The sequence below is a fragment of the Manacus candei genome, unplaced genomic scaffold, assembly GCF_025592945.1.
Source record: "Manacus candei isolate 608988 ecotype Guabito, Panama unplaced genomic scaffold, ASM2559294v1 h1tg000047l, whole genome shotgun sequence".
NCBI classification, from domain to species: Eukaryota; Metazoa; Chordata; class Aves; order Passeriformes; family Pipridae; genus Manacus; species Manacus candei.
In genome coordinates, this window is record NW_026138095.1 from 3,088,016 (window position 1) to 3,549,189 (window position 461,174).

General features: G+C 42.4%; 8 protein-coding genes and 1 long non-coding RNA gene across 20 annotated transcripts; 6 read left to right on the top strand and 3 right to left on the bottom strand.

The window, feature by feature from the left end:
• The first annotated feature begins 2,649 nt into the window (after nucleotides 1-2,649).
• Nucleotides 2,650-148,283, top strand: PRKCA (protein kinase C alpha). Of its 4 annotated transcripts, XR_007906269.1 has the most exons (19): nucleotides 2,650-2,907; nucleotides 6,214-6,245; nucleotides 59,472-59,554; nucleotides 91,987-92,098; nucleotides 92,798-92,926; nucleotides 102,907-103,063; nucleotides 103,158-103,292; nucleotides 104,077-104,173; nucleotides 113,423-113,452; nucleotides 123,715-123,858; nucleotides 124,600-124,773; nucleotides 125,698-125,789; nucleotides 127,391-127,453; nucleotides 127,685-127,823; nucleotides 133,743-133,823; nucleotides 135,158-135,265; nucleotides 137,671-137,811; nucleotides 141,714-143,771; nucleotides 146,871-148,283. XR_007906269.1 is itself a non-coding variant. In XM_051797667.1 (18 exons), exons 1-18 carry the CDS (start codon nucleotides 2,735-2,737, stop codon nucleotides 141,876-141,878), a joined length of 2,055 nt encoding a protein of 684 aa, XP_051653627.1. In that variant the 5' UTR covers nucleotides 2,650-2,734; the 3' UTR covers nucleotides 141,879-148,283. The 4 variants fall into 4 exon arrangements, 3 of the variants coding, with proteins under 3 accessions (XP_051653627.1, XP_051653628.1, XP_051653629.1); XM_051797667.1 differs by having other exon boundaries at nucleotides 141,714-148,283; XM_051797668.1 differs by lacking the exon at nucleotides 113,423-113,452 and adding an exon at nucleotides 120,344-120,367 and having other exon boundaries at nucleotides 141,714-148,283.
• Nucleotides 148,284-154,956: 6,673 nt separating this feature from the next.
• On the top strand, nucleotides 154,957-171,858 carry CACNG5 (calcium voltage-gated channel auxiliary subunit gamma 5). 2 transcript variants are annotated; one of them, XM_051797703.1, is made up of 7 exons: nucleotides 154,957-155,185; nucleotides 159,842-160,144; nucleotides 166,301-166,603; nucleotides 167,477-167,563; nucleotides 168,399-168,539; nucleotides 169,167-169,312; nucleotides 169,721-171,858. In XM_051797703.1, exons 3-7 carry the CDS (start codon nucleotides 166,396-166,398, stop codon nucleotides 169,976-169,978), a joined length of 840 nt encoding a protein of 279 aa, XP_051653663.1. In that variant the 5' UTR covers nucleotides 154,957-155,185; nucleotides 159,842-160,144; nucleotides 166,301-166,395; the 3' UTR covers nucleotides 169,979-171,858. The 2 variants fall into 2 exon arrangements, with proteins under 2 accessions (XP_051653663.1, XP_051653664.1); XM_051797704.1 differs by having other exon boundaries at nucleotides 159,847-160,144.
• A 30,451-nt stretch (nucleotides 171,859-202,309) lies between these two features.
• On the top strand, nucleotides 202,310-245,570 carry CACNG4 (calcium voltage-gated channel auxiliary subunit gamma 4). The gene is made up of 4 exons (XM_051797702.1): nucleotides 202,310-202,609; nucleotides 234,835-234,918; nucleotides 240,220-240,360; nucleotides 241,197-245,570. The coding sequence occupies exons 1-4, from the start codon at nucleotides 202,387-202,389 to the stop codon at nucleotides 241,733-241,735; spliced, it is 987 nt and encodes a 328-aa protein (XP_051653662.1). The 5' UTR covers nucleotides 202,310-202,386; the 3' UTR covers nucleotides 241,736-245,570.
• Nucleotides 241,715-249,479, bottom strand: LOC127475676 (uncharacterized). Of its 2 annotated transcripts, none has more exons than XR_007906276.1 (6): nucleotides 247,858-249,479; nucleotides 247,112-247,254; nucleotides 246,859-247,005; nucleotides 244,364-244,500; nucleotides 242,284-242,431; nucleotides 241,715-241,789 (listed from the first exon to the last, which is right to left on the bottom strand). It is a non-coding gene; the product is annotated as an uncharacterized LOC127475676 (long non-coding RNA). The 2 variants fall into 2 exon arrangements; XR_007906275.1 differs by having other exon boundaries at nucleotides 246,859-247,040.
• Nucleotides 249,480-249,859: 380 nt separating this feature from the next.
• On the top strand, nucleotides 249,860-259,897 carry CACNG1 (calcium voltage-gated channel auxiliary subunit gamma 1). Its single transcript, XM_051797705.1, has 4 exons — nucleotides 249,860-250,210; nucleotides 255,895-255,969; nucleotides 258,059-258,196; nucleotides 258,895-259,897. Exons 1-4 carry the CDS (start codon nucleotides 249,970-249,972, stop codon nucleotides 259,119-259,121), a joined length of 681 nt encoding a protein of 226 aa, XP_051653665.1. The 5' UTR covers nucleotides 249,860-249,969; the 3' UTR covers nucleotides 259,122-259,897.
• Nucleotides 259,898-266,841: 6,944 nt separating this feature from the next.
• Nucleotides 266,842-350,933, bottom strand: HELZ (helicase with zinc finger). 4 transcript variants are annotated; one of them, XM_051797634.1, is made up of 31 exons: nucleotides 350,791-350,933; nucleotides 334,355-334,582; nucleotides 332,520-332,556; nucleotides 329,187-329,311; nucleotides 326,945-327,001; nucleotides 326,008-326,056; nucleotides 325,530-325,605; nucleotides 322,385-322,583; nucleotides 321,303-321,410; nucleotides 320,712-321,009; nucleotides 317,229-317,496; nucleotides 312,178-312,511; nucleotides 308,154-308,284; nucleotides 305,625-305,804; nucleotides 305,034-305,135; nucleotides 298,769-298,947; nucleotides 296,974-297,092; nucleotides 295,396-295,541; nucleotides 292,806-292,953; nucleotides 290,317-290,500; nucleotides 289,174-289,402; nucleotides 285,898-286,102; nucleotides 281,892-281,943; nucleotides 280,844-281,037; nucleotides 278,310-278,517; nucleotides 277,725-277,801; nucleotides 276,962-277,535; nucleotides 276,339-276,579; nucleotides 274,674-275,187; nucleotides 271,631-271,883; nucleotides 266,842-268,423 (listed from the first exon to the last, which is right to left on the bottom strand). In XM_051797634.1, the coding sequence occupies exons 2-31, from the start codon at nucleotides 334,562-334,564 to the stop codon at nucleotides 268,095-268,097; spliced, it is 5,826 nt and encodes a 1,941-aa protein (XP_051653594.1). In that variant the 5' UTR covers nucleotides 334,565-334,582; nucleotides 350,791-350,933; the 3' UTR covers nucleotides 266,842-268,094. The 4 variants fall into 4 exon arrangements, with proteins under 4 accessions (XP_051653594.1, XP_051653591.1, XP_051653592.1 ...); XM_051797631.1 differs by having other exon boundaries at nucleotides 305,034-305,138; XM_051797632.1 differs by lacking the exon at nucleotides 350,791-350,933 and adding an exon at nucleotides 337,666-338,962 and having other exon boundaries at nucleotides 305,034-305,138.
• Nucleotides 350,934-357,710: 6,777 nt separating this feature from the next.
• PSMD12 (proteasome 26S subunit, non-ATPase 12) lies at nucleotides 357,711-365,402 on the bottom strand. Of its 2 annotated transcripts, XM_051797691.1 has the most exons (11): nucleotides 365,226-365,402; nucleotides 363,226-363,285; nucleotides 362,886-363,014; nucleotides 361,913-362,020; nucleotides 361,529-361,633; nucleotides 360,944-361,093; nucleotides 360,684-360,818; nucleotides 360,095-360,207; nucleotides 359,555-359,729; nucleotides 358,997-359,074; nucleotides 357,711-358,159 (listed from the first exon to the last, which is right to left on the bottom strand). In XM_051797691.1, the coding sequence occupies exons 1-11, from the start codon at nucleotides 365,331-365,333 to the stop codon at nucleotides 357,950-357,952; spliced, it is 1,371 nt and encodes a 456-aa protein (XP_051653651.1). In that variant the 5' UTR covers nucleotides 365,334-365,402; the 3' UTR covers nucleotides 357,711-357,949. The 2 variants fall into 2 exon arrangements, with proteins under 2 accessions (XP_051653651.1, XP_051653652.1); XM_051797692.1 differs by lacking the exon at nucleotides 357,711-358,159 and having other exon boundaries at nucleotides 359,005-359,129.
• A 3,561-nt stretch (nucleotides 365,403-368,963) lies between these two features.
• Nucleotides 368,964-446,180, top strand: PITPNC1 (phosphatidylinositol transfer protein cytoplasmic 1). 3 transcript variants are annotated; one of them, XM_051797708.1, is made up of 10 exons: nucleotides 368,964-370,089; nucleotides 404,708-404,860; nucleotides 408,668-408,752; nucleotides 409,212-409,219; nucleotides 418,284-418,355; nucleotides 427,354-427,449; nucleotides 435,623-435,778; nucleotides 436,511-436,574; nucleotides 439,695-439,813; nucleotides 442,652-446,180. In XM_051797708.1, exons 1-10 carry the CDS (start codon nucleotides 370,042-370,044, stop codon nucleotides 442,655-442,657), a joined length of 807 nt encoding a protein of 268 aa, XP_051653668.1. In that variant the 5' UTR covers nucleotides 368,964-370,041; the 3' UTR covers nucleotides 442,658-446,180. The 3 variants fall into 3 exon arrangements, with proteins under 3 accessions (XP_051653668.1, XP_051653667.1, XP_051653666.1); XM_051797707.1 differs by lacking the exons at nucleotides 368,964-370,089; nucleotides 404,708-404,860; nucleotides 408,668-408,752; nucleotides 439,695-439,813 and having other exon boundaries at nucleotides 409,116-409,219; XM_051797706.1 differs by lacking the exons at nucleotides 368,964-370,089; nucleotides 404,708-404,860; nucleotides 408,668-408,752; nucleotides 409,212-409,219; nucleotides 439,695-439,813 and adding an exon at nucleotides 410,510-410,557.
• A 1,698-nt stretch (nucleotides 446,181-447,878) lies between these two features.
• On the top strand, nucleotides 447,879-459,290 carry NOL11 (nucleolar protein 11). Its single transcript, XM_051797666.1, has 18 exons — nucleotides 447,879-448,043; nucleotides 449,327-449,440; nucleotides 450,165-450,221; nucleotides 450,764-450,909; nucleotides 451,144-451,201; nucleotides 451,679-451,817; nucleotides 452,177-452,374; nucleotides 452,659-452,735; nucleotides 453,453-453,576; nucleotides 454,242-454,345; nucleotides 454,584-454,661; nucleotides 455,445-455,629; nucleotides 455,886-456,011; nucleotides 456,173-456,394; nucleotides 457,136-457,214; nucleotides 458,190-458,282; nucleotides 458,577-458,684; nucleotides 458,988-459,290. The coding sequence occupies exons 1-18, from the start codon at nucleotides 447,909-447,911 to the stop codon at nucleotides 459,099-459,101; spliced, it is 2,157 nt and encodes a 718-aa protein (XP_051653626.1). The 5' UTR covers nucleotides 447,879-447,908; the 3' UTR covers nucleotides 459,102-459,290.
• The last annotated feature ends 1,884 nt before the right edge of the window (nucleotides 459,291-461,174 follow it).

Here is a 461,174-nt window from a genome sequence, read left to right on the forward strand (position 1 = left end):
TAAGGGAAGGCTGTGTTGTGAGGGTTTACCTGGCTGGCTGGGGATGGCTCTGCACACAGAATAGATTTTTCTTTGCCTGATGTATATAATCACAATGTACAAATAATTGCTGGGTTTGAGATGAAATAGTTCTCTGCAGAGAGATCCTAATGTGATCATGTAGTGTCATGACTGGTGTCATTTGGCTCTTCCCTGGGGCCTGACATGAGCAAAGAGCCTGGGGCACCCGCCAGTGTTTCAGTGAATCAGTCTGGTCCAGAGTCACTCACAGCAAGAAACTGGAATCCAAAATGATTCAGCAGCTTTGTGAGACTTTAAGGAGCAGTGAAATGCCCAGATTGCTCCAAACCTGATGTAATCCAAGTCGTGTCCAGTTCACTCTCTCCGTTGGTGGTAGCTCTGTTTGTGACACAGCACGAAAGGAACAGAAATAAACACGTTCCGTATTTCTTGATAGAACACTTAACGAGAGTACAGAATGTTTCTTGGTGCAACTCATGCTTTGGCATAAGTTGATTAAGGCAAGAAAAATCTATTCCTGAAGAAGAAGAAGAAGGGTTTTGAAACATGTGCAGAATAGGTGGAAACCAAATTAAAAATCTTTATTTTTTATTGAATTTCAGATCAAATTTGGGAGTAGTTGCTTGCAAAATAAAATCCATGAAGCAAGGGCATATGGAAACAGTTTCTAGGGCATCTGGTGTGATTCTCTAAGTTTAGAAAAAAGTCAGGCTATCCCTCTCATTAGTTATTTAGTGAAAGGCCCCAGGCATTCCAGTTCTACCAGGCTGCACCCAGAAACCAGGGTTTTTAAATTAAGAGTAAGATAGCATGTAACAAGTTCTTTCTGTTCTGTGGTAAATGTCCATGGGCACTTTCCCCATCAGCAAGTAAGACTTAATTTGAGTTAATTAGCTGGCTTTCATTCTTGTGAAATAAAATATGTTACACATGCTTACACAGACAGACTTATAAGTATGTAAGATATAATGGGGTAGAACTTTTAATATGCATCTATGTGCATTTTCATATGTGAAAGTTTGTAGCCACGGGAATAGCATTTATTAAAAACAATATGATTAGTACTTGGTTTCTTTATTTAACATATATATTGTGGTTTTATGTTAACACAGTCATGATTTATGTGGTGTCTTTCTGAATGTGTGGAGATACAGTATGAATTGCTATATGAGAGCATGGATGTATGGCATGGGCAGATGTTTCTGTGTCCAGGGACTTGTGAACATCTTGTGTGTAATGTGAGTAAATGAAGAAGAACAGGTCTATTATTTAATAGTATTATTTAATGCTATTGTTGTCGCACTGTAGAAAGCCATGGTAAAAGTCTGTTGTGTGTGTGTTGGATGCTCTGATTAGTGAAACAGACTTGGTGTGTGTTTTCTAGCTTTTTGTTGAGGATATTTGTATTGAAATACAAAATATGGAAGGATGTTTATATTGATCTATAAAGATACATGGCACAGTGCAGTGGGGCAAGACATCCTGTGGGTCCTGTGTGGTGCACAGCTGCTTGGGGTGGCCTCTGAGAGCATTCACATCTGCTCTGGGGTTTGTGAGTTGCAGGAAGGGGAAAGGAGTGTGGAGGAAAGTGTGTGGCTGCATCTTTTTTTTGTTGTGGTGGAGGAACGACGAGTCTCGGGGTAGGTGCAGGAAGCGCGTGTGGCAAAGTCGGCAGAGAGCAGCTGGGTGCAGGTTATCCACGCTCTGTCACGCTGATGGTGGTGCCCATGGCACGGTGTAGCAGCTATGCTGAGTACGGGTGAAGGGAGGCAGCGATGGAGGGTCACTGTCCCGGGGGTGCCAGGGCCTGGCAGGGAGGGAAGGTGTGGGTTTCCATGGCTGATACTGAGGAAACGCTGTGTGTGATCTGCCTTGTGCGTGAAGGGAGGCAGCTGCTGCGTGTGAGGGAGAGAGAAGGGGCTGACTGCCCTCTGTGTGTGCATGGAGGGAGCTGAGGGGGTGTGAGAGGAGCTGATCTGTGTGCTGGGGTGTGAGAGGAACCTCTGTGTGTGTGTGTGTGTTAGGGGAACCTGTGAGTGTGTGTGCAAGTGTGTGTGAGAAGGGAGATTCTGTGTGTGTGCGTGCGTGTGTGTGAGGGAAGCCTGTGTAGGTGGACGTGAGAGAGAGAGAGAGAGAGAGAGAGAGAGAACCGGTGTGGTTTGGAGGGATCTGGGGTGTGTGAGAGGGGCATGTGGGGAGAGCCGGTGCGTGTGTGTGTGTAAGGGAAGCCGGTGAGCGTGGGAACACCCGGGGGTGTGCGAGTAGGACCCGGCGTGTGAGAGAACACCCGGTGTGTGTGAGAGAAGACCCGGTGTGTGCGAGGAGGACCCGGTGTGAGTGAGGAGGACCCGGTGTGCGAGAGAACACCCCGTGCATGTGAGTAGGAGCCGGTTCGCGTGTGCGGGGCGCGCCGGCATCGCCGCACGGGGCGGGGGCTGCTGACGAGGGGCGGCAGGTGCTGACGCCTCTCCCGGTGCCCCCCCGGCGCTCCCCGGCGGGGGCGGCCCCGCGCCCGCCCCGCCCCGGCCGGGGGCTCGCTCAGCCGCGGGCGGAGCAGCCGGCGAGGGCTCGGGATCCTCCTCCGCTCCGACGTCAGGCGCGGAGCGGGAGGCAGCGCCCAGCGCCGCCGTTGCCAGAGACTCGGCGGCCGCCGGACGGGGCGGACGTCGGGGCGGCGACTCCCGGCGGCGGCGGGGGGTGGGGAGGAGGCGCTATGGCCGACGTGTTCCCGGGCTCCGAGCCCGGCGCGGACCCGGAGGCGGCGCGGCGCTTCGCTCGCAAGGGCGCCCTGAGGCAGAAGAACGTGCACGAGGTGAAGGAGCACAAATTCATCGCGCGGTTCTTCAAGCAGCCCACCTTCTGCAGCCACTGCACCGACTTCATCTGGTGAGAGACCCCGCGGGCGCCCGTGTGTCCCTCCCCCTCCCGGCGCTCGCTCCGCCCGGGCCCGTTCGGCTGTGGGGGATTCCCCGCCGCGGGCAGCCCCCGCGCCGTGCCCGGCTCCCGGTGAGCCGCCCTCTTTCCCTCCCGCTCGCCGCTTCTCCGGGGCACCGCCGCTGCCCCCGGGGCCGCGCAGGTGACCCCGCTGGGAGTGACCCCTCCGGGGATGACCCCTCCGTGTCCCCTCGCTGCCCCCGGCGCTGTCGCATCCCCTCCCGGCGGGCTCTCTGCGGCCAGCGGCGCTCGGGGGGCCCCGACCCGAGTCTGGGCGCTCTCGGGGCGGGGGGAGCCTCCAAACTTGACGGCGCTCGGTGGGGGGGTGGCAGAGACCAGCGGGGTCTGAAGAACCCACGCGGGGGCCGTCGCTTCCCAAATGGTCCAGATGTGTGTTTCCTTTCCCCTTGTCCCGGCTGGGCTGGGCTGGGCTCCCCGCGGAGCCCCTGCCCGAGGTGGGGGGCTCAGCCCGGCACAGCCGCCGCGGTGGGACGGGGAGGGGCTGTGACACACTGGGGAGTGTTGGGTGGCACAGTTTGGGTCTCCCAGCCTTAACTCTCGGTCGGTGCCTGCCCCGTGCCCTCCCGCAGCGGAGGCCGGGAAGGCACCGTGACACCGCCGCTCCGCTCCGCGGCGAAAAAAAGGGAGGGGTGGTTTCTGTGAGAGAAGCGTTCCTGCTAGAGAGGGCAGGAAAACTCCCTACCAACACCCTCACTGCTTGGCTGGTAGGGAAAAAAAACACACCTCTGTATTCCGGCCGGGGCAGGGCGGCAGCTCCGCGCAGGCCGGGCCGCCCCGGCGCTCCCCGGCCCCGGCAGGAGCGGAGGGAGCCCCGGGTGTGTTGGACCTGCAGAAAGGGCTCGGGATTCCCTTCCTGCGCCGCAGGTGGGGCTGAGCTCCCGCCCTGCTCCGCTGAGGAAGTTTGCGCTGCGGGTCTGGGAGCCGAAAGCGAGAGCTGCGATTTGTTTTGGCCGAAGTTGTAGAAGATCTAGAGGGGTCCGCGCCCGGCTGGCTCTGTGTCCACGGCGCGCTTCTTGCTCTTTTCATATGTATTTATGTTATATCTCGTATATTTTTATTCGCTTGGACACAGACCCTAGCCTTCTTTCATCAGTTTTGCTGTTCGCCTGCTGGAGCGAAGACTGATTGCTCCAGGACTGATTGAAATATAATTGCAGAGTAAGGCAGGAAAACTGAGATGTCAGGCTGCAAAAGAAACAAGTCAACTTTCTGAGTTTGCATTTTTTTTTAAATTCTTTTTTTTTTTTTTTCTAGTTGCAAAAAAGAAAATAAAATCGCAGAGTTCGGTATTGTAAAAGTGAGAGACCTTCAGAGACTGCTTCAAAGTTAATTTAAACAAGAGCGAATTGGGAGGTGTGAAAAACCGCTGCAGGGTTACTGTCGAACTGTGTCTGTGCACATAAGTAGAGCAATCATAAAACAAAGCAGAGTTCTGTCCTGGCTGGCAGGGTGGATTTGGAAGTGAAAGGGTATCCTGTGCCTGACAGGTGGCAAGGGTGGCTGTGCTCTTGTCTTGTCTTGCTTAGCGAGTCTGAGGAAGCTCTTAAGATTCATTAGAAGAGCGTCTGACAGCTCGAAAACTTCTTTCATTTCCTCATTTGAAGATGGGCCGCTCTTGAATAACCATCTCACACCATAGAAACGGCTTCACCTATTTCCAGAATTACTTGTGTCAATTAACATATGTTTTGAGGTATAAAGAATGAACTATGCAAATGGTTTTTTTCCTTAGATGAGATATTTACTGAAATAGTTTAGTGCCTCCTTATCCTCGGAAGCAATTTTCACCTCTCTACTTTGTTTCTGCATTCTTGATACTTTTTAGAAGTCCTTTTACTTAAAATACATAGTAACTGCTCCGGGATTGGAGCGGGCTGCAACTCTGCACGAATTCAGCTCAAACACTGAGGGGTGCCTGTGCTTCTGGAGTAGATAACGCAGGAATTTTCTTTACAAATAAGTCTGTTTAAAAGGATAAAAAAAAAAATAAATCTAAAGTCTGTTTCGTGTTCTTAGTCCTGCCATCAGCTTTCCTGCGATTGCATTTCCACGCTTCCAGTACAGGCTTTTTTTTGAGTTTTGTGAAGACGAGAGATAACAGCATCAGAGTGACAGTACAGGCACGTGTGCTGCCAAGTAAACAAATAATTTGAGATTTCTTCTGGTTTTCTTGGTTTGGGCTTGCTTGTAGCAACAGCAGTTAAAGACCTGTGCATAGAAATGTGCAGAGGAACGCTCTGAGCTGTGTAATTTCAGCTTCCACCTGAAGTAACGGTGCAGTAAATGTTTTGTCTCTTCGCTAAATAAATAAATAAATAGTGGAGAAATCGTGTCTATATTTTTTTTTTTTAAAAAAAGCCATTTCCATAAAGCTGATAATTAAACCCCATGCTGTTAATTGCACACAGCTTCTCCAGCTCCTGGCTTTTGTCTGTTTGTCTCTGAGTGTGAGCAGCTCCAGCTGAGAAACATTCTGCAAAGAGAGGGGGGGGGAAAGGCAGGGAAATGTTTATAAGGAAGATACTCAAAACAGTTATTTTTGTGGAGAGAGGATGTTGAATGCTTAAAGATCAACAAATAAATAAAGGCAGCAGCAGGGTGATTTGCCAGGGGTGTGATAAATGTTGGACCTCTGGACACCGTGGTCATTGGTGAAGTGTTACACGCACATTTGTGGGGTTTTATGGAAATGGAGCAAGAAAGCTGGACAAATAATCAGTATGAAAATCATGGGCCTGTCTCCTCATTTCCATTGGAGCAAGCAAAACCTTTAGCCTGCCTGCTTTCCATACAGCAAACGACTGGAGTCTGGCTGAGGCACATAACACCAGTATGTAATCCAAAATTTGGGATGAAAAACCAAGTGTGGTTTGTTTTATACGCCTTTGCTGGAACTTGGACAATTTTACCTTGCTGTTAAGTATACATGCGGCGTGAAAGGAGTTGAAATATTATGCAGTAATCACAGATGATGATAATTGTAGATCCAAAATAGCTTGTAAAATAATAATAATAAAAAAATTGTTGCCAGAAGCTGAAATTACATAGCTGGTGACAGCTATTGTTCTCTGCTTTGAAATGGGTGGGCTGGTCTGTGTTGTGTATTTGAAAATCTGTTGCTGTCGTAGCAAAACCTGAAGTAATTTAATATGAAGCCATTTTTATGTTTTTATAGATATTTGGGTAGAAATTATAACTAAACATACTAAGGTTTTTTTTTCTTTCTTCTTTATGCAGGGGATTTGGGAAACAAGGATTCCAGTGCCAAGGTAAGCCACAACTGCTTTGCTGGCACACACATGTTGTTGCAGCTCATTTTGAAGGTACCCAAAAATCGCCTGCAGCAAGAGGGAAAGAAGCCTGGAAAAAACTAAGCAAGCATCTTTGTGTAAATTCTAAAACAAGGCAATTTTTCAGTTAAATAATTATTGATATTTCTATCATAGACATTGAACAGTCAAGTAACTGTTCATACTGTAGTAACATAAAAAGTTGGTGGGTTTTTTTTTGAATCTCATCGTGGTAAATGTAGTGTAATCTGCATGATTCTAACTTTTCATGAGAATAGTCTGTGCAATTTAGCTTTTGCAGAGACCATTTTTCACATCAGAAGCTCTTGTCTGTGTGGGCGTTTGGGAAAATGGAATCACTTTTTAGTCATATGGCTTCTTTTCATAACCCAGAGTCCCTGGCTTTCATTTTCATACAGTGCATGTTTGGGAGGACCTTTGGCTTGAGCTACATGTTAGGACAAGCAGCATTTTTCTGTGTTATATAATACTCAATTACAAAAAAAAATATCCACCTGTGTAAAATCACTGATTTAATAAAATCTGCTAACCTTGAGAAATGGAAAGCTGCTGCAGTGTAAGATAACTGTGTATGCTGTGCTCTCACCTAGTCTGTATTTTTGCCAAATTCTTATTGTTATTTAGCATTTAATCATAAACTAACCACACCCAACTCTTGCAGGTTTTGTTCTTTGTCATATGTTTACTTAATTAGGATGAGGCTTTTTGTTGTCCTTCTCTTCCCCACCTTCCCTGTCATATCACCTGCACACTGTGTACTCATTATCCAGCCTTTCCCTTGTCTCTCCCATGGCATTTTTAATGGGTATTTGCTGTTGCCTTAGAGCACATTTGACTATCCTGAATGTTGCTTGTACTCAGTGAAATCATGGAGTCTGTGGTATTTTTGTGAAACTTGATGTTAGCTGATACTTCTTGAGATTAAACCTCTGAGAAAGTGGATGTGAAAGACGGGTGCCTTTTAAAGATGTTGCAATAAATAGTTTTCTTTCTGCAAGTAGAGACTTGCAAACACATGTAATGAAAGCTTTACCTGCCTGATTGAGGTAAGCACACATCCAGGATTTTGCCATGGATCTTGTATGCAGTTTGCTCTGTGCCTCATATGTTAATATTTAATTTTGTAGCTATACTCCAGTTTTTTGCCACCCATGACATCCACATAGTGCTCGGTCCCCAGTGGAATGGCATTTCCTCAGTCCCACTCAGGATAGCTCAGTGTTTCCTAGTTCAGGAATTATTTAGAGGTTCATTAGGGATTTCCATTGGTGTACAGAAAATAATTGGGGCTGCATTTAAATTGTACAGTTCTGTAGCTTGACTCCTGCAGCTTGCACAGTGCTGACTCTCTCCTGTCTCCCAGCTGAGAGCTCGTGGCTCAGGTTGAGTGATGAAACTCTTTTCCACCCCCTTATTCTTATGGGATCCCTACAAATTTGCAAAAGACAATAAATTAAATTTTGCCATGGTTTTAATGCCCTGAATGTGGCAGAGAGGCTCAGGGTGCAATTGCATTATTACCACACAAATGCTCAGCAAGAGACAGTCCCCGTCCAAAGTAGTTTGTCTTTCTTAATGTGTGTGTTTTATTTTAATGTGGCTGCTGTATAGACTACCAAAAACACACTCAGAATGGCTGCTCAGGTTTACAGTCAGGAGTTGTGAGGTGTTATTTCATGGACAGGAGGCAGAACTCTGTTGCATTACTGGAAAGAAGTGTTTTGGAGAGGGAGTTGGGGATGATAAATAGTGGGAAATGTCTGTCTTTGCTCATGTGTGAATTTGGAAATGAATTTGAAAGAGTTCAGGAGGATTAACTGTCTCCTAGGGATAGGATTCAGGAGGAATTTCCTGACTGAAAGGGTGGTCAGGCATTGGAAGGGGCTGCCCAGGGAAGGTGGTGGAGTCCCCATCCCTGGAGGTGTCCAAGGAATGTCAGGACATGGCACTCAGTGCTCTGGGCTGGGGACAAGGTGGGCATCAGGCACAGGTTGGACTCGATGGGCTGGGAGCTCTTTTCCAACCTTTGTCACATTTTTGTTGCCTCCTGTTATTAGGAAGCATTTTGCTGTTTGATATCTGTGGTTTTATTGTTGATTTACAGAAACATGAACTATTCCAAAATATTGTGCTTTTGAAACAGGAGTTCTCATTCTGTTGGTTTTTTCTTGCTGGTTGCTGTTGATTGTCTTTGTGGCAGTGCAAACATGATGGCAGGATTATTTCAGGGAGTTAGGGCTCTGATTTTCTTACATTGTCAAGCAGGCCAGCAAGCTGTCTGTAACTCTGGGAGCTTTGCTCTGATGTGCACCTGGAAATGCTGCAAGAGGAACGTGAAAAATAGAATAATTTAAACCTTTTTCAATCTGCCATGGTATGAAAGTTCCCCTAAGAAAGCAGACTTTAAATTAAGCAAGCAATTAAGTTAAATTTTGGCTTCATCAGCCTTTTGATACTGATTGTTGTACTCAGAGTGTAACCTATGCTTTTCTTTCTGTTTGATTTGTAAGAGATGTTTTCCTGATGAACAGACCACAACAAATAGAAACTCACTAAGATACGAAGAATGCATATTGTAGAACATGTATTTATGTATGTTTAGAGGTTGTTTTAAGTTTAGCACTGAAGGCTCAGCAAATTCCTTGGGGCAAGAATATTTTTAGTTACAGTAACATAAATGTGATCAACTCGTGTTCCTGATTAAGGGCCTGTTGTTAATTCTCTCCTAAATGGTTAAAATTTGTCATTATTAACAGCAAGTTTTCCCTCTTTTAGATGGTTCCCCAAAGTGCAATATTCTGCTGTAGTTCAGCTTTGAAATACATTTGGCTTAAGGATAATAAGGAGCTAAGGAAGAGTTTCTCATTAGTTTTCTAATTTACATGAATAAAAATCAGAGAAATCAATTAAAGCAGATCATTATGTTTCGCTAGTCTGTGCAACTCTTGCTCTTTCCACTGTTTTGTCCTGTCTTCCCTCCGTTTATTTCCAGGCAATTTTCCTCTGATTGTTGAATTCTAGCCCACATCCCTGTGCTAAGGTTTTGGAATAGCCTGGTCCATGCTGGGTGTGTTTCCCAACACGCTGCTGGGTCTGGGCTGGGCAGGCAATGACAGGGATTCCTTCAGTAAAAGTGGAAATGGGAGGATTTTATGAGTTTTTACTGTACAGATAATGTAACATTGTCACATCAAGCCAGAATTCATTTCCTCTGTATTGTTTGTTTTCACCCACTAGTTCTTGACCTCTCTGCTACAACAAAAAGACCAAAGAACCCACTGATGTCACCTCTTTTTTAAAACATGTATTTTCATTGAAAATGTTTTATTAAGAGTCTCTGTAGAGATGTGGTCAAGAAACTAATTTTCAGTGCTCTGTCTGTGGTCTGAAGATTTGAACAAATGAAAACTCAGAACACCTGTGACCTGGTTGACATGCAGTACATCCTCAGCAGTGATAGAACATATTTATAGGGGAAGCAGCACAGTTTATTCCTTTTTTCTGTATGAATCGAGACTTAGTTCTTAGTTTTCCATCCTGATGGTTGTGTTTCCCCTACCAGCAGTTTCTTGTCCATTTTACAATCTTCATTTTCCTTTTTAATGACAACAACAAAAAAAATTAAGAAAAAATCTATCACACTGCTGTGTTGCTTCTTATAAAAATGATTTCTGTCTTCCTTACTTGGAAATGTTTTTGCCAAAGTGTGGACAAGATACAAAGCAAGTTCCCCTCTCTCTTCCAGAACTGTTTCTCTTGTCTCATTATCGTTTTTGTGGTAAGATGGGATATTACAGACCACAGTTTGAACAATGTGGGTGTTTTCCTTTGTGCTCTTTATATTTATTAGTCATATACTACAGTTTACATTAACTAATGTCTCTGTAAGCCTGAGATGGAGAAATTAATTCCATGGAGGTCTGGGACTGTTTATGGTGACTATGCAGCTTAAAAGTCAGCATGAAATCTTCTGAAATGGGAACTTAGTAAAGATACATTAATGAGGCAGCTGCTTTAAGTATATTTTCCTGTGTATAACTTGGAGGTATCTGTTCAAAAGTGGAACCCCCAGAGCAAAACCCAAACAGATACACACACACCTCCCAAAAAAAACCCACAACCCAAACAAAATAAAAACCAGCCCCCGGGAGCATAAATTGTATCTGCACACAGACAGTTACCACAATTCCTCTCACCAGCTCTGTCCTTTCTGTTGGCCTTTTGCCCTCAGCCTGATCTGTGGACTGTATATCTCTGGACCACTTCTCAAAGGGCAGTAATTTTTGATGATCTGCAGATGATTTGGCACACAGAGACAGAGAAGATGCTCGCTGTGTATTTGTCTTGTCAGCCTTTATTTGTTTGTTCTTCTCCTTTGGCTGTCCTTATTTTTGCAACATCTGGCCCGTTTTATGAGGAAACATGGTCCTATTAATTGCTGATACCAGTGAAAGTTGAGATTCTGTTCCTATTTCCGCAGCTGAACTCTGAGAGATCTTTGAAAAATCCCCCATGCTCTGAGTTTTTACTGAGAGCACCAGTGACAGGTGAAACTCCTGAGGTTTAATAAGTGCAGATCCCTCAGTGTTGGTTCAGATCAGGAAAGCCCTTTGGAAATCTGTTATCCCAGTTATCCCTGCTCTCACCACGCATTGCTCGGTGTTGTTGGGTGGTCTTGGAGCAAGGAAAGTGGGTTTCCTTTGGGTGCTGCTGGACAGAGCTGTGTTACAGCAGCACATTTGATGACCTGCAGGTGCTGAGGGGTGGTTGGTTTGTGGATCAGCTGCAGCTCATCCCACATAAAACCCCTGAAATTGGGTGCCCAGTTTCCCTCTGCACTGTTTCCCTCTGCAAATCTGTTCCTGTTGGAGCATCACCTGGCAATGTGGGTGTGGAGGTTGTGCTTTCAGCCTCTGTCTCCTGTGCTGGGAAGGGGAGGTGTTGCCTCTGAGCACAGGGAGCACAAGAGGACATCTGTGTCAGAGGAGGGAAGAGCCACGTGTTGGTGTTGGTGAGGATTCTCTGGTTCTACAATTACCCAAAGGTTCCACATGTTGAATAGACAGGGATGAGTCCCCATCCCTGGAGGGGTTTCAGGAGGTGTAGATGTGGCACTTGGGGACGTGGTTTAGTGGTGGCCTTGGCAGCTTTAAGGGTTGGACTCAAGGATCACAAGGGTGTGTAGTGATAGGACAAGCCTTGAGCTGAAGGAGGGTGGGTTTAGATCAGATGGTAGAGAGAAATTCTTTACTAAAAGGGTGGTGAGGCCCTGGAACAGGTTTCCCAGAGAGGCTGTGGAGTCTCTAACCCTGGAAGTGTTCAAGGCCAGGCTGGATGAGGTGCTGAGCAACCTGATCTCATGGAAGGCGTCCCTCCCCATGGCAGGGGATTGGAACAAGGAGATCTTTAAGATCCTTTCCAATCCAAGCCATTCTATGACCCTGAAGGTCTTTTCCAGCTTCTGTAGTTCTCAGTGCTCAATACACAATTCACTAATTATACAATTCACTCAATACTGAACATGGCAGTAAAATAAAGAAATATGCCATTGTACTTCTGTTTTTCTAGAAAACTTCCTTGGTGATATCGTGCTCATCAAAACTGCAGCATAATTAAATCTTGTCTTGCAGCAAAAACTTTCTTATATTACATTTCAAGAGCAAAACCATCTTCACCCTTCCCACACTTCTAACATGCAAAGTTTTTGGGTTGTTTACTGGAATCAGATATCCCAGCAGCATGTTCCAGTTAAAAGAGACTGACTGTTCCAATGCCCTGGATGTAATTCTGTGGAGCTTCTAATTAAACATGTGGGAGTGATAGCTCATCCTGAGCTGACAGATAAACTACTTGGAGTCCTGGGCACGAGAAAGTTTGGCATATTCTTCATTTTTCCCTCTGCCTTGGTGTAATACTACACATCAAGTGCTGATATGCAGCCACATATGGTGTTAATTTTATACAAGATTTTTGTAGATTTAAGTGACTTATGCCATGAGCAGAATTTAATGAAATGTTGGAAAGAAAGCAGCAGAAAGATGAAGAAAACAGATTTCCCTGTTGGGATGCATCGATAATTATTTCTTTTATGTTTGCTTTGGTGGGTTGTTCCTCTTTAGGGTGAAAGGTAGAAATAATAAGTTATTTAATAAATACTTAAGGCTCAGTTCCTGAGCTTTTACATCTGCAGTAGAAAGCATGAAAGTCTAAGAGTGAAGGACTCTCTTGTGGATAATTAATAACAGGAACTACCCTTTAAGTGTTTTTAAATTTTTGTAGATGCTGAACATTTTAATTCTAACTGTTTCCAGCAGTGCCTGGTGAAGACTTGCAGAGGTTGGGAGAGCTTGGGAGCTGGTTATCAGCTGTTAATTTTTCAGTTGCAGCTATTTGTGAATAATGCCTTCCATAAATGTGATTCATAACCATCACTTGGAAGTCAGGCAGCAGAACACGTGTGGATCTCATTGTCACTTACTCTGATTTCTTAATTAGAATTGGATTTACATGAAGGGGTTTTTTTTGGGTTCCTTTCTGCAATTACATAACTTGGGCTCTAAGGTTCTGCAGGCACACAGGTCTTTTTTCAGGTTATCTTCTAGTGACTTCATGTAGATTTTGGAATCATGTTACTGTGTTAATTAAAATCTTTTCATCAAATGAGCTTTATTAGAAATCTGGGATGTGTCCTCATAAATGTAGAAGTTTACAGGCATTATTATTTTTGTCTCCTGTCGTTTACAAAATGTCCATTTTAATTAATTATTTATTTAGACTGATGCAGAAACACACTTCTTGAGCTAAAAAATTCAAGTTTGTCTGGAAACACAAAAATAAAAAAATATATTATTACTCTCTTAATTTGCTTCTTTTTAGTTTTTAAAATGATGCTGCAAAACTCTAATTAATACTTGTCTTTATAAGATGGCCAGTCAAGGTTTTGAAAACATTTGCCCTTCATTTACAGTCACATAGAGGGTTTTCCACTGTCAGAAGTGTCAATGAATGGACAATTATCAACACAAATTGCTTGGATGGCACATTCAAAGCTTTAATTACCTTCTGTAATAATTGTCAAGTTGTTTTCTTTTTAATTTTTGATAAGAAAATAGCCCATACTCAGGAAAAAGCATAATTTTTAACTGCAATTGCAGCTATTTCAAACAACCCTGTTGTTCTTTAGCTTCAATTAAAAGGATTGTATAAAGCTATCAATATTCTATACAGCTATTAGTGCTGTATACATTGCAAACATTTGCATACAGGTAAATGAAGCTTGTAATTGCATTTGGGAGCTGCAATTTGTTCTGGAGCAAAACTTTCTGAAGATCATATTTCTGAAAATTCAGTGTTTTTATTGCTCCAAATGATCCTTAAAGTGATGGCATCGTTGAGTGTTGGTGGCAAATTAATTAACCATTTTCAAATTTAAAATCTGCAAGAATCAGATGTTTAAAATTGGGTTCTCTGTGCTTGATGCACTGACATTTTGCATCAGGGTGTCCACTTAGTATGTGTTAAAAAAAGATTAGTTTCTCAAAAAAATGGATCAGATACTGCCCTTCCTTATTTTACTGTTAAATGTGGGAAAAGTACATATTGAAGTACAGACTGAAGATAGAAATTCTCATTTTGAAGAGTGGTGAAGGTTGTTCCCAATGTAACTCTCTTCCCAAAGCACAGAATCTTGGCTCTTCGTTTTCCTTTAAAATTAAGAACATTTTTAACTTCTCTGGAATTTGTGCTAAGTGTGGTATTTTAGCTCCTTAGTAAACAAACCATTATTCATGTACGAGAATGAATTGGAATAATAGTTTATCTTCTTCTTTTCAACTTCTAGTCTGTGTGGGTTTATTATTTTGGTTTTTACTCACCAGGATCTCAGCCAGAATCCACTTCAAAGTGTTCTTGCTCTCAAGAAATTGGCCTTTAATATTAAAAAAAAAGGTGAATCTTTCTGTTCTGGCAGAGAATGCAGAAATAAGCCTTATCTTATGGGAAATTGTTGTGTACATTAGTGTTTTATTGGATTGATTTTAAGTTTCTTGGTCCCTTAAGACGTTTCTGTCAGGAATCATGATCTGCATTTTTATTGCTTTTCCCTGCAGATAAGGTGAAACAAACTTTAGGAAAGTGCAAAACCATCCCCCTCCTAATTGTCTTTGCTTGCTGGAGTGTCTCTGCAGTGTCATTTTTCCTGCTCCTCCATCACCCTCCTGCGTTTCCTTGGCATCTCCTGATTCCCTGGCTGAGGTGTTACCTGCTGCCTGTTCTCTACACCCTCTCACCTGAACTAGTTTCCTCATTTCTTGCACGCAGGCTTTGATCCACAGAGAAGTTTCTGAGTGCTGAAGGTGACATCCTGCAAGGTGCTGACAGGTTCTGGGCAGGTCCGTTTCCTCCTGTTCCAGAATTTGTGTAAAATGAGTAGATTCCAACCTAACAATTCCCTGAAGGCATTTGTCTCATATAAAATGTTGAAAAATAACCCTGTTACAACAAACATAGAAACAGACTAAGCAACAGAGTTTATTATGAGGGTGAATATAAAGGTCTTTTTCATGTTTTTTCCACCGTGGCAGGTTAACTGATTGAATTTGTGATGTGCTGTAAAATTAGTCAGATTTTGGACTGCTCCCTACCTTGTTTGCTAACTTTTACTTGAAATGAATTAAATTTGAGAGCATTCCAAGTATGTCAGTTTTACATCTTCCTTTCTTGTCACCAGCTTTTAAAAAGTACATCTGTTGGATGTATTTTTATAAAATGGAACTTCTCTGTTAATACAAGTGATGTGGGTGCGGTAGAAAGCAAGAAGACTCCTCTGTGGGTATTTTTCAGTTCTCCCCTGTGTATGTGCCACTGAGACAAATGTAAGACTACAGAAAGAAGGGAGAAAAACCTAATTTTTTGAGTTTAATTTTGATGTTGCTCAGAATCCTCAAGTGTGAGCCTTTAAAACACAGTGAAGGCTCAATGTCTAGTTGTGCAGCTTAGTTAAACTATTTTTTGTGGTGTCTCTAATACAGTGTATGTCCAACACACACAACTGTTGCAGCTGCCTGAAGATCCTGGAGAATATTGTGTGTTTTGTTAAATATGAAAACTTACTAAAATTCCTCTCTTATCCCAGTGTATCAGTGGGAAGAACTGTGGGTTTTTTCACAATAATTTATTTCTTTTTGTTCATAGAACCATAGAATGACTTTGAGTGGGAAGGGACCCTAAAGCTCATCTCATTCCCCACCCCTGCCATGGGCAGGGACACCTCCCACTAGCCCAGGTTGCTCCAACCTGACCTTGGGCACTTCCAGGGATGGGGCAGCCACAGCTTCTCTGGGCAACCTGTGCCAGGGCCTCCCCACCCTCACAGGGAAGAATTCCTTCCCAATATCTAATCCAAGCCTACTCTGTTTCAGTGTGAAGCCATTCCCACTTGTCCTGGCACTCCAGGCTCTTTTAAACAGTCTCTCTCCACTTTCCTTTTTGGCTTCTTCAGTACTGGAAGGCCACAATTAGGTCACCCTGAAGCTTTCTCTCTTCCAGGCTGAACAATCCCAATTCTCTCAGCCTTTCTTCATAGCAGAGATGCTCCATCCCTCCAGTCATCTTGGACTGCTCCAGCAGGTCCCTGTCCTTCCTGTGCTGGGCACTCCAGTTATTTGCTTGGCTAAATCTGACCTGTATGTTGGTACAACCAGCATAGATTCTGTAGTGTCTGCAATGTGCTATTAGTGTCTGTAATGTGCAACATCCCCGCTTTGCCTGTGAAAAGGAACACTGAAAAGCTGTGTGGTCACTGAGGAGGGTTTTAAAGTGCAAGTGGTGGGTATGTTTTATATCCATTCTCCTCAGAAGCTGTGCTGTTTCCTAATGGGTCCTACAGTCTTTATGCCAACTGCACAGCGGGCTCTGCCTCACAGGATTTACATTCTGCAGCTCCCTGGGCTCTCCCCAGTTGTTCCACTGAGCAGCAATTCTGAGTGTTTTGGTCTGCCTTAGGAATCCAGGTGTGCCTGAGGAATCTGTGGAACTGCTGCCTGCCCTTGTTTTCATACGTGGACGAGGCAGCAAAGCTTATTTCTAAGATTTCTGCATAAACCCAACTCTTGTCAGCTCCCCGATGCTGTGTAAAGAGGAACAGCTTAGCTGTCAAGTTTGTATAAAGTTCTGATCATCTCATTAAGCTTGAGCTTCTTTGAACCCTTGGCAAAACCTGAAATATGTTGTATATTATTAAACCTGGTACAAGGCCAGACGTCACTTTCTTTTTTAGAGTATAAATGCATTGTTTTACAACTATATAAAAGCGTGCATTTTATTCAGTGCTGCATCATCATTTCGTGGCAGCAGATCTTCTGCATAATTTCTGTGGGTTTGGATACTTGACAACAAATGTGCTGAAGGCAAAGTCTGTTACAGGAGTTCTGAAAGTGCCTCAAACAGGATTTCCTTGGAAGCCTGGGACTGCTTTAGTACCTGGGACAGATAAAACGAAGTGGATAGACCTGACTTGGACATTTTCCTCAATATGCTCCTGGTTTCTTTATAAATAGAATAGCAAATGTAACAAGAACACTGTAAAATATTTGATAATTTGTATTTTGGGAAGAGGGAGGACAAACCTTTATCACCACTTTCCTGCTTTCTGTAGGTTTTTGACTTCAGATTCCTTTGTTTCTCACCTGTGCCTTGAGCTTCCCTGGCCCTGTGGTGGTGGAGTTGTGCATATTTACAATCACAGGCAGCAACTATAGCCCCAGCTTTCAAACAACCCCATCACCATAATGGGCCTATAAAGTCTCAAGGCTTTTTATTGCTCCTGTCATCTCAAGTGCTTTTGACTCCTGATTACAGAGCAATAAAACGTGGGTGGTTGGGTTGATGGGAGGGACAGCAACGGAATGTTGTGGGAGAAGGTCTGGAGTGAACAAATTCATTGATGCAGGGCCTTGAATTTGTGGACACAGCGTAACTTTGAAGTATTGATCGTTTAAGTAAATGTGTAGCTTAAGAGTGATGAAGGGAATAAAAGACTTCATAGATCATTAATGTATTTGGGAGGTCTGATTGGCTTTATGCAGGGTTTTGTAACAAGCTTTCTGCAAGGAGCATTGATAAATATGCTCAGTAAATTTTAATGAAGTCCTAAACACTATCCATGAAGCTTATTTTGTAATTTAAATCAATACATCAGAAAGAGTACTAATTGTAGAACTTACTGTAGAATTAAATTTTTAATAAATCTTTCTCTTTCTTGGCTTTTATTCATCTTATGCAAATATTGACCTTTGAATTCTTACTGTTGCTTGTGTTTTATTGAGCCTCACTTTGAAGGGGTGAGAGGATGTGTGTGTGTCATCTTTAAGCTTTTGTTGTAACAATTAAAAGGGCAGTGTCAGACATTGGATCGCTTGACATTTAACATGGCAAAGTGAGAAGGAAATCAGTGATAAAATCAGTAGGGTTAATTTTTAGAACCATCAAATTCTAAGTGCAGAGAGGAAAAACTAGGCTGGCCAGCAGGGAGCATAACTGATGTCTTCCCAGAAGTTCCAAAAGACAGCTTGTACTGGTTCTGCAGGCAGGAGTACTCTTTGTACGGGCTGTATTCATGTTGAGCTAATAAATGTTCTTAAGATTTTAAAGCCTGGGTCTTGCAAGCAGCTTTGTATGAATGGATCAGTATCACAGCCAGTCAAAGTTGATCTATTAAGTTGTTCTGCATGGACCAACTGTTGGGATCTGACCTTAATCTGTAGTTAATAGTAGAGGCTTTAATGCTTATTTTTATTTGCAGTGCAGAGATCCTCTGAATAACTGAAACCTCATATTAGGCAGAATTCTGCATTAATATTCAGTAAAGCGAGCAGCCCTTGATACAGAAGGTTCAGTAACCTGGAGAGACATGAGATGTGCTGATATGTGCAAGTGTTATCCTCTCACTTTCCAGATGTATTTTTTGAAGTGGAAATTATTTGCTTGAGCTCGGTGTTGAAATTTCAATGTGATAGGGTGATAATGTGTCCTGGAGCTTTACGTCAAAATATCCTGTGGCAAAAATAGTTGGTGTAATTTGAATTACGCTTGTTCTGGCTGTATGTAAGGGCAGAGCTAGAAACACCACCTGAAACATTCACTGGATGCAACATATACCTCATGAGGAGGAAGTGACCGACTTGGGGACTATGCAAAAAAGAATTTCTCCTTGCAAACATCTCTTGTAACAGTAATTAAAAAGCACCAGTGAGAAGATGCATCCCTTGCTTCTCAGGTAACTCAGAGAATGTTTTCATCCCCTGTGTGTGTATAATCCACAAATGTGGGAAATAATTGGTGTGATTTTACCATGATCCACAGTGCTGACCCTGAAGGAAAAGCCTCCAGTGCTCTTTCTCAGCAAACAGAGTTCTGCCAGCCTTAATGATGCAGAGATGATTTATTTTCATCCCCTCCCCTCTTATTTTAGAATGTAGTTATCAATGGAGCAGAAAATGATACACTTCAAACTTGTTCTCCTCCTGTAGGTCCTTTTCACTTAATATGCAACTTTTCTGCTGCATGTGCAGAAAGCTCAGGTCGTGGCTCTGGTGTGTGTGTGTTGTGGTAGGAGAAACTTGCTCCTTGAACTGAGTTCTGTCTGTAGTTCCTAGTGAGTTTTAGGGTGAATGAGATCTCCCACACAGGTTGTTTTGCTATACACAGTTAATGGAACTGATAGGATCACCAAAATCAAATGGGTGATGGGAAAGAGGATGATCTTGCTTGAGAAAAAAGTGATCAAGAGGTATTTTCCATTGTGTTATCTCTTATTGATAAGAAAGTGCTTAAGTTGGTTTTCAGATTGCGATTTTGGGGGTTTTTTCCTTCCCCTATTATGCTACATTTCGAAAAAATAGAACCCTTAATTCAAGCTCTTGTTGCATGAGCAAATTTTTTTATCCCCAGGTTGAGGCTTAAAACCAGAGCAATTTATTCTTCTGTGGTGTCTCCTTGTGCAGTGTGAGAAATTCATTCTGACCTGATGGTGAGATCAGGGTAACAGATGCAATCTTTGGATCAACCAGCTACAGCTTTTGTGTTAACCAGTCTTCAGGAAATTATCACTAAATTCCTGCAGCACAAAACGCATCTGTTGGAAATATGTTTAAATCTTTTGTGAAATAGGAGGGGAAAAACATGACTGGGCCGGGGAGTGGCTTTGGGAGCAGCTGTGCTGGAGGACGAAGCGTGGCCCATGTGAATGAGCTCTTTTCAGAAATCCGAGCAGACCCAGTCGGAACTGGGTTCGTGTGGCTTCTCTCCAACTGTTTTGTGTCTCTGACTGTTGCATAAATGAATCCTGGAGTCTGGGGTTTCTGTCAGTTGGCATCTGCCCCTGTGCAGGTTGGTGGGCAGCAACGTGTGTGTGGCTTTACAGCAGCTGAAACTTGCACTTTTTAGTCGCTTATAATTCCCGATTCAGTCTCGACTTCGCTTGGTATGTTGCACCCTTACTTTTGCAGGAATCCTGTCCTAATCCCTGCATTCCAAAGGGAAGTGTTCAGCTACGAATCCACCCTTTAACATTTGCTCAGCGCTCAACTTTGATATTTTATTCATTTGCTGTAATGGCACAATCCGTGTTGCCATGAGGATGCTTTTCAAGGCCCCGGCTCCGCTCTCAGAATTCGATGTCCTGCTGTGTTTTACACCATCATGTCCTAATTCTGGAGCTGCCTGTGGTGTGGCCCTGACTCAGAGCTCCAGCCTGTTCCCTCCTCACATCTCACACTGCACCAGCACCACAGGCCTCCCTTCCCTGTCCTTCCCAGAACTGTGGCAATTCCGGCACCGGGACTTGGCAAAGCCTTGCTGTGGCACTTGGAGTGGGAGCCCTGAAGGAAGATAATGAGTTCTGGATTACTCATTAACACAGGATAAAACATCAGTTTCCTTCAGCACTCTTGGTGTGGAAGCCTTCAAAAATTTCAGGCTGAAAATAGGAGAAAAAAAAAAATTCTTTCTGCTCATGCATATTTTGGACTTTGGTTTTAGGAGAGGTAGAACACTGGTTATTATTTAACAGGTGTAGTATCTGCATAATGGTTCTAAAATTAGTCGGTTTTAGAATGATTTTAAATGTGAATTGCTTTCAAGTAGAGTTGATGTGGAAACTTCTCTCTGTAGATCTTCCTTTTTTAAAGTATTTCGTGAGACCGGTTTCCACAAAAATCCTCTTGAACAATGTAAAATGTCAAAGCTTGCTGAGATTCAAAACAGCTGTTTCCAGAATGGATCCTGAGTTGATGGGAGGCTTCAGGCTTTCTCTAGAAAAATGCACTAACCCAATGTGTTAATAAAATTCTGTGTCCCCAGATTAATTTTATGAGAAGAGCCATCTTGATGAAGATGGTGTTCTATTTTAGGGTTAAAAAAAATCTGCAGGCTGTCTCTTGAGAAGCTACCAAGATCTCTGATAACACAACATTTTATTTATAGATTGCTGATATGTTTAAGAGGCAGAAATTTATCAGCAGTCCAGATGTTCTAGTTTTGCTAATTAACCTGTACCTGCATATTTTGGGCTGTCTCTTCACACATGGACTTGCAGATCATAACATGCTTGTGGTATTTGAGTGAAAAATGTGTCTGGTTTTCTAAATGTTGTTTTTAGACAGTAAAACTCTGCATTTCTGTCATTGATTTAAGGCTCTCCAAAACATTAAAAATTGAATTGCACTGAGTCTCATTTGTATGTTAGACTAATGTTGTCTCCACCTGTAAAACAGTGCTTTGCTTACAAAATTGTGACAGGATCAAGGAAATGAGATAAATATGTGAGGCAGGAGCTGTTTTGTTTTGGTTTTCGTCACTGTGGTACAAAGTCTTGTGCAAAGACATATTTATGCTTCACGAGATCCTGGTCCTAAGGAGTGTGAATATTAAAGGGATGAGTCAGAATAAGAACAGAACCCTGCAATTCCAAGCAGTGATACAATAATCTGTCTGTGCAGTGCTGCTTGAGCACAGCTTCTCCCATGTTTGCCCTTGCTCTTTGTTCTGCAAAATAAGGTGCAAGTTTTTTTTCCTGGTGGGAAGTTGTAGTTTTTCAAGCAGAGTATTTTAGAGGAGGTCATTACATAAAGGCAGATTCAGTTAATATTGGCTTTCACTGTGCAATTATTTTTATGACCTGTTACACCTAAAGAATGATTTATGTTTTGTTACTTTCCATTTGGTTTTCTGCTGGGGAAGTGTGCTCTCATCTAAACCTCTTCTGCCTTCTCTAGGATGCTCCTTAAGGGTTGTTTAAATGAGAACAAAGGTGCACTGGATGCCTTTCTCAATGGCTGCTTCCTCCCAAGTAATCTGTTCCTCAGATCATCCCTTCAGCTGGCACCGACTGAGTCTGTGTAAAGCACAATAACCCTGCCCATGCCAGACCCGAGCGTGTCCCTGCTCCAGCGTTGTCATTTTATCACTCACTTGACAGGTGTGAATTTAAGTTCTGATTTCACAGTTAAAAGATTTTATGTATTCAGGTTGGGAAGTCAGTTCGCTGCTTCATCTGCTTTAGTCCATTATGGGATTTAACTCTGGAAATCCATGCAAGTCTGAGATTTTTTGGAAATTATTAAGGGTGCTGATGGTGTCTGTTACCCTGGCTTTGTTAAATCCCTGTTTGCAGCTGACGGGGCGTGTGTTGGGCTAAAGTGGCAAACACATGTTGAGGCTGGAGTGTGATTTATACTATATTTCTGCAATTTCAAATCCTCCTTCTAAACCATGGCACTGTTTTTGGGCCATGATTAACACAGTAAAATTTTATCCAGTCATGCTAACAGAATCTTGTTATCATCGCTGAGTTCTGTTCCTAGAGAAGAAATGTTTTAAAAGCTCGTTGCAGATGGTGTTCCATCTTTCCAGATAATAAGATTAAAATGTGTGACGAGGCATCTTCAGAGAAAAACCCAGGATGGTGGTGGGATATTGTCACAACCTCTGTGGAAGTGACAACGATGCAGTAAATCGATGTCTTGGCCATTTTAATTCTGCTGGAAACTTGGTACAGCTGTGTCTTAAAAGGCCTGGGAAAACTATTTATGGGAACTAATTTCTGCAGATAGCAACAAATTCAGCATGCTCTCACCATCTTTGGGATGTTTCCTTATTTGAAGCTGGTGGAATGAAACAGAGATATATTAAAAATGCAGCGTGTAACAGAGCTATGAACCCTCTTAGAAGTATTTCCACTTCCTGATGTGGCTTCTTTCACCCAGGAACACCTTTTGACCTCGATTGGAGCCAGATTCTTTCTAGTTTAGCAGCTCTCGAGCTGGAGGGAGAGCACATAACTTATCTTGGAGATGGGAAATGCCTCCCTACCAGGCTGCTTTGAGCAGGGCAGAGAGTTCAGCCTGCACTGCCTTGGCTTGCCCTTCCCTGCCCCTGTGGCCCAGATAGTTCCAACTTTTGGGATGAAACTTGTGTGGGCTCATTCTCTTCTCTCCCACTCTGGGAAGGGATTTGTGCCGGGCAGGAACTCACCTGCCCCAAGTTTCCACCATCACGGGAGTTGTTGCTGGGAACACAGAGAAGGAAATGAGGAACAGGAAGCAGGGAAGAGGGAACAGGAGGAGCCTTGGCAGAGGGTGAGTGCCAGGAACAGGAGAGCTGGGAACCTACCTGGGCATCCTCCAGGATAGCAGGAGTGGTTCCCAGCGTGTGCCGACAGCTGGGTTTACACTTTCCGTGTCATCTGTGTTGTCAGAACACTTTGGATGTTACACTTGGAGAGGGGAATTCATTCCAAGAAACTGAAACTTCCACAGGATGTTGTTTGGCATGAATTTGAAAAAAATGCAGTTTTGTGTTTCAGCACTTTTTCGCCATTCAGATTTTATCTGAAATGAAGCCTTTCCCCTGGTTCTTGTTCAGTCTTCAGGAAGACTGATTTGTGGGTTCTTCTCAGTTACTCATATTTTCTTATTAGCAATAAGTGAAATGTAATTTATGCTACTTGATTTCATTAAAACCTTGTATGGTAGGATTTCCATCAAAAACGCAGCTAGTAGATGAGAGGATCTTTTGCCTTCTATTATTTTGCCTTGCCACCATTAGTCACTTCTGCATAAACAAAAAATTTATTCTGAAACAATTTTAAAATTCTCTAAATGTTAAGTGCAACCGTTTAATAGCGTAATTAGGAATAAATTTATAATAAAATTCTATACGACCTCCAACTTTTCCCCCTTACTTTCCTGTCAAATCCATTTTTGTTTATTACTCTCAAATCACACTGATCTGCAACAGTCAGCTGGTCTGGGCTAAAAATAACCCTTCCTTGTGTTATAATGACATTACAGCCTTTTATTTATGGATATATTATAAGGATATGGATATATTATGTAGGGAAAACTGACACAGTTCATGTGTGTGCTGAAATGTGGTTTAACGTGCCCAGGCAGGGCTGTGTGGGATGTTTATCCATGTCAGGGATCCTGGGAGCAGCAGGGGCAGTTTCCTCGTGGAATGTGCAGGATGGATCCAAAACACTTCATAGCAACAGGAGATTGATGGGACACCAACAACCCCCCGGATTTATGGATCCCTCCAGGCCTGATGCTGATGGAAGGCTGTGATATTATTTCCTGTTTGGCAGGGGAGAGCTGAGGGCAGGAGAGGCCCCGGTGTGCAAGCACCACGTTCCCTGTGGGAATTGCAGCTGGCACAGAGCCGGGGTGACCTGAGCAGGTCGTGCAAGTGTCGGTGTCAGCAGGGCTGTGGCACCACAAGCTGTAGAACCTGTCTGAGGAGCTGTGGGGTTACCCTGGACCTCACTCTGGGGATGGCTCTGCCAGGGGCACCTGAACATGCCTGGGCTCTGTCAGGCCTGGATTAGAAAATATCAATTTTTTAGACCTGTTTATTTATGGTGGTTTGAGCACTGTCGCCCCCAGCCCTCAGTCACTTTGCTTTTATTCCTTTAAGAGTGGGTAAAAATCTGAAAAATTAGCATTATACCTACAAGCTATTTTGTTTCTCATACGTACTTAAAACATCTGGGAACTGACACTTAAGACCATGTCATTTTTAGCTTTTAAGGAGAATTTCTCACGTTTCCCTGTAGACCACTTCTGCCAAGGGAAGAATCCTTCATGGTTTGTGGCAAGACTTGGAATATCTTGCATAGGAAGACGTGGTGCAATCCACTCCACCTCCCCCAGCAATTATTTATTGCTCTTTAGAAATAATTAACTGAGGCCTGTTGGTACTGCCAGCCTCATCTTGGTACCAGATAAGCTCTCCTTGGGATTGGAATGTTGTTTCTGAGCAGGTGGTTCTGAAGGAGCACTACCTGTGTGTGTCATCCTGTTTCCTCCTCGTTAGAGACTTCACAGGATTATTTGACAGGATTACATTTCCACTTCTGAAATCTTAACAGGAATTAAAAAGATGATTTAAAACACTTCTTTTTTTCCCCTTCCTGTTAAAACTCTGAGGTGTTGGAAATCATTAAATAGTTGGCTGAACCATAGGCTCTATGGTCGATTGTTTGTATACTCCTGCCTGTTTTTTTTCCCCGTGTAAATGTTTTCCTTTCTTTCCTTTTCGTCAATTTTCTGTAAATAGATTACTTCAAGAACATAAATATTTCTTTTCACGAGCTTAATGGTGGTGGTAACAACAGCTATACACACACTGAACCTTGCTTGGCATGACCATATATAGAATGTTTGGGGAAAATGATTTTACTTACCAAAACCCAGTCTCAAAAGAGTAATTTTTAAGAAATTGAAAGAAATGTGCTTACACAGTGGTGTGAATGAAGGAAATTGGGTTTTATTTCTCTGTCATTATCACTCTGTTTGTGGAAGAGTTCTAAGGGTTCGTTCCTGCTGTGAATTATTTTCTTCTTGTCTCAGTCATTCACATAAGCTCAGGTACAAGGTAGTTAAATGAAAAAGTATGTCTTGTTGAAACTCACTTCGTCCTCAGAACACTTCAGAAACTTCCTACAGTATTCTCATTTACGCTCAGTAATAATCTCTATTTAGGTTTATTAGGAATATTTAGAATATTCCACAGTTGAAATTTTTATTCTGTGCTCAAATCAATGGTACAAACTCACCCATTGTCTTTAAAGTTCAATTGGTTAAACTAAGTGCTGTCATCTCTTTTTTAAAAAAAAAAAAATTCAGAGCTTATTTATATTGAAATTATTGTGCAATTATAGCATTTAAGACTGAAATATGGCAGGGGATTGGAACTAGATGATCTTTAAGGTCTCTTCCAACCCAATCCATTCTACCATTGTATGATTAATTTGAAGGCCTGAAGTAATCAAACTTGAGCCACTTCTGAATTTTCCCCCAAAATATTGTAGATTCTTATCTTCTGAAGTGTGTACATTTATTTATTGATTCTTTGTTTTAATTTTAAACAACATCAAAGCCTTAAAATGTTTATGAGTGAAGAGTTCCTTCACATTTGATTTTGGTGGTGAGCGACTGTTTTTTTTTTTTTTTTGACAATGAAACACTGAAACATTAATTACAGTTATGTAATATTATAATATAGACACATCTATGTGGAAACTTATTTCTAACTGGAATTTCTCTTCCACAATTTAAAGGTAGCAAAATATTGAAATGAATGATGCCAAAAGCATTGCTCTCCTCCTTGACTGGCACGTGCCAGGGAGAGGAGGGCAGGTACAGCTCCACATGCCAACCAGCTGTATCGTGTTTGCTGTACTTTCTTTTCAACCTTTTCATTTTCCCCACAAAATTAATTAGTCTTTTAACTCCTATATAAGATAAAATTTTAACCTTCTCAAAATAGCTGCAGTGCTCATCCCCTTGCCTGCATTTTGTTGAGTATTAGGTATCTCTCCTGGATGTTCTGTGTGATGCTTATTTTTAGGGCCTCTATTAATAGCTTTAAATATATGATGTAAGAAGACTTGAGACAGTGTTAAATGGGAAAACTTAATTATTATCTCTGTAGTTTTCACTGTTAAATGTGAGTAGAAATCAGTACCAGTGTTTAATATAGGGAGTTTTAGACTGGGGAAGCTGAAGTATACGACACTCAAGTATGTGACAGCATTTTGGGTATTTAGAAAAGTCTGAATTCAACGAGGGGAGGTGTTGGTGTTTCCAACCACTTCCATTATGTCCATTATTTTGCATTATTTGGTAACTTATATAGGAACTTACATGGTCTAAGTAAGAGTTACTTCAGCCAGCAAATGTTGATTAACTAAAGATAACAAATGGTATCTCTAGAGCTCCCCGCATGTGCAGGATAAAGGTTCTGTAACTATGGATATTCTGAGCTGTGTCTCCTTGACAGTGTTGCAAAACCCCAGGTCTCTTGGATGATGTGCTCTAGATTTTTCCCCACACACACTCTGCCATCCTGAAAAGAAACAAAGAGGAAAAACTTGTTAATGGGGAGCTTATGAGCCTCTAACTATTTTACACAGGAGGTGTGAAAGTTTTGCTCTTTCTCAGCAGCAACAATTTGAGTGATAAATTCCCTTTCTGATGGAGGCCCCACTTTCTTTCCTCCTGCTCGTGTCCTGCTTTTGTTATTGCTGTGCTCGAACTGGAGGAACTGGTTGACAGATCCTGAAGGTGCATTTTCACTGAGAACCGAAGACAACTGTTGTACAATTAAAATCCTGTTATTTCAGCACTGACTTTGTGTCAGTGCTTTTTGTTTCTGTCGTGTTCTTTTTTTTTCCTTTTCGCTTCCAGAGCTGCCAGTGACATTTTTATCTCAGAAGTGCTTGTACGTGGTGACAGGGATCGTGTGTTAATTCGAGGACAAATAAGCATATACTTGTTGTTGAGAAGTTTAGGGTGAAACTTGCTCATCTACTGGAAGACAGTTGTCCAGGAATAGCTTTCTGAAGAGATTAGCACACCAAGAAACCAAGTGATTTCAGTATGACCTTCCAAAAAACATTGTTGTGGTTGCCAACAGGAGCAAGGAGCTGGATTTGATTACCCTTGGAGGTTCTTTTCAGTCCTCTGTTCCTAATTAAGCAGGATTTTGCTATATTCAGCTAATAAGTTTATACTGAGCTTGTAAGTGCTGATAACGTGAGATAGAAAAAATTAATTGAAATTAAAATCCTGCTATCATAATGTATAGAAGTTTCTATAGTAGTGGAAATATAAGAAGATGATGAAATGAAGGCTCAAGCATGAGTGAAAAAGCTCTAAGGTTTTGACCAGATTTTGTATATTTTACCTCCTTACAGGCTGTCACTGTGTCAAAATCTGTTTTGGAGTTGGGTTTTTTTTTTATATGATGCATTTCAGTAATCTCCTTGTAATCCCATGATAAACTGCTTAGTTTGATGGAGAATGTTAGACATTATTGGTGAAATAGTTGACCCCTGAAATCAGTTCCATTTTATGACATGCTTTCAAAGGATATACTCTTACCAGCTGGGTAGCTATCCTTGCATTAACCTGATCAACCCCTTTGAGAAAGGAGGAGGTATGTCCTGGATTAAATTCTTAAAATCAGGCCATGAGGAACAATACCAGACAATCTGCATGATTTCAGAATGTTTACTCTCTTTCTGTGTGTTCTGCTTCGTGATAAACCTTTCTTATTTATGTAATTCTACTTTTTCTTTCATTGCTGTCTTGCTGTATAGATTTTTTTTTTTTTTGCACTGGTTATTAAAAGAATTTAACAGTCTTGTAGGCAGGTAAAAGCTGCATATATTTGTCTCCTTACTGATTGCTTTCAGGGCTTCTAAGCAAGATAAGTACCTTCCTTAATTTGTAGGACAATTTTGGGCATAAATGTGTCATAAGCTTGTAAAAAACACGTACAGAAGGTGTTGAAAGTCCCTATTTGAAGTCATTTTATATTCATTAGAATACAGCATGCTCCTTAATTCAGCTTTGATGTTTTCTTCTGATTTTTTTCAGCCCTTTCATTTTCATGTGCCAAATAGACCTAAAATGAGCATATCCCTGAGGTATAAAGGAGTGCTCTCATTGCTAAATTATAGATGTGGGGGGGAGGGAGGAGAGTGGTTGTTTGAAGACTCTTATTTGTGCAAAAAACACAGATAGGATTTAAACAGTTTGTTGGAGCTTTTTTTCCCCCTAGTCTTATTTCCACTGTGACTTGTTCCAAGGAATAGATATTATTTTTTTTTAAGAACTCTGCATTTAGAGAAGTGCAGACACCCATCCACTGGATTCATTAGAGGTGCAATAATAAAACTCTGCTGATTTAAATTTTCAGATGAGGTGATATTTGAAAAAAAAAAAAAATTCCCTATATTTTCTCCAGCACTGAAAGGGAGCTCTCAGGAAATAAATGAACTACTTGAACACAGACTTTTTTTCCTGGGCTCATCTTATAAATTGCACACCTTATGTGGTTTTGCTTTGGGCAAGGGATTGTATTTTACCTCCCTGCACTAAAAGTGGCTGCTCTAGTGCAGGATTTGGCAGCAATTTGTAGAAGAGCTACAGATTCCCAGCTCAGGCTCTACCTTGTACAAGTGGGGTCGAGTGCTCACCGTGGACTTCAAGTATTTTGGAGAAACTCAACTTATACAGGGGTTTAACCCTAATTACAGCGTTAAGCCCTCGCTTTCAATAGCTGAAGTAGTTTGATTCCAAGGTTGACCTATTTTTAGGTTTATAAGCCCAATGAGTGAAGTCCTAGGGAATCTCGAGCTTTATGTAACCCTGATGTTTGGCTCTGTTTGTGACACTCCTGGGAATATGCCTGGTGCTTTTTATAAGCAGCTTGTCTCCATGTAATGGATAGCTGAGATAAATCTTGTTCCTAGAGCAAGCCTGATATCGATGATGACACAAGTGTATGAGCAGGAGTTCAACTAAAAATCCATTTTAATTTCAGGCACCATTAGTGATGCAGAGAGAAATCATTATCTGTTAAACAGAAAATAAGAACTGATATCTTTCTGAACCGTTCGTGTTTCAGACCCGAAAGTCACTGTAATAAAATACAAACATGTTGATTGATCTTTTCCTTTTTTTTTTTTTTTCCATTATTTCTTTGGCTGCCTGAAAAAACAAACTGGGATAAAAAAATTAGTAGACTGAGTTGAAAATAAGAAAATGTACTGCAGATAAACACTGTGACCCGAGATGGAGAGGTCAGGGAGTGGATTCTTTTTCTTTGTTTGAGCTACGCCTGTAGCTGCATCATCACAGTTGTGTTTGGAGCTTGAAATAATTACTAATCATCAACTAGTCCAGGAAGATGAAGTGACCAAAAACAGTTCTTAAAAGTTTTTAGTGTTCTGCAGTGATTTACTCCTTGCCTAATCAAAGTGGAATGCTCCAGTTGTCTAAGTTTGTGTTGCCTCTTTAAAATGAGCCTCGGTGGAGATTCCTCTTGTGCTGTTTGGCTTTTCTGAGAAAAACAACCCAAATCTTCGGGCTCAGCAGGGTTTTTTTAATTACTGCCATATACGTGTTTAATTTAAAAAGTATAACATTGGCTCTTCAAGCCATTGAGGTAAAATGAAAGCATTTTATCTGAAGTAACTGTTTTTTTCATTGCTTGGAAGAGATCTTAACTGAAAGGATCTAAAATACTTGAATCCAAGCAAAAAGCTCCAAATGGGAGCATCCTAATGACAGCAGGACATTGCAGGAAGGCAAGTTACCATTAAGGTGCATTGGATCATGCAGCTCATCCTCAGTTTTCCCTTATATCTCACTTTTTTTTCCTTTGAGAGAAATCTTTCAAGGGACACCACCCTCTCTCTCTGTAAATAAGCTCATTTCTCATTGACTTGCAGAACATCTGGTTTTGGTTAGATTCCCATTGCACAGCTTTTCATGGTCTGCTGAATTCCTGGTGCTGAACTTAAATCTTCAGGACACTGTGCCTGGGATGCAGCAAATGGATTTGGTGTGTGCCCAACAGCAGGCTTACAAAAAGTCCCATTCTTACACGGAATTCCCTGTTGGCTGACAATTAGGAACACATGGAAGTAATTGCATGCTGAGTTCCTTGAGCTTTGGGGATGTGCTGCAGTGACTGCAAACAGTGCAAGTGCCCAAGGTTTAATGCCACAAATAAAGTCCTGGTGAGACAGGGCTTGGCAGCCAAGTCTTTGTGCAGCCTCTGCAGAGGGTTTTACAACTTAAACCAAGTTCCCCTCCTCTGCAGAAACAAATATGCTGCTACCTGAGCTTGCTTCTTTGGAGGTGAATTTGGTATTGCTGCAGTCATTTCAATATGTCCTGAGGTGTATTTTGCTCAGGTTCCTCGGTAGCAGAGTTATCACAATCTCAGTCATGGTAGCATTTACACTACTCAGATAGATTCATTTTCCCTGATACATTTTTCTAGCATAATTAAGACCTTGCTTTGAAGAAAAGCAAGTCTGAAAAACTGGAAACAAGAGGATGCTCTCCCATGCACTGTTTTAATTGCAGGCAGGTTTTGCCCCTTTTTTTTTTAATAAAGAAAATAATTGCTTTGGTTTTTATGTAGTTCTGCTGTCAAGAATATGGTGTATGCCCTTATGGGTACATCAGTCTTACTGCCTTGTGAATGCTTTTGTAGGGTTTTTTTATGTTTGAATTACAGCTGTATATTTTTCATCTCCTAATGTCTCTTAAATGTAAATGTTATGGCGAGGGTAATGGGAACAGGGACAAAAGCAAACAAGACAATTATGTTGCTTGCAGCCTTTGAAAACTACATCAGGCCATACCATGCTTGGCTGGAATGTCAGTAATACAAAAAATAACATGTAATGACCCTTTTTATGTATGGAAGTCGTAAAGCACAGAAATCTGTGTGGAACAGGAATGATCCTTTTGCTGGCTGTTGCCACACGGTTGATGTTGCAGCATCATTGCCTTGGCCTTCTAATAGTTCTGTTTTTGTGAGTGTTCACAAAGAAATCACCTTTTTAGTTTACTGGAACAGAGTGATTTTGCTCTGAGGGTATTTTCCCTTTAAAGTTTTGGCAGTTCTTGCAAGTGCTGAGTGTGTGACTCTTTATAGCTGCTTATGGGTTTAGAGCAGTTTAAGCCCGTGGCTTATGGGCAACACGCTACCAAATTCTCACTGAGGACAGAAATTAAGAAGTTAAAACTGAGGCCAGTAACGAGGACAAAATGCAGCATTCCCGTGTTGGCTGAGAAGTGTTGCTGCCCAAAGCCAGGCAGCTCCCTGGGAGCTGGCTCTGACCTTGCTGCTCAGAGGTTTATCAGCTCCTGGCTTAGTCCAGATGCTGGCAGAGATAATTCACCACAGCATTTCTGTGACGGTGCACTAAAATCAGCTGCAGCACTCTGAGCTCTTCACTGTATCCAGTCACTAATTTTTTCTGGCATTTTAGACATTTTATGCACTAACACAGGCAGTGCTGATACACTCTGGGAAGGGAGAGGGTGAATGATCTAAGATTACAACTGAACTGTATTGTTGTGCTATTACTATCATCTCTAATTAACAGATAAGCAAGTAGTACAGGCAACAGTGTCAGCAGAAGCTCAAGATTAAGCTTTTATCTATCTCTTGGTGTTCTTTGTGAAAATCAGCCAATGGTGCAGTTCCAGTGGGCGGTGATGAAAGTAGAACATGACATTTCTTTCCCCATCTAATAGCCTGACCTTTTGCATCACTCTGCTTTAAAGCAGAAGAGTATTTTGAGAGTAAACTGTTTTCCCCCCACCCCCACCTTTCACTTTTCCCTGAAATGGTGATGTGGAACAGAAAACCAGAGTAATGGAGGTGGAAGGGACCTCTGGAAGTCGTTGAGTGTGGACCTTGCTCAAAGCAGGGCCAACCCTCAGCTTGGATCAGCTTTGAAGTTTTGTTGGTTTGCTTAAAACCGTGTCTGGCTGGAGTTGGAGTAACCCCAGGGACAGATTCCTCAGCACCCTGGGCAGCAGAGCATTGCCACTCCCGTGTTTGACCACCTGGGTCGGGAAAATATTTTTCCCTAGTATTTAATTGGAATTTCTCCCGTTTCATCTTGTTCACACCTCTGTGTGACTCACTTGGCTGCCAGACAGTGCCCCAGTCCAATCCTCCTGCTTGTCCTTCACTGAAACCAGCCTGGTGGTGCTGTGGGCTGAGGGAAGGGGTTGGTTCTGGAATTGCTGCAGGGCCTCTGTTTTGTGTGGAAAAGTTTCCCATATTTCAGTGCTTGTGTCCTTGGGTGGGTGTAACAACACAGGGCCCAGTGCTGAGGAAATCATTTGTGTGAGGATGTGTTCAGGGTGCACGGTTGGGATCTTTATTGCCTCTCCACACCCAGATATACGGTCAAGCAAGCAACCAATATTATTTCCTGGATGATGTGCCTGGGAAAAAAAAACAGTTGAGAAATATTTATTACTCCTAACCATGTTCCTTCATCCACATAAACAATTTAAAAGTTTCTTTACACTCCTCATGTCCTTTCTGTTTGCTTTACCTTATGTTTTCATTACTTTTTTTGCTTATAAAAGCATTATTTTTACTTCTTTATTCCTTCTTTGTTATGTTAAATGAGGAAAAAATTTTTGGTAGTTTTTTATTTTTTGTTATTTTCTAATTGCAGAAACCAAGAATGGTCATTTTGATGAAAGAGAGTTGTAATTTGTTTGCTTGTAAACTCTTGTGGCTTCTACCTGTGTCTTGTGTGTCCTGTGAGCTGTGACTTTCCTTATAGCTTAAACATGACACCATAATTTTGGGTTAGATGTTCCATGTGTCCACCCCACTGCCCCTCCTGCTTGTGTTGCATGATTAGGCTCAAGGAAAGTTCAGAATTTGTGGGTTTTTTCTTGTTGGCCCAGTGATTGAATTTTCCCAGGCTGTTGAGCCCATGATATCCTTTGCTCACTTGTTTCTAATCAAAATGAACCAGTGGGGTCTAACTAGAAATATATTATTTCATGTGAAAGAAAGAATTTTCTGGGAGATAATGTAAGCAAACTGCTAAAAAAATGACAGAGCTTTCATGAAGCCGTCAAATTTCTGGTTTATCCTGAGGATTTCATTATCTGAAAATTTTAGGCAGAAGATTTAATTAACCCATGGCCTTTCTGTACTAGATCCCTGAAGCAGCACGTTGGTGGTGTCTCTTTCTACATCATCACTTTCTGTGAAGTTGAACAGAAAACATCCTAACAGGGATTTTGAGCAAGGCTGGAGATTTAATGTTGCCTGTTTGATTAAAAATCCCACCCCAGCTGCTTTTGCAGCCACACCTGTGGAAACTGCTTTTCTCTGCAGCCTGCTACAGTGGGTTAGGAAAACATCCCCTCTTTGCTGTTCACTCTGAATTTCAGTCTGTGTTTCACAAGTCCTTGCTTTCAACATCCCAATTTCCCTCCCAGTGCCTGAGTTGGGAAGACAAAGGAGCTCCCTGCTCGTAACTTGGTGACTCAGCCTCAGTACGTGGGCTCAAAATACGAAGTAGAGACGCTGCCTTTGGATCCATTAAAATACAGGTTTATGGTTAAAACTTTAGCCAGTCATCTCCAAGAAATGGCAGAATTTGCAGGTGCAATTAGAGTGGAAGATGGGATTTTTTTTTTTGTCGTGGTTGTTTCTTGGAAGTGCATCAAGATTTCGATAAATTCACTTTTCTCCCCTCTCTCCCGTGTTTTTTCTGAAGGGTTTCATTGCTCCCACTCACCTCTGATTTCACAGTGCCCCAGTGTCAGTGGGGATTTTTGATGTCCTGAATAATCAATACAAACTGCATTTGCTAAATTATTTCTTTAATGAAATTGGATGCACATTCTTTCCATCCCCCAAACACGAGCCTGAAGCAACACATCAAAGCAGAAATGAGTAGAAATTACGAGTAATGAAACTGTTGTTCACATTTTCCAGGTAGGAGGTACTTAAGAGAATTTGTTTTCTTTTGTCTTGATGATTAAAAATCTGTTATTAAGAGTTCTTTTCTTTTTTTTAAACTAAGAATACCACAGAGTGTTTCCTTAAGAGAAAGAAATTACTCTCTCTGGTCCTTGTCAGATCTTTAATCTTACTTGGCAAGGAATGCATAGATGTTGCCCAAACTGCCCTGAAATATTAAGCTGACTTAAGATAGCACAAAATTGAACAGCCATTTTTAAAATTTATTGTAGCAGCAACTGTTTGCCTCCTTATATTGGGCAGGAGGAATTCCATTTTGTGTCCAGTAGGAGTTTGTGTAAGGAAATTTTGGCTTATTCAATATTCACAAGGATGTAATTACCCCTCTTTATTAATTTATTAATATTAATATTTATTTGAATTTCATAATAATTAAACTAGCAGTTTGGATTAGTTATCCTGCAATCAGTCTGCCAACACTTAAACTTTCTCCTGATTGATTTTTCTTTCAGCATGTTCCAACTAACTTTTAGGATTAATTGGTAGTGAAAAAATTGTTCTTCTGTAGCTCAGCAGATGACTTTACACATGTGTCGTGTCCTCCTGATTCCACCCTTTCCCTTTATTTTTACTTAGAAGCAATTCTAGATGTGAAGTTGTCTTTATCATTTTATTTTTTTTAAGATCACATGGTGCAGTGGTTTCTTTTTTCTGCAAGGATGACCTTTCAGTCCACCATCGGATTAGAAGCTCCTTTTGGTTTCATTTTTGAAAATATAAAGCAGAGACAAACAACATTTAAGAAGGAGAGTAGATTCTGTAATGATCTAACTTACAGAAGTAATGGCTGCTGAAAATTGAAGTTAGTATTGGAATGAGATGGATTAGAGGATAATATTCTTTGGCATCAGACACGTCAGTAGAATTTTGGCAAAGTTCTCTGTGTGTTTGTCAGCACGTTTTTGCTGCGTGTTGGTTGTGACCAAACTCCACTGAATAAACCCCAAAAAGGTTCTTTAATATTGAGAAGTATCTTTACTCCGGGATAAAGATAAGAATATTCAGAAACTGTATCCTCCTGGTTCTTATTACATCGAGCTAAAAGCCTTGGCACAACTATTTCTAGAAAGTTCCCATTCCTGGGTTTGGGCTGTGGCCGTGCCTGCTGCTCACTCCCAGCTCTCTTTAATGACAAACACTACTTGGAAATGGCTTAATTGGATTGTCTGCTTAATAGCATTAGGATTGTTGTGCTGGTTTAGCTGGGCTCTGATGGTCCTTTGCTGGTTAAGGGATCAGTAAAGCAGCAGAACGGGAGGAAAACCTTCAGATTTGAGAGAAGAGCCTTTGCTCCTCAAATTCCTGCTACCCCAGAAAGGAAAGGAAGGGGCTGTGGAAGGAAATGCTGAATATATTACCTGTATTGTTTGACTGAATTTAGTCAGAATGCTTTATTACTCCCTTTTACTGGTTCAACACCTGCACTTGTTTCAGTTCCTGGTCAGCCCTGAGGGTTGGCAGAGGTGATGCCAGCACAGGGAAGATTTTTGGTTCTGTTCACAGCCTTACAGCTTTAGAAAGGGGTCACTCAGACAGCCACAAACCCCTGGCAAGTGGGAAACTAAACTTCCTGGTGCTCTCTGACGCTTTCAATAAGTTATTTCTGAAATACAAGTTTTGCTTAAACCTTTCATGTCTTGAGAGAAGAATTGAAAGAGAAGTGTCAGAGTGGAGAGAAGGGTTAATGAATTTTGTAGGAGAATTTTGTAGGCCCTGGCTTGTGGACATTTTTTATTGAGCAAAAGACTATGAGTTGTTTGTGTTATTTAGTATTCCATCCTGGCTTTCAAGGAGCTGTTGCAAATTATTTGAGATGTCTGGTTCCCCATCAACTCTGTGACCAGAGAAAGCTTCATTGGTCCTGCACTTTAATGGGATTAGAGGAGGCTTCATGGGCTGATAAAATACCCTTTTGTTAGATGGATATAATACATATTTACCAAAATTCCAAGAAGCAGATGGCTAATTAGATAGTTTGGTGATGCTAAGCTGATCATATGTTCTAGCTCTAAATAAAAATTTAACAAAGCTTCATCTGAATATTTTAAACAGGCTTACATAATGTTTTCTAGTTAGTATTAAGTAAAGTGAGTACTGTTGTGATTGTCCATATTAATGGGAAAAGACATTAATATTCTGCTCCCTGTTGGATTGGTTTTATCTGGTGTTGACTGATTCTGTTTCTTGAGGCAACACAAATGGGAGTTTGTGGGTATCATTTCACTCTGTACATTTTTTCGTGACCACATCCAAACTGAAATTAGATAAATACTAAATATATGTGGAAAACTTAGTTATTTTTAATAACATTTCCATCTGATGAAATTCTAAGGCATTACATCATTAGAATGATTTATTTTTCTGGGGAATGTCAAGTAGTTTTCACAGTTAAGTTCAGGAAAAGAAAATACTGCAAGAAAACCATGAATAAAAATACTTAGAAAAATTATTAGGGGGGGGAGAAAAAGGAGATTACAAAACTGTTTGAAATTCCTCTTTGAAAGTAAAGTGAATATGAGATAGTTCACTATGGAAATTTAGGAAAGATAGTAATTTCCCAAAAGTGAGAGTGTTGTGGGAAAAATGAAGATAGAGTCTCCTTAGAGATGTGTGTAAAAGGGAAGAGAGAAAATCCACTTAGATAAATAGGGAAAAGGAATTGTAAAAGTAATGACAGGCAGCTTTGTAATTGGATCTGGGAATGGAGAAGACACTCAATTGCTCATAAACTTACTCTGAAGAACTTTGTTTCCAGAAGCTGCTCATATTATATTGTGCCATATATGACTGCTGGGATTAAATACTGTTGTATTTGTTAAACAAGTGGAACTGAGAACACTTCCTACACAGTGTCGTGGACCACAGGAGTAGTTCTTTATGGAGGCCAGAATTTAGAGAAGGTTTTCTCCTGTATCTGGTGTGAAGAAATCAGCAGATGTTCTCCTCTCTTTCCCCTTCCTCCTTACCACGATCGCGCCATTTCTTTTTGGTCTCGGCCTTGATCAGCAAAATGGAAGTGGTGATTTGCATTGTTTCCAGTCTGTGCAAAGGCCAAAAAAAAAAATATAAAATACTTGATACTATCTCTGTACTCTTGATACATGATTTTTAAAGGCTTTTTGCAAGACAGACGAACATTTCAGCTTCTAAAATGACCTCAGACCAAAACCGAACTACCGCGTTCCTGCAGCCCAGTTCCTTGCCTGCCTCTCTGCTGAAGATTTTCTAAGTTCTAGTCTCCAAAGGATGGAGCACTGTTGGCAGACAAATTAGTGCTGTGTTACCATTTTGGTTTTTGTGTAAAGTGCTCTGTCTGGGCAGGGGCAGGAGCACTGTTTGCAGTAACCTCTCAGCCTTGCTTTGGGGTGCTGGGTGACTGAAGGGGACTGGTGCCACCACGGGCAGTGTGGGGTGGTTTGGCTCTTCTGGGTGATCCAAGAGCAGGAGGAGATTTTTGCCTCTGTCTTTTAATTGATTTCCTCTCCCCTTCTCCACCAAGCTGTCAGATTTGAATGTTTGCCCCAGTTTTCTTTGTCATATGGGCAGATAGTGGGTTGGTTGTTCGAAGCTGGCAGGAACCAGCAGATATTCTGCCAGTAAGGAGATTTCAGATGTCTCAGAATATTGGGGGAAGCAGAGAGATTCAGGCACTGAGCTGCATTTCTGGGGCTGTCACCACTTGAACACTGAAGAATGTGTTTTCCCATATGGAACTCTCACAGTATTACTCTTTGTAAATGTTGAGCCATTGGTTCTGTAGCTCTTGTAGTTCTCTAATTCATTGAATTTGATTTTAGCTACCAGCTAGGAACGACTGAAAAAAAATTTCCCTTCTCTTTTGAAAACACTCCTGTATCCTAATTTTATATGAACTCAGTGCTGGTGTTTTTGCACAAAAGAACAGATTGGAGTTAGAGGAATAATGTGAGTCCACACAAAACAGACAAGGCAGGCTCAGCACTGATTCCTGTTTGCTCCTGCTACCTTGGAAACAAAGGATGGCATGACAACAAAAGCAATTCAGGAAGAAAGGTTAAACCTCACAAACATTTGAAATATATTCTTGTGGGGAAACCCCTTCTTAGTGCTTCAGGATAGATTTTCAAGTTTTAGTGTATATTGGTAAGAATTGTCTGTTTCTTTGAACTCATCTCTGAAATCAAGACTTCTAACTAAAAACTATAAAAAGATGATTTTAATGTATCAGCACTGAAAAATATTAAATTTTAAGAACAAAAGAAAAAGGGTCTGACGTCCATCTGAAGCTAAGAATAATTTTTAGTCTGAGGCAGTCAAGTTTATTTCAGAAATTTTTGGTCCAAAGCTTTCTAAAAACATACCAAGTGTTTCTTGTATGGATGGAATTGAAGTTAGGGACAAGAAAGAGTTGGGTTTGCATGTCCAGCAGTGCCTTTGGAAATTGTCTTAGTCCTTCTGGTCCTCCTTCCATGTCCTGGGTGTGAACTGAAGCTGGGGACAGCAACCCACACTGCCCTGGCCATGAGCAGCACTGTTAATGTTCTTCAAAGAGTTTGGGGTTGGTTTTTATTACTGTTTTCTTTTTTCACTTGTATTTCTCCCTGTTTGGTTGTTCAGATCTCTCTTCTGCAGTTGTCTGTCTTGATTTCCCCAATAACCCAATGTAGCCAGGGGAAGGATATTAAAGACAAATGTCAAAACATGTCAGAAATAGAACACTTGGGTTCTCTGTAGAAGAGTAACAGCAAAATAGCTTTTAAGAAAAAAGGAATTTTAAGCATTTCTTTTTATAAGAAGTCACCTTATATAGGTGTAACTTTCCAAACACATCAGTGCTGTGTTTTCCTGTTTAGTTCAGTCTTTCAAAGGCTGTGCCAGAAAAAGAAAGAAAGAGGTATTTATTTGTTGAATAAACATTTCTGGGGTAGTTTGAAGGTCTCTTTATTCAGGCTGAGGCAGCAGTGAGGTGAACAAATAGTGTTTACTTCCCTTTTCAGTTCATCTTCAAGAAGGGCTTTTCTTACTCTTTCAGTGCAGTCACCAAGCAACTTCCCAGGGCCTTTCACTCAGACATTAATCTCTAAATGCAGTTAGAAAACAAGGCTCCTCAGAAAAGCTAAACTGAAAAACTGCAAGTCTTGAAGTTTGCTGCTGCAACTCAGCAACAAACCATCAGAATTACACCAGAATTCTTAAATATACTTTTCCAATAAGGACCAAAAACTTTAAGTTGTTTTTTTTTTTTTTTAAACATTTGGAAATTACCACAGGACTAAACATAGTTTGGGAGCCATGCACATGTTACAGTGTTGAATCTCCCCATATGTCCACATTTCTGATGAATTAAGAAAATCTAATACCAAAATACATATTTAGACTTTCTAAATCCTTGCTAGGAAAAAAGTTTCCAGTGAGAATTTAAATATTTGTGCTGCCTTGTACGTTTTGGAAACACATGCATTAGTTTGATTCCAATTTTAACAATTACATCTTCATACTCCAACAAGCTTTTCTGCAGCTGTCAGAGAGAAATTGTCTTTTTATTGCTGCACAAGAGTGAAGTGCTGTAATTCAAAAGACAAAATGCATTACAAGTCAGTTTGGAAAATTGTATGAACAGCAAAGTAAGGGCACAGAATGTCAGAAGTTAAAGAGAAAATGCAGGAACTATTGTGGTACTTGAGGTCTATCTTGGAAATGGCTGCATTCCACCAATAGTTCATTTTAAAGTTTAGACATGATCATCACTTGGATGGTTTGGTCAATAGCTATTTAAAAAAAAACCAGTAAATTTGTCTGTCCTGTCCATATTTCAGAAACTTGAATGTTGCTTCTCTAAAGTATTACATATGCACAATAGAAAAGGGCATTTGTTATCTTTTTAGATAAATTTGAAACTCTGAAAACGAGTCAGAATTGTATTGAACTCCTCCAGTTTGCATCGAGGCGTTTCTGACATCAGGGGCTTCCAGTGCAGGAAGCTTTTATTTGTCTTCCGTGGTTGTACCTGTCACAGCAACTTGGCATTTGGCAGGGAGCTAATAATGGGAATGGCATTCCCCTGGGATCTGTCTGCTCTGCACAGCAGCAACATCCAGGGCTTCAAATCCATCCCTTCAAGTGCTGCTTTGTTGTTTTAAAATGCACCCCCCACGCTCTGCACTGATGTTAAACCGTGTGGGGTTCTTCCCTAAAAGCATCACAATTTGAAGAGATGAGGGAAAGTTCATCCTCTTACCTCACAAAGTTCACTTCCATTTTAGAAGTGCCTTATTGATTTCCTCTGTAAAGCAAGGACTTTGTGGCCAGAAGTAAGAAAAGGCTTGAAATGTCCCTCGGTAAAAGCTGTCCTGGGTGTCTGTTCCCTGCGTGAAAGGAGAGAGATCTCAGAGTTCTTTCAGCCTGTTCTCCCTGATACTGAACACATATAAAAATCCTGGAGTTATTTTGATCCCTTTGTAGGTCCTTCTTTTCTTACTGGACTTAAGAAACATTATGGTCAGTTATGAAACTTATCACATTTTTGATGGAACTTCTTCAGAGTGATATTTAGAACAAGTTTATTACTGGGAAGAATATGGTACCAGGCTTATAAAAAAATGTGCATTTCAATCTGTAGTGGATATTGAGGATTAATTAAAAAGGGGACAACATTAGTCATTCATATAATCATATTTTACAGGAAAAAACTTCATTTACAAAAAAATAATTTTGGCATGCACTTCTTCACCTGCTTCCCATTATAATTGTTCTGTTAAAATGCTGTAGGATAGAATTTTATTAGAACTAAACGAAAGATGCCTTGGAAAGTTTGAAGATTCAGTTTAGGAAGGGAGATGCTGTTCAGCAGACGAGCAAATCTCCCCCTAAAATAGAGATATAGAACCTCCTGTGGTCTAATCTTTCTGTATATACCCTACTATAAAAGGAGCTGTGATCAGCCACACCAAGGAGGGATCTGCTGCCTGAATGTATCCATTCTGGAGAACATGGTAAGGGAAAAATGAACACATTTTTGAGAACATGGTAAGGGAAAAATTACAAGCATGAAGAGGCAGAGGATTGTAGTAGTCATATTTTCCCAGGAAATTACTTAAATTTGTGTGAAAGAGTATTATTCATGATGGGACTCGGGTGAAGGAAAATACACAACTATATATTCTGCAGTAAAATTCTTTTTCAGGCTGTCAGAGGCCATGAATGAAACATTCATGCTTTGAATGAACATGTTGTTCCTGAAGACAGTCATGTTTTGAGCAGAATAAAAATAGTAGTTGAAAGAATGGAAAAGAGTATTAAGTGAATTAAGTAAAGGAACAAAAATTTCATTTTGCAAAGCGTAGTTTATTTCAAGTTTTTATTTCAATACAGCCTTGGGGTATAATTTGTTGCATTTTCTGCGTGTATGTGCTGGAAGAGGCCCTTAAAGTCCTAAAAATGCCATCACTGGATCAAAGAAAACTTGGGCAGCAAAGTCACGCTGCTCCCACAAAGAGGGAGGATGATTCCTGCTGGGAATCTCTGCCCCTTAGGCTGAGGTGAGCTGTCCCTCCATCCTGAGGGCACAGGGCACTTCTTCCCTCTGTTGCCCACATTTTGCTGTGGCAAAGTCCTCGGGCTTTATTTTAACCTGGAAACCTGGGGGAATTTTAAAAGCAGTTTTCAATTACTGTTTCTGTTGGGCTTTACAGGGAGAAGGGATTGGAATCAGAGGCTGACATCGTGAACTGAGGATTGCTTTTCGTTTAAAAGCCTGTTATTCAAACTGGAAATTCCACAGGGATAAAAAATATTCAGTAAGTGAGCCACAATAGACAGGGTACACTTCACCTCTATCATGGTCATGATAGGAATTATGCATTAATAGTTTAAATGATTAAAACAAAATTACATTAGCAGGAAGTAATCAGTGAAATGCATCCTTGCTTAAATCTGCTAAATCTACTAATACTTTTTTGGCCTTTAGAGCTCGCTGATGCAGCAGTGTAAATTTGATGCAGCATGCAGTTCAAAAGCCTCTTAGGCTCCTTTAATCTTAAAATCATGAAATGATGCATCTACCCAATGTGTTGCTTCATTTGAGGGACAGGTTCCTTGCTCTAAATCAAGACCTATCACACGAACACAGATTTCCACTTGGAAATTCAAATTCCCTCCCAGTTAATCCAAAAATTGCATTGCTAATCTGGGCAGTGGCTGACTGCACTCAGGTCTCTTGTGAGCCATACAAAGAGAAAATACATTAATTCCCCCCCTTCAAAAACAGTAATAGCAGAAGTTACACCACAACCTCTGGCTCTTGTTTTATTTTCATCTTGTCATTCCTGTGCAGAGCATGGTGAGACAGTGCTGGTGTGTGGGTTTGTAAATTTACAGGTGATTTGTGAAGCTGAACACGTCTGGAAATTGTTAAACTTTTCCATAATCTGAAATTATTGCATGTTGATAAAGAGGTACATGTAAATTGAGCTTCTTTTATTCGTAGTATATTGTATAAAAGGGTAATAAGATTCATAGGTAGCTTTGTCTAGTAGCCAAGAGCCCTAAAATCTGAAGTTCTGAAACATTTAGCTGGGCAAAGGCTTCCTGTGGCTCCTTTTAAACCTGTGATAAGTGTTGCACATAACTCAGTCTCAGAGAACATGGAGTATCACTGCTTTTCATTAAATCCAGTGATTTCAGTTAGAAAACTTAATGATAAAGCTTGCAGCCAGGGAAAGTATATTTTCCCCATCAGATAGAAAAGAGGCAATTAAGACATCATCTAGGTCAATGAATGAGTCTAGACACACTAATAGCCACCAGGGAATTTGCATCTATTCTTCCAGTGTGCATAATATGGCCAGAAACTGGTCCAAAAAGGGAAGGCATGAACTGAGAAGGATGAAAGTCAGTGTGATCTATTTATAGGGGACTTTGGTTTGCCTTCCTTACACACACAAAGCTTGGCCCTGAATGAGCCCTGCTGTGCTCTCTGTGCTCAGATCGAGACCTGAGAGCCCAAATGCCTGGGAAGGAGGGCAGCACTCAGAATAAAGAGCAAACAGGTTTGAACCTGAAACCCCTAGGAAAGAGATCTTCCATAAACGTCCTGCTAATGGCAAGCAGGAGGCACAAGGCAGTGCATTAGTTTTTGGTTGGTCACAGCAGCACAGGGAACTGTGCTCCACTGCAGGGAGCTCGGGAAAACGAGGCAGATCAGCAGCCTCAGCCAGGCAGCAGCAGCTGGCTCAGGGTGCAGTGCATACACAGATTATCCTATTAATTTAAACCTTGTTTTACCTTGTCCAACATATAGCATGAGATGAATCCCTTCCCATTTGAATGCCAACATTGTAAATGTTAAACTCGGAGATGTCTTGGATCCATTTGGAGCCTATGGAGAGAAATGGACTCTGCTCTGATGTGTTTAATCTCATCCTAAACTATTTCTTTTGAAAGATAGTATCTATCTTTTCTAACAGGGGACTTTTTCACATGATGCAAACAATTTACATTAGGATGTGGTGAAGCACTGGCTTTACAAGTCGTGCCTGCTTCCCTCCACTGCTCACAAAGCCGTGAGCTCAAACAAATCCCATCTCTGTCATTGTCTAAAGATGAGAGAAATCACCCTGGTGTTCGTTTATAAATCTGTAATGACTGTGAAACCCAAGGCAGCTCCCCCCTCCTGCTGGAACTTGATGAACCACTCAGGAAGGATAACAATTTTATTTACAGAGAAAAGCCAACTGTAAACAAGGAGAGAAACCAAGCCCTGTGTTGCTCAGCAAAAGTGAAAACCTGGCTCTCTGATTTAACAGAGTGTCCATTAGCTGGACAGGTAGGAGAGCCTGCTGACTTGGTGTTTGGAGGAGCTGGGAGGGCATTAACACAGATTTATTCACACAAGTGGAAGCACTGTGCACAGGAAGCCATCACGTGAACAGAAATGCTTTTTCCTCTTAAAGCAAAACAAGCTTTATTGTGAATTCCTCCCTAACAGAAGGATAGAAAGTGTCTGATGTTACTGGAAGTAGAATTTCAGTGCACAAATATGCCTGAGAGGGGTCATTCACTGAGAAGGCTTGAAAGCCTTTTGAGTATGCTGGGGCTTTAATAATTCTTGTGTCAAATTGAATAAGTACCCTGAAGTAGGAATAATTTTCCACATTAAAGAGATGGCATGGGGTTTCATTTTTGTCTTCTTTTACCATAGGCCATTTTTAAAACCCTTTAACAAAGCCTTACATGTAAGCTCCTGAAATGAAGAGGCCAACAGAAAGCATGACAGGCCAATTTGTATTGTACAAAAGCTCCTGCAAACAAGCTAAAATCTGCATCACTGGAAATCAGAACAGCGTGTGCCAGCTGCTGTCAAAACATTACAAGTATAATGGAAGTTTGACAGGTTTTGGTTGCATCTTACTCCAAAAAAAATGAGCTAGTTAATGCAGAACATAAACTGCTGCAAGGCTAAACTCTTACTTATGCTATTTGATTTTTTTATTTCTATTTGTTTTACAGCAAATGAGTAATTTACAAGTGTTATCAATGTAAAGAGCCAGTATTTTGATCCCCCTGGGTTTTTTTTGAACATGTAGGTCTGGCCCTTTGCCTGAAAAGTGTGATTTTCTTTTAGTGACCATTCTAGTGAACTCACAGTACCTTATTTGTCACTAATCCATATCAGCCTCCTTTTTTTTCCCCTCTCTGTGAGGTTTGGTGATTCACTGTCTCGTTGAAGGCAGCAGAACCCAGCAGGCAATGGCTTCTTGCAGGAGACTGTTCCTCTAATCGATATCCTTCCATATTCCTCATATCCAACATGGATTTATCACATCTGTTAACAGCATCACTAAATGAATTTTCTGATGCAGCTGTGTTTAACAGAAGAGTTGAAAGGTGATTCATCTTTCCTGGTAGGGTTTGGAGAATAGCAACTCTTTGATGCAGCATTTTAGTGTAGGGGGTGACTCTGAAGTGAACATCCTGCAGGGATGGTTCCCACCTGCACTGAAATCAAACAGTTGGGAGTGGACCATGTTTGGATTTAGATGGGACATGAGGAAGAAATTCTTTACTAAAAGGGTAGGGAGGCCCTGGCACAGGTTGCCCAGAGAAGCTGTGGCTGCCCCATCCCTGGAAGGGTCCAAGACCAGGTTGGAGCAACCTGGGCTAGTGGAAAGTGTCCCTGCCCATGGCAGGGGGTGGGATGAGAGGAGCTTTAAGGTGCCTCCCAACCCAAACCATTCCATGACTCTGTGTTCTGTGGGAAGCCTTTCCTTACTGTACTAAACATTTGGAATGTGTGTTGGGGTGAAGCTTTGTTTCCTGCAACCTGTACAAGAGCTTGACATTTGTTACAAACATCGTGCCAGTAAAATAGCTTATGTTTTTGTCTTATTCATGACAGCAAAAGTGGAATTATGGAAGAACTAAAGGAAAGATGAATAACAGATTCAGCCAGAATTTCTTAGTAATGTAATGTGTTCTTATTAGATTAAAGTATTTAAAAAAAAAAAAAGCTCAGAGATTTGCATATTCCTTTAATGGGTTATTTTGAGCTTCCATTGAAGCAGATACACTTTTAGCAGATTGACTTAAATGCCAGTTGGGTAATAGAGCAAGAAGGAAAACCATAATCTTTTTTCTTTAGAAGAGAGAGTAATTTAAAGCTGAAATATGACTAATTATCACAATTGAACTTGTGATCCCCCTTGCACTTGTTAATAGACTTACTGTGTTAATGTCTCTGTGAATGGATGTAAAACCCAAACAACAAAAAAATGCTCTTTATGTATTTTTAAGACATAAATACGATCTTTTGTTTTCCCTCAGGAACAAAAAAATGTGTGAAATACCAATTTACACCATACAGCAGTAGTTTAAAAGAGAAGTTTATATTTTTTGTGGCTTTGCTACAGAAGCTTAAAACAATCGAAAGGGTATTGTTCGAAAAACTCTCTTTTACAGGGACTTGAAAGTTCAGTGAGAAGAACGAAGTTCCATTATGCAGCAGGGAAATGAACCATGAATTCCTGATTACAGTAATACCTGCCATTACTATTATTAGTAGTTGTGTCAGCTGTTGCTTAGCACGAACATGTCCGAGGAGAAAATGTAAAAATCCCTTTTTGAATGGTGCAGTTGTGCTGGAAGGCAGGGCAGGGAAGGAGGCAAATCCAAAGGCAGTGGCAGAGAGGAGCTGGGCTCTCTCCTCAGCAGCCTCGGAGCACTGTCAACGCTGCACATTTAAGAAATAATAGAGCACATTTTTCCCATTTGATTTTTTTTTTTGTTACTCATCTTCAGTTTGTTCCAAATTCTGAGTCACTTTCATAAATCTGTTTATAATGAGTTTTATCCAGTCGGTGAGTTTGAGAACAAATGAAACTCCGCTGGGTTTTCAGCTGTAAGAATTCTCACCAATCACCTCTGCTCTGGCTCAGGCAGCCTGGAATTTAGCAATTAATATTTTAAACCTCAATCTTTGGCTTTAGAGGTATATAATGATAAAATAAAGGAGAAGTTATCTAAAGTTAAAATAAAGAATGGCTGGGGAAATGGGACAAAACCCAAGACAGGGATTTTCCTGTCTGATCTCTGTGGTGAAGATGCTGAGCCTTTGGGGAAGGCTGTGGTGCCCTTCCACAACCCAAGCTGGAAGGAGTCTGGTCTTGCCCTGGAGCTGCAGTTCCCTGGATGATTTCCTGCAAACCAATCCTTTCTTGGGCAGTAACTGGAAGGTTTTTTTTGCTGCATCACTGTGTAAGCACCAGCAATGAAAGCTTTTATAACTAAATGCCTTTGTGCCCACTCAAACCAGAGTGCCTGCAAAAAGCAGGATCTGGTCCAGGGCAGGAATAAGCACCTGGGGAGTGGGGCAGGTACCAGAAATGTTGCTTTCAGCAGCGATCTGGTTTGTGCCTGTGTGAGCAGATATGAAACTCCAACCTGAGGTTCCTTTCTTGAGCACAGTTTGACAGGTTGAGGTTGTTTTCAGCTTGTTTTCTGCCCGTCAAGCGCAGACAGCCCCTGTCACAGGAGAATTCTTGCTGCACTCAAACCGTAGGCTTCAGGTGTTACAGGTTTGCCCTCCGATTTGAAGGGATGTTTTTTACACACACCAGCAAAGAAACTGATTTTCCAAAGAAACTTTCTATGGAATGAGTCCAGCTGGAGCGTTTAGTGACCTCTTGCATCCTCTCCCTCTCTCCTGACCATTTGCCTGAGGCAATTTAGTCCCATTTTAACGTTCTCCACTGATTTTAGGACCGACATTTTTGCAAATTAATCATGACAGCTTTAAAGCAAAGTTCCAGCCACACTGAAAATCCACAGTGCATCCAGGTATTAATGGAAGTTTGATTTCTTGTGGAGTAGTTTGTTTATATGTGACACTATTCTGCATGTGGGATGCACTTGTTCAAACTCTGGAGTCTGAAATTGCTTCTACATTTTTTTTATACCACTTCAACATCATTCATGTAGCGTTCATCTGTTTGCATGCCAGTTGGAATCTAGTGGAATTTGTTATTTTCCATCCATATCTCTAACAGTTTCGCATTGTTTACAGAGAGAACATGCAGTTTTCTATAAACCACTTGCTCTCACACAGTTTTACTGTGTTACTTTACTCAGTTTGAGAAGGATTCAAGCACCCTGCAGTGTGCAGCATTACGAGGCATAAAACGGTTGAACATAAAAACTATTTTTGGCTGAAATAATGGAATATTCACAATCAGAAATATTAAACAGCATTTAAGTGTGGGTGAGGTGTAATGAATGAGTTGCATTGTATAAAAGGGTATTATTCAGGCTACTGATTATAAGGACTTAAATTCGAATCTTGGAGGGGAAAAAGTGGCTTTTTTTTTTTTTTTTTATCTTGCTCCAAACTAGCTGTGGAATAATATTTGTTGCTAAACTGAGGCCTGAGGAGAAATGTTGATCTTTTAGAACCTGGGCATCCAGTGGGTGACACTGAATGTCTGAATTATGCAACTTGGGAAGGAGGAGATGTGTAAACACAGGCAGGAGCTGAGGAAATGGCTTAAGTGAGGGGATTTGCTCCCTGGATCGTGTCCTCTCTCCAATAAACCTTGAGGTTTTGTCATGTTTTCATCTTTTCCCATCATTTCTCAGGCTTAACAGCACAACGAAGGAATCTTTAGTTTTGAAATAATATGACATCTCAGGTATCCATAAGTGGAGACTTTTTAAAGCTACAGTTTCTAATGATGCTAAATGCATACTATAAAGAAGTTGAATTGCTTTGTTGCACTGTGAGTAAGAAGGGCAACAGTTAGGGAGGGGAAATGGTTGTTATTTAGGTCAGAAAAGCTTTAAAGTTCAAAAGGAAGTGGTTTCTTTAAAAGAAATATTCATGAAGTCATTATTTTTTTTTAATTTGTATGAAAAATAGAGAAATTTCTTATTTTATCTGTTAGTAATTGGTGCTTTCAAAAACTGCCAACCTAAAGCTCAAATTTTCATTCTTGTTTTCCTTACCAAGTTGTAGATTTGATACTCAATTACAGACTGCTTTAATTTTTTCACTTTCCTTTATGCTCTGTCTTGTAAAAGGCCAATGTCATGTGGTGAAAACTCAAATAAAAATACTCTGAAGAGACAGTAATGACAGAAATTAATATGCCTCACTTTTGGACTGCAGACCCTTTATGCCTGTTCCGTAGAGAGTAGGAATGAGTTGAAATCTCTTCTTTTTTTGTTAATTTTTTGTTATTTTGGTTTGAATCATGGCTTACTGAATTCCAGGCCCTTAGTGCTGCTTGGAAATTCTTGGCCTACTGTAAGCAATCTCCTGGGATGAATGTCAGCTAATACATCACTGACAGTCACGCCTCGTTTTTTACCTGCACTAATATATTGCTTTTAGTAAATATATGGGATAGGAAATAGTGTTTACCTTTCCCTATCATGAGAATAATACTCATTCTGTCTGCCATAAACTAAGAAATGCTGTTTATATTGCTGCTCCAGTGAGCCAGGAAGGACTGCACAAATATGTCATGAGCAGGCAGTGGAAAATGCTTATATATGATTTTCATAGATTTTCATAGCGAGGCTTGTATGACTTAATAACAAGAACAGCCATGATTGTTTCTGAGTACTAAGAACTAAAACATAGGCTACATTTTGGGGAGCATTTTGAGATAAAGATCAGAGGAGTGTTTTCTGTGCTTTGAAGATGTTTTGCAATCTTTGTCAACCACCTGGACAAAGTGAAGAAATCTTCCCAGTTCTTTGACCTAATCATGCAAAATCATGCAAAAAGGATTGAGTTTCAACACTGATACAGGTTTTTACCACGTGGATGCTTTCTTTAGTACAAATCTTGGCTACTGTGGTGGTCCTGCAGTTGTAATTTTGTGCTTTCACTTGCTGTGCATTGAGCTAACTTGGGGAACTGCTCCAGCTAAAACCCAACCTTGCCAAAAAAAAAATGAACTGCAGAAATGTTAAGACATAGAACCAAGCAGGCAGGGCCTCTGGTTTTGACAGCAATGAGCCATATGTCAAGTTAAAGTGGTCACTTAAGCATGACTTAAGAAATCATCACTATGCCAGCTCTGCATGCTCGTGATGTGCTTCCCCAAGAGTGCAAACAGTTGAGCTGGCAGAGCTCAGGAGGGAAGGCTGGTGCTGGATCAGTGAGCTGATGGGTACAGTTAGTGCAGGTTTGCTGAATTCACGCTCAAAATGTACCTTTAGAAGTTACAGGAACCGTAGAGAGAATATTTGCAAGAGCTTGTAGTGCCAGGACAAGAGGGAATGGTTTCAAACTGGCAGAGGGGCAGGTTTAGATTGGATGTTAGGAAGGAATTGAGGCCCTGGCACAGGTTGCCCAGAGAAGCTGTGGCTGCCCCAACCCTGGAAGCATCCAAGGCCAGGTTGGATGGGGCTTGGAGCAGCCTGGGCTAATGGAAAGTGTCCCTGCCCACAGCAGAGGATGGGAATGGATGATCTTTAAGGTCCCTTCCCACCCAAACCATTGTGTGATTCTGTGATTCTACACAGGGACAAATTTCACTGACAGATGCCCTCCTGGTTTTCTTGTTGCAAATCTCCCCTCTCAGCTACTTCTTTTTTTTGAGTTTTTTAAAAAAATGTTCTACCACAAATGTAAATAATTCATTCATAATTAAATTACTTGTTTCCATGGTTTCATATTTTGCTATTTATGTACAGCCTACCTCTGAGCCCACAGGTATTTCCTATAAATACCACTTTTCCTATTTGGAATGAATTATGTAGCTTCTGTCTTTCAGTCAACCATGTAATTTTGATAACTACCAAACCTAAGAAATTAATCTGCTTGTTATGAGTAAATAATGTACCCATCAAACTGTAAAGAAGGAATCTTCCACCTATTGGCTGAGGGTGAATTTTCTCCATTCTGTAATTGGTTTCTCTATGTGTATTTTGTCTCCTGTGTTGTCTTACATTGGCAATAAATTTCTAACTGTAATTGGTTCTAATATGGAGTTTAATTTTTGTGTGTATGTTGTTTTTCTTCCTGAGAACTTGCAGATATTTTGGGATGAAACTTTATTTGCAGTGACTGATGAGAGTAGGAAAGTGATATTGAAGTTTCTAGCAGATGACCCTTTAATAAGATGTATGTAATTGGATAAGACTTGCAACAAATATTGGGCATCTGTTGAGGAACATGGAAATAGTGAAGAGAAGCAGGAACTGGAAAAAATCTTATATTAGCAAAACCTCTTCAATTTCTGTGATCTAATAGTATGACTGAAACCCAGCCTGAATCCTTTGAGAAAAATGTCCAAAGGAATTCCCAGTTGATTTTATTAGTAACCCTCATGTGCAACAGGAGCTGAACCTTCTCTTTTTCCTCTGTATCCTTTAAAAATGTCAGCCATATGTTTTGAACCTGTTCTAAAATGCTTTTTGCCATCCAAGCCACCCTTTTGATAGGTTGAGACAGGCAGAGAATAATTACTGACAAACCAAACCAAAATAAGCTGTGTTTTCTTGGAATGGAAGGTCTGGAGGCCTCAGGGGAGGAATGGCAAGTGGCTGCTGGCTCTTGGTGAGGTTGGAGTCATCCAAAAACCTGGAGAGAAGAGGAGGTGAGAGGCTCATTGCTGTAGAGCAACACGAGCTGCTGTTGTCTGAGACCTCCTTCTGACATAATCCCATCCCCTCCTTACACCCTTTGCATCTCCCAGTGGGTCACTGTGAAGGTGCAGATGAAGTAACCTGGTGATCATCTCAACTTGGGAGCCTTTCAACTCTCCTGACATAATTCCTCAGTCAGGATTGTGTCCAAACAGGTATTAAAGGAAGTTTATTTCTTTTAGTTTAGCACTTAGGACATGGCTCTGTTCATATTTCAAACAGCTTGTTCAGTGTCATCCTGGCCTCGCTCCTTCCCATCCTGAAGAAAAATAAACACCCTCTTTTGGCAATAATGGAATTAGTGTGTGGATTGTGTTTGCTGGCAAGTAAGGTTCATTAATTTTGTTAGCGTGTTATAAGGTTTCTCAAACACGACTGAAAGCCTGGACCTAAATTCAAAATATACCAAAATACTTAATGTTCAGCTCTTGGCACTCAGAGCTGGCATTTCACTCGCTGTATTTGTGTCCTCACAAATCATACTCCAAGTAAATGTTTTGGTTTGTGGCCACCAGTAGCTTGGTATCATTAAACTGCGAAATAAAGCGCTGAGAAAAACAAGCTGTAACATCAGTAATAAAATATTCTGTGTTGTTTCTAAAGAAATGGTAAAACCTTAGAGCTGTACTAGTGGGTGGTCTCTGTATTCCATCAGTTTTCCACTCTTGTAGCCACAAGTGGGTTCAGCCTTTGCTTTGAAGCTCAGCACAGGCTGCGTTAAATTGACCGTGTGGGTGATTTAACGTGAGGTGAAGGATTAGGAGAACACACGAGCCTTTCAGACGTTTGTCTGCAGTGTGTTGGGCGTCTCCTGACCCAACAATAAAGTTTTCAGCTTGGTTGGCAGTGAGGAGCTGGTCCTGAGCTGGGTGGATGGAGCTGAGCTGGAAGGAGTTGGTGTGTGGTGGTGACTTGGCTCGTAAGAGCAAAGCCAGTGCAATTTATCTTGGTGTAAAGGAGATTTACTCATTGAGGACCTCATCATTTTTCTGTGCTGCACGATGGGACTGTGGGAGACTGTGTCTCACCGTGATTTTCCAAGAGCTCTTTGCTTTCTGTTGGGGTCCAGAATTCCAGCTGTATTACAAACCAAAATACAGTCCAGCAGCTGCATTCTGGAGATGGGTTTCATTTCGTAGCCTGTCATTTCATACAACCTTAAAATATGAACAGCCTGTGCTGCTTCCTACTGCTCTCTTTCCCAGCCCTTTATTTTGTGCTGGGTGATACATCAAGCTGAAGGCAGCTGCTTTATTTAAGGCATCCCATTTCTGCAATTGGGGTCACTGCTGAATTAGTTGAAAAAATCTGAAGAACTGTTCACAAAAAAAAAAAAAAAAACAAACCAAGAAAACAACAGTGCTGGGCTTTCCTATTGTTCTTTAATTGTTAGAGCTGTGCTGTTCCTTGCTGATGTGCTTGTACACAGCTCCAGAGCAGATTAGAGCAGCCCCCAGAGGGGTTTTGTGGCTGGAGTACAACGTGTTAACAGCAGCAGGTTTTTAAAGTAAAGTGAATTCCACCTGCAGAACTGATATAAAAAGTCTGTGATTGTGGGTCACCTTTTTTGCTGGTACAAGCTCTCGAAATAGCCATTCCAGCACTGTTTTTGATAGATGACTTCTGGGTTATTATTCATTTATAAAGTGGGACACCTCAAAGGAGGGAGATTAATGGGTTTGTGGAATCGTAAAAATGACTTTACATAGAAATGGTGATCTGTCTTTTAAAAAGTATATAATTAACAAGTAGATTGAAACAGAGTTGAATACTTCATATTGCATTAAATACTTTAATACTTTGAAGTGCTTCCTCATTTTGGCAAACTCTGTGCTGCAGTTTTAGCAGAATAAACAGGATCATATACCTTCTTTTTGCTGTAATGGAAGGCAGAAATGACAAATCTGGTATAATACATATCTGAATATAGTATTCAGACAGATCTGAATATATTATGTGAGGTATTTTACTAAATCCAAACTCTTTTTGAAATGTTTTACATATATCTGCAGGTATATATTTATACTTTTATCCCACAGGTCTGCCAGAGTTGTTTGGGTAAATGTAAATGTATATTCCTTCCCTGCCAGGCACAGGCTGTATTTGCACACTGTTGTAGAGCTTGCAAAGCCAGCTTACCAACCACATCCATCTGTTTTCTACTTAGTGTAAAGGAGTTAATGACCTGAGTAGTTAAGACTGTCCAGACGATCTGTATAATCCTTTCCCACAAATAAGATAGTGTTGCACTTAACTATTACTTTATCTTAGATTTAAAAAAAAATATAAATAAATAAACAGAAAAGGTCTCATTTCTGTCCTGCACCTGACTTTTTTATTCTAAATGAACTCGACCAAATAGGAAAAAAAATCTGCGTCAAGGTCAGACGTATGAACTTGAGATTATGCAGACCAGTTATTCGTGAGTAGACTTGGAACTTAGAAGTAGAAATCAGCCCTAATTTATCAATATTGATTTGTTGTAGTCTCTAGAGCTTGGTTCCAGGGGAGGTTTGAGGAAGTAGTTTGAGTTTTGCAGGATCTGCAGTGAAAATAAAGGCAATCTCTGAGGTGAGCAACGTGCCCAGATTAGTGCTGGGGAGGTGCTGTGTGACCTGCTGTTACACAAGAGCTTTAGGAAGCTTAGTAACAGGTTAAGGTGATGGGGAGAGAGGGTTGTTTTCCTTCCTAAGGTTGTTTCCCTCCGAGCCTGGAACAGACTTGCTGGTTTAGCCAGGAAAGAGTTGTAAATGCCAAGTGGAAGGGCTGCATGGAGCAGTTGTGAGTGTCAGCCTGGCTGCTCCCCTGAGACAGCACTTTCTGCTGCAGGGGGTGAAACACTGGCAGAAAAACAAGCTGATGTGTTATAAATTATGCATGTTGAAAAAGTTACGGTAATGCAAGTTTTAAGAATTTAAAAATTCCCCCTGGATTCAGGATTGCAGTAACAGTCACTGCTTCTGACTTGTGTTTGGGTTGTAATCTACAGCCTTGTTTATATTTAATAGAAAAGGGGTTTTCATTATATTTGTACAAGTTATAATATGTTCAGAAAAGGAGAAAGGCAAGTATTGCTGCATCCTATAACTTAATTGTTACTCTTCTTGTTCTGGAAATATTCCCTGTTGCTGAGTTTAATCTATTTCTAGTAAATGTATTTAAATATACTGCTTCTTTAAATAACAAATGGAGTTGGCATTTCATCGATTAGTCTGTTTTGAGGAGGTAATACCCTATTTCTGTTTATTGTGATTGCTATATTTAACCTTAGCATGAACTAACACGTGCCATGTGACACATTCATTCATTGCTCAGTGGTGTGCAGGAAACACCAGCCAGGCAGTGATATGGGCCCCTTGGGGAAATTCTGTGGCCTCTCTGAAAATGCAAAGCATGTGAAACAGCAACACAACAATTACTCCCTGCTCTGAGCTCCCATGGAGGCCCTGGAAGTCCTCTGGTCCCCTCTGAGAGTAGCACAGAGAAGATTTTGTGCTTCCTTGGTGGCTCCTCAGTCCGGTTCCGAATCAATTCTTGTTTAAAACCCAAAAGCAGAAGCCCAACAACAAATATTGAGTGTACACCCGGTTGTTTCCCTGTTGCTGCCAATGAGGCCTCTCTGGCTGCTTCCTTTGGAAGGATCAATACTTGAAACCTGGAAACAAATTATGCAGCAAAATACGTGTACCTGTTGTGGTTGGGCAGCTGATAATGGCATGATAGTGGAGCTACAGCTTCACAGCTCACAGAATCGAGTAGGCTGGAAAAGACCTCTGAGATCATCAAGCCCACACAATTTTTACAGTGGTTAATACTTTATAAATTCATAATTTGAGTTGGGAGAATAGTCTTGAGCACCAGCACGTCACGATACGGTTTGGTGGGAACGGTGGTGTTTGTTCAAAGGTTGGACTTGATTCTCTTGGTGATCTTTTCCAACCTTAATAATTCTGTGATTGCAAAAATGAGTCAAAGGTGACTTGAGAAAAACCCTCACTTATTTCTCTGTATTGGTAACTGGCTGTTCAGTTTGACTCTGAGGAATGTATTCTCTCTACCCTTTGGGTTTGCACCTTAATTTGTCTTACTGAGCACATGAATACTGTGATTGAGTAGAGATATTCATGTCTATTGGAAAGGCTCATCTAACCTGTTGTTTTTCTTCCAAAGGGGGGAGTATACAAATGACTTTTAAAAAAAAAAAATCTGTTGACCATTTTTAATAATTCCCAAATGCATATAACTTTTGTCTTGATATTTTTCCTTGGAATGCTTGTGGTTATGGAGCTCTTCAGAGATATGGCTAAATGATGTGTGGGTAACTGGGGCTCAGCAATGCCTTTTCTTCTTTATGGATCATCTAATAGAGGAGATTGCTTCTATTTCTCTTATTTATCATTGTAATATCTCATTTCTGTCTCATCCCTCTGTGTCATACATGAAAGCAACTCAAAACAGTATTTCTGGGCAGATGACTCTAACCCAACAATATATCACAATAACCTTTGCACATCACATAATTTAGAAAACAGCTGGAAATTTACAGCAGCCTTGTAACTCTAAGTGATGACAACACATATATATTGTTAATAACAACCTGTTTTTCTCAGCATTGTACCTGGACAGAAGAGTGTTGAATAGTATGAATTGCCCTCCATTATGTACCATCAATCCTACAAGTCCTGTTGTGCATCTTCCACTTGTTTGCTTTGAGAATGCACTGAGTGCTCCTTCCCACATTCTTCCTTGTTTTCCTGCTGTCCATTTAGCATTTTGTGCTCTCTTAGCACTGCTGGGAGAGTGGAGGGCAGGGAGCAGCCTGGTGGATGCCACATGCCAGCAGAGAGCCAGCAGTTGGTCTGTTTTTGCAACACAAGGCCTGTTTTGTTCTCTCCATCCCTCCCTGGGCTGCAGGGAGAGGATTTGTCTCCAGCAAGCCCAAAGGACTGAAGCTCACATCCATATTATATACATATATATATGTATATACATTCACAGATTAAAGTCATGCTGTCAAAGCATGAACAGACCTCAATAATTTTCTTTTTAATTTTAGCTGTCAGCCTCGAGATGCCACTTTGCTCTCGAGCTGCTCTGCACAGCCTGTGCCAGCTCCCTTCGACTGGGATCATGTTAAAATGTAAAGCAACACATTTCCTGGCAGCCTCTGCAAAGCAGTGCAATATAACCTTCATTACATGAAGGTGGTGAACGTAATGTGACTTCTTAACAGCTGCAATAAAGTGATGTGAAGCTCTTTAACATCTTTTCAAAACAAGTAACTAGTGAGAGGTTATTTTTCATCTCTATTGCTAAAAAAAATGACGTGTTATTTTAAGCAGATGACATTTTGTTTGCACTTATCTGAACTAAGTAAATCTTTACATGAAACCTCCAGATCTGTGTTGCTTTGTGAAGTAAAGAAAACTTGAAAAACCACTGCTAAAATACACTCTAATGGTTGGATTTCAACATGAAAATTTGGATGTTAAATTTTATGTATGGAGATGACAGCTGCTAACAAGGGATTTCAGTTCACCCTTGTTCTTTTCCCTTTAGAGTTATGAGTCCATGAGAGCTGCCTATTCCATTGTTTATTTTTATGTCAAACTATTTGGTTCTCGTTTGAGTATTCTCTGAAGATCAGAGAGGGCTGATGCATTCAGATCACTTACTGAGGAACCAAGTTCTTTGGAGATAAATAAACCAATGGGAAATAAGAGGAAAAGAGTTTATACAGCCTGTGTTCAGGTGCCCACATTAGTCAGTCTGTTATTAGGCTGAACAGAAGTTCAACTTTAAGAGCTCAGTAGTGAACACTGATAATCAAAACCTAAGGAAGTGACTGGGTTTGAGGTGCAGCCCAAAGTCCGAAAGGACAAATCTCTCTGGTTTACTTATTTTGGCAGCTGAATTGTAATTTCACTGCAGTGTGATGAGCATCATTTCCAAGGAAGTTAACAGCTAAAGTTCAGAGCCACGGAATGAGGCCGTGGAAAACAGTGGCACTGTTCTTCCTTCGTATTTATCTTGATGCTTATATGGAATTTAAAACAAGGTCGACATTGTCTCTGGTTGAATGAGTTCCTTATCGTGCAGTGGGATGTTGCCAGCTCAGAGATAAGATGTGACTATGGTGTTTCATAAATCCTGCCCAAAAGAATTGTCCAAATATGCAGAGTATCCATAACATACATTGCTGAATAAAGGCAGAGTTGGAGTAGCCACTTTAAGGTCCTAATTTGAACAGCAAGCTCTATTCTACAAGTTTTCTGGATGTTCTCATAGTATTTCTCAGAACTTTTGCATAAATTATCACATTATATTTTGCAACTGTATGATCATTGCATACAAAAGTAATTAGTTCACTCCTTTGTTTTCTGAAGGATACACCAAGATTTTTTTTTTCCTGCACGTGATTTATTCCTGCGAACACAAATCAGTCTTTTGTCTTTGAGAGTGGAAGGTTTGGAACCAAAAATACCATTTGAAAGTAAAACATGTTTCAGCTGCAAGTAATATTAATGGTAATTGCCACTTAGTGATCTTCCAGTTGGTAGAAACAAACCATCAAAATGATAATTGTAGGATTCATTGGGATTTAGATTGATTAACAAACCAGACGACCGAGTGGGCAGCAGACACTGAGCCAGAACTCTGGCTCATGTCAAGTCGGCAGAGCTTATCTGGAATCAGTGGAGCAAAGCCCACTTCGTTCCCTTTGCCCAAAGAATAAACATATGCCATGTCAGAAATAGAACAGTTGGAAACAATTGCTGCATGGGATGCTGATGGAAAAGAGCTGGAGAGAGACAGAAGGGTGATTAGAGTTCTTTAAAGCTGGACGGGCGACTCGGGGATGTGAACGAGGAATTAGGGTGGAATTGTGGTTGGACACTGCAGTGACAGGCAGGACACTTGAAAGCAGCTTTCTCAGCTCTTCATTAGGTGAAATCAAGTCATAGACATTTTAAGTGGGATAGAGAACTGTTAAAGTTGCCTGGTGAAGTGAGCAATTGAGATGATTTATTATGATTTCCCCTGAATTTGAGGAAATTCCATGTTTGCAACTGTCAGTTAATTCAAATCTATTTTATTTTTTAGAAGTGTCCTTTGAAATAATGTATTTTTATGTGTTGGAAATGCAAAATTCAGAGTATACAGGGAATGGATTATCTGTAAAGAAACTGTGAATTACTTCTGCATCACTTCATTCTGCTCTCCTGACTCACTGCTTGATGCCACAGTGTTTAGTACCAGAGTTTCTCAGTCTCAAATCTCAATTGTTTTGTTTTGTTGAAATGTGGACCAGTTTTGAAATACCTGAACTAAGCTTAACATTAAGAAAGAGCCCATAATGAGGGTGAAAAGCTGAAATACTGACTTCTTAAAGTAAGCACACTCAAGCAAATTGTTCTTTTTATGTGGTTGGGGGTACCTGTCTGGGACAACCTATAGCCTCAGTCCCATGGCATAGTTAAATTAAAATAAGCTTTTCTTATCTCAGAAAGAAAAAGTTCTTTGAGATCATTCATAAATATTAAATGGCATTCATATTGCAATCAGGAACCCATTTTCTTTTCCCATTATCTCCTGCCATCCTGTGATATGAGAACACTCTGTTCTCTACAACAGGCTTCACTCAGAGCTTTGGTTCCTCACAGAAATAATTTACTAAAGACATTGGATAGAGACCTTCACCAAGGCATTCAGGTGAACAAATCCCACACCCAAGGATGGGTTTCATTCCAGCTTAACATTCCTGACTTCTGCCTCCTGCTCTTGCTGAGTGCACATTGACAGTCCCTGTGACAGGGATTTAGATTCAGGAAATGTGGCTTCACAGAATTGTCATCCCACACTATATTCAAACCCTGTGGGCTGCTTTAAACATTAAAAATGTATCATTGTGTAGAGTCTTTTGTTTTTTAAATGTGCATGCTTATCTCCTCTTTAATTATAGTGTTTACTTGGTGTCTTGTATCTTACTTAACACGAGGCTCTGCTTTCTTTCGTTGACTTACAGGTGAAATATTTGACTAGAAGTCTTATTTCTTCAGTAATTATATTTATTAGAAAAGATAAAAAAAAAAACCAAAACAACACTACCAAACCTGTACCATTCTAACTGTGGGTTTCCCCTTTTTTTTTCCTTTTCACCAGTTTGCTGTTTTGTGGTTCATAAGAGGTGCCATGAGTTCGTTACCTTCTCTTGTCCTGGGGCTGACAAGGGGCCCGACACTGATGTGAGTACACGCATTTAATACATTGTTTTACACAGTTTGATGTTGTTACACCCACGAGACTAAATGACAAACAGCATCAATATGTTCTTTATGGCAGGTAATTGAGTGGGTTTTTTACGGTTCTGAGGCAAATATTTGTGGAGATCTATTTTTGATAAGAAAAGTAAGAATGAAAAGTGCGACCAGGAATGGTGTCCTCGGAACGTGACAACCCCGAGGTGTTTACCCAGGCATGAAGTCAGCATTTGATTTTGTTTGCTTTCTGTGGGGTGTATTTGATGTTAACAATTCCCAGGAAAGGCTCTGAGGCATTTTCTGAGCTTTCTTTGTATCCATCTTATCTCAAGGTGTATCTCTGAGCTGTCTCTGGTCCTTGTCTCTCTGCACACAAGGATCTACAGCTCCAATTAAATGATAGTTTAATCTCGAGCCAGCTGGCTTATCTAAGTTTTTTTTAAGAATTATTGTCATGTTTGAGCCAGTCTGGTAGTCTGGATACACCCATTGCATCCTGCTCTGTCAGTACTTTTCTGTACATGTTGCATTTTTGGTCAACAACCAGTTCTTACTTTCAACACCTCTGCCTACATAGGGAGACACGTGTGCAGGACCTTGGTGTCACCTGCTGAAATAATGAACTCATCCTGTTTGTTCACAGAAAAATAACAATTTCTTTGGGTTTTATAAATCCCACTTTACAGTGAAGTAATTTAACATCTGCTTATGGGAACAATGCATTCCAAGTGTTCTTTGTCTGAAAGGCTCTGTTTTGTTTCTTATATTCATGCTCTAGATTGTAGGCTATTATCTGCTCTGATGAGATGCACCAGAAGACTTGTCTTGTTAGGTTTTAATGAGCTTCTCATGAATTGTTTCAATATTCCAGCCATGAGGGCAGCCAGCAATATATGGGCAGAAGCCACAAGGGGTTTTGGAAAATTTCAGATATTAAAAAGTTCTCTCATTTTTAAATTTAAATCCAGGGACATGTTGAAGGACTGAGAAGAATTTTTAGAAGTTGAATTTTAAAATATTTTACATTATTAAATTTGGGTGCATAAGAAAAGTGCTTAAGTTAGGAGTGTAGTTACCTTGCTCAGGTTGTCCTGTTCTAGTTTTAACTTAGTGCTCAGTCGTGATTTAAGTTGTTAATTAAAGTTGCTGTTGATGAACAGTTTTAGTGGTGACACTCATGGGTAGCTCTGCTGTGTCTCTAATGAATGATTTGTCTCTTGAAAGAGTTCCTGATGGTTTTTATTTTTTCAAGATGGGTTCTTTGGGGTTTTCACCCAAAGTTCAGAAATGAGAACACACATTTGTGTGTGAGACCATTTAATTTTATCGTGAATCTCTTCATGGTTATAGAATCTGTTCTGTGACAGGTTGTTAATAGTCTTTAACATTGCTGGTGCATTTCGTGATTTGGTTTTTGGCCTTGGTGATTAAATAAATCAGTCTAATGCCTTATTTTGGTATTTGGGTTACCAAATGATAATTTTCAATATTTACACAGAAGCAATATCGGAAAAACACTTTGAAGATTAAAAGCAATCAGAAAATAAATATGTTTTATTGAAATTGTGCTACATTAGTGGGTCCTATTACACAAAGAGGATTGGAGAATGTTATACTTTAATTTACTGAAATGTTTGACTATAATGTCAACCCTTTTAAAATTCAGAAACTTATTCCTACCCCAATCACTGCAAGCTTTGTTCTGAAATGTAGTGTGCTATAAAGCTTATCATAATATTTAGCAGAGTTTTAAATATTAAAACATCCTTTTCTAAATTACTTCATGCAGGTGCACAATTAATTTGTGTACTCAAATTCTCCACTGGCTTTGCATGATGTAACCTTTCCATTTATTGTGAGAGTAATAGTTTCATTAATAAAATTAATTTTCCAGGGTAATAATTATATAATAATATTTATCGTGTATTAAGATATTGTTACATTATTGTGCTCTGTATTTTTAATATAAATGAGGCAATCCTTACAAATACATCATTAGAATAATTGTCAGTTAAACTTATTTAATAAGAATAGAATCACAGAATGTTTTGGGTTGGGAGGGACCTTAAAGATCACCTAATTCCACCCCTGCCATGGGCAGGGACACCTCCCACTAGCCCAGGTTGCTCCAAGCCCTGTCCAACCTGGCCTTGGACACTTGCAGGGATGGGGCAGCCACAGCTTCTCTGGGCAACCTGTGCCAGGGCCTCCTCCCCCTCACAGGGAAGAATTCTTTCTCAATATCCAATCTAAACCTGCCCTCCTTCAGTTCAAACCCATTCCCCCTCGTCCTGGCACTCCATTTGTGACAAGGAGAACCTGCAGCCAGGCAGGGAGGTGGTGCCCCACCATGGGTGACAGTCAAGGTTAGAACACAAAATATTTCCATATACAAAACATTTCCCACTCAGAAGCAAAACTGCTTTCAGCCCTCAGGGGAGGCATTTCTTGCAGGTGAGTGTTCCCAGACATCCCTGCTGAGGCCTGAGGGATCTGGGACACGAGAGCAAGGATTCATCTCTGACTTTGTCTTGAACCAGGTGCCTCAGGGATGGGCAGAGGTTCATTAGTTGTCAGACTCCAAAGGGCAAAACCCCTGTAATTTTTAGGAACTCCCCTCTGATTTCCATGAAAGCTGAATGTGCTCGTGTGGATGAAGGGTGAGATCAAAGTATATATTTAAAATAAAGCTCTTCTGAAAGAGAGAATTGAACTGCTTAAAAAAATAAATCGTGTGCAGAGAGATTTCTATCGTGGAGTTGGTTTCAAAACTCTTGGTAACATTTTTGGGCTGCAGCAATCCCCTGCAGGAAGTGGAAGCTCCACTGATGGTTCTAGTAAATTTTTAAATATATTTAACAGTTGCAACAAAAATGATTTTTGAATTTCTGAATATTTAAATGCAGTCATTTAGGAAACAGGAGGGATTTCAGACTCTGCTATCCACAGACCTTGTCTTCCTTCCTAGCCCTTTTTACATGCCAAGCATTTCATACACTGACCCCTCAGCTGTATAAAAGCCCTGTGGTCTCTATCGTGCCAAAAATGGTGGTGTACAAATACTGTCCCCTTGTGTAATATTTTCACTTCCTGCAGCATTCTGTCGTTGTAAAAGAGGGAATAAATTATTTTTATTACCTGAAAATGGCATGCTTTAATAAAGGTGAGCGTAAAAGAGGGAAGCTTAAAATGAGCCTCTTTTTGCTTTCCTCAGACTCACCGAAATGTGAGGTTGAAAGGTCCATGTTTGTGCCAAAAGGAAAATAATACTTGTGAATAAAGTGGTCATCCTCGACTAGCACTGAAATGATGGTGTCTGGGGAACAATATCCTGTTTCAGTGAAATAGGAATTCACACAATCAAGAAATGTTACTTTTCCTTAATGCTTGGCAGGGCGTGAGCTCCGGTGTCTCAGCAAAACAGCGGCTCAGGAAGTTGTTTTCCTGCTGTCTAATGGCTCTCTGGGGTTTGAATAGAAATTATTCATCCCCTTTTTTGTGGTGATGCTGCTGAGGACAATTTAACAGCTCCTGCTGCTGGGGTCCTCCGAAGGCACAGGAAGCATCATCACCAGTTCAGATGCTTCCTTTTGGAAGACACTTGGTGTCCATAAAACTATTTTAAGTCATCGATGAAATACTTTAGAACTTGAGTAAATTAGTGAAAAAACGTAAGAGCAGCCTCAAAAGTTGACTGATGCTGTAAGAAGCTTTAAGACATGTTTAGTGTTAAGGAAAAACTAGGCAAGTTTCTTTCAAAAAGGATGTTTTAAAATGGAGAGTTAAATATTTGTCAATGGAATGCAGTGACCAGGAGGTGTCTTTGAATTGCTTGTAATATGTTAAAATGTTTCTAATTCCATGCTACATATAATTAAAAAACAAAACAGAAGAGCACCAGTAATTTAGAATAGTATTTGACGGTATTATACTTTTCAGTACAAGATTATAAGACTTGGAGTGCCCAAGAACTCACAGATCGTGGCCTCTGGATCAGCACTATTTGCCTTTCAGGTTTTAATAATAGAGAATCCAAAGGAGGTTTATGAGCAAAATACATAGAAATTAAAAAGTGAAAATATTCTTAATGAGAGCAAGCGAGTGTTCAGTCAAAGGATATGAACTCTGACTGTGCTTAGTGAGTTCTCAGTATTTTAAGGACCTGGGAGGGAATGAATTGGGAAGCTCCAGATGTGTGCTGACGCAAAATGAACCAGCAAAGCCCTCTCATCCCATTTGCAGGGTAAGTGACCTCATGGATGTCAGAGGTGACAGATATGGAAAAGATTTTCAAGTCTATAAGCCTCTTGATACTGAAATTATTTGGGAGCTTTATTATCTTAAGCACATTGGAAGGCTCAGTCTAAATTTGAACAACTGTGAGGTTCTGTGGGATGCTGCAGGAGTTGGGTGTTTTCATCAGTGGGTTGGATATTGGGATGATGCAGCTCTAGAGTACAATATTTCAGGGTTTTTTCATGTATTAAGCTACAATTTATTAGAACAAATTTAAAAAAAAATCACAATTCAGAGGGGAAGAAAACAAATGATGCGAACTGATGGTGAAGGCTCTGGTGCAGGAGAAACTGGAACAGGTCTTTTAGGGGGTCATAAACTCACTGCTGGCCAGCAGTGCCCCAAACATACAAAGATTAGGATTTTCCTGAAAGGATATGTTAGAAATTACTATTCCATTTTTCAGTGGGCTGTTTTATGCAGAATTCTGCAGCTCCTCATTCAGAATTTGGAAAAGAACTAAAATGTTAGAGGCCTTTAAAACATGACTTCGAATATTTTCCTTGTCTCTTAAGCTCTAACCAGGTCTTGAACAGGCAGCTTGTGGCAAGGGAGAATTAACTCCATGCCAGTGAAGATTTCTAGCTGTGTGATGGGGAGCTGCTGCAATGAGTTACCAAAGGAAGAAATTAGGATTTTTGTGTTGGGGTTTCTCCATGCAGTGCTGCAGATATTGCCTGTGCTCTCTGAGGGCTGGGGGGAGATGTGACACGAGCCCTGGGAGGCTCCACCTCGCTTTTCATTTGATGGTTTCTATGGTTTTAGGGCTGGGAGGAGAAAGACTGACCCTCCAAATTTCAGATGCTGGGGGACCAGTGGGAAATGTTTATTTGTAAATGATAACCTACATTGTGACAGCAGTGGGCTCGGGTTTGGCCTCAGGCTTGGAGCAGTGCTGATACCCACATTTAGTGCACTATTACACTGTCATTTATAGCTGTGGCTGGGAGACAAATGATTTGAAGGATCACCTCTGTGCTAAGCAGGAATAAATGAATATAATTAGACTGACCTGGAGGGTTTAGTTGCCTTGACCAGATTTCTTTCTCTGTTCAGTTCCAGGTAATGCTGAAATCTTTCTTTCTTTTTTTTTTTTTCTGATTTTTTTCCCCACTTGCCTTTAATCCTGCTCCCAGATTATGTTTACATGTAAGAGGCTGGTTTCAGAGTGGAAAAAAAGAGAGTTGCTTTACTGGTCTAGGGAATTAAAAAAGAAGAAAAAAAAAAAAAGGCAAACCCCAAACCAAATTCATGGAAAGAAAAGGCAGTAACTGGAAGCACAGTATTAAGACTTACTGTAGAACTAGTTAAAAAGGGATTTTAATCAGAAAGCTTTGCAGTCTTTTCCCAAGGATAATGAAATGCAGCAGCAGGGCTTGTCTGATTTGCTTTTAACCCTTTGGTTGTTTTTATCATGAAAAGCAACTCTTGTCAGTGTTGGATATCATGAGAGACAGAACAACAACAAACATAATTTAGTAAAATGTTACAGAATCGTTTGGGTTGGAAAATACTTTAAGGATCATCAATTCCAACCATATGCCAGTAAGGTTTAGGGGTTTTTTTAATTGCTAATCTGAATTTTGAATAATAGGCAATCTTTTCCCAGAAATCTTTTGTTTTTAATGAAAATAAAAACCTTCTCACTTCATCACAAAAGATACACAAAGGCAGGAAGATCTGGCAAGATACAGTTCACTGCTTGCCAGATTAACAGAAATGTTCTCTTGAAAAGAAGCTTCTATGAATTTTTGGAAGTGATTCTTAAACAGCTCTGATGCAATAAATTTTCGAGTTTTCACTGTACACCCCAAACAACAAAAATATAAAACCCCCTCTATTTACAAATTGAGATACCAACTCAATGTGTTTGTGTGCCTGAGTTTTCTAATTATGAAAATTATTAATCACGTTGACTGTGTTTGCAATAGGCATTATTAGATGGAGGCAGGAGGTAATATTCTTATTATAAAACATCTATAATGCAAACATGCTTTTGTCAAAATATGCTATTCCTTACTATATTACTACTCCCCTTTCCCCAAAAGTTAGTCCTAGGCTGCCAAAATCAACGAGATCACAGTCAGTGCAGCAAGTTTACAGAGAAATAAAGGTTTCATGCTCATGGTCACCATATGTCACCCTCTCCACCTTCTGTTCCTGCCCGGTTGCCAGGCACTGCCAGTGTTTGGGAATGAGCTCCTCACGAGCCATGGATGCTCAGTGCCCTTGCACAGGTTGTTTCCTGATCCCCCCATTCCTGCAGGGATGCTTGGATTGCTCCTCCCTGGCTGCACAGGGCTCTTCATGGCACTGCTCCCCCAAATGCCTTCTTTTAAGGAGCTGGAAGCAGCTTCACGGGTTACTTGAAAGCAGCTCTTGTACTGGAATGTGTTTGCATTTATCATCTCCTGGGAGAACATTTGTACCTTCTATTCCTAAATTAAAGCACAGACTCCTTTTTATTGCAGCTGAAATGGCTTTTAGCTACGGTGAATGAACCTCGGTAGAAACAGAATTAAATTACAGAGGAGCAGGTTCATGAACTTTTATAAGTACTTGTAATTCCCACCCTTTCCCTTTGCCCTGTAATGCAGTCTCCAAATGGACTCTCTGTCCATCTGCAGAAGGTGCATGGAAAAATTTTCACTGCAGTCTTGAAAGGAGCTGAGTGAATGCTCTCCTTGCACACCCACAGGTAGGAAATCCGTGGGGGGTGGCTGCCCACACACAGCCTGGGACTCTTGTTCAGCTCTTCCACTGCAACCTTTGAGCCTTTCAGTTCATGGGGTTGGTACCTGAGGCACCAGGAGTGGAGTTTAACTGGTTTTTTGTTGTAATCTCTGAGCTTTGAAAGTTCATAGCTTTTCAAATCTTTTTGTTATAAATAATCTATTTTTTTATTTTCCCAATCCAGAACGGTGCAAATGCAGAATAACATAAAAGTTAGACTTTATTTTTATTTTCTAGGCATTTGTTCTACAATATACATTGAAACATAGGTGATCCTGGTAAGAGTTAATCATTGAGCAGAGTTCTGCTGAGAGTTAGGAGATGTATATAAATGATGAACCTAAAAATATCCGTGATTTTCATAAGTTAGCACTGCAGAACAATTAGGCACTGGTACTATAAAAGGAGAACTCTCAGCAAAGTTATTCCCAGCAGTAAAAAGAAATCTTGTCCATAGGGATCCAGTTTTAGTGGCAGTAACTCCAGTGGCTGCAGCGACTGCTGGGTGCTGATTTCACCACCAAAACTCTTCCTGATTCCCCAAATTGAAGCTGACATTGTTCCAACAGCCTTTACTTTCCAATTGTTAAGAGTGTATTGACTTGGGCAGTTTAAGTTGAATTTAATTATTTCCTTGTCAGCTTATATTTACCCTTGGCAAAAATCCCTTGTGTCAATCTTTATAATCTGTATGTTAATGTGATGACATGATATTGAGGTTTGGGGGGGGGGGAGAATGCTTAAGAATTACTAATAATCTGTTCTATTACATGAGATACCACGTGCAAAATGTACCCTGGACACTTCTATCAGGCTCCACCCCCACAATCACGTGGCTTTTAAAATTAAAGAGTGATTATGGCACACTGAACTTATTAGCTGGAAGAGAGGCCAACAGTCACAGACCACTGAGAGAACCTTGCAGGATGCTGGTTGTTTTTAGCACTGTCTGTTTGTTGAGGTGGCGGTTCTGAGGCCAAAATTAGATGAGATCTTAATTTGGAATAAAAGGCGTGGGCTAATTTGAAAAGCTCTGTAGATCCTATATGCCACAAATAATTCTGGTGTGTCACCAGAGATGCACCTATCCCTGAATTCCTGGGGGCTCTGTCCTTGAGGTGCCGGGACAAGTTTTCCCATCGCTGCTGAGTTAAGCTGGTGTAGCCTCAGGTTTTTGATATAAATCCCACAACTCCAGTGAACACCTCAGGGGGTGGGGAGAAAAGAACAACTTGTACTTAGAGGAGAGAGCAAGTTTCTTTCATCCAGGGTTTTTTGACCCTGGAACAGAGTGATGAAAGAGAGAGAGGAAAAGCAAGGAGTGGAGGTGGAGACACATCCTGACTGGGAAGGGAGCAGCTGCCATCCTTGGCCATTTGAGCTCCATTTGTCTGGTCCTGGAAAAGCATGAACAAGAAGAGTTTAGTTTCATTCTTGGCTCTTGTTGTTTGTTAATTTTCACTGTCCGTTATTGGGGTTAAAGTCTGAAGAGATCCAAATAGTTCACAGATTTTTCTTCGGCCTTTGGAAAAGATAGGATTTGTCTTCAAGTAGCCAGTGGTCTCAGGGAACATGTATTAGGTGTTGTCCTTGGCACAAAATATTCTCTCGTTTTATAATTGCTTTTTATATCAGCCTAATGAAACTTGGTGCAAAGAGATTTTAAACCAGTGGTGAAAAACAAAATCCTGGTGCTTCTGTTGAAGTAACACTATGGCAATCATGTTTCCTTCCATAATTTGATTTTTTGCTGTTCCCTTGCAAATCAATTAACTGTAGCATGGCCTGGGTACTTAATGCAACTCAGTCCTTAAAGTATCAGTGATCATTGACTGAGCTTCTGAAGTAAAAGTAAAATCATATCATGTATTCTGGTAATGAGAACTTAATAGATAGAAGAGTTAGAGATTGATTTATTCCGTTTCCCCTTTGTCCCCCTGAGAAGGGTACCTGCTGAACTGAGGCAGGAAAGAAATGTCTGTGTTGGGGAAACCATTGTAATCTGTAACAAAGCACCTTCGGGTCTGTTCCTATGGCAACAGGAGCATCAGACCAGCAGAGAATGACCCGAAAGGAGATAAAAGCCTCTGTAGAAATAGTTAGAAGAAGTGTCTGCATAGCTTTGGCTACTTTTCTTTCTTTTTTTTTAGAAAGAAAAAGTCCAAAACTTGGAGTTTTTTGAAACCTGGTTATTACAGTAGCTATTTAGGTTAGACCTTGTTGGTGCTGAAGGACTCGTCATGAGTGAAATTTAGTTCTTGATTTTGAGATTTAGTGAAGGCAATGTTCTGGTTTATTATTATCAGCTGGAATAGGAGTTGAAATCCTCTGGTGTGAACTCTTGGCATCCTCTGCTGATCTGCCAGGAGCTCCCAAATGGCTCTGGCTCTGGCTCTGAAAGGGTGCAGGAGGAAGGAAAATGCTTTGGGAGAAGCAGAAGCATAAAATATAGAAGGACAGTAAAAAAAAAAAAAACAAAAAACAAAACACAAAACCAAAAAAAAACCAGAAGAAATGAAAGCAGTCCTGTAACTTTTAGGAGAAATGTATAATCCTTCAGAGTCTTGTTTAACATCTGCTACTTGTCTCTTTGTGTGCCAAGAGCATGATTGGACCATTCACGAAAATAAAAAGAACTCTGCAATCAACAGACTTTGTTCAATATTCCTGCACAAAGGGGATTTGCCATGGATAATATGAAAGACTTGGGTCAAACACAAATGAGTTTATATTTAACATGCCTTGTTTAGAAACTGCCACACAGAGGTAAAATTAAGAGAAATAGAAGCACACATCCTTGCTTTTCTTTTTTAAAGTTGCTGGAAGCACATTTAAATAGAGAATAGAGGGGTAGAAAATGTTCTATTCTCCCATTCCAGACTAATCCTTTGCTCTTCTGTGAGAAGGTACAGCTGTTTACTGGTCTTACAAGCTCAAATCAAATCAAAGTGTTTCCTAGTGCTTTGTATTTGGCAACAATAAAGCCCTGGGGTCAAATGAGGAGACTGAACATAGACCTGAACTACTCCAGGCACCTTCTCAAGGAGGTTCTATATCCAAATCAAGTCACTTTAGTGACATAATAGTCCAGAAATGGCTACTCTAATAAAAGTTAATTTTCAAGTAGTTCTAAAATAAATGAGGAAAACAGTGCCACTTGAATTTTTTTTCCACTTTTGCTGTCATTGCACTGCATTTTATTTTCCAGTCTCTCTGCTCTTGTCACAGAGTCCATTTGCTCAGGTTCATTACTGCTTGTTTTGCCAATACTGTTGGGATACACTCCAAGAATTTGGGTTATTAGTCACTGCAATAAAAGACCAATCCATCTTAATCAATGGAGAATTCCAAAAATTAAACATTTCCTGAAGGTGGGGTTCAAGAGGATCACATCTTAAAATCAAGTTCCTCCTCGTGAGCAGCAATTTTTTTTAGTCTTCTGTCACTGTCACCCATGAAGATGAGATTTATTTTTTTTAATTAAGGCCTTTTGGCAAAATTTGCCCTACTCTAAAGGGGGTATGGAATTCCTCATCCACACACCCAGAGACATGCACACACAGATATTGTTCATTTTCCATTTAGTGCTTGTGTTCCCCAGCAGAGTCAACAAGAGCTGCAAGTAGGCACTTGGTGCTTTTGAAAATTAGGTTAATAAATCACAAACACCTCATGTGGGAGTGTGGGAGGGTGTTTTGTGCTGTTTAAAATGTAAGATATGTGCTGTTTGCACAGAGGCTTTTTCTCATGGAGTTGCATGTCTATTTGTGCATAAACTTCTCCATATATCTAAATGTATTTATGGTACATATGTGTTTAAAAAGCATCACAGGTACACTAATACTTGGGTGGAAAAAAACCTCAGGACTGCAATTTATGTGGCTGAGCATCCCAGTTTTAAGAAATCACTTGTTTGTCAAGGGAAAGCTCAATATAAATGTGAGCTGCTCTGAACTGAACGGGCTGGAAGGTTTTTGTAAAATGGGCTGAATGCAAAGTATTGCCTTGGAAATCTGGACAGCAAAGAGAAATTCAGGAAAAGGTCTTGGAAACAGTGGGTTTCCAGGCATTTCCAACATTAGTACAAAATTTGCATCTAAGTCAGTGGGAGTCTTCAGTGCTTAATGAACTGTGCTTGATTTACAAATTTGGTATTTAAACTGTTTCTTTAACACAAGAATAAAGAGTATGTACGATTTACAACTGCAATAAAAACAAGAAAGATGCAAAATGCACTGTGCTGCCCCTATTCCGTGCAGAGCACTCAGGGAAATGTGGATTATACAGAAATGCTCAGGGCATCTCCTCCAAACTGCCAGGCAGAAAATGGCTTTGACTGTGGTGGTGATGGCACGAACTGCTGCAGAAATGCTGGTGAACGGTGCCTGTAAACTCAGATAAAAAATTTATAGTTCATTTAGTAGGAAATGGAATAGGAGATGATGCTGCAGTTTGGGGTGTGCTCCTGCAGTCCCTGGGATTTAGGAAGCTCAAATAGCCACGATAAGGAGAAATTTCTACTGCAGGTGATGCCTGTGGCAGAACTGTGGGTGACCACTGGGATCTCTGCTGCAGTTTGTGGCAGGAAATGTGCCCATAATCACCATCTATTTTGCCTGAAATGCAGAGTTACACAGTCACCCCATCTTTTTTTTATAAGCTTTGCAGCTTTTATATATATTTTATTCATTGTGATAAAGAGATGGAGGTGTAAATAAGGCCAGTATTTATGTTCCAAAAACTTACTGGAATACCAATATAAAAAAGAAGAGTAGGAAAAAAATGCTTGAAGTGGATTTCTCCAATATTCTCAACCTAGTGCAAAATCATCTGAGCATAGTCAGTTTTAAAAAGTCCGTTAATGCTGTTCTGACTTAAAAGATGATAATTTAAAGGTGAAGTCTGTCAATAAAGGGAGAAAACTAATAGGTAGTAGTCGAAAAACAAAGGAAAAAAATGAATTATGTCCTTGCTAATGATACTCCCTAATTAGATCTCCCTAATGGATGGGTAGAATAATCTATTTAATTGGAACTATAGTTTGTGATAGATTACTGTGCCTTATTGCATTATGTCTCTGTAATGAAAGAACCAGCATTACTTTCGTAATAAATAAATTTTTCTCAGAATGCATTTTTCAATTTTCCCAATTTACTTATCGTGCATATACCAACTTGTGAAGTTTTTCCTTATTCTTCCTGATGGGACTGATCTTTTGATCCTTTGGTGGAAAGAGATATTGCCCCAATTTCTCAGTTATGCAGCAAAGGTTTTGGCCTTGTGTATTTTCAAGTCTGTGCTTCTATTTAATGATTTCTCCTTGACTGGCATGCCTTATGTTGAGATGTTCTTTATCTACAGCCTAATTAAACTAAATCATATATCATCTGTGTCTAGTTCAATTAAACTGAATTGGACAGATTGACCTCCTTAGTACTCTTCAAAGCACGTTATTAGTCTGTACAGTCCCTTCAAGATATAGCTTGTTACCTCCTGAGACAGCACTTGCTGGCTGCTTGAAAAAAGTTAGGGAAAAAAATGCCAGCGTTTGTGGAAATGAAATAAAAATGTCCATCTTTCCATTTAAAATAAAATTTAAATCTGAAGAAAATGGTAGAACCCCTGGGAAGATCCCTCAGGTGGAAAAGAGCAACCTGACCGTGGTATGAGCAGTGGTGGACACACTTACACACTTCTTTAGTGAGCATTTCTACTCAGCTTTTACTCTTTTAGGTCTTTGCTTTGGGGTTTTCCTGGTTTGTTTGTTTGTTTTTTTTCCTAAGTAGTGTTAATGTTCTTGTTCCACAGCTGTGCTTTCCCTTCCTCCCTTTCCTCAGGGCTCCCCCAGAGTTTCTGCCCCGACCCTTCTCCCATCCCTGGGTGTCACTTTGGTGACACTTTGGTCAAATTGATTTACCCAATTTAAAGGTGATGGACATCATCATCTCTGCTGCTGCTGTTTTTCTGGTGCTCAGAAGTTTGTCCTCAGAGCTCTTTGGGCAGGTGGGGGGTCTCTTGTATCAGGTGTGAAAGGACCATCTGCCTGCAAACAATAAGCAAGGGTGCTCTCCCTCCAGACAGGATATTTTTTCTTGGCCAGCAGGTGTGTTGCAGATGTATCATGACTTGCAAATGCTCCATCCTTAATGCTTAAAATGATGTGAGAAATCTGGAAGTATTTAAGTATTTCCCAGGTAACTTTCCTAATGACAATTCACAGGGTTGAATTGTTCCATTACATCTGGGTTTTTAGTGGTGTCTTAAGTTTTAGACCTCTTGGAGACATTTCTGGGCATCTCTTCTTGATTAGACAGAAGAAGATAAAACCAGTAAAGCCTGGGGTCTGCTGACAGGTTTGGAAGTCATGACCTGCCTTCTCTGGCATTGACAGTGAGATGTAAGAGTTCTTTTCTTCTCTGTCTAAGTTGAACTAGGATTTTTGATTCTTCTGCTGTGATTAAAAGGATTTCCCTTGACTGGACATGGATATTTTCCTGAAGTCCACTTCAGTGTTTGTTTGCTCTCTTTAATTAGGTTTTTAACACAGTCATTTCACCTTACCCTCCTGAGCCCAATTCTCATCTCATCCTGAATGACAGATCAGGAACTCATTTTTAATACAAACCCACCATTTTTCCCTTCTCTGTGCCTGCAGATGGTGTTTCATTTCTTGCTGGAAGTGCTCTCTGCAGAAGATGCTGCCAAAGTGTCTTCATTAACTGGCTGGCAGAAGTTTTGAGCAGTTGACCACCTTTCCTTCAGATGATAAAATCATTTTGTCTGGCAAATCTTTTAGATTTTTCAGTGGCCTTCAGAGTCCCTTTTCATCTCTCCTTGGAAGAGTGAGAACTGCAACGTGCTACAGGTCTTGTCAACAGGAAAGAATTTCCTGAGATTCTGACAATAATATTCATAATTCATGCAGGAGAGCGAGGTAAAAGTAGAAAAGACAGTGAAATTTTATATTCTTCAGATGGATTTGTTGTAAATAACTGTCCATCAGATTGAAATAACTGTCATTCTGAAGCAAACATCTCTTTAAGAGCATGGTTGAGGCTTTGTGACCTGTCCTGCTTTCCTTTGGGTTTTCCTTTGGGATATTCACAGCCCTGACCTTGTATGAACTTGCTGGATCCAGAATATCCTCCGTGATTATATCCTGAGGTGCTGAGACTGTACAACAGTATTCCACAATTTTCTTTAAAACTTATTTTAATGACCTTTTAAAAGAAATTGAATTATTCTGCAGAAAAGAAAAATTCTTTTTGTTTGTGAAGGGAACAACAGAGAAGAAAATCAGTAATTTTTGTTTGGGTTATTTGGGTGATTCAGTGAAGGCTGAGGGAGCATCTGTTAAGCAACTTAAAATTTGAGACTTAGCTACAAAAAATTCTGCAATAAAGAGGAAAACTTAATTCCATTATAAATATATAAGATGAAAATTGGCTAAAGCTTGATGTTACTGTGCGTAAATTGAGTTTGAATTCATTAAGAACTTAGAAACAATCAAGTCAGTGATGAAACATTAGCAAATGCAAAAGCAGCCTTTTAATATTAGCCCGGGTTTTGTTGAGCTTGCACTCAAACGAGTCCTGCCTTGGCCTACAGTGACCTGGAGACAATTCCCAATCTCCTGACCTCAAATCCATCCTACAACCCCCCATTGCAGAGTTCTCTGTAGCTCTCTTTGCCCTCACAGAGCACTGTGAAAATAAAAGGTCTTTGCTTCTCATCTTCAGGAAATGGTTACGTGCATAACATTTTCCATTTGGAGATTGGGAGGGCAAGTTTTCTAATCAAGAAGAAACTCAATCCCTTCCTTTACAAGGGCTCCATTTGGGTTATTAAAGTGAGATTTTTCAGGCATTTATTTTAAGGCCGTGTGAGAAGATTGTAGCTCTGAAAGATATTGAATATTTAAAATGAGTGTTCTAAGAACTCCTGAATTCTCAAGGGACAGATTAATAGCTTCAAGCTAAAATATTTCAAAATAAAAAAAAAAAAAAAAGTTATATTCCAATGAGTTTCTTGCCTCCTTAAAATAACCCAGCTGTGAAACTGGAAGTATGTGGTACTAAGTGTTCTTTGTTCAGAGTTTAAAAATAATTCAAAACCCCAGGGATCTGGGAGCAGATGTCTGCTTCAGGAATCATAAAGTCCCAACAAAGGGAGGGTCTCATTGTCAGCACACTGATTCCAGATTGGTGTGGCACCCGTTTATTGACAGGAAAGTTCCTTCTTCCTCTGGTTAAAGCTCAGTTTTCAGGGATCAGGGGTTTGGTGGTGGTTTTCATACCGTGTTCACTCCTCCAACCTGATCCGGCCTTCTCAGACGGGTCACGGAACGGTTTGGGTTGGAAAGGACTGGCTTTGCTGGGTGGGAGTGGAGGTTCTCCCACGGGAGCAGAGGAGATGTGTCCTGCCTGGGGTGATGGATCCAGGGAACGTTGGTTTGCTGGCTGAGGATGTGTCAGATTTGCTGTTGGCTTGGTGGGCACTGAGGATGGTCGTTGCCTCATGTGATGTTGGTCTTTGGGAGCCTGATCCAAGCCCACATTCCCTGGATGTGCTGTCTATACCCTGTAGCACAATGTAAAGAGCTTAATAACCCTCCTGCTGTGCCCCTTGGTGCGACATCTCTGATTTTCTGCCTAATTTTCCTCTCTTACTTCTGTTCTTTGTTCCTCTGCCATATTTTCCCCCAAACAATCCCATCACATTCGGTGTCTCCAGGCAGATCTGCCCCTCTTTGAACTGAGGAGTTCCCTTTCCAATCAGTGCTGCCATTTGATCCTGCAGTTTCCAAAACAAATTACCATTTTCTTGGATTGACTCCTTATTCTAAACTCTCCATTTCATGATGCTCTGGGGATGGGGGGTGAACTGGTAATATTTGAACACAAATACATGGTTTATAAAGGTTTATAGAAAGCTTTAGGGTAAGGATTTCTGTTTCTTTTTCATTAGCACCAGACTAATTAATACTTCCCTGTAGTGTTTTTCATCCACAGCTTTTGTCATTGTTCATTTTTTAACCTGCACTTTATGTAAAGTCAGTTATAATTGTATACATTATTCCCTGGAGAGGAGGTTTTTCAACGTGTAATCTTAGTTTAGAAGCATTCAGCATTCAAATTTTGGGCATTATTTCAGTCTGTGCGTTCAACATTTCTTTATTTAACAGAGAAAACTTTGATTTAAAGAAGTATTTGCCTGATTCACAGTTTCTCTGATTAGACAGACGTGAGAATGTTATTCTATTGGGTTTAATATAGTCTCTTAGTACAGACTTGAGGCAGGCTGAAAATAAACTATTACTTAATTGTGTTAAATTAAAGATATATAATTTTTTGGGAGGGGAAAAAAACCCCCTGTTTTTTAAACTCTTCCTAATTTAGGCCTTCAGATGTGTTCCTGTTAAAAAAAGTCCCACAAGGTTCCATATTTTAGGAGACACTGGAGCACACCTGTGCTGCTGAGTGAGTGTTGGGGTTGAACCTCCTGCTCTCTGCCAGATTGAAAAAATATAAAATGTTCAGGTCAATAAGAAGGTTGAACTGCATCCAGAGCAGAAGTCATACCTTAATAGTATATATATTGACAGAGCAGCTGGTAGTTAAAGGAAAAATGATTGGCTAGAGTCCCATGTGCAGTTTTAAATCTGTGCTTTATTCACCTCTGTCCCCATCCATAGATCAGGAGCACAGACAGTGAGATCCAGCTGAAAACCTGCCTGGAGATGGAGTAACCACGTCAAATGTAATGTGAAAAAACAATGCACAGCTCTGGGACTTTAAGTTAATATTTCTCCATCAAAAGAACTGCTTGAATTTTACTTACGGAGCGTTTGGGAATTGTTCTTTTGGCAGGGATTGGTTGGATGAGATTTCAGGTATTTTTTTCTTGTATATAAGACAGTGTCCTACAAAAAGTAATAAGGAGAGAGGAGAAAATCTGACTCGTGATATCTGTATTTAGTCTGTGAAATAAGTGGCTCAGTGGTGGTAGTTGCACAGATAAATGTCACATTTAATCCAACCTGTTGTAATTCTTTTTCTCTTAGTCATAGACAGGTCCTGGTTCACTGATAGGGGACAGTTCCACAATGTAAAAATCTCTGGACAATAGTTCAGTGCCTTCCAAATGAAATTGTTTTGTTATGGATTAAAAAAAAAAAGAAGGTGGGAGACCTTTATTTTGAGCTTTTTTGATTTATTTTTGAGCTTCTAGAACAGTGATTAATTGCAAAATCTTCCAGAAAAACCCCTGGGTGTGCCAATGTAGGTTCTGCCCTGGGAATGTGACGTGGCCTGTCAAAAAGCAGGTTTGCTGTGACCTTTGAGACTGCCCAGATGACTCTGGGAAAGGTTTCCACTGTGTCTGGCACTGACTAATAAGTTAACTGGGTTGTGCTGAACTCCCTTGTGCTGCTTCCTGTAGGACAAATTATTTTGCTGCATGACAGGCTCAAAATCTACTCTTATTTCAAAAGAACTTTTGGATAAAAATGAAATTCCTGTGGTAATAAAACCTGTCTAAATGCTTTAATAGATTTTTTACCAACAGATCATATAAAACAGGGATGAGAATGTGCCCGTATAAGGAAAATGCTGCAGTGGTTTCAGGTGCTGCCACATTATAAATAATAACCATAAATAATAATGCTGTATTTATACTTCAGGTACTTAAACTTTTATTAATGTCTGATAGGAGCTTTCCCCTGAATGTTGCATTCCTGTTGCAGAGTAGCCTTATTTGTTTTGCCTGACATGAAATATGTAAGAAATGACAACGGTAGAACAAGACCATGCTCTGTCACACTTAAAGGGGCCGTGGGAGTTGAATGGAATGAGACTTGATAAATTAATGATGCAAAGTGCTGAAGGAAAATATAAAGAAGTGATGAATGTAAGTAGAGAGGTGCCAATCTCTGATCCTGTGATTGACGAGCCAGGCACACAGATAATGGCAGGAACTGTGGGCAAGTGAATGAATTTAAAACAAATGGGTGAATTTGGGGCCAAAAGTATCGGTGGCTCCCAGAGACACATTTGTTTTGACCACTTTTAAAAACACGTTTAGGAAAGATAATATTATTTTCTAAATATTTAGCACGTCATGTAAAAAACAAAAACATTTGTTTTTACATTGTAACCTCTGTGTTATATTTTACTGCAAGTTTAATTTGACTTTTCTAACTTATTGTGAAACTGAATTTTTGTTTGAACTCAGACTGATGTAGTTTCCGGGTTTCAGTTCATTGTTTCTTAAATAATGTATTTTTACAGATTTCTGTGCCAGGTTCAGTGAGTCACAGTCATCTCTGGGGTTTCCTGTGGTTTGGAATTCTGTCACCTTGCTCCCAGTAACCCAGGGTGGGTTGTTTAATGCTAAATGGGGCCCTGTTGCAATACTGTGTCCACTGGGGGAGAGTCTTAAGGCACAGCAATAAAGGAATGGGCAAAAGTGCAGGAAAAGCCTTCCTGGCTTGGGACTTGAATTGGATTTTGCTTTGATTGCCTGTCAGAATAAGCCCTTGTTACAGTGGATCAAAGCCTTTTGCCTCATCCCCAGGGCACAGGGGGGTTGGTGCTGCTCCCAGTGACAGCAGGAACGAGGAAAGGCACCCTGGGGGTTGTTGTTGGTATTCCTGGCACCAGATAAATTAGAAGGAACTTTTCCTTTCATGGACCTGATCTCCTCTGAGACTTGTGTTTCTATCATTTTCTTGTACCGAAGGGATGTTCCACATTCCCAGGTGACTCCTTTGAATCAGATCTCCAAAGTGTGGCCTCTCCTTCCCCAACAGCTGATTTGCAGGGAGTGGTTAAACAGTTCATCCTGAGCAGCTCCAGCACTGCAGTGCAGGCAGAGCAAGTGTCATTCATGAGGCAGGATCTGTGCATGCAAAACACTGATTTGTGCCTGAGGGCTGAACTGAGCTTTGCCCTTCCATAGGTTCTGTCCCACATTATTTATTTGTCTGGAATTAAACCGAAGGGTGGGAGGTGCAAAGTCAGCGACCAGTTTTGGCTTCAGAAATGGTCAAATTCCTGCAGCACTTGCAAGGGCTGAGTCTGCTGGAGCAGACAAGTGCTTTGTCATCGTCCCTGTGACTGTTTCAAGGCGTTAGAGCTGGTCATAAATCCCATAAAGGGCAAGGTAGGGAGTTCCAGCTAAAATCTAACTGGCATTAGCACTCAGGTGTGATCTTGACTGAACAGAAATGTGCAGACTATAGGAAAGAGGTTAAGATGTTCATTATAGCGAGGGGGGGAAACAGATATTTTATTTTTGTAATTTTTTTTATTTTTTTCTATTGTTACAACCCCTCCATGACTTTGATGGACGTGCCATGGATCTGATCAGGATTGTGGCAGTCACAGGGGGCTCAGTCCTACATCTTGGCATGTTCTGTCCCCTCCACTTCCTGAAGGAATGATTTACCACATGCCTGTCTTATCAAGAGATACTCAATGTTAGTCTTGGATCAGAGGGACTACAGGACATTTTGCACCATAACTGTAGCTCTGTTGTGCAAGGCATGCAATCCATGGGATAATAGGAAGAAAAACAATCTGCCTGCTTGATGCAGGACATGATTATTTTTTTTGAACAGATAAAGCCTTCAGTGCAAACCTGAAATTCATCCCTTAATGTATTTTTTATCAAAAGCCAAAGGCCCAGTGAGGAACAATGCGGGAAATGTATTTTTTCCTCAGTATGAAATTCTCAATATCAGCTGTAACAGAAGGATTTATGTGAGCATTAAGCCACGTCATGCTAATTGCATTATGTTGCCATCTAATAACTCAGATTATGTACATTGTAAAAGTATTATCTGGGACCGTTTGTTTTCTTTGAAATGTGAAAGTTCATCTGGAGGGCATGTGTTATTGTTTCCTCGGGTTTGTTTCATTTAATGGTGAGGAGACCTTTTCTGTGATGAAGTGAGTCTTCTTAAAGACTCTTGAAGACACAATGTAATTTCTGGCTGCCAATTCATAGATGTTTGCTCTGCATTTCAGTTTTTCCATGTTGTGCACATGGGGTAGTCAATTATGGAGGGATTTTTCTCCTGGGTTTTTATATTTAGATTTACCTTCAACTGAAGAAATACCTTGACTTTATTCCAGTTTCTTCCTGGTAGGCTGTGAATGTCCAAAATGTTGCCAGGGTGGCCACCACAGAAGGAAAGATGGACATCTGAGTGACAGCAGGAATGTTCATGTGACCCCATCACCAGTTCTAGCAAAACTGGTTTGCAAAGATTGGGGGTTTTTCCATCCTTTGCTCCTCATGTCAGTCTTCTACATGTTTGTCACGTCAGATTTTTTTTTTCAGCAAGATTAATGTTGTGCAACTCCATTTGTACCTGGGATTAATTTTAATAATTGTTTCTGATGCAGCCTTACAAAGGCTTAGCAGGCAGTGCTAGAAAAAGCCTCTGTTAATCTGTATATTGGGATTAGAGAGGAAGAGCAGTTTCTTTTCTTCTTCTTTTAAAAAATTACATCACTTGCAGATGAGGAAAAATGCACTTATTCTGCTGCTATACATGCAAGCAATTTTCCAGAATGCTGCTCTGTAATCCTGATGAACATTGCTCTGTAATACCTTTTAGGAATACAACAGAAGGTCTTTCCAGTTTTTTCTTTCCTCCATGGAAATATCAGCCTGCAGAGCTCCCAGCTAAAGACTGACTCTAAGAGGTGCATGATACAATGAGCAGACAAGTGCCCATCCTGACTTGCCTCGTGTTGGCAAATTAATTACAGCTGTAATTACAGATGTCATTGCAGGGACTCTCAGGACGTGTTTAGTGACTGAATCTTAAATAAAAAAAACCTCAAAAACCAGGATAGAACCAAAATGGCACAACTTTTCCCCTTTGTTAAGAAAATGTAAAAAAAAAAAAAAAAAAAAAAAAAGCTACTTATTTTTTACTCTTTTTATTAAATTTAAAGCTTTTTATTTCTTTTTTCACTCTTTTTTTGCCCGTTGCTCTTGCATATACATTTTCCATGTAAAATAGAACTGGTAGCACTCAGGAGGATGAACTTTGTCAGTGATGGATGGCATGCACAGCAGCATTTAGGACACCATTTATTTCCACTGGCTGGGACCTCTCATGCCAGAGAGGAGGAAAAGGAATGTGCCCTGAAGGGTCTTCCTTGACCTGTAAACTCAAGAACTGTTCCAATCAGAGTTGTTGGAAATTTTGGCCTTGGTTCATGTTCCCAATTCCAAGTATTTGTAGAGGTTCATGGTGCCCTGGTGTAGGTGTTCAGTGCTGAGGTTTGTTCTCACCCACAAGTGATTCTTGAGAAATAAAAAGTCAGAGTCTAAACTCGCCTTCCCTTTGTTGGAAGCACTCTGCCAGCAAAGGGCTTCTGTGCAGGCATCCTTCCAAAGCCACAGCCTTCAGTGGAATCTGGGAAGCTCCTCTGCCATCAACAGCCTCGAGAAAAACACTCTCATTAAAGAAGGAGATGGAAAAAGGCTTATTACTGGAACTTCTGTCTGTGGGTTGGTCTCGAGGCTGGAGGAGGATGTTGCACTGTCACTAAATGGTTCGCTGAAGCCTTTCTGTATTTCCTTTTTCCTCCTTTGAACAGTGCACAGTTAATTGCCAGACATTAAATATTCATCGATTTTATTATTCATTGCTAAATGCTGTGAGGACCTTTCCTGATGCTGTGAAGCAGCTGAGGCTCCTTCAGCCTCCGGAGCAACACAGCAAAGGCAGCCGTGAGGAAATCCTTCTTCCAGGGCTTCCAGCCCTGGTGTGATTACAACAGTCCTTATTGCGTTCACATTTTTGATCAGAAAACCTCAAAAGGGTCACATTCTGCCCAAGGGACAGCAGATTTGTGTCAGTTCTTATTTTTAATCTGAGTGTGCTCTCAGCTGTGGGAACAGCGAAACGCTTTTCTCCCTGATAGGAGCATCGGGCTTGGGGTTTAAAACACAAACAGAGCTGCCAAAAGCTGGCAAATCAGGAGGCTCTGCTAAAAGCCTGTCATCCTCTCAGAGGTTTACTGGGTGCTGTTAACTTTTTCTTCAAGTTTCAGTATTGTTTTCTGAGTTTTTAACCAGCTAATAAATAGCAACTGCTACAACGCCATGGAAAAATGTTATGGACTAGACAGCTTGTCTGGGATCTCTGCCATTGTAAGGTCAGGATTTGAGTACAAAACCTAATGTCAGAGCATCTTGCACATCCCCCCTTAGCTGCCTATTTATATTTTACTCAGAGGAATAGGGCTAGTGACTTTTTCCAGAGAGAAGATACTGAACTTGCTGTAGAAAAGATACCAAATGTCCTATAAATACTAACAAGTCTGATGCCTGTATTCCTTGGTCTGCAAAATCTAATGTGCTTGAGTTACTTTTCTGAAGAAGGGTTATTTAGACATATGGAAAAAACATCTGTTCAATGCAGAAATAAATAGTGTTTCAGTGGTTATACAATGTAAAAGATCATTCAAGGACTCTGTGCCTGAGTATCCTCCGTGGTGGGATCCTGGCTATGATTTATTGAGAGCAGCATTTTTCACACCGAGGTGTGGATTTGGAGATAAATATATTTGAAGGAAATCCTACAGTCATTTATATCATTCATATGTGCAATCATTCCATGGGATTTTTTGTCTCTGGAGAGCAAACTTCTGCCTGTTTTGTGACATATCTGCCTGGTTTATAGGTTGGAATGTTGGTACTTCTGAAATGACAGAACTGAGATGAAGAACAGAAATGAGACAGTCGGTTTAAATTATGCATATTTTACCCTCCTTCCTGCCTCTTTCTCGGTGCTTAACCAATGTATAAAATATCAGGCAATAATGAATTATTCAGTGAGTAACTTTAAAGGCAATTTGCTTGGGTGTTGCAAATTCTTGTCTGTCTCTAATAAAGTTTGTCAAATGGGGAGCAGCAGGACAGCCCACAGGTTCTTGTGCGAGGGAGCGGCTGAGCTGTGAAATTCTGACTGATTTTGAAGCAAAAATTCCTCAGAGTTTTCAAAAGTCGGTGATTTTCTGCTCAGTTCAGCACAGTTTTGCCATTATACCAGAATAAACAAATGAGTCATTTTGTAATGGACGGGAAAATTTTTAAATGCATTTGTTAGCTTGGATGTGATTTAAGGTATCAGTGCAAGATTCCAGTGAGTGTGTCCAAAAACACAAGGATGCACGTGCCAGTTTTTAACTTGAACTAAAGGTAAAGGAGAGAAGCACATCTCTGGGGGGTGTATCATAGGATATTCCACGATTCTGTGTAATTCTTTGGGACAGACCAACCTCTCCTTGGATTTCCTTTTTGCTGTGCAGGGAACACCCTCCCGCAGGGCTCGGCTTCCACAAACAAATCTGTACAGTAGTTAGTGGGGTTGGCTGCAGATTTTGAACCATATGCTGCTGTATATATGGATATTGCATGTTCCTGTTTGGTAGCAATACATCCAGACATAGAAGTGTCTTTCCTGGGAAGTGTGCTGGAGCGTGCAGCTGCTGCAGTGGGAGGTGGGGAGAAGAGAAGGTGCTGCCTAAATAGGTGCAGAAGGCTTTAGTGAGAACAAGTAAGGTGTGCCTTTATAAATTGGTGGGTTCCTCACCATTTTAGAGGGGAAAACGGAGGTGTGGGAAATGTAAACCAGTTATTATTCAGGGCCTTGCATATTGAATGAGCTCAGAGGAAGAGCAGCAGCTCAGCAAACTGCCTCCCTTCTCCGCGCTCGTAGCGCCGCCGCTCCTTCGCTCGGGGGTTTTTTTGGCAACTCAGCTCACGGTTCTGTGCTCAAATCTATCACTTCATACATTGTCAAGACCTTTGTTAAACCACCTTAGACAGAACTAACTGAGGGCAGGTTTGGCTCTACAAATAAGAGCTTGAGTTCGTTGGGTTTTGGCTTCTGTCAGCACTCAGCAAGTTTGGGGTCACAAAGGGGCTTTTTGAAGCCTTGAAGTGCCAAGAGTGAACTCGACTTTGGGCTGTAATTGCTTCTGAAAGGGTGTCTGGAGCCATTCCCGCTTCCCCCTTATTCTTGGATAAATATGTACCACTTCCCTGTGTGAGCAGTGCTCAAATGACAGCAGATGTTGGATTGCTTGACCTGATACCTCTGCCCTCGGGGTCGCTGCTCTTACAGGGAAATGGGGCATTTCAGGTGAAGTTGCTTTTCAGCCTTTCTCATTCCATTTTCCCTTTCAGTGACTGAAAGAAAGGATATTATGAGCTCCAGCTGAGGGTAATGGGGGAAAAAAATAAGTAGTATCATGTCTAGCATGAGCAAGTTGGCCAGTAATGAAATATTTTGAAATATTTAAGAACTGATGAGGAGGTATTGTACAGAAATATATTTAAATATTTAGGAACTGATGAGGAACTATTGTTATGTTAATGTAAAATAATTCTCTTGCAACCTGCTGTCACACAGTGACAACAGACAACATTACCTGTTGGTGTTAAATCCTTTATTACATTAACGATGCACTGCACCCACCCACACTGCAGCTCCTTTGGGAAGCACAGAAACTACAATGCAACTGGAATCCTGAACAATTCACCATATTGTACCTCTCAATATCAATACTTTCCTGTACAGCAGGAATTTGTTAAAATTACTTTTTCCAGCTGATCTGTTTAAACTATATATTTTAATAGGCATTCAAGGTGTAAAGGATGCTCTGTGTCAAAAAGTGCATCTTCAAGAAATTAATTAACAAATGACAAAATAATAAGACTAATAAATTAGGGTTTTTAAGCAAGCCATATGCAGCTGTGTCTCTCTAGTACTTCTTTTGAATCCAGATCCCTGGACTTTGTCTTTATTGAAATGATTTCCACATGGTAATGTGATGTTAAGTTGTGTCTGAAACAAAATCTTTCTCCATTTCTCCTGCTCGTGAATCATTTTCTAACAGGATCTTTTGTTTATGCACTTTGTGTAATTATCCTGCAGTTTCTTCATTAAAAAAGAATGAAGAAAAAACAGCCAGTAAACACCAAGTCCCTTCCGAATTTATCTGTCTTTCTAGTAATTAGGAAATTACAAATCCCTGGGAGTACAGTCATGCAGATCTTCTTTCTCCCTTTGCCAACTCAATCAGTTCTATTCTATACAAGAAGAACAGGAACAAAAGGCAACAATCAAAAGCAGTTTATTCAATGACCACCTGTTTCTTTTAATTAAAAATAATAATTTACTGTGAATTCCAGGAGGGGACTGAAAAATTGGCCTTTGAATCATTTTTGAACCGTGTTCAAGTTGTCCTCTTTCTATACAAGTGTAGAGAAGAAACAGTTGATTGAAATTTGTTAGTTTTAATTAAATACAATTTTTTTCTGTTTGTGAACCCTCTTAACTCTTTTCAGAGCAATAAGGAATAGAAGTGGTCTTAGTAACAGCAACAGGAAAAGAGATTTTTGTTGTTATTTTTAGCTGGGTTGTCACTTGTTATCATGAAAGGCTTTTCTTCTACAGCACTTCAGAGACAGTCTTCAATTCTGAATGTCATTACTACCCCTGAACCCGGGCAGGAATGGGCTGTATTTTGACCTTGCTGTAGTGCAGCTGCTTCCAGAGGTGCTGCTGCAGGTCTGCCAGGAGCACAGCAGTGTTTGCACAGGAGGCTGTGCAGGAGCTCGGGGCTCCTTCCCTCCCTTATCTCTGAAATCCGGCATGGATTAGAGCCCATCTCTTCTCTCCTCCCTTGCATCCTTGTTGTATAGCCTTAAAGACTAATGTACATAGGTTTTATTACCTGTATTTTTCCTTAGTCTTCATTTTCTTATCCCACCACTCCCTTACACTGCTGTTGTGGAGTTGAATAAACTCCACTTCTGCTCTGAACACCTACCACTGTGTTAGGGTTTCCCATCCTGCAGATGACAGTGCATTGAATGAATGAATGAATGAATTCTTTGTCCAAATTATTCCTTTGAGTCATTCCAAACAAAAACTGACACTCCAAATCCTGCCTGGAGGTAGGATTCCTGGAAAGAGTCCGTGTGTGATTTCACATCCTGGGCATGTCATTCCTCTCCTCCTCCACTGCAGGAAGGAGCTCTCAGGAGCCATATCTCAACCTGTAGGAGATGGTTTTTGGGTGCTTGGCAGGTAGATTTGGAGCTCCATGGAATCTTGCTGGGGAGGAGTAACCCCATGACCATCTGCAAAACCCAACTGCTCTGTAGTGGGCCCTGCTTTGAGCCAGGTTTGGGCTCGGGGGTCTCAGAGGTCCCGTCCACCCTCAGCCCCCCTGTGATATTTTTGATTCTTCAGCCAGTAGAAGTCTTATCTTTAATTCTACTTCCCTATGCTGTGGCTGTGAGAGGTGAAATATCAAACAAACTTTAAGCACTTGATAATTTGTTTTTAAAAAGTGATATTGTCCTAATCATTCCCAAGAGTCTCAGATTGCCTTTGCTTTCAGTCTCCTTCAGCCAGGGAAGAACAAAGCTGGTGACCAGTTCAACGAGGAGTTTTGACTGTTCTTGCTCCTGAGTTCTGATCACAGAAACCATATTTTAAGCCCTGGAAGTTATTTCCAGTAGAAGGATTTGGCCCCTTGGCTCTTGCAGCTCCTCGAGGTTGAAGCTGCTTTCTCAAATTAAGGTGCCAAGCAAATAAGTCACCAACCAATAGTTTTGTTATCTCAGTAGGAAAATAAACAGCAAACAGAAGAAAGTGTCTCAAACAGACACGGGTCTGAGTGGGGTCCTGGATATTGTGGTTGCTGCTTGGAAGGTGTTTAGAAAAGCTGGATTCTGGAGACTTTCATAACTGAAACAGAAATTTGCCCAAGGAGAGCGTGGGATGAATGTGGGATTTGGCTCTGTGGAGAGAAAACCACGCTTGGTTCTTCTTAAATATGTTTTATTAACTTGATATTTGCTTGGGGAAGTCAAACCTATTTCAAGTGAAATATGTGCGGTACAAATTGCAGCGGTTTCATTGATCTGCTGGAGCAGAGTTCCTTACAATCCATACTTTAAAGACATTTGGAGGGGGGACAGACAAAGATGTAGGATTCAGTGTTTCTGTCACAGTAGGAAATGTCTAAAGGCTGAGTATTAAAGGTAGGAAAACACCTGCAAGTTTCTGGGGCTGGTGAGGAGGAACAGTGAGCTCGTATCTCTTGTAACAATTTGGATTTTTTTGCATACATGGAATGTATGGTCACCCCTGTTTTCAACAGAAACACGAGTAGTACCACAGTTCATGCTACTGAGGCTTAGGAATTTTTTTTTCTTTTGACTAAGTGAAGTAATTTGGATATTTTAAGGGGTTTTTTCCCTGTACACCTTTTAACCTAAGAACTAAACAAAAGCTCATCCAGTTCCACTCCCTACCACGGGCAGGGACACCTTCCACTAGCCCAGGTTGTCCAAGGCTCATCCAACCTGGCTTTAGACACTTCCAGGGATGGAGCAGCCACAGCTTCTCTGGGCAACCTGTGCCAGGGCCTCCCCACCCTCACAGGGAAGGATTTCTTCCCAGTATCCCATCCAACCCTGCCCTCTGGCAGTGGGAAGCCGTTCCCTGTGTCCTGTCCCTCCATCCCTTGTCCAAAGTCCCTCTGCAGCTCTCTTGGAGCCTCTTTAGGCACTGAGAGGGCTCTCAGGTCTCCCTGGAGCCTTTTCTTTTCCAGGTGAGCCCCCCCAGCTCTCCCAGCCTGGCTCCAGAGCAGAGGGGCTCCAGCCCTCAGAGCATCTCCGTGGCCTCCTCTGGGCTTGTTCCAGCATCTCCACATCCTTCTGCTGTTGGACCCTAGAGCTGGAGGCAGCTCTGCAGGTGGGGTCTCTCCTGAGGGGGGCAGAATCCCCCCTTCCCTGGTGCCCACACTGTGGGATCAGCCCAGGACAAGGTGGATCCGTGTTCCTGGGGACACAGCTGGTGACACCATCAAGTTGTATATTATGAAAAGACAACAAGGAATGATATGATGTGCTTGGAATGTAAAATCTCCACTGGTGTAACAGCACCCAAAGTGGGGTTTTTTGCATATTTTATACTTAAAAGCAACGTGGTGATTTAATGGCTGCAAAATGATAGCAAGTTCAGTGTTGCTATCAAGGGGAATAAAATCCTAATCAAAAGGGAGCTCTTAGAATGAATTCCGAAATGCAGTGCTCATAAGCTGGTTTGTGATGTGTTAAAGCACAGTTTGACATGTGCTGCTGGTTAACCAGGAGCTTTCAATTATTGCACACCCCTCCTTTGAGCCACAAAAATGATGGAATGGCTCCTCGCAGGGGGGTGCTTTCCATGGCTCTCCAATAAAGGGAATGGATTCATTTGAGCTAAACAAAGGCAGGAGCAGGGATGGTGGCAGTGCTGCTGCAGTGGGCAGGACAGAGCTCGGTGGCAGTAGACAGAGGGACAAACGTGTGGTTTGGGGAGATGCCTCCGTGTTCTTCTGCTTCCCTCTGCTGGAGTGCAGCAGGATTCCTGCCTGGATTCCTGCCCGGCTCCAGGATCTCCTTAGAGCAGACCCCAAACTGGCTTGGCTGGGGGAGTCACTTCTGCAAACTCATGATTTATGTTTTTTAAAGGTTTCTGCTCCGTTTTTGGTGATAGTTCCACCTCGTGCAGCCCAGGTCTCCTGCTCACTGGGACTCTGGGCCTGCCCCTCTCTGTGCAATCTTGTCTCTGCTTTGAGACTAATGAATAATATTCTGATTTTTTCAGAGCTGTGTGGGCTGTAGATGCCCAGTTTCTGTTCGTCTTTAAAGGGATGCTGCACCTATATATGTCATTACAGGCTCTGAAACCCAGCCTGTTCTAAAGCAGTCGAATTGCAGAGCACTGGCCAGATTTTTGCCAGTTTAAGGGTTTTTCAAAGACAAATATTTAAACGTCACTACTATTGATTGCCCAGTTTCCTTTCCCATTTAATTATGCTGTATTGCATTCAGTTCTACTTACCAAAATGGGGGATTGTCTTAACATAGCCCAGAATTCACTTTTTAGCATGAAAATAACATGAATTTTAATAGAGCACATCATTCATCACTGCTTAACAAGTGCTTTCCCATTGCTTTCCCATTGCCACTTTCCCCCTCCATAACTTTGACGGGTTTTGGAAGCAGAAGTGGGTTTTCCCTTTAGAGTTTCACAATTAATCTATGCCAAGTTTAGTGCAAAGTTCAATTCTCTTGCAAATAGCAGCCATTATTTGGCAGTTCATCTGTCATATCCTGGCTTGGCTCCCTGTGTTTACTATGAAACGGGACTGCCAGCTCTGCTTTGGGAATTATTGAAAGTTTACATCGATGAAAAGGGCATATTTGAAGAAAATTTACAGGAGCTTTCCTTTAGCTCCATAGTTTTCCTTTAGCCAGAAAGTACTAAAGATGATGCTGTTTCCTCTATGATTCACATAAGTCCCTTAATGCATATTTAACACTGGGAAGTGTTAACAACTAATAAAATAATTGCTGTTAATGTAAGTAATTAGTACTGGCAATGTACTAATTATTATTAATATGATTGCTTGTAATTAAAATGCAAACTATAGATTCAAGGGTAGTTGTAAGTGCATGAAAAATCCCTGTTAATATAAGAATAAGATAAAAAGGTTTTATCATCTGTTTTGGGTAGAAGTGATCTCTTGGCTTTCTCTAGATGGTCTCAGACTTGGTGGCAAAATAAAGTTGTCCTCTATACTTCCATTTACAAAAAAAAAATCAAAAAACATAGGACTGAAACAGAAAATAGGATTAAATACTGATGAAGAGTGCACTCTCTTATTTGTAGGTTTTAAATGTTTTTTAGGTTCTTCTATGTAGATGTATTAAAGGGATTTTGAAAGGGATATTCTACAAAGTTTCCAGTTCAGGAGTAGTTTTGGTACTGTTTTCCACTGTCCTGTTTATATTATGCTCTGCCTGGAATGACTTCATGCATAGAGGATAATAACTAATAATAGTCAGAACTTACTTGCTACTCCTTAAAAAAATTAATTCATAATAAATTTTTCATTTGAAACATCCTACAGTAGAGACTCTCATATAGGGATAGAAAAGGGACATTCGTTATAGAAAGCAAATGATGATTCAAATTACATATAATGAATCATGCAGGGCCAACTCCAAAGTTTGATTCAACTCGATTTATTTATTCCTGTGACTGTTTTTATTTCATTTTGGGGTCACACTGAATTAGGCACAGGAGCACATGAGCTCATGTTGCTTTGTGGTGAGAGCAGCAGAGCTGTCCTTACATGTCACAACGTTTTTTAGCCACACACCCCCCTGCTTAACTTAATTACATGGATATCCTGTTGTTTGGAGTGAAATTATTTGGTAGTGTTATATCATTTCAGGAGAATATACAGGCTCAATGTATTTAATAGACATTCACTATAATAATTTCCCCTCTGTATCATTTACTTTATACTCATAAATACCACTTACATCAGAGGTTAAACACAACTTTAAAACTCTGTTTATTCAGTGTCATTCTTGGAAGCTTTTGTCCTTCTCAGCCACAGATGTGCTTACCAGAGTAATGTTTAAGTGGGTATATTTATAAGGCAACAAGTCCCCTCCTGTCTTCTAAACAAAACAATTTAAGGAAGAATTCGCTTCCCAACTGTGGTTTAAATTGTTTGGAATCATATAGTCAAAGAGCCATCAGAGAACCCTTTTGTAAAACAACGTTCCCATGACCCTGTGCCACGAGGCCCTTTGCTATATCTTTAATAAATAATGAAACAGATGTTCTGTGGAGCCCTGGATGTCACTCCATGTGGGTTAACTGTGTTTACTAAATAAATACGGTTGTTAGCAGCTTGTATTTCATATCTTGGGCTGTGTAACAGGCAGAGCTATTGAAATAGTCTCCATTTGAATTCCTAATGTAAAGCCTTTACTTGTTATCCTGGATGCTGTACAATTTCTTCCTGTGTAGTGAAAAAATAATGGTTATAGATTCATTGTAAAACTTGGAATCAGTATCAGAATGATTTCACATGCAGAATGCTCCCAAAACACAAAAAACCTTCACAAAGAGTAAGATGGCAAAATATTAAAATATGAAGGCAAGATTTTGCCTTCTCGTAGTCCTATTTTTATGATAATTAGTGTTAGAAGTTCTCAGGTTTCTTGAGAAAACTCTTTTACTGGAGGAATCTTTGCCTTTTGAAGACAGAGCCCCCAGGTTTTCCATCTTGGATTACATGCTGGGCTTTGCTTTTGAATGGCAGGTGAAGTTTAAAAATCAGTATATTTGTAAGACAGCTTAACAGTTCTTATCTAATATAAAGGCACATTAATACAAAATCTAATCAGAAGAAAAATATTTTCATGTCTCATTTTGCAGCTGTGTATTCGTCGAGGATGTTTTAGACCTGGCATTTCATGATTTCCATGATCTTTCTGAAAATAATGTTAGCAAGGATTCATTTCAAACCCCAGTGTGTTTTCTAATGAAGAATTGCTGCTCTTCCCAACTCCTGATCAAGATTGGGCAGTGGTAGTTGTGACTAAAACACATTTGGGGCTGGAAATGGCCATCAGGGATATCAGGATGGAGAGGATGTGCACAGGACAGGGCTGTTGCCCCCTTTGTTTGAGCTCTGCACATCTCCAGCCTGGTGTGTGTGGAATGGGTGAACATACTGAATTTGTGATTTATTCCTTTTATATAAGTGTTGGTTTTCCAGAGAGGATCTCTACCCCTGGAGGAACAGCAGAATTCTTTGGATTTTTGATTTGAGCGTATTCCCTTTCACTGGTTCTAAATTAGGAAACATTTCCAAGCTGCTGGTGGCTAAAATGTTCTTTTTATAAGTTTCTCTGTTCAATAATCAGATGGGAACAGCATTGTCTGTAAAACATTTACTGCATGTCAAGTTAGAAGTTGTTCCCTTCCATTTACAGTGTAGACTATAAAGTTGCAGCATTTCGATATGATCCCCTCTGTAAGATGCTGATTTTCCAGCCCTTTGTGGTTCAGAACAGCCCATTAACAGTTATTTCCCTGCTGTATTTTGTGTGGTGACAAGGACACACTGTAATCAGACAGACGGTCTGTGACACTTCAGCCACGGGCTGAACACTGTCATTAAACTTCATATACTTGTGCAGTCAGTAAGTGAAGTTTTAGTGCAGATAAATCATGGAACAAGGCTGTGTTCTCTGAGCTGACTCACTCTTACAACACCAAAGCAGAGGAAAATTAAGAACTGAAGCAGATGTGCCTGTGCCAATGCAGGTACCACTCTGAGGGTCGGGAACAAGCTACACAATCAAATGTATTTTCCTGCAGCATAAGCTGCAGAGCTGGAAAGGTTTTGGTATTTGAAGTGATATATTAAAGGTGTGCCACTGGTATTTTTTTATGACTTGAGGATGTCTGTCTGTTTTTTTCCCTCCAGGATCCCAGAAGCAAGCACAAATTTAAGATCCACACCTATGGGAGCCCCACCTTTTGTGACCACTGTGGGTCCCTCCTCTATGGGCTCCTGCACCAAGGGATGAAGTGTGACAGTAAGTGAAGGTTTTCTGTGTTACCAAAAGAGGGTTTTACTTTAGAAAGTAAGTGGAAACCCTGGGTAACGGCCTCTTACTTCATTTCTGTGGAAAACAGTGTTTCAAATGTCAGCTATTTATAGTCCTGTTATATTTCAAGTGGATATTTCAGTACTATAATGATCTACTAATGAAAATCACCTCTGCTGCTGAGAACGCAGCATGTTCAGCTTGATGTGGCTGAAGAGCCTTTCTGTGGCAGTTTTGAGAAAGCCTCTTGAATACACCCTTAAAGACTGAAAATTCAGTTCAGTTTGTAGCCAGGGTCCAGTATTTTCCTTGTATTTAATTTGTATTGGAAGTGTCCTGCTAGAAAAATCTAATAATCAATTTAAACTCATGTTCGTTGGGGATGCTGACGTGAATGCTCTGTTTTCTTAGTCATATTCCCAGCAAGTCTTTATTCCATCTTCACTTTTATTTTCCCTTGCACATCATTAATGGTTATGTTTAGGTTTCTGAAGTAGATTATTTTATTCTCTGCAGAATGTATTGTAAGATGTAGCCACGTCATTGGGTGGAAAACCACCCAGCTGTGATCTGAAAGTCTGGCCAACAATTAAGCATTTAGTCTTAACTTTCACTTTCCTCTGAGTTTGCAGTGTGATCATAATTATTGGCTCCTTGTGGGTGTCTGAACCATTTTTGTCTCCACAGCCTGTGACATGAACGTTCATAAGCAATGTGTGATAAACGTCCCCAGCCTCTGTGGCATGGACCACACAGAGAAAAGGGGAAGGATTTACCTGAAAGCTGAAGTCATTGGTGAAAAACTGGAAGTAACAGGTAAACAGCTCATTTTGGAACTTTTCAGGTTTTATAAGCATTTATGACCACTGTGGGTCTGTGTGCCTTGGTCAGATCTCGGTGTGTTAAAGCCACTGATGGAGGATTTCCCTTCAGAAGTGTGAGGGTTTCATACAAAGTGTCTTGGAATCAAGAACTGGGGTTCATGAAAATAAATAGAAAAATGAAAGCTGTGGTAATAGCCTTAAAAACTCTGGAATATTAATTAGAAAATCACTTTTATGTCATTTTTTTTTTCATGTAGAAAGCAGCTCAGTAGGATGGTTATCTGTTCAGGAAGTTCCTCATCATCTTCAGAACACGAGAGATGCACTGAACTTTCATCAGCTGGGGAGTTGTTTCCTGTATTTCAGAGTGTTGAATAAACAAAAGCAACTTGGATTCAGTCCCAAATATTGCTCCCAGTGAATTATAAAATAAAAAAAAAAAACATAATTCTCACATGCTTTGAGCTTGAGGTTACCAAGATGGGGAGGAGGCAGAGAAAGGAAGGAAAGAGAGGGTGGCAGTTCTTTTCCTTGGAAGTGTTTCTCCCAGAATTTATGAGTAATTTTTGGTTGTGCACACCCAGACTTGCACACCCCACCGACCCAGTCCGGGGCTGAAGCTGCAGAAAAAATTCTGTGTATCCAGAACAGGGTCCAGTGCTTTTATCATTGCCTGGTTGATGTTGTAAAATGGAATCAAATTCGAAGGCAAAGTTACACCAGGACAGAGTAGGAGGTTTCTTAGACCATCTCAACTTCTGCCTTTGGTTTTCCTGATGTTTCTTGACATTTCTTGCTTGTTGGCAACCTGTGGATGTTGAGTGTCATGTGTGGCTTCAGTGTGGCTCAGCTGACAGGATAGAGCCTGTTAGACACTAAAAGGATGTTTCTTCCACCTCTGTTCCTCTTTGTGGAATGAGTCCAGTAGAGACATCCCCTCGTGGTCAGCATAAAGGAAATGAGACCATCACCCTGAATTTTCCCTGCTGACTGAGCCAGCAAATATTCCTCCTGGCACTGTATTCTCTGTGGCTCTGTTCTCTCTGAATCCAGATGCCTCCATATTCTCCTGTCAGACCTTGTAAAATGCATTGAAAAGAAGAAGTTGGATAAAATTTCGTTAGAAAGGATCAGAACAGATCCCAAGTGGTGCTTAATTGTAGCTTAACTTTTCAAATCGCTTCCTGTCGACGTGGGAGGGGAAATTTGTCCAAGGTACTGTCATTAACAGAAGGTGGTTTCACAAAGTGGTGAGGCATTTCAGAGATGGTGATGCAGCTTCTAAAAGCAATTGTACCATGAGAGAGAATTAATTTGAAAATCATCCAAGTGACAAAATGTAATGTTTGCATTATTCTAGGCCGCTCTGCAGCAAGGTTCTTAAATATGGCTCAAACTTTCTGCTGTAATACACATAATTTGACAAATAACATGTGCTTATTTTCTGATGATTCAGTGGGTTTATAATCCTTTTAGGGACAAAAACATTTGTCACAAGTCTCTGTGGTACCAAGGCCCTGTAAAACGATTACACAAACAAGGATTCTTTTAGTTCACAGTTTTATTTGAAAAGGTCTTCTCTGAGATATGGATGTGGTCAAATTGTTGCAGACATTTCTTAGGTTTTCTTCATTGCTCTTTTTGGTGTCAGTGTACTTGGCAAATGCTGTTTCTGTTGTGTTTATAAATAAAACATTTCCATCCTACAATTAAGTAGGTTTCTGGACAACAAGAAAAATGTTTACTATAACCTCGTTATGTATAAAACAATTACAGGGCTGTTGTTGTGGTTGAGGCTTCTCAACATTTCCAAGCTTTCTGAAAACTTCTTTAAATGAAAGTGACAGTTGTTCTGAAAGTAAGCTGCTTTTTTGTTTCTTTAAATAAAAAAATGCCATACAGACTAAGCCCAAATGACATTTCAGGTGCCTTTTGTGCATGTTTAACTGAAAAGGAAATTAGCAGTTGTCAGGTAGTTCATGGACACACTGCTATGCAAAAATTTTCTCCTAGAATGTCATTGCTTCTAAAATATTTATTGAGAAAACCTTTGTTAGAATATGCAGTTCCCAGAGCTGCCAGGCACAATATCACTGCCTTTAGCTTTGGGAAAGGAGGTGAATTAAGTGTCCAGGAGGTTTAGGAACAGCAGGAAAAATAATCGACAATTGGCTGTTTGGTTTGAGCCCTTGCCTGAATCTTTTTCAAAGGAATTACTCTGTAGGTGTTGAACTGCTCCAGCTGAATTCCTCAATATCCCTGCCCTGCGTCCTGTTTTGGTTGTTAATTAGCTCCTGCTGGTTCCTTCCCAGCCAGCCTTGATCTCATGCAAAACATTTGTGCTGCTCGATGGAGACGTGCTCTGGGGTTGGCACCTTGCAAATCGCTGCCATGGGCATCTCAACCCTCCCAGTCCCAGCCAGGACATTTTCCTGATGGAATGTTGTAAATAGGACTGGTTTTTTTTCCCCCCAGTGAATTCTAGGAAGGAGGCAAGGCAGGGTTCTGCCAGGTGGGGCTGGCCAGTGGCTCAGTCAGATTATCTAAAATCTCCAAGTTGGCAGGTTTTGAATTGAACTAATGGTGGGAATGATTCAATCCTATGTATAAACAGACTTAATTCCAGTTAACTGGGTCAGATCTTCAATCCAGGTGCATAAACACGGACATGCAGCTTTTTCTGTGTGAACTGTAGAGATCCTGCAACACTTCTTCACAAATGAGTAGGAATTTTGGATTGCTACACTCTGCCAAAACTCACCATCTTGCCAGGGCTGTTCAATCTGCCCCACTCAGTGCTCATTTCGTTGAAGTTCTTAAACATCAGTGGTTTATTTTCAATGGTTGAGCTGCTTGCTTGAGAGTTGCATTGAATATTAATAATTTATTGCACTTGAAGTAAATCAGTGGGGTAGTTTTCTTTTTATAGAAACACTCCTGAATTGCTTATCTCTGAAATCACAGAGTTCGTGACCCTTTCATAGGTTGGACTGACGTGGGGGGTTTGCTCTTAGGCATAATAAAGCAGTTTTTGCTATTCTTAATCTCTGCTTTTTGCACTGAATTTTCTTCCTCCTGATGTGTGCTACAAGTTTTTTCACTCTTATGTTTCCCTCTTGACCCATCTTATAATTCAGGGCGAGTTTGTAGGTGGTTGAATCACAGTTGCGATTTTTTTTGTTTCAATTTTATATTTGGGATTATTTTTATAGCGAGTGAACAATAACCCGTGTGAGAAAAATAACCCCATTTGGTGCACTGATTTATAAAAAGCTGCCACGTTATTGGGACCCTAAACTGTGCCCTGAGACTGGCTGGGAGTTGGATGTGACAGCAGCTGACAGGGAAGAACCAATTTAGGGACAGGGTGGTAGTGACTTGCTGGCAGCCAATGCACCCCCCTGCTGCATAAACCTTGTTAAAACACACATAGACACAGCCCAGAATTTTCAGGGGGGGGGTTAAATCTATTTTTCTAAGCTTCAAGAATACAGAAAATCTGGTTTCATTCCTCGGTGATGCTCCTGTCATTTGGAAGGAGAGGAGGGCTGGCAGTGATCCCTGCAGAGGTTGGGAGCACAGAGCAGGCTCTCCAACAATAACCTCCCCGGGAGTTCTGTGCTCCCCTCTGTGCATTCTCCACATTATTTAGGAGTGTGTGAATGCTGAGCCACCTTCTGGCTCTGCATATTAATGGCCTGTCACGCTGCTTGCTGGGGACAACGGGGGCAGGAGCCTCTGCCCAGACAAGCTGGGGAGACAAACTCGGAGAATTTTGGCACGTTTGAGTCTCATAAAAATTGTTTCTATAAAAAGTCTTACCACACACACCACTCTAATAATTTTAGTTATGATTTTCTAGGTCAGTGTCTGTCTTTGTTAGCATTGACTTCCTAATATCTGCGACTGATTTTAAAAGGGAGCATACGGGAATATTCTCAATATTTGACCAGCTTTTAGTACCAAATGCCTATAAAGGGATCCCAAATAACTCCTTGCACGTGGGAGACATTATTAATGTCTCAAAAAACAGGGATCTCATGGTTTGCTTCACTAATATCTCTTTTGTGACATTCCCAGAATCTGCAGGGTTGCTGCAGTCATTACAGGAAAAGCTGTGCCTTTAGCAATGCCAGCCCTGATAACAACAGAAAGTTTCCTTCCCATTCCAGTCATTAAATTTACTTTACCATGAAGAAATAGGCAATGCATGGTATTTAAAAAGAACATTAATTTTTCATAAATGGCCATCTACATGCATACAGAAATATTATCTAAATCCTATATATTTAGGTAAGTGTATATGCAGATAAAATTAGAAATGTAATGGTCTGAATCCTTTTTCAGACGATTTGATCCATCTTGTGTTAAGATTTATGTTTCATTAAGCAGCTGTCCTACCCAGTGGTGCTTAATGATAACTTTTACAAAGATAATCTTATTTTAAAAATAAAATAGAATTGCTCCTGTGAGATTTCCAGTTCAAATTGAAAGCAGAGAACCTATTGCAGGCACAAGAACTTGGAAAGCAGCGTTAGGGATGATGTTACATTTTTTTGTTAGTAGGAGAGGATATCTTAATAAATAGAGAGAAATAAAGTGTCCTGTGAAATTGGTTCATTTTTTGTCTTGTTCTAGACAAGGAAATGAATCATCTGTACCTTGTACATCTCCTGGGCAGTGCAAGGGCTCGTTATATTGCCATTTTTCAGGGCTCTGGTAATGGGAGCACTGGGCTCAGGAGGGACATGAAAAGAAATGTTACCTGGGCAGGGGAGTAGGTATGGAATAGAGAAAAGTCTCATATCTGAAAACCCTTTTAGTGATGAGAACTGCATGGAAACTGGAAATTGTCTGAAAAGCAGGATTTGTTTTCGGAGCCACTTGTACATGTGAGTCACAACCAGCTCCAGAAAGGAAGCACTCAGTGAGTTTTATTAAAACCTCGTAATAAATCTTTAATGAAAGCTGAGCAGTTCTGGAGGCAGCTTTGGATTTTGCATACAGAGAGTACAAATCCACAAATTGGAAGAAAGACTATTTTCAGTAATGGGTAAATCTTTTGAACTGTGGTTAAGGGGAGTGCAGGGAGGAACTGGGAAGAAAGTTCCTTGGCTGAGAATACAAGATCCTCTGTCACTCACCTAAGTCATCTGAAAACTGGGCAAATCACTGGGATTTAGGCTAGAATGTTCTTCAGGAGGCAGTGAGAATTATGGAATAATTTACTAATGCTTTATTGTGTGAAGACAGAAACTTGGAGCTAACTCTTGGAGCTAACAACAGCCTCCCTTTTCCTTCATTTCTCTGGATATTGTGCCAGGCCAGACCATTGGAGACTGGAATTGTCTTCTAAAAGCAGCTATTAGCATGTGGTTGAGAGATTTCTGCTCATCTAAGTTGCCTGTGGGGGGTAAAAGATTGGCACAAAATGGTTGCTGTGATCACTAAACTGGTTTATTATCCACATTTGGGAATTCAGGAAAAAGGTAGCTGTGACTCACTTGAAAAGGAACTGAGTAAACTCATGCTGCTAATCATCCAGCTTTGTTCTAGGGACAGAAACATTTATTTATTCATTCCCATGACTAATTTTATCTGATGGTGCCACAGGCAGCTATAAATCCATAACTGCATATGGCTTGACCTATCCAATCTCATGGAAAAAGTTTCAGCTTCGTCATCCACTCTCTGAATTCCTCAGAATTCTGCCTGTATTTCTTCTCTTTGCATCAAATGTCAGTTGTTCTCTGCCAGCCCACTCTGTTTTATTTAGATTTTTATTTAAAGTATGAATACCTAAGAACAAGATCTGTGTTTTCTTATATCTTTATACTATTCCTGGGAAAGTGGGTGTTCCAGTTCCAGGCATGGCTCCTGGATGGATACTGCTGGTTTAGAAGGAGCACGTGATAGAAGAGCCACAGGACAGGCATCAAATAGTCTCCATTTTCTGCTGAATAGACATTTAGGATCTCTCCTTCATTAACAAGGAGGAAAATGGCACATTTTTTCCCTATTTCTGTTTTTAGAAGGAAAACCTGGGCAAGGTGGGATTTGTTAAAATTCAGTATATACTTCTCTTTGTTGTCTGTTCATCTGTGTGCTCTCTCAGTCCCCATTAAGAGTCCAATCTGGACAAAATGTTGGGAAATTTAACTTGTAGCAGCTGCTTTGCTCAGTACAGAGATTGTTATCATCCTTAATAGTTACAACAGAAAACCAACAAATTATATTTTAGGTTTGTACCCAAGTTATGCTCCGCTTCACCTCACTTCAACCACCTCTCATTTAGAGTAGCATCCCTAGCACAGCATTGAGTTTAATTAACTAATAATTATCAAGCAGCAAGAGGTTGCTGGCTGTCATTACAGTTATGGCACCACTCAGCCACAGCTAAGTTGATTTATTTTCAGGGAATTATTTTTCATTTCACTTTTTCACCCCCACACAAGAGATGGTGCCTTTTGTGGGGAGGGGAAATCTCTTCTTCATGTCAATCCTCTTAGAGAAACCTGACCCATCCTGTTAAAAATAGGGCACCCTTGGAGATGGACCACTTGGATGCTAATTCTCTATAAGCACCATTCAGCACAAGTATCATCACGCTGCTTCCTCAGGAAAAGAAGTGCTAAGTCAGTTGGAAAAGGATGTCTAAGGGTATTAATTATGCAGACAGAAGTACAAATGGGCCAGATATCTTTAAACAAGGAGGGAGATAATGACTTTGTCTGCAGCCTGTATTTAGTACATGTTGCATCTTTCCTTCCCAATTAATCTTTGAGCTTCTCTTTCTTATATTTAGAGGTGGGGGGTTTTTTTCCATTTTCTGTGTGTGCTGCAAAAGAAAGAAGCAATCTTACACATGCTGCCGTGGCCTCCTGCTGCCAGTGTTGTTTTCTAGGCTCAGCAGGTTTACCCAGGCTGGTCAGTGATGGCTTTCTCCAGGGAATTCTCCATGGCAGAGCTTCCAAGGATGTCTCTGCGTCCACCCAGCCTGTTGCTTAAAATTCTGCTTGTTACACTGAGCCTCTCCAGGTAAAACTGAAACCTAAAAGCTCAGTCTGAAGATACCATGTTCAAATTAAGCCATTTTGTTCAAGGGATTTTAGTGACAAACTTCCCAATGTGTATTTTTGGGAAGCTGTAGAACATGTGGAGAGTTCTGCTCCTCACTTATGTCAAACTACAGGATAGAAAAAAAGAATGAGAATGTGGATTTTGAAGTAACAGCTCATGTGCCAAACCTGGCAGTGCAGTCACAAGAACCCTGCACAAGAAGACTGAAAAAAAAACAAAACAAAAAAACCCAAAATAACCCCAAATATAGGATGAGAGAAAGAAGCTTGCACTGAAAGCTGTCACTTCATCCCGCAATCGCTTTGTGGTTCTCGGTCCCTTTGGGATTGTAAACACTTAGCTAAAATAAGTCCTTTAATCTCAGTGTTATTCCTCGGAAGTGTATTTGAAGATGGCTTTCAGCATGCTAAATTTTAATATTGGGTGGGTTGGGTTTTTTTCATGGGTTGAGAACAAATGGTTTTCCAGCTGACCACTGGGTGTGAAGACCCTCAAAGGGCAAACTGAGAGTAAACGAGAGTGGAAACAATTTTCCTGGCCTGAAAACTGTCATTTCCCCAGTTGCAAAGCCCTGTCAGCTTCATACAGGGATTGTGGGAAACTAAAAATGAAATGATTTGCAAGAAAGATGCATGTTTCTGTTCTGTTCTTTTAAAACACAGTGATTTTTTTTCTGATATAATTATTTGAGCAATAAACTTAGTGAACAGATTACCCTTTATTCTAAAATTTTAACCCATGAGCATTTTCTGTCTGTAGTTTTAAAACCACAAATTTAAGAAACTTAATCAGTATCAACTGTTGGGTCAAGTTCATGTGATTCATTTCCAGCCACGATCTAATTTCCTTGATTAATTTACCTCAGAGTATCTGTTCTGCATGAGAATTATCTTGACAAATAAAGTAGTGTCTTCCAAATCAGTAACTCACATCACTGGACACTGCCTTCTTCCCACAGCTATTTTGGATATAAGGTACCAGTTAGGTCTGGTGTTTCTTCCTTCCAACTTGTTCTACCACACCTAATAATCTCTCATTAAATAAACAGAGCAGGTCAAACTGTTTGAAATTATGGGGTTTTTTTCCTGTTGCACTGGTGGGTTTTCTCCCAAAAAGAAAATTTCCCTCTACATCCTGCATCAAATGCCACAGGGGCTCAGGAGTAGGTTTGCACTTGGCAGTTGTGACCTTTGGAAAAACACAATGAGCACTAAAACACTCTCTCCATCCCCTGCAAGGACAGTCAGCCTAGAGCTGCTTCCATCACCCTGATAGTACACCTGGTGTGTAGGGAATGGAGCAGAACATCCCATGGTTTATAAATCAGTGCTGTTTTACAACAGGGGTGTTGTCAACACCACCATCTTTCATTCCCCTGGCCTTTGGTAAAGCACAATAATAAAAACCTGCTGCCCAAAAACTGTCCTCTTCTTATTCTATATATAAAAAAAATATCTGTGTTCCTTGGATGCCTTTCAGCCTCCATGCTGGGAAACAACAGATTGAAATCCTGGGAAGGATTTTTTATTTATAATATGAAAATGCCATTTAAATCTGGGGGAAGAGGAGAAGAATGCCTTGAGCAAACAGTAACTAACCTGTTGCTGAAGATATAACAAGTCTTTTTCTTTTCTTTCTTTGCATTAGCTCTGACTCTAAAATTCAAATTTTTGCAGGAAATATTTTCCATCGAGAAATATTAAGCGGCTTAAAGGTTGATGTTTCCTAATTTTCCTTTTAGATTTCTGCAGTTAGGTAGATAAATTTGAAAAAGCCCTCCTGAATGAAAGCTGAGGACACTCAATCCAGGATAATCTCTCTGGTGACTTTCTTCATCCCCTGGGAACCGTGTCACCCTCAAAGCTTCTTGCAGTTGTCCTTCCAGAAACAATTCCAGTCTTAAACTATGGCTGTCACAAAGGAATTCCTGAATGAAAGCTGTTTTCTGTCCAGAACAAGCCCAGAGATTGCTGCTCCCAGCATGATTTGAGATGCCCAGTTGTGAGCTCCAAATTTCCCTCCCCAGCTTTATCCCAGCTGCTTTGGGTGGGATGGGGTTTCCCAACATGAGGAAAATTCACCTCTTCTTCCAAAGTGCAGCAGAATAAAACCTTCCATGATGTAGAAATGCTACTCATGTGGCTACAAGAGGGAGGGCAGTGCTGTCTTTGTTCTTCCATTGGATATTCCACTCCCCTGCACTTCTGACCTGTGGGTTCTGAGGGGTCTCTCACTCTTTGGGGATCAGGAGCAACATGAGATAACTCACTTTATTTCTTCTTTTGACGTTGTAAAAGTAGGAACCACATTAATATTTTTGCGAAGCTGAAGTTCAGCTTGTCTTCCCTGTGTTTTTCCTTTGGTTGCTGTCATGGCATAATGTTCACAAGGATTCCCTCTGACAGCTGATGAACTGTGAATCCAGGGGAAATTCAGTGTTCAAAACCTTCCAGAGGGGGATCATATCAGATAATGGACCCTCTGAAATCCATTGTGATCTGGCTGTTGCCCTTACAGCTTTTGGCTGATATTCCTGTCGTTGTATGACCTGAGACTGATGAGGAAATAAAAGAATTGGTACCTGCTTAGAAAAATTACAGTGATGGATTTGGGTATTTAATCGTTCCACTGCAGGAAAACGCTGCCTGGGAGCTGCGTGTCGGTTGTGAATCACTCCTCTCCTGTCATTGCTCTCCACAATTCTGACAAATATCACCCAGTACAACCTCACTTTACAGCAAGGAGTTTCTTCCATGCCAAGTCTGACAAGTGGCTTTCACGTCTTATTTATTTGTCAGCATCTTTCAATAACTCTGCTTTGACATGTTATTGCGTTTATGAGCGATGTCTAATCCTGTACAAACAAGCTGGGTTTTTTTTTTATATTGACAGTGAGAGAAGCAAAAAACCTCATTCCCATGGATCCAAATGGACTCTCAGATCCTTATGTTAAACTGAAGCTCATCCCAGACCCTAAGAACGAAAGCAAACAAAAAACAAAAACCATCCGTTCTACTCTGAATCCAGACTGGAATGAGTCCTTCACATTGTGAGTTTAACACCATTTCATGCAGGATCTTTGCCTGGTTTCAATTGTTTGTTCAGTGTTGCATTGGAAACTGCTCTATTTCTCTCCTTTTTAGTAAATTAAAGCCTTCAGACAAAGATCGCCGGTTGTCTGTCGAGGTCTGGGACTGGGATCGAACAACCAGGAATGATTTCATGGGATCTCTTTCATTCGGGGTGTCAGAGCTTATGAAAATGCCAGCCAGTGGATGGTAAGAGTTTCAGACAAGGGAGAAGGAGAGAATATATCACCAAAAGTTTTAAATCAGTCTTTTTCTTCAACACCATCTACCTTTTTTTTTTTTTTTTTGAGTTTTTCACTGAGTTTCAGGCTATAAATTCACTGAAAGTGCAACTAAACCTAGGAAATACAGGCTATATATATATATATATATAAGGAGGATAATGAAAGGATTGCTTTTCTTTTGTGGTGTTCATGAAACTTCCACTGGAGCCAGGAGCTGCTGCAAACTCAGCTCTGTGTACATAGTCTTGTGATAGGAATTTTATTTTTATCTCAAATACGATGTATTCATTACTAAGTGTATCATGTTATATATAGCCCTGCAAATTCAAAGTGCATGGAAACTGATTTCATAAAATGCCATCTCATTACCTACCAAGCAAGGGGTAGAACTCACCACATCTCCTGAAAAAGGACATTCCTTCAAAGACAGCTCTTTAGGGCTGTGGAAGCACTGGAGACAGAGGTTCTCCAGGGTTGATGTCTCCCATCATATCACAGGATGGGTGGGAAGAATCTCCTTGTCCATTAAACTGCCTTGCCACGTAATTTGGGATTAAAGGTTTGATTTCATGTTAAATATGTCCTATTTGTGAGTTTGCTTTAGGTCCTTGAGATCAGTTCTTTACCTGCCTGTGACACTGATACAAACCACACACACAAAACAAATCATATAATCACACTAAATCAGGCTTCAAATCTAACAGGAATAAAACTGGAAAGTCACTTTTTTTTTCTCAAATGTTCCACAGGTACAAGCTACTGAATCAAGAAGAAGGTGAATATTACAATGTTCCAATTCCAGATGCTGATGAAGATGGAAATGCAGAGCTCCGGCAGAAGTTTGAGGTGAGGGCTAAAAGCTGTATATTGCACTTATTTTTCACTTTATTACGAAATTTTTCACTTTATTCCAAAAAAGAAAGCCCGTTAAAACATACATATGGTTGAGTGCTACTGCTTCTGTTCCTGTGTCAGCACTGTGTGACTTTGGTTTCCTTGAAGATTGGACCAAATGGTTTAATTCAGCGGTGGCATCATTTTTCTGACAGTTCAGCTTCTGTGCTATGACACTTCTAAGTTGATATTTTAAAATATGTTTTGTCAAGCATGTGTAATAATTTCAATATCTTCTAATACCTGCTGCAAAATCTTCCAGCCATTATCACTGGTATCTGCGTTATTTGACAAATGAAATTCTCAGAAACCACATATTTAGAATATTTAACAGTGTAGGTTCTTGTGTTTTAACAAAAGGCTTGTAATTATTACTGATAATTTAAAGTCTCGTGATCTTTGCAGAAGTTTTTCATGTGAAATTCTGATCTCTGTAGCGTGGGTGAGGATGTTTTTAAGGACCAGAGGTATTGGTAGTTGTGTATAGAAAAAAGAATCCAGAGGAAAGCAATGCTTTCCACAGTGTCCTGCCTTCTGTGGTGGCAACTGGAGGGGTTGGTAGCCACAAGCACAGCCTCATTGTGCCATACAAAGGAGTAATTCCTTAATGATCACACTCAGCCAGCAACTCAGCCTCTTGTGACAACTACAGCTGAGACTTCAGCTAAGTATTTGCTGACCACAAACCCCAGGAACAGGGCAGGTACAGCCTGGGGAGGGAGGGGGTTTGCTGATGGCTGTGCTGGATTCAGCTCATCTCCCTTGGCTGCTCTTCCAGCTGCTCACACAGTAATGAATTTGAAATATCCCAACCTGCACTGTTGATTCCCTTTTCCTGGTTGGACATTTCCAGCCCCAGCCAGGCTGTTTATCCAGAACGTGATTAATGTACCTGCTGTGCATAAACAAACAAGCCTGCTCCTTTCAACCTGAAATGGCAATTTTTTATGTTCACCATCAGGCAGAATTCTCCATTGTTATTATAAAAGATGGGTTAACCTGAGAAAGTGAGGAAAAACAGCACATGTGCAACTTTCAAGGAAGAAAAAGAAAAGGTGCAGCAGTTTCTTGTGAATGCATTTGGATCAACTCCCATACTCCTGTCTGCAGCATGAACTATGATTTTTGTTATACATTTGAGAAGTATTTCAATCTCCATTCCATTTTCCTTTCTTTACAATTGTGATCTGACCCGGTGTGATTTTATTTTGCTGCACTAGGTCATTTGCTGTTCAAGATCATATTTATTTTTTATCCTCCCTATAAAGAATAGCTTCAAAAGTAATTCTGTCCACCCCTTCCATGCCCCTGTGCATTATACAGAGCCTGGAACTGGTGTTTAAATATTGGTGATACAGGTATAGAAATCTACTTGGTTTTTCTCAGGTCAGAGACAGCATGAAGACAAATCACTAAAATTGTCCACTTAAAAAGGTCAGGTACTATATGCAGTATGTTTGCATATTGAATTTACAACCTCTTAGGCTTTTTTCTTCATGCTACAGTAAATACATTGGTTGCAGGAGAAACAGTCAGGGTTTATCTGTGTCCTGCAATGAAGTGGAGGAGAAATCCTGAGAGGTTGCATCGGGTAAAGCTACTGGACCTGGTCCCAGAAACAGCAGCTTCACATAGGGGCAGCTCTGCCTCAGAAATAATTAGTCTGTCTCAAAGTCTAATTAGTTCAGCCTCAGCACTGTGTATTTGAGGCTCTCCCTGTTCTGGGAGTAGCCTGGTTGTTGCTGTTTGAGTGACTGAATTAATCAAGGGAAGGGAATAGGTCTTCAGTGAACATGGTGTCTCCAGGACTGTGATTTCCCCAGGTGCACAATGAACAGTTTTAAACCATAGTGATGATAAATGAGTGTGAACAAACCCTGTAATTATGAGGAGACCGAGGCTGGGATAATGCAGTGTTACATGGCAAAAGGATTCAGGTTCACCCATTTGCCCTCTTGTAAAATTTACCACCCTGAGAAGGGGCAGAGGGATGCAGGACCCTCCAAGTAAAATTCTTACTTGGTTTCAAGGGGCATCACTGTGATGGCTTCTAAAAATTAGCAGCACAGATGTCTGAATGGTGGTATTTAACTTATTAGCTATTCTGGTGTGGCACATAAGTGGTGCTGACTCTGATCATCTTTTATCTTACTTCTGTTATCATTTATATTCTGGCTTACATAGGCATTTTATTTTAGGTGCCCTGTACTAAGGAACAAGTAGATAGCACTGAGAAATATGCTGCTATTTGGGATTTAATGACATCATCTAAATAAATATTGCCACTGTTCTAAAATCAGCATTGAAACCTTGCAGGAAGAGGATCGCAGATCCTGGCTGCCATTTTGCTGGGGGAGTGAGTTTGTCAGGAACATTAAAATTATAGATAGATGTCTCAGTTTAATGAGACTGAAGTGTTTTGCTAAGGAGGATGAGTTATGAGGAAGACCAAACTCCTCCCTCTAAGCACCTGTAAATCTGAAACTAAGAGGCTTCAATCAAGGAAGTATGGCTAAAGAAAAAAAAAAACCAAACAGCCCTTTGTTAAAGGATATATGTGTATTGGCAGAACAACAAAAGAACACAAAAAAACCAACCAAACAATAATCCTGTACCTAAAAATCCCCCTCAAAAGGAAGTAATTTGGTGCTTTCTGCTTTTTGGCACATTTCTAACCACGGTGGGCAGGGGGTGTGTTGGGCTCTGGCAATCGCCATGTGAGGGCCCCGGTGCACAGGAGGAGCTGAAAAATGGAGATTCCCACACACACAATGAGAAGGGGAAAAAGAAAAGGGGAAAAAGGGGTTCTTCTCACGAGAACTCACGCTGGCTGTGACTGGCTGTGGCTGGGATTTTTCCCTTTGCATCGATGGGCACAAACCGCTGCCAAACACGGGAGCAGAGGAGGGAAAGGGCGACCTCGTCCCCAAACAGTTCCTCTGCAGATGGGTCAAGCCTCTCAGAGGAAATCCAAGCACATCCGGGCTGGGGCCAGAACAGGGCACAGGCAAGCCAGGGCCAGAAAACAGCCCAATGACCAGGCTGAGAACAAAACGACCTCGGAGCCTTTCCAACACACGCCTTGCCTGAGTTAAGGCAAAAGTGAAATAAATGCCACCGTTTCTGAGGAGAGAAGGAAAGAAAAACCTCATCACCCCCTCCCCACGTTCTTAGGAGGGCCATCAGGAGGTCCCAGGGACTTTTCAGCAAAACTGCAGGAAAGAAGACGTTCATCCATAGCGATCTCCCAACTGCAAGCAGGAGAGCAAGGCAGGTGAGCAGCTGGGAAAGATGGGGGGGAAAATATCCCAGGAACAGAAGCAAAGCTTGGATTCTTTGCGTCGCCTTATGCGAGAGCAAAACCGAGAAGTGTCCGGACGTAAATTAATCACACTTTTAGACTGGATTTTTTTAGACCTACCTGATTTTCCAAGAGATGGGACTTTCCAAATAGAAACTTGGCAACGAGTTGGTCGTATGCTCTGTGAGCTAGCTGGACTTGGGGACTCTGCAGCTTGCAAACACTTAACTACATGGGGTATGCTGATGGCTACTTTAAAAGCAGCTCAAAAAGAGACAGAAACTGTTGCAGCTCTGGACTCCAACCCCCCTGCTCCTCTGTGACAGAGGACAAAACTAAGAGTGCAGAGTAACCCTTTGAGGAAAAAAACAGCTGCAAGCTGCCCAAACTCCCACAAATGTGCCTTTCCACCCTCCTGAAAGAGGAATCTGACATTGACTCCGACGACTCTTCTGATCCGGGGTTAGACAAACCGGAACAAAAATTATCTCCTTTCATTAAAACCCAGAATGGGCACAGAAATATTTATGGAAACAAATGGGACGAATGCAGAGAAAAGGCTTTAGCAGCGGGTGATTTGGAATTTGTAACTGCCTGTCCTGTTATATATCGACAACAACCTCCTACGTATCATAACCTGTCTTATGAGATGATAAAGGATTTACAGTAGTTAGTAAGAGAAAGCAGTATCTCCTCACCCCGTGTGTACTCCTTTTTAGAAGTGTTAAGTACTTCTTATGTGTTGGTTCTTCGTGATTGGAAATGTCTCTTGAAAATGGTTTTAACAGCAACACACCCCGTTGGGAATCACTGTACGACCAAATGGGACGAGGTAACTGTAGCAAACCCAAAATCAAGCAGCCGAAGCACTGCAGATTCACCTGGTACCAGAATCAACTGTACAGAATGAACGATTTCCCAACCATGCTCCTTGAGCCACAAGAATTAGGGATCTTGGGAACTTTACAAGCTACAACATGTTTCTATCTTAATTTTTTCACAGGTCCTCGCGCGAATCAACCCGAGCTTCACATCTCTCCCATAGGGATTTATGCAAGTGCTTCTTTATGGTGTAACGAAACACTTAGCCAGGGTTTGTCCCTGGCAATAACCCAATAAGGTTACCTGATTTATTCTTGATTTGTGGGCAATGAGTATGGAAGAGCAACCCTGGAAAAGCGGTGGGGGGTCCCCGTGCTTTTGGGCAACTAACGCTATTTCACCCTAATGAGTTACTCTTGAACAGAACTCCACTCAGCAGAGGCAAAAGATCAATAAGCCAATTTTCCACAAATTGTGACTCAAATGTTTGATTCTGGAACCAACTGCAAAGATTCTTTTCTAGCCTTATAGCAGGAACATGCTTTAACCTCTCTAAATAAACTTGGCTACTGGCTTGCAAAGGAAGCTAATGCTACTAGCTTAGCAACAAGTGCCTTACTAACCCATGTAGATTCAGTGAGATGTGGAGGATCGTGGACCAGAGCAGAACTTAAAGGGTTACCGAAGCAGAGGACGTTGCCAGAACGGAAGAAAATGTGGCAGAAGGTGGGAGGAAGTGTCTACAATGTGCCTGGAGCCAAAGGTCGTGTGACCCAGAACAAGAGGATGACTGAAGAAAAGAAGAAAGCATGTGGGAAGCTGATAGGTGTAAAGATGGACGTTAGTTGTTGATGGGTAGAAATGTGCATACTGTAATTTTATAGGGCCGAGTATTGCTTGTTGATAGGTTGAAGGTGCTTTGCTTTGCTCACAGAGCAGAAATGAAACTAATTCCTCTATAAATAGAGGCTTGAAATAAATAATAAACAATTGTGACCAGCAAGGGTGTCCGTGCTTCAGTCGCTACAACCTCCCATTTAAATCAGAATTTTAAAAATATCTGCCTGCATCTAGATTTCAACAGACAGCCTTGAGACTGGGCCTCAAGCTCCCACTGGTTTCAAACTCTTTACACAATCCCATCACATCCTTCTTAACATATCACTGTAACCACCCAGACTTCTTATTTAAGTGTGGTTATTAGCCACACAAATCTCGTGGATATGCTGCTTCACTTGCTGGACCTTCTGGCACAGATTCTTTAAGTCATTTATTCAGTGTAAATCTACCATAAAATAGCCATGCAAGATTATAAATAAATAATAATAGATTCAAAAATTCTCTTCGCTTACATCTGTAAATGAACAGAAGAAACCTGTTTGTCGTGAGAAGTTTCCTCATGACCCATTCTGCCACCTCTGAACCAGCTGAAAAATTAACACCCAACTTCTGCCCTATCCAACAAATGGGACCAAATTTGGAAAAGAAAGAGTTGAAGAGGATGGTGCTTTTTTACCTTTTTGATTTTATTGCCAGGATTTTTCTTATTATGTACAATGTGTTATCTATATGAACTTGTGCATAATATAAAAAGTGAGGTGTGTTATGCAGGGGTGCAGTGCAGTGTTTTCTACACAACAAATTTTATTCAATCTACGTATTTTCTGGATCTCACCTCTCACTAGAACTTACAAATCCATTATCTGCTCATTTAGCAGTGTTATCAAATCTGTCCTCAGTGATTTATACATGATACATCATTATTAATATTTGGAGATAAAAATATACTCCTGTAGGAAGTGGAGGCAGGAGAAAATCTGTCACTATTTTTCGGTTGGTTTTAACCTTTGGTTGTGAATTTTCTCTCTGGAATGGGATTATTTGTGGCCATCTCAAAATGCAACTCCCTCAGAATAATTGTAGCTGCTCCATAATTGTCCGTGCTGAGGTTGCCATGGGAACTCCCAACAGTCCCAGGTGGCTCCATGGACCCAAACTAGCAAATCTTCTGACTGCAGCATCTACTCTTTGTTGGATACTTATTTTCTTCTTGCAGTATTTTACTAGGCAAAGAAAAAAGCAGAATATTGAAATAATGCAACCTTATGGTATTTTTTTCTACCAGGTTGTGGTTTGGGCAGTAAGATGCTTTTGCTATTTAGAGCATCATTCCTTGGGGTTTTTTTTTTGTATTAGAGGAAAAGAAATGTGTGAATTGTATAACTTCTATTGTAGAAAGTTATTTCAGTTTGGTCAAGCCTTTTTTTCCTTTTCCTGCTTAGTAAAGCACTTCTTGATAGAATAATAATAGAATAATAGTGGTTTAAAAGTAGGCTGGTGAGTTATTCTCTCTGTTCCCTTCTTTCCACATCACCAGCACGGGAAATGTTATTAAAAATAAAGCAGTTATGGTCCATTGAAATGATTTTTTTTTAAATTAAACAAAGGCCAGAGCAGCTGTAATCCTGACACGTGGACACATTTACTGAGCACAAGGTATCTTGAGTGATGGGAGCAGTGTGAGTCACTACACCCAGCTTTGGGAATTGGAGTGATCCAAGCACATTGTTGCCGCTCCTAAAATCTTCATTTTAAAGCCTCTGTGGGGAAGACATGCAATGGTCCTCCTGGTGCATAATCTTCACATATCAGACATCTTCTTTTGTTCTAATTACTTCCTCTAGTGTAGCTCTGGGTGGGTTTCAGAGGAACGAAATTGTTCCCTTGGTTTCTGAGAGAGGCTGCTGTTCCCACTGGGGGGATCCGTGTGGGACCATTCTGATGGTGCTTCCCTGGGGACACAAATCCACATCCACCTCCCAGGCCACCTCTGAGTGGTGTTTGTGCTCAAGATTTCAGCTGCCTTGACCCATGGAAATGCTGGTGGAGGCTGTACAGAAGCTGGACCTGTTGTGTCCTTTTCCAGCCTGCAACATAAGGGGAGGGAGCAGAGTCCAGAACAGGGTGGATTTTGTATCTGAGCACTGGAAGTGCTCAGTCAGTGGTGACATTTGGGTGACATCTCAGTGCTTCTAAACATAACTATTAGGATGATCCTAAAGCAAATGTCTTTTAAAGTGCCTTATCATTTGAAATATAAGAGCAGGGAGGATGTGGAGCTTGGTCATCGGGCTCGGTTATAAATACCCGGGACCTCTCCAGTGACTCAGGAGCTGCAGATATTTCTGCTGCTGAGCTCCTCCAGGATGCAGAGCAGTGCTTTGTTTGACTAAACTTGTGTGTTAATCCTTGTGCAGACGTGAATTTACAAAGCAGTGCCCTCTCCCAGTCTGGATTTGTGCATACAGAGCTCCCATGGATTTACACCACCAGGTCTCTCTTTGTGGCAGCACAGCTGGTGTTAAACAGAACCTGAAAATGTCCCCAGATTTCAAGGCACAATTAAAGCTTTCTGATGAGTTCTGTTGCTGTTATAGTCTAATGTTAAAGAAAAGCTCTTTCATTTATTTATCATTTCCTTTCTCAACACCAATACCTCATTTCAGTTGTTTCACTGCAGGTCCTGCATTTCTTAGATCTTCAACACTCCCTTTAGTTTTAGTTTTTAAAGCAGTTTCTGGCTGCTTTATTAGAAAGGAGAAGGCCCAGACTGTCTTGATTAATCTGACATTTTCCTGATATTCACAGCAACTTTAGGTCAAAGGGGCATTTTCTTTCTTTCCTTTAATCAGTGGCCAGAACATCCTAGAGCTGTCTTGATTCTAAGCTGGAGGCTGGGTGAAAATGTTGCAGTTGCACAGCCAGGGCCATAGCAGAAGACTCCAGGAACTGTTTCAGTAGCTTCTTAAAAACCCAATGAGTTTTCTAATTTAATTAATTAATTTTTCGCTCAAAAAAACCCCCAACAAAACAAAATAAAGCAAACTGTAGAGGAACTTATGATTTTGTTAATTTGTGGGTTAAGTTCTCCAGGTCTCTCTGTAAAGTATTATAAGGGCTGTGAAGGAAACATTTCTTTTGAGTTTTTGAAGGATGGCAATGTTTTTGCCCCAGAGCTCTTATACTACAGTTACTTTACTCTTTTTTTTTAATAAATGAAAGATATGATCTCTTCCAATCTGTATCTAACCAATATAACTCCCATTTTGAAGCAATAACTGTAACTTCAGGCAGGTCAGGGAAGGTGACATGAAGAAGGGAAATAATGTTGCTGACACTTCAAATTGTGAACTACAAGATTAAATTTACTTTTCGGGAAACAGACACTAAGCTACACTGAAATCATGACCAGCCAAAATATCACTGGCACATCAATCCACTCTCATTATGCATATAGAGATATAAAAAGAAGAGCTGCTTTTTTTGGCCATGGCACTCATTCCTATTTTTAAATTGTGCATATTTAATCATTAGAGAATAGTTTGCAGCATTATAGAGATGCTGTTAGATGACTCCATCTGTTCTGTGCTATAGTTTGGCATGGGGAATTCCCATATGCAGTTATCTGGAAGTTTCCCATCCACTCACCAGAGCTCAAACTAGAAAACTTGACATTTCTTAACTAGATGGCATAAATCTCTGCTCTCTGTTCGGATCAGCCTCTGATTTCCCTAAGGCTTTTCTCAGGCAGCGTGTTGTGATTTCAGGTGAAGAATATATGTAAAAAATCATATCGATGGGAGGGATTTCCTCATCCCTTTTTGTAAAGGTTAAATGTGTGTTGCAGAACAAGGCAAAAAAAAAAAATCAAGAAACCCTTTAGTGCTGTGGCCCTGTCAGAGCTCACCAGCTGGTGAAGCCCAGGCTCCCCACAGCTGGACACACCTGGAGCGTTTCCCCAAGGAATGTCCCGTGCATGAGGGGGGAGGATGTGCCCAAAGCTGAGGAGCAGCTGTGTGAGGACCTGTCCCTCGCTGTGCTTGTCCCTGCTCCTCCCTGGCAGGGTAATTAACACCAATTTATTTTTTTTGTGTGGTTTTTCCGTGCTTAACAGATGTGTCCATTTTGTATTCCCGCTGCTGTGTCTGTATTTGTTTATTCTGCTACTAATTGTGGTTGCTTTGCTGTGCCAGCCCTTACTAACCAGGCAGTGTTTCTCCCTTTCCTGTCTCTTCCAGGACTGTCATGTAAATATCCACTTCTTCAAGGTAGTTTTGGTGTTCTCCTGCACCCTTCTCTTCACACAACCCTCTTGACTGATGTTTGAAGTTTATTAAGTTCAGTTTCATCCTCAGCATGTTTTAAGGATGCACTTGTTTTTCTCCCAGCTAAAGGTTTTCTTTAAAAAAAAAATGGATTTGTCACAAAATACTCCCCAGATTAAGATTTTACTACCAAAAAGCAGTCATCCAACCTGAGCAGATGCAGTGTGCCTTTCTTTTTGAAGGAATGAGTTAAATGAATGCCACCTTCTCATGGAAAATGGAAAATGGTGCATCTTTAATTTGAAAGACATTCATGGAACTTTAAATGACTTTCACAGATCAAATAATGCTCGTGGTCACTGTATATTTAAGTAGATAAATTTGCATACTACAGCATGCATGGTTTATGGTATAACATACTACATCTATTGCTCTGTGTTATTTGGAGTATGCTATATCATAAGAGATTATTATATTATCATGTGCACAGATGCTCTGATACCTGAGATACCAATTCACCTGTTACCTTCCCATTTTGCTTTTTTCACTAATCACCACATCACTCAGTTGTTGCCATAAAAGTTACATCTCAGCATTGAGAACATACATGTGTGGACTTTATATTTGCATGTATCTCTGACAAATTATCTTGCTTTATTACAGCAAAGGTCACTGACACAAATCACACTTGAAGTTTTATACATTGGTTAAGTTACAATTTGAATTAAAATTTGAAGCTCCTGAGCTGTAACTGTTTTAGGAATCTAAGATTATTGAAGCCATTGTCATCTTCAAATAGTATTTTTACAGCTGAAGTTGACCTAGAGCAGTTTACATGTTACAGCTCGAAGCTTAAAATACTTAATTTAAAAAACAAATGTTATGTTTGAAGAGTTGTTTATATTAATAATGCATGATTTTAACAAATATTCTAATACTGAACCAGAAAAATCCAAAAATAAGACCATTTGTCACTGCCAAATATTTCCTAATGCAATAATCATTTGTCATGCAATCAGTAACACTTTTTCTTAACCTTGATTCTTTATCTGATATCTCCATCTCAGAAAGGCCTGTGCAGAAGAGGACTGTCCTTCCTCAATCCTTTACACCTTTTCTTATTTGAGAATAAAACTGCATGGGGGTTTCATTGGTGAAACTTGTTTCATGCTGGGAAGTTGGAATTTTCTCTGTTTAAGTGTGTTTTTAAAGGAGAAAATGCATCTGGGATAGATATGAAGTTTTGTCACTTCATCTGTAAAATCCAGGCCTTGAAGTGCACTGATATAACCTGACAGAAGTCCTTGTCCATTCATGTTTCCACCACAGGAAAGCACCCAAAAAAAAAGGGCTGAGGAGTTTCCTACAGCTGCTGCTTCCAAAAAATTCATGTTTAGTGCTGGTGAATTATAAACATGAATTCCAACAGAGCAAGCTGGCTCTCTGTTCTGATGGGGACGCTCAAGAATTCAGTTTTTTTCATGGAGGGGGTGGAGGAAAAAAAGCTTCCTTGTTTGTGATGTGTCTTTTCTCACTGAATCACTACGAGGAGAGGCTGAGGGAGCTGGGGCTGTTCAGCCTGGGGAAGAGTGAGGGGAGACCTCCTCACTCTCTACAACTCCCTGACAGGAGGTCATAGCCAGGTGGGGGTTGGTCTCTTTTCCCAGGCAACCATCAGCAAGACAAGAGGGCTCGGTCTCAAGTTGTGCCAGGGGAGGTTTAGGTTAGATATTAGAAAGAATTTCTTTACAGAGAGAGTAATCAGCCATTGGAATGGGCTGCCCAGGAAGTGGTGGATTCTCCATCCCTGGAGGTTTTTAATGAGAGACTGGATGTGGCATCAGTGCCATGGGCTGGGAACCACAGCGGGGTTGGATCAGGGGTTGGACTTGATGATCTCGGAGGTCCCTTCCAACCCAGCTGATTCTGTGATTCTATGATCATCCCAAATCCCCCCTCTCCTTGGGGCTGGCAGTGACTTGGCAGCACTGACCTCAGCTCAGAGGTGTCACTGCCTCCTGCGGGACCATCACACGGCTCTGGGAATGATTGGGAATGATGCTGGAGGTAATCACTTTATGTGGGGCTGCTGGGAGCTTGTGTGCCTGAGTGTGCAGGGTTGGCATTGAAAGGAAGCAGCAGGAGCAGCTGAAGGAGGAAGGCTGTGTTCCCCAGGATAACGCCACAGTTCTGAGCTAGAAACCTGTAAAACACTCAAAACTGATTTTATAACATCATAGCAGAGCTGGGGCTGCTGAGAGCGAGGTCAGGCAGCACGGAAAAACTTGATTATGGAATAATCAGATGCTGGGAAGGATCACACATTTATCCTGCTGTTGTTCCGCTGCAAAGTGTATATTTAAATAGATTATTTCTCAACATCGTGCAGAAAACACCTTCATCTTTTTGGGTGCGTGTGTTTGTGTGTGATAAATGGTTTCATAGTACCTTAAGATTTGGATACACAATTCCCAAGGCTTTAAAATCAGTCCTGGTCTGCAGCTTTGCATGCCTGGGGGGGTTTGATTGCAGGGATTTGCTCTAGGATTAGGTAGAAAGTCCTTAAAAATTATTTTAGAACAGAATTTTATTATTCTTTGCCCATATTGAGATGAGTTTTATGCTTAAAAGCAAATTCCACACTCAAGATTGAAAACTAGCAGTAATTTGCATAATTAAAAAATGAAGGAGCATATATAAAAGCAATTCCTTTTTTGACACTTTGGGATTTGCTGTTGTAGCATCCTATTTGCTGTTTGGGGTTTTTATTAGCACTACCACAGGATACTTCTGCAAGAATTCTTGAATATTATTCCTAGGCAGCCTCTTTAATTACATTTCTCCTCGTTAGGCACCGCTCTGTTGCAGGGCAGAGCGTGTTTGGCAATAAAGGCAGAAAACAAAATGGACTCAGGTGGCCACAGGATTATTAAACAGATTAAACATGTTGACAGTGCCAAATGGGGACTGGAAACTCTTCCCTCTCAAGATTTCACGGCTCACAGGCAGATCTATTCGTTGTCCAGGGCAATATCCCCTCAAATTCCTATCTTAGGATAGATATATCCTTTTTCCAGTGACTGTCTTTCATAGCCATTTGAATTAGTTGTCTACATTTTCTAAGGGATATGTTTACCTCAATTTTTTGCCTGGCAAATTCGGGAATTTTTTTGAAATCACCTATCCAAGTATTTCATATAGTTTTAACTTCTAGCCAGTGACACCAAAAAGTTAAAAAAAAATACTGAATCAATTGGAAAATTGATTATAAACCCCCCCAAACGAGGTCTGTTGGGGTGCTCGATGTTGTGTTAAACTGTTGTCTTGTCCTTTCAGACTCTCTTTTTGCCTTTATCCCAAGTAAACATCCAATTAGCAATGTGGAGCTGGAGAAAATAATTTCTCCTCAGAGCAAGAAACCACAAGAGGTCAGCAAAGAACAGAGAAAAGCTCCCAGAGCTGAACTGGCTCCAGCAAAAGGCCTGAAAGGAAGGAAATCATCCACGTTTTGTATGTGTATATTTAGAAATATATAAACTCAGTAAATTAAAAGCTGTTTTGATAACATTCATTTTTTCAGGCAAATAATTTCAATAAATTTACTGTTATTAACCAAAAGGGTAAATATGACACAAGTTTAAGGGAAACAGGAGAGGAAATGAGGGGAAAAGTAAATTAAAGACATAAAATAGTCCATATTTAACTCCCAGGCAGAGTTTTATCACCCACCCCATTTATATTTTTATGAAACATCCCTTTTGCCTTCATGCCTTTTTCCTAGCAGTGGGAATTATAGGAATTTTTTCCTAACTATTTTTTTCAGTAACTAGTTTAGCTAATGAAGCAAAAATGCATTTTCATTTTTATGGATTGCACTTTTTACTGATTAGGTCTTAACTCACCACAGTGACATGACCACCATGAAAAATCTAAGAGTGCAGATAAGCAGCTTTCTGCTTTTTTACATCTCCTCAGTGTTGTCCTTGCTGCAGAGAAGTCTTGCTGGAGTGTAAATCCACCAAGGAATCCGTGGCTGAAAACCTTGTGGATCCTCGATGGTGTCCCTGGTATCACCTCTCCTTGTGTACTGCCATGTCTTGTGTGGGCATCTCCAGCCTCCTGCTCCTTTTTATGTGGATAAATATGTGTATATACATTAATTTCTGTGATTTAGTTCATCAGTTCATTTGGTTGTGACAGGGGTGAGAGTGCACCGTGTGATGGGAAAAGCCGCCGCCCTCGCGAGCGTTTGTAACGCCAAGGGGAGAAACACAAGAGCCAGACACTGTGTCCATGTTCTGTTTTATGGAAAATTTAGTGCAAAAGCAGCTCTCAAGATTGCTCAGCACAGGTTTAGTAGGAAAAAATTGGCCAAGGAAGTTCCTTCCCTCTGTTGGCTTGAACAGTGAGGACACGAGCTCGGGTTGGACCAAGATAACGCTGGTTCCAGCCCCTCTCTGCTCAGAGCTGCTGGGCTGCTCCATCAGCTGGAATTTAGGCTCTAACTTTCTCTGTTCTGTGTTGTTTCCATGACTACAAAACTCCCTGCTAATGATTTATAAGCTGGCATTAGGTTATGGTATTAAGATTAAACCTCGGTCTGGTGAAGTATTAGGTCTTGGCTGGGGCTTAGAAATGGACTCTGCTCGTTTCAGATTCTCAGCATCCTGATAATAATTAAGTTGTATAAACTAGGAAATTGATAGTCCATCATAGCATCTATAATTACATGGAATTGGAAATGCAATAATGTAAGAAACAAGCTGCCACAATGACAGAGAGAATTTCCCTGAATGGGAGGGTTTTTCCTCCAGATTTTGACTTGAGATTTATTGGTTTTATTTACTTTATTAAAGGCTTGCTAATGCCTCAATCCACTGATCAAAATCTTCACTGACTGTACATGACTGGAAACCCGAATGGGTCCTCCCTTGGGACTTGGATAAATTGTTATTTCAGTTTTTCCATCCCTGGTATGAGCTTTGCTGGTTCTGTCAGTGACATCTTCTATGGTTTGTTTGAGTGCTGAGCTGCTCTGGTGCTTCTTATGTAGTGTCCAGGTAGTGACAGGCAGAACTGAGCATTAATTTCACACTTGCAACCTCCTGGGCTGGAATAGTGAAACTGGAACGTTCCTTCCCTGCTTCTCATTATTCACTTTTCCATTTCTACAAGTGATTTTCAGTGTCACCTGCTGCTCTGCAATGGCTTTGGGTTCATTTAAGAATTAAGAGCAGAAACCTTGGCTCAAGGGGAGTTAGAATGAGATGGCTGCTTCCATCACCCAGTGACAATTGAAGAGCATGTTGGGGTCTAGCAAAGAACTGATGAGAACTTGTTGCAGTGTGAGGAGCAGGGGTTTTGTTCAAATTTTGCAGAGGGATTAAATCACAGCAGGGGGACGTGGCTGCTCCATACATCTCAGTTCTTGGGACATAACACAGGTTGCCCAGAGAAGCTGTGGCTGCCCCACCCCTGGAAGTGTCCAAGGCCAGGTTGGACGGGGCTTGGAGCAACCTGGGCTAGTGGAAGGTGTCCCTGCCCATGGCAGGGGGTGGAATGAGATGAGCTTTAAAGTCCCTTCCAACCCAAATCATCTAAGATAAAGCCTGTGCAGTCAGTCCTTGGAATGCTGGCCCTCGAGCTGGGAGTTTTGGAACAGAGACTGAGCAGTTCTGTGCTCTGTTGCTCCATCATTCATTCACTATTCCCAGCTGAATGCAACTGCCGGGGCAGAGCAGTGGCTGGTGGGTGGAACCTGCTCTGAAGATGGGGAGGGGATGCTGCTCCATGTGGAGCACAGCTGGGAGTCTCCAGACGACTCTGCTGCTGGGGGAGCAAAGCTCTGGATTTCCCTCCTGGGCAGGTGTCAGTGGAGCAAATCCCAGAGGGACGGGCTGGGTGTGGCTGCACCTCTGCACAAGTGATGAGAATTCAGCACTGCTGTTAAATATCTTTTCATTTATCGCTTTCTCCTCTCGGAAATGTGGTCCCAGGCATGATCCTGTCGGCATCTGGGAACTCACTGAGAGTGAGTTGCCCTGACAACCGAGAAACACCTCCCCTAGTGAGCGGCACACAGAGCCTGCTCTTGGCTTGATTATCTCTTCCTGGGAGATGATATGGGTTTCTCCCTCCTGGAGCTGTGCTTGGGGGATGGCAGGGGGTGGCTGCAAGTTTGGGCAGGTTTGGCTCCTGGTGTTCGTTTTCCATGTGGGAACAAAGCCAATCTCACCGAGCTGAGTGTTGCAAACAGCAGCAGGGGAGAAGTGGTGGAGGTGGGTGATACAAGGTGTTAAAGCAGTAACATCATGTCAGGTAGCTCATTACACCACAGAGACCCAGGGTAGGAAAGTGAATTGTGTGTGTTCTTTTAAATTCTTCACAAGTTTTATTGTTTGTTGGTTAATGTGGAAAATTAACAATTCGGTCTCTTTTTGCTCGTAATTCGTAAGATTCTCTAATATAGATGTAACTGGAGGGCAGAAGAGCCAATGTTCAGATTTATTGTTTTGTCCTATTAGAGTTTCTTCACAGTGAGAAATCAGAAAGAAAGTTATGGAAAGAGTCAATGAGAATATATATTGTGATTAAAAATTCACTGCAATGATGAATTCCTATTCCCTAAATCACTTCTGTTTCTTCTTTGCATCACACTTCTCATTAAGTTTTGGAAAGATTTTTTTTTCATATTTAATTAAGTGTATAATTGTTACTCTTAGATTAAATATAAATTGAAAGCATTTTTACTGCAAAACCTGAGATATCTTTTCCAAAAAGCACATGCCAAATTCCAAGAGACTCTCCAATGTAACACACTGTAATATCTGTAATACTCCGTGGAGAAGTGAATTTGGGCTGAATATATAAGTTATTTCTCACCTGTGGTTTCAGGGTAAAAGAACTGGCCGAGATAAGGTGCGTCCAAACCAGAGGAAGTAAGATGATGTGCATGTCTTGTTTTCTTTTTAGATTAACTTTTCTGCTCCCAGTGCAGACTAATTTCTCTTTAACATTCTGTTTTCCTGGTTGGTTTGCTGCAAGCTGGCTTCATTGTAACAATATTGTGGTTTTGTCCAAGATAATAATAAGCCAAGCAGTTGGAATGTAACTTGAAAATTAATCCAGGGCCTGAGATGCCATCTTCAACTTCAGCAAGTTTTAATATCCATAAAAAATAAGGGGGGGGATTCAAGGGGGATTCAAGCAGGATTCTGCGATTTTCAATTTTAGTCATGATAGGAAAGGCAAAATATCATTGCTCTTTTCCAATAAGCTTTTATGAATCATTTGAGTTTATGTCCCTTCTGTAGCTGCAAAACTGGTTTTGCTCTGGCAATCTGGAAGAGTGTGTTGGCTGCATGGCATTTTCCCTCTGCAATAGTCAAGATGTTTCAGATACAAAGCTCATTGTGGAGCTCAGTGAAATGTGTGGAAATTCCCACTGTGTTTTCACTAGGACCTTAGGCCAAAAAACAGTAAAAGGAATTCATATTCTAAATGTGAAAAACTATTTTGCATGCTCATAAACAACTGGTCTGTGGCTGGGCTGAAGGGGAATAAGGACCTTTGATAAGGATGTGACCATTTAACAAGGTCAGTTAATTAGGCAGTCCCACTCTGGGGCGTGTGTTTTCGTTGAGTCAACCTGGTTGTTCTCCAGCATTTCATGGCATTCCATGTTCCCAGGCTTCCTTACACAAGGTTTGCAGCAGGATTCTCTCTTTACACCTACCAGTGCTTGTGCAGTGTGATAAACAGGATCATCTCCTTCCCTTGCCACAGGTCACTCACAGCTCAGCACAGTCCAGCAGCTCCTGCCTGTGCTGACCTTCTGCCTGGACCAGGCAGCACAGAGCCCCCCTGACCAAACAGCAGGAATCCCGAGTTCTCCTTAAAAATCCACCATATGGAAAAAGAAATTGTCAGATTGAGGGTGACATCTAATTTAAAAAAAGGATTAAAAGAAGTGAGAGGAGCATGTTGCTCGTTGAATCTTAAGTGTTGCCTTGCAAAGATACAGAGAGGCCTTGGTTGGGTTCTTGAATATTATTTTAAGATCCTGCCTTCAGATCCTGACAACTCCATCCCAAAAAAGTGAGTTCAGTGCCTCCAGCTCTGGGGCCAGCAGTAGGCACAGGAGCCTGCTGGTGAACCTGCCATGCTTTCCTTTGGGAAATGTGCTGGAAACACGTGGTGCCCGGGATTGAAGCGCTGCCGAGAGCGCTCCCTGCCTGCACGGCAGGTTTGTACCCCAGAAAACAAATGGCCTTGGAACAAAATGTGTTTTTTGTTGCTTCAAATTCTGTATTTTTTGAACAAGCTGCCAATGACCTGCCCAGTGGGTTTAAAGTACAAGACATAAAGCTGGTTGTTATCCATTCAAGGCCTGATTTGGATCTCCAGTACCCGGTGAAAAGGCGGATATTGAAATTGCTTTTTGTATCAAAAAGTAAGATCTTTATCTGAGATCCCACGTGCCAGAGCATCACAAAGACATGGCCAGCAAAGCTGCTGCTTTGAACCACGTCTTCATCTTGTACAAAGAAAGGATATTGGGATTTTTCTTTTTTTTTAAACTTGTTTGCTTATGGCTCAATCTTGTATTGTGGCCTCTGTCCTGCCAAAGTGCTCCATCACAGGCCCTGGATTTGTCCCAGCAGCTGGATCTGCCGTGGGATCATCCCTTGCAGACTCAGGGATTTAGGCTGACACCCAGAACTGGTTCTTCCTGAACATTTGCACAGCACATGATGCTCATCAGCATCTCCAAGTCCTGCTTTCATTCAAACAAATAATAACATTGGTGGGAAAAAAAAATCCACATTCTAAGCTGTAATACAATTTTTTTTAATAAAGAGATCTGAACTTCCAAAATTCCTATTCCTGTAGCAGGGTATAAGATTTTCTGTGCTCATAAAGTTGCAGGAAGAGTCATCCAAACTGAATATGGTTTTCCAGTGACATGTGGGTTTTTTGTCAGATGATCATTTGACATTACTGCCTGCAGGAGTAGAGAGCTGCAGTCCATGAATTGAGTCATCCCTTTCAATCTTATGGTTTTAAACTTGTCTGGGGAGGGCAAAGTTTGTAACTTCCACTTTCCAGTGAGGCTACCAAAGGTGTTTGCCAGGCCAGGCTTTTAGAGTGATATATTGTGTGGTTTTGAATAGACTTTAATTTCTGTAATTTTCTTTATCTGTAAACCAGTGATAATATACAAATACTGTCCTTTTGCAGCACAGTGAGAAAAGTAGTTACCCTGAAATATCAAACACACATCGATGGCACAGAGTAAATTAACCCTGTTAGAGGTTCTTAACCAGACCAACAACCAGACAGATGGGGAAAGCACTTATATCCCAAAGCATTATTAAACCTTCTTGGCTTTGCTTCTGCTGGTATATGGGATTATTTTGAGAAAAAAAAAAAGAGATATTATCTTTTAGCCTGCATTATCTTTTGGTGAGTCTTACTTTTTTCTCTTCTATTAACTTTGAGATTTGAAATGCAACTTGAGCAATTACATGATGTCTTATGTGAAATAATGAGACTGTTCAACCTTTTGTAAACCAGACTGTCTGAGCAAGGCAGAGCCCTTGGATGTAATATTCCCTTTCCTCCCTTTTCCAGATCAACCCTTGATTGAAAATCAAAGTTGATTGTATTGCTGGTTTGACAGTGGCCATGTTCATCTGCATTAATTCTCATGCATTGTGTTATTTTTAATGTAGGTTATTTTTCTTATTGCATGTCTAAATTGTCCTAACTCTTGCTATGCAGTGACTTGAAGAATTACATTTGAAAAGAGAATGTATTGAAGAGATTGTTTAAGTCCTAAAATACCCTGTGTAGATTATAGCATGGTATTTTTTGAAAGCTTCTTTTTTTATTTTATTTGTATTTCAAAACAAAAGCACCAGATAAGCTGCTTTTGGCATGAAAATAAATGATCTCTTTTCCCTTTGTTTTTGGGCTTTGCTTTGGTTTTGCTCTTTTAACCAGATAAGTACATCTGCTTTATCTGGTTATCCATGAACAGTTTCCTACTTTAACCCCCTCAAGAGTGCCAAAAGTGTTGTTGGGATGGGTCTTTGAAGATGTGTCTGTGCACATTTTGTTATGCAGCCTCTCTCCTGGGAATGCCACCTCAGCCATGGTCCGATTGTAACCTGCACCCAGCGATCCCTCCCGCCAGGAAAACTGGGCTGTTCTCCTTCTTACTTCCCTGTTTCTGTGTGTGTATGTGTGTGTATGTTCTTCAGAAAGCCAAACTTGGGCCAGCTGGTAACAAAGTCATTACTTCAACAGAAGACAAGAGCTCAAGTGTGCCATCCAACAATCTGGACAGGGTCAAGCTGACAGATTTCAACTTCCTCATGGTTCTTGGAAAGGGGAGCTTTGGGAAGGTAGGAATTCTTTATAATTATTCCACTCCCGTTCCTTTTTTTTTTTTTTTTTTTTACCTCGAGGAGGAATGAATGAATAATTCCCTGAGAAGCAAAAGCCAGAGTCAAAAGTTTGTGCATTTTTGAGGGAGGATCTCTTAACAGGGAGCATGGTGGTTCCCTAAGGACTAGAGGGCTTCAGTCCTGACTGGCAATTTTCTTGAAAAAGTAAAAATAAATTATAAAAGACTGTTGGGCAAGATGTGAGAAACAGTTGCTGACTTTTAGATCCTCACTTCTTGGCAGGTTCAAGGAAATCAAGTTTACTTTTCTGGCTTTACTACCCAGGTCACTGTGCCAGTTCTGGAAGTCACCAACATTGGTAAGGCTGGACATTGGGGAAAAACCAGGAATAGTGTGTATGGTATATATTTGAAATCCATTAGTTGAAGGAACAGGCTGCTATTTTTCTGTCTGTTTGAACATCACTTCTGTGATAAAGTGCCCTTTACTGAAGAAGCCCCCTGGGACTTAACATTTTATCAGCCCTTCAGCAACGTGCCTGTGATCACCCAGAGGGTTTTGGCACAGGTTGTGCCTGAAATGATGGTACAGCTCGTTGCAGCAGGTGAGTAATGACCATAATTTTGGAGTTTCGATCAGATTAGTCCATACCAATAAAAGGAAAAGCTGGATTGCCATCTCTACAAATCTTGGGGCTTGGCTTGGGCGATTCTGAGCCTGTTGTTTCTCTCGGTGCAGGTGATGCTGGCAGACAGGAAGGGGACAGAGGAGCTCTATGCAATCAAAATCCTGAAGAAAGATGTGGTGATCCAGGATGATGATGTTGAATGTACAATGGTTGAGAAACGAGTCCTGGCACTGCAGGATAAACCCCCGTTCCTGACACAGCTTCACTCCTGTTTCCAGACAGTTGTACGTGAGCTCTCTCCTCCCACCCTGTGTTTTCCAGACTAAATGATCGTGGATTTTAGCACTTCAGTGACATTTATTATCATCCAACCCATACAACATAGCATAGAAAACAGTGAAGAAATACCACATGTAATTACCCCTTGTATTTGAAATATAAAAACTAGGTTTAAAGATTTTTCCTCTGAGTCATTCCAGCCGACCAGGGTGATAATTCCTAAATTTCATCCTGTGTGGATTCTAAGTCAGAGCCTTAAGCCCACCTTCCCAAAGGTTCCTAAATACTTTTAAAGATTTGAGGTATTTCCCAACCTAAATGATTCTGGGATTCTGTGAAAAAAGCCAGATCCCCTCAGCTTTCACAGCACAATTGTCTGTGGTGTTAAAGGCACTTTCAAACTCTGCTTAATGTCTACAAATCCCTCAGCAGAAAATGGCCTGAATGCAACCAATTTGCAGACATAATCACAAGAAACCATCACCTTTTTAATAATAAAAAATCTATATTTTTTAATACCTCCCATCTTCCAAAGGAAAACTCATTAAGAAGGTTTAGAAATGGCCTCAGAGCAGGAATTTTCATCTACCTTTGATTTTGTTTGTTTGTTTTTTATTAGAGACTGATTTTTCAAACAGAGCTATGTTTGTATAATTCATGTGACCATTGTAGACAAATAATATGTAAAAGTGCACCACTAAAATTGACAAATCTTCTCAGATCTCCTCAGTCATTTACTCCTGCAGGTTTTACAAAACTTTCCACTTCCATTTATTGATCTATCGATTTTGCAGGAATGTACAACCAGTCCTAATAATCCTAAAAGCTTTATAATAACATACCAGTGACTTTTTTTTTTCTGCTGATCAATGAATATCTAATATATTTCCTCTAATGTATTTCTCTGTGTCTTTACTGCTTTGTCCCAGGACCGACTGTATTTTGTCATGGAGTATGTGAATGGTGGGGATCTCATGTATCACATCCAGCAAGTAGGAAAATTTAAGGAGCCACAAGCAGTGTGAGTGTTCATATTCATATATTTAAATCATGTCATTCTCATTATCTTATACTCTAAGAGGATTTGGTTTCTTCCTCCTCCCAGGCTCAGTAGGAAGTCTAAGCTGGCCTTCTTTGATTGTGCTTTTAAGGCCCAAAAGCTGAAGTTCATGTTAAAAATGTTTGCACACATAGGCCAAAGGTATCTGTGCCTTTATTCCAAAACAGAGCACAAACAAAAGCACACAGTGCCTATTTGAAAAGTGACAAGAATTTAACCAAGGCAGCAAGAAATTAAAGCTGTTACTTGGCATTCTGGTGTTGTTTTTAAAAGCAAATATTAATAAAAAGGTGAGTGGAACATTTCAGTCTGAATTAGTGTTATAAGGAAAGGCAGCACAAATAGACTCAGCACTGCAATATAAATAAGTTTATACAAGATAAATGCAATGTATAGCTTATAAGAATTTCTGTGATATATTTGCAAGGAGTTAATAAATTATTAGAAGTTGTTTATGTACATGATCCCTTTTAGGTAACTGTACATCTGGCACATCACTGAGCAGCTGATAATGATCTATAGCACATTCAAGTGTGAACAGATCCAGCAGTACCACGTTAGTCATGCTTATAACATCTCCTCATCACTTATTAGTGTTCCTTGAATCATTTACCAATGAAACTTTAAAAGCAAGGGTGACCAACTGTTTTAAGAATTCAGTTAAAATAACTTCTCATCTCGATTTAAGCAACCAGGGCTCATTTAAATGAGAGGCCTTCTAAATATAAGTATTTCAGAATCAGAAAAATATTTTAACAACTCCCTGAAGAAAAACTAGATGGTGTCAGATCATCTTTGACTCCCAGCTAATGTAACTTGCCAACACTTAACAAAATCTGTGGTGCTTTCTGACAGCTTCTGCCTGTGCAGCATCTTCAGCACACGTGTTCACCAACACCTCTGATCAAGTGTTGCAGAGCTCAGCCTTCCTCTCCCTTATGCTAAGCCTAAAAATTAATCTCATCTTTAAATAATCCTCTTGCATATAATTTCCACAGCAACCAGCTTCAAACAGCCATCAATATTATATATCTTTTGACTGCATTCGGCAATTATATTTTATATGGTAATCGTTTTAATTAGCTTCATGTAATTAATCCATTAACAGCCTGTGTAAAGGAATACTATTTCTGCAAATTATTTCATGCCATATGAATTGCAGTGTACATTGAGCTGCATCCTGAATTCATCAATATGTGATTAGAGATAAGGATCTTTGCAGCAGAGTCAGATCGGTCCAAAAAAAAAATGCTGTGCTCCAGCTACACCATTTTTTGTTGTCTAGGGAGACATTTTCAATATTATTTTTTTAAAATTCTGCATTATTTTATCATCAAACACTCAAAATGTGTCTGTTAAGGTCCAGTCAAAGTGAGATGTCTTTTATAGTATCTGCCCATAATACATATTTTTATACTCTTACATATATACACACTATAAATTATGTATTTCATATGCTATAATGCTATCATTATTTACCATGATGCACATCCAAATGATTTGGTCTGAAGGAAATCACGAGGCAGTAAGAAATCTGTTGTGGTTTGTTTTTTTCCACACAGGTTCTATGCAGCCGAGATCTCCATTGGGTTATTCTTTCTCCACAACAGAGGGATTATTTATAGGTGAGTATAATCTGACATAAGAAATTCTGAACTATTTTTAAAAACCTGAATGAATCAGTTTCTTTACAGTTTTGGTGTATTTTTAAAACATTGTATAAAAAGCCATCAGTGTGGGGCTCTTTTTGCTGTGTTGGTGCTGGTGAGGAGGAAACCAAAGCCCCGGTTTTACCTGAGCTTTCTGATACTTGTTGATCCTAAGCATTAACATTAAATTGCTGTGATTCTTCATAGAGATCTGAAATTAGATAATGTGATGTTGGATTCAGAAGGACACATTAAAATTGCTGATTTTGGAATGTGCAAAGAACATATGTTAGATGGAGTAACAACCAGGACCTTCTGTGGCACTCCAGACTACATTGCACCAGAGGTAAATATTGACCATTTCAAGAACCTTTTAGTCTCTCAAATGCAAATTGTCCCTACACAAATTTTACCATGGGTTTGGATAGCTGGAACTCTGGATTTTCTGTGGATGGTACCATTATCCTTCTGCAGGTATATTGAATATCTTTATGAATTGATGCAATATTGTCAATAAGACTTCGCTATTCTAAAAATCTAGTTGATTGAAAAACTTTTGATGAGATCAGTGCTTCAGCTTTGGTTCATACTAAAAAAAGACAGGCTCAGCACCTTATGATTTTAAATTTGTAGGCTGGAAATGTTATTAAACTAAACTTTGCAATTTGTAAAGTCATAGAAACTTCCTGGATGGTGCTGAGGTTGTTGCTGAGGTCAGCAAATACTTCACTGGGAGCAAATTTTGCTTCTTTAATGTATTTCTCCATAAATTCTCACAGCTGCCAAAATGCATTTATTTGAAGCACTGTTTGGCATTTTCAGGAAATCACAATCCACTCATTGAGTTTTGGGAAGGGACTCTTGAGGTCTTGAAGCTTCTCACTGACCTCTCTGTAAAACTCCTGTCATTGAAGGCCTGACCAAAGCTGTAAGATCAGGGCTTGAATGGAGTTGACATAATAAATCCATAATTTGCCTTGAGTTTTCCATGATTTGGGAATACCAGTTCAAGCCACTGAAAGCGACAGTCAAGCATGAACCAACTGCAGTGGGTCTAAAATGAAAATTTGATCCTGAGAAGCACAGTTGTGCTTTGAAGCCTGTGATAAATATGAGTTTAGAGTTGAGATTTTTAGTCTGGATATGATTTGTATTTCAGTGCTTTAGGTATAAAACATTAAAAACAAGCACATGTGGTGATTTGGATATAATTCAAATATATGAATATTAAAATCTGGTATTTGTGCATACTGAGCTTTCAGGAGTCTTGATTTGTTTGGCAGCAAATTTGATGCAAGAGGCTGGATCCTGATCCAAGATACTCAGTTGTTCAGTGAGTACTGAGCAAGAGGCAGCTCTGGCTGGAACATTTCTGGCTGTAATTGTGTTTGTTGGAATAGGGCAGATTTATACATGGACAAGTAAATTAGTGTCTAAGGTGAATTTTGTCATCTCTGTGAAATTGGAACGAAAAATAGTTTGTTTTTTTCCCAGTTGCTAATTCATGCTTTTCACAGTGAAATATTGGGTATTATAGAGCCTTGTTTTTTCACCATTTGCTGTTGCTTGCAGCAGGATATCAGAACAACCAGAATATTTCATTTTCTTCTGTCAAAATGAAAAGGAAGCCAATATACCAAATTAGAGTGTCCTTTCTGTGGCAATTGTCTTGTGCCAGTTGATACCAAAGAACGTTTTGTCAACACCAAAATGCCCAATATGAGTCAGTGCTGGAGTGAATTACTTTATTTTATTTGGAAATTCTATATAAAGAAATAAACCTTTCACCAAAACATCCAGTAATTGGGAGGAAATTAGTCTTTCTATCATCTTACAAACAGATTTGATTTTATTTTATTGAATTGACCGATTTTCTTTTGATTCTGAAGACATTATTGTGACTGGCAGATTGCTAACTAGGTCTGTGGTAAACTTCAAAGGAAGGTTCATGTTCTGCTTGCAGGGGTGTTTCAGCATGTTTCCATGGGCTAAAATTTATCAATTTATAATAGATTTTAATGAAGATGCATTTGCACGATCCCATTCCCTGCTGGGTGCAGATAAATGAGCTAAATCTAAATAAACTGTTGAGGGTGTCTGGAGGAGAGTCCTGTGAGTGGGTTGTACTCAAACACAGGGAATTAACTCTTTCCTTCAGCATTTGGGAAATAATGGTGTGACAATAACGGGGTCTGAAGGAGCCCCACACTCCCTCTACATGAGCTACCCACACACAGTTCAGGGATTACACAGCTGGAAGGACCCTACAGGGACGTCTCAGCTGGTGTCACACTGCCCATCTCTGGCTGGAAAACAAAGTGCTTCGTTCAGCAAAGAGACTTTGCACAGCTTGGGGTACTCTAAAATAACGTTTCCCTTTTTTATGATTGGGAAAGTTACCATTTGTTGTTACTTAGCTGGATAACCAACTGGAATTAATATTCATTTTCTTGTCCCATGCACATTAAGGAATGTGCAGAGGTTAAACTGGTGGGATCCCAGGCCTGACAGCTTCTGTCAGGCAGAAAGTGGTTATCTTGTACAGAATATTTCTTGATGTGCTGAACTCAAATATTTATGGTCAGAGTGGGGAAATAGCTGTGAAATCAATTAGTACTTTGTGTTGCCTTGACCAGTCAAGAGAGACAGGAGGAGATGGATGTCAAGAGGATTAGTGGGAAGGGATTCTGCCAGCACAGAACCCCACCATCAGCATCCCTGCAGCAGCCAGAGTGATGAGTTTTGAATTTCAGAAGAATTTAAATTAGAAACTCCATTTCCCTTCTCCTCCATCCAACAGCCTCAAAACCTTCAGCTGTAACCTTGAATTTGCCAGGATTGTGGGAGGTAAATATGTATTACAGAGGTTTGGAAAGCGTGTGTTTGACTGTTTCCCGTGCTAGTAATATTTATTTCTTTTAATAACTGAGTTTTAGCTTTTCCTGCAGACATCAGATGTGTTCACAAAAGATTTTTCTCTTGCCTCTGGGATATAATCTTTTCATCCCAACTGGCTACTAGCTGCAAGCTGCAATGATCTAAACATTCCTACAAATTGCTGGTATTAATCTCTGTGTCCTGCTCTTAACTGTGCCTTCCTCAGAGGCAAAATGGGGAAAAAAAAAAAAAAAGGAAGAAAAAAGCAACATTCTTCTGCCAATTTTACTTGATGAGAGAAATTCCTGAGCTCTTCCTGAGCGCTCAAATCCACAGAACCTGGAAAGGCAGAGCTCTTAAAATGCAGCAATAGATAGTTAAAATGGGACATTTGGAATGGAAAAGGAGATGAAAAAGGCAGTAACTTAAATTAATGATGGAGAAGGAGCTGGGGGGAAGGGTCCTACCAGCTTTCCACTCCTCCCTGGCCAGTGAAAAGCAGAGATCCTTGCTGGAGGAGGGGACAGCTCTTCATTTCTAGGCACAGGAACTCCCTCACTGCTCTGTGGGTCTGCCCTGCACACTGTGGTGAGACAGGAGGTCATGTTAGTATACCCCAATTTGCTCTACAAGATATCAAAGTTTGTCCATGCAGATAGAATTATTTTGGCAGCTGCTGCAAGGCAGGCAGGGATGGCTCTGAGTGCAGCAGCTGGTAGGTAATACAGGATGAATTCTGGATGAGGAGGAGGGAACTACTGAAAATACAACATTTAGAACTTGCTGACTTTGTACCAATGCATGTTTGACTGTACATTGAAAGCTCATCTGCTTCCTCCCACATGTCATTCCTTCCTTGAAGTGAGTGTTCTTTCCTCTCGTTTGCACTTCCAATTAATGCTGGGAATAGCTCCCAGTAGGATGAGGATAACCACAGGTTGGTGAATGAACGTGGCAGATTGCTTTGCTGTGCTTCCCTTGTGCCACAGCCTTACAAGGATTGAGCTGGTCATTCAAATTGGGTGTATTTAATTAGGATTAAAGGAAAAAAATCTTCCAGTGTCCAGCAGCAGATTTGACAGGGCCACCTTTTCTTACCTGGTGGTAGGTTCAGTGAAAGGAGTGTTCTTGTTGTAGTTGCAGTGGCACCTTTCCAGTGTTGGTGTCTGTATTTATGTCTCAGTTGCCCCTCTTCCATCACTGGTCCAGGTGAGGGAGGCATTGCCAGCTCTGGTTGTCAGATGTTGACAAGTGGCACCAAACAGCACAAAAATTGCAGTGATTCTGACCCTACCTTAGGTTTAATGGAGGAGCTTTTCTCATGTTAATTCTGCCTCTCTTGATAATTCTGCCAGCTCTTCTCTCCCAAAGGCAGATCTCATTGGGGCAGGTTGCTTTGCTGCTGGAAATTCTATTTAGGGAAGAGCCCAGCCTTGACTCACCTCTTGCTGCACAAACAACCAGCGTCACTGAGTCAGTGCTTCAGTTCATCTTTCATTGTATGACATTGCTTTGCTGTATTTAAACCATTTTCTCCCCTCAATAAACCCATCAAACTCCTCCACAATAGGAGGAGAAGTAGACTGTGGGCTCCTGGACAGACCTGGCTGCCAGGTACAGAATCTTGGCAGTGTAGCAGCATTTTCTTTCTCACTGCTGTGGATCCATTTTTTTTTTCTCATTTGCTAATTGAAATAAACTGTTCCTCCCAAAACCACTTACATGGAGCACGCTTGTTGTACAAAATGTTCTGCCCTTAGGAATTAATGACCTGAAAAATACCTCTTTTTTTTTTTTTGATAAAATACTCTTTGCCATAAGGCAAAGAGAGATTGTCAGAAAAGGATTGAACATGAAATAGTGTATCATTTGCTGTGTGTAAAAGGCCAGTGTTTTTCCTGGATAAAAGTTTGAAAGTGTTTGGTCTTTCAAGAGGCAACACTGATTCCAGTGGGCCTCTGGGACTTACTGGTGATGGAAATGAAAGGGAGAGTAACCAAGTGTGTCAACTAATACAGTATGAAATGAACGTCCCAAATATATATTTTTAAGTCCATATTACCACTAAGAGACAAGTAATATAGATTTGCCTTTATGTAGGACCTTCCAGATGAGAATCTTGTTATTATCTGTGATTGTCTAATACATTCCAAAGTACGATTGATTTTGAAACCTTTTGGTTAGAAACATTGCAGTAATTTTTAATTCATGTGCTGCTGTATCTCAGGGAAGAACATATATTCACACAGAGACTATAATTTTATTTAGTAGCCAGGCAGTGCTGCTTTATTGCACTGGTGACTCACTATTTTCCTGAGAAACTACAAAACTTGACAGTTCAACTTCTCTTTCAGACAAATAAAAAATTTAGGATATGTGATGTGTACTGGGCTTAGCAATTTGTCTCACAAAGAATAAAACCACATGCAAACAGGAAAATAAATGCAGGCCCCTCTGGAGCAGTGACTGCCTCAGTTCCCTGCTTATTCTGGTGGTGGAGGGTCGAAGGCTCCGCTGCTGCCTTCCTGGTAGGGATGGACAGTGGCTGGGACATCCTGCTTGCCTTTCCAATTCACAATATCCCTTCACAGTTACTTAGAAGGAGATTTGAGAGAACATCTGCACCCTCAAACTCCTCTATCCCATTCCCAAACCCAGCTCTTAAATAAATGAATGCTGACATCTGAAGAGGCCTCAATTAAAGATGATGATGCAGGAGGGGCCCTGGGTGCTGTTGGCACCCACAGTCTTTCCTTGTGTCAGAACTCAGTTTGTGCTTCTCCATGAGTCAAATATGAACAATACTTGACATTTCCATTAGTCTGAACAGCAGGAACCCTTTTCTTTTTGGGGTAGCTGGTACCTGGCTTCGTCCTGACAATCACAATCATGAGGCTTGGGAAAACGTCACTGAGCAAGGGGTTTGCTCTTTTCCTAAATTTTGACTCCTTTTACAGCAGAACAAAAATAGAAATACTGAAAAGAAGGGCTTAATTATTGATAGTACATAAATTAAGTGATTCTCATGATTTCAAGCTATGACAGACATGGATGGATAACATTTTTGCCTTGTCTAGTACATCGTGCTGCTGTACTTCCTCTTTTGCCCTCAAATGCACATCCCAAGGACTCCTGAGAGCCACATTTGCCAAGATATCAGGGTATCAAAGGTGAGGGTGGGTTTAGACTAATATTTTCAAAACAATCCAACTCCCACTGAAACCAGTGATTGGCTGGAGTGAGGATTACAGGATTGGCTTGCTGGCCTTTTTCAAGGAAATATGTTCTTCTCTGCATGTCACTATTTATCTAATATGCTACAGGACTGGGGGTTAGTTAACACAGGGGTTTTTCCTTTTTTTTTTTTTTTTTTTTTGTGATTATACAGATTATTGCTTACCAGCCCTATGGGAAGTCTGTGGATTGGTGGGCTTATGGTGTGCTGCTCTACGAGATGTTGGCTGGACAGGTAAGATCTCACTTCCCGTGCTCACTGTGACCTCCTCCTGCATCTCCAAGGCTGCTCTGTTCCAAGGCTCCCTAAAGGGTTAGACCATTAGAGGATAAGACTGAAGCCTTTCATCCTGCTATTATCTCCTTGTACTCTTGACTGACTCAACTGAGAATGTATTTAGGCTTTAAGCTCTTTATATTGTGCCCACATAATCAAGCTCTGCCTTTGAATACGGCTCCTTTGTACTGCAATAATGTTATAAATAGCCATCTTCAGGATTGAAAGGGAGACACTTGAGCAGGAAAACGCATGTCAAGTGGAAGAAATATCATTTAGTCGTTTGAAACCACGGGGAAGCATAATAAGAGTGTGTATATGCTCTGCATTGCAGTTAAATCCCAAGAATACAGTTTTTGTGTTGTATGTCCTGGGGGTAAGTGTGGGTTTGGCCTCTTGGAAATGTGCTCAGTTACAGAGCCCTCCTTCTGCACAGTTAATGAGAGGCTGCTCTCTGAGGCACTGGGGTAGGAAAGCAACACTGTGCTGCAGTAAATGGCAACTTCGAGGAATTCTATTAGTCTTGAGTTGGAAAAGATTTCTGCAATTGGCTTTCAGTGAGTGTTAAGCTAAAAGCAGGCGTTTCCTGAGCTTAAAACAGACATTTTTAACAAATGCCTTTAATAGTTTCTCTTCTAAATTCCAGTGACATTTTAAAAGTTTTAATGTGTGGCAATTGCAGGTGTTAATACTTTACAGGCTGCACTGCAAATAATGGGCATCTAAATGCTCTGGAGAAAATGAGATTTACCATTGGTTGGGTCTTGCACGGTGCCCATATCCTGGGGAGTCACCCATGGGCACTTCCTTATCACCTCTGTTTTAAAATATAATGCAGCCCTTTCTTGTGATAGTCCCAGAAGCAGAAGCAGAATCTACAGCCATAACATAAAACAAACTTGAGTTTGGAAGTAAGTGAGGAATGGATGTACCTTAGCACAGGGTAATTGAAAGTTCAATCTCCAAACTTCACCCTTTAAAGTATTTTGCCTGCCTGGTGCAGAGTAGCTTTAAAAACTGATTAAAGCTGATCATGAAGATAGTCCTGCATACATTTCATTAACCTGTGGGGGCAAAAATGAATGTTTTTCCTGGATTTCAACCTGAGACTGATGAAGATACCCAGGGTTCAGATGGCTGGGAGTTTGGTGTGTGCTCCTGGACAAGGACCACTGCTGTGTACTGATCTCTTTGGGCATAGTATTGTCATACCATTTCATAAAAAGTGGAGATTTTTTTTTTAAAAAAAGCAAATCCCAGTAAGGAACTCACCTGTGATTTGTTTTCAACAGCCTCCATTTGATGGGGAAGACGAAGATGAACTTTTCCAGTCCATAATGGAGCATAACGTGTCCTATCCCAAATCACTGTCCAAAGAAGCTGTCTCCATCTGCAAGGGGGTGAGATAAATGCTTCTTTACCATTGAGTTCCTTTTGGGCAATCCTTGTGAATAACTGGATCTGTCTGGCTTTGACATGGCACTGTAGTATTTTTGAGGGCAACTTCTGTCAGGCAGTGCTCAGCTCTGTTGTCACTTGGTGTCACTGATAAGGGTTTGGCTCTTCCCGCTGTTCCTGCTTGTTTTATGGCAAGAACAAATGTCAGAATCAGTAGCTGCCAAACCCAAAGCAGAATTTATTAACAGGATGATGGTGTGAAGCGTCTCCACCCACTTTGCCTCTCGACCCGCAGCAGCACAGCCCCAATTTTGCAGGGTGAGAAGATTTCTCAGCTTGGCTGGATCCCAGATCCTCCAGAGAGTCCTCAGCCCAGGATGCCTAATGACAGGAGCAGAGCAAAAGAGTTACTAACACTCATTTTTAAATGTAGGTAAAGATGAGCTCATGTGAAAATCTTTAGCATAAATGGGAGGAAACCATGGGGAAATCCTGACCCAGGGGTGACTTGTGCGGCCTAAAATTGGCCTTAGATTGTAAATTTTGAGGAAAAGAAGAGATTTGGCTTCAGGGGATTAGCTCAGGAACAAACAGTTTGTTTGACTTTCCTTTGACTCCACGTGATTCTCCAGAGAACCATCAGTCTGCAGCTTTTCCAACCCACTGTTTGTAATCATTATTTGAGGTCTGATTTACACTGATAAAACACCACTGCCTTTAGTATCACTTAATCAGTTAAATTGGTATATCCTTTGCAACCATTTAGGAGGTGTTATACATGAGCTGGATATCAATCCCTTAAGGAAAATCATCACAGAAAAGGAAAGATGTTTAGAGCAACAAGGTAAAAGGAAAGACCACGCTAATTTTGGAGCTTATCCCAGTGTAGACATGCTGGGTAGCAAAAAATAAACACCATATATTTTTGTGAAGTACATGCAGATTATTGCCTTGTCGTGACAATCACATTTTCAAACAGCAAAGCCTGAATTTGATGTAATGACCCTATTTTCAGCTCCCCTGCTTGCTGCTGTTCTGGGTGCTCACACCCAGAGAGGGCAGAAAGCTAAAACTGCCCCGTTGCCACGAGGTTTAAGGTCAAATCTCTGTGACACTGATGTGTTCATTGGCTGTATTCAACTGACAAATTAATCCCAGGTTTCAGTGAGCATTATTCCTGAGCTAAGTCAATATGAGAAAGCTTCTGAGCCTGGCAGTCAGTGGGAGCTCAGCAATCCCAGGACTGGGCACCAGTGGGCAAGACAAACATGCCCATTGTGCTCTTGGGATTGATTTGTCTGCCTGACATCCATTCCACTGATTTAGAGCTTGTTGGGCTTGGTAAATGCAGGAACTGTGGAAAGAATTAAAACCACCAGAATCAATATTCACGTTTTCTTTCATCCCTTACTGTTAAAGCAAGGGGTTTGGAAAAGGTAGCAAAAATGGGAAAGTTGCTGTTAGGCTTGAAGAAGGCTGTAATTCCAGCCCAGTGCACAGCCCCTTCCCAAATCTGCTTTGGAGTCACTTTTATTTTAGGTTTAAAATTGGAGTCAGATCAACTCAACATTTGGAAGGAGACTAAAGCAGTACAGCTGAGCTTTTAAAAAGATGTGTGGAGGTATCACTCCCAGCAGCACATTAATCATATATAATTTGTAGCACAGCTTTAAAACGTCCCCACAACACTGAAACTGAGAGTTGAAGGCTACATTGCACAATTCCTAAAGTACACACCAACTGAGGAGATGCTGAGGAGCTTGTTAATTAGGGAGCACATTACATTTTCTGAGCACGCCGTGCTGGTGGGTTTTGGGTTGTTTCTTTTCCCCAAGTCTGCTTAATCTCTGCAAGTGGGTATAGTATTGACCAGGATGTCATTAAGAATGCAAGGGAGGAAACACATATTTGATACTGGCAGCTGGGTGCCAAGGAATTGGAGGCCCTGTAATGAGATGTCTTAAACAAGCCCAGAGAAATGAAATGGGAGTGGGGAGGTTGTACTTCATACAGCTTTAGTGTGTTGGAATTTATTATGTTTAATTGATTGTTGAGATAAGGCAGAGGCTGTTCTGGAGATTTATAAGACTGAAAGACCAAAGGTGAAATTCAGGAGTTGTGAGCAGGGATGGCAGCATGTCCTGGGCATCACCTGCACCTCTGGTGGCAACCAGTGCCAAGTGGGGAAAAGTTTTCCAACGCAGCCCCTAATTTTGTTGCTGATGTGCTGTCTCCAGGGAACAAAAAGGAAAATTCCTCTTCAAAAACTGAATTTTACCTTTTCAAAACAATTCCATTAGCAATGTGTATCTTCGAGAGAGGAGTGAGAGCATCACAACCAGGGGAAAGTCTATCTCACTTCCATTCCAGCATTAAATTGAATCATTTGCTGTTTTCTTCCCGACAGCTGATGACAAAACATCCTGCAAAACGCCTTGGCTGTGGCCTTGAAGGTGAAAGAGACATCAGGGAACATGCTTTCTTCAGGAGGATTGACTGGGAAAAATTGGAAAACAGAGAGATTCAGCCACCTTTCAAACCTAAAGTGGTGAGTGAGATGCCAAGTCCTTCCCTCGCCTGCACTGAGGCTTCCCCGTGGGGTGACATTAATGCTGCCTGGCTGGTGCTGCAGATCTGGGACACTGCTCAAATAAGGCAATTTGATTATGGCAGGCCAGTCTGTAAGTCTGCTCGTGATTTGGCACCTTGTGGTGTAACCCAGCGTTATTTGTTCCTTTGCAAAAAAGTCTCTCAGTGGTTTGAGTCCTGCCTGGACGGCCACGCACTGCAGGAGGTGCCGAAAACGGGGAAAATTGGCATATTCACATCAGTGGCTGATGTGTGAGGCTGGTGATAAACATGGCTCATGACTGTCTCCTCTGAACAACGTCTGAAGCCAGTGATTCAAGGGATCTGAATTGCAGGGGTGAATTTCCTCCACAGGCTGCACAGCACAGGGGGGTTGTATCCCCACCCTGCAACGTCCGCTCAGTTTGCAAAGTAATCCCTGATTTACTTTTCATGTTTGTTACTGGTTTGCACACGTGTATCCATAGCAATATTTTAGAAATCCAAGCAAGTGGAAAGATGTCCTTACCCTCAGAGCTGTTTGCTTAATAGAATTGGGAGAGCTGGGCTTGTTGAGACAGAATTTCTTTCAGCATGTATTGGTTTATTGACAGGCAAAGAGCACACAAGAATACAAGCTTTAAGGAACAGCTGTAAATTGTTATGTCCTAACATTGGATCTTTCTTCTCTATCCCTTTTTTATTTCAGCTGAGAGGCCTGGCTGGCTCTGGCATTTCAGGTGTAGGGTCTGTACACTGATTTATTTGCTAATACAGGCACACTAGTGAGGTACCACAAATTAATGAACAGAGGGATGCCAATACCCAGTGGCAGAATTATTCTTCACTTCCTTCATACAAATGACTTTTTCATATCACCAGGAGGAGAGCTGCAGCTGAGAAGGGTGTTTTGTGCTAGGGAAAATACCCTTTTTTATATGGTGTGGATTTTGCATGCAGGGAAGGGTGTAAATAAGTAAAGAACAAAAGAACATGTGTGGTGCTGCCAGTCCTGCCCAGCTGGTCCCCAGAGCTGGCTGTGCAAAGGGAAGCTGCTCTTTAGAGGTATTTTATGGAGGATTTTGATTACATGCTTCTCAAGTCAGACTTAAAGCTGATCATAAAGCAAATCTACCTTCACAGCTCCAAGTTTTTATTAGCTCAGGAGCTGAGTGCTTAGACTCTCCTTGAAGTTAAAAGTATCACCAGCATGAAGGTACTAAAAGCTTGAAGGATGATCTGGTTCCATCACAGCACACTTTGTGGCAGATCCTGGCTCCTCTTTGGAGCAGCTGTGCTCCATCCCTGTGGTTATCCTGACCTGGTTTGTTCATACAGGCTGCTTTTAAAATGCACCAAGGCAGATTCACATGGAGCCTTTACTCTCCCAGATAAAAATAATTTAAGATCCAAGTCTGGTATTTACATACCCTATGTAAAACTCATTTATTGCAGTTACTTATTCTATTTGTATCAGTGTCATGGAATTATAGAATCGTTTGGGTTGGAAAAGACCTTTAAGATCATCAAATCCAACACTTCTCACTGCTGGAGTTGGCACTGCCAAGCCCACCACTAAACCATGTCCCTACACATTTCAATGCCTCCAGGAATGGATATTGATTTTAGAAAGCAAAAAACACACAACCCTTAATCTGTTTGAAGATAGGGATGTATTTATAGGCTTTGTTTGGCGTGGGTTTTTTTCAGAAAACCTTTGTAGGTGCATCTTTTCCAGGAATAATCCTGCTGCCTCCTCACCCAGGCATGGCTCTTACTTGAACGTGGAGCTGCAGATTTTGGGTCAGCAGTTGGTTGGTTTTAAATAATGTGTTCACTTCCAGACTGACATTTCACAGGCTGTAGGCACAGGCTGATTATTTGGCAAGAAGGACCAATTTTACTTGTATTTTTAAGGTTAGGAGTTTTAGAATTTCTGCAGTTCTGCTTTAATGCTGCATTAATGTTCACAACAGCAATGCTACTCTTTACTGTGAGGACAAAAATATAATTGAAGGTGCAAATTTATTGATAAATTACTATATTTGCCCCCCAGATATACCCATATTTCACATGATTTATTTCTTAGCCTCTACTAATACAAGCAATAGTGAGAGGCCTAATGGAGTCAGGAAGTTTGGTTTCAATATGCAAGTTGTTTGAATACTTTCAACTTGCTGAAAAAAGAAGAGAAAAAAAAATTAAAAAAAAAAGAAAAAAGAGCATCATTTTGTGGTAGGATGATGCTTATCTGCAGATCATCTTTTTAGCAAAAGCCTTCCCTGTATAAATAGCCCTTTTGTGGCTGCTCTGAGCTGAGTGTTGTGCCTCTGAATAAATTTAACTTAATTTGGGGATACATCAACTTTCATGCCAGTGATTCAGAGTTTTCCCCTTGTTAAAGTTCAGCTGTTTCCATTCTTGTTCTCCAGAGATTCTGTGCCAAAATGCACTGGCCTCAGTGGGCACCAGGGTACCCACCCCTATGTGGAAAAAGCCTTGAACCTGGGGCAGTGTTCCTGTGCTTGTGTTCTTGCAAGGCTGAGCCAGTGTCCTCTGTGAGCACTGATTTCCAGGACCTGGGCACGTGTTTGTTGTCCGAAATACAAACCACCTTGAGCCCCAGGCAGAAGTTCTGAGCTCGGCTCAGGTGGCAGGTCCAGGTCCAGCACCTGCCAGGTGCTCTGCAAGAAGGTTGGAAACTGTGACTGGGCAGTTTCCAAGACAGTCAAACATCTCACCCCTGAATCCAGGCCTCTTTCCAGTTGGCTTCTCCCTTAAATGCACAGATTAATCAATGTTGCATTCATTCAGAAAAAAAAAAATCAATGTTTAATGCTGGTCTATTGTACAAGCCCTATTCTGCCCTTTCTAATTTATCCTCTGAGTCTGAATATAATAATGTAGTGTTACCCTCTAAATCCACATGATTGTAGGGATATCATAGGAATGGATAGGGAGGGAAAGGTCAGTGACAACAGGAAGAAACGTTCGGTGCCTTCATCGTACAACCACACTTTGTTCGAAGATCTGTTACAGTAGTTTTGAGATGAGCAGATTTAGCAGTTTCCTTCAGACATCTCCACATTATTCAATGCCTGACTTTCCTCAAATATGCACCTTTTTCTTGCACACAAGCTAAATTTTTTTCTGGTACCACCTTCATCCTTTTTAACACGCCTCTACTCGTACTTCCCAGCCTATCGAGTGTTTTCTGCATTCCTCCAAACTGTCCTCTCTGCAAACCTAATTTCTTTTGGTTTCTGTTCTGAAGGAGTTGTGCTCAGCCTGGAGCTATATATAACCCCCCTTTTTGGCTGGGCTTTGCGAGACAACTGTCTCTTAAGACAAAAAAAAAAGGAAAAAAACCTGTGATAGCACATTTTGTAATGAGGACCCGTCCCAGGATGTGCTCCCTGCCCAGCTCCCTCCCACCATCCCCAGGACTGAGGCTGTGCTGTCCTTTATGGATTAACAAGAGTTTATAGGCTGTACAATGAAGAGTCAAAGCATATAAATAAATTGCATTAAGCTTTTTGCAGATCGTAAAGGAAACAGAGAATTATGTATCATAAAGGTCTTAAGAAGAATTAAATGACTTGACAGAGAAAGTATCCCTTTCTGCCCATAAAAATATTTTCTTTTTCTTTCTGTATCCCAGTAAGTCTGAATATTTAAACCTCTTTATCTCATCACCTCATGCTGATGGCTGGAAACCTTTCTTGGCTGCTTTTCATCAGAACTCACCCGTTAAAACTTCTCCGTTTGTGTGGATTTTTTTTGCTGAAATATCTGACGTGTCCTGACAAAACGCTGGGACTACCAATGTATTGCTGGGGGGTCTTTTTGAGCCTTTTTCCCTGTTCTTCTCTTTCCTTGCAGTGTGGCAAAGGGGCCGAAAACTTCGATAAGTTCTTCACGCGAGGACAGCCGGTGCTGACGCCCCCGGATCAGCTGGTCATTGCCAACATAGACCAAACGGATTTCGAAGGGTTCTCCTACGTCAACCCCCAGTTCGTGCACCCCCTGGTGGAAAATGTAGCATGAAACAGCAGAGCAGGAACAAATCCCGCCGTGGGGAACAGCCCGCAACCCTACAATTTTTAGGCTTTTGCCTTGTTGATTCCATTTGGGCCTGGAAATTGTAGGGTTCGAGAGTGTAGGGCGAGGGAAGGGCCACTTAGTCAGGATTTGGGCTTTGCAACGGCGTTGTTGTCTTAATGGGACATAAATTAGTGTACGGTGCCCTCTTACTCTTCTAGAAGTCACCACTGACTTGTCTAAACTTACCCATTTTTTGGTACGTTATATATTTTGTAACTTCCCACTGTCCTTTTGCTCCCTTTTCCACTCTGTTGTGTTAGGGAAGAAATCTAACACGTGGTCTGAATTTAAAAAAACCACCTGGAATGTTTAGTCCTTGGGTGCAGATGCTGGAGGTGGGACTGTTCCTCCTGCAGCTCCCGGGGACTTCGGGGACACGAGCAGCACGAGGGACCGAGCGACAGCACCGGGGAGGAGAGGCATTGCAAAAACAGTGCTGAAAGGGGTGGTTTGGAAAATATGGCAGAAAAAGAAAGCTGGGAACGGGTGGGTGGGTGGGTGGGAGGGGGGAATAAAATCAAATCAGGCCCTGAGGCTTCGTGAGCCGATCCCGTAAGATCACAAACAAAAGCGCTCCAGTGGTGGCCACATCTCTAGGGACTTGTGCTAAGTAGCATGTGATAAACTCAAGGGTGAAATTTTGTCTTTAATAATAATAATAATAATGATAATGATAATAGTAATAATTTTAATAATACTTTTGTGAATTTTAATCTCCATGAGATTATTCTGTGATCCAGGGTGCCATTGTTTGTTCAGTTGGTTTCATTTACACCGCTCCTCGAGTTTACTGTTAACTGGTTCTAATACCAATATTTTACTATGAACTTCATTAACCTGGAATGTAAAACAAAACTGTAATTCCTCCTAAATCTTATTTACATGTGTTTATTTATAGTCTGCAGTGTAGGGCAGTAAATTGAAAGGATTATGTGTACTAAATTAACAAAAAGTGCAGCCCCGAGTGACTTCCTGATTTCTTCAGAATAACTCATGAAAATCAAGTGAGAGTTAAGTCTTAAAATAATCAGTTTTAATTCAGAAAACTTTGGGCTGTAGAATAATCAAGCCTGAAAGAAGCAGCACCTAAAACTTGTTTTATTGATAGAATGGAATTTAATACCTTTTACATATGCTTCATGCAATGAATTTTGCATGTTTAGTAATAACTCTTAATAATAAGGGTTAATAATAAGCAGATCTATATTATTGACATAATCATATCAAGCATAAAGAGTATTATAAAACTTTTATAAAACAACTCGTGCTTTATTTGTGAAAGTTCTTGTTCTGAATGACACATTTAGATTTAGCTAAATGTTTTCTTGCTATTGTTTTGATTTTTACTTTAGGTTTTGGATATTGTTACTGGCTTAGGGTATAATCTCTTTTTTTAAAAGTAGATATACTTTTAAATGATAATTGCTACCTGCAGGTTTTATACGAGGTTCAATTAGGCTTTCATTTCACATCTGCTTATTACTTGCAGAGAAGGAAATAGACTTTATTTGCAATGATGAACACTGTAATTAATGCAATCTTCTCCTCTCCTATCACTTAGAGAAAAAATTTTGATATTTCCTCTTACAACTTTACCAGAAGATATTAATTCAAATATCAGTAAATACGTTTTGTGCATATTTTGGTTTTGTTACAGCATGTAAAATAGTATTTGGTGCATTCCCCTTATTTTTTTTTCCCTTCTGCCTTGTTCCCCTTAGCAGCCATAGGCACTTTTTGTCTGTCAGATGTGCATGATGATGCCAGAAGCATGATGTCTCTGTTGCTGCATGCAGACTGGTTACGATTTTTCCAGCATGTAAACATATTCAAAAAGTAAGATATTTGCCATAAAAGACTTAAATTTATACTAGAATATGTAACGGGGGAGGGTGGGAGGGGGAATCTACTTTCTAATCCATCTTTTGTGACAATAAAACATGGAACCTGTGCCAAAGATTCTGTCAGAAAGATCCAGTCCTGCCAAGTGGCACCAAGGGGGGGGGGGTTGGCCCTGCAGGGGTGACCTGTGGAGAGGGGGACAGTTGTGGAGGGAAACACAGTTGGATGTGAACGGCACCTGTGGGTTGTCTGGGCACCCCTGGGGCCTTCAGAAGCTGTTTCTGGTGCTGGGATGGGCGATTTCCAGCACTCCAGAAGTCCAGCTGCTGCCCAGTCGTAGTCCTTTTGCAGCCCCAGCTCTAACCAGGAGAATCTCGGAGCGATCAGGCTTTGGTGACATCCCAAGCTGTGGGAAAACACACGGCTCGTGAGGGGTGTTGGCCAACTGTCAGGAACTCAGATTGTTGCCTAAATAAACAGGACTCCAAATTTTTCACGCATTTCAGGAGCAAAGTTTTTAAGCCATTCTGTGTCAAACATGTTCTCACAGCCAAGACTGGGAGTTCATTTTCTTCTTTGTGTATTATATAGTTCAGAAAGGATGGTATTCACCACAAAGCATGTGGCCTAGTGCAGCATTCATGAGTTGTTTTTTTTTCTGAATATTATGAGCCTGATGTAGTTTTAGGAAAATCAGAGTATCATGCTGTAGATTATAATAGATTGAATTAAGATAACAGGTTACTGAGTGTCTCAGATTTGAACGAAGAAGGGGCTCTCAGCTAAGTCAGTCTGCCATGAGGCATCATTGTGAGTGTTTTAAGAATGTGGAAAAGACACTTTTGAAAAAGGAAAATACTGGGAGAAATGCCAGCACACAGGTTTGGGGTGTAAGAAAAGCAGAACAGGGGCAGAGCTGAACCAAGTCAGAAACCAGGCAGGAGATCCCATGGGCATATGTTCCCACAGGTCTGTTTTCCTGATGAGTTGTCCAGGGAAGTCCCACTGCGGGCGGTTGTTCCCGGTACAGCTGTGACAGTCAGTGCTGTTCACACCAGGACACGGAGCTGGTCCAACACTGGGACAGAGCTGCTCATTTTCTGGCTGCTTCCCATAACCAGTCTCTTCAGCACTTGGATTTTTTTCCCCAGTTTTTCTGATGTAGAAGCAGAAATTCCTCTTCAGCATCATTACCTCAAGCCCCCGGGTTTTCAACAACTCTCACCGTCTTCTGTAGGTGTCTGTAACACTTAGGAAAAGGTCCTGTGAACTCCTGGATCCTGCAGGAGCAAGGCAGGGTTGGATAAAGCAGGGACTGAGTGTTTGTTACCCCTCATTGCTCTGCCCTCACACGTGAGCGCTCGCGCTCGGACCGGCCCTGTCCCGAGAACTCCCAGTGGCTGCTCAGAATCCAGACATTTATAATGGCAAGGAAAACCTTAAGTATCCTGCAAGCCTTTTCATATCTTTTTAAAGACAGATGTTATTTATATAATATTTTTCACAAGATTTGGGTTTCTAGAGAACATGTATCAACAGAGGGAGAGGCATTAGAGCTGCTTTTCTTTCACTTGTGTTCGATAGCAACTGTAATCCCAACACCCACGTTGCCACAAAGATTCCTAAAAGGAAAATTGAGAATTATACTGCACTGAAGCTTGGGTAGAAGTTTTGGGAGCTGTGTTTCCATCCCACAGCTTGAGTCCCAAGGGGTTCTAGGGCAGCCCCATTCCTGCTGAGGGAGGCACAGGTCTGCCATGTAAAACTTCCAAGGGGTTTTCAGGGATCAAATGGGACTTAACTGGCTCCTAGGCAAATTTCTGCATTATTCAGGCATCTGGGTGGTTTTGTGCACCTTTGAGCCACTTGAGCAGGGTGGTGGGTTTCCAGGATAACCACTTCACCCACTGGCCAGTCTTGGTGTTCTCAGCAAGGATGGCACATCCATGAGAAGGAGAAAGCACACTCCATAATAAAATACTCCTTCTCAATGCAGTTTAGAGCAGAAATGCAATTTAGCTTTCTGATCCTTCATTCTTTCCAGAAGTACAATTGAATTTCCCTTTACAAACTGAAGAAAGTTCTTCTGGAGATCAGCTGTTAGTTTAACAGAAACCCATCATATCTGAACACTGTTGGCCTTTGAAGTCCATCCTGTCTTTGGAGGTGAATTCAATTGAATAGTGCTGGGCTTCTATTAAATTAATAACTCAAGTGAGAGAGGAACTTGTCTTCCAGCTGGAAAGGTGACATGTCCAAGGATTGAGTGGTACCACTTGCAAAGTCTTTCCTCAGCCGGTGCATCCGGATGCAATCCCAGTAAAATGCCATAGGAGACACATGCAGGGAGCAGAGGGGGAGGAGCCTCCTTATTGAGCAAAACACATCCTTGGAAATAATATTAATAATAACAATCCAATAATAAAGCTTTGAGATGCGTAGAAAGAGCATATTTACAGTATTGAGTTTACAGTGGGCTTTTGGACCTGCCAGGGAACTTCTGGAAATATTTAATATGATTTTCAGTTCTTGTAGTCGTTAGGATAAGTTATTGTACATAGGTTTTTGTCTCTTTGCAGACCTGAGTGTGGGCTCCAGGCTCTGTGTCCCCTCTGTGCTGCCTGTGGGGAGGCACTGAGCTGCCCAGTAGTCCATAACAGACAAGCTAAAAAGCACTTTTTCCCCTCAGCTCTGCACTCATCAATGGGATCTGAAATAGTTCAGTTGAAGATTAAATAAGACTCGACTCCATAAACGTGCATGATTTCCTCACTGTGCCAGTAACAATTGGTAATTAAACAGCCTTATCATGAATAATCACCGTGCACTACAGCCCTCCTGGTCCCAGGAAAACCTTGAGGGGGAGAGGCCACTCACAGACCTCTCTGCCTCAGTTACCTCAGCTGTAAAATGGGGGTAATAATACTTACTTACCTCACAGGGAGGTGTGAGGACTTCTTAGCCAATGTTTCTAATACACTTGTAACCTGAAAAGAGTTGTGTAAGTATTATTATCATTTTTACTATTAAAATCAGCTTCTTGGATTCACATGGTACTGCTGGCTATACCATGCTGTTTCTACTTTTTTATAGAACTTTAGTAACTCTGCTGAAGCCGTTTGGAGAAGAATAAAATCCGATCTGATAACGTTTCTTACCGAATCTGGAGTCCAGCTTTTGTACCTGGAGTCAGGGTGTGGAGGGGGAGTGATGCTGACTGTGTGGGTCGGCTGCACTCACCTCTCTTCCAGTCACTGAGATTTTTATGTGCAATTTAAAAATTCCGTGTCAATGGAAGTCTTACCAGAACTGATCATTGGAAGGTGAGATTCCCTGTGGATAAATAAGGTCAGCACAGCTGTTTTCTAGTAATGTTTATACGACTCCTGGTCCGTCCACCACAGGTTGATACTTTCTGTTGATATTTTAATGTATTTCTGTGTTGTATTTATGTCTTTGTGTTTTTCTTTTCCTTGTCTGTGACACAGTAGGTCAAATTTAAAAGAAAACTGCTCCAGAAGCTGGTTTTTTTTTTCTCCCACTGATGTCAGTTGACCTAAATAAATAAATTAAGAGTCTATTAATGATTCTAAACAGGATGAGTAGCAACAGCATTGATAATGCTCAGCCTGATGCCATTAGAGCTCATTTCTCACTCAGGACTCATTGGACAGTCCACAGCTGATGTTACATTAATTTTATAATCATTACTGACAGGAACATTTTAATAGAAAGGAAAATGATGTTTCTGATATTTATATAAGCTTTTTCCCTAAGAATTACTTGGATTTACTTTCCTTCTATTTGAACCCCATGAGGCAACACTGCCAAGGGCTCTGTCCTTCCAGAGCTTGGCTGGGGCCAAGAGCCCAAAATCACCAAAAATATGAATTATATTATATGTTTGTGTCCATTGCTGTTGGCCTTGGAGCAGAAAAAAGTTTTGTTGCAGTGGTAACAAATTTAATCAATGGCTCGTTCCCCACCAGGCCTTTCATTTATTCTCTCCCATGTTATCAAAATGAATGTAAAAAAATTAATTTCAACAAAATGAAGCTCGTTGGCTCTTTTTAAAATGTGCATTCCCCAACAGTCTTTGGTTTTGCACAATACAGAGAACACCTGAAACTTTTCAAATGACTGTATGCTACTTTAATGTTCCCTTTTTTTAAACAAGGAGTAATCCTGCCTTGAAATCATTCGTATTTTTAATATTATTTTAAGACCCTAATGTTGTACTTATACAGAGGAGAACATTATTTATTTTCATATCATTTATTTGCAAGATGCTACCAGAAAACTTGGAGAGGCCATTGATCTTTCAAAAGATTAAAAAAAAAATACCATAGGAAGTGTAGTGGGCAAGACTGATGTACAAATTACAGCATCTTTTTTTTTCTTTTCATAATTCGCAATATCTTCAATCTTTGTTTGCATGAAATGCTTTTGTTAAATATTAATTGTAGTTTCCAAACAAGTGTGTATGAATAAAAATACTGATCATTACTTTTGTGAGAGTTTGGTCTCCTTTGATGGAATTCCCTTTCAAAGTTGACTCCACGGAGGCTGCAGAGGGGAAGGGGGGTTGTTTCAGTGATTAATGATGCTCAGGGACCCACCTTTGTCCTGGAATACCTATTTGGGCACTCCTGGGGGAGAGGACACGACTTCCCAGTCCCACCAGCCACGTTCACCCCACACTCACTTCCCTTGTTTAGACTGACATCATTTTATTCTCAGACTTTGAAAGCCACGTACAAATATTGTGACAACTTGACAGGCAACTCCTTCTTCTGCCTGCTCTCACATGGGTTGAATCTCATGCCAATTCAGTAATTAGGTTAGTTTAATTTGCAGAAGTCTGGCTGGGTTTGCCCAAAGGAATGGTTGAAATTCCTGGGGTTTTTCCAGAGGCAGCAGGTCTGTGCTCCTCAGCTTCTGAGCCCCACGAACACGTCTCTCCTCAGGGGCTGGGATATTTCTGCACAGCAGAAGGGGGAGTTTGGGGTGACACACGGAGAGTCTGTGCCTCCAGGGCAAGAGGAAGGGGGTCCTGAGCTCTCCAAGCTGCCAGATCTGCATCCCTGTCACCTTGGCTGGTTGGGATTCATCCCAAGTTGTGGCTGGGCCTCCAGCAGGATTGGGATGGTGGCTTTTGGGTGAGAGCTCGTTAGGAGTGAATCTCTAAACACGCTCCAGACTTATCCTTGGGGAAAGCCAAGCCTGGCAGAGCGTGGGTGGGTGGAGATGGACCCACAGAGGTGGGAGAGCCCCTGGCCACCCCATGGCCATGGTGTGCACCCTCCCACGGTGGTGGTCCCATGGGAAGGGAGAGTCACCCAGCTCCCACCGGGATGAGTCAGCGGGAGCAGCGGGGCGGTGAGAGGCTGCGTGGGGACTTGGCTGCTCAAGTGTGAGGCTCAACACTCTGACTGGGTGGGGAGGAAGGGGACAGTGTGTACAACTGTGCATTTTTATTTCTAACTAGGCAAGATTAGGCTGGGGGTGCTTGGGAAAAAATTAAGAGTTAAAGGCTGCAGGAGAGGCTGAATCTCTCTGTGCCTGTCGCATCCCATACGTGAGAGTATCTCCACCAGGAATGTTTCCAGCATCCAGCACACAATAAATCACAGCAAGTACCTGTGGCTGCCTCCCCCAGCCCCAAATTCTCTTTAGAGCTTTGGGTATTTGACTGAGAAATCTCAGAATACTTTTACAGAGCCGGTGCGTGAGCTGCAAATAAAACCATCTCCTGTGAGAAATGCTCGGGTAGCTATAAAATGATGACTGCATTAATTACCACAAGGTAATTATAATCCCACCTGCTCCCTGGGGAGCCATGGTAAAGCAAAGGCAAATCAATCAGGGGCCCAAATCAGGGCAGCTGTTGCCAAGGGTGGATGGGTTGTCCTCAAAAGGATGTTTTCCCCAACTGCATCTGTCACTTGTCACCTTCCCAAAGTGATGCTACACCCAAAGACATGGGGATCTCTCTGGGAGAACAGTCAGTGGCAGGGCTGGACCCACAGAGTTACCTGCTAAAATTTATTTTCTGCTTTTTTTTTTCCCTGCTTTTCCTAAAGAAGGAGCATGGAATGAGGCAGATCTCATGGGAAATGAGTCAGTACTGTCTCCTTCTCAGGGGACTTGTCGCATTTGCTGCCAGGGTGACAGTGTCAGGCACCAGCTGCCACTTCTAGTGCTCATTACTGGTCCCTGAGTCAGTGCCTGACATCCTACCCCAGGAGATGTTGCACAGACTGATGAAGGAGAGGAAAAATTCCAAAACCAATTTAATGCACAATACCTGGGTGCGGAAAAAGCAACAACCCCACAGTGGAAAGTTTGCTTAGAAGTATTTTAGATCTTATTCTTGCCCATCAAGGCTGACAAATATCACCCATCTCTTCACATGCTGGGAATGAATTTCCTGTGTGTGTGAGTGTGAGAGAGTGTTTGCTCCACATCTGTGCTATCTTTCCTATTTTTCCTGTTTGAGGACCTGATCCATCACCTCTTACCTCGCTCCTCTGTTCAGAACACTTACTAAAACTCAATGCCTGTAACAGGGAGACTTCCTAATCCATATAAAACACTCTGCAACAATTTATATAAAACCTCATTAAAGCTTCAACATTTTCAGCGACACCTCCAGAAACACTCTTTTAACAGGATTCATTTGCTTCTCCTACAAGTGTAACCGTGTCTGGGACACTGATTAAGTGTGATTTTAGGAAAAAATCCATCAGAAGGAGTTATAAAAGCAACCAGCAAGGAGTACAAGGGCAGAAGGAGGGAAAGGCCAGCGGTGAGAGCATCCCAAAACTCCTCAGATCAGTTCCTGGTCATTTTGGGATAAGTCATTTAGCATTCTCATGCCTGATTGACACTAACATCATTAAAAGATTGGTAATGAATTTCAGGGCTATATAAATCACATTTAAAACTATTACCCTTAATAGAAGCCTTATGAGGCTTTAATAATTAATGCCATCTAAACTGCTTTCCCAAACATGATCTCTGAAATCAGATTGCTGTGGCCAGAGCCAGCCCTTATCCTGTAAGCACCTGCTTTCCAGCCAGCCTGGGAGGCTCCAGTGGGGCTTCTCTGGGGAACCTGGATGGGTCCAGTCCCACAGACCACGTCCAGTCCCAGAGAAAGCTGCCAGGGGGAGTGGTGGTGGAACCTTCACTCCTTTTGGAGATGACAGAAAACACCAGTTGTGAGAGCAAATGTGCTGCCAGCATCTCTTCCAGCTTGTCCTGTTGAAGGGCTGGGATGTGGGCACTTCATGCCCTCTCAGACCTCCTTCCCTCCAGAGTGGGAATGCTCAGATTCCCAGCCCGGCTGGGGATGTGGCGCCCACGGAACACCACAAGGACTCAAGGCTGCACCTGGACTGGCACATCCTCATCTTTTATTAGCTCAGTTTAGACCCACACGATTCCAGAGGGTATTTTCTCTTCACTAAAGTGGGTAACTTCCGTCCACACGTGTGCCTTTGTGGTTCTGTGAGTCAGAGCTGCTTGGGGAGGCTGCGAAAGGCTCCGCACTGGGTTTTTTAGGCTTTTCACAGCGTGCGGGTGCTGAGATAAAAATAATGTTGCACCTCTCCTTGCGCTTCCTCCCAAGCAGAGGCTCCAGGCAGAGGGATGTGCAGGGGAAACAGCAAATGGAGCTTCAGCTCCAACAGCCCACGGAGTTAATTCCTTTAATTTAGTCATGGTGCAAGCGGGATGTGAAAGCCCTTCCCGGAGAGTGGCTGGTGTTCTTTGGTGCCGCGAGTTTTCCCCTTTTTTTCTGATTTCACTGTTTGAAAACTAAGATAATAATGTTGCTGCTGGGATAAGGAGCAGAGGTTGTGCTGACTCCTGCCACAGCAGTCCATCCCAAGGTTGCATGCCACCTGAACAGGAGCCGTGGTTGCCACAGTTGTGGATCCCAAATCCAGGCTGCTGATGCCAGTTTTGCCATCCAGTGTGAAACACTCCACAAACACCCTCTCATGAAAAATTGAAATTTCAAAAGTCTCTCTGGCAAGTGGTTCCCAACCTCTGGAAGCTGCACAGTGGGGTTGTGCCGGGGCTGCTGCACATCCCTGTTGTGCTCCAGCGTCTCCCCAAGCCTCCCCCCGGCCGTGCTGCCCACGAAATGACAAAAAATAGCAAGTGCTGAGGCAGCTGGCAGGGAGCATCCGTCACCTCCCACACAAGTCACAGCAGCTCCAGCCCCCCCATCACCAGCTCCTTGCATTTACCTGCTCGCTCTCCTTCCTCAGGCAAACACAACAATTCCTGGTGCAGACCTTCCCTTCCTGTGCCCAAAATGCTTCTCACAGCCTGATGTACAGATAGAGTTGGTCCACAACCCTTGTCTGATGCCAGATTAGAGCCACACATGGGCTCAAGGGGTGGCTGCCCTCAGGTGGATTTGCTGTCTGAGTAATTCCATGTGGAGCAAGTTTGAGGGAGTGGGAGGGGAGGCAAACCTGAGGTTTCCTACCAGTTCATGGCCTGAGCTGACAGGACCAGGCCTTTTATTGTATAACAACCTGAATTCCTTCAAAGTGACTTCTGTTGGAAGGGAAAAGACCAGGGAAAAGATTCCCTGCAGATGTCACCTGCAGGAATCAAACACTTGTAGCTGAAAGGAGACAGGCCCACCACCCCTCACTGCACCACTGACAGCCCAGGGAGAGCTGCTGTAATAAATCACTTCTGGTCTGAGCCACTGATGAAGTTCAAATCCCTCCTCACTAATAAGATTGGACCTTGGGTGCAGCCTAAAAGCTGCTGCTCAGGTGTCCGTGGAGCTTCAGGCTGCCACACCGAGGGCTGGCAGAGCTGCTGTGGCTGGGTCAGGCTCCAGCCCTGCAGGGACCAGCACAGCTCTGTGACATCCTCAGATGGGCAAAATCCCACCTGGCTCCATTTGCCCACATGTGGCTGTGGAGGAGGATCCTCCCTCTCAGGGAGGAGAGAATTTAGCAGGAACAGTGAAAAGCAGGGAAGGCAAAGTGATGCTGTTCTGAGATGGTGTTATGTGAAACAATAAACCAAAACAGATGTTGCAGGGTTTGGCAAACTCCTAACCCAAGTTTTGGATGATGCTGAGAAGATGCAAAGTGCTAATTGCCCTGCCTAGGACAGCTATGCCAGGCTCCTGGCTGGGAGAAGAGGTTTGCCATCATCAGAGAGAGACATGTTACGGGGACAGAATTCTGGACAGCTGCTAATGAGGTAGGAGAGCTTAGCTGTGGTTTTGGGAGGCATCACCGGTGCTCTCTTCCCTCCTGGCCCCGGAATGCCTGTGGGAAATGCTCCTGGTGTGAGTGTTGGCATAGTGCACGTGCTTTGCCAGGGCAGAAGTTGCTGTTTGAGACGAGTAGCATTTGCATAGAAGCAAAGGGGAGGGGAAGAAACCCAAGCTGGAAATGTGTATTTCTAATTGATTATATGCATGGCTGCTGGGGGCCTCTCACACTGTAATGGTTAATTATGTCACTGGATGTGCTGCAGCTTTATTCATGTTGTAGTCAAACAATCCTGCCCAGAGCCCAGGCAGCAACACAGCACATTGTCTGTCTGGAGGAAAATGAAGCCCTGCTTTGGGTTGTTTGGTGGGAATTTTTTAACAATACAGAGTAAAGAAAAATGATGAACAGCCAATTACTCTGTTAAAGCAACGTACCCTGACAGTCCATGGTGAACATCAAGGTCTAACCTGCCTCCTGTAGCTTTGTGACTTTATTGGTAATTCCCTGCTCCTGAGCTCCATCCCAGGGCAGCCTCCTCCTCCCTGGGGCTGGGGGTCCTGGAGAGCATCATCCCTTTGACTTCCTTCTTTAGTGCAGAATCCATTCTGCTGACCAAATCCCTGCTTTGTCCTTGCTGTCAAAACCCTGATGGATTTGCTGCCTTCAGCTCTTCCTCAAATGTGAATGAGAGCCCAGGAAAACGTGCTGAATTCACTATAATTTAAATATCACTGTAACTTTGCATGAAAGAATACATGTGAGCTGCAGTCCCTCAAAGACAAATAACCAGTGTGCTCTGGCTGCCAGCTGGGGTCCTGCTGGGAGGCAGGTTTCTACCAGCCTGGATCCCGCTGGAACTTGCCTAAATTGGGCTACACCACGTTCCGACTGGAGAAATCAAAACTTACACACCTCTGTGGGCTTCTATAATTTCTGTGACTCAAAGGGAGCTCAAGAAGCCCGAGCACGGGGCTCCATTGATTCCAAACAAGCCACCCAACAACACCTCCTCCGCATCTCAGCTCGCACTTTATTTTGAGTTGTTCTATTTAGGGCAGTCGTGTTGTGCTACACTGGGGACGCCTCTGCAAAGATGCAGCACGTTTCATCCAGAACACTGGGAACTGGCGACCCCAGCATGTGTGCAAAGCCCCTGCATGGAATGAGCTCTCCTTGAAGAAACTCCCTTGCAATTCCAAGCTCCAGGTGCTGTGCTGGTGTCCGTGAGCTGCCCCTGGCCCCGCTGCCAGGGCTGGCAGCTCACGTAGCTGGAGTTACTGCATGGTGTGTGACCCTTCTCTTGTCCTTCTCTCTGTATCCAAAGAAGTGCTGGACACCTTGATGGAGCTGCATCCTTGTTCTTGGCTCTGCCACTCTTTTTCTATGTGTTTTGGCTGAATCACTCAGTCTGGCCGTGGTTTCCAGAGCCCACAGCACCTTTCCCTGTGTCCCTCTCTCCTTTAGCCCTGGCTCTGTCCCTGCTTTGGTCCCAGTCTTGCCAAGCTGGCTTTCTCCAGCACACTGGCTTGCTGCCCTCCAATCCTCCCCGTTGTGTGCTGTGTCCTTAGCTGTGGATTTGACACTGGAGCCAGTTTTCCCTACCCCAGCTCCCAAAGGAGGCACGTCCCGGGAAGTGCAGCCCATCCAGCGCTGGAGCCGCGTTTTCCAGGTGCGGGGTGCAGGGGGGTGGGAGCTGCACGGAAGGCAGGATGCACGGAGGGGCAGGAGCAAAGCTGGTTCCCACCCCTGCCCCGGTGGTGAAGTGGAGCCACCAGCCTGAGGGACTGGGGTCAGATGGATGGAAAGGAGAGGACCAGAGGAAAAGAAGGGGCAATAGAGGGGGAAGGAGGGGGAATAAACGGAAAGGGTGAAAAAGGAGGGAGGAAAAGGGAAAGGATTAATAGAGTGGGGAGGGGGGGAGAGGAAGGAGAGGTGGATAGAGAAAGAGGGAGGGAGGGAAGGGGGAGGGAAGAAGCAGGATGGAGAAAGGGAAGGAGGGATGAAAGGAGGGAGGGAACGGGGGCAGACGGGAGGGAGAGGTGGGCTGGCCCCGCCGGCGCCATGTGATGCCCTCTCCTCCCCGGGCTCTCCCGGCGCGGCGCGGAGCGAGCGGAGCATCCCCGGGGCCGCCGGGCGCGTCCCGCGGGGCCGGTGAGTGCCAGGCTGGGATGGGGAGGGGAAGGCTCGGGCTCCTTCCCATGTCCGGGCCAGGCTGCCCCTGGAACGGGGGCAAATAGTCCTGGGGTCAGCTTGGGGGGGGTGGGTTCCGAATTGGATGTAAAACCCTGAAAGTTTAAAACCGAGGGAAGGGGGGATCTGGGAGGCGCCGCCAGGGTGCGGAGCCGCAGGGCTCAGGGCAGGTGTTGCCTGTGTTTTCCATATTCCCCTTGGAGTGGGAACCGGCCGGGAGAGGCGGCGGGGGCACCGCCCCGGGCAGCATCCGCCGCAGCCCCGGCGCGCCCCGGGTACCGGGAGCGCTGCGAGCCCCGGCAGGGAGGGACGGACAGACCCCGGTGAGGTACCCGTGTGCCCTGCCCGGGCACCGGCACCGCTCGGGCGGAGGGGTTTGGCTTCGCCGGATTCCCGACGGAAGGACCTGAGCACGAGGAAGCCGGAAAATCCTGGCTCTTCATCCCGGGGCTTTTCCCCATCGGGCTGCTCCAACAGGGGCCATCTCTTGGGCACTGTGAGCATCCCTCTCCTCGGCGGCGAGTTTGGAACGTTTTGCTGAGGAACACCGGTATATTTTTCACAGGGAATGTAAAATCCGCTGGAAGTCAGCCTATGAATGTTTTTCCAGTGTAGCTAAACCCCTTGGAGAGGGGAGTGGGAATTTGAACGAGGCTATCTGAGAAAAACCTGACCTGGTTGTTAAGTGAAGTAAAGTAGAGGGATTAAAAAAAAAAATTAAAAAAAAAAAAGCTGGATCATGTGTTACCATATGAACAGGGAATGGGGACATGGAGCCTGTCCTCACTTCTGCATGTGCCACTTATTCATACCCTGTGGAAGGTGGTGAAATGTGAAATGTGGTGTCTCAGCCACGGCAGCAGCGAGAAGGGAGGCTCTGACACGTCCTTTGGATGTTGATTAATTGCTTGGCATTCCATAAAACTCCATCAGCCCCTGATGCACGATGCTTTTTGCAGCTTTTAGGGTTGGTCTCCCAGGCAGGAACAGCGGGAGGCTCCTCGGGGTGTCCAGGGAGTGGGTCTGACCTGTGGCACCGCTGTCCCCACCGTGTCCCTCGAATCCCCCAAAGCCTCTGTGGGGGAGAGGAGGCCTCCTCAGAGCTTTTAGCTGCCTGCAAGGTACAGGTGAGCCTGTGGAAAAGGCAGCAAGGGTGTTGCACTCACTGAAGGCAGCACTTCTTCAGCAAGAGCACTGCAAAGGAGCGGATCAGCTAAACAGGAGCGTTCCTGCCGAGTTTCGTGCAGCAGCAGCAGGTGCTGGTGGTGTGACCCAGCCTGGCAGCTTTGCTGGAGGAGCATTCCCGTGTTCCCATCACTTGCTGCCCTTTGGTTTCACAAGTGCCTTGTGTTTCTCCTCCCTTCAGAGGTTAATCTCCTGAGTTTTAGGGGCACCATTTCAGTCTGCCAAGTAAAAAGCCAAAGGGCAGGAGACTGGCTCCCAGCAGCCCTTCCCTCTGCCATCCCACCTTCCCCTCAGGCTGCCCCATGTGGCATCCAGGGCACAGAAATGCTTCTGTGTGTGACTTTCTCTGATCCCTTGCTGTATCTTGTAGCTGTTGAATATATTCATTGAGCTGAATGAATTCCCACCTGGCAGCATCCATACCGCAGCATTTGCAGCTTCAGCTTTATTTATGGAGAGGGGAGGGAATATAAAATACAGAAGGGGAAATAATGCACAAGCCTGCAGAGGCTTCAATGGTATCAGTGAGCTGTGAACTGCACAAGGCTGGAGCAAACACTGGGAGCTTTTCCTAAGTCAGCTGGGAAGATTTAAACCCCTGGTTTGAAGGTGGCATTTTTAAAAAAACTAGATGATGGAGTCTATGTCAAAAGTTATCTGGGAGTCTAAATCTCACTGAAATTAAAGGGGTTTTTTTTTTCTGAGTGTGTTCTAGAAAGATGGTTTAGAGTCAGTCACACTGATATTGTTGTAGAGTATCTGACATTTATAGTAAAATATTTACTGGGAATTTGTCAAAGGACAACACATATACCATCATTAGGCTCAGAAAATGGGCTGCTACAGATGAATGGAGTTTATCTTTGGTCCCTGTGGAAGACAGGACTTGCAGCTTTTCCTCTATTATGAGGGAGGTGTCATTGCTCTTCAGTGAAAATCCTCATTAGAGTGGTGCTCTGGGCTGCACTGGGGGGGGGTTATTGGAGCAGCACAGCAGACAACATCCCCTGACCCAGAACAATGTGGAGATAATTCGTTTTCCCACTCAGTGCCCATCCAGTGCTGTTTGGTGACATCCCCATCCACAGAGAGCATCCTCAGGTCTGCCAGGACAGGACCTGGCTCGCCCTCGAAGTCCTACAGGTGGGCAGCCCTGGCTCCTTCCCAGGAGATGTGAAATGCTTGGTTGCAGCAGATGTTCCTTTTCTCTGCAGCAGCTCTGGCTGGGAATTTCAGGTTGTATGTAGGTGGCAGGAGAGGTGCTGCTGGGTGTGTGCCACAGGAACCACAACCTGGTGGTACAAAGGGACAGTGGGAATGGGAGAGGAGTGTGGGTAAACACTGGGTACACACAGCCAGGGCAAGTTTCACCTGGTAATAGGTGCTGGCGTGGGGGAAGGATGGAGAAGAGTGAGAGCAAGTCCATTCCCTGCCTGTTCCTGCAGACTTTCCCAGGATGTGGCTGGACTTGCCTGTGCTGAGGAGGCCCTGAGCGGGTCATGATGCCTGTGCCTGTTCTCAGGCTGCTCCATGTCATGCATGGTTTTTCCTACCCTGTCTGCTGGGGCATTTACCATTAAGTCCTGGAATGGTAACAAATCCTGCTAAAATCTGGGTGGTAGAAAGTTTAATAGTCCAATGATGTATAAATACTTGCTATGCACATGAATATTCCTCACCTAACAAGCTGCACAAAGCAAAGACCTTTCCTATGTGAAGATGGGACCAAACTTCAGTGGCTGCTCAGTGTCAGACCTGGAGAGCTGTGCACACAGACATCACTGACAGCTTCCAGGGAGCTGTGTCCCAGACTGGATGGAGCAGCTGCTGTGTTTGGTGACTGGATTTAATGGCAGCCACGAGTGGCACTTGGGTTCTGAAGTTGTTTGCCTGAGGTGTGGATGACACGGCCCTTCTCCTCTTTCTTTACACCCTCGTTTCCGTGCTCAGAGGCTCTGTGGTAAAGCTGGTTTCCAAGCAAGGAAGAGGAATGCAATCTCCTGGCTAACAAGGCACTGCTCGGTGCTATCAATCATCTTTAATCACACTGAGGGGACGCAGGTCTCAGCAGCCATGGTCAGCATGAGCAGCTTGGCCAACGTGCCACTTGTCTGCTGCCCTCAGCATTCAGAGAGTCCAGCTTTGCTTTGGGGATTTCTCACTTTCTCTCATTCATCACGCTGAAAATGTTCATAAAACCCCTCCAGCTGCCAGTACTGGCAAGGAGAGCTGCAGCAGGGGAAGAGCTGCTGCTGCCTCCCCTCCCTGGCTCAGGTACCCCTGACACGGGGGATTGGAAGAGTTTTAATTAGCTCCTGCTGCTATTTTTATCTCCCAGCTTGCTTAATTTAGCTCGAGCTGTCATGCACTGATCGTTAAGGGGAAAAGAAGGAACTGGGGGTGTTGGCCCCTCTCTGCTGAGCAGCCACAGCTCCTGCACCTGGGCTGTACCTGGGGCTTTTCTTAGACCTTCTGCAGCTGTAAAAGTTTACAGTCCGGAGACCTTTCATGTGCTGGTGTTTGTAATACACGACTCCTGCAAGGCTTACACTGAATGAGTGTGTTCTGCTCACACCCACTTCAGTTTAAAACAACATCAATACCTTACAGATCTCTTGCCTGGGATCTTCAATCATGCCATTACCTGCCTTGCTGCTGGAAGGACACAGAGACCTTGAAAAAGCTGCCATGTGCAAGGAAGAGGCTCATTCTCCCCTTTTTAATCTACAAGATTATTGTAGGACTTTGTGCCATCATAAATGACACTTGGAAGTGAACAAAAACCAACTGTTAAAGCTTTAACATCCCACCAGAGCAGCCCAACCTTGGTGCTGGTGTGAGGGGGATGTCCACAGCTGGGCCAGCTGCTGTCCCTTGTCCCTGCTCCTGGGTGTGCTCAGGCTGCACCAGCCGAGGGAAGCACTACCCTGCAGCCAGATGAGGGTCACTGGATCGTTGGGTTACTGGAGTTCATGTATTCAGGATCTAAATCAAAGCCATAATGTACCACAGGCAGAGGTTAATGGGCAGGCCCTGCTCCCACAGCACACAGCAGAGAGGTTTCTGCAGCACAGCCCCCAGCTGCTTTGCTTTGCAGCACTAGATATTTCCCCCTTTTATTCTGCTTTTGTAGCTCTTTGTAGGGTATTGAAACCAGCAGTTTGAGTCGGGTCCCTGACTGTGAGCACTCTGACACACTGTGAGTAGGAGAATACTGTGTCAGATTTGATAGGGAGAGAGGACATTGGGAAGGGCTCTGCAAAGGACAGGGCTCAGCTATTGTTAGGGATGGAAACCTTGAACAGATATATATAGTTCAGACCTGGAGAACTGGGCCTGGGTGCGTGGGCAATACTGCAAGCTCAGGGTTTTAGCTCCTATTTCCCTCTTGAGAAATGTACTTTGTGTAACATTTTTTCTGCAAAACCCCAGGGTAGGAGCTGCAGTGGTGCAGAGACCTGCCTGCCACCTGCCTGTCCCTGTGTGCCAGCACCCTGCAGCCCTCGTGGGAGTCAGTCAGAGGTGGAGAGCTGAGGCTGTGCCCTCTCTTGAGGTCCAGGATTTCTCCTCTGCTTGTTTCCAAAGCCACCCCACTCCCAGCAGAAGCCTCCATCAAGGACCCTCCTTGCTGTGACGTTTCCTTGCAGTCGATCTGCCAGAACTGAACTTCCCACCTTCAGCCTCATCCCAGGTTTTCCACTCACCAAAGCCTTGCTTCAGCTGGGGTTAAAAGAGGTAAGAGCCTAAAACACCAAGGAGAAAGGAGACATGTGGGTGGGATGGGCTGTATAAGAGGTTTGGAGGGGGGATATTTGTGGATTCAGAGAGGCCATGTGAATGAGACCAGCTGTACACACATGGACAGTGCCAGCAGCCTGTGAGCCAGGACCATCAGGGCTGTTGGGTCGATGATTTTATTTGTTGAAAGTTTCTGGCATCATCCAAAGCCATTAGTGTGAAAGAGCTGGAGCAGAGCCAGGAGTGCAGCAGCATGGCAGAGGTGGCCCATTCAGGAAAGGGTCTGGTTTGAAGGCTAGGGTGGGAAATAAATCTCTCTTGCTGTTCCTTTGCCCTTGGGAATATCATTTGATCTCCTTATATTTGGTGCTGGAGCTGAGATGGGCTCAGTTATCAGTAACAACTATCTCTGCAAACCTGACCCAGGCAAAAGGGCAGGTTTTGAGCAGTCCACAGCAAAAAGGTTGGGATAAAGAAAGAGAGGGAAGAGCAGCCTTGGGTTGGCCTTCAGGGTTCACTAAGCAAGATGTGGGTTCAGCAGAAAATGACAGTACTTTCTATTCAGTAGATAGTAGATACAGTACATATTCCCTTCACTCTTGCACTGCCATGGAAGGATTTTTTGGCCAAACTGTAAAATATAAGCAAGAAATGAAGCACAGGAAGCGCTAAAGAAAAGAGAAATGCTCAGAAAAATTATGGAAGCCAAGTTTAAGAGGAAAAATCCCAAATAATCTCATTAATAAAATCAGTTAGTGGTGAGCATTGGGGTGCGTGGGGTCACACATGGCTCCCTCTGATTGCTGCTCAGGTGTTCCTTGTGTGCGTGATGACAAGCACAAAATTAATGGGTTTGTGATTGCTGTGGCTCAATCTACATTCAAATAACTCATCACCAGCCTTCTTTTTATTCATTTATTTGCTCTCAAACCCTCTCTGGAGAGCCCGGAGTGCCCATCGATCCCGCGCTCTCCGCGGGCAGTGGCAGTGCCGCGTGCGGAGCCGTCGCTGGAGCTGCTGCTCTCAGCTCAGGGGAGGCTTTCAAGCCCACTATTGATCCTTCTGAAGTTTATGGCTGCTCGTGGTTACAAGTTACCAGCCCTCGTTCAAACTGCCACGAGGTGGGCTGCTTCATTTCTGAGCATCAGGCTAAACCTCCTCCACGTGGAAAAGATTTATTTCTGCACTTAATTTTTCCGATACATAATTTCTCTCTCAGAAATGGAGCTGACGTTTTTATAGGACACTAATGCAGGTCTGTAAAGCTGTCCCGTGTGTTTCTGTTTTCCCCTGTGCCAGTGGAGGTGCTGGGTGCCAGCAGCTCAGGACAGGGATCCTGGGAACCCTATGGACCAGCTCCAACCACATCCCCTTTGGCCATTTGCCTCTCAGTGTATCAGTGCAGGAGACACTGCTTTTCCCTGCAGCCATCCCTGCTCTCCTTCAGCTGTTATGTGGAACCAGAGCAGTCCTGTGCTTCCCTCCTGCCTGCAGTACACCTCTTCCAAGCTTCAGGAGGGACTGTCACTTCCCAAGCTATAATTCCAAAACCAAAACTATCTTTCCCAGTCATGCAATTTTTGCAGGTCTGGTTTGTAGAGCTGTTTCTCCTGCATCCCCAGCTGGAGCAGTGGGCGCTGCCCTCACCATCTCCTCCTCTTCCTCTCCTCAGCTGTGGCTAAAGCCAACTCACCATGTGCTCCTCACACAGGTCCAACACTCTGCCAACCAACAGAGCATCAGCTCACCTGGCCTCGGGCTGCACACACTGTTTTGGGACCGAAACATTTGCACCCTTTAGGTGCTCCCTGAGGTCAGTGGGATCATTCTATTCCACCTAATGACCAAATCAGGCTTTTCTGAATTTGCCCATGAGGTGGCCAGGGTGAAGTTGAGGAAGCTGTGCTGTCTGAAGGAGGATGACAGTGCAGTGGTGGCCTCAGCACGGTCCTGCCTGAGCACTGCCAACTCTGAACAAAGTTTTGTTCTGAAAGAGCCACTCTCCTTGACCTATTTTTTTTTTTTGCCCACATCCATGGCCTGTGTCGTGTCCTGAGGAAGGGATCACACTGCTTGAAGGCACTTTATTTTTAGCCAGCCCAATTTTCCTGTTGCAGCTTAGTGGGAGCTGGTCCTTTCAGTTCAGCCCCATCCCAGCTCACGCTCTCCTGCGTTTGATGGCTCTTACCCAGGTCCCTGGCGTTCTTTGTACATCCACTGCTCACTCAGTGGGTTTCCTACTCCACTTTCACAAGCTTCCTTCCTTCTCCTTTATGTTCTGCTCAGCCTCTCCCACTACTCCAGGTCCATGGCTTAACCTCTGATTTCCCTCAGCCCTGGGTTTGCAGCATGGACCAGGCACAGAGGCAGGTTGCCAGGCTTGTCCTGGATCCCAGCACCCTCCACAAACAAAACCTTCCCTCCCGCCTGCTCCAATAACCTTGGCAGTGCCTCCCCTCGTCACAAATGTCAGGAAATTGGAAATGATGCTCTAACCACATAAAAATCAATAGCTGCCTCCTTGGCCTGGCTTGGCCCTGCTCTTTCTGCCTTTACCCAGAGCAGGAGAGAGCTGCAGTTTTCCACTGAACTCGGAGCAGTGATTTATTGATACGTCCCATCTTGTCCAGGCAGTTGACCAGTGATATATTTATTTTTCTCAGCCCATCCACATAGCCCAGAGCAGTGCTCAGTGTCAGGTCACGGAGCTGTGGGCTCAGAAACCTGCCCAGGATATTTTCTTTCTGTCACTGTGGAGAAATAGGTAAGGACTAAGTCCTAGATCTGGGTGAACTGTGTCAGGAACAATGCCAATATTCATTTCATTTCCCAAAGGGTTCAGTCCCAGCAAGGGCCATGTGTAGTTTCCATCAGAAGCTGTGGCTCCAAGACAAGAAGAAATTCATTACAAGGACTGCAGATTACACTGCAGACTGCCTTTATTGTTCCCTGGACTACTACCAGAGGGCACAGCGTGATCGAAGGAGCAGGAACAGTCCTAAAGTCCCATTTCTTGGAAATCTTTGGGGCTCTATTCATGTAATTTAAAATACAGCTACTGCTGGAAATCAAACAGCATCACCTTTTCAGCCGTAGGAAGCATAACACAATTGATAAAGGTCACTGGGAACTAAATCCTTGCTGAAAATCAAGCCAGTTCTTGTTCGTGTCCTTGAAAAATCTTTCCCCTGGGAGCCCTGCTAATTCTCCAGGTGCTGGACACGGGGGGAGGCTTGTTTTGAGCAGATGCTCTGCACCATCCCTGCCCCCTGTCCCCCATCACACTGGGTTCCATCCTCTGTGCCAGCAGGGCAGGAACAGAGATCAGTCTCTAATGCTTCCCTGATTACATGGAAATTGGAGTGTGAGGGAGAAAAGGAATGAGGCAATTGAGAGGCGCGACTGACGCCCGACCCCTCTCCCTGCTGCTCACATCACCCCAAAGACCAGTAAATGATACCAAACAGGTCTATTTTCCAGTGTCTGATGTTGATGGACAACAAATCGCAGGAAATACTCAGTTATTTCCCTCTGAGTGGCTTTATCTGGACCTTCACATACTCCCTACTATGATTTTTGGCTCGTTATTAACGAGAAATGTGCAGGGAGGATGGTTGTTGATGATACACGAGCCAAGAATAGATTCCAGTTCCTTTTACCATTTTGGCACCAAAATGCCAAGAGGGATGAGACACCCTGTAGTAAATGCTGTTCATTTTGAGGCAGCAACTAGAAAATATGGCTCTGGCTGAGTTAGGGAGATGAATGGATGAGCCAGAGGATCTGAGTTTTGGATAGTTGATTGCAGGACCAAATGGGAATCTATAGAGATGGGAAATGGCATATTCCCTGGGAAATGGCAGAGCTGATGTGCTGCTCTGCCTGACAGCCACCACTTTCCTCTTTAGCTGCTGCCTCCTAATTCTTCAGAGAAAAGAAAGTCTGATCATCTCCTCTGTACTTTGCTCCTCATTCCCTTAGCAGGGAGATGTTCCTCCTGGGAACACATCCTGCTTTTTTTGAGCTGAGGGAAACATTAAAGAGGAACATTAAAAATGAGGCTGGTTAGCAAAGCCAAAGGTGGAAGGAAAGCTTGCAGGAGTGTGAACTGGGCTGTCTGGAGACAGCAATCCCCTTCCTGTAGGTTGGAACCTTCTGGGGAGAGGCACAGTGTGAACGTAGGAAGAGCCAAATCCATAATTTCATATGGAAGAGAATTGTCAGGGCTGTTGCAGCGCTTGAGGGTGTAAGTACATCTGCTTCCTACCAAGATGTACTTGTCTGCTTTGGATTTGAGGTCAGATGCAATAATTAAAGTCTTTCTCTCCCTTTCTCTGTTTCACTCAAGGATTTTATATTCTTCCAGCAGCTTTTCTCTCTTATTGCTGCCCAGTGAGCTGGAGGGGCAGACAGGCCTTGGATATTGCATCTGCTCAGTAAATGCCATTCTTTGGGCTCCACAGTAACTAAAAGTTTCCTTCATGTTGATCTTCTATGAGATTTGCTGCAAGCCCTGCCCAGGACAGGGTGTTGTGGGTCTCGGTGCTCTGGTTTTGTGAGACAGATGTGCTGGGGAAGGGCACTGCAAGAGGATAAGATATTGAATATTGGATGTTCCCTGAGAGCACCCAAGCAGCAAGAAACCACTCTCAGCATCGTCTGCTTGTATTAACCATGAGGGAGCTGTGGCAGAACATTACCTTGGAAGGCTTTGGGTGTAAAAGTACAAGCTGTGAGGACTTTTGGCATCTCTGAGAGTCACTATAAGCAAGTATTAATATGTTTACATCAGAGGCAGTAGGAAAAACCACCCTCCTCCAGCCTGCTCACCCGGCCGTGTCGGAACAGCGAGTTGTCATCTCCCAGTCCAGGCAGGATTTTTGTCTCCTGATTTAATCCCTAAACCCACCACCTTCACCACAGCGATAACAGGAACAGGATTTCTCTCCAAAGAGCCCATTCACTGCCGTGCACCGTGATGGCAAACACGGGCTTGATGGAGCCAAAGCAAGGCTGGTGCAGTTTTAAAGGCAGTCCAAGGAATATGCTTCCTGCTGCTAAATCCGGTAGCTTTTGTTGTCTAGCTGGGTTTATATGTTTCTTTCCTTATTGTTTGCTGTGCTGAACAACAGCAAAATGTGCCTTGGAAAATATACATGACACGGCACTTACGTGTGATTCATCCTGCCTTTCTAAAAGCAGTCAATAGCACTATCTGCCTCCTTCCCACTCCCCAGAAGACCATCTCTGGCGTGTATCTTTTTCCTTCTCGCTCTTATTCCTTTAATCTTTCATTGTTGTGGCTTTTGCCCCCCATATTAATTGCACTTTTTCCTCCACTGCACGAAGAACTCTGATTTCTGGTGATATTTTATCAGTCTGCAGGGCACCATGAGAACTAATAAATTCCCTGACTTGGCAAGAATGCAATAAAATTAAAAAAAAAAAAGGAAAAAAAAAGATTCAATACATAAGCAACATGGGGATGAGGAAAGTTTTTCCTTTAATGTTCACCCAGGGCCTGGCTGCAGCTTTCTGCTTCCTTTCCCTGCCTCTCCCAGCTCTGATCCAGCAAGAACAATAAACAGCAAAGAAAGACAAGTTATTGTGTCATGGCACTCTGCTTCAAGGTGTTTGATGATGTCATTCAGCGTAGCATAGTCGTTGCAAAATCAGCATCCTGATTCCCTGATGGATAAATGTGCCCTGGAAGAGGAAAAGTGGCATTACTGGGGGGAGTGTGATGGTGGTAGGAGCTGCTCAGGAGGGGAGGTTGGTCCAGCAGCTGTAAGCACCTTTGTTGATCCATTATCTCCGTGTCCATGACCCTCAGCAGGCTCCTATGCCCAGGAGATACAGCTCGTGCTGCCTCCCCTCGTGGGAGCACTTGATAAGGCTCTGCGGGTAGATGAGATACTGGGGTTGAGCCACATCCTTGGGGAGATGAGTGCCAGGTTGGGCTGGAGAAGCAGGAATTCACCTGCAGCAAATCAAACAGGAGCCAAGGAGCTGCTCCCACCCAGCCCATCCCGAGCCTCTCCCACCCTGGCGCTCAGCACCCCCCGAGCCCTGGGCCGGCGCGGGGCAGCGGTCGGGTGGCATCTGGTTCAAACTCTGCCATCTGTCCGTGATTGTTTTAATGGCTCGTTTCAGCTCATCCTCCCCAGGGCAATCCAGGGCAAAGCTTTGACACCTTCATCCCCGGCTCGTGCTGCCGGACCCGCCCGCTCTCCCCGCCCCAGCCCCCGATGCTGTTGGGCATGAGCGCCTGCAGCAGGAGGGCGCTGACCCTGCTCAGCAGCGTGTTCGCCGTCTGCGGCCTCGGCCTCCTGGGCATCTCTGTCAGCACGGACTACTGGCTCTACCTGGAGGAGGGCATCGTCCAGCCCCAGAACCAGACGGCCGAGATCAAGCTGTCGCTGCACTCGGGGCTCTGGAGGGTCTGCTTTCTGGCAGGTACGTTCTTACCCCCCAAAAAAACCCATGCCCTGATATTTATATGTTTTATATTTAGATGTTTTATATTTCTATGTTTTATATTTCTATGTTTTATATTTATATGTTTTATATTTATATGTTTTATATTTATATGTCTTATAACATATAAACAGATATATAAATATATATGTTATGTCTATTTATACATATATAAATCGATAAATATTAATGTAGTTATAGTGTTTGTTGTCCGTGTCATCCCATGGGAAACGGCCAGGAAACATGGGATTTTTAGAAGCTCTGTCCATCTTTTCTTCCAAACTCAGGCCCATGCCCAACTTTTAACAGTCTGATGGATAAATGTGCCTTTCAACACAGGTTTTGGGTGGGTTTGATGCTGCCATGCCAGCCCCCCCCCCCCCCCCCAGTGCTGTGGCCTTGGGCAGCAGCTCAAAACTTTCCATTTGGTCCCTGCAGAATTTAGATTCAGGTCAGCTGGACCATTCCCTCTGTCCCTGCCAAGTGTGATGGAGCAGCTTGGCTGCAGGAGCAGAGTTGAATAACACCTGAGGGAATGGGAATCTCAAAGTGACCAGCCTGAAATGTCACAAAGTTTCAACTGCTGCTTGGAAAAAGTCAAGGGAGGCCTGAGGAGCTGTGATACCACCCCTGGAGTGCCTTTAAAGCCTTTGGCTGAGGGGTTCACGTTTGTGCATACAAGGAAATGGTCTTTTTTCCACCCCAACCACAGACACTCAAGATGGAGCAGCACTAAAAAGCAAATTTGTTTTTATGCATGCACGGAAATTCAATTTAAAGCTGCTCTCCCCCCAAAAAAAACCCAGACAGACAAGCACAATGCAGGAGTGACTTGGTCTGTGTCTGCTGCAGGTGAGGAGCGTGGCCGGTGCTTCACCATCGAATACGTCATGCCCATGAACATCCAGCTGACGTCTGAGTCCACAGTCAACGTCCTGAGTAAGTGGTTCTGTGGGGTCTCACCCTGCAAAGCTCCAAGGGGTCACTTGTGACTCCCCCAAGAAATCCCCTTTGTGTCTTTGCCAAAGAAACTCCGAATTGTAGATGCAACTACATTTTGTGACTGTGTGAATCACCCAGTGTGCTCCTAAGCTTCTGGGGACATCCCTTTCAAATGGCAGGGTTCTCACAGAGGCTCTAAGCTGTATAATTTCCTGTCACTGGCTATTCAGCACTAATGTTTATCGAAGTGTTTGGCTTTTTAGTCTCCTCTCCATAATTTGCAGCTGTATTTATTCCCTAGCAGTCAATTTTACACATTATATAGTGGGATGAATTAAGGATGGAGTGTCACAGCTCTCACGATGAATTCTGCAGTCATTTTGGATTTAATAAATAGGATTGTTCTGCAAACACTTATGGGGTGAAGCTAGAGAAAAATGCAGGTTCTGATGGTTTTTTCCCATGCAACACTTCACAAAGAAACCCTCAGAAACACAAATATTGGCAGAGTCACCACAATGGTGGTGAGGACCTGGCACAGGTTGCCCAGAGAAGCTGTGGCTGCCCCATCCCTGGGAGTGTTCAAGGCCAGGCTGGATGGGGCTTGGAGCAACCTGGGATAGTGGAAGGTGTCCTGACCTTGGCAGGAAACGTAAGATCGCTTCCAACCCAAATTGTTCTATGATTCCGTAATTCTATGTTTTTACTCAGTGCATTAGCAAAGAGGGAAACTCCAGAGCAGCAGGGCTGGAGCCATCTCACCCAGCCCATTTCTCATACTATATGGGGAGGATTAACCTGTTCTCCCTTCCCTCTGCTCCTCTCCTGACAGAGATGATCCGCTCTGCCACCCCCTTCCCTCTGGTCAGCCTGTTCTTCATGTTCATTGGCTTCATCCTGAGCAACATCGGCCACATTCGGCCCCACAGGACCATCCTCGCCTTTGTCTCGGGGATTTTCTTCATCCTGTCAGGTGAGTTTTGCTACCAGGTTTTCTCCTGACAACTCTTGAGGACGGAGCACGTTTGCTTTGGTAGCTGCTGGTGCTCTCCTGACCCGCTGTGGTGGCTCCTTGATGGAGTCATCACCCACAGGGGCTCCCCTGCAGCTCAGCCCTGCAGCCTGATCTGCTTTTGTGGGATGAAAAACCATCCACTGCAAAACTCATTTGTGGAAGTGTGGGGGAAAGTCTCCACCACGTGCAGGAGCAGGTGCTGGGGGAGAGGATGCTTCTCGTGGCACATCAGTCACAGGAGAGATCAGAAACTTCAAACTGCTCAGTTGGGATGTTTCTACATGAGAAAAGGGAATGTTTTATTCATGGTGCTGTGTGAGTGTTAAACAAATAGCTGTGACAGCTGAGCTTTGAAGTCAGCTCCTACCAGAGCCAGCTGCCTCCTCCCCAGTGCACACAGACTTGCCAGAGCAGGTAATGCTTTGACTGAAACGAGAGGAGTGCCCTGGGTTAGTGCAGCAGGAGGGAGGGCAGCTCCTTTCCCCAGTTATTCCAAGCACAGTTTTTTACTTTCCCCCACAAGTCAGGTCTTAGGGAAGGTGCTTCTTCAGCACTTCATCCCTCTTTCCCACTGTCCTTCTGCAGGTCTGTCGCTGGTGGTGGGGCTGGTCCTCTACATCTCCAGCATTAATGACGAGATGCTCAACAGGACCAAGGACTCGGAGACGTTCTTCAACTACAAATACGGGTGGTCCTTTGCCTTCTCTGCCATCTCATTCCTTCTCACAGAGGTACCCACAGCTCTCACATCCCTGTAACGAGTGTGTCCCGTTCTCAGGGGTGGGCACACTGAGGCTGTTGGAAAAAAGAGGACCTGGGTGGGGTTTAAGGCGGGGCTGTGAGGGCAGAGGGGTAAAATATACTGTGAAGGGAGACAGGGTGGGGACAGACCCAAGCCTGGCGCGCTGATGGGGCACTTGGTGATGATTTGATGCCAAGCAGGAAATGCAGAGCAGGAGACGTGGTTGTGCTGCATTATTTAGTGCATGGATCCCAGGCAGAGGGCAGTGAAGTGACAGCCCTCAGGTGCCTTTGTGCATCAGCAGCAGAGCGGAAAAAAGGCAATTTATATTTGGGGGATGTTGGAGGAGGCAGCCACGAGCAGGGTGGGCGTCAGGCCGTGTCTCTCTCTGCTGCAGAGCGCCGGGGTGATGTCCGTGTACCTGTTCATGAAGCGCTACACGGCCGAGGACATCTACCGACCCCACCCCGGCTTCTACCGGCCCCGCCTGAGCAACTGCTCCGACTACTCGGGGCAGTTCCTGCACCCGGACGCGTGGGCGCGGGGCCGGAGCCCCTCGGACATCTCCAGCGAGGCGTCCCTGCAGATGAACAGTAACTACCCAGCCCTGCTCAAGTGCCCCGACTACGACCAGATGTCCTCGTCCCCGTGCTGAGCCCCGACGTCCCCGATGGTCGCCGCGCCCCGACTCCTGTCTGTCGTTTTTTTAGGCCACTCTTCGAGGCCACTTCTCTATTTATAGGAGCGTAAATATAACCAGGGAGATCGGTTATATAACCAATAGTGTAACCTAGAGAATTGGGATGTTTTCCTTTCTTTGGTTTTTTTTTTGGGGTTGTTTTATTCCTCCCCACGTAACTAAAGATCCCTCCAAAGTCCTCTTCTCTCAGCTCGTCCCGCTGAGCAAACAGCAGTTCTGCCTGGGGGGATAAATCCAGGGCTGGACTCCAGAGCAGGAAAAAGAAAATAGAGTAGAACTAAGAAAAAAAAAAAAAAAGGTGTATTTTTTTGGTGTAGGTAAGTAGGCCGCAAAAGTTTGTGCATTTGACTGTATCATTTAATTATATATTTACTGGCCTAAGTGCCAGCAGGCATAAAAGATTGGTGTAACTTTCCAAGAAATAACCAGCATTCGAAAAATAGAAATTTTGTCTTGATTGAATATTTACTGATTGATATCTCTCAGTGCTGGATATCACTTCCAACCAGGCTGTAATGGGAAATAGCCATCCTTCTGGACAATACCTCAGCAAGCTTGGACACAAGCAGGTTGTTCCTCTATGGCCACTTGTAAACTGTTGCTTAAATATCCCCTATTAGACTGGAGGCACCCTGGTGAGGTGGCTCTAGCACCCAAATTTCCTCTGCCATCCCATAGGCAGGAGATCTGAAGAGCAAATGGGAGAATTTCAGTGCAGCATCGAGTGGAAAACAACCTAAACCCTTCCCACAGGAAACATTAGATGTAGGATTTAGGGGGAATTATGGCCAGAAGTTGTTGCAGTGAAAGGCAAGATCCCAAACCAGTGTAAAGTGATGCAGCTGAAACTTATGGCACAAGTCCACTGCAGCAAAGTAGTTGGCTTATATTTCATTTTGGCAAGAAAATGGTATTTTAGCTGCTTTTTGTGTGTGTGTGTATGAAACTTATTTTGAGATTTTTAAGTTTTGAAACTTCGTCTCATGCTTTGGCATTTTGGCCTCAGCCACCTGCCAGGGGAGAGCATCACCCTGATGGAAAGCAGGGCAGGGAAGGAGCTGGCTGTGCTCCCTCGTGCTCTCCTGTGTGAGTCCCATCCTGTCTCCGTGCAAGAGAAAGAGCTTTGTCCAAACTTTATTTCTGTTCTTGTTATTTTCAACCTCTGGGGAAAATTTCATTTCTGCAAAACGAAACCGTCCGAGGACTCTTGGTATATTCGAGCTTGTTTTTTGTCGTACTGTAATTAAAAGAAATAGAATATACACACTTTTAATCTCATTTCTAGCACACTGGGGAGTGAATGTTGCACTTTGTTATTATTATTTAATGTTAATATTTATTATTTGCTTTTTAATAGTTATTATTTATAAACTCCTCCAAAGTAGGGGCCAAGTCCTGCTGCAGCACCACTATTTGTATGGATTCCAATGCCCATTCCACAGGACTTCATTGCAGCTGTATTTCCAGACAGCTCTTGAACAAGATTATTTCTCTCCAGTTCCTTCAGATAAGTAACATATATCTAGTGTATATATAATGTCTCTGACTCCTAATTTGCTAAGTTTTAAAACCAGGGTATCATTTTGTAGACACAGTTCTATTTACCCTCAGTTTTTGCATTACCCTCAAGCATCTGTGTTCTCACTGAAACACCAGTTTGGAAGTGCTACATGACAGGTTTTGCTGCTGGTTCAAGCATTAAAGTACAATCCAGCCCCATCATCCAGCAGCAAAGCTTGCTGGTCCTCAGCCAGATAACCCACCAGTTTTCCATCAGGATCTCCATGTTCCGTGTGAATTTGGCTCCAAGAAAGCACTGGAGTTCAGAAGCAATGATTTTGCACTTCCTACAGCCTGATCTAGTTTGCTGGGCTTGACACCAGTGTTTTCTGGTGGCTCAAAGGCAGTTGCCTTTGCATCTCACCCTTGATGGATCTTATATTCTCAGTCCTTCTTGGAAGGGAGATCTTCAGGATCCCCAAAGTCGCTGATGCTCAGAGGCACAAGGGCTGTCCCATTTTCCCCCACACTATGGAGTCATTTTGTGGGTTAATCCTGTGCAGCATCAGGAGATGTGCCTGTCCCCGAGTGGAATTTTCTTTGGTACTGATTAAATAGAGAATTATTCATTTTATAAATGAAAATGATTGCCTACATAAGCAGAAGAAATTAAAAAAAAAAAACTTCATGCCTTCCCCGAGGCCCCAGAAGGTTTAGCAGAGTCTAGGGGCGAATTAGAAAAGTAATTATTTTCATTCATTGGAGAGATTGTCATCATGTGGCTGCATTTGTGAGCCTGGGAGTTCACACATTCACCCAGTGAGCACAAAAAGGACAGGACTGCCAAAAGCAATCTGTCAAAGTGTTTGCTGTTGGTCCAGTAAATGCTGGGTTTTGGTAGGATAAGGTGGTGTTTAGTAAAGCACGGGCAGCAATGGTTGTGCCTCCAGGTGCTGTTCTATCCCTCCAAACGTTTGGCAGCAGCTCTCACTACGGCTCTGAGCCTTTTTTAATGTTACCACACTTTCATGGACTGTGGAGAAACTTCTCCAGAGCCTCTGGTGCAGTGGTGTGGGCGAGGCAGCGGGGTGAGCTGTGAGCCCAGTGACACCAGTAAATAATGTAGCACCCCCTTAGGACACCTACTCAGCATTTAATTACCTCTTCCAGTCACCTGGCATGGTCTCACCCCACATTAATCTCTGTTACCCCACATCCTTTCTCCCTGAGGGACACTGCTCAGTCCCCTCCTTCAGTCTCTCTCCCACCCATTTCAGCGACGGCCTCTCGCTGTGTTCCCTCTGTGTCTGGTGCTTTGATTGCAATAAATAAAAAGCAGAGTTTGAGGATAAGCAACCAATTAAATTAGAAGTTTTACCCTTAAGACTGAAGTCCTTAAATTCACCCGGTGGGATGAACCAAGCTGCTCCCATACCCGTGGGAAGGTGACTGCTTGTCTGACACTGCACAGAGAATGCTTTGCACTTAGAGGCAAAAAAAAGTTATTTTGCATGAATGACTAACTAGTGTCAGACTCTTTGTGCATGTGGCTGTGTCTCCTTGTACTAGAGCATTAGAATGAGTTACTGGGATTAAGGGTTAAAGCCTGATCCAGGAGCAGTTCCCTGCTCCAGATGCTGCTCAGGGCTGAAGCTTTTTCTGTCCCTGCCATCAGCCTCCCACACACACATCCACCCTGCAGCCTGAGTGCTGTGTGGAGTTCATGGCACGGGGAGGGGTGAATGGGAACTGCAGGAGTGGCACATGGGAGGTGAGAGAACCCCTGGCCCAGGGAAGGCTGGTTGGGAAGATGGGTGCTCTGAGATTTTCTCAGGGAACTCCCAGGAGCCACGCTTCCCCTCTGTGGGGTTTTTAAAACAAATCCCCTTTCTGTAAGCCCAGAGAGGCATTTTGTGGTCTGTGTATCTTCCTCTCTGCCAGCATCCCTCTCCCACCCCGTGACTGTGCCTGTTCACTCTCACACGGTGCCACTCCCATGGTGTGATGGGGCCCTGGTGGGAACAAGCTCCATTTGCCCCTCAGTAGTGTCCTGAAAACCCTTAATGAATCATGAGCTATGGATGCAGGAGGTTCATTAGAGACCAATCACAAGCAGTAATTAAGTAGCCAGGAGTAACAAGGCTGTGCTGGGTCTTGCTCTCCCTCAGCTGCTGCTGGAACAGCTTGAGGCTCCGGAGCCCTTTCTTGCCCAGCAGAAAAAATATGATTTTTATATAAATTTATATACAGATATCGATGAACTGTCCTCCAGTGCTGCTCCCCTTGCAGCTGTGTTGGCAGTGGGCACAAGGAGTCTCTGCAAAGGTTCAGGTGAGGCACAAGACCCCGTGTGGCAGTAACCCCTCTGAGCAGAGGTGCAGACCGAGAGCCCTGCTGAGCTGTTCTGGCTGCTGGTGAAGCTTCTGCTGAGGTGAGATGAGGTTTGGGCAGGTGTTTTGGGGCAACCTGGTCCTGCTCTGGCCCAGGAGGGTGGCATGGAGCTGTTGGTCAGGTAGGCAGGGGGAGACCAAATCCTTATACCTGGGGAAGTCCCAGATGAGCCTCAGTGTTGCATCATCTGGACACGGGGTTGAAGACCCATGCTCTTAGCTTCAAGCAGACAGGACCCAAAGGTATTTTATTAGGGCTCCAGAGTTTATTAATGTTTCAGCCACATGCCAGTATGGCAGGGTAAGGAGCTGACTCGGGCATGGTGTCTGCAGCTCACGGTGCTCTGCTCTCGAGTCCTTGTGTTGCATTATTAATACTATTTGTCAAGGCTGTGTATTCATTTTCCCAAATGTGAGCTGGCCCCATGGGCTATTCAAGGTGTGCTAAGAAATTAAATAGTCTTATTTCTCCCTGCTGATACCTTGTTAGCTGTGCAGAGCTGGTGTGTCTGTGCTGGGGATGCTGTGTGAACAGGCAAAATATTCACCTGAGTAAATATTCCTCCACTAATGAGAAGTAGCTGAGAGATATTTATTTTCTTCTTCTTCCTTATGAGATTTATTTGTTCCCTTCCTAATTTTTTCCCCAAATTTACAGTCAAACCTAACTAGAAAAAGCAGCATTTTTCTCATCCACTTTTGGGGCTCCTGGTGGGATGTCCTTCACCCCACTGCAGCACCCCTTGTTCCACCAGCTCTCTCCAAGAACCACATCAGCTCTTTAACTTTTCTTTCTGCAGACTGGCTGCACCCCAGCTGTCCTGGACACAGGAAAGCTGTGATTCCTGGGTAGGGAGCAGGGTGTCCCCAGCACCCTGGCTGCTCCATGGGTGCCACCTCACATGCCCCACCATGGCCAGGGTGCTCCACTGACCTTTCCTCCCTGCACCGCAGGGTTTCTGTCTATAGTGATTGTGTGGATGTCAAATCCCACCCTGTTCCCATGGATACAGTGGAATGTAGAGAGGGAAGAGCTGCCTCTTTGCTTTATCTTCATGTGGGGTTTTATATACCTCGGATTTTGGGTTGCAGTGTCCTCGGTGGGCAGTGGTTATAACAGGCAGGAAATGGCTGCAGTGATCACCCCATGAGTCTTTAATTGCAAGCCAGTTCCCCAGATTTAACCCTTCTTCTTTTCACACCACTTTATCTTTGACCCTCTGGTCAAATCAATCTTCTAGTCAACTTTGTAGAAGAAAGATTCTACTTTTATTATTATTATTATTATTATTATTATTATTATCACAATTTGCAACCCAGGAAAGCACCATTTCAACCAGAAAAATTAGCCCCACTCAACTGTGTTGCCAGATTCTACCCCAAGGGTTGGATTTGAGGAATACATTGCCTCTAACTGGATGTTTTCAAGTCTTGAGCAGTTTGTACCATGTGTTCTGCAGGCTTTGTCCAGCATTTTTAATCAAACCACTGCAGAACTCCCTAAGCCTCACCCCTCTCTCCATTTCCAGTGAAAGGAGAAGTATTCACACACAAATAGTGATTAATATGCCTTGAAAATACACAGCACCAGCAGCCAAGGTTATTCCCCAGTAACCCATCGTTTTTGTCATGGGCTCTGGATAAATCTGGCTGTGCTGACATGCAGCTGCTTTTAATCTTCAGTGTTAGGGCAGTGTGAATTCATTTCTCTTAGAGGCAAGCCAGGTGTGACAGGGGTGCAGAGAAGATGTTCAGTGGCTTGGGCTCGTTCAGGTTTGCAGTTCCTTCAACTGAGGCTGATGCAGCTCCATCTGCCCAAAGGGCTGCGACAGCCGGCACGGTGGGTACTGCCTGAACAGCTCATTTTGGAACAAAGTCACTATTACCCCAGCTCATCCCAACTAGCACCTCTAAATCTGCATGTGGACAAATCCCCAGGCCCGAGATTCAGCTTTGCTGCTAATCAACAAAGTATGCAGGCACGTGCCAAAATCCCTTGGACTCTCGGAAGCAAAATTAAGCCCGAGCGAAGCTCTGCTGAACAAGAGCTGTCTTTGTTTAATAACACCTGGGAGTGGGTTTTAGTGATAGGGGAGGTGGAAGGCACAAAAGAGGAGATAGTACAGAGACGTGACCGTAAATTTATTATTTTCCTCTAGTGATAACATCTTTAATGAGGTGTGTGTTCACAGAAACATAACCCTGAGGTTCTCGCATCTGTCTGGCATCCTGACATGTGCCAGCATCCCGCTGCAACCGCAGGGGAAGAGCTGCCAAGGAAGCTGAAAGGTGTTATTTAATTAATAACAGCTAATTTGAATAAATACCAAAGTGTCACTCAGCTGCTCGGGGGGGGGGGGGGGGGGGAGGGGTGATTTCACCTCTGTGGGAAAGGGGACACGGTCGGTGTCACACACAAGTGCAAGGAGCAGCCGTGTCTGTCATGTCGGTGCAGGTCAGATCCTGCTCATTTCTTTATATTTAATAAGTAAATCTCTGGTATTCAGGTTCAGCATAATTGGGTGCTCTGTAGGCCTTAATGCTGGTTTAATCTGCCTCCAGCTCAGCTCATCAAAGGCTGCTGAAGTGAAGGGATAAGAAAAGAATCCGTGGCCCTTGCAGAGGCTGCGTAGTGCCCAGCCAACATCTGACACTGAAATTATATGGCTTGTAAAGCTGTCTTGTTTCAATGCTAAATAAGCTCAAACATCCGAGTGAAAGCTCTTGTTTATCCTTGAAAAGCAAACTGTGCTTTATTTTAGCAGAAATTACAGGGTCTGTTTCTTGACAGAGCATCCCCAGTTCCTGCTGGGCTTAACAAACTTCAGAATGACCCCTGTTTTTCCAGGACAATAGGATTATATATTATTTAGTATTATTGCTCATAATTTAGATAAACAGATGCCTCTCCAGCAGTGCAGAACACATATATCTGAAATCCCCATCAAATTATTTATTTCCATATAAATTATGTACTGTCAAAACTGCTCTACTGATCTGAAGGTTAAAGGCTTCATCACAGAAATGCAGCAGCTCCCCTTCATCTCAATCAGAATGGGATTATTTACAGAAAAAAGCATCCTGGTGGCTGTGGATTTCCTATTGATCTGCTTCAGCAGCTCTGTCTGACTGGGAACAGCTGAAATACATGAAATAAAAACACAAACCTACAGTTGTTTTATCTTCCCATAAAAAGTAGGTCATATTCCCAACTGAGCTGTATTTTATTCATGTAAATACATTTTTACAATTAAAAATGCAACAAAAACTATGTTCATGTCAACAGAGCTGAGCCTGGTGAAACTGGGTTAGGGCTGATGCCTGGGCTTCCTCAGGCAAAGCCTTGCTGATGATGGGGCAGGTCCCTCCTGCCTCTGCCATGGGGTGGGACCCCAAAACACCTGTTTTGGAGCAGGAAAGTGAAGCAGGAGAGGAGTGAAAGCGCTTAAAGCTCTCCAGATTGAGCTCCATATAGGAATAATTATGGCTGCTATTTTAAGAAGCTGTTTAATAACGTTAAACCGATGACAGGCTGAGATTATAACACTTGCCACCTCCGCGCTCCTGGGGGCTTTTTCTTCCCCACTCCCACCCCCCTCCCAGTCAGTTCTGGTATATTTGCATTTTTTCCAAGCCAATTATCGTGCTCCAAAGGCTCTTGAGCAAGCTGGGAATGGCTTCGCACGAGAGGAGAGTACAAGGCATTGAAGTACAACAGCAAAGTCATTAGCTCCTCTCCTGGTGGGCACCTGGAGCGTGTTCAGCTGCAACATCCACGTTGTCACCTGGTCCTGGAAAATATCTGGGGGCAAATCAGAGCTTCTTCTGGGGCTGAGAGGTCGCCCCACAGGTACCACCCTGTGCTGTGACCCGTGGCATGTCTGGGCCTGCACCCTCTGGGTAAACACGTCTCTGTCCCAGTATTCCTATTTATAAAACAGAAACTGTATTCTTAATTGGCATATTGGTACTTTGGGACCTTTGCATACCCTTAGTATGCACACAGATAATTAATGATGGTCTTTTGGAGGTTTAATGTCGCGTTTGTGTGCGTGGTGATGAGCAATGAGCTCCTTTTTGCTCCCTCCCCAGTGCAGGGCTGTGTGTTACCCTGCAACAGAAATTGGAGCTGCTTAAAGAAACTGCCCTAAGAGGGTTGTCAGGGCTGTCTTAGGGACCTGCACCGCCAGAAAATTAAAGCCTGAAACAGAGGCAGAAGGAAAAAAAGAGCTAGAAAGGATGGGGTTTTCTACCCTATTTTCCTATTTGTTCTGGTGCTTCATTTTTAATAAGAGCCAAAAAAAAAAACAACAGGACTTGGGTCCAGCTGGCTGTTGTTTGAGAAGGAAGGTGGGAAGGTGGTGTCCTGGAGGTCCCAAAGAGGGGTGTGTGGGCTCAGGTCAGCACCTCCTCTACAGCCATCACTGGGCCATTAATGGTGTAAAGAAACTTTACTCCAGGCAGGTTCTGTGCAAGGAGCTGCAGTGAAAGCTGGGATAAAACCTGCTTGTCCTGCAGATTCAGGACACAGGGTCTCCTGCCTGCCCAGCTGGGCTCCATGGAGGAAACAGGATCTCAGCATGACCCCAGTGCTCCCTCCCAGTTTTCAGCACTGAAAATCCATTACATTTGTTTTTTCACTTGCAAAACAACAACAAGAGCAATGATAATTATAATAAATAGGAATAATTTGAATAGTATTAAATACTTTGAATAACATCAAATAATAGCCACTGGAGAATCTCCCCCCCCCATTCTTCCTTCATGAAAGACACAAGTTCATCATTAATCCTAGAGACAGAAAAGCTGGAAACCAGAGGATTTAAAATGTGGATTTGTGAACATTTTCTTGTTCTTTTCCTTTTTCTTTTTCCTTTTTTTCTTTTTTTTTTTTAACTTACAAATCTTGCAGCAGGAGGAGCGTGTGGAGCAGTTTCCACCCTGAACTGCTCATCATTGGGATGCTGAAACGCTGAGCTCCAGAGGGACTTTTTAATATTTAATTTTTTTTTTTTCCTCCACTTAAGAGAAAATGGCTTTTTAGGGGCTGGAGGGGTCTGGAGCCGGGGGGACACTGGGGCTGGGGGGGTCTGGGGGACACAGAGGGGATCCCGCTCCCCGCCGCCGCGCCGCAGCCCCCGCCGCTGGTTTCGCAGCACCCTCTCCTGCTCCTACAGCGAAACAGCAGCCGGGAAGGCTGGGAGTCTCCCAAAAATTGCACTTTTTTCCATCTCCAGTGATCCTATAAAAGCTTCTCAATGACCCTGAGCCCCACTGTTCATTTTTGGGAACACAGTCTGCTGGAAACGCAGCTGAAATTCTTCCCGGAGAGGCAACGAGGCGGGGGCTGCCCTCTGGAAATGATGCTGCTCCTGTGGAAAGTTTGGGGTTTGGTTTTTATTTCAAAAAGTAAAAGCAGAGCTCAGAGTCTTCACTCAGGTGTAACTCCCATAGGCTGTCCGGATTTTTACAGAGAAAAAATATTAAAAAAAAAAAATCAAACAAAAAAACCTCCCAACAACAACAACAAAAAATGAGAAAACAAACACTGGGGTAGGCTTAGATTTAAAACAGGTATATTTTAATATATATTACATATATACATACATATGTATTTTAAAAAATACTGTTTAAGGGAAAAAAGGAATAATTAATATGGGCAAAGGAGTGTAAAGTCACTCAGCTGGTGACTGATGGACCTGGTTTCTGATGGACCTGTGGGTGGATTCTCTGATGAGCCCCTGAGTGTACTCTTTGATATCTGGTGGAGTTGCATTCCTGCATCCTCCTCCTCCAGGAAGGGCATTAGCAGCTTCATCCTCTTTCATTCATCTGTTTGCAGTGACTTTGTGGCAGTCTTGTGTTGTTCCAGCTTGGATCCTCCATCAAACTGAAACAGCTCAGAAGTTCAAAAGGTGCAGAGGGAGAGACTGACAGGTCTCTGTGCCAGGACTGACCAGTCATGGAATGTTACGGGCATGGAGCATTGCAGACGGATTTCACAGAACAGGTTTTCTTAGAAAGGAATGGTACAAAAAGAAAAAGAAAGCTGAAAGCTTTGTGAATTCTTAGCACCCAGGGAAAATGCTGTGAAAGGGAGCACAACATGAGAGGGCAGAATGAAGGACCTCTGAAGTGCCACTTTAGTGCTGTGATGGAAGATGCAGCACCTTCGAGCAGACAAAGCCAACCAAGAGTGTGGGCTTGGAAAAAGGAAGCAGAAAGCACAGAAGCAAAGGAACCACTTAAGCCAGCCTGGAGCAGAGGAGGGAAGAAGGGCAGCACCCAGTCCTGCTCTGGTGGTGGCACAAAAAAGGAATCAGGAACTTTCTGCAGAACCACGTCAAAGCCATAGCAGCAAATATCCAGGTAAGAACTTTCCTGCTAGCCTAGGAACCCACTGGTGGGGGTCTCACCCACTCTGGCATGGCTTCCCCTCCCTCCTGCCCCCACGGGGAGCATCTTGGAGCTGGATAATTGGTTTTGTTCTGCATTTTCAGCTCACTGGGGGCTCTGGGTACCAGGTGTGGCAGGAAAGCCTGGCTGCCACACAGACTGCAGGTGTCAGGACCCGGTTGCCAGATGTTGTCACGTGGGATTGCTGAAGATTTCAGTGTACCCAGACTTTCTACTCCGTGGAAATGCTGCATTTATGACATTCAAAGAAAGGTATCACACTCCTGCCTTCGCTTAGATGTTGAGGATGCTCAGTGTTTGCACTGTTGGATACAGCAAAGCAGAATGGAAACAGATGCTCCAAAGGAGAAAGAGCCTTCCATGGGGAATATCCTGCCCTTCTCTAGGTCCATAGCTCCAGGACAAGAACTTTATCATATAATAATGGAACAGTTTTTATTCTAGCAAAAAGTTGTGTCAATAAACACCTCTTTGGTGTGATTTCTGGCAGCTGAGCTTTGATTTGCATGGCCTCTGCAGCTACCTCGGGGACACCGCTCCACATAGCACATGGATTTTTGCTGATAAGAATTGAATGCCTCAGTATGGACACAATTGACCCCTTGGTAAATGCTGCTCTAATAAGAGCTGCCTTGCATCAGCCAGGCTGCAGCTCTGCAGATAAAGGTGGGTTGTTCCTGTTAACCATGAACAGCCCAGAGAGGGGGATGAAGAAATGACCTGGCCAAGTTACCTGTCAAAGGCTGGAGGAGGGGAGATGGGTCAGAAAATGTCCATCATGTATAACAGCAGATCCTCCTGCATCCCACAGCAGCTCACTGAGGACCAGAGGGTGGCAGGAGGAGAGAGCTCAAAAAATTCCTTATAAACTAAGGATGTGCAGAGACCAAGGATCCCCCTGGGTTTATCTGTTATTATTTTGAAAAGAAAAAAAATGAAAGTGGTTTTATTATTAAAAGAGCCCATCTGAGGAAGCCAGAGACCTCCTCAATATCTGCTTGCATTATTAAAGGGAATGAATCATTAAATGCACCTCGAGATGCAATCATGGGTATCAGGATAAATCAATCCCCCAGAAGAAGAAGCATCAGCTGAGGATCTTATTTGCAACTGCTCTTCAGAGCAATTTCGAGGTGTGCAGGTCAGTGCTGCAGGAGGGCACCTGGTTCCCTGAACATCAATAACCCCCTGCAGCACTTGGAAGCACACAGATCTCAGGCCATGGGGAAAGCTGCTGTTCTCTGTGCATCCATGGAGGAGCCTGGAGCTGCCTTTGGGAGAAACAGCATCCTCTCTTTGTAATGGTGCTAAAGGAAAGAAAAAAAACACCACAAGCCTCAACTCTCAGCAATAAGAGAATTAGCATGACAGATGGCTTGAAGAAAAAGAAAGACTATCTCGGGTTCTGGGATTTGTGCTGACGGAGCCGCAGAAAGGAACTATTGCAATTAGCATTTGTGCACAGTAATTGAGGAGCATTGAGACTTCCAACCCAATTTGCCACAATTGTCGAGCATTCATTGTTCTTGATTTAATTTTTTTTTTTTTTTTCAATTTTCCCTTCAGTCACAAGTCTGGGGACAGACAAAAATGCCACTTTGGGTTTTGCCTTCCTGCATCTTCCCGGGAAGGCACGTGGAGCTGTGCCGAGCTGCTCTCTGGGCTGCATCCCATCGGCAAAGGTAGCACAGCTTCCCTGGCTACCCGGGGTTATTCCTGCCTGGTCAAGCAAGTCCATCACTAAGTAAACACTGTGATTCATCAATATGGCCAAAGGCAGCCGAGTCTGGAGCCGTATGGCCTCGTGCAGCTGTCACTGTGCATCGCTGTAATGCAGAGCCAGCCCGGGCTTTCTCGGGAAGGGAATTCCAATCACCGTCCGATGTACCTGGAGGAGATGCCTCTCAGCACACGTGCTGGAAGCCATGGCCCTGGCACCCATCATTTATCTGTCTCCTTCTGTTTGGAAATCAGCCTTGAAATGCCAGTGCTTTTCCTGCTAACAAAGTTTCCAGGCTGTGGCTGCGCCCGGGGCTCCGGCACAGGGATGTGGGAGTGGAGATGGGCCCCGAACTGCAAAAACTCCTCTCACCGCTCCCCACCTGCCAGACCTGCCCACGGAAAAATGGGAATATGCTCTCCCATGAAAGTTATACCCTTTCAGGGACAGAAGGTGGCAGACGAGCTTGCTCGGAGCGCCTGGAGAAGTGGCTGCGATATCACTCAGAAGTTTAAGAGCATTTAATTCCTGGGTGCCCGGTGTGAGGGTGGCACACGCACCCCGTGCCCAGGGCAGCAGCCTCATGGTGAGCAGTGAGCTCTTGGGGTTACAGGTGCCTGGCACAGGGTCTGTTATGGCACTGCTGGAAAAGCAGCACCTCACCCACAGCTGTGCTAACCTGGGAAACAGGGCTGGGTTTGATAAAACCTGTGAACTTCACTGAATTGTTGGGGTTGGAAGATCACCCAGTCCAACCTCCCTGCCCAGGCAGGGTCACCTGAGTGACACAGGAATGCATCCAGGTGGGTTTGGAATGTCTCCAGGGAGAGAGGTTCCCTGACCTCCCTGGGCAGCTGTTCCAGGACTCTGCCACCCCCAATGGAAAGTTCTTCCTCATGCTGGAGTGGAGCTTCTTGTGTTTTAGTTCATGGCTTTTGCTCCTCATCCTGTCCCTGGGCACCGCTGAAAACAGCCTGGCACCATCCTCTTGGCAGCCAACAAGAATTACTGTTGAAAAACCATATATTGGTTATTTGTTGGCTTTTAGTGTTTAAGCTACAGGCGTAGCAAAGAACAGGGCAAGCAGGGACTTAATAAAACCTTTCAAGTTATGACATTTTTCTCAGTGTTTAGGGGCTTTTTTATGAGGTGTAGCCAGCACCTAATAGACACCTGAGAACAGAGCAGTGGAACTAATTCTGACATGATCCATGCAAGGAACAACACAGGCAGAAGGAAACTGCTGATTTGGTTTGGTTTTGCAATGCACCTGCACAGCAGGTTTACTCTCAGGCTCCAGCAGGTTTTGGCCCCTTTAATTTGTGCTAAAGAGGTGGGAAGTGTGGGGCTATAAAAGCCCTGCAGTGAGCACTGAGGCACCTGTGGAGGGTGTCCTGCCTTGCTGGGTGGAGGAGGGCAACAGCTCAGGAAAGATCCTCCTCTCTGCTCTGGCCTTGCTGCTTTCCAGCTGAAATTTATTTCATTCTGAAACCTGATTGTCTCAGGAGCCTCTGCAGGCATCAGCAGAGGTCCCCTGCTATGCCCAGCAGTGCTGAAGAACCTGCTGGGGCTGCAGTTTGAGCCTCAGGAGAGGCTTCTTGCCTGGGAAAATGAAAGGACTTGAACTAAGGTAGAAGTCCCTGTAAGGTCCAGGTTGTCCTGGAGGGTGTCATGGGCCTGATGGGAGGGGAGAGGGTTTCTTGGTGTTAAGCATGTTGGCTTTGAAAGTCATATTTTTATGTTCCTGTCCTTTTTTTTTCTTTTTTTTTAAAGCTCTCCTGAGATGTGTGTATGAGTGTGTGTATATATATATATATGTGCATCTATATCAGGATCATGTATGGATAAAGATGATGAGATGTTGCACCCTAAGCAGGAGAAGTGTGGGGAGATAGGCCAGAGAAGATAATTATGGTCCTGGTGAGGAATACTTGGATTAAAAAAAAGCACAAATATTAATGAGTTCTTCCAGCTCTCAATCAGAGAATCCTCTAGTCAGGTGTAAACTCCTGAATTGATAAACCACCCTGCTAATTCCCAGATCCATCTTCCCCTGCAGCAAAGCTTGTGTTACAGTTGGGATTTCCAGTTTTCACCTAATCATCAGGCTGCAGCTTGAAGCTCATCACCCATTAATAGTGGCTTTAACAAGAACAGATAGTAAAAGAATTGATGTCCCAAGAAACTATTCCCCAGCTTCCAAAAGTCTCTTCAGACTTTACATGTGGAGGGAGCTGCTGCTTCACCTCTGCTCTTGGACAGGATTGAACTGTTGGTCACTCACTGAAAAATCATATTGGAGTAAATGCAATTTTCAGGAGGGTTTGGCTCAGCTGCCACTTCCCAGAACAGGGAATTTCATGCTTCCAGGTGATGATGGAAAACTCTGGTTGTGCTTTCTCTCCATACCAGGATACTTTTGTTTGTTTATCTAAGTCTTTGTCCGAATTCAGATGAAAGCCTTGAGCCTCAGGTAGAGCTGGATCCTGTCTGTGGTGGAGGTTTTTGACCAAAACCATAATTTCTTGAAGGCTTGATCACCGATAACACTCACTGACATTATGAACAAATCAAGTTAAATAGCAAGCTTCCCCTACCCAAATCAGACTAAGTATTGGTAGTTCCAAACTGTCAAATGAAAGATAAAGTCTTATATTGTAACTTTTTATAAAATTAGTAGGCCATGCTCCAGCTAGAGACAAACAGAACAGCAGTAGGGGTGTATCTTCTACTCTGTTCCCTGCTAATATCCAATTTACAAGGAACACCTTCAGTTGGGAATTGTTCTGAAATGAGATGCATGGGCAAAAAGAGCTGTATTGCATTACTGTTCTCTCACAGATTCAAAACTGTTATGCAACAAAAAATTACCAATTCATGCCACTTCTTTAATGGACTTTCTAACGTATACTTTAAAAAATAATAAAAAATATGGATGGCAGAGTTTTCTTGCCAAGCTGTCAAGGCTTGCTATCAGGAGCAGCTTCAAAGCCTTTTTTTTTTTTTTTTCATATGCTTGTCTGGTGTGTCTAACTGAGCATGATTACTTTTTCCTAAATGAATAGATAATTTTGCCTTATTTATAAGTAGAACACCAGGATTTTTTTTATCTGTGACGCTCTTGGGCTGAATCTCAGGATGGGTTAGTGTAATGCATGTTCATTATTTAATGAAATTTGTTTTGTGGGGTTTTTTTCCTTCTACCTGAATTCGTTTCCATGTAATATATTTTTGCCATAGAGCATTCAAACACACTTGAAATATTAATGAGGCAAGTAATGGCCCATTTCAATTGAAGTTTGCCATAATATGCAAGTAATCCTTCACAGGTCTCTGTTTAATAATGAGGGTGATGAGAATGTCTCATTTTCTCCCCAGCCACGTTGTTCTGGTTGGGTTTTGGTGTGTGACAGTCTTTGGCTGTGCAGGGGCTGAACTCATTACAGCTGCAGGGAAAAGGGCTCTTGCTGGTGTGTGACTTATTGATGCAAAATGACTTTTCAGGCCACACACACACACATACAAAATTTTGGCCAAATTTCCAATGCCCTCAATAAATAGGTTACCTGCCAGAAAAACCCAGACTGACTCTTAAGATGGTGAAATGCTTTCATGGCCATAATGACTTCTAGTCTAAAGTTTGAGGGTTTTCCACTCCAGCTTGGGAGCTTTTCCCAGGGCCAGCAGGGAGTGGGGTTTGGATGGAAGGTGAAACTTTGACTTGACATGCCAAGCTCCCCATCCCACTGTACATTGCCCAGTCCAGCTGCTGTCAGTAGAAGGCCCCTGAGATGATGTTGCCTTTGAAGAACGTGCCCAAAGGGTCAATATGGAAAAAAGGGATCACAAAAGCTGCCTGTGGAGCTCAGCATCACTGGTGGGATGGCTCCTTGCTGCAGTGGCCAGCTCAGAAATGAGGACAAGTGCCTCAAAGGAGGATGAAAGCGCTACAAAAGAGCTCAATCTCCTGGTTTTACAAGTAGTTGTGGCAGAACCTTTGCTAATGTCACGACTTCCCTGGAGTCTCAAACCTCTCAAAGCTGCCTTCCAGGAAATGCAGCCTCCTTTGTGACCCCAGAGGAGAAAAGAGGTTTTGAAGATGTTAAGAGGCTCAGCAGCTTCAGAGTGAATCTGTGAGAGCTTTGCATCACCTACAAACCCATTTTCCTTAGATTGCTGACTGGTTTGTGCTTCAGCTGTATTCAGACCTTGCAATGAGAAATCCCTGTGTCTGGGCATGTTGCTGTGAAGGTAGAGCAAAAGCTGTTTTGGGTGGGCTGGAAATGTGTACTCAAGTACTTTTCTACTGCCCTGCCCGTGGCTTTGGTCTGGAAGGGGCTCCTGTGAGGGGTGTCCCAGCCAGCACCAGGTTATCCACTGGCACTACGGATTGAGAAATAAATAATGTTGACTTTAGGCTGCAGAATAAGATGTCAAAAGCATGAGCTGTTTGGGGCAATTGATTGAATATTATTGACATAATTTAATGTGTTGAATTATATATCAAACCAGAGTCCTTCTGCCTTTTGTGCCAGTTTTGTGAAGGCAGCAACCTCTCCAGGATCAAGGTGTGTGGCAGGGAGAGCACCACTCTTCTCCCTTCCCTGCTCTCTGTGTGGAGATGCAAAGCAAAAGGGGAGAAAAGCAAGATGTGGATATTCCTGCTCCATCAGGGAAATTGGCTCTGAAAGTAAACAGCTACCCCAGGGAGGCAGGATTACGTCCAAATCCTGGGAACATAAATCACTCTGCTGCGAGTGCTTATCTGTAAGCCCTGATGGGGAGAGCCAGGCACCTCTTCCAACTCCCAGCTCCACTGCTGATTTGCAATGAAAACTTCAGCCTTGAAGGTACTTGGAGAGGCACATTTATGGGAAAAGCCCCAGCGCTGAGGGATCTGCAGGAGGAAAACCTACAGACCCCCTGGAACTCTTGGAAACCTCCTATTCTTGCACCAGAGATCAGCAGCCACCCTTTCCTCTTCCCAGAGCCACCAGCCCTGGGTCCAAGGGAGCTGCCATATTTTCTGCTTCTCCTCTCATTTTTATTTTCCATTTGTCACTGCTGGCTGTCTGTTATGGAAATTATCATGGCCCTGTTACATGGTACATGCATCACTGCCTTTGCAGAATTACTACAGGGATGAGCTGGCGAGTCACTAGTGTGTTTGAGCTGGTAGTTTGGCTCCAAAATTGTTATTTCTTAAGCTGCCATATAAGAGGGGGTCTACATGTACTCATGGCAGAGATGCAAATGCTCCATCTTTCCCAGAATCCCCTACACATGGACCTGGTTAAGGGATGTTTCTATATTCTCCTGTATAAAGCCAGCTTTGTCTTTGTCATGCTGGTGGGCATGAGTCTGATTCTGGTCCCATTTACACTGCTGTCAATTGGAAGTAACCCCTCTGAAGCCAGAATATAAAGCAAAGCTCCTTGCCACGTTTACATATTCTACTCCTTACAGCATAATTTGTCCTAGTTTTTTAAGTACTGAATGCCTTCCCAGGAATTTCATTACAGAGCACAAGTTTTGTCGAGAGCATTCTGCTAGTTTTGCTGGAGGTTGCTAAGCATAGTCTGGTTTTTTTCTGAATCCTTTGTACTGGTAATTATATTTGCTCATGACACACAGAAATTAAAATACAGCATGTAAGAAAGTACAGCTTTCCATTGTGTTCCTGGAAAAAAAAGGTTGTTCTGGTATAGGAAAAACTTTCTGTACCAGGAAAACTATCTCCAGTGACTCTTAGGGATGAAAATGTGGACAATCTGAGGGTGATTTGGAGGATCTCAGCCTTCTTACCCAATGGCACAGCAGTCAGTGCTGATAATTGATTTCAGCCCATCTGCAAGATGAACACCTGCTGTGCAATATGGCTCTGTAGGATTAGTCTCCCTGCATAGCAGGAGTAAAATCTCCTTTGTTGACCACAAGACTGGGTGCATATTTGCTAAAATCTGAACCACGTCCTACTGTGAAGCTAAGGGTTCTGTTGCAATATGTTTTAAATACGTTGCCTTGACAGTTCTGCGTTTCAGTGGATTTTAATGGGCTTCTTTCTTTCTGAGGAAATTTAATTCCATTACTAAATAATGCATTTGGCCTCCAACCTGACTTGTGCTAATTACTCGCGTGCTGAACGGGCTTTAAATCTTGTTTGGAAACACTATAGGGTTTATTGTCTTATTAAAAGCACCTAATGTGAGCCGTTCTTTTTGAGATTGCAATTGGTCTCTAATGAAACCAAACAGATAATGCAATAATTTTTCACTAAACTAATTATCGGAGCGGAAGATGCTTAATGTGCTCCGCCAACTGTGGCTCGTGTCTCCTCGGTGAGCACACAGCCTGGTCACGGCTGTTCAGCAAGACTTTGCATCTCTGCAAGCAGAAAAAGGAGGCTGAATGAAGCTCACCCTGTGCTCTTTTGCAGCCATCTGAATGTGCTCAAGCTGTACCCCCCCTGCCTGCCCTTGGTGTTAATCAAATGGGCTTTCTTCCACGGGTGACTTGCAGGGGTTTCACTTACGTGGATTCCTGGGGGAGTTGGATTTCTGCTTGCGAAGGTCCCAAGTACCCAATCCTCAAAAATTACATTTCTTCGGTTGCGGTGGAAATTGAGGTACCCAAAGTCAATGGCCACCTGAAAATACTCGTGCAATGTTCTTTCAAAAATTGAAATAGGTCTCTGTGCACAAATGTGGGATCCTGACCACATGTGTGTGCGGGGGCTGACATGTTTTACTGGGAATTACTTCTCATTTTCAGCTAACTGCACTGTGCAACAAGGGTGGGCTTAAAAAGTGACTGAACCAATTAAGAGGCAGCTGAAAACCTGGCCCTGGATGTGGAAAGCCTGCAGAAAGCCCTGAGTGCTGAGCAAAATGTCCTTTTCTTGGAAGAAGAAAAAAAATTGAGAGCAAAAGAAGTGAAGTTTCACCTTGAGCAAATGCCACGTGTGCTTCTCTAGCTCTCCTACAGGCTACACTGAAAACACAATTGCAGCTTTGGTAAGAACTGGGATTTGCCTGTCTGATTGCTGTTACTCCTCAAAACAAATAAACAAAACACAATTATCTTTGAATGTTATCCAGGCTAATGTGTAGAAATGGCACTGGGGAGTAAGGAGAGTAGAGGACACCAGGCTAAAGTCATTAATTGGTAATGGAGTGTGTATATTTGTCAACAAGATGCTCAGCTTGGAGAGCTGAACAGAAAGAAAACAAGCTGCAGAAAAACAAATGCATACCAAGCCTTGTCACTGATATTTATTTAACAGCCTGTCACAAGCAGAAAATGTGGATCAAAGGTAGGAAAGGCAAAGAAGGAGCAGTTTGAGTCCAAGGCATCTGTTCTGCATTGCATCAGGGTTCACTTCTGGATCAGGGTGCGTTCTGCCACATCATGTTACATCAAGCGAGTTGTGTGAAATGATGGAGCCTAATGCAGAGTGAGTGTTGGGAATGGGAAGAAAAACAACAACCCGTTGTTTTCTTATTCATTACTCGCCATGGGTTTGGGGGTTATCCAGGAACAGAGATGCTGTTTTAAGTGAGGCGGAGAGTTAAGATTGCCAGGCTGTGCTCGGTAAGACAGCACTGCAAATTGCTTGTGGGATTTGATGTTGTCCTATCCTGCCTCCAGAACAAATCATGCTGGTAGGGGGTTTGGGTTTTCCTTTTTTAATCGTTGGAAAAACCTTAACAGAAGAGGCCTTCACTCTAAGTTAAAAAACAAACAAAAAAGAAGTAATTGTCTTCTTTCTTTCTAAGTTCTTTTTCTTCTTAGTCTCAGATCCTTTTGCTGAGCTGCACCTTCCCCTTACCCTGCTACTGAGGTTGGTCCTGCCCCTCAGTGAAAGCACAGGGTAAGGTTCACTGATTTTGTTTGGTGATGAGGGTTGTGGCACAGCACTGCTCCGCTGGGAATGCTGCTGGAGAGATGCACATTTCCCCTCTGGCCACCTAAGCAGAGGTGACTGCTGGCCCCAAAGGACCAGCAGAGGTAACTGCCCTTGGATGTGTTTTTGGCCAGGCAATGTGAACATGAAGCTTAGCTGGATAAGGGATGGTGTTGGGAACAACTGAGTGTGCAGAGAGAAAATGCCAGTTGAAAAATAAGCATTGTTCAGCTGTTGATACAGAATGAACTTGAAATTCAACTCATATTTTTCATGTCTTCACATAAGAAAATTATTTGGGAAGGGAATTGCTTTAAAATATTAGAGTTTCTTTTAAAAGCTTTAATGGCAAATGCTCCTCTTCCTTCCTAACCAGCCCCAGTGCTAAGGAGAGGAATGATCAGTGAGAGAAATTGCTGCAAATAATGGAAGCAACTGGTTTATGCTCTTTCTTATTGCATTCTGTCAAACAAAAACACTGTGTACTGAGCAGGTTCTGAGTGTTGCTCCTTAGGTTAAGCCCGTGTGCCTGCGCTGAGGATGACTGTGCAGGTCTGTGTCTGGCAGCAGAGAGCTGCCTTGGTGACTTTCCACTTCCCTGTGCGGTGCTGATGGAAGCAGCGGCCACCTCGGCGGCGGGAGCCAGGGTTATTAATCACGTCCCCAGCTGCACAACGGGCACCTCCCGGCCCTGCTCGTGTGCAGGAAGTGTCGCCTCCAGGATTAATGGGTATTGATGAACTTGCTTAGCAACCACATCCCAACTGGCAGCGATCCCTGGGGATGCACAGCCTCCCTGGGGTTGCACAGCCTCGCCGTGCTCGGACAGAAAGACCGACCCTGTGGCTGAGCAGTGCTGGGGTGCAGGAGGTAAATGAGGATGGGCTTGTGCCAGTGCTGTGTTTTAAGTTTAGGCTCAGACTGGTGGCTCCAATATCCAGCTGTTGGCTGATCAGAGCCAACATCTTTGGTGTCAGGAGTGTTCCTCCTGTTTCATTAAACTGATGGCTTTGCATTGGAGTTGCAGCAGTAGCATGATCCACGTGCTGAGAGTGCCCCTGGAGACTCAGGCTGGGGATAATCACATCCTTTTTATACTGCTAATAATTAACTATTAAAACAATTTACTAATGGATGTAGTGGCTTCCTTAAATGATGAATTGATATGATTTAACACAGCTATGAGATATGGGCTTGATGCAAGTATTACTGAGTGCAAATCCAGCTTGCGTTATAGCCTGTTGAGGTCAGAATCTATTAACCATAATTCCTATTAGCCTAAGTTCCCTTCATCTATGGAATAAGTTTTTCCTACAGAAATTATTCTAAAACCTTCAAACCCAGAGCTGAATGTCCTCTATCATATATATGGCAATGTATGGTGTCATTCACTGTGTGGAGGAGAAGGGTGTTTATATAAACTCCAGCCAAAACTATAGTAGTATTATCAGACACAGTAAGTTTATTGGATTTTTTTTTCTTTAAATTGTGTGAACCTTGTGTGCCTGAATAGATGAAATTACATTTTCTGGCGTGAACTGAATGGGTCCAATCAGAGTAATGGCTGTTGAACGGGTGTAACATCTATTAATTGAATATGGAAGCTGGTTTTACCTGATTCTTTACTTTGAGAGGTTTCCAGTATTTACACAACATAACTGTCACAGAAAGTTTAATTAGATATCTGAGATCTCCCAGATCTTGTCAAATTAATTTCTGAACTCTTGACATTTCTGTGACAATACTGTCCTAATTCTTCTTGTAGCATTTTCTTAAGACGACTCTAATAACTAACAGTCGTGTCTGACAAAATAAAGATAAGCTGTTATTTCTCTGGAAGAGATGACAGTTCCATTTTTCAAAAGCAGAGGAAAGGTTGCTCGCAGTTTTACTTCCTGCAGCAGCAAAATTTTCAGGTGTGGGACTGGCAAAACAAAGAGTTACTTTGCTGTAGGTAAAGGGTTTTTCTTTGCATCTCACCATTGCGCTTGGATGGAAAGGTCAGGTGTGTCAGAGATGGTTAAGGCTTTGAAGAAGACAGATGTGTGTATGCAGAAAGAACATAAAGGGGATTGGAATAGCTTAAAGGAATAAGCAGAATTGGAAAGATCTGGGCTTTAAACTTCATTCTGCTATTGAAGTCATTGTTAGTGCTCTCCCCTACTGAGGAAAAAATGTCTCGAGGGGTAAAAAAAAAAAAAGGCGGAAAAAAATGAAATATTAAATATATTTTTCTGGCTATCTCAACTGCTGGAATTACAACAGTGCAAATTACTCCAAGCTTTTAGCAACAGAGTAGAATCCACTTGACCTTTATTTCCTCTCCAACTTTGTTTTGTCTTCAGCCCTGGGTCGGGATTATGGGGACAAGTGCTGGCTGTGCTACAGAAGAGAGGGGAGAAAAAAGGTACCCTGCAGGCTCCAAGCCCAGAGAAGGCAGGAGAGAGTGTGTGTGCAGCCTGGACCTGGCTGTTCTCTTATTCTCAACTGGGCAGATTTCTACACAATAATTGAGATAGTTTTGCTCGGATTTTAGCAATCAAAACCTCCTGCCCATCTAAAGGGAGAGGGAACCCCTGCAGTCCCCACACTCTGTGACAACTGCTGTCCCACCCAGCACTGGGATGGCCCTGCAGGGTGGCAGAAGCCTGTGCATCCCCAACCCTCTGTGTGAGGGGTTTTCATCTTTAAAATATCACCTTTACAATCTCACCTGGAGGGGATGGTGTTAGAGCACTTGCTCTGCCCATTCCCAAACCCCCAAGGTCTGTGTGGTATTTACTCCATTCCAGCCCTTCTGATAAGATGAGCATTGCCCAGTGTTTTCCAGTGTTTTCCAGCCTCTCACGGGCACCGTGGCTGCGATGCAGGGAACCCGCTCCACCTCCACGAGCCTGCAAAGAACTGTAAATAAAACATCAGGCTTTGTCTAAACAAGAAGAAAATCCCCAACACATAATTAGTTTATTGCAAATGGGGAATGGCTTCTGGCACTTTCCTTGGCTGCAGGCTGGGGTGTCTGTGGGTGTCTCGCATCAGCCAATACTCATTAAATAATCCTGCCCGCCCATGCTGCCCCCGTTGGTTTGTCTGCCTCCCTGATGTTCCATCAGGGACTGATTTTGGAGATTGAAAAGCTTCTGCATCTTCTCATTACCCCTGCAATGTCCCCTCTGAGAGGGGATTTGAATTCCTGGTCTCTCACATGTAATCTTCCCCGTGCCATATTTGCCACTTCTATTTATTTTCTGTTTTAACGCTTGTGAGACTGGAATGGTCCTTTTTATAGAGGCATTACAGTTATGGGGAAAAAGTCAACATCTGCCAGCTCTTGCAGTAGAGATGCTGTGGGGTTGTTTTGTTGGGTTTTTTTTCCTTGCTACCTAGAAACCATTTTGTTAATAGAGATCTTGCTGGAATGCTTTCCTGTAAAAAATGTGAAAAATCCAGTAAAAAGGTAAAAATGTTTTTTTTTTTTCTAGGATCGTTCTCCTAAATAATGCAAAAAAAAAGGGACCTGAGTGGCAATAGGGTGGGGAATATTGGGAATAAATGGGACGTGAGGGAGGATGGGGAGGAAGGATCAGATGTTCATATTTTGAATTTCCAAGTTCCATGTAAGAACATGTACAAATTTCAAGAAAAGCAGGCATTTTTGGCCAAAAAAACCCCCAAATCTCAGTGGAAGGCATGATTTTCTTTTACAAAAAAAACAGAGTTAAACAGGATAGTTTTAATGAGTTTAATCATGAAGTCTGACAGTAGATGTTGACCTTGTAATGGGTGTCTGCAATGAGAAAAGGAGTTATTTACAACCAGAATCGCTGCTCTTATTTCTCATTCTACTAAGTAAATTGTAGTAGAATTACTCACATGATGCCATTGTTGTGTGGAGCTCCGTGGAAAACTAATTCCTTTCAGCTCTTTGAAACCTCATCCTCATTCTTTAACAGTTTTCTCATAAATTTAAAAAAAAGAAAAAAATCTGGCTGCGTCAACATACGTGTGATGAACCTAAAAGACTTTCTGGGGATTTATCTACTGACTTTCCCACGCATGTGTTTAATGGATACACCACAAAATAGCACATTACTTATTTGTTAATTGAATTGAATAATTATTCAATTGAGTCTTGTATGAGAGGAAAAAAATTTTTTTTCTCCATTAGCAGAGCTAAAAGCACATGGGAAAGCTGTAGGTGTGTTCCAGCCCTTCTTTGCATAGATCACTCACAAAATAGTGTCTTTTTAATAGCAGTGGCAGTAACCATCTAATAACCTGAATTAGGAAGGCTCCAGCAATTGGCAAGCATTCTCTATATCCCCGTGTTAAATATTTTGTCAAGGCTTTTCACAGCTCTGGCTGCTGCAATTTCTTGTCTTTCTCCAAAAGCCATTTTTCTTTTGAACCTTTTTTTTTTCCCCTTTTCTCCTTGACGAGGCTTCTGCTCTTGGGCAAAAAAAAAAAAACAAAAACCTGTTTTGTGAGTGCTCCTTGACAGCTCTCAAGAACAGCGTTGTACTCAGTGCCATCAGCTCTGGAGGGCACAGCCTGGCATTGCCCTTTCCATGCCCAGGATGGGGAAACCAAAGCAGGAGCTCAGGGGCTGGAAACACGTGGGTTTGGCCACCCCACCATGGGGATGTGGCTCTGCTGCTCCTCAGATGATCAGAGCTCTTGCATTTCCAGCTGATGATAACTTGCCAGCCCCTGGGATAAGGGAAGCATCAGGCTGGGCTCCTCCCAGCCTTGGCACCCCCCATCCGTCAGAGCAGGAATGCTGGTGGCACCAGTGCTGCCACCTCTGAAGGGCTGTGAAGGGCTGTGAAGTCCCACCAGACTATCCAGAGCCTGCTAACCTCTTCCATGTTCTTCTAATTACTCTTCTAAGAAGGGTTTCTTGGTGGGGGACAGAGAAGGTTGTGTTGGTTTGTGATCTTACTCCTTTGAGGTGTTCCTGAATTGTTTTCTTTTCAACAATTTTAAGTACAAGAGGTTCGAGGTTTTTCTTTGGTGCTGCTTTTGATTTGGTTCATTTATCAGCAATAGATTAGTTGCTGAAACAAAAGCCCTCAGAGTATTTTCTGCATTTACAGTTTATTGCTAAATGTCTATTGTAGAGCTCTTTCCCTCCCCCCAAAAAAATCCACCCCTCTACGGGAGAAGAATTTAAACACAATCTGCAGTTGTTACCAGCTTAAACTGTACTAAATTTAAACCATTTTATACATGGCAGTGATGGAATGTAAAGAGTTACTGGTCCTACAGCTTTTCCTCCAGAGGTCTGTGTTACATCAGGGTCACCACTGGGTCTCTTTGGAAAAAGAAGGGGAGGAGAGGAAACCCTTGGGACTTTATGCTGATTAAAGACACTGTCTTTGTCCCAGAGAGTTTATGGCTCAGCCATGGAGTGGGTGTTTGCTGAAGGAGTAAGTGTGCTGTGACCTGGCACTGTGTGAGCAGACAGGCAGCATTTGAGGTGTGAAGAGAGATAAAAATCAATAAATACACCATTTACCATTTACTCAGCCCAAACAAAATATTTCATGGAGACATTGGTGTAGCTTTAAGAAGTGAGAGCACAAATTACGGTTCCAGTGCAGCGTGGACGGCAAAGCTTCATGGAATTCTGCTGGATGCATTTACAGCTCATTAAAACACTGTGCCAGGGTGTTTTGTTATAATTGCTACAGCTTCTCTTCTTCTCTCTGCTACTGTCACATAATAGTCTGTGGAAAGGGGTTTTTGCCTCTCCATGTACAGTTGCTAAATGAGGAAGAGGTGAATGGACTCTTCCAGCATTTATTTTGCCTCAATTAGCTTGTGAATTGGGACTGGGTTTAAAGTTCTGCTCTTCTTCTTGGCAAAACTCCCTCTTTGATTTCCCTGTTTCTCACCTACCATCTCCTCTCACTTGCTAATTTCTCTGTCCAGAAAAATAATTGCATTGAAAGTGGAGAAGAGCAATGGAATGAGAAATCCTTGTCAGGGACAGGCTTAAATCCTTTCTGTTTAGATCATCTCGGTCCAGTTAGGAGTCTCCCAGTAAAGCTCTGATTACCTGGTTCAACATCCATCTCCCAAGTGTTATTCTGTGGAGAAACAGCTCTCCAGACACGTAAGTGTTACAAACATCTGATCAAGCCTGTGTTTTTGATAACTTGTGCTCAGCACCAGAGACTGCAGTTCCAGCTGATCCAAGAGGATTTCCTGGTCTCTTGTGGAGAAATAAAAGAACCAGAGCACAGGGCAGATCAGATAAACCTAGTTTTGGCTGCTTGTTCCATCCCTCATAGAACTCATACTCAGAAGTAATGACTAGCTATGATTTCACCTTCTAATTCCATTTTTTAGTAGACTGAATGTTTATAAAACTTTTTCAAGGGAGCTGCTGGGGTGTGCTCCTGAAAGACCATCTCTCTGGTGAATAATCAGCTGAAATTCTAATGAGAAAATCCTTTCACTGGGCAACAGCCTTCCCACTCCAGTGCTGCATTATCAGCTCCAAATTATTCAAACAGATCTGAGGAATTTACTTTAGGCAGCTTAGGAGATAAATTCAGTGCAGCAAGTTATCGTGATTGATTTAAGTATTTAAGACTTATCCTAAAAACCTCTTTCACTCAATCCACCTCCCATTGGAGCCCTTTTTTTCCAGTTAAAATGCAGCCAGAGATTTCCCTCTCACTGGCCAGGGGTAATTCTCCTGCACCCTCTGGGTGTGTGGGTGTGCAGTGGTTCAGAGGCAAGAAGCACCCGACAGATTGCCTCATTTTACATCTCATGTGACTCCTGCTACGGCATCTTCCCCCTTAGGTCTGCGGAGGAACATTTGTTTGCAGGAGGATTTATATGTTTATTTTTAAAAGGACGTTAAAGAGACTGATGTTGCTTTGTTTGTGGAGTCCTGGCAGGGATCAGCAGGATGTGCACACACACGTGTGGCCTCGGGGAGAGCCCTTGGAAACACAATCCATCTCCGTGACATCCCGCTCCCTCTTCCATCTCTCAGTCTGCCTGAAGTTCACGCTCATTTGTGTGGAGCAGCTCTCTGTGTGTTGGCACAGCACAAACAGCCTGTTGCTGGGCTTTCACAGGTGCAGAGTTATTTCTTAGAACTGACTGATAATGGATTGAGAAAAATCTCACAAGCAGTTTTTTTCCCCTTTCCCCACCCCCCTCCTCATGGTGCTGTATTCCCCAGGAGGATTTGTATTTCCCTCTGGATGCTGCCCTGAGAACGAGCACAGCTCGTTCCAGCAGTGCCTTGTCTGGATGAACCCTCACTCAGCACATCTGTTTCTCCAGTGTCAAAAAAGATAATGAGTTTTTTCACTGCATTTCTAGCAGGTTCCTTGTGCTAGAAACTTCCATAGTGTCTCATCAGGACACTGCCTCTCTAAATCCTTTGAAATACGATGCAAAATCAAGGCTCCTATTAACCCCTTGTTCTTTCTCCCCTTCCCTTTTTAACAGTTTAAAATCAGGAGCAACCCCTGCTCGTGGATTGAACTCATATTCCAGGTAATCATGAATGTGACATTTGCCACTGCAATGAACTTCCCAGCTCTTAAGACGTGGAGAAGAAGCAGGACTTGAGAGATGGAATGGCATGGCAGGTAACAGTGAACTTTAGATCTGTGAGATGTGTGTAATATTAGTTCATTCTATAGCTGGATGTGAATGCTATTGATATTTAATATCTTACCAGGAGGGCTGAGTGTTTGAAGGACAAGCATTCGTAATTTGCTTTGACATTTGACATGATCAAGCAAGTGAAGGAATAATATTCCGTTTCTCCATTGTCAAAAAGATAATGAGTTTCATAACTATTGGTATTATGGGAAAAATGCAGCCTGTGTAGTGTAAAATATGCGAGAGCTGCTATATATTCTTCTATAAATTGTGTGTATCGTGTTCCTTTGTTGGCCCTATTCAAACACAGCATGCCCATCCTTTTTAATTTTCTGGTTTGCTGTGCAGGTCTCTCACAAAAAATACTCTTCTTTTTTTTTTAATGAAAAAAGTTTTCTTCGAATTATTTATAGAAAGAGCAGTGCTGTCATCGAGTCTGTCTCATCACATCATTCTTGGGTATCAATCCCTGGGCTCAGATGACAAACCATAGCAGCTACTTTTCCAATAGCAGCATCTGGCTTCCTGGCAAACGCGAAATGCAGTTATCTGGAAAGCTTCAGAGTTGCTTCTGAGCACATTTTATTTATTAGAAAGCAGTTGTGTTGCTTTGCTTCCCATGACTAAGCCAAAGAATATTTAATATATTAAAAGGAATAATAGAATCGGGGCCAAGCTGTTGTCCCTCAAGTGGCAAAGGAACGACAATATTTTTCCTTTAGGGTGACCGTGTGTTCAGCTCTGAAGGACGACCCAAAGCTCTTCACCCTCCCTCCAGATGGTCTTTTAAAGGACTAAAAAAGAAATTCAGCCTTATAACACCTCAAACAAGATTCTTTCCTAGACTCAGCGCTCTGAAATGTGGTGGTGACTTCTCTGCCAGACTTGCTGGAGAAAGGAGACCCTCCACACAGAGTGGGCTGCTCAGAGGTGAAAGGCACGATGTCCTTGCAATATATGATGAATGATAATAGAAAAGAATAGGTGGGTCTGAGAGTCAGGTGCTGTACCAGCCCACAGAAAAAAGAGAATTCAGCTTTGTTTTGCCACCGAATTTATGAGCTTGGCAAGTAATTTGGATCCAGCTCTGCAAAGGTCTCCTAAGGTAGTTCAGTGGGTATCATGATAATCTACAAAATCTGTAGAAAGTACATGAAAATGTAGTTCCAGGAACAATTTTAGTAGTACTCCTTCTAAAACATACCTGTGACATAACTGATACCTTCTGCCACGCTCGGAATTCTTGAAAGGTACTTTGCTTAGGCTGGAGATGTGAAGCTCTGCTGCTAATCTAGTGAGTAGAATTGAATCCCACCACTGAACTGTGGACAAAAGGAGGTTATCCAACACTGTACAAAATGCATGAAACATTTCTCCAGTTCTCCATACGTAGCATAATCTGAAGGAAGTCATTAAGGATTTTTTTCCTCAATATCAGCATCAAATTTGATAGGAAAGACACCAAGACCTATAGGAGATGACAATCACCACTTATAGTTTTAGGACATTCCTAGATGCTGAAATTCATTCTCACATGCATACAGCTAAAAGCTGAGGAAGAACAAGGGAGGATGTAATATCTGTTCTGGGCTTTGATGATGGTTAGACTGTATCTACATCAAAAGCTCTATTTAAATGAAGCGATTATTTTCATTCTGAAAAAGAACTCTCTCGAGTTCTTCTTGAGCAATTGCCAAAAGTTTCTTTTAGTGAAATTCTAGTGTTATTTTTCTAGATGATAGATATAAAAAAAAAAAAATTAAAAAACCTAATCTGTTCAAGTCAATGTGTTTGACACTTAGCAGCAGTAATGCTCAATGGTAACATCTTGCAGTTTTCTTCTGATACCAGTGATGTCTCTGGGGCAAGATTTTATTAGTGACAGCTCTCACTGAATTCAGCGAAAGCCAAAGTTTCGTCTCCAAAGTAACTGTTTTTCAGTTCAGAAATAAAATGATCAGGCACAAGATTTCATTTTAAGCTTCGAACATCAACGTCAAGGAATCAAAACAATTCTGTTTCAAGTTTTCTGTTTCTCCAGGGTAAGAATTATTTCTGGGTTTGGACTCTTGTCCTTGCACAGCGTCATGCCAAATTACAGGGGGGGTGCTGTGGGGCTTTCTCTTCTCGTTGTCCTGAGCTTCTGTCTCTGGTCTGAGCTTGGAACAATTGGGTCTTAATTCTGATTGAGGATGGAGGAGGCTACTGCAGTGCAAAACACCCTGCCAAGGCTGCTCTGCTGCTACATTCAATAGCAGTATTATGAGGCTGTATCAGAAGCAAAGTCTGCAAATCAAAGGTTACATGGTGGGCAACCTTTACTACATACAGAGGGTCAGACAGATTTTGTGTTTAAGAAAAGACTACATGCTTTTCTGCTGTTGAAGAGTGTAAGCACTTTTGCCTTCCTTCCTCCACGAATGGAGATTATTCAATGGTTGGATTTAATGAATTCAAAATCCTTAGAAAATCACTAGAGCCAGACATCAATGTAAAATACTCCACCAGCTTTCAGTAGTGGAATATAATATTAGCTCTCCCACAATCTACTTCATGCATTTCAAAAGAATAGAGAACATTTTTAAACTAAAGAAGATAGCTTGGGCAGAAAATGATTGCCTGCCTCGGATGCTGCTCTGTAACCCTTCAGGAGCCTGAGTTATTTCTCTCGGGGCAGTAGAAACAGAAACAGATGTCTTCTTTGCAAAAATGGGTGGGGAAGGAAGAGGACATTTTATTAATAAATTCTGTTAATGTGCTGTTACCTCGCACAATCAATAGGAGAGTTGCTGCAGGGCTGGTGGCTCTGAGCCCATGGAAACCCTGGTGTTGTGTGCCCCCTTTCTGCTGGTGGAGGCTGCTAGGAAGCCACCAGACCAACACCATTTATCCTGTCTCTGTGGTGTATGTAGACTGGGAGCACTTGAGGAGGACATTTCTGTGCCACGTGGGATCCCTGCCCTGGTTAAAGCCCACCCAGCCCTTCCCCTCCCTCTGCTCCTCTCTGTGGAGAGACAGCCATAAGCACCTCTCCCAGGCAATACAGTAATACAAATAAATAATATTAATTAAGGCTCGATAGGTTTAAAAAGCTATGGAAATAGCTTCTCTCCTGCTGTTTCAGTATCTCATTTTCCCACTCTGTCCAAACCCCTGAAGCCCAGAGGTACAAACATATATTTTAAATGAGAAGTTTGTTGAACCTCATTAAACTTAAATGCTCAATCCAGGTTTTTTGAACGAGGCTTCATTCTGCTTTTGAGTTTACCTGATTTCATTCTTCCATCCCTAATGGAGACATTCATTTAGAAGGTGATTTTTGCAAAGGCACCGATAGACCTAAAACTGAAAAGAAAAGCATAATTTACATGCTTAACCCAAGCATCTAACTTGGGAGCTCTTCTGTGTTTATAGGCTTCGTGTCTGAGCAGTTTGCCGAGGCCTCTGCGAAACAAAAGACCAGCTTTTAATTTGTATTTGCTTTTTGCCTTCCCAGTTCTTCTGAAAAAGGACGAGCAGCTGAAAAGCTTCCCTGCGTTGGTATGCTGAGCAGTGGAGTCACACAAGCACCTGCAGCCATCCACGCACTGCTCCAAGAGCGCTGTATTTCTCGAGGTTTGTAGCTCTTGTCCTCCCACTCCCTAATTCATATACATAAAACTGGTGTGCTGCCACGTTCCCTCCACACAAATGCATTAGCTGATCAGGAAGCCTTCCCATTCATCTGGCTTGTCACTTGGATGAGGTGGAGGCAGGACCGACTTGTCAACTCGCAGTGATGAGAGTGAGGGGTGGAAGACAGGATAACGCGACAAAAATGGTGTCGATATTTCTCCCCTTGGTTTTCCAAAGGAAAATATTTTCAGGTGCTGGATTCTCTCCATCCCCTTCCGAAAAGGAGAAAACCAGCAACCCAAATACTTGCCTACAACCTCCTTGCGTAACTAATCGCAGAGCGAGGCTGCAGGAGGAAATCATGGCTAACCCCCCTCGCTGGCTCTGCTGTAGCTCCCCAACGATGTGGGCATCTTCTTGGAATTGCGACACCTCATGCCCACCGTGCTGGGCACCATTTCCACGGTGATTTCCAGGGCAGCCCATGCAGCAGAAGTGGTGTGGAGCCCACCCGAGAGCGAGAAGTGAAGGTGTAGAGCTTTGCACCCCTTGAGTGGGCAACACATTCCTGCCCTGCAGACAGACCCTGGCTGGGCTCTGGAGTGTTGCAGGTTGAGAGCCGAACTCACCCAACACTCACACCTTCATCCCCTCTGAATTTCATAGAATTACAGAGTGCTTTGGGTTGGAAGGGACCTTAAAGACCATCTCATTCCAACCCCCTGCCATGGGCAGGGACACCTTCCACTAGCCCAGGTTGCTCCAAGCCCCGTCCAACCTGGGATGGGACGCTTCAGACGTGTCGCGGCGCTCCGAGCCCGCCCAGCCCAAAGGACCAGAGCGATGCTCGGGTTGCGGACCGGGCGCTGCGGGTCGGGGCCGGGTGCCGGGCTATCCCCAGCATCACGTCGGGGGTGTCGGGAGGGTCCGTCCCCGCGGCCGGGCCGCCCCTCCCTCTCTCGCCGCCTCTCCCCGCGGCCGGGGCGGTGCGCGGGGGCGCGGCTGGCGGCGGAGCCCGGCCCCGCGGCGGCGAGAGCGGCTCCCCCCGCCCGCCCGTCCCCCCGCCGCGCCCCCGCCGCCGCCTCCGCCCCCCGCCCCGTGACTCGGAGCCTCCCGCGGGCGGCGGCGGCTGCCGGGCGGTGTCGTGCGGCCCCCCGCGCCCGTGCGGGGACTATGAAGCACCATGGTGTGGTGTGACCGTGGCGTCCAGATGCTGCTGACCACGGTGGGCGCCTTCGCCGCCTTCAGCCTCATGGCCATCGCCATCGGCACCGACTACTGGCTCTACTCCAGCGCCCACATCTGCAACGGCACCAACATCACGACGGACGAGGCGCAGGGGCCGCCGCGGAAGGCGCGGGGCGATCTCACGCACTCGGGGCTCTGGAGGATCTGCTGCCTCGAAGGTACCGCGGCCGCGCCGGGGAGGGGGGAGCAACTTCCCGGGGGGACCCGGCTGCGCTCCTGGAGCCGCAGGGCAGAGCCCAGCCAGAGCCAGAGCCCGAGCCGGAGCCGCCGGGCTGAGCCCGAGCCGGAGCCGGGGCCGGAGCCGCGCCGGTGCCTCGGACACGGCCGAGGAGGAGGATGGCGTTACCGTGGCAACCGGCATCTCCGACATTGCCATGGGAACCGGCGGCGGGATGCGGAGCGCTGCCCAGGGGAGCGCTGCCCAGGGGGGCGACCTCGCTCCGCGGCCATCCCCGGGGCTTCAGGGCTTTGGGGGGCTCCTGGCGGGGTCGCGGCTTTTGGGTGCTTTGGGGCGCATCTGAGCCCTGCAGGCTTCGGAGCTGGCGCCCCCCCGGGACTTTGGCTTCAAGGGTTTTGGGGCTCAGCCACAGCTTTCGGGCAGGACAGCGGGAACTCCAGTTCCTCCCAGTGTAGCCTCAGACACACACACCGGGAGCCCGGCTGAAGGTGGTGTTGCCGCCGCTCAGGTGCTTCGCTGTGGACTCGGGGTTACTTAATACAGCCCAAGGGTCAGGCTGAATGATATTAACAATAAAAAGATGAGTGTTCTAGCGGCTGAGCAGGGCAGCAGGGACACCCCGCTCCCCGCAGAGGCCGAACATGTGGCTCCCGCTCTGAAAAATGGAGTTGAAGAAGGGGCGGCGGTAACTGCCGGGACAAAGGAGCACATGGGTGTTCGGAGGATTTGGCGTAGCAGATCGGGAAGCCCAGGTGGGAAACCACGTCTGTCAGGCGAGAGCGGGGAGCTCTGACCGTGGGAAACCAGCACATCCCCAGGAAAGGGGCCGTGGCCCCGGGGGCTCTGAAGCCCCTCACCTGCTGGGTCCATTCCCTCTGCGAGCAGCCTCCGTGATGCCGGAGGAAAGGGAGAGTGTGGAGGAGAGTGTGGAGAAAAGGGAGAGCGTGGAGGAATGGGAGAGTGTGGAGGAAAGCTGTTCACTTCTGCTGAGCTGCTTTGCGGCTCCCGGGGGTGGGGGGTATCCCGGAGTCTTTTTCCCCTCGGTGATGCACTTGGTGGACAGGGTGCTGTGCACCCATTTCCATCAGCCCAGCTCAGCACACGTGAACTTTGCCAGCCTGGGTTTGTGGTTTATTCCAGCTGACAGACGGTGCAGCCCAGACGAGCCCAGCTCTGGGTCAGAGTCTCAGCTGTGTTCAGAATGGTTTTTCTCCCCAGAAAAGGCTGTGGCGTGGTAGGAGCACCTCATCCTCACGTCTCTTCCCATCTTCTCCTTTTGCTAACAATTTAAGGCTACAGTGTAACATTTTTCCCCTAAAATGTTGGATTTGCTACCTGGTAATAGTATGCATACATAGAATAGCTGTAGGACAAGGAAATATTTTTAGATGATCAAGAGAGAAAGAATTACTGAAATGTGAAGGTTTAAGGGTAATAACAATGCTTGGTTTTATGACTCCTAAAGGGAATCTAACTCTCGGCATGGGTTTTTATGGCACCTGGAAAACGAGGGCTTGCATCTGAGAGCTCTGGAGTTTGCTTTGAGAGATGCTGAGCTTCCTCCACTTGAAATGAATCCTGTGATCTTCACTGAGCTTGTCCTAGTGTCTTTTCCATGGAAAACAAGTTTGTTGCATGTAGCAGGAGTTGCTGAGCTTTGCTCAGCTAGAATGGGCCTGTCATCTCCGTGAAAAATCCCTGAGTTTCCCGATGTCAGGATTTCTGTATGATCTCCCAGTGATATCATACATAGAAACGAAATGCAGCTTTGACTGGTGGAATTTTTTGCCTTGATTTTCAACTGGGCTTAAGTCAGAAGTTTATTTAAAAGAGGAGAAGTCAGGGGAGCTGTGAGAAATGGGCAGCGCTGAAACAGTGCCCAGTAACGCGGCTCATCTCCAGTCTCGTCGCATCACTGGGCAGCGTTGGTGCCTCCCTGAGCACGTTGCATCTGCCAGGGCATTTGCTGAAAAATGGCACCCAGGAGTTGTGGGTGCAAGGGAAGCTTAAATCCCTGTCAATTCGGGGGATAAAAAGGCTTTTCGTGGGACCCATCCACCCAACAGCAGTCGAGCTGCTCTGCTCAAAATTCAAATGCTCATAATCAAATTATAAAGTTACAAATCTTAAAGTTGTCAAATATGTGCTAAGAATGGACAATTTGAGAAAGCTGTCATCTGTTCACAGAGATGAGGAGCAGAGACTACATTCTCTCCTACTTTTTCAGTATGTTCTGTTTTGTAAGATTAAATCTATAGATGCATTAAAATATTCATGTTTTAAACCATACCATGGGACTTTGGTTTCAACATGGAAACACTCCTTTGTTTCATGTAATAGTAAAGCCATTTCTAGAAACTGATTTAAAACAACACTCCCTTGATCATTTCAGAGCCTCGCTCAGTTGGAGTGGATGGGTCTTTTAGTAATATCAGGATAATATTGCAACTCCAAGGACATACATAGCAAGAAAATAATTCAGTTGCAGATGTTTATATGGGATTAAATGGTCTGGCTTCAACTCTATTTTTGGAACTCTTCTTGTGTTTTGGAGTAATAATTATAAAAACCTACTTAATTTATTTTAATGGTCTTAATTGCCATTTGACTCATGTCAAAAAGACAAATCTAAGACACAAATGTGCAGAAGCTGAAAATGCCTTAAGCAGCCTCTGAAATTGCTTTTGACACACATAAAACATTTTGCTGAGCAAATTTCAGGTCAGTTGAAATTTCCCATTCAAATGTTCCTCAACTATATCCATAAAACAACCTGTGTGCTGGATTTTGAACAATCACCTGTTCGGTATCCCCGATTCCAAGATTCCAAACAAAACTGTTGAATCAGGACAGAAAAGAATAGCCTTCTAATTAAATTATTAGGTGTTCCTCAGTGTTTTCCTGTTTTACTTTGAAACAGCATTTTACAAGAGATTTGCGTTTTAACAGTGATTGGGGGGATGCAGCTTGAGGATCCAGAGGATCCATCATATTATCTTTGTTTGGAGCTGCAGTTGTCTTGGGGATGAAATCATGTTTCAGTACTAGTAGTCAATACTACTATGGAGCTTAGTCACTCAAGAAGCAGCGTTAATGATACATCAGTCAAACTCCTTTCTGTATAATCCCAATTTTGTTCTCTTAGTGTGTTTGCCAGAGGTGGAGGTAGGAGGTTCATTGAGTGGATTTTAAATAATAGCACTATTTCTGCGTGGATTTTTCAAAGTTATAGCCAAGGTAATTGCCTTAGGTGGGAAACTGTTTAAAACAGTTCCTGGTGTGGATGTGCACAGAGCAGAAGTGGATGTTCCTTGGCTGAGCCTCTGCAGTGAGGTGGCCCAGGAGCTCCCTGGCAAAGCTGGATTTTGGTTTTCTGGGTCCAAGACATCTACAATAACCACAGTTTTAGCAACTGAAGTTAAAATGTCAGCACAGTAAGGAGTTTCTGGTAGAGCCCCAATGCAGCCATCCACACCTGAAAGCTGCACCCCAACCCACAAATGAAAAATAGGAGCAAATCAGCCCCGTTTCAGGTGGCTGCTGTTCTGTCCCGTGTCCACACGTGAGCTGTGGTTGTTGTCACAGGCTGTGGGTCCCTGTGAAGATGGTGCAGAGCAGGGTCATGCACACACAGCAAATGAAAAATCATTTCATGGTCAGCCTAACCTGAGACAGAGAGATTAAACCACCCTAATTTCCCAGCAGCCCCTATTTCTGTGGTAAACGTGCAGCACAGCTTTGCAAGCCTCTCACAATCTTATTCACAAGGAGGATCTGCTGTTATAATATTTGGCTAGGAAAAAAAAATACGTTAAAAACACCACTTTATCCACTGAAACTGCTTATCTTGGTGCACAATCGTGCTGAAGTTAATAGGACAGCTCACAACAGAGCGCTCTGCAGGCTCTGTGGCATCAAGATAGGAAAGCAAGTAATGTACTTGTAATTTAAATTTATTCAAAGAGTATTTTATTAAACACTTCAGCATATGAATCTCTTTGAACCCATTGTGTCTACTGCTTTTAGTATTCCCTGTTCGCCATTTACTTTTCAAGTGGTGCAATTGGCTATTTAATTCCCGTGGAACCACGTGTCCTTCCTGACTGGGTGGCTGGAGCATTTGTAACTGGGAGGAAGGATCGAGTAAATCATTTATGACTTGAAAACTTGCACGGATGCACATTTGCACAATTGTTTGCAGGTCTTCCAGCTCGGATGAAAGCACACGCACACGGGAGCCGCGGCGCCCGCATGCGCTGCTTCCATGGATACCCTTGAAAACAAAATAAAAATGCTTATACAAATGTTTGAGGCAAGTAAATAAAGGCAGGCTGCTCTCCATCAATACTGCAAATTCATGGCTCATCCAAAGAGAATGAATATTCTTTAGTATTCTCCCAGCACAGCTATGAAGTCCCAGCAGCACGGCTGTTGGTAATAAACTAAATACAATGCGGGCTTTATATTCAAATGCAATGGCCAAAGTTTTATTTGGTGTAGAGCAAATGTTAAATCACTCTAATATCAGACACGACCTGCCTTGGAGGTTATGTCCACAGGCACATTAAGAAGTGGTTGGTCTTCTCAACCTTTCCAGGCGTGTGAGCCTGTGCTCACACCATGAAAGAAGCTGCAAATGGAGAATACACAAATGGGTGTCTCTGCCATGAAAAGCTTGTTCTATGATGCATAGCCTATTTCTAGGACAATATATATGCATTTTGTGCACTGCTGAAGAGTGAACTTTCATCCATGAATCTTTCAAAACAAATACAAACCCATTAGAGACGGACCTTGCTGAGATTCAGCCAATGTCTTCATTCTTTCTTTCCGCACATCCTGCTCGTGCCATCTCCGTTTCCTTGGTAAAACATGTGCTGTTGGGAAAGTGCATGTGCTTTACTCATTGTTTTTAAAAGCAATTCTTAGCACTCCACTGTCAGCATTGCAACAGTGGCTGAAGCAGCACAGTTTTGCCAGCAATTGATGGAGTGGTGGTTTTTTTTAACAGCCTTTTTAGGTTAATTTTTTTTCAAGAGCATTCCATTTGTTAGAGAGGGTTTCTGCATTCAGAGCTGCCTTCATGGATGCAGAGTTCAATCCCTTTGAAATATTGTCCGTAGTATAAAAATATTTTAAAATACTGAGAAAGGTCGTGGTGGAGGAACTGTCAGCAGAAGATGGGTTAAGGTGTTATCTGTTCTCAAATACAAAAAAAAAAAAAAAAAAGCACAGATCTCCTAAATGCACCTCTTTGAACATTTTTAACAGAGGCTCTCAAATGACCGTATTGATGTCACAAAACATCCATTCTTCCCGAGACACTCTATGGAACAGGGATCTGAAGCCAGTTGACTGAATATATGTCACTTTAATGAATTAATTTGCTTTCTTGAACTCGATCTACTATATAGCCAGTAGGGAGCTATCAGGCTACACGGAGGTTTCAGTTCTTTCTCGTGGCTCTCAGCATGTCAGATATCCCAGTGCAAAACTTAGAACCCAAAGACTTTGTGTGCATTAGCGATGCTCCCCGAAGGCTGGAAACCAAGGAAAGCACATTTGTAATCCAGCTGTAAAGCTTCTTCATCTGTGCAAGGTGCAATGTGGAGAATATTAATCTTACCTGGGTTTCAGCATTGTTCTGTGAAGGTTTCAGAAGTGTTTTGTGAGGAGCCAAGGAGACGCTGGGCTGTACAAATAGGACACCTGTGGCTGTTTTGTGCTGTGGTTGCTTTTCTGTTTTGTGTAAAATTACTCTGTGTATTCTAAGGATTTGACAGATGGCATTTGTGGTAGTGTCTGTCAGAGCCATAGTAAGTCATTTTGGGGTTGGTGAGGACCTTTGCAATGATGTAATGTAGTCTTTGGGCTTCTTCCAGGAGCCATTACCTTTAACTGACCTTCTGCCGTGGGTTTTCATGACTCTTTTTAGGTACTGGCAGGAGCTCGTTGCTGTTGCACCTCGTCAAGTCTTGGCAGTTCTGCTGACCCCCACCAGTATAAACTGGTAAAACAGGAGAATACAACAATGTATTTTTTTGTTCCTGTAAGATTTCAACACAGCGATTGTTCCTCCAGCAGGTTCTGTCCCATTCTCTGGGTCACGGACTGCTCAGGTCGTGCTGTCCAACCTGTAGCTTTGGTCAGTCTTCCCAGGTGCAAAACACCTGAACCTCATAAAAAACTGGGGAAGAAGGGGAATATATCTGATAACTTTATTCTGTAACCTTGTGTATCTTTGCAGAAACACAGGAAAGAAAGAAAAAATATAGGAAGGAAAGGTACTGCTTTCATCTCATCTCATCTCATCTCTAATTCCTTTGAGGAGGTAGGAGTGCTTAGGTACTGAGTGTAATTTGAAGTCTTTATTAACACCTCTCAGCTCCCAGCTATTTAGTTGGTGTCTCTGTGGTCTGTGTGGCAAAGAGCAGCAATTTCTGTATAATTCCTGTATCCCCAAACTGAAAATGGAGAGGGGGGAGGAGGAGGATGGATGGGCTTGTGAGTCTGGGCTTCAGTAGGTTTTCTGCTTGATCTGGGGCCAGTTACTTTATTTTTCTGCCCCTGACTAGAAGGGATAACTGTGCTTTCTTCCCACCCACTTTCCTCTCATTCTAATAATAAAATGGAAAAGAAGATGTGGAAAAACTAGGACACAGTGATAGGGCTGCCCAGCTCAGAGAAGATGCATGAACACTACTTTAACTGGGTTTGAAGCATTTTGCTTGCAACTTATGTTTTATACATGCAATATTTGGTGTTTAAACATGTCTTCCTTGAGGGACAGGATTAAGTCTGATTCTCCACCTACATGAATTTAACTGCTTTCTAGGAAGGCAGTGGAATTATGCCAATATGAAGCCAATATAAGAGAAGGGATTGTAGATCTGTCCCTTCAATTGGACCTTTTCCTGCTGGTCCTTCTTTTCTGAGCCAAGACTCATCTCGGGAAATAAATCAAACTATCAAACTGAAAAACTGGTCCTGCTTCCAAACATTACTTGGTGCTTATCTTCATTTTAGATTTCTGTTTACTGGTATTTATTATGTCGCAGACTTACGGTTCAGCATCCAAATTCCTACCAACAGATGGCAAGGCAGGATGCACAGGAGTAGTAAAATAAACAGGATAAATGCACAACTGCCCATATGTCTGAGAGGCTGATACACATTTATGACTTTCAGAACAAAAGGATGTTTCCAGTAGACAGCTCCAGCGCCGTGCAGGGCTTCGTGCTATTTTCTGCCTTGTTCTAAAGCCTCCCACATTTTCAGCATATTTTGATGTGTTAAATCACAATATATTTTGTCCCCCCTCTCCTACTCCCAGATAGCTGTTTCCTTTAGTTATTTGTCTCCACTCCCCAAAGTACATTGGCTCGTTTTATCTTCAGCATTTTAGCATGGAAGGTGGCTCTTTCTTGGCCTTCAGCTCGTGTTTTTTTCTTTCAGAGTGGTTGTTTCAACTCTTTTGAGGGGCACACAGAGGTGCTGGGGACCTCAGCAACAGTCCAGGCTTCCTCTGGATTGAGATTTATCATAGTATTAATGACAAGTGGCCTCTCTGCTATCTCAAAATAGTAAGGCTCTGGGCTAGCTGCCTGCAGGATGGATAGCCCAGCCTAGACAGACTTTATCTAGATTTCCCTTCAAATCTGGGGGCATTTTTGCCAGTTGTTGCATGCTGTGAGTCAAATGCAGTGGAAGTGTTGAAGCAGTTCTTGATTTAGCCTGGCAGATAGTCCAGCCCCTCTTTCTCCTCCTTCCTGTGGCATCCTGTCATCTTAATATCTTTGTTCTCTTTCTCTTTTCGCCTCTCCTTGCTGAAATGTTGTAACTTTCCTTCTGCTAAAAAGATACCTCAGAAATTAACTTTTCAGTGACAGTGCAATAATCTTTCTTTAGAAAACCGATAGATACTGCCCGAGGTAGAAATTTAGGATTTTTAGTTTATCTTCTTAACTCTTGAGCATCTTGAGCACCTTGACTCTGTGCCATCCTGATGATACAATGAAAAATGTATAATAATACACTTGTCCAAAGGTATGAGTTTGGGTTTTCTTTTCTTACTACCTGTTTGACCTGTTTCCCAGGATTTATCCAGCCTCCTGCTCACTTTACAAATAGCCCTGTAAGTTCTTCTTCAACAGAATTGAGTCATTTCTTGTCAAATCTTATATGTGAAGGAATGATACATTATAAACATGCTGTCACCATACGAAGAGACGGATGAAGGGAGAGCACGTTATGGAATTACAGTATTTCCTGTGCTGGTTGCCAAACCCTGATACAAATTAACCTCTTTTATTGTTATTTTTCAAGCATTCCGCCTTTTAATTGCTGTTTTGGAATTGTGCCACTTAGTTCTGCCCTTTGAATGTTTCTCACTTAGCAAGTCCCGTTAGCTTGATAATGCCAAATGTTTCAGAGATGTTCAGCATCCCCTGTTGGAGTGGGAGAGGGACCCAGTTCAGGGAGGAATTACCACCCTTGTTGAGCTGCCAGGGTTTTTTTTCAGATTAGGTTAATAACTGGTTTTAAGTCATTGCCAATTCTCCGCCAGGGGTTTCAGATCAGTTTTCTCCCATTTATACTTTTTAAATAATGCAATCTCGTGTAGAATATGGATGACCAAATATTTTCTCCTGTCCAAATATATAGCATTCAATAACGTTGGGATTGTTATTGTCTTCCTTGCATCCCAGAGGCACAGTTTATCTATTGCTGCTGCAAGGCATTAAAAAGGAACCATGACATGTTGCAATTATGACTTGAAATAGGACCTCACCAGAGGAACATTGCCTAAATGTAATCAAATCTAAAACATAAGTTATTTCTTATACCTATCTCAGAGCTGTGCATACCTATCTCATGGCTCACCGACTATCAGTGATAGCAAGATGATTTTCTTGTAAGAATTGCCACACTCTTGGGGTTTTTAAAAGTTCAGCCCCCAGCCATTCAGCTGCCTGCAAGCAAATGAAATAACAGACTCTTAACCTTGTGACTATTTAGGCTGAGCTTTCAAAGGTATCCAGATATGAAAGCCAGCAATACTCCTTCGTGTATGACTCACTAATGGCAACAGTGGGCTTTAATCATCTTTGTCCAGCGGATGTTCTAAATTCAAGTACGCCACAGCAATGCTCCTTTACATACTTGCATATATTTTAATCCAAAATTAGCTACACTTGGTTTCTTTGTGTGGCAGTCTGGTTTTAGCCAGCTGATAGAACAGCAAGTTGCATTGTGTCGCAGCACATTTTTATCCACAGGGATCGTGAACGGGGTTGCAGCCCTCGAATTCACTGAACAGAGCCCTGTGACTTGAGCCAGTGAAGTCAATAGCCCAAAATGGATGTTAATCTCCCTCTGCTGAGGGTGGGAAGGCGATTTTTGGGCAATTGTGAACTACCAAAACTTCAGGAGCTTGATTTCCAGTGCAAAGAAAGAGCCCCAGACTCTGCTTCCTCCCAGATTTAACATCTCCTAGTCCTGCTCTGCCACCTGCCATCCACCCGACTGACAGCAGTTTATTCTGTCCAATTAGAGCTCAGGAGCATTATTAATGATTTCAGCTGGGTTTTATTAGGGGAACTGTCGGAAAGTGTCAGTATCAAGCAGAGCTCTCCTAGGCACGATAAAATATCAATTAATAAATCTGGGAGCTCAGTAACAGTTTGGAAATGGTTTCTTAAACCTGAGTTGCTAACCCTGACCAGTTGGGTCTGTGTCCTCACCCTCCTGCTGTCCAGCAGCAGGATGTCAGTTATTTCCATTACAGCAATTTTGGGTTCACCAGTGTGCTCCTTGCAGACAGACCAACCTCTTCCAGATGGACCAGTAGGACACAAAGAGCTCAGGTCCAAAAGCCCCTCTACGTTTATGCTCGAGCTGAACCCAAGCCAACGAACGTAGCAAGAGGCTGAGCTTCTTGGCTCAAGCTCGGAGCTGCTTGGATGTGCCCACCCTATGTTTGGATCAGAGCTGGTCCACGTCCCCCCAGCTCTGCCCACTGTGAAAACACATTTTTGTCTGTCAACAAAAGCTTCTCCACGACAACGAGTCGTCTTTCCAAAGGCTGTGGCTTATGACCTCTGTCTGAGCTTACGTTGCATCGAGAGTCAACCGAATTTCGCTTTTTAAGTTACTTAAGTGTTTCCAAAAATATTTATCCAAAACTACGCCGCTATCTGCTAATTTTGAGATTAAACATCCCGTGGTTCTCCTCAGCAGACTGAATGTTGGCTCCAGAGGGTGGGAAGTGTCTCTCCTTCGCCCTGCACGTTTTGCTGTGCTCTTGTCCTTGCCTTTAGCGCTGACAAATGCAGACGGTTCCGAGGTGCTCTGGGATCCTTAAAGATGCAAGACCTGAAATAAAGCATGTAGCGTTTAGGGATGGTTCTGGGGCTGTGTTCACAGCACCACTGCGAATTATAGCTGCTCCAACTATTCATTTGCAGTGTCCCACTATGGTGGTGCTTATTAAAATAGAATCCTCTTTATGGTTTGGTAGCAAATTAAGAGGGGGGAAACATAGCTATCCTATTCCATCCCATGTCTTTTAAAGAGATTTACCCTCATCACTTGCTTTCAAGGGATATTTCCCTTGTTTTCACTTGTACTCCAGGTCTGATTTTTAATGACTTACTTAGTTTCTCTTGGTAGCCAATTCCCAGTGACCTTTTCCCTCATTTTATTTTAATTTCTGTATATAAAGGGCAAACAAGAGCTGGAGACAGTCTTTGGGCACAGCAGCAAAACCCCTTAGAGAGGGAAAAACAGGCCAGAAATTTTCCACCTGAATTCTAAGCCTTACCCAGGGCTTTGGCCACACAAAGAGCCAACATGCTCAGCTCTGCAGGATCGGAGGAGCTGGACCAAGGGCAAGTGGTTCAGGACCAGGGCCAGACCTGGGCAGCCAGGACCTCGCCGTCAGCATTCCAGGCTCCAGTGCTGGATGCAGCTACTCCCACAGGTTATCCCATTTTCTGGCATGGCTGCTGTGCCCCGGGGAGGGCTGAGAAAGTGCTTGCAGCTGGCCAGAATATGGGTACACAGCTCGTAATGCTGATTTTATAGCATTAATGTGCACCTGGTTTGGTGGCCAACTGGCACCGTGTTCAGCCTAAAATGTCTGTGTAAGCCCTGTATTAAAAGAGGCATAAGAATTAGCGTGTATCAAACATGTCATTAGACACGTGCCTGGTAGACATAATGTAGGATAATGAACACGATCACAAGAATAAATTAATAACTGAAAATATTTTTTATACGTGGGCACACTTAAAACAGGGTAAGAACTAAGTGACACTTGTGTCACCAGTTTATAATTAAAATGCAGTGCTTGAATGAAAATGTAAGCTTCAATTAGCCAGCACGACCCTGCTTCCGGCTTTACTTCCCACTGAAAAGCAACGATAACAAGCTCACATTTATTATCAGAGTTTTTCCTGGAGCTGTGCACTGAAACATGCTCACATCTGAGCCCTTTCACTGAAGACATTTTTTCGCTTCAGCAGTTTGGCATGCCATACAAAGGCTCTCTGATTTTTAGTGATGTTCACCTCCTCTTACATAAAAATGTTTTCTGTGCATATTATTTGGTTTTAGTTAAAGTCCAGGTGCACGGGTTACTGAAGAACCAAAGGGATGGCTCATCACAGAGCACAATGGGTAATTATTGCTGAGCTTCACTGTATTGCACAGACAAATCCTTTCTTGGAGCTCAGCATTGTGGCTGTGAGAGACAGAAAATATCTACAATCCAGCCCAAAGTCCTCCAAGGGTAAGAACAGATCCCCTGGTAGATGCTTTGCCCATTTCATTTTTTAACTATCTCAAGGGACAGAGCTCCACAATTTTGTTTAGAGACACTATTTTGCATTTTAATTTCACCAGTGGGAAGTTAATACATATATAAATTATGAGGTCTCATGTGTTCCCATTTTCATCCCAAGAGGGTGTTAGGCTTTTTGTAAAACGCTTAAATAATTCTCTGGGTTTGCTTCTCCCCCCCCCCCCCACCCCAGTCCTCCATTTAAGCCAAGATTTATCTTGATTTTTGCACAATCCGAATTTCGGTGCTGCTTTGCCTGAGGATGGAGGTTGATTTCTGGAAGATAGGGCAGGTCCTTGGGCAGAAAGAAAACCCAGGTGCCTTGAAAGAGCAGTTCTGGAGGTGTGAGTGAAGGGAGGGCACATGCTGTGGGTACCTTGTGGAGCGTTTTTGGACCCTTCAAGCTGATCCACGTGCAGAGCAGGGTACAGGAGTCCGAGTCCCAGATAACAAGGACAGGGAATGGCCATCTCAGGCAGGAGAGCTGGTGACAGGCATAGAAACCCTGACAGCCCCAAAATGTCAAGATGGAGCAGTTGAGCCTCAGACAGTGAATTTAAGGAACACATCCTCTCTGAGGGAGATGGGACCGAATGTCCACACGAATATCTTTTGCAATGCCCCCTCCAATATTTTAAGCCATTTCTACGGGCAGAATTCTTGTGCTGTAGGAGGGGATGTCATGCCAGGGTATCTCAACTCAGAATAGATGTGTGCTCTTAGCTTTGGGTCAGGCAGTGACGTGTGGTGGCGTTAGAGCCTCCAGGAGCTTCTTCAGGTTGTAAAAACTACAAACCTCCTGGTTTGTCACTGGTGTTATTCACATGGGACAGAGTGACCTCTCCAGAAAGCCCTTCCAAGAGCAGCAGCAATCTCTCTCAATAGCGTTTAATAACTACCCACGGAGAAAATGACACTCTATTTAAAAGGCCAGAAAAATCATCTTCACTTTAACTCTGCTGACTTTGGTAGAATCACACCAGAAATGAGTTTTGTCTGATATCCTTTCCCATACTAATGCTCAGTAGCTGGGCATAAAAAGCCTTTCCAAGGCAGATTAAACAAGTCCAAATGGTGAAATATTCGTTTAATTTTCTTTCACACACGTTATTTTAGGTGTAGCTTGGAACTCTGCCCTTACGAGAGGCATCCCTTTAAATATTTATACAGCATCAATATGTAGCCACCTTCATACGTTTTTAATGATATGTTCCTTTCTAAATTAACCATTAGGCAACCCTGTTCTGTAGCGTTCTGGATTTTGCACTGCATTTACGCTGCCCTTGAATTATTTTTTTTTTATCTTATTTTTTTTTTTTGATTTCACCCTGGAACAATGAAGATGTCAAGGCAAGGCCCAGGGGCGCCGTGGAAATGGAATTCTTGGAGCGCCACCGCTGTTGCCATGTGGACACGCGCTCAATAGCACAGTGTGCTGCTCTGCAAGCCAAGGGGATTGAATCCCAGCCCCGCTGCTGGGCCATGGCAGTTCATCACCAGTACAATGGCAGCTCTTCGTTCCTGTCAGTGTAATTCCCGGGATCAGGGGGAAAAAACATTGAAGCAAACACGAGCAGAGGAGGGACGGGAAGAGATGTCTCCGTTCTGAGGTTCCTCCCTGTGAACCACGGTTGTGTGTGGCAGGTTTCTGGGTTTTCTAGAGGCTTGTCCCCTTTTTTCCTTCTCACTTTGTGTTAGTAAGATGCTATGGGATGCCAAGGTGAATAGGACAAAGCCCAACACTGTCAACTGAGTCAAAGATCTTTACTGTTTGCTCAGCCCTGATTCTGCCTGAAAACCCACAGATGAGTTAAAAGTGTTGTTACAAGCCATAGGTTTTTATAACTCTGGGATTTATGAGTCCCATTTAATTATACCACATTATCTTAGCAAAAGGGTTTCTGCAGAAGCTGCTCTTGGCTTGTTTCCATTCTGGTTTCCCTCTCTCCTAAGAGGACCATAGGACATGGATGCACCATGAGATTTGGCTGCGTAACCAAAACCTTAGCAAAGCCTCAGCAGGTAAGACAGACCTCACACACCTGCCAGGTTTGATAGGGAGATTATTCCTCTCACAAAAAAGAAGGACATCAGAGCTGGTCCTATACCCTACAATCCTGAAAGCGAGAGAAAAATATTCCCACCAAATATTCTTCACAAAGAAGGGTTTCACCCCTTGGAGCTGAAATCCTTCTTTGAAGGGGCTTTACCCTGTACTTGTTTTGTAAGTAAGAGCTTCAGTCAAGTCAGCAGAGATTTTGTCTGGGGATAATGGGCTCAAGGAAGTACTGAAATGCAATTTCCCTGAGTTGCAGTGTACTGAAGACAGAGATTGAGTCACCAGCAATGCCCTTCCAGCGCCGGAGACGGTTCCCGCTGTCCGGGATCAGCCCCAGTAAGGATGTCACTGTCTCTTACTCTGGCAGATAAGGTACTCTGTAAAAAGCACAGGGGTGTTTTTCTCTCTTCCCTCCAGTGAACCAAATCTGGTAGGATTTGTCTCCAGCAGCGACTTGGCTTCTGGGTTTTTAAATGTGCTGGTAAAGGGACATTGTCTGCTCCCAACAAAAGCCGCCTGGGCTTGGCATTCCTGACGGGTGCCTCTGGAAAAGAAGCCAGGCAGCAGCTGAAATCCAGCTAACTGTTCTCTGGGAGAGAAGCAAGGTATGGCCAAGCTTAACTTGTGCTGTTATTCAAGGCTTTTCTTTGGGTTGCAAAGGCAATTATTTTTTTTTTTTGGTGTTTGCTGCAAATATGTTTAAATTCTCTCTGTTTTGGAGGCAAGTAGTCAATGCATCTGAAGTGCATACTTGACATATGCTTCTTTTCACATGCTGTCCTCCATTCATTTCATGCAGCAGATGCTCAGTTTACCACTTTAAATGTATTCTTATTTACTAGAAATTATTTTACAAAATAGCTGTTTGGAACTAAACATTCCCAGCCCTTCTTTTGGGTGCAGGGAGCTCCTTTTTGCAGCTGTCCTGGGTGGCTGCATGCAGATGTTGACAGGTTAATTTGCATTTGAAGAGCTGGATGCAGTGAGCTAAGCAAGGGTTTTTCTTCCCTGCCTCTGAAGGCAGTCACTTCACCACTCCTTGCCAAAATTAGCCCCTTTGCTACTCTTCTTAATTAACTAGAGCAACATCCAAGCTGAGTTTGGCCCACTGTTAGCTGGCCATTTATTACAGGATTGAATTAAACCCTTTGGCCAGGTAAAAGGCTCTTATTCTGAAAATTGATTGTACAACAGTGAAATGCAAGGACAGTGCTAATTCACAGAGCTGGTAGGTACAAGCTGGTTTATCTGATTTCCACCATCCTGTTGCCAGAAACTGCAAGTCCAACCTTCCAGCTGAGGTTTCTGATTTACCTGACTGCTGCATCCTCCTGGGGTCAGAAATGGTTTAGTAAAAAGGTAATCCTGATATTAAGAAGAATTAAGTGCAGCTTGCACTGCTCAATCCCCCTTTCCAGAGAGGACTCTTTTTTTTGTTGTTGTCGTGGGGCTTTTTCCCCCCCTTAAAATAAGATTGTATAAAGACTTTCAGCACAAAGACCCAAATTTAGACTTCGGTCCCTCCCATTGGCAAGAAAAAGGCAGAAGTCCTGATCCACAACCATGCTGTCAGCCTCTAGAAGCTGTGGCTCCTGGTCTTTCATGTGCCTGATCCATCCACATCAGCTCAAAGCTCGGTTTAGCAAAGACCTTTCATGCTGCAGCAGGGAGAAGAGCTGACATTCAAAGAGCTGTAGCCTTGTCACCACCAGGGCCTGCACATTTTGCTTCCTCTTCACTTTCTTTTCTCCTTTTAGATGTTAGAAAACTGTCAGGGAAAGTGGGTATTAGAGCACTGAGTTGAACCTGCAGAAACATGGGAAAGCATTATTAATTTCTTTTTTCACCTTCTTTTCACTACACTTCTGTGCTTCCTTGCCACAACCCTTCCATGGTCTGCTGTGGGCAGATGCTGGTCTCACTCCTCTCCCCAATAATCTGGATTTCAGCTCAGTTTGCTGTGCATCCCTCTGGTCAAGGCTGCCATGGGGACAAAGTTACCAATCTGAATTTATCAATTTTGATGTCTGTTTGTAGGTGTTATAACAATCACTGGTGATATGTTGGACCCAGTCTGTGTTTTGGAGGATTCTTGGCAAAATTCTTGCTGGTCACACTCAAGTAGAAGCTAATTCCTCCCCCCAGTTGTGCATGAATGTGGTACTGGCACAGTGTGCCTTCTTAAAGGAGAGTGTTTGCTCCAGTTCATCATTTGCATCCTGCATTTAACTCTTCTTGTAGATATATTTGGATTTTCTATGTAAGAACTTAAGTGGAGGGGATTGGAGTGGAGGATGTTGCTGTTAGACAGGCATGATTCAAGTACCCATGGAGACATGAGATCATTCCACATTGTCACCAACAAAAGAAGATTACCTTATACAAGAATAACTAAGAATAGAATTTTTTGACCTTCAAGATTTCCTTATCTGTAAACATTAGAGCTGTGTAGCGATGCAGCTCTGCTTGTCAACAACAAGAAATAAAAGAAAAAAACCCCTAATTCAAAACCCACAGTGGCAGTGGAATAAATTCATACATTTATCATCTCAGAGGTTCCCATTGCTCCTGCCTCTTTTCCTGCAAGATTTAAATTATTACATTTTTTTTAATGTTATGTTTACTCTCCTAAGAATAGAACACAATTTACAGAAGCTCATATGGATGAAAAAGCATTTTCCTTTTGCGCTGTTGCTCACAGTCAACACACGCAGACCTGCACCTTCCAGCTTCCCCAAACCTTGGTTCATTTCATCAAACAAATTAATGAAGTATTTACAAGTTTATTTTTAAGTCCTTAGAAGCTGAATGTTTGTTACTTGAACTTTCACTGTAAGAAATGGATCTCTGTGTTTGGTGCAAGGCCTTACCTGGTCCAGCTAAAGGAGCAGATTCTTCACAACACTAGAATTGGACATATTTGCATGAGAAAAGATCCTTAAAGTGAAGAAATGCAGGGTGAGGTTCTAAGCTTAGCAGAACAGCTGGAAAGAACCTGCTAAAATGAAATTCAGTATCTGCTGCTGTAGATCTCTCAGGTTTTAAGCTTCTGAGGCAGAGGGTCATTTTTAAGCCGAGTTTTAACTTGCATGTCCATGAATTATTTCTAGTGCCTTGCTCAAAAATAGCGATTTGAGTCGATGCCCTGTGCTCACACGGGGCTGGAGCGGGGCTGGGAGCCCGCCCAGGCCTGGGGACACCAAACTTTCTGCCCACACTTGCACCATGTGCCCCTCCTTGGGTCTGGCACACGCTGGGGGCACCCTGTCCATGTCCCTTGTCCCTCCCCTGGCACGGATCAGCAGGGAATGGCCAGAGTTTGGGGTCCAGATATCCCACTGAGCTCTGAGCCAGCGAGGGGGAGCCGTAGTTTGGTGCCAAGTTTGGTGCCAAGTGCTGTCCCCTGAGAGCAGGGGCACGTCGTGCTGAGTGACTCAGAGGCACAGCTGAGTCACAGCCTCCCGTGGCTCCTCCTGTGCCGGGAGCGGGTCAGACACCGTGTTGGAGACTGTGCTTGAATTCATGATCCAAGTCATTGTGTTCGGGCTCCTCCTTTGCTTCACGAGGAGGGAGTGTGTGCTGAGGGAAAACCAGCTCCCAGTTCTTGTTGGTGAGGGCACTGTTAGGAAAAAAAATCCAAGGAAAAGCACCTCTAAAGCAGAAGGGGATGATATTTTCTCTGCTGGAGCCCCTCAGAAGTCCATGGAGGTACAGCTGGTGCATCCAGCATTTCCAGGGTAGCAGGACTCGTCAGCTGAAATTGCCTGAGGTGTGTGGAGCTGCTGCAGCTCATGAGGGTACAGCCCTTCTACTCCAGAGCCTGCAGGAGCAGGTCTGTAGAGGGTTTTAGGTGTTGCCGTGCCTAAAAATTCCAAACTCATCCCACAAACCCCAGCACCCTGGACAATAAATGACACCGAAGAGCAGAGCTCTGGAGTTGGACCCTGATGGTGATCGGGCTGACATCAGACCTCAACTTTGCAACCAACAGGGCTGATGTTTGGGTCTGTGCTCCTCCTGAGGGGTGGACACCTCATTTATGGGTGCTCCGGGTGGAGGCACAGCAGCACAGATATCCATCAGCACATCCTGAGCTTCCCTGGCGGCACCCCTGGAGTTAAACGACGCGGCAGATCCTCGCTCTCCAGCAGGTATTTGCTGGCCATAACCCTGTGAATCCAGGCCGTAGAGCAGAAGTAATCCATAGTCACTGGGCAAACTTTCCCAAGAGCTTATTCAGGAGAGAAGGCCGTGCTGCATCGGCGGCGCTGTGAGCAGGGGAGCTGCTGGAGCCGGCTGATATTCCAGCACGACGGAGTATTTTTAGAGCCATCCTATGGTGCAGGATTTTTAACTTCCATTTCACAGCCCTCGAAGCCTGGCAAACTTTCATTAACATTTGATGCCTTGAAGTCATGCGAGGTCTGGGGGGGAAAGGGAGGGGAAGGAGGAAAAAGAAATACACCTTTTTGGAGAGTGTAGTTTGCGAAGTTGCTGGGAAGCTTAGAAGAAACCTCCAATCCCTCCTTTCTGTGGTTTTAAAGTACCCAAACTATTCAGAAAACATAGCAGGAATCCCAAACCATGGCTGGGTGGAAGAGTCTTATTTAATTAACTTAACAGGTGAAATACCTGGGGTCTCTTTGACCCTTGGCAAGATTGAAGCACTTTTTAAACAGAAAGCTCACCACCTTACAAGGATTATACCTCCCTTCTTGGCCCATTATTAGACAACTTTGCTAATATAGGCCTCTTTGACCCATAAATCCCCAAATTATTTATAAGCCATCCTAGAGAGGAGAACGTGGGCCATGGAGAAGTTAAAGGATTTGCTCCCAGTTCCCACTGCACTCGCTGCCATTTCTGCTCAGCACAAAGTAAGGCTTCTCTGCCCAAATTTTTAACTGGTGAAAACAGTGCTTCCCTGGCTACAAGGCAGACTCTCAACTGGAAAATAAATTAACAGAAACTCTATTTTTCCCCCCTCTGAATATGCACACATACACACACACACACACAGAGCGTCTCTTCGCACACAACCGAGATTTTTCATAGGCTGAGGGAGTAGGAAGAAGAGACGTATTTTTGTCTCCTTGGCAAAAATACACTGGCAGCACACCACTGAGTTGTAAAGATTGAGTAAGTACCAGAGCATGGCCCCGTTAAGCAGGTTTTGGAGATCTGCCCTTGGGCTGCCTGTGCCCATCTGCCAGGAATGCTGCCCTGGGGGGGCATCATCATAGGGGACCCCAAACAGCCCCTACAGGCTCCTGAGGAGGAAGAGGAGGTTGCAATACCTGGAAATGAGGAGCTGTCAGCTCTGCATCGTGCCAGGTGAAGTGTCTGAAGGGGAGAGGAGCTGTAAACCTCCCCCTGTGCATGGCAGTGTTCCCGGGCGGTCGGAGCTGCTGCCTGTCTGCTCAGCTGGGCACCTCTCAGGAGGTCTGGCCAAGGTGGTGACAAACTGGTCCCCTCCTGCTCTCAAAACTCAGGAGGAAATATAATCCCCAAGATGTTGTTATACAAGGGCAGGGAGAAAGACAAAGGGCTGAGGGGTAGCAGGATGTGAGGGAGGCAGTGGCAACTGGGCACGGGGTACCTGCCTTATGTCCAGCCTTCCCAGCAGAAGGAAAATGCCTTGGTTTTCTCTTCCCAGACACTTCCATGTCATCCTAGGACAGCAAAAAGCAATAAGCATTTCTGGTTACAATGGCAGATGTGCCTGATTCTGGTAAGGGCTGGGACTCTCATATACATTATTTAGATCAAATTCCAAGATCCCAGATTGGATTGCTCAGAGCTCCCACCACCATTATCCTTCCCCAGTGCAGGTAGAGACATTTCATAGTAAAATGCAATTCTGAAATACTGAAAGTAAACTCAGAAATCTCGACAATAAAATATTTATGCACCTGTGCTTTAGTGCATTGTAATTTTGCGTGATACGTTTTGCTTTTCAGGACTGACTAGATTAAGACACTTCTGATTCATTAAAAACATCTTCCCAAATGCTGTTTCTACAGATATTGTTGGGCCACTCTGCTTAGTTGTATTTATTAGCTGGTGTAACAAGGAAGTTACGTCTTCCATAAACCTGAGAGGAACCCTCTTAAATGTGTTGCTCTGAATCTCAGTAGAGAAGAAAACAGTTCTCATGAATAATTAAAGCTTAAAGAGGTCATGCTGGTTTTGCAGCCTCATTTTTATTTGTCACTGCTTAGTTTGCATTAGGAAATGGGAAGTTTCAGGTGCAGGAGCCAAATGGAATCTCTTCTGCATGTGTTCATTTAAACAGGTCTATTTGGGAGCCGTCTCCATTTTTATGTATGAGGCCATTTGTTAACTGTAATAATTTAAATCAATCTTGGAAATTAGAAGTTTAAGGCTTTTAATTTTCACCAGGCAGTGGCTGTGCATCCCCTCACCTTCTGTCAGCAATGTGAGCACCGACTCTTAGGCCAGGCAGGCTGGATACAGGCAGGGCTGGGATGCAGGCAGGGCTGGGATGCAGGCAGGGCTGGGATGCAGGCAGAGCTGGGATGCAGGCAGAGCAGGGATGCAGGCAGGGCTGAGATGCAGGCAGAGCTGCTCAGAGAGGACCCAGATCACCAGCTGGTCCCCATCTCCACAGGCACCACCAGTCTTGCCAAGCTCCTGCTCTCCTCCCAGGCCCCCTCCTCACCTCTGCCCACCCACTGCCCACTCTTCCCATCTCCTCTTTGGCTCTCTTTCCCTTCCCACTTTTTTCTGAGCCTCTTTTCCTCCTCCCCTGTGAACCACCTCCTGCCCCTTCCCACTCTGACCCAAAGTGCTCCTTTTCCTCCTCTTTTTTTATGTTGCTCTCTCCTTCCTCCACAAGGGTACAGCACCTTTCAGTTCTGCTGGAAATCGAGAATAACCAAGTCAGTAATAACTCTAATTCAAGATAAAATCCTACATATTGCCTTCCTATTTTCTTCCAGGATATATTACAATTGCAAAATATTTTTGTTCCTTTTTTTTTTCCCCACTGGAACATATTCTGTCTATCCAGCAACTCTGTTATTTGTTCCCAAGGTTAGACATTAGCCCTGAATATTCAACTAGGCAACACGAACAACACTGATCTCTCCTAGTGGAGTGTCTTTTCCACTAACACATCATGCAGATGATTACTGAAACCTTTGCCTTGCATTTCCCAAATCCAGCCATCAGCAGGGTTTTGGCAGTTACACCCCTTTTTCCTAACCTTTAGATTCCCTGTTGTCATCTGCCTTCTTTCTGTCCCGCATCACTGATTGTGCATGATCAATCTCTAGAGGTTTTGCTTCTATGTATAACTCAACAAGCTGGCAGAGAAACGAGGAAGACTCATTTCTGTGCTCCGAAATGGATGTAGAACCAACTCAAGGTCACTGCATTATGAAGACAGACATATTGCAAGCATTCCCTTCAATTAAGGTGATTTATGGAGTGAAATTTCCCTATTGCTTCTTCAGTGTCCAACTATTTTCCTGAATCTCGTCATCTTATGATGAGTCTCCATGGATTGAAGAGACATGGAATCATTACAAGATTCCAGGAGTGTCCAAATATCCTGCATATTCCTAATCAGTCCACTAACAAGGTCCTACATCACTACTTTCCAGTGTAACCTTCACTTTTTTATCAAAAGAATACCTTTTTAGTGCATGAATGAGCCAAAAGAAAGCTTGCAAGGAAAGAGTTCAGCTCTAGATGTCAGGTTAGAGATGTTCCCTGCTATTAGAACAGACAATAACTCATTTAATGCAGAGAGGTAATTACAGTGTCTCTGCTACACCAAGAGACCTTGCAAGCAGCATCAATAATATGAACCATTTTTCTACTGACTAGATCTGGAGGGTTTTTTCATTACAGAAGTCACCAGGTGCATCCTGTGCATGTTACCCCAAAGAACCCCAAGGATTACCCTCATTCTGGAGAGCTGTTTCTTAAATTTCAGACTGCTGTAAGCCAACTGCAAACCTTGCCTGTTGTGAAATGAAAATGTTCCAGAAAATGGAAAAAAATTGCAGTTTAAAAGGGCCCAAAAATAGAAATTAAGAATGAGAAGGCAGTAACTCAAGGCTGCACATGTATGAAAGCTGAAGTGGCAGAAGATCACACATTGCATTGGGTGTGTTCATCCAGTTCAGGAAACACCCCAGAGATGACCATGACAGTGTCTCAAATTATAAACTTTGGGAACTCTGAAGAGACATGAATGTCCCATTTCCTCACATTTCCTCCCCCAGGTAGTGACAAGCCTTGGTACAGACTGTACAGATATTCTGTGATGGTAAAAGGTGAAACCATCAGGCCCTGGTTGATCACCAAGTTAATGAGGCAGAACTGACGACTTACTGAAGGAAGGGAAACCATATGGGTAAAAACCAATGTTTCCCTTAAGGGAAACTTGATTCCAATTGTGGCAATGCAGGGGGAAAAAAGCACAGTTTGACAATGTAAAAATAAACATTTGTCATTTTGCAGCACATGAACACACTTCACCAGGCAAAGCAATGGTCTGTTCGCAGAACTGCATCCAGTACAGCCCTCTCATAATGACTGATGGACTGGCAGCAATCCCCCGGGATGATCAAGTCTTTGTACTGGTCAATCTGTGTCAAGGTCAAGAATACTGGGGGCAAAAAAGGGGTTTTGGTCCAAATCAAGATATACCTGAATCCTGGTTGGCATTCAGGCCACCACAATTTATTTCCCACACTGAGGTGTTGGACGACGATGCCCACTGTGTAGTTACACTTCTGAATAACAAGTCAGTCTCTGACATACTGTGCCAAAAGCACTACCAGTTACTGAAGTACCTCTTTAAATTAAGGTATTTTGGGCCAGAATGTAAGACCTCATTGGAAAATGACTTTCTGTTCAAAGCTCTGATGGATGAACACACTCACCTAAGAAGCCAACACCAGCTCCTCAAATGTCACACTAATTTTAGCCAAGGTGGAAAAGCCAGCTACAGAACTCTAATGAAGGTTTCTATCCAAGCTCCAAATTCATTTTAAAAGGATGAGGAGGATTATATCAGCCACCCAGAAACAGCCTTGGCAAAGTGGCAGCAGAGCAAAGTATGGAAATGAGTGGTGAGACAAACTTCTGGGCTGCCGGGATAAAGGACTGTGGCATGAGATGCAGGACGAGATGAGGTGTGAAGGCAGAACACAGCGAGTGTGGGCCGTGGTGGTAGATAGAAAAGCAGACACAGGGAAGTGAGTTAACAACCCCACGACAACCAGAAATGTTGACAGTTCCTTGGGACTGAGCCAGCCGTGGGAACGCTCGCCGTGGCAGGGCTGACTTAGCTCTGACTTGAAAATGCTCCTCCTGCAGCATCACCAATGTTGCCCCAAAACAACCACGTCATACCGAGGCTGAGGAATTGCCCCTGTTATCCCATGCAGGTGATTTACAAAACGCAAACTGAACATCGAGGCTGGGAGTACGTCAGTCTTTCTCCCTAGAAAGAGTCGTTCCCTCAACAGGCTCCTTGAAAAGGAGCAACAAAAAAGACTAAAATAAGCCACAGAACCCCCGAAGTTTCCCCCACTTTGCCATCCAAGCAGCTGGATGGTTAATAAGAGAAAATTGCAGATGGTTGTAGGAAGATCATCAGCAATGCATGGAGGGGCTGCAGGGGATCCCTGAGCAATGGTCATGCAGCACACTGCACTGTTTGGCCCAGGAAAGGCAGCTGGAAGGGACTGGAGCATTGCTGAATAACCTCAGCCCTGAATTCTGTGGCCAAAATGCTGGTTTGTGGGACAAACATTCGAAGGAGCTGGCACAAAACAACACGTAACATAAAACTCTCACCTCCCTTGCCTCCGTCCTGCATTTCCCCCATACCATTGGTATTCACTGTGGCAGCACAAGGGCACTTAGTACTTTTGGCAGCAGTTTTGTAATGACTGAAGAGAATTCAAAGGACAGCAGCCAGACACTGTGATGTGCTTTATTAGCTCCCAGATGTGCAGGTGAGGTGAATCTTTGGGAAATGAGTTTTGCCGCCACAGATTTTCTAGCATCACTCAAGGTCTCAAAATCTTATAATGGAACAAAAGGCTGTCACAGAATTTGAAAGTTGTCTTTGGCGAAGCGTTATTTCTGCATCTGTTCATTTCTTACCCAGAAACACGAGTGCACAACATCTTTGATGATATTTGCCCAGCTGAAAACAGGAGGTCAGCTGCTGAGGCTGGATATTTCCACATGAATTATGACTGACTGAGCCTCTGTAGGCGTTTCCCAGGATGTCTTCTGGTGTAGGTGATCCAGAATCTGGAGATGCTTTACCAGGCTGTGTAAAATAGTGTTTGGGTGTTATGTGCTGGATTGCACCATGTCAAAATAATATTGCTCAAAGAGGAAAAATTGTTCTTGCAAGAATTAGAAGTCCCACCCCAACAGCAGAGGTGCCTCATCCCTGGAAGTGTCCAAGACCAGGTTGGACAGGGCTTGGAGCAACCTGGTCTGGTAGAAGGTGTCCCTGCCCATGGCAGGGGGGTTGGAAGGAGGTGAGCTTTAAGACCTCTTCCAACCCAAACCATTCTGTGATTCTACAAGTAGTGGAATTCTTGACCACCTAAGCAAGGTACATCTTCTGCTATGTGGCATATTTTGGGAAACAATGAGCATCCACTGGAGGAGATCAGCTAAGGCATCACATTTGGGCCACAAGAAATTCAAGAATGTTAGAAAAGGGGTGGTTGTGACACAAAGGTCAAACTGCCCAAGTGGGAACCTCTTGGGCCAGTCGCTATTTATGGCTGTGAAACTCAGGGCAGTGGAGTTGGGTCTTGGGCAGTGAGGAGCGTGAGTTCCACTACAGTTTGAGACCCCTGTGAAAAAAAGCCAATGCAAGGAATAGAGTAGCACAGCCTTGGTTCTGTGGGAATGTGGTGAAAGAAGGAGCTGTGAGCAGCTTCCAACAGAGAGGGCTTTGCAGAGGAGCACCAAGGAGAGGCTGCGGACAGCGAAAGGCCATCGGATCAAACACGGCCACAGTGCAGGCAAGTTGGGGAGAGCAGGTTATAATATTCCAAATACTGCAGAATGGTGGCATAAGACTGTCCCTTCTCTCATAGGAAGTCTAGGATAAACACAGGAGGGAGCATTAAGTGCTACACGAAGGTGAGAGAAGCAGAGTGAGGGCAATGGTGGCACCGAGCACGTCAAACGACAGGATAAACCGAGACCTGTTCCTAGAGAAAACGTGCTCCTGCCAGACTGGAGGGGAACGGTGAGCACTAAGAATCAGGGCCGGGTGAGAGCAGCACATGATCCCCTGCCAGCACCAGCTCATTTGCAAATGTGTGGGCAGCAGCAGCTGCTCCGGCGCGTCTCCTCCAGCACCGCCACCGGAGCCCTCCTCAGGTGTTGGGCACACCAGGAAGGTGTTCTGAGCTTAAAAATGTCAAAGAGGAGCAAAATGGAGCAGGCAGCAAGAGCCACTGGTCGTTCTTGACCTGACACCGAGGGGGCTGCTGGGAAGCTGTGAGCAGCAGAGGGGGAGGGCTGGAAAAAGGAGAAATTCATTGTCACAGCAGAAGATAAGAAAATAAGAGACTTGAGGAGGAGTTTTGCTTTGCCCACCAGACAATTGAAAATAGATCAAAAGAAGAACCCAAAGGGTTTGTTAGAGATGACAGCTCCTAAGGAAGAAAGTGGGGCAAATTTCATACATTTCAACATTTTAAAATCATTTTCTTCTTGCCCAGGAAGTAGAGGGGGAGCAAACAAAGGGAGAAGACCAGATTCTGATATCACTGTTACTGGGTGAGGCAGATTTGAATCCACTGCAGTGAAATCAGAATCTGGCCCATAAGTAGGCAGTTCAGCTCCCTGTGATGAGAAACAAGTGAGTTCTGAGTTCAGGGATGAAAGAGAAAGAAGGAAAGGACTTCTATAAGGATAATAAAAGATTCTTTTTTTCACTGGCTCAGCACCTGTAGAGAAACATGGTCAAGACTTAGGATAAATTCCTTTTAAAGACTCAGCTGAGCTGAATCTGCTTTGGTCTGACCATGATGGGCAGCTCATGCTGGCCAGCTGGTTAATGGCACTATGGGAGCCCACAGTTATGGGAATGGACTTCTAATCTCTTTAGATCCTGAGCATTTTCTGAAAACATTTTCTTTTGCCATACCCTGGCAAAAGTATGACAATAACCCCAGGTGCAAGCAGTGCTCTTCATCAAATTCATCTTCAGGATGAAACAAAAATACAAACTGTCATATGGACAAATTTCCTGGACTGGCAGGACTCCGAGGGTGTCAGACAGAATCTGTCTCAAAAACAGCCTATGCTTTGAAGTTTCCAACTCTCACAACAGCCAAACTTTTTTCAAAGGCAGACACCCAATAAATGTGTACTTAACCTCCTGAGGCTTCCTCCTCTGCTGGCTCCATCCTCCACGGTGCTGAAGGCGGCTCACAGCAGCAACGTGGTGTAGCAAATTCACATGAGGTGTGTTTTGCACATGACCTGCATCAATAGTTCATGATTTCTTTTATAATGACAGCATTAAACATCCTCAGGCAGAGGCTCATGGGATCTGTGCTCGTTCGAGTAACTTAAGGACAAGCTGGTGAAACTCTCAGCAAACAGCAGGAGACAAATAATCAAACTCGGGGCATTTTAACAGAGGAAGTGCCGAGTTACAGGAGAACATCCAGTGCTGTTCCTTGTCTGAGTGGAGAGGTCAGGACTGGAATAGTCCCTGTTTGACCATCAGCAACACAAAGCAGGTTTTGAAAGTAAAAGGAGGTGCATCACCCGTTCCTCTTCTCAAGGGTTTTTCTACAACAAGAGGAATGAAAAGAAAGTGAACTCGGCAGCTGTGAGTGCTGTGGTGTCAGTCCAGTGAGACAGGGGAGTTGTGCTGGTGGAAAATCAAAGAAATGAACACAGTGCACAGATAGATATTTTTGTGGAGAGGAACATTTTTTGGCATGTCTGATCTCCTTTGCTCACTGTTGCTCGAATCAGGAGGCAAAGGGCTTCAGAGCTTGTCAGCAAAGAAATCTTTCTAAGGAAAAAATACACAACTGTTTCTCCTCTCCCCTGGCAGAGTCCAGCACTGAGACACTCTCACTCACTATAAATAGAGGTTCTGATGTCGAAGGGAAGTGTTAAGCCATGCCATTAAGGAAACCCAGTCCCACACGGACGGACACTGTGTTCAGGCAACTTCTGTTACAACAGCCCCACCCTGCACGTCACACTTCGCTCGTGGTCTGTGATGTTATCTGTCAGTCAGCCATCTCTGTGCTGATACACTCAGAAAACTTGTCATTTAAACATCCAGATATTCATGTGCTGCAGTAAATCAGGCTGACAGTCAGCTCTGGAACTGAGGCACAGCGTTTAATCACAGAATAGTTGCAACAAGCAGAACCATTCGTCCAAATTTCCCATGGTACCTTACTAATTGCCTTATTTTTAATATACAGTCAGCCCCTTGCAACTTGCCTTCTCTGTATCCTCAAGCACTTGCTGTCAAATGATCTCAAAAATAACTTCATTCCATGTCTTCAAACCATCCCCAGAAGACCCACGTTTGCCAGAAAGAAATCAGGTGGTTAGTGGGATTTTAGGTGGGTGTGGGGTGTATTTACCTGCCTGCAGGTAACTGCTGGAGCTGTGTGACCACTGGTGCAGCTGACACTCACTGCCCTCATTCCCTCAGTAACTCCCTCAGTGTAACTCCCTCAGGAGAACACCCTGATTAACTCTATTAATAGTGTGCATGTGTGTGCACCAAGTATCTGTAGCTGCTCAAGAGCTACAGGAATGTGGCAGGGCAGGGTTTGATCCAAGGAGGTCGCAAATGTTTGGTGCCCCGGGAGAAGACGAGGCTTCTCCACAGGTCCCAAACCTGCTCTTTTACTGACTGATCTCACCAAGAAGGGCAGGTGGGAGGGCTGGAAGCTGAAATGGTTAACGGAGCAGAGGCTGTGGATGCACAAGGAGGCAGCAGGTCGGCCCATCTCTCCTCGTGTGTCTGCCACTGCTATCAGATATCCCCTCCCGTGAGCGCGTGCTCAGAGCAGGGAGACAAAAATTGCTATTGACAGCAGTACCCCGCAGACAAGGTCCTCTGCTGCAGAGCTGCCCGAGCCCTGCGTGGTGGAAAGCAATTTTAAATGACAACAGAGCAGAAATGTTGTGGAGGAACCTTGTTGTGTGGAGATCTCAGGAATAGGGCAGGGAGAAAACAGAAAGTCCAGCCTGCCCTGACAAATATTGTCAGACATCGCTCTGTCTTCCAGTTCTGATTTGTGCAAACACTTCCAGGGCATCAGGGAATGTTGTCATTGATAAACACTGACCACAGGAAATGGCTGTTTCAAAGACATGCTGATGGTATGGACGACAACAACGGGATCATGGAATACATGGCCACAAAGTTAAAAAGCATTTGCATCCAACAGCATTAACCTTCACTCTCAATCATCAAAAAATAAAAAACCAGCAAACAATCTGCAGTGGTAGAGGCAGGATTATTAAAGGATTGTTTGAGAAAGAGCAAGGAGAAGGTTGTATGTCATCAGAATTTGGGATCACTACTTTGATTTGCTGTTGACAGCTCTATGTATTTTGAGATCTCAAACCCCAAAACAAAGCTTAATCTTCACTTAGGCACTACAGTTCCCTCCCTTATCACATTATCTGAGTACATCACACTCTAATTATAGTTGTCTGAACAACACTTAGTGAGATTGGGAAGTACTAACCTTGTTGGAGAAGCCCTTGAACACAGAGTAGAACCAAGTCAGAAACACTCTTTAGTTTTTAAATGCCAGCTAAGTGTGCTGCTACCAGTGGAAAAAAAATGTTCTTACTCCACCAACAGCACTTCAGAAAATTTACCTCTTCATTATCATTAGCCCAGACCTTCAAGTCTTGGCTCAAAATTCAGAACAAAGTTGTTATTAGTATGAGGTAAAAAACTGCATTATAATATTTGTATTTCTAAAAGCATCATTTAAAATATATCAGTAATCATTCAGAGAAAGGAGTAATACTTACAGCATCTCAGTGGGATATTATATCTAACTCTCAAGAGGTATCCAGAAGTACTTCTCAATATTTTAGTATCTGTTAGGCAGTGATTGCAGTTTATTTATCTCTCTCTAGTGGGTACAGCAGTAGGAGTTAAATATTCCATCTTCCTCTCCGAAGGATGTAAGGGACTGTGTCCCCATACTCAAGAAAAGAAATAAAATCTCCTTCCCACATCACATCCTGGGGTGGGCAATGGCTTCATGTGCCTTAATGATTGGGGACCAATGGCCACGTTTGTTGGCACATTTCTTCAAGGCAGCTGCTGTGAAGCCTTTGAGAAGATCTTCAAGGAGCTCAGCCCTTGTGCAGATGCTGCAGAATGGTTGTTACTGACTTTAATTGAGGCATTTCCTTTTTTGCCACCTCTGCTATTTCATTACTTTTTTTTTTTTTTTGCATTGCTTTACATGCCAGGGCATGGAGATGGGTATTCCAGCAAATCCCAGGTTTGCTTTGGGTTTATTTTTCATGTTTAAGTACAAGTCAGACTCTGCTGTTGAGCTTTTAGAGCTGACCACTGCTTTAGTAGCTTCTCCAGCCAATTTTAACTTTTCCCAAATCTGAGTTTCAAAGTCTATCATTATGAAAAAAAGGAATTGTTATTTTTCCTAGCAAGCCTTTTTTACTTTGTGGATTGAAAGAGCTCTCAATACCCTGTACATCACCAGAGTTCTTGGTAGCAACTTCAAGCCTCACTGAGAGTTTAATAAGCTGCTGCTGAGTTATGTGGCAACTGTTAAATTTTTATGGGAAAAAGTTATCCATTCTGCTGCTGTTATTAGCTATCAAACACCACAGTCACTAGAGAGGACCCTGAACCAGGATCTATGCTCTGAACTACATCAAAAATATTGGGAAGAATATTTTGCATTCCTAAGCTTTGATACAGGTCCAAATTTCACAGGCACTTGCTGTTTCTATAAAAATTTGGCCAGAATGACCAATCCCAGTATTCCCAAAAGCTGGAAATAAAAAGGAACTCTCAAGCCCATCCAGAATTTTGTTTGGGGATAATTATCCTTTTTCACCTGTGCTAGTCTTGCTAATACTCTTTCATGTGAAAGGCTCCAAATACAATCACCAGGAAATGAAGGGCTCGTCACTCCTGTCCTGCTGGGCTGTTCCAGCCCTGCAGTGGAAGGAGCTGCTCGTGGCTCTCCCTCTTTGCACCAAAGCTGTGGGACCTCAGTGACCTGTGATACCTCTGCTTTTATATCAGCTCTGGATAAATTCAACCAACTACCTTAAAAGGTATTGGAGAACCATGGAATGGTTTGGGTTGGAAGGGATCTTAAGGATCATCTCGTTCCACCCCCTGCCATGGGCAGGGACACCTTCCACTAGCCCAGGTTGCTCCAAGCTCCATCCAGCCTGGCCCTGGACAGTTCCAGGGATGGAGCAGCCACAGATTCTCTGGGCAACCTGTGCCAGGGCCTCACCACCCTCACAGGGAAGAATTTCCTCCTAATATCCCATCTAACCCTGCCCTCTGGCAGTTTAGGAAGTACACAGAGTACAGTACCTACAGATAGTGAAGTACATACAGAGAGAAGGCCCCACCTGTACACACACAAGCACAGTCATTGAAAAGCCTATTTCCACAGGAAAATAGAATAGAAAGATTATTTAGATTTTTTTCCTTAATGAATAGAAAGGATCAAAAGTCATACTCTGAATGTATCTCCTGTAAATTTTCTAACCAGAGTGGAGAGACTCAATGCAATGACCATCCAGCCTCAGAGGCCCTTGTAATGCTGGGAGTGATTTAGTTTCGTCACTTGAACTGCCATAAAAATGAGCACTGGGATCTCTAAAATCTGAAGTTTGGATTGCCTTGCCAGAGAGCCATCAGGAGCAGCAGACCCTCTGATGGCAAGCAGAGGGATGCACGGGGCAAACACGCTCCGCAGGAGCAGTCCCAGCTGAAGTGCTCCCTCCACCTGGCAGCCAGGACAGGTGTGTCACTTCCAGATGTGACATGAGCCACTTACATCTTGTTCCCAGCCTTTGAAGTGCTGTGCAGAGAAAGCCTGAGCTGTTCCTGCAATTAGAGTAGAGACATCATTTACTGGAAGAATTAAATGCGCTGGAGTAGCAAACCTGCAGTTGACACTCACAGGGTGCAATTTAAATCCTCCGGATTAGTAATTCTTTTGAGATCTTTGTAATCATTGGTAATAGGTAGTGAAATAAATCCACATTTATATCCTACAGACTGCAGCTGTGCTTCTGTTAAAGTAGTATTAACTGATGGGTTTTAAATCCTTCTGCCAGCTTGAGCTGTAAGCACCGAAGCTCCTGTGCAGGGATAACTCATCCTGTGTGATGTGTGTTCCCGAGCACGAAAGCACTGGTTAATGAATAATGAAAGCACCAAGGCAGAATCACAGCTCAGGGCTCACTCCTGCAGGAAGCTCTCTGGGGAGAGGTCCTTGTGTGGCTCCCGGTGCCACAGCGACCCAACTGCAGCTCAGGCTATGGATAACTGTGACAGGAAAGAACACAAACTGCTCATGTAAGGCTTTACCTGGGTGGACAAAGTGCTGACTTGTTCAGCAGAGTGAGGAGTTCATCTGGTCAGCTCTGGCATTGTTCCTCCAGGTATCAGGAGCACATACTGTGCCCTGACTTGCTGCACAGGCTCCCAGTTAACTAAGTTAGTTAACTAAACAAGTATGCCATTAAAAGCTGAGGCAACCTTGAGGGGGACATATGGCTTTAAATTGCAGCAGGAAGAGATTTATGGACTTGTTTTCCCAGCCTAGAGAGTACCTGAAGAGGCCTCAGGCAGTTCAGCACTTACCAATCTGATAAGGGAAGTCAGCACTTCACTGGGATGAGATGGGAGGGATGGTGGATGTGGGATTGGCACTTGGCTTTGCCATGGAGCCCCAGCCATGGAGCAGGAAGTGACAGTCACCCTGGGACCCAGAGTGACTGTCACCCTGGGAACAGAAAGAAGCTTTGCAAACTCGGTGTGCTTGTTAGATAAGCTGATAAAGTAAAGCATTAGAGATTAAAAACAGTCAAGAGAACGATATTAGTGGCTGAAGAACAGAGCCCAGGAATCCTGGCTCTCCCTTCCTTCAGTTGTGCTTCACCCCAAGCTTCCCAAAATTCATGGCTTTAGAGGTGGTTTCTTGACAGCTTAAAAAAAAAGCACATTTACCAGGTTCTGTTCCTTATGGGGTTTGTTTGCTTTGTTTTCCTTTAGGAATCTACAAAGGACATTGTTTCCGAATCAACCACTTCCCTGAAGACAATGACTATGACCACGACAGCTCAGAGTACCTTCTCCGTAAGTGAACACTGACACCCAATGTGTGGCCACAGGGACTTCCCTGGGCTTCTCTTTCCTAAAGAGCAACCCAGGTCTTACTCATTGCAAGAGACTGGCCCAATCTGGGTGGCACAGAGCATGTGCAGCTCATGCTGCACTTGGCACAACCATCACCCTTGGGGAGCCCCATTTCATAGAGTCATTGAGTCATAGAATCATGGAATGGTTTAGGTTGGAAGGGACCTTGAAGAACATCTCATTTCAACCCTCCTGCCATGGGGTTTCAAGGGTTTTATCCAAGGGTTTTCTTCAGCCAGGGGGATGCTCATGATTTTGGTGCCCATTGTCTAAATATCACATGGCAAATTTTCAAGTGAAAACTACAGCTACCGTTCCCAGATTGGAGAGGATCTTTTACAGAGGGACTATTTATCTGGTTAGGGTATCAAAACAGGTTTGAGGAGGGGGTTCCAGCCCACTAGGAAGCTTTTCCCAACCCTTATGCAAGCCTCATCCTTTGCAACTGCTGAGCCACCTCCCCCTGCAGTGAAATTACTGCATTGTAGGAAGGAAGCTGAAATTTCTGCAGCTAACAGCAAAATCCCAGCGTGAACATGGGCTGTGACTTCCCTGCCTGGCCAGCCAGCCACTGCTGCTCTGTGCTGGCATGGAATCCTCCCCCCAGCAGCAATTTTCATCCACCAACCTGGTGCTTGAAATGAGGGCAATGGTTTTGTCTCCTCCGGTTGACCATTCCCTCGGCTGATGGGAAGCCTTGGAACCCGAGTGTGAAACCTCATGAATCCTGCAAAGTTGGAGTTGGATTCCCCCTCCCCAGAGGACTCCTTGCCTTGTTGTTCCTTCTGAGCAAAAGAGCTGAGCAGCCAAGCTGAAAGCAGTGCCCTTTGCCAGGGAGAGGAACTGCAGCTCACAAGGTGTTGGGAAACCAGGGAGCTGTGAACAACGCTGCTGGCAAGGCAAAAAACACCTCAATTACACTACTAATTACCTGAAACACCACTTAGAGAACCGCTCTGCCCTTCTGCTCACTTCTGGGCAACAACTTCTAGTTGCTAAGACAAGGAGAAAGAAAAAAAAATCTCTGAAAAGTTCGCTTCCCCAGAAAACCCAGAGGTTTTTTCCTCTTTGCTCTTGTCGATTCAGATCAGTCATAGCACCCGGGTGACACGATTTCAGAGCTCAGGCTGAGGCAGAGGGTGAGCACAGCTGCATTTATCTTTCATACAAAGCCTTGGAACTAATGTTAAATTGATGCCAAGTCAGCTTTAGGAAACAAACATCATTAGTAAAAGGACTGTAAAAGAAAGGGGAATTAAGTAGCATCTTGATAAAAGTGCATTATGCCTCCTTTATATGGAGAGAAGTGCAAACTGGGAAAAACATCTCCATGGGAAGACATGAGATCGGTAAATTGCTGTAAGTGTGCTTGTGATGGGTGTTTCTAAAAGCTGTTTTCCAAAGTGACTAAGTACAGATCTTAAAAACAAGTTGGTCCAGCCCTTTTATATCTTCTGCAAAATCGGTCTCCAGTGGCTCCCCCGCAGAGCTCCCCCTCTCCTGCACGGAGACAAGGCTTTAACTTTCCTGAGAACTGCAGCTTCCCATGCATACAGTTGATTTAGAAAGGTTCCATGTCTAAATCCAGAGGAGATGAGCTCATACCTATATGTAATGGGGACCAAATCATTGTCTAAGACAGGAGGATATTTGCATCCTGTTTCAAAGGAGACACGAGAGCTTCCGTCCCGTTTCTGCCCTCTGCAACACCCTTGCAGTCTGCTGGCTCCATCTCATTCTCCACTCTTTCCAGCCATTTCTTGGCACAAGTTTCTCAGAGGGACATGTTGGGGATAATCCTTATTTTTCCTGCTTGGCTCAGACACCAACACGGTGTGCATCTCGTGCTCCTGAAAGAGCAGCATGAGGGGTCTCAGCCTGCTCCACAGTCTCCAATTTAATACAGGCTTCAGTGAAAATCAAGCATTCCAATGCCAGCAGGATCAAGCCCTGATTCAAACCCCTATGGAAATCAGTGAAAAAGGTGGCTGATTTTAGGAGACCTTGGTCCAGGACGTGGGTAGGAGCAGTCTGGATTTTGCCCTTCAGTGTTCAAGCTGCTCCCTGCAAAACCAAGCAAAGGACAGCACAGCGACGACTGACACGTGCAAAGGAGCTCGAACAAGACCCTTCCTATGGAACCTTCCCTGTGGCAACACACTCCAATCTGTGTGTTTAAAAAAATTCCCCTTCTCCTGGCTGTGCAGAGCCCCAGTGAGTGGCAGATGTACCACAGAGTGCAGTCCCCGGGCTGCCGCCGCATCGCCCAGCAGCACATGTGTGCTCCGGCTTCCCCCCCTCTCCTGCCTCCCTCCTCTCCTGCTTCCCTCCTCTCCCACATTTTTTTGGGCACACAGAAACCAAGCTGCTCCCATCCAGCAGCACAGAAAGCACATGCACCTCTCCCCTTGCAGGAGGGAGGTTTCAGCCATTCTCATCCCGGGGGATGCCAGGGCTCTCCTGCTGCGAGGAGGGGCACTGGGCACCCCATTCCAGGGACGTATCTATACTTTCATGCCCTTCTTCCCTGAGTGCCACAGCATCCCCTTTTCCAAGCCTCTCAGAGGAGATGAAAAGCCCGAGCAGAGGCCGGGGCTCGCAGCCCGTGGGGAGGAGCAGCGGCTCCACCGAAGGAGGTGTCACCACACATAGCCGTGCACAGCGGCCAATGCAAACAGACAGGACGGTAAACAAGGGGGGGAAAAAAGCAAGGGAGAAAGCAAAAACCAGATTGCCTTAATGTTTTTTGATGTGCTGTCATTTTATTACCAGTATCAGGAGACATATGTAAATTCTACATGGTACCTATGAGCTTCCTTTGAAATTTCCTAGCTGAAAGTACACATTGTAGGAAAAAATATACTGGAGAGTTTTACAGGAAGAGAACACTGTGTGTTTTGTTTCTCTTCAGATTAATTACCTACTATGGAAGAATTATCTCTGGAGATTATTGCTACAAGTAGAACAACCCAGCCTTTATATCTGGCATGTCTGGCAAGTTCCTTCCAATGATATCAGTGAAGAATTTTAGGAGAGCTCTTTGATGTAATTGAATTCATTATAAACAGCATGGCCATCAAATATAGGAAATAACATCCAGAAAGAATGGGCCACGGATTTTGAGCCAGTGCTGCCTTCAGCCAGGGCACTAAGAGGTAGTGATTTGGGGTGCCTTAATGTTCAGCAGCAGAGACTGACTGTGAATCTTTTTCTAATTATTGATTCTAAAAACTGACCCAGAAGCCAAAAGTGCTGTTGCTTTGTACCAGCTGCGTGGGGATGCAGGCAGGACAGGAGAAGGGGTTCTCACCTCTCGACAGGCTTTGACCAGAGACCTTACAGCCACGTCACTTGGATGTGCCAGTCCTTGCGAGACGCTGCCTGAATAGCAATGCCCCCGCCTGAATGGGGTTCAGATCCCGTCAGAAAATGCCCCCTCTGTGAGGGACATGTGCGGCAACGCTGCCACGCTGGAGAGGGAGGGACTTTTCTCGCTGTTGCAGATCGATACAGGCAGGATCTTCCCAAGCAGGATCTTCCCAGGCAGGGCCTGTCTTCTTGGGTTTGTGTTCTCACTGTCCTCGGGAGGGCTGGGCTGTAGTGGGGGCTCCAGGACTGGACAGAGCACAGGGAGCAAACACCAGCCCTGCCCCTCTGCCGTCAGTGGGAGCTGTGCCACCAGTTACCAGGGGAATCGTCAGGGAGTGTTCAGTGAGTCAGGAATGCCATGGCCATCCACAGTAAAATGAGAAGGCATCAGCTGTAACATCTGGCCATTTCTCCTGGAGAAATGGGCGCCGCTCTCCGTGCGTGTCAGCCAGGGATGGCACCCGGAGAGGCTGCGGCGCTCACGGCACCGCGGCAGAGGAGATGTCCAGATGGCGTTTTCTCCTCTCCCAGCACTCAGCCTTGGGGTGCCCGTGTCCTCCCAATCTGCTCTGGGGTTTCCATGCCCCTGTGACAGCAAACTTTGACTCCCCCTCGCCTTGGGCATCCCCACACCCTGGCACCCCTCGCCTTGCCAGGACTCCCCTCCATTCATTCACCTTTCCACAGTTCCAGCTTTTGGGCGATCCTGTTTTCCACAGCACCTTATCTCCCCTTCTTCAAAAAAAAAAAATAATCCTTTCTCTACAGCAATAATACAACTCAGTTCCTCACTCTGCCTTTCAGGAACCCCTGCCAGCTTCTACCCCTTTGGTTTTTACAATACAGACATCCCTCTTCTCATGCTTGTTTATTTTTTCTCAGCCCTTTTGTTCCCTCCCTGCCGCTTCCCTGTCGATTGCTGCTCAGTCTGGTTGTGACCCGACTTTGAAAGCTGGCTTGAAGTGGTGTTCTAATATTTTTGTGGGGGATTTTATAGCCCATGCTGGTGAATGGACTGAAGCATACAGAATTTTAAATGACTCTACTTTGCTGTCAGAAAACTAAACACGAACATCTAAGACACACTTGTTAGAATTTCTTCCTTAGAAAGCTGAAAGGTTGCAATGTCCTTAATATCCAACAAAAGAAAAAGGGGTTATTAGCTGTGCTTGCTGGCAACATGGATGCTGCTGGCTTCAAAAGCTGTGATTTGCTCACCTTGCACATGTAGCAAGGAACAGATCCGTCTGCTCCAGCCGTCCCAAACCTCGTAGGGTTCATAGCCAGCTCATGAATTTTTCACAGCTGCTCCCTGCATGATGCTGGGTCTTACTGTCACTTACCTCATGCTTTGCCAGAAATATTCTGCACATGATGGCATCAGATAATGTTGATAAGGCTGGACTTCCTAGGAGAAAGCTCAAAAGATTGAAGCTACTCAGTTGAGAGCCTGGCCACCTACCCAAGGTCTTGGCTCCCAAAAACATACTCAGAAATGCAGAATCAGTAACAATTCCAGAAAAAGAAAATTAGATATTAGGGAAAATTTCTTCACTGAAAGGATTGTGAAGCATTGGAACAGCTCCCAGGGAAGTGATGGAGTCACCATCCCTGGAAGTGTTCAAAAAATGTGTGGATGTGGCACCTGAGGACGTGGTTTAGCGGTGAACACGGTGGAGGTCTGGGTTGACGGTTGGATTTGATGACCTTAAAGGCCTTTTTGAACCTGAACAGTTCTGTGATTCTATATCATTCTTCTTAATGATTCTCTGAAAAGCCAGGGACTTTGAGACTCTAATCTCCACACTTGCACCCTAGGAGGCTCCTGAAATGATTACTGTCTGTCTTGCTTTTCTACCCGTCTCCCTCCAGGCATCGTCCGCGCCTCCAGCGTGTTCCCCATCCTAAGCACAATTTTGCTGTTGCTGGGAGGACTCTGTGTCGGAGCAGGAAGGATTTACAACAGCAAAAACAACATTATTCTCAGCGCTGGGATTCTCTTTGTTGCAGCAGGTATGTTCTCCTTAAACTGAGTCCTTAAGAAGCGCCGCCTTTTGCAACTGAAAAAGACTGGAAAAGCTCATTGGCAATTCTTTCCCTGGCACCCCTTTCCTGGATTGAGGGCATTAACAACATCACACCAGGCAAATTTCTTCAGACACAATTATCTTCTTGAAGCCCTAAAATAAGTATATTCTAGAAAAGCCTTTAGTTTTCCTGAAAAAAGGAAGTGAAAATCAGTAACAAGCATGTTTTACACTATTTAAAATGTATTAAACATTAGATGAATCAGACACCTCTTCCACCTAAGGCCTTTTCCTTATTTTTAATATGGTGGCAGAAAACATTCACCTCTGATAGGTGAGTCTGTTTTTCACCCTAGAAACATCTGAGAGAGTCAGCCCCATTGTTAATAGCTTTTCCCTGAAGCCTGGATTAAACATGCTGCATTTAGATGAAAATTCAGCAAGGTGGAAGAGAACTTATCTTGATCAAGGTGAACAGCCGTAGCCCTGAGCTCAAAATGTATTTTTATCATTATTCTGAATGTTAGAATCCCACTAACAATATTAGTGAGCTCCCATATGCTGCTTCTTTCCCGCTGTGGAAATGAAGAGGTGGGGGAAAAAAATCCGGCTGAATATTTTGGCATCCGTGCGAATGTACCAGACGTGGATCCATTGTTTGTTTTTCAAGAATAAATGGAACCTTGAGACAAATTAAAGAGTCAATAAATGTAATAAATTTCCCAGTCGCAATCTTTGAACCACTCAGGTGCAGAAAGTAACACGGCTTGAATTTCAGCTTCCCAGCCACATAACCACTGATTTATGTTTTTCTTTCTCTAGGGCTAAGTAATATCATAGGGATCATTGTCTACATATCAAGCAACGCAGGTGACCCAAGTGACAAGCGAGATGAGGACAAAAAGAACCATTACAACTATGGTTGGTCTTTTTATTTTGGAGCCTTGTCTTTTATTGTGGCCGAAACCATAGGTGTTCTGGCTGTGAACATTTATATCGAGAAGAACAAAGAGCTGAGGTTTAAGACCAAGAGGGAATTCCTTAAGACTTCCTCCAGTTCTCCTTATGCCAGGATGCCAAGCTACAGGTACAGGAGGAGGAGGTCCAGATCCAGCTCTCGATCTACGGAGCCTTCTCCATCCAGAGACATTTCCCCGGTTGGCATGAAGATAGCGAGCACCATCCCCATGAACGAGATTTCCATGTACACCCTCTCCAGAGAGCCTTTGAAGGTCACGACGGCTGCCAGCTACAACGCAGACCAGGAAGCCAGCTTTCTGCAGGTCCACAACTTCCTTCAGAAGGAGTTTAAGGAAGGACTCCACGTCAACATGGTCAACAGGAGGACGACGCCTGTTTGAAGCACCTTCCTCCCTCGCGCTTTTTTTTTGAAGAAATATCAGAACAGAAGGGATCTGTCATGAGAGAAGGAGCGATGTTAAAATACCCTCTCACCTCTTTAATTGTGGCATGTGTTGAGGTAGCAAGTGGAGATCCTCTGGACCAGCATAAAGATGTTACACGCTCGTAGCTTTTTTTGAAGCTATTTGGAGTTTGTTTCTTTCCGTTCTTGGTGTCACGAGATGAAGGCAGTTCATGTCCCTGCACTTTTGTAGTGTGTACACAGTCTTGGAGAAACTGCAAAGGACTGGCCACCAGTGTGTTTTAAAGGATTACAGAAAAATTGTTGTACGACTTTTTTTTTTTTTTCTAATATTGAGATCCCTTAATACAAACTTGCAAATATAATTTATAATCAAGCCCAAGGATGAATATGAACTACTCATCAAGCGAGCCACTTTCCTTTGACACAGCGTAAACTTTGCCTCTTTCAAAAAAAAAAAAAAAACAAAACAAAAACAAAAACAGAAAAAAAATATTTTTGAAGGCAACACTTTCTAAAACTGACCTGTGCCACTGAAACCGTAGAGCACCCACGTACTGAGCAGCGTGGACTCCCTGATGGGGTGGTGAGGGAGTCCCCCGTTTCTGGGTGTGAGGCATCCCTTGGGGCGATGCAGGTCGAGGAGAAGAGGGTTGGGTGCGTCTTGAGACACCTGGACAAGGGAAAAGATTAAAGCAGGTGGGACTTGAGCATATTTGCCAATATCATTTCTTGCCTAACGTTCAGAAAACTTGAATTCCTCATCTCGACGAGCCCTAGTGCCTGATCCGGCGAGGTGCTGAGTGCTGCCTGTCAGGAGCCCCCAGAGACACTCCCAGCGAGGGCGAGGAGCAGAGCTGAGCCGGGGTGGCCGGTTCCCTGCGACTGCATTCCTGATTTCCTTACTGCTTTCACAAGTGCAACACTAACGCTTACTGGGAACTGAGATCTCTAAGCAACGTCGGGAAAAAAAAAACCGAGGAGCTAAACTAGCAAACCTTCCTGCAGCGACGGGAGCGGAGCGTCGGCAGAGCAGATGGCAACTTTGTATTTTTTAAAAAAAAAAAACCAGAACAAAAAAAAAAAAATAGTCGCCGTTTATGAGATATTTATTAAACTCTTTTTATTATGAATAAGTGCCGCATGGTGCAAGGTATAGTTGCTTTTAGATGGAAATGGTGGTTCGACCTGATTTAATTTATTTTGTAATGATGCATCTACTTACGTGCAGAGAGCCCACTGCAAACTCTATGCATCACGTAAGGAGGGAACTAATTTGTACCCTTTGCTTCTGTATGTTTCTAAAAGAGTCTGAAATATTTTTTTTTCTTCTTCTTCTTCTTCTTATAAATTCCTGCTTTCGTTTTTTACACTTAGGCTTGGATCTCAAAGCTCGAGGGCCTGACTCAAAGGTAATTTAATTTAATAGTACTCATGCTGATTTTAGTGACCACTCGACCAAGCCATATGAGAATGAGGTGCCCGATTCCCCTCAGATGAATTAGATGCAGTGAGAGAGGAGCATCTAATTCCCAGAGATTCCTTTGAATATGCCCACCATCTTTACCCAGAAGACTAGAGAAGTGGTGACAAGGGAAAAAAAAAATCATGATTTGGAAAGCTTGGCTCACTGATGGTGGGAGATCTCAGCCAAACTGTTAAAGCCTCTTTAGTCTTAATTTATCCCGCAATGGCCGTGACTCGGTGGTGGTTTGGATTCAAGGCTTTCAGCTAGTGGAACCAAGTCCTCCAGGGAAATCCCGGAGAAGCTGCCTTAACATCCCAAAAAGCAAGTTAAACCCCCTCTCCCCCCTCCCCAGATAAACCCTGCTTAAGCCTCTCTCCTTGCAGGAACCAAGACACAATTCTCAATTCTGAGCTAAAGTCTTCCCCTAGTCGCTGTTGAGCTCTGCTGGGCCCTCAGCCTGGCAGAGCCACATCGTTATTTTGGCAGAGGTGGGTTGGAGCCTTCATCCCTGCTCATTAAGAGTTTCCATTCAGGTTAAAACTCTGCTGGGATCCTTTTATCGAACCTCTGAACTCTGAGAGCTAAAGCGAACGGAGCGATGGGAACGATTTAAAAGTAGAAAATGTTGTGCTACTTTCTGTATCAACACACTATGGAGAAAGATGTTACACAAGCTTTTTAAAAAAAAAAAAAATTCAAACAGAGGCAGACAAGAAAACTTTTTTACCTACTTTTCGGCTAGGACAACATAAAAGAGTTCTAAAATTATTAAAGTTCTTGATGAAAGGTTTTTTTTACAAGAATCTTTATGCTTTCAGACAATAAATTATTTCCTACTTTTTGAGACTTCGTAATATTAAAATACTTTGATTAGCTATGATAGAAGTAGAAGTTTGCAATGAAAAAAAAACCAACCTTCTGTCTCATTAGTGTGTCATACTAAGTGCTAATTAATTTACATCTAATTATAGTCGATGTATTTTTCAAGTGCAATTTCCCAGAACTATTTGTTTCCCACTGTGTTAATAAACTAATAGTTAGAACTAAGTCCTCATCCGTGTTTACTGTAATTAAGAATAAAACCATTCCCTTTAAAACCAGGAGTTAGATATAGGCTGTTTCTCTAAACTCATGTACCTTGAACTGGAAGTTGACAGTGTGAGGTTTGCTCCGCGCGTTGGTTTTGTTCTTTTAGTCATCCTTCTCCAGTGAATGTGCTTCAAACCATCTGATTCCAGCCAAAGTCCAAGGTTTTCCTTCAGCCCAGGTCAGACCTGCAGAGGCACGTGAAGTATTTTTACACCACGTTGGCAAAAATAAAAAGTCTTGCTGAGGGTTTTTGGGGTGTTGCTCTTTGGCAGAGCCTCCTCCCCCTGGGCAGGGCTGCTCTCAGCAGCTCCCCGAGTGTGATGGCCTGTCTTGGTCCGAGCCAGAGCATCTGCTCCTTCTCCAGTAGGCACCTTGGAAAAATGGAGCTGGAGTGGGGATCATGGGATGCTCATGGGATACGGGGTCTGGACAGGGAACAAGGGCACAGAAGTGGAGGTAACAGGGACCAGAGCTTTTGTCCTGCGGGAGGACGGGGGCTGCCATTGAAAACTCACACAGTTGCAGTGCAGTAAATTGTTCAACCAAAGCAAAAAAAAAAAAATCTTTTCACTTGACATTCCCAGTAAAAAAAAAAAAAAATCCTCAAATAATCAGTCCTTCCCTGTGGAAAACTTTGATTCCGACAAAACTGAAAAATCTGCAGCATTCCTGCCCATGAACAATCTCGCTCCATGGCTGATCTGTCTGAACAGTTAGATTGTGCTCAGACTTTGAAACCACTCAGTGATAGTTTAAAAAAACCCCATCTGTTCTTCCACATCTCTCTGGTTTCCCTGGACAGCATCAGAAAAATGAGCCCCATTTCTCAGCAAGGCCTGTAGATATCACAGAACCATATCATTAACGATAATCAGTTTTCTGGTATATAACATACTGTAACAGCAGAACCAAAAAAAAAATAAAAAATGCTATTGGATCAGATTTGATTTTCCAGGAAACAAAGTTTCAGGTGTATCATCAGCTCTCTCTCTTCCTCGTTTCTCATCCACAGTAGGAGTAAAAAGAGAAATCACTTCAGCTGCCCAGACATCTAACAATAAACTATTTTTCTATTTCCTTTTCTCTCTGTATGGATCACATATCCACAAGGGCTAATATATCACGTCCCTTGAGGCTACATTTCTGTCTGCAGTTCTAAAGTGTTATTTCCACTGTGCTTCAGTTCTACTGGTATAATCACAACCATGTATAATGTACTTAATCCTTACTTTTTAAATAAACCATTTTAAATGTATCTGGGTTTGTGTGGAGAAAGGTATATAGATTTTTAATTTCCAGATTCTCTGAGCTGAGATTTCTGTGTTTATGTTTTCACGTTTCTCCCTGTTTGATTGCAGGTGCTCATGTTACTGGAAGCCAACATATGGGAGGAGATAGAACTATTCTTGTGGTCCCACAGAATCTCCAAGATAAGCTATCCTCACAGTATTTCCAGTTAGTTGGGTTGGGAACTAAGAAAGACCTTCTAGTTTCCAGCTTCAGTTCCCTTTTTGAGCCTGGTGTGGTGGCCAGAAGCCACTGCAAACCACCATTGAGAAAAACAACCCGGTGTCTTCTGAGGTGCTCACCCTGAGCCTGTGCTTTCTTTCAGCTTTTGAGGTTTCATATGAACTCACCTCCAAGCATCCTCCTTTCCCCTGACCTTGCCCATTTTGCCTGAAGGAAGCCTGACCCCACATGCTGAAGCTCCCACAGCCTTGCTCTGATCACCACCCCAAAATCCCGGCGGGACGAGTGGTGCAGAACACAGGGCAGCAGTTCAGCAGCCTCTCCCTGCTCCCAGACATCCCGAGCCATCCCTGTATATACAGGCAATATTTCTTCTTCAAATCCTTCTTTTAACTTTACCTCCCAGCTCCTCAGCCTCCAGACTGTCTCTAAAGATGAAGACTGCCCGTGTGTCTCCATCCGCCTCTCCCGGCCGTGTGATGAATTGGCACGTCTGGAGGGAGGCAGGGGATTCATCTTTTCAAATGCCTCTGACACACGGCAGAGAAACCCTTTAAAGCTCGAGCCCAAAGCTGGTTCCCCTGGACTGAAACAAATAAAGGCTTTTCCCACATTGTTGAGCAAGTCCATGGGTAAGTGGTGACCCCAGGAGCTGAGGCTGCCCTGCTGTGAACGGGGCTGTATCAAAAAGTGGTGTTTGGGGTGGGGGGAAGTAAAGGCAGAGTCCTTAAAGCTTTGGAAAAAGAGTCCAGCGAGGAGGATGTGGCATTACCTTGGAATGAGAAAAGTAACAGACATGGGCGGTGCTGAAAATAAAAGGGAATGGAGAGGCTCTGCACCTGTCTGCAGCCGGGCTCAGCTTACAGCCCTGCTGCCGCCCTTCCCCAGAGCCAGGGGATCGCTTCCCAGAACGGCACACCCGGCACGGCGGCGGTATTTTGGGAGAAGGGAGCTTGGATCAGTCACACGGGTTGACCAGCCCTGCCTGTGCCCCGTAGGGAAGAGACTGGGCTGCGTACGGCAGGGTGGGGGTCTGTTAAAAAATAAAATACCCAACCAAAACACGCACTCACACATTTTGCTGTTGCCTTCAGAGCTGGCAGGATTTCAGCCCCAGAATTAGGGAGCTTTTAGAGGGTGCTGTTGGTGCCGTTGCCGAGTATTGGCCACGCAGAGCCCATGATGATCCCGGTGGTCTCACCCCACTGGGGCAATGCAGGCTGAGGAGCCCAAATATTTTCCTATTGGAAAAAAGCTGTTTGCTGAACTCGCATTTGAGCTGGGAGCAGACCAGCTGCTGGCTCCCCCTCTCTGGGTTATTCTCACCTGGGAAGGGTCTTCTGCAGAACATCACTCTGCCAGCAGGGAACCACAGAATGGGGGCAGTCTGGTTGTGGTAAATACTGAGGCTGGTCTGGAAGAAATACAGAAGACTGCAAGTGCTGGGGAGCAGAGCCAAGCCACCACCTCTGCCAGGGAAAACACAACACATAGTCGGGCTTCAGGCACCTCCTTTGGCATTTTCTCCAGCAGAGAAACAGAATCATGTCCCTCACTCACCGCTGCTAAAGTGCAACTAATTACAACCCTTCTACTTCCCAGCAGGTCCTCATTAATAGTCTGTTTATATTTCATGTGATATTGATTTTTAAATGTGAATACTTACCACCTGACAGAGGGAGACTGTGTCCTTTTCTCCTCCAGAAATCCTTTTGCTGCTGCATTTGTCAGGTGCCCACCTGCCCCATGGAGCCCCCAAAGCCCCAGGGAAGGCAACTTCACCTCCACACTAGGGCAGAAGTTCCCAGGTTGGGGACAGAGGCTCAGCCCAAGGGCAGAGGAGTCTTTTGGCTCTCACCAAGGTGCTGATCACCAAACACCAGCCAGAAGCCCCCAGAAATACATGGAGCCTGTGCTGGGAGGAGGCAACAGCAGCGTTCTCACAATGGGGCTGCATCAGCTCATGTAGCTAACCCACAGAGCCCATGGGGAGCAATAACCCACAAAACACTTTTTTTCCCATGGACTGTCAGCTCTAGGTTGTTTTTTGAGGGATGGGGACAATATCTGACCTCAGCTGCAGCAGTGTGAGCTTTCAGTCCCCAGGGAAGCCACTGCTCCTCATGTTGGGGCTCATCAAAGTTCATTCACACTCCCAGCTCCACTCATCAGGAAGGAAGGATGAATTTTTCCCTTCTGATTTCACTTTAGTTGTTTCCTGGAAATTAGGAAACTCAAAACAAAACCAAAACTGTAGAACTTATCCAGATTGAAAGACCTAAATGAGAACAAAAAGCATGATTCTTGCCAACACTGGAAGAGACACAGAGACCAACACCAGTGAAGAAATTAATGAGTTCCCACCCTGCAGTCCTTGTAGGTTGTAATTAGTCTAAAGCAGGATCATTAGCACTTGCTTCCTCAGCAACCAGAACCTCACTTTGTGCCCACATTTGCAAACACACATTCACTTCCCTCTGTTCCACCTGTGGAGTTTGGAGAATCAAGGAGGCGAAGTGGGGATGCAGCTCCCGAGACCGACTGATGTCTAGTGAAATTTAACAAGAGCCTTCTTCAAAGGAAAAAGCATCACATCTTTAATGCATTCCTTTGCTGGTTTAAAGCCTGCTCCCTTTAGGTTTCTCTGTTTCATGAGAACTCTTGGTTCTGGTTTAAATGTAATCCTCTCATATCTCTGCCAGCCCCAGCATGGATGTGCCTGTGGTCTCTGGTCCCTGCCTTGCTCCATGTCCCCTCTGTCCTCCCTGGTCCCTGTCCCCTTCCCCTCCAATTTTGCACCACACACCTTCAATCCTCCCCCTGGTTCCCACATTCCCATCAGGAATGGGTCACCAGGTGCCATCCCGGGTTCAGACATGTCCCCTGCTCCCCAGGGGTGTCTGAGTCAGCCCTGTCACACATCAAGCAGAGTAACATTAGCCCCTTTTAAGCCATATTTCAATTACAGTTATTTTGGATCAACATTTTTTGGCTTACTCTTTATTTTCCTTCCTTTCCCATGCTCTCCTCACACCTCAACTCCTTGCTCCACATTGTCCTCATCAATTTGAGCTGACACCTCTGCACCTTTATTTTGACATCAAACTGGGGTGTTAATAAAGCAGGACTGGAGTAGCTCTGACATTATCTTGACACAATGATATTTGCAGCTTTCCACTGGCATTTTTTTACCCGTTCTTTAACATTCAGGTACTGTCACCCTCCTCAGTTTGACATCACAATTGTAATGTCGCCTCCACAGTGGCCTCTGCATTGACATTATCATCAAATTAGCTTTACAATCAGTTGGAGTATCAAAGGGAAGGAGAGAAGCTGGTCCCAGGAATCTGGGCTCAGGGAAGTCACTTCTGGAAGAAGGAAAGGGCATGTTAGGTGGCTGCTGGAGTTACAGTAGGCATCGAGAGGAAGCTGGCTGGTGAGAAAGCAAAGAGTACTCAAGGTTTTGCATTAGAAAAAATAGGAAAGAAAAAAAGACACCAACCCCCCCTCCAAAAAAAACACACACAAAAAAAAAAAGGCAAAAAAAGCCCAAGGAAAGACCACAAAAAACCGTCCCCAGCTACTCAGAATAGTTCAGGTTAATTAAAAACATTATTACAAAAAATAAACCAGAAATAATTATAACAAAAATCAATGCTAAAATAAACAAGTTGCCTTATTTTGCCATTTTCTGCCGCAGTTCTGGGCTCTGGAGGGACATCCAGCTCCGAGCTCCGTGCAGGGGCCACTGCGAGCCACAGGCGTGGGCGTGCAGCGCGAGGGCTCCGGGGCTATTAAACTGTTTAGGATCAGCCTGAGCTCAGGCCCGGCACTATTATAAACACAGATATTTTTATAACCTCGCTGAAAAGTTAATGGTCCCATTAATGCCTATTTCTGGGCATGCTGCAAGTCAAGACATCGCAGCCCCTGAGCGGCGGCCGCTGTGCCAAGCGCCCGGCCGTGGGAATCCGAATCCCAAACAATCCGGGCGGGATGGGGCCGAAAGCTGAGCTGTGCGTGAGGAGCCTCCCGGGCACCGGCTGACACAGCCCAGCAGCTGCCTGCGGCCGCCCCGCTCTCCCCGGAGCTGACATTTCCAAACACGCTCAGATGTGCCAGGATTTCGGGAGACCTCTCGAACCGCCCGCCGCGCTCCGCCGGGAGCGCCGCTCCGGAGCGGGATGGACGACAGCAAACCCCTGAAGGTGCGGCTGACGTTCTCCGTCATCCTGGTGGGCATCTCGCTGCTCTTCGCAGCCGTCGTGTCGGACCACTGGGCCGTGCTCAGCCCCAAGGTGGAGGAGTTCAACGCCACCTGCGAGGCCGCTCATTTCGGGCTATGGCGGCTCTGCACAAAGCGGATTTACGTGCAGGAGCAAGGCCCCAAGGAGAAGGGCTGCGGGCCCATCAGCCTGCCAGGAGGTAAGTGAGCACCCACCCGTGCATGGGAGAAAGCACCAGGCACTCAGGCCAGGCTTTGCTTAGGGCATGACAGAAGGAAAACAGGCTCCGTGTCCTGTGGCACTTCGTTCGGGATGGGGCTCGGCCCTTAGTTTGGGATGAGGCTGTTTTGGTGCTGCTCTGCAAACACAGCCCATTGCCATCCCTCCTGCTGTGAGTGTGTGCTGGCTTGCCTTGCACATCTGTTTGTGACCATATTTGAGTCTCCTGACAGCGGCGGGGAGAAGGGGAGGAGGATCAGGCACGGTGGAAATCACAAAAGGGAAATGGGGATGGAGGGAATTTGGTTGAACCCCAGCCAAGGGCCCTGCAGCACCCAGGCACGCTGACAGCAGCGGGCAAGAGAGAGGATTTATGGGCCCACCAAACACAGCTGGATCTGTAGGATTTCCAGATCCACATAATCATGGAGGAACTGCCTGTTCACAGCGGGCATTGAGTTCTCTCTGAGCTATTCCAACAACGGCTGTTCCTCAGGGCAGGGAGGAACAGGGACCTGCAGCCTGGTTTGCCAACTTCCAGAAAACAAAAAAAAAAGTCATCAACTGAGTTTGAATCAATTTCTCAAGGACTTATGGAGCCTCGTCACCTCTCACTGGAGGCACCTGCTCCCACACACGTCTCCAGCACGGGCACCTCCAGCCCAATCGATGGGGAGGGCAGCGGGCACGGCGGCTTTCCGGGAAGGCTGTTCCATTCCCATGGTTAAAGGAGCTCATTATGTTTTTGCTGATTGCCAAGTCAGCAACATTCGCGCCGTTTGCACTAATACCCTCCCTCCGTGACTGAGCCACGCTGCTTTTTCAGGAGGCTTATAGGGGACTGGATGCTTTCCAGCACAGAAATATAACAGGATTGCCTTCGTGTTAGACTCGCTGCTTGAAATGAAATATATGTTAACACATATTTGAAAATTTCCTGTGAAAAATCTTCCTGCCTGGGCTGACTGTATATTCCCTGTATTACTGCAATTCTTTATCTCTTTGGTCCAAATTACGTGTTGGGAAGAGAGGAGCTCAGCCCCAGCGTGTGGATCTGCCTCTAACCAAACTTGGGAGTGTGTCATCCATATGCTTAATGTCTCTCACGAAGGTACTTACGTGCCTAAGAAACACATCCCTCGCTGAGCGCCTTCCCTCGCGCACGGAGAGCTCCCACCAAAGGAGAAACAATAGGAATTGGTGCATAAACAGCCAAATTGCACAACCGTGGGGCAAATATAAAGCTCATAAATATCCAGCTGTCTGCACAAAGCAGATTCGCAGGCAGGGCACAGGAAAGCAGCCACTATCTTTGACAGACATCGGCATGTGCTCGCACGGACGTTGAATCACATCCCAGCGCCGCGTTCCGCCAGGCACAGAATAACTGGGAACGGTGGAGGGGCTGAGCTGCCCACCCCACACCGGGGCTGGCTCTCCAGCTTTTAAAGATATTTGGGAATTGGGGTGGCATTCCGCGCCGCAGTCACGTTTCAAAGGGTGAAATTCGCACCTCAATTATCCCATAAATATCTCTCTCCCTGTTTTCCTCGGGCGAGGAGCGGAGCAGGGGAGGGGGGGCTCGGGCTGCTGAGCGATGCTGCGGCCACACGGCCCGTGTTAGATTGATTTCACACTTCTGGGAAGGGATGTCAGCAGGGAAACACCAGGGTTGGGAAACCTGCAGCAGCGGAGAAAATGTGAATGAACAAACGTGCAGTGAAAGAGCAGATGTGGGCACTCCTTTTCCTGAAAATCATGAGACATAACCAGACATTACTGCCAGGACTGGGAAAGAAGCATCAGAATTTATCACTGAATTAATAACCATTTACCAGTCGCTCCCTGTGGAGGAAATGGATGGCATGATTAACGTTATTTATTAGGCTTTGAGCTCAGCACAGCGCAGAGTGGGGAGGGTGACTTGGCTCACAGTCCACAAAGCCAGGCTGTGATTTAGGCAGAGCTTTAAAATTTTACAGCGCCTTTCCGAGGGTGTTGACAAATTGAAAAGGGTTCAGCATCCTGCTGTAACAAATAAAAAGATCAGGCTGTTAAAACCGGGCAAATTCAGATTAATACGGAGACATTTTTAACTGAGGTCGGTGGGCACGGGGGCATTTTATTACCAGCTGTAAACGGAGTTCAGTGTCACTGCCCGTAACTCCAGGTCTGTGCTGTCCTGCAAAGTGGGCTCCTGTGCTCTGGGCAGCAGCAGGGGCTGCTCAACAGCTTAAACAGGTCCTTGTAAATATGGGAACCTGAGTGCAGGCAAAGTGCTCAGCAAATGAGTTCTCGGCAGGGCTGTCTCGTTCCCGTGTCCGTACAAGAGGCTCACTCTGCAAGACAGGTATGAAATTAAGCTACTTGGAAATACCATCTCCAAAACTCTGTCTGTGTCAAAGGTCTTGTTGGCCAGGTCAGAGCCCAAGGCCTGACCCTCCCCACCCCTCTAAAACCTCCTCTAGCTGCTGCAGCAGGTCCTGCCTCCCAAACTTAACACAAGTGGAAACCTCACACTAAAATCCAGGATTTTCTAACCATCCCTCCTGCCACAAACCCACACATGCTGTGTCCATTTTAGGTACAAGGGCAAAGTGGGCTCCAGCCCCCTCCCAGCCTGTCATTCCAATGCTCACAGGGCACAGCTGCCACCTGAAACTCTGCGTGGCCCAAACATCTCATTGTCTTTCCACCCTTTCTTCCCCCAAGGTTCAACCACAGTTCAATGGGATTGCACTTCTCCTACATCCATGAGTGCATCCAGGAGAGGCTGGAGTTGAAAGAGAGATTGGTCCATTTGTCCCTGCACTCATCCAGGAGTGATGGATCTGAAGGGAAGGGAGCAGGAAGGCTGTGAGGGTGGGTGACCTGGAAGGGGCAGGACACTGTGATAAACCACATGTTACAACCCTCAGAGCCCCTGGACTGTCCCCATCAGCAGTGGGGTGACCTCGTGGCAGAGATAATGCATTTGGGGTGCAGAGAAACAAAGTTTTCTTCCATTATCAAACCCAGTGTAAGTCCTGTCCATTATGCAAATGTGGTGTGACACAAATGGGTTTTTCTCTTATTCATGATGGCACCAGAGAGGCATTGCAGTGCCTCAGTTCTCCTGAATAACAGGAAGCCTTGTTGAAATGGATATTCCCAGCTCCACAGAGCATGGAAGCATCTTAAAACTGGAAACAATACATGTCACCAAAAACAATCTAGTCATACTTTCCCACAATAAACTAATCTTCCAAAAACACCTTCCCTAGAGATAAACCTCTCCTGTGATAACCCCTTTTATCATATCTTGGCAGAGCTTTGCTACAAGCCCCAAGAAGATGCAGCTTCATTTCCTGCAGACAAGTCCATCTCCAAAAGATGATTTATGAGGATGGAGGGTGGACTGGGCTGGTTTGGTTCACCAGCAATGGACACAGAGCTGTGCTGTGCTCCCCACCACACCATGTCTGGATGGCTTCACTTTGGGCTTTATACTGCCTGGGGGCTTCTCAGAGTTCAGGCTTTTCAGAGGACTAATTAAAAGCCAAAACCAAACAATCCCAAAATAAAGTGCCCCAGTTTCATCCCATCTCCTTTCCATTTAGCACAGGAGCCAAATGCTCCCCAGACTGGGATCACCAGGCACAATGCTCAGACTTGGCCACCACTGAGGCACCGGCAGAGGCACAAAACCACTGCTTTGGGGCTCAAAGTTTGCCATTTCAGTCACAGAGGGCTCAGTTCAAATATATTTCCTCCAGTCGTTTGCAAGGATAATAAAGAACAGGTCAGGAGATGCCAGAGCTAAACATTAACCTCGCCAGCAAGGAGGATGTGCAGATGAAATAAAAGGCAGCTTACAAAATTAAGTAGATAAGAGTGTCTCGAAGGAATCTTCCATAACAGGCCCAAAAACACTGCTTTGCAATTGCCTTTCTCCTGGGAGAAGGAAAATGAATCCTCCTTGAGTCAGTAACTGCAGCATCTGCCATTTACATGACAGAAAAAAACCCACAAGAACCAACAGGTAAAATACAGTGCACTGGGATCTTCTGCTGGGGAAATTCATGCTGTAAATGAACACAGGCAGAAACCCAGAGGACTCCCTGTGGGGTCCAGCACCCAACTTGGCTCAGGCTTTCCCCACAGCCTGTGCTGGAGGAAAGGACCACAACATCCCCGCAGACTTTCTCCCAGCTTGTCCTGGGAGCTGGTGCTAACTCTTGATAACCATTATTTAATGGATGAGATGCTGGCATTAACCAAGGCCCCTTGCTTGCCTGTGTTTCATGCAGCCTGGGGTGCCAGGGGGGTGCTGGGTGGGTGCTGAGCGTGTCCTCCCCAGCAGTCAGAGCTGGCGCCGCTCAGCGCGTCCCCACGGTTGTGCCCTCCCAGCCAAATTCCTGGCAAGCAACTGCTCTCCCAGCTCCACAGCCCTCCAAACCTTCAATTAAACCAGTTATAAATAACCAGAACACCCTCCACCCCAACCCTGCTGCTGCCAAAGCTCCGAGTCAGCAGGTCCTCAGCAGACCCTTCCCATCCCGCTGAGGCTGAAGGTCTCCTGTGTATCCACTGGCAGCAGTGCCACTGCCCCACTGCTGACCCTCACTGGGCTGGGGAGGAACAAGAACTGTGGCCATGGAGAGACTCAGCCACCAACCTCCCTCCTCCCATATCCCCCTGTCCCACAATCTTCACCCCTGTTCACTTCATAGCCCTCCTGTAACACCCCTGGATTTGGCAGAGTGCTCGTGGGAATTCCAGAGAAAGGAACTTCATGAAGTCCCCTCTATCCACCTCTGCTCACCATCCAAACTCACTTAATAGACTGCCCTGATGGGATCAAACTTCAGTGAAGCCTGATTGAACAAGAGCCTCTTTGCCCTTGGTTCATGCAGCCTTCCCTTCCCTGGACAACTGTTTGGGCTTCAGATAGCTTTGGCCTTTTTTTACTGTGCTCTTTTTTTACTGACAGCCAAAAGAAAAAAAAAAAGGCCCTCAGCATCCCTATTTTAGTAAAACACCACGTGCTTTGCTGCATTGCAGCAGCCTCACCTCTGGACCCCAAATGGTGGTGACATCCCACCCCATGCAGCAACACCCCCCCAGTGGCCCACAGGGGTCTGTGAGCTGGGGGAGGGAAGAGCCAGGAGGGAGAAGGTGTCTGAGGACACTTCATCCTCCCTTTTTGCACTCCAAGCTCACCACGGGAGGGTGATGCCACTGTGGATGGGCTGGCAGTGGTGAGGGGAGGGGAGCTGAGCTGCCAGCTCAGCTGTGGGCACGGCAGGTCTCATCCCCAGGAAACACAGCAACACAGGGAGGTAGAAATGTGTGCTGTCCAAAGACAGAATGGGAAAAATTATCTGTAATTCATATTTTAAACAGATGAGCAATCAGTGTGCAAAGCTCAGGGAGGGAGCAGCCCACAAAAGGTATCAGAGGGGCTTCAGCCTGGCCCGTGCTGGAGTTGGTGTCTTGGCATGCCCGTGTCCTCATCTGCTCCCAAGGAAAATCAGATCCAACTCCAGCTTCTCAGCATCTCCAAGGGTAGCAAGGCTCAAAAACATTGCAAGTTTGATGCATCAATAAAAAACTAATTCAGTTTTACTACATTTTATCAGAGGCTTCCAAGTGCACAAAATTGAATTTCCTTTTCCCTTTCAGACCACAACTGCTCCTACTTCAAGCACTTCACTCCAGGAGAGACCTCAGAGATATTTGAAGTAACCACCCAGAAAGGTAAGAATAATTCCAAAAAAGTATTTTCCTAGTGTTGTATGAAGTGGAGGCCATAGAATATGAAAGAGAAAGGGGTCCCCAAATCGAAGGTTCAGCCCTGGTTTCACTGAAAGCAGCAGAGGAATTTCTATGGGACACCATCAGCTGGGAAAAATGTGGAAAATGCCCTGCACAAGGTCAAATTCCAGCTTCCTGGAAAGAATTATTTCTATATATGATCACACCCATAAACATGATTTTACATAAGTTGTCCCACAAATATATAACAACATCAATATGCAGGGAAACTGCAAAGAGTCTTTTCAGCACAAAAATGACTTTACAACGTTGGCACTACCCGTGACACTCAGCCTTTGCCATGGAGGGGGAAGATATTAATAAACCCTAAATGAATAAATCATACCCCAAGCAGAGTGTTGACCCTGAAAAGAAGTGCAGAGGCTCTCTGAAGACCATTAGGAATTTTATGCTTCATATTGATTTTATATGAGAGTCATGTAAAAAAAGGAGCGATCGATGGACAGAAGGAACAGGGATCCTGCAAAGACACACACAGTGTTCACAGAAAAGTAGTCCTTCACAGACAAATTTCACATTTTTTAGTAAGCCCCTGATATAGCCAAATATTTTGAGGGCTCATCTAACACGCTCCTCTCTCTTTCTCACCCTCTCATTGAGGACAAACCCCTTTCTAGTTTGCCACACAACACATATACTGTGGAAAATATGAGCCCGTGGTTACATTACATGTATTAAACAATCTGCTCGGCTTCCAGTGGAAATTGTAATGGTGGGAAACCCTGGAAAAAGGTTTTTCTAAAAAAGGAGTTTCCTAAGACAGGAAAGATTGGGAAATTTAAGTGGATAGATGAGCATATAACAGAGCAGCCTGCTTTTGCTCACCTGTACTATCAGATCCAGCCACCTGATCTTAAAAATGCACCCAATGCCTTCACAGCATTGCAGAAAAAAATATCAGGAGAACTTCTTTTTCAGAAAAAAAAAAAAAAAACAAAAAAAAACCAAATATCAGGAAGAACATGTTTTCTTTGGGGCAAAAGGAAAAGCTTAAGATTTTACATCGAAACAAACTCTTTCAGGCAGTTCCAGCACAGAGAAACGTTAAGGAAATGATAATAAAACAGTGGGATGAAAAACAGTGAGAACAAAGAGTGATTTGCTGTTCCCCTTCACAGAAACAGCTCGTTTGGATGGGAGCTAATTAGGAACAGGCAAAAAAACTCTTCATGATTTTGCCTGGGAGATTATTTTTTTTAAATGCCTTGAAAGGCAAATATCATCAGGCACTGTGATGTTCACACATGGCTACATGTGTTAAATATTAAACTAATCTGAAAACGAATACAATATGCAAATGAAGGCCCAAATTATTCAATTAGCAATTCTCCCCCTCCATTTGGGCACTGAAGGTTTCTGGAGCTGGGGGAAGTGTCCAGAGCATGGCTTTGCTGGCTTAGCAAAAACCAGGACTTTTTGGGAGGGTTTAATCCCATGCCCTGAAGAAACTGGGTTTTCACAGAGCTGGAAATCGTTTTCTTAAAGGGGAAAAAGAGTGAAAATGTGCTGTTCAAACACTTCCCCCCTTTGGATGCCCACGGAGCACTGTCTGTCTGTGCATCAGTTCACGGGGCCTCACCAGGGCTCTGCAGGGGAATAGAAATAGCAGAGAGCTGCCTATTTACTGTGAGAGCAGAGTGTGGGGTGCTGGAAGGAGCCACAGAGCCCAGTGAGGCTTTAACAATAACACCCACGTGGCAGAGCCCAAACAGCTCCAGCCCAGCGCTCCATCGTCCCCATCCAGGTGGGCTGATGAGCAAAAATGCCCTGTGCTCTCTCAGCAAGCATTCAGAAAGTGTTTCCCCCTCCTGCTCTGATTTTATACCCTTCACATTCAAAAGATACCTGGCCAGTACTTGCCTCTGTTTTTACTTGAGGGGAATAATCCACCAGAGCCACCTCACCACCTTGTGTTGCTCAGAGTGACCTACCACAATGTCAGCACAGCTGATGGCTCAAAATGTGCACACTGTGTCATTTTTGGTGGGTTGTTTTTTTTCCCCTTTGGCAGAATACAGCATTTCAGCTGCAGCCATTGCCATCTTCAGCGTTGGCTTCGCGATCATCGGGACGATCTGCGTCCTCCTGTCCTTCAGGAAGAAGAGGGACTATCTGCTGAAACCAGCATCCATGTTCTACACCTTTGCAGGTACAGGGTGGGCGCTCCCATTCTTGCACTTGGGTCATGGGACAACATAGGGAAACTTAAGGTGGACCCTGGGGGGATGGAGACACTTCTAAAAATGCCCCGAAAATGGCACTTCCTTCCCGATCCCTGTGTGGCATGAGAACATCCTGCTCAGCGAGCATTGCCCAGTCTGTGTTTTCTCCAACTCTCTTTAAAAGGGATATTTCTACCACAATCACTGCCAACCCCAGTCTGAACCAGAGATATACAATATTGAATCTCATTTGTTAAGCCTCAAACCAAAGAAATGGCTGATCCAGGCCCAAAACACACAGCTGTGCCCTGAACACATGAAGACTTGTGTTTTCACATGAGCCAGGAACACCTTGACATGCCACAATGAGGGAAAGACAGAGGTGCAAATTGTCACCTCAATAAAACTCTTACTCAACCTCTGGAAAAGCTCCCCAGGGAACGCAATTATTCCTCCTCCACTTTGAGTTTCCCATCCAAGATCACACTCACCAAGCCACCAGCTGACCTGGGTTAGAGCAGAGCTCTCAGCAGCTCTGAGCACTGGTTCCTCCCAGCACTGGAGTCAGTGACTCACCTGTGACTCTCACTGCAGCTCCTGCATGGGAACGACACACGAGGTGGTTAATTAGGGATGAAAAATTTGACAGCTGGTTACTCAACCCACTGCTCCTCTCTCCCTTCAGGTCTCTGCATCATCATCTCCGTGGAGGTGATGAGGCAGTCGGTGAAGAGGATGATCGACAGCAAGGAGACCGTGTGGATCGAGTACAGCTACTCCTGGTCCTTCGCCTGCGCCTGCGCCGCCTTCGTCCTGCTCTTCGTCTGCGGCATCGCCCTCCTGCTCATCGCCCTGCCCCGCTTCCCCCAGAACCCCTGGGAGACCTGCATGGATGCAGAGCCCGAGCACTGATGCTCCCAGCACGGGGGAAAAAAAAAATCCAGAAAGTGTTCTGAAAAGATTTGTATTTTTTAAAATGTCTGGGTCCCACTCTGCAATGTGCTCTCCATCAAGTGAGTCATTACTGAACCAAGGCATGTTCAATTGTAATTATTGCTTTCCTTTTCTTTTCCTCTCATCTTTTTCCCCCCCTCCTTTTTTCTCTCTCTTTTTTTTTCTTTTTTCTTTCTTCCTTTTTTTTTTATTTTTTTGAAGAAAGCAGAAAGAGCACTCAGCACCACCCCGGGTGTGGGTGAATGGCACTGCTCTGTGCCAGTTTGGGGTGCCCTGTGCTGATGTAGCTGAGACAGCTCAGGCCACAGAGAACACAGCTTTGCTAGGGAGATATTTGGTGTGGTTGGGTGCAGATTTGTGAGGGATATCAGGCTTTTATACATTACTTGGTCAGAGAGAGACACTGAGAAACTCTGGCTCCATGAGGAGTCCATGTCCCCATTTGTGCCATGCTCCTCTCCCTCCCTAAGAAGGGTTAGTTCATCACTCTGGAGTAAGCTCTTCTATTAAACTGTTAAAATTTGAAATGAAATCAAAACAGAATTTTGAGTAGCATTAGGATAAAAATTTCCCCTCCAAATTTACACCCTGCAGTTCCATTCTTTCGAATCAAGCATAAAATCTCACAAGATAAAGAGTTTTTTTTGTTCTGCTTAAACTTCAGCGGCAAAGCCAAGAAGTATTAAACATTAAGAGTGATATTTTCCTTTAATAAAAAGCATAATCTTCCAGTAGCATGATTTTCTGGAAAATTATTTTGATGGATGAATCACTTGGCCCATCAAATTCTGCCAGGTCCAGAACAACACTGTAATTCTGGGTGGTGTTTGCACGGGGCTCTCATTAGTTCCCCCTGAATGGGCTTTTTAACAATACCCTGCTTTGCTCACTGTATCTGAAAGTACATTTCAGGAAAAATCCTTCAAAGCAGCTGCCAAGATGGAAAGGACTTTGCCTGGAACACCCAGGAGAGTCAGCCCTGGAAGCACCTCACTGGTGCATCGAGTTGATGCTGCTTGAAGCAGCGCAGACCCGAGGCAGTGCTGGGGGATGCTGAGGGGGCTGATTTGCTGCTGAGCCCCTGCAGGGCTCTGCCACAGCTGCCTGAAGGACTGGGAGAACTGGGGGGGCCCCCAGCCTGGCCACCTGCAGCACTGGGGGTCCCCCAGCCCCACACACTCACCCAGCCCCTCCAGCCAAGCCCTTTTCACCATCACGGTCCCTCAACACCAGTCGTCTTTCTTTTTTTTTTTTCCTTTTTTTCTTCTTTTACACTTCAATTTTCAGAATCTGCTCAGCATTTTCTCCCCCAAGTCGGAAGAAGTATGAGGTTTACAGTGGACATTTTTCACCCTGTAATTTAAAAATCAGGAGAAAAGGGAACTAAATGTCCTTCCCTCCACGTTCAGCTGTCCCCAATCCTAAAGAAAAACAGAATTCATAACAGAAAATCTCTGATCAAGTTGAAGAGATCTGAAATCATGACATGTTCAAGCATTTGGAGAAATTCCCCAGCAATTAAGTGCTGGCCTGAGGGGCCCCACCATCAGCCAGACCCTGTTGGGGTGCACTGAGCCCAAGCAGCCCCAGCCAGACTCAGGCTTGTCTCCATCTCCCCATCAGCAGCATGGCAGCGAGAACAGAAGCCTTTTGTGAAGTTGCATTAATGTTTTTCAAGCTCTTTGAAGTTGAAAAGCACTACAAATAACACATATATTATGAAGTTTTGGGATGAAGCATTCACTGGTGCTCAGATGTGAGTGTGAGCTGAGGAGCTCTGCCTGTCTCTCATTATGAGAGACAACTGCAAGTCTTCAAGTTGTCACAGAGCCACTCTGAAATGCTAAATGGTTTTGAAATCTTATTTTTGGGTACAGAGCTGACATTCTTCATTTGCATTTTCATTGTTCAGGAAAACAGAGGCTAGTTTCTAGGGAGATCCTTTACGTGCAACAACAGAAAGGAAAGTAGTTGGTGTGACCCTGCAGTGGCTGACCCCGGGTTGGGACATCCCAACCTACACAAGGCAGGTTAATCCAAGCAGAGCAGCTGGCAGGCACAGCAGCAGTCCCAGCTCAGCCATCATCACCATCTCAGACATGCCAGGGCTTGAGATAAGCAAAGTTTGGGGACATGGGGCTAAGTTCATCACGCCACACGGAGCAGTGGCATGTCCTGCGTTCCTGGGAAGCACCGTTCCCAAAGTGCCATCCCTCTCCTGCAATGCTTCTTCTGGGAAAAATTATTTATAGGTAGGTTCTTGATGGGCCAACTTTTTGCCCAGCCAGGCTGCTGCTTGGTCCTCCTCATGATATTCAAGAGCAAGACATGAACGTTTGAGATAAACACACCCTGGAAGGTCTCCCCCATCTCGTGCACACTCCCACTTGCACCAGGGCTGACCCACTTCATCCAAGTCCCAGTGAGGGCAATGGAAAGGTTCCCAGTAAGTGCTGGGGTTTGGCCTGGACCCAAGGTTTTACAGCCTCTCTGGGCTCACTTTACTCATGAGGCAGAGAAAACACACAGCTCCAGGCAGCAAGATCCTCCACCCACAGCCAGAGCTCAGGCAGCTCAGCAAGATGCCTCCTAAAGCCTTTAAACTCACCGAGCTTTATTCTCCTCCTGCTCCAAGCTGAGGCATTGTGATCATTCCCTAACTCCATATGGTCCCTGCCAGACTGAGAAGCACATGGATGGCTTCATTTTCTTCTTCCTGATATTAAGAACTGCTGAAGAGGGACCTGTCCATTAAATTGGTCATTGGTATTCACAGTGGGAAAGGCACTGCTCCTGCAGCAGCTTCGTTCTGCCACATCGAAACCTCTCTCCCAGAGAGCTGATAATGTGTTTTGAAACTTAATAAAAGTAATTGGTCTTCATAAAGGAAAAAGAATATAATGTTGGAGGGGGGAGCTGTAACCGGCTTCAGTTTTCATTCTCTCAGCTGAACAAATAGCAGGGAATGGCCACCAGAACTTCTGGAATGTACCAGGAAACGTGAAAGAAACTTTCTTACTGGCAGGGAGTCATCAGAGCCAAACAGGGATGGGGACCTGGCTGCTGCACATCCTACAGGAGCACACGTGGGCTTGGGACATGGCCAAAGAACTGAGTGGGAACCGCAGCAGAGAGAGGGAGAGGTGAACTGATTTGCAGAACAAGTAACAACCACCAGCCACCAAGAAACCCTGAGCGTTGCTCCTGCCACCACCAGACCCACAGACCCCTTTGGTCGTGGGTTCCTTGGGCACGTCCATTTGCCACTCCATAAACCAACATCCCTGCCCAGCCCTTCCCTCAGGGCACCCACACTGAGGTGCCCCAGGGAGAAGAGGCACAGGGCTGTGATCCTGGTGGCTGAACTCTGCCCACCACCCTGCAAAGCCCGAGTGTTAAATCACAGCCGACGCAGCAGCAGACGCCAAGTTTTCTGTTTATGTAAGGTTTGCTCTGAGGCGTGGAGAGAATCTGCTTCCCTCGTCTTTAAACGCCGTGTTGTGTGAATTTAATGTGCAGAAAAGGTGTCAGACAAACAACCCTGAAGAAGAAAACTGCCTGTTTAGCAAGCAGTGAGCTGAGCTCTCCACCACCCTTCATCTGCAACGAGGTACCGCAGGAACAGCCCAGCACCGGCAGCGTGGGGAACCAAGAGCTCACCAGGGAGCTCAGATGGGGGTGTGCAGAGAGGATTTCACCCACAAGTCCTGGTACAAACCCCTATTTCTTCCTTAGTCCATGCCTGAAGAGAGCCAGCATATGCAGGATGCTCAGGGGTTTGACCATGCAGTTTACAATGGCACAGGTGGACTCACCTATTTGTTTTTTCACTGATCCCTTTCCATTCTGTCGCTTCCTTGTGGCCATCACCTCTTTCTCCTCACTCTGACAGTTGTGGAAGTGATTCCCAGAAAGTCCCAAAGATCTGGGAACTCTCCCCCCTGCAATGAGACCCTTGGCATTGCTGCAGAGGGGCCCTTTCTCTCCTGGGCCTGACAGCTCTTGAGGAACATACCTGATACACGAGGTCATCAACACCAGGAGATGCTGTTTGCCAGCCCCAGGGAGGGCCCTGGGGATTAACCCCAAGCCCCTGGGCTCCATCCAGCACTGCAGTTGGACAGTCACATGCCAGGAACCTGACCATGGACAGAAATTTGCAGAATAAACCTCAGTCAACTTCATTTAAAACAAGCTTCCACTTTGCAGGGTGGGACAGTGCCCCTTGGAACTTCTATCACTTTACAACTTAACTCCAGGAGCATTGGGCTGCTCTGCACCATAACCCACCCACAGCAGTGGGACCTGCTCTAAAAGCATCCCTTCCAATTATCTCCCCTTTCCACTGTCACCAAGGGGCAGGAAAAGAGCACCATGACTTTGTTTTGATTGAAGAAGAGGATGAGATTTTTCTTGCTTTGTCATCCCTGATGGATGTTCTGGCTCTGGCAAAGCTATTGAACATAAATCCAAGACATACAGACATCACACATGCACACCCTGCATCCAGACACCGAGCTGCTTTGCTGCTCTCTAGGGAAATGCAGAGAAGGGAATAAACTGGGATTTCTGGGCTACTTTCTATGTAATAGGAAGGGCTGCACCCCAGGTTCTGGTTCAGCCTTGTGCCCAGTATCACCAGCTCTCACTGGGAGCACCATCACAGCTTTACAGCTGGTCCTGTGGAGGTATTTACCCTCCAGGAGGGAGCCAAGTCTTAAGGAAAAGGGATTGACAACATCTTCTAACCAGTCTTGGGTAATTCAGATCACAGAGCATGTTCTGTAATTTGTCAGCAGCATCTATTAATCCTTAATGAGGTAAAAACTCCTCAACATCTCTCAACTGAAGTTGCCAAAGGAAAAAAAAAAAACCCACACCGAACTGACATTTCCACACTTCTGTTGTAAATTCTTTACTTCTCCTGAATGGAAGAAAAAAAACAAATTTAGAAGGATTCAATCCTTGCTCCCTGACACAGCTAACAAAGAGAGACTGGCTCAAGTATTGCTACACCAACAGAAATAGCCCATATTTCATGTCAGGGAATACGATGTGCGAATTTTTACAGGCACCATAGATCATCGCCATCTGTCTTGACAAGTTAATTGTCTGCAGTTTTTCTAGGAAAACCAGAAACTTTTAAAACTAACAAAACAAATGAGTTGAACAATGATATGGGCAGAGCATTGTGGGCTCACTGCCCTGGAAATGTGAGGGTTCTGATACGCCCGAGTTCGGTCTGAAAAGGAAATTTGGAGTGGGCAAACAGTGCTCCTGGTGCCACTTATAGCACTGAGGTACCACACACACAGCAAAAGAACTGCTTAGAGAGCATGATCTCTGCAGAAAAACCAGCTGAACTCCATAAATCTGGGAACAAAACAATAATTAATCAAAGTAGGGAATGGTACTCACAGGGTTTGTAGAGTCAGTGGCAGGATTCACATCCTGCAAAGGGCCACGCAATTAAAAAACCAGGACAAACTGTATTAGATGACAACCTCCCAGCTGCATTCCCTAAGTGGATTTTTAAAGGATGGAGGCTCTATTTGAAATGTGAAAAAAAAAAAAAAAGTTTCATTTTTTTAGAGCCAAATAATTTCTTTTTAAAATCTTTCTCTCCATTCTTTATTAGTTCTTACCACCACACTGACAACCTCCCATGAGGCATCCAGATTTTTCTCACGATAAACTGGAATTAAAGAAAATAAACCCAGAAATTATTCTTGGTGTTAAATACCAACTTTCCAAATTTAGATCCGCATGATCCTGTCATTTAAATATTCCACAGACAACAATGGGGAGTTTATTCTCAAAGGAAAATGGGATTTGGCACTAACTGTACTATTAAGTGTAAAAAAAGTCAAGGAGCCAAATACCCTTTTGGTGTAGATGCCCAAACCCCCATTATTTTCCTCCAAACTGAGACATTTTATACAAACCAGACTCATAATTTTGAATTCTCCTTGTAACTGCAACAGCTCCATATTTACAATGCAGCCTGAGCAGTGCCCACTGGAGCCATCTGTAAGTCTTAATTTCATTTTAATAAGAGTGTGATTAAAGCCCTAGGAGAGTTTATAATACACTTTGGGGGTTTTCTAAACATGACTTCAATAAACATTGGATAATTTGCTCTAAAACTCAAAGATCCCACTCAGGACTATACATGTGACATACAATGGCCAGACAAGACATCTCCAAAGAAATAATCTTTTGGAAAAAAAAACCCTCACTCTAAGAAATTCAGTGATTCATGTCAAAGCTGAGAGTCACAAGCTCTCTGCCATTCCATCCTCAAACTCCTGGGTGAGAGCACTTAGGAAAAGACAGCACCAAAACCAGCAGGGATTTTCATAAAGAAACTGTAACTCAAGAGAGAAAATGCTCCTTTCTTCATAATATTTTCAGTGTAGATCAAATGCTGGTGTAAAACAGAATAAAAGAGGTGAGACGTGACCATCTCCCTTTAACTGATGGACAGAGAGCAGTAAATGAACAAGTGACGTTTATTGGTTTAAAATTCAAATGTGGTGAACAGAATCAAAGGGCTGCTCCATAGAAAGGAGTGATTTTGGAAACCCCTGAAATTCCAAAGCATTTGAGGGGCATTTGAACCCTACCTGTCCTCTGCCACAGCCTGCACAGCCCACCAGGGACTCTCCACACCGTCCAGGTACACGGATCCGTCTCTCCAAGCGGTGCCAGGTGCTCTGTGGAGGAGAACTGGCACAGTTCTGCCAAAATAAGGACTCTGAGGCAACTCCCACTGGCCCCTGTTGATGGATTTCCCATTTCTGCAGCCGTCAGCTTGGCAAAAACCCACTGAACGGGAGTTTTGTTTGATTCAAGGTTGCAGAATTTGGCCTCTATACTCATTTTTGGGTCCTCTGGATTAGATGGTGCTGAAGGGATGAAAGCACAACTTGGCAGGGGCTGTCCCCTCCCCCTTGTTTGGTACAGACATCAGGAAATAAATTAACGAGTTATGAGTGATCTGCTTCGCAGCAAAAAAGAAGGAAAAAGGTTTTCAGATAAGTTTCTGAACCATAAGCCAGCAAAGATTTATAATAAAAAATTCATATGCAAGCCTCTGCGGTGCAGTGAGTTTAAATCAACCCCAGTTCATAAAGACCCTTGTCTTCAAACATGAAGCCAAATGTAAAAGAATAAACCTGATTGTAACCAGAGCAAAAATCTGATTGAACCAGGAGCAGCCACTGCTCCCCAGGGAGGTGTCCCACGGACAGCTGAAATCACCCCCACACAGCTCTAAAATTTCCATTCCCACAGGTAATAAGTGGAGGAATCCTGCAACTACACCCAGCTCATCCCTGTAAAACAGTTCCCAGATTTAAAGTTATTTCAACTGTAAAAGGAGAAAAAAAAAAAACAAAAACAGGAGAATCTCTCCAACCCCTCTGGAGCTCCCCAGCCACAAAGCAGGGACAGTGTGCAAGGCCAGAAATCTTTCTCCACAAAGTTTTTATCTTCTGAGGTTTCGTTCACACTTGGTTTCTTTAATTATTTTTTTTTTAATATCCCATCATTAATTTTTTTCAGATTGTAACTCCTGAAGGGTCAGGTTCTTGGAGAACTTCACAGAGCTCACATAGATAAATAACCTGGTAACCACTCTGATCCCCAGAAGGTCTCGATTAAATTTGGATACAGCTTTGACAAACATTAAATCTCTTCTTTAATGATGTTCCTCAAACAAAACAGTTAGCAAAATATCTGAATTTCCTTGTATAATGTCACATTTTAATGTAAACATCAAATAATGTACCAAAAGTTTTACCGGAAAAAAAAAAAAACAAAACCCAAAAAAAAAAACCAAAACCCAAAAAAAAAAAAATTAAAGCGGCACAATTCTTTTATACCACTGGAGAAAGGGGAGGAAAAAGCCAGATTACAAACATTTACACATGCATAGTGGAAAAAAAAAATTAAACAAACAAACAAAAAAAGTCTTTTACTAAATTCACGCATTTTTTTTTTTTAAAATAGTTATTAAATCTACTAAGCACCAACATACCTAAAAATTTATTTTCAGCTTCATGATTCATTTAAAAAACCTATCAAATTAACTTTTCAAACAAGCTTATATTACTAGCTTGTCCAAAAATAAAATGTAGAGTTTTTTTGGGCTTTTTTTGTTAATTTTTTTCCTTTTTTCTTTTTTTTTTTTTTATTATTTTTTTTAAAGTATATCAATACTTTTATCTGAATGTTTCCAAACAATGGCATAGGTGTCTGCAAAGAATGCCTTTACTTTACCCTACAGTGGATGGAAAATACAATACCACATCATACAGAATCTAAAACTATAAAAGTCTGAGAATGCAGCATCCCTTCACAAAAAAGCTGATAAAACTGAAATTATTTAGAAGATGCTGCACCTTTATTTAAAAAAAAAAAAAATTAAATGAATTTAAGCAGAAATAACATACATTTTTACATTAACTGGCCATTTCTGGTACAGAAACCCAGCATAGTATGCTAATGTTATTGAATAAATGTAAATGCTACTTACAATCTTCTTAAATACAATTTAGACAAACTTTTTTTTTTTCCTTTTTTAGTTTTTCCTTTTTTTTTTCCTTTTTTTCAAGTTGTACAGGTAATCTCTCAGCTGCTAGTTTAATGCAACATATCATTAACATTACACAAATTAAAAAATAACACGTGTGTGTTTTCCTACAGAAAAGCTTCCAAAAACCCGACCCACATCAAAAAATGCAAAATAATGGAATATAATTAAAAAAAAAAAAAAATTAGTTGCAAGTCTAGCAGCAAAGCAATTAAGTGAGGATATATTTACTAATATAAACAAAGGGAATATTTGCAACTACAGGTGAAGCCCCAACTACCTTAGATCTACGGACACAAATAAAAATTAAATTCTCTCTAAAAAAAATAATCTGATTATTTAAAATAGGAGTAAAAGCCATTGCTACCTGATGAACTACCTAGGCTAAGTTCCTGAAACAAGGACAAAGGGTCGCTGTTCTTTTTTGTCTGCTCAGGAGGGGGTTTGGGCTTTGGGGGGGCCCGCAGGGCGCTCGCGTAGGACATGACGGGCTTGCTCCCGGCGGGCTGGGGGCTGCTGCTGTTGGACTCCACCAGCTGCTTGTTGGGCATGAGAGGTGGGAACTGGCCCAGATGCTGGAGCACGTTGTAGTTGAAGGAGTTGGAGAGCTGGATGTTCTCGGCCTTCAGGTGTTCCTCGGGGGGCTTCGCTGTCTTGGGTGGAGCTGCGGGAGGAGGAAGCAGAGCGTGGGTAAGCGAAAGGCTCTGACGTAGCAAATCTACCTGAGGTAACCCCAAAATGAGTACTGGGGGTACTGACACTCGAAATCACCTCCCACACCACCAATTTTCTGTGTTTAGTCACTCTGTGTCCTTGAACATTATTATTAAGTTCACAGACTCAGATAAGCAGGGGATGGTTTGGCTTGGAAGGAACCTTAAAGCTCATCTCATTCCACCCCCCCTGCCATGGGCAGGGACACCTTCCACTAGCCCAGGTTGCTCCAAGCTGGTCTTGGAGTTCCCCAGTTTCATTCCCACTGTTGGATTGTGCCCTATCCTTGCCACCAACACCCCAGGAATGCCAGTGTTAAACACCCTCTCCGTGGGTGCCCACAGCCCGGAACACCGAACCCGCAATTCCGCACAGCGGATTTACCCGGAGCATGGAAGGTAAGCTGCTTCCCTGTGGGATCTACTCTAATTTAAGCACTTTATCCACTGAGACAGCACAAAGAGTATTTCATTCCTCTTGCTTTATAGCTTAATAGGCTAAAATTAAAATTTACAGCACCATATATAATTCATTCTCCAACAGCAATTCAGAGTCCTGAATGCCAAGCAACTAATTATTGGTATTTTAGGCTGAATGCATTCCTGCTAATTGATATGTTCTTGCTCCACATTTAACAACTTCTGTAACTATCAGAAAAAATGGTGCTTTAAACCAGAGGTATAAAACTGCTTTCAAGTGAATTTCCTGAATCCTAATGAGGTACCTTACTTTGTCTGAGAATTCTGCTGTCTCACACAACTAGAGAAACTCTACACTGATGAAACAGGTAAATGTTCTATCTGTAATAGTCTAAGAGCTGGACAGCACATCTATTCTGTAATTATTCCAATCTTTAACCCTATAACATTATTTTTAAAGTGTACATATAAAAATGTACCACCAAATGAGTGCAAAAGTAGGAAAACAAAGTATATAGTTAATTTTCTCGCTGGAAGGGTCGCACACAGCCTTCTGATTTTTACAAAGCAAAAAAACCCCATAATCAACTCACAGAAGAATGACTATGGAAAGAACATAAGCAAAGCAGTTTTGCTAGGGTTGCTATGATTCAACAAAAACCAAACAACCCAGACCACGAGCAGAAAAACCTCCCAAAAATAACCACAGCACTCAAGAGAAGACAAGTAATGACAAGCGGGGCCAGAGGTGAAAGCTGTGTGTGGTTGAGGCGTCCAACAGAAGAAAAAATATGAAATAAACATCTTGAGTAAGAACTTAAATCATTTTCTTTCTATCAACAGAAAAAGCAATGCATATCAAACTCTCCAACTGCAATTTTGGGAAGTGCCTGCATGGAACGACCCTGAGGAATTCACAGCAGCTCCCCTTGCCCTCCATAAATCCATCCTGATCCAATCCAAGAGTGGTGCCTCAGCCATTCCTGATGTACAGGAGAGATCAGCCCCTGGACAGTCTGGATCAGGGTCCCTCTCCAGCAAAAAATGCAGGCACAGGATTATTTCCCAGCCTCACATTCTCACGGGGTTTTATTTCATGGATAAAAATCAATGGTAACGACAAACAGTGCAGTTACTGGTCATTAACCCTCAGCTCCATAAAACACATTTGGGCTGTAAATATGATCATCACAGGCACTGAGCTGTGAATGTGGGAAAGCACAGCAGCCAGAAAATGGAGATGTGTTTGCATGAACCACTAGATATGGGCACTATTCAGGTACACTTATTTACAAAACAGAAACCACTCTTAACTCCAGCAAAAAGTATTTTCATAGCAAAAGCAGTTACTAGTCAGAACTTGACCTTTTCGTTTAGAATTTACTATTTGACAGCAAATGTAGGGATATGGTACTTTTTACACACACATCTGTCCTCTGCAGACTTTACTCACAAACACTTTACATTAAAGCAAGGAAATGTGGCACTGGCTGATCCCAAAGTAACCTTGCCAGGGTTCCTGAGCTCCTATTAGATAACCACTATTAGATAACCACCAGTCTAGGGAGCAACTCCAGTGATGAATGTCATATAACACTGCATTCAGCTCCTTGATTTTCAGTAAAAACAGAAATAGATTGAAGGAGGTGCCCTGAGCTTGAAGTTTTGAACAAAAGATGCTGCCATGCACATGGGTTTGCAAAATAACATTTTCACATTTTGGAAATTAAAAGGCACATTAGGAACTTAACTCTCAAGTGCTGTTGCTAATATAAACAGCTTTTTTCATTCACTCTACGCTGCTTGTTTCTACTTCACAATCACTGTAACATTATGTTTTAGGTTTATAAAGTTTCATCAAAAGCAATTAAATCTTTTAAGGTCAAAAAGAACCATCCTATAAATAATTCTGCATTATTAAGTGGTTTTAATATCCACACCGGGATATTGTTCATATTTTTACTAATCTTGTTTTTAAATTACCACTGGAGATTCTTAAAGCAAAGTCAAGGAGAAGAAACTGTACTATCCTGGTTATTTTGTTTTTCACAACCACTGAAAGTATGGAGAACAGAAGAATAGCTGCACTGCTCCAACTCTCTGCTCGCAGCTTTTTTTTCACCTCTGAAAAGTTAATTTAGTTTCTGTCTGCTCAATCAATCAGCACTGCTCCTACCACCAGGGAAGCCACGTTCCACTGAGATTGTTCCACGGTGAGAGAGAATTTAAACTCGTCACTGCTTTGATGAAGTACCAGAATTTACTGGGAGAAACGCTGAGAGTACTAATTCAGTTTATGTGCTGCTCCCCCAGACTGTAATATCAACACCAAATATCACTGAATCTGGGAACAAATAATCTATCTTGCAAATAAATCCCACCAGTCACCTTAGCTCCTCTCAGCAAAAACTCAGCTGCACTTGAAACCACTGTAAGAGACTATTTGGGTTTACTGGAGCTTTTGGAGAGGACTAAGGAGCAGCACTGATTTAGGACATGGAGAACACTGACAGTATTCTTTAGGCAGCAGCAGGATGGTAACAAGATGGCAAACAAAACTAGGATTATTCCAAACCTTTAACTGCTGAAACAACAAATACTTCAACACCGGGTTTGGGAATTCAAGAAATGGCAGAAAACATGTTGTGGGATAAAAAACCCACAACCAACTCTTTCACTTAGACTTGGTCACTGCAGCTTAAAGTGTCTCCTTCCAGCAGAGATCCCAGGGTACCCACCTAACAACTCCCGGGGTGGAACTGCTCTGCTGGCTCCGTTGCATGGAATGTTTGGGTACGGGGCAGAGGAGGAGGAGTTCACCCACAACTCAGGTGAGGAGTAGTTGAACGATGACTGGTTACTGTGGTCCTGAAGCTCTTTACACTGACCAAGACTGTCTTGAGGAGTGTTTAATTCTTCAGAACAAGCCTGGACTGAACTAGAGGAGATTCTTCTTTGGTACAACGGCCTGCCTGGTCCTCTTGGTTCATACTGTGAACAAAAAAAACACAAAACAAAAAATGGCCTTTTGCTCTTATTTATGTATCAAATACCATTTCCCCACTCAATTTTTTTCCCCTGCAATGTCTTACCAAAAAAAAATGTCCTTTGCATTTAGAAAAAAAATCTCATGCATTTCAAGTTATATGTTGGATATTGCAGTCACTGATAAAGTTGTTTTGATCACACAAAATAGAGAATTTTAAAGCAACTGCAAAGAACATCAAGTGAGATTCCTTAATTCTCATCAGCCTTTACATCTCACAGTCCTACGTGGGCGATGGATCACACAGTGAGGAGGAAGATACCCAGCATTTACAGATGAAGCAAAGAAAGCACAGAAGCACATAGGAGCAAGAGAAAAATGTTCTTACAGTGTAGCCAGGAAAAAAAATGGCTTTTCCTTTTCCAAAGGATAAATTAGTGACTTGTATAGCAGGATCTGGGGGAGCAGGATACATTTGTACACTGGATGTTGTGAATGTACACAAACAAATACTCTGGAGGAGCCTCTGCCCTCGGGAGAAATGATGCAGAGAATTTTATCTGAAACCACAGAAATGACCTGTAAACCCTGCAGATCACGGAGATGAAAATGGCAGGAGCTCCATTAATTAACCTGTGGACTTCAAAAGTTCAGATTTAAGGGCTCCCTAAACTTTCTCAAGATTTAAACTAAGTCTGCTATATTACAGTTTATTTTTAAAAATGAACATACAGTATTTTCTCCCTTCTGCACTGACTAATGAGCATCAATAACAGAAAAGTCATACAGATAAATCTATACTTGGTAAAAGGAAAAAAGAAAACATCCTAATGAAATGCCATAAGAAATTAGCTAAATAAACATCAAATAACTTGTTTGCCGTGCCCCAATGTTGTTACTGTGTCGTCCACAAAAAACAGACAGGGGAAAAAAGTGCATGAAAGAAAACTGTTGTATCTTATTTTAGTCACCATAATCAAGGGATCAACACTTGCATATCCTGACACTCTACTCTCCTGAGGGTTTTCTTCAACAACAACAAAAAAAACCAAATTCATAAGCTACTGCCCAAATCATACCCAGAAAATATACATTTATTGAGTTTAATGGGCAATTTTGGTAAGCAGGCAGGAATTTATCAAAATTCTGGACACTTGCAAGTACAGAACCAGACAGAATAACTTCAGTATTCCCTTTGATGTGCAGTTCAGAACTGGTTTGACTAAACACAAGCAAAAGCTTTCAAGTATCAAGTCAATTAACAGTTTTATAAATAGTGATGGAGAAAAGAGTTTAGTGAGGATACCAAAAGTCAAGAAAACTGCCCTGACAACTGCCTTGTATGAGGGAGGTCTGTTAAAAATACACCTAAAACCACACTTTGATTTCCTTGTGCATTCTCTGGTCCCACCCACCAGCTGGACCAGCAGTTTTGGGAAGTTTACAGGCAAGTCTCTGTCTTGGAATACTTTTACTGCATTTGGCATTTCTGTCACATATTTTGAAAGGAAGAAAAAATAACAACTAAACCGAATTTGCACTAATTACATAAAGGTTCACTCTATTTGTCTTCAGATAGCAGGAGCTGTCACAAGCTCTATAGGAATATTTATTGGTTTATTACTGCTGAAAAGACATTGTTCCTACATCCTGCTGTACTGACAGCAGTAAGTCTTGTCACAAAGTATTAGATTTTATACAAGGTGGGATGACTTAATGGACTGAGACATCAAATTTCTAAATGTCTATAAATCCAAACCTTACTACAGCTCTAGCTGGGCCTGAGGACCTCTCTGGATCCATATAAGACAGAAATTTGTAAAATGCACTGGAATTCAATTTTAGTTATTTTGCTCAGGCTCATAAACTAAATATTTTCTATTTTCAGAAGCCGAAAGACAATTAAATTAAATATGTATTATGTGAGATAGTGATGAGGAAGGCTCCCCCCACGACTTCTGTAAAAACTTTAACAGAAATACATCACTTAGGTACAAATACTGGATTACATGCAGTCAGTGTGAATATTAATTCTGGCATTCCTGGAATGCAACCAGGGTTGTAGACATTCCACGTCTACATATCATACACTTCTCAGCACTCTGTATTCCAACAGGGATTAAAAACTCCTGTTCAAAATGTGACCTGTCCTAGTTGTATGTGCTGGCATAGTCTGCATCCCATAATACACCTCCTTGGAGTCCAGGACAAGAGAACATGGGGAGGGACAGAGCCAGCTGTGGCTGGTGCTGGACCCAGATTCAAGCAGCACAGCTGGGTACCTCTGCACTGATTTCCAGCACTCTGAGCCCCCCAAACACACAAGATGGCTTGATATCAGATTAGTTCAGGCAGGGTGGGATTTATTAAATCAGGGTGAAACACCTGTCCAGCTCTGGTCTCAAGTTTGTAGCTCAACCACACTCAGAGTTCCACACTGAGCGAACTGTCCGGTTCCTTCGCGCTGCCTGTCCGGAGTCACCTCGTGAGCTGTCACCTGGGCTGGGTTAAATCTCACCCCAGATAAACAACAGGCAGAGACCCAGCAAGAAAACTCAGAGTAACACTCAAAAAGCCAAGACTTCCCACTTTGCAGAGAAAATGTTACACCTGCAGTGCCCAGAACCAGGAACCTGCCCAGGGTGAAGAGCAAAGAACGGCTCCGCCTCCCAGGAACTCCCAGTGGGAGCTTTTAATGGTGAGGTGCTGGGCATCCCTGACCACTCCACAGTGCAATGTGAGAGTGAAACAACGTGACAACTGCACAGCAGACAAGAGCAAACCCCTCCACCTACCTCTTCTAAGCTGTGGAGCGAAGAGGCAGATACTGCTCGAGACGCGAGGGGGTGAAATGGCTCCTGACCGACCGCGTGCTGATGGTTCTGGATTTGTATAAAAGGGTTTTGCTGTGACCTGTGGGGCAGTGGAGGTATCCCATAGTGAAAGCCCTGCCCCATAAGGTGGTTCTGCTGTAGGTTAGCATAAGTCCAGGATCCATCAGGTTGCAGGTATTTCAAGGGAGATGGGGTTATATGTTCGGATGGCATGGAGAAAGGGGGGTTGTATATTTGGGGTAAATGCTGCTGAAATGCTGGGTTACTGGGCAGTTCAATGTCTCTGTTGTTTTCAGTGAAGGTGGGGAAGTGAGCACTGTGGTTGGAGTTGCAGGAAGGAGAAGGGAGTGCTGGTGGGCTCCGGGGCTGCACTTGTCTGTATTGCAACAGTCTCGACTGAGGGGGGGGCATTTCGGCCAAGTCCCGACTTTCACCTGGATCACGGTGGGACAGTTCTCGGAGCAAATCCTGGAATCTGCATTGACACAATAAATGCATCAAGGAAAAAAAAGAAAAAAAAAAGTTTTGCTGAAATCCCACTCTTTTCTGAGGCGGAAAAAACTCAAGAGCACAAACCACTGTACTTAAATATTCTCATCTTTGGGCTTACTGACCCCTAACTTCAAAGGATGGGACTGAGCAATCAGAAATCAGGCACGAGAGGATTAATTGGATGAAATACCCACCTGAATCATCTCAAAGTTTTAATAACTCTTGAGATTTCCTTTTCGACCAGAAGAATCAATTTTTTGTTATCCCTTAAGAGACAACTAAGGGAAGGATTTCCTGCTTTACTACACAGGGTAAAAAGTTCACATAGTTAAGGAAAATTTTAACCCCTTACAAGCCAAAAGACAGAACAATCAGGGATTCCCCTCACTTGCACAATATACCTTCAAACTTCTTCAAAAGGTCAAGAATATTCAATTCAGCACTTCAAAGAGTCAGATAAGAGGGCATTTAGATGCTTTACCATGGCTCTAACAACCCAGATGGAAAGGAAAGCATAGTGGGAGATGACAGTAAACAGAGGCAATTTAAAAATCCAGCCTTTACAAAATACATGATCAAACTTGATGACCACTGGAACCATTTTTCTGTTGACATTCAACCGCTTCCTTTCCTGCCCCCTAATGCTCCATCTCAAATACAAGCATTTTTTTGCTTTTAAAAGCAAAGGGTTTTTGAAAAGAAAAATTTAGGTTTCACTGGGGAGCAATGTTTGGGGAAGGGCTGGTTTGTTTGGTTTCGAGCACATAAATCTGAGACTTGCGACTTCAAATTGAAGAATTTACAACTTAAATAGGCCTTAACTACACTCAGACACCTCTTTTATAAAAACACGAGGTTGTTGCTCTCTACCCATTCCTTACTCCATAAACACAACACCGAAAAGCTCCACGAAAATATTTTTCCACTACAGCTTTACTACCCAATATACTAACAGAACAAAGCATAACACATAATAAAAGCACAGTTGTAAGTCAGCCTGCCAACTATTTTAACCTTCATAATAACAGCAGCAAAAAGCAATACCTTTAAGTGCCTTGCACTTGATCACAGTGTTACAGATAGGTGCCCACTGCTCAATTTTACACAAGCTCTGATGACTCAGTAAACAAATACCTTGAATATGTTGCCTCTGTTTCATCTTCTGTATTACTGGCAAGTTTCCAGTTTGCCCTAACTTGCTGCTGTTGATGTAATCCAATTGGTTGCTGAGGAAGATGTGGTAGATGAGGATGGTGATGGTGTTGATATGGAATAGTGCCTTGACTGAGATAGGCATTATGTTCATTCCATTGCTGTAACCTGGCTTGTTGTTGCTGCCTTATTGTTTCCAAAGCTACATTTCCATGCATACGATCTACAAAAATAGTTTTAAAAAAAAATTTTATCTAATGCCCTTTTTTAAAGATCTTTATGTCAGAAAAAGAAAAAAAAAAAAAAAGAATACTTTTTAAACAGTATATTCCAGGGCCTATTATATACTAACTGCATTGCAGTGTATAACCTGGTTATTTAAATCATATGGAAAATCATATAAACATGAATCTTCTAATAAAGTGCTGAATATTCAAACATGCCTGAAGCAGCAAATTATGCTCAATGACATTACTTATGGAAACTAACCCAACAATGACCCAATTCAGAGCAATATGCCTGAAAAAGGTAAATACCTCCTTCATTTTCACTTCAATGTAGTTATAATTGCACACTCTGAATTTAAATAAAGAAAAGTCACCTACCTAAAGTGTCCCCTAAGGGCATTCCTGACGGATTCTCTTCAATGAAGTTGTTCAAGTGGGTTGGCAGAACGGGGTTGTGCTGTGCAAGAGGCCTCAAAGGATTACTGACTTCTTGTAACAGAGGTGGGGGGTGTTGTTCTGAAATCACAGCATCTACAGCAGGAGAATGTGGTCGGTGGGGAATTGGATTATTAAAAAAAGACTGGCTGGGGCCTGCCTGGTAAGCAGGGGAAAGCTGTGAAGGTTGTGGAGGCTGCTGATTCAAATGGTTATGCTGCTGAACTACCTGGCTCTGCTGGGGTGGCATTTGGTTTGCTTGGTCAGGCAAGTGATTTTGCTGCTGACTTAAAAGGTTTTGCTGCTGCTGCTGCTGCAGAGGATACGGCTGCCTTGGGAGCTGGGAGAGGTGCTGGAAGTGGCGGGTGGGAACTGCAAACTGGGAGTGGGGCGGGGTGAGGTGGAGGTTCAGCTGCCTGGGGTTGGGATTCTCTTTGCGGTGGAATTTAGCGTTGGGAAAACCAACACCGGAACGGGACTCGGGGCTCCTCTGCTGAGAACTGGCTTCTAAATCAACCTGCAGAAAAGAGAAGGAAAACTTTTGGAAATCCACATTAAAAACAAACAAACAAACAAACAAAACCATTTCAGTGATGACTAAGCTCATTAAAAGAGAGAATATTAAAAAACAAACACACAAAATCAAATGAACAAAGAAACAAACAAACCCAAAGCCAAACCACAAACCCAGACAAGAGAAACCCACCTGCTTGGATTCCAGAGGTTTCTTCTCAGGTGTTCGAATTTTACTGATTTCAGGTCCAGCAGCATTTTCACTTTTACCTAAAAACATTTACAAAATCATTTAGTTTCAATAGAAAAATTATTATTTTGGGATTTTTTTTTTTTTGCCAGACACAGGAAAATTTAGACTTATTAGTATAGCATTTACAGCACCACAGACACTTAATATCATTTACCTAAATAACACTTTTCCTGTAATCTCTGCACTTTGTTCATTAATCATCACTAAGTAGTTCTTCCAACTTAATTGCAAATAACATCAGCAGTTGTACTGCAGAACAGAGATGGAACAATTATACCCTCAACACCCTCCCCAGCTTCCATTACTTCCTCCTCTGAATCTCACAGTATCTGAGTTATTCTATTTGTAATGGCAAATCTCACATTCTTTACCCAACTCTGCAGATCCCTCCATCAGGTAGGAAAGGGCGAAGGAAGGAAATAAAAATACCCTATTTAAAGGATATTGTAAAGTACAATCATAAAGTAATTTAAAGCACAAAACTCTCAAAACCAGACCAATTTCCACTGCCATTTCAACACTGACCATTTCGATTTTGCTCATGCTGCTCCTTTTCCTGATGCTGGAGCTGCTGCTGTCCCATGTTAACTGGAGAGTGATGCCCCAGGCCATAAGGGATAGGAGACCCCCGCCCATGTGCCTGTAACAGGTTCATATTATATGCCATAGCTGCTTGATGAGTAATGAGTCGAGGGTCGACTGCAAACCTACCCTGATACCCCGTCCATGGTACCTACACAGTAAAAAAAATTAAAAAAAAAAATAAAAAAAGAGAGAGATGCAACCTGTTAGGGTACATTAAAGGCAGAGAAATAACAAGTACACTGATATTAGGTCAAACAACAGTTTTCTGTGCATCAGATGACCTGACACACTCACACACAACTACAGCTGGTGCTGGAAAGGGACAGCTGTAAGGGCAGCAAAGATTTCGAAGGACAATCCTGGGCAAAAAATTTTCTATCAAAACCCATGGTTTTTTCAGTGGTTTCGAAATTCTGAGAGAAAAGACTGATGGATAAATTTTAGTTCAACAAACTATAGATTAATCTCTTCTCTAATTAAACAGATGTGGATGAAGGTCAAGAAAATAAAAATCCATTTCTCCTGTAGTTAACAGACACTGGGTTGTGGCTTGGGGGGAAGAACAGAGGGAGAAGCCTCTGACCTGAAGAACAGACCTTGGTGTGATTTTGTACCACTGAAGGAGCACCCAGGACACACTTAGTGAAGGTACCAGGACTATTGGGAAGTTAACAGGACTACTGGGACAATCCAAGACCCTCCATAAGTGAGGAATGACAGGGCTGCTCCAAAGTGCCTGTGCTGCATCTGAATTGCTCATTTGAAGTAAAATCCACCTCCTGAAAGCAGGTAATAAAAGCCTGGATTTTTTTACAACGGTTTCAGTTTTATTCCTGAAAGGAATGCAAAGGAAGACAGCTCTGGATCAAATTAGTTCAATCTCTCCCTGTAGGGAATTTATTAAAAGGAGGAAAATACATGAATCAGAGGCGAGTGCAGGGAGAGTAATCACCACTCAGGCTGCCAGAGCATCCCTTAGTGATGACAGCACACAACCTCCTCCTGCTTTTACCTTGGCTATGGGAACTGCATTAAACAAAGACATCATTTCATCTTACATGAACATAAACACGTTTTACTTCAGTCCCTACTTGTTTCAAGTGTAACAACTTTCACGCTCCTCTTTTTTTAAATTACTATTTGCCCTTGAAATGTGCACTTTGAACTTTAGCTTTAGGCTGCTCTTGCATCTGTACAACCTCAAATCATCTCTGAGCCTCTTTTCAAATGTAGCTGTCTCATTAGTACCTCAGCCTTCTCACTTAATTATTTAAAAATCCATCCTCAGGGAAGGTGAGCTCAAAATACTTATTTTTAATACATTTCTTTTGATTGGAAATACATAAAAAATATATTAACCTTGGAACAATAAGGCAGAGCTTTTTAAATTACCTTGGTTTGATATTAATATAATGTGAGTAAGCATGACAAAGATACAGCTGCTGGCCTTCTCATTGCATTTAAATTTACTCATCAAATGCAGATTTCTAGTAAGCTTGGAAAAAGGAAAATTCCTTGGCCTAGCAAAGAAAACCAATTTACAGCTGCCAGCTGATCTAAGACATGCAACTGAAACTACAGCAAGTTCCCTATTCAGCACCCATAACCCAAATTACAACAGAGAATTATTGAAAAAACCCAAGTTAACTGTGTTCCAACATTTAGCATTATGAAAGGAATTAAATACATGTGCATGTGTTTAATTCCATGCCCTTCCCACAGTTTTCAGGAGTTGTGCACAACACAGACACGTTACAAGCTTTTGCAGCCTTTGTTCTTTCCTTGCATTTTCCTCCATGAATATGTGACTGTGAAGGGTAGCAACAAAGCAGAGGTTGCTTCTTTAATTTGTGGCAATTTTGGAGGGACAGTCTGATCTGTAATCCAAAATTCCATGCATAAATGTAGCCTAAAAGACCTGATTAGAGATCTTCATTCTGTTCCCAAATGTCATTAAGGAAAGGGATTGGAGAGGAAACTGGTTCACTACGAGGTTCTGGAAGGGAAAAACATCCCATTATGCTTATTTTTCTTATCACTTCACTTCAGACACCTTGCACTGCAGAATTCCAAAACTGGTAATTTAGACTGTGTGAAGCCAATAAAGAGAAACAAACTGGGGGTGAATCACTGATGTCTCTCTGATGATTAAGAACTGAACTGGGCCAATAATTCAGAGGCAGGTGTCTCGAGTCACGGCACACAGATTCCACTGGTGTGCCTAAAACACACCAAATTACATGAACATGGAATTGCTTTTAGGCTGCCTGCAGTTATTTTGTGTGAGCAAAGCTTTAAAGTCCTTTTTTTCTGGTGGTCCTCTGCACTGCCACTCCTAAAGCCAGCAAAGCCCATATATTTGAACTAAAGTGCTGAATAAACCTGCAATAAATTCACTGTCTGATTTTCCCATATATTTTGTGCTACAATAATTGAGGAGAGGGTTGGGGGGAAAACACAAAATTAATTCTTACAGGCAAAGGCACAGACATGACCATATTTCCTCCATAGACAGCAGGTACATAGAGAATACTTGTCCCAGTGTGTGGATCTATCCTTTGAACAGGACTTGGAGATTTCCCCAGGTTGGGGTGAGGTCCCAGAGGAGGAGGGGGAGGAGTAAATGCTCGGATAGGATTTCCAATGAGAACAGAAGGATTGGGCTGAACTGAAAAGAAAGACCAAAAAAAAAAAAGATATATATACACAAAAAAGTAAAATATATACACAAAAAGAACATGAAGCCACTGTTTCTTTCTTTTTTCTTTTCTTTTTTCTTTTCTTCTTTTTTTTTTTTATCCTGATAGCATCTATCTTTATAAAGCCTGTGTGAAACTCTCTAAGAGCACAGGTCTGATACACCAAGAGAAAGCATTAATCAAATCAAAAATTTGAAGAGGCAGAAAATATGAGTTGAGATACAGAGAAACAGGTATCTGGTAAGTGCATTAATGAGAGAACATCCCAAACCAATCAAATATGCTGACAGTCAGAGTAGCTGTTAAGCACTGCATCAAAAACTAAAATCACCCTCTTTTCTTTAGCAGGGAAGACAAGCTTTAAATTAATGCTTTTTCAAATTAATAACAAAATTATTCAGTTGTGGTATGCTACCTTGCAAAGGTATCATTGGTAATATCTGGATATATGACAGCACAATTTAAGTTCAAAGTACCCCATAAAAAAGTGTCTGCAATATAATGTCCAAACCCTTTTAGTGCAAATACACTGGGACAGGGTTTTACAGTATGTATTTCAAATACAGCCATTTTTAAGAGGCCAACAATTATGTTGTGTTAAGGCTCCAAAGTCAGTGCACACAACACCTATAAAGGGAAAGCCTCAGAAATACCAAATGTCCATTTAACAGCCTATAATCTGTTTCCCAGATGCACACAAGAAGTAAATTACTTTCAAATAAAGAAGGGACCAGATATCCCATTTATATCAAACTAGTATCAATGTCACTGTAGCCATATCAGTGTGAGCTCAGGAATTCCTCCAGGAGCAGCAGATACTTACCCATTCCATCAGGTGGGAAATGGTCATTCTGGTTGTGATGGTGGACCTTGCCCTTTAAAGGAAAAAAACAGTAATTACAATGTTTTGCATTATTATATAAACCAAAGCTGTTTATTCAGGTGAACATTATAATTAAACACAAAACGGAGCTTGAAAGAAGTCAACAGTTTATTCTTACACATTCACCTGTCCAGTTCCACCACCTGACACCATGAATTCACAAAGCTGGACATTAAATACCACTAATCCAATTAATCAGTGGGTCATTACAAGTCCCTCTGGGAAAACTCTCCCAAGGCCTGTTTCCAGATGCAAAGAGGGCTCCAGCAAATATTTTGAGTTTCTTTCCTCACCATTTCATTCTCCACTGTCTCACTTTTTTCAGGAGCAGCATCCAGTACTAACATAATCCTCAGGATTCCTCTGCCATGGCAGCTCTTAGGGGGAAGCATGATCCATTTTCCCCTCCAGGTTCCAGCTCAAGAACATTGGAGACAAAGCATCTTCTCCCAGTTTTACCCAGTTGTTCACCCAACCTCATCAGACATTGTCTCCCTGCCCCATCCCTTCTATTGGCCTCTGGACTTTTGTTCCTCTGTGACTGCTCCCCAGAAATACAATTATAGGAGAGCCAAGAACCACAGTGCTCTGGGGAAACTGTTTTTCCTTGGTGAATTGTACATTAGAAAAGGATTTTAACAGAACTGAGTTATCCCTCCTGCACGCTCATGAGTTTCCAGCATCAACTAATTAGTTAATATTCATAAACTGTGAGCACATATTCAAGTGCCAGTATGCTCTTAAGTCCTTTGCAGGAGAGGAATACTTTACTTAATCTGGACCTAAGTATGTTCACAAGTTTAAAATAAATCTAAAAAGGCTTTGATGCTGCAAAACTTTCCCTGCCCAGGAGATAAGTCTAGGCAGTTTTCCAGCAGTCTGAGCAAATTAGTCAGGGTACAAAGACAGGTTGTTTGACAATGTTGACTCATGCATAAACCAGATTAAAGAACTGGTCTCCGAATTTTCCTCTCATTTTAAAAATGAATTATTGAAAAATAAAATAATAATTGCTTTTCACTGCAGCACTTAAAGAAAAGAAGCCTGTTTATTCACCAAACAGAGGAAGGTTCAATGGTTACATGCCTCAATCACTCATGGTCAGCACGAGGCATTTCTGTATCTGTTATACTGCCACAGTGAAGCTCCAAGTGCAGAAATCTGAAAAACCTCTGTTCTAACCTATCAGACTTGTATTTTATAGGTGTCATATTTTTAAAACTCAAATAGCAAATAGTTACATAAGTTTGTAAGAAGAGCTGTCCTGTTGAACGGGACATGTCACAGTATGAACATATCCCAGGATCAGAATGGTAAATAGAAGTCAACTGGGGCCACCTGTAAGCTGGGGAAGGGAGGTGCTGCCTTTCTTTTATCTTTTTCTTTTCATAATTGTGATGGCTTAATGACTTTATAATAGTCTGTTATTAACTTAATCGTTGCCATTTCTCAAAGATTTTCACCTCAAGGTTCATGTCCCCACCCAAAAAGCCCTAAACCTACACTAGAACTGATGCTGACTGACAACACAGGAGCACAGACACACTCAGTTTGCTCTAAAAACCTGCTCCACCTTTGGAGTATCAAAATCCACGTTACATAAAGGTGCTCAGAGGAAGCTCAGACCAAGCTTTGGGTGACTGCAGCAGTTAAGAGTTCATCACTCCTTGGATCCCCCTTTAGTGTTCTCCAGAGATAGAACCAGAGCTGTGGCCCTCACTGACTGCAGGAGATGTGGAGGACGATGATGCTCCCTGACCTCAGTGCCTGAATCCAGACCAAAAGCTGGAGCAGAGGCAGCAGGAGGGAGGGAGGCAAAGCTGTGAAGTCAGAGCCTAATTTACTGTACGGGAACTACCCCGAGGGAAGCTCCGAGTTCTGGAAACTTTCCCTTTCCACATCATCACCTTCAATAAAGGCTGTCCCTGTCCAACTCTGCTGTTCCCTCCTCACCTCCATGCCCAGCCAAGCCACAGGAACACGGGGGAAGGCAGATGCCCCCAGACAGCCCGTTCCGTGTCGGCTGCTTTGCCTCTCACAGAGGCAAGACTCAAACATTTTTCCTTCTTTAAAATCTAAACAGCAAGGAGGTTTTCAATGCCCTTACATAAATCCAGGAGCAATTCTGCTGAATAAGAAGGTGCTGTTTGTTCAAAATCACTTTTCACAGCATGTGAAAGACGAGCCCTGCCCTGCACAGATGTCCATAAACTCCCCACAAAACACGGTGTCAGAGGCTCTTCTCACTTTTTCGCTGCAAAATACACCAGCACTAGGTTTTTAATCTTTCATTTCCAGTGTTAAATATTGTACTTAGGAGGTCTAAAATTAGCAAAGCTAACCATCTGCTTTGAAAACTCGAGCAAAGGGAAATGTATCCCTGCTCACAGCCATATTCTGTGTGTGCCTGGGTGTTACCTGCTCGCTGCACTGCTGGTACTGCACACACTGCCTGGCAATTGTATCCAGGGGGAAGAGATTTTATTTAGAATTATGACACAGGGGGTTTAGACACCTCGGATCTGAAGCTGAAAATACAGTGCTGGCAGTTTGAAAGTGTCTCTTGGCATTCCTGCATCACAAGGGCTCAGTTTACCAACAAACCGAGGGAAAATAAACAGAGCCATCTACTCACAAGATTCTCACTTCCCCCAGCACCCACCCCCCTTTTTTCCCTAAATGTACTATACCTGCATTTTCAAATACCTTCTTTTTATTTCATTTAGGAAACTAAAAGTATTAATAATGATGTTCTGTTAAAGAAAATGCATTCAAGGCTGAGGCACTCAAGAAAAATGGAGAGTGCAGCAGTGGATTTTAAAGATAATTTTGTAATTTCTGGTTTTCCGTAGGCCCAGTGTTTTGACACATGACTAGATGCTTTAGAAATCTGGTGTTTGTTTCAGAAAGTAATGCATCTTGATGAAGAAACCAAATGTTCTCACTTACAAACCTTCTTTGGGGAAGGACTGCCAAAGGGAAGGCTTTCCTTTTTGTATTGTTAAAAAACCTGTCGTAAAAATTTCGTTTCAATGATAAAGCCTGCAACACAAATGCAAAGCTAGGGGAAATTCACACATTTCTTCCTTCTTGTGCAACTGAGTTCATCACAAAGCTGACAACCTGCATTTCAGCTGCACCTCTAAACACATTTTAATTAAATTATAACTCAAACGAACTACATTTTTACAACTATAACTCAAATAAACTACAAAGAAGCATTAAAACAGAATTAATTACTAATATATCACCCTCCAAGAAAGCTCTAAAATTTAGTGTTGTTCCTTATCATCCTAAGGAAGCCACATATTTTCATCACTTCTTCACCTGCTTTTATAAAGCAGCTGATGAAATTACCACTCAGAGGTAATTTCATATCTCTGCCCTCTTGATGCTGCTGAAATCTGGTCTTGTGAAGGACATTATCACGGAGCTAATCTGTGCAAGATACTGCTTTACAATATATTTCTAATTACATCAAAAAATTACCTGACGTAATACAAGTCCCCGAATTTTAAATGTGATTTTTAAATCAAACCAAATCCCTTTTGCCCATTGTTTTGTTGTTTCCTTATACTCCTTCTGCCTGTTGTTTCTTTGGGGTACAGGCAAAGCACGAGGTGCCTGTGACAGGGATCGGCTCTCGGTCAGAGGGTTTAATTTGGTTTATCTAAACCCTGAGGTTGAAGTTTACCACTGAACAAACCAGAGTGACCCAAGGTGTATGTTTTAGTAAGGAAGCAGGACTTGGACAACCTTAAATGCTGTATTATAATACAAGTCTGGAGTTTTCACCTGAAAACGCCGCGGATCGCTCCAGAATTCGCACTCGTTTCTGACTGCATTGATGCAATTTTAAAACAAACAGCCTGTTCCATAAACCTTTTCTGTCACTTCTCTGCATTCACTTCCCCTTCTGGCAATTCCATGGCTGGGAATGCTTTACCTTTGGAGGGGACTGCTGCTGCTTGGTGGGATTGGCCGAGTGCTGATGCCGCAGAGCTCGGGGGATGAACTCGGGAGCCAGAGGGTTCAACACGTAGGTTTTCTTCAACTCCAAAGCCTCCAACTGAGCTTTGATCTGCTCAAACGTGATCCCGTGAAGACTTTCATTCTCATGGCACAGGGCAATGAACCTTTCCCAGAATTTCCTATGGAAACAATTCAGAAACAGTGGGTAAGACTCGATGGCTGTAGCAAAAATTAAAACAGACTTAACAGAACTGTGGCATTTTTATTCTTTGTAGATGCTCATTTTATACCCCAAGGCACCCACCCTGCAACCCCACAGCACAACGAGAAGCTCTCCAGTTATTTAAAATGCACACACAGGTCTGTCCATGGTGTCAGAGCAAAGCACTGGGTGTGTATCACTTCCAATATTAATGCCATGGACAGGTCCAACGGGGGATTTTTTCCTATAAAACCAACAATGCTTAAAATTTTGAAAAGCATATGATTTAAGGAACTTGTTAAGACTGAAATAGTCATGGGGATTATACAGATTCTCAGTCCCAGATGATGTCAAATATATTCTCTGAATTTAGGCAGATCATTCAGTGTAACAAACACCAAAGGTGAGATATTCCCTCAAAACTGCTCTTGTCAAACACTTCAGAGGCACGTGAAGATTAATATTTGGGAGTATCTAGAGATCCTTTGAGATCCTCTGGTGGAAAACAAATAAAACCATAAATTTTATTGTGTGTCAGATTTTTCTATAACATATAGAAGTAATTTTGAGCCAGAAAGACAACCAGCAGATGACACACGTCTCCTCTATGAAAATTCTGCTTCCAGCTTTTTGGAGGGGTTATTTAAACCATGTAATAAAAGAACATTCTTTCCTGTCTTCTCCTTTCTCATGACATGTCTTTCTACTGCTTATAAAGTCTTTATATTGTTAACATCCACAGCAGGATCTCTACAAACTCTTTACACTTATTTTATTTTTTCTTTAACCTCAAAGAACTTCTTGGGTGAAGTCATTGAAGCTTAAAAGATATTTAAATAAGGTCTGAAGATGTCACTTTAAAAAAAAAACCAAACCCGACTGAGTTGTCTCTTTCAAAAAAATCAAGAATAATGAAAGTTAGTGAAAAAGAGTATTAAAAGACAATGATCTTAAAAGTGTGCTTGATTATAACTCATTCTTGTTCACCCTTCAGTAATAAGGCCTGGCCTGTAAGCAAACACTGTTATTTCCCCAAATCCTGTAAAATGGGAGATTGCTGCACACTGATTTTAACAGCAGTGTCATATTTTGCTGAGTAGCTGACTTTGTGGAAAAGAACAAATGTCTGTCTTGCAGGAATTCTGTAATGCTGCTGATATATTTAAGAATTCCAAATAGTTCACCCCAAAAGCCCATCTTCTGTTGTGATTTTACAGAGGCAAGAAATGCTCTTTTAAAATTCATGATGCAAGATGGCCCTTTTTGTGCATTTTGCTCTAAGGCAAACAGATCTTGCAAGGTTTTAAGTGAGGATTAAAACCCAAAATTAAATACTTCAGTGGGATGCTTTAATGATGGAATTCCCTCTGATTAATCAACTCAGTCACCAAACCAAGCACCACAAATCCACTGAGACTCATCCACTTTTGCTCAGGATGCCCCAAGCAGTGTCTGCACACATGGAACACTTTGGGCTGTACATGGAACACTTGTACTGGGGTGTAAGAACAGAGAATAAAACGCTGCTGCCTCTCGGTGTGCTCGGCAGTTTAAAGGGAGCTTCTGCCAAAACAGCCCTGTCTGGTCCGGTTGGAGCACAGAGGAACAGAATGATCACCCTGGGCACACTTCACAAAGCTCTCCCCAACCATCATTACAGTCCTGACTCATTTTGACAGGTATTAGAATATTTATAAAATTCGAGTACACTCTCAACTTTTTTGAGGTCTGTTTTTCCTAACGAAATGTCACTTCTTTCAGACTTCTATAGTCCTGTTGTACTAAAAAAGAACCCTCTTCCCAGCATTCTGCCTGAGCCCCTCCAGCACTATTTTCAAAGAGTGAATGTTCAATTATTCAGTGAAACAAGACAATGGTGTATTACAGAGAAAGCTCGAGCTACATCTTAATAAAGTTTCAGTGCCCCTTGTTTCCTAATTATCTTTTTGTTTTATAATTTGGAACAGCTATACATATATAAACAGTTGCTGGTCTTCAAAATGCAAACTCAATGCTTAACTGCCCAGCCTGTAATTCATTTACCTGCTGACAGCCTGTATTTTTATTTTATTAAGTTTTTGCATGCTCCATTTCAGGTATTTTGAAGGAGCACTCGGGAGGCACAGGGGCTCTTTCTCATCAGTTTATTACATAAACCAGTTCATGGCTAAAAAACCCAACCAGGTAAAGGGAAAAGTGAACTAAACCCACAACCATTACTTCTCTGTCAGTAATATGTTCTGGGCCATTTAGAGCAGATCTCTGTGTTCAGGTACAGATCCCCCTGACGTGGCCCCAGCAGGTAAGTGGTTAAATTCAGATTCTGTGTCATAAATGCAGTAAACTCAGATTTGGGTTCCATTTGGCTTCTTCACTTCTAATCCTTGAAAACCACATTCCTTTTCAAGACAGTAGAATACTGCTCAGGAAAGTAGAACACAACAGAGATGTAACAACTGACTAACATGTATTTTTAGCTTTATTTTAATAATGTAGTTAGTGCAGTGTTTCCTCTCTTCGAGAAATCAGCTGCAGGGTTTATCTCTGATCATCTCAAAATCTCAGCTCCTCCACTGGAAAAAAAAAAACCTTTGAAGAACAAGAACCTGGTCTCCTTAACATCAGTGTTTACACATCTCAGCATTTTCCACATTTATTCATTTAGGCCTATAAAAAGTCAATTCACTCAAACCTTAACGAGTTTTTTCCAGTTGTCATGAAGACATATCAAAACATAAATAAGGTTTTTAAAGTCTTCTACCACCCTACAACTGGCATAATATACAACTTAAAAATACCATGTCACATCACGATTTTTAAACTCCAAATTATCTATTACTTTTATTTATGTATAAAATTTTAACAGGTGTACAAAAGAACCTCTACTGGAAAGTAAAACGAAGCATCTTCAGTTGTTACTGTCAAGTGAAAATCCAAGCAACTATAAATACACGAAAAGCCAGTTTATCATTTTACTAAATCCATCCCAGATAAACACATTTTCTAGTACCCTTAGCCCTGATTAACCAAGGAACATCCATAAAGTACCTGCATCTTCCAATGGAACACAAAGCAATAGGGTCTCCCACCACAGCTACCAAGGATTGTGCTCTTGTAATGGCAGTGTTGAGAAGTTTGTAATTGGACAGAAAACCATAATCCAAGTCTTCTGTTGAATCCTCCAGTAACTGCTCTTTCCTTTTAATTGGTGTTTGCTTATGTTTGCACGTGTGCCGTGTTCGTACTGTGCTGAGAAACAAAACTCTGAACTGTTTTCCTAAAAGGAGACAAAAAACAAACGTCTGAGATAATTGTTGCTGTTTCTGCTCTTACCACAACCAGAACACCGCACTTGCCAGCCAAGTTTCACACCTAGATATTCTGAACTGAGAGCTACCCTTCCCATGAAGAGCTTTATGCAAGAATAATAAGATTTAAAAATTTTAAAAGATGCACTATAAATAGCACATTCCATTACAAGAATATTTCCTCTTTAAAAAACTTATTTTTCACCTCGATATTAATCACTCCAGAACTTTCTGAAATGTTCATTATCTTCACAACATTGCCAGGCAGCCAATAACAAACCTTGAACTTATTTATTCTACCTTAAGTAAAAGTTCTGGACATTCTTGATTCGTATTTTAAAATTTCTCAACTATACCAATATCAGCCATGAAAAAACAGAGCCCACACCACTCACTGTCACTCAGTTACTTTATTATTATCTGCCTTTGTTTATCACTGACTAAAAGTGCAACCTAGCAACAGGCTATGCCTACACAAAATTCTTATTATCAATGTGATTCCAGGAAGAAATACCTAAATTTCTCCTCAGGTTTTTTACAGTTTATTCCACAGATGCAAAAAAAAAAAAAAAAAAAAAAATCAGTAAAACATTTTGAGGCTAAAGCCTCGTTACATTTTCACTTGGAACCCTGGCTGTCCCCTTATGTTAAAAATCGATCAGTTCTCACATTTTTCACTTGATTTATTTTTTTAAGCGAGCCTGAACTTCATTTTGAGAACACACAATCTCACACACCCGAGTTTATTGCTCTGTGACACCACCTGTGTCCCAGCTCGCCCGTTCCCATCGATTGACGGTAATTTCATTAAGTCTTATTTAACTTCACCCCTCCCATTCTTCACTTCCTCAGCCCGTTTTTGGGGCACAGAGCTGTTGCTCACCCTGAACATTGAGCACTCTCTCCACACTGACATCTGAGAGCCTTTTTTTCCTCAGTTCAGCCCGAATCCTGAACACCTGATCGGCGTAAGGCGTCACCACCCCGATGCTGCCGTCGTCCAACTTGCCCCAGGCAACAGGCCACTTCCTTCTTAATTCTTCAACACGCTCCACTACTTCAAACACCTGAAAAGAAAAGGCAGAATTCATAAAAGGATGATCCATTCTTTGATATGGAAAGAGAACTCGAATTTTAAAGCTCTAAAGCTTATTTTTTGTAATACGTGACACGGTATTACAAAAGCAATGATGTTATTGCATTCTAGGGTGATACTCTAAAATACCATGAATTAAACCAGTGTATTTACTATACACTATCTTTTTGTTATCTTAAAATGTCATCTTTAAAGTAAAAACTTGGATATTATAATCCGAATTTTCATTCCTATGAAAATGTAGAGTAGGACCTGTCTTGCCACACTTGATCCAATTTCCATAAGTAAATGTATTGCCTAAATAGAGATTATTTGATTTTTATTCTGGATTTTATATATGTCATCCTAGAGTTTGGTAACTCTGGAAAGAGAGTCCATATACCAGAACACAATCACTTCCCATTCCAAAGGGTATCACTGGGAATTCCAGATTATTCAACAACTGCCAGTTCATCTTGATAAAAGACTATGAAATGTGCTACTGAGAAGACTAAGGAGTAATGAAACCTGAGAACCTCCTCCTGTGAGGAGACAGGCTCAAAGTAACCTCCTGCTACAGCAGCTCATTTCAACACACCAAACAGAGGTACTGCACTCCAGGAGCTGCTTTTCTTTTGTTTTTTGTTTTAAATTTACATTCAGTGTGTCATTCAATAAATATTTCTCCTATTTAAAGCACGAGAATTGATGATGCAGTTTTCCTACAGCATCACAAAAGCAAGCTCAGCCTCTTAAAGCAAAAAAAAAAAAAAAAAATTCTCTTCATCCTTAAAAAGTCACAAATAGTTTATTTTGGGTAATTTTAGAAGGCAGTGAAAATGTGGCTGTCTCAGAGCAAGACCTGAATATAACTTTTGGCAACATAAATTGTATTTAAAAGCCAGTTCTACTGACAAAGGACATTAGAATAAACTTTGATATCTATAAAAACCACAGCACAATGATCTTTTGTAGTAATGATCTTTTGTAGGTATTCTGGCAAGCTTCTCTGAAAGCATAAAGCTTCTGGGTATGTATTTAGAATTAACACCACACAGGGAAATTTCAGAACTACGACCAAAAAGGGAAAGTGCATTTTCCAGATTAATTCTTAATATAGGCACCAATGAACCATGAGATGCCCCAATGCAAACAGCCATTAAGGGTCAAACAGAAAAAATCTCCCTCATCATCTAATTTCAGTTTTTCCTGTTGGTGTTTCAGCAGCCCTTGTCCTTCATTTCTGCCCGTGGCTGTTAATGACTCACAGTTTTCAGACTGTTACTTGGTCACTGAAGATATTTTTAGGTCTTTTACAACTTTTTTAAATGGCAAAGTAATCCAAGTAAGATTAATGAAAGTGGTCAGGTGCCTTCAGGTTTTTTTTCAGTGCTGTGTCCAGAAGTCACTGAAGTTTTTTATTTCAGTAGATATTTTAATACATCAAAGAATGCCTAAAAAGTGCTTCATAACAACAACAAACAGGTTTAAAATTGTGCATCAGATGAACCACACCATGACCAACAAGGGGAAAACACAGCTCAGCAGTCCTTCATAACAAGCACTGCTGCTCAACTGCAGCCCAACAAGTTAAAACTCCTCCTAGGCTTAAGAAAATTCATGATATTTCTATGATTTTCTCTCCCTCCCCTAACTAGAGGTGACTGGAAAAGGGCATCTTCCACTACAAAAAAGGTATTAACAAGTCAGGGGTGGGAGGTGGGTGCTGCTCATGTGTTTGTTGGTTGGTTGATTTTGTGGGTTTGGGTTGGGTTTTTTTTAAATGCAAAGGAAGACATGAGATGAAAAGTAATTTTTGAAGACCACAAATAAATCTATATGAAACAAACATATTGAGAAGAAGTTCTCACCTAAAGAAGTCTCATCTACCCATGATCAGTGAGACACACTGATCCTAAACATATTAAAGCAAATATGAAATGTTACTCCAGAGGAGTCTTATCTGAGTGGGAACATTTCTACAACAGTCAAAGAAATCTGAGTTTTACTTCAAACTGCAGTTACTCTCAGTTGCTAAGATACATCCATCAGAATGCCACACAAATTATGTGGAAAGACATGCTGAAGAATGAGCCTGAGAGAACGTTATGCAGCTTACAATTTGCAAAGAAAAAAAGAAGAGAAATTAGTGGAAATGTTTACTACCACTGCAATTTTCACTACATCATGTTTAGCAAACTCCACAGTTTATGTCTTCTACCTACACTGAGCACAAACCAGTAAATTTGGGGGGAGCTTTAAGAGAACAATCAAGAATAAAGCCAAAGGAGAGTTACCTCTGCGTTGTTGTAAAAAGCTGTACTATTTTTCTCTTGCACATCCTCTCCACGTGCTGTGAAGAAAGTCAGAGGGTAGAAGTCTTTGTGTGCTGGCTGTTTTCCACTTGCCATCAATTTGCCTTCATAGAAAAGTTCAGATGTGTAACTGTAACAAGGCAAAACAGGATAAAATGTGGAGTCTACATATGAGCTCACTGACAAAAATATGCAAATCTCACTGATAAAATATGCAACCACAAAATACTTCATAAGGAAAACAGAACCACTAATTACTATTCAGCATCTTCAAGTGATTTCTCTGATCTGATATTTCCATACTACAGACAGAGCAGAAGGCACTAAAAATATGCTTTTCCAACACTTTTTCTACAAAGGCCGTTCTTCCTTCTAATCGAAAGCTTGACAAAGTTATGAACATTCTCACTCATGTTTCACTCAGAAGTTCTGGTGGCTGGAAACTGGGCAGAGAGAACACTTAGTGTCTGGCACTGGTTATTCCCCAGGCTGGTTGGATGATGAGCCTGCTCACATCAGTTAAGAGTTATTAAACTTGGAAGATAAATTTACTACAGATTTCATGTGCGCTGAGCACGACACAAGCCAAGTGTTGAGCTTTCAAGCAACCTTTTCCTCTGTGACTTCTACTCCAGGCCAATCTATGTTGCCAGACATCAGAAACACAACCAGAACAGGGTTCCTCTGCTGGCAGCAGCCATTCCAGAGCTGGTTGATTGAAAAAGAAACGAGGCAAGAACCACTTTCATGGTGCCTTCACCAGGAGGGAAGAAGGCAAACTGAATGCAATGAGATGAAAAAGAAGCAAGAAGAGACTGCAGTTTGCTATAAATCCTCTAAACTGCAGGCACAGTTGGGCTAAACTAATGTACTGTCTTCCAGTAATCAGTGAATTTAGGTCTAATCTAACTTTTCAATGCTCAGCATCCAACCTCAGTGTTCTCTGGACATCACTCAGTGGATGCAGGAACCTGAACACAGCCTGACACGAAGACAACCAAAGCAGGACCCCGTGCAGTTGGTGGGTCCACTGAGCTCTTCCAGGATTCCAGCTGTTGTAGCTTAAGATGGAAGTAGCTGGTCATGGAAAAGCTAAAGAAACTTGTCTGCTACCAAAGCACCATCAAACAACTGCAGCCCACCCCTGACCTGGCTTACCCTGGACAACCCTGGATGGAGCTGCAGTCAGTCCACTGCTGCCTATCAGCAAAATTAACAATTTCTTCTGCAAATTAGCTCTTGGTAATGAGATCTCATTAAAGAACAAAACTATTTCTACACAGACTGTTTTTTCCAATTACAGCTCCAAAGTCAGGCTGAACTAATGGCTTGTTCTTCCCTTAATTTCTCATGGTGTCTCTATTTCAGTGAGGTTGGGATGATTAATGAGCCCTCCATGAACCATCTTCCCACACTTACTTCTGTCTTAAGTGCCATGGTCCCATTTGTCAGGAGAAATTTCACTTTTTACAAAAAAGTGGACCTGAGACATCTAAAAGGACCACCCTGAGAGAGTTCAGCTGCTTTCACTTCCCACAGCAATCCTTCCTGGTGGGACTGGGCACACTGGACTCTTCCCAGCCCAGCCCTGGTGGTGTTCCTGCAGTCCTTACCTTGTTGTTCAGCACATGGATCCTTCTAGGAACTCACTGTCTGAACTCCAAGTGCTGAAGTGAATTTTCATGATCTTTCTGAGGCAAATTTCATGGAAGTGATCTCTAAACAAAAGCTGAAACAATCCCTTCCTTTTCAAATGCTCTCTCATTTCAAACTCCCAGTTCCAAGAAGTGTGTAAGAAATTAAGCATTACTGAGTCTATAATTACAAAGTCCATAAAGTGAAGACAGATCAAGCTGTGCAAGGAAATATTTTACATTCTCACTTTTGATTCCCCAGAGCACTTAAATATTTCTGCTTTTGCTTTGAACACAGTGATAACCTAATTAGTATGACTGGATACCAACACAATATTCCTCAGTACATATTTGAGCCAGGATTTAAACTTTAGCATTTTTCCCCATGACTGCACTTATTCTTTCTAGCACAGTTCATGGATGAGCTCATTACACTAGCAGCCATTAGTTTATCATAGCATAAAAATGCAAACCCACTGATTAATGTGTCTTGAAAGAAGTAATATAAGATGTCAACAGTAAAGAGACACGCTCAAAATGTGACCTATTTTTTTCTGTTCACAGTTGCATATCCATATGTTCCTTACACTGCCCACAGCCTACAATTCCAAGATAATCCACCCCAGTACATCTAAAATTCTGAAATGGCTCAAAGAAACACAGACCCTGCATAATATGCTGCATAATGTTTAAAAAGGGCAAGTTAGCTCTGCTTTGGCTTAGTGGGCAAGTCTTGCAGCCAAAGCATGCCCACCTGAACGAGGGGTCTGTCCCACCACCAAGTGGCACAGACCACTGGCAGCCGTTCTAGGAGAGCAAATTTCACCCCACAATGAAGATATTTCATTAGAGAGACACTTCAGCTGTGCTTGGCTGTTCCTTGGTTCACTCACAGCAGTCAGAGAAGCACGTGATACAGTGAAAAAGTTCACACCTACTTGATGATTGCTTCATGGGAGCGATAGTTCTCACACAGCAGGATCCGGCACGGGAATTCCGCGGGGTAGTGCTCGTAGAGCCGGTCCAGCAAGGAGACATGAAGGTTCCTTTCCCTGGCAAATTCACTGTAGACAAAAGGACTGAGCTGTAATAGACACACACACACAAAGAAAATGTAACTAAGGATGTGGACTCGGAATTTCATGCTCCCAACATAAGAATTTTGCATCAAACAAAAAAAAAAAATGAAACTTTGTTTTTACTGTACATTCAGAGTTGGAAGACACAGATCAAGGCTATTCCAGAAAAATGTCCATTCCTACTACAAAAATGACAAAAGACCAGCATGGTCTTAAAAGAACAATAAAACATTCAATAACTAAGCAAAGAGAAGAGCCCTTATATCTACTCTTAACACTCCAAACTGTGTTTTGAATGACATTACACCACTGTTCTGATAACCTCTTTACAATTAAGTTACTACCACAAATAGCACAGATCAGAAAATAAAGAAATTTTAACACAATTTAAAAAGTTAAATAGAATGTTTTTGAAAAAAAACCCAAAACCCCAAGTGACCCAGTTACTGTTACACTAAACTACTTCTGGGCTTGTTTAACAATAAAACCATCATCTATCAGAGCAGGAGAAACAGAACCAAAGATGATGAACATGAGGTTTTTAAAATAAAATTTCAAAATGTAGAAATGAAGCCAATCTGTTTTGACATTCTGAATACATGTGATTCAGACTCTGACCTTGAGTTTCACTTGAGCTAAATATTAAGTTTTTGAGATTTAAATACTGGATACCTGAGCTGAGTATCTTCTGTAAGAAGATATAGAGACAAACAGGCCAAAACTTCATCCACCCAGCTGGGCTTAGGAGACTGAGCCTGAAGTTGTAAGATTTTCAACACCTTGGAAAGCACTTTTGAGATCTCTATTTAAAAAGCACTACCCCAGTCCTTGGGATTACCAATATCATGACTTGAAATGATCCAGCAGGATTAAATCACAGGTGGCAACACCACTCTGAGGTTGTTACTGTACCAAAGCAAAACTCCACTGCTACTGTGAAATGTCAAAGAGAATTGAAGCCAAATCTATGAAACCAAATAAATCTGGCCTAAAAATCAATAAAGCAAGGAAAGCTGACTTTTCCAAGCATGCTTTCTCATGCCTACAGGCTGCAAAATGACAGCCATAATCAGTGTTTTAAACTCTGTAAACCAAGCAGCTCCCACATAAAGGCACTGGTTACTTTCACTTTCCTATTTCCTTCCTGTTCAAATCCTCACCAGACTATGATGCTTCTAATAAAAATTTAAAAGAAGTTGTCTAAATCATAATAAAGACACTCCATATTCTTGAATTCCTTCAAAAATCAACAGGGAACAGCAGTCATAAACCCCTGACTGGAATAATCACCCCTGTATCTTATCCAAGTAACATCCTTTGAATTCTCCTTGGATTCCCCATCTATTATAGGATTTGGAGCAGATAAATAACTTAAATATATAAATATGAATACAATATATATATGCACTTCATACTCAAAAATTCCACAGCTCTTACCTGCATATGGTCTCCAGCCAAGACAATCCTTGTGTTTTTATTAGCTAATGCTAGAGGCATAATAGTTTCACACTCCATAGCTTGAGCAGCTTCATCTAACAGAATGTGTGTAAAAAACCCTGTAAAACAGAGATATCAGCAAATAAATGAATCTGAAATATGATAAAATAAACACTGATAACCAAAACATGAAATTGAACTTAACCTTCTGTATTCTGATAGTACCCAAAAAAAATAACAAAACAAAACAAAACAAAACAAAAAAAAAAAAAAAAAAAGAAATTGAACTGAATGTTCTGTATTCTGACAGTATCTAAAACTCAGGGGAAAAAAAATGGCTTACACAGATTAATTTCTAGTAACTACAAGAAACCACACAAACAATTTTCAAACCCATCCAATGACCAACAGTGGTCACCTGATTGGCAGTGACATTGGCAGGAGCCCCCAGATCTGCCTCTTTCTTCTGACAGACATGAAATTAAACACGTTTTATCTGAGCCCTCCTTACACCAAGAGGAAATGTCTCTTGGCAAACCTCCCTCAGGAGTTTTCTCAAATCTGAAAGTCTTTTCACCACCATGAGACTTGAAGAGCTTTGGACAATGACAATGACAAGGACTTCCTCGTGTACTTGAGTCCTATTAACTATATTTTATATACTAAATTTCCCATTAAAATTGCACACATACCTGAGCACTTTGCTGGTTATGGGCTTAAAGGAATGTTGGGGGGGAAAAAAGGAACAGAAGTTGAAGGAAAATTTAAATTCAATCTTATGACAACACTGGACCAAAGGTTTTGGTGGGTGGGTGGGATTCTATGCACTGGAGAACATGCACTTGAAAAAAAAAACTGGCCACTGTAGATTTATATTGCATGAAATGTAAATTCAGGACAGGTATAGAAGAGAAGTGGTTTTATACATTGATATCTGTGATATATTAAGGTTTAAAGCAAAGTATTAGAGGACTTAGTGCACCATCCAATTAAGATTACATACATAAAAATGGAGCAATTTTCTTTGGAAAATATGAATTTCATACAGCTGCACACACATTACTGTGGCATGACTGTACACAGCTCAGTGCCAAACAAAGCAGCTATTTCTGTCTAGAGACCTGAAAATATTTACCATAAATTCCATATCAGTTTTCTCTGTTGCAACAAATGCTTAAACGTCGCCATAAAAATCTAATCCTAACAACCACTGTGAAGAAATCCCATGTTCTCCAAAAAGCAGATGGATTTCATTGGGAGAGCAAGAAAACAATAAACCCTAAGCAGCCTCTGCCCCCAAAATTATCAATCTAATGTATTTCAGTTTAGAAAACAACCCTAAATGTATCATGTTACCAAAGCACAGGGCTTGTATTTGTGGGAGTTGTTTGCAAAGCTGAACAATTCACAGAACAAGGGGAAAAGCTGTGTATTTATGCTTACATGCTCCACTGAGTAATGACCTTAATGAGCATAATATTCAAAGTCAGAATCTCAAACAGAATTTTCCCTCTTGGATGTCAGAAACACCAGATCATACATAGTATTGCTTCTTTATTTAGTGGGGTTTTTTTTTAAATAAGGAAAAGAAAGAACAAGCAAAAGGTTAATTTGAATGCCAGCATTTTACAGCTTTGTAATAAACATTTATTCATTAAAAAAATCCAAAAGAGCATTTTAAGATTATCATTGTTTACTTTATTTTGTAACAGTTCCAAGTGCTGGGTAAGGAACAAACTCTGGTAAGAGGAATTTTTCTCGAGCATGAACACTTCTTGTTTAGAAACTACTTTACCTGGTTCAAGATCCAGTTGACACAGATACTGTGATGTATTTAACGTAACAACCACTACTCTTTGCTTTAGAATGTCTTCTTTCTGTGGCATCTGAAAGGTGGAATGTGTGCTTGAAATCAAACAGTACTGATGCACAACTGGGTGAACAGTCTTTACCCAGCGATTTCTGAAATATACCCTAGAAAAGAAAAAGGGGCTTATTTTCTATATGGTTTGAACACAGCAACAGCATAATATCTCAAATATTGATATTCAGTTTTCTGGTACATAAACATGATCGTCAAGAAGCAAAAACATCACGACTCTGCAGAATTACGTGCTCAAATATCTCAGCTTTACTTTCCATTATTTGCTGCAGTGCAATTTTACACACCCAAACAGCTACCAAGGACTAATTCACATATGGAAATCTGTAAATTCTTCACGTATTTAAGTTCTGTGACCCTCACATCAATGTCTATTTAATTTTAAACTAACAATAAACTCATTTTAAAGACGTATTTCCTCAGCTGAACTATAACTTAAAGTCCACAGTATGGAACTTGCAGAGCTGCAGTCTGCACATCCCATCCACTGCAGGGAATATATGAATATATTGAAATCCTGCTCTTCCTTTTACACACACTATATATTGTCTGAGCCTTTAAACTACAGGTAACTACTGTACAGATATCAATATTTAGAATTTAGCTTATTTTGGTTCATTTCCAAAGCAAATTAAGATGAAGCTATTTAAATTAATTTCAGTTCTGAAGATGGGATTTAAAGCTGTTTGGTTTATCCATTCTTCACTTAATTTCTCCTGTGCCCATCTTACAAATCCCAAATCATTAATCAAGTGTTTGGAGAAGTGTAATTCTGCACTGAATTGCAGAACATGATGGCACTGGAGGGACTTTGGGTACCACATGTCCACCCATCTTTGAAAATCACCACAGAACGGGAGAGGAAGGAGGATCAGGATTATAAGAAATGTGGGTTGGGAAGACACAATGTCCATTTTTGGATAAAATGAAATGCAAAGGCACTTCAGGACTCTGAATGGCTTTTTAATTTGACACCACAACCAACTCCAAAATGACATTGGGTGACAAAGGTAACTCCAGGCTGAGACTGAGTGCCCAGCAGCACCCACCACACTCCTGAGCTGTTCTCAGAACAAGAACCTTCTAATGTGACCTCAATACATTTTTGTATGATTCACTTTCTCAGCCCTAACTGAGGCTAATTCTCACCTACCACCTCACAGGAGAACTGCAAGGATTACTGAGTTTATTGTGAGTTTATGTTTGTAAAGCACTTTGAGATTCTTGGATGAAAGGTGCTATTGAAATGCAAAATATTATGGTTATTAGACATTATTATACCATGCACTGTCTTTTATTACAAAAATTCAACTGTGGGTGACTCACAGATTGGCTGACAGCATTTCAAACTGCATTGCTGCTTACCCATTAATTTCTTTTATTTTGATGTGAGATCAAAAAGGTATCCCAGAGCTATTATTCACCACTGGCATAAAAACACCTGACAGATGTGACTACTTGGAAAATGTCGTGATAGAAGCAAACCTCACTGAACAAGGGCTTTCTTTCTCAGGGGCAACTTGGGCTAATAAAATCTCCTGTAATTTCATTATTAGGGTTTTTTTTTCTTAAAGTTGGAAGAAAAAAAATTACAAAAATGGGGTTTAACAGCTTAACACAAATCATAACATTTCACCCGGGGACATGCCCTTAAATTCTGATTAAACAAAAGACTCAACTTCTCATGGTAATACCTGCATAGCCAAGTACTAATCAAAATACTCATTAGTACCTACAATACCTTCTATTAGTGCAGCTCTGGGTACAAAAGTGGGCAAAAGCTCCAGCTACAGAAAATAAAATTCCTCACAGCTCACCTGAGAGCGGATTTTTCTCACATCATGTGCCTCAGACCAAGACTTTAATTCTGGAGAAATTAAAACCTTGCAGGCTAAGGTTCACCCAAACCACAGGCAGTGAATTTACCAGCAAATACACAGAGAATCACCTCAAAATGGAAATCCCAGAAGATTATGGATTAGGGCCTCCATCTTCTGCAAAAGCACTGAACATATCCACTGTGCTTAGTGCTTGGTTAACATGCACTGAATCTGCATTTTGTGTGGAAATTTGTGTGGAATAAAGGAAAAACCTTTTTTTTCCCTAGATGTGGCATCTGGATATCTACAACAGAAGCCTTAATTTCTGTGGATCTTTAGCCAATGAGCCAAAAATGTAACAAGCTGACAGCTGACCTGCCTATATCCCACCACCTTCCCAGCCATTACATCAAAAAAGAAATCTGCCCAAATATTTCAATTAAATGTTAGTCAAATTACATCATTCCAGGCTGGGATTGCTCCTAATTACTTAAAATATACTTGTAAAATTTAATAAAGGGGGAGCCTGGAGTCAGAACCCCTTAGGGAGGCTAAAAAGAATTTCATTTGCACAAATGTCCTACAAAAGCAACTCCTTGTGACTTGTTACAGCAGAGAGAATGGGGACTAAACTTCAGTTATTCACTTTTCCCTGTTCTGAACTGGAAAACACTAATTCCTCCCAGCTCTTGATAAAAACCGTTCAGGCTGTACTCCAAAGAACTCTCCTTGGACAAACTCCAATCCCAGATTTTGTGCAGTTATTTCTCACCTGAAATCCCTCAAGTAAAAAAAAGCACAGAAACTTAAGAGGGAAAGGAATCTAACAGTCTAATTTCATGCCTCTGTTAAGACATCATTAGAAAAAAATAAATCTAAGTAGTCCCAAGAAGCCTAAAGAAAACTTTAAAAGCACCTGATTTCCCTCTTCCATTTCTTTTGATCCATCTCCAAAGAGAGGCTCATTCTCACAGACAACAATGTTCCTTGGGATGCAGAAAACATGTGAAGAACCTGTCTCACAACTTGAAAGTTAACTTTTTTAATCCATCTTACTTTGAGGATGCAGTAAGATAGAAGCTAGAGTTTCAAGAAAAAAAAAAAGTAACTGGCAGAGGAGTAATTTATTTTCCAGACTAACATTTGATAAGATAAATTAATTCCATTTTCAGTACAAGAACTTTAACACAGGCAATTTGGAAAAAAGGGCAACGTTCTTTTAAAACCTGCTGGGGTTTTGGTTTGGCTTGTTGTTTGTTTTCTTTTTTAATTCAGACTCTGGTTTGCTCCTATTGATTAATTTTTATAGCCTGAGTATCTCCTGAAGCAGCCACATACTGAAGGTACCTGGTTCCAGGATACCTGCAGTACTTACACATCTATGTTATGATCACAGGATTTAAAAATGCTGAGATATTTTTATCAGAATCAACTCATTTTCTGACATTGCTGAACTGACAGTCAGCAACAACATGCTTAGGAAGAAATAAAAACATTAAATAAATAGATAGAGGCAGTATCAACCTCTTTCCTCTTCCATAAAAAAACAGTGTATGGAAACGACTACATTTGAAATACGTGAGTAAAATAATAGTAATAACTACTGTATGAGCAGAGACATACAGAGGAATTGCTGCTGTTTCTTAGGTCTTGCCTGGATTTTTTAGGAGAGAGTGATAATCTGAATTAGTCAGCTACAGTGCTACCTGAGCAGCCACCTCCAGAAGGCTCCAGCAGCTGATGGAGACGAGCACATCCACCCAGAGAAGGAGTGGATCAATTAGGAGCCAATTACTCCCTCTCACAGCTCTGACTCACCATCTAAAGGTGCCTGGCTGCCCCTGCACTAAAAATCAAGTTGTTACCATGAGCAGATGCACTTCACTGAAGGCTCTTTGCTCCCAACTGCAGCTCAGGTTTGGGTTTCCTTCCTTCAGAAACATTTCTGTACCATTTAAATAAGTCTGTGAAATGGTTTCAGTGTCAAGTTTCTCCAGTAAAAGTCATGTTTTGGAGTGTGCCCCTAATACAGTTGACTCATCTACTAATCAAACCCAGGGGCGTGTTTTTTCTCTGGGTAAATATTTGTTTATGGACATCAGGACTACGAGAATTTGGCCTTCAGGCTTCACTGGTATTTCATTTAGGTGCAGAACTGAGATTTAACATAAATTCTCAGTGTTCATTCTGACTTTGTATTTTCCAAAGGGCATGGAAAGCAATTTTGCTAGGAAAAGATACAAATTTATAATATGATATTTAAACAAAAAAACCCATAAAACTCTACATTTCCAGCTTTTATGTCGCATTATGGACAGGATAATTTATTTAGTGTACATCTTACCCACAGAAATAGCTACATGGTTCTCAGCACTCAATGCTAAATAATAATTCAGCTTTTCTTCTTTAAGAACAATAAAAAAATATTATGTTGCTCCCCACTAAGCTATGGAAACATTTTTAGCAAGGATACTGAACAGCCAACTCATCCCTCGTAGAGTAAATAAGGAGTAAAATCTAAAGCAAATTTGTTCAGTTATTTAGAAACACAACAAACTCTGCAAGCAGCACATCCATCTTGGATAATTAACTGCTTCCCCTCCACTTGATGCTTCCTTGAAAATATTGCAAGAGGCTCAGATCACCCTGTAATGATTTTAATTCAACAGTCATGATTTTAATTTGAAAATATATCTTGACAACAGTCAAAATAAGGGAAGTACATCCATAATTAATTTGAGCTGGGAGTCTCACACAGTTCTGGCCTTCAATTCAGATAAACTGACCTTCCACTCTTGCCCCAGCAGGTTGAGATGTACTTAGTGCTCAAACAACAATTATATGTTACATTCTTTATTTGAAAACATCCATATTTGTGGGTTCACTTATATATATATATATATATAAACATAAACCTCTAGAGGTGCCTCCATTTTGGAAAACTTTAACTTTTTATAGAGGTATCTGGACTATTTGAACAATATCAGATAAGCTCCAGCAGCACTTTTTGAAGGCTTTGTAGCCAGTACTAAGACAATTAGACTTCAATTCTAACATTTCAGTGACTTTTTAATTAGTGCTGTAATTTTCTCAGCAAATAAGTACATATATATTAACCAGAAATAAATACCACTTTTGTTTATGTATTTTCTCATCATATTTCTGAGACTGCACTACGTAGTTGAAAAAAAGAGCATAAAAGAAGGTAACAAAAGCCTGGCAATCACAATAAAACTGTATTTAACTTTAACTCCTCGCTCTGTTAAATCACACCCCAATATTCCCAAAAGTGTGCATTACACACTTTTTTTTCCCCCACCAGAAAATTAAGACACCCATCATGCTTTTCATCACAAAGTGCTTTACAAATCACCTTAAGACAATCTGTGTTAAAATACAAGCAGATCAAAGGTATCTTTGCAGACAGACACTGCCTCCTTCTCCTTGGCCAGATCCTCAGTGTCTGTAAAATGTCACATGGCAACCAAAGCCAACAAACCTAAGAGAATTTACACCTGTTGTAAATCTAACCCTTCCACATAACTTCACTGCCTTTACTGACACTGCATAAAATATAAGTCCAGGATGGCTTTTAATAGCCAGCAAGTAAACACGGAGTCATTTTCTTAGTAATATCATAAACTCACACACTGGCATCCAGAAAATGATGCCCATAATTTAAAATGTATATATACACCAAGCTGGCAGCATAAAGTATACATTGTGATCACTGTGCAAAATATTCCCAGGAGCAGATTTATGCCCATAAATAAACCCTCCTTAACTATTTCCATGCAAGTTTACCCTCATTGCTCTTCAGCTTCCACTTCTCCATTTTTTTCCTCAGCTAATTTCCCCAAAACACCAATTGTAAAGTACATTTCAACACAATTGTATTCAATACAATGACTTCAAACTGATTTATCAGAAGAGGCCAAACTACTTGCACAAGATTCTCTAAATATGCAGCTCCTATGACACCAAAGTTTTTCTCCAAGAAGGAAGGTGGGTAACCCCAGTTTCCAAATTAGCATTTTAAGCATGAGCCAAAATTTTCTGGAATTAAAATACCATTAAAGTTCATTTCATTTTATCGTAGTAGCTTTTAGAGGAGCATACCAAAAGCTTGCTCATTAGGAAAGACACATTTATCAACAGAATAATAAAAGCTTAAAAAAGGATGTCTTTATTTTTATTTAACAAATGACTCAAAATAACATTGACATTGTTTCACGTTCCTTTTAGGCTGGTAAGGCCAATATGCTTTTATGTTTCAAAAGTTCTTTTAACCTTTTTTTACAGACACCTTTTCTTAAGAACAGTAATTTATAGAGACATAATAAGCCTTAAAAAAATACCTGAGAGGTCTTGCCTGGGGATTGCCTGCTTCTACATAGGGATGTAAATAATCCTTTATGTAGAGGTCAGCAGCACTATTAGAATGGGTGCAAATGAGAATCCTGCTGGAATAAATGGATGCAAATAAAAAAGCAATGAAGAAACAGAAAACAATTCAAAGCAGTAGAATACAAAAAAAAGAAAACAGTGGCCATCTTCCTGCACATTTTTCTTCATGAAACTAGGCACTAACTTACTGTATGATTCAGCCCCCAACTCAAACCCTTCACTTATGAGAAGATTTAAAGCTCAAACAGATTTTCCATAATTATTTCGTAATTATTAATCCCGACTCGATATTAAGGAACAGCTTTTATTATCTAGCACACTGCAAAACTTGCCACAGCCATTAGATCACAGTCATTCCACATATGGTTCATTTTAATTAGCTTTGTTCTAAAACACAGGCTAAGATTATAGAATTACTTTTTTGTTCAAAACACGACGGAAGACTCGGGTTTGTTTCCTCTATTTCTACGTTTTCCTTGAATTTAAGTAAAAAAAACTGCCCCTTTTTTCTGCCAATCCAGTTATTCAGTGGCCCCTCTCACCTGGTATCCTGCTGTTGGAGTATGTGCTTGACTGCCTGAGCCAGAGTGAAGGTTTTTCCTGTCCCATAGGGACCGATGATAAGAACAGGAGGCAGTTGTATGGACAGGGGGGTCGTGATCGCCAGAACAGCCTCTTTCTGCTTCGCGTTGAGCCGAGGGTCCAACTGCTCATCCCATTGTCTGGGCAAAAAAAAGAGGCACCAGGGGTTACAAACACAAGCTCTGCCAACCCACTGTCAGGCAGGAGGGAAGATTTCCAAAGATTTCCAAAGCTTTGGAGAAATCAGGGAGCCTTTACGGAGCTGCTGTATTGACTGGGGCACCGAGGCACACGAAACAAATCAACACATCACATGTTTTAACTATAAAAATTTGATATTGGCAATAAATCAGTTGTGTTTTTCTCACAAGGAACCCAACTATTCTCAATTTACAACGATAATTAACCTGCATATCACATATGTTAGAAAAAGTACACGCTGCACCATCCCCTGATAACAAAACCAAGTAAACATATAATGATTTTCTACTATTATCATGCAAAATAACAGTTATATTAGTTATGTTTCTTCCCTGCAGTATTTATATTGTCAACTTTCAAAGTCAACAGTTACACAGCTCCAGGGCTTGGGAGAGTTATCTACAATCAAATTAAAAAGTAATTAAAAAACTAATTGCTACAAATTAACTACAAACTTCTCTTTACTTTTTCTTTTTTTTTTTTTTTAAGATCATCAAGGCACATACCTCTAATGGCAAAGCAGGCTAAAAAAAGGATCTGTGCTGTAACCAGCCAGTGATACCAGCACTAAGAGGAAGATGCTTTCAGAAAATTCCAATGAGCATAAGAGGTTAAAGATTTCTAGACAGAGTTTTTAATATTCCCAACTGACAGATTTAAAAGTAGACATGCATAGTAAAAAACACCTGTCACTGCTGCACATATGGCCATACTTTAGTAATGTGATCTGCTTTGGTACAAGCACCACACTTCTTACAGACTGGGAAAGTTTCTGTTCAGCAAGAGTCAGCAACAGGGAGTAAAATCAAGAGGGAATTCACTGAACTTTCAAGATGGTTATGAACAACAAGCTGGCAGGAGATTCTAAGAAATATCGGAAAGTAACAGGGACATAAAACAAAAATAGAAGAAAAACAGAGGGAAGAAACAGTTTGGAGTTAGGCTGATTCTTAAGGCAGGGCAAACCAAGACAGCAGGCAGAAAAAAACCATACTTATTACACTGACTTAAACTGAACTCCAACTCTTGCATCATTTATGTACAGAAAAAATATAAAACATTATACAAATAAATTATCTCAACTACAACCAACCTGTGCACAAGATAAAGTTCCATCTACTTGACTTACCTTTTTATTGAAATCACTGCTTGCTTCCAAGCTATTCTTACACACTATTTCCTTGCAGGATTCACTCAAGACTTAATTAAGTCAGTGAGCAGGTTGTCACTGACCTCCAGTAGCTCTGTAGTGTAACTCTATACAAAACCTATTCCTTCCCTCTCCCGGGGCTGTCATCCTGCAATCCCCCAGCAATCATCCTCCTCCCGCCCTCCTATCGATCTGTTCTCCCTACAGTTCCAAAGGCAAACTAGAATTTTTCCAGTAGTTTTTTGTCTTCCATTATCTCAGGGTCTCAGGTTTCTGCCAGATCACTTTCCTTCTAATCCCTGAGCCATCTCCTGATTTGTCCTGCACCACAATCCCACTCCTCACTCTCACCTTCGAGACCCCACACGACTCCTCGCAGGCTGGGCACGGGATCAGTTCCACATTCCTCTCATTTCCCTGCTCTCCAAGTGCAGAAACCTCATGCCTCTGCTACCCTTCCCTATGCAGCAGGAATACTGAGCATATTCCCTGATCCTCACATTTCTCTTCCCGAAGCTTCCTCTTCGAGACCAACTATTTTCACTGCATCACTGCATCAGACTTAAGTTTCTTGAGAGGTATTTCTGTGACACAGGGGTTTATAATTTCATAAAGGAAACTGTGAGATATGTGTACAAAGAACCTCAGAGCTGCTTGCAACAGTCATTCCCACACCTTCCACATCCACACCCTCGGGGATATGTCCAAATTTGGGCTTGTTGCATCAAGCTCAAGAAGCACTAATGGATCCTTGCAAACAGGGCTCTGCACACTTGGGATCCTGCACAGCAAACTCCTTGGAAATGGTATTTACATTCCTATAAAGTATCATATTTTCAGAGAAGAGAGGCAGCACAGTAATTAACTGCAGCAGATTTGTTTTCTGCAGCCACAGTGGAACTGTGATGCCTCTAAACTCCCAGCTCAGGGACAACCAATCAACAGGTTCTGGCCCTCAAGAGGATCACTTTTCTTGTTTTATTTAGCACAGTTTCACTCCCTTCTCTGAACCCCCTCACCACTAATGAAGAGCAAGGCTTGTTTCTCGTTCTAGGGCACATTCCAGCCATCTGTTATGAGAAATTCAGGGCTGCATTACCACCCAGTCTCTGATATTAAAGTGCTGGTGTTCGTGTACCTGTTGGGACTCCAGGGGATGGTGGGAGTCATGCTGACATCTGGAAACAAAATACTGTTGTCCTTAATCCTGTCCAAGGCATAATGCATTTCACAGAGGGGTAAGCGGTTCAGCTGGAACTGGAGTTCAACCTGCAGCACAAAACCAAGGAATAAATGAAGAGGTGAATAAAAAGGATTCATTTGGAAAATGCTCATTAGACTTTGCTGTACGTGACACATTTTTATCTTCCTGCAGAGGCTCTCAGAAGAAAACAGCAAACAGCATTCAGTCCAAAGATCTGTGATAAAATTAACCTGCTAATTTTTGTTGTTTCGAATCAAAGATAAATACAGCATTTTTTTCTAACGTGATTTCGTTGTTTGACTTCTAAGATAAGATTCCACTGTACTTTCAGAAAAATAATTAAAGGGAAATCATTCTTGGAAATTTTTTATTTAATACAAAAAACACTCCTGGAAAATACTATTGTCCTAAAACATTGTTCTTACAAATATAAGCTTTCACTCCTTTTTGTAAGAACAACCTCAACAAAAATGACAGGTCAGAAATTTTTACAGATCAGGAGATGACCTAATTCAGATGTGTGACCAGCAAAGATAAACCCCAAACATTATTTCTAGTCAAACCTTCTGGAGTAATATTAACTTGTCATTTAGGTTCAACTATTAGAACTCCCAAAAGTTAATTTCTAACAATCAGCTGCTTATTAATACACTCTTGGCTTTGTTCTCTCAATTACATGTGTTTTAATGCTAGTAAATAAAAGATATTGCCAACAAAAATTCTGGTACAGAGCCAGAAACAACACGCAGAGCACGTTAACATTCCTGATTCAATTCAGAACTGAACAATGGAGAGTGAAATTAGTTGATACATAAATATACTAAAAGAGCAAAGAGAAAAATACATTCTAAATTTGAGCTCAGGATAAAAGCAGCTCCTGGGGAAACAAAACCAGTTCACTCAGATTATCATTTACACATATTTAAATTTGCAATTATTAATCTCTCCAAAAACAAAAGAATCTGATCAGTGTTACCCCAGAGAACTCCATGTTCACAACAAACACAGAAGCCTTTAGACAAAATTTGACACAGATTTGCACTAACATAAACAGCAAAAAAACCCCCCAAGAGCTGCTGAAGAACTTCAAGTGACTGACACACATTTTTAGGGGTTTTTTCCAAAGCATTGCTGTCACTACATATTTATGTAATTACTGTGCTACAACTCTAATGAGCATTTGTGATTAAATAGGAGTAAATAAGTCTCTTTCTGAGATTCACAATGACTGTGAGCATGTTACAAACAGCAGCCAAATTACTGCAACCTGTCTGGAAAAGTACCCCTCATCTCCCTGGAAATATCTGTTGTATTTACAGTTTCTATGGCCATCTTTATTAAGAGCTTTCACCACCACCTTACAGGAGCTGGTTCTGTCCTACCAATTAAGAGATGAGAAGAACAGGAGCAGAGCAAAGATGAGCTGGAGCTGGTCCATCAGCACCCCCACAACAAGGAAGGTTGAACACTTCATGTCATCCCAGAGAAAAGCCATGGAGGTGACAGTCACTCCCATGTCCAAAGCAACAATCTGGCCTCACATCTATTAATTTTCTCCTCTACCACTCCATTATTAATCTCATGATAATTATTACTACCAATCAGAAGCAATAATAGAATATATTTTTGCAATTATCTTTTTTCGACAACTCATATAAAGACTTTAAATTGTCAGCTAAACTGAGTTTTCCTTACATACTACAAACAAAATCCAATTTGTTATATTAAAGATCACCATGGTTATCAAAATAAGACATTGAACTTGGGGGGGGGAAAGAGAGTTAGAAAAGCAGATGATCACTTCTCTAAACACAACAGGCCTCACTCAAAGCCACATAAACTTTTCTCATGAACCTTCCCCTATGGAGGAGAATTCCTGCTATGAAGGAATAATTTATACTTCTAGATTTAACTACTTGTTGTATCTAACACTCTTTTATCTGCCCATAAAGTCCCTTCCTACCACAGGGATCACACCTTTAAAAACACTCTCGTGCCCCAGTAATGTTGACTTCTCACCTTCAAAAGGATTTGGGAATTAGCATTTGCCTTTTTTCTGCCCTATTTCAATATTACACTGTTCATATCATTATGTAGCAAGTAAAATCAACACCAGCTCTGCTGTAAATAAACAAGATTTGCTTGTATCCCTGCAGATCGTAGCCATTAACTTTCAGTCTCTGGCAGATATAAAAACATTAAATATTCATCTTGACGATCACATTTTACAGCAGGATGTACAATCAGAAGTCTGAAGACAAGGGCAGTAACAAATCTAACAACATTAAGCATGGAGCTCACTGATGTGGATGTGACTGCCTGGAAAACTTTTTTTAAACAGGACACACGAATGTTGGAGAATTCTTTTTCCCCACTGCTCTTCCCAGCAGGTGGTTCAAGATTTGTCAAGAATGACAGCACAGCTCATCCAGCCTGAGGGGCACCTCAAGCTCCTTCCAGAGCTCTGTCCTTCCCATCCCTACCAGTGCTGGTTTTGTCCCCCTAACCACATCCTGCAGGTGTTTGGAAAAAGCTGCCACTCAAATGGCAAATGGTCCCAAACTCATGGTTGGTCTGCACAGGGAAAATATCTTTGCTCAGACAGACCCAAGGCTGACAACAGACCACACAGTGTAATGATGGTAATTTAAATGCAGAAAAATTGTGCTGCTCCTCTGGGTGACACTTTAACAGCCCCTTCTGGGAGTCCAAGCAAGATGCCTGGCATTAAATACCTCATATTATCCACCTGCATCCACCTCCTTCTTTAACAGCTTGTGATTTGTTTTGGTTTTAATGCTGCTTGGATGGAATCAAATAGTCCTATTTGCTGTTGCAGAGCACTGAATGAGGCCATCTGTGAAGGAGATGCCTGTAACCTGCTTTAATATACATTCCACAACAAGAAAACAGTGGGAAAGGAAGTTAATCCAGTGCCAGGTTCACAGGAGAGGACACAGAACAGAGGAACCACTCCAAAAATAAAACAGTGGCGGCAGCCACAGGGGTTTAAAGCACCAGTTCACTCCATCCCACCTTCATCAATGGTACATTTGATAACAGCAGAATGTGTATTTATTATAGTTCAGCCAGAACAGCAGGTAAACAAGGGATCAGGAAGTTTCCAAGGTGAATTATTAGAAGCAGAAACAAAGGAAACCACCTAACTTATCCAAACCCCACAGAAATCAAAGCAGTTTTGTCAATGTTTAAGAATCACAAGGAATACCAACTATACTGAAGAGAACAGCAAAATCTCCAGCATCTTTAACAAAAACTCCAGACATCCAAATTACAGTCTCCTCAGTTCTAACCTGAGGATCCCTTTCCAAATTTTCTGTTAATACTGAAATCAGAAAAAAAATCTCCTCACAATTGAAATTCATTCAAATATAGGTAACACTTTAAGAATTTGACCACCAGTTCATTGACACATGTAGGAAGTACGAAATGATTTTACAAACAACTTTAGGACCCAATTTTTAATGCAGAATAGATTTGCTGCCTCAGGCTAAGATTTATAAGACACTCAAGGAAAAAATCAGTCAGTTCCTGAAGCCCCAGCTGATTTTGCATTCCAGTGGAGTTTCCAATAGAATCAATTAGGAAGTTTAATTATTGTTTTAAGAAAACAAACACAAAAGCAAGAGCCCAGAACAACGTAAGTCTTCCCAGCCCAATTATCCATGTTAAATTGAGACATTAGGATTCTCGCATATGTTTCCCCAAAACAAAATAAAAGGGAGGAGAGAGAATCCTTCGGTGGAAATGTGTTCATTCCAGGCAACTCCAGTGACCTGAAGCTGAGGTTCTTTCTGTTTGGTTACAAGACCAACCAAACCAAACACGAGGCAAAGAGTTCTCAGAGCAAACCCACCTGCATCTCACAATCCCTCAGACCCACCTGCATCTCACAATCCCTCAGACCCACCTGCATCTCACACTCCCTCAGACCCACCTGCATCTCACAATCCGCCCGAAGGTTCAGCTCCTCGCAGCATTCCCTGGATACCCTCAAGAAGATATAATCCTTTGTCTTCTCCTCGATAGCTGCTTCATAAACCTTCTCTTTGGTTCCTTGGGTCTGGGCTGACTTCTCTTTAGTGACAGGCAATAAATAAACAGCATTGACTTTGGTCATCACCAGCCGTCCAGCCAAAGTGTCTTCCGAGAGCGTTTCCGTGAGCTTAAAGCGCCCAAAAAGTTGTCCATTTTGGGCATATTTTGCACCTCCAGAAACACCAGTGAGCATGAAGCTTGCTACAATCTGCAATTGCACTTTTATGTTGAACCTAAGCAAGAAAGCATCGAGTCAGTGCACAAAAACCCTCTCAGACTGGGAAATTTCAGGTATTCGCACTCAAGATTCACTTCATATATATCTATATATATGTTTAATTTTTAAATATAAACAAGTATGGTTAAACTGGCCCTTCATACACAGCTGTCAAATATTCACACATTTTCCTTCTGATTACAGCCTGTAAAGCACATATTTAAAAGAATCAACATCTATGAAGTTTAAAAAAAGAACCCACAAAAGAAACATATACTAGATTTTCTGACACCAAAATAAGTTTAGAGTAAATGAGAGTTGCTATGCACGTGTCAAAGCAGTAAAAATTTCTATTTAAATAGTTTGTAGGCTATAATATATTTTTATATATGTACGTATACATATATAAACATATATATATATATAAATAGTTTCTTAACTATGCAAGGAGAGATAGGCAGGCAAAAAGCAGAGTAAATTCCTATTTATCCCATGTCTCTCTTCCAGGTTGCATACCAAAGAGGGCTATCTCCATCTTAAAAGGTAAATGGTGTTATACTTATAATTCAGAGGGATTGATTAAAATGCTTTGAAAAAATCAGATAGTAGGCATTAAAATGATTCCCTCATTTGAGATGAGGGAATAGCATCAGAGCTCAGCCCTATAAACCATCTATCCACAGAATTCCTATTGGCAGCAGGTTCTCCTGTAATCAGAGATGTAAGAAATTCATCCTTTGCAGTTGCCATTTTCTAGAAATAACATGCACAACACATTAAACTGACTTATTAGAACACTTTCTTGACCTCTCACCAACACACAGAAACCTCTTCCTAGGGTGTTGGATTTTTTAAAACAGATTGTTTCAACCTGGTTTTAAAAAGAACAAAAGGGGGGAAAAAAGTCTGACACAGTAACAATATTCTGTTGTTTTCTCACCAGCAGCTTTTTCCTAAATTTACAACAAATTACAGACAAAAAGTTAAACCCAGAGGTTTTCACAAATTAAATAAGCCTCTTGGAAAAATACCTCGTTCTTTATGGTACTTTTCATACTCATACTTGTTTTATTTCATCTGTTCTTCTTATAATTTCTATTTTAACCTAATAAGCTGGTAATTCATCACCTAAGCCCTGTAGTATCAATAAACATAAGCCTGTAACCATAAAATCCAACATTTTAGCTTGCTAGGTAATTAAACATCTACCAAACCAATCAAATATATTTTTTTCCATATCTGGCACATTGTGAATCCTGCACAAAAGCTGCAAGTTTGCCCCCATGTGGTAACAGCTGCTCCTTTACATAACATGGGCATTAAGTCAGATCCACGTTTCCCAGTCCTCCACTCCCCAAAAACAAGAGATGTTTTCTTACCTAACAGGGATTTGTTTGGTTCATCAGTGAGCACAAATGTTACTGCACAAGTGACAGTGAAAGCAATCACTCAAAGGCATGTACTTCAGGGAGCACACAAGAATTAAGTGTAATCTTTCCAATTTCCACATGTACCAATAAAAAAAACCCAAACAAAAAACAAGCTTTCTTCTACACAAGTGCTGCACTATTCCAAAGGAGTTATCAGCAAGTTAGCAACCTCTGCAACAGCTCATATCACATTCAGATGACTGTTAAAATACCATATAAAACATTTAACCGAGCAACAAGAGCTGAGAATTCCTACCGAGATACAATCATTTGCTATTGTGAATTTATTTTGTTAAAACTTCCCCCAAGTTCATCCCTGGGCTGCTGAATATGCATGAGCTCAAATTCAGATTGATAACGACGTGCTGGAAAACAGCATTACTGCATTTCTGAGTCGAGGCACAGGTTAGTGTTTTCATAAATGACTGAACAGAGCCTGCTGTGCTAAAGGGAATCTAAAGTTTAGAGATAATCAAGCAATTTCCATTGAGGAAGCTGACACCTTCTGGTAAACTGCTAAACTGCAAAACTCTCTAAGGATTTGATTTTAAAAAAAATCAGAAGTTGTTTCTTTCATCCATTTCTCACCCTTGCTTTGCAGGTTTAGGCAAAATAAGGTTTTCAGTCAGGCTGATACAAATTGAACAAACAGAAACTTCCATTTCCTCCTAAGCACTGCAAATCCCAGCCTACCTGCAGTGCTAATGAAACCAGCTACAAGAACGCCTGTTGTTCATATTTAAACCCACAGAAATTAAAGAAAGACTTCATAAATCATTAATCATCCAGTACCAATGCAAACAATAAATTTCCCAAAGGCAAATAAACCCGTTCTGAGCGAAGTCCCAGGTAGCACTTTGTTAAAAGCACATTCAGCACATTTGCTGGGAGTTCAGACAGGGTGTGCAGAGGGGAACCTGCTATGGAGTGATCAATGGAAGACACAGTAATGACAAAAGCAAATTTATTTTCCATCAGAGCTGGTAATTTTATGTTTCACTGCCTTGAGGATAAAGCTGCTCTGCAGTTCTGGTAGCACAGGAGGAGTCGTGTGTCACCTCACACACTCTTTAATGTTCATTTAAGGAAATGCACAGTAAGTTCTAGTCACTCCAACCATTACATATGGCTTTTCTTTTTCAATGAGCAAGAGAGAAAGGAAGAGTTTTAAAACCATCAACAGGTGTACGTAGGGCAACACTTTCCAAAATCAAACTACTCTCAAGGTCAGAACATTGCTGTGCTTTTCCTCATCTAGTGTGTTTGCACTTGAAATTAAATAGCAGCGACTCCCTCACTGTCCTATTTTGTGATGTGCTCATGTGGAGTAACTTTTATAAAAGCCTCTTGAAATATTACAATAAACATGATTTAAAAGTGAAGCTCTCTGAGTCTACACAGAGTGAACTCCCTCGTAACTGAGTTCAAGATATTTCAGAGCCACTGACACCTTCATGCAACACTCCCCAGTAGTTCCACTGAGGTGATTCCACATATAGCTGAAAAAGTGCTTTCCTAGAAAGTGAGAAACCATCAACAGTCTCAAAACCCAAGGACACACTCCATGAACTGCAGACACTCGTGTTACTCCAGTGTTGTCTTAAGAGACCATGTTGACAACTCTGCTACTTTGCCAGTTCACAAACCATTAGAGTGCAACAGCTCATCAATGCTGTCACTCACAGCACCACTCCAGAGGTACTAAAACCCACTTGCACTTGTATTTCTCAGCCCATTTCTAGGCTTGCAACCCTGACACTTCACTGGAGAATACCCAGCGTGTGATCTCAGCCACAGAGGAGTGGAAATGTGTGCTGGTTTGAGCCTTGCTGCAATAAAGTGGGTCAGCTACAAGATCAAAAGAATGTTTCTGACATCAACACTATCAAAACAGAAGATTTCAAGAACATTATTAACACTTACTTATAACTTATCAAGCAATAACTTACTGCTGCACCAAACAGTCCAAAGAGGAAGCATTACATACAGGATACACTTATTTTTCTTTCATGTCTCCAGGCTTGATGCTCTTTGGTTTCCTACGAGGCAGGAGAGTGGAACTCTCCATGTGAAAAGTCACTCAGCCAAAATACTGTTTATGTTTTGATCATGTTTCATAATATTTACTTTAAATCCAATTTTTTTTTTCCAAAAAAGCCTTAGGAAAGTCAACCTGTTTATAAATATGTATGATGGAGAGGATTTCTGCATGCTGAAGTGTTCGAGCCTGACTCCTCCACGTGTTAGACTCCAGCTCAAGAGCAGAGGGCAGCAGTGATAAAAGATATGAAGAAAACCAGTTCAAATACTGCCCTTCAGCTGAGATTAAAAAAAGAAATTGCATCAATTTTCTGCTTTAAAAGCAACAGAAATACAACTACTCATAGTATTTTCTTTCTAAGTTCTACAGGGGTGATTCAGCTCTGTAGCTCCAGGAGTGGTTCTTCATCTTAAAAAAAGACATTCCTGATTTGGAACTTTCTGTAGTTGACAGAACTAAATTTGCTATAAAATTAGGCTAAAGGGGAGTTACATCTTTTTAACTTTCCATTCTGAGTAGTGCAACTACCACATGAATGCAGGCAAAATTTTTAACCTATTAAACTACATTTAAACAAAAGGCCCCACTGGGGGGGAATACATGGGAATTTCACATCTTTTTCTTGCACCTACTCCAGTTGAGTAATTTGTACATAACACCTCAAGACAGAACAAACCAAACAATGTGTACTATATGTCTTTTGTTAGAAACTTTTATTCAGAAGCTGGGTTTCAGCCTATTTAGAGAATAAATATAATGAAATCAGCTGCCACATCATTGCAGATCAGAGTTTGATCCACCCACAATTCAACCCTTTAAAAAAAGATTTTATATATTCCTTTGCTATAACCTACTTTCACACAGGAACAAAAATATAACTATTCTTCATATATTTTATTCCTTTGCTATAACCTACTTTCACACAGGAACAAAAATATCACTATTATTACTGTATTTTTGTATAGACAAAAAACCAAAAATAATTATTATCCAGACACCAACAAAACCAAGTAAAACAGCTGCTTAGTGCTTCAACTGTAAGCACATACTTATATTTAGTGTTTGTTTTTAATGAATTAGCAGCAAGTTATATTTGTTAAGTGCTAGTGACACTTTTACCAAACATTACTATTCCCGGGCTCGTTCAGATTCATTTCAAAAGAAACAGGAAGACTTAGTATCTTAAAGAAGCATGTAGGTTTAATGAAAAAAAGCTGCCATCTTCATTTTAGTAGGAATGTTTTTATAAAGGAATCACTTACTTGCTGACTTCCTTATACTGTGCTATCTCCTCAATATAAAGGAGGTCGTGCAGCCGTGACTGATAGTTGGTCTTGGTCAGTGATTTGTCCAGGACAGATTGTGTAAAGAGCTGGTCAGCAGACAGAGGGATTTGGTATCTGGTCAGAAGGCTCTTCTCCAATTCAGTAGTTTCATTGGGCTCAAACTCTACAATAGTCTTGGACGTGGAATCCCAACGCTTGGCTGTGGTGAGGAGCTGTTGCCGTGCGTGCATCAGGTATTCAAGATCTGGGGGTAGATACAGAACAGGGAAGGGAAGTAAATACAAACCCCAGGTGGTTTGGTTTTATTTCAAAAAAAAACCAAACAAAACCAACCCAACAAAACCCACTAAACCAAATCCCATTAGAGATAATGAACTAAACACAGGTAAGAGTCCCCTCTGCCCACAACAGCTTGAGCAAGTTCACTGCCAGTACTTACCAGCCCTACTTTTCAGGTGAGCACAGAGAGCAACCAGGCTCTCAAACAGTACCAAGAAATAAAGTATTCTATAGACAGCAAATAAAATTAATAAAGACAAGCAAGGAAAGCACTTTTATTTTAATAACCACAAGCAACTTTGAAGGACTTGGCATCGCAATGCACTTTCAAAGCCTGACTGCAACATCATTTCAAAAGCATACAGCAGTGAGGAATCCTACAATACATATTATAAAATTTAGAAGGTCATAAAAACAAGCTGATAAACCAGCTGGTAAGAAATTTGCAACATTGAAAGTTTTGTTAAAAATTCTACAGTCCCCCAATATGTTCATTGTGCAGACAGTTGCACTACACAGCTAAGGTTATTTTGCTAGGCAAAACTTGGGGAATATGACCTAAAATGATATAAAATTAGAAAATCAAAGGGAAGTTAATTTTTCAGTATACCCTCATTTCAGAGACCACATATCATAAATGAGAAAGAAAAGACCAAGCACTCGTCTACAGCCACCCAAAATATATCCATTAACACCACAAAACCACTATGACAACAGTGAATCACTTAACAGAACTGCAGTTAAAATTGCAGAGCTGAAAATATTTGGCATTTATAGTCAAGCTATGGTATCTTAATGTATTATCTGTGAGTAAGATTTAAGATAGGTATCCAGGATATCACACCAACGCCGAAAAATGCGCAAAAAACACATTCTCAAATTCAAATTAAATACTTAACATCATCTTGACTGTCTTTATTCTAAATAAGAAAAAAACCCCAGCATTTTAGCAAAAGGAATCTCAGTTCAGCTTGCCTGACTACAGGAACATGGCTTATCTCACTAGTTAATCTCATGTGTTCACTAAGAAGTCACATTTAAATATATCCCTCAAGCCTGAACCGTATCAGGAGCTACAGTTGTAGGGCAAGAAAAAGCCTGTGTTTGAAATCACAGCACCATAAATGAAGCTTTCTCTGGTACAAACCACACCTCAGATCCCAAAAGCTCAGTAACTATGCTGGGATTTAGTCCTTGTTTCCTGGAAAGCCAGCCATTGAATTCCCAGCACTGGACATATAAACTGTCCCTGGCACGGACTGTGCACACAGTGACCCTCTCCTGAAGAGCAGATTGTACACACTCAATGCAAAACTTCCTTCAGTTCCCTTTTTTCCCATCGTAAATAAAGATTTCAAAACACAGAATGGAGACTCCTCCATTAAAATATTTTAATGCTGACCTTTCATTCCTGCCCAGACATCCAGGCAGGGCCCTGAATTACATGCAAATGTAGAGACCTCGGGCATCTTTGTGTTAGGAAAGCATTTCCACCAGATCTTAATTCATGTATGGCAAAAGGAAAAGAAACTATGGAATTGGACACACATCCAAAACAGTTATCCCTTTGCTTTGCCTATTACACACTCCTTAGATGACAGAGCAAAAGGCCCAGGATTCTGTCCTTAAACACCTTAACACTTGTCATTTGAAATAAATATTAGCAACGACCTGCTTGCAGCCTTCAGCATCCCTCTGCTCACAGACAAGCAGTCTGGGAAAGGAAATATCAGTAACTGATGCTGGAGACACTTCATCCATCACCCTCCCATGGAATTCAATTGGCTGTTCCTGGGGTCACTGTGGTCAGGAGTTGGTTTAAAACAACAAGGCCCCAGATCACAGATTGGTTTGACAGTAACTCTGACTTTGCAAATAAGTCATGGCTTGTTCCCCTTGATCTTGAACAGCTTTACAATGAAAGGACTCCACCAGCCCAGTGTCCTGGGAAGCCTGTCAGCTGGAATTACCCACATGCTACGTGGAGATCGTGGAACAGCTCCGAAAACACCACGGCCTTGCTGCTCCTGAGCTGCTTCTCCTTGGCAGAGCAACATTCTCTGCTTCAAGAGACATCACAACGTGCCCAGTCTGTTGCTCCTGGCTGCAAGGACCTGGGTCATCTGCAAAGATCCCTTCCTGCTCTTTGGCATTTGCTATTTACAGTTTCCTTCTGTTAATGCTGCAAATGTTAATCTGCTATATGAAAATAAAGGCCAGGAATAGAAAACTGCTGTCTTCTCAGCTTCATCTTTTTCCCTTCTTCCTCCCTTCTCCTCTTCTTTCTGCTTAAATCCCAGTGCTACAATTCTGCTTCTTTGGTGTTTGTATTTCTCAAATTTTCACTAGAAATCACCACCCTGTATCCCACCCCCTGGCCTGCTGCCAAGTGACACAGTGACCTATATTTAGCTCTCTTAAACCATAAATCAAAGTGCTGCCTTCTTTTTTGCATCTCTTCACACATCTTTCAATTTTCTGACATTTTTCTCAAACTGGAGTTATTTCAGGTTGGAACTGAGAGACACAGATCACTTTAATAAACAGAATACAACCCTAACAGTAACATGTAGCTTTTTTTCTTTTACTTGAAAACACAAATATAGCTACACTTCCTTTACATCTTTCAAAATTCGTGTCAACAGCAAATTATTGAGTTGCAAGCCTACACTTGGCCTCTTGCCTTTGACAATCCTTGTCAGACATTGCAAGGGAAGAAAAAAATACAAATCAACTTCTCAGATAGTCAGTTTTATTCACTGGATTAAGTACCAGGTGTATTCTTAAACAGAAACATTTCATTTCTCTACTGACCTTTTCCTACCTGTTTAATGTTTTCATCAATTGAAGAATGATTATAAAAACATAAACATGTTTTATAGAGGCAGAACTGCCAGTGCTGTCTTTGGACAAACACCAAATCAGAAATTCCCAGCATTTTGATAATATTTATCACATCCTGACACAGAGTAAGTCATATTCCAATTATCTGCCTTATTTAGACCCTCTGAAGCTTTTGTCCACTCTTTATATTCATATATACGATGAACATAACACACAGTACGAGACATTCATGAGCTGTTAACACAGATGCTGCTCTGCCCAGAAATGTGGAAAGGAAAGAGATGGCATGAAACATTTCCACTATTGAAAAAAAGCCAAAAAGCTTTGCTACCTTACCTTCAGTTGAAGCAGCATCAATCATCACTCGTTGCATGAGGACCGGTTCTAACCCAAAGTCAAACACCACAGTTTGGCGAAAAGTTCCAAAGATTTCTGTGTTGAAGGCTATACTGACTTTGTATATGTAATGATCTATTCCATTCTGGACCATCTTTCCTCCTATCCATTCCTGACAGTTTTCTGGAACTTCTTGTGACACCTGGGTCGTGCTGTCTCCAGCAGATATTGCAACGATACTGAAGTGTGGCCGATGGGCATCATAAAGCAAGGCCACTCGATAGAGCATTCTTGCAGGCTAGAAAAGAAATGCAGGGGTTGAAAGGCTGAAATTGTTTCAGGAATATCTTCCTTTGCAATCAAATAAAGAGAGCTTATAAGAACTTTCAACTTCTCAGGGCAGCTACAGGTCCTGCCTGATTTCCAGAAATACATAATCACCAGAGCTGCTGGGAAAAGACAGAGAGAGAGGGGATGGTGCTGGGAAGTTGCTCTATTTTAAGAATGATGCAATTGAAATCTTAATTGCAAAAGGTTGTGAGTTGCATTCTAGTCATTACTGACTTAATTTCAGAAGATAAGTAGTCCTACCTTACATGTGAGAGCAAATGTCCATGTCTGATGAGACTTTTTGGTGGTGACAGTTACCGACAGCTCGGGGTTATGCTCTACTCTCACTCCTTCTACACATTCACTAAGCTAGATTAAAAGAAAAAGAAGATAACATTAAAGTTCTACAGGCAGCATCAAAATACAAACATTCAGGAAAAGGTAGTGTCTTTTCACAGAAAGTAGAAAGAATTAGATTGTGCAGGATTGCTGCAAATCCTGTGCAGGAATTAATGCAAATATGTGCTAATTCAGAGACAAGCAAGTCAAATTTACTACATCATACTGTGTCAGTGAAGAATGTAGCCATTTAAGGACAATTAACTGCAAGATTTCATTTTCAATACCCAACTTAATTGTAAATGTTTAAAGTAGAACGAGACTTCATTTGGAAAGAAGGAACTGTGATGCAATGAGGCCCAGAAGAACCCAGATCTCACTGACATCACTGAGCCACCAGGAAGTAGAATCAGGCTTTCTACTCATCAATGCATTTTGCAGGAAATCCACTTTTCCCAGATTCTGATTAACAATAGATGGACTGAAAACTCCTTGGGATTAGTGGTAAGCAGAGCTGGTCAAATGCCATAAAAAACATCCTTTGGAATTCCAAAGAGCTGCTAAGTTTGATCATATCCATATCCCACACTCCTTGGTATTCAAAGTCTTTTGAACATTTGGGGGATTGGCTGGTCTGCATCCAAGTGCCTGCAGCTGCAGGCAAAGAAAAGGAGCCGTGCACAAGCAAGAACATTCTCCTCTGAGTCGTGAAAGCTTCATCATTCCCTGTTCTCCAGTTTAAAAAGTCCTGCCACATCATCAAGGAACAGGAACAATACCTGGGACTTGGCTGGAATAGTGAATATGCAAAATGAACCCACAAATCAGTCTAAGTCTCTGGGATCTCTGCAAGAAGACACAGGGCAGGATGGAAAGGGCAGCAAATCCCTCAGACAATTCCTCGGTGAGGAGCGATCCGAGCAGCTCTGATCACAAGGGCCAAAGCCAGGCTCAGCTGCCAGCTTTAAACACGAGCACAGAGGGAAGGGGGGGGTTTTCCTCACCACTTTCTCGGGAGATAACGAATTCATCCATTTCTCAATCAAGGTTTCCATGTAACTGCCCGAGCACTGTTTGTTTTCCTTCTGCTGCTTTAACCTGATCAAGCGGGAGGCGTAGCGCTTCTGCCACTCCGTCAGCTCTTCCTGGGAATGTGCTGAAGTACACTGGGCACCATACCTGCAGATCCCTTGCTCTAAAAATCTACAGAGAACAGGAAAAAAAAAACGTTATGCCTTGAAGTTTTTCGGTCCCCAATTGAAAAAAAAAAAGAAATTTATCCAAATTTATCGAAATCTGACTTGTAAAGTCAGAAGGATATTCTTTAAGTCTCCCTCATAGAACTAAAGGCAGTTTAGTCCATATGAACTAAAATATACGTAGAATTTTGTAAGAGAGGCAGCAGCTTCTCTTACTGTAAAGCCCAGAAAAGTGTATCAAATTTCTTAGAAATGTAAGGGGACAGAAGTCTTAAGAAATTTCCAGCCTTAAAGGAAAAAGAATCAAGTGTTTGTACAGCAATTAGCAAAAGGAGATCACAGACCCCCCCCCGAAATGATTTGGCACTGTATTAATATGCATAAACCCCCAGTTAATCAGGGGCAAAGGAAAATGTAGCTTAATTTCTTCCAGAGCTTACATTATGAGCTGATAAAAACTCATTCAGCAGCTTTTCCTGGAGCAACAGTGACATCACATGGTCCATTCTAATAAATACACCTACACAGAAATCATCTCTCCAGGAAAAGGTTTCTTCTCTGGAAAGGGTGTATCAGTCTAAAAGGATTTTTAACCTTGCAGAATTTGTTAAAGAAACACGTTTTTCATTTAGTGGCATGTGCTGATGCATGAAATTAATGATATTCCAAATGCCTTTATACAATTTAAGCATTCTTGTTCTCAGAACTTATTGCAGCTCTGGACAAATGACTGTATAACTTTGGGGACTATTTTTGTAATTTAATTTTGTATTAAAATTATAAACCACAAGACAGCAGCTGCAACTTTATCATTCTTCAAAACTGAAGCACTTTAAAAACCAGTGGCAAAATGAAATAGGGGTGGAGGGTTTAGGTTCTGAAGGTACTAAGAAATACAGAATAAAATCAGGCCAGGAGGCTGTTCTGTTTTGTTTTGCCAAAGGAAACTACAAAAAGTTAATGCAAGCATCACATTTGTTATAAATAAAGCCAGGCAGGATGATTTCTGTGGGGGTATTAAGCTAATAGAAACTCTGTAAACATAACTATATTTGAATTTCATGTGTATATCTATGAATATAGTTATATTAAGAACCTCTCCCTACAGTGATGAGTTACTGTAAAAAAGAAAGGATGCACCAAGAGTACATTAATAGAGCAAGTCAGGGCCCCACATCACTGGTGAAGTCAAAAGGGGACCTGTGACTGAACAACCTTTCCACAGCACATGGGTTATGCAGTGTAACATGAATTAAAATGTGAACTTTGAGCTAAAAACCAAATAACTCCTGACTGTGACACGAAAACCTTGCAGCACAAGTACCTGGATATCCAGGCCACACTTGTATCATTGGTTATAATTTGATTTAGCATTCATTTTTTCTTTATGAGATCTATTTAAAGGTTTGCATGCCCAAACTGTAAATAAAATAAGCGTGATATATAACACCATGTTACTAAATGCCTTCTCAGGCTATGTTTCTTAATATATTTTAAATTCAAATATTTTTCTTGGCAGTCCAAGAAATACTTTTACTGTAAATTTTCCAATTCACCATCACATTAGAATGCTACAGTACAATTATGATTTTCATGGCTCAAATAGAATGCAAGCATAAAAAACTGCTGCCCTATTCCTATTAGTTACATAGTAGATTTAAAATCAATTGGGTTTCCTTTTCTTTATTTAATAGGAAAGCATATTACTTTAAAATTTGTCATCATTATACAAGTTTTCCAAGTTCTCATTGTTCATATTTTTAACAGACATCTTTTTTTCTCTCATTTTTACTGTCTTATTTAATATCTCCTGCAATTCCACAGCTTCATTATCTGGAATAAATATGCTGCACTCCTACTGCTTTATGGCACACAGGGGAAAAATAAACCAGAGCTTCAAAAATTCATATTCAGCACCTGGAACTGCCTCCTCAGAAGGAACTAAAATCTTTAGTCCATGATCAGAATGATCCTGTTCATAGGGATTTGCTGAGTAAGGCACATCCTGCTCACTGTAAGGGTTAATTAACAGTGTGCAGAAAGCTCATTACAGCTTTAGTGCAAAAAGGTTTCAGAGCAATGGCTGGAAACATGGTGAAGATGTTACTCAACAGAAGATCACCACAAAAATCGCAAATATCTGCTTTTTTAAAATTTGCTGAATGAGCACTGGACATGATAAGAGTCAACAAGAGTTGCCAAGATTTAGCATCTCTAGAAAATCCTGCCAAAAGCAGCTCCAATTCAGCAATTCAGTCTTGTCATCTAAAAAGCAGGTCAGTCCTACTCGTGTTTGGAAAATAATTTATTTGCATTAGTTACATAAATGGCAGAATCAAGTGCATAATGATGGTTCTTCTCCATATATATTAATACAGTTTTATGTAAGCAGTGACAATTAACAACACAAACTACAGGCAATATTGACCAGAGAGGACAAGGAGAAACTCCAATATAAGCCAATCAATCTTCTCTGTGTATTTGAGTTTATGCAAAAGGGAAATAATGAGATGAGGAAAATTCTCTCTTTTTTTTTTTTAATGTGAAGCAAAGGGCCATTTATCAACAAAGCCCATTTATCTGAAGGCAGCAGCCTGTCCACTGCCAAAGCACATCTCACTCCAGTCTGCTTACACTGCTGTCTGGGGAACTTCTCACACCTCAGAGATCATCCAAATTAGAAAAGGGAAGAAAGACAGCTGCTGACCTGTCACTAGAAAAAAGGTCCTCAAACCACTGTATTATGAAAACTGAATAAACTGAAGTGCTTCTGGACAAACTGAAGTGCTTTGGGATGAACTGACCCTTCCAAAAATCTGTGAACGGATCGACTCCAGTTCTAACAAGTACCTTCATTTGCCTGACCTCTTAATCATTCTGTCAGCAGCTAAATAAAAGAGGAAGCATTATGATTGCCCTGGAGAATGTTAGTATAAAGCCAAGACTTTACCTTTTACACAGGGTATATTCCTCACTGCTGGTGACGCCCCGGGGAGGAGGGCGGAACTGCCAACCATCCCGGGACCCTGTGGGAGGAGAACGGGGTTACTCCTCTCATTCCCAAGTATTTCTCAGTCAGAGAACAACAGGGAACTGTACCTCTAAACACCAACCCCAAGTGCATCTGAACACAAGCAAAATTACCCCAATGCAAATAAATTTATAATCCCCAACGAACTCAACTAGAGCAGGTTTCAAACAGCACAGAACGGAGCAGGCTCTGCTACAGCACTGATCAATAAATAAACTTCTGCCCTCCAAATTCAGTGCTGACATAATTCCACTGAGATAATTCCACTTCAGCCCCTGGGGCTCATCACAGTTGTCAATCCCTTTTTTTTTGCTTTTTGCCTGCCACGCAGCACTGAGCATTCAGCAGGATCCAAGTCTTCCCACCCCAAAATGAAGGAGCTGTAAAGGTGAGTTACCTTCTTCTAAATCTTCTACATGATATCCTGATGGGACTTTACCAGCTGCCTACAGTTATAGGAAAAAAAAGCCCACAGTTATAAAGGAACACAAAAAACAATTTCATCGACAAGAACTGCTGTCAAAATGGGGTTTAGAGCAACCAATAGAGAAATATCAATCAATCAGAAATCTGAAATCACTTCCAGTCTCAAACCAGAGTTCACATTAACCCAACAGCTGATTGCAGCCCCTGGTGACAGGGGCTGATGATAACAGGAATTCTGAGGATAACAGGAATTCTGAGGATAACAGGAATTCTCACAGGAACGCCAAGTCCACTCATTGTTAGAGGAAAATTTTAGAGATTTTTACAAGACCAAATTCCACCCTGTGATCAGTTTAATGGGGACTGCAGGGAGTTTTTAAAAGGCCAAAAGTCTGAACTGCATTGATAGGTCTTTCAGACTTGAATCTACCTTAAAAATAATGCCCAAATCAATGACAAAGCATAAGTAAAAAAAAAAAAAGGGGGGGGGCAATTTCATCAATAGACATGACAATTTGACCTCTTGTAAAAAAAAAAAAAAAAAGAAAAGGTATTTATGTGGTTAAACCATTTCTTAAGTCATGTTTATTACTTCACAACAATTTCTGACAGAGAAAAATAGAATAAATAAATAAATAATGCAGATCTAAATGCTTTAAATTCTTGCTACTTCGAGAGACTCAACAACCTATTAGCATCATTCTCTATTTTCTCACACATCCTGCAAGACTGTGATGAAAAAAGCTCCTGAAGAGATGGGTGGGAAAGGACTGACAGAGCAGTGGAAACAAGACTGTTTGAACCAGTGTGTTCCCAGTGAGCCCAGATCTCCTGGGACACGTGGGAACCAGCCTTCCAGCTGGCTCAGGTACTGCTCATTATCCCCCCAGTAATATGCTCATTATTACCTCTGTTTCAGCAAGAAGTGTTTTCAGTCGTGTCAGATCTTTAGTTACCATCCCGTTCTGGGGGGAGAAAGAGCATTAATTCATTAATTAATTCATAATTTATAACGTATTCCATAAAACCTTCACGTGCATTAAACCACAGAAGCCAAGTTCACTTTTCCCCACAACACCAGGAGAAGGGGAAGGAGGAAAACTGAGTTTGACTTACAATGCCAATTTTAAAAGACATATTACATAGCACTGAGCAAACATTATGGTGAAAAAGGGAATTCTAAGTGGCCAAAACCAGCACTAGACCTACAGCAAGTATCAATACAGGACAATGCAGGAAAGCACCATATTTAGAACAACTTTTGGGAAAAAACAAATACTATCATTACTAAAATACTTCAGGATCTAAAGAATTAATATGACAATCCTTCACTGCTGTTGCAGTGATGGATTCATATCTTAAGGATTGATGTCTTCAGATCTCAAGGATTTACTTCACAGATTACTGATTTCTACAGTTCCATAACTCTTCCTGCTCTGATGTAGACTGTAATTTTTGGAGTTTTCACTAAAAAGCAAAGATTAGCCATTAACTAACTGCATAGTCAAGTACATCTGAAGTAAAAATCTTTCAGAATTGAATTTATCTGAAATACACAGCTGAGTGTAACAATTTCACACTCATGGAACTCAAAACTTTGATTAAAGGAACCCAGACCTGTGGGGTTTATTTCAATAATCTCTTGCAGAAATTTAATTAAGTGCTACTACATTTATTAGACTTCTCCAAGTTTTGACTGTGCTACTGAGCAGTAGAAATGACTCTTTGCTGAAAACTTCCACACTTAACAATTCTCACACTCAGGCTTTTTTTCAAAATGATTTTTCACTTCTCTAGCAGAAAGCTGAAAATTGAACCTGTTGAGCTTAGATGTATTAGAGCATAAAAATGTTACCAAGAATCATTCTCTTAAGTCACTGGAGAGGGCACTGGATGGATTCCAACTCTTCAATAAATTGATTCCAAAACTGAGTTTCATTTCTTCTCTCAGACAATGGCACAACTCAGTAAATCAGCTGCTGACTTTAATATTCCTACCAAAAACAACTGTGTCTAACAACCTAAAGCTTGTAAAAACCTCTCAAACTCTGCTTTGGGATGACACTCTGGAATTCTATACAAAGCTACCTTTATTTGCACAACAACAGCTCCAAACAAGGGCACTGTACATTCCCTGCAATAAGGCTATTTTACTAATTTTTCCTGAAGGCAAGTTTCCTTCAACTTCACCAGGAATTTTTCAATGAAGCGTTTTTTTCATTGGAAAACACCAGCTAAACAAAGAAAAAACCCTTTTCTTTATGTAAAAATAGCCAGTGGCCAGAGGGGGAGGGAATTCAGGATATACACCAGACAGACAAACAGAACTCCAAAAAACAACCTACTAATTCAGTTAAGCACCAAGGGACTGCAGACATGATCCAGCTTAAGGTAATAGGTTCTCCTACAACAGTTTCTAATGTCACTCCCACCTTCCTCTGGGTCTGACCAGAGCTGCTCCTGCCTCTGCTCTCACCACGTTTCTGGGTTTAGCGTGACCAGCAGTTCATGGGGATGAACTGCCTATTTAATCCAGATCCCAGAAATAAAAAGAACTCTATTCTTTAGAGACTTACATGTGTCCCTAATTTTCCCCATATGAGTCAGAACAGTTACTTACATGGATGGGGTTAAAAGCATCTCTACAAGTTTTAACAGTTCAAGGGTAAAGCAGAAGCTTTGAACTCAAACTTTTATCTTTGCCTTGAAATGCAAAGCTTTTTTTCTTCCTGAAAAGCTTTTAACATCTCACAACTTATCATGGGCCAGTTATTTAAGAGTCCAATCAGCATTTTTCCTGCTTTAATGGCTAAAATTCCTGAAGTCCTACAAAATGGGATCAGGTGCAACTCAGAAAAAGTCCATTGCACAAATATGCAACTTATTTTGCATTCCCTGAGGATTCAGGGCCAACAATGAAAAAACTTTTCAAAACCCTACCAACTCTGAAACCCAGGTAATGCAACAACCTGGCATCCTGCTGGCATATGTGTGCCCATATATTTGTCTTTTTTTCCTACAAATCATTTTTTGTTGCAGCCTGCCAATCAACCGCGCGTTCGGAAGTTCGTTATTAAACATGTCTTTTAAAGAAGGGAATACAAAACTGGTTTTTTAAATTGTGTAGAGCACAGAAAAAAACCCACTTACCAGTGATTCCCCCATCAGTGATTTGGAAAGAACATTAGACACAATTTGCAGCTTCCCTTTGAGGTGCATGCAGCAGAGCACTGCACGGAAAGGTCCATCGCCCTTGGCCAGCCCCTCTCCCAGCACTGCAACACAAATCAGTGACCATCAGCTTCATCACACCATAAAGTCAAATATATAGTTTTCCTTCACCTTTAACAGGAAAATAAAGTCTGAAGCTTGGGTTGAATCCATGGAAAGACAACTGCTGGATGTAAATTAAGTATTACTTGCTCTTGTCTAATGGTAACTTGAAACTTGTCTCCCACCGTCTAAGAAAAGTTGTACACGAGCTCAAAAAAGGTTGTCATGTTTACATGCTAAAATAGACATACATTAAATATGGGAAGGGTAAATTCAAATATCTGACACAGACACAAAGGACCTCCTCTTACAGAGAGGGTGAAAAAGAAATAGCGACCAACAACCTCTAAATAACACAAACATGTTCAGGAAGATCCATTCATGCTCACAAAAAACATGCCCTGGCGTTTCCAAAAATAGCCAACCTCCTCGTGGGCAATTCCTGCTCCTTTAAAAGGGCTTTTATTCACTTGTGCTGTGAAATGCAGGATATAGGAAGGATTCTGTGAGACCAGAAATCTACAGGCTCCACGTAACAGAAAACTTTCTTAATGCTTCCTAGCACTGGGTCACACACAGACACTCTCCTTGACACTTCCAAGAGGGACAGGATTTATTTCACAGCACAGACGTGCTTCAGACAAGCAGGAACAACACTTAATCACATATATTACCTGTCCAGAAAATGAAATGCCAGGGTGCTAAAAAGCTGGCAAGCTAAGCATGTGAATTGAAAAGAAAGCTGGACAGTTGTTTAAAATTAGGGAGTTATAAAATAACTCTTATTGCAGGCAACATCAACATCTGTGTTTATGCTGCTACTCATGCAGATGCAAACAGCCCCTCTTAGTGCTAAGAGGAATTTTACATTCACCACAACTTCAGGATTACATCTTAGAATAATAAATCAGAACTCCTCACTCCACAGACGTTCACATCAGTAACAGAAATTGCAGGAAAGACTCAGAAAAAACCAATCCCACGGAACATTTACATAAAAACAACTTGACATCTCTTCAAACTGCAATGGTAACTAAACCCTGCTTCTAAAGTGCCTCCAAGATTAGTCTGAATTCACCACTCTGACAGTACTGACCACATTTCCAAAAATAGAACTGAACTTCCCAAATCAGAAGCAGCAGAGCCAGAAATAGCTCCAACGTGGCTGACAGTTTGCTATTTTCATCTCAAAGATTAGATCTCCAATTATGAGATTTCATATCATTAACTGCATAACACCACCCAGCTAAAACATACAGTTGCACATGAAAAGTTGCAACCCGTTAACCAGGGTCTTTTGGTGAAGATTTGTGGAATAATTTAAGAGATTGTAAGTTATCCTCATTCTCAGCACACTACAAAGAACATGTATTTCTCCAGCTATTCCAAATGTACTGATCATTCAGGTTCAAATAAAACTGTCATAGCTGTGCAACATATCAAGTCTTGTAATAAGACTGAAAAGCAGCTTAAATAAAGCTTTGCCTATTATAAAAAAACCTGTGCATATCAGGCAGTCCATGCTAAGGTTGTTTCTTCCCAGGGATATTTCAAACATAAAATCAAAACTAAGACCTTTTGGGATCATAAATGCAAGTAGTCTAAATGTCAGATGCTGGGCTACAATTGATCATGAAGAATCACAACTAAATCATTCATTCATATATTCATAAAAACATGGTGTGAACATGTATATATATGTGTGTATATATATATATAAACACATACACAGCATTTTTATATACATACACAAATATGGCATTAATAAGATGAAAATTGTCCCCAGTTTTAGATCTGGAAAAAAATACCTACAGAAGATGCTGGTGTGATTAAACTGGGTGCTATTTCTTTGTCATTAACATACATTTAAAAGCTGTTTTTTCCACTTAATTTAAAAAAAAAAAAAAAAGTAGAGATCAGTGGTCCTGTTCCACCCACTTCTCTGCCCGTCCAGTGAGAGATGACAGCAGTTACCATGACAGTTCCTCTGAGATCCTGACAACTGCCACACATGCCAAGAAAAAGTCCCACAGCTGAATGTCACCCCTGTGACAAACCCATCAGAGCTCATCAATGAGAACACTATTCATTAAACAGCATTTCCCTCCTACCTCCTTCAACCATCATTCAGCTTTCCATATGTCTTTTATTTGCCACCATGAAAGACAACATTGAGGTTAGTCAGAATATTAAACCCTTATATATTGACACTTGAAGCTTTAAGAAAAAATCTCAGGCTATTTTAAGAATGGTACTGATTAAGTGATGTTCAGCCCTTTTTAATCTGTTAAACTTTAATTTTATACCTACAAGTTTATTTTTCTCAGTTGAGTTTTATGGACCTTCACGAGCAGGCTGCAGAGCCCCACAAATTCCCAGAACTATGACTTGACTATCAATGAAGACAAACACATTAAAAAAAAACCCAAAACAATATGAAAACCACAAAGCCAGAAAGGAACAATTTAAAGATTATCATTGCTAGCACATGAATGTCAGAACAGTGGATCACAGTCTCTGTAACCGAACTGTGGTCTGAAAAAATTTCCTTTAATGTTCAAGAGTAGTTAAAGAACTAAAAACTAAAAGGTGGGATCTACCCACCTTTTCTTTCCAAATCTAACTGACAAACTCTGTTCCAGTGCTTTCCAAACTCAGCAAGGAGTTCTCAGTGAATTCTGAATCACTTGCATTACACATGAACAACACAGATTAGGAAGGAGGGTTAATTCCTTTAAAAATACCCCAACTGAACAAGGCAGTGAAATAGGAAAGGCTTGACTTCAATGTGACATGTGCACATTTGGAAGCTTTAACAAATAGGAATAAATGTAAGTACATCATCTTGATTTTCTCTGAATCAAATCCCAAATGCAAACCAAGATATCCACCCTGTCCCTTGGAAGAAAGGCAGAACAATCAGCTGCTTTTATCCTGACACTATCAGCTCATCCTACATTTGGGTACTAAAACATCTATTAGCCCAAACAGCACCAAAAACATGTATTTGAGTTCTGGGACTTGGGGGAAGAGTTACAAAATAGTGAGATCTCTCTTTAAGGGGAAAAAAAAATTAATAAAGCAGATACATAACTTTAACTAGGAAAAAAACCACTGTTAGTAAACTAACAAATCTGGGCATCAGTTTTAAAAATTCAGACAACTGACTGCAATTCAAACACTAGGTAATAAAAAAGGAAATAAGCATACCATGCCTACAGTCTTCATCTGCTTGCCCATACTTTTTCTGAAAGGTAAAACATGAAAAGTTTAAAAATAGCATTATTCCAGTTAGCATAAACATCTACATGTTTGAATTACAAGTTTCTTCAAACTTTCTAGAAACCATTATCTCGTCTTTTCCTGGGTGGAACATGTAAAGAACACAAGTCACATGTCAATTATAATATAATTCATTCTTAGAATGTGTTTTATATGTTTGCAGGTGGCTTCACAACACTTAGGAAAAAACACAAAACTTGACTTTCTAGCCACTGTTTGTTTTTTTAAAACTTGTACTAATATAGTTCTGTTTAATTTTTTTAAGGTATGTATGTTATTTTGCTCTGTCTTATCAGTGGTGATTTTAAAGATTATTTCATTTAGTAAAACAAGAAGGAAAATTTGGATTGTTTTCCTCTTTTTCTTTTAAGCCTTTACATATCTATATAATTCATGCCTTCAGTAGGAAGGTTTTGATTACAAGTATTTTTCCAAAGTCCCTGCAATAATATCATTATGATGAACATCCAGATAGGAGCTTCACAGGATTTTCAAAGAGTGATATCAGAAATGCATTGAATACTCTAAAGCACCAACCTGTATACTGGCTTATGTGAATAATTTTGAGAAGTCAACTCTGTAGTAACACAACTTCCATTAGGAAAACCAACTTCAGTTATTTCTGAATCTCTTCCCTGAGGAGCCATAAAAAAGGTGGCCTCTTAATTTAAGGGGTTCCCCAAATCTTGTTTTGCACACTCAACAGTCCAATTCAGCTATTTATTTAAAGAATGATTAAAAACACTCCCTCATCACACGGGCAAGATTCATCTTAAAGCTGCCCAGGAAGATTTTAGGACTTGGCCAAACTTCTTCCACCTGGGTTGAAACTGCTCCCACTCAATATGTGAAGATTTGGGGTGGACAAGGCCCCTGTAAATCTGTAATAACACTTCCAGACAGGTAAGAAAAAGTAGGTTGTAGGTTTATTCTTAAGCACTGTAAAGTCCTTTCCTTTAAGAAATTGTAGCTCTGATGCTTTAAAGGAAGGACATGAATTTGGCAAGGGGAAAACCTGTAATTCAGGGTTATACCTCTTCTTGCCTTGCATTTACAAATCTTTACAACACCCCAGTTTTCACATTTCCACTAAAAATCAGCCAGAATCTAAAAGTTCCATGTTTCACCAGCTATGCTCTAGCCTAGCACTGCAAAGCAAGTAGAGGATCAAGAATTAAAAGACTAATGTTAGACCTATGCAAACGTTGCTAAATTGGGTATGAAGCATCAGTTATACCTGGATTTTGGCGTTTCTTAGCTTCGTTTTTTAAGTGTTTATACTTGCAGAAAGTTTAATTTCATGCTCTTTAAAGATCAGGTAATTTGGTATGTAATTCAGCACAGCATACAAACATAATACCCTAAACCCCAGATATTTTTTAAAAAATGTTTGAAGTCTTTTTTTCATTTGTGATTGAGACCCGAACTGATATTTTTCTTCACTTGTTTAGAGAACTGTGATTGAGACCCAAACTAAGCGGTTTAAAGTCTTTTTTTTCATTTGTGATTAAGACCCAAACTGGTATTTTTCTTCACTTGTTTAGAGAACTGTGACTGGAACCAAACTAAGTGGTTCCAATCCTGAAAAATAAACAGATCAGGGGAAACTACAAGAGAGAAGCCTCATATGTGCTTTAGCAAGAGGGATTCTGTGGCAAACTACCACGCCAATTACAGGAAAACTTGGAATTTTATTCAAATCTCAACGATGTGTTTGATTGTTCTTCCCAGTTCACTAGATACTATGAAAGAGTCACACTCACAAGTTGTAAAAAGGAAGCAATTCTATACAGCAGAGTCTCGATTTTGATGCGGTCGATTTGTGCCTGGCAGGGCTCCGGGAGGTGAGCTGGGGGGAACTGGCTGAGGGCAAGGAGAGCCTCTGTGCAATGCTTCACTGCCACTTCATAATCCTGCTGCTTAAGGGATTCACATGCTTGTTCACATGACTTCTCTGGTCTTCTGTCTGCCATGACTCAGGGACAGAACTCCTAGAGCGGGGCAGAGGGGATGATAAAACGTTGGTTAGCTGGGTGATGGCACTGCCGACTTGCCAACCAACTGCCACTCCCGCCTCCAGGTGCCATGGATCACATCCCCCTCGTGCTGTGCCACTCACATCTCCTATCCCAAGCTCCTCACTAACTCATCTCTTCCCAGCCTTTCCTCCTTTGCTCCCAGCTCTCGGTGTTGATTCTAATTCCAGGAGGTATTTAAGCCCACGGCTGATTTTAAGGATGTAAGTAATGGTTTCAAATGTTCGAGTCAGCCTGGATTTAAGCACTCAGAGGCTTTTGGGTCTTGAATGGCAACATGAGCTTTGCTTTGGAAGGAACACAACTCATCCCCCCACCTGCTCTGTCTCCAAGCCATGTACTCCACAACACTTTTCCAAACTTCTGCACTCAGAAGAAGGAGCCACTTTCCCTGGGTGAAGCACAATGGAGATGGACAAGGAGGAATGAGAAGGACCAAGAGATCAACAGCAAAGCAACCACTTGTCTCTTCCTTTGGTTGGTTTATTTACATCTTAGGAAATCTAGATACCCCTGCACACCAACACAACTGCTTAAATCATTTTAAAGTAAATATTTGGGGGGCATTGAGACAGTTATAATAAAAATCTGTATACGGACAGATATATCTGCCAATAAACTGAGACAAATGGTTATCCACATCTGAACCACCAGGAGACAAGCAAAGCACTTCTATAATCTCTATCCACATTCTCCCTTCATTAACATAATATTTAAATACAGGACACACATCCCTAGAGACACTGTACTTTAAAGCTGACTTCATAAAAATGTGTTAACTGAAAGAAGAAAAAAGGTAAGAGTTTTCACTTTTGCTTTAGTAAGCAGCATACTGTCAATATTTGTGATTACAGATCTACTACTACAACTGGCTCATATAACTATTTCAGTCCACTTCAAAAATTCACTTCTAAAAGCTTCCTTTACACCTGATATTTTCAGATTTGCAACCAAAGGTGAAGCAACTTCAAGAATTTAATCTGGAAGTCAAATAAATGCACTTTCCTCATATGAAAAATAATCCACTATCCCACTTTTCCCATTAACACAGGCCAACACACAGGAGAAACATAAACAAGATTTTTCATATACTATACAATATACTGTTTTATGTGTTGCCTTTCAGCCTTAAAATTTCATTCAGTATCAAAATAATAACATAAAGGAATATTGATTTTTCAAGACAATTTTGACTTCAACTACCTTCCCTTTTACAACACTAATATAAAAATTTATGTACAACAATATCTTCCCAAAAATGAAGAAACACAAGCAGGAATATTTTGCAGTTACCCCAGTACAAAGCTGTGCCATGTGCTTCTTTCTTAATAACAGCCTTGCAAAATATTACCTCATTCATCCACAAATTTCTTTTTCTGCTAAAAATAAGTCCCCACTTTCAACCAAAATAGGAATAGGCAAGTAGGTTTTGCATTTCCATACATGTGAGTAAATCCATTCATTAGGTAATTCTGTTACAGATTCAGCTGCATCACTTGAGCATGTATTTTCAATTATATAAATGTTAGGTATTCTTAAGCTGTGTATGCAAGGATCCTTTGTACATACAACTAAAAATTACACTGGCTTCCACTTCACTAACATTTTAGGCCACAGTATATTTTACAAATCTGGGATTTGCTTCCACAGTAATACAACAGTTAATTGATGTTTTTCTCATGTACATTCTGTTTTCCTCCTGAGGGACTGAAAACAGAGGACTCCATGAACTCTGCTGTAATTTTGATTTCCTCACTTCCTGGCTGACATATAACCAAAATTCCTTTGACCAAAAGCCTGAGCAGAGCTTCTGTGTGTTTATTCCCAAAGAACTGATTAAACCCAGATCCCATCCTGACTGACCTGGCCAGCCCCACTGACAGGCACTGAAAGCCCTTCTTCTCCAACACATCAAAGATGTGACTTCCCAACTGCCTTATCCTGGTAAAAACTGAGCTCATCTGTTTGAGAAGAAGCTCATTTTACAGTGGCCACACAATTTCTCTGGGCAATTTGAAGACTTCAGAGGACACAACCAACCCTAATTAAAAACCTGGGGATGAGGATGAGCAGCAGGACCAGGCTGTTTGGACAACTGGCCAATCTGAGTCACCCTAATGGTGTTTCAGAGTGGCAAAAACCCACCCAAGTCACAGTGCACGGGGCACAGTGAAAGTTTAGGAGCCACTGAAGTGTAATTTGTTTTTAAAAAAAATCAAATCATAACAAAGAAACCCAGTATGTGGACAACAGAATGAAAATGATACGTTCAGGCTCTCAGATTTAATTTCAATCCCATTTAGAGCCACACATGCAGACTCAAACATGAACATTTAAGGGGATATTTGTGCCATCTCCCTCAGACTCCAATACAGGTGCTCAGGTGTTCAAAAAACAGTACATGTGGCACTTCACAATATGATTTAGTTGGCAGGGTGGTATCAAGCCAAAGGTTGGGCTCAATGATCTTGGAGGTCTTTCCCAAACTTCCAAGTATTCATAGAATCATTAACAGCCAAGGGATGGAGGCACTTTTTCAAAAAAAATTTGCTTTCAGTTCTGTATTTTCAAAAATTTCAGATGTAATACTGGAATTTCTAAATTCACTCTCAGAGTAGAATTTATTACAGATTAGAATTGAAAGCTGAAGTATCACAAGGTCTGCACTATATTCCCAACTCTCTTTGCAAAACTGACCAAATTATTTCTGCATTTCACTTCTGCTTGTAAAATTGAAATTAAAATAATAAACATGTAACAGAATAGATGTCAGGAGTATTCATTTTCTCAATGTGGTCCAGAGAACCACATTCCAGAAGAGTTCTAAATTTAAATTTGAGAAACAATTTATTCTAATGGCAAACTTTAATACATCTGCAAAATACTGAAGAAACAGTAAACAGACATATTCCCACTATCTAAAGTTGCACAACTAAAATAGGTGGACAAATCTAAGAAAACATATATCTAAATACATCATCTGGCATCATACTTTATACCTCCAAAAAACTCCTGCCATTAAGTAGAAGAAAACTTACTGATCTTGCATTTCTTTGAAGGCCAAGTTGTGCTCAGCTTCTCTTCCCCAAAACATCATTTCAAATATCTGGTTCGTTCCAACTGCTGTAACTTAAACCTCAGTAGTTTTTTCAACTGTGAGAGATTTATTTTTTTTCCCCTACAATTAATGATTTTCAGGCTCAATATTCCTAACGAGCGTTTCACCTTCTTGCCAAGGGGATTTTGTAAGCAAACATGAAAAGAGCAACTAAAATCTGATCTCCAAATAAAACTGCACATTTCCCCTCTAGAGCTGGGAAAGGCAGAAGAGGCAGCTTGAGGAGGAAGAGTGATAAACAACGTGATCTACAGTCATTTATTCCCAAGTAAACACTCCCCCTGCTTGGTGCACAGGAGGCTTTGAAGAACTACTCCAGTCTGATGAGTCCAACTTCAAATTAAAAATCAATGTAGGAGGAGAGAACATCATGAACTAAAATTCTAGTGTTTCATGGCAGTTTAACTCATGACTGTGCACTTCCAAGCCTCCCAGCTTACTGATGTGTCTGATGGAATCAAAGGGTCCATACACCAAGAGAATGATAAGTCGAAGCATGTGACGGTTCCCAAAAAAATTTCAAGCAGATGCTTTTTCAAATCACTGTAAAGCATCAAGCCAGATAACTCTCGCTGTACTTCATAAACAAACAGATTAGAGGGCACAATGCTGTTCCTATTAATGTTACTGGCAAAATTCCCAATGTCTGCCAAGACAGAAGGATCAGATCCAAGGTCTCGCATGCCAAGCTGACAAACAGTAGACAAGTCGGTAAATATTTGCATATTTTAACCAAACATTAACATCTCTTGTAAAGATTTATGCTAAAGCAATGATGTTCAACTTGCAGCCCTACAGTGAGACCGGGAGGAATTTACTGTCAATTGAATTGGCTTCAAGAGCCACATCCTGGGAATCGCAAAGGGAGGCAAATGAATGAGCCCCATTGCCATGGGGAACACGCAGGGGAAGAGCATCTCCAGCTGCCTCCCATTACAACCCACAACCCTTCCAACAGCTCTGCTGGGAGAGAGAAGTACCAAATATCCCCTGCCAAAGCCACTCAGCCGTGTCCTCCTGTTCCCAGGCTGCTGTCCTGCGGGAGAGGAGAGGAGGCGATGGGTTTGCCCTTCCACTGCCCATCGGGGTCAGGCTGGCACGGGCTCAGAGAGAGCAGGACAGGAATTCCACTCAGCCCGCCCCTCTCGACCCAAATGCATCCACTGTGTTTCCCAAGCCTCCGGGATTTTTCAGCCCTGCTCTGGAAAGGTCGGCCACCGAACCGGGCAGGCGTTTTAAACATGTAATAAATTCAGGCAATCCTCAAGAACAGACAGCTGGTTTATCAGAACTGCCCAGCAATTCCTTTTAAGAGCAAGAAGAGACCCACTAGATTTATTTATGAGGCTGGTTGCTCTGTCCTCCCTCAGTAACTTCTGAACTTCAAGTCAATTGGAACTGAATTTCCCAGAAGTCTGAAGGGTCTCAAAGATGCTTCAGGTTTCATGAAAAATGTGTAACAAGACAGATAACAGACCCAGGGAAAGGTTAAGTTATAATTCAGCCTCTTATGGATACCCAGACATCAGTTAGCCCATCAATTACTGCCATGTGCTGCCATTTACCTTTGCTGGAGCAAAGGATCACCAGGGAAAGAAAAAGCCTTATTTATTTTTCTTGCCATAAACTGCATCCATCACCTTCACTGCTCAAGGATCCATCCAGGTTTCCCTAAAGCAGAGTTTCCAAACTTTTTAGACTACAGACATGAGCAATACACAACACATTGCTTTCTGGAAGTCGCTACTGGTAAACTGAGATTTAAACAATTCACACCTGAAGGCCTCAAAATTCTGTTATTTCTGTAACCTAGAAATATAACATTTGGGAAATCACAAAGTTGGTATGGCTACAATCCCTGTGACTGAAGAGTTCCCCTCTCAAAATTATCAGGAAAAGACTGACAAGATACTTTAGTTTACACAGGCATGGGAAGATCTGGGTTTGTTTAATAACCTGAATTAATATATTAAGTATACTATACAATCAAAACACTGGTTACTGTGAATATGCCAATGTTATAGTTAATAATGATGGGTCACTGGGAATTCAACTATCAAGACTCTGCAAACAAACTGCATTTGTCAGTCCACACTAAAATAGGGAATAATATATCTGTCCACTCTTAAATCATATTATAGAGTTGCTCTGGCAACTCTTGTGATCCCATCTTAAGGCAGGCTTGCATCTCTACATGTTAATTGTTTTTGTACTACTACAAAATACCACTCAAGCACCTTTAGATGACTAAAATAAAATTAAATACCTATTTATTTTCCTTACCTATTGTGATAAAATAAACCAAACCTTGCCTTAAGATAAAAAATAATACCAGAACCCAAACCCATTTCATTCGAGCCTCCAGGAAGGAATAAAATAGAGCTGCACAAAATACAGAAGCGACTTACAGACACACAGAGGAAAAAAAAATGCACTTTCCTGGTGTCATGACATATAGATCATAAATAATCCCACTCTCAGAAATCATTTAATGAGAGTAGGTAATGACAGTGCACTATAGCAGTGTGAATGATGTAACAGAGAGAAAGGATGGTGCATCTCCCATGCACAGGGTGAAGAAAAGGAGTGTAGGAAAGGTGCTTTTGCCTGTTTTTTTTTAAGAAAAATGTAAGAGCAGAGAACTTGTGCACTCCTTTATTGCAATTATGGCTGAAATCTGTAATAGCAGTTAGACAGAGTTCTCAGAAATGCACTGCACACCTTGCAGAACAAATACAAAAGCCTCCACCCTTGAGAAAGGACAATCTAATCAGTTTTCTGAAATAACTGAATTACTTTAGCTAATGTTGTACAACTCCAGGCAAAATGACCCTACTTTAAATTCCAAAAATGATGTTAAATCTGAACTGGAGCATACAGAATGAGGAAAGCGTATTTCAAGGTTTTATTCCACAGCAAGAACTTCTGCTACATGGCCTCTAAGGAACATGATATGCTTGATTCTGGGGAGGGAAAAAAGGGAATGAAGAGGTTCATGATGCCCCTGACTGTTAAGATTATCCTTCCACGTTGAAAAATCAATGAGAGCACCATAAATTAGGAGGACAAGAGATCTCTGGCCACATAAACAGAGCCTTGAGTCTAATCCTGTAAACTTAAGGTATGGAATAAACAAATCCACATTTACTGTAAGAAGAACAAGTGCCTGTGGGTGGTTTATCATCCACATAAGGACAGTAACAAAAATACAGAGGCAGTCAAGATTAAGAGCAAATGCCTTCTGCATCTGGATCCTCTGTGGGCTTCAAATCTCTTTACATACATCACAAACAGTAACAAGGTTTTTGCATGCTAGTTATGATTTCAGTACAGACTACTAAGGGATTATTAACACTTTAGTACCTTTACTAATCTCTTCTATTTTCCTCTTGGAAATAGCAGCAGAAAGGACAGTCTCTGCAGCCAGCAGCAGCAGCATTTAGACATGGACAAACTGCCTATCTTTGGCTCAAAAATATGGGAATGGCCTCAGAACTCGCAACCACCATATAAGTATCCCTAATATCTTCATCTCCTGCCTTTAAACTGATCCTTTTTCTCACAGCTGCATGAAAACATTACCTGCCCTGATGAAACTAAGCAAAATACCTGGCAAGTCAAAGCACAACATCTACGTGGCATGTCCTGGCGTTGTCTGAAAGCCAACCCATAACCCCCAGGGTACCTGGTCACACAAAGCAAATATATATATATATATATATATATATATATATATATATATATATATATATACATATTGCATTCATTAACAGAACAAACACCAGGTTGTAAAGTTCGATACTCTGAGGTTGTGTGAGGACAAAACAAATCTGTCCAAGCTCAGGGTGGCCTCCTGTGTGTCTGCATTATGATATTGCCTGTAACTCTGTTAGTCACAGAGAACATTTTCCAAGGGCTACCTGGTGGAATGAACAGGCAGAACTGAGGCTGCTGCTTAATGGACATGCAGTGAAATACTTCAGCACGGGGCCTGAGGCCTTATTTACTGCATGCTGCTCATATCTGGTTCTAAAGACTGCATTTTAATTATTTCATTAACTTTTCAATAATGCCTCCAGTACTGCGACCCAGCACCTCACAAGCATTACGGAAACATCTTTATCATTCTGACAATATTCTCATTTTACAAAGAATTAAGACACTAAAACACAAGGCAAAAGTTTCTATAAACTTCTCATATTCAGAGAAGTGATTTTTCCCCACCATGCTCTGCCCTGTACTGTACAGCCCTTTCCATGATCCACGCAGGACACGCGGTGTCTGCAGAGGGACTTGGGAGTATCCAGCATTTCTCTGCATCACAACATGGCAGAACCATTAAAAACAGAGAAAATGAAGTGTAGCAAAGATGGGGCTTAAGTAAGATTTGCCTTCCTGTTTTTTGCTATTCCCTCCTCCATTTCAGAAACGCTCTCTCATTTATGCAGATGGCGAAACTGTATTCCAACAAACAACTGGATTAGCATTGTAAAATAAATCATATGTACCCACACCACACAGCCTCCCTTCTCTTTCTTGCTAACACTAATATTTTTCAACCTCATTCTCCTCATTCAGCCACCCCCATCTCCACATTTATTGCACATATTCTACGAAAATTTGCACCTTCTGTTTAAATCCAGCCGCTGCTTCCCCTCTGCTGCAGGAAGGCAGAGCTGGGAGGGGAGAGGAACTGGGTATCAGGAGTGCACAAAGGGAATTTTCTGTGCTCTTATTTTTGTCCAAAATCATGCCAGGGAGGAATGCAGGAGCCCTAGCCGTCAAATTATAGAGAAATCCCATTTAGTATCCCAAGTATATTCACTGCAGGGATTATCTTTTACATTTGTCCTTAATGCTAATTTGACCAGTGCTGAGCAGATTTTCACAGGGTCAATAACAAGCACATCCTTGGCAGAAACATCATATCATAACACATCTCAACTTTCCACAAAGCAGCACTATAGGTCATTAGATGTTTTTCTTTTCTATTTTATTATGAACATAAGAAAATATTTTTTGCCCAATTTTTAGAAAAGACCAAGCCATGTTGGCAGAACCTTTCTCTCCTCACAGTACCCAAAAACTCAGCTTACAACAGACACCTACCATGGGAAATTTCAACCCAAATAATTAAAATCTGGCAGGCAGCAACCAAGTGAAATGAGGACTATGTCATAGTAAGCATCAGGTAACATAATAATAGGTGGTGCTTCTGCCCCACCTAAAGTTCTTTTGGCTCCTTCATAGAAAATCCTCATGTAAACACTCTTTCATAATAACTGCTTAACACAGCAGCAGTTTGTAGTCCATGTACTTCTATGTTCACACTGCTTTTTGAGTAGAGTTTCTCACACTTGGCCAAGATGAGGACATTTTAATTGAAATATTGTCCCATGGTTACCATTTTATCCCCATAACAACATCACCGATTACTTACTTTAAAAAAATGCATTAGAAAAGTAATTTAATCTTTGCTTCTCTTAATGAAATTTGCCAGAGAAAAACAAAGGGAAGGATTAGCACTGCCCGACCAGCTCTCCATGGAGCAGCACCCACCTACAAGCCTCAGACTCAACCACACCTTGCAGAACAGTATATCCATATTCTAAAAGCTGGTTAAAACATCATCATTCACAACCTTCCAAACTACACCTCACCTGTGGCAAAACCACTCTTTGAACACTTCAATAACAGAACAGGGCCTTGTTCCTGTCTCGGCACATTTCACATCACAGCGTTTTGTAACACTTCTGACCAAAAGGAGGGAACACCACTAATCTGAAGGACTTACACAGTCATGCAATTCCCAGTATTATTCTGCTCTGAGTCATAAGATGGTGCCAGAAGTCCTTCCTGAGAAATGCCTGCTGTATGATACAGAGGTACATCTGTGTCGATGTGACTAAACATGTGTCACCTCCTTTTCAAAACGCCAGGCAAGTGCCAAAACTGTGTTCCCAAGGAATGCAAAGGGGAGTCAGGGAAGATTCCCAAGCATCATTTCAACACAGAACACATACCAGGATGTTTACAAACGCGTTTCAGAAGTTAAAATGCACAAACATGTCACGGTTTTCCACAACTCTCGCCGAACCTGCCACTCGTGCAGCACTGCCTGCAGAGAGCACCTGACCACAGCTCATTTGCCAAACTCACCACTTCAATCAGTCTCAGAGACAGAACCAAAATTAGCAGTTCCTAACTCTCAGTCTCGTGTTCAATTCACAGCTTTATCTAATACAGCTGTATTTGGATTTCAGCAATAAAAGTGGTTTTAAATTAGGGAATTATTTATCACGGCACATCCCCGTTTGGGAAACCCCATGCAAACTCTTCCCCACCCCCAGCAGCTCCAAAGCTTAGTGATCCAATCCATGTTTTCTCTGAGTAACAGGGATCTTGCAGCAATGCTGAAAGTCTTCCCTCCAGTGTCAAACTTTCATTTTCACACGAGAACTTTCTCCACTCCTGACACGTCCTGATATTGTAAAGCAGCACCTCCCTGTGACCAGATGCACCTGAAGAGCACAGGTACAGATATTTTCCCCAGGGCAAATACAGATGCTACAGGTATCTATGAGAGGTTTACAGCTGGATGGATGGGGAAGAAAAAAAAAAAAGCCCTAAATTCACTTTCTGTTTGAGATGCAAAATGTGAATCACTCTTTCAATCCATTCAAAAAGCAAAATGTTGTAAAAATCTTCATACTGAGTATCAGTTCCATTGCACTGGTCACAAACCAAGCCCAGAAATCAGCCAGAATGTTGGGATACTGAACAGGAAAATTTTCTTTCAATAGACCTCAGTCTTCACTGCAGCTTCATAATGAACTTTAATTTATTATAGTAGTGAACAATCCTGTGACTGAGTTTCTTGTTATGCATTTATAGAGTGCTGAGCACAAAAGGGTCCTCCCGTAACAGATTTAATAACACAATCACGCCACCCACAGATCCTCCAAACACATCTCTCCCCAAACCACACCTATTATGTAACTGTGCATGATATTTTTGTGTGCCTTTTTGAAAGTTCAAAGCAATAACTAACCTCCACCTCTAAAAATTGCTATCTTTATTGGAAATAACCTTTGAAATTCATTTTTACATGACCCTGCTTCAAGTAGTTTGGCATAATACAGCTAAGTCTGGTTTGGAGAGTTGTCTTCTAACTCTGTATTTTAATTTTATTAACCTTTCTGCATATGGATAATGCTTTTATAATGTCCCTTGTTTCCTCTCCTCAAATGCATGACCAACCAACAGGTTCAGCTTTTGGACTCCTCCAAGAACAGAATATGGATTCCCAAGTTCTCCTCTCACAGCAACACCACAACGTGCATCCCAAACACGTCTCCCACTGGAACTCACCCTCATTCCTTTTGAAAGGAACATTAACGATTCAGTCACGTATCTGAAACCCCACTCAAAGAACTGCATCAGCAGGAATGAGTAACGATCCTGCTGTGGTTAACGGCGTAATCCTGACAAAACTTGGGAAGCAGGGGAGCGCTGTCTAGCCCGGCCAAACAAACATAAACAGAGCCACAGCCAAGGAATATCAGTCAGTTCAAACGACAAAACAAACGTCCTGCACCATTCCAAACGTGTGAGTGTCTCCAGATAGGGCCAGAGCAGAGTCACCTCGAACCCACCAGCACAAACAGCCCTAATCAAAACCAGCGCTGCCAGAGAAGACCTGCAGCGCTGGGTCGGTGCAGATTCCAAAGTATGCTAAAAAACATTCCCCTCAATGACCTCCCTGTGTTAGATAATGAGAGAAGTCCAACAAATTCTGGCTCCCAAGATAGCAGAGGAACAGATACGAGGCAGCTCTCGTGGCTGGTCAACAGCATTCGGGAATCTCAGCTGATGGGGAATTTGATTGAGAGCAGTGAAGGAACATCACCTGGGAACAGAAGCCAACTGCCCGTCCCTGTCCCCCCAAAATTACCCCAGGATAAAATGAAATGTTCCCTTAAAAAAAATACAGATTACCTTACATGGAGTGAAAAGATATACATGGAAGAGGCTTTATTTTACCTGCTGCCAAACCCACTGTGCTCTTCATTTGTGGCATTTCCCGCTCGTGATTTGTTACCTTCTTGGTTTGCTGAACCACTAAACGTTTTCCAGCCAATTAAACACTTGTGCCACATTACTAACAACCAAGATACTCCAAAACAGCTCATGTTACATATTTCCCTCTTGCCATGGGGTCTGAAGGGCTATGAAAGACCTTTTAAGCATATTTAAGCAGTGTAATTTTTAGTGTTTTGATGAATACAGTATTTTTGCTATATATAACTATGGGGGGAAAAAACCCAGACTGGGAAATTCGCAGACTGAAAGATCATTTCTAAGTCACACTTACCCCAACTACCATAAAACCAGCTCAGTCCAATGCACACAGTGCTCACATTTCTATCCTTCACTTCCTGCCGCTCCAACATTCAAAATTTCATTCCAAACACAAACCCACTGTTCTTTTTCTTCCAATATTTCAGCATTACAGCTCGGAGAATCATGAGCCTTTCCTGCCTCTTACAAACAGGACAGAGCATGAAATTTATTTCCCCAGACCACATTTAAGCCAAAGACTCAAAACATCCACCTCAGACACATCATCCTTCATGCAAGTGGGACCAACAGCAACAAAAGGCACAACAGTTCACAGTCACATCTCCAGAACATCTCTCTACATAACACCACTCACAAAAATTCTTGCTACCAACTCAGCAGCCCTGTGTACCTACTGCTCTGTGGAAAACCTGGGCAGTCCAGCGCTGCTAATTCTAAATTATGAGCCATCCAACATCTGACAAGGACTCCACAGCGCTCAGAGGATCTGGCAGTTTGTCCTCGTTCAGCACCAGGATGGGGCCACAGGCACCACTCAAACTTTTCAGTCATGAAATGGAACCTCTCAGTGCAGTAAAATCACATTTAAAAATGAAAAAAGATGGAAATCGATAATTTCTTATCTGCTTTTCCTCTATTAAGTCTGTAATTTGGCATTATGGAGGACTCTGAGAAAAGGCTGGGTAAATAACCAGTGCATTTCTAATTTATAACAACAAATTTGCATATAAAATTAGAGAAATATTTGGATATTACGTCATGGCCTCATTAAGTATCCTTTAACTTCAACTGGCAGTGCAACAGAAATGCAACAGAAAAACACATTCTCGCCCATGGGTAATTACAATCTCCCTGCTTAAATTCCTAAGCACTTCTTTTCCTACAGTAATATTCACTTTTCTGTGTTTCTCAGACATGAGTGATTGCTTCTGGTTGAAGCCTCATGTTGTAAACATTTGTGTGCAGAGAGGATGAAAGCTCAGTAAGCAAGACTGGTTTGGAATAAGGAACTGGAGTTACATATCAATGGCACCAGAATAAAAACCCCCAGAAGCTGGCCTGCCCCTGTGGAGCAGTCTGAGCTTGCAGCCTCCAAATTTCCCTATCTATAAAGTTTAGTTATTTTCTCCCACCCCAAAATACTGAGGGAAAACAAGTGTTTACTTCCCCAGTCAAAATCTCCAGAAGACAAAGCATTCCTCTGGGTTGTTGGTTTTTTTTTTTTTTTAATTCCATACCAATGTTGTGCAAACTTTTTTTCAAAACCAGCCTCTCTTCTTCCTTGCTGAGAAAGAATGGCAATTGCAGAAGTTTACACTGAGGGCAGTTAAAAAAATCAAACATATAAAGCGCCATGTCTTTAAATATATGTCATTGATACACATAAACACAAGTGCTGCCAAAGGCCACGGAAGAAATAGCAAGACAAACAAGAACAAAAAAGGAAGGTCTTGTTTGTTCTGATTATCTAACCCACAGTCCTTCCATTTCAAGGCAAAAAATACACGGACCACGCAGTGAAAATGGGCTTTTGCCTTAACAAAGGAAGTGAGACATGATTAAAGAGCTGTAACACGAGCAGGAGGGAAGGTCAGGATTACAAAATTTGGTATTTTAGCCCCCCCTGATGACACAGTGGCAACCTTGAACAGGGAGGAACACTGGGGATCTGCTTCCTTCCAGGAAGAAGGCTTTGGCAATGCCAGGAGAGACGTCAGGGCAGGCCTGGAGCCTACCAGGATTCTTGGCCTACTGATCCCCAGGGCAGGGGAATTCCAGCTGTCCAACCACCCTATCCCTAAGCTAGAGCACAGTGACACCATCCTTCCTCCTCATTCCCCAAGCCAGGGCTTTCCTGACTTACTCAGGCTGTACACAGGGGACAGGATTTAAATCTTTTCTAATTTAGATTTCACTCCTGCTACCTGTGAGGTACCAGTGACCTCAGGAGGGGCTGCCACTGGGGTGAGACATTCAAGGGCTTGGAACTAATAATCTGAATTGCCCCAGCAATTGCTTCTGCCATTTACAGACATGAAAACACCTTGAATAACCTGCAGTAGCAAATGTAAGATGGTAGCAAATAACAAATAAAATAAATCAACACACTTAAAGTCAGGAAGAATATCCAGCTATAATTGCAAAGGGGATTTTACTAACAAAAATAATCACCAGTGATGGATAAATATTTCATCCAGAGTTGGAAAACATTAGTAATAAGATTGCCCAGATCTTACATGGGCTCTTTCATCCACTGGTGTCAGAACTCCTCACAAATGGGTCACATTCACTACTCCTATTTTAAATTCCTTCAAAAGGAAGCATGAACAGGTGGAGTGATGTGCAGCAGGCTGTCCACATCTCTCTAGGACTAAGCCTGCACCTGTCCACTTGGGAATATCACCTCTTCAAGCCTTCCAGACACTCTTACTCATATTTTCTGAGATGAGAATTTCTCCATGAATCCAATCTTTCTCTCCAAAGTACAGCCCTTCTCCTGCAACCAGATCAACTGACACTGATCCCAAAGCCCAGAAGGAACTGCCCTGAAACCAGTGAGATTTCACAAAGGAAAAGGATCCTCCATGACAGATTGAGAAGCAGAACTGGGACAAATTACAGAATAAGATGCTGCTTCCACATCTCCCTTTAAGTTTTACTCTGATGGGAAGAGATAAAAACAACCCCCCAAACAAACCAACAAAAAAAAAAATCCCAAAATAAACCAACAAAACCCAGCAGAACCAGGTATTTCAAGTCCTCAAGCCATCACTTTAATAAGGCTCTTCCACAGGAAAATTCATCTGGCTCACCTAAAAAGGCACAGTGTCTGTATGAATTAAAAGAGGGAAAATACACACTGCATGTTTCAGAAGTCCAAAAAATCCATGGAGGTGAAGAGTGATAATAGAAACGTGATTTCAGGCAGGAAAAATAAAGAAGTAATTTCTGCTCTCAGAACAAATTACAAAGAGAACTCAATTTATCAGTAATAACACATAAAATGTTCCTTCACTTACCAATAAAGAAAAACTGTTCTGCTAATTAAAGTCCAACAAAAAAAAGCTTAACTCAGCTTCTACCACTCACAATTTCTGTGCTGTGAAAGCCAAACCTACCACAGTCTGATTGCCTTGGTTTGCATCCCAAGGAGGGGGAGGGAATGTGGGGGTCCTTTGTACACTTTCCCCTCTTCTAAGTTTCAACTGAATGTCTAAAATCAGCTCCTCACTATGGAACAAGAAGCTGCCCAGCACCCCCAGACTGTCCCTGTCCAACAAGCTTTGCCATTTAAGAAAAAAAAAAACCAAAATCAAAAAAGAGTGTTTTCATTCACAATCTGTTATGGCTCAAAAGTACTAAAACAACTGAAATTAAAACACATCATTTTAAAACCTCCCTGTTCTACCAATCAGTCTCAGAAAATAATACAAACTTGCCAAGTATCACTTGCTTATTTTTTTTTTATTTTTATAAAGGAATGTGTCTTATATAAATAATGGCGAGGGGGTGTATTTTATCCTTTGCCTTGATTCAATTATACTACTTATTAAGAACAACATCAGAAGCCCTCAACAATCAAACCATCCCAAGCCATGGTAATACACTCAATCTGTCAGTGATGATATTCTTTTTTAGGGTATTTTTCTGTCTTACAACTGAATTGGGGTTTTTTTCTTCAACAAAAAACTAAATATGCTATTTTAAAACTTCATCTCAAGCTCACTGTACCTCTGATAATGCAAAAATCCTATTACCTGGTTAACTCTTACTCATTTTGTCATTAATTGGGAACCAGCCTTGCAACTGTTTCCCTGCAGTTATTTCTTAATTTCCATCGATGATACGTTTAAATCACATTACTATAATCAAACAATACTTTGCCTAACAGTGCACTGAGGCCAAAGCAACTGCACCCAATTTGGAAATTAATGAAAGGACATGGCCCACCCCAGGAGGGGCAACATATATCCTCTTCCTGCTTGGGGATTCGCCCTAAAAATATATATGCAGTGTCTTGGAAGGGCTGTGCAGTGTAAAGTCTCCTGTTTTCAGTCTCAGGGCCGTTCCAGGGTGTAAATGGTGCTCCCGGGACCTGTGTTAAACCTCCCAACTCCACTCCACTCTCCCTGCCAAAGCCTCCTGCAGAAAACAAAAACACAGGCTCATCTGCCCACCCTCCAACTGCTGCGAGGGGGCAATTTTACAACAGCCGTTAAACCCTCCCGATTTATTTTCCCACCCCTCCGCAAACCCCTGTTTTCCAGGGTTGTTATTCCCCGGCCGTGCCCCTCCCGCCCCGCCCGGTACAAAAACAAAGCTGCCTCCCACCCCCCCCTGCATCCCCCCCGGAGCACCCCGGGGGTTGTGCGAGGCATCCCCGGCTCTGCGGGCCGGTCGCTGGGCCCAGCGGGGCCCGGGGCGGCTCCTCCCGCCCGCGGGGCGCGGGGGCCGCGGCGGCTCCGGGGTCCGGCCGCCAACACCCCCCGAGCGGCGGCCGCCGCAGGCCCTCGGCGGGCACAGGGCCCGCTCCCGCCGGCCCCGCGCGGCCCCGCGGCCCCGCAGCGCCCGCCCCGCGGCCCGCGGCGCTCCGCGGGGGTCCCGGGCGAGCGGCGGGGCCGGCGCGGGCCGGGCCGGGCCGCGCTCGGTGCCCGCGGGGGCGGACGGGGAAGTCCCGACTTACCTGTCATTACTTTCTACGCCATCTTGGATCCACTTGTCAACGTCCCACAAAGCATTGTGGGAAAGGCCGGCCCTCCCCGCCCGCCGCCGGCTCGGGAGGCGGGGGACACCGTGAGGGGACGGGACGGGAGCGGAGCGGGATGGGAACGGGAACGGGGAACCGGGATGGGAGCGGGGAACCGGGATGGGAGCGGGGAACCGGGACGGGGAACCGGGACGGGAACGGGAACGGGGAGAGGGATGGGGAGAGGGAACGGGAGGGGATGGGAACGGGAATGGGGAACCAGGAACGAGATGGGATGGGAACGGGAACAGGGAAACCGGGACGGGATGGAGATGGGGAGAGGGAATGGGGACGGGAACAGGGAACCGGGAACGGGATGGGATGGGATGGGACGGGATGGGATGGGAACGGGGACCAGGATAGGGAGCAGGAACCAGGAACGGGACTTGGACCGGGATCGGGACGGGAACGGGATGGGGAGTGGAAACTAGGAACCGGGAATGGGATGGGGAGGGGAACGGGATGGGAACCAGGGACCGGGACGGGGACCCGGCCCGGGGTCCCCTCACGGATCGGATCCGGGGGCACCGCCCGCGCTGGAAACAGGCAACCTCCTTGTTTTCTTCATTTTTAATTTTTCCCTTTTTTTTCGCCCCATCCCCTTTCCTGGGGCTCGGGGGCGCAGCTGCGGAGCCCGAGAGGCGCTGGCGGGCAGGACAGGGATCCCACCCCTGAAAAAAAGCATGGAAGTGGCTTTTTCTCATGGTAATTCTACTGTGCGAGTCGGATTATTTGTGTCGGATTGTTTGTTTTTTTTTTTTTAGTCCTTATTCTGTATGGTTTTTTTAAAGTTCCTTCCCTCAAAGACATGTCCCGAGGCTGGGTCCGGGGACTGCAGCAGGGATGGAGCAGCTCCCGCTGTACATCGTGTTTTCCCAACCCATCCACCCGTGCCCGGGGACTGTTGGGAACAAGGTCCCGGCCGCGCGTGAATCCCAGAAACTGCTTTGCAGAACAGTTTTATTTTCACGGAGTAATCTTCCCTGTTAGCTGCTGTTTTCAAAATGTTTGGCAATCGGTCCTTAATACCTACGCTGTTTTGCAAACTGGCTTTTTCAAGGCGTTGCTGGCCCAGCTGCCGGGGGGGTGTGCCCTGTGCTCTGTGATTTAGGGCAAAGTGGACAAAAAATTGGGGAAAGAACAGCTTACTTCAGGATCTTTGTCACCAAGACAGGGTTCCAGTGTTTTTGGAAAAGTTCTCCTTCCACTTTAATTAAAATAATTCCAAGATCCAGATCATTTTAGTATTGGATTTTCCTAAATACATTTGTATTAAAATTTACGTTTAATGCCTCCTAAGTCTTTGAAGAATAACCACCAGCCAAGCCTCTGATGCACTGCCACTGCAAGAAGATACTTGTGCCCAAGAAGGTTTTCAATATTCATCAGTGATGCATTTATAAAGAGAGAGCTCCTTGCAAAAATGTAAATACAGGAGGAAATAAACCTAAATAAATCCTTTGCATTTGCAGCCCCAGACTTAAATCAGTCCACTTTTTAACTTTAGAAATAGGGTTGGGAGTACAGTTACCTGGGTCAGTGTCATGCCAGAGGGGAGTGTGCATGGTCCCAGCCTAACCAGGAGACAGGATTTCAGGAGGTGACAAACACTCCCTAGAACCTGCCCTAGGCCATCTCTGCTGCCCCTGCCTCAGACACCTCCCCAGAGCTGTGACTTGTGTTTTCCATGGGCACTGTGCAAGGAATGGGGATCAGATGAAGCTGAAACCATGTTTAGGATCTAACTTTGTGCCTCATTCAGTCCAGGTTGTTGAAGTGGAATTAGTCCCTTTTGGAGGTTGGTTGTGATTGTTCCTAGTGAGCTTTATATTACTGATAAATTTTTCTGTTATAAAATGCAAAGGTTTTCTTTAAAATAAATGATATTTTTTTTTAAAAGCAGTGGAAAATAGGATTTGTATTCTCTGCATATTTTTAGATATAAACACACATACATCCTCTGGAGTTCAGATTGGAGAAGACAGAAATTTGATGGGTTTATTTTTCCCATTTGTTCTGAGTGTATTTCTTTATGATGTGCCAGGAAAAAAACTGTGTGGCAGTGACTGAGTTATAGGAAGAAGGATCTGTTCAATGACAGACCCCGTTTTTATTGCTCTTTGTCTCTGGTGATTTAAAGTTCCAGGTTGAAAGTACCAAGTGGAAAAAAGGCTGCTGTAAAAAGGTGGCAACTCTGCCCTGGAGGAGCAGCTCAGAAGGGAGCTGGGAAGGACTCTGGGAACAGGGAATCCTCACCTCAGGAAAAGTGCTGTAACACATAACGTGGAGCCTCTGCCCTTGCACCCACTGCTTTTTATGATCTTGGTACTTAAATTAACCCTCTCAGCCCCCTGATGAAGGAGGTTTTACCCTATTTTGTGGACTGGTTAATAATATTGAATAAACTCTCAGTGGACATGCCAGAGGCTGGACAGGGAGCCAGCAGCTCCTAGAGGGTGGCTGCCAAGCACTGCTCTGTCCAAGCCCTGCAAGGTTGGAATAACTCTCCTGTTTCCATGTGGTGCCCCCTCCAAGCTCTTTCAAAGTCTTTGTTACCAGATAGAAAGATGAGGACTGTTAGTCCAAAACAAATTGGGGCTCCAAGTGCTCGTTAACCTTGGAAATGCTGCTCGAAGTGAGAATCCTACAGCAACTGGCTCGAGGGATGAGATCCCAAATCCAAAAGGCCTTAATAAACTAAATTTGGTTTCAGAGCCACTTCTCTGCCTCCTGTGCTGCTGTAACAGGATGTCCCAGGAACTGGTTACACACCTACATGGGAAGAAAGAGACTTTGTGTGGCTTTCAGTGATATGTTTCAATACAGTATTAAAGGATAATTTAAGGAACTGAGTTGACAAGCCAGGTTCCCTCAGCACCGGGCGAGGCACAGAACCAGATGTGTTGGGTGCTGAGTGCTGCCTTGCATTTCCAGAATTGTCCAGACTTCCCAAGTTCCCAGAATCCCCGTGTGCTCTGCTCACCCATGGGATTTCAGAACAAGAGGAGAGCTCACAGTTCTAGACCTCTGCCCAAGGAGACCAGGAGCAGCTGGGCACAGAGTCTGGGAGCAGAACAGAAGCAAGAGCGGATGTTGGAAATGTAAGGAATGCCAAAGGCACAATGGGGAAGCAGGAGATAGGAACAAAACCAAGGAATTCCCACTCAGCATCATGAGACTTGACAGGAGTCAGATCCTCAAAAGCCTAACAGTGATATTTCTAGGGACTTGTCATAACGGTAAAATTAAAAAACAAAAACCCCCAACAATATCAAACTCAGTTCCACTTTACACTTCTTAAGGTTTCAAAATCTTTCCGATCTGAAAATTGCACTTCCCTGCTGGAAGTTTAGAAAGCCCACCCTGCCAGGGGCCAGATCTGCAAGGAATGCCTGTGCAGAAGCACTAACAGATCCTGTGTCCCTGACTCTTTAGTCAGGATTCCATAAATTATGCTGGTTCACAGGGCCTCTCCCTGTTCTGCAGAGCAAGGAGCCATGCCCAGGTCCTTGGAGAATTTAGGATCCTGGCCAAAAAGCAGGAGTTTGAAAAGCTGGGGCCACTCAGAACTGCCCAGCTCCCTGCCACGAGGCCAAGATCTGAGCAGGGCTCTGAAAGGTGTGGCACAGATTCTGGAAGAGTTGGGAACTCAAAGCCTCACTTGCCCCAGGGCTAATGGAGAGCTGGGAGCCAGAAAGCCCTGGAGTCTTGGCTCACCCGTGAGCTGCACGCTTGGAATCACAGCTACAGCTTGGTTTCTACATTTTCAAAACAAAACTGTTTTAATTGAAACTTACACTGCTGCTTTTTTTCCTTCTCCTCAGACTTCTGTTTTCACAGGAAATTCAGAAAAATCAATTTCCATTCCCGTTTCTGGTAACTGGCATTTCTTGAATACAGAAAACTTGATTTTTCAATCAGCCCCACTCATGATGTCTAATACAGGAAACCCCATTACAATTAACATGTAAAAGTAATAAGCACAGAAGAGGATACATTCAGCAGGGAATTGCCTCCCTGACCCTGCAGCCCAACATCCCACCAGGCTTCTTGAACGGATCGTTCACCCCTGAGAACAAAACAACAGGGGGCCCTTCTCAGTGAAGTGCCAGACTGATTGCAACAAGAGGAGCAATGTTTTTATTGTCTTAGCACACTGGACCTCTATAAATTTTTGAACTCCCTCAGAAGCACCAGTCATGGGAAACGAACAGAAGTTAAGTGGTTTACCCTCTGCCACAAAGGAGGCAGTGGTAGACCTGAGGTTAGATAGCAACAGTAATTCTTAGCCTTACTAAACAATAAAGCAGACTGTTTCTAGGCTGCCATTAATGGCTGGTTATTAGGCTGAAGAGTAGCAAGTTTTGATTTTCCAGCAGGAAAATTCCCCTGGAATTCCTCCAGAGTCCTCTAATGAACAGATGATCTCAACTTTAATCTTACTTCATAATTATCCAAGGGTAATATTTCAACGTGAACTCCTTAAACACATACAATTTCTAGAGCAAGTAATACTCAAACTAATGCATTTCTCCTTTGATCCACAAAATGAGAGTGTTGAGAAGCAACCAGCAATCAGGGGATGTTGAGGGTACACTGAGGAGAGAGAAACTACAAAGGTCAGAGTAATGTGATGGTTTGATCCCACACTATCAAGATCAAAGATCTTCGGTCCCTGTACATTTTTTTTTAAGAAGCCAGGATGTCTTTATGCTGACCTTTAAATTGCCCATGGAGGAGCTCTAGCTGACATGTATCTGCCTTCCTGGCACCAAAAGTTCACAGCTTTTTTCTTAGGAATCTGAATATGGCAACCTTGTCCAGAGAGACTCAAGATACTCATTTCATTTTCATCCACAGTAGTCTGCAAACAAACAAAAACCCCCTGAAATAATAAAACCAAACTTCAGGCTAAATAGATTGTTTTCCACTCAGTTTGGACTTACCCTACAGCCTATAATTCTACAATCTTGTTTTAAAACTTCTAACTGTGATGTGTGGGGAGGGAAACCTGAGGGATTCTTGCTTCTGGCACCAAGCACTCAGCACACAGCAGGAATGTCTCACTCAGGACAGAGGTAGGGAGGGAGCCTGCCTTGGGCAGTATGTTCCAAAACAAGACCAAGGTGATTTAAGTGAGAACAAAACTCTGTTTTGGATCAAAAGGCAGAAAGCCTGATCACTGTGGATCTTTGGCATGAATACAGAGCATGAAAGTGAACCTTCATAGTCCCTCTGAATCGAGTTTTAGAGAGATACCTGGACTGCCCAAAGGTAAGTTCTTTGCAGTGCTGACAGCAAATAGTTGTGAGGGGGGAGAAACCACCTCCTTTCTCCCAACAAACTGATGCTCTAAATACAAGCAAAGGCAGCACAGAGGGACAGAGCAAGGCCAGAGAGGGAGTTCTTGCAAGGAGAATCTGCAAGATCCTCAGAAAGCAGGGCCAGGAACACTGAACTATTCCACTCCAGGATAAAAAGGACAAGAGGGCTGGCTGGGGAAACAGGCCCAACATATCTCATCTGGCAGAAGCATCAGAGTGGATAAGCTTTAAAGCTTGGGGCTGAAGATTCCAGACCAGATTGCAAATGGAAGGAAAATGTTTATGATAAGAACAGGGAGAGGCAAGTTCCACTTCCCCTGATGACCCATTGTTCTCCTTTCTGATGGCTACTGCCTGTTTCCAGCACATTGGCTGGGTTTTAAGTTCCTCTGTCCCTTATCCTGGCAGGAGCCAGGTCTGGTTATGTTACTGAGGCCTCACAACGACCAGAACATCCCACGCTCAGGTAGGGCTGTGACAAGGTTTTACACAACTTGTTCCACTGAGTTCTAATACAAGTTAGGAAGTGAGATGCTGAGCATTCTGTGCATTCTGAACAGCTGCTCCTCTCTCTCCCTTCCCTCACTGATAGTTCAGCTGCTTTTTTGTTGCTCAAGTGCGAGCTGGATTGGTGGGGCTTTTAAAGTTACAAGCCTCCAAAATGACATTCCCAAATCTCCCATAAGTATGTCCAAAGTCTGCATTTCCAGTGCAAACCTGCTCACAGGCTTCCATCTTTTCCTGTCCCTTCACAGACCTCCCTCACTCGAAATCCCTGCTTGGTTTCCAAACTTCCTGGGTATTCACATGACAAGAGTGTTGGTCTGAATGAAGTTCAGTGTCCTTGTGAAGAGATGGGATTTATACACATCTCAATACATCATTTACAATTGGAGGCTCTACCTAATTAATTATGAGCAGAGTGGTTATGGCTAGAATTAAAAAGCATTCAAAACCAGACCAAATTCATGCAAAGTTCCACTGATTCTTACTATGCTATCTGTGCTATTTTACCTCCTTAAAAAAACCAGATCAGGGACATGGGGAAAAGTCCACAGCTTCCCTCCATTACACGGGGTAAAAGCAAACAATAAATAGGGCATTTTCTTCTCTGAATGTATCACTTTTATGATGAGAAGCAGAAGCTTCAAAGTAACTGATTAATTGCTATTGTAGCCATTAAAAAGTATAACAACAAAACAGGGAAAATTAGTGACTTGCACCAAACAGACAAGATTTAGGTACTTACTCATTAATTGATTGCTCTGTCAGTTCAGAATTAATTAATAAAGTCTAACTATAGCACCAAATCACAAGAAATAGCATTATTCTTAAGCATAAACATCCAGAATTTTGTTCAAACAGTATCTTAACTTTACAATAAGTTACCTCACTGTAAACCCCTAGGATTTTATTATTTACAGTAAATCCTCTCAATCACAGCCTCAAAACCAGTCCTGTAATGAAATAACCACAGAATTATGTGTTAGACAGGTAAAGGTACACGTGGAAAAAAAAGAAATCACAAGACTATTGTTATACAGGCAATACAGTTTTATTATGTTCTTTCACCAATTGTAGCAAAAACATTTAACAACTGAATGAATAATCAAGGGAACTTAATTGTCAACGGGAATTTCAGAATTATGTTCTAAATTTTAGACCAGGAAGGCTTGACAGGGAGAAAACAAACCATATACACACTTGTAATAATAGTCTCTATTATGAAGATTTAATGCCTTCTTTAAAAGCACTGAGATTATTGAGGCACCTTACTGCAGGTTATGGATCATCTCTTCTTTGGCAATGAGATGTGTGGTTTTGTTAACTAGGGCCATGAGGGAGTTGAGCTTGTGAGACCAGTCATTGAGAATATTGTTGGGGTCCTTAGGCCTCTGGAAATTGATAATTCCTGCCAGCCTGTCTACTTTAGCAAAGATGGTCTTATTAACTACTAGGTTAGACAGGAACTCCTCCGATTCCTGGAAAGACAAACAGCACTGAGTCAAATTAATAGCATTTTTAGCTACAAAACATCAGAATTCCTCCCAGACAGCACGAAAGCACCAGAAACAAGATTTCTGTTATACCTAACAGAAATATAGTTGTAACAATATTGCACTTTAAAAACCTTTTTTTTTTCCATTTGACCTATATCTGATTATCTCCCATGAAATTAAAAATTAAAAATTTAATACAGACTTCTACACTTTGGAGTACTTGGCTACACAGATATGAAAGCGAGCCACGTGACAAGCAAGGAAGAGGAAAGACTCTGTGAACTACTGACCACTGGAAAAAAAAGGGTTATTATGAGTTTGTGGAAAAGCAGACTTAATGAAAAGGCAGCAGGGCAAAGCTTTTTATTTGCAGTCAAAATACCAAAATGTGTCATTCTCTTTAAAAAGCTCTTGCAAGCACAAAGGGGGATGGCAGGGAGACCACTCCACCCTGTGTTCCCAAAGTACCTCCACCTCTGACCAGGGACATTTAAAGGTGAGGAACCTTTCTGTGTCTTCAGTTGGTTTTAATCACCAATTGACAAGAACTTTTTAACACTGAAACACAAGAAACTCCAGCATTTAAACAAGACCTTGAATATAAACGAGTTTTTAAGAGCAGCTTTTGCCTTATGGGCACTGGCATCACGAAACTGAGCTCTGCCTGGAGTGAAGAACACTTTTCTACCTCCCATAAAGGCATGAAATCAAATCAACAAAAATATTCCTCTGCTGAATACTCACATTTTTGCCACAAACACAGCCACACACACACTTCTACACCCCTTAGGAAAGAAGGAGAAGCGAAGCAACACTTACATCAACGGACAGATCCAAGAGCTGTGCCATTCTCTTCATTGTAATTCTGGTATAATATTTAGCCATTATTCTAATATTCTGGAATAAAAGTGTTCAGAGTAGAGGGTTATGTGCAAAAAATAATTGAAGCAGGCTGCAAAATATAAAAGTCCACGTTAAAAGCAGATTAGGAACTGTAGTGCTCTAACTGCAGTCCAGCATGGGGTGTGTGAGGGAGTTGTGAACAAACAGCTCTTTTGTAATAAAAGGTCTGAAAATCCCTATGTGGCAAATTCTTAAGAAAAGAAATCAACCAATTATGAATTTAACACAAAGCAAGACTTTAAAGTTTCTGTTCTATTGAAATGTGAATGCTATTTGAGTGCAATATGCTCTTTTTTCTGGCAACTGTGCCAGAAAGATATACAAGCAAATAAAGTGTTGAACCCTAACACAAAGAAAAGGCACCTTATCTGCTGCTTCACTCCCTACTTTTTTGATTTTCTTTGTTATTAAAATACAGGAAGCAAAAAGCAGTTTTAGCCAAGGCACTGAGTACACAGCTACAGTCAGACTTACATGTTCCACAACTCTGTTCTTTAAATCTTTCCATCTCTTTTCACCTTCCTCTGTACACCCAAAAACATCTGTTGCAGGACTGTCAAGGGATCCTTCTCTCAACTCTTTCCCATATTCTTCAACTAGGGCACTCCACCGCATCAGCTCCATGGTGGTAAACAGTTTTAGGAGGTCTCTAAAGGGTTTAGTAAAGTTGGATTACAATCCTGTATTAATAAGGCTTAGTTCATCCTTATAACAGATCAAAAGCATGATTTGAAATGTTTTATATTTATTAACATTAATATTCATTGTTCTTGAATATACTTTGATACTTCATGCTGTCAGGAGACAGCTCAAATCAGACTGTATTTCTAATGAAAAAAAAATCTTTCTCTTATAAAGAGATATCTATGTTCATGTACAAGTTGCACAATCATGACATTTTTACAGTATTTTTCAGGCACCCTTAAATTCTGAGTTGCTTAAAGAGATTTCACTTGCACTGTTGGAGAGAGACATTTTTCTTTAATCTAAGAATTGTTTATTAGAAACACTTACTTATACTTGGGGATTTCTTCTAGCTTTTTGTCACTACTAATTCTGTGCACCAGATCAGATTGTTCATTGTCATAAGGTGAAAGAATAACATAAAGAACAACACTCTTCAGTGCCTGTTTAAGAGAAAAAAGTGGGTTTTGCCCATTAAGTTAAGAGGAAAGTGATGCCATCTGCAGAAACAAACTCTCACTCACAGTGATGCATTTTAATTGATACAGGTCAACTAAAATACTAGTATTTAATATATGAAAAAAACTCCTTTTCAAACATGTGATATCTGTACTGCACACACAACTGTACCATTCAGACCACACTAGCACAGCTATATATAATCTCTGCACTTATATAAAACACACAAGACATTCTGGAGATTTCAAAGACAATATAATGAAGATGCTGGTCATAAATATTCTTTTGAAATCAACTTTATCATATCTATTTTCAACTAGCCAATTTGTTAGTACAGCCATTAAAGAAAACCAAACTCAGAACAGACTGGGGAGCTATTTCATCTGCTGCACATTGATCTGGTAAGAAATGAGGATTTGCCACATGGAAATACAGATATTTGGTATGTGAAGTTTTTTACCTGTTGCCACTTTTCACTTTCAGCCTGGATACAGGGAGTGTCATAAATGGCTCTGTAGTGCTTGCAGATGGAGAGGTAGGAGCCTTCATGTTGATCCAGCTGGATCATTAGGTTGTAGTATTTCAACTTTAGTTTCTGAAACAGTATCAAAGAGTCAAATTAATACACGTAAAGGAAATGCAACTGGATCCCAGAAATACATTTGGTCCTGAAGAGAGGTAAGTCAGATAAAAATTGGAGTTGGGGAGGGAGTGACTTACTTCTGTGTTTTCTTCTTGGAAAAACTTTGTATTAATTTTTTTGCTGATAATTTGAGTCCGAATATAGTCTTTTACAGCTAGACAGAGTCTCATCTGCTCCAAGATAAACTCTACACGTTCTTTCTTTTCCATTGAACCATAGGTTTCCACCTGAAATGAAAATGTAACTATTTAACATTCAAAGTCAAATCAAGTCTTAGCTGTGCCAGAAGGGTGGGAGTTGTTTGGAGGGGGGATACACCAAAAGAAAACAACACAAAAAAGCTATTACAGAGCAGGTGAAAATGGAGTAAATGTTATTCCATTTTAATTATGGGCCCCATTTATACCAAAGAATCCACTAAGGCTAAACTCAATGCACTAGCTAGAGAACTGAACTCTACTTTCCAAGTAGAAAATACTCTATGGAACCCAACCCATGAGAGTAACAAAAGCAGTTAAAGCTGAATTACATCTTCACCAATAACAGTTCATCTCATTCCAGGCACTTCTACAGACGTACCTGATGCAGTTTCTAAACACTAATCTCAGAACAGTCAGAATTAATTGCTGCTGCTGATGCAATTTTGAGTTCCAAGGTGTTACCTGCAGTTCTTGCAGAATGGAGGCAGCTTCCTTCACTTCCCCGTTCTGCTCCTTTATTGTTGCCAGAGTCTTTGTCAGGCGAGCGCGTTCAATCTCCACGTAGATCTGACATCATAAATAAAGTTTAAACTTTACTGGAATCCTCTAAAGCAGAGTGCAAACTCTAAGCCTGCAGCCCCACCAAGAAATGTATTTGATGTGTCACACAACCAACTAATTTGTTGTGTATCCATACTCCACACTGGCACTATCCACAATACACACTGGAAAAATACTATGGACAGTTGATATTTGGACCAAATACTGTTAAGGAGCTACACCTTTAAAGAAGGTGAACATTTTTATTCTACCTTTCAGACATTCAGCCTTAAAACAAACTCTTACTTTTCCTTCTGTCACCATTCGCAACGTGTCGATTAAGCGCAGTTTGACCGGCAAGTCTGTGATTTCTTCGACGTAAGTGCAGCACTGCTGGACCATTTTAGCAACTGCCTGGTATGAAAAGAGAAAGGAAAAACACACTGTGGTTTTAGATTTCCCAAACAGAGTCAAACTGTAACACTCAGGTAAGTAATAATGTCATTTCAAACTGAGGAGACTCATTTCAACAAAAAGCACCCAAGATCCATCTCCTGCCTTCGGTTCATAAAGAGCTGTTAAATGACACCAGTGACTGATGCTACAGGTCAAATGTGATGCTGTTCTGTCATCTCCTTCATCTCAGTTTTTCCAATGATATTCAAAATAATCCACTGCATTCAGTTCTCTCCTGAAAAGCAGTTCCTCCTCCTCTGCCAAATCCACACAACTCTCACATGCACTGGCAGAACTTCTCTGTTTGCCCTAAGACCTGCGTGGCTGAGGAGAGATGTATCTTCTCTTAACTGTGTACACTCCCCCTTCTCCTTAGGGCACCTGCACATTCCTCAGGAAGGGAAGGAAGAGAGGGGTGATTATTTCTCACTGATGCTTTTATATACACTCCTAATGTTTCTGCACATTCCTAAAACAATGTCATTAAAATTGCCTGTTGCTGACTTCTAATTAAGCCACTCTAAACACACTTTTCTAAATGCAAGTGCTTTCAGCCATCCTGACAGCTGATTTCTCACACAGGACTGAATGCCAAAGTATGACAGTTACAAAAGGAAGCATGTGAAGCACACACCTTATCTGATCACAACAAACTGCAGTAATTCTGTTTAATGTACATCTGAACATTAAAAAATATGAATGTAGAAGAGTATAAAGATGAATCATCATCTTTACCCACAAAGTCCCTACACACAGGGGGAATCAGATACATAATACAGCTCCAAACGGAGTTTTAGTCTTTGTTTCAAAGGATTAAACTCACCTGTTTTAACTGACTTCTCCTCTTTGATAGAAGAATAATATTTTCATTAAGAGCATCCCAGTCTTTTGCTTCATAACACATTTTCACTATGGCAACCAGGATGCGGGATGTGGAGACCATGTCAGACGCCTGGAACAAAGCAAGAGCACGTCAGAGGTGGGGTGGACCTGCAGCCCCTCCAGCACCTGCACCTCTGCTACACATAGGCAATAATTACTGTGTCTGGCCTCAGTGATTTGCTTTCTAAAGAAATGCAAGACTGAGACTCCAGGTCCCCTCCTGACTTTAACACAGGAACAAGGGCTGTGTGGACATCCCAGAGTCACCACGTCCTACTCACCGTCCGTGTTTGCTTTTCCAAGGAGAGAAGGTTTTCAATGACTTCTTGCAATCTTCCTTCCTAATAAGACAGGCAAAGAGTCAACTCCATGAATGAAGAACATAATTCAGTTTAAACTGAGAGCAGCTCTAATTCTCATCTAAGTAAAAACAACAGACCAGCCTGTACATTCATTTTTCATTTATCAGGAAACACACATAGCGCCAACTTTAAATCCAGGGTTCTACACAAAGAATAAACTGGAAAGGTAGAGTTTCATTTTTGCACAACACATGCTCTAAGTTGCCTGCCTTGAGAGAGAAACCTGGCAGGTTCCAGACAGGTTTGGTGAGCTCACATTCACTGTGCTGCGTGGAAGACTCATTTCTTCCCTGGCCAAAACAGAGCTTTAAGTGAGAACAGAAATGCAATTAAACATCTCAACCAAAAAAATTGTTCTACTATTACTTTCATCCACATCCATCATATCTTAATTACAGAGTATTACACAAAGCATAAACTACATGGAATTACAGTAGTCCTGCCTTTTTGGCATGGGGTTGAGAACTATATATGCCTTTGCTTAGGGGAGTTAAAGATATCAGAGTCCTAAATTGTAATTCCTAGAGAACATCTCGCAAAAATTTTAGTATGCCTCACTTTGTATCAGCCCATGGCAATGGTGGGGCTGCAAAAAACTCAAAAAGTTTAGAAGTAGAAAATGAGTAAAAAACCACAGAATATTAGATTTGTTTCTAAAATGTAGCTATCCTACTGAAATCTTTTTACACACAATGTTTGTGAGGGATGTGCTCTTACTGCCACGGAATTTACCTGTTGTGCAGGATGAAACATGGCCATGGTGTCCATTCCTACACAGAGCTGTGCCCGTGGCATAAAACCCCTGTGCCTGCTCTCCACACAATGGTCTCAGGACAGTCTAAGCCTTAAGATAAGTACAACTGCTGCACAGGACAGCAGCTTTCACAAGATGCAGGGATGGAGTGGAGCATTTGCAGCACATAAAGAGTCAGATCCATCCTACTGGGACAACAAACCAGAGAAGCTGTGGCTGCCCCATCCCTGGAAGTGTCCAAGGCCAGGCTGGATTGAGCTCTGAGCAACCTGGTCTAGTGGAAGGTGTCCCTGCTCTCGGCAGGGGGTGGAACGGATGGTCTTGAAGGTCCCTTCTAACCCAATCCATTCTGATTCTGTGACTCCGTCTGTTCTGAGGTCTGAGATGCACAGGAATCTCCAAGCTACAGAACAAGTCCTTTATAAAAAAGCCCTTAAGACACACCGTGTGCACGATCACCGCTAGGACCCCACCGGGAACACACCCTGCGGTCACAGGCGGGGGCACAGACACGGCTGCTGAGCCGAGCGAGGCACCCCAGAGCCTGCCCTGGCCCTGCCCCTGCATTCCAGCCTTTCAGGGCTCGCACATCCCCAAGTTTAGGGATGCCAAGCGCTGCCTGGCCAGCCTGACCCGGGACCAGTCACAGGAAGGCAGCGGTGGCGCAGGATGAGCAACCAAGCCCGCGTGTGCCCGGGCAGGGGCAGAGGGAAGGGCTGCACCCCTTGTGAGGGACTCAGGCCCTCCCCTCACCCGACAGCTCCTCCCGCCTGAGAATCACAGAATATCCCGAGTTGGAAGGGACCCAAAGGACCATCGAAGTCCAACTTCTGGCCGTGCACAGGTCACCCCAACAAGCCCACTCTGTGCCTCACAGCGTTGTCCAAACATTCCCTGAGCCCTGGCAGCCTTGGGGCCGTGACCACTGCCCTGGGGAGCCTGTTCAGTGCCCCACCACCCTCTGCTCGGGCATCAACTTCCCACAGAGCCCTGAAACAGCGGAGCCGTCCCTCTCCTCCCCTTCCCCAGCCCGGCACGGAGGTCCCTCTCTGGGCCCCCTCAGCACCGCTCCGCGGGGGCAGGACGCGGCCGCAGCTCTGCCCCGCGCGGCCTAGCGCGCCATGACTCAGCCCGTCCGCCGCGCCGGGCTCGCCTCCCGCCTCACCTGCGCCAGCCGCTCGCACTCGGGCAGGCGCTGGTCCACGGTGGCGCTGTAATCCACCTCCATCTTGACGATGCGGCCGTCGGCCCGCTCCGCGCCGCCCTCCGCCATGGCCGCGCTCCGCCGCCTCAGCGCCCACCGGAACCGGCCGGGCCCGCGCGCAGGCGCGCCGGGGGCAGCCCCAACAAGGGCCCCGCGCCGCGCCAGGCAGGCGCTGCCGAGGACACCCCCGGGCGCGCCAGGACCCGCGGAGGGGGAGGAGCCACAGCTGAGGGGGAGGAGCCACAGCTGAGGGAACCGCCCCTCACGAGCCTGGGGGGGATCGGAGACCCCCTGAGGGGACCTGAGAACCCCTGAGGGAATCCGAGACCTCCCGAGCCCCTGAGGGGATCGGAGACCCCCCAACCCTCTGAGGGGACACGGACCGCCACCCACCTCTGAGGGGATCTGAGATCCACCCGAGCCGATCTAAAACCCCTTACCGTCTGAGGGAATCTGCCCCTATAAGCACTCGCCTCTGAGGGGATCTGAAATCCCCCGCACCCGTCTGTGCGATGTTGAAGCCATGCCTGTGCAGGTAGGTTGCCATCAGCTCCCAACGCACTGCCACACACTACAGAAGTTTCATTCCCTGAAGAAATTCAGAAAAACTCCCTCTTGTTTGCAAGCAAACAACTCAGAAAGAAACACTGAGCAGTGAATGCCCTGAATCAGAATCACAGAATGGTTTGGGTTGGAAGGGACCTTAAAATCATCTTGTTCCGACCCCCTACCATGGGAGTCTTTGGATATTATTTAAGATTCCCAGAAAGAATACGTTACCACAAAATTACATTTTGCATTGTGCTACTTTGAGACTATACTGCACATGGACCAATAAAATGTGCCAAAGGGGTGTTTGACATAACTGTTTTAAATCTTTAGTTGACAGAATTAAGACTGAGTTCCTACATCTGCTGAACTGTTGTAAATTCAGAGTAATTCAATTAAATGGATTCAGAGCTCTAATATTGTATTTTGCAACTGTGTCTGATGCATGCCTTCCAATTAGCACAGCACAGACCGTGGGCCGTGAATCACTTTCTGTTTGAACTCAAAGTTGATTTTAAAAGTCCCCTAACACAATTTATCCATTATCTTTAATCATTGTTAGCTGATTTTAATTGACCTAAGTACTGAAAATACATGCACGTGTCACTCGGAGTGTATCAGTTGTTCTTTCTTAACTGGCCATTTACAGATTTTTACAGAGCTTTTGATTTTTAAAATCTCATTCCTTTAGCTCACTGTAATATTAGTATAATTTTACAGCTCATGGATTGTGAGCGATGGCTTCCAGGGAAGTTGAAAGTCATACACTAATCTAATTGAGCATAGTCCCATGCACTGTAATTTGGTTCAGACAGCCAGTGAAAGAGGAAGAGAATGAATCCATACTGCAACTGTCGTTTTCCTTTACCTATATGGGTTTGCTGGGGGACAAGGAGGCAGCTTTTGCCTCCAATGCAGACTTCCTGGATGGCTAAAAAATCCTCTAAATTTTTATTCAAAAGTCCTTAGCAAAACACGCAAAAAAACCAGCTCGGCTTTTGCTGTCTCTTATTCTGAAGCAACACTTTGCTGACACAAGTCCATCTGGAGTTCATACTCAGCATGATTTAACATATGGGCTTTTTCCCCTCAGGGCAGAAATGAAAGATGAGTGAAAAATGTCTCATTTTCACAACTGAGCGTAGAGAGGGTGTTGCAGAGGTAAGAGTAGTAATTTCTGCCAGTTCGTGGAAATCAAAGACCCAAAATTGAGGCAGGCACTGCCTGGCCAGTGGGAGCTGGAAGTTTTCTGTCTTAGCATATCTCCTGCAAAATGGTGCATGTAGAGAGGCTGGGGACAGTCATCCCAGTGGGGAGTGGTAAGGGACATCCTGAGGTCACTGCTTTTATCCAGTGTGCATGTGCAGCCAGCACAAGACTGAGCTGTGCCTCTGGCAGTAAGTTTGGGGTGACTGCAGGTATAGGAAGTAGGGTTTTTTCCATTTTAAGCAGCTTCTGGATTTGACACACTGCTTTCCACAGATCTGCAGACTTTGTTATTGTACACAGAGCTATAAAGTTTGGTTTACGTTGAAAGCACGTAATAGGTGATAAACTGATTTAAGTCTTTCTCAAGGTCTTATTGAAATCAGTGTCCTTGCCTGTAACTGGGTAGCATCAAGGCCCCATGTAAAGAAGTTCAGGTTTTTATGCTGCTTTTCAGCAGAAACACAGAAATATTGTTCCCAATGTACGAAGCCACCAGCAAACCACTTAAAACTGAAGTGGATGTTTTAGATCTGAATTTGGATTAACTCTCCTCTCTGGGTAATATCACAGAATCACACAATCGTTAAGGTTGTAAAAGACCTTTGAGATCATCAAGTTCCAACTGTCAACCCAGCAGCACCACAATGTCCTCAAGTGCCACATCCACACACTTTTTTAACGCTTCCAGGGATGGTGACTCCCCCACTTCCCTGCACAGCTTGTTCCACTGCTGTGAAGAGATTTTTCCCAGTATCCAATCTAAACCTCCCCTGGTAGCCTGAGGCCATTTCCTCTCATCCTGGCCCTTGTTCCCTGGGAGCAGAGCCTGACCCCCACCTGGCCACAGCCTCCTGTCAGGGAGGTGTAGAGAGTGAGAAGGTTCCCCCTGAGCCTCCTTTTCTCCAGGCTGAACCCTGCCAGCTCCTCACAAGACTTGTGCTCCAGACCTTTTCCCAGCTCCATTCCTTTCTCTGGACTCACTCCAGCAGCTCGACATCCTTCTCGCAGTGAGAATCACAAGGTATTGCCTTGTCTTGGCTATTTTGCCTGGAATTCCAGGAACATACAGTACCAACATTATCAATTATAGCCACAGTTTCCATATTTATAAATGGCTGTGTCACATTTGAGACACAAGTCTCATTAAACACATTGTTCATACCTCAGTTGAAAATGCAGACTGTTAATAGAGCTCCCAGATTTTTTATTTCTTTGTGTAGGTGTTTGCACTTCCCTGGGAAAGCAGGGATGTGAAATATTGTGCCATTATTGCAAGGGGCTGGCAAAGCGACACAGTTGGCTCCAGGAGATGGCACTGTGTCCTCTGGGCTAAGAATTATACCCACAGCTCCGAAATGTACATCCAGAACCAGTAAAATTCTGAGGGGTTTTTGCTCTTTCTTGTTATGAAACACACATTTCACTGTAGACATAAATTCATCTTCAGCTGTCCCAAATACGGCATTTCATCACTTTTTTTTTTTTTTTGCAAATAATTGATACATAAATGCAGATGGATATTTTACCACTATCTGTGCAGTGCCTTGTATTTTCCTCTTACTGTCACAGCACTTCTCTGCAATCCAGAGAGTGGCTTTAGAGCCACTGGGAGCACAGGAGAAACAGCAGGATGAGCATTTTAAGCATAAAATGCTGAGGTTGTGTAACAGTTCAGGGTTCTCAGCTAGTTTCAGAATTAGGTTCCAGTGCATTTCAAGTGTAACTTAATGACAGGTAAATGTCTCTGAAAAACACACCCCCCAAGCATATTAAAAGCCGATTTCAATAACAAATTGCAACTAAGGGAGGGGGGGAGCCCTCCTGAAACGGCTCTGGCTTTATTGTTCAACTGGGAAGGAGGCGCTTTCTCACTGAACTTTCTGCGTGGCATCTAAAAGTAAAAAACCCGATACCAAAAAAAAAAAAAAGGGCGGTTTTATTTGTGCTGCAAAATGTGCTGGCTGATAACGAAAGGGCTGACCAGAAGGGAAATGGGTGAGGCCTCCACATCCTGTGCTGTGTCCGCACCGAGCGCACGCTTGTCCTTTCCTTTGTACCGGGGGCGGCTGCGAGCCTGGGGCTCACGGGGTGCGAACGCTTCGCAAGGTGCCTGGTCACACGCAGGGCAATAAACTTCCAAAACCCGGCAGCTCCTCGCGGAAGAATAAACCAAAATCGCGGTTTCTCCGTGCTCGGCGCTGCCCGTTCCCCCTCCCGGGAGGCTCCGGCGGGCGCAGCGCGGAGCCCCCGCGGCCCGGCCCCGCTGAGCCCGCCCGGTCCCCCCCCTCCTTCGCTCCCTCCCTCTCTCCCTCCGTCCTTCCTGCCGCCCCGCTGATGTCAGCCCAGCCCCGCCGGGGCCGCCGCCGATACCGCCCGCCCGTGACCACCGCCCGCCCGCGGCTGCGCGGGGACCCGCGGCCGCCCGTCCGCCGCTGCCCCCCCGTGCCCCCGCCCCGAGCGCAGCGGGAGCCGCGGCGGCCGCAGCCGCGTTGCGGCGGGGAGGTGGGAGCCGCGCTTGGCAGCCGGGAGAGGGAACGTTATAAAAAGCCTTTGTCTCGGGACTCGGCATCGCATCTCTCTCCTGCCGCCCGACGTGCTGCCGGCGGGGGCGAGAGCCACATTTTCGGCTCGTTTGTTCTTTTCGCCGCCCCAGGCATGTCTTGACACAGCCGCGAGAGAGCCCGGCGTTTCCGTGCACTTCCGACGGATGTCTTCGGCTGGGGCGAGAGCGGTGGGGGTTTGAGACTTGGTAGCGTATCTCGGTGCGAGCGTCCGTGAGATTCCCATGATCGCGGTGTGAAGGAGGAAGGACGGGAAGAAAGAAGCGGTTGTGTTGGTTTCTCTTCTTGCTGGGTCAGCCTTCCTGGATGGTTGCACTACTGTCTTGTGGACACACTGTCAAGCGCGCACAGAGAAAGAGGCTTGATTATTTCCCCCCGTGTTTGGTTTTCGTCGTGATCTCTGTGCAGAAATCCGCACTTTTCTCCCAGTTCGCCGGTCCGCACTGAGCAGCAGGAATATGCTCATGAAGGAGTACCGGATCTGCATGCCTCTGACAGTTGAAGAGGTAAGATCCGCGCTCGTACCGGAGACGCTGTTCCTTACCCAGGGTTTTCTCTTGCCAGGCGACTTGAGGTTGTATTTGTTTTACTGAATATTTCTTCTTCGTGTAATGAACTTAGTCGGAGATGATTGGTTAGAGAGGAATGTTTTTATTGGAAAATAAAGGAATCCTGCAGGAACGAAGGTAACTTAAGTGTATCAAAAGCACTGTGTCGTCAAAATATTGGTTATAAAGGTTTTCCAACTAGACTTTTCAGAGGAATCTCATGCCTGTTTGCAAGGGAATGCTTTTGTGCTGAAATTTCTATCTGATAAAGCGTTTGTCCAAAACCCAGTTTCTAAATGTATTTCACCTTTGCTTAAAATACCCTCGTAGCTGAACATGGCCTGACACTCCCTCCAGAACAGGTAGGGAAAAGAGGCGATCATTTATTAGTAAAACTTTGTTGTCATTTAAAGAAACGACTGAAAGTCAAACTGTTCTTTGTCGGGTGCTCTCAACTCCGTGTTAGGAACACTGGTTTTATTTGTGTGCGGACAGTTTTCAGTAGGACCGTGACACCCCAACGGAGCACACGTGCTCTGGAGTTACTTGTGAAGTGTTTACGGGTGTAGTAATTACCTAAAGGCCTGATGGAATACGAAACAGAGACGCTGGTTTATGGTTCGGTGCCCTGCAAGTGTGAAAAGACCCTGTTTTATGGAGCCACTTGTGGCGCGGCCGGGGCTGAGCCCGCGCTGGGCGCGGATCTTGCGCTTGAGCTGCGCCCAAAGTTCCGCCTGTGCCCCCGCGGCGCCGCCAGGGGGCGCCCTGGCCCAGGGTCCCTCAGGAGGGGCTTAATTCGCTAATTAATGGATAATTAACTCGCTAATTGAGTTACACGTTCGTTCTTTGAGTCCGTCCAGGACGGTGTTGTGCTGCACAGTTTTATTTTCTGCGATATATGCGTGGAGGAGTCTTCAGGAGTACGGCGGGGTGGTCATTTCAATGGTCTTTTTGTCCGTATCTTCACTTCTGGGAAATTAAACAGTTTTCTGAAACTGAGGATTGGAACTGCCAAATATTTACTTCGGGCTGCTCAGGAAATTCCTTCTGCAGGGAGCAGGACCCAAAGCCACCACATACATGTAGTTAAACAGGTATAGGTTTAATTCTAGCCCTTTTCCATCCAACTTATATCGTATCCTGTGATATTGGATGGCATTATTCTTTTAATACATAATTTTCTTTGTTTATTGCATTACCCTACTGTAGACAACATTTTATCCAAGCCAGTTCCTGATGCCCTCAGACTACTACACTTAGTTAATGACAGTTCACTACATCATCAGAAGGGAGCAGATCTAATTTATTTTGAAACATTGTTATTAAACAAGACTTCCAGACGCAGAAAAGTTCAAAAATCTCCCAAAACAGGAACGGTCAATTCATGATGAGGCAGAAGAAAATGTTGGATGTAATTTTTTTTCTCTAGAATGTTATCAGAATTAGTACAGATACACTATCTTGTAGTTTCTCTTATGTTGAATCATCCATTATTTAATCCAAGTGCTGCAGCTGAGATGCCTTAATGAGGAACCTAGAACATGTCTGATATTTAGCATCAATTTAATTACTAATTATAAAATGAACTAGGACAAAATTGTAAAATTAGCAGATATCTTATTTTGGTTACAGTATTTACATGCTAAAAAAGTCCCACACTGTGTTTCTCGTAGTGGTTCATCCTTGTGACATTCCCTACAGTCTTATGAAGTGGTGTTATCCTACTTTTATACCCTCAGTTGCACATTAACTGCCAACAACGAGTGATGGTTTTTGCCACAAGGTGATGGGGTGGTTCAGTCATCAGAACATCCTGGGGAGATGCTCACCCTTCAAATATCAGGAGCACTTTGGTTCTGAGAGGCCCAAACTGCCTCCTGCAAGGTGCAAAGTCACTCTGAACCTCGGTGGGCTTTGAGGGAAAGGCAGTTTCCAAAGGATATCCAGTTTCCCATGGGGCTGGGATGTTGGGCCCTGGTCTGCAGTGGCACTTGGGATCCTGACTCACATGGACACTGCTGGCACTTAAGCATCCAAGAAGGGTTTTTGAGGTTCTGTGTTTCAACAGGTATGGGAAAAATGCAGTTCTTATGCAACAGCCTGGCTCCCCCTTTTGTGCTGTTTTTCTTCCTTAGGCTTTACAACGCTGCTTTTCCATGGTTGATGCTCTGGCTTTTGGCCTGTGCACTTTAGACATAAATCCAAAAGTATTTCCTTGAGCAGTTTTCCTTTTTTAGCACTGCCCTGCCAGTTACCCATCCACAGAAGTCTCACAGCGTGAATGAGAAAGAGCTGTGTCTTTAGGCTGTGGTGGTGTGTTGTCACCAACACCACAGTGGTTCCCATGTCATTCCTGGGAGGATAATCTGGCACAGGGAGCAAAATGGAGTGTTAAGTCTGCCAGCCAAGCACCTGTACCCGATCTTCTGGAGTCGGGTTTTGTGTGTAATGTGAAAAAATGTGCTGTAAAATGTTGTGTAATGTCCAGGCAAGTCATTACCTTGTGTGTAAATTCCTATGCACGCAGCAGGGAGCAGTTAGTGCTGCTCTGGATGACTATTATGACCTAAATTTATCTCTAGAGAAAAGAACTGATACATCAGTGTAACAGCAGCGCTGTCTCCAGGTTGGAAGAGTTTCTGGCATTGTTGTGGGTAGGAAAGCCTCCATTAGCTACTGTGGATCCTGTTCCTGAGTCGTGCTTTCCTTGATGCCCTTATTAGATAAGATACCCAAATATTTATGGGAGTTTTGTTTACCTACCTGTCAGTTTGAAGGCCAAATGCTTTCTTGCAAAGAAAACATTTCCTGAGAAACGCTGTTTGCTCCAAACTGAGCTGCTCTGGTGTATTTTGAGCTAGGATAGAGGAGCTGGACATGCATCTTTGTGCCTTGGCCATAAACACCAGGAAAGACAGGTTGTTCCAAGAGTCCTTGCTGGGATGCTGTGGCACCACACTACAGTTCTTATTTAAAGCTGAGGCTAAGTCAATAAACTGAATTTTTATTGGCAGCTGTTTAGGTCTGTTACATATGTATGGTCAGAAGCTGCCTGATCAGCTTTAAAATAATTTAGGAAAGGAAATACCACGTTAATTTCTAAGCAAAGTAATAACAACTGCTGTAAGAACTTTGTAAACTAGGTCAGAATAGAGCTGTTGGTTGACAAAGCCAATATGATTGCCAATTAGAAGTCATTCTTTACCTCATTCGTGGTACTTTTGGGAGGGACCCATGCAAATTCAATCCTTTTGTTAACACCAAGATCTTAAAAATTAGGAAAAAAAGCCATTTCTTTGCATTAATATATAAAGCAAGTAAAATCTGTTCCAGTAATTGCATAAAATGTTACCAATCCTCATCCCAACTGCAATTAATAAAAGAGCCTGCCTCAGTTATTTTTCCCCTTGCATTTTCATGTGTTAGTTCATTCTTACAAATAGCTCGTTACATCATATGGGAGAATATTATAATAGGCTGCATTGTGGGTTTTTAAATATCATCAGTTTAAAAAGCACATTCCTAAGCAAGTGAAAAGAGCACCAAGCAATGGAAAAGAGCAGAGATGCTAAAAAATTCTCAGACTTGGGTCTCATTGCAAATCACAATTCCACAATTTTTCACAGGAAAGATTACATGGCTTTGTGCTTTTGAGATGCCTTTATCTGAAAATGTAAACCAAATGTGACAGGTTAGCATGGTACTGAACTCTTCTGGGAGAGGCAAAGTCCAGGGAAGTTCTTGATTTGTGTGGAAAGCGATTCCTCTTTAAGGGAAGAGGCCAAAAGACATTTTTGCTGGATCCTGTTGAAAATGGAGTTGTTGCTGCTGTAAAATGCTGTGAAAGATGTGAAGCTGGGCTGTGTATATTTGAAAGCTAAACATCAAATAAACTGCAGGAATCACAGGGTTTTTTCCTCGGAAACAGGGATGCCCATTAACATTTCTGTTAGTTCTGAACTCTACGAGCACGGCCAATCCCTGAATTCCTAACAGGTTTTCCTTTGCTTTGTTTCTTTATTTCAACCAAGATTATCTCTGCTGAGCCTGGTGGAATTGCTCCCACCCTGTGCTTTAAATAAAAGCCAGGTTGGATCTGTGGGGAGCTCTGCCTGCATGAGGTGTGGAGGAACAGCTGTATTGTCATGAATACAAACAAGCAGAGACCTGCAAAATGTCCATAAATGGAGATCGTGGTTTTTCAACAAAAAGTCCTCTCAGCATTCCCAAATTCTGGGTTTAGAAGTGTTATCCTTGCCCCTTTATAAAAATACCCATCGTTTAGCTCTTGTTTCAAACATTATGAATTCTCCCAGTGTGGATTATTTACGTAAAATTATTTCAACAACATCTGTGTAAACAGTGTTTGTATTCTCTGAATCTTGGGTACATTTCTTCTTTAAAAGGTTTCATAGTCTTCTGTTTTGTGCACAGAGGGTACTTGTTATAACATGTTTTATTCAGACAGATTTCAAGCTCATTGAAAGCATTTGAGAAGGTGGTGTTATGCCCTGAGAGTCAGCAGGTGTTATGATATTTAGACATAACTATGTGTCTGTAGTACAACAAAGCCTTTAGTAGGGTATGAAGTGTAAAAAAATTTTTTTTCATAAGTACAGTGATCTACTGCAGGACAAACTACACCAACTTGTCCTGCAGTTAATACAGATAGAATAAATGATGATCAACTGTGTGTGCTGCTTTCATTTCCCAGCTGTAGCCACAGAACATGTTTTCAGAAGTACCTTAATGTATGAAACATTTGTAAAAGCAGTATGTTGGTTGTAAGCAAGAGGACTAGAAGCAAACAGGAGGTGAAGTCAAGTTTTCAAATGTAATTCAGTTTATTACTTGTAAATGAAATAATAGTTGCACCCGGTAATGATGAAAAAGTTTCTCTGGCAGTTTGGAGCTGAGGTTGTCCAGCAAAAATGGAGTCTTGCTGTGCAATTTTAATTGAAACTATCAACAGCTATAATGCATCTTGCACCAATTCCTTTACAAGGCACTAAACTGCTGTGAGACAAAAAGGACCTTTTGCAGTAGTTAATCATTGTGTCTGGATGGGCCTTAGAGAACAGCAGCCATACCTGCCTTCTGCATTCAGCACCCCAGGGGCACTGCCACGTTTGTCTGAGGGGTATTCAGAGTTAATTATTGATCTAGGAAGCCTCTTTACACCATTATGAACATCTTTTTACCCTTCAAAAGAAATCCTTGTGTAAGTCTCTTGTTAGCAAAGGGATCTGGCCTTTGGTGGGCGGTCATGTCTGCTCACATCACAGGGCCTTGGCTCACACAGCGTGACCTCACATTGACCTGAGAGCTCCTGGCCTGGGGAGAGTCACTGTGACAGGGAAAACAGGTGAGGGAAAGCACCACAAGTTAACTATTATACCCAAAAATCACCTATTACGTTTTCTTTTGATGCACTGTCTAGCTGTGAGAATGAGTGGATAAAAAGTGAGAGCTGTGTTTTACCCTGGGGAAAAATAAACCCCTTTTTTAGCTTGGCCTTCCCGTGTTAGGTGTGGTCAGCTCCAAAGCACAGCAATGCAGAGCACATGTCAAATCTTTACTGAGCCCCACTGCAAAGAGAAGACCAAAAATACCCAATTTTCTCCCTTACTCCTGTTTGCACTTTTCAATAAAACCCTGTGAAGGGAACAAGACAACCTTTGCTCTCCAAGTTTCAGTGTAAATCATTAAAAAAATCTGGCAGTGGAAAGGATTAGATATTACCCAAGGAACACCAGGCTATGGCATACATCTCTCTTTATCTCCCTTGCTCTGTCTCTCCCTGTCAACACTTGTTTTCCCCAAGGTATATATATATATATATATATATATATATATATATAGCAAATAATACCACACAGTTGATTTGAGGACTTTTTTAGCAAAATGCAGGGCCCAGTTTTGCATTTCCCATAAAAGAAAATGCAGCTTGTCAATGTTTTAGGACATTTTTGAGCTAAGGCACTCTACAGAGCTTTGATGCCATCAAGGACTCCTTGAGCTTTCTTTGTCTTTGAAGCATAATGCAGGCTTGGAAAGAAAAGAACTGGGAAAGAAACACACGGAATGTCAATACTGGCTTTTAAAACTCAGCGCTTTAATTATTTCTTTGGTATTTTGGGATGAACTTTGACTTGCTGAGAACATGAGGTTCTCCTAAGAGTTGATGTGGAAGCTGAGTGATCAGCTCTTTAGAAATTGAGACCACTTCTGTTTATGTACCTAATAATGAATGTAGATGTCTGTATTGGCAGCTTGAAGTTTGATAGCTCTGATATGTCAAATACATTTTCCCTTAGTCCAGTCTGTTTAATTTCTTCATCTGTCTTCTTTTAAGGTTAGAAATAATATAGTTATATCTATTTTTATGTGATTTTTGCCTGACTGCCAAAAAAATTTAGGTGATTTATGGCCCTTAAAGTCTATAAAGCCCTTTAGATTAGAGGAAGAGAAAGATTTTTGTAATAACTAGGAAAGATTACAAATTATATTTTCCTTTATGAGTATTCATTTTATTCTGATAGACATTTGTATTGTTAAAATCTATTAGAGATCCTGTTCTTGGGTACAAAAGGCTGCCTAGTCAGATAATGGAAAACCCATAGTATATAACAATGATTCATTCACTGTATCCTTCTTTGTGAGTGGTGAGCTGACAAATATGTTCCCCAGGCTGTCCTTACAGAGCTGAGGCAGTTGTGGATGCTAAAATCCATACAGGCTTTCCATCTTACTGTCCAGCCTACCACAGAGGCAACCATTAGACACTCTAAGGATGGAGATGGATGGTACACACATGAAACCCCTTGAAATAGTCATTGTGGGTGAGGAGTAACCCTTTGTGTCCTTACTCATGGAAAACTTGCTTGTAATTTAAATAGATATTTCTTTCAAATAGTTATAATTTTCCTTATATTCTGTTCTTTACCTTCTTTGGTTCCTAGAGCATCTCTCGTGACCAGCAGTATATTTTGTAGGATTTTCTACCAAAATAAAGCCAATAGTGACATTTCATGCAGATTTGCTCTGAGAGCCCTCCAGTGCAGCCTGAAGAGCTCTGTGTGGGCATATTGTGCACATATTCAAGTGTAATTATCGATGTCTGCAGGCATCTAGAAAGCAAGGAAAGGTGCTCCCCAGGATTATTGACTGTGTTTAAAAAGGAGCTAAGAAAAGGTAATATAGATTTCAAGTTGTGTTAACAGATGGGTTTGCAGTCTGTAGGTGGTGGAAACCAGACTTGAACTTCACCTGTGTTTATATATAATGCTTTTAGTCTAGTCTTAATCTTGTTTATCTCCTTCTCAGTCCACCATTTCTTCCCAATTTTGGCTGTAAGTGATCAGCCAATTTTGAATGCTTGGATATGTATCAAAATACCGTTTTTATAAAGCATAACGCAGGGTGCTAAATTGCAGGAATGACATTTTAATGGCTCTTCTTGGCAAAAAAAAAATATGCATCTTCCATCTTTTTTCTTTGTTTGTGGTCAGAAAACGCTGAGGCGGTTTTGGGCTCCGTTAGTTTTGTACTTTTGCAGTTCCAAAGCTGGTTTTGCACACTCTGAGCTCTGGCACATCCTGAGCTTGGGCACGTCCTTAATTTAAAGCACGAGGAGTCATGTGAGTCACACACATGAACGTTTGGGGATGAACCAGTCTCTTCCTGGATTTAGGAAAAGACTGGTTCATCTGCTCTCCAGAAAAACCATGGTCTTTATTTAGGAGTTTTTACGTGTCTGTTCTAAGATTAGTCTTGCCCAAGTGATTTAGGAATACTTAAGCTCTGTGGGAATTGTTTTCTGTGGGCATGCTGAGTATGCCTTATTTTCCATTTCATCACACTAAATGTCATCTTGGGTTTAATGTGTTCACCAATTAATGACTATGTTCAGGGTTTCTTTCAGTAAAAATATTATTACAATGCATGACAAAGTAATTGTGTGATAATGACACTCCAGTGTGACACACACTGTTGCTCGATTGCTTGATTAACAATCAGTCACTGATGACAAACACAACTAATTGTTGAATATATTTTCAGCTTTTTGCTCTCATTTTCTATAAAAGCCATTAAAAGTATAAAAATAACCATTCGTGCCTGTGTCACCACGTTACTTGAAAAGTTCCCTAAATACAGAAGTCCACTGTGAACCAAAAAATTGTGTTTACCAGAAGGATAAAGACAGTGATAATTCTATTGAGAAACATTAAGTTCTTACACACTTGTATTAGTCCTGGTCATACAGAGATGGTTGGGTTTTTTGTGTTTTGGGGGTTTTTTTGGCTGGTTTTTCTTTGAAAGTGCAGATTAGCTGACCTTTAAATAATATTTCCATTTAATAAAGTAATTGTACAATGACTGCAATAAGCCAAATGAAACACCTGAACTTTACACATAATTACACTCTTAAGTAGCCTGCCTGCTTCTGTTATTACATAGGCTTGATATAAAATTGATGTAAGTCTTCTTTCAGTGGATCAGTTTTTGTTTTGCTTCGCTCTGTGTGAAAGGAAAATCATTCAGTGAAATTTCCACCGTAGTGATACCAATGAGTTCTGTCACTGGTGCTAAAGAGGCCAAGATTTCACCAAATATGTGTCATAAAACACAGCATATTTATAGAACAGAAATGTTGGGAATTTAAATTCCAATCCAGTTGCATGGTGCAAATCTGAAATAATTCCCCTGCCCTCAGGAGATCCATTGCAGATTTCTCTCAGTCTGAACAAAAGTTGACTTTAACCAATGGCCATAAACTAAAAGAAAATATACATTTCTGGAATCTGTCGTTCCACGTGGAATGAAGTTATTGCTGTCCTCATCCCCCAAACTTGTCAGTCACCTCTCTGCTGTCAGTTTTCAGTCCTGCCTTTATAGGGGCTTTGATTCCCTTTCCCTTCTCCCACGGTGGAGTCCTTGGTCATGCTCCCCAGGAAGGAGCCTCTCCTAGCCCAGCAGGCATGTGGCCAGCTGGCAAAAAGCTGCTGCTCTTGCTGGGCCTGGGGCTTGCAGGGAATAAGGAACTGCACAGCAGAGCAGAACAATTGATAATTCAGCTCCCTCTTGAGTGCTCAGCTCGGGCTTGAATCCCTGTATTCCCTCAGTTACCATGGATCTTTCTCCCAGGCTGAAGCTGAAGAGAGCACCGAGTTCTGAAATCTCTCCAGTGTCTTCCAAGGTTGCTGAGTTTATTTGCATTTCCAAACTGTTTGCTACTCAGTGAAGCCCAGGTTTTTTTGCTTTCTTTTTTTTCTTTTTTTGCTTTTTTTCTTTTCCCCCCTCCTCTCAGGGATGATTCAGTATAAAAACATGTTTGTGTATATTGAGGGGACCCTGTTATACATTTAGGATATGTTGGTGTGTTTTTTTCCATATTAACTTCAGTGGAAACAGAATAAAGCCTACAATGGGGACTTTTTTTTTGTTCATTTGTTCTCTGGTGTTTTGCTATACTTATTTTCTCCACTGTCTCTGCTTTCTTTCATGTCTGAACTTGAACTCTCCTAGAGTCAAGTGATGGTGAACTTCTAAATGTGTTCTGAGGGGGTTTGAGATGAGGCAAACAGCCTTTGAGTGGAAATGTTATGTCATAGTAACAAATGCCTATGGATTAGTTAGTTTATTTCCAGGACTTCATGGGCTATACATTGCTATTTATAATTTAACTTTCTCAAGCAGCCACGACTGTGTTTATGTTGCCATGGTGTTCCTTGCCATACTTGAGGGTGGATAGTAAATGCTATAATTGAAAATAGATACTCCCACTGAATTAAGGGTAACAGGTGGTTATGTTTTTATTTAATCATGCTGAAAGCATATTACAAGTTAAATGTGGATACCTCTACCCCTGCCTCTCTGCCAAGACATTTTCAGACATGCCAGTTTGTCTTCAGTGGCCAGGACTGGAGTAAACAACGTGAGTGATTTGCCTTGTGACAGGCCAAGGAATGTCAGTGGCAATCAAGGAGCATCCTCCACTTCAGGCTTCAGGAAGCAAATGTTCTCATCCAGGAGAAAAGGAGCTGCTCTGATGTGTGTGGGGAGCTCTGTATCCTTCTGGGGACCACAGTCTGGGCAAAGCCCTAATTCCTTATGAGCATCTGAGCAACAGCAATTACTGTTTCCTTGTGTTTCTTCATGTTAGCCCTCTAACCTCATCTCACCTCTTCATTTCCTTCAGTTTTCCACTGAAGTTTTCCAGTTTTTCCATGTGGGCACATCCTCCTAGCAAAACTATTCAAAGCATCCCCCTCTCACAACCATAAGAAATAGCTTTTGATTAAGTTTTGTCAACTCCCATAACATCAGTTAAATATTATCTCTATAAAACATGAATCATATAATACATAAATATATTTTTTTTCCATTTTTCAGAGTAGAAGGACAGAAACATATGGATATTATCCTAGATTCTCATTAATATTTAGGTGGTGGTAGGGAAAGTGTTGTAGATTTTTTCTCTCAAAGATATTCTAAAATGTGAAAATGAAATAACTCAAAAATAGCAGGATTGTCTCGCACTCTCTATATACTGCAAAAAGTAAAGATGCCCAGGAGGATTAAGTAACCAGGTGCAAACACTTCAGCCAGGGTGGTGTGGTTACTGTCAGAGGCATTTGTAAAATCCATGTTCATAGAACCAGAGCAAAGGTACCTCCTTGGTGCAGTTGTGTGAGCAGTGAAGGGCAGAGAGGAGCCCATTGCCTGAGTTCTGCACAGCAGTCTCCTGGGGAGGATTTCTGGACCTTTTTTAGAAGCAGCTGTCAGACTTTGGTCTTTATTAAGCTTGTATCAACCAAAGCCTAATATTGGGTCCTCCAATTTTTCCTATAGCTATGGGATGTCAGATGAATTCTCAGCAGCAGGAGATGTTGTGTGCACACACAGAGTTTTCTCTTGAACTCCGTTCGAGGTTGTTCCTCAGTCTTCCTTTCACATTTTGCCATTTTGTAAAGCAAAGCCAAACTAAACAGTGGTTTATAGATGGTAGGATTTGTCATATTTTAGTTTTAAGCTGGTTTACATTGGCTGGAAAGGTTCATGTTATTGAAACCAATATCACTTCCTTTGTACACAAGACCAAGAGAGCCGGAGTTTGCATCTTAAAGCTTTGCAAGGAGGTCCTTAAGGCCTTTTCCAAGCTTCTGGCAATTGCATTCCTTTCCACAGGTTGTTCTGTTTAATATCTTTGTTTGCAGGCCTTTTCCACAATTTTGGAAGTTAGACTTGCAAATTAAGTGAGCTGCTTTGGCTCTCTAGGCTTATGTTTTAGGTAGCACTTGATTGAGTTTATTGTTACAGAAAGGCTGAGGACATTCCCTGGGGCCACTACCAAACTTCCATGTCAGAGTAAGTGTGCAGGAAAGCATTAGGCTTTGAAGTATTCATGCATATTTAATGGTGAGGGAAGAACTCAGCATTGCAGCCAATCTGAACCTTTGACAAGGACAATGAGTTATGGAAAAAAAATTGAGTTTGCAAGACGGTTTTGATCAACTGAATTAAAAAATGCATTGCTGAAGGTGATTGATGTAGATTAATACATCCCATGTCATAAATTCACCCATCCAATGGAAATTCCCTCTCCAACTTGGGGTTTGGATGGCCTTGCTGAGATATCCCTGCTCAGCCTGGGCTTTTTGGAGGGGTAGGATCTCTGCTTCATTTCAGTGCTGTTCCAAGTCTGAAAGTCCCAGAGCCCTTGTGTGAACCTGTGGTGTCCTAGAGCTGCCTAAATCTCCTCTAAAGTAGACCATTGACCTGGGAAATAACTAACTGGCCTTTCAAACCAGTGCAGCCCATGTGGGTACAAGAGTGAGAGTCTTGAGTTGGGCTGCTGGTCTAGCAAAGTCTTCATCAATCCCAAACCAGTCTTGCTGTTTGGGAGAGATTTGCCATTGTGCTCTCCCAGGCTTCGTTTTGTTGAGTTTATATCGGGTTATTCCACACTTCTCTTAAACAGTTCTCTATGAATATTCATCCTTAACAGTCACGATTCTCTGTGTGAAATTGTAGCGTGAATTTTTCTCTGAGTGTTGATAGGTGGTTCCTGATACTCCCCCCTCCTGCCCCGAGTATTCATTTCTCTGGTGTCTTGTTTCATAACTCCAGGTTACACTGCAGTGCAAATGCTCCTTGATTCCTGGTCTAAAATAGGATTTTTACCCATTTTGTCAGTTAAAGGTGACAATAAGGGAAAAATAAGGGAAGAAGGAACTGTACAGAAGGCATTTTTCAGGGAAAGAATTTAATAAGTAATAAGGTTGTACAGCAATAGAGAGAATTCACTTGCTCAGCCAGGTGACATTTAAAAGCATTTTCCATTTTTTAGCAACTGGAAATATAAGAAAGCCATGTAGGAAAAGAAATAGACTTGCTGATTAATGAAAGCTTTGTCATTCTTTAAATATGTTGTTGTGTAATCACTGACATAAAAATAATGACAGAGCTGTTGGGGTACATTTTTGCCTTTCTTATCTTGCAAACCCTGATTTTTCTTTTGCACTTTTGACCCTTTCCGGTCAAGAGTTTGAAAGAGAAAGGATTTTTCACTCCATCAACAGTTCAACACCCCACTGATTTATGTGTGCAAATTGTTTGTGTATGTCAGATTGAAACATATACTGTTTTGGAGGCGCAGTAAACTTTGCAAGTTGACATATAAAGTTCACCTCAGTAAATCCTACTGAAGATTTGTTCCCTTGTGTCCTTTTTGTAGTAAATTAATGCATTGCATCTGCTTATGATATTCAAGACAGCATGGAAAGAAAAACTATATGATCAAACTTTAAAATATGTGGAGCATCAATAGTTTTTTTTTTACCATTTCCCATACCTGCACATTGATACCAACTTAAAACTATTTTCCTTATATCAAACATTTCTTCCTATTTTGCATTTATGCTGATGAGGTAAAGAGTTGCTGGCTTTGCTCCTGTTAAATCTTTAGCATCTTTTATAAGCTCAAAAAATATACAAGCTCTCCTGTGAAGCATTTCTTGACAGAAAGCAGCGTCTCAGCGTGTCTGTCTAATGAAATGCTGAGCAGGTTCCCACTGGGGAGTCACTGTTGTGAAAATGCAAAGACCTGTGGGTGACAGAAAAGGTGACATCCTGAGCACACTCCCAACAACTTTACAAACTGACCATTCCCTGGAGGTGGGATGCACTGGGATGTGCACTGTGTTTTCATAAGGATGAGAAATAACTTGTCCAGGACGGAAGGCTCGTGTCCTGCATTCCCGAGGGACCGTGCCCTGCTCTCAGGGGAGCTCTGGTTCCTCTCCATGCCCCTCTGAGGTGTTCTCTGCACTGTCACACTGCTCAGCCCTGTGTCCCCACTGTCCCTGTGTTCCTCAGTGGCAGCAGGACCAGCAGCTCTGTGGTCCAGCCTGACTAGCAGGAACCTGGGGCTGCTCCGTTCCTCCGGGTGGTGAAGCCTCAGTTTTTCATCCCTGAATTCTTCCGAGGTGACCCCGTGGGGAATTTGGGCTAAAGAATTTTAAGCTGGTGTTCCAGGTGTTCACTGCCACTGAGGTCAAGGAGATAAAGTTACTCTGCTTTCCATCTAATCAAGAATTGCTTTCTGAGCCTTGCAGGCTGCCAGTGATCACTGTAACTGTATCCTCTGTTCTCTCCTTTTCTCTCTTTGTACTCTCTGTAATATACGCCTCCCACTCCCTCTTTTAAATCCTTTTGGTAGGAGGTTAATTACAAAAATGTAGCTTTCCATCCTTGTTGGCTTCTAGTTATCATTTGTTCTTTTTATATATTGTTCATTGGGGATTTTTTTTTAATAAGTTGCCACAACCATTGTTAATGAGCGAGTCGGACACTTTCTCAGACCCAGCTCAGATTCCTCTGGGTTTCACTGTCCTCTCTCCAGTGTTAAAAATTATCTATTTATTTTACTTTTTTATTGCATCTTTTAAACACTGATTTGTCCATATAAGGACCTTTCTTATGGCAAATTTGTTTCTTTTAGAACATCTGGGCAATGACCTCAGCAAAATGGGGTTTTGGTATTGAATTGCTTCATATCAGCTGGGTCTGCTCTGGCTGCTTCACCTGTGACCTCTTCAGAGACAAACTAAGACATGATTTTCCTCACTAAAGCTGTGTTAACTTTCCCTCTATATTTATGAATCCAAGCTGTGCTATTCGCACACTTTTTTTTATTTTTCTTGGGTAATAGGAACCACCCTCATGCACTCTTTCTCTTTCTCAGTTTTCTGTTCAATACATTGAATGGATGATAGCAAATGAAAAGCATATGAAAAGCAAATCAATACAACTCCTGTCCTAGTTGGTGAAAGTATAGAATTTTAATTTCATGCCAGCACAATATATTGAATGAACTGTAAGTGCAAAGATAACAAATTTCAATTAGAGTACCAGCTAATATTTTGTTTTTACCATAACTGTCTGCTTTACTGCATTTAACAATGAAACCTCGGTAGAAGATTTTTGATGACTATTTTTTAATTCTTATTCATTTAAATAATTGACTCTTTGGGGACTGCTGAGAACCACAGAGGTAGCAATAATGCAAACAATAAGGATTTCAGGCACTTTATTGATATGTTTGGCAAGTAATATTTGTCAGTGCTGTGCACCAGTGTTTCCATCTTACAGTAGAAGTTGTTTTGCCAAGTGCTGCTTGGCAGTATGTCATGTTCCTTGGATTCCATTTGGAGCTGAGAACTCTTCTGGTCATTTTATCTCTGAAAGGAGTTAACATTTGCTTTCTTTTAGATCTCAGCTCTTGCAGGATGCACAGCATCCAAACTAACAGGTCCTGTTCCTTGCTTTGGCACTGCCAGGAGCAAACTCTGCTGTGCTGCTGTGTCATCCCCACCGTTCCTGCCCAGTGCACACACAGCTGTCCGTCTGGGAAAGGGAGATAAACTTCCATGGCCGTGTTTAACTTTGATTTGTTGTTACACTTTGGCTCTGACCTCCTCCCCCTGACTGTAAATCAGTAAGGGAAAAGCACACCACGTCCATGAGCTGCAGTCAAGCATTTGATGTGGTTGTAATTAATTGACAGCGTTCCTGGATGTGCTGGTAGGCAGGATTAATGCTCTTCCCAGGCCCACCTTTACATGGGAAGTCAGTGGGAATTTCTCTCCTTTTGCATTAAGAATGGAAAAATATGAACCTGAGAGGGAATTCATTGAATGAGGAGCTGTGTATGACATACAACACAGTTCTGTCCTGAGCTGCACTCTAGAACTCTGTCACTTCAGGTCAAGTGCTCTTTGTCTTCCTCTCCCACGAAGTTACTACAGGTCATTTTTCCATGTGACATTCACATTTATGTTTTCTTTAACTCTGTGCTGTCAGAGGACCAAATTTTGTTGCAAAATTCAAACTGTTTCTGAGGGACTTCTAATAAAATTGTGAAACTGATGATTTGATAAATGATGCATAATATGGACAAAATGGCACAGGAAGAAGCAAGTTTTTTGTCTGGCCAGTGGATTTCTGGGAGGGATAAGCCTGGCTTGGTAAGCCAGTACATTTTTCTGTTCTGGCACTTGTTGCTTTACTGCCTCAGCATCCTCAGCAAGTGACTTAATAGTGAAAAAAGTTCTTCACGTGTTCTCCTTTGTTCTGGAAATTCAGCAGTTTCATTGTCTGCTGTTGATACATGAAAACCTGTCCTCTTCAGCAGAAAACGTGTTTTCCTCCTCAGAAAACCTGAAGCATCCCATGACCACAAGTGCAGGAATCCTGGCAGTCTCAGTTGTGCTCCACTTCCAATTAGGAATGACATCAGTGGATGGTTGGGCCCTCTTTGTTTCGCTGCTCCTGCTCTCCTGGAGTGGCTGCAGCCCTGGGATTGCTGCAGCCCCGGGATTGCTGCAGCCCTGGGATTGCTGCAGCCCTGGGATTGCTGGAGCCCTGGGATTGCTGCAGCCCCGGGATTGCTGCAGCCCTGGGATTGCTGCAGCCCCGGGATTGCTGGAGCCCTGGGATTGCTGCAGCCCTGGGATTGCTGCAGCCCCGGGATTGCTGCAGCCCCGGGATTGCTGGCCCGTGGAAGCTTTGGCTGCCGGGAATGGGGGAAATATGCAAATAGAATAATCTTGTGAATCATCTCTGTAAGGCACTGCTGGAGCTGAGGCAGAGTTACAAGCCATCAAAACATGCAAATCACGTTTGTGTGAGTGACACAGTGAGGGTGTCCCTGTGCTTAAGTAGGGCATTACTCAAAATAGTACTATTCCAGCTTTCCATGGGAAAGTACTTTCTGTTCAGTGAGATGTTTTCTTTCTCTACCTAGTCATCAAAAACACCATCAATCCCCTTTCCAGTGAGGCAAGCTTCTGTGGAATGTGACATTTGTTATTCCCCTTACCTGATAAGAGTGTAGACCTAGATTTGTTCAGAATGCAACACATACTTCTCTTTTTAATTTAATTTTTTTTTATGCTTGAAAAAGGGCTCATCCAGGAGAAGTTGCTCCCCCCAAAAGATGATTTTTTTTCTATATGCAGGAAAGGTAAATTCACTCTCTCTTTGGTTTTCAAGCACCTTAATGCAGGGAAGGAAATAGGTTGGTTGCAGTCATGAAATAGAGTATATGGTTAGAAATAATTCAGAGGTAACCTCCCACTAGTATTGCTCTGTTGAAAAGAAGAACATTATTATGGCACACAAGCCTCAGGTGAAATTTCATAATTGATGTATCACAGAAGTAGAATATACTGTGCATATTATAATCATGCTACTAATTTATTGAATGGGGTTTTTTATGGGATTAACAGCATAAAATTAAAATCTATATAGGCTATAAACATATTATTCACCCAGTTGCCCTCCTGGATCTTCAGGCATGATCTTCTTTTCTCTACATGCATGGAGTTTGTGCAGGCATCAAGAATTTCACACTAATCTATGAACTGATGTCAAGCAAGATGCAGTGAACAGAGGTGATAAAACTTCCCCCCCTTGGTATCCAGCAGTGTAATTGCATCACAGACACATCACAGAATATTTGGATAGAAAGAAAAGCTTTAAAATCTCATAGAACCCAGGAAACAGTGTGGCATTGTGATGTTACTTTACATGGCTCCACTTTGTGTCCTGTAAAATAAAATGTTCTGATCCCGACCACTTATTTTTTTCAGTTTCTTATGAGTTTAAACATTTAGGATGATTCTCCAGTTTGGTTGGAAGCACAAAATGGGGTGTACTCATGCAAGTATTACCCTGGTGTATCTTGTCTTTCTGAACATCAAATTAATAGTTTGAATCACAGAGGTTAAAAGGAATTTCAAGAGCTGCTCTAATGAGGACAGACAGGAACATCTTTTGATACCTTGTACTGAATTCAAGCAGTTCCCTATCTGATATACTGGGATAGTGGTGCCCGCTGCACTTCCATAATTATGGGCCTGTCAGCATTTCCATTCCTAACCCCTATATTACAGCTGGAAATATCACTCCAGGATGAAGTTTTGTACAGAGCCTTTCAGCTGTGAACGAAGAAGCTTTCAAAATTAATTTTGCTGCTTCTCTGATTTAAAAAACCGAAGTTTTGCTCTTGCTCCACCCAGTATTAATGTCTTGTTTGCAGAGAAAAACCCCACAGGGTCAAAATACTGCTGTTTGTTTCCTGGAGTGTGAATGTAACACTGAAAAGATAAGAACTGAGAGCTGAATGCTTCTATTTAACCGTTTTTTCTTTTCCAAAAAGAAAAAAAAAAGCAGGAAAGACAGGAAAAAGTACATCTGCAAGGTGCCACTCTGAGCTCATCCCCACCTCCCCTCATCTGTAACCTGTCTGCAAAGGTTTCAGTACCTGTGTCCTTTTGCACAGATTCCAAAACAGCAAGGAAGATATAATTTTGTGTTTTAGCAACGCAGACTGATTTAAAAATCATTATTTAAGAGTTCAAGAATACTTAGAATTAGGAGGTGACAAAATTATTGTTGCCCATACAGTTTTGGTTTGCCTGCTTTTTGAATGTGTTTGCCACAAAACTGGTTCCTGGAAGGGCTGGGTGAGGCTCAAGTGAACACCATTTTTTCATTATATAATTTTTTTGGTCTTTTTCCAGTAACTTATTACCTATCACTGAAGTTGGAACCAGTGTCTATCATGGTTTTCAGTGATGCTTATCACTAAAATTTCTGAATGTTTACTAAATATTAGGCAACATTAATCAATTTATTCTCATTACACTTTTGTAAAATGGACAAATTTTCTAATTTTACAGATGACAAACGTCTGTATTGGAGCATAATAGTTGAAAATAGTCACTTTTTTTTTTGAATATTTAACACTTGGAACCTGCTTTTTCAGAGTGGAATTCTATAGCCCATTGAAAACCCAGTTCTCATTGACTTTAGCAACGTGGTAAATATTGAGCATTTCTCTGAATCAGATCTCTTGTGCTGAGTGGAGCACCCAGCTGACAAGGAACAAGGGAATAGCGATTTCTTGGGAAGCTTTAGGATGAAGGGATTTGCTTTGTGCCCCTACATTGCTTCAGTTTTGTGATTCCTCATCCTTCCATCGTGCTGTGCTGGTGATGTCCAGAGGACACGCTGTGGATCTTCAGTTCTGTGACCTTGAGCTGGCTCTGTTTGCCCTTCCCAGAGTGTTTTTCAGCACTCCAGCAAACAGAGCAGAAGCCCTACGTAAAACCATCCCCATTAGTATGCAACTGCCTCCAACAGGGAGAAAAAGTGCTATGTGATTATCTAATTGTGCCACAGCCTTTAGGTCCCCAAGTGTATTAATATCCAATCACCATCCATCCTTTCTGGAGCTCCTCAGTGCCTGCCTTTCCAGCCTGGATTCCATTGCCTTAAGCACAGCTTTTGTTTGTAATTATTTTGGGGGCTTTGGAAAACTTCAGAGGGGGAAAAAAAAAAAAAAGCTTGACTCTCATAGAATCATGGAATGGTTTGGGTTGGAAAGGACCTTTAAAGGTCATCTGGTGCCACCCCTTGCCGTGGGCAGGGACATCACATGATGTGTGATCACTCATGTGAGCACGGGCTCTTATCACCACTGCTGGAACCTTGGGATGCTCTGCACAGGCTGCTGCACTGGAGATAATGGAGGGGAATGGATAAAATGAGCATTGGAAATGTACACAATGACATATGAGAGAAGGGAATAAGCCATAGAGAAAAATGTGTGATAAAGTACATGAAAATCATATATCCTAAATATAGCGAGAGGCTTGAGAGCGTGCAGGAAGAACACAGTATTTTGATAATTCCTCTGAAAAGCCCTATAAAGCTTCTGTTGAGAATATGGAGCTGTATTTGCAAAGACTTAAATTTAAAGGTTTATATTTAGCCAGGGGATTTTCATGCACAAGATGAGTATTTATGCAAAGACTACATGTCTGTTGAATTTCAAGTCCCTTCCCTAGTTTGCTGTAGGCATAAGAGCCTTCCAAAGGAAAAAAAAATCTGACATTTATTTCCAATACAATGAATCATTTTTATTTAATAATTGCTATTATTCTTAGCAGCAACTGAAACATTCCTGAGCCATTTTGATTGTGGCTTTCTGAGCCCAAAGTAGACACAGTAAAACATCCGTGGAACTAAAATTCAGCAGAGTTGTTACCAAGAAGAGAACAATCTCTAATGGAATTTGTTAGCAAGCTTAATGACAGGTGATCTCTTACTTTCTCAGCTCATACTTTAGATACAAATCTCTTCAATGTAAGTGGTTCATTTTCGTTTTACTGTTACTGATGGCATAAATTTTAAACACCATTCCGTTAAGAGAAAAATACCTCTGCATATTTACACAATATAGTGCTTATGTCAATGTTAAAATAAATAGCTGATGGTAACATAAACTTGTGTTTTACTTACCTGGCAATGACCTGCTGCAGTATCAGCATCATTGGGAGTAATATAAACAGACAGCTGGTAAATACACAACACGTGCACTAAAGTGCTTCATTGGAATTATCCTCAGAGCAAGACTGGATTAAGTGAAATTTCCAGCTGCTTATGATATTTTAGGCCAGATTCAGCAAGACAGTGGCCGTCCTCAAGTCAAATACAGATCAGCAGGAGATGAGAAGGGTTATTTGGCTTCAGTTTTAAGCTCCTTTATCTTTTGTTCCAAAAAAATGGTGATAAACCAAAAGTCAAAGTCAGCAAAAATGAAGGAGCTAAAGAGTACAGGGACACTCCTGAGGGCAATATTGCAGCTGGGTTACATATATATATGTGTGTATATGTATACATATACACCTGGGTTACCTGCACATGTTGGCCTGGGTGTTGGCAACAGTCTGTCCATGGGAGCACAGAGCAGTTCAGCCAAACAAATTAGCCCTGGCTGAGCCTGCACTGCAGGACATGTCTGTTTTATTCTGTATTATTTTCATCTTGTTTCACAGATTAATTATCTCCTAGCCCTTAAAACTCATCTTCTTTCAGCATCCTCTGCATGTAACCTTCTAAACCATCTCTCAGCTGTCATTTCAAGAAAATTTAAAGTAGTTCCACCTCTTTGAGCTTCTCAGTAGCTATTCATACAAATCTTAAAGCTGGTGGTGTTCTCTGAGAAGCTAAGATGAATTTCTTCTATGTTTTAATGTATTTCTGAAAAGGTAAAATGTTCCATTTTTGCCCATGGATTTCTGTTGTTGCAGGGGCAATTGCAATTTTAGGAATTTCCATGAAGTTGTTGTGACGTGAAGAAAATGGTTTTGAGGCCAATATCCTGTGGTAACCTGAGGATTCATTTAATGTCACTTCTTCCCTCTGATGTCACTGGAAGGAGAAATGTCAGATGGCTCTAATGAAATGTTTGGTATGAGGAGGAGAGGCAGATGTGTCTCTGCAAGTTTCCCTTTGGGATTGCATTTCTAGGCTTGAAAAAGTGCATCTTGTGCTCTGTCATTGCCCAAAAGCTCTTCACAGTGACACCACAGTGACATCTTCTAGTTAATCACATGGCAAAGGGATTATAATGCAAAAATCCTTTTGCATCATACTGACTTCACAAGCACCTCAGCTGCAAAGATAAAAGCATCCATTTTGTAAAGGTGGAGAGTTTTGTGATATGAATCTCCCCAGTTGAAGGGGAAAGAAAAGGAACTAAAAATGGAATGGCAAAGAATAGTGTAGTGTTTCAGCCCTGCAGGATTGCCTTTAATAGTAAGTGGAAAACCAATGCTAGTTTTAACTTCCTGATGTAATGAAATTACTGAATTATCCTTTCATGTCCACAGGTCAAAAAAAAAAAATTAAAATTGGAAAACTTGATGCCTTGTAGGCATTTATTCATATGAATGAATCCTTAGTCATTCTGGCTGTCTTTGTGACAGGGAAGTCAGTTTTGAATAGTTGGGGCTGTCAGGGCTCTGTGGCAGAGCAGAGGACTAGAATGACTATATTAATAGCAAGCCTCAAATTCAAACCTCCTGGCTATGGAAGAGCATGTTGTGTGTCTGTCTGTGGCACATCAGGGCTGGGAGGAGAAGCACAAGGTCTTTTTTAAGCAGAGATATCCCAAATGAAGGCAGAATAAAGCAGGTTTGGTTCTCTCATTTGTGTGAGCTCTGGCACTGAAAATGGGGTGACCTGCAGGGAGTCACCTGCAGCCTGGGGGTTCTGTTCCAGTCCTGGGCTCGGGGCTGCTCAAGAGCTTCCCTAAATTTTGTTTAGGAGGCCCCCAGATCCAGATTGCTGTGTAGTCATCCTTGTTCTCTCTGCCATATTTTGCCCATAAAAAAAGAAATAGAAGAAGGTGCAGGACTACCATGAGAGCTGGATCTGATGGATTTGTACCCACGGGGGGGAACCGATGTGTGTTTGCCACATGTGGAATTTGGTGTTGCTTAAGGCAGCAGTGCTGGGTAATATGGGAGAACCAAGCAAAGGCAGCCAGGGTTGAAACTCTGACTTCATTTTCTCCCTTCCACACTTTGTAATTCAGGTACTGTAATGCAAATCTTTTATTTGTCCTCAGTAACTCAGGAAGAACTGGGCAATAGGAATCCTCTGAGTTGTGAAAGAAGGGCTCTGACCCGTCACTAAATCCAGTTGAGTCAAACACACTGTTTGCCCTTTTGAAGGGCCTGTTTGGCTGTGGGATCTGAGCTTTTGTGTTCTCTGTTGATGGTCATTATGTGTTTGTGTGTTAGAAATTATTGGAAGAATGAGAAAATAAAGCAATAATCAGTCATGCTTCCCAGACTCTGTAGTTTTAATGACACTAAGTGCCATGGGAAAATGACGTGAAAACACTTGTCATCCAGAGCCCTGAATGCAGCCCTGCAGCTTTCCTTTCCCCAAAAGAGCTTTGTTTACAACCCTCATTCCTCTTCTGTGTTTAGGCCTCACTTTAAACATCTGAAATATTTTTCAGTAGTGTTTACTGATTTTGCAATTTAAATTTAGAAAACCAAGTTGGAATCTAAAGTTCAGTTTGATTTTTCATTTCCCCCACCCCTCTTTTTGACATTAAACACTATTTTTGAGACCGCTGCATTATCTGTTCTATTTTATTGTAATACTGGGGTGCTTCCTCTTTTCTAAAGTTACTTCATTTATGTGTGTTAGTTGTTTATTTGGTGTGAGTAGTTGGAGATCCAGTTATATCATGTGGCTGTTAATTCAGAGTCATGACAGAAGAATGAGCACACAACAGGTTTAGTATGGTTGAGTATAGAGCATATAAAGTACACAGTAGAATATACTCAGTGCATAAACCCATAGCTGCTTGTGTGTGTGGATGAATCCCAGTGGAAATGCCAGATTTCTTCCCACCTGTTGCCCTCCTTGTCAGCATTTGTGCTCACAGCAAGTCAACCATTTGGCTCCAGCAACAGTAACTCCGTGAGCTTCCCACAGAGCCAAACTGGAAGCTCTGGCTCCCAGGGACAGTTGTGACCACTCCAGACAGCAAATTGCTCATTACCATCCTTTCAATCAAAGAGGAGAGTTTGATGCATTCATTTATTTGGTTTTAACTGGTTAACAGCATTATCTGGTTAACAAAGCTGAGAGTTCATCAAGTTTATAGATTAAAAAATTTTGTCATAAAAATGTTTCATAGCCACAGGCCTGAAGAAATAGTAGAAATTATCTAAACCATTATAGAAGCAATGTTTAAACTTAAAAGTTATGCAGATAGGTATGTTTGCAGATATCTTATAAATATTTGACTGAAGCACATGCACTTAAAAGTATGTTAGACTAAAATTTGATTACCCACCAACCTGTTGGGCCATAGACCTTTTTAGTGAGTTTCATTCATGTTTTAACATTTTCTTCCATCTTTTTCCTTAATTACACCTTTTTGTGTTTCCCAAGGAATAATTTCCATGTGAAAGAATTCTATAAACTTGTCTGAATTCTTTAGTTTTATGAAAAGTAATAAGTTTATCAAGACGACGAACTAGAGGAAGGTCAAGCCGTGTTGCCACGCAACAAGTTTCTGTTCTTGCTGTCTGCACTTTCTGCATGCTATAAAAAAATCAAAGATGTAGGAGATAAAGAGCTTTCTTTGGGTTGCCATTGCTGCAGCAACCACTTCCTCCCTGAGTTTGAAGCTCTGACTTCAGTGCTTGTCGTTTGGGCAGCACAAGGCCCTGGGGTGGCAGGGAGGGAAGCGAGGATCTCTTTTTAACTGTATTTTTAGACCATGGCAAGGAGGGTTTTTTTGTTCAGCTTCTGTGCCTGTGGTTTTTGTGGTTTTTTTTTTTTCAATTATTGAGGTCTGCAGCAGAATGTTTTCGTGTTAATTCTCTTGACTTTTTCCAAGCCCAGCCTTTTGCAGGGTGTGTGCATTTAGGGTCTTCGAGCTACATGTTTTCCGTTTCAAACATGTGTCTCAGACAGCAGATTCCAGCCTCGGAGAAATGGTGCTCTCACAGCTGTCTCAGAGCACTGTGCTGGTCTGAGGGGCTGGAGGAGGAAAAGCAGGTTCTCTATAAAGAATTCTTATCTATTTATACATTTGGTTGTTATGGTTTTCAGCTCTATTCCCTGGTGCTACTGTACACCCTGAACTCTTATCCCCCAAGGATCCCTTCCAAGTGACGCAGCTGCTGCAGCTAATGAGGAAGTGGTTAACTTGGGAGTGGGGAGTGCAGGGAAGCTGTTTGCTCACTTACAGACAAAGCTCTCCAGAGTCAACAGGAGAGTCTTTCCATGGAGCTCAGCAGGGTCTGTTCCAGCTCAACTGGCCTTTGGGAAACTTCTCTGTACCTGGAAGTTTGAACACCAAACAAAATTCTTTGTGGCAGAAAGATGTTCCCACTGGCAAGTATTGAGGAATTGGTTTCTCTATTCCTTGTGTACAAGCTGCTGTAAAAGAGTGCACAGTCCAGCCCAGAACCAGGAGCTGCTCGTTCTCCTGGTGGTCATCACTGCTGTTGCTGGTATCCAGAGGGATAGGGCAGGAATATCTGTCCCAGAAGAGTTTTTTAGTTCTCTGGTATATGGTCAAGGCTCCATTTGTATCATTGGATGCTCTGACATGTTGCATATCTGCACTGAGAAATTGCCAGCTATGACTTACAGCCCCTGGGTAACTGTTGTTATCCCTGTGGAATATAAAGATATTTATTTGCTGTATAAGCTCAAGAAATGAAATCCCATTCAACCCAAACATTATCACTTTCTCTAATCTTCCTAAATATGATGAATCAGTGTAATTTTTCTGTATTGGTTAAAATCTGCACATTTGTGGCAGATTTCTGTACCTCCCTCTGTACTGTTTCCAGGTTCTGTCCCAGAGGAGATGCTGGTTGTGTTTGTATCATGTTCTACACTCCCCTTACAGGACACTAAGAACAGATAAGCACTGCTGGAATGCCTAATTGCTGGAACACCATCTCCAAAACATCTGGAGACCATATAGCTTCACATTTCTGGATTATGATAAAATTGAATTAAGCCCATAGAGTTCCTTGGCAGGAATTCTTTGCCTTCATCCTTCTTTCATTCTACATGTGGTATTGTAGGAATGTCTGCTCTGGAAGCTTTGCAGCCTGTCAGTCAGTCAGGAATGTGGTCCTTCCTGGAAATTTTGCTTATACTTACGTAAGAGCTTGTGTTCTGTGTTGTGCTGGAAAGCAGCAATTCCACCCATCTGTTCATTGTCAAAGAACTTGCACCCTCAAGGTGGAAAGTTTGAAATGAAAGGTTGTGTAGCCTGGAATTGCTCTGGACAGAGACATGAGGTGGCAGCACATTCTGTCCCCAGCACCCTCACCCTCCCTGTGTGCACCCACAGGTGTCACCCTGCACTGCCTTCTGCAGCAAACTTGGGGGGTTCCTGCCCAGGAGTTTATTTGGCTGCAGTTTGGGTTTTCCATAAGTATCAGGAAAAGAGATTTCTTCCCTAACTACACTCAGGACATTTATTAGAGACTCGTGCATGTAACGAAGGCAAAGGTGCACCAGCAGTGACTCACTGCAATGTGGGGGGATTCTGTCACAGATTTACAGAGTAGGTATTAAATTGCAAAGGTTTGTTCTAATGAAGTAAAATGGAAAAATATTATATCTTCTTTTCATATTAATTTTGAGATTTCAGTGTATCTTAAAAATCAGGGAGTGGCGAGGAAAGTTATGTCTTCATTTCCTTCTTATGCAACTCAAGTCTTGCTCTCGTGCTTCCTTTCATCAGATGACTTTAGATAACATTAAAATCTTCATCACCCTGAGCTCTGGGTTAGATGGAGAGACGCAGGAGTGACCTCAACTAATTACAGACATTAGATTGTATATAACATTATTTTTATCTACAGGATGCAGGCATAAAACACGTGCATTTGAAAAATGAAATTGAAGTCAGTTTTATTTTCGAAGATCAGAAAGTAGGATGAAGTATTTGTAATAATCAAATGAAACATTCTGGACCGTGGGTGTATTTTTGTTTCATTGTTAAGTAGCAAACAAAATTGCACTTTGTTCTGAATAAGTTATCAGAAGGCAGATTGGATTTGTCTTGTTCTGCTTGTAAGTACTAAGTACTAAATTCTGATGCTGTTTTATTCATTTTAGATTGTGTATCCTAAGGAAGTTCTCCTTTTTTCATATTTATGAGCAGAGTTATATTGCTTGAAATGCATTGTAAGAAACTTGCTTGCTAAAAAATCTAATTGCAGAACTATTCCCTTCTGTGATTCTGACAAAGTTTATGGAATCCTTTGTAGTCTCTTTGGTGCTTCTAAACTCAAAGTTTACAGGCAAATATTTCTTTCTGAAAGCACTGAATTCTCCTTAGCTGAAAGTTGATGGTGTTGGTGTGAGAGAGATCCTTGTAAGTCATAAAAATGAGTAATTACTGAAGAAGAGTAATTAGAGAAAAGAAGCCTGAGGGGAAAGAAGTTCTACTTAAACATTAAGCAAACACCATTAGCCATGCAAAGAAAGAGAAAATAATTTCTGAAAGCATGAATAGATGCACACGTGTTTGGTCCATTTAGAGTTAAAGATAAACCCAGCTCCCCAGTCTGTTGAATTTTGAGAGGCTCAGGGGCTGTCTGCAACTTAGAATACTCCCAGCTTAAACTGAGCTGAATTCAAATAAATACATTTTTAAAAATCCTGCACTTACAGGAGTGAACCTTCATGTTCAAACCCAGCTTTGCAGCCCAACCCTCTGCTACATTACTTGACTGGCCAAACAAAACTGTGTTTCATACACAAGGCACACGAGGTGGTTCTTGCCCTCAGATCCTGTTTATTTTAATAAAAAAATAGATATGAGCTTTTGCTGCCAGGTTTAATAGAGCAAACTCCTCCATCCCCATCACCAGTGCCTGGAGGATGTTCCTTTTCACTGGGATTCAAACAAATTCCTGTGTGTGTCACCCCCTGTGAGCTGCTGGAAAAAGATCAGTGACAGGGATGGAGAAGGAAGCTACGCTTGTCCATTCTGACTTTTCTTGGAATGTCTGAAATGGAAACAGCATTTTCCTGGAATACCAGGAGAAGAGTTTACGTTACTAAAAACCCTTTAGTAACCTCTACAAAAATGATGTTGTCGTTTTACTTCATTTTACTGCATTACTAAGTTAAAATTATAAGATATTTACTGAACAGCTCCTTGAACGTCAGCCTTTAAATTAACTACAATCTCATGAATGAATTGTGGCTAGCAAATAAAATGTGCTTTTGTAGTGACTTGGGAAAAGTGTTAATTATCAAAGCAGTTGTGCACTGTAAGGCAGAGTGAACTGGGCATGAAAAGGAATAAGGTGTAATTAAGACATGGCATGTTTGCAGATAATCAGAGACAGGTCCTGATAAACAGAGCTGAGGAGAAGTGAAGAGTGTCCCAGTATGCAGGACAAACTGGTTATCAATGGTCCAGAGGCACAGTAAGTCCCTTTTAGCTGTTCTCCATGTAGACAGAGGGCATTGGAGACACTGGAAAATATATCTGCATCCTTTGCTGGAAATACATGTGTAAATCTACATAATAGAACATTATTGGTATTTATGTCCAAAGAACATGGTGTAAATGGTGGAAAAAATGTAACCAGCTGACTCACTGTAAAATATTGTTCATGAAAACTCATTCTTAAAAATCTACGAGCTCGTACACTGCAGATAAACAGCTGGCTGTTTTCAATAGCACAGCTGGTGTAGAAGCATAAAATGACTACAATTTGAACAGGACATGAGCTATATTTGGCAAACCATTTGCATGCAAGCAGAACATTTGCAACTTAATTTTCATTTGTTTTAATTTTGGTTTTCATTGTACACCTGTTAACCAGAGATCTGGACCTGCTGCCATTGATTTCAGTCTCACTTGTTTGGTTGTAAGCCACGAGGTGCCAGGATGCTGGAGATTTAGGGTAGGCTATGGTTTTTTAGCTGGAAGTACCAGAGGATAGTGACTTTCTGAACATCCAGTGTGTTGTTGCTGAACTGTCATTCACGGGAATTTAGACAGATAAAGTATCTAAAGGATGTAATTTCTTCCCTGAAAAGGCAAAGCAGCATGAAAGCAGTAAGAATGGCACTTCACAGCGTGCAAAAGTCAACTGTTCCTGCTGCAACTGTTTGTTTGTGAGGCTACAAAAGCTTGTTCCCATGAATTTGGGCAGCAGCAAAGAATACTGCTGATGCAAGTCAGCAGATGTGTGGTGCTTTGTGACTCACAGATGCGTGCAGGAATTAGCTGAAAGAAAAATTTCAAGCTCAACTCTAAACTCTGACTGGTGGGATTCTTTATGTATCACCGGGGGAAGTGACATTTATACCTCTAAATGACTTTCTAGGGCCTCGAATCCCAACAGTGCATCATATGGATCCAGATGTTTGGGGTTATTCCTTCTGGGTTTTTCGGAGAGTTGCTTGATCTTTTGTGTAGATAAAAACAGATTTGCTTTTGAAGACAGTAGTTTAGAAAGCTGCCTCTGCTTCTGGAGCTGCTCTCTCCTGTTTGTGCCTCAGGGACACGTGAAACACCAGTTCAGAGAAACTTCTTTGCACCAAGGATATTTCTGCCTGACAAAGGGAGTGCAGTGCAGAGGTGCCTGGTTTGCTCTCAGCAGCTTAGCTTGGAAACAAGAAGTCAAATGGTGGATTAGTGTAGAGTCCACCCTGCTGTTTGGCCAGGCTAAAGGAGATTTACTGTCAGTTCAGAGGTAGTCTGGGATCTCTGCACAGAACTGGAAGAACCCCTCCCTTCTGCCTTCTCTGTTTATTATTCATGCTTTCCTTGCAGAATTTCCCAAGCAGTCAAACCCAGCAGTACTCTTTTCACAGACCCCTAACCCACAGTGTAGTTATTTCACCAGGAAAATCACTATTTTAGAAATACAAACCACTACTTCACACTGGTAAGTTCTGCTACATAACAGAGACTTCCAAGTTTGAGTTAGTTTTCTTCCTGCATGTAAAAAACAAGGATTATTTCAGTGGCAAGACGTTTTCTAACTCTGCAGTGGTTCTCAGTTTGACTAGTTTCCCTCCATAGCAATGTCCTGCAGTAAAAACCTTGAGGGTGGTGTTTGTCAAGACATCCTCACCTCCACTGCTTTCAGAGTAGAAGCTCTGTGCAGCACCTGAAAGGAAACCAAACCAAAACCCAACTGCAAAAAGCAGCCAAGGAGGAGCCAACACAAACCCCTCAAACACCAGCACATTGCACATTCCTCCACTCTTGTTAAAACCCATGTAGGAATGTTAATAACAGGGAGAAACAAATCACCTTGTCAGAACCTGGGGCTTGTGTCAGGACAAGATTTTCTGAAATGATTGTTAAGAGCTGTGAATCATCATGGGCAGGAGTTTGGGGATCAGAGGGCACAGCCTGGGAGCTCCATCAGCCAGGGCTGGGATTGCCCACATGTGAGGGCTCTGCTCCAACCTCCAGATGAGCATGAGGAGGCATCAGGCTTCACCCACCTCAGAAGGCAGATTAAAATGATGTCTAACAGTGTTAACATGAAGGATTTATGGTTAGTGAGTGAGATAAGAGAAACCACTTCTGTTTCAGTAATTACCGCTTAGAATTAAAAAGAAATTACAGGTGTGTGTTGTGGTAACAGCACTGAGCTGGAAATCACTACATTGAGGCTAAATTCCCTGTCCTACCACAGACATCTCTTTTCAGGTTGAGATATTAATTTCTGTTCCAGTTAATCAAGTATAAAGTAAGGATAATGCTTTCTTTGCCTGTCTTCAATATCTTAACTGCAAGCTTTTCATAGCAGGCTTAGGTCTTCATCCAGACCTGAAAACAATGCCTTCAACATCAAAACAAACAGAACAGGAAACCTCAGTGTATCCTCCTAAACAAAAATATTTACTCAAGCAAATACATTTCCAAACAAGTTATTCCAGAGGTAAAATATCTCTGGGAAGCTGCTGGGAAGAGGTTGCTCAGAGTGACAAGGCTGTGCATGTTTGGACAGGGAACTTCTCTGGGATCACCGTGCTTGTCTCGTGGTGGTCCTTTGAGGAATAGTCAGAAACTGTTTTAAATCATTCTAAACACAGAGAAGCAATGAATGATATTCCTATTAATATTTTTAATTTAAAAAAAATCTGACGTTCTGGAACACGTTCACAAGGAGCACACAAAGAGTCTTCAAAGACTGTGACTTGAAAATAGATCAGAAATGTGTCAGTTTTAAGATTGTTTTCTATGAATGAGACAGCATTCTATCAATCAGAATTTCATAATCAAATTGCTACTGTTTTGCCATAACCAATGCCCTTGGGTTCAGTGTAGCTGGGCAGATAGAACTAAAGGTGAAGCTGATTCATGGTATTTTCTTGCTGTAAATAAATCTTTACTAAATTGAGGTCAATGAGAAAACAACTCCTGCCATCAGTGGAGGCAGGACTGTGCCCTTTCCAGCTGCCCTCGTGCACAAGTTCAGATCTGTTGCAGTTCAGTGGGTGCTGGTTTTCTTCATTTTTTTTCTGTTTTACCACTGCAGTTTTCTGGGAATGGGAGTAGAAGCCACTGGCATGTTTTAGCATGAATCACTGCGTGAGAAATACTTTCCATTGTGGAAATGCAGCTGAACAATCCTTACCTTGAATAGGTAGAAAAGACACTCAGTGTCTTCTGGCCTCCAGCTTTTGTCTACAGGGAGGGATCTCACTGCTGGCTTAGAACAAAAAATTGCAGAAATTGAAAAGGCAGCACCATCCCCAATGGTTTAGTTTAGTTATAGAAAAGTAAATGCAGATGAAAGGGTTCAACCATTCTTTTGAATGTGAGAATTGACTCGTAAGACGAAGCCAGTGATAAATCTGTTACATTTTCTGTGAGCATTCAGATAAGAGCTTCAAGGAGTGGTATGAAAATTTCAGATAAGAGAGAGTTTGGGGCATAATTTCTCCTTTGAGAGAGTTTCTTTTTTACATTCCACACGAAGTTGGAAAGTTTGCACTCTGAGACTTGTATTAGATGAAACCCTGAGCAACAGTCAGTCAGGCTGAAAAAAATTCAGACATGTTTGTGCAAAGATTTCTTGTGCAGCTTCTGCTAAAGACAGTGGGAGCTCAACAAATGAGAGATGGGGAGGGTGGACCCCTTTTTTCATTTTTTCTTTTTTCTTTTTTTTTTCCCCCTCCTATCTGGAGGATGAAAAAGCTTCTGGTTTCACTTATAATTTTAAACAAAATCAGATTGACCACCATCATGCTGTTGCTAACATGAGCCTTGTTTCTTGTCTGACTAAACTCCCAACAGCAAACACCATCTGCCTGTTGAAGGAGGAGAGGAGTCACCACCCAGACAATGTCTCACTCGTTGGGGTTGGAAAACATCAAGTCTGCTACAAAAACTACATAGCAATACCCTTAGAAACCCTCGAAATCCGTGTTCTGTGCACTTGTTTTTTGAAGTTCTTCCTCTGAGATTGAATACATTTTCCTCTGTTAAACAGAAGAATTTTCGAACAAAGACCTTTTGTCCAGATCCAAATTCAGGTCAGGTGCCACCATGTGAACTTTTACTGAATTCCTTGGAACAGTAGATGGTCTTGGCAAATTATCTTGCAGCTAAGAACATGTAAATTCAGCCTGTGATAGAGCAACATAAATAATAGTGGTACATCAGCTTACCCTTTCAGGAATAATGAGTATCATTTGCTGCTGTAAAATGGTCCTTAAGTGCTGTTTCTCCACAATATCAGTAGGAACTTTGAAAAAGCTGTGACTTTTTATTCAGGCATTTGAATTCCAGCAAGTTCTAAAAGACACATCTTTGCTTTGGATTTTATTCATGTAAATAGAAACAGTCACTTTAAAACATGTTATTTTATCTGAAATAATAGTTTTGTACTCTCTGGTTTGGTGAAGTACTATTATTTTGGAAGTTAACATTTTCCATCCTGCTCCAGAACGATTTTGAAATATTATGAAGCAGATAAAAACAAATGAATAGCACACAAAAGAGCTAAGTTAGCTACTTTAAAGTATGTTTTGTAGAATTCCAGCTGGGAAAGGTCATGGAATGGTTTGGTTGGAAAGGACCTTAATGCTCACCTCATTCCAACTCCCTGCCAGGGACAGGGATGCCACTCACTGGATCAGGTTGCCCAGGGCCCCATCCAACCTGGCTTTGGAGGGGGATATTTCTCCTTGCCTGGAGTCAGATCCATAGGTCTGGAAAGCCATGGCCTGTGGAGAGGCAGGAGCAGTGGGATTCCTGCAGGAGAGCTGTCCAGCACTGCTCCTGGTGCCTTCTGTTCCCTTCAGCATCTTCCAAGTGAGAGGAGCCTGCTGAGCTGCCTTGGATCCCTTCTGGGAGATCTGGGGTGTCATTGGAATGGGGGGGATTTTGAGCCTCATGGGAGAAGGAGAACCTTCCTTTAAGCACTGACTGGGCAGCCCCTGTAAAGCAGCTGCTCCTTGACAGCCCTGCTGCTGATGTACAGAGTGCAGAGTTTGCTCAGAATGATTTGCAGGCTTTGGGGGTTGATATTTTGCAAGCATTTTATGGTAGTGTAGGTCCTTGAAAGAACAACAACCTCTGTGGGTATCTCTGATTCCTGATGCTGGAGCAAATGAAGGCTTTAGTACAAGCCCACTGTTAGCTGTCAGTGTGAATGTACCTTCATCCTGATGTTTCTGAGCCAGAATTTCCAGCAGAAACTGAGGTGTTTGTGTTTGACCATTCAAGCCGGGAGCAGAATTACAAAGGACTGCATGGAAATAGGAAATTGATATGTGCAATTATGAAACACTTTCCAGAAGTGTCCATGGCAACTAAAAGTCATGACTTTATGGGGTAACAAAAATCCCAAGAGAGATCTCAATCGAAATATTGACTTTATGGCAAAGTGTAATTTATCTGCCCTCTGCTCACCCGACCTTTTCATATGGCACAGGATATAAATTACTGACCTCTTCCTTTCCATTAGAAGATAAGAACCTTATCACCTTTCCTCTCTTCTGCTATCCTTGTCACTCCCCAGGCACTCATCTTTGTTCTCAGGGGGTCTAATTGATACATATCTAATTAAAGGCAAAGCAGTTTTTCTCAACTTGCATTCGGCTTTGAAGTGTGGTGCTTTGATTTCAGACCTGAAGAACAGCTTCATGTGCCTGAAAGTTATTCTTTTTCCAACTGTACTTGTTGATCAGATCAAATACACAACCTCTGTGTACAAACTCTGCCTTGCCTGTGCACCAGTGCATTCATTTATTGTTAGTGAAAAAGAGAAGACAATTTGTCATGGATCTTGTTAGAGGGTATGTGTGAGGTCTGCAGCTCTTCAGAGCGTTGGAGGTTAGGGCAAAATGTTCAAATATGATGAGATAGGGGGAAAAAAAAAGATTCAGTAGAGACAAAGGTAGATAACTGGATTAGCAAGTAAAAAAATGTTAGGATTTAATGATCCTGCAAGATGCAAGTTCTAAATTTCTTACCTTCTTGTGGCCTGCCTGCTGCAGAGGAATAAACTGGAGTTATTCCTCCATCATCCTATTCCTTGTCATTGTGTTTATTAAGACTGTCCTGTTGCCAGTTGCTAATAAAGTCTGTGATGGTTTGGTTGTTTGTTTTTTTTCCCAGGCTAATTGCTCTTTTGATTTGGGCTTTTTCAAGTGTGTGATAGGATTGCTGTTTATAAGATGCAATAACCACAAGAATCTCATGGAGTTTTCTGAGGTCAGACTGTCACTGTGCTTTTGTTTCCTTATGCTGAGCTGGTCCTTGGCAGCCTGTGTGGCAGCTCAGCCAGTCCCTAAATTAACAGGTTGTTCTTTGTATTGGAAGGGACTGATGTGATTGAAGTTATTGGCAGGTATATGCCCAAACAAATTGTTCTGGGGGAGAGAGAGGGATCCAAGTGGAGAAAACTGGACAGGTCCAAAGACAGTTTGTTATAAGAACCCTGGTACGTTCAAGAATGTGTAAAGGACTAGAGAATAAAATTTCAGACCAGAAAATGAATGGGAAAGTACAGTTTTATTCCAAAATCTTTGTTAACGAAGGTTCAAGGATGTACTTTTTGTTATATTTCTCTGAAGACAAAAGCCCTGGTGTACATGCAAGACATAGTGAGAAAAAAATCAATTGCTGGTGCAACAATTTATTTTTCTGTAATAGCAAAGTTGGGCCAATCCTCCTGTGGTTTGGCTTCCTGAGTAACTCAAGAGCCTATAGAAAAAGAATCATTGAAGTGCTTAAATTAATTTTAATAATATTGCCAAATCACTCATCTCAAACTTCTTTTTTCGAAGGGCTTAGAGTCTCATGGTTTGTTTTTTTTTTCTGTTTCTGTGCACCACCAATAGTTACCCAGAATCTTTTTGCAGGGCAGGACAGGAGAATCCTGTCCCACAGAACTTTTAGAGTTCAGCTGCTGGTTAAAATCCCTTGTCAGCACATGGAAGCACAAGATTAATTGTTTATTTATTCTTCCTTTATATACTTACAGCATAATTCTTTACATGTGCATGCACACAGGTGTTGTTATTTTTTTCACAAGTGGTGCCCTGGGCTGAATAAGACAACGGGAGGACCCCAAAAATAGCGCGTTTTGCCTTTAAACTGCCTTTTATTCGCACATAAAATTACATCATTACATCAAACTAATCTTTTTGTCTTGGTTTTGCTCTGCAGTACAGGATTGGCCAGCTGTACATGATCAGCAAGCACAGCCATGAACAGAGTGACCGAGGGGAGGGGGTGGAAGTGGTGCAGAACGAGCCCTTTGAAGACCCCAACCACGGCAATGGGCAGCTGACAGAGAAACGTGTCTATCTCAACAGGCAAGTGCAATAAAACTGTTTTCTCCCAGCGTGGGCTGTACTAAAAATTTGCAAGGAATGCCCCTTGCAGGCAAAGAGAGAGCCTTTCTGTTGCAGTGGAACGTGTTCCCAGGAATACCTGCTGAGAGCCAGAGGAAGATGGGATAGTTCAGTGGCTTGAAATAGAGGGATTATTGCTACTCCTTCTAGAGAATCTCTTCCAGGAGAAGGAATTATAACTTGAAGTTAAGGGTGTCCTGAAAATCAGAACTTTTGTTTTCTTTTACACTGAACTGTTTGTCATTTCGTTTTCTAAAATTGTTGGGGAGGGGGAGCCAAAACTAAAAACCAAAACCAACAAACGCCCCCCCAAGAAAACCAAACCCAAACCATTAAAATATTTTTTTTAAAGTTTTTCTCACCTCATAATCGTGTCCCAAAGCCAACATTTTTGGTGCTGGAGTTTGCCTCGGCGAAGTTAATTTGCGTTATAAATGATCGTTAGGCTCCTACAATGACAACCTTCTGGACCATCAGGCTTAAAGACCTGGTGGACAATTTGCTTTTGTTCCCCCCGAAGTTCCAGCATTTCTTAGACTTGTGGTGAAATGATGCTGCTGAGGCATCGATTCCTCCCCACTCCCAGGCCAGAGATGTTTATATATAGATTTGTGTCCTGTGAAATATATTGCTCAATCTGTTCCCGTTTGCACTACTGCTGATCTAATTGAATATCCCTGCTTTTTTGAAGTTCTTCTTTTCCCCTGGGCCTGTTTCATTTTATTAAACTTTTGCTCTGCAGCATTTTTGGAGTGGGCATAGAAACACTCCAGCTATTGTTTTTACATTGCAGGTGACTCCTGCACTGCAAACCTCTGACATCTCTGACCTTAACTCAGGCCAAATTCAATCACCAGTGATGTTGCACACACACACACACACAGATAACATAGGAGTCCAATAATATATATCTTGCCAACATTTAATATTATTGTAATTGTAACTGTTCTCTCACAGGCTAGATACAGGACTTGGAAAAAATCAATAAATGTGTTCCCACTGTAGAGCTCCCAGAATTTGTGTGGTTTTTTAAATGTTTCTGGATATTTCTTTCCAGCATGTTAAAAAGCAATAAGGCTTTAAGCATTTCAGAATTGCCACTTGAGGGTGATTCAGAACGACCACAAGGACCTAGAAAACATGTACAAACCATACTTGGGAAGTGGTTCCTGGTAATGCAGGCAGTGGGACAGAGGATCTTTCAGCCAAAGATGGGTACAAAGACTGACAAAGAAGATCTGAGTGCCCACTCAAATCTTTTCAGAACATCCACAGCCTCCAGCTGTGGTGGATGTTTGAAATCAGGCTGACCAAGTTTGATAATAACTGTGAATCCTCCATCTCTAGATTTGCCATTTTAATCTGGGTTTGGTGTCACAGTGCCACCAGATATTGCAGTGCTATTTGTGGGAGGGATCAGCAGGTTTTCAGGCCACTGTGGATTGTGCCTGGAGGCCAAAATATCCCTGGAAAGCTTCACTCCAGGAGATGTGCTTCAGTACAAGATGTGCTGCAAACTTCTCTGCCTGCCTTCCTTGAGGAACAGGACTCCCCACACCAGCTTTTCTCTGCCTCAGCTTTTCTCCCTCCAGGGCCCACTGCCCTAATAAACTGGGGAACTTTGCTTCACTCTATTTTCTTCTGGACTGATCTCTCTTGAAGAAATTTGAGCTTCTATATTTTAGTGATGGTTTCTTGCAAATACTTGTGTATTATTTGTGTTGTCTTCTCTTATCTGCCAATCCTTTAATTCTTGCAGAGGGTCTTCTTGCTCACCAGTGGTTTCAGCTGCACTGCCTTTAAAAAACACATTCTCCCTGTGTGCTGAGAGACTGAACTTCACCTGGGGAATAATAATAAGAATAAAAATAAGAAAAATAAAATAGATAATGTGATCCACAGATACCTGTGCTGCTGAAATAGAAATATTATCTTTTCATTCTCTGAGTGGACCCTTGGAACAATTCATGTGTGCCTGTGACTGGGACTTACTGGCAATTCTGAGTATAATATGTGTTTTGCTCATAAAATTATTTTTTACAACATGTGCTGTACCAGTGAGGATAGGTAGACAGGCAGATATGCTAAAAACAATAACCAAAAAAACTGCAAAATGAGCAGATGTATGTTTTCGAGTGTCAGTGTAACCTTAGTTATATTTAGAATTGTTTACTGCCTCTTCTCTCCTGCTGGAACAATGTTTTCAGAAGCTGAAAGTCTCTGCATCCTCTGGTATTTATAATTTAGGCATCAGAGTAAAGTTTAGCAAAGGTAAGGGAGGCAGTCATAAAAACACTGACAGAGGCTGACAAAATAAACAGATCTGATACAGGGAAGTCTGTTATGCAGGATGTAAAATGCTGCTTAAAAGTCTGTACACAAGAAAGGTTTATGTAAAGAAAAGAATCGAGTTTTGAGCAATGTCATCAAAGAGCAAAAGTCAATGCACTTGGCTTTGGATCTGTAGATAATGTACTAACTCTGCATTTTGCCCCTGGACAGATAAAATATTTATGTGTAGCTAGACCGTAGTTAAATAAACCCTAATGATCCGAACTGTATTTTCTTCAGAAATTTGCTAACGTGGAAAGTTAATTTACTTTCTGCACACAGTTATCTAAACAGAACTGTTTCAAACATTTCCACTTGGAAAATGGAGGTTTGAAAGCCTCCAGTTCAGTAAAGATTCAGTCTTGGTCCAGGTGACTTTCTCAGCTAGACCAACAATTGGAACTGAGTCCCTCAAGAACAGGGATATTTGTGGTTTTTCAAGGTGCCTCAGAGTGACCAGTCCTGGCAGCCTCAGTGCTTATAGCTGAAGTCATTAAGAAAGGCTTGAAAGAGGAATTACAGTGAACTTGCCTTTTTAAAATGTTTCTTTGCTCATCAGTTTTGTGACCAGAGTGCTGGAAATAAGAGACCCAAGAGCCGTGGTAAAAGAATGCTCCCCTTCTGCCATAGTATTATTTAATTATCCTTTAATGATGCTGTATCCATTCATTTCTGGCCCTGCTGCTGTTGTACCACCATGCTGGTGAGTTCTGTTGACAGACTGAGCTCTGAGCTGTGACATCAGTTCCATTAATTCCCTTCCCTTTTGTTATTTACTTTTCTCATCAGCAGAGAGGGGCAAACGCTGCCTGCCAACCTCACGAGGTGTTTTGAGTGATTTGTTAATTTTAATAGAAAACCCTCCCACCTGGGAGTTGGTGTTGGTAGTGTGGGAACAGCTGCGTGCCAGGTGAGCTGAACATGAGGGTTGGAGCGCTGGCAGAGAATATGGAGGGAGAAAAAACAGCCTCTAAGAAGAAGAAATCATGGATTCGGGATGGAAGTGGACTGAAATCCGTGTTTCCTCACGAGCTCTTGTCGGAGGGTGCCTCCCTGTGGTTAAGGGTGTGGTGCCCTGGTTACACCTGAGGTGGACCAACCTGTTGAGTCCAGCCATGGCCAAAGGGCTGGGGCCAGCAATTCCCAAAATCTGCCAGGAATTCCCCAAATCTGCCAGGAATTCCCCAAATCTGCAGCCTGGGTTCAATCTGCTCAGGGATCATTGCAGTGGCACCGACCTGCTCCCCCGGGGAGGGGAGCCAGCCTTGCTTTCACCTGTGCTGTGGGAAAGCTGAGGCATGAAAAATGAAAATACTCCCATGAAGTCCGGGCATTGCTGTGGCCCCTAAAACACCTGCCAGGAAACGAGCACCTTCTTTTCTACAAGGCTCAGAAGTCATAAATTCTTCTAATTTTATGTTTTCTTTTTCCTTTCAGCAAGCTGCCTAGCTGGGCTAGAGCAGTCGTTCCCAAAATATTTTATGTTACAGAGAAGGCCTGGAATTATTATCCTTACACAATCACAGGTAAGGATTAAAGCAGAAATGATGAGTGGGTTGGGATTTTGGGATAGTTGAGTTTATCTTCAGAAGCTCCAAGTTACATCCTGAGCAATAGATGCCAAGTTTCTGTAATAACTCCTGTTGAACTGCATATATTTTTCCACCTTATATTTACTAATATAAGAAAATAAAGATTATTTATTATATGTCTATAAGGACAGGTAAAAACTGGAGAGTTGTATCTATGCAGTTTCATCCTTGCAAAGAAAACATCAGGTGCTTGAGTTCTGTGTGACTTGTGTCCTAAATTTATTGTCCATAGACTTTAGTCAAATAAAATCAGCAGACTATCTGACACAATAATCTTTATTATTAATGTATGTTTGCTGTAAGGATCTTGCATCATTGTTTTATTTCACATTTCTTCTTTTTTTTCTTTTCCTTCATCATTCTTTTTTTTACAAATGGACAACTGGAAATCAGAATACACAGTAAGTTTTTCTTCCTCTTTTTTATTCTAAAAATAGAAAAAATATGTAAAATGTAGTAGTAGAATCCAAACTGATTCCTTTCTAATATAACTAATTCATAATGGATTCAGTAGTGTAACTTTATTTCAGCTATTTGTTTAAGAAATTTAAGGGGAAATTTGAAGTGTTTCTATGGAGATCCTATAAATTATTTACCTTATTTTTTTATCACTTCGAAATAATTTGATATATTTGTAGATACTCACTGTAACAAAGAGAAGCTTCTGTAAAACAGGGAAAGGCTTTTAAGGTTCCTGTTATTACGTGGAGACATGAGAACAGATTTTATTTTATTTATTGTTTTATTAACTTATAAAATGCTCGTCTCTGGTATAGTATCTGGGAAACTGTACAATCTGTAGACAAAATTAAACATAATCTGGGCACAGTGCCCAGAAAAATCAGCTATTCTCTCTAGCAGAGCTAAGGCAAAATATAGCACATAAATCATGAGAAAAAATTGTTTTAAATGTGCTGGCCTCAATAATGTACAGTAAGTTTTCAGCAGCCTTTGGAAGATGAGGAGGAGATGGTGAGGAAATTCCAGGTGAAGGGACCTTCTGGAAACTCCTGCTTTGATTTAGTCTGAACTTCTGACTGGTGGATAAAACATAATCCACTTGTTTTTCTTAACTCTACAGTGCTCAAAATGTTTGTGCAGATTTTTTAAAAACTCATAAAGCATAAAGAGAGGAAAGAGATTTCAGGGTGATAAATGTGGAAGAGGGAACATAAAGGGATTTAAAGGCTCAGATCTGAAAGGTGGAGACCAAGAGCTGAAACTGTAATGGCCAGATTTGAAAACCCAAAGCACCAAACTGTGCTTTTCAATATGTGCTGTAGATATTTCTTTCTTTTTCTGCTTTATTTCATGTTTAAAGTTCATTTGATTGTCAGAGGAAACACAAATGCCCCAAAAGGGACAGTAGTAATGAGGGACAAATTCTCAGCTTTTTGCCTGAAGATGTTTTCAGTTCACATTAATTAAGGGTTTACCTTTGAGAGCACATTTAGTTTTAGGCTGGGAAGGTGACATTTGCTGTGTTGCACTGATGTCTCTCCATTGGATATTTGAAAGTAAATCTGAATTTTTTTCTGTGAATCTTTTTTTTTCTTTAACTGAAAGAGACGAGTGGGAACGATGAAAAGGGATGGTAGCAGACAGAAATATATATGTCTGAATTTGAAATGCAACACATTCTCAAAACCAAACAGCAGTGCTGTGCTCAAAGAACCTGAACCAGGAGGTGATCTCTGTGTAATCCCATGAAACCACAGCTGGGACACATTTCAGTGCAGGTTGGTGGAAGGTGAACAGCTACAGAGATGTTCAGGAGCATCAGCAGAAATGATTGCAGGGCTGGAGAGACTTGTAAAGTAAAACTAAATTGGTCTCCAAGTGTAGAAGGTAGGCAGAGCAGTCACAAGTGACAGTATAACTGCCTGGGGGAGCTGGGGACTAATTACTCACCATGGTGCAAGGAAACAGAACTAGAAATACTGGGATGAGATGAGGGAAACTACTGCAGACAAAAATCTAAACTATGTTTTAATGCAGCTGATAGACTGTGAATTTATCTTCACGGAAAACAGAGACAGTGCCTTTGCCTCAAACTGTTGAATCTAGAACAAAAATGTTAAATGTACCACTGGGAATAATTCCTATCCCTGTCTGGAATATTTCTCTAAATTATGATCTTCCGTAGTCATTAGAGAATTCTGAAAGAAAGAATAAGCCCACAGGCATTGCCCAAAATATGTAAGATAGCTTGGAAACCCTTTTCTTACAGACAGCAAATTCCCTCCAAAGGGTCTGTGGGCCGTGGTAAGAGTTAAATTGAGCCTCACTTCAAGGAAAGCTGATTCTAAAGGCAGGCCAATAATTGGATAAATAAAGCATAATCTTATCAAGTACATACTGCTCTGTGGTGTGTTCACACCTTATTAGCCTTCAAGTTCCACTCTAAACAGAGGGAAGGACCTTAAAGGTTTAGGATGTTATTTCAGTGTCTGTCAGTGACTTGGAAGAGGATGAACAACAGACTGAATCTTACTGATGGTCTGAAGGCTTTTTCATTTGTAAAATACGAAGGCTGATGAGAAATGTTCAAGCCCATATTCTGTCAACCTGGTTCTTCTGTGGAATATTATGGAATTCATAAATATGACCTTCTTAGGGGCCTGAAATTAGGACACCTAAGAAAAAAAACGCTCGCTGGGCATTGAAAATAATTTTCAGAATATTGCTCTCTGCAATGGCTGTATAAAAAGCCAAGAGTGATTGGATGCATGAAAACAGGAATGGAAATTATGCTGTCATGATGTTAGTCCTTAATAATCTGGGGCCAGTTATGGATAAATTTGACAGCAAACAGCATGTCTGCTCCCAAGTCCTGACAGCCATATTAAAAGTATGGAAAGCAGCTGACACACTTGAGATAATGAGCTGAGCAGAACTATTGCACAAGCAATGCCTTTGTGGTGTGTAAGATGTGAAATCGTGGCGTGGCAGGGGAGCATCTGCAGATGTACCTCGTTAAAGCTGCCACACAAAAGACTTCCTACCAGGAAGATGACACATGGCTACTGTCCCAAGAAATGCTGTCTCAGAGCTGGAGATAATCCTTGAAAGCTTCCTGCTGACATTGAGAGGGAGGAAGAAGTCGAAAAAAATACTTTGGGAGCTGAAGCCAAAGGAAGTCAGGCAGATTTGGGGGTGCTATTTCGGGAGTAAGATGTCCCTGTAAAGTTCAGTTTAGGTGGCTGTGTGAGAAAGTCTTTCAGGTTATTGAGGAGCTGCTTTGATTTTGATTTTGATCTTGTCATTAGAAACCTGACAAGATACCTTGCCAAAATACGTGATTAATTTTTATCTAGGAGTTCATTTAATATTGTGATTAGGTTGATATTAAGATGATAAAGTTGGGATACTGTATCTGGGGCACAGCAGAAAGGGAGCCCTATGGATTCCATTCCATAAGGGATTCCAGGACTTGGGAATCAGCAAGTGCCTCCTGCCCAGCTACACCTGCATTCCCAGGGGGAAAGCTGCTGTCTTGGGAAAGAATTCCTTTGCTAGTCACAGGCTGGGCCCTTTGTCCCTTGGAGGATGGAGGAAAGATGCCTAGCAGCTCTCAACAACCCCTTATGTGCCAGCTTATCACAGCCTTGGCAAATACGTCTCTTGAGTGGAAAATATTTATGCTATTCTTGGTGGGCAAGAACGAGGGAACTTGCAGGAGGCTTTGTTATTTTTCTTTCTGGATTGGAAATAATTAACTAGAAAGCAAACCTGTGTCTCTTGCAAACCAAACGAAAAGGAATTGTGTAGAACTAAGTTTCTTTGCCTGCACTGGGATATCGTTGGAAAATAAACAGCACAGAGCAAATATCCATTTGAGCTGCTCAAGTGACAGTGGAGATTCTGGACAAAAAAAAAAAGAGAGGAGCCCTCAAGCAAACAAATAATCAGATCACGAATGTTTGGTGACTAAACCGTGGTACAAAAACTTCATATGATCGAAGTGCAGTGAGAATGAGCCAAACAAAGTTTAGCTCTCAAGTTGGAGCACAAAGAGCTTTGGAAAAGTACAAACAGAATTGAAGCAAACTCTTTTGAGTTTGAAGGAGCAGTTCAAGTGTTTACCAGGGAGCATTTCAAATAGATTTGCTGCCTGACCCGAACAGCTTCAGTGTTGTTAGCAATATTTCACTTCTGGGGCTGAAATTAAAAAAAAAAACAGCTGGACAAATTTTTTTTTGTGCATAATTTATGGCCAGTTGTTGGTTTCATAATTATGTAAAGCAAAATAAACACTGGAATGACATGGTTTACTCCCTGTGAGGAGGAGGATTCCTTCAAGATGCCAATGTCTCAAATTAACTTAGGAATGGGATATAAATTCAGAATGTTTATGAAAAACAGTTATGGAACAGAAAGCAGGAGACAACAATTCCTTTGATGATTTATCACAATGACATTAATTCTTCCACAGCAAATGACTGAGGAAAATAAAATTATGTCATCTGGTATGTGTCAAGGCCCCAGAGTGAGAGTTGCTAAATGGTCCATTACTGACCTGCTGCTTTCTGATTACTTTTGAGAATAGGCATGTTTTGTGCTTCACTTTGCTGCTGGTTTATCTGTGAAGTAAATTATCTGGAAGGAAGGTTTTTGTAACTGTTATTTTTATAATGAGATGACTTGAGAAGGAAAATAGTTGTTTCAGATAAACATGGCTGTAGAGTTTTTTCCTGTGTTCGCTTGGTCTGATTACCAGCCCTTGAGATTTGGATGTAACCCATCACTCTTCAGTGCATAAACTTTTCTCCAGTTTGAGTAGATAAAGAGCCTGCATGAAAAGTGTAACAGAATCTTATTGAAGGATTAGAGCCTAATGCAAAGTCACGACCAGAATTCCTCCCCTCTCACCCCCAACTCAGAAGACAGGCTGGTGCCACTGCTCTAAAAAAACACAGATTTGTGTCCCTTAGAGGTTCCAGCAAACAGGAAGGACCTCTGTAGTATTTATAAAACCCAAATAACATATTTTTAGAAAGCTTCAAACCTGTGTTCTCATCTAATAGCTTAATCCCATTGAAACAAGTAAATCAAAACTGCTTAGAGAATTCCCTTTTTCCAGCACTGGCTTATTGTGAAGCAATCCAAACCCCCCTGATTGATGGGACTGTCATTTCCACTTGTGCACGCAGCTCCTCCCTGCTGTTCCTCCTCAATAAGCAGGTTACTGCTCCCATGCATCAAAGACAGAGATCCTAAGGGAAGGCAAAGCCAGAGAGAAGAGTTTCACAGTGGTTGGAGGCATCTTGTTAGTCACTGTTTCATCTCCAAGTTATTGTATGTAATACAAACAGTGGGTTTCTTTCTCAGCTTGTTTATGAGTTTTGCTCCCTGGTTTATTTTCAAGCCCTGCTTTTATATTGTTCTCTACCCTTTCCGCTCAACAGCACTTCTGTTTTGCTGTTTGCCACCTTCCTGTGCTTATCTTGCTGTCCAAATTCTCCTCCCTGTCGTGGAGTCACATCTCCCCAGTCCTGCCATCCCCCTGCCCAGATCCTGCCATCCCCCTGCCCAGCCCTTTCCGTCCATTCTCTTCCACCCTTGTCATCCTGATGGCTGCTGGTCTGTGCCCTGGATGACCTGTATCCCACAGCAGCCCTGGGGGGTCCCAGGCAGTGCTGTCTGGAGCAGTCTGAGGCTACTCAATAACATGATGGCCATTTTCCAAGGAACTGTGGATATTCCACCTTCCACTACCCCCTAATGTCACATCCCCTTTGTCTGTTACAGAGAAGTAGGGACTCCATTTGCCTTTCCCAGTATTTTGATCTTCAGTAAAGAAATGCTGTTGTCACCCACTGAGTACCAAAATAGTGCCCCAAAATTTTTTAATTCAAAGGGTGTGGTATCTGGAAATGACCCTTTTAGAAAAGATTTAATTTGGCTTGACCACTTACCTCACTGTAGCAGTCACTGGGTTCTTTACCTGGAGGTTCCATGGAGATTGCTCTGTAAAGGATCCAGTTCCACCTGTGTTGCCAATATAATGTATATGTGACCATATAGAAAAAATCATCAGTCTAAGAAGTGCTGAGAAGTGTCTGAGAAGACATTTATATGAAATGTCTGCCTGGCCAGGCTTTTATGTTAAGATTTAGGGGAATGTGCTTCTGCTGCTTAAATAAAAAGTGGGATTAATTCTTACTGTACAAAAATAACTGCCAAGGATTGTGGATTAATATTCACAAGGAGCAGGAAAAGTGAAGTGCAAGGGTGAGGTCTCTAGCAGGTCTTTGAACACTCTGCAGACAGAAACCATGTGGAAAATGAAATGTGGAAAATGTCAGCTGCAATGGCACTGATGAACTGGCATCACTCACACAAAGCAGGTTCCAGAGGGTAAAGAAACCTCTCTCAGATGAACATATTTACTGACAACTCCAGTAATTCCTGCAGCCACCTCGGGTGTAATTACCATGCAAAGGTTAATCTGACAGCCCTGTCCATAAAACCATTGTCACACTCCGTGTGTGTGACTGTCTCTTTAAGATTTTGGCAGTGTTTTGGCACACTTGGGTTCTACCCTGTTCTTGTAAGTGTTGCTTATTGCCATGGCAACGCTAATCAATCACCGTGCTAAAAATAGGCCTTTCGTTTTTCAAGAGGTTATATGTGGGGAATTGCAAATGCGAGTGCAGGCTGTGCTTTGCGTGTGCTGCATTCATTCCCTTCATTTTGATGAGGAAATGCCCCTGTATCCTGCATTCATTCCCTTCATTTTCATGAGGAAATGCCCCTCTATCCTGCATTAATTCCCTTCATTTTCATGTGGAAATGCCCCTTCTCGTGTGTGGTAATTACTGTTACAGGTCGGTTATTGCACTGAGTGCTCTCACGAGCCTTAAACCTCTCTCAACTCATCCAAAATTGAGGTGCCAAATATAGAAAGTTTAAGAAAACAAACAAATAAACCCCTGAGAATATTCCCCTTGTTTGTTTTTGAGTGTCACAGGTATACTGGGGTATAACAATTTTTAAGGGGTTTATAAGACATCTAAAAAGTCTGGAGGTGACCATATAGAAGACACTTGCTTTGAGAGCTTTACACCTTACCGTTGAAGACACTGAAGATTTTGTACTATTTTGTAGAATTTAAGTCTAATTTCAAGTTAAAGATTGAATTTGCCACTGTTTTATTCCAAAGAGGAACCTTGCAAGCTGTGGATACATCGAGATGGAGAGCTGAAAACAGTACCTTGTGCATTCCTGAGTGTGCTGGGGATTGATGACCTCCAGGTCTGTGCTGGAAGAACATGGGCCCCAGGAGAGGCAGAGCAGGAAGGGAGTAGTGCTTGGAAGAAAAAAAATCTGCTCAAGGGTTTATTACCTATTATTCACTCCCCAGTTTGATTCTGACTGTTGCATAACAATTTTAATTCCCAGTTAAGTAAATACGAGGCCACTTTAGGAGGGGGGAAAAAACCCAACAACTTTTTGCATGATGAATAATAGTCTTTTGAATGATGCATAAACAGTGTTCTGGTTCTGCCAGAGCCCTCTGCCAATTAGTCAGAGCACAGCTGATGAATCATGAGACACATTCTGTGAAATGTTCAAAAATTTGGGCCCTGCTAAGCGTGTTCCTGAAAGCCAGCGAGACCCCCCACGGGTGCTGGAGCAGTGGCTGCCAGTCACTTGAGTTTCTGGGAGATATATTTGCAGTGCAGTTACTTTTGGGTGAATTTTTCACTTGGGGTAAACCCATGTTACCATTTATAATCTCAAATTAGGTTGTTACAGTCCTCCATGCCTAACACAAGGGAGGCTGACTGTGGGTGGGTTTACACAGGGTGACTCTGCTCTCTAATGAGGTGGCTTGAGGTAAAAGGCACTTATGATTCTTCTGTGCTACTCTAAGGATCCTTGGTCTTTCCTTAGTGATTTTTTTTTTAAAATATAAGGTTAGAAGATCTCGTGTTTTAATTAGAGTTGAGATCCTGGGTCACAGGAATCAACAACTAGATTCAAGCAGTGTCTTGGTGAACTGCTACAGTCAATATTTGGGACAGCACCATTTCAGTGTCATGACCTGACTCACGGCTGGTGACCTCCAGGCAGTGACTGAAAACAGCAGGGGTTTTTTTAGTAGCAAGGGGAAAGGGAAATCTGGCATTTGGCTTTATTCATAATTTCATCTGCAACTGCAGCCACGCCTCAGATCAACGGCACAAAGGGAGGGGGTTGCCTTTCACAGCACCTCATTTTGGGAAAACTCTCTCCCTTGTTTTTTAAGGATTGCCTGTGGATGTGCTGGTTGAGTACTGGATATCCTGGGCTCAGAAGAACGTTGAGCAATGACTTGTTGGGTGATATCCGGGGAAGAAGGGCCATATTTTCCGCAGCCTGCAGGGAGCTGGCTCCTCATTTCAGTTGTGCTGCAACTCCACCTGGCCTCCTAAATCACCTCTCCCTTAGTCATCAGCCCCTCCCTCAGAGCTTTCCCGCTGTTATCAAGCCCAAACTTGGGCCAACAGCACCGTGGCCACTGAGGCACTGTGTCCTCATTGTATAACCTGTATGTACAGCACCTTAGAGAGCCATTTGCTGTAGGGGATTTGTGCTGCATCAGTTAATGCAAGAAAAGACTTGGTGACTAATGGTAAAGATGCTGAACTGGAGTCCCTCAGGGTTGGTTACACAGCTGCTCTGTCTGCCTACCTGCAAAGTTGCTTTGAAAGGAAAACTGTGACATGCTAAATAAAAGATACTTGAAGTATTTTTTCTACTCGAATTATGTTGCCTACTGCTATAAATTCTAGTCTTCGTGAGACAGCTAAGCTGAGCAATCCTCAGAAAAATAAATTTATTCCCATGTAAATACAGAAATATTATCTTTAATAGAAAAACCATTTGTGTATTCTTAAATTTTTTGCATTATTGAAAATTTATTTGGGTTTAGTGTAAAGGAATTTCCCCAGCAGCTCATAATCCATCTTAATTTCATTAATAGGAAATTACACTGAAATTCATTTCTCACTGAAAATTGTAAAAAGCCCTCACACATGAAAGCATTGCTGTCTGTTTGGTCAGGACCTGCAGGTAGTGAAGTGTCCTTGGCTTATTTTATAGGAGGGATAGACTGATCCATGATGAGGAATATCAAATTGCTCTCAAGATCTTAGTGAATTAAATTTATAACAAGGCATTCAGTACATTCAAACTCTTTGGCATAGTGAGCATGGAAACAATTGTATCTAATAATTCCAGAGTGCCTTTACTAATTTATTTATACCTTCATTATAGTATTCAGCTTTTAGGTAAAATCTCTACATCCCTCCAGAATCATAAAACCCTTTGCTTTTATGTTCTGTGAACTTTTACATTTTTTTCTTGAAGTCACCTGCAAAAAATAAGAAAGCTGATACTGAAGGGTTTGTACTGAATATGTCAGTTGATGAAACAAGGTGCATTTTTTATGTTAAACATCTCTTTCTTCTGTTGCAGTGTTCCTTTTTGCCTAAATTCTCCATTCATATAGAGACAAAGTACGAGGACAACAAAGGAAGCAACGACAGTGTAAGTTCCATGGCTTGTGCAACGTTAGATTTAATCCTCTTAGTTACCCGTGGTCTGTGTCTGGGGGTTGTGGGTCTCAGTTTGGGGAAAAGCCCCATCAGTTTGTGCCTTTGCCTCTCCCTGGGTGACCTGGTCATGAGGAGCTTCTAAGTTTGCAGAGGAGTTGCCTCTAAACCAGCAGGAGATGAAAGATCCGTGTACACACTGTCCCCTCTGCCTGTCCCCTTCTACTTGTTACTTCTCTGAGCACAAGTTACACATGTGAATTTAGTCCTGGTGAACCTTTATGCAGAGTAAAGAAAAGATTACTTTTTTTTTGGTGTAATTGTATTCCAGTTTCACATAATTCTCTGTGGGTAAAGGGGGTCGAATTCCAAGGTGGTGTCAGGAAGAGCAAACAGGAAACTAAACAATGGTCAGAGATCTCAGTAAACAGCTTCAGGGGAAAAGTGGGTGGGGACCGAGGTGATGCTTTTTGCAATCATTTACCCAAAGTTAAAAAGGTTTCAGAGTTACAGCTTAAAAATGAGAAGACAATTAACTATTTAAAATCCTCTCTAGGGAAGGATGGGATATCCAGCAGCTGCTGATCCGGGGGGGGGCTCAGGAGCAGAGGGCAGGAGCTCAGTGGGGCTTTGTTGCTCAGGGAGCAAAGCAGAGTCCTACACCTTGCCAAAAAAGAGTAACTTCCAATAAAGCCCAACATTTAAAGTTGCAGCCCTTGGATTCACACACAAACACGTTCCTCTGTGTTTCATTTTGGTTTGCTTTAAACAGCCATTGGCTGCACACTTAGGGGAAGAAGTTTCTTGTAGGCATGAAATACAAGTTACAATGTCCAGAAAAGTGATCTGTAATACGGAGACCCCAATGAAGGAGTGTTTGAACCTGTTCTTGAGAAGGAAGAAGGCAGTAAAGCAGGTTTTAAGGATTGTGAGACACAGCCTTCCAGTGTCCTGGAGGTGTCCCTCCTGCAGCCTTGGTGAGGGGAAGGTGTTTTCTGTTCTGCAGGTGGGAGGCACATTTCCCTCAGCCTTGCTGTTAACGAGGCTGACAGCTGCTGGGCTGCTCATGGCAGGGTAATTACATGTACAAGAACAAGGTATCATTTGGAATAATGCTTTTGGCATACAGACACTTTCCCACTGGGAACATGACAGGGATCATCTATTACCCCCCAGATACCCACAGCCCTCAGTCAGCGCTGCTCTGAGCCAGTGCAGTGAGCGAGTCAGAAAGAAGTGTGTTCCATTACCAGCTATGTGAGCATTATGTAATTTATGCACTATTTAATGTTCACCTTCTGCTTTTTGGCAGCACTTTTCATTCAGAGCAAGCCCACACCTTTGGCTTTGGGAGGGTGCAGACTTGTCTTCTGGTACATCATAATGTCAGCAGTGAGCAGACACGTTCTGTGCTGCTGCCTGACAGAGGGAAAACTGAAGCTGTTGAATCAGTGAGTTTTCAGGGTGTCAGCTTGTGGCTGAACCCCTGTGAATCAAGCCCTGAACAGTACCCAGCCAGGGAATTTAAGAGGAAAGGGACACAGAGGTGGGATACTTGGGTGATGTAAATCAAAGAGTCTCTACTCTGCTTGAATCCAGCTCTCCCAATGTCATTTTTCCCAGAGTGCCAGGGGGATAATATCATATTACCTTTATATTGCAGCACCTGAGTCACAGACTAGGCAAGTGTTTACCTAGATTAAGAGATTTCATTGACCCTTGCTTGAACTGAGGAGGAGAAAGAGAAACTGAATTAGAGAGTTGCACTGCAGCCCTAATTTCCCTGGTTTTGTAATTCCGTGAGCTGTGCTATTCATGGGTGTGGACACCGTAAACCAGTGGAATATCTACATTTTTGTGCTGTTGATCCAATGTCCTTGATCTGGTGACACAGACATGGCTGGTACAGCCCTGAAATGCTGAAAGGTTCATAAATATGGAGAGACTTCTGTTAATCCAAACCTTGGAACTGGGGTCCATTTTGTTTCCATTACTCACTGAACAGGCTTAAACTTCTCTTAAGAGCACACAAAGTGTATTTGTCCTTCGTGTCAGACAAGTTTAGATTAAATTTCACAATGTTTGTCTGGCTAGAAAACAAAAGGAAGCAGCACCCATTCCTATAGATCTCCTTAGATACAGTATATATTCCTTCATTGCAACTATCAACCTTGGCTGATGAAGAAATAATTAATCCAAAAAATACTTCTGTAAATTTTGCAGTTGTAGTGCAAAATAGACTGAATGAATATTAATGTTATGGTAATGAGGGTAATAATGCACGTCTGATTTTAACTCAGCTATTTCTTTTTTTTTTTGAGATCATACAGGTTTTTTGAAATCTTTTATCTCTTCTTCATTTCCATGCTGTCTGGTAAAGTAGATATTGATTGTGAAAAGCAATAATTAGATATAAGGATACTAAAACTCTGAAACTAATTCCACTGATGAATGGAAGAAGGCAATATAAATGCTCTCAGGTTCCTGGTGTCATTTAGCAGGCTGGTATGTTATTGGAATTGTTTTATTTAACATGTTGCATTGTCTGGTATAATTCTACCAAATTACTGCAGTATATCTTGATGCAAAATTCCTCCTGATTTTCCTTCCTAATTGTCCTGACAGAAGATACTGGTGATCAATAATGATCACTCCTCCAGAACTAGATTTTTTTGTGTCTTTAACTTTGTTATCATCTTAACCTATTTTAAATGTGTTAAAGCACTATTGTTCTGATCTGTTAAAGTTTGAACTTGATTTGCACAAATACAAACACTGACAGAAAGAACAGTGGACAATAATAAAGTCCTTTATTGAGGTAAAACCTTGGGTAGTGGTGCAGAACCATAAATCCATCCAGCTGTGATTTCAGTGCCCAGTGCAGCTGATTTTGCTTTATCACACGAGATGTTCCATGGCAACTCTCTCCCTGGAAAAACAGAGCCAGTGCTGGATGAACACGTTAGTACATCAAATATTGTCCCTGCTACCTTGCAGTTTATAGCTTTGGTAGCTGTTAGAAACTGGACCAAGGAGTCAGGCAGTGTTTCCTCTTTTTCCTTTTAAAAAGCCGAGTTCTTGATTTAAAGAGAAATTTTATTTTTTTATTTGACTTTTGTTCGAAATTACAAAATGGAATATCTAAAAAATTGGAATGTTTTCTGTCATGTAAATGCCCCAGGAGGTGGGATCTGCAGGGCACATGAAAATATTGCTTCCCTTTGCATCCCCAGCCCGTGACGTCGGTCGGGGCCGCAGAGGGAGCTGCAGGTGCTGCAGCAGAGCCTCAGTGAGCACAGACCAGGGGGAAAGTGCAGAGTAATCACACACTTCTCTTACCACAAGGGAAAATCAGCACTTTGGGAATTGGAATGTAGAGACAGAAAGTCTGTGTTTTGAATATTAAAACCATAGGGCACATCCAGGAGAATCCCTGAGGTTGCCCAAGGATTGAAATGGTCACAGATCCGGGCAGGAGGGGTGGGAGTTGCTGCTGGTTTGGGAGTGACTGAGGTGTGTGCTTCCTAGGAACAGACTTCCTTAATCTGTGCTTTTATTTGGGCAGGTCTTTTCTTTACCCAGTCTGTTGCATGGTCAGTATTTGTGTCACACAGGGCTCATTTTAATCTAATTGGTGTCTTGCTCTCACTTTCCCCCATCTCCTGTTCTCACTATTTCCATGTGCACTACGGACACACATTTTGGGTTTTTCAGTTTTAGTGAGGAATGCACCAACTGTGCATGACAATGAGCTGTGTTGATTCCAAAGGATCCACCATATGGCTCCAGTGGATGCTGTAATCAATGCACAGTGATCTCACACAGCTCCCTGTTTTCCTTGGATGCCACACTCTAGTCATGGGGAAAAGGTTTGAAAAGCAGTTTGTAGCTGAAGGTAGAGAAAGGCAGAGTGAGGACAGACACTGTTCAAACAAATCACTGAATCACAGAGACACTCAATTTTCCTGTTTGTTGCAGAAGGGTCATTATGTTTGACTGATTGCTGTTGGTTTGTTTTGATTTGTTTTTTAGTCACAGAATTAATTGCTGCTGATATTTGGGCAGTGAATCTTTACCATCTGACAGTGTCTGAGGAAAGCAAAAAAGTACAGCTTGTAAAATAATCCAAAAGTTGTCAATAATGGAAATTCACTGTATATAAAACTTCCAGTGCCTTGCTCTTTGTAGCATAACATTTTTCTCTGGAAAACTCCATGGCTGGGTCTTGATTATTAAACTGAAGTAAAATAAATTTTAGGTATGGCAGCTCACAAGAAAATCCATTTCTAGTTTGGCTTGGTTTAGGGTGGGCTTTTTTTCCATAGTTTTATCTTCTGTCTTAGTAACATGGAAGTAGGTTGTAACAAACTTGAATATAGCACATGGAAATTAAATGTAAATTCACTATTTAAAGCAACTGCCATGAAACACTGATTTAAGCTGAAAAGGATTCAGCTGTGCCCTGGTTTAGCCTCACTGCACAGCAGGATCTCATTCTGGAAACTGTCAAAAGGATTGCTGGGCATCACTCAAAACATGGCAAAGTCAAAGCCAGGGGCACTCTGAGGGTGCTTTTATTTGCACCTGGACTTTTCCTTTATTTTGGTATTAAATATCCATCGTCTCCTGTGTAATTTGCAGTGAAAAATCCTGATTTCGTAGAGCTTTCCCCCTCTAATAATTCTCAAAAAATACAAGCCAACCAGAGGAGAGGTTAGCCTGAAATTCCTCCTGTGTGAAGAGCTGTCTCTCTGTTGAACTCCAGATCGTGTGTCCCAAGCACATATGGCTCTCACAGAACATATGACAGGGCCCACACTGACAGGGAGTGTGAACAAGTGCTGTGGTTGTGCCTCTACATTTTGATTTTTCTAAATGAACTGCCGAAGTGAGTTAGTAAATCTGGCACTTGAACTAGATGTGACTTAAAAAAAACCCTAATCCCAGTAAATATTACAGATAGTGTATCATGGTCTTGGAAGCATAGCTACTTTGACATAATGGCATAAAAATCCATTTCTGTGTCCGGAAAGTACAAATCTAAATGAGATATTTGGTAGGAGATGGAATAAGAGGGGAGTCGTGACATGGAGAGCAAAAGGAGCAGGGAGCAAGGCTGCAGATAAATATGTGAGTGCCTCTCCCTCTCTGCAGCAGACAGGGATATTCCCTTGCAGTTCAGGGAGCCGAATTTTCTGCTCTCACAGAGGGATTCAGCCTTTTCCCATAGAAGAATTGCTCCCAATTATGTGTGTCCACAGAAATAGTTTTAGCCAGCAAACAGGTCTGAAATTGGTCAATTCCTGTAATCTTTACCCCAAAAAAGCAAATTAAGGGACTTTTGAGGTAAAAGAGGTTGGGGCATGACTTACTGAAAAGTTACACAATAAACTCCATGGGTAAAGTTCTGAGTGGAAGTTCTTTTGGTTTAGAGCAAATTTTCCTTCAGAAAAACGAGAGCTGCAGTGCCCCAGGTGACACAACCTGCTCAGGGGTTCTGGCCCTGGCAATCTGAGGAGATCAGAATTTCAAGGTGGAGAGTATATTTTGTGCCTTTTTTTTGGTAGAAAAAAAAGGATTATTCTTGCAGTCCTTGCTGCAATTACACCCCTAACACGAATTAGCTGCCTCATTACAGGCTTCTGACCACAAACTCCTTGTGTCTGGGCTGGTAAAAAAAGAAACCATTTTGTGGTAATGAACAGAGCTGAACACCTTTTCCAGCTGGTAATCCTTGGATGGCTCTTCTGCTCTTGAGGGCACAAAAACCAACATCACAAGAGAGGATCATGTATTATGAAATAAAGCCCAGCCAGAGGCAGGGATGTGACCCTCCTGGTAGTGCAGAGGAGCAAGGAGTTTGCCAGAGTGGGTGGAATCAATGGATTCAGCAGGATCTGCCTTTATACTGTTTCTATCCAACCCAGGTTAGCTTTGGGGATTGGCCTTGAAAGTTAAATTTTGGATTGACTACATCTGAGTGGAATTGAAGCCAGCAACTTAGCCTGAAAAAATAGGAAAAAGAAGCAAAATGGGAGAGAAGCTTGTAGCAAAAATGATGTTAAATTTGCTCTTGACTTCCCGTCCTCTCCTAACCTGAGTTTTTATTCTGGCTGTGGCCACCTGGGAAAGAGAGTCACTAGCCAAGGGTGTGCCAGGATATGTTATTGAAGGGCATGAGAGAAATTTAAATACCTCAGGTTTTACATTTCTACACTGTCCTGTGTGAGCTCTCTTTGCTGAGGTACCAGCATCATCTGCCAGAGGGGTTTTTTGTGTGCTTTGATTGGTTGGTTTTGTTGTTGTTTTTTTTTTTATTTTCACCAGGAGAAACTACTGAGAATCATAAAGACCCAGTTGAAACCTTTCTTCCACTTTCTATCACTCTGTGACGTGCTGAGATCCATTCCTCTTAGGAGGAGGAAGTGTATAAATGTTTGTTTTAGAAAAGCTGTCACATTCCTCCCCCCCCCAAATAAACCCAAAACCCACAGCAAAAAGGACACTTCAGCCTGAATGTTGCTCTTTGTTTTCCATTTGATTGTGTATTTCAATCTCAGTTAATTACTTGGCTTCCAAATGTAAAGCCTGTCCAGTTCTTTCCAATATAATATTTAATATTCTGCCTTTCTACATCATCTCCTTAAGGATACAGATTGTTCTCACCATTCAGTTTCTGCACATTTGCAAAGACAGTTGCACAGATTGGGAGCCTTCTGCTTCTTTTTGTGGCCTTTAATCTTTTCCCTTAAAACTTTTAAATTTCTCCAGTCTCTTTGATCACAACCACAATAAACCCATCCTCCCTACAGGGTTTCAGGCAATCCCACATTCTGTGGCTACGAGAGGCAATAAGAGAATTAGAGCTAAGAAAGAAATCAGTCTTGTTCTCTAATGACTTCTTATTTTCCACTGCTGATAGAATGAGAAGATTAAATCTCAAACTGCAAATCTTGTGAGGACAATCTGAGAAGGGGAGAAGCATAAATGATTAGACAGCAAGTTCTGCTGGCAAAGGGAAGTGAAAATGTCATTCAGCAAAGCTCTGGAGTAGAGGGAATGGTCAGAGACAGCCTGGGCAGCAAATGAGGCATCATTGAAATGGTTGAAAAATTCCTCCTGGTTTTGACAGATTGGCAAAGGCATCTGTCATCCCCACTTCCATCACAGCACTTTAAAGAGAGGAAAGGAATTTAGAGCTATATTCTAAATGAGGTGAAATACATGGATCAAGCCTGGGACAGAGCAGGGCACATTTCTTTGGATAAGATACTGGGTAATAATCCCCATTTAGGGCCTTGCAAATGTGCAGAGATTTGCATGTGCTTAAATTTATGAGGCTTGTACCTAAACCATGGACAGATTCAGAGCCTCAGCTGACCTGGTAATGTCCATTTAAGAGCAATCTCCATTATTTTGTAGAGATTATGGTGGAAAGGATCTTGTTCCAGAAATAGTCCAACTTATTTCGTTGTGAGCTGCTCTGTATTTCTGAATTTGTTTAGGAAAAAAAGCAAGGGAAGAAGCTTAGAAAAAACGACCTATATTATATATATAAAGCCAGCAGTGATTTACATCAGTGTGCCCAATTCAGAGAAGGAGCACTACAGGGGAAGGACCTCCCAGCTCCAGTTTGTTCAAATAATCAGCACAATTTTTTGCAAAGCAGGGATTGGAGAAGGAGGACAGGCACACAAATAAAACTAGGCTGTAGTTTCTCTTTTTCAGTTTTTCTGCAGTGTCAGATGTGTGAACATGTTAACATCCAGCTCAATGAACATGCAGTGCTGCCTATTTCATTCACTACCAAGACAAGTTAAAATTTTAGAGTCAAAACTTCAGCTTTTCCTCTATTTGAATTATGATTTCCTGAGCAATGTTCTTATCAGCTGGTTCCTGTGTTCACTGGAGGCCATTGCTCACTTCAAATTCTTTAAATGGGCAGCTGCATTGCTTTCAGAAATAATAAAGTAGCATTCTTGTTCCTAAAGAGTTGCTGGCATTTTGTATTTTTAACTGTTCCTCCAGGATGAAATTAAATGAAATTAAATCAGCAGAGCGTTCGCTGCATTTATTTAAAGAGGGGGGAAAAAAAAGGAAAACAAAAATATTTATGCTTCCTGGAAATGTCAGCTATAGAACATTGTGCCCCAAAGGAAAAAAGCACATCATGAGCTTGTTACTGATCCTGACAGTGGCTGCACAACTTCCCTGAATTTCATGGCACTAATTCACGGCAGCCTTTAACTCAGCACTATTTCCACGCCTCAGAATTATGAGAGAAACATATTGCAGACACAGTGTAAGTCACATGGGTCACTGAGATGCCTAAATAATTAAATTATGGACAGAGGCACAGAAGGAGACTGTGCTGCAGCTGCAAATGACCTGGATTTTCAAAATATCCCCATCGTTTGCCTTGCATAGAACAAGAGACTTGGGGTTCCGAAGCAGGTCCTGAAGGATTGAAATGAAGATGGGCTCTGTGTGTCCACAGATGGATAGGAGGAGCTTGCAGCTTCCACTGAGGCAGTTCAACCAACATTTGGAGTCTCGGTATAACAGCAGCTTAGGCTGAGTGTTCACAGCAAACACCTGCACCTTGCTGTCGTCCTCAGAGTGAGAAGGTCAGAAACACCCCGAGTGCAGAGAGCTGGGGTTTTACACAGTGATGGGCTCTAGGGCAAACACTGGAGAACATGGTAAAACCAACCTGAGCTGGTGACTTTACTGTTTGGAACCAAAGTCTCCATCCAGAAAGCCCAGGGAAGAACAGCAGTGGGAGCAGGAGGTGCTGAACACAGTGTGTGCAGGAGGCTGGAGAACGTGACCGTGTCCCCGCAAAACCCTGAGTGTCTTACACGAAGCTGTTCAGGCACAAGCCTAAAATACATTCTGTTGCAGGTCATTGAAACTGCTTGTAACCACGACTCCAGGTGGATTTTGTGAGGGTGTTGTTCTGTCACAGCCTTGAATTTCTTTAACTCTTGCAGATTTTTGACAAAGAAGCTAAAGACCTGGAGCGAGAGGTTTGCTTTATTGACATTGCCAGCGACGAAATTCCCGAGCGCTACTACAAGGAGTCAGAGGTAAGAGACAGCCTGGTTGTGAAGTGGTGAGGAAGGGAGTGTAAGGGGCTGCAGAAAAGCCTGGCTAGGAATCAGAACTATTTTTATTTTGGTCTGAAATCTTGCTGGTCAGTAGTATTCCAAAAGCTATCCAGCAGAGGGGAAGCAGCAGCAGCCTCTCTGTCTGGATTGCCTGACACGTTCCTTTGCAGATGATTCCTTTTGAAATGCTTCCCTGCCATTATCAGGAAACATCCTGTGCCAGACCTTTGATATTCAGTTGAATTAATCCAAAATAGAAAAGGCCTTTTCTCTGAATTGTGAGGCTCAGGGAGAAGTTTGCAGGTCTGAGCAGTTTGAAACTTCCCTGTTGGCCTTATTTGCATCCCACCCCAACTGTTAAGTCCTGCAAAGTGCCCAAGCCCAGCAAAGGGCAGATGTGCTGCAGTGACAACGGGGCTGGTGCACAGTGATGACACAAGACCAAGAGGGACTGAAGCAAACTGCAGACTGCAGCAGATCTGCCAAAAAGCATCAATGGCAGCAGGCAAAGCCACTCTCCAAAAATTCCCTTGGAAGTTGCTCCCATGTATATTTGATGGAGCCCGTCTCTGAAGAGCCCGTTTCTTCTGGGTCAATGCACTTCACTGTTTGGAATCAGCAGCCACCATGCAGATGAAGATGAGGTCTCTCAGTGTTTTAATCTCAGGGTTGAAAAATGATGGTTCACAACAAGCAGCTCGAGAGGAGTGATGGGATCTGTGCTCGCATTTAATTTTGGAGATATGATTTGTCTCTGGAGCCAAGTCTATATTCATAGCTGGCAGTGAGTATGGCAGCTGTTTGACTATATAAAACGAGACTACAGAATCATTTTTAGGATAAAAAGTGAAGACTTGCCAATAAATGTATTTCTATACTGTAGGAGACACGATTTTCAGACAAAAAAGTCGAGTACTTGTTATCTTCCATTTATAGATCCTATTTCAAATGTTATGTACAGGTCATAAACCAAAATTGGGTCTCCAGTAGAATGAAAAGTAGTTCTATTAGTTTCCTTAGATAATGAAACCCATCTGTTTAGTACCAAAAATTATATAACACCTCATCAAACAGCTTATTGGTCCCATCATCTTATCAGAACTCCAAGGATTCTCACTCCATTTAGGAATGAGCTGCTATGGAATGGGTCAGCATTTGGCTGTGCTTTAAAGAACTTTATGTGAGAGTTTTCATCTCAGCCTGTGCAAATCCAGAAATTATAAACACAAAGGTAACATCCAGTTTTGCAACTTTCCTGCCCGTTTTTGATAGCCATCTATTAAGCATAATTTCCATTATGATTAATCTCATGGTATAGAAAACCAACCTCATCTTGAGGGAGAAAAGAATTTCAGAGTCTTTGTGTTGTTATTTTGAAGACAAATCTAGAGACCTGATTCCAAGCAAAATGGAATTTTATATGGGTTGAAACAACAAAAATAGCCCAGCATCTGTTGTTTTTTCTGTACTGATGGATGATTTGTCTGTTGACTACCAAATTCTGTTTCAGAATTCATACAGAACAGTAAGAACACCTTTAGCATTTAACTGTGCACATGCTGTAATTGAGAGTGAGTTAATAATACTTGAAAATAGTGTCTCTTCCAAAGTTTACCAACTATGGGGGTTTTATGCTACCCTATGATGAACATGAAGCCAAATCCCCATTTCTGATGAGGCCTCTTACATAATTTAGGCACTGTAAAAAGGTTTTTAATGTTTGTAAATGTAATTTCCGGCTGTTTTCAATCAGAACAGCATGAAAAAGTAATTCCATGCAAATGAGAAAGGGTTTGTGTTTCCCAAGTAGCAGCTTCAGAGATAACTAAAACCAGTTAGTGCAAGCTTTTGAAATGTATTTTAGTTGCACTAATAACAACAATTTGGCTGCTTTTAGGTCATGTAATCTGAACTGATACTAAGTTTAAAGATTAAAGGCAAAGTGCAATCCTCAGGATTTACCAATTAGATCCAACAGGATAAATGTCCTGACTCCCACCCAGAAAGACCAGTGGGAACGATTTTAACTTCAGGCACGGCAGTAATCTCTCCATTTCAGGGGCTCTTTCACAGGCTTAAAATAAAGCAAGTTCTGTATCAGGGTCAGCTTGTTTGGCAGCTTCTAGAAATGAGCTTTAAATTGCTTTACATCCTGACGAAAGCTCAGCCCTCTTCAATTATAAATATACTTCAGTTTTTAACAGCAAATGTCATTATTTAGCTGTATTACTGTATATTAGAGAGTGGCTTAAATAATTTAAACCCTTCTTCCCACACTACTTGCACTGCTTGCTCTGTGTTGGTGCTTATGAACCTGATTGTAAAGGGACAGTCACCACCTTCCATTTCAATGATTCACACCCAAAAAGACAAAATGTATAAAACACCCTCATAAATGTAATATTCCATTTGAATTGCACAGCTCATTCTGACTGGTGCTGGTACTGATGAGAGAGGAAAAGGGTTCCATGAAAATGTCCTGGCTGCTGAAGGGAAATGATTGAATTCGACTTTGTGCATATTTGCTTTTCTCTCCTTCTAAATATTAACTAAAATTGAAAAGTGAAGAATGTAGTTAGCTGGAGGCTTAAGGAGAGCTGTTGTTTCATTGAGGAACACTTTAAGGGAACCTCTGCCAATGATACCAAGGGATCTCTTGAACAGAATCATCCAAGTGATTGGAATTCCCTTAAGGATGGTGGGCTTATCTGGCAGTGGGAGCACAGAAGGACCAAAATCACCGAGTCAACAGTGAATCAGAAGGCAGTTTTGTGAGCTATTACAAACACTCACAGAGTCTAGTTCTGTCTTCTGTGGAGGACTCATTTCTGTCCTTGCAGAAGGCTGTAGAAGGCAGCAATTCATGGGTCCCAAAGCACGACTTCATTTTAACTTCATGACCATCTACAGACTCCACCGTGAAGCAGCCACGTCTGAAATACAAGATGTGTTTTTTACAAGCACGATGCTAAAAATCCTTAAACTTTGAAGAAGTTTAAATTGGAGGTTCCAAATGGAGTAAGCTTGAGTGTGGATCCAAGCTGACAGGTTTGCCTGTTTGTAAGGAGCCACGTGTGTTCCCAAATCTGAGTGTACTTACTGCACTGAATACAGAATTTTGTGTTTCTCTACAGAGCCTGCAGGTGAGAGTAGTTGTACATTTTGTAAAGTCATTTCCTTGTGACTTTACCGTCCATGAATATGTATCACCAGCCAGCCTGTGTTCCCCATATAGACAGACATATTTATCTGAATTACAGAGAAGAATGGAGCTGAGCTGAGCTGAGGAGCGAGAGCCTCCAGTGAATCATTCCTGCAATGAAACATTGACCGGAGCTGGGAGCCACTGAGCGAAATGTTCTGTGCAAACATATTCCAGTTCTCAGAATTAGCAATGTTTCATTTCCTGTTTATATCAAAGCAATGGAGAGCTGGACAAATGGAATAAACTTTTTCAGGCTACCTCCAAACACAGGGATTTCGTGCAGCTGCTGCAGTTTTCTTCTGCCATTGCTGGCTTTTTTTCCTCTAGCACAGCAGCACTGTCCAGCTTAGCACAGTCCAGGTGCTTTCAGAGTGACACAACCTCTGTCACATCACAGAGTGACAGTAGCTGAAATAATCCAGCTGCCTCAGCCCCCCAGTGAGTGTGGGCACTGTGTCAGCACAGGAGTTCAGTGCAGGATGTTGCAAAAACATGAACATTTCCTTTTCCTTACTCTCTTCAGTTCTGAGTTTATATAAACCTGGCTGGATTATCATATTTTAATGCCTCAGAACTGTCCCAATATTTACAATTCTGAAGTATTTAGCTGGCTCTTCCAGAAAATACATTTTAATGGAAATTTTTAAAGGAGCCCTTAAAAAATGACTCTCCATAAATGTCTGTAGTAACATCTTTACATCAACAAATCTTTCCTGAGCCCTGGCTATAAAAGCTGAAATCCAAAACCTAACAACTCCAGCTGATGCTGAAATGCCAGATCACAGGTATTAAACTCATGAAAGGTTGGTGCTGAAATTCAAGATCAAACAAAATGGTCTTCAGCTTAAAGGGGGGAAAAAATTGACTGCACTTCAAAAACACCATGATATTGCAATAGGAGTCTGAAAAAATTAACCCAGGCATTAAAAGGAAGGAAGGAAGGAAGGATCTCTTTCAGGGACATCTGGGTACTTCCAGTGAGAAAACAGGATGCATGGCATGAGCAGCATGTTCAGCTTGGGGACCTTTGCCCAGGCTGAAATGGCCACCCAAGCACCAAGGGGCTGTCGAGGCAAGTGGGTGACAAGGCTCACAAGGTGTCCCACAGAGGCTTCCAGGGTGTGGACAAAGGGGTGTTATCAGCTGCATCTTCAAATCATGTCTGAGAGCGGGACAGAGCCAAGAGCAAAGGTGCCCCTGCAGGTTTAGAGGTTTTCTGTGAACAACAAATGTAGTTCATTGTTTAACTTGAAGTACAAAGTAACATTTAGCAGAATTCATACTGAAAAGTCATTGCAACAACCCAGTGTTGGTGTTTGCTTCCTGGAAAGGGGGGTGAGGATTCCATGTCTGATGCCCGTGACGTCCACAGTCCACGAGGAAAGTGAAGTAAATAAATGCTAAATGTTAAATAATAGACACTCCAACAAAGACCATGTTGAGCCAGGACTTGTGGTCTAAGTAATAAACCCTTAAATAATGAGAGTGCTAGGTTTGAAACCATATCCAGCACATTGGGGCTTTTATTTCATTGTAATTTTACATTTTATTCTCAGCTAAGCCCAGCTCGTGGGTTATGATGTTTCTGCTCTGTTGGCAGAAGTGCTATTTTTAAATCACTCTGCACCTGGCAATAATGTATTGCAAATACAGAGTAGGTTTTGCTCCTCTAGCAAAAGGATTTGCCAGATGGGCTTTCCTAATAAATTGTGTCTGATAAAAGGACGAGAAGGTTATTTAAACAAAAAGATTTTAGCTATGCCATTACATTTGAAACAGATTGAGGATTTTGCCAGTAGATAAATTAAGGGGAAAACAGTGGATAGACTCAGTATTCTTTGGATGATGGTTTCTCTAGGAAGGAAGGCATGGGTGGCTAAAAGCAAAAATAAGGCACACACAAAATTCATTATCTAAAGAATAACATAAAACTGGGGCCAGAGCAAAGCTCAGCTTGCCCAGTTTCTAGTCATGGACAGAATTGTTTCAAACACTGTGTCACGAGTCCTGCCTAGAGAAGCAGTGCTGGGTACCAATATAATTTCTGCTTGGTTTTAATAGAAAATGTTCAGCCCTGCTTTATTGGTTTAGAAGGACCTTACAGGCCTAATTGCAGAAAGGATTCCAGGCTGTAATCCTACTGTGGCAATTTGACCCCACGAGTTAGGCACAAAAAATCATTCGTGTCTGAGTTCTCACTGATTTCAAGGGGCTTTGGGACAGCACTGAAGAGCAGAAGATGAGCAGTCCTGGTCCCACCATGTCCCTCTGGCATGGCATGTTCTCCATGGCTGTAACCAACAGCACAGGCCTGGGAAAAGTGGAAATACATGCAAAATATAGAGAAGAATGTAGAGATTCTTCTCCTGAACACTTCCTGGTATGAACTATAGCTGAAGCAATTGTTGAGACAGAATTTGTGTCTTTCTGAACCAGTCCAAGATGTTTTTAAACACCTAATTTTTCAGCATCTGGGTAGATAAGCTCAGTGATGTTCATTTTAGCGATGATAATGATGATAACAGCTCACTTCTGTCAAACATTTGTGCCCTTCAAACTGAAGGCCTGGAGGTTGAACCCTCAAGTTCACTTTGCCTCATGCCTCTCATCCCACTGCTTGGCTTCTGTGCAGCCTTTGAGCCTCAGCCCCCTGAGCTCAGTAAAAAATTATAAACACCTCGATCTTTCCCACAGCAAGTCTGCAAATCTGCCCCCCCGAGTCCTGGCTTTCATTCATCAGTCTGCAGTTCCACAGTAGCAATATGTTAATGCTTTCAGAAAGGCAGGAATTTCCCTAAAAGCTCTGGGATGTGAGTTGCCCGGACTGTCTGTCATCGCCTGGCTCTTGGCTTGGAGCTGTGCAGCCAATTTGTGACTAATCTTCGTGTCCTTCAAGAGAAAGGGACGTGATGAAGGGACACAAAGGTGCCATCTCTGGGTGCTGTGACAGGAGAGTGATGTCAGGGATGAGCTGCATTGACTTGTGGGCCACCAAGTTGAGGGTGATCCCCACTGTGTGTCCCCTTGTCTGGGTTAAACTCAGCAAAGCAAAGCAGCCCCGAGGTACAGAAGCTGTGACTGAGCAGTGGGACAGGGCAGTTCCTCCTGATTTCATTTTTATTTATAAAGTCTCAATCCTTGATCCTGACTCAAGTTGATTACATTATATCCCTTTGGACTGCACTGAAGTTATTCCATTACAGATCTGGTTACCTCTGAAAGGATATAAAGTACAACACTCAGAATTATTAAAGAGTGTGTCTGAAATGCTGAATCAAGGCACTGTGTGTGTGTAAGGAACAGCAGACCCTGCCTTATAGGAAACTATTTTCTCTTTCAGAAACACTTATTTTACACTTGGAATATTTTGCAGGGCTGTTTGAAATCATATTTTCTGTAATTATTTCTTTATTCAAGGAACCACCTACTAGAATGTTACATCTTTCTGAATATCATGTCTTACTTCTTCCCTTTTTTTTTCTTTTTTATTCGTATTATTTTCCTATTGATTGCTTCAGATCAATTAGAAAACAACTCTTTCAGCCAGAAAATATCCATATCCATCTGAGGTCGAGCTGTGTTGGGTGAGAAGATTGGCAGCATGATGTGACCATGAGCTGTGCTGCACACGGGGGTGTTGCTCTGATATACGATGACACTGAATTGTTTTTATGGTGATTTAACATTGAAACCTTATTATACTGTGAGCCTGAAGTCTCCACTTAGCAAAGCCTGTGTCAGCAATAAAAGCAGTGACTTTCACAGAGGGGAAAGACTCTTCACCTCATTAGGGGTTTGTAGAGGAGCTTTAATGGCAGAGCTTCAGTTTATGGGTAAAACCAGAAGCCAAGTCAGGAGATGAACATCAGGGAACAGGAATGCTGAATGATACATAAACTCACATTGAATGAAAGAAAATTAAGGTCAGAGTAGTCTTATCAATTTTTTGTTAGTTTTTCTCCTAATTGTCTTCAATATAGCACATAATTAAAGCAGATATTTAAATACATGTTTAACTGCTTTTATAGCAAAGGATCTTCCCAGACCTCAGCTTTGGGGAAGGAACACAGCTGAGCACTGGTGGTTATTCTTGAGGAGAGATTTTAGAAACTCCACTGTGAATTTTCTAAACTGACATTATTTTCAAGTTCTGAAAAGCAGTGCTTAACTCTAAATTATTTCTATTTACAAGATATAATTAGCAGGATTGGACATAAAGGGAAATGGGATTATACCAATATGGAAAATAACACTTTGATAGATAAAACTGCATCTTGTACAGATAAAAGTAAACTTTAAAGATGAACTAATGTCTTTAATGGTTTTATGAAATTATGTTGTGATTTCAACACCAATTTCTTTGATTTTTTGGGTTGTGAAAGAGAGGCAGAGTTGGAATTAGTGTTTGCCCATAACCAGAGAAGGCTAAACTGGAGGACTTTCCTACTGAGGTGCCCACGTGGCTGTACAAATTCCCTTCAAACTGGGAATGACATTGTCAGGGTCACATCAGTGCTGAGGTGTCAAAGCCCCAGCTGGCCACGATTTCAGGAAGACGGGAGCGGGTGGAAAGTAAAGAGTCACTCACACTGAGGGAGAGTGGAAAAGCAGGCTCTGAAGAAGCCACTTTTTGTTTCCAAAGGCCATAAATAACCCTTGGAGAGCACTGCACTGTAATGACTTGCAAAAACAGATTTTCCTACAGCAGAAAACGTCCCAGCTGATACGACTGTCAGTGCACCTCCAGGAATACTCTGCCATCAACTCACTGCCAGGGTTGGATTACAGGATATCCTAGTGCTTGTGCAACTCAATTCCCTGTTCATTTTTCAAGATGTTTGTTAGCATGGTTTAATATTTTATGACTTACCAAAACATTTACTTTAGCAAGCTGACAAACACGACTTCCCCGCCTGCATTTCCCTGTTTGTTTTCTTTGTTTTGCAGGATCCCAAATATTTCAAGTCACAGAAGACTGGGAGAGGTCAATTGAAAGAAGGCTGGAGAGAGACCCACCAGCCAATTATGTGCTCCTACAAGCTTGTGACTGTGAAATTTGAAGTCTGGGGACTTCAAACCAGAGTAGAGCAATTCGTACACAAGGTCAGTGAAATGGGAGCTGTTTCTTACCCTTCACATAAGCAGAACTTGAGCACACACAGGAATGTGGCTCTGGTTTTGGAGAGGCCTGGGAGCTCAGCTGAGTCCACTTCAGACCTCTCTCAAGGTCTGAAAGATCTGGAGCAGAGCCAGGGAGTTCATCTCTGGGTACAGACTTGACAAAGCCTGGAGCTGCTCAGGGCTAAGGATGAGAACAACTATCCATAACATTCTCAGTGCTGGGACAAATATGTGAGCTAAAGTATTTGTGAGTATATATGAGCACTGGACATGTAGCAATGAGGTGCAGAATTCCTTACAACAGGTAGTGGGAAAGTTTTCCAGTGTATTAAACAATGAATTAATGAATGGCATAACAGCCAAATGATAAGATTTTTCAAAGTATTGACCTTCCACGTGTTTAAAAAAACTAAGAAGGAAAAAGAACTGATGCAGAATGTCTAACTGCCCAAAGATTAATGGATTATATGCACATTCCCAATGGATTACATGCTAGTCAAGACCATGCTGAAGTGATCCAGCTTTGGCAGCAGATCCATTTCTAGTGGGAGACTGGACTTTGAGCCCTTCTGAGCCAGCACCTCTGACTCTGCAGGGCATGACCTCTTAGACCCAAAACTGTCACAGTGATTTTCACTTTCAGTGGTGTTGAAAGACAATGGTGTTACTTTTCTGAGGAGTTTTGTTGCTATTTAACCCTTTCCCTGTTTGCAGGTGGTCAGAGACATCCTGTTGATCGGTCACCGGCAGGCATTTGCCTGGGTGGATGAGTGGTATGGTGAGTGTGCTCCAAGCTTGGCCCGTTTCTAAGGGCTCATGCAAAGCTCAGGACAATTAACAGCAGATTTCCATTTGATTTCCTGGACCATCATGTCCAGAGAGGTTGTGGACTCCCATCCCTGGAAATGTTCCAGGCCAGGTTGGACGGGGCTTGGAGCAACCTGGGATAGTGGAAGGTGTCCCGGCCCATGGCAGGGGGTTGGAATGAGATGAGCTTTAAGGTGCCTTCCAATCCAAACCATTCCATGATTCTGTGGTCATCAGGTCCTCCTGTAAGTTGTTCATGAACAATGAACTATGAGATGTTCACAGTTCCAGGAGGTGGAACTCTGAGCAGTTTCTCTGACCCTCTTGGACCTCATTTGCTGCAGGTTCTTTGTAACCAGAGCAGGCTGGATTTAGGCAGCCAGGAGGCAGCATCCAGGGATGCCTTTCCATCCCAAAATCTGAATGTACCTGCCCCAGTGCCCTCTCCCTGCACTGCAGGCAGGGAGGAGCTGCCCCTGCCAGAAGAACCTCCTTCAGGTTTGCATAAAGCTTCTTATTAAGGCTGCATTAACATGCAGTCATTTCCCTACTGCAAGCTCCAAAGGCCTCTGATCCAACACAATTCCAGCTTTCTAGGAAAGTTTTAAACTGCTAATGTGGATTGCAACAAAGAAAAGGTGAAGCTTTTCTGAAAAAAGGTGGATATGAGCATAAAGCCTGCTGGATCTGATGCAGCAGCAGCTGCATGCAGAAAGTGTTGGGAATCCATGAGGCAGCCCTGGGAATGGGCACTTCCAGTAGGACACAGTGATCTGAATATCAAAAAAGTCAATTAGATTGAATGAAATAAGCTCATGGGGTTATTAAGCCTTTTACATGTATTTTCGATAAGACATATCCATCATCGTAGATACTCATCAAACAAGTTCTGAGGCAGTTCTGTAACATGTAATAGGAGTTTGGGAATATATTTAGAATGTTTATTTAGACCCTCCTTAAGCTTCAGGAAACACCAATTCGGGCATTTTTTAATTTTAGATTTTTTTCTTTTCTTTTTACCTGAAACAGAGTGATCCATTTTTTCCCCTGTACAAAGTCAGGGTAACTGATAACTTTAAATAAAGCAGCCTGACTTCGTGTAAAAATTGAGCCCATAAATTTGCCCCAGATCTACCCAAAAAATCTATACAGTGAGACACAGAGAATGTTACTGGGAAGCAAAGTGTCAGCTGTACTTTAGCAGAGTTACTGGTAATGATGGCAAATGAGTAGCCCTGAAGTTAAACTGAATAGTTTAGCTCAAAAACATTTCACCACAGATTTTCCCCCTCCTAACTCTGAAATCACCCTGTCAAAAATACTCTTTCCACAAATGAAATACTGTGGTACACAATTCCCTCATGGATTTTTACTGTCATGGTGAGACTTTTTGTTAACTAATACAGTGGACTTTTAGAGCTTAATTATCAGGCAAAGTACAGAACCTAAAAAACATGCCCCTGCTAAAACAGATGTGAAAAAAGACTCAGTGTACAGCATCAAAAATTTAATTTTTAAAGTCTTTTAACATCTTTAAAAATAAAAGTTTGAGAAAGACCTGGAGATGATGGAAGTCAGCTGAAGTGAATGAAATAATCAGTGTGATAAACAGTGTGTTCTGTTGTGGATATTAGTGGCTGGTTGCTGTTACTGACACTGTAAGTATGAATGTCTTGTCATTAAATTTACTGAACTATATTTAGCTTTATTATGAAGAAATTCTATTCTCTCAGTGTTGTTTACTAATAAAGAGCATGTTCTCTGCTTGGCAAAGTGCATCCCAGCATGTTACTGACACGGCTTCTGAGCTTGTTTTTCTTTCCAGATAACACTAAAAGACTGAAAAAGCAGGAGTTAGTGGTATTCCAGGTTTCCTTTTGATCAGAATTTTAGACTGCATTTCTTTTTACCAATGAATTATGACACTGTGCTGCAGATATAATGGGTGAGGTTGTGTCTTTCCTTAAAAGCTGCCTCATAAAATGCAGCAGGAGCCTCCTGGCACGGAACAAGGAGTGGTGTGATACAAGAATTTGCAAGTCCTGGTGGCACATAATAAACTTGAGAAAAATGGGAGCCTCAAGAGTAGATCACACTGTGCAGGACCAAAGGGGCACCCATTTGCAAGTCGACTGTGCCAATAAAATGCTCTTTTAAGTGTCAGGAGTAAAAAGTTGATGGCTGTTTTTATGAGGCTCCAAAGTTACCAAACCCTTGTAAAGAACAGACCAAAATCCTGACACCATTCCTGTTCTGACTCCTGACTCCCAAGTGGATTTATTGAGAGCATGGGAATACTCAGAAGAGTAAGGTCACAAGTCAATTATTGGATTCTTTATGTTTTTACTGGAGTTGTGGTTGATGACAAATCCTGTTAAATCTGTAATTATTGCCTGGTGTTACGAGACAGACTGAGCTGGTTGGACACCAGAGCCAGGCCTGGGCAGTGGGAAATGATCCTGCTGGGGGGATCAGCCTGATTTGTAGGATATTTCTAATTCTTATAATTCATTAAATTGCTTCAGGCTCCACAGTTTGTAGTCACTAATGTAGTCACTATTAATTCACTTCCCTGTGTAAGTAAATGTTAGTTGCTGCAATCTAAGCTGGGGGGCTTCTAACACTTAATTTGCTGGTTATGAGCTGTACAGTGCAAAGATAACGTGAAATCTTTTTGCCAGTGCTGGAAAGGTAAGTAAACATTTATAATGTTTATAATGTTTTCTATCCTTTTTTCCAAGGGATCTTCTAAAATCTGCTTAGAAGATCTTGGCCTTTGCCAAGGCCTGTTCTTCAGTGCTTCCTGCCTACCTTACATTACACAGACACTCCTAAACAATTTCCACTCCTTCCTGTTCTCTGGCTCCCTTTGACTTAACCTCCTTGCACCTTCCTTGGCTGACACAACTACCTTTATGAGGCAATTTTCATAAAGCTAGTTGCTCCTTGCTTTTTAAAAAAATCCTTTGTTGGCTTCTGCTGAAAGACTTTGTGTTCCTAGAACCTTCTCCTTAAAAAAAAAAATAATAAAAAAAAAATTAAGTTTGCCCTGAATCAATGGAAAATGCCAACAATTTTGAACTTTTTACAGATATGACTATGGATGATGTTCGAGAATACGAGAAAAATATGCATGAAAAAACCAACATTAAAGTTTGCAACCAACATTCATCTACTGTGGATGAAATAGAGAGCCATGCCAAAGCAAGAGTAGGTCAATTTTTAAAACATCCTCAGCTAATACACCTGCACAGACCAGAGGAGAGCAACCAGCTGATCTTGCTGACCAGCCAGTGGAGTTTTGGGGAGGTTTTGCTTCAGCAGGAACAGGATCTTTCTCCATGAAGTGCAATCCTGCCCTTGGTTTGCACTTTAAACCTGCCCCTGGTGTAAGGAAGGGTGGGGTTGGGCTCCCTGTCCTCCAGGAAAACACAATGCTCAAATTTCAGTTGGATGCATAAAGAGGAAGTTAAAGAGGAGTTTTACTCCTAGTCTTTAAATAGTTAAAAAATGCAGGAGTTCACAGTGCTTCAGTCAAAAAGCCAGGAATGGGGGGAGTGGAAATTTGCCATGGGACTGCTAAAATTCTTTGTTTCACCAGGAAAAAAAGAATCCAATGAATTATTCACTCTTTTCTAAGTAATTTTAATGTTGTCATTGATTGACTACCAACAAGGTGGGAAGTATTTTAAGAAGTATTTAACAGCAGTTTGTGGAGAAGGGCGGGTTTCTGTGTATGTTCTTTGATTGAAATTCTGGAAATTTCATGAAGTATTTTATTTGCTAACTTGAGCACCACATGCAGAGGTCTAAAATTAGAGATTGTTACTCCCTGCAGATAGAAAAGATGCAGTGGTCTTTGCTTTTGAATGTCATTATTCCTTTATTTCTACTCACTGCTCTGTCAAACTCAGTGATGGTTTTACTCATGTAACGAATTTGGGCAAGGTCTGAAGGGCTCCAAGTCTTTCCTTGGTTTTTACTCAGTGCCAGTTGTCACCAGCCTGAGAAAGGTGTTGTCTGAGTAGTCACCAGGAAGGTAATTCTTGTGTTTGTAATGCAGCAGCTCCACTGACATCAAGGTTACCCTCCATAGTTGAGAATTAGTTTGGATTTTGGCTCCACACTTCAGGATTTGGCTCTGAGCAACGTCTGCCATCCATAGTTCCCCTGTGGAATAATTGTCACTGAGGTCAGAACAGAAATTGTCATTAATGGAATTTATAAAAAAGGATCTGAGCCTTCTTAGCTCAGGGGAAGGGCTGTTTTACTGCACTGTGGGTAAGAGCAGAGGGGAGTTAAAGCAAGTATGAGCCAAAAAGCAGAAGTCAACTGAGGGGGCATCAGGTTGTTCATGTCTGCATTGGAAACGAAGAGTCTTGGAGGCTCCACTCAGCAAGATTGCACTTAAATGGCCAGTGCTCTGAGAAACCTGCCTGTCCCCTCCCGTGTTTCCAAGGCAGCTTTTGGTTCCCCTTGTCCAGAATTCCTCCATTGGAATCTCTGCCGTGCCTGCACCGGCTCCCTGAGATGCTGGGGGGGATTTGGGACCCCTTGAGTGCAGGAACACTCCCACACTGTTACAGGGTGTGAAATGAAATGTAGAGCAGCAAAACGGGTTCAGATCTCTCTGCAGCACGAGCAGGTACAGCCCCTCTGAGACCATCTGTTTATTGCCACCACTTCTCAGGTCTGAAAACAGCTTCGATCTCACTCCTAATAACTGTGGCTGGAGAGCTCCCTGGAATGTTGGTGCAAGGGAGAGGGAAGGCAGCTGGCAACGTGCATGCTTTTGTTTATTTAATATCATGTTGTATTACAACATAAAACTGCTTTTACATTACATTTGCAGCCAAGGTTACACATGCCTCCAGCTGGGTGCTGTTAAAAACCCTGGCAGTCCAGGGTTTGTCACACATTTGGTCATCACCACTGCCAGTCCAGTGCCTCAGACACCCAAATGGGCAAGAATTCTAAACTGATTAAAAGCCTAGTTTATTTCTGGGTTTTTTTTGAGCTTTCAAGGCTCGATCTATAAATGTTTTAATGAAATATTTTGAATTCACGAATTTAATGTGACATTCAATGCAAACCTTCAGTTGGCTCGGTGGGCGTCTTGCAGGCACTGCAGGCGTGGAGCAGCAGGTTCCAGAAGAGCCTTCCTGATTTTCTGCTCAACTTCCCAGTTTGTAGCAGATGTCACTCCTTTGGGATCGCATCGGGAAAGTTTTGCAGGGCTGGGCTCAGGCAGAGCCCGTCCATGCTGGGGTCGCTCTGCCCTCTTGTGGGGTTCGACAGCACCGGGACACCTCTGGCACCTGCAGGACGAGAATTCCTGGGATCCCATTATCCATTGCACGCTGGCTTTAATCTCTCAGCTCCTTTCGCCTCCGTTTTGCAGGGAATGGAGCAGTGGATTTGTCACTCGGCCATCAGGGTTTAAGTGCAGTTTCTGAATGGAAAGTTGGAAGGCACGTTGTGGCTTTGTCAAGTGAGAGGGAATTCTTCAGGCTTTAATAGTGGAAAAGCAAAAGGGGCTCAGTTCTGTGCATGAAGCTGCAGCTACAAGTCAGTGGAGGGAGAGAGAATTTTTCATCCCTCGATAATTAAAGCAGATGAACAAACCCATGAGAACCCTTTACCCATTTGGGTTCATAGCCTAAATGAAAACCTCAAAACCCCTTTCAGTTTTATTTTGCTTGAAGTTCTGAAAAATTCTACCTGCTGACTGTTTACCCACTGTGCAATAGCTGGATTTCCCCAGCGATTCCAGAGGCAGCAATCTTTATTCAGCTCAGACCCACGCAGGAGAACCATTAGGATGTGATTAATGGACTTAAAACTTTGTTTCCTTTAGTTGTGCTTATCGTGCTCCAGTCAGTGCATTACAATGGGGAGGCATTCGTGTGGAGAATCCCTTAATGAGATGCATGATAAGCAATCATTCCCTGATTTAGAATTTGGATGGAAGTAGTTTAACTGAGCTAGTGAAACGATCATTTGAAATTATTCTAACGTGCCTTTGTATTTCATTCCCTCTCGCTGAAGACATGACAATGGATGAAGTCCGAGAGTTTGAACGAGCCACTCAGGAAGCCACCAACAAGAAGATCGGGATTTTCCCACCGGCAATATCTATCTCTAACATTTCCATGCCTTCCTCAACCCGCAGTGCTCCATCTAGTGCTCCATCAACTCCTCTCTCCACAGATGCTCCTGACTTCCTAACAGTTCCCAAAGACCGGCCTCGGAAAAAGTCTGCTCCAGAAACTCTCACCCTTCCAGATCCATCCAAAAAAACCTTTTAAATTAACCCTGCATGTTTCCTCCTGATAAGCCATGTCTGCCACAGCAAGAGTGACATAACTCAATTGCTACAAAGGTCGTGGTGATTTGTTGGTTGTTTTTTTTTTTTTTCTTGCTTAAAATAATCTTCCCGGTGTGGAAAGGTGACTTCTTTCCTCAGACTCGATCCTTAAAACCTTCTGAGAAGTGCATGCAAGAGAACATAGTTTATATATTCCTAAAGTAGTGTTTCAAGCCATATGGTGCATCTTACTGACATCCATGGAAAAGTCTGAGGGGATGCTCTAAATGAAAATCAATTCTCCTATAGCAGAGTCCTGCCTGCAAACCCTCATCTAGGTCACAGCATTTATAATTAGGAGTAGGTATTTAGTAAAGCTGCCAAGGACTTCTGAGGCAAATTAGTGCCAACTCAAACGCAGGGTTAACAGGAAAAAAAAAACCTTCCCATTTTCTTCTTTTATAGCTGATTTTAAAATCCTTCCTACTCTCAGGCTTCTCCTGTGTGTTTATAAACCTTTGACCTGTAACTCATTGTACTGGAACACCAACAGATTCACATTTCTCTCAATATGACTCAGGATTTGGGGCCTAAAACGCAAAACACAAATCTTTTCAAACCTAAAGTATCACTGTATCAAAGCCCCAATTGTAATTAATTATACTGACTTTGAGGCCATTGAACTATTTCTATCTTGCACAGAATTTGTAAAAGAAACCACCTATTTCTTGTAGATAATGTATTTTACTAGCTCTGCCCTGTCCCTCTGTGAGCTCAGAGTCTGTGTGGTGTTCATCAATGGTGTTCTGTGCTTGAGGTTGACAAAGAGCAGCTAAAATGTGCCAGTTGAGAAGCAAAACCAGTGAATTCTGTCTTTTCCTTGCTGGAAGAAGAGTAGTAGTCAGGCTGTGAAACCTTGGATGTAAAGGAAAGAAAATATGAGGCTCTTTTTTCTTTCCTGCCTCACATCTTTCCTAAACAGCACAATCTCCTGGATCATCTGGGGAAGGGGGGGACAAAATCAGTCACTTTAAGAAGCAAACGAACCATGGGTGACCTTGAGGAATCAGGAGTGTTCCTCTTGGTCTGGCTGTGCAATCATTCTTCAATCTCAGGAATTCAAATGTAGACAAGGATGTTTCCCAGAGGGAAGTGTAGGTTGTGGAAGGAGGAGTAAAAGGAGTGGCAGGAGGGTTCTCTTCCTTCCTTCCAATTCCAAGTGTGAACTCGGTGAGACCCTTTCCCTGCTGACCCTGATTTGGGGCACTTTGCTCTCTCCCACACAAGTTGCTGTTTGGTGGCTGCTGGCAGGACCTGTCTCCTGGTAGCTGTTCAACAAGCTGCTGTTCAATCCCCAGGGAATGACAGCTCCCACCTGGATCATGGCCAGAGCAGGGGATGTTTTGTACCACTGCTGACCTGGGGCATTGAAACAAGAGAGTCCTGCAGAGCTGAGCTGTCACTGAATATTGAACAATCAGTCTGGGGGTGGCCCCTCACCTGGGCAGGAGGTCACAGTGGCTGGAATGCAGAAACTCCTGGATAGATGCAGCTGCAGTCCAAGTTACGTGGAATGTGTGGCATTTAGGGGGTAGTTTTAGTAGCAGGAGAAGTAATTCCATTGCCAGCTTGCACTGCAAACAGGTGTATGTTTGTCTGATAGTGACAATCCTGTAGCCAGCAAAATCCAGGAGCTCTCTGTGGGTTTGACTTCCTGTGTTCTCCCAGTCCTGTCGTGCTTGGCTTTGCTTTTCTTCCCAAAGCTGGGAATTCCGAGGGATTGGTACCTGATGGGTGATGCTTGGTTTGTTTAAAAAGCAGCTGCTGTAATGATGCAAACAAAACTTTCCTGCTTTGGTTTATGATTTCACTTTAACAAGGGTGCAGATTATACAATCATGATTATAACTGCTCTAATCCTGTTTTCATCATTATTAATTAATATCGTGAGTGGAACATTGAAATGAGGAGGAAGGTCTGAGTACTTCAGTGCAACACCTTGAGGCAAAGGGGTTGTTTTCAATACTGACTTTTCCCAGTCAGCTTTCTGTTGTATTTTCCAACATGTTTATTAGGATTAAAATAGAGAGAGTTTTGCAGGTGTTCCTCACTTCTTTTGCAAAAGTACAAGCTGTGATTATTTTCTGAGTACATCTTCAGAGCATGGTGCCAGGCACCACAGCCGTGTTCCTGTTCTCTGCCACAGGGACAGGAATTCCAGGATACAGCTCTGCTAGGACTTGGCAAGGAATTTTTTATCAAGGATACAGTTCAGAGGAAAAAATGTGCTTAGTTTGTTCGGGTTTCTATGAAAACCTGCTCCCAGCTCTGCTTGTGCTTTGATGTATTTGGGATAGAACAGTCGTGGCAAAACAACTGGCAATTCAGTGCAGCTTCAGAAGGGTTGATCTCCTAATAAATCAAAAAGGGAGGGACCCAGAAAGGCTGTGAGGAGCAGCACATTCCTGAAACACGTACTTAATAGGACTTCTTATGAATGTAATGGTCAATTTTGTAAATGACTGGATAAATCCTATGGAAAGAAAGTATTTGACCTTATTCTTTGGCTTTTTTTGATTATTCTGGAAGGTGATTTTGTGACATCTAGTAGCCAATTTGCATTAATTGCTGCTGTAGAGACTTTGAAACTGAAATATTTGTTCCTTGAATTTCAGTTTATAACAAGACCGCTGTACTTTGTTAAAACTGCTTTGAAGCTTGCTGCACTATAACTTCAAACTGATGTGTTATCCTTTGAAATAAGCCAAATGTATATGCTTTTTATCAAATAGTGAGTGCAGTAAGAGAGAATTCATGATCTTGTCGATAGGAGATTTTCTGTTGCCATTGTTTGGACTTGGTTTTCTCTGTGTAAGTTAAAATTGCTAAATAAGTCTAACAATGTTTTGCTTTAAATGAACAGCATGGTCATTGAATTACGATCTCCTGTAGTTTTGTGGTGTCACTAAAACAGGTTTTCATTGGTTTATTTCATTTCTGTGATAATTTCTGTATGTCCAGTAATCCATTTCTTTAATTCAGAGCGCTGATGGCAACATCAGGCAATGCATCACCACCATCCAAGAAGGACCAAGTCTTGATTTGCTCTGCATGTTAAATAGTGCAAGGCTCAGCGGGAGAATTTGACTGTCATTTTTCTCATTCATATCACTTAGTTTCTGGTTTTTTTCCGAGTTATTTATTATTTTTAATATTGTATTTTCCCTTGCATTTTGTTGTAAATAAACTACCAACAACTATTCTTTACAATGGGGACTGTTTTCTCTTACTGGGTCTCCTCTGGGCAGGAACCTCCTCATTAACATTTACCCATTAACATTTCTACCCCCAGCTCTGCAAGCCACTTCCTCAGAATTAAATAGCACAAAGAATTGGCTTTGAAAGGAAAATTCAAAGCACTTCCGACCTCTCCTTGGTCCTGTTGTACCTCAGCTCTGTAAGGATTTTACCAGGGCAGGTGCCCCACCAGTCTGGCATTGGCCCATTCACTTGTAAATGACCATTGGGTTGACAAGGAAGTTTTTCCAGTGGGGAATCTAATTCCCTATGCAGGATTTTGGCAGCCCAGTGTCCTACCAAACAACTGGAAAATACTGGAAAAGAGACCACTCAAACCCTCTCAAACTTGTCTCCAAGTCAGTTCATTTTAGTCAAAAACATTTTCTCCGTACAGCGGCTCTTGGAGCATTTCAGGAGAGTCTTTCTCCATAGAAACGCAGCTTCCCCTGCTCCAGAGGAACGGCAGTGCAGGGTCAGGAGGGAAACGCTTCACAGCAGCTGGGACAGGACGGGGGGAACAAGGAGAGGACTGGATCCCCAGTGCCCCCCAGTGATCCCCAGTGATCCCCAGTGACCCCCAGTGATCCCCAGTGACTCCCAGTGATCCCCAGTGATCCCCAGTGCCCAGAGCTGACCTGGCGGGCGTTGGGTTGACCGGGTGTGTTTTACAGTTTGGGCGGGGCTGCGGTGGAATACGAACACACTCAGAATCCTACACCTGGAAACGCCTCCCAGAGCGGTGACACCGGACCGCGGCCCCCGCAGCCCTCGGGGCCGGGCTGGGCGGGTGGAGCGGGGACAGTCCCACCCGCATAGGGGACAGTGTCACCCGCAAGGGGACAGTGTCACCCGCAAGGGGACAGTGTCACCTGCATAGGGGACAGTGTCACCCGCATAGGGGACAGTCCCACCCGCAGCGGGGACACCGCAGGGGCAGGAGCTCATTGCATTGTCCGGAACCCAGCGATGTTTTATTGCGGAGATCAAACCCCAGCGAAGCCTTTTACCCGATGCCATGCTAATTGGCACACACGTGACCGCTCTCATTAACATAGTTAACCCGCCATTAACATACAATTGACTCCTCTCATTAACATACAGTTAACCCCTCCATTAACGTAGGCATGACACTTCTCATTAACATACAAGGGACCCCTCTCATTAACATACACATACAAGAAGCCCATCTCATTAGCATATACGTGACCCTTTATTAGCATACACGTGACCCACATTAGCATATGCATCGCCCCTCATTAGCGTACACGTGCCCTCCCTCATTAGCGTACACGTGACAGCGCGGCACGCCGGGACGCTCCCGTGGGAATGGCCGTGGGAGTGACCGATGCCGTGCGGGAAGCCCACTGGGGACAAGTGACTAAGGCGCTGAATCCTGACTGATCCCGACTGTTCTGAGAACAGTCATTGATTTTACGGCATTTACAATATTTACACGCTGGGACTGCACCATGCCCGTACACCCTGTGCCGGAGGCCGCTGCAGGGCCTCCCCGCCCGCTCAGGGCAGGGGCAGGCGGGCAGTGCCGGCCGGGCCGGGCCGTGCCACAGCCGCGCTCCGGTCGCGACATTCGCCGTCCCTGTCGCGACCCTCGCGGCCCCTCCCGCCGGCCCCGCCCCCGCCGGGTCACGCCCGGGCGCGCGCGCCGCGCCGGGTCTCGCGAGAGGGGGCCCAGCCAAGATGGCGGCGCTGTGCGAAAGCTTCACGCTGCGCGGGCCCGGCCCGGGCGGCGGCCCCGGGATGAGCCTCGAGCCGGGCCCGGGCCCCGACCTCGTGCTGCTCACCGAGCGCGGCCGAGCCGCCACGCTCTTCAAGGTACCGCCCGCGCCTCCTCGGGGGGCGGCCGCGGCCTGCGAGGACCCCGCGCGGGGCACGGGCCGCGCTCCCTCTCTCCCTCATTCCCCCCTTCGTTCCCTCCCTCCCTCCCGGCCTGACGCGCCACCCTCGTCCCTCTGCCCGATTGTTCAGGTTATTTCTCCCTTTGCCGATGTTCTCTCCCCATTCCCCATCGCAATAATCACCTCCCTGCCGGAGCCCGCGGAGCTCCGGGCTCGGCGCTGTGTCAGGTGCGGGGCTGGCGGCTGGAGGAGAAAAGGGTTTAGTTTGCAGCGCTTGGAACTGAAAGCATCTGCTGGTCTGTGTTGATTATTTCGGTGACCGTAATAAGAAAACGAGGCAAATATTTGAGTCTCTTTCTGTAAGTGGCTTTCACATTCATGGGTTTGGGGGTTGTAGTGATGGGATAAAGGAGAATGGGTTTAAACTGAAAGGCAGTAGAATTAGATTAGATATTGGGAAGGAAATGTTGACTGTGAGGTTGGTGAGGCCCTGGCACAGGTTGCCCAGAGAAGCTGTGCCTGCCCCATCCCTGGAAGTGTCCAAGGCCAGGTTGGACAGGGCTTGGAGCAACCTGGGCTAGTGGAAGGTGTCCCTGCCCATGGCAGGGGGTGGAGTGAGATGAGCTTTAAGATCCCTTCCAACCCAAACCATTCCATGACCTGTGTGGATTGATGATACAAGCCCCTTTGAGTTGTTTATTCCCACTGCCAAGACCAAATGTGAGAACAGAACTATGTTATAAATATACCCTGTGTAGCTCTGGAGCGAGGAGAGGGGGTTGAGTGCCCTCACAACAGTCTGTAAATCACACAGAACAGGAGCTCAGACAGTACCATCCATTGCTCTTGGTCTCACTTACCTTGAAATAGGAAGAGAAAAACCACATGATTGTATTAGTGAGGAAAACCACATTCACTAGTGATTAAAATTAGTACCTGCCCTTTGGAACAGCTCCTCCTCACACCTGTGCTCGTGGCATGAGCCCTTCAGACTGTTACAGGTCAAAGTTCTTTCTTATGTGAAAAGAAAGAATTCTAATTGATGTAGAGTTCTTTCCTGTTATTCTGCAGTTGCTGGTGTTAAAGTCAGGAACGGGAATGCTCCAGAGGAATTGGAGTGTAGCAGTTTCCATATTTTGCTATTCTCGTTCAGATCAGATGTTGCTGCCTTGCATTTCCTTTCTGGGATGAGAAAAGTCCCCAGAGTCATCTGTTATATGTTATATTTTAGTGACAGTGCCTTTGTTCTGACTCTTCCAGATCTCAGATCAGAAGCCTCTGGGCTGCTGGTCAGTGAAACATGGGCAGGTTCTCACCTGTCCTGTCGTGTGCAACTTTGAGACTCACGAGTACATCGCTGTTCATGACGACAGGGTGAGAGCCTTTATCCTTCTGTGGGGGAAGAGAGGATGTGGTGGGTCCTCTGAGGGAGTGTGGGGAGGAAACTGGCAGTTTTTGGTTGAGTGTAAAGGTGTGGAGCCCTCACAGCACAGCAGTGACATGAGGGTCATTGTGCTGAGCAGTTACCTGGTGGCCCTCTAAAGCATCCTCGGTGCCTGATGCATTCATTCCCTAAGGAGGAGTTATTTCTCCTCTTGTGTCTCCAGTTACAGCTGCATGACCATTGTACTGAAATGATTGTAACAGTTCAGACCTCCAGCCTTATTTTCCTGCTCTTGTTTCACAGTTAAACATTTCTCTGTGCACACATAGCATTGGCTCAGATCGTGCTGAGCCTTTGGCTTTTCCTTGTTGTTGTTGAGGAAATATCTTTCCTGACCTTTCATTTTACCTGCAACATTCTTTTCTCTGTCTTAATCTGTCTCCAGATTTAGAGTTTAGAGTTCTGCTGTATCTTTTTCCTCATTCTTTCCCATCTTTTCTTTCCAGTTCAGGATTTCTGAGCTTGGTTTCTATTCCAGTTATCTCTGCTTCAGCTTCTTCTCACACAAACCACCCCCCTGGGGCAGTTCCCACTCAGATCCCCGGGACTACTTCTTGTGTATTTTCCTCCTGGTGCAATTTGCTGATATTTTGGGTACTGAGAAGTCTGTTTGCTACTGTTTTATTGGGCTTAAAAATGATGCTTTTCTTAAAGGTTTTAAGAATATGGAAGAATGAAGATATTAACTTGGACAAGGCCTTTAAAGCAACAGTAAGTCTCTTCCTTGTGTTTACTCTTATGGGAATGTTTTGGACCCTGGTGGAGGGAAGAGATGCTCTAATTTTCGTAGTATTGATCATATTTAGCTGACCAGTGTTTTAATTTGTGCTCCAGGATGTTGTGGAGTATTGCAGGAATCCACTTGGAATGACTTTATCATCAAAATATTGCTCTTAAAACGATTCATATTCCAAGGCCAAAGTTTCTGAGGACTTTCTTTAAAGATGGTGAATTGTATTCAAATGTAGGTCTTTGTCTTCTGCTGATTGGTGTGTTAAACAGCACTTTGTGTGAACTCCTGACCCTCAGTTATGGTTTTTCTGGTGTGATTCAGGGATGTGATGCTCATCCTGGCTTTTTGCTGGGCAGTGACTTGCATTATTTATAGTAGATCTACATTGTTAGGAACCTTAAAGTTTCATCATTCCTCTGTTAAAAGTTTATTGGAAGAACTTTAAAAAAACAAATGAATAAAGCATTTGCCTTTCAAGGTGATGGACTGAAGAACCCTGATTTCTTTTGGTTCTCTGCAGCTCTCAGCAGATGTGCACAGGATACATTCCCTGCCCCAGGGAGGGCCCGTGGTGCTGTTCAAGGGAGGGGGTGTCCGAACTCTGGATGTGCTTTTGGAAGCCCCACAACAAGAGATTGAAAACATTATCTCAGATGAAGCCATCAGGTGAGTGATGAACTTTATGGCACTTCTCACTTGGAGGAACCTGCCCATGAGGATGGAAGTTGTTCCCTTTTGGAGGGGATGGGGAGAAATCAAGGGCCAAGATCTCGGGGCACATCTTAGAATCATGTATATAAGTATCCTAAAAATAAGAAGCTGCCTAAAGAATAGGTATAAACCTGACTTTAGGTATAAACCTAGAATTTGGAACATGCTCATGCAGTTTTCTGGTTTTAGGTGGAGTGGAGCTTTTATGGAAAGTCAACAACCTGTCGTAGTTTTTGCAACTGAGAAAGTGAGTCAAATACTTTTCCCTTTTAAAAACTTCCATAGCAGCAGATCTTAGTGCTTTTTACAAAATCCATCACCTGTTTCATTTGATTTTAAGAACTTTTAGTGAAATCATTATCCTGATTTAATCAATGCAGCAGTTAAATGGAAGTTGTGTTGCTTTTAGGGCTGGGCTCTTGGAACTGCATAGAACAATTAAGATGAAACACAGCAGACATTGTGAGACACTTCATTGCTCATTGTGAAGATCCTATTTAGTAGGATTTATATTTTTTGTAAAGGAATTATGCATGAATCTGTCTTTATTCAAATGCTTCTTTCTGTGAATCCATTTGTTACATCAAATTAGAATTTTCTTTACGTGCCACAAATTCCTAATTTTGCATAACATTCAAAGTTAAGCAGTACTAATATCTGAATTTCTGTTCTGTCTTCTTTGTGTAAATTAAAGGAACACGTTATTTTTTTTTGTTTGTTTCAGGATGGGGACTTTTTTGTCTATGTGCAGAAACCCAAGCTGGACAGTGTCCACAAGTACAGGCTGGAACCACAAGAATCATCTAAACCACTGAATTTCACAGCATATCTAAAAAACCAAACTGTCACACTTCTGTGTTTGTGTAAGTTACCTTTTCTAACAGGATGTGATAATGAAGCAAAGACTTATATGAAAGGACATGAAATGTTGATGTTTATGAATAGTTGTTTCATATTTTTAGCTCTTTAAACTTTCTAAACCAGCTAGAAGTGGTAATTAAACCTTCCTAATACTTTAACTGTTCCTACCTGTTATCACTTGTACTTTGTAGATCTCCTGCTGTACCATTATTTTGCTGCTTTGCATCACAATGTGTCCTTTTAATATCCTGTGTGATTTCTTCCTTGAGCATTCACTGGATTTTGGTCTTTTTAGATGTACCTTTGCCATATTGTATCAAATAATTTTTCATAAAAAAGAGTAATCCCTTTTTTTGGACAGATTCCAATGACTCTGTGTACCAGGTTCTGATACCTCTGCAGCAAGATACTGAAGAGGAAGAAGAAATTTTACCCAAGTCACTGCTCCTAAACCTTTCAGTATCTGGAAGTGTTCTGAAAGGAGCATCTTTGGTAGTCCTGGATGAAGACCACGTGGCAGTGCTGGGCAGTCTGGCTGCACCTGACAAAGAACCCAGAGGTAACTTGAAAAATCACAGTAAGATGTCGTGAGATCTAAAATTTCCTTGGGCAAAGCACTAAGCAGGGAAATTGTGCTGCCCCTCTTGTTTAAAGCTCTTCACTGGAAAACCAACTCACCTTTAAACCTTGAGCTCTGACCTCAGTGACATAATTCCCAGTGCTGGATACTTGCTTTGGAAACAGTTATTTCTGTTTCCACAGATGCTTGTAACGGAAAGTAGCAAAGGCAAGTGTAGCATTTGTGTTGCTTTTTGGGGTTGTAACTCCTGTCCTTTTCCTCAGAGTGCTTGACCATATGGAATACAAAATTTCAGACGTTGCAAACCTCCAAGGAGCTGCCCCTGGGGACCAGTGGCCAGGTAAGTTCAGTCTGGATTTGTCCCCAGGCTTTGTGTGTTTGACAGCAGGGAAGGGAGTGTGGGGCTGCAGAGCTCTGCTGAGGAGCAGTAGGGGCCAACTCCTGAAGCAAAATTAATATTGAGCAGTCAATGGGTTGTTTCTGTTGGAATATTTAGCAGGAGAGGAGTGGCTTTTGGCAATTTCTTTGATTAATTTAGTACCTTCTCACCTCTGATGGTCTTGATTGTTTGGTGCAAACGAAATCACTAATTAAATACAAAACCCAGCCAATTGTTCTGTTCAGACAATTTGCAGTTGATGGCCTAAATGATTCTATGATCTCCCTGAACAGTATTTCAAGGTAATTTCAAGTGTCAATTAAAACAACACCTAAGTAATAAATGCACCAGTGAACTGGAACAGCTGACTGGTTTTGTCTTAATATTGAACAAGAGGGAACCTAAAAAGAAAAATTATCAGTGGACTTAATGCCTCAGAGCAGCCACTGTGCTTTAAAACATCTCTGTAAAAATACCCAACAGAAAACTTCTAATTTCTGTATTTAAAATCAGCAGGTAATGAAGATCTGCTAACAAGTGTTAAACCTACTGAAAGTAGTTTAATATAATCTGATCACTGCCTTTTATCTGAATTTTATAGTAAGGAGTTCCCTGTCAGCTTGTGCAGAATGGACTTCTCTGCTCACCTCATTAATGGTACATTTTAATATTTTGCAGTTGTGGTGTTATGAGGAAAAGTTTTTTTTAACTCATGGCAAAGTGCTGACTGTGATTATGTACAAGTGTGAAACATCATCCCTGGCAGCTGCTGTGGGAAAGCTCAAGGACAGTCAAACCCCTGGTAAGATTTTTTTATAATTACAGGGAAAAACTCTTGTAAAAGAAAGACTTCTAAATTTGTGTAAAAGTTATTTTAATGCAGTCCTATAAAAATCAATTGATTCTGAACAGCTTGAAGTTACCTAACCCTGTATTGTGTTCCTGGCTGTTAAATTTACTGCTGCTGGGAATGCCAAAGCACACAAATGTTTGAATTTTTGTGACTTCACTTAACCTGGGTTGTCATTCAGGTACTGGAAAATTACTGAAAATATTGGAATGCTGGTGCTGAATACTGAAAACAAAAGGAAGTGCTCTTTCCTAAAATATATTTTCAAGGATTTTGTGATTAGATAGAGCAATGTCAAACCTTAGTATGTGAACTGCAGTTTAAAATTGTTCTGTCATAGTGGTTTTCATTGAACATTGCATTGGGAAAATGTTCTTGCAAATAGTGCTCAGAATAAATTGTGTAATAACTTCTTTTCCTCCCAGAGGCAGAATGAAGAAACAGGATGAGAAAAAAGTATGCTGCTGAGATAAAACTGGCAACTTCCTTGGCATAAAATCACTTAGGTTATATTTCAGAAAGTTATCTACTAGCATAAGAAGTTACTTGCAATATTCATACTTTAATAAACATGCTTTAAGTGTTACCTTCATATCATTTCATTTGTGTGTTCACAGGTGTGTCTTCCTTTGTGAACTGGGACACCCTGGAAGGTGAAGACCTGGTGGTTTCCTTCCAGTCCCAGGAGTCTGTAGCTCTAAAATCTGAGTCCAGAATGAATGTAAGTTGGCATCAGGGTCATGTGAGGTTTTTGTTTGTCTTGTCTCTTCCCTTTTAGCTGTTGTAGCAGAAGGAAATTTCACGTTGTGTTGCTCATTGTTTCCAACACTGTTCCTGGAATTGGGGTTACTGGTTGTAATCTGTGCAGTAATTTGACACATGAAGCTCCTGGTTGTCTTGCCTGAAATCCTTAAGTGAATAGTCACTGGATAGTAACTGTTTATTTTTCTTTGCCATAGTTAAGATCAAGAAGGAGCAATGTTGCCAAAGTACAGCCAGAGAACTTCTCAGTTGGGCAGCTCTTACTAAATCTCAAAGTAAGTAAACCAAATATCCTCAAGCAGTGTTTAGACACTGAGAATATTCCAGGTGTCTCTTAAGCTGTTATCTTTTTCTGTGTCCTCTTGCACACATCAGGTTGACAAGGCTGCCTGGAACAGGTGAGTTGAAGGATGTTATTAATTGTGCAAGAACAGAATTTGGGCTTGATGAAATTCAGTTCTGTCATAGGAGGGTGTTTGAGAACTGTACAGTGCAGTGCTTATAACAGCTGAGTTCTGAAAACTCGCACAAATTTGTTCATTTTTGATGACAACCTCTTACAGTAAATAAGGTGGGAGGATATTTTACCTGAACTCTGCTTTTTTACGTTCTTATTTATGGGTTTAATTTTGTTGAAGGCAGTTTGGCTCTATGAAGTCTGAATGCTGGGAAATCCACTGCAAATGCAGGAATAATCTGTTCAGTTCCTTTCTGGAACTCGCTGCCAGTGTTGTGGGAGGTTAAGTTTCCACTCTTGTGTGAATATACCTGTATTTCACCTGTGGCTGAACACCTTGGGAATGTTCCTGAAGTAAAAGGTGATTAATCCATGAGTAGCTGAAAGATACAGTTACCTGAGTTCAAAGGCAGTAATTACCTCATTTGGCTCTTTAATGCTTGATTGATTATCAAAACACAGAGTGGTGAGGGATTTTTCTGTAAATATTTTTAGCTTGAGATCAAAACTAAGTCTGTTTCTACTTGGTGTAATTAGTACCAGGACAGTTCTCCAACCTGTGCCTTGTGTTTCTGAGTTGTGCAATATTTGTCTTTTCCAGGATGCTCCTACAAACGTGTTAGAAAAGGAACTGAAACAACTGATGTCAAAAACACAGACACCAGATTTACAAGCTGCCATTGGGAGTGTGGTCACTGCCCTGACAAACAGATGTAAAGCAAACCCAAGGTACTACCCTCAAAGTTTCCTGCTGCAGATAGTGGAAACCCGAGACTTGTCCTACAGGTAATGAATGACTCTGCTCTTTTTAAACTGTGGGGAGTAGTCTTTAAATATAAAATTAAAAAAGTAGAAATCCCTTTCTTCATAAAGCACTCTTGAATTATCAGAATTTACTGTCAAAGGTGCTTATTTTCTGATGAAGCTGATGTTTTACGTAAAAATCCAGCTGGGGGAGCAAGATTAGTACCACTGCCTTAGTTGTAAATGGAGTTCTCAGTGGGTGTGAACTGTGCAACCTATTAATTGCTTATTTTTACAGTTTATGTCCAGATTTAATGCCCATTGCTTTGGAAAAAAGAGATTTCTATCTCTTACAAATCTGCCTGCAACGGTTTCCAGATATTCCTGAACAAATGACCTATGCTTGCTTGAAAACATTTCTAAGGTAACTTGAAATCACTTCTTTTTTTCTTCACCAACTTTTAGTATATGTTTTTACTTTCATAGTAAGCTCCAAAGAGTGTGTACTGCCGGTGGGTTGATGGCATTGCTGATTTTTAAAGCTAATGATTAAAAGTCTTACTCGTGTGGCATTTTCTCCTGCAGCATTAGTGACGCCTATCTTCGAATGACAGATGTGGACCTGGACTCTGTCATCTGTTACATTGATGTTGAATTCAACAATAAGGGAGTTAAGACTGAAATTGTAGAAAATGGTTTCAATGCAGAGCTGGACCAGGACACATGTGACACCAAAATCCCAAGGCAAAGCCATTCCAAGAGTGATGGTGAATCCTGCCCCATTGGACCTCACAGGGCAGCACTGTTGTATCCTCTGCAGTGAAGGGAAGCCAGTGCACTGTATGTGCTGTGGATGCTTCTATTTGACACATCTTCTATTAGTGCTGAAAATTTTGGATAAGAGAAGTTCTTACTCAGTAGAAAAATGGTTTGGGTTATGGAATCATACAATGGTTTGGGTTGGAGGGGATCTTAAAGCTCATCCAGTCCCACCCTGTGCCGTGGGCAGGGACACCTCCCACTAGCCCAGGTTGCTCCAAGCCCTGTCCAACCTGGCCTTGGACACTTCCAGGGATGGGGCAGGCACAGCTTCTCTGGGCAACCTGTGCCAGGGCCTCCCCACCCTCACAGAGGAGAATTCCTTCCTAACATCTAACCTAAATTTCCCCTCTTTCAGTTTGAGTTATATAAATAGAAAATTTTTAACGAGCTACATGTATAGAAACATATAACTTTTAGAAAGCATCTACACCAGTTTAAACTTACATTATTGCAAAACTGTTCTCTATTCAAGAGAAAATGGCATCAGTGATTTGGATGTTTGCCTGTTGAACCACGAGGCAGTTACATCCTTGCAGTGAACACAACTGTTCAAGGTAACTGTTTTGTGATGTTTTAGTTGCTGTCACTATTTCAGGATAGAAATAAGGATGATTCAAGTAGGACTTGTCTCAAAGAACGTGGAGAAATACTATATTTAGAATTCACTCTGGTTTGTAGAAACTGGTATTTTTCCTGCAGTTTTATTCCCTTAATAGCACTGCCCAGAAATGCTGTTCTCCATTCAGCTTACAGTGAAACGTTTCTTTTGCCTCACCTGAAAAACCTCCCAGCTCAACATGTTATTGTAAGTATGTTGACTTTGAAAAGTGTAAAAACCCTTGTTATTTTGTGGGGAGAGAAAGAAAAGAGAGTTTTTCAATTGTATGTGAGAAACTCACCACTCTTAGTGGAGTCTGAATAACAAATTAATGCATCAAAATTAAATTGAGGTGCCTAATAAGATTTAATGTTAAGGAATGTCACAGTTTTCCACATATGTATGGAAATTTTACTAATTTTTGTAGTCCTTGCTTATTTTAGAACCCTCTTTATGACCCAGCCTACTTGGAAAATGTTGTTTATATTTTGTTAGAAAGTAATGGTGCTTTTGCTTGATTTAGATGCTTCTTAAAAAAGGAACAAGACACGTTGATTTAGTCGGTTCCATCAGCAACAGAAATTTAGAAAATATGAGAAACAAACTGTACACTCTGTGTAATGTCAAATGTAATACAAATCAAGATCTTCTCAAAACATCTCAGTTGAAGGAAAAAACCCACCAAACTCTCCTGTTCCTCAAAACCTGAAATTTAACTTCAAGAACTGCATGTACCTGAGTGTATATGTGGCTTTCCAGTGATTTCAGAAAAACCATCTCAGAACTGACACATCTCCTCATTGACCTTATTCTGACCAGTAGCAATTTATTTTTGGGTACTGAAAGTGAAAGTGGGACTAAGATTATTAATGTTGATACAGGTTTTAGGAAAGTTCCTAGAAAGGTCTTTGTCTGAATTACATTGCACTGGCACAGTCACTGGAACAATGATTACCCCTAACTGTAATTTACATTGAATATTGCTGAGAATTTTCAAACATCCAGCTGTGGGTGGTGTAAGAGAACCATAAAACTTGTTTTTAATGGGTAGTATACAGATATCTATGTTGCTTTAACAACCAAATTAAAAAAACCTTCATGAGTATTACTGTGAGCAGGACAAAACACCTCAGTCTGTTAAATGTTTGCCCTTTAAAAATGCTCTGACTTTTCTACTTTTAGCTGTTTCTCAGGTATTTGTATTACCTGTATGTGAAGTGCAGTGAAAAAGTGAATACCACTCTTCCTGGAGTTCGCTCTCCCACTATAAATCAGGTGAGAAATTCATTCTAAGACTTGTATTTCCTTCTCTTTCTGTGGTGTGTAAATTTGTGAGTAGTTGTGAATATCTGAAATCAACTGACATCTACATTCATTTTAGAAAGTATTAATACAACCTGTATTGTCAGATGTAACACTTTAACAGTGAAAACCCAAATACTACCTTACAATATGAGCCCCTGCATTTTGCATTAGAAATTAATGTTTCAGAGTTGAGCTTTTAAAGCAAAATCTGTGTCATTTGCAGATTGTGAAAGTGTAAGTGTTCTTTTCTTGGTTTATCTTCAGATCATGGATTGGATGTGCCTGTTACTTGATGCTCATTTCACAGTCATGGTGATACTGCCAGAAGCAAGAGAGTTGCTTTCAAACCTGCATAAGTTTGTGAGAGCCCAAGTAAGTTGCATCTTCTGGGATGATTATTTAATTTTCAGTTGGGTTTGGAATCACTGAGGAGGGTGAAAGCAGACAGCAGCAAATTATATAGTGAATTAAACAATCTCTGTCCTCCTCTGTGTGCTCCTTCCTGAGCAGGAAATGGCAGTTGCTTCTGTCTCATTGTGATTTCAAAAGCTGCTGTGTTTGTTTGGTTTAAATATCTGAAACTGTGCAGAACCACAGATAGTTCCACAGGATGGTGATGTATGAAAAGAATTAAAATGTATTTTACTTTAAATGTCTGTGTTTTCTGTTTTTTAGGTGAGGTTCTACTCTGAACTCAACAAGATTGAAGGAAGTTTGAGGGAATTACAAAGACTTAACCACCTGAGAGACTCTCAGACCTATTCTATTGAAGTGCTGGAAATCATTTGAATTGGAAATTCACTATTAACACATTTATTTTTTATTGATTCCTTTTATGACAGGGATGTATTAGCACTCCATATTGGGGATGTGAAAAGTTGTTTTCTACATAGGAGGAGCCCGGTTACTCTGTAGCTACATGGGGGTTGTAAGTTTGAAACTCATGTATTAAAAGCTCTCTTTTTGACTGGATGAGGAGCTGGATGCTTGATTGTATTTTCATGTCACATTTTGATACTCAATCATAAGAACATCCTAAAATACCCCATGATTCTTGGCCAAACACAAGATGGTTGTGGCAGAAATGCTGAGGGCACTTGCTGGACTTGGGCTGTGTAAGTTTGAAAGAGCTGCTCCCACAGTTGAAAGCCTTAAGACACTTTGGAAGTTGACCTGTTCCAGTTGTGTTTATACACTGTTTGTCAGTACCAAATGTATATAAAAGTAAAATTTAAAAAAAAACCCCACTGCAATGGCAGCTGAGGATTCATATAGAGAGGGACTTCTTGGCACTGGTAGCAGTTGTTTTCCATTTTCTGAACAAGAAAACTCAGAATTTAAAATAACATTCTTAACTACATCAGTCTGTTTTCTCCAAGTACTTTTTCAACTAGTGAACACCTCAATTAGTTAACCTCATCTGTACTGCTTCAATTCTTGCATTTCAAAGTATATCATAGTTTTAGATTGGGTTTGACTCTCTTTAAAATAAAAAGTGATGAAGCTTTATGAAAACAACATTTGATGAAGGTTTTTACAGGTATAAGCATCTGTTGAATTATACTCTTGATGAAAATGGCAACTGGAAATACATTGAATTACCCCAGCAAAAGTCATGCAAGCCCTTGCTTCTTAGGACTGACTTTTAGTCTGCAGCTGAGTTCTGGTGTAACGTTACTGAGCAACACCTTGGTGTCTTAGAAAAATGTACATGGAGCTGATTTGAGAGGTGAACACTTAAATTCGATTCCTAATACAAGTTATGAAATAACTGGAGGGAAGGACTGGACAAAAGTGTCTCAATAATTTAAGCAAGAGCATATGCTGCTTGTTCTGAATGCCATCCAGCTGTAGGTTCTTTCCCTTATCCTTGGAGGGAGGAACCCATCCAGACAACAGCTTGGAACAACTGGGCCATTCATCTTCTCCAAAGTGCCTTGTGAAAGGAGGCTTTTTCTCCATCAGTCCTGAGCAGGGAGGCAGGGTAGGGCCTCCAACCAAAAATTCCTCTTCCTGCTATATTCAATTCAGTAATAAATATGCTCATTTAACCATACTAGCAAAAAGGAACTTCAAGTTCCTAATCAATATGTTCTATTCTGAGTGGATGTGAGTGGGTTAAGGGGCCAGGGTTGATTTCTCTGTACTGAGCTGTGTGTTGGAAAGGACTGATTTATAGTCCTGACCCTGAAAGTTAATGTACCTCTCTATGCATCCATTTCTCCACCTATAAAATTATGTCCTGTTCAGTAAGCACTTCTACGTCACCAACTGCTAAATAAGAGATGGGATGGAGAGACAAGGTATTCGGATTCATAGTTCAGAAGCAAATGTTTCTTAGCACCTTTGATCCACTCCAGGTACACAAAATACACAGAATTTCAGAGATAATAATGCTCTCATAGTGCTGCAGGCTGTGTGGTTAGTGCAGTAGATGCACTACATACCTTTGCTGGATTCTCAGTGTGTAGAGGGCAGAATGCACAGATGGTTTTTCCAAGATCACAAAGGGAGGCAGAGAAATAATGTCCCTGAAAATGTGTATCTGTGTATTCATGTTTTTGAAGAGTTACCACAACCCTTTGCCATTTTGTAAGAGGTTGCAAAAATTAGCCTGACATAAGCAATCTAAAGGTAATTTTTGCAAGGTTTGGAATGCAAATTGAGTCTAAAGGTGTAAATGGGGTTGGGCAACAATATTGCTGTTGCTGTGTGTGTCATACTGTGCTTAGACCAAGGTTCAGCCTGTGCAGCTGCAACACTATGTAAGAGAGGTGCAGATAAAAAGCTGGATGTAAGAGTGCAGACTGGGCTAAACCCTGCTGCCATTGTTGCATACTTGCAGGTTTGTGGGTTTAATGA

Coding starts and splice junctions, on each gene's coding strand:
- CACNG5 (XM_051797703.1), top strand. CDS start 166,396: ATGCTGTTGGGCATGAGCGCCTGCAGCAGGAGGGCGCTGACCCTGCTC. Junction 166,604..167,476: donor GAGGGTCTGCTTTCTGGCAG/GTACGTTCTTAC, acceptor TGTCTGCTGCAG/GTGAGGAGCGTGGCCGGTGC. Junction 167,564..168,398: donor GTCCACAGTCAACGTCCTGA/GTAAGTGGTTCT, acceptor CTCTCCTGACAG/AGATGATCCGCTCTGCCACC.
- PSMD12 (XM_051797691.1), bottom strand. CDS start 365,333: ATGGCGGAGGGCGGCGCGGAGCGGGCCGACGGCCGCATCGTCAAGATG. Junction 361,094..361,528: donor CCATTCTGCAAGAACTGCAG/GTAACACCTTGG, acceptor TTTTCATTTCAG/GTGGAAACCTATGGTTCAAT. Junction 359,075..359,554: donor AGAACAGAGTTGTGGAACAT/GTAAGTCTGACT, acceptor CTTTTATTCCAG/AATATTAGAATAATGGCTAA.
- CACNG1 (XM_051797705.1), top strand. CDS start 249,970: ATGGACGACAGCAAACCCCTGAAGGTGCGGCTGACGTTCTCCGTCATC. Junction 250,211..255,894: donor GCCCATCAGCCTGCCAGGAG/GTAAGTGAGCAC, acceptor TTTCCCTTTCAG/ACCACAACTGCTCCTACTTC. Junction 255,970..258,058: donor TGAAGTAACCACCCAGAAAG/GTAAGAATAATT, acceptor CCCCTTTGGCAG/AATACAGCATTTCAGCTGCA.
- PRKCA (XM_051797667.1), top strand. CDS start 2,735: ATGGCCGACGTGTTCCCGGGCTCCGAGCCCGGCGCGGACCCGGAGGCG. Junction 2,908..6,213: donor CACTGCACCGACTTCATCTG/GTGAGAGACCCC, acceptor TTCTTTATGCAG/GGGATTTGGGAAACAAGGAT. Junction 133,824..135,157: donor ACGAGATGTTGGCTGGACAG/GTAAGATCTCAC, acceptor TGTTTTCAACAG/CCTCCATTTGATGGGGAAGA.
- NOL11 (XM_051797666.1), top strand. CDS start 447,909: ATGGCGGCGCTGTGCGAAAGCTTCACGCTGCGCGGGCCCGGCCCGGGC. Junction 449,441..450,164: donor TCGCTGTTCATGACGACAGG/GTGAGAGCCTTT, acceptor CTTTTCTTAAAG/GTTTTAAGAATATGGAAGAA. Junction 452,375..452,658: donor ACCTGACAAAGAACCCAGAG/GTAACTTGAAAA, acceptor CCTTTTCCTCAG/AGTGCTTGACCATATGGAAT.
- PITPNC1 (XM_051797708.1), top strand. CDS start 370,042: ATGCTCATGAAGGAGTACCGGATCTGCATGCCTCTGACAGTTGAAGAG. Junction 404,861..408,667: donor GTGTCTATCTCAACAGGCAA/GTGCAATAAAAC, acceptor CCTTTCAGCAAG/CTGCCTAGCTGGGCTAGAGC. Junction 435,779..436,510: donor TAGAGCAATTCGTACACAAG/GTCAGTGAAATG, acceptor CCCTGTTTGCAG/GTGGTCAGAGACATCCTGTT.
- CACNG4 (XM_051797702.1), top strand. CDS start 202,387: ATGGTGTGGTGTGACCGTGGCGTCCAGATGCTGCTGACCACGGTGGGC. Junction 202,610..234,834: donor GAGGATCTGCTGCCTCGAAG/GTACCGCGGCCG, acceptor GTTTTCCTTTAG/GAATCTACAAAGGACATTGT. Junction 234,919..240,219: donor CAGCTCAGAGTACCTTCTCC/GTAAGTGAACAC, acceptor GTCTCCCTCCAG/GCATCGTCCGCGCCTCCAGC.
- HELZ (XM_051797631.1), bottom strand. CDS start 334,564: ATGGCAGACAGAAGACCAGAGAAGTCATGTGAACAAGCATGTGAATCC. Junction 327,002..329,186: donor CACTGATGGGGGAATCACTG/GTAAGTGGGTTT, acceptor TTCTCCCCCCAG/AACGGGATGGTAACTAAAGA. Junction 276,580..276,961: donor GCCCTTAGGGGACACTTTAG/GTAGGTGACTTT, acceptor CTATTTTTGTAG/ATCGTATGCATGGAAATGTA.